General features: G+C 44.8%; 12 protein-coding genes and 2 long non-coding RNA genes across 21 annotated transcripts; 4 read left to right on the top strand and 10 right to left on the bottom strand.

The window, feature by feature from the left end:
• The first annotated feature begins 45,920 nt into the window (after positions 1-45,920).
• Positions 45,921-72,889, top strand: ATP1A1 (ATPase Na+/K+ transporting subunit alpha 1). The gene is made up of 23 exons (XM_054654358.2): positions 45,921-46,214; positions 53,692-53,796; positions 54,991-55,050; positions 56,037-56,240; positions 56,595-56,708; positions 57,209-57,343; positions 57,501-57,618; positions 58,051-58,319; positions 59,313-59,511; positions 60,911-61,020; positions 62,403-62,537; positions 63,078-63,270; positions 63,750-63,925; positions 64,457-64,593; positions 65,888-66,038; positions 66,579-66,747; positions 67,335-67,489; positions 67,833-67,956; positions 68,743-68,888; positions 69,015-69,145; positions 69,711-69,812; positions 70,891-70,982; positions 71,427-72,889. Exons 1-23 carry the CDS (start codon positions 46,203-46,205, stop codon positions 71,453-71,455), a joined length of 3,066 nt encoding a protein of 1,021 aa, XP_054510333.1. The 5' UTR covers positions 45,921-46,202; the 3' UTR covers positions 71,456-72,889.
• A 38,630-nt stretch (positions 72,890-111,519) lies between these two features.
• Positions 111,520-136,580, bottom strand: CD58 (CD58 molecule). Of its 2 annotated transcripts, none has more exons than XM_077174269.1 (10): positions 136,446-136,580; positions 135,077-135,426; positions 125,265-125,555; positions 124,365-124,619; positions 122,348-122,443; positions 120,062-120,118; positions 119,825-119,881; positions 116,977-117,042; positions 115,966-116,087; positions 111,520-113,816 (listed from the first exon to the last, which is right to left on the bottom strand). In XM_077174269.1, exons 2-9 carry the CDS (start codon positions 135,129-135,131, stop codon positions 116,011-116,013), a joined length of 954 nt encoding a protein of 317 aa, XP_077030384.1. In that variant the 5' UTR covers positions 135,132-135,426; positions 136,446-136,580; the 3' UTR covers positions 111,520-113,816; positions 115,966-116,010. The 2 variants fall into 2 exon arrangements, with proteins under 2 accessions (XP_077030384.1, XP_054511151.2); XM_054655176.2 differs by having other exon boundaries at positions 116,019-116,087.
• Positions 136,581-140,017: 3,437 nt separating this feature from the next.
• Positions 140,018-155,990, top strand: PLA1A (phospholipase A1 member A). Its single transcript, XM_077174268.1, has 11 exons — positions 140,018-140,102; positions 141,694-141,895; positions 143,596-143,773; positions 144,473-144,581; positions 147,359-147,460; positions 148,268-148,352; positions 149,203-149,375; positions 150,434-150,523; positions 150,977-151,085; positions 154,447-154,611; positions 155,906-155,990. Exons 1-11 carry the CDS (start codon positions 140,018-140,020, stop codon positions 155,988-155,990), a joined length of 1,383 nt encoding a protein of 460 aa, XP_077030383.1.
• Positions 155,991-158,869: 2,879 nt separating this feature from the next.
• POPDC2 (popeye domain cAMP effector 2) lies at positions 158,870-169,509 on the bottom strand. The gene is made up of 4 exons (XM_077174710.1): positions 168,682-169,509; positions 166,227-166,335; positions 162,450-162,951; positions 158,870-158,960 (listed from the first exon to the last, which is right to left on the bottom strand). Exons 1-3 carry the CDS (start codon positions 169,224-169,226, stop codon positions 162,496-162,498), a joined length of 1,110 nt encoding a protein of 369 aa, XP_077030825.1. The 5' UTR covers positions 169,227-169,509; the 3' UTR covers positions 158,870-158,960; positions 162,450-162,495.
• A 5,053-nt stretch (positions 169,510-174,562) lies between these two features.
• On the bottom strand, positions 174,563-176,992 carry COX17 (cytochrome c oxidase copper chaperone COX17). Its single transcript, XM_054654577.2, has 3 exons — positions 176,730-176,992; positions 175,168-175,276; positions 174,563-174,771 (listed from the first exon to the last, which is right to left on the bottom strand). Exons 1-2 carry the CDS (start codon positions 176,846-176,848, stop codon positions 175,192-175,194), a joined length of 204 nt encoding a protein of 67 aa, XP_054510552.1. The 5' UTR covers positions 176,849-176,992; the 3' UTR covers positions 174,563-174,771; positions 175,168-175,191.
• An 8,196-nt stretch (positions 176,993-185,188) lies between these two features.
• On the bottom strand, positions 185,189-219,268 carry LOC129134809 (uncharacterized). The gene is made up of 11 exons (XR_008536237.2): positions 219,172-219,268; positions 218,502-218,725; positions 208,806-208,890; positions 208,281-208,513; positions 199,373-199,502; positions 198,554-198,641; positions 197,902-198,067; positions 196,961-197,029; positions 194,265-194,436; positions 187,553-187,701; positions 185,189-185,306 (listed from the first exon to the last, which is right to left on the bottom strand). It is a non-coding gene; the product is annotated as an uncharacterized LOC129134809 (long non-coding RNA).
• CFAP91 (cilia and flagella associated protein 91) lies at positions 189,392-227,055 on the top strand. Of its 5 annotated transcripts, none has more exons than XM_077174265.1 (18): positions 189,756-190,021; positions 190,480-190,553; positions 192,615-192,766; positions 195,613-195,696; positions 196,980-197,045; positions 197,986-198,185; positions 198,876-199,053; positions 199,390-199,547; positions 199,790-199,972; positions 200,125-200,267; positions 206,358-206,471; positions 209,475-209,546; positions 210,859-211,005; positions 213,530-213,751; positions 214,986-215,134; positions 216,318-216,409; positions 219,583-219,829; positions 226,955-227,055. In XM_077174265.1, exons 3-17 carry the CDS (start codon positions 192,639-192,641, stop codon positions 219,810-219,812), a joined length of 2,166 nt encoding a protein of 721 aa, XP_077030380.1. In that variant the 5' UTR covers positions 189,756-190,021; positions 190,480-190,553; positions 192,615-192,638; the 3' UTR covers positions 219,813-219,829; positions 226,955-227,055. The 5 variants fall into 5 exon arrangements, with proteins under 5 accessions (XP_077030381.1, XP_077030379.1, XP_077030380.1 ...); XM_054654490.2 differs by lacking the exon at positions 226,955-227,055 and adding an exon at positions 219,909-220,157; XM_077174266.1 differs by lacking the exons at positions 189,756-190,021; positions 226,955-227,055 and adding an exon at positions 189,392-189,517 and having other exon boundaries at positions 219,583-220,157.
• Positions 227,056-227,437: 382 nt separating this feature from the next.
• Positions 227,438-377,856, bottom strand: GSK3B (glycogen synthase kinase 3 beta). Of its 2 annotated transcripts, XM_054654881.2 has the most exons (12): positions 376,522-377,856; positions 321,714-321,907; positions 296,625-296,708; positions 284,067-284,177; positions 281,044-281,174; positions 279,121-279,227; positions 269,807-269,904; positions 258,815-258,910; positions 248,495-248,533; positions 245,969-246,155; positions 240,231-240,329; positions 227,438-233,240 (listed from the first exon to the last, which is right to left on the bottom strand). In XM_054654881.2, the coding sequence occupies exons 1-12, from the start codon at positions 376,607-376,609 to the stop codon at positions 233,173-233,175; spliced, it is 1,302 nt and encodes a 433-aa protein (XP_054510856.1). In that variant the 5' UTR covers positions 376,610-377,856; the 3' UTR covers positions 227,438-233,172. The 2 variants fall into 2 exon arrangements, with proteins under 2 accessions (XP_054510856.1, XP_054510858.1); XM_054654883.2 differs by lacking the exon at positions 248,495-248,533 and having other exon boundaries at positions 376,522-377,850.
• Positions 377,857-394,957: 17,101 nt separating this feature from the next.
• GPR156 (G protein-coupled receptor 156) lies at positions 394,958-419,096 on the bottom strand. Of its 2 annotated transcripts, none has more exons than XM_077174261.1 (11): positions 418,940-419,096; positions 410,814-410,960; positions 410,561-410,705; positions 407,832-407,968; positions 405,487-405,622; positions 404,518-404,628; positions 403,350-403,475; positions 402,830-402,925; positions 399,877-400,113; positions 397,580-397,738; positions 394,958-397,028 (listed from the first exon to the last, which is right to left on the bottom strand). In XM_077174261.1, exons 3-11 carry the CDS (start codon positions 410,663-410,665, stop codon positions 395,841-395,843), a joined length of 2,295 nt encoding a protein of 764 aa, XP_077030376.1. In that variant the 5' UTR covers positions 410,666-410,705; positions 410,814-410,960; positions 418,940-419,096; the 3' UTR covers positions 394,958-395,840. The 2 variants fall into 2 exon arrangements, with proteins under 2 accessions (XP_077030376.1, XP_054484166.2); XM_054628191.2 differs by having other exon boundaries at positions 410,561-410,702.
• A 13,511-nt stretch (positions 419,097-432,607) lies between these two features.
• Positions 432,608-449,787, bottom strand: LRRC58 (leucine rich repeat containing 58). The gene is made up of 4 exons (XM_054654656.2): positions 449,228-449,787; positions 439,920-440,048; positions 438,346-438,623; positions 432,608-436,900 (listed from the first exon to the last, which is right to left on the bottom strand). The coding sequence occupies exons 1-4, from the start codon at positions 449,737-449,739 to the stop codon at positions 436,692-436,694; spliced, it is 1,128 nt and encodes a 375-aa protein (XP_054510631.2). The 5' UTR covers positions 449,740-449,787; the 3' UTR covers positions 432,608-436,691.
• Positions 449,788-452,364: 2,577 nt separating this feature from the next.
• FSTL1 (follistatin like 1) lies at positions 452,365-505,626 on the bottom strand. Its single transcript, XM_054655015.2, has 11 exons — positions 505,484-505,626; positions 505,329-505,388; positions 467,206-467,310; positions 465,846-465,975; positions 464,123-464,155; positions 462,429-462,559; positions 459,403-459,521; positions 458,543-458,655; positions 457,647-457,757; positions 455,849-455,946; positions 452,365-455,589 (listed from the first exon to the last, which is right to left on the bottom strand). The coding sequence occupies exons 1-11, from the start codon at positions 505,484-505,486 to the stop codon at positions 455,545-455,547; spliced, it is 948 nt and encodes a 315-aa protein (XP_054510990.2). The 5' UTR covers positions 505,487-505,626; the 3' UTR covers positions 452,365-455,544.
• A 1,223-nt stretch (positions 505,627-506,849) lies between these two features.
• On the bottom strand, positions 506,850-551,710 carry LOC143693385 (uncharacterized). Its single transcript, XR_013181016.1, has 3 exons — positions 551,616-551,710; positions 546,055-546,428; positions 506,850-506,965 (listed from the first exon to the last, which is right to left on the bottom strand). It is a non-coding gene; the product is annotated as an uncharacterized LOC143693385 (long non-coding RNA).
• Positions 551,132-553,909, top strand: NDUFB4 (NADH:ubiquinone oxidoreductase subunit B4). The gene is made up of 3 exons (XM_054627877.2): positions 551,132-551,393; positions 551,638-551,784; positions 553,335-553,909. Exons 1-3 carry the CDS (start codon positions 551,193-551,195, stop codon positions 553,398-553,400), a joined length of 414 nt encoding a protein of 137 aa, XP_054483852.1. The 5' UTR covers positions 551,132-551,192; the 3' UTR covers positions 553,401-553,909.
• Positions 553,910-556,857: 2,948 nt separating this feature from the next.
• On the bottom strand, positions 556,858-576,004 carry HGD (homogentisate 1,2-dioxygenase). The gene is made up of 13 exons (XM_054627876.2): positions 575,367-576,004; positions 572,405-572,493; positions 570,631-570,736; positions 568,405-568,464; positions 567,841-567,932; positions 567,211-567,245; positions 565,997-566,076; positions 565,766-565,865; positions 563,330-563,454; positions 562,647-562,751; positions 561,377-561,503; positions 557,882-558,063; positions 556,858-557,292 (listed from the first exon to the last, which is right to left on the bottom strand). The coding sequence occupies exons 1-13, from the start codon at positions 575,433-575,435 to the stop codon at positions 557,161-557,163; spliced, it is 1,302 nt and encodes a 433-aa protein (XP_054483851.2). The 5' UTR covers positions 575,436-576,004; the 3' UTR covers positions 556,858-557,160.
• Positions 576,005-576,716: the final 712 nt, after the last annotated feature.

Raw genomic sequence — 576,716 nt, 5'->3', positions numbered from 1 at the left:
AGAGGGTGGTACACAGATCTGGACCCAGCTCTCCCAGCCTTCTGGCCTATACTGAGATGGGAAAGTCATCTGTGGCTGCCTGGCTGCTCTGTAGGTGAAAAAGCTGCTGCTGCTGCTAGTGAGGGTGTGTTGTTTTTTCCTTTGCTGATATTTAATATCATTAATGGTATGGTTTCTTTTCTGTTTGTTTGCTTGTTTAAATCCCTCTTGGCGATTATAGAGCCATTTCTTGCCAAATTGCAGTGCTCCATCTGCACATTTTTTGTGCCTCGAATGTAAATATTATTTACAATTGTAAATGCAGGATTCGTCATGAGGAGAGCATTTTTTATGCCACTGTCTTAGCCTCTGTTTCAAAAATGGTCCCTGCAACAGGGCAGGACTGACTGGCAAGGCTGTATTCCTCAGAGTGCCCAGAAATAGCAGTATTTGCAGTAATTATGTTCCTCTGACTTGGGCAGGAAGCTGTATGAGTATCTGGACTACTGTCCGTGTCTGCCCAGAAACACGGGGTGGGCTGTGAGTGGATGCTATTGCACAATCCTGCTGCAGGGAGGCAACACTTCTCCACCCTCCTTTCTGCTGCCTGATCCAGCCAGCTCAGGTAGGAGCTCTGCCATGAGTTGTCTGTGCCTCAGCTTCACAAAAACTCCAGCTGTATTTGGGAACAGTTTCTGCACTGCAGCTGCACCTCCAGGTGCAGAGGGCATTTATTTTTCCCCCAACAGGGTCAGGGCATCACTCTGCCCCCGCTGCTGGCAGCTGGGTGCTCTGGTGCCCATCAGGGTGAAGGTGGGAGCTCAGCTTCTAGCTTTGTTCACAGCCTTCCAGGGAGAGCCCTTCTTGCTCTCCTTCCTGTCAGGACCCAGGACATCCCACTGGCTGTCCTGAGCAGCCAAGACTCCTGCCAGGGGGCTCAGAGACCCTGGCACAGAGCCCAAGACACCTGTGACTTTGATTATGACCCATGGAAAAAGTTACCAACCTTAGATGAAGATCTGCAAGCCATGACAAATTAAGTAGAATGATAGTGAATTTATCACAAGGTGGAAAAGTAGATTTTGGGGTTTTTAGAATGGGGATTCAGGGGGGCAAGATGGAGGAATCTGGGTGTGTCCAGCCTTTCTTCTTCTTCTTCTTCTTGGCCTCCATCCTCTGCTGTGATGTTGGCACTTTTAGATTGGTTTAGAGTAGAAGCTCACTGTCTAATACAGGTGATAGGTATTGGAAAGTAATTGTAAACATTGTATACGTAGTTTTTAGTATAAAGACATAACACCGCCCCGGGGGCAGGCAGAGTGCCTCTGACTGTCCTCTTGAGCAGACCTCAGCTGGACAGGAGAAAGAATTTTATAGATAAGGAGCAATAAACAATCTTGAGACTGAGAAATGAAGAGCCCTGACTCCTTCTTCGAGCACCAGGCTGGGAAAAGAGACTTTCCAACTTTTCTCGGGGTCACTCTGACCAGTGAGAGATCCCGAGACTTCCCTTCTCCTGAGCTTGTAGGGTTGGTGTGTGTGAGCTGGCGAGGGCGCAGCTCATGCCCTACATCCAGTGCATGCCAGCTGCCCCCTTCTAGAGTGTCACAGTGCCATCCTCCTGCTTCTTCCCCTGGAAGAGCTGTGAGCATGGGGGAGAAGGGGCTGGGAGGCTCCAGGTTGCCTTGGTTGTGCTCTCCCTTGTGCTCCATGCCTCTTTGGTGTGTTAGGGAAGAAGGTGCTGCCGAGGGTCCTGCTCTGTTTACTCATTTTACTCGTGTGTTCCTGAATCTGCTGCAAGCAGCCCCCTGTGCCACAGCCCTTGTGCGAGCTTTTCCTCTGGCGCTGCTGCAGGAAGACTGGGACCGAGGGGAACCAGGATAATGGGAGGCACTAGAGTGGCCGTAATACTAAAATCGTCTTTGTGACGGCGCTGGGGAGGGCTAGGAACTGTGGCAGTGAGGATGGTCTGAGGGATGCGGAGGGAGTCCGAGGGACGCCTTTCCCCACCTGGCATTCCGCTGGCGGGAGGGAGCTCGGCGGCCGCTGGAGTGCAGTGCAGCCCCGCCAGCCGGCACCCGCCCGGCCCCCATCGCTCCCGCCTCGGGTCCCCGCTCTGGAGCCACCGAGGTGGCCGAGGGCTGCTTGACAACAGCAGTCCGGGCACACATAAGCCTCATCCCTTCCCCCCAAATCCTGATGTGGGGAGCGTGGTTCTCGGTGAATCACGCCCCAGGAGCAAGCGCCACTGGTGGGCAGTGGCAGAAGGAGCTGGGGCAGGTAGAGCTCATCCTCCAAGTCGATATAAGCAGGGGGCTCCTGGATTTGGGACAGTCCAGCACCAGAGCCATCCCTGGCAAGGCAGTGGGTACTTGCCCTTCCTAGGCAGAAGCCAGGGGTGATCATGTCTGACCCCTGGGCAGAGTTTGTTCTCACAGTCAGGTAGTGCAGAGCATTGCTTCAGACATGGGCACCTCCTTATAAATTTTCCTAAAAAGTTTCTCATGCAATTTAATTTCATCTGAAGGTGCACAGGTTTGGGGGTTTTGTTTTCACCTGCTCTGATCCAAGCCTAAATTTTTCTCTGCATTATCTATGCCAGCATGACTGAGCAGGCCTTCCCTAGGCAGCAAATGTGCCCATTGCTCCATGCCTGCCCCGTGTCCCTCCTTGGCCTTAGCCTGGGCCAAGAACATTATGTACCTGCTGGTGAGTGGTGCTTGTCTGTGACTCTGCTGCACTGTTATGTTCCTCAAGCCAACACCAAAAGTTGTCCATTTTCATTTCTTTTTTTTTTCTTTTAAATGAATGTGCTACATTTATTGAGTAATGGAAACTTTCCATTCCAAATGACTCAAGTTACACTGGGAACTGAAATATTTAAATATTTCTCATCAGCCCTTTACACAGCTACACAGCTCCCTCACGTTCCTTCTCTCTGGAAGGGCTTTTAAAGCCACAGATGAGCTGAGACCACTCACTGCCCCCTGCTGCACCAGACCACGGTGCAGACTGCAGGCTGCTGAGCGCAGCAGTCCCCCTTGCTGGCATCGAGGTGCCCTCAGGCAGCATGGGGTCCAGATGTAGCCAGGCACTTGGGATGCAGTGGCTGGTCCTAAAGCCAGACTTTCAGCCTGTGAAGACTGCATGTGCCTCCTTTACTGTGCTGGCAATCAGATCCACTGGGTCCAAATTCCTTCCCACCCGCTGAGATACCAGCTCAGGAAGGCAGTGGGTGCCGTGCCAGCCTGAGGGAAAGTCCAGGCACGCGGGTAGCTGGTGTGGGTCGATGGGGGTGTCCTTTAATTGCTTAGCATGATGCTTCTACCCTCCTGCTCTGATTTGGGGCACCTCATGGCTCCCCTGGTCACACACAGCAGCCCAGGAAAGTCAGATGATGCTGTGTGGAAACTGTAGGCAGTACCTTGGATCTGCTCTGAACTTCATGCATCTCAAAAAGCTTGTCTCTAGATTAAGTTATTTCAGAGTAGAGGAAAAGCACTCACACTCCATACCACACATGGTGTTATTTAGGCAGAGTAGTTATCATGCAAATACTATTTGCATACCAATTAATTGCTGGGCAAGGGCATGCCCTGTGTCAGCAAGTCAGCCCTATCCCGGGTTATGTGGTTTTTCAAGACAGTGCTTCCTGGGACAGGCAGCCAGGGCACAAAGAGCATTAGCCTGTAGGTGTGACACTTTGCTGGCACCCAGCACTGCTTGGCTCAGCCCTGGGAACAGCACCTGTGCCCTGTCAGCACTCGCCCTCCCGGCCACCATCCCCAAACCTGCAGGAGCCCCTGGGTGCGGCTGGGAAGGGCCGGCCCTAGCAGGGACAGCGCTCCTCCTGCACACCCTCGCAGCGCAGCAGCCAGCCCTGCCCAGTGTGCAAGGGGATGGGGGTGGGAAATAGGGTGCCAAGGGGGCCTGGCCCCTCCATGTGCCTCCCAGACAAGAGTCACACTAAAAATCATGCTCCCCTGCTTTGGAGGCAACCTCTTGTGAGCTTGACAGTGTGCCCCAGGTCAGAAGACATGTGTCTTCTCTCCCATGAGGGAGATTTCCAGTACCCAAAGGGAGCCTACAGGAAAGAGGATGAGAACTATTTGCAAGGGCACCTAGTGATAGGACAAGGGGGAAGGGCTTTGAACTGAAACAGGGTAGGTCAAGATTAGATATTAGAAGAAATTCTTTACTCTGATGGTGGTGGGGCACTGGAACAGGTTTCCCAGAAAAATTGTGGATGCTCCATCCCCAGAAATGCTCAAAGCTGGACAGGGTTTTGAGTAAACTAGTGGAAGGTGTGGAAGGTGTCCCTGGCCATGGCAGGGACAAGATGACCTCCAGGGTGCCTTCCAGCCTGAACCATTTTATGATTCTATGTGTCCCCATATCATGGACAGGTGCTTTTGGCTGCAGCCCTGAGGACTACAGAGGATAAGCATGGCCCATTGCAGCCAGAGGGCTGAGGATGGTCCTGCAGCTGAGCCAGATGCCGGGAGCCCAGAGTGTTTGGCCTTGTCCTGGTGTGGCCAGATGACTCACGTCACCCTGGTTTTCTGAAGAAAACAGGCAGCACTGGGCAGCCAGGGTGAGGCTGAATCACTGTGGGCAGAGCAGCTGCATGCAAAGGGCAGCAGGCATCTCGGGTCCATTGGCAGCAGGAGCGCTGCTGCAGTCAAATCCCTCTGGCTGTGGGCTGGCTGGGAGCAGGAGCAGGGGCTGGAGCTGTGCCGCAGCAGGAACGGCATCAGAGCAGCGTGCTGCCTGTTGCAGCGCGGCTGGAGACTTGGCTCTGCCCGAGAGGTTAAAACAATCCCGCCCTGGCCTTCGGGGGAATTGGATTTCCACTGTGAGAAACGCCGGCTTGGGCAGGAGATTTGGGCAGGAGATTTCTGACCGAAGCGCTGCTTTGCCGCAGTTCCACAGGCGATGGAGACAGCGAGGCGTGGGGATTCATCTCCTAGCCCCCCTTCTGAGCCCAGGCTCTGTGCGTGCCACTTGCTGACTTCCCCTTACTCTGCACCCAGACCTCCTTCTGCATCCTGCTGGGGTTTTATTTGCATTGCATACAGCGCAGTGTTTAAATCTGAGTCGTTTCCCTCTTGATGGTAATAGTTTAAAAAGACAAAACACTCCTAAATTCTTCAATTTCAGCTGTTTGGTACATCAAACCGGTATCAATTATTGTAAATAATTTCTAGGGTTTTCCTAATAAATATTACCTCTCAAAACCTGAAAGAGAGGATGAGAGACCCTGCTCTTCTTCTTAAATGTAATAGAAACCTTGATTTTTCTGTGCGGGTGGCTGCACTGGGCAGCACTGAAGAACACCCACAGTTACTAGTTATTCCAGTAAAGCTCCATATTTTCATTTAAAAATAATAAAGTAACTTTCCAGGCCTGGGCTGTGTGTGGGGGAAAGTGTGAAAAATGAGCCTACAAGCCTCACATTTTTCATACTAAGCAGCAAATAAACCCCCTACAGATTAATTTTAAAATAAAATCTCAGCTTTTTTTTAATCCACCTTCATGACACTTCAAAACTTCACATATGGGGGGTTTTTTATTAGTTATTTTTCTCCTTCCCACCTCCACCCCGCCCTGAAAGCTGGAGAGCTGGCAATAAAAAGGCAGCCATTAATCCACCCATCAAGTGGTTCTGAAAATGTGACCTGTGGCCATGTAGCTGAGATGGATGGTGGTGCCTGGCTGGCTGTGTACATAGCCAGGGAGGAGCCTTCTATATTTAAAAGGCTCATAGGGTGGTCAGAGCAGAAAACAAGACAAGTGAGTCTGTTAAGTAGGAATAGAAAGCCTCAGTCCCTGCAGCTCTGGCACACATCACACTTTCCTCTAGCCCTTGACTTCCTCTCCACCCTGGTTATTCCACCTTTCTTGTTTGTCTTATATTTGATTATGAGGTCTTGGAGCAAGGGCTTCTTTGTCACAGCAGAGCAGAGTAGTCAGCTGTAATGGTCTTTTCTACTCCTCAAGTCACCTAAAGAATTACTCAGTGCTTGATTCCTGACTCACATGGATGGGGAGCTAAGAACAGTGTCCTGAAAGCTCTGGTAAGTTCTTCTGTCCCTAAGGACATCTTCCCAGGGGATCTCATCCACTAATTTTTTTAACAGATAGAAGTTCACTCTGCTCCCCACGAGACCCTTCAAGATCATGGACTCACCCAGGGCCTGGCAGCTACAGTCAGGACAGCCTCCACTAAACTTCTCTGATGAGCTCATCAGCACATGTGAGCACCAGGTCCAGCAGCACTTCTCTGGCAGGTTTGTCCAATGTCTGGACCAGTAGGTTGTCCTCTAGGCAATCCAGGAGTCTCCTGGATTGCTCTCAGCCAGCTGTACTGCTTTCCCAGCAGATGTCTGGATGGTTGAAAGCCTCGGTCTGGATGAAAATGTGATGGTGGTGCAGCTGACGCAAGAAGTGTTATCAACCAGTCAGGTACCTGGAGCAGACCCCACCCACAAGCTGTCCTTTGGTGGTCCCATCCTCGATTTTCATCCACAAGTTTTCAGCCTGTCTGTGGGTGTTTCTCAGAGGCAATTCTCCACAATCTGTTCATTCCTTAACCTAGAGCACAAGAACCCTCCCTCCTTCCCAGCCTGTTTCTTCTGGAAAACTTGTAACCCTCAATTGCAGTGTTCCAGTCGTGCTACTCATCCCACCATGTTTCTGGGGTAGCAATTAGGTAAGAGTTTTCTAATTGCACCATGGTTTCCAGTTCCTCTTGCTTGTTTCCCATGCTGTAGAGACGCTTCAGCTGGGCTATCACTCTCCTTACCTTTTGGGAAGAACCCTGTCCTTTGGGATCACTGACAGGTATTTCCCTGCTGCTTCCTAAAGTATTGGTGTTTCATGGTTCCTCTCTGACACTCTGATAGACAAATTTTGTAATTTGTGACTCCATGTGAGACTTTTTAAAAGAGTCATATTGAAATTTGGGACAGCAAGCATTGCTGTGTTGTGTTCAGCCTGCTATTGAAAGCAAGGAGGGCTCGAGGTCTCGGGAACCCAGTTTCCACAAATCCAGCCTAATTTTGGCAAATTTGAGATGCTTGGAAACAACAGCCAGCTCTTATATGACCTTAATCATGTGTAAGTGTGCACTGGTGAGACAGGGAAAGGCTGTTTTGAGCTCATCCAGAAAAAGCAAAGGCTGGATTGTGAATATTCTCAGAGGACGGGGTGGGAGGGAGTACCTCTCCATCATAGGCTCACTGTAACACTCCAAAATGCTGCAAGGACTACTAAACCCAGTCATTCCCTGGGCAATAATGGTTTGTACCACACTCACTCCAGCTGCTTGGGTTTGCTCCACAGCTGAGAAACATTTTGTGGCAATCAGGTGGTTTCCCATTAGAGGTCCATTACATTTAATATCATCCATCCATAAAGCTTTCTGCTTCACCTGCAGCCTTAAGAGATCTCCTTAATAATTCAGTGCCTTTAGATACACACAGTAACAATTTGGCTCCTTTCAGTGGGGATTTTACCTCCCAAGCAGCAAGCAGAGGTCTCTCAGTGTGGTAATGCTGCCCTTTTCCCTCCAGGATTGGCTTCCCTCAGCAGATACTGGCGGCAGAAATGCAGCTTTCCCTTGGTGCTGGAGAGCTGCCATGCCCATCTGCCTTCCTGGAAAAGCCAATTTTAGAAAAGCTGTAGCCCTTCAAAATTGCTGTCCTGCTGTGATTGTTGGTGGAATCCAATGTAGGACATCCCAGGGCTTCCCAACAACAGCTGATGTGGGGCTTGCTAAGGCTGGTGATGCTGAGCTGATTTATCAGCTGTTGTTCCCTCTGTCCCTCAGCTGCTCCTGGCTGTGCCAGGGCCTGCAGTGAAAGAGCCTGTTGTTCCCCACAAGGGGTACAATCTTGCCAGGTATAACATGTCCTCATTAAGGGAGGGCTGCTTATCTCCTAACCTGCTGTGGCGATTGCAGTGTTCCCTTTGTTACATCTCCACCACAAAGCAGCCAGGGACAGAGCCTGGACACCGGGAGAATGGGGGGGCACACACCGCCCCTGCTTCCCTGCAGCTGGCCAAGGCCTGGGAGACTTGCACACGCCCCCACCAGCCTTCTGCCCTGAAACATGGTCATCTGAGGAAATCTAATTAGATAGCAAGGAACAAGCGGAAGGCACGGGGAGTTAAATGGGTAGTTGAAGGAAAGAAAAGTAATGAGATTTATTTGGGTTTTTTTTAGCTTTCTCCGATGGGCAGTGAAGATGTCCCCTCCTGCTGCTGTACCTGAGAGCACTGGCAGCTGCAGGCATTCCTCGCTAGACCTTGATCTGTGGATGCACTGATTTTTTTTTAAATTTCTCTAAAATTAACTATTATCCACATGCCCTGCCCCAGCAGAAGGAAGCCAAGAGGATGAGAGGGAGTAGAGTTGTCTCTGCCCAAGGGCTCAAAGCTCTTCTTTGCAAGGTAACTTGGAGTCAGACCACCTGGCCCAGAAAACATCACACCCCTATGTCAGGGACATCCACCAATGAAATGATCCCCATTTTCATTTCAGTTGCAGTTTTGGAGGGGAGTCTCTTTGTCAAGAGCATTCCTGGGAGCTCGCTTCTGCAGGGGGGGTTTGCTCTTGGTGTGGTGGCCAGGCCTTGCTGAGCTGGGTGGTGGGGACAGAGCCTGGGCTTGCTGGCCGGGTGATGTGGCTCTGGTGGCTGTGACATCATGGAGGATGTCTCACATTGAGAGAAGTCACCAGGAGCTTCAGTAGGCAGCCCCAGCTTCACCACGGCTGCACTCATGTAGGACTTAGGTGGTGGTGAGTGCTTGTGCAGGGAGAAAGCTGGGCTGGATGGAGGATAGGGCAGATGCCAGGGGGTTCTGAAACAGAGAGAGAGAGAGCTGAGCCCCTCAGGACAGGGCACTGCCACCCTTGGGTCTGGGGGCAGAGAGGCTCGGGGCTCCCAGAGATGGCAGGTGCCTAGAGAGGCTTTGGGAATGTTCTGGGTGGCCCCAGCTCCCTTGTCTCTCCCATGCAGACCTGATGAGCCCCCTTTCCTCCCTCCTCCTCCAGGCCATGGCTGCAGCAAATTCTCTCCTCCTAGCTTCGATGGCCAGAGAGATCATCCAGCCTGGCCAGAAGAAGTATCAGCACATCAGCAGAGCCACGGCCAAACAGATGCTGGAGCGTGAGGTGTATCTGCACCAGGAGTTGATTCATTTGCTGCAGGAGATCGAGAATAGCACGATTGCAGAGGAAGGCCGGTTCTTTTCTGGGTGGCTGTTTTGGACTGCTGCAGTCGCCCTGGTCCTGCTTGCTGTCATCTGCTGGCTGGCCAGGCGAAAAAGGAAGCATGAGGCGTCTCCTCAAAACATTAGAGTCTTCTGTCCTGATCTCCCAGAAGAGATTGCTGAGATTGAAATTGGATTAAGTGTTTATGACCGCAATGGAATAAGACGCAACAACTTGACCTTGGAAGCGCCCAGATCTTAAGATTGTCCCAGTTATCTGGATGGCATCCCTTTCTTCCATCGTGTCAACTGCTTCATGAAGGTTTCTTTAGTTCCATATAGGACTAAAGAAGTCATATTAAAATTTGGGAAAGCAAGCACTGCTGTGTTGGTTTTGGCCCAGTATTCAAAGCAGGATTTGTGCTGGTAACTTCTGCTGCAGTAGTTTTCCATTGAGGCTGGGTATTTTCCAGAAAGTGAGACAGAAATGTTGACAGCTTCCAGGACCCCCCCTAGTCATCAGCTGGTACAGCTGACTCATCTTTTGCCTGCCTCTGTGCCTCTTCCTGTCTCCCCACCCCTGCATCTACCTCCCTGCACATGTGTACGCTGCCAGCATTGCCGGTGCTCCAGGGTGCCTCTGACCATTTGTGTGGCATGTGCCATGCAAGAAGCAAGAGCCAACTTGCTCCATCCCTCCTCCCAGCTATGTCTCCAGAAACCTTACCAGTCCTTCCTCTTCCAGCGTTTTTCACCTGACCTCTCTGCTTCTTGTAATTTGGCCCATCAGGGTCCTCTGCACTCTTCAAAGCCCACAGCAGTCACAGTTCTCCTGCCTTTTGCAAACTCTTTTGGAAAGTCTCAACATGCCCTTGCTGCAGCATCCTCCCCGTGCACCACCACACCTGTGGGCACAGCACAGAAGCTCCTCATGCAGGTGGCAGTTCATCTGGTCTGTGATGTGGTTGCCAGTGTGTAGGGAACAAATTTTTAAGCAAGGCTCTGAGCAGGTATTTCCAAGCTATGTCATGCAGGGCCAGCTGCCCTTTCTCTGAGGGAGGGGTTCATTGTTACTCTTTAACAGCCTTAATTGCATAACCTGCATTTTTCTGAAATTGGAGGATTTTTGCCTTGATTCTGCCTTTTCCAAATGTCTTGCAGCCCTCCCCTTTTGCCTGATCTCTGATGTGCATCTGTGTCCCCCCACCCTTGACCCCCATTAGCCCAAGAGGCAGCTGCCTTGGTTCATACTTGTCCTTTCTTGTCTTGGAGGATGAAGGAGAGCTTCTCTTCACCTCCAGCTTGGTGGCTTGCAGGCACTAGGTCATTATCATAGTGAGCAGGCTTATCTGAGGATCTTTTCCATGAGAGCGATGCAAAGGCAACAAGAAGCTGGGTAGTCCCCCAGGCCTTTTCCAATAGCCCTTTCGCTCCCCTTCACTTCCCCCATCCCTCCTCCTCTTCCCTGTCCTTTGTCTTGGCTCTGAGCCGGTGCAGCTCCAGCCAACTTGGGCGCACGGGGTTTGGATACACGTGCCTGTCCTGTTTACCGGGATAAAAAGGGCCAGTGCAGGGAGATGCAAGCAGAGACACAGGCAGGCGCTGGAAGGCGGACCCAGGGCGAGGCACACGAGCGTAACTGAGCAGAGAAACACAGATGGACGTGGATGTGCAGGCAGCCCCGGGCAACCTGAGCCTTTGCTGAGAGCAAGACACACAGACAAGGCTGCACGTGCAGGCAGGCACATGGGGACAGGACACGGGCACACCGAGGAGGAGACAGATGAGCAGACAAGCAGAGAAATGCCAGGCAGGTAATGAGGGACCAGGACAGGAGGAGCTGCAGAGGGCTGTGGTGAGGGGAAGCAGCAGGAGCTGCTGTGCAGGGCATGTGCCCTGGTGTGTGCCACAGCCCCTCTTCCCAGGAGAAGGGGTGTGCAGCTGGATGAGTCTGGCCCTCTCTCTCCTCTCTCCCCTCTGGCTGGATCCAGACCGTAGACATCAGCTGCTTTCAGCGCTGGGACCCCACCCAGAGCAGTTGCCCTCATTTATAGACAGTTTCCTGCCCTTGGCTGCCTCACAGACTTGTAGGGAAAAATACAGTGAAGGAAGTTTCTTGAATGTTGAATGCTGAGTGCACAAGGCCAAACCCAACAGCCCAGAAATGTGGGCTCATTAATGCCACCATGCATAATGAGCAGAGAAAGTAAAATCCTTTCTCAGTCAGGAAATTTTGAGACTGTCTCCTGGCTGGAATACTTGCTTGGCAGCTTCAGCCTCTTGCTATAGACTTGCCATGAATAATCCTTTTCCTCTTGGCTCCTTGATCTCCCTGACCTGTCTCCCCTCCCTCCACCAAGGAGAACAATAAAGTCCCAGTCTTCTACAAGATGGTTTATGGAGCCCTCGTAGTAGGGGCTCCAAACCATGTGAGAGGAGCAAGGGGGGCTGGCAGAGGTGCCCTGCCCAGAGCCTGCCTCACACACCTCCTCCTCCTCCTCTTGCTGCACTGGCACTGCAGATGGGAAACCAAATCCCCGTCACTCACTCTGAGCCACCAGAGTCTGCTGCAGGTCACTTCCTGGAGACAATGGCTTTATTCCTTGGACCACTGGACGGCTTTTGGCACGGGAGCCAAATCAGTGAATGGAAATCTCCTCCCTGTGAGCTGCAGTGACATCCTGCTATTGTTGGCATCCCTTGGCAGGTTTGTTCAGCTGCTTTGTACCAGTTGACATCTCCGGGCTTTCATCAGTGCGTCAGCATCACCCTAAGGCACACGGGCTTCCTGACCTAGTGCCCAAGGAAAACCCTCTTCTTCTGTTTACGGTCAGGATGCGAAAGTAAAGGAAGCTGAAATGCTACTCAGGAATCCACTCCAGGCTTTAATCACCACTGTCACTACTAGAAGACGTGGGGAATGTTGAAAAATAATCACCACGCTGTGTAATAGGATGCAGATGTTCAGGTTGTGATCTGTGCAGACACTGTGACCTTCTGGCTACTGGAAGACAAGCCCTAATCAAAACTCTGGAACTGAAAAAAATTTTTCCTGCAAGCTTCCAAGAAATCTGGAAGACCTTTGTGTGTGTGATCAGTAGATGTACAATGGCTCTGAACACAACTTCGGTTAGGCGAGGACAGGTCTCTCTGTTGACAGCACAAGAGAGCAGAATAGGGCAGACAGGGTTAACTGTGTCTAGAGCTGGTTTGAAAGACCCTTGCCAGCCAAGAAAATTAAAATGATGAGTGTCTTGTAAGCTGTAGGGTATTAAGGTACATACACACGTGTATGCATACAATATGCATGCACTCACATCTCCCTGGGGAGCACTGTGGGCTGATTAAGTCCTTTCCTTTCTGTTCCTGGCTGGCCACGTTTGGCCCATGCTGCTCTTTCCCACACAGGAGCTGGCTGTCTGGGAGTTGCCAGAGCAGTTTTGGGAAGAGCAGAGGAAGTAAACTGCCTTCTCTTATGGAGCATCACCGTCCCACCATGCCCCTGGGAGGCAAAATTGTACAGACCTCCTTCAGCTGTCATGATGAATTTTCCTGGAGCTACAAGAGTGCTGGCATGGGAGAAGAGGTCCCACTGCAGCCAGTTGTGCCATCCATCCTAGTCTCCTTCTCCTCTCTTCTCGATCCCTTGGCACACCCAGAGGCATCTATGCTGGGGACTGCTGAGCCTCTGTGGGCATCAATGCTCTCAGAAGAGGAAGAGGAGGCAGAGAGATGAGGGGATCAGAAGTGCATCTTCCCATGGTACCCAGGTTCCCAGAAATGAGCTCTGCACTGGCCAAAAATATCAGCCAAGCAGCACAGACGCTCTCCCTTCCACACACACCTCATTGGTGCAGACAGTTACGGCAAATCCCAAAATAGCAGAGTTAGATAAATACAGAGAAAAGGGTTTACAAATTTCTGAGATGGTGACAAACAGCAGTGCTCGCTAAGGAGGAGAGCTCTTTTTAGCTCAAAGGCTTTTTTTTCTTTCTGAAGATCCTTTCCCCACACAGAATAAAAGATAAAGTACTTTTCAAGCAAAGTACCCTATAACTTGAAGACTGACTGATATGAAGTGGTTTGGGGGCTTCACTGAAGCAGAGAGGAAGTTTTTGGCACATTCTCTGCCTGCAAGACAGAGAATAGCCTGAGCCTCAGGTTTACTTTTTCACAGCTCCAATGCTCTCTGCCTGCTTAAAGCCTGAGACAGTAGCTGTTTAGGAAGCATGTAGGAAAATAAGTATGTAACTGGATCTGGGCACCAAGGTGCCTGCTTTTTCCCCCAGCTCTGCTGAATGCTTCCTGTATTGCCTAGCATCGATGTACTTGCATGGATACAGATCATGGTACCAATTTCACTGAAGTTGGTGAAGCACGTTCACCTGCCATTTAAAGGCAGCAGCTCATGGAAAACCTTCCCACACTGCAAATGACCTACTTTAAAATCAGAATTTTTGATCATATCTGCTCCTCATGCCATACCTGTTGAGGATGAGGAGAACCTACGGCCATATGTTGCCTGCTGGGGATGCACCATCCTCTGCCAGCACTCCCAGAAGGCACAGGGGTGCTGCTGAGATTGGGGTGAGGGGTGAAATGGACTGGACACCATCCTCATTTTACTGTCAAATAGGCACTGGGAGAGGATGGTGCCTATATGAACACCCCAGCAGAGGAACCAACACTTCTTCCTGAGCTCCTGCACTTCCCGTGGCAGAGGCACTGGGACAGCAGCTGCTGCAATGTGTAGAGGGCAGCCCAGGGAATGCTGGCCCGGCTGAGCTGCAGCTGGGCTTTCAAACCAGACTGGGAGCACTGGGAGTAACGGAGACCCTGCCGGTGCCCCTTTCTGAAAGGAGCATTGTTATTCCACGGAAATGACCTTTGGAGTCCAAATGTCTTTATTTAAAATGAAACAAAACCAACCCTAACTGCTCTTTAGGCAAAAACAAATTAGCTGTTATTGCTGCACAGCTTTAAATACCCTGTGGTGATCTTCCACACTTCTCTGTGCCTGCCTGGTCAGTGAATACACGGTGCTGCCTTAACTCCCAGCTCCTGCTGCTCCCACGCAGGTGAGAATGGCAGGAAAACCGGCAGGTCTCCTCCCGCGCTTCGTATTTAATTTCACCTCGGTGAAAAGATCTTAAAATGACCAGAAAAAGAGGAAAGCAGTTGGGTTGGCTTAAAACTGTTGATCAGGAAGCAAAAACCACTGCAAGTCTGAAGTATATTATTTTATATTTTAAAAAACCACTGTTGGTTCACCAGGGCTCTCCTCTTTCTTCTGTCCTTGCCAGGAACTGATGGCTTTTTTCAAGCATCTCCCTTTGCTGTGACTTCAGCAGAAGTTTGCAGGAGCTCTGCTTCATCTGCCTCTTGGCTGGGTGGTGAAAATAAGCTGTAAAAAGCAAATTTGGAAATCAGTTCCTCTGGCTGCATGACTAGTTTGTTTTCTTTCAAAAGCATCAAACTCCTTTCTTGGACCTTTAAGTCCAGAGGGAGCAAAGCGCAAAGAGTTTCCCGGCCAAGTTTGTGGTAGCAAAAATGGTGTGTGCGCATATTCCTCCTCCACCTCCCTCCTCTTTTACAGCCCCAGCCAAACATGGCTTGTGCTAAAAGTTTGTGACCCTTGCATGGCATTTTCTGAGCCTTTTCAAGCCAAACCCAGAGACTGTTTCCAAACAAACTTAAATTTTCCATTGGGAGCTAGATAATCGCAGTGCAGAGGAGGACACTAAAACCAGAGCTTATGCTCTGGAGTTGCATATTTCCATAGCATCCTTCATCCAGGAAAATTCCAAAAACCTGCTGAAGGGTGCTAGCTGTGAGGGGTGAACAGTCAAGCAACCTGTTTGCCTGGAGGACATTGGTATTTGATCAGCTGGTTTAGGAGGCAGAAGTGGGCTGCCCAGGGCAGCCAGGGGAGGAGGGCTGACCCAGGAAAGGGGGCCTGGTATGACCATGCCACTGCAGTGCAAGCACAAAGCAACCCAGACATCTTGTGCGAGCACTGGGGAGCAAAGCCCCTGTACCTTGGAGCCCCAGGTATTGCCAGTGTCTGCCCTTGGGGTCTCTGCCCCCTCGGGCTGCCAGTCGAAGGGGAGCTGTGTGCAGGGGCACAGAGCAGGCAGGGGCTTTCTGCCCCAGCCCCTGCACGACCCTGAGTCCATGGCAGAGCCTTCCCAGGCTGGGCAGACACGCTGTCTCCTCTCTCTAATTGCAGCCTGTGCCTGTCCCAGAGTGGGAGCTGGCTCCTTCCCCTCCATTGCATTGTCTCTTCCCACAGCCCAGCTCCCACGGGGCTCACGGCTTTTCCTCTCCGGCTCACAGCCCAGCTCTCTCTCACTGGCTCTCCCTTGCCCCTCTCATCTCAGCGTCATCTGCTCTCCCTTCCCCCTCCTATTCATTCAGATTTTCCTTTTTTTAGCCACCACCTTACTGTGCTTCCTTGTATCATCTTTTGCACAGAAGTCCAAAAAGCAGCGGGGCTGCACTGTGGAGACTCAAAGGTGGGCTGCCTGCTCCAGAAGCTTCCATCCATCCCCTTCACCTTGTCTGTGCTGCAGAGGTCCAGGCTGTGCCTGCATCCTGGTGGGGATGAGAGAGCCCAGAGCCCAGCTGGACAATGGCAGCACTGTGCTGGAGAAAGCAGCTCTGTCTGGCTGCCACCGCGGTCCTCATCCGCTGAGCACGGGGCAGGGGAAGGGTGTCCCTCTGCACCCCTGCATGCCCCTCACTGGGCAAAGTCAGGGAGGAGATGGAGGGATTGATGCCTGAGAGCAGCATCACGCCACTCCCCCACACGCTGTGAAGGCTGATGCAGGACTAGGGTGGCTCTGCTTCCACCAGGCACTGGCTGGGTCACACAGAGCTTGGGCCTTTGCTGCAGACTCCCAAGGGAACCTTGGGCAGGTCCCTTGGGCCATGCTGGTGCTTTGTGATCCCTGCAAGGCATGAAGGCTGCCTTGCCAGCTGCACAGCTGGGTCCCTGCACCTCCACACTGGAGGTGTGGGCTGGGAGTCCAGGTATGGAGCCACACTGGTGTGCCCCCAGTCCCAGACCAGCACTGCACACAGGGTCAGGGGATGCACCAGCTCAGGGGTCTCTGAGGCAGCCCCACGCCATGTGGGTTCAGAAAACCCACAGACTCTCCCTGTGTCCCTTGCCCAGGTGGCACTGGAGGGGACAGTAGCACAGCTCTGCTTATGGGAGCCATCAGACAGACCTTCTTCAGATCCTGGATGCTCTTCTAATGTCACTGCTGGGCTGCTGTAAAAAGTGACTTTCTCATTCCAGTCCATTAGCAACGCCTCTCAAAGCAATGAGTTACCAAAAAGGAGTGATTGCAGCATCAGAATAATATTGCTGCCACTGGCAAAGCTGCAGTGGCACACAAAACCCCTGAAGAGGGCAGGAAGAGGGAGCTCCAGCTGCAAGCCAGAGAGGAAAGCTTCCAGTCACAATGTGGTGGCTGTAGGGGCTGGCTGCTTTGCTCTGGGGCCTTCCTGAAGCCCTGAGAGGGACAGGAGTGGGGAGAAATGCCCACATGAAGGCATTGCTGTATGCCTCACCTAGAGAAAGAAAAGGCAACTTACCAGCACACTGCCTGCCAGCACAGTGGGGAAGAATGCACAGCTTACTTCCTTCTGAGCTGCCTCTGAAGTGTAGTTTGTGCTGAGACAGATGCAACCTTGAACAGAGACTTTCTCATCAGAGCTATAAACCCCCTTTGAACCCTGGCTTGGAAAACACATATTTCTGTTTCTTCCTCTAAGGTTGTCACCATTAAAAGAACCAGAAAGGGCACTGCAAGCCCATGGCAAGAGTGAATGGCCTGTTTGGGTTTCCCTCCATGCCACAATTCCTTCCATGCACATCTGTGCACATACGTGCCATGGGCAACATCCCTGTTAGAAAGCTTCCCTGCAAGACTTCTTTTAGCTCTTAGAGAAAGAGCACATTTCCTTTGCTCCAGTTCATGCACTGAATTGAAACTGGGCATTCCTGCTTGTGCCCTGCAGGGATTAGAAGATCAGGCTGGCAGTTAGGGACCAGGAGGGAGCTGGGGGTCCTGGGTGTTCCATCCTATCCATGGGGGCTGTAGTGGACCCCTCCCCTTGCATCCACAGGTATGTGAGGAAGCTCCCTGATGCAGGGTGAGCACACCTCATACTGGGACATCCCTGGGCCACTCCTTCCTTCAGCCTCATCAAAATGGGTCCAAATCCAGCTGGGTTCCCAGCAGCACAGCCAGGAAAGACCCGAGCAAGTGTCAGGCTGCAAACCAGTCACTTTGTGGTGGGGACACCTGAAAAGCCTGGTTCCCCAGCTCCTCTGTCTGGGACAAAAGCCCTCAAACAATAGTCTGGCTCCCCAGCAGCCAGTGACCCAAAGGATGCCGTGCGCTGAGGCCGCCAAGCCCACAAGGATTAATGACAGCCAGAGGAAACCGCTCTCCTCCGGACGCCTTGCCGTGGGATTTGGCAGCACAATAGCCAGAAGGAGCATGCAGGCTCCTCCACTTTTTCTCAGGGCCTAGGTAAATAATCCCCTTCCATGGGAGCTGTATGGATTCCCATAAAGCTGAATAATAGAAGCAGTTCCCAGGCTTATGGTTAACAATAATTTTTTCCAGGCCACATAATTATTATTATTTTGAGAGTCGGGAACCTGGGAGAGAACGCACAGACAGTATTTCCCCAATCAGCTCACAGTGAGCAATTTGATTTCACTTAGAAAGACACAGCTGTGGAACAGTACCCCTTGACCCTCAGGAAAGGAGCACAGTGCCCTCATGCTTGTGGACCCACCTCCTCTGCACTAGGCAGGACTCAGAGCTGAGAGCACATGGCAGAAACCACATCTCCACAGCTCATGAATTTGTCTCCGGGTCTTGGATGCCACAAAAATGCTTTGGAAATTGCTGCAGGGCAGAGCAAAGAAGAGAGAGAGGGGAAGGAATGTGCTTAATCAGGCAGGGGAAAGCAAGGCAGCTTCTTGCAGGGGTTAGGAAGGAGCAGGGTGCAAGACCTTCTGCAGCCAAAATCCAAATATCTTGCACGGCTCATGCAGGAGAATGCAGCAAGAAACTGGTGGACATTTGTTCCCAGCTGAACTGGCAGCATTGGGAGCCAGGTCTCTCTGGCTGAGGGTAGGAGGGCGGCTCCATGGAGCTGGCAACTTGGGGGCTTTCAGCAGGGAGAAAAGGAGAGAAGTACCAGCAACTCCAACACAGGCAGGTGGTGCAGAGCACTGGTGAAATCCCACTTCTTGGTTAATTCCACATTAATTTGCATGGCTGGAGAACAAACATGCTGTGGGCAAAATCCTGTCTTTACAGGTTGGAGCAGCTGCCCTGGCAGCAGGGGTGGGATCAGCCTCAGACTTCACCTGAGGAGACAGGACAGCTCAAGCCTGTACAGCCCCACCACAGAGCGCAGCACATGCCAGTGCAAGGAAACAGGATCCATGCCCTGCTGCTCACACGTGCCAGAGCCAGCCTGCCTCAGCCAAACCCTGCCCTTGGGAGCAGCGGGGCTCGGCTGGCGGAGGAGCCAGGCATGGCATGGCATGGCATGGCATGGCATGGCACGCTTACCAGGGCAACAGGTGGCAGGCTGCACCCTGTGGGGTGCCCAGCACCTCCCCAGATCTGCCTCAGGAGCCTCCTGTGTTTGCATGCTCCAGGGTAGCACTGGGAGAGGGAAGACAGGAACTCAGTGAACATGTGGCTGACTTGACAGCTTTGAACACAAAAAGGTGATACTTTCAGCAGGGAGAAAAGGAGAGGAGTTCACAACATGTTCACAAGGGTGAACAGCCTCTGCACAGGCCTCCTGTCTATTGGCTTTTCAGATTCAGACTGCTGCTTTTTCCAGCAGTGTCTTCACCTTGTCCAGGTCTGTCCACCCTCCATGGCAGAGATGGGCTGGGAGAACAACAGCAAGGAGGGAGACAGTCACTGGAGTGGGGGTTGGAACCAGAGATCTTTAAGGTCCCCTCCAATCCAAACCATTCTATGATTCTGTGACATGTATATCTCCTCTCTCCCAGTCTCCTCGTGGGACATGGTGTTCACCTCAGCAACTGGAGCCTCCCACTTGTATCTCCTTTCACGTGCCCCTGCCAGGAGGGTTTTACCTCCTGCATATTGCATAACTGCTTTCCAGTGCCAGCACCAATTTTGTCTGCTCAGGTTACAGGAGGTTTGCAAGAGCCATTTGAAATACAGGAGCAGCAATTAAAGGGCCCAGGCCACAGCTCCAGAGGTCTACTTGGCCAGCTAAATGTGGAGAGTGGTATGTGCTGGGCTTGCAGAGGAATTCATGTTCTTGGAGAGTTAAAGCAAGACCAGGAAAGGTTACTTTTAGCAGGTTTGAGGTGTAGGCAACCAAGGCAGTGCCTTGCCTGAGGCTACACTCAGAGGCAGGGAGTACACACAGCCTCCTCCCTGGCATTCAGAAGAATGTCCTAACTTTGGGAGCCTGCTTTTGGCTGCTATCTGGTTTCAAGGCATTTCATGGTACCTATGGTTCTCAGAGGCATGCTATGGAATGAAGAAATGTTGGCTTTTTTGTTTCCAGGTCTGAGTAAAGGATCATCCAGCTTCAAAACTTTTCTTGCAAGCAAGCACATGATTGCTCCAAGGTTTTGGGAGCTGCGATTCCCTCAGCCACTGCAGTTCTGCCAGTGAATGAAGACCCAAGTCCAGGGCTCTACCTTGTGCTCATTGCCAGTCAAAGGCATAAAAAGAAATACCTTTTCCCTGTATTCAGTTCTAGGAGAGATCAGTTGTCATGGGTGCTGTGGGTGAGATTGTGGTTTAAAAGGGAATCTTCTCTACGTAGATCTTCTCCAGGGACTTTCCTGGCATTGTGCCCTCTGTAAACCTTTCTCTGCAGCCCGTGACGCTGTCATGGAAATGGGCAACTGAAGTTGCCAGGCTGTTGGTGCGGAGCACGGATAACCCCTGTCCTCTGGCTCCGCTGCTGCCCGGGGATGGATGGAGGCAGGTGGTGCAGGAGACAGGCCAGCAGGGAGGGGTGAAGCAGATTTCCTGAGGGACACATGGTGTGCCCGAGCCCAACACAGCATGCTTTGCCTTGGGGAGGTAGGGTGCAGGCCAGAGGGTGGCAGAACAACCCTTCCCCATGCCAGGTCCTTGGCAGGACAGGGCCTGCCTGGACCACTCACTCCTTGGACCTTCAGCCGAGCCAGCCAGGAGAGGGGCTGTGTTGCACTGGGTGGCAAGGGCCGGGTTTCTCTAGAGGAGGGAGATGCCAATGAGATTCATCTTCTGCCAGAGGTGGTTTGGAGGTGGTGCTGCAGGAGGTCAGCACCCTCTATACAGTTTGAGCCTTGAGGTCAATACTTCACCAGGACACTCAGCCCCTCCCAGCAGCTCAGATGACAATGATATTCTTGTCACCTTCAATTGCTGTCCTATTTGAGCCATTGCATCTGTTGACAATATGCTGTGGGGAGAGCTGAGGTGCTTTCAAAAATGTCTCTTCAGGGCCAGACTGTGAGTGATATAATTCCTTGGTAACCTGTCAAAGCACCAGCACAAGCATCAGCTCAGCACCCTGAGAGGCAGTGGTGGGATGCTGGAGAGAAAATGAGACAGGGAAGGAAAGACAGAGAAGGAGGTGAGTGTAAGGATGGAGGCTATAATCCAGACCTTGCTTTGGTCTTTTCAAAAATGCTCCCCTGCTGTAGCACTTACAGAGAGAGAACCCATTTATATTTTGTTTCTGTTCTGTTTCTTTCTTCAAGCTTGATAGAAAAAAATTAAAAAAAAAAAAAAAAAAGAAAAAGAAAAAAAAAAAACAAGCCAGCAGATGCAATGGAAAAATGAAGTGAGAACAGCAATCCTCCCAGGTCACCCTCTTTTTCCTTTCCACTGTGCTTGCCAAGCACAACCCATTTCAGTCTCTGCTGACAATGCTCCATGCTGCAGTATGGTGTGTTCCATCCCTCCGGGGCATGAACTGAAAGAGAAACTCCTGGCAGCCCCCAGGAAGTGCAGCAGTGAGGAACTCATATAACTTCCACAAGGCTCCTACCCTGCCACAAAAGCTGCACAGTGTCACTGTCCTGAGATGTTGTGTCAGGGCACTTTGTGAGGGTTGCAAGCAGCCTAGGAAGACACCATGTCCGTGTCTGAGCAAGGGCCCAGCTCCTTCCCCGAGAGCTGAGGAACGGCAGCGCAGCCTGTGATGAGGCTGCTGACAAGCCCCAGGGGGTTATAGACCAGTCTGTCACTCTTAAACAAAAATACTGTTTTTTCCCCTCTGCCTGTGCACAGCCCCCTTTACACTGAACTGCTTGTTTTCAGGTCTGTCCCAAAGAAGGGCTCCGAAATACAAAACGCTCCGTGGGAGCGTAATCCAAGGCAGAGCCCCAGGCAATACCATGTTCAAATGCCTGATCCCTTGCACTTGGCTTTGAAGAGCCTAACTCTGAATTCTCTTCAGCAAAGTGCCCTTTGACCTGTGGCCTGCAAGACCCTCTGTTCTGAAGGGTAATTAAGGAGAGCAAGCCTTTTGCTGGCCACTTTAAATTCACTGTATGGGGCCTGCGTCTTCAAAGGGAGAAAATCATGGGAAGATCTATAATCAGAGAAGTTGAAAGCTACCAGTCCAAGAAACTGGAGGCACTTACAGGAGAGATTGCTGTGCTGGCTGTGGTTTATCTTTTTGTTCCCACAGGACAAGTTTTGCCTCCATTTAGAAAGCACTGCAGGACCTGGTTCCTCTCACAGTCCTCCCTTAAGCACTGACTACGGAATAAATAGAGGATGTTTTCCTTCCCTGAATATCTATTTCCTTCCTAAATAAACCATGGGTGAGTGTGTTTGGTTTTTTTTGAGTTTTTGTTTTGTTGTTGTTGTTGGGTTTTTTAATGGAAGAAACACAAACCAACAGGGAACTTACAAAGCTTTTAATAGCTGTATTTGGTTCCTCAGTACCATAAAGAATGGGGAAATCACTGAACAAAGAATAAGACTTTGGGATCAGCTAACTCATCCTCCTCTCCAAGGCAGGATTAACTAAACCTAGCTCATGCCAGATGCTATTTGACAGGTATTTAACAGCCCTACAACCCTCCAGCCTACTCAGGAAGTGATTCATGTGTTAATGGTATTGATGTTGGTCTTCTTAGAGTGTTTAAGGCACCTGAGTTTGGTTTTTCACCCGTGGGAAAAGAGAACAGGTTCTTTTTTCCCCCCTTGCCTTTTGCAGTGACCTTTCACCTGACTGAAGCCTGTTGCAGTGGCTCCTCACAGTCTCCTCCAGGTAGGATGGAAACACAGCCCGTGCTTTCACCTCCCACCAGTCAGAGTGGGGGAGGCAGCTGAGCAAACCTTTGTGCAATTCTTTCACTGTCTGTGATGGTGGTGATACAGAGGGAGTGGATAAAACCAGAATTGGTCAAATGCCATCCATACTCACAGAGCTCAGCTGAGAGCAGTTCACATGCATCAGCACTGAGGTGCCTTCTTCAAAACATCCAAAGGCCTGAAGCTGTGATTCTGCAAAACTGCCCTCATCATCATGAGTCACTGGACAAAGGAGCTGCTGGATTTGGACTCTGCTACCTGCTTTGAACCCTCTGCTGATATGAACCCTGAGATCTCTGCTCTGACTCTTAACCTCTTACACCACTGAGCTTCCAGGAAGGCTTGGACTGAGACCCAAACACCCATTCTGTGTGGGCACGTTCAGAGACAGGTTTTTGCAAGCCAGTCTTTGCTTCACTCATGGACAATTTTCATTTGAATGGTTTTCCTCCAGCCCCATCTGTTGTTGTGGCCTCACATATACAGTTCATGACTTGCTCTTGCCTCCTACTCCTTGGCCTGCCAAAGTCCCATCCCTGTTGCAATTACCACAGCCCTGAAGCAGCCAGATACAGTATTCCCCTCGTGGAACTGGAAAATCAATCCTTTTCATCCACAGACAACTAGAACTGCATTTAACTATTTTCTGAGTTAGCAGCACTCTTGAAGCTAGTGATATGTCAGGATTTGGTTCATGATTTCTACAAGGCTGTGATATGGTAAACTTAGGCTGATTCTTTCTGTGTAGATGAGGCCAAACTCTGTTTATGACAGGACATTGTTCTGTATCTAATGTATTGCACAGGCACACTTCCTATCTTTAGTGTTATTGTCTCACCCTCTTACACCCAGGTCACCCCAACAATATTGCAGTGGAGTGCAATATTGTCTTGCTGCATTCAGCAAGACAAAATCATGTTTACAGGTAATATTTCAACAGCTCTCCTTAGAGCTGAAGCCTGGGGCATTTTTTAGGTGTGGGGAGGTTCTGCCTGTGGAAGGCTCTAGAAAGCCAGTATGAGGCCCCTGCACTGGGGCTTTTGCTGGGATGCAGTTGTCATTGCACAGGAGAACTTTGTCATTCACCCCAGTGAATGGGCTCATAGAAGCTTTTGAGACCAGGTAAGCAGTTTTCACAACCACAGCAAGTGTGTGTTGTAGACCAGGGTGCACTTCATGCTGGTGGCTGGGTGCCATCTCCCAATGAGTTTTTGGTTGTTCACTGATGTGGGGGCCACACTCAGTCCTCATAAACCAGCACAGCAGTGCCTCTGGCAGCCCAGCATTACTGTGCTCAGCACTGAACAGCTTCACCTCCATCCCCAGAGCAGCTCTGTCACTGACCTTGGAGACGTGGTCAATTCAACTTCACAGGTCCCCACTCAGGCTACATGCAAGGGAAACATCCTCAAAATCATAAATGCTCATATATCCTTTTTGTTGAGGGCACAACTCAGAATTCCTGCCCTGAGATGGGAGTTGTCCAGTAGTGATCTGTGCAAAGGGTCTGTGGAAACACCTGTGATGGGTTTGCTTTCTACATGGGGTGCAAAAAGTATGAGTCACACCTCTATTGCAGAAATGCAGATGCTGTTACAAACTCTCCTGATGTACACTGACCAAACACTGCCTGTCTTGTTAGGTTCCCAGCTCCAAATGATGAATTTTGAAGCTCCTAGCAGAATTTATTCTGAATTGATATTCTAAAAGAGCAGAAACTGCTCATGCATCCCCTTATTCCAGAAAAGGCTGAGAAACTCTTGGATGGTGACCTAGCCTTTAAGGTGCTGCTTTTGTTCAAATGGTTTCTTACACTGAAAGTTTGGTGCTTGCTTAGCTGCTTTGAGTAGCATGAAAGTGTTGAATTATGTGGATGTCAGAAAACCATGATGAGGATTGTCCGGTTGGGAAATTTAAGGGATGTGACTTCTGTGACTGTGTGAATTATTTGGTGTAGCAAAACAGATGATAGTTGGTGGTCAGATATGACCACCCGTGACATGTCACTCCTTAGCTAATACTGTGCAAAGATTGCTCGTTGTGGGCAATACCCCATTTTGGTGTCTCTGGCCTGCATCAACTGTAGCTTCCTCAAGACTGCAATCAATTCCCAAGATTGCACAAAGGTTATGGACTGCCTCCAAACTTCCAGTTTGAGACCACTACTGTGTGCAGGGGTATAGTATTAGCTACACTATATAATTACATGTGATCGCATTCACATGAGGGACTTCAGGACCTTTGCCACATCTGCTACCAGTTAGGGCTGTGCAAAAGCAGATCTTTGGCTTTCTGAGCTGTGTCAGCAAGCCCCTGCTGTGCTGTACATGGAGGAGCTGAAATAAACTGCAGCTGGTAGCTGCTGTAAAGCCCCTCATGTTTTGCTGTACAACATAGCAGTGAGCTACATTGAGAAGGAGTTTCTTAATACAGACTTTGAGAGAGAGTGGCCAGCCAAGAGAATTTTGAAGCTGGCAGGCAGTAATCAGTCTGCATAAAGAAAGGACAAGGGTTTGGGGGTCTGAAGGGCAGTAAGCCCCAAAGCAACTGCATCCCACAAATCCAAGCAGTGGTCAGATCCATGCAGTGAGGATGGCAAAGCCTAACAACTCTTTGTACCCTGTCTGGTCCTCTCTGCCTATGGACACCTTGCTAGCTTCACTGCCTGCTGGGGGAAGCAGGCTCCCAGCAAAGGGAATGGAGATAGTCCTCTTCCACCCTGCCCAGTGCCACATGACTTAGCCTGACCAGCCCCATCAGGATCCCAATAGCTCTGGAGACAGACCAGACAGAAACCCTAAAATTCTACCAAGGTGGAAACGTCACACATCTCTTTTTTTAATTTCTGCAGCAAACAAGCAGAATCCAGTCTTTACCATTTGCTGATGCAAGAGGGATGATGAGGGCAGGGCAAAGCTGGGAGGCTGAGCAGCCCAGGTGTAATGGAGATGTGTGTTATGCTAACACAGAGCCCTGCACACACGGTGCCATTTGTTGAGCTGCTGTTTGGCCAGGCTCCTGCAGCTCAGCCAGTCACACAACAACCTCTCCTCTCATTAATGCCAGATTGGGTTCCTGCCTCCGGTCCCCTGCTGCTTTTAATTATGTGGCCACCAGCCAAAGACTGCTGGGGAAAACCCTACCCCTCAGTTTGGGTGTCAGCTGATCCTAACTAAAACATATGGCTCATGGAGGGGGGAGAGGGCATAAAGGAAAACAACAGATAGGGAAACAATTCATGGGAGAAAGAGGATGAAAGTCAGAGGTTAAAAGTGCAAGAATAGGGAGCCAGGAGGGGACATGGAGCAGAACATCACCATTTCTGCCCACCTCTCCCTACAAGCATACAAAGTGCAGGGAGAAAATAGCCTGTGGTCTAAAAAAGCTGTGGTCTCTTCTCTTCATCTTGCTTCTCCTGGGGCTGCAGGTGGTCAGTCTCGCCAGGGCAAAGAGGAGGCTGCCAAGCTCTTGTGGCATAGTGAGCCTGGAGGCAGAGAAGGTGCTAGCACAAAGGCAGTGAGAAAAACACACAGCCCTTGGGGAAGATGGGAGGGGCACGGGGGCATGCCAGGTGCACGTGTGCCAGGTTCTGCAGTCTCATGCTGCAGAAGGGATTTGTGTCCAGGAACCCCACAAACCATGCTGTGACCGCGCCTGTGCCTGCTGCTTCTGCAGGGTGTGGAGTTGGCCCATGGAATGATCAGTCCCACTGGTGTCCTTCAACATCTTCTGAGGGTGTTGGAAAAAGGAAACTAGTGGGGACTAAGCACTTGTAGTTCAGAAAAGTGCCAATTTTGGTGACACCTGCCAGGACTGTTCTCTGGAGAACTTGGATCTCTCTGCCACTTGCACAGAAGATGTGGAAGATATACAATGGAGACTGATCAAGGGCATTTCTCCTCTGTCCCTTGGTGGCTGCAGGAGACCTGGCTGCTCTGAGCTGGAAAGAAATCAGTAGCAGAGACAGTCCTGGACACCCTGGTGTCCTGGGATAGCACAGAGCATAGGCAAAGGGACACATGTGGCTGGTGCTCTGAGCTGCACTGATGTGGGCCAGGGAGGCTGCTGTGGAGGTCTCCACATGCCCCAGGTCTGCTGTTCAGCACATGCTGGGAGCAGCACCTCCCAGCCCCCTCTCCTCACTGCACAGAGAGGCAGTGGTCCCTGGCAATTCAGAAATCTCAGCCTGGCAAGGCCAGCCAGAGGCACTTGCAGTACCGGGATAAAGCACCAGTACTGGGTGATATTTTCAGGGGCAATGACAGCTGTGTTCCCAGGCATTCAGACACAAGGTCAGTCTGACCCTGATACTCCTTCCTATTGCCCAGCCCCAGGCAGTTCCCCAAACAGGCTCTCTGAATTGCTTACCGACCTCCAAAGAATCTAAAAAATCCCTAACAAGCCCCTAAAAACCTCCACTGTCTGCACAGAGGGCCTTGGGAAGGAGGCAGGCCACCTGAATGACAGGGCAGTGATGGACTGACCATGACCAGCTGCTCACTCAGCCGCTGTCATTCCCCTCACCTCAATAGGTCAGGGGGACAAAAACTCCCTTTGTGGTCAAGATCATTACAGTTTAAAAAGAAAAGCAAAAGCTGCACATGGAAGCAAAGCAAAACAAGAAATTCATTCACCACTTCCCTTTGGGAGGCAGATGCACTACACAGACTGCTGTGAAAAAAGTTAACTTCCTAACTCCATTCCTGACAGACCCAGCACAGACAGTAGACATGTCTTGTGTATTTTGTGTACACACTTGCAAGTGCTCACCTTTTTATTTTTATTTTTCACACTCCTGCCAGCTCACTTGGACCCGGGTCTGTCTCCCAAGTGATACCCAGTTCTTAAATGCCATCATGTCACCTCCATCATCTATACAACGAGTGAACCATCCTCAGATATCCTCAACAGTCTCGGGAGTGCTCCCACCCACAAATGCCCATTTCCCCTGTGCAGGTTACCACAAACACCTGCAAATGGGCCATACACAGTTCTGTGCTCATGCACACCCATTTGTTCCTACCACAAATACAGCTTCGACATGAGGCTGGACCTCTGTGCTGGCAAGCTACTTAGCAACATAAACTCTTAACATAAATTAGGCTGACTGCACTGGTGAGCAGCTCTTACAATAAAAATCACGTTACCTTCCCTTCTGGCTTCCCATGCAGACAATGTGGCAGCCTGGGAGTCATGTTAGGTCAAGAGATGTAGAAGTCTGAACTAGCTGCAGCTGCCTCAAACAGCTCTGGAAGGAACTTTTCCTCTTTGTTCATTTTGATCCTGTTTTAATAGGCAAGAGTGACTGGTTTAAAGCAGCACACAGAGTCCCTGGGAAACCCACGGCTAGAGCAGACACTTGGCTTTGTCCGGTGCCTGGGCACCTCATGCAGAATGGGGACTTTGTATTTGCTTTTAGAAGATAACCAATTCATATAGGAGGTTCATGAATATTCAGCTTATGCTTAGGGTTGGGGAGAACAATCCTTAAAACAAAGAGGCAAATTCTTTTACCCTTCATTTGGGGGAATGTGTTTTTCAGCCCAAGGGCTGCAAGTAGCCTGTGATCCTTTCTGTGCAGGATCCATTAATGACCGGTGTTTTTCCAAGCCTGAGCATGCATCGCTGCTGAAAAATAGATGCAGTCAGCGAGGGCTTGGGGTTAATGTTTCTGGATGAAGGAGAATTTGGAGGTGAGTCCAAGAGCATTAGGAGCCAGGCTGAAGTCAGTCAATCTTGCTGTTGTAGGCTCTGTGGCTTTGTCCCCTTTCTGTGGCTGTACCTGCCCTGGGAATCTCCAGCAGAGCAGTCTCCCAGCAGTGGGAAGACATGTGGACATGTCTTTTGTTGCATAGCTACTGCAGTTATTCCTCTGTGCAATGTAAAACAACCAGTGAAGATTCTGTCTTCCCCAAAGAGGTCTGTCAGTAGCATGCTATTCCCAAAGCTGCATTTAGCCTCCCCCTCATTTTCCTTACAACATTTTAGGGCTTAGAGACACTGTCTAGGTGTGGTAACAAACTACCAATAAATAACAATTGCAGCTTGTTTGTCATCTGCAATGACCCCGCATGTGCTGTGAACTCAGATGTTCCACCCCAGGCAACATGCAGCTGATGGGCAGCAGTTTGCCATACCACAGTGACCTGGGTGCATTTCTAGGCTCTTGTATTCATACTTCACACACAACACTTGTTGGTGTTGTTTACAGGAATTTCCAAGTGAAAGAGGCTTTCCTTGAAAAAGTGAAATAACCTTTCCTATTAAAAGTACTCCTTTGCAGTATAACTGTACCCATACTTGGGTTTTTGCTGCTCTGACTGAGTGCTGTCTTCCCTCCCCTTCCCAACCCCCTTCCAAAATGATTACACTGGTAACACTTTTAAATACAGCCTTGTTTTCCTTGTCTTCATCCTCATGGGAACTGTCCTGTAATTGTTCCGTGTTGTCCAACCAAAGCAGCAGAACAAGTTGGGTGACCCCTGTGTGACTGATCACCACCCTCACATGGGGAAGACAAACAGGGCTGGAGCTGGGCAAAGTGGGCACTGTTTGCACCAAATGAAGGGGATGTTACTTCAGTGGACCTCTGGTCTGGTCTCAGAACTGTTCCAGCAGTGCCAGGTGAAGCAGGTTGCTAACTGAGTGCATCAGTGCTACCAGGCACCTGCCTGGAGCTGTGTGTGCAGGGAAAGAGCCTCTGTGTGACCTCTCATCTTTTCTCACTGGCCAGGAAATGTGTGCAACACCAGCTCCAATTGACAGGCCCTCCTCCATGCTTCCACCTGCTGCCTTTCTTTTGCAAGCATGTCTGTGTGCTCCTTTCTCCCCTTCCAGCTTTTACCTCAGGACCTCCATTTTTTCCTTCTGTTCAGCTCCAAATTTTCCATCCCACCCCCTGCTGTAACCCTCCATTCCCCCTGCCTCCCTCCAGCCTTGTCCTTCCCTCTATCACCATTTCTCTTCTGTTTTCCCAGGTGAGAGGCTGCTCAAGCTGTCCACCTGCTGACCAAGGGGGAGCACCAGGGATTAAGGAGAGACAGGGCTGTGGGCAGCAGGTCCTGGAGCAGCAGAGCTCCCTTAGTCCCCAGCAGTGATGGAGAGGGCTGTCAACATTATTGTTGTGTTGGCATGGCAAAGGTGGGAGGAAGGAGGCAGAGGATGGGGTGGGGGGGGGGAAGGGATTTGAAACTTCAACTGCCCCTTTGTGTTTTCACCTCCTCCAGTTTATCTGGTGCCCTGCGGAATTTATGATCCTCCTCCCTGCAAGGAGCTGTTGTATTTCAAGTCACAGAGTGCCTTCCAGCCGGGTGATAGACCAGCTAGCCTGCTCTTTAACAACCTCAAAGAGTGTAAGGAGCAAAGCCAAACTTTCTCCCAGCAACAGTTTTAGGAAGACTGATTATCTCTCTTTTACGAGCGGGAAAACAGTGTCAATCCATTCCAAATCCCCGTGGCGGAGCTGAGCAATGGATACAGCCCATGATTTATATGCTATTCCAAGGCTGCTAACAATCTCTTTTCCTTTCTCCCTATCCATGCTCAGCTGGACATTTGCCCAACTTAGGGAGAATAAGGAGAATGACCCTTGTCATTTGAAGAGGCAGAGAACAGGTAAAGCAGAGGAGAATAAAAACAAATACAGAAATCAGACAAAAATCCCATCTCAGCAGCAGGAGTTGCCATCTAAGTCCTGCTTTCCAGGCACCCCAGATGAGAGACTTTAGGAGTCTCAGCCTTATCTGTTTCTTGCCTCATTGCTTTGGTGTGTTGTGAAGGGGGCAGGAGGCACATTTTGAGAGGATGCAGCCCATGTGATGGGCAATTGGAGAACCACAGCTCCCAGAGCAGCTCTGCCAATGATGGGTTATACAAACAGAGCAGCCCCTCAGTGAAGCCCCAATGCTAGCAAGCATGAGGGGCAGTCCCTCACTCCATCACCCTGTGTCAGGTCACTGTTCAGGGTCCACCCTTCCCTCTCCTCCAGCAAATCTACTGTGGGATGGGCCCCAGGTCAGCCCTGGCAGCAGACTCCTTCTGAGCACCTGTGGCTTTTTCTGATTAAGGGGCACAGAGCTAAGAGGCACTGGGAATTCGAGATAAGCTCCAACACTGGGAGCACTTCTGACAGCCCCGTGGCACAGCTGGAGGGACACAGGAGCGCAGAGATGTGGATTTCACAAGCCCTGTGCAAGGCTTGAGGCACACGCAGCTGTGGAGGATGGAGTTGAGCCCTGAGCACTGGGGATGTGGGCAGGCAGGCCAGAAGCCCTCTGAGGAAGGTGCTGATGCAGACACCTGCACACTGAGTGAAGCACCAAGTGCCCCACGCCTGGAGCAGGTGCTCAGTTGCAAGGTACCACATATTCCTGGTGCCTCCATGCCCTTTGCCAGCTCAGCCAGGGGTGGAAGGACACAGAGCTCAGACAAGCAGGATGCCTTGCAGATATTACTTTCTCCAAACATCACCAGCCCAGTCTGCTTTGCCTGCATACCTGGGGTGGCTTTTATCACAGTGGTACACAATGCAGCTGCACCAGTGCTGCTGTGTGCAGCCTGAGAGCCCTTTGCTTCCACAGTCACTCCAGACACCCTGCAAGCCTCCCCATCTGTATGCAGCCCGAGGGCCCATCAATTCACCCCTCCTCTCTGCCCTGTGCCTTCAGGCAGGGGTAGGAAGCTACAAGACTGTTAACTCCCTCCTCCCTGTCCCAAGAGATAAAGGCACAGATGCATTGAGCCAGGCAAAGCCTCCTGGCAGCTGAGATCCACACTGGCTGCCTGACAGGAGTGGCCTCCTCTGTGCATTACCTGGCACTCCAGATGTGTGAGTCTTCCTCCTGGCTGCTAAACTTCAGAGGTCAAGCTGCTACCTGTGAGATTCAGCTCTTGCTGTCACTTTCTTACACATGGTTCTCAGTTACTATGACAGGGACACATAATATGGAAACTTATTTCATTTGCATTTATTTTTGTATTTATAATTATAAAATGTGAAAGGCCCATTCTTCCATAATCTCTGGCACAGCAGCACTGACATCCTCTCAGTGGGATTTGCAACAGGATAGGCTGGTGGACTGCACGTTTATTGGATCAGTTTCAGCTTGCCTTCTCCATGCTCTGCCACGGCTTCTCCGGTTACCACAGGTAGATGTGCTGAAACCCAGAGCAGTAATGCACACCATGCCTTCTGCTGTCCTTGCTGGTGGGACAGGGAGAAGGAATGCCACCTGGAAAGGCTCCTCCACCTCTGCTGTCATAGAGAAGTCACACAGGCCTTGGTGCTGAGACCTGCAACTCAATCTGTGGACATGACCTTTTGGTAAAGCAAGCTGAGTGTCCCAAGTTTCTAATTCTTGTGCATTATTAATGTCTTGCTCAGGAATTAATGTGGGTCAGGCTCTGCTTATGGGCCCATGTGTGCATTTCAAGTGTAAGTTTATCCAGAGTTCAGACATGGATAAAGGCAGGATTTTGGCTCAGTCATTTTTTTAGAAAAAGACTCTATGAAGTAATGACCCAGTGACAAGTATCCTCTTTGATTTGGTTTCTATTCTCTCACCATGGAAATTGTTCACTTAGGGCCACAGCGAGTCTTATGTAGTGGCCAGGATTCTGATTTATGTTTGCACTATATCAGGATAAAGCCTCGGAGAGGTGAGCAAAAATTTTAAGAGAAATGAGCAAGCTGGGCAGAGGGCTCAGAAAATATGACCTCTGAGGAAGGTGTGGTAGACTCTGTCATGTTTTTCCTCTAGGCACAGCTGTAAAAGTTGTGATGCATTATTCTCCATGTCCATGGATGCAAGGCAGGCCTGACTTGATTTACAATAAAGGTGATTTATGGTAGGCATAGGGGCAATATTTTCAAGTTTTTAAGGATTGCTAGTCTTCCAGTAAGTACCTACAGACAGTGCTGCTGGGCTACCACCCATCTCTCCTTAAAACCTGTCTCCACAGTCGGGGGAGGGTGAGGTATCCTGGATCCTGCCTCAGAGCAAAGGGAGGCTTAGATCACCATGAGCTAATCGGTGAGGCAATTGGGCATGGCCCATGGCCTTTTTGGAAGAAGGCTTTTAGGAATGCATTCAATCAGCATCCCCTTCATTCAGCTGGGTGGGGCTGGGAGACAGCAGCCAGAGTTCTCAGGGCTAAACTGCAGGAGAAAATGTGGAGGGCACCTTGCATAGGAGTGAGCCCATGGTGCAGTGGGGAACTGCAGTTTTCCACTTAGGATATAGCTGGAGTTTCCTAGGCTCTGTGATGAATCCTCATCAATTAGTACATGGTGTTTGAGACTTCAGTATGGCTAGAAGCAGGGCAATGCCTGTGAAGTTTACAGCTTGATCTCCTTCACAGCTCAGGCCCAAACCCTACCCTTTGAATCAAACTCTTCTTTCTCTTTCAGATTTTGGGTAGAAATCTAGTCTTGCAATCCAGCTGGTGTAAAGGTCTAGTAATAATGAGTAACACTGCAGCTACACAGTGCTAAGCACAAAATTAGGTGCAGTACTTGGATTACCTTTTTTTATTACACTGCAGTGTTCCTTCAAGGCATTCTCTTTTATAGAGGCAAACCCAGTCCATACTCATTAACTCAAATGGACTGACAGCAAGGAGCTTGGCTTTCCTGTCCCAACCACATCAGACAAACAAAAAATAATCCTGCATCAACAGAGACACAAGCACTGCGTGCCAACAGGAACCAAAGGTGTAACCCTCATCCACTTCCACGACTGTTTTCCATCCCAGCCTTCCCTGACCATTGCATTTCCTAATGGCATTGCATCTGCAAGAGACATTTTGCAATCTACTGCCGTGTTTCTGAGCAGAGAAATGAGGCTCCACATGGCATAACAGGAAAGTGGAAATTTAAAGAGTTAACAGCATAAGATTGAATACCAGTCATGGCCAGGTCCCTCTGCAGTCCTGAGGACCTTCAGGTGAAGAAAGGGAGCTGCCATCTTTTCACTGTATTTCACCTTGCCACGCCTGCCTCATGGCACCCTGCCTGGTGGCACCCTCCCCATATCTGATCACACACCCTTCCTTGTCCTGTGATCTTTTTTTTCTTCCTTGCCATATTATAGGGTGATTTCAGGATTGCTGGATGTCCACAGAGCACAAAGACACCTGTGTTTTGCTGTCAAGGACTCTGGAAATGCTGCTAGAATCTAGCTGACTCTCCCACTGCTGCCTGTGTGGGCAATATTAACAAAAAGTTATTTCCAAAACTGAAGTGAAGAGATAACTCCCTGATTGGAAGAGCAATAAAAAAAAATCTCAGTCCTCTTTTACCCTCACAATTTTTTCTTTTCTCCCCCCCACCCCTCACTTCTCAGGGGGTTAATGCCTTTTTATCACCATGTCTGTTCTCTGTCTCCTGGGAGAGGTAATAACCCCAGCATGACAAATCTGTCTTTCTTAGGGTGGAAGCTATCCCAAAAGCCTCAGCACACTGGTGAAATCCTATACCTCAGAGAACCACCCACCTCACTCATGCTAAAATCATTGCTTGAAAGATCACATAAAACAATCTGTTACGCAACTCTCAGAACACCAAATAACCCCCTTATTTATAGTGTATACACTTGCAACAATAAACCTCTCTCTTGAACTGCATTGGTCAATATAGATTTAAAAGGCTTTTCCTATTTCAGCCAACATCTCAATTTGTTGTTTAAGCATTCAGTGCTTTGGCTTGAGAGGAGCTGGTTGAGCGACTTCCTTTAGGAGTAGGTGATTAGGTTTGCAAGAACTTCTCTAGTGTGGTTCTCTGGGAGGTGGTACTGCTCCAATTTTTTTAATGCCAGCTTCTTCCTCGTTACATTCAGCCTACATCAGGAAGCCTACGTTTTGAGTTTGTAAGTATACCTGGAAAATGTTGCCCCAAAAGTTAAAGAAGAGGATAAAGGCTATTTCTTCAAGCTGCTAAACAAGATTTTTAAAGTATCTGTAACTTTTGAAAGGCCCTTTCTGCAATAGGTCCAGCCATAAAGGCAGCAGCAGAGCACTTACAAGCAATACCCTCCATGCCCACCGCAGCTCCTTTGGTCAGTCAGCAGAAATTATGTTTTTCTGCAGTGCCCAGGGCACTACATCAGCCACCAGAAGCCACAGATTTCTCTAAGCTCCCTCCCTGATGGCCAGGAGAGCCAGACAAGCTCAAGCTGGGGATAGATGCTGGGCAGGTGCTGTGCCTGAGCCATCCCAGTGCTGCCAGTCAGCAGCAGCCAAGGGCCATCAAGAGCTCCTCCAAGGGAGGAGCCACCACAGCTGCTCAGCTCGGGGTGCACTCAGCCACGAGGGAGGGGAACCCTCTGCCCCATTGCCCAGTCCTGCTGGCCAGTGTGGAGCTTTTGGCTTCTCCATCACTCCATTACTTCATGGAATCACACGATATGCTCAGTGGGAAGGGACCCAACAAGGATCATGGAGTCCTGGCCCTGCACAGGACCATCCCCAAGAGTCACACCAAATGCCCAAGAGCACTGTCCAAACACTTCTTGAACTCCCTTCAGGTTTGGTGCTGTGACTGCTTCCCTGGGGAGCCTATTCCAGTGCTCAGTCACCTTCAGGGTGAAGAACCTTTTCCAAATATCCAACCTAAACCTTCCCTGACTCAGTTTCAGGCCGTTCCCTCGGGCCCTGTCACTCCCACCACAGAGAAGAGATCAGTGTTCCTTTATTGCAGCGACCAAAACCACACACAATATTCCAGGTCAGACCCCTGTTATTTCAGCTAGAGAAGAGCCGACCCCCTCTAGATCTTCCCCAGTCTTTTCCATCTCTTTATTGCTGTTGACTTCCTCAGGGCAAGGAAATACTTTCTTTTATGCGTTGGTTACAACACTCAGCGAATGATTTGCATATTTTTATGGCCCTTGCCTGGAGATGCAGGAAAAGAGGCTTGCATGGGTGTGACATGCATTAGCTCTTAAGAACATACCTCGGGGAGGTTGTCTGGTGAGTTAGGCAATACCCTTGGAGAGGCTTGTGTGCACATTGTAAGGAAATAAGCTTCAAAGAATGAAGGCAAGGCTGGCAGTGTTTGTTACTGTTGTCTTCCTACTCATTGGGGCATAAATAAGAGACAGGAAGCTCCCTCTGTTTGTATAGGAACTGGAAGCTTTCTCATCTGTCCATTGGGATAGATTACTGGAGATTGCTCAGGCTGTTTTCTTCACCACCTCTTTGCAACATATATATTTTTCTATGTATTTACTTCAGTGATGTCTTAGTCTTAAAATTTCCAGGTGCAGGTATTCTGGAAGAGCTATCCAAGCAAACCTTCCTTGTGGGAGTATTGCTTTTGCTGTCACAAGAGTTCTCTTGGTTTAGCTGATTTCGATAAGTGAAACAAAAATGATTACATATTGGCAAAAAGACTTTTAAGGGGATCCAACTGCATTGCACTAAGGTTCCTGTCATTATGGAAATTTCAACTTCTCTGCCAAGGGGAAAAAAAAAGGTGAAGTAAAAAAAGAGTTGTTCCTTAACAATATTGTTATTCTGGCACAAAAAAGCTTGTCACAGACGTGCCTTAAAATTAATTCTCCCAGATATTCACTGAACTCATGATTATCCTCTCCCACTAAACATTTCCAATTTAAGTGGAGACCAGGCTTGAAACAAGATAATGCATCCAGCAGTCCATCTGAACATTCATATATATATGAGAATAAGATCTGAACTCTGACACAGCCTTCAAACCAAAATAAATTCCTCAGGCTTTTTAGAAGTGAGAAAATTCAGCTTTGAAAATGTTGGGTTTGGTTGGGGTTTTGGGTTGTTTGGATTTTTATCTGCAAGAGAGGAATCTGCTGGATTTGAGCACTAGATCAGAAGATCTTGAGGCTTAAGGGTGGATCTCAATTATCCAGCCCAGGTCTATCACTAACCATAATGGGCTTTTTGCATCGTTTCTTGAGGACATGCCCATGCAGACAATAGCTATGTGCTGGCAAGCCAAGGTCTAAATGTATCTAAAGACCACAATAATCATTAAAGAAACCACACCGGGGGACGGGGAGCTGGGCTGCTGTACTGCGTGTACTTGGCAGATACCTGTGCACCGTGCAGAGCAGTGTCGGGGCAGCAAAGCACGTCCTCCTGGGACATGCTCTGCCTCGGAGCTCCGCCGTCTCCACTGTAATTGCCTCTTGGAGTGCTAGATGTTAACGCTGTGGCCCCAGGGAATGCTGCTTTTTCAGCAGCCTGTGGGAAAGAACAAAGCGGACAACAAGAGAGCGCCTGGAGCAAAGGACAGGGATAGACATCTCGCTCCTCATCAGGGGAAAACCCAAGCTCCAAGTCAGCAGATTTACCGCAATTTCAGGTGCTCTTAACATAACAGTTAAGGTCCTGGTACACATATGTGTATCGAAAGGAAATCTGCACTTGCCCAAAAGCAGCCAGTGCCAGAAGGACATCGAAAAGAAGCATCAGGTTCTGGTGAAGAGCTGATGATATCCCGCTAAACAGAGGCTGGGCTTTCAGGTTTGCCTGGAACCGTGAGATCCTAATCAAAACATGGGTAGATCTTCCCGTGAACTTTCCAAAGAGCTGAGCCAAGACAGGTTTTTGTGCAATTCACTGCCCCTAACTTTAGCTTATTGAAAAGCTTAAGTCTTTGAATAGGGTCCAAGTTAGTGGGGAAACATGGGGTCTTCCAGAGTGACACCTCACTCTGGGATCAGTGGTGGATATCAGCAGCATGAGTTGCTCTTGGAGAGGTGCTCTCGAGTGAGTTTGGAAATAGCACACATTCAACTCTGGCCCCTTTGTGCTGTGTTTCTCTCTCCCTCCTGTGCTATGTAGACAATGACATGATGGGGCTTTTAGTATGGGACTCCACCTGGAGAGTCAGTTTGCCAGCTGGGTAAATCCACGAGTGGCTAATGCAGTGCATCAGAGCAGCAAGGAGAGCACAAGAGAGCTCTCAGAAGGGTGTACCATGTGCACTTCTTCTAACCCATGGCATATGGGCAGCATCCTGCCCTCAGCCTTGGGCAGCCACAGGAACAGATGCTTGATAACCCACATGCTCTTCCCTGGCAATAATTTGTTCCCATGTGCGTGGTATGTGCCTCTATCAGCTGCCAGTTTGTCCTTCTGCTAATTTGATCAAACACAGGACCAATTTCTCCTAATCTGGGTGTAATCCCTCAGACAGAGCTATCATTCCTCTGGTGTATGTGCAACTCTTATCTAGGGCAGCCAGAAGAGTGTGACAGCGGCATGATAGTCTGCCTGGCACAATGGGTGGCCCCACAAGAAGGGACTTGCCACCCTGTTCCCCTCAGATGCACAGAGGGACAGCTGAGGTGCCTTGATGGTGCAGGGGAGTGCCTGGAGCAGCCTGAAAGTTATAACTCACCAGCCTATCAGGATATGTCACTTGGAGTAGCCTTGTAGCCATCTCAGCACAGGGCTGTAAATCCCCTTGGCCTGCAAAGACCCCCAAGGCTAGAGGGGGTGGAGGAAGCCATGGAGCAGCATCCTCCCCAGAGCTTGCCCTTGGCACTGGCTCTGCCCTGCCAACACGGACTATGTAACCTGCACGCCCAGAGGAGATAATGCAGGGCCTTCTCTGGCTCTAGCCTGAGCCATCACTGCTCTGCAGGAACTTTTGGAAAGGCAACGAGCTCTGCTCTGCACTGCCCTGCACTCTGGCCATGGCCCTGCTCACCCAGGCCACGAAGGGGTGCTGGGTTGGCAGTGTCCAGCCCTGCTCCTGGGAGTGTGTCATACACCAGTGCCCACGGCCCATTCAAACCCTCTCTTTGCAACACATGCTGAAGCTGATTCAAGTGTGGAGCCTCTGTGTCCTCTGGTCTTTATGCAGAGTAAGCAGCAATAGAGACAACACTTGCTAGGACTTTGCTCTAATTTTTACAGATCTAGTGAACTTCATCCACAGCACAGGTGAAACTGCAGGTTTGTGCAGGTTCTTTCTCAATTACTTCTAGTTGAGGCTACTTTTTAAGGTCTCTTGTTTGGATTCTGAACATGTAGGCACAAAATTTTTAAAATGACGCCGTTGTAAAAGCCAGTGACCTTGTCAACTATGCCTGTCATCTGAGTTCTCTCTCTCACTCAGCAATTCTCTTCTTCTAATTAATTTTCTTACTTTTTTCCATGGGGTAATATTACATTGTGTTGATAAGCAGCTCTTCTATTTTGCCCCTGAACAGTGATGAGTGCAAACAGGGAGATTTAAAAAACCTTGAGGAGAAAGATTTTCTGCAAACAGGACTTATTACATAATTAAATTGTTACAGAATTAAAATTCTAAAGAAGACTTGAAGCAAAAAAATCTATAGCTGGTCAGTGTTTTGCTTGCTCATGCCTATTTGAGTTGCTCTGAGCAGTAAGTACTGGGAATATAACACATCCTTGGGCTACAGCCCATCTTGACAGAACAATTTTGCTGCTGAATATGCACTTCTTAATAAGGGTAACTGCTCATGTCAAGACTATAATGATACCAATGCACTCATGCCATGGACTGCAACCTACTGTTCTGGCAGTTCTCTTGTTTTATTTTCCCACCACAAGAGCTGGAATTAAATGTATTTGTTGGTGAAGTTTATTTTTGCTGGCTTTCCATCTCATGCTGTGGAAGATTTTATGGAGCTATCTTGTCCATTTCAAAGCCTTTTTAAAATCATCCTTTTCCCCAAGTTACATTGTCCTGAAGTAGCCCTTTATATTTAAACATCAATCATGCAAATGGGTTTCGAGTTTCCCAGGGTACAAAACTCCCTCTGCAAGCACAGTGTAGGAGAACTACTGTGAGCCTGCACCTCTAACCACCAACCTGGCTGGCTCTAGCTGGTGTAGGTGACATTCTTGCTCTTTCCTAGATTCCTGTGCATCTCAGCTAAGATGAGAACCAATTTATCTGCACATAAATTCCAGGAGTAAGCAGTACTTCTGAGTGTCAGGGATTAGGACCATACTCAGAATGTCCCAAACCCAATGTGGAGTGAGAATTGTGTGTTTCACAGCCCCTTCCCCAACTCTGTCACTTCTGCAGGACCCCAAGGGGATCCTACTTAAGGCCCTGCCTCTGTTCCTCAGGAAGACAAGAGCATTTCCTTAGTAATTCCAGGTGGGCAGGGTGCTTTTCCTAACAGTGAAAGACTTGGCCATTATAAGCTATAGGAACTACATCTGATTACCAGCAAACCTGGGGGCTCCTCTCCCCCACACTGTGGTGGCAACACCAGTCTGTGACAATGCTGCCTTGTGCTGTTTGTGTGTAAGAGCAGATCTCCAAATAAAAGACTCCATGGAAAAAAAAAAATGGGGGGGATGCTTTCTGCATGTTTATTTCAAGTGGGACCGGTTCTCCAACCTGTTTCAGTGTTTGTCCATAGCACTTGAACCCACTTAGCTGCTGGGAGACATGGGAAATGCCAGGGCAGCAAAAGGAAAAGCCAGGGGATTGTGGTAGTGAGACAAAGCTTTTGCCCTGAGAATGCTGATGGATGTTTTGGGGACATCCATGCAGTGTCAGATTCCTGAATGATGAGATTACCTTCCCTCTTTCTTATTGAGGCATGTACCTGGGGGATACACCTTTTAGTACTTTGGTTTCTTCTTACCACATGGTGCTTTGTAGACAATTACACTTCAGGCACTACTAAAATATCTGCTCTGCAGTATTTGCCTTATCACAACACTTGACTTTGTTACTTCTGCAAAAATCTTAATGGGGGCTGGATTCTTATAAAAGTGAACCTGCATAACAAGTGACTCCATTTCAGAGCCCAATACTATCAAACTTTTCTCTCTTATCCTGAGGCTGTACAGAAGAATTTCCCTTATTCAGGGAAAAAAAACCTGCAACAAATCAGCGTTCAACAATCAGTGCTTTCCCAAAGCTCAAGCACTGCCATGACAGTTTGATAACCAGCTGAAAAATGTGTCTGGTGGAAGATTCAGAGTGGGAGTCTGGGCCTTAAAAACAGGGTCCTAATCCATAACAAATTACTGTGTGCAACACTTGTCCAGAGAGCCCACAGAGTGAGGTAAGGTTGCACCATGCTCTCTCTCCTTCCTTGAATAAAAAGTGCCTGCTCTAATGAGAGGCAGGTCCCTGATTCAGCAAAGCACTTAAGTGTTTTGATGAACTGGGGCCAAACTGAACATCTTGTGCAGAACTCGGTTGTCTAGTGAACAATATCAAATATTTTATTCATGGATGCAGACTTAAATGAAAATTAAAGACATGGCTATTTAAGGCCTTAGGTGCCCAAACTCATATTGTTCATTTTTTATTATCTTAAAGTAATCATTTGTACGGGAAAAGAAGCAGCCACCTCCAGAAAATCCATCCCTGTCATGCTGGGAAGAATATTCTCAGTTCTCCCCCAGCACCCTGTCAATTTGATGGCTTATGTAGCTTGCTTAGAAACTTGTCACATTCAGGCTATTTCAGATCAACAAGTTCCAGCCAGTATCCTCTTTTCCTACCAGGAACACCAAGCTTTAGTACCCTTATTGGCTGCATAAGGTGTGGGCAAGCAAGGCACAGCCTCCAGTAGGCCAGATCAGGTATTAGAAGGCTCTTAATTATTGTGCCATCACCCTTACTTGGCCATCAGTGCCCAGACAAGGCAGTGAGCTCCGTGCTGACCTTGGCCTCTGAGGCTGCAGCCAGCAAGGGTCCCTGTCAGGCTGCTCTGCTCACTCCAACACCTCGGGCTGTCCTGCTGAAAGGAGCTCTACAACCCAGAGAACACCAGCCTTGGAAAATGAAGCATTATGGCAGGTGAACGAACCTCAGTCTATGAAAGCTTTTGCTGTGCAGTGTTTCACCTGAAATGCTGGATGCAGCAGCATATTGCAGCTGAAGGCTGCACCACAGGCAGGTGGAGAGACCAGAGCTTGGACTTGGGCACATCCTGACTTCAGGGTGTTTCTCCCTAGAAACATCATCTTTTTCTAATGAAAATTTTCAGTAGAACATTATCTATGCCTTTTGTATATTTGAAAATATTTCCATAGATAGTGAAATGCCAAAGAGAGCTGTTTCCAGTATGGCAACACATACTTTATTTTCTTCTCCTTGTCCACCCTACAGCAAGAATCTTCAACTCCCTTTTACTTATCAACACACCCACTTGTCCTCACAGTTAGGCAGAAAACAGTCAAAGTATGGATTGAAAAGAAAATCTGGCATTTTTCACCAGCTTGTCTATACTTAGATGCAACCACCTCCCTTCATGGAATACAGGGAGATGCAAATGGGAAGAAAATGAGAAAAAAAAAAGTAAAAAAGAGTACATGCAGACATTTTTGGCTAAACCTTATGCTCTCTTTGATTTATTCCCATACAGCTACTAGTGCTCAAATGATTTCCAGAGCAGGCATAAGTTACATGGCACTCAGTTTATCTGCTCTGGAATGGCAAAGTGCACAACCAGATATACACTGTGGTTCCAGGGAGTCTAGGGATTTCAAAGGTGCTTTATCTCCCAGATAACTCACTGGCAAAGAAGGGTGAATTAATAACAGTGTTGGTGACTAAAACTGGAATGATAGATTATGAGTATGGGCTTTAAAAAAGAAGTGTCAGTTAAATGCATGTTACAGATTTGTTCAGAGTAAGATATTAATCCTTTATTTTCTTTTTTTTTTTTTTGATTTGTGGGTTCCTAAGCATTTTTCTTGGAGAAGCACAAATCCTTGAATTGTGTATTTCAATCTACTGGCAATGGCTTTTCTCCCTGTGCTCTCACAGCATCGCGCCCCTCCAAGTAGTCTTTGGGGATCTGTGAACCAGAGGTAAAACCCCATCTCCTAGCAGTCAGACAGGAACCACATTCCCCTAAATCCCACACATGGATCTGATTCACTGCATGACTCTTGTAAGCCTCCATCCACCTCCTCTCTGGGAAAACACAAAAGATCCACAGTCTTTAAGTCCTCAGGCTGAGGGACTTTGAGCTTAGTCCAGAGAAAGGCTGAGCAGCCTGAGTTCCCACTTACGGAAGTGCCAAGTGCACAGGAATTCTGTGCAGGCACAGCACTGAGGCACTCGCAATGACGGGAATGCTGTGCATTTGTGCCCTTTGCCTCTGCAGTCCTGACACCAGGAAAGTGAATCTATTTATATGCACTGGTAGAGGCTGGAGCCCTCATTTTCTCTGGGCCTTTGAGGAGCCTTTGGCATGTTTTTGTGACACAACAATTTTTGAATGACTTGGAAGGCTTCAGAAAAATAGGAAATACTGTCAAAAATGCAAAATCCCTCATCCAGTGGGAGGGAAAAAACATGCCGGAAGCTTAGCCAAGCCTGACAGGGTATAGTGGATCTTGATCTTTGCTCACCCAATAGTTACATATTGTTCCCCCTGCCCCCCCTTTTAATGGAATTACTGCCTTATCTCTTAAAATGATCTCATTAAAGCAGGGGACAAGACAGCAGAGGGTAGGAGGCCTGTAATTACAGATGGAAAGTCGATAGAAATACCACTTCATGCATCTTGTCATCTCTCTTTCCCCTCTGAAGGGGGGTGGTCTTCAAAAAAGCATGAACCCCTTTTGACCACTTCTCTGAGGCACACTGACAGAGAACTTGTGGTGGAGATGTCACACAAAGAAAATACAGATGAGAGATAGCACTCTTTCCTATTCGGGGACTATCCACTGGTGGGATCCTAGTTTTCCCAGCAAATACAGTCCTAGGTTGCAGCAGGTGTGAAGGGGTAAAGAAGATTTGCTTCTCTGTGTCAGGCTACATAGAGTCCATTACTGGAAGAAGGAATATGTTTGAGAGCAAGCTGTCATATCTAGCAGCAGGAGCAAAGGGCTTTCAGACCCTTGGCCTCTTAACTGGAACCTGCTACAGCTTTCCTGCATGCCGGCCTTCCCTCACTGTGACTGTTCTCCTGTTCTGAAAATGGCCATAATAAAACTCCCTGCTGTAAAACAATCCCTGCTTCTCAAAGTAGAAAATGGGGCAGGAGGGTCTTGTGATGTCCACAGCAGCAGGCAATGCCCTGCACTGCTTAGCTAAGGTTCATCCTTCTCCTTTCAATGCATCCCATGCTACCTACCCTTTGGAATTTGACTGCTGTGCAGCAGCCCACAGCCACACCACAGCTGCTGTCTGAGGGGAAAACAATGTATGGCTGCAGATCTGCAAAGTAAGGACTCAAGATTAGTCCTGGGATAACCTGGAGTGGAACACGAAAGCCAAAGAGCAGGAATTTTCAGGTATCAAAGCCTGCCCGGGATTTCACCTGCTGGCAGGAGTGAAGTTCCCTGTATGTTATCTCTGCTTCTCAGTCACCCTGCCAAGACCTCAAAGAGTTTGTAATTGCTTGTAGATACTGAAAACAGAGCTGTCCTGATTTTTCTTAAGCTAATCTCACTGATACCTATTACGGAAAGAGAACGCAAGCATTTCCAATACAGAACATTACACTCCCTGCCTGGTTTGATGTAATAAAATTTCTTTTGATCTGTATGGATTTGTTCTCTGTTTAAAACACTGACAGTGACACTGGGACATTAATCCAGGTTTCCAGCACCACAGCTGCATGCTACAGTTTTGTATGATGCAGAAATGACAATGCATCAACTATCCCAAGGAAAAGATGGGTCAAATCGATAGTGTGCCAAATCAACTACACTGGTTAGGTGGCACTTCAAGGGGCAATGTAGTGCAGAAGTGGTCTGGAGGTCTTCTTTTAGTGTCCTATTGATGATGCTTCTTCACTGCCACATAGAAAGAAAGCCAAGTTTGGTATGGTGCATTGCTGTTCAGGAGTAAAATGCTGTTAAGGAGTGAAAACGAAACTAATAGGTGATTTCAGGCACTGGAATTTTGACCCACTTCCTAATGCTTATCCCCTTCTCCCCACCCTCAGGCAAGAGCCAAGCCTTTCCTGGGAAATTTCAGAAGAAAATATCAAGGGTAAGTAATGAAAGCTCTCTGTCGCCTCAGGGTTGGGTTGGTGCAGCTTGGTAGGGAGACAGATGTCCAGGTGTTTTCTAGGTAAACCAAAAGCTTCAGCCTCCCATCTGAGGAGGCTGTCAACACAGTGCCAGATCTAACAATGACCATGAGAGGCTCCAAGATGGAGCTTATGCAGACAACTAAAAAGTGTCTCTGAAATGTTGGCCTGCTGTCTAGAATTGCATCTGATCTCACTGCTGGTTTTTGCTTTCATGTTCAGTTTGTTCTGTTGCAGAAGCATCTCAGAACTGAGTGATCAAGATGCTTCCAAGTCCAGCTGGAGTCAAAACAATGGAGCATGTCCCACATCTGCAAACAGCAGATCCATCAGAAGCTCTAAAAGCTGGTCTAGGGAGCAGTGACAGGGCCAAGCCCACCACCAGTGTGGTGCCTCTACACAAAATAAACATGATTGCAGTGGCAGATATTCCCCTAAGAGTCCATGGTTCCATGGACAGTTTGATGAGCAAGCTCTTTGTGCAGGATGTTTAAGGCTTGAATTCAGTTCTCTACTCCTGTGGAAGGGTTTCTAGCCATGCTAAGCAGGGAAGTGCTCTAACTATGTTCCTCTTTCCCAAGAAAGTTCACAGCTATTTTTGGGACCCTCAGCTGGTGATGCCTCCTGAAACACTTTCTCATTTTCAAGTTTATACAGGGTTCCAAGGCTTCAACTAAGCCATCGAGAATAAAAAAAGAGCATCAGCTCATTTTCTTTGCCAGAAAATCTAGACAGAAGTAAAAGCAAAGTCGACAAACTTCTGCAAGAAAACCCCAAAACCAAACAAAGTGAACAGACACAAAGTCCTAATTTGTGCATCTGTCTCAAATTTGAAAGGTAAGGGAAGGATGACCATAGCCAAACTTGGTCCCCTAGCCGGGCTCCCTGAGCAGCAGAGGGCACAGAACGCTGCCCCCAAACTCTTCACCGACTCCTGAACCACAGAAGTGGTTTCCGGCAAGAGCATCTCCCGCGGGACGGGAACGGAGCGCGCTGCGGCTCGGGCAGGCTGGCAGCAGGGCAGGGACCATGCCCAGCACAAAGAGCGTGGGTGGACGGGGAGCACCGGGGCTCCTGAGCCTCTCAGCGACCGGCGGCAAAACCCGGGGGGCATCAGCACTTGGGGGCTCCGGGCGGCCGCAGGGCCGAGGCCCCGCAGGGGCGGCGGGAAAGGCGCCTGGAGAGCCCCGGCCTGGCGGCGGCGCCGCGGAAGGGGCGCTCACCCCGGTGAGGCGCGGCCGGGGCATGCCGGACGAGCCTCAAGGTGAGCGCCCCGTCCCGAGATGCACCCGGGACGGCGGAAGGGCCCTCGGGCGCTGCTCCTCGCCAGTCCCGGCCGCGGGCACTGTCCCCTCCCCCAGCACCGCCCCGTTCACGCCCTTTCAGCGCACGGGGGGTGGTGCCACAACGGGCTGGGCGTGGCGGCGGAGCGAGGCTCTTTATGCGGCGGGAACCCGGCGGCCGGAGCTGCGCGCGGTTGCGGCGTCGGAGAGGAACGACCCGGGCGGGGGCAGAGGGGGGCGCGGCGAAGGCGAGGAGCCGAGGCGGAGGAGAAAGAAGAGGAAGGAGCGCGCCGGCCGGGGTGCTCCTATTGTTCCGCACCTGCGCCGGCCGGGACACGTGGCGCCGCTGAGCCCCGCTCCTCGCCCCCCGTCACTTGACCCGCGCGCAGTCGCCCGGCACCATGGGCAAGGGGGTGAGCGGCGGGGCCGGGCCGGGGCGGGAAGTGGGAAATTCAAGGAATCGGATGGTGGCCGGTGCCCCTTTCACTTCGGCGAGGCTGCGCTTTGTGTGTGCCGGGCCGGGGCGGCCACGTCGGGCCGGGTACGAGGGCGGCCGCGGCCGTTGGCGAGCGGCGCCGGTGCCGCCAGCCCCAGCAACGTGCGAGGGCCGCCGCCGCCCGCGGGAAGGAAGAGCCGGCCGAGGGCGTGGCGGAGCCCGGGACGAGGAGCCGGCGTCCCAAAGCCCCCGGCTCCTCCTGGAGGCCGTGTCTCCCCGACGAGGGGCCTCTCGTCCCACTGCCCCCGGGGCTGGTGTTATCTGGTGGCCTTGCGGAGCTGGGGAGGGAGCGCGGCTGCTCCCGGGGCTCCTGAGAGTACTTTAGACTTTCCTTGAGACACGAGGGCCCGGCGTGGGGGGGGCGGGAGAAGGGGAGCCCTCAGCGTTATTACGGCTGATTTGCCTGTTGGTAGCAGTGAGCGTGTGATGGGAGATGGTGGCAGAAAAGAGGCGGACACGGCTGAGGTCTCCTGTTCACTGGGGCGATAACTTGGCGCAGAAGGCTGTGCGGTTCCTGCAGCGGTTTCTGCCCCTGGATCAGCATTGTTTCTACTTATATAGGGAGGAGAAGTCTTTAATTCAGACCGTATCTTCTAACTAAAGAAAAGTGCATGTGAAGGGTGTTGGGGGATGTTGTGCTCCAGCACCTGTGTGTGGAGCAGAAACACCTCTTGGCTTGCTCTGATTTCATTTTATGTCAGAAAACTAGAGACTAGGTTCTGGGGTTTGTTGCTTGGATGTTTGTTTTTTCCCTTCGAATCCTTCCCGGTATGTCTTGTGTAGTTGGAGGTGTGTAGGTTCTTGTTTACTTTTGGTTTAGACGCATTCCTGTAAAATTCCCTGATTTCTCTGCTTCCTGAGGAGAGACTGACCGTGCAGGGCCATGGCAGCGGTGGTAGCCTGCTCCCTGCCAACAGGTGTTCTGTGCTTCCCAAGCGCTGTTCAAACATTGACTTGACTTTGTATTGTCCTCATCGGTGCAGTACAGCAGCAGCAATGTTGACATAACTGCATGAGTAGTAGGGAGAGCTGCAAGAACATGGCTGAATGGAGAGTTGCTTGGAAAATGGGGTGCGTGGGGTGGGCTTTCAGCACTTGTTCTGTGTATGGGGTTTCTTTTCCTAAGGAAGTTCTTCTGTTGCTTGGCAGCCCAGCCTGCTGTATTTAAGTCCAGTAGGCAACAGGCTGTATGGACAGTAAAATTCATCTAGGAGATTAAACACTGAGGAGAGATCTGGCAGTGTGCGCAGTATTCTGAATCTTTTAAATGATCGGAGCAGCCTTTGAGTTGTGTCTATGCAGGACTGCAGCACAAAAGGCTTCAGGGGCTTTGCGTGCCTTGGTGGGACTAAGGAAAGGTACAAACGCCTTCCAATGTAGAGAGCTGTCTTGCTCCACTTCAGATTTCGGAGGTTGCATGGATAATAAAGCAATTAGCCTGAAACTGAAGCACCGCCACAAGGGATAATTCAGCAGGGATAATAGGTCTGCCTCATGCTTTCTGTTAGCAAGTCACAAGATTTGCTCCTTCGGCGCTGAGAATGTGTGCGTATGACTGGGGACCCCCTGGAAAATGGGCATGTGGGAGAGTGAGGCAGTGAAAAAGGCGGAGTGTGGATGCAACACTGAGCAGCATGTGCCTGCCTTGAGTTAGGGTGCCCAAAAGGGAAACTTCTTTCCCATGGGTGCACGGGATGGAAGAGGAAAAAGGAGCGTAAGTGTGAGAAAACAAGTTTCTTCTCTCTGTGGCTGTGAAGCTGAGTCTGTTTTACTTTAAATGGTAATGGGGCAAGGGAAGGGCCAGCTGCTGCTACGAAGCCCAAAAAGCACATTATCCAACGAGGGGGGGTGTGTGTAGCTAGTGGAGGAAAGCACTCTGGATTTCTTTCCTGTTCAGAGCTGTCTGGAAGCTGTTGGTAGACAGCAGCGTGTTTCACTCCATCTCCCTGACTATGCAGGCATTGCGTACAGTTGGTGGTGTGCTTGGGGTCACTTCTGGAGGTCAGCTCTGCCTTAAAGGCCATGAGGAGGAGATGTCCTTAATTCAGATCGTATCTTCTAACTAAAGAAAAGTGTGTGTGTGTGTGTGTAGACTGTTGGAAACAGTAGTGAAGACTTTTTGAAGCTGGATGCTGCGATCAAGCGCTCTTGTGTGGAGCAGAAACACCTCTTAGGTAGCTCAGATTTCCTTGAACCCCAGTTAAGGGCTTTTTCCCCGTGTCAGGAACTAGGAAGGTTTATCACATAATGGAACCAACTGAGGGGAAAAAATGCAAATCAAAGCAATCCTTATCTGGTGCAATTAAAGAAAAATCTTATATATTTACCTTCCCCCATCTTATTCATTCCTTTATTACTATGGCTATTTTATGACAGTTCACTTTTTATTACTGTAGCTAGAGATAGTCCTTTTTCCAAAGAAAACCCTGGGCTTAATCAGCACGGGTTTCTGGAAAAACAGGGGAACACGGACAGGGGCCTCTGGCAAGTGAGGTGAGCTGTACAACCCACTCCAATCCTGACCTGCTGAAAACTGCAGCTCATCCTTCACCCAGGCCTTTCCAAGGGGTAGCCTTCCCCAGCTTGTCTAGGGGAAAACTGGGTCCTGTCCCCTCATCTTGATGTGTTTGTCAACTACTAGAGATGTCTGGAGTTATGATGACTATTTATTACGGGTGAAGAAGTGAGGAAGGTGACTCTTTGTAGTTGGCACAGCACCGAAAAACCCAGGCTGGGCTACTCAGCTGTGCAGTGATGACATTTGAAAAGCCCTCTCTGCTCTTGGATTTTCACACATCTCCAGAGCAGTAGAGTTGTTTTCCTAATACCCAGACAGGGCTTAAGGTGTATGGATGGTCCTTGTTTTATCCTGATTATTAAAAACCTGATTAGGTTTACATCTCTTCTCTTGGGAGAAGAGCTTGTCCTTTCATAATTTGGGAAGCAGCAGACAGTGCACAATTAGCAATTACTAGCTGTTGAGTAAAAACTGCCTTGTACTGTCCTAGATGCTGAGAGTGATCAATTGATGCGGTTTAAATTTTTGATTCAAGATAGGAGATTGAAGGCAGCTCTTGGGAGGGAGTAAGAAGGATCCAAAGAAGCCGTTCCATCTCTTGTTAGGATTACATAGGGTCATGGAACAGAGTTTCCAGTCCAATAGGCGGAGTAAGTTTTATGACTCATCTGGTTAATATATTTACTGTCTCATAAGGCAGCAGGACAGTAACTTTTCTGTTTTCTCTGCACAATTGATTATAATGACATAAGCAGTAAAACAGACCAGGCCTCCAGAGACTGCATAATTTGTTTTGGCTCTTACTTGACATTTCTTGTTGGATTAGGTGATCTTAGAACAGGGTACTTCTGAGCTTGTCTGCTAATTTGTACCCCTCCTGTTTCCTGGTCAATCATGGCTTGTATTGAGAACATCAGCCATGAATGGCTCAATTAGTCCAGAGCGGAAAATCATCAGCTGTAGCTGAAGACAATAGGATTTTCTGGGGGATGTATAAAACTTCTTACACTGGTGTGTACAAATGTTGTGCTTAAGCCAGTGGAAAAAAAATAAATCTTGCATGGAAAAAAAAGAAGCAGCATTGTTTTTTTTCTGAGGCAGTTTTGATGAGTCAGTTCTTGGGCTAAGTCAAGGAACAGGGGTGACATTTCTGATGAGACAGACCTTCCTTTGTGTTCAGGCCATGTGATTAAATCGTGATAAGACGTGGATGTGGAGTACCACAGGCCTTCTTCTCTTTGTATAACAGGAAAAGAAGGGGAGAGCAGGGAAATCCTACAGCGCCGAGGTGGGATGAAAACCTCTTCCCCTGGCAGCCCAGCCAGCACAAGCCTTTGTTGAACTGATTGGGCTCATCTTGCAGGAAGGGAGGCAATGGCCCCGGAGGCACAGAACAGGGGCAGGACTTGGACTCTGATGCGTGTGTCAAGTTCAGATTTGAATGATTGAGCAGGAAGTTCAGATTCTGCATGAAATGATCCTGTAACAAGAGCTGAAGCTGATTCTCCTGACTTACCTACTTACCTTTTCAGTAAGGGTGGGATGTAGTAATAAAGCAACAGAGGGAAAGTACTGAAAGTATTGTGCTTTTTTTTTTTTTTCCAAGCTGGGGAATTGCTGAGCTCCTCTGTACGATAGACTCCATTAAGACCCAAATACTTGGGTGCTTAAAGAAACAAGTAACTCTATCCACTCTTTGTTCTGACTGGAGCTGATCGCTGGGGTTTTTGGGTTTGTTTTTTTTGGTTGCTGTTTTTTTTTAAAGCAAATCATGCTTGAACAAGGGCAATGAGCCTTTTCATGTTTGCCCACTTGTAGATTGATTTGGCTGCAGCTGAAAAAGCCTAAGCACTCCTATATTCCTGGGTTATTCACTGCCCCCAGTGAGAAACTGTATTTCTCACAGTAGTTTCAAAAAAACAGGAGGTTTTTAGACCACCTGCAAGCAGTTGCCAAGCTTTTCTTGTGGATAAGGGGTGAAGCTGGAGGTGATGGAGTGGTAGTCAGACAAGGCACTAGCTCCTTCACCTTCATTAGAAATCAAATCAAGCAGCAATCAAGAGGCATGTGTTTTGTGCAGGGCCGTGTTTGGACTTGTCTGCCATAGCTCCAGCAGAAGTCAAAGTTGTTTCCTTCAGAGACTGAAGAAGAGAGATGTTTGATGGTGGCTTTTTGTGAATTGCCCTGTGGCAAATTCCTGTGATGCAGGAATGCAAGGACCTCGCTGGTTTAAGTACCGTGGCTTTCACTTTTTTAAGAAGGGAAATGGGAGTTTAGGTGCAGGGAAGAGAATGTCAGGAATGCTGACAGTCTGGAGTTCTGTGTCCTTTTCCTGGATCAGTGGAAGCAAATAGCTTTGCTCTGCTGCACTTATTAAAAACTGTTTCCATTGCACAGCTTCGCGGTGGCATGCAAAGCTTGCCTTTACTGAGCAGGGCAAGGGGAGACTTCTGTGCATGTGACTATGGCTATGTGTGTGACTGTAGCTGCAGAGTGTTGCACACAGAGCTTTCTCAGCACAGTAAAAAAAACCCTTGTCTAGATGTCACTGATGGGTTCTTTCAGAAAAGTAATGGTCATCCTTTTTTTTTTTTTTTTGGGTGCAGTTTCACTTTTGGTTTTGGTTTGTACTTCTCTCAAAACAGATAATAATTTCCTGTGCTAGCTGCTCATCAGGACAGGTCTTGGATGCAAACAGTAGTTCCTGTGTCCAGGTCACTTTCAGGAATCCAGCTCTCAGGAGCCCAGTTCGTGGTTTGAGGTGTTCATGCAAAGAACAAGCAAGGCAATGCCTTTGAAACTTTTTCTTAATCTCGTTAAAGATTTGACTCTGGTGCCACTAAGTGCTGTTTCATCTTAAAGTTCTTCTCAGGGATCTTATTAGGTGAAAATCTCATCACATAAAACTTGGCAGAGTGTGGGGATGTAATTGGTCCCACACAGAAGGGAACAGAAGATTAAGTGATGTTTATGTGCACTAAGTCATCATTTGTTTGTCCTTAGATGCTTGTTTACCCCATTATGACTAGATCTAAATCTTTGCGTGATTTCATGTAGAATTAACCATAATAAAAGTGAATAAAAATCCTACTGAATAAAGAGGCTTTAAGCAAATCATCTGCTCTGTGAGGTGTAAGCAGGACTAAGCGCAGATTGAATCTGCAGAAGTGTACTGCTACTTTGTATACCATTCTTGCTGCTCAAACTGCCATAAATTGAAAGCAGATTCCTGTTGTGTAAACTGGCCAGCTAGTTTGCCAAACTGAGAATGAAAGTGTTGGAACTTAGCCCTCAGAATAGACCAGCAGAGGTACCACCTCTTATTTAATATATCTACAGTTGATAGGCTGCTCCTCACCAGAGGATGTGGAAGGCTGGGAGGGAGGAGAAGGAGTTAATGTCCTGAGGAAACATACGTTTGCTCTCAGGAATTGGTTTCTTCTGCTCTTCATCACTTTTTCAGCTTGAGCCAGGGCTCACACGTCAAGACTGCCTGAATAGTGTATAGCTTGCTTACCTCCTTGCTAGGCTTGCACAATGTCTGAGTCTAGTCTGTGTATTGGGTATGATACCAAGCAGACTTCTCTCTTCACTAGCTTGTTTTTATTTAATGTAGTGGCATAACTGTCATAGAATCATGTAGGTTGGAAAAGACCATTAGAATAATTGAGTCCAACTGCTAACCCAGCATTGCCAAGTCCACCACTACACCATCTCTCCAAGTGCCACATCTACACATCTTTTAAATACTGCTGGTGACTCAACCAGTTTACTGGGTATCCTATTCCAGGGCTTGACAGCCTTTTCTATGAAGAAATTTTTCCTAACAGCCAATCTAAACCTCTCCTGGCACAACTGGAGGTAATTTGCCCTAGGCTTGTCGCTTCTTGGAAGAATTAACCAGCACCCACCTGGCTACAGCCTCCTTTCAGGGAGTTGCAGAGAGCAGTAAGGTCTCCCCTGAGCCTCCTTTTCTTCAGGCTCAACAATCCCAGCTCCCTTAGCTCCTCATCAGACCTGTGCTCCAGACCCTTCCCCGGCTCTGTTGCCCTTCTCTGGGCCCTCTCCAACACCTCAATGTCCTTCTTGCAGTCAGGGGCCCAGAACTGGGCACAGCACTCAAGGTGCAGCATCACCAGTGCCAAGCACAGGGGTACATTCACTGCCCTGGACCTGCTGGCCACGCTGTTGCTGACACAGGCCAGGATGCCATTGGCCTTCCTGGGCACATGCTGGCTCATGTGGAGACACTGTTGACCCCCAGGTCCTTTTCCACTGGGCAGCTTTCCAGCCACTCTTCTCCCCACCTGTAGCTCTGCCTGGGGTTGTTGTGATGCCAAGGCAGGACTCAGCACTTTGCCTTATTAAACCTTGTATTGTTGGTCTCAGCTCATCAATCCAGCCTGTCCAGATCCCTATGCAGAGCCTTCCTGCCCTCCAGCAGATCAACCCTCCTGCCCAACTTAGTATTATCTGCAAACCGACTAAAGATGCACTCGATCTGCTTGTCTGGATTACTGGTAAAGATATTAAACAGGACTGGCCTCAGTACTGAGGCCTGGAGAACCCCACTGGTGGCAAGATGCCAGCTGGATGTAACTCTGTTCACCACCACTTTCTTGTTTCAGCCCTCTAGCTGTTTTTTACCCAGCACACAGTGCACCTGTCCAAGCCACAAGCTTGTCCAAGCAGCCTGTTTCTCCAAGAGAGTGCTGTAGGAAACAGTGTCAAAGGCTTTACTGAAGTTTAGGTGGACAGCTCTAATAAACTGTAATAATTTTGTCTGCCTGGCAGCCTTGTGTGTGTATAGTTCATGTCTGCTGCTGTGGAATTTGACTGTAAGATGTTTCTAATAATGCTGAATCTTCCCTTACAGGCTGGAAGAGACAAGTATGAGCCCACTGCTACATCAGAGCATGGCGGAAAGAAGAAGGGGAAAAAGGAGAGGGATATGGATGAACTTAAAAAGGAAGTTGTGATGGTAAGAGTGCAGAGCACAGAAAGAGCAGCTTTAAGGATGTTTGCTATGCCCAAAGCCCTGTCCCTAACCTGACTAAAAGAGAAACGAGTTAGTGTGCTGACAGTATGGTGTGACTGAAGGTGCTGATCTCTCTTCTCCTCCCCTCTGTCCCCAAGTCAGATGTTCTGTGTTTCAGCATCAACATAAGCACACAGTAGACCCTGGCAACATCACTTCTCAAAAGGCACTTGACACAGAACCTAAGTCTGTGCTTGCCTGCATACCCATAGCACAGTATGGATGTATTTCCTCAGCTCTGCATAGCAGCATTACAGGCTTTATTGTGCTGTCATGTGAGTGGGACTGCTGTTTTCATTCCAGCTGAGGAGTTCAGGCTGTACAGCTCCATTTACTGCTGGCTTCTGCTCAGACTGACCTCAGTGTTATTCCTTCTAATCATGTTTGAGGCTGTGGGGAGTGTCTCCCATCTCCATCTGTGCAAGCTAGATGATGCTGTATCTGTCTGTGAGCATCATCTGGCTTAGATCTGCTGTCCTTAAAGGTGATGCAGATGTTGGTTCTGCTCCATGGGTTTGAGACTGTGCTTTACTGTTTTTGACCCCTCTGTTAGGAAGAGGGGGTTCTAAATATTGCTCTAAGATTACATTCTGTGTTCAGTAGAGATGTGTACTTAAAGCATCTGCTCCTCCAGTGCAAGTTTTTAAGTGAGGTACTGCTCTGAACCAACTCAGTCCAACTGAAAAATAGCCAGGCTATGAAAAGAAGCCTCTTCAGGGAAAGAAACACTTCCCCCAAAGTAGTGCTTAATATGGCAACACTACTTAAAAATGTGTGAAATTACAGGTTTAATCTTCAATGCATTCCTACCTTCCCAACTCCTTTTCTTTCCATTCCTCTCTCAACCTCCCAAAAAAACCCACCCACTGAGGTTTAACAGAATCTGCTGGGGGTGTAAGGACTGCACTGAGTGAAAGTCAGACTTTTTCAAATAAGCTTTCAAGTACCCAAATAGTCACAAGAATGCTAAAGATTAGACTGTGCTGAATTCCAGAATGAGTTTGAGATTTCTCTTCACAGAAAGGATGAGCTAGAGTCCTGCTATCACACCATTACAGATAGGAAACCTGGGGTGGGAAGTAGAATTGCTGAACTCTTTTCTCAGATTCTTTTCTCTTCCAACTATTTGTCTTTCAGGATGACCACAAGCTGAGCCTTGATGAACTTCATCGTAAATATGGAACAGACTTGAATCGGGTAGGTAAACATTGTATTCCTTTCTTCTTTGCCCTGATCTGAAAAGAAACAGCCACAGCTCAGAGCACTTCACAAAGGGAGATCTGGGTGGTCTGATTTTGGCATGGTATTTTTTTTCTTTTAGTGTTTAATCTCCCCTCCTCCAGTTAAGTTTCTCAGGCTTTGGGAGAACTGTTGAATTCACAAATACTTCTCTTTATCCTCCCACTGAACAACTTGACTGCAATACTTTAGCAACTTTGCTTCTAACAAAGTCACTGTTATCTGCCTCTGAGTCGTTCAAGGTCAAGTTGATTCTTGGTGTTATTTTTTTCCGGAGGAGCATGTAATGAGGACACATGTTTGTTATATTGCAAATATAGTCTAGAGAGCTAGCACATGCCCAGACACTCAATGATGGCTAGTACCAGTTAAAATTCTGCAGTAAGAGGTGTAAAAATATCTTAGGCTTCCTTAGAGTCCAGTGCAGAAGCACTGCAGTAGTTTTACACCTCTGCTGTTGTTTGCTTTGCTTAATGCATTTCTTGCATGATTGCATTTAGCATCAAGTCTGCTCTTTAAAACAGTACAGCTATTTGCATTTTTGTGTCCAAAATCTCAGCTTCTGAAAGCTGTACTTCCTGGAAAGTTCTTCCAACATGTCATCACTTTTATGGCCTCCAGCTTTCACTTGTTCCATAATTTAATGAGGGTGGATGGCGCTGTGCTGTTCCAAAGTCTGTGGCTGTAACCTTCTTGTCCTGCCCTTCTTCTGTGTTCGTGGCCCATGGCCTGCAGGCTCCTCAAGTAGCATTCAGCATCCTCTAGTTCCTGTTCTGGCATTCAGCTCTCACATCCTGCACTTGTGTTGTGGAACCCTGGCAGCTTTGGACATCTCTGTTTTCTGTTAGCAGCTCCTTGTTGCTGTTGTAGAACTTGAGCAAATTCAGACCTACCTTGTGCAGTTGGGTCTTGCCACAATGCCTAAAAAGGAACCTCTCTTGTAGGGTTTGACTTCTGCACGTGCAGCTGAGATCCTGGCTCGTGATGGCCCAAATGCCCTCACCCCCCCACCCACCACTCCTGAATGGGTAAAGTTCTGTCGGCAGCTCTTTGGAGGATTCTCGCTCCTGCTCTGGATTGGTGCTATTCTGTGTTTTCTGGCTTATGGCATACAGAGCTTGATGGAGGAGGAGCCTAACAACGATAATGTAAGTAAAAATGTCTGTTTTACCTCAAAGGCAGGCTGAGCAGCCTTTTGGGCTCAAGGCAGATTAACTTCCTTTAAGCATTCAGTCCAGAAGCTTTTCCCATAAGCACGGGAAATTAAATGTGTGAGCTTAACGTGTTTTGGAGTGCTTCCACATAATGAAATGAACAGGCAACTTCCTTTGTGTTGTGTTAACAACACTAGCTTGTGGACAGCCTTTGTGTTCAAAATGTTCAGAGACTGCAAGTACCTTCATGTTTGTGATGGGGCACTTAAATGCCAGGTAATTAATTTGGACAAACTGGAAGCCTTTCAGGCAGATTGTCCTCTGACTCACTTTTTCTGCTCTTTGCAGCTGTACCTGGGTATTGTGTTGGCAGCTGTGGTTATCATTACTGGCTGTTTCTCTTATTACCAAGAAGCAAAAAGTTCCAAGATCATGGAGTCCTTCAAGAACTTGGTGCCTCAGGTATGGAATAAATAATTTCCTTGTTGTCTGGCAAGCCATAGCTTGTTCAAAAGTATGAATTGTTTTAAACATCATCTCCAATTGCAAGGGCCGGGCTGTTAATGTGGGTTACTAGCTCTTAATTTTGAGGGATCTGTGAGACTGCTCCAAGTAGCTATGCTAATAGGCCAAGGTAGTTCCTGAAAACCTGTGGGTTCCACCAGCTTGTTAACAATCATAGGACACTTTCTCTGTAGTCTGGGGAGTTCAGTAAGTGGTGTGATAAGCACTAAAATTTTAATTCCTTCGTGGACAATCTGGATCATATCTGTCACACTGTCACGATGGTAACAAGGAGCTTTAATATCAAGAAAAAAAACCAACTTACTTTTCTTAAATAACATAGATATAAACACCTTAGTAGAAACCTTGTAGAAGCACAGCATAAAAGATTCTCAGATCTTTTGAGCCTTTTCTTAAGAGTTGTTTTTGACACAGATTGTTCCTTCACTGTCTTTCAGCAAGCACTTGTAGTCAGAAACGGTGAGAAGATGAGCATAAATGCTGAAGGTGTTGTAGTTGGAGATCTAGTGGAGGTAAAAGGAGGAGACAGAATTCCAGCTGACCTTCGGATCATATCTGCACATGGTTGCAAGGTACGGTAGTGACAGGCTGTTAGGAAACTTCATTCTGAAGGAGGATGAATAAGTCTTCTATGCTGTGAATGGGGGCTGGAGTGGAAGAGAAGGATGGGGAAAGTACTTAGTAGGCATCTGTCTGCTCATGTATGACAAAGTACTCTCTTTCATGTAGGTGGATAACTCCTCACTTACTGGTGAATCAGAGCCTCAAACCAGGTCTCCAGACTTCTCCCATGAGAACCCACTGGAGACCAGGAACATTGCCTTCTTTTCCACCAACTGTGTGGAAGGTATGTGTGTCTCCTGCTTCCCTGAAGTATGAGCAATGATATTGAACTGTGTAGATAAGCAGGGTGGAAGTTCCCATCAAAGTCCTTGCCCATTCCAACTGCACTACTCTAGAATGGGTAAAGACTCCACAGCACTACTGGGTGTTTTGTTCTTGCTTCTTTCAGAGGAGCAGCTATGTGGTGTGTCTTCCAGCCTGTTTTATTACAAGTAAAAAATGTTGACGTGCAGATAACGTAGCGTGAACCATGAGGTAGATCTGTATGAAGTGCTACAGCTGCAGGAAGCAGGAATGTCAGACGTGTCTGGCAGGACTTCTGCTGCAGCTCTGAATATGGGGTCTTTGTGCTGAAGCCCACCTAGGACATCTCTTCCACACCTACAGGATATTAAGCTGTGTTGTTTTTGTTTTCTCAAACCCATCCCTCTTCCAGGCACTGCCCGTGGCATTGTCATTAGCACTGGGGATCGCACTGTGATGGGCCGAATTGCCAGTTTGGCTTCTGGACTGGAAGGGGGGAAAACTCCAATTGCCATGGAGATCGAGCACTTTATCCATCTTATCACTGGAGTGGCTGTGTTCCTGGGTGTCTCCTTCTTCATCCTGTCCCTCATCCTTGAGTACACATGGCTGGAGGCTGTTATCTTCCTCATTGGGATCATTGTTGCCAATGTCCCTGAAGGGCTGCTTGCAACGGTTACGGTGAGTGAAGTTGGAAAAAAGACTGAATTTGGTCCTTAAGGAAGTGGAGTGCTTTATCTCAATGTGCATTCAGAGAGGTGAACACTGAAGTAATGGAAGTGAGTGTGTAGGGTTGGGCTTTATAAGTTCAGTGTATTTTAACTAATTTCCTGAATCAACGTCAAGTTCTGCAGCAATTATCTCATAAGGATGGGTCCCTAAGTTAGACCTACCCAGAGGCTTGGCACTATACAGCTGAAGTGAGCAAGACTAGGAGTCCTTTTTCTGTGGTAATATGGGGTTTTCCTGCTACATCCATCAGAAACCCACATGCACACTAACCTTTCCAATCCTTAAGGGCTGGCAGAGGATCCAGCAGGCTTCACTCCAGCCCCAGCTTTTGGTCTGGGATCTGTCACAGGTTTCTCTAAGTTTGGTTTCCTTAAGAGAGGTCATGAGAGTATCTAGGTGTTCTTAGGTGTATGGAGAGTGGTGGTAGACAGAAGAAAATGCTTCCATGCTGCCTTAGGAAGCAGAGTAGCAACCAAGCCAGGAAATGAGTGGTTGGGAACTGGAACCAGATAACAGCCTCTAGCAAGAAAGTGAGCTGGAGCTGCTCACTTTCTACCCCAGCAACTTGCAAGCCTTATCACCACAGCTAATTTGGGCCTGCTCATATGTGGCTTGCCTTCACCTATTTTGAGAACTCTTATCGTTAGGAGGTGGCAACTTTGACTGAAACGTTAGTCTGAGGCATGTTATTTCCTTCCTAATACACTGAGGAGTAAGAGGCTGAAGCCTGTTCTGGAGGTTTTGTAATGAGGAAAATGTCATTTAAACCTAGCACCTGAGCTGAAGTGTTGCTGTTTATTTTGCACTGTCAGGGTGAGCAAGGAGTTAGGCAATCACTGCAGGGCATGGAAGCTGGGTGTCATTCCATGTACACATTGAGTTGGATAGCAGTGTTACTCTGCACAAGTGCATCTAACCTGACATCATCTTTCTTGTTCCCAGGTATGTCTGACACTAACAGCCAAGCGTATGGCTCGTAAGAACTGCTTGGTGAAGAACCTTGAGGCTGTGGAGACCCTGGGGTCCACATCCACCATCTGTTCTGACAAAACAGGCACTCTGACACAGAATCGTATGACAGTTGCCCACATGTGGTTTGACAATCAGATCCATGAGGCTGACACTACAGAGAACCAGAGTGGTAAGACAGCCTTGCTGTGCTTGAGGCATTTCATTTAAAAATGGCTTTTTCTGGGCCTGCCTGGACACTGGTACTTCTAAGAACCTGTGTTTGTAGCTCTTCAGTCCAAGTGATGTTCACAATGCAGGGATTTCTAACATACAGTCTAGAATGGGCATAAAAAAATTGAATTGACACTTAGAAAGCTTTAGCACTGTACCATGATTCTGTTTAATCCTTAAACTCTGTTTAGCCTGCCTTTTGTGCAGAATTACTCCACTGGAATTTGAACCTCTTAAATGTTCAGCCCCAACACCACGTGTTTGTCCTGTACATAGAAATATTCACAAAGTACCTGATTATCTTTGCTAAAATGTATCTTGATGAAATTGCTTAATCTTAAGTCTGTTGAAAGTATGGACAGCAGAAGTGTTGGCCCTGATAAAAATGACTTGAGGCTGGATGTAGATGGCAAGTTCCCATGTGGAACTAGATGGTTTGCCTTTGGGACAGGGGTTTTCCCAGAGCATCCAGGTGGTGTTTACATAGTGCCAGCTATGAATGTAAGTCTTTAGCAGGAAGTTTCTCTTAGTTGATAAGAATCTGAAAACTGTGTGCTGTACAGCTGAGCGAAATGCTTATCTCTCCAGAACTGTTCAGTACAACCAAACTCAGGAGTTTCCTAGCTTTTGTCTACCTTGTGAAATGCTGTGTTTGCAACATGTTATTAGCATAAATATTTTCCAGTGGTGCTGCTGCACCCTGTCCTGAACCAGTCCAAAACGTTGTGCTTGTCTCCACTGCTTAAAAAAGCCACATTATTTAACACTAAAGCAAAGTAATGAGCTATAAATAGATCTTTTGGAAGCCCTAGGCCTGGCAATGGTTGGCTTGGCTGCAGTGGAAGTAAACCTAGAAGATTTCACTTCATGGAAAGTATGTTAGGTTATCGGTTAGCTGTCTCTTCAATTCATCTCATTTAAAGCCAGCTTAAGAGCCAGAATGAGAGAGTATCTTTATTTAAGCATTGTTCCTTTGGGAGCTATTTCATCCAGTTCCTGGGTTGATAGATAAAGTGAGACAAGCTGGAGGTAGAACCCAGCATCCCTTTCTCAAGCCCTCTGAATGAGTGTTATCTGTACAGAATTTCTTGGCTTTGTCACTGTGTCCCTCTGTTGCTGCTGGATATGGCCATTACTGGAATCTTGAAAGCAGAGGCGTTCTCTTACACTGCTGCTGTCTTAAAATAATCAGTTCCTCATCAAGTATCTGGGAAGGGAGGAGGAATGAAAGAGATGCAGTGATGCTCTGGGTGTTTCCTGTTTGAGATAAAGGTTTCTTGGTCTTAAACCTGTGGGATTTTTTGAGCTTATATGACTTCTTGAGGGGTGGCTTTTTGACACTCTTCCTCTGCTTCCAGGTGCTTCCTTTGACAAGAGCTCAGCCACTTGGACTGCTTTGTCCAGAATTGCAGGTCTCTGTAACCGTGCTGTGTTTCAGGCTGGCCAGGAAAATGTACCAATTCTCAAGGTGAGTTCCCAAAACAAAGTGTTGGTCTTGTTCCTCACCACCATCCTCTCATAATGGTGGTGAGATTACTTCCTGTGGGTCACATTAACCTGCCAAGTAGAGGTAGCTGCCACTCTTAACCTTTTCTGCAGTCTAGCACTCTTAGAGGAAGTGTGCTGTGGGCAGGCGAGATGGGATTGAAAAGGCATTTTTCCCATAGCACAATCCCTGCCATCCACTACCATCTACACTCAGTTTGGGAGGCAGATATTTCACATAGGGCTAGCAAATAACAGAAAGCTTTCCTAGGCATTTCCCAGTATCTGGCTGTTCCAGGAATTGCTGTCTCTGGCATTTGTATACTTCAAAGCTACAAACACCTGGTGCTGGGAGAAGTAAACATCAGAGCAGGGGGAACAGTGGTTGTGGGAGACTGGCTAGAGACAGTCTGCTCTCACTGGCAAGTCTCCTTAAGCTTTCACTAGTTCAGTGCTGGTGCAAATGCTGGCATAGCACCAGTTCACATTCCTCCTTCTGAACTGTGACCCAGCCAAGGCTGAAATTAACCGTACAGTGCTTATAATCTGTCAAGTATTAGTCATGTTGCTTAGTAAACTTATTCCCAGGGGTGTTCTGATGCAATGGTAAGAGAGATGATGGAACAAACTATTTTTCCCCAGCACTCCTCTGACTATATCTTAAATCTACAAAATGTGACCTGAAGTTAAAGAGCTGGAGTTCTTCCTGTTTAAGGAAGGCTTGGGAGAGGGAAGTCTTTAGATGCCAAAAAGTAGTACAGAAATGAAAAAAAAAAAATTGCTCACAAAGAGAGAGACCAGAAGGGCAAGAAATACTTCATTTCAATTGCAGCAAAGAAAGCTCCACCAGGGCATTGAGCACATACAGATCTCCTGGGCTGAGAACCCCCATCTCTGCCAGTGATAACCTTTATGGGGAAGGGACAGATCAAATTTCTCCCAGTGGCCTGATAAGTTGATGTTATCTTGGAGTGGGGGGCACATGGAAGTGTTTCTGTGTGCATGTAGTCAGTCTTCATCTCACAGTAACTGTTCTTCATGGCAAGCAACTTAGAGCAGTTCTTCTCAAAATTTACCCTCCAGCCTCACTTGGTCTGACTGTACCTGGTTATGTGACTTTGTCTAACCCTTTTAAAAGGCTTCTTGACTTTGTCACAAGAAGACTGCTGCTCTCTTAAGATGGGAAGCCTGGCTTTCTGAAATGCAGTACTTGTTGGTACTAGATAATAGAATTATTTATTCTTTGCTTTCATATAGTTTTATGTAGAAGTTGGGACTGGACTGTGATGAATTCACTCTTAAAATCTATTTTAAATACCCAGTCTTCTGTGGTTGTATGTTTTGATAGTTGTCTTTTTTCCTCAGCGAGCTGTGGCAGGAGATGCCTCTGAGTCTGCACTTCTGAAATGCATTGAATTGTGCTGTGGTTCTGTCAAGCAGATGAGAGAAAGGTATCCCAAAGTGGTGGAAATACCATTTAACTCTACCAACAAGTACCAGGTAAGCAGGTGTGCTCTTGGAAGGGGAGCTGCTGTGTGAAGTACTTGTGCGAATTTGTGCACTGTTTGCCTCAAAACTTGTTTTGGCACCCACATTTTGTCTAGCCATTACTTGCTTGAAGACTGTTCTATAAATCTAAGTTAACAGACTATAGTTACATGTGTTCTTCACATGTAACTGCACTGACACTAAGGTGTTAGCTGCTAACAAAGAATCAGATATGTTCTCAACCTGTGCAGCAGTAGTGCACAGAGCATGGAGTAACTCAAATCTGGGAATAGGAGTGAACTGCTGGGAAGTGACCTTAACAGGTGGCACTTGAATACAGAACAGGTCATTACAACACCTGCAGTTACACATTAATACCAAAGAATGCTCAGATTCGTTAGTTTGTAAACCTCTTTAAAGTATGGGTAAATGAGAACTAGAGTAGAATATCATGAATGGCCCTGAGCTGCCATAGTTGCAGAACACTGATGTTGATTACTGTGTCCTTCACAGTACATGTTTATAGAGCAGATTCATTTCTTCTACCCTTAGCTGTCTATCCACAAAAACGCTAATCCATCAGAATCCCGTTACTTGCTGGTGATGAAGGGAGCTCCAGAGAGGATCTTGGATCGCTGCAGCACTATTCTTATCCATGGCAAAGAGCAACCACTGGATGAGGAAATGAAAGATGCTTTTCAGAATGCCTACCTTGAGTTGGGAGGCCTCGGGGAGAGAGTGTTAGGTAAGGAAAAACAGCCCAATTACCTTGGAAAAGATTTGTCCTTCATGTTCCCGTGCAGTCCTCACAGATTAAGTGAAGGGTCACTCTGTTCCTGCAGTGTAACCATAGAATTAAGGTCACTTCCGCAATCCATGTAGGGACAGTCCTGCCTTTAATCTAAAAGGCAGCCTGCAGGGTCTGGTGTCTCCCGGCAGCGAAGTCACCTAGATCAAAATGCAGCAAAGCATTTGGGACCTTCATGGGACCACACAGTGTTGTTGGGTTTATTCCACTGCACAGGAACCAGGCTGTGTCTGGGCACCTAGCCACAGCTGGTAGTTATCAGGATAGGAGCGTGACTCCTGTTTCAACAGCCCTGGCTAAACCTCTGACTAAGCTGCCCTGTTATTCTTGCACAGCTGTTTGCAGAAGCAGTAAGTGTTCACTCTCTGCCTCCTGATGTGTAGGAACAGAGTAAATGTGGGTTTGATGTGTTACAGGATTCTGCCACTTGGCTCTGCCTGATGATCAGTTCCCTGAAGGCTTCCAGTTTGATACAGACGACCTGAACTTCCCTGTGGACAAACTCTGCTTTGTAGGACTGATGTCTATGATTGACCCACCTCGTGCTGCTGTGCCAGATGCTGTTGGCAAATGCAGAAGCGCTGGGATCAAGGTAATTTATTCCTGGGTTGAAAATCACCTCACTTCATACCTGGGGAAATAAAGGGCTTTCTTGACCTCTTGTATTACTGTAATGCGAGTGGATGAAGTAATTGATCAGGATTTAACTACTGCTACTTCAGGCTTAATTTCTAAGTTAAATACAAATGGTTGTGTGTTCATGAACTGAAAAATGAGTGAAACTCCAAACTGCTTGGGCCCTGGCAGGTGCTGAGAGCATGGTGTCCCAAAGCACATGATTTGGCTTAGAGTGCCACAGTACTGACTAAAATGAGAAGGAAGCATCGGCTGGAGACAGAACTGGCTCCATTAGCTCAACATGAACAATTTCTCGTCTTCCATCCGCCTCAATCCCTCGCATAGTGGTAGCAGGTTACTGCCTGTACCTCAGACTTGCTCTGCGCTAGTGCTTGCGAGTAGAACAGAAGACATGTGGCCTTTTCAGTGTAAGGGACCCTGCCTTTTGGGCAGTGCTGCTCTGCAGTGCAGGCAAGGCTTCCATGGCAGTCTGTTTGCATTTCAGGTTATCATGGTTACTGGAGACCACCCAATCACAGCCAAAGCCATTGCCAAGGGTGTCGGCATCATCTCCGAGGGCAATGAAACAGTAGAAGATATTGCTGCTCGACTCAACATTCCTGTCAGCCAGGTCAACCCTAGGTAATGTCTGCTGGGAAAGGCCAGATCTGTTCAAAGAATTCTGCATTTGCCTCTCTCCTTGTCTTGGATAATCCCTCAGCATCTCCCCTCTGGACACGAAAAGATGGCATTTGCTTAGCTCAGCATATTGTGGCTCTGCAATGTGTATCATGAGTTATGTGAAGAATGCACAAAAGATTGCATTAAATGTGTGTGTCTTGTGTGTGGGAAGTACTTAAGAGTAAGACTGTAGGAGAGCGAAGGGAGCAGGATTTATGCCGGGTAGAGGAGTTGACACTAGTGCACAGCTACAAGCAGAATAAATGTCAGAAGGGAACTCCTTCCTCTTAAGGGTTAATGCTTGCCTTCATAGCCTAGCTGGGACTGAGGCATCCTCAGAAAATGTGCTTTGGCATAAGCAGGCTGTTTGCAGAATGGCTGGGCTGTCTGCATTGCTTAGCTTGACCCAGCCTGTGTTTGGGCTGGAGGACAGCCATGTAGCTTATGAACTGTGAATAGAGACACCCTGTGAAATGAAATTGCTTGGGGGTTTTTTTTGGTTGGTTCTTTTTCTTTCTTTTTTTTTTTTTTTTTTAGATTTTGAGGGTAACTTCAAAACCCAGCAGTGCAGGCTGGGCTCTGTGACTGAGCAGGTCAGCAGCTGGCTCTAAGGGTGGGGAAGGAATTTCCCTGTTTAAACTGGGTGATGTCAAGAGCTGCGTGGACAGTCTCCTAGACCTATAAGGGATGGTATGCTGGGCTGGAGAGAGATGGTATTTTACTGCAGCCTGTAGGGTACCAAACCAGTCTAAATATAACATTGCATGCTTTTGTGGCCGAAGGGTGTAAATTAGTTGGAACTTGCATGGTGTGAACACTCTCTGTGAAGAACCATGTGTCACCAGTCACATGGTCATCAGTCTGTTGCAAAAAAGATTGCCTGCAGAAGACAGCAACATCTCTTGAAACCTTGGAAGTTACCTACCTGAGTTCCTTTTTTTCAGAGAGGCTAAGATTTGTGGGAACAACTAGTCTTTGCCTTGATGCCTTTTAGAAAGCTATGGAAAGAATTAATTTGCTCATGAGGGTTTTTGTCTGTTGCTTGGTTCTGTTTTGTTGTCTTTTTCTTGGTGTTCCCTATCTGCTTCTCAAAATTTTGAACATCAAACCTCTGTGCAGAGGCTGCCTGGATCAGTATTTAGTCATAGCAGAAGTTGCTCTTTCCCCAGATCACTGAAGAACCTTATTTTTATGGAGCAAGTACAGCTAATGAGAAACTTAATGCAAAGTAAAACATACCTTATCTTGTTTTCAGGGATGCCAAAGCTTGTGTGGTTCATGGCTCAGATTTGAAGGACATGACTAGCGAGCAATTGGATGACATCCTACTTCACCACACAGAAATTGTCTTTGCCAGGACATCTCCTCAGCAGAAGCTTATCATTGTGGAAGGCTGCCAGCGACAGGTAAAGAGAGGGGGAGTAAGGATGTCATATTAGAGAAATGCCCAGACATTTATATGTAAACTACCAGGCTGTTCTGCTGTTGAAGTGCTAGGGCTAAGTCTCCTCAGTGCCCACATGTAAAGAGCCAGATTAAATCTGTCTGTCAGCAGCCTACAGCTGCTGATGTCAGGCTGCTCTACAATACATAAATATAAGGGTCTGACAGGAAAACATCTTCAGTTTGTACTGAGACTTTCTTCTCATCCTAGGATGTTAATTAGTAAACTTAATTCCTAAATTCTCTGGATGTGCTTGGGAGAGGAGGATCCAACATGCTCATGTGTTATCCAGTATGTCCTTTCGAGAGAGCACCGTGGTTCCCTTGATGAGCCTGATCAGAACAGGGAAAGGGTGAGGGGAGGGCAAGGAGGAACTGAGGTCTCTTTACAGCAAAGTGAAATAGTTTTTTGTGCTTCATCTGTAAGGTAGTAGAAAGCTTTTCTGCCAAAAACATGTCTTACATGATTATTTCAGTCTTGCTGTTGCTCTCTTTGTGACTAGGGTGCAATTGTAGCAGTCACAGGTGATGGTGTGAATGATTCCCCAGCCCTGAAGAAGGCTGACATTGGTGTTGCTATGGGTATTGCTGGCTCAGATGTCTCCAAGCAGGCAGCTGACATGATTCTCCTGGATGACAACTTTGCCTCCATTGTCACTGGGGTTGAAGAAGGTGAGTCTGTAACTTGTGTGCAGTGGTGGTAAAGTAACATGCTTCAGCATCCCCTCTGAAATAGAGGCATCTGGGGGGCTCTTCTTTGAGCTTGCCTCCATGACAAGAGTTTTCAAGGAGAGCAGCACTTTTCCTCCTCCCTTCAAAGTTTTATTTCTTTCCATGGGTGTTCTGCAGGAGCCTTTGGGGATGGGTAAGAGTAGGAAGCAGCTGAGTAACAAAAGCTACTTTGTGCTGTTGCCTAACACGTGACCTTACAGTCATCTTTGCCAGCTGAGTGTGACGTTTTCCTCCCTGATGGAGAAGTAGCTCTCAAACAGGAGCAGAACAGAGGGTCCCTCCAGGGGCTCCTGATGATGTCCAGAAACCAAGGCTCTATGCAGTGAGCCCTGAGTGCTGTGACCAGAAGTGTCACTCTCCACAGGTGTTGCTGTGCATGGAGCAGTCTCACCCTTACATAGAGAGAACCCTTTCATTTGCTGCACTAGCAATTTGCCATTTGGTGTTAGCACTGAGGCTGCCTGTGAGCTGCTTGGCTGCCTTCTGCTAACAAGTGAGAGTTACCCTGTTCTCTCTTCCTTCCCCAGGTCGTCTGATCTTTGATAACCTGAAGAAGTCTATTGCCTACACCTTGACCAGTAACATTCCTGAAATCACGCCGTTCCTGATCTTCATCATTGCAAACATACCCCTTCCTCTGGGAACAGTCACCATCCTCTGCATTGACTTGGGCACTGACATGGTGAATGTGGTTTTTTTGTCTCCAGAAAAAATGTGCATGTTCTTAGGTACCCTAAAGAAAGGACAGGTGGAAGGAAAATGCTTAAATAATTTCCTCTAGTGTTCTGATTTAAAGTAAGCAGCCATCTGATACTCCTTTTATTCACATTCATCTCATGGCTCTTGAGTCTGAGGATCTTTCAGCTCCCTGTAAGAATAATCTGTGGAAAGGGAGGGGGGTAAGGTCCTTTTGGAAGACCCCTTTTGTTGGGGAGTGCTGTTTCTGGCACTGAATACACAGGACAGGGAAGACTCTATACAGTGGAGAGTTGAAACTCTTCTAAGAGCAGTCCTGCCACCCTCAGGTCCCCGCTATCTCCCTGGCATATGAGCAAGCAGAGAGTGACATCATGAAGAGGCAGCCCAGAAATCCCAAAACAGACAAGCTGGTGAATGAACGGCTGATCAGCATGGCCTATGGGCAGATTGGTAAGCTGCTCTGTTTTCTCTGGCACCAGTTTGAACTTGGTGGTAGCAGGGGTTGTACACAATCTTGAGTCAGTGACTGCTCTGCTTATTTTGGTAGGGTTGAGGTTTGGGGTGTGTAAACCAGAACCTCAGGCTGTAAAGAACTTGCAATGATTCTTCCCCCATGGCTTATAGCGGTGGCTTGTGCAGCTTGATCCATTGAATCGCTTTCACAGTAATTTTGTTTAATTGCACAGTGCTGTAAAGGAACTGGCTGACAACCAGCTCTCCTCTGGTTCAGACTTGTTCAGCAAGAACATAGATCTCATTGTTAGTTTAATTAGAAGTAAAGGATTCTCTCCAGCGTATCCCTAAACACACAGCATTAGGAGCTTTGATTAAAGGCAGCTACAGAGACGTGCCCAGTTCACAGGATGGGAGCTCACGCTTAATTGCAGCAGACCTTGGGAACCTTCTTGACTGTACTTTGCAAGGGTTGGGGGTGGGCAAGGCATAATAAGAATACAAAGGGAGTTTTATCTTTTGTCCTTGAGTATGGTGCCATCACAGCACAGGGCCAGAACAGAAGTAACTCTGTACAAAGTTGGGGGCAGAAGCTGCTCAGCAAAAGGATTGCAGCTGAGTTTGATGTTAGTGTGAACTATTTCTACAGCTGCTGCTTGGGACATGGAGCACTGCAAGGAGCAATTTTTAAGGTGGTTAAGGGTTGCCTACAAACTGTTGTTCTGTTATAATTGTTCTGCACAGTAGCCTAATCAGTTTTATCATACTTTCTTACCTGTTTAGGTATGATCCAGGCCCTTGGAGGTTTCTTCACCTATTTTGTAATCATGGCAGAGAATGGATTCTGGCCTTCTGGCTTGCTAGGGATCAGAGTTCAGTGGGATGACAGATGGATTAACGATGTGGAAGACAGCTATGGGCAGCAATGGGTGAGTTTTGAGGCTCACCCTAGAGGCTGCCAGCCAAAATATTAACACCTGCTGAACTTGGTGTGAGCACCAGAGAGCAAAGGCAGCGTGTCTGAACAAATGCTCTCTGCTTTGTCTGCTTCCTAGACCTATGAGCAGAGGAAGATAGTGGAGTTCACTTGCCACACAGCCTTCTTTGTCAGCATCGTGGTCGTGCAGTGGGCAGACTTGATCATTTGCAAGACCCGAAGAAACTCTGTCTTCCAGCAGGGGATGAAGTAAGTCAGCCTGTCCATGGAGGATTTAGAATTGAACTCTGTGTGTTCTCCAGCACACAGCACTCTAGTCCTTCATCCCAGCAGTGTCTGGGTGTTTTGGCAAAAGTCTTGACCAGACTACCTTGGGAGTGGGTAAAAGACTGGGTGCTCTCTTCCTTGTAGTACTTTCAGTTGTCAGGCTGAGACAAAGAAATGGTGGCTTCTGTTGGCATTGTCTGTGGAAGCTAGCACACCTCACTAGCCCATAGACACTCCAGCACACAGCCTTGAACTCCTGGTCTTGTACATCAAGAGATCTCATGGCATAAACTCCAGCTGCCTCCTGAATTTGTGATGAAATCAATTGCTGGTTGATTTGATCATGAGCTGTCTCTGAAGAGACTTAAAATACCATCATGGCAGCTCTGCAGTTGCATTGGATGGATGGCCTGGTAGTCCCCACCTGATGACCTTCTGGGCTGGACTGGAATGTGTTTCCATTCACTCCCCTGTGGCAGCTAGGTTGTTTTTTAGGAGATCATCTCTGAAAGTACTTTGTTCTTGACTTCCTTCCTGTCTCTTCTAGGAACAAGATCTTAATATTTGGTCTCTTTGAGGAGACTGCTCTGGCTGCCTTCCTGTCCTACTGCCCTGGGATGGATGTTGCTCTAAGGATGTATCCTCTGAAGTAAGTTGCATCATGCTTTTTGTGTAACAGATCGTACCACAGAACAATAGCACTTGGGTGGGGAGATGGATGAAAGTAGTTGTGAACCAGTGGAGCATCAAACCTAGTCTTAAGAGTTCAGGCTAGAGGGTGTTAGTGATCCTTTGCTGTCCTGTGGCACACTGGGGTTTTCTTCACTGTGTGTGGAATGTTTATGAGGAGCCTCTTGTTCAGTGCCTCACTAAAAATCAGTGATACAACTTCAATACCAGTGTGCTCTAGTGCAGCTGCCTCTTGCACTTATTTCATGGAGTATTTTTATGGGAATGGTACTGCACCTCCAAAGAAAGCCAGTTAGATTGTGTAATTCATAGGCCAGATGACTCCTGGGTACTGAAGAACTGCTGATGACGTCTTGTGCTTTTTTCCTACATCTCTTGGGAAGAGAACAAGTAGTAAAGTCTTTTAAAAGCTGCTACGTAGATGCAGATGACCAGTTGATGCACACTAACTTTCCTAATGGTTGGGAAGGTGCCAACATTTTAAGTGTTGCTCAACAGCATTGCAACACTTCATGGCAGAGTTTAGTCTTAAGCCAGAGGACTGTTCAAAGTTTAAGTGTCAGGAAATCTTCATGGAAAAAAAATAAATCCTGGTACATCTTGCATTCCAAGAGTTGGGTGCTGAAGTGTGAGCATTTCCTAACAAGAAAGCTGGCCTCTGCCCAGTGCCTGCAGCATCTGGATGTTAGTATGTGTAAATCACAAGGGGAAACAATACAGTTCCAGCCAGCAAGGCTCTGGGCACAAAGGTTGTGTACTTAGAGGAAATATTGCTTGATTGGTAGGTGGGGAGGTGCTGGTACAGAGATGAGCAAAGGTGCCATGACACACCTTGTGTTGGAATTATTATCCAAAAGTGAATTAATCTATTGCAGCAGAAAACCTGGTAGTAATGCTTGGCTTGGAGGATTCTTGACTGAACTGGCAAGCTGGGTCATGCCAGCCTTCTTGCACTTGAGTGTGCCATCAAGTCAGAGCTGTGCCAGGCCAAGAGCATCTCCACAGCCCGTGTTCTCACTGTCTCCTCTCCCAAACAGGCCGACCTGGTGGTTCTGTGCTTTCCCATACTCCCTCCTCATATTCGTGTATGATGAAGTCAGAAAGCTCATTATCAGGCGCAACCCTGGCGGTAAGAATCTGCTGCTCATTTCTGTGTTTCCTTCCCCACCTCTTCATGCTGCTGAGTTCTCCAGAAACCCCAGCAAAGCTTGGGGACCCCTACGCACTATTTGGGGCTGTATTCTGCTGTGTTTTCCCTTTCCTCAACATTAATTGTGTAGTTAGTGCAAATTAAGGCCTTCTTGCTGTCCCTACATTCTCTCCCATTATATAAAAGTACAGATGCACTGAAGTAGATGGAAATGACTGATTAATGCTTGGATAGCTCTAGAAAGCTGGAAGAGTTCCTGAAAGCTGGAGAACATCAATTTGGCAAGATATTCCCATTGTGGCAGGTCACTTATTAGCTCAGGTGCTACAGTGCAAGTTTTCAAGAATCTAAAAGGAGCTCTCATGAGCCTCATACTTGGTTTGCCTTGAGACTAACTGTGCTTTCTCCCTCCTTTTCCTTCAGGCTGGGTGGAAAGAGAGACCTACTACTAAAAAGTACCTGTAAAACATTCCACGCACAGCCCATGCCACCTCTCCACCATCTCCCCTGTGTGCATACTTCATCTTTGCAAGAGCAGAACTGTGTCTGAGCAGGAGTGAGCTGAAAACTAAAGGAAACATGAAGAAACGTGGACTGGAGGAGAAAGAAAGCAAGGGGGAGGTTGGGGTGGAGGGGAGTGTCCGACCATCAGTCCAGGGGGATGAAAGTTTGAGTAGTTTTATGTGCCTTTATGTTTTTGTAAAAGGAAACCGAAGATTTTATATGTGGATTTTTACAAATAAAGATGGATTATAAGAGGATGCCCCCACATGGTCTTAGGTGGATGTTTTTCTCAAGGCAAAAACTGGTTCAGGGCAGCCTCCCCACCCTGGCTTAGGGTGTGGTGGTGAGTGCAAGGGTTAGTCCCTGGCTTCCTGTTTTTGTAATAGGGAAGCAGAGCTGCTTGACCCACAGACAACAGCATGTGTAAAAGCCCCAGTCCACCTTACACCAGCTCAGTGCTTAATGTGACAAACTGTTTGCCAGCACTTGCATCTCACAGCTCAGGAAGCTTCCTTGGCTGTGCATCTTGGCTTCTTTGAGCAAATGGAGCATTGAGTGAAGAGCTGGCCTGCCTTAAGGGGCTCCTTGCTGGGTCCTGACTTGAGAGCAGGCTTCCACTGACTGTCATGGATCCAAGCAGCCTTGTTCTCAAAATCAACACTGATTTTCTTGCTTGCTTAGCCAAGCAAGGGATAGTGTTTCCTGGTGACCTCTGTGCATGGCACATGCCCTGTCCTGATACTGGCTCGTGCCTCCTGTGGAATGAGGGCAGGGGCTGATCATGGATTCTGCATCCTCCACTTTTGAGGAAAGTGTTGCTGTTGTCTGGGGTCTGAGCTGCCTCTGTGAGCTGAAGTGAGTCATGCTGCTTCCCTCTGAGTATCTAACCTTTTTCTGTATGCTTTGATTTACTGTTAATGCCTGTATGGCTCTCTTTTGTGAGAACTCTGTGAGAGAGCTGGCCTTTTGCATGTGGGCAGTCACCATGAAGTCCTAACTATTCATTGCTCCTAGTGCTGTTATGCTAAAACAAGCTGGAGATGCTTCAAGCCCTGTTCCTGAACTACTGGCCTGTGCCCTTCTTAGATATGTGTCTATCTCTGCAAAGGATCACTAAACCACCTCACCGAAAGGCTCTGCAATTAAAACTCCATGTTGTCATCCCTCTTTCCTCATAAATTTTTGGTTTTTTAAGATGGTGTTTTAAAGCTGGGTCACTTACCTCATGTACTGAACAATATAAACTCAGAAAGCACTAGGGAGGGAAAAAATGAGAAGTTGAGGGTGGCAACTGTTTCACTTTGTCTTGGACACTCTACTGTGGAACCCCCAGTTGGAGATGATTAAAAATAATAATAAAGTCTTCCAATTGTTGGAGTCTGCCCATGCTAACAGTTGAGTTGATGCAACTGAGCGTGCGGTGATCCCAGTTGGGAAGGGGAGATGATGAGTTGCACTAAGGGAGGAACCAAAAAAGGTGGGATGTGTGTTACTGGATCTGATGATGACTGAGAGGTGATGCAGAAATGACACTCAGTCCACCCAGGCGTGACACTTCCTTGACTCGGGCATTACACTTCCTTAAACATTTTGGTCAGTGCCTGAGGCCCGCTGCAGTGAAGTTGCAAAATCAGTGTTGGTTGTCAGATGCTGGCAAAAAAAAGAAGAAAAAGTCCTGTTGCTCTCCCTGACATTTCAGCTTTAAACAGCCTTAGCACTGGGCTTCTCACTAAGACTCAAAGGTGTGGGTGAGGAGGGACTCCTGAAGGTCCAGCTGCTGCTCAGAACATCCTGGCCAGAGCTGACCCCCTCCCCAGTGGCCCCCGGGCTCCCTGTTGGGCTGTCCTTGTGCTGCACTGTAGTTGAGGCTCTTTTCCAGACACATCCAAACACATCTTGCAGGAATGCTTTTTTGGCTACAGTTGCTGCTCAGGAGTTCCAGCTCACCTGGACATCTCACACTAGTCCAGGAGCATTTCTTGCACTTCATGCTGTGACTCACCAGTTTAGTTGCCATTTTCCAAAAGAAAACTACTCTGAAGCCAAGTCTGGACAAGGAGTGACTCACGTTAGAGGAAAGCTTCACCCCACTGTGCCCTGGCATCCTTTTCTGGGTAAGGGGCTGAGGGAGCTGTGACTGGGGTGGATGGGGCTCCAATGCTTGGGGAAGGGAGCAGGTAGCCAGGACCAGGGTGTGGTAGAGAAGGCAATGGAGGATGTTCTGTATTGGCTCTAGGTGCTGGTCAATATTCACAAGCTAAGTAATGAGCAGCAATTAGAGACAGCCTTTACAGCAGCTTCCCTGTAGCACAGTGAGCTCCCATCACATGGCTGAGCTCACCCTGACTTTTTTCCCACCCTCAAAGGGCAGGATGTGCCTATGATGGCAACACCATCTCCTTTAGCCTGAAGTGACATGGAAGATTTTGCATGAGATGCTCATGACTCACCACCCAGCAAAGGAACCTGAAATAGCATCAGTGCCTGAGTGGATGGACCCCAGATGTCTGTGCCAGAATCATGCATATCCTTTGCTGAGGTGGGGGTCTGAGGCAGAAGGGTGAGGGCAGGGCATGGGGCCAGCTGGGAGTGGTACCCCCCAGGATGTGGGAGCCTCAGCAGACCTCAGCAGAGCGGTTACCTTGCTCAGTGCTGGGCTCTTGCAGAGGAGTTTTTTTCCTAGTAATCCTTCGTTTTCACAAGATCTGCCAATTAGCAAGAAGAAAGGCACTAGTCTCTCCTGGGGACCTGCTCCCCAGCACCATTCCTCAAGGGATAAAGCACTTTTCTACCAGACTTGACAGCAGGCAGCTCTGAGCCCCTCCACAGTGCTCGCTTGCCCCTGACTCCATGGCCTTGAAAACAGGAGGAGAGCAAAACATCCCCCTCCAACCTATTAGGCCTCTGAATCAGCTGATTAGCCAAAGTAGAAAGCAGATTAACCCCAATTAGGTGAAAATGTATAAACAATTATATTCAGTAAAGCTCTGTGGATAGGCTTCCCAGGAGTCTGGCTTTGAACATGCATCCCAGGGACCTTCCATAGCTTACACTTACAGCTTCTTACTCCATCACCTCCCAAATTGTACCAATGCTTAGAGCCCCTTCTGTGCTCTCCCACAGCTCAGTGCTTCAGGCTTGCTCAGATCCTGCCTGCACTTGCTTCACATGTTCTTCTATCTCTCCTCTCCTCCAGTCTCTGCAGCCCTTCTTGTCTTTCCCCATCACTCCATGTGCCATCCCAAGGGCCTCTGGACTCCTGGGCTTTGCTGATGAAAAGTATGGCAGAAGGTCTGTGTCTGTGGAAAGTTTTTACTCCCTATATGGAAGGATAGAAATCTCTCTCATCACTCTCATCTTTGCTCCCATGAGATCATCTATCTCCCTGCTTCTTCCATCTGGCTTTCCAAGCACAGTAACTTCTTCACTTGCGTGAACCTTTATGCTCTCTGACTCTTCAGAAGGCTGGAAAGAAAATATGGCTGATTTGCCCAGCTCTGATAACAGCAGCTGTACAATCTTGCATTTATGTGCTTCCTTTCACTTTAGGAGGCCCCACACTTTCCTGCACGGTACACAAAACTTTCCCTCTGCCTCTGGGAGGCTTATGCTGCTGTCCGGCAAAGAGCCAGTTCAAACAGCCCAGCGGGGAGATCTGATCAGGAAGGAGATACTGAAAACCCTCCAGTGAAATGCCACCAGAACTTTCCAACTATAGCTGGAAAACAGCTGTGCTTCCTAAGAATGCCTGGGAAGGTTGGTGTCACCTCCCAGAGGTTTGCCTAGCCAGCACCCCCATGTCCTATGTGCTCACTTAACTGGATCCCTGATGCGCTGGAATAAGCCAGAAAGTCAGGGATAGTTAGAAAATTGTCACCCATGAGGAATGGGGAACCTCTCCACACGCACAGCAGCTCAGCTTTTCCCTTTACTGTGGCAGAGGACACTGAACAGCCAGCAGAAAACCCCATAGCTATTTTTTAAATGTTAAAGGGTAAAAAAAAGGAATTCTTGACAGCGTGTCACATTCATGGACTGGGACCCACAGCTGACAGGAATCAGGGCTAAAAATAGACATCAGTGCTAATGGGCTCGGAGCAGCCTTCAGCAAATGAGTCCCAAGGTGAATTATGAAATCTAACACGCATTCTGTCCCTAACAAGTGTAGTTTCTATTGAGGCTTATTTACTTTGGTCCTCATACCTGCTGGACATGGGATACGAGGGTCGGGTTTCACAACTAAACAGAGCGGGGCTGATGGGGAGACAGCCAAGAAGTCAACAGGAGCACTCTTGTGGAGGATGCAGCTCCACACAGCTCAGCAACAGCTCTGGCCAAAGGAGTTCTGGTGGTGACCCTTGCCCAGACAAACTGACCCAGCTCAGTTGTGACTCCCCTTGGTGACTTGGCTCTCACACAACCCTTCATTCATATAACACCTGCCAGGCCATCCACACATATCTTTGGTGACAGGTATTCTGTGGTGACAATCTGATAGTTTTCATCCAGCCAATGCCCTGCATTACCCATCCCTATAAATCTGGTCTGGCTGAGGCATGGTGACAGGGCTCCTTTCTGTTGAATAAACATTGTGTGGTGCTCTCACAGCTTCATCCCATGTGTGGCAGAATGAGCAGCACCTGACCCAGTGAAAAAATAGAGCAGCACAGGCATGAAGCTTGGCTGTGCAAGAACTATTGTCTCAAAAACTCAGAAACTATTTTAAACCAACAAGTTTATACTTATCTGCCCTGTGTATGGCATGGCTGGGGTGTGTTTGATCTGATGGCAGGAGGTTTACCACATCATCAAGCTACAACCTGAAATGGCTGAGAATGGTCTTCCCACAGCTCCATGCTGCCTCAGCAGACAAAGCTGGGCCCAGGGGCAGAGGAGAAGGGAAAGGGAGTGCTCAGCAGACAGCTGGGCTCTTTCTTCCCAGTTAGGGTATTTTCTGCTGTTTTTAAAAGTTTTATCTACAGCTAATCATGCATTTTTCTGTTCCTTTTAAATGTTTTTTTCCCTTTTACAAAATACTTTCTAAAAGCAAGTCTGTACAACAGCCAGTCTGAAACATGGCTGTCCCCAGCCTATCCTTATTACACGTGCTTGCCTGCATGCTCTTACTTCTCTGCTCTTCCAGGGTTTTTTTTAGGAGGAAATTAATCCCCAGAGAGATTAAAATAGATATGAAGGGAGTTTTTCCTTGGAGCGAACATTTCCGAGTGACCTTCCTTCTCCTCCACAGTGAAAATTGACCATCTTGGACAAATCACTCCCAAAGCAACAGATACCACTTGAAGGCTTCCGGCAAAGCCTTCTAATTACCATAGGCCAGGGGTCAGGAACAGCTCAGCTGCACTGCTGGCAGTCGGAGCAAGCTGCTGGGAACAGTGTGATCACCTGGAAATAATGAAGGTATGATAGGAAAGAAAACTTAATACTGAGATGACCACTCTCAGGATCTGCTGGGGAAGGTCTATTTTGGTCACAGACAGAGCAGTCAGGGCAGAGTTCTCACTACCTCCTCTGGAAGCAGTCACATAGCTACAGCTTGCCGAGCCTTCCTCTTTTTCATTCTGGATTTCAGTGTGTTTTTTGTTACCAGCTGCCTGAACTCATCCATGCATCATTACTAGAATCAAGGAACTTGCACTGGTGTCAGCAGGGTCATGCCACGGGTGAGATCCCCAAATTACAACCAAATTTAGAAGAAGCACCCAGAACCTCTTCCTGCCCTTGGTGCCTTATCCATGAGTTACCCCTCACATGAAGCTCTCCACCCAGTGCTTCATGCACGTGATTGCTGGATTCTCAGCCAACATCCATGAGCCCCTCTCCCCAGACCCACACACGGTGTGTAATAACTATGTCAGGAGTTTTCTGTTCATGTTGTCCTGAAGGACTGTCCTGTATTCACTCATATCAGTGGAATATTAACACCTGAACACTCAGGCAAGATCTAGCTGTTTAAATACATGCCCACAGGTGTCTTAGAGCTACAGCTGTATAAATACAGCTACATAAACATTCTTTTGCCTGACCACCTTTCAGGCTTGAATAGGCTTGTCCTGCTGTCTAGGGGGAGCTCAGCAATGCTATTGCTCCCAGGGTGTCACTGGGGCTTGAGCCCCATCAGCTCAGCATGCCAGCTGTGCCTTAAGGGAGATCAGGGAGCTGGCTCTGGATACCCTCCAGCAGCAGTCTGGGAAGGGTGCAGCAGTCCCTGGGGACAGGGATGGCATTGTATATCCAACAACACAGGGAGAGACATGTATTCTACTCAGGCTTCCACAGAAATTGACTGAATTGCCAGCAGATCTGAGCAGCAGTTTAGGACATGCCTTGTTGTATGTGATGGCTCACAAAGGGTGGGGAAGCAAAGCCTCCCAAGCCAGTCTTAGGAAAGACACTCTGCTACAGTCAAGCTTGAGAAAGGAAGGAGTGAATAAAAGCCTTTTCTTTCATAGCTTCATGCCTATCAAATCTTAAGCAGGAAAAGGGAGGTCAATCCCTCTTTGAATTTCAGGCTAACAGTGATTCCACCCTAACAAGGCCTGTCCCACCTTACCAAGGAACAAAAGTCTCTTCAGATGCCATGTGTGTGCTACTGTTAGAAAAACAGCTCTTCACACATCTGTGGGATGAGCTTCTGCACCCACTGGGTGTGCTGGTGACACAGCTCTCCAGTCCTGCAGAGCTGAGGGGTAGGTTTGATAGAAGGAGATGTAGCATGGGCAGGAGAAGAAAAGCCCTTGAGCTCCTGTGCAGTGTGTCTCACCTCAGTCCATTGGTTCTCCTTGAAATTGTTCCTCTCCCTGGTGCCTGTTGCTGACATCTCCTGAGTACCCTGGACAGTCATGGTCTAGGCTGAGGCTGTTCAGCAACCCATAGCCCATATCCTCTTTCTTGCCAAAATAAGTGAGGAAGGGGATTTTTGCTTTGCTTCACTGTGAAGCATTTGGGAGCAGATAGATTTTGCCATAAATGGCAACTTTTTTCTGCTCTGTGGGGAAAGCTTGGCACAGGAGTACAGAGCTAGCCAGATTAGAGGTATTCCTCTGTACTCACATCATTCCCAGCTCCCCAGACCTCCCATCATCAGCCCAGGCCATGCATTAGGGAACACAGGTCAGGAGGTGAGAGGCAGGAGGGGAAGGGGTTCTTAGAAGAAGATCAAATCTCAAAACATCATATTTGCATTCATTAGGAGGCAGTAAAGAAGCTAGGCAAGCAGGGCAATTAGAGATAAGGGTGAGCAACACACTGTTCCCAGACCAATGTCCTGCCTGCTGGTAAAAGTGGGGGTGCAGTGCGATGCATTCTTGACATTTTGTTCTCCCAGCTGATGCCAGCCCAGTTCTTATCAGATATCTCCACGGCCAATGATTTTTCATAGTGGATAATACAACTGAGCTGCATAGAAAATAATCATAAACCTCTGTCCAGGCATCTGAGCAGAATGTTCCCTTCCTGGCCTTCAAAGCCTTTGTGGTTTTACCTTTTCCACTCTTCTCACTTAATCTCTTTCCTGCCCTGCACATTCAAGGCTCTGACCCACACCCTGAGTTACATGAAGGTAATGAACTTCAGACGAGATCTTTCCTCCACTCCTTTGATTCAGCCTGATCTCCTCTTCCACAGACAACACAGTCTTGTCTTTATCTTAAACACACTCTTTGGTGGTTCCCTGCTGGTCAAACAAATCTTAAATTGCAGGGACAGCACAGCCAGCATGCAGACTTGGAGCTGGGGCAGAAGGGCACAGCCAGAGAAGGCTGCCATCAGTGACCAGCATGGCAACAGGAGAGGCCATGTTTTCCTCCCGACTCCCCAACTCTCCACAGCAAAAGAATGTCTCCATTCACCCTCTCTAGTGAGGAAAGCTATCTCCATGCTCAAGGATGTTCCCAGCTTGATAGTTTCCATGAAAAAAGTTCCACAATCGTGGTGGTGCTGGTGGAGGTGGCCACCAGCAGCATTTCAGACTCAGCGTGGAGATCATCTTGCAGCCAGCAGAGCCGCCTCTGACAGGAATCTGACCTTGAGCACACTGGCCTGACCTCCCAGCAGCAGTGGCACCTGAAGTTCCCTCTTGGGCGGATTTTGGCCAAGGCTCAAGGATGCTTTTGCTGCTATTATTCCTTTATGCTGAACCTCGTGAAGCTGGGCTCGGTGTCACCGCACCATGCAAGAGACACCCTCCTTGCTCTGCTCTGTGTCCAGCTCTCTGCTAAAGCAATATTTGGGGAGCTCAGTTATGTGTGCCAAAGCCAGGGGAGCTGAGGATGCAGTCCAACTGCTTCCCTTTAGATTCTGCACTCCAGGGTAAGGAAGTTTTCCAGTAAGCACTCACACCCTGGTGATAACAGGGACAGAAGCACACTCCTGCCCAGGTTAACACGTGATGGTACTGTTAACCCAAGCAAGGCACTGCTCTGCCCTCCACATGTGCATACCACAGCTCGAGTCTCTTTCAGAACTCCCTGGGATGAGTCCTACAGATTAGGCAACAAGGAGCATGTTAATTTTGGCCAGGAAGTGCTGGCTTCAGCTTACCCTGGGCTGCTCTGCCCTTGGCTATGCGCCCCAGGGGCTCCCCTTTTGCAGTGCCCTCACTGCCAGGGCACAGAGCACACCCCGCTGGGGCTGCCAGTGATTCTGGGGCTGTTCAGAGCCCAAAGCTCTTTGAAAGAGATTTCTGTGTGCCATACATACATGCAAACATACACATTTGTACAGACATATGTATATCTCTGTAATCTGTGTCTGTATTTACACTCATGACACTACTCTGTCACATCATAGTTGCCCTGCACTGGAAAGCTTCTTGACACTGTGATAGCAGGGTTTCTGGGACATGAGCTGTGTAGTAAGTTTCTGAGCCAGTTTAGGTCCTTTCTGGGGTCTTTTTCAGAATAAGCAGGATAATTTCCCATTTTGTCCATTCCTCCATTTTACTGGCAATGATAGGCATCAGCAGCCATCAAACTGAATCTCTTCTATGCTGCGTGCTCTACCACAGCCCCGCTGAACTGGAGCCAGTCTCATGCACTATCATATTATAGCAGCAGCTGTATCCAGCCATGTTCAGATTTTTGTGGCTTGTGTGGCTTCTGCAGGGCCCACAGGGGCCACAGGATGTGCAGTCATCCTTTGTCCACACACTCTGCTCTGCAGGTCCTAGCTCCCTTTCTTGCAGTGCTGTGGATTCCCAGCTCTGCAAACAGTTTCAGGACACTATTCACCCAGGCATAGCCATGTTTTTAAGGGGGATGCACTGTGTTGCTTGGCACAGCCAGGGTTAGTTCTGGCTCTCCAGCAGTCCTTGTTTTCAGTTCCAGCCATGGGCTGGTCTCTTCTAAGGGAGCTGGCTATGCTCCTCTTTTCCTTTCTCCTCCCCTAAAACTACCAAACTAACAAGCACATCAGAACCAGCTAGTGTAAGAAATAGGACTATTTCTGGAGATCTTTTTATGTGCTCACATTTCGTGCAGGCACTGACTAAAGCAGTCCTTCACCTTCCTCTGCTGCTTCCCATAGCCCCAGAACTCCTCTGGAGCTTTAAGACCTCCACCCTTCTGCTCTGATATTTTCTTGGTATGTCTGGCACTGTGTGACCATCAGAAATTACTCAATAATTCAGTTATTAATTTGCAGGACAGAGGCTTGCCTGTGGTCAATAAGGAGGCACCTTTGTGTTTATTACATGCAAACTCTGCCTGTTCTCTGTCTCAAGAAATCCTTCCCAGCACCTCTAACTGATGGGAACTTTTCCAAACAAAAGCCTGTAAGGACAGGAGTGCCAGTTCCCAGCTCCTTGCAATAGCAGGACTATATCTGCCAGATGAAATCCTGGGCAACCAAGTCACATTCACACAATTCTTTCCTTCCCGACCAGAACAAAGATTTTTTTTTTTCCTGTCTTCAGTCTGGATACTGGTTTACCCTTGAACTCACAAATAAGAGACATCCTTGAGAGGTTTCCCAACTCAAGGTATACACATCTCAGCTTGTCTCTCTCTCTGTGGCCAGTCCCTAGAACTCCAGAGAGTCAGCCAGAACTGCCCTGATTTTACAGGAGTAATCACCAATGGGAAGCAGTTAAGCAAGTGGCTTACAGACAAAGACAAAATCTAGGCCAACAGCATGCCTTCCTCTGGACCATGCAGACAGCAGGCACATCTGTGATGGAGAGGAAATTTTGGAGAATGATCTTCACACCTGGATAGCAGTTCAAGAGAAAAGGGAAGCTGTAGCTCAGCACTGGCTTCTGTGCACCAAGTGTGCACTGCTACAGGTGCCACAAGGACACTGGCAGTCCCATGACCCTGTGACCTGTCCCCTCTCCCTCCCTCCACCAGCTGCCTGGGGCCCTGCGAGTGGGAGCCACAGGATCAGGACTGCATTTTTCAGCAGGCAGGAGAAGGAAACCTTTTGCCCAACGTGGATGGGTGGCAAGGGCAGGGACAGCTCACCTCAGCCAGCTCCTGCACATGGAACTCCTGGCTGGCTCTTGCTCCAGGGGTTATCTAATGGCAACACAAGGTCACCAGCCAGCAACCAAGTGTCACTCCACAGGCTGGCTTCCTTGCTTGTGCTCCCTGCCAAGGCCAACCCCCAGCAGGGACTGGCTGTGGCCTCTCTCCCAACCCCAGAGGAAACTTACTGTAAGACCCTGATCCAGTGTCTAGCCAAGATCCTGGCAGCCTGAAGGAGTGAGGTGCTCTGTCCCACTCATTTGGGTGGATGCGACACAGCTGATGCACACCAGTGGTGGTTTCAGTGGTTAACATTGTTTGTTTCTCTGAGAGCTGTGTTGGAAAAACATTTGATCTCTCTAGCAAGATAAATACGCAGCTGTTTCCTCCAAAATAGGAGCTAAATAGAAGGGAGAGGAGTGAAAGTGTGTGTGTGCATTTGTGGTGCTTGTGCTTACAGAGAAAAAGGGAGAGGAAATGAGGCTTAGTGCAAAATACAGGAAGTGGAAGAAAAACAGCACAAAGCAAACGTTGCATCCATTGAACGGGACTTGAATTGGTATCTTGGCTGCTGTTTGACTAACTTATGGTATCACTAAATCCCATTCTCCTCACAGGGGGAGAAACCCTGCAACTGTGCATTGTCAGTGTGACGGAAGAAACAGCGGCAGCTGATGCTGGTTGGGTCAGCATTGCCCTGGGGCTCACAGAACAGCCTTTGTTCTCAGTGCAGGGACAAAGGGCTCCCTTCTTTCCTTCACCTCCTGCAAGTTGTTCATGGGCATGTTGGAACAGGGCATGTTTAAAACTATATCAGCTATGGCTGACATGCCTTGGCCAGGTCCCATCAGGACCTCAGCCACCCCTGCCCCGTGGGAGGTGTCCCTCTCGTGCACCAGAGCACCCCACGCAGGGTGCAGCCAAAGGTTCATTTCCTTATCACCTGGTGGAGCTGTGTGCTCCCAAGAGTCTGTTGGTACTAAACATGACCACAAGCCCTGAGCCAGCAGGTCCACAGGATACCAGGAGCACACACAGTGCTCCTATCACTTCCTTGCTGACCTCTCTGGTTACCCTCAGCACTCCGAGACTTGTCCCTTGGGCACTCTGCTCCCCCATCTTTCTTGGCAGATGAGCACTGGGAAAGGGAGCTGGTGTTGGTGAGTCTTAGCTGGTGTTCATCAGAGTGACCTCCTTCTCCCTCCACCTGGAAAAAAGAGACTTTAGAAGGTTTGGCCAGTGCCTGAAAAGGGACAAGTTCTGGCTCTTAGTGTAACCTCTGCCTGTGGTGCCTCCTTTTTCTAGAATAGGTAGCCTCTCAGCCAGTGATTTTTTGGCAAGTGACTGCGCCCAACATCTGGCAGAAAGGAAGGATGCAAGGCATTGTGCTGGGTGGCAGAGCTCTCCTGACAAGGAACTCAGCTGGAAAACACACTTCCCACATTCAGCCACCCTCTGACTGGTGGGCTCTCTGCCACCTCACTGCCAGGGTGTGAAGGTCTCCCCTCCCAGCATCTCCCTGTTGCAAAGGGAGAGCATGCACAGGGGTGCAGTACCTGAAGACCTGAGATGTGATATTGCACTTGCAAGACCATTTGATGTGATCCCTGCATTCCTCATCTGTGCACTCTGAGCAGCTCTAGTCTGGGCTATTAGAACAGCAGGATTATTACTATTATTATTATTATTATTATTATTATTATTATTAGTCACATTTCCAGTGCTCTTTAACTTGACAGCATAAGGATTTTGCCCTCATTACCTTTCTGAGGTCCTTGGTACAGAGGGTTGAACCTGCACAGAGACACACAGAGATACAAAATAGGACCCATGCCCTGATGCACGTGGGTCCTGACATGCAAAAAGACATATTTAGAGGCTGATACTCTGACACCCACTTGCAAAGTGATTCTATGATCTTGCATGGATGTGCAGAATAGTACATGGAGATAATGACACAGGCAGACATCTTCTAGTGCTCTACAAGAAATCAGAAGTGTCATTGTCCCCTAGGGAACCTAGAAAAGGTGGTATAGTACATTAGTTTAGAAGCTGATGTTTCAGTGTCTCCCTTTCAGAAAACAGGGAAATAATTTTCAACTTCTGAGATCATCAAACAGAAACCTATGGAGAAGTCAACATAGGAGCCACTGCTTCAGCTGGAGTTCTGGTGCAAGAAAAGGCCTCAGCAGGATCACCACATGCTGGCCACCGTGCCTGCACACAGGTCCCACCACTGGGAGATGCCTGCAGTCAAGTGATTCCAAATCTTTTTTTGGAAGTTGTGTTTCCAAGTCATGTTTGTACAAGCTATCACAACCACAAGGAGCAGTTCCTTAAACAAAAGAAGAACATTTCTGAGTGGCAGCTGAACAGGTGGAGTTGACCACACAGTCACAGGTTCCAGGGGTTTGTGACCAGTGTTCTCCTCTATCCTTATGCTTCCTGGGAGCTTATTTTTCCCCTTAGGGTTTTGTCTGATGCCGAGCAACACAACTCTGTCACGAGGCCTCCACAGGCAGCCCAGAAACACAGCTCAGACTCTCCTATGGGATTTGGATCATAGAGTGCTGATTTTTGACAGCCAGGATTAGCCAGGTGACTCTGTATATAAGTAGTGTAAGTTCAGGAGAAAAATGAAAAGGCAAGATAAAAGTTGTTAGGGGTGCAAGACATCCTGCTTAACCCATATGTGTTTATTTCCCTTTACCCCGTGTAACACTGTCTGGAGGAGCTGTGGTAATGTCCCCACTTGTGTCAGGGACTGCTCAGTGGTGAAAGCTGTGCCAAATATGCACATTTTTGGGAAGGCCAGCACGGAAGCTTCTTCTGTATGCTAACAGGAGCCACCTATGCATTCAAATCCCAGGAGCAATGAGACCAGGAATTGTAATTCATAGCTCATGTAAAGCTGGGCAAAAAACTGTGACCTTGAATCTGTGATGTTTAAGAGGAGGTGGGGATGACCTGCAGCAGGAATTACGAGTTGCCTACAGCTTGGCTTAGCTAACATTTCCCACAACAGAGCAGAGGGAAGGGCTTGAGCTTGTTTGAGATTGTTTGAGGGAGAGAAAGAGCTTGTCTCCAGAGCTGTTTTTAATGGCATATGTATGAAAACAGTTTACATGTGGCTAGAAGGAAGCCTCTGTGTTATTGTGGTTCAAATGACCTCCTAGTATCTAGCCTCTATTTTAAGCAGGTGATGCGTGTGTGTTCTCATGCCAGTACTCTTCAGCCTTTTAGCTGAAATAGCAGCTCCCCTTCATTGGGATTTACCCATCTGATGTATTAATAGGCAGAAATCATATGCCCTCTTAACATTCCTTTTGCTAGGCTATAAAAAGCAAAGACTGTTTAGACTTCTACCATCACCTCTCTTTTTGTCCAGAACACTCTAGTGCCATTCTTTCTGCTTGTCAGAAATTTCTCTCTCCTTTTCCAACTTTTTTGGAAGGCATTTTTCCCTTTCTCTGTATCAGTGATACTTCTTTGTTTTGTCTCTTCAGCTAATATTTACATTTCTTCTCCAAGGTCATCAGTGAAGATATGAAATTAGCTCGTGCCAAAACCAGTCCCTAAGGAATTTCATGAGCCCACAACTTTTTATTTCAGGATCTCTTCATTAAGCAATTTGTTACCCTCTTTTGAGTTATCAAAGTGTGTATCCCTGCATTCCCCTGCTTTCATAACTTCCCAACCCCCCTCTGTGAAACCCAGATATCTTTCATATACCACATAACCAGTGCTTTAAAATTATTTATTCTCCTATCCAAATATAAAAATAATAAAAAATACTCTACCTTTCATACAGCCACATTAATTTTTGTCTGATTGTCCGTGCACTTCCATATCTTTAATTATTCCTATTTTGTTCTAGGATAAAAAGAAAAGCTGTTCTAAGCTCTTGGGTCTGTAAGTAACTACCTCCCTGTTTTGTTCCTTAATTAAATTCAGGTAAAATTGTTGATACTAGGCAAGTGTCTGGTCCCCATCCAACCTCCATCTGCACAGGCTGATTGTATATCAGTGCTATTGGATTTACCACTTGATCTGTCTCCAGGAACCTTCTGATCTGAAAAAACCTTGCAAATTTTGCCTTGACCTCTGATGAGATTCTTTGTGTGTCCAGAAACTTTTAACCATCAACTTGTAACCCCCTTCTTCTGCACCATCTTTCCAGCAAAATGAAGCAAAACTTCTGGCTTCTGAAGCATGCCTTGATCTTATCTGTGCTGCACAGAGGTCTGATGCCTTCCCTGCTCTTTTTACCTCTACAAAGAACTTAATTCAGCAACTCTGCCAGCTATATCTCACCTGGATTTCTGCTGACTGACGTGTCTCTTTCTCTGAACTTTGTGACCTCTGCAACATAGATTTCTTTGCTGACCACTCCCATTTTTCACTGAGGAATTTTTTTCCCCAGTCAGCCACATTTTCTATACAGTCTCCTCCTGCTCTTTGTTTGGGAAAGTAAGTTAACTATTGCCATAGTGAGCCTGAATGCCTTCCACGTACAAATACTTAAGAATTTTAACTCAAATTGCTTAATCACTTCAGTCTTACAACTTCTCTGACCATTAATGTTTGAAGGCTGAAAAATCTTAGCTCTGGCCCCACAATATTTACTCTTCCATTTAATTGAAACCGAATCAGCCTGTGCACAGTCAAGGTTAAAAGTTATCTTCTGCACATTGTTCTGCAATGTCTCACTGGCTGTCAAGACCAGGTCAAACACAACAGCAGCTGTGGTTTGTTTGCTGCCTCTTTAGTGAAGGAATGTCAGGCAGTGCATCCTAGAAATCCAAGGCCCAGCCAATGTTAGTAGCAATTTTTTCTCCATGTATGAAGTTAAAATTTGTAGTAATGGCAATCCCTGGTTCTTCATATCATTCTTAAAACATAAGGGGCCATCATCAATATCCAGACACAACCTTGGATAACACCAGCAGAACTACAGCTGTCTTTCCTCAAGGTGACTTGAACCCAAATAAAATCTGTTTTATCACTTCTGCTTCTGCTTTTGCTTTCACACTCAACAATATCATGCATAGGCAATTCTACCACACGCTCCACTGGTCTTTGCTCCTCTGAGCAGCACAAATCTTTCAGTCTCAGAGGTCCAGCCATGCCATTTGTCTATCCAGCCCCTGAAAGTCCTGACATACACAGTCTGCATATTGCTCATGAGGTCCTTGTCTTAGCAGTCAGGTACTTCCATTGTTTCTCCTGGTTTCCCATATACATTGGTTATATAATCTTGGATTGAGTATTGGTTTCCTGCTCAAATTAGTATTACACTCCTGCTCTCATATGTTCCTTTAGTCATCATTGTATCTTAATATCTATGCTCTTCCTTCAACTAAACATGAAAAGCCGGGATGGAAACTACACAAGTCCCACCTAAAAATCCCAGACAAAATCCCAAGCCCTCCTCCTTATGCATTAGTCCATACCTGTCTCGGGTGTCTCGCTCCCGGCAGGCTGTGCTCTTCCACATGCACACTCAAGCTGCCAAGGAGGGTCCTCTTTCTCTGGATGACTTCAAAGAGAAAACACACTGCTGGCAGGAGTTCCCAAAGAATCTGTAATGTCTGGGCCATGGATTTGCCCTTCTTCTCTTAGGACATGGTTTACTGAGGTATGTAAAGTGCCTTGAACAGTATCTGCAGTCATCCTTCTTCCATTTCAGTGGGAATCTAGCTCCCTCATTTGTCTCAACATGAAAGGAATCACTGGATTATTCTTTTTCCTGACAAGCACCTTTTCAATTCCAGATCCCCTTTGTTACAGGATTTGTCTTAAAGTGTTCCCACTCACATAGACGTGTTTTTCCTGGTGCTCCTCCTGGTCTCTATAGCTTTGTTTTGTCTCTTCCCCTTCCCCTTTGCAGTGCTTCCTACAGCCTCTTCTTCTTTCCATGTTTATGTTTTCCTGGCATCTGACCTCAAGCCATCCCTATCTCATCTTTTCATTCTCTTCTAGGTTCAGTTTTTCTCTCCTTCTTGTTTCTACTCCACAAGCTTTTTCTTGAACTCCAAATGAAGAAGCTGCGGGGAAGAACTTGCATGTGCCTGATAAACTCTGCTCTGTTTGCTCAGAAGGTACGGTAGAGATGACCTGAGTGCATTCCTGTCTACACTGAAAACCTGAAATCTTGAAAAGACGTCTCAGATTTCAGCAGCACAGAAGTTGTATTCCTAATTTAGATTTACCCAGATCCTAGCTCTGAAGTGGCCTGCTGATTTAAAGTAGAAAAGCAGGCTGTAGCAGCACAGGGCCAGAACATACAACAGCCTTTGTTTCAAGGCAGCAATTACAAGTTTGAATGGAGAATCTCATTTCTCCAGGAGGTGGGCAGCTACTACTACTTGCATCGTACATCACAGTGACAGAGGTTAAATAACCTGCTTGTTGCTGTTGACAGAACCCAGCTCCAGACACCTCTGTTGCCTGCCCCTTGGCACCAGGTGAGAGCTGCCAGGAAGATGGGGAGTGCAGTCAATGTGCCTCCTTTGCAGATATCTCAGCCTAACTGTGCTGCCTTAGACAGCACAGGTGGAGGCAGAAATGATGGACATAACTTCAGCACTGTCATCCAAGTGTTTGAGCCTCCCATCAGAACCACAGTCCTGCCCACAGCTTGGGTATAGCACTGCTTGGCACAGCACCATTGGGTAGCTTTCCTTTGGTGGAAAATGTGTGTTTCCTCCACAAAGTTTCCATCCCAGATAGATAGGGCTGTGTTGTCTAAGGTGAGTGACATGATGGGCTGAGGAGCAAATTGTCACAGCACAGCAAAGGACATTCTTGTCACAGACCCATCTCCCTTCACCTCCCATCGGCCTTGCTCAAGGTCATGCTGCATGGCAGCAACAGGACTAGAGCTTGTGAATTCTAACTCCTTATCCCACTTGACCCAGAGCCAGGCTCAGCTGGGAAAAAGCAATATCCGTCCAAGCTCAGCAGCGGCGGCGGTGCCCGGGTGTTGTTGTGCAGCTCGGGAACAGGTTAACACTTGTGCTGAAACCCCCGCCGTGCACACAATAGGCAGTGAGAGGTGCCAGCTCTGCAAGCTGGAGACCTGGGGACACACTGTGCTGGAAGCACTGGGGCCCCATCCAGCTGCACCAGCACTCCCTCGCCCGTGGGACTGCGAGTTCCTCCCTGGGAAAGCAGCAACGCCCAGCTGCCTGCACTCCAGCCCTGGCAGGAAAATGCTGATTTTATGGACAGTGCCCAGCTGGGGTGATTAAGGCTGCTCAGCAATCATGGTCCCACGGGTGAGCAGTGTGCACACCTCAGAGCACACCTGCACTCCAGGATGCTTCTTGTGCTTCTTTTTCACTAAGTTCTGTGTGTTAGGGATGTTTTTTCCTAGAGAGGCAAGGGAGTAGCAGAGTGTGCTACCCCATTGCCCACCAAGCAGCTCAGCTCTGCCCCAGAGGCCTCCTGGAGGAGGATGTGGGGTTGTTTACCCTCAATGAGAGCTATCAAATCTCTTAGCATAGACCTTGGAGAGCCTGAGGGATTTGAGCACCCAACCACTAGGGAGTAAAGTGTGCTGCTTTAACTTCGGTGGAAAAGGTCGAGCATCACAGGCTACTGCCAGCTAATGAGAAATGAGTCTGGACAATTAATCAATACACAATCTCCTCCGCTAATCATATTGATGGAAGATGAGCTCCATCCCCCAGGAAGGGCAAAGGCCATTGAGCTAAGCCATTTAGCAGCATTTATTTATATCCTTGGTGGTTCAATAATTTGAGTCTTGCCCAATAGCATCAGGGCCCTGAGGGCTGGGTAATGTTGTCCACCTGGAAAAAACCCACAACACAACAGGTATTACTTAGCAGAAAAATAGCCTTTTAATGGAAATGAACACTTTTAATGGAAAATACATTCATTTTCTCTACATTTTAACCACACACCTACATACAAAAGAAATTCTGAAATATTCCATGTAAATGGGCATAAAAATATTTTCTAGGGGGAATACTTAAAAGAGTTGTCAAAGTCTCAGGAATATATTACCCTCAGTTGCACCAGAATGCCTTTCTGTAGAAGCCTACCTATTCTATTAAAAGAGAATTTGTTCCTCACTCATCCATCCTAAAACCATGCCTTTCTTCTGGCAGGCACAACCCATTTTGTAAGAATGCTGGCCCCGTAGGTAAGGTGAGTTCACACTTGTGTAACTAAAGCCTATGTTGAAACACACATACACACCTAGGGACAAAGATGATGTCATGGCACAGCTGTTTGCTATGACACAGCTGGTTTCCCGGCTTCCCCAAATCCTGCTCTTTCTGAGCTGCAGCGAAGCGGGTGGGAAAACTGTCAGTTGGGAGCTGCAGCTTGTCCCTGCCTGGTGTGTGGTGCTTGGGCTGTCCCTGCAAAAGCTGACAGAGCCCTTCCGCTGCACTACGTAAACTGTGGAGAAAGGCACTGGTGCTCCCAAAGAAGCTGTTTACTTACACAGTTGCCTGCTGGTACTTATTTACAGAGTACTACTGACAGCCACCAAATCTGCTTGTATAGCTCTGGAGACAGTTCAAACTCTCTGTTCCCAGGCAAGTGATTAATGGTGTATGGAGAGAAGTTGGGACTGAGGATAAAACTGAGCTTTCAAAACAAGAGCCTCTGATCTCAAACTGAACAAACATTTCCCCTTGCCTGTGTCAGCTAGTTTGATTTCCAACAAAAGAGTGGATTGCTTGGGAAACCGCAGTCACGCCAATGAATTACTTTCCTACAAGCCAGAGAGAGTTCTCTCAAGCACCCTGCCCGGCTCTCTCAAATCAGGTTGAAGGCAGAGCTCCCTCTGCAAGCAGCTAGTGCAAATGACGCTCAGAGGAAGGTGATCCAGCTCAGACCTTGTAAGGAACAAGACAAAACTCTTCAGAGCCCCACCTCCTAATTAACCCTTAACTTATAAATAGCCATAGGGCCAACTTGTGCTCGGAAGATGCACCCAATCCTGCCAGCAGCAGATCCAAACATGAAGGCATCAAGGGAACAGTTAACTCACCCTTTGAAAGGATTACAGAAGCCAGAACAGTATTTTCTCACTGTTTGAAAACATCTCTGAACAGGAAAGAATTAATGGCATTGGCCAAGAGGTGCTCCATGCAAACAGGTCTGTGGCAGCAGCACAGAGAGCGCTGCGATAGCAGGAGCCCAAGGCTCAGGGTCTGGATGGTGTGGTCAGACAAGGCCAGCCTTCCCCTGTGCACCATCCACAGAATGTATGAAATGTGCTGGGTGATTAATAAGAGCTCTGAAAGCCTGTGGGTTTCAGCCTGCATGTACAGAGCACACATGCAATATAGACTCATATGTGCATGCATACACACACACACCATTGTCCTGCTGTGGAAAGTGCATCCAGCCCAAAGCCATTGCCTCAGGCTCTGCCAATACCTGATAGGATCTTACTGAAAGGTGCTCTAAGCACAGGTTTAACTGTGTGTGAGCCTCCTCCAGCTGAGCCCACAGAGAACACTGCTATTGTGAGGGCCAGAGCCTTGCTGCCATGCCAGCACACGCAAAGGCTGACGTTTCATAAGCTGCCTGCCATCGGGAGGACAAAGTCCTGTTGAGTGGGCATTGGCTCTGCCTCCCCTTGCAGATAGCAAGGGATCAGCTGAACTCGAGCTTGGCAGCCTCCCAGGGTATGGCACAAAGCTAGCCAAGCATGTGAGGCAGAGCCATTATCAGTGCCCTGCTCCTGACAAAGTGAAGACATTCTCTTTCATCTCAAAGTAATATTTGTCCCTGTTCTTTCCAAGTAGAGGAAAAAAGACGGATGCTGTGCCAGATCCCCTGCTGTGATATCTATCTCCTAATCTCTGGCTTGTATGGTTACAGGGAGGCTGCAGGCATGGGAAAACACTTAAACATCCGAATCCAAGATAACATCCTGAAATCAAGGTGTGCAGTAGAAACAATAAATAAGGGTTCTTTGGAAAGGAGGGAAGACAAAATTACTTAATTCTGTGTGTTTTCCCACCACAATGGCTAAGGAAGCTAAGGTTTACAGAGGGCAAGTGAAGAAGGCTGGTCCAGTCCCTTTTAGGAGAAAGAAGGTGCTGACTGCCCAGATTCCATATCCTATCTCCTCAGTCACTGTTATCACCAGAGACAGGAAAGATGAAGTTCTAGGACTTTTCTCAGCACTTTAGTCCTGATTTAGGGCACAGACAAGTCAGCCTCATGAGTTAGCCAAGATACTGAGCACTGAAGGAACTTCTTTCTGCACAGAGTAATCCTAATTCTGCATGACCATTGTGTATTTTCTTTATAACTTGAACCTATCCATGCACTAGATTCACCTGAATTTCTACTTAAAACTAATCCACCTGTAAACACTGACTTAGAGCTAAGCTGAACCTAAGTGATGTGACATGTACTAGAGACACCCTGTTCCTGCTATGATGCTGAATATTTTACACAGAGCAGTTCTGGGAAGCTGCTTGCATGTCTCTTAGCCATGATGCAGTGGAGATGCTGAGAGTCCACAGAGCACTGAGCTGCAAGGTCCTGGTTCCAGGCAGGCAAAGCAGGATACCTGGTTACAGAGGGGTGTCTGTTCCTCTGCAAAGATTAGAACAAGACTCTAACAAGCAGGAAGGGAGGAGAGAGGCACAGCTTGGGGGGTCACTGGGGACTAGTTCAGAATGACCTGAGGATGACCAGAATACCCTCATATCTTCAACCATGTGAACTCTCGAGAAATCCCAATGGAGAAAGGCATTAGAGAAGAGTTTGCTCTGTGTGATTGCAGCTCCCTGAGTCAGCCAATTGTGGAAATAGAGGACTAACATTCATTTAACACATTTTGCAGTTAGCTCTTGTCCAGAACCAGTTGATGACACAGAGCCTCTGAACTGCTCCGAGAGGCAGAGAGGAAACAGAGAAGAAAGTTCCTGTATGTCTCATGCTAGCAGTAAACATACAGAAGTGGAAAGATACCAAGAACCTAACCACCAAAGTGGACTACAGATACCAAGAGACAGGTTTCAAATCCGTCTCAGGTTTTTTGCACCTATATCTCCCCTGAACTGGACCTATTTCCCATCCAGCTAACTCAGAGCACAAGCAAGGAGGTGGGCTTTGCCCCCACTTCCTGTGGAAGGATGTGCCCTTGCTTGCTTCAGGAAGGAATGAAAAAGTGCAGTGAGCCTGAAGCAGGTCAGGCTTTCAGCTGTGCCTTTTATTCATGTCCAGGCTTTCCCCAGTCTTTGCAGATATGGGCCCCTTCATACCATCTCCCTGTGATGCTGTCTGGAGGAGGGGACAGGGAGCAGAGTGAAGGAGAGCTGGTGATAAAATGGACCACACAGCCCTGGAGTGCCAGGTGCCCTTTACTCACCAGCTTTCCTTTCCCTTAGCAGCCTGCTGGACTTTGTTGCTTGCAGGATACCACAGACCTCTGACACAGCACTTGCACCCCTGAAGCCAAGGCAGTTTGGCTGTGTGACTCTGGAGGTGTGAGCAGGTGCCTCATCAAAGGGATACATCAGGAATGCAGAGATACCCAGCATCACACGGGGGGGAAGCCCAACATCACAGCCAAGAGGTTACAGGGCAGGCTGGGCAGCTGTGTGCAGCCCCTGGGGTCACCACAGGAGGTGACCACAGCACAGCACTGCTGTGGTGTGTGGTACATGACAGGGAGTGAGACACACTCATCACACATCTCACATCCAGCTGTGGTTGGGCATCAGCAGGCCTGAAAAACACAGCTAGCCAGCATGGAGCATGCACATTTCTTGACTCCTCAGTCCATTCCAGGCACTCCTTCTGCATCCAGGGCACAAGGGTCACTGCAGTCCTTTCACAGGGTGCCAGTGAAGCAGTAGGGAAAGAGCCAAGGTAAACTCTTGAAGAAAAGCAAAAGCCACCACAAACACAACTGACTGAGCCCAGCAGGAGCAGGCGTGTGCTCTCTGTTGTCCCTTTAAACAACATTCAGAGAAGTAGCATTACAAGCCAGTCCCTGCCTCCCAGGAGGCAGGAGTCCTGGCTGCCATGGCCAGCCTTGCCAGTCCCTTTGCTTTTTGGCTTTGCCTAGGCCACATGACCTCTATGTTTCTCTTTCCCTGCTATTACAGCATGTGGCAAAGCGGAGGGACTCCTTCCAAAACCTTTGCCCTCTTTGAGAGAGCAGCAAAGGACCAACAGCTTGGCACTGGCCAGCGAAGACAGGGACAGCAAAATGCCAGTGTCAAGTACTCAGGCTGCCTGCAGAAGTGCTTGGAGCACAGATCCCCAGGAATTAAATCCCCAGGGAAACAGCCACTGTTGCCCATCTATTCACTTCCAGCCACAGAGCTCTGCCTCCACAGGGCCACTATGCTGAGTGGTGAAAGGCAGAGGCTTGGGCATCTATCTCCACATGGTAGCTGGACATGATGGACAAAAGCCACATATTTAGGATACCCTGAGACCCATGGCCTGACCCACCCTCTGCCAGTATCTCAGCTTCTACCCCCCAGGCAGGGCACTTCTGCAGCTGGTGGACCCCCATCTGCTGGGGCCTCAGCCCATGCACCTTTTTTATCACAGCACATGCCCTTCCTGGGCCTCCCATGTCTGCCAGTCTGAGCAGCCACAGAGGAGAGACCCTTTCCCCTCTGTGTAAGAGAAAAAGCTTCAGAAAGGCTTCACAGCAGAGAAACCAGACTGGCTCTCTTCTGTCCCCTCCCAGAGCTGACATGATTGGCTCTTTCAGCTAAGGGCACCCTTCCCTGGGTAGCTGGCATCTGGGGATCTCACCTGTAAGTCTTCATTTTTTCCTCTATGTCAGTCAAGTGAAACTATTCACAGATGCTTTTTAAAGTACTGGATGCTATCTCACCAGAGACTGTCTTCTTAATTGTGTTCCTGGTTGACAACCTGCCAGGGCCTCTGCACTGTGTCCAGGAGTCAATATTTTATCTAGAAGTTCAAGGGAAGCTCGGTGGAAATTGTGCTAGCCTTGAAATGCCAAAGGTAACTCGTAAAGATTTCCTTCCTTTCCTTCCTGAAATGTTGCTAGTAGAAATGTATTTTCTGAAAGGAAATAGCTCTAGACCTAGGCTAACAGCTGGGGAGATTGTTCATGGAAATCAGTGCCCTGAGGCTCTGTATCACTTTCATCTGTCTTTCCAAAATCCCCCACCTTTATGGAGACCAAATGCATCACTCTTCCAGGGAGGTGAAGGGAGAGCAGCTCTCCAGCAGAGGAAAATGTGCTCATCCTGAAAAGGTTTCTTTGTTCTCATTGCACAGGATCGTTTTTCTACTGTGCAACAGATTTATGTGAGGAACAGCAGTGGCACAGGGCATAATGATTGCATTTTGTTTAATAATTAACTCACATGGTCTCTGGGTGCCACACGTTCCAGCAAGGCTGTGCCAGGGAGAGAGCCAAGCAGCAGGTGGGCAATAAGGAAAAACCCATTTCTCCTCCTGCTCACTGATGTTGTGCCCTGAGCAGTTCTGGGGTCCTGTTACCTGAAGTGTGCTGCCCCAACAGCTCTCAGAACTCTGCAGGCTCCCAGAATCTTACCGAAACAACTGATACTGTGGTGAATTTTTTCAATGGGGAACATACAGCAGCTATTTCAAACAGCAAAGCCAAACTATGCAGCAAGAGTGAATGGAAGCCAAAATTCATCTCATTGCATTTTCCAGCTGCCATCAGGAAGCTCTGTCTTTCAACCCACCACTGCTTGGCTTGCAAATGGCCAGGAAATGCTTTACAGTGCAAAGATACATATGCTTCAGGAGAATTTGCTGGAAACTTTTCACCAAACTTTTCTCAATGTATTGCTGGTTCCTCAGAACCAGATCATTTTTGGAGAAAAGATGTTTTCAAAGAATGTGTCAGCTTGAAATACTGCTGAGGGAATCCCTTTTCTAGGTATTATAACATTTAGATATTTTTTAAGAAAAAAAATTACTACAGATGTACAATGCTTATACAATACTTAGTTGTTAATACAATACATATTTGTTAAAAGCCAGAAGGCTAGATATAGTAAGATGGTTCTAAAAAGACCATTTTAAGGTTACTGAAATTAAATATTTCAAAAAGGGCTTCCTTTCCCCTAGAAAAATAGCAATTATTTTAAATGTTAGAGATTTAAACCTTTTCTCTGAATATAAGGTAGACCTCTTTCCACAATATCTCAAACATTTGGGAAAGGGGAAATCTGTTTCGGCTCAGCTTGACTTTTAGAAAACCAGAAAACAATAAAGTAGGATGGAATTTGGCTGGAAAACCCCAAAAATCTCAACCAGAATCCTTTCCTTGAGTGAAAGCAGCCCTAAGGTTATCAGACACACTTGCAGTCAAGGCTGAGGCAGCTGTAGTTTCAGCAGCACTTCCCTTCCTGACCAAGCGCCTGAGATGCCATCGAGTCCACATTGCCTGGGACCTGAATTCTGTTCCTCTATCTCTGTCTATTTTAAGGCATATCCCATACACGGTCCTTTCAGCTCCTCACAGTCAGGAATGTGGCTTTTCCTGGAAGCCACCTGCTCAGGGGGACAGCTGGGCTTCTCCTGAGGGCCAGATCTACACCGCAGCCCCTCCCGGGTGGGTTAAGTTGTCCTCCTCGCAGGGCTTTACAGCCTCAGCACTCAGCAAATGTGGGAGGCACTTTGGTTTACACAGTTACAACTTGTTACCAGCCCTCAGGCATGGGATCACGGTACAGGTACAGCTTGCACCCACACTCTCCCCACCTGCTCGACACGAGTTTCCTCCGCCCTCTCACTCATCAGGCCCTGAGTGATGGCTGGTGCCGGGTGACTGCTGCTCCATGTCCTGTGGGGGCTGCCAGCCAAGTTTTGTCCCTCTGCCTCTCCAATGGTCTGAAGTGACCTTCAAGAGATTGGCTGCAAGGTGAAAGTACACAAGCAGGTTGAAGCTGGTCACTCAACATCCAGGGATTAGAGCAAATGAGCAAACAAAGTTGGTTTTATTTGTCTGCAAGACATCCTTGTCTAAAAGTCAGAGCTGCAAGCCCCAAAGCAGAAGAGCCAAGGGCCAAGGTAACCCAAATTCAGAGGACTGGAGGACTCTTGACTGGGCTGCCTAGGACAAGGATGAGAGCTGGTGAGAAGTGGGAGAATATTATTGCAGATCCTCTTTAACTGGGTACTAAGGTCTGGATGCCAGTCAGTGCCTTATCTTCTCTCCTACAGTCAGTCCCATGGAAATTCTGTATGATGGCATCATCCTTGGTTCAAAGGGGGAGAGAGAAAGTCCAAACCACTTCAGTAATGGACAAGTTCCAGAGGACATCTTTGAAAATCCTCCCCCAGCTGAATGTCTTAGTAATGTTCTAGTGGTTCCTGAGAGCCCTCATACAGATTCTATCTGCCCTGTGACTGCTGAATTTCTTCATGTTACTTACCCTCTGAGTATCCAGTCAAGAACAGACTGGCTGGGGGGATGCACAACTGCACACTGACACCCCAAGATCATCAGGTAGTTTCTTAATTCCTTCAGAGGAGGGTTGAGTGATCTGGGAAGAGGACAGTGTGGAGGATCTCAAGAGACCTCAAATCCCTGCTTTTTTGCTCAGCAGCACCACATGCCTCCTGTAATGCCAGGTCTGTAAAGGTGGTGCCCAAGCTCAGGGCATAGTGAAGAATTATAGCTAAAGTTCTCCCTCTTCAGTCCTTGAACATACAAAGGGTGGCTCCACAATTCCTCCCAGGGCCATCCAGCTCAATGATGTGTGACTAACTCTTTCATTGACCAAAGACCAACCACTTCCCTCATGTGACCTTACGTAACTGTTCATCTATTCCGTTAATGAATGGAGCTTGAGAAAATTTCCATTGCCTAAGGCCCTTAGGGGAAAATTCGTGAGCACTGTCTCCACCTTTTGTGTGCCGATGTGGGATTTTCCTATGGATTAACTGAGTACAGTAGTATTATTTTTTGGTTGCTGTCATTGGTGACTGAAATGGTAAGCTAACCAGGGTGCCAAGGGGGTGGGAAAAAAAAAAGGAGTCTCTGCCTGAGCCAGAGGAAACAGGAGACTCCCCCTGCCAGGAGGGGCAACAGGGACGTCATTGCATCACCAGTGTGCTCAGGGACTGCACCTATTCCCAGGCAAAAGCTGCTCTGTTTACTCAGCCCTGAGCACAGCCAAAACACCTCCCAGCTTCTCCTCACTCCCTGCAAAGATCCAGCCAACCTGGCACCAAAGTGCCAACCTGCTGGTATCCTGGGGGCCAGACCCAGTCCTGGGGCTGGCAAACAGCTCTCCCTGGCCTGCTGTGGTCAGGATGGAGCAGTATGTGGACAGCAGCAGAGAGGGGTGATATGTTCCTCTTGGGTATATTGGCATGTCAGAAGTACCCACCCCAGCATTTACAGCAGGTAGGAACTGGAAAGAAGATGAGAATACCCCAGTATTTCTAAAAGCCCCTACCAATGCTTCAGGTTTTCTCATTTTTACCACTTCACTGTGGTGCTGCCTAAGATATAAATTATTTCTAACATAAAAGTCCTTCTGCCAGTGGACGACTGGGTAGGGGAGAGCTGAACTTCTCCCCAAGCAATGTCATGCAAGGGTGATTGCAAGTGCTAGAGACACATAATTTTCAGAAATAGGATTCATGTTGTTGTCTGAGGATGTACTTTGGAACCAAGGAATATTTTGGATGCGCAATGGGGCCTCCCCATGGTGTGGGCTACAAATCTCATGGTTTAGGAATGTTGCTGAAGCTAAGAAGGTGGCTAGGTTGAACAGGAGATGACTGGACTATCATGATGGATGGGAGTGGCAGCACTGAAATAATGGAGGATGCTACTTTTTCAGTTTATGGGGAGAAAATGCAAATGTTGCTCAGGCTCCTGTAGTGCCCGGTCCATGCGCAATGATAAGTAAATATTTAACTGCAGAAAGAACATTGCCTTCCAGAGACTGAAGCAGTCAAGTTAATCAGTTCCAGAATATGTTCAAGTCATGGGTGTCAAGAGGACAATACAGGTTCAAAAGCCTTGAGGATGTTCAAAGTCTGCTATTACACCTCAGGAATTGCCATATCTTCCCTGAGATGCTAAAAAGGAGGATATTTTCACCTGCTGAGAAAGCAGGATGATGAACTCACCCAGAGACATGCTTCATAGGGTGGGGGAAGGGCTGAAGATGTGGCACACAGGAGTTTGAAGATCCTCTTGTTGCATCCAGATGGTGTTTCATAAGCCTGGATGAGGAGGCTGCTGCTGCAGCAGCTGGACTGGGAAAGCCCTCAGGGGGGTCTGGAGACATTCCCTGCCCTGGCAGCCCATGGGATGTTTGCCATCAGAAATGACAGAAGTTGCCACTGGTAGGAGTTCTCAGGCTTTGGAAGTGCTCAGTTTCTGCCAGACCCTCCTCTTACACAACATATTTCCAGTTGTTCTTTTATCCAAGTATAGTTTGTTCTCATCTGTCTCTCCCTTACAAAGCCAGCCTGTTTCCTCCAGAGATTATGCAGAGAAGGTTGTTAGTACTCATGTCTCTAATAAAACAAGTTTCTACAGATATGATGTAGCTCATATTTTCATATAATGTCTGTAGGGCTTGTGCTGCACTCCTGGAGCATTGGAAAGAGGCTTGGTTTTCAGCACCCTTTCTCCCACCAGTATGAGCAGTTGATGAGCTGAGATCTTGGCTGCTCTTGGCTACTAATTCACCTCTGACTTCTGCTGCTGCCTTGGAGTTGAGACATCTCTGTGGAGAAAAAAAACACTTCAAGAATATATTTATCTTTGGGTCCATCTGTCCTCTGATGTATTCCTCCCAAAACCCCCTGAGGTTCAAGGCACATATTTTCAGTCCCCTACTCCAGACACTATTCTCTAGAGCCCATTTTGCTTTAAAGGGCCTAATTTAAAGTTGGGAGGAGAAAGGAGGAAAGGGATTCAGTGTCCTAGTCCATTTGGATGACTGAACATCTCTTAAGTGCTTCAGCCAAAGCACTCAACCTTTACTATTTGGGGTGCTTTTTTGTTAACAGTCAAGAGTCATGTATTTTATCATGAAATTGCAGTCTTTGTGTATTATTCAAAGCTCAGCTCCTCCTAGAGAAATGACAAATCAGAATAATGGTAAACTGAATTCTGGCTACAAAACAAAAAAGCAAAAGTCTGTGTCGCTATTTCTCACTTTGGATTTAAATCCTCTGGACTGAACAGCCCTTACCAGGCACTGTGTAAAGTTTTTTCCTAAAATAAGATGACAGGGGTCAGGGGCCCAAGCTAAGCTGATTAGCACAGCTAAAGCCGTATCACATTGCTACAGTGGGGTCATATGATTGATCACTGGGATAAATATTTAGGAAGCTTCCCAAGGGAAGGGGAATAGATGGGACTGGCCATAGAAACCAGGCAAAATGGGCGATTGGATTGTAGCTCATGATGGGTCTGATACCATTCACCTGTCATAATACAGATAAAAAAGCAGGGGTAGCTCTGCTATGGGCATTACCTCTGCCATCAGCTCCTCCTTTGAACGCGTGTTCTGCTCCACAGGACTCTACATCACCTTCACTGACTTTTTCAGCAGGCACTGCTTTTTCAGCAGGCGGGACAGAGAGATGTCCCTGCATCACACAGTCCCCATCCTGCCAGGCTCTGCTGGCTCAGGTCACTCATGCTCCCCTTTCCCCACAGCCAGGCACTGCCCAGTGCCCACTGTGTGCTCACCAGCAGCAGGGGAAGTGGCCTTTCCATGGGCTCTGACCTTCCTGAAGGCAGCAAGGGACCCTCCGTGAAGGGCAGGTGGGCCAGGACGTTTCAAAGGGGCTCTGACAGCCCCCAGACCATGGCAGTGTGTGGGGCAGAGTGGAACCCAGCTCGACTCAGCACCTGGTTGTGCCCCTTGTTGTGCTGGGCCTCTGTTAGGGGGGAGCTGATGGCCCTCGGGGAGCAGAGAGGCCTCTGGGCCCCCTCTTTCTACCATAAATGCTGGGCAACATCCTGGCCTGAGCCCAGGCCTCCATAAGCACAGCCAGGGTGTGACTCAGCCATAAACCCTCTCACCATGAGGCACTCAGAGCCCTGACATGAAGAGTTTATCAAGCTCCCTCCATAACTCACAGCAACCAAAATTATCACTGGGAGGCCTGAAAGACAGGAGGGAGGGAGGCCCTGCCCCAGTGACCACCTTGGGGCTCTGCTGCAGCCCCCAGGGAGGCTCCTTTTTCCTGCTAAGACCTGGATACCTAAAAGACACAGGAGCAAAAACAAGGCACAGGAGTTTAGAAGGATAAACATGAAGACAAGGAGGTTGTGGGCAATGGAAAGTGAGCCCACAGCCACCCTGGAGAACCTGTATTATTAAACAGGTGTGAATGCCAGCTGCCAGCTGCTCTGGAGGGGATGGAGAGCATTAGTTTTCCATACAGGTGGTGCTTTTACAAAACCTTTCCCCCATCAAACTTAAAAAATTAAGCTGCCAGAAGTTAACCTTCTCCTCTAGCCCCAGTTTTATCAGCTCTCATTTCTTCACTGTTTGCCTTTCCTGCCTTGTTACAGATCGAGGTTGTTTGCCAGAAAATAAGACAAAGGCTTGTTGCTGCCAGAATCTGCCCTTCTAACAACAAGGAATAGCAGTAAGTGAGCAAGTAGGAACACACAGAGCTGTACAGAGAGCAGAAGAGAATGGCTCCTATTATTTTGGTAAGTTGCTGTTGACTTTGAGGCAGGACTCTCAGGGAAAGGTAACAGCTGGTGTTAGACAAATGATACAGCTAGAAAAAACAGAAGAGCTTTTAGACACACAAATCCTTCTTCTGAGCTGAAGCAAAAGGTTGCAAACGTCAGCCTAAGCACAGATTGGAAAAGTTTCCTCTTAGTCTCTCTCTTTGGGGAAAAAGGAGGCTTCACAGGGAAAGAACTTGCCTTTCTTCAGGGAGCAAAATGGACTGGATCCTCGATCCCAGCTCTTCTGCATTGGGATGGTGCTTCACCACCTGTAGAAACCATGGCTGTAGCTGAATCCACCAAACAAAACCTGTTAAGCTACTGCAACAGCACCCCCAGTACTTGTGAAGCATTGGCAGATGCTCAGCCCCACTGCATGGCTGCATGCGAGCAGTTTGCAAGTGCCACTCAGACACAGACTTGTGAAGTTGAGCTGTGATTTACACTGGCCCCAGACATTTCAGGTCAGCTTATGCAATTGCCTAATTCAGTCTTTGGTGCAAATATTCATTGTATTTTACAAAAAAAAAAACAACAAAACAAAACAAAAAAAAAACAAACAAAAAACAAAAAAAAACCAAAACAGAAAAGAGCAGTTTTTAAGGAGAAGCACCACAGCTGAGAAGAGCTCAGGAACTTTATTAGCACTAGAAGAAGTAGGTGAATTATGGAGGCACAGCATGAAAATGCTTTTGAGCTGAGACGTGAAGCAAAGAAGCAAACTATGGTCTGCCAGGTTGCAGGGTCAAGCAGCAGTAGTAAATTGACTAATGATGTCAAAATGGCCAAAGGACTGCTCTCAGGAACAGCAGACAGTTCTGGGATCTGTACATCTGCTTGATTTGAACTGCAGCACCATTTGTCCTTGGGCACAAGCCTTGGCTTTAACAGAGTGCAGTGGGGTTCACACGGGAGGCTGCACTCAAGTGCGATCACGTTGTGTGTCACGGGAGAAACCCAGGAGCCTGTGAGTGGCAAACTCTGTCCCTGGTGCTCAGCCACACAATTTTCCTATTGCACAGCACAGACACTTTCTGACTTGCTGTCTCAGACCTGCCTCACCCTCTGCCTTCCCTCTGTCATAGAACTCTAGAGATGCTTCTCCAGCAACAACACTATTTTGTTCAGGAGCGAAAAACCTAGGGCTGATCCACCCTGCTATCAGCAAGCAGATGTCTCAGAGAGTAACAAAAGAAGCAGCATCAATAATGGAGAGGGGAGAGAGAGATAGAGGTGCAATGAAGTGGAGAGAGGGAAGCCAATCAACCTAATGAAATAAGGTACAAGGTTAGTGAAGGGCTATTTATAGACTCCAACTGGTTCAGCCTCGTGCACTTAGAGGCTGGTTCAAACTGGCTTCTTAACAGCAGTAATAATCATTACCGAAAAGAAACAGGAAAAAAAAAAGTGAAAGCTTGGAAAATTCACTGCCGGAGGTAAAGCTTTAGAGCTGGGTCTGGCTGGAGTCAGAAGTAACTGCATTACTGAGAGATTGAAAGGTTAATAGGAAGCCAGCTGACACTGAAAGGGAACAATTAGAGAGGTTAAGGGGCTTAATATTAGATTAATGGTTGCCTGGAGGAGCAAAAGCAGAGATTTCAGGAAAATGGGAGAATGGTGTGCAGATAACTGTTTTTTTCACAGATGAAGAGCCCCAGGTCTGCTCCTGCCACTCTCTGGATAAACTGGAAGAAGGTGGCTCTGTCATTCCTTGCCTGTCTTGCTCAGTCTCCTGTTTCCATCTTTCTTCCTCTTCTCCTATCTATTTGTCTCTTGAAGTCTCTTTGGGTTTGTTCTCCCCAGTGTAAGCACCATCTGTGTGGTCTTATCATAGTGTTTTCTTTGTGTTCCTCCTCTGTCCCCACTCTGTCTCCATAATAAAATAATGCTTGTATTCCCATGGCCCTTCATTCCTCTCCAGTGTGCTGCTCTCCGGAGGCAGGGCTGGTGGAAATTGACACTTTTATTTGCATTGCTTGTAACCAGGATTCAACACTTTATAAGAAAAGAAAAACAAAAGGGTTGACAAAGATCAGATGACATATCTGTTCCCTAGCATATTGTCCACAACTAGATGGACAATAATAACACTGATGAGGTCCCTGACTACAAAAGATGAGCTGTTCTCCCTTCTTCCTCATTATGAGATGAGTAGCAAAGGATTTGGGATGGACTCACTGCATCTGTTCAGTGCAGACTCCCCTGCCATGACATGTCCTGTTCCATTTCCCCACGGTCACTGCAGGGACACAGTCAGTCCCCCGACAGTCCCTGTACCTCAGTGCCATGAGAGCCCTGTCACACAGCACCACCAGCTGCTGCTTAGGACCATGCTGGGAGCACTGAACTGCCTGCACCGCCCTGAGGGACTCCTGAGACGCAGGGAAAGATTGGAAAGATTCTTCCCTCCTGCGCCTTCGGTGGCTGCTGCACTCAAGGACCTTCCCAAATGCATGTGCTCCTCCCTCAGGACAGGGAGAACTCTCCCCAAGGGCCTGGCCCTTGATGGCTGCTTCTGTAGTCAAACAAGTGCAAGCTGGCTGGATCCATTTTAATCTTCTACTGCTTCCCACAGTACAGCCTCCCCTTTGAAAACCTCTGCTGCAAGATTGGAAAGCAATGCTCTCAGCACTGCCTTCTAGGGCTGTAAAAGCCAAGCTAGCACTTCAGCAATTTGCAGACATCTAACAGAAAAGTTTCCTCATTTGTGATAATGACAGAAAATGTCCCAGCCTAGAGAAGTTATGGTTATTCATGGAATAGTAGCCCCAAAGACTTGAAATGCAGTGGTCTGGCTTAATGCGAACCCATGGGGTCCTGAGGAGAAAAGACCAAGGAAGCTCTGGCTGGCATCAGAAGGCAGCTCAAGCTTTTTGCTTCTTATATCCATGACAGCTGAGGACTGACTTCTTACCAGCTGGGACACTGCTAATCAACAGAAAGACCAGAAAGATGGCTAGAGAAACCTTCACTGGATGTGTTTATCCTCGAGTCCCTCTTTCAAGCAGCCTCATCTGCTTAAAAGAAATGAGCCTGAAGGGACAGGACCTCCCTGTCACCTTCCCATTCTACATAGGAGCATTTCTCAGATTTACAATAAACCTCCCCATGAGCCTGGCCAGCCACATCCCTGGAGCTGCATGTCTGCTTCAAAAGATGTGGTATACTCTGAACACTGGCCTCTGCCAGAGCCTGGGGGTACCCATCACCTGCAGCCTGAAATGCCCCAGAGTTCAAAGCAGATTTCAGCTAAGGATCTTGAAGTGCTGTACAAACAGCCATTAATCCTCAAACCATCCCTGGGAGCCAGGCCTGTAATTATTTAGCTCACCATTTATCTCTGGAACTCTCTGTGCCTGTTCTCCCAGCCTGGGGATGAAGAGAGGTAAAACAATACCTACCATTTCATAACAAACTGCAAATTAAATCGACCGCAGCTCAGCCGTTAAGGGAAATGTTACCTTTTCCATAATCACCTCCTGCAGGCAAGTGCAACAGCTATTCTTTAACAGCTAGGTAAACTTTGACAAAAAAAATTACAATCTCTGAGTGAGACAGCCAACAAGTGGCAAAAGATTTCCAAGAGCAGAAATCAGGAATCCTAGCTCTTGGTTTCTTGATTTATCAACTGAATTGTCTCTGCTCCACCCCTGGCCCCCCTTAAAGAAGACCGCCAAAGAAAAAAAATGCTGCCTATGCCCTTTATATGACTTTGTAATAGATTAAGGAGCCTGTAGGATTTCAGTCCAATGGAAAAAGATTAAGCGTTTTTCCACTTGTTTTCTTACATTAGCAATGCAGGTCTTCCGGAGCCTAGAAGTCTCCAGTCTGTCTAGATCATGACAAAACTGGGACCAAACAAAGACAAGAGGGCAAGAACAGGGTGGATAAGAGGAGAGGGGAGAGGAGATGGAGCCAAACTCACAACGTGCTGTTTGCAAGCAACAACTGCATAAACACAGTAACAAAATGACGCACAAAATATCAGTAAGAAATTATGTGCTATTCAAGAGTTGATTTTCCTGCAGCTCCAGACAGGGTGTGAGAATCCACAGAGGTCAAACTCTGAGTACCCCAGGAGATCTGCAGAGCAAGAAGAAGAGGAAAAAAAAAGAAAGAGATCCTCATACCTCTTTTTTTCTCCTTCTCAAACAGAAACCTTAAGTGGCGTTAAGGATCTCAAAGACAGACCCAACATATAGGAAGGAGGAGAACTGGGTAATAAAAGCAGATCAATGGCTGTCCTTTCTCTGCCTGCTGTGTTGGCCAGATTCATGCAGAGGAATCCCTGGAGAGGAGAAGTTGAAGGGAAAGAGCATGGGGATGGGTGGAGTAAACCAGTAAAACAAAAGGCAATTACGAAGTGAAGCGGAGATGAAGAAAGCGACAGGACGACAGGGCTGGAGCGAATGTCAGCACACAGAGGAAATGGTCCCACTTCAGTCCAAAAAGCAGAAAGGTCACTCAGATGGTGACAAAGCTGTCTCTTCTCTTCCCTCTCCCTACAGCTCCCTCCCCTACCTGTTCCAAGGAGGCAGCAGCATCCCTGCTCTGGTCTAAGCCCAGAAGGCAGTAAAGGAAAAATTCAGTCCATTTGAGCTGTACCTGTTTAAACTACCCCTGCAGATGAGAGGTTTAATTAGAGCTAGTCTGCAAAATTCAGCCTTTGCACTGCTTTAATAGCCTGGGATCAAAACCTGTGTGACCAGATGATGGAGGGAAGGGCAGGGGGGCAGGGGGTGTTGCAGCTGTATTGAAAGAAGTGCAGTTGAACAGGTCCTGTCTAGATGTGGCTGAGAAGTACACAGACTACGTTTGTTTGCACAAGGGCATTTTGTTGCAAGTCACTGCGTACTTCAGAGGCTAAAATCCAATTCAGGAAGCAGAAGCCTTTCCCCAGGAAATCTGTTTTTCTAGTTCTTTTCAGGTAGCTCCTCCAGAAACCTCCAAGCACAGAGCATTAAATAATCATCTGTTAAAAATACCTCCCTCCTGTCCATTACCTGCCAGCAATGCTTCATGGCTATCTCTATGTATCCCGAAACCCAGGAGAAGTCCAAGAACTGCCTGCAGCAACCAAGTGCAAATCTTGTGGCAACCCCTTCCCTATGTCAGGGAGCAGGTAAATACACTCCAGACTGGTGCCTTGAGCTATAAGGACACCATTCCCCCATAAAAGGAAACTGGAAGGGATTGTGACGAGCTCTTTGTCAAATGCCATAGCAGCCAAGCAATTGCTGATCTTAGAGCGGTGCCTGCTGGCCAGTCATATCAGAAGCACTTGGAAATATTTCCACAGTGGACAAAGTTGCAGTCAAGTTCAGGAAAACATTTCTAGGGAAGAGGTGCTTGTCCTGCTCTGCTGTGCTTCTGCCAGAATCTGCCATCCAAGTTCCCACCTGCTGCAAACAAGCTGTCCTAATTTTGTGAACCAGTCTGGTATTTATTTCTATCAGATCTCCAGCCCCACACTGTTTCTTATCTTTACTCATTAATATTTTATGATTTTTCAAGCCAATCACAACATAATTGATGACTTTATTATTTTTGTATAACTGATGTTATCTTGATAATGCAATTCCCTGTAAAAGTTCAGCTTCTCAACAGTGTCATCTCAACAAGACCATTAACCTGTTTGGTGTTGGATGCTGAGAACATAAGATACTCCACATCACTTAGACCTTTTGAAAAGTCTGACATTTTACATACCTTTGCCATACAGAAACATGCTCAAAACAGCAAGAATGCCACTTGGTGGGTGAAACAGCTGCCAAAGCCACTGTTCTTTTACTGTCCTTATGACATGCTGGTCAAAGAAATGATATTGTGGGTGAAACAGCTTTGATCACAGAGGTAGTGTCTTGCATGCTTACAAATAGAAAAACACAAAAAAGATGAAATTAGAAAGTTATTATGTCCAGAGATATAATGTAGCACTCTTATGCCACTGTCACACATGTATAACAAGGTATTAAACTGGAATTCATCCTCAGCCTGAGGATCTGGAGACAATTTAGATATTAAAAAAAAGAAAATAGGCAGTGTATCTTGTGATTCCTGAACTTATGAGGGGAAGTAGAGTTCTATCAGAAGATTGGAATTATGTTCCCCCAAGCCCACATTTCTTACAGATAATGTCACACCTCTCCATACACGAACACACACAGACACAGAGCTCTACTCCTAAGGCAGGAGTTTAAAATGGCTGATATTGGTAATGATAGAGGGTTGCATCCATCTTCATGGGTCTTCCAGGGGCTGAGACAGTACAGCAATCTCTCTCTTGGACCATGTTTTCCCACTGATGGCACGTGGGGCAGCCTCAGGTAGAGATTTCCCATTACTCACATATGTTTGCTGTTTTGCTGCACTCGAACTGTCAGTTTGACATTTTACATCCTCAACACGAGCAGGGCAGATATAGGTGGGAGGTGGGCAGGCAAATAAAAACAACAAGAAGACTGCTAAATGCCTTTCTGAAGAACTGGATGTTACCTGTACATCTGTTTGAGCTCCCCCATGCTGTACAAAAACCAAAACATTCAGCTGAATATGTATTTAAGGTAAACACTGGCCAAATATCTGTGTTGAACTGTCAACTGCACAAATTTGAGCTGTCCTATCTCAGATGATAAAAGGACTCTCCCCATATCCAGTTTGGGAAATGGTCAGATGTTATGATGTGAACATTATAACTCAAAAACATTTGAGAGAAAGTGCATTACTTAAAAGTACATCTCCAAAAGCCTGTGGGTTACACAAAGTTAATGCAAAAAATCAAAATAAATGTTGAAGCAGATCATTTTTCTACCAACAAGAGGAATCTGCTGAAAATAAAAGTCTATTTTCAGAACTGGGGGAGTAAGGGAAGACTGCGGCAAATACTGAATTAGTCTTTCAGTGTTTGACTTTGCCACTGCAATGAACTTCTGTCCTAATTTATTTGGCTTCAGAAAGACAGAACTGAAAAACAACCAGATGATAAATAATTATTAATGTGGAGCACATTACTAGTGATTACAGTGTTCCAAATCACCATATGCATGTTACCACTGTGACACTGTAGTGATTAGAAAAAGCATATTATGAGTTCTGGTTAATATACTCTAGAGTTGACCAGAGGACTTTCATCCTTAATCAGTGCTGTTCAGCAAAACTCATGGTTCAGAGCCATGATGGAGCCTGAGAACTGTAGTCTGACTGCATTCCATACAGTTATTTACTTGGAGATCATCTAACAGTGATCCCAAACTAAGTATTGTTTCCCATGACCTTTTTGCCTGCTAGGTGGGCCACAGGAACCAACCAGGTCCACACCTCTGGAAGCCCATGCAGCTTTTCTCAGGACCCTGGCACACTTCAGAGTAGATGTAAAGGGAGATGTGATATGCAGCATTCCTGAGTCACATCATCTTTTCACAGGGAACAAGCCCCCCATCCCTGTGGGGATTAAATCCAAGCTTTGGCTCATCCTGCCTGCTGGCTTTGCATTGCCCTGAGTCCTGATGATATTGGTGAGATCAATTCCCCAAGGGTACAGGCCCCTCTTTCAGATGTCCTAAAGATAAGTTAAAATATTGAATGTCTTCACCAATTTCTAATTTCTCTAGGAAAAAAAAACAAACAACTATATTGGCCCTTGAAAACATCTACTACTAAGCATCCCACATTGCTAATCACCCTCACACTCACCAAATGCCCATTGAGTAAGTGGGCAGCAACCTGCCTCCTACAGCTTTTAATGCAGAACAGCTATCTCAAGGAACCTTTTTCTCTCCCTCTGAATCAATGGCCTTCCTTGGGAAGCTTCACACTTCACACAGCAGAGGGAAGCTGGGAGTAATTTCCTGCACTGCTGTGTCTAAGTCCTGCCCCAGCAGAGCAGTGTCACCCAGACACAGAGCTTCAGGCTGCCATTCTGGCACTTAAAGCTTCTTGCCACTTTTTCAAGTGTTGTCCCTCTGAGACAATCCTCTGGCTTAAATGGGAGACACCACCATCAACATCAAGGTGATTAGTTTAGTTAAATTAGTTTAGTTTAGCTTAATACTTACTTAAAACGGAGAATTTGCAACTGGAAGCGAAACATCTGAAAATGTAATTCTCAACCAGACCTAGAGGAAAACACCAATATCAATGGAAAATGCCAATATCTGTAATCAGGACTGCAAGACAGCTTATTGAAGTATAAGGTCAGCATTAAAAATGTTATTCTGGAATTAATTTATCTTTGTAGCCCTAAAATTGTCTGTTTTGCAGTACTCTGCACAGAATCTTTCTGGATCTCCTTTGCACTTACTCCCACCAATCACTGATTGTTCTGTTCTGTTCACTTCCATTCCATCTTCCTGCTCCAACTCCACTCTCTTCTCTCCTCTCTTCCCCGGGAAGCAAAAGAGGATCAAAACTGCATACTTGAAGTGCACTGATACTCCCCAGTGAAAAGCAATGGTAAACAAATATAACTGGGTATGATAGAAGAGTAAAACACATTCTAAATTGGAAAGAAACTTGCAACTTATAAGGCTAGGAATTTTTTTTTCTAGGTAGAGAGGCACAGCTGATGGAAAAAATTGGTAAGCTTTGTGACCCACAAGCATCTCTTCAGACATCCAACAGGGATAAAGAAGCATCTGCATTTTTCACATAAAATTTCATAGTTTAGAAATTTAAATGTGTCCTTGAGCACAGGGTACACTGGTTTCTCCCACTTGTTAAGCTCCACTGGCCAAGATAATGCCCCACAATCAACTCTACTCAACATCTTTTAAGGAGGGAAATTCCCTTGAAGTCATGCTAAGGCAAAGTTCCTCAGAATTTTGAGCATTTACATGCTCATTAGGGTCCCTAGAAATGTTTTATGTCCTTGTCCCTGCCCCACAGTTCAAACTGCACCCAGAGATGGTCAAGCAGACATGCTCACCTCGCCCTTTTGCTTTGTGTGGCCCTAAATTATGCTGCTACTGCTTGAAGAGGACTGCAAAGCTGTGTTCCAGCAGCAGGATGCCACACATGGTGTGTGTCATCTCCTTGCAGTCTGCCAGGCATAATCAGTCCCTGGTTTTAAGGCACAGATACAAGTCAGCTCACAAGGCAACCACACTGCCTGCTGGTGCTCCTGCTGCCCTGAGCTTCAGCTGCAGTCCTGCTGCTGCAAGCCAATCCTCTCACCTCTGCTCGTGCAGCTCCATATGAAGCTATCTCTTAGGCACTGATGAAGGCTGTCTCAACTCACAGGGCTGCTTTCACACTGGAATCTGTAAGAGATTGTTCCCAACAGTTGTGCAGTCAATGCTAATGTGTGGAAGATGCAAGTTTTCAACAGCACAGAGAGATCCAGCACAGTGTGTTTGCAAACAACTGAAAGCTGGGCATGTCAGCACAACACAAAGCTGCCTGCCCAACTGTGGGTTGAGTTTTGGGACCAAAATTCACACTTTCAGCTCTGCAGCAGATATCGAGCTCTGATCTCATTTATTCTGGGATTAATTAGGAGCAACATCTCCTGTAGGCACTGCTTTCATAGGTTAAAGCTAGGTATAAAGTATAAAGCAAGGAGAGTCAGGACCAAGGAATCAATCAGGCTGTGTCTTGTGAGCACAAGTACTTAGCAGCAGCTTCTACTCACTGTGAGTTTGGTTATTAACAAAAACAGGTCTTACCACCAGCATCAGGGATGTTAGAGGGCAGGCTCACTTCCTGGAATACAATCAGCATTTCCTGGGTTCAAGTTGCTTACAGGCCAAAAATAACTGCATTTCAAGTGAGCTTCTACTCTCTGCTATTGAAACCTGCCTGTTTTTCCATTCACTGCAAAGTAAGATTGGACACAAGCTTTTCACAGAAAAACAAAGTTTATTCTTCTTTAGTCATTGAGGGGACATTTGAAGAGAAGGACACAGGGAATGGCACTGCAAATACTGTCACCAAAACCAGCAGGAAGTGAGGTGAATTTATTCTCCCAAATGTCTGACTTCACATCCTTATAGGAAAAAAAACCCCAAAATCTACCCCTCATAAAACCCAAAGAAACAACAATACCAATTAAAAAAAAAAAAGCTTCACTGTTGCTTTGAAAACTGTGGTTTGCAGTTCTACCCGAAGTTTCTCATGCCCAGAAGAACCTATGCAAGGTAAAAGGGTGAAAGCTGGCAGTGAGACTGTTGAGCTTGTAGTTCTTGATCTTATGTCAGCCTCCCATGTAAATGGATTTTTCTACTTCTGATCAAGCTCCAAAATTCCACAAACTATTCTGAAGATTTCCAGCAACTGAGGTTAATTAAACACAGCTGCTTACTATTTTTGAAGGCTGTTGCTTCTTGCTTTGGAAACAATGTCAGTTATACCAGGAGTCAAAGAATTTTCAAAACCACACAATATGAACCCTTCTGTGTTGTTTAGTATGAAATTGCACGGGATGAATGGAGACCATGACACAAACTGGTATAGTTGCTGGGAGTAGTTTCAGCCAGTTTCACCAATAATTTTTTTACTATTATTTCTCACATTAATAACAAAAAATAAGACTTTGCCCAAGCAGGCAAACAAGCTACAGGTTTACTTTTACCATGATAACCACAACAAAGGATATCTTTGTGAAGAGACTTGTTAAAAAGTTATTAAGAAGCAGACAGCATTATCCTGATAAATTTATTGAAGGTAGAATGGAGAAGGACACTTGGGTCAGGAATACTGACCCCCACAAAACACAGCAACCAAACAAACAAATAAAAAAGCCCGTATAAAATACATCACTTTGGTTATTATTATTATTATTTTGGGGATCAGTTAGTAACTTTTAAGGTTAAATTAAAAAATGCATGTATATATTACAAAAAGACATGACAATGTTTTTTACATCTTGAATGTTTTTTTTAATAAATTACAAATATTTACAGAGAGAAGTAGATGTAAAAGGTCCTATCAAAAGTGACTTTTGAACATTTTTACATACAAATATACAGTATACAGTATACAAGCTGATCACTCATGCAGTACGGCTGCATATAGAAGAAGAAATTGTGGGAGTGGAAAGGGCAAAAATCAAAACAAGCGGAAAGCTGCAGGTTACCAGTGTCTTCTGATCTTTGGTTACCAGTGTCAGAGCTTCATGATTCTTTACACATACCAGGTTCAAAATGAACTAAACTGGCTTTCAAGTTTCACAAACAGCCAACATGTAAACATAATGAAAAACACCCCATAAATTGATGTTCTGAAAGCATGGTGTTCTTAATGCATGGTGGTTTTCTTTTTGATTCTTTTTAAATTTAATTATATACACGGCCTCAGTTTTCAAGTTTTTGTTCTAGTCTCAAGCAACTTAAAAACATACTATTATTTCCTAGGAATGAGTAGGAGTCAGATGACATTCTTCGAAAAATATGAAGAGCAAAGGCTTAAAAAGTCCTAAAAGTTTAAAAAATATAAAAAGCTTTAGAAAAAGCCCAAACCTGCTGTTAATAACAGCTTTGCTACAGTGCAACAACAAGCTGAAATGTAGTTTTATCACAGAATGAACCACTGTCAGGAGATGATCCATTTGCCAGGCATCTGGCAAATCTAGGACATAGCTTTGTCTAGAACCAAGACTAGAATATGCAAACTTCCACCATCTGGGCCTGTTGAAGGATGAAGTTTTTTTTTCTGACTGTAAAAAGGTACTGATAAAAAAGTGAAAGCTGATCAGTTTTTGATTGTTCACATTCATGCAAATATATATAACTTTGTAAATCTCTAAATATTAACTACAAAGAGGCTTTAGTGTGTTAGTAGAAAAACCTCATAAAACAAACCATATAACAAACAAATATTTTTTAAACTTTTAGGACTTTTTAATAAACCAAATGGTTTGTTAAAAGCATGTACAAAATAATTCAAAACATTTTTTCCATGATTTGGCCTATTTGTCCTCACATAGTAAAACTAAAAAAGGATGTTGTTTTTCCTGAGGAAAGAAAAATAGGCACTGGAAACAGTTCAGCCTGTCTTCAAAGGGCTTCTTGATGAAGCTCTGACAACTTCATTGCTTGTGGAAGGGAAAAGGTAGCACCTCCTTCATCACTGAATTCTCCTGTTTGTCTTCCATGTTTGTTTGGGCAACAAAGCAATCATTTGCTTATGCTTTAAGATCTGAAACAAAAGAATAAGAAAAGCACCCAGGTAAATTACTATGTCTTTTCTTCTAGAAACTGAACTGGGTACACGAGAATACTGCAGGCTTTAGATACTAATGAGGGCTGTGAAGATGCACCAAGACACTGTCCCATGACTTGTTAACAATCCAGTCAGAGGAGGTACCTCACCAATGGTAGCTGATTGCCTCTAAACATTTTACCCAAATTATCTGTTTAGGATTAAGCACATTCCTGTGCAACTGGACCACATTTAGAACATTTATTACTTACTGCCAGCCACCTGCTAAGCAGCTGTTAACCTGTGAGGTTCTTCTGACTCCATGACTTTGGATCACATAATCAGGCAGTTAAGACACCACTTCAAATGTTTTATATCCATTATCTCAATATAAGTGGTGCATCACACATGCACGTGTTGCTGCTGCTATTTCTTCCACACAATAATGCCAGGTGCTTTTGGAGGTTTCTCTTTTGAGGATTGAAAATACAGCTCTTATTTGACAAGGAGACTGAAGGCCAAGGGAAGTTACAGTGCAGGAAGTTCAAGACTACATGCCCAGCCTAACTCACCACATGAAACATGCATCAGCCTCTAACCAGGCTGGTTTCCAACAAAGCACCCACAAGCCCACTTACATCACTGTTTCCACCTTGTTGCAAACATAGCAACTCTGTAAGGGGAAGCCACCTGGATGTGCCAGGACACATCCTTTGGTCTTTGCTCCCATTTTGATAGCACTACCCGTCCCTTCCACTAATCTCTAGCTCAGCATCACACCAAGATAAGATGTCAGGAGACGGTGTAGGAGAGCAGAGGATGGTGACATATGGTACACAGCTCTGTAGATGATGACAAAAAGAAAGCTGCCCCTAGTCTGGTTCTCACAAGGTCCCTGGACAGGCTTGAAGTATTTTTATGATTCATGTGTTTAAAATCCAAGCAACATTACTGCTTTACCTTACTGATGATACTAAAGAACACAACCAAAAAGCCAGGGGGGTGTGTGTGTGTGTGTGTGTGCGCGCGCACACGCTATTTCCTTGTGTCTGTGCAGTGAGAGGGCCTGAATATGAAATAGGGTTCTGTCACTTTACAGCTTCAAGGGTAAGCACCAGGTTTCATACCCACCCCCTACCCCCAGAACACACAAAATGCTCTGTTCTCAGGTGGTTTGCAAACAGAACCAAAGCAAGCACAGCTGCATCTGGTGCCTCAGCAGGACATAAGAGCAGAGCAGTTCCAGATGCTAAACCTTTAAGGGTGACTCAGGAGCACAGCTGTTTAGCCCAGCAAAGCAGCACGTCACATGGACCAGGAATAATACACTGAGTTGCTTCATTTGGCTTTCAGTATTGCTCATTGTCAGCTAACAGGATCTTACTCAGCTATTACAACACACCACAACTCCCTCTGCAACTATGCAGACTATTCCAAGTCCGTTTCCTCGTTTCATGACAAATTCATCAGCAGTTTTGTCTGCATCACAGAGTCAGGTTTTTTATACTCAGTCCTAACTCTCTCCCAGCCTCCCATTCATTCGTGTTTTTTCACATTCAGAGATTTTTGCACCCCTCTTTTCAACATTGTCTTCAGCAAATACCAGAATTTATAGATGCAATTGCTTGGCTGGTAATTCAACAGAAGTATCAAACTTGGCAGAACAAAATACCCTGCAGCAGTAAGGTGCCACTTGCTTTCACACAGCTGTGCATTTTGAGAATGTTTAAATGGATTACCTGCACCAGCAGACTCCAAAGTGGGTGTGCACAAGGCAATCCATTGTGGTGCAGGAAAAAAGTATTTTTGCACCAGTAATAAAATTTTAAAAATATAAGTACTATTTATTTCATCATTATAATTTTTAAACCTTTATTTTGTGCATATTTTATAATATATGTCATACTTGAGAATGGTAATAATTCTATATAACTTATAAATAGACATAAATAGGGTGTGCATGTTCAAAGTATTTTACTGATATGGTAGACAATCACAAAAGGATTGGTGACCACTCACCTACAATAGAAATATCAGAAATTAGTGTAAGAGGCCCACAGTTACACCACTCAAGTAAGGACTGTATAACAGACAAAATGACATTTTTCTTTTTTTTTCCAAGAAAGGAAAATTATTCAGTGTCAACCTCAGTGTCAGTCAGCACACTCTCCCAAGACAGAGAGCTCCAACCTCACATACGTTCTTTAGCACCGTTGGAAGAGCTGTCCAGGTGCACCCCATTTTCACCTTCTGCATCCTGGGTCGCTTCTGCAAGGACAAAGGCAATATTCAGACAATCCTGGACCTCACAACGCTCTGCCTCTCTGCCCCAGATGGATCAAGAACAATCTGATTGAGATTTGGACCATTTGTTTGGCAACAATAGTAACCCTGACCAACATGCCTCACTCCCATGGGATCACCATCCAACACCTCCCTTCTCTCCTCCATTCCTGATCTGCACTGTCTTCACAATCCCTCCACAAGCACAGGAAGCACTCAGTGCCTGTGGTGCCACCCATTAGGTGGTATGAGGCAAAACTCACACTGAACAAAGACTGCTTCACAGTCCAGGCACTACCTCCTTCATTCATATCATGGCCATCTGCATGGTTTCTGTGTGCATACACAATATAAAAAGGCTCCTGAGAGCATCCAAAGGAGGGCCATGAGGATGGTGAAGGGTCTGGAGGGGAAGCCTTATGAGGAGTGGTTGAGGTCACTTGGTCTGTTCAGCCTGGAGGAGACTGAAGAGAGACCTCACCACAGTCTACAACTTCCTCATGTGGGGAAGAGGAGAGACAGGTACGATCTCCTCACTCTCATGACCAGTGACAGGACTCAAGGAAACAGCTGAGTCAGGGGAGGTTTAGGCCAGATATCAAGAAAGGGTTTTTCACCCAGAGGGTGGTTGGGCACTGGAACAGGCTCCCCAGGGAAGTGGTCACAGCACCCAGCCTGACAGAGTCCAAGAAGCACTTGAACACACTCTCAGGGATATGGTGTGATTTTTGGGGTGTCATTGGCAGGGCAGGAGCTGGAGTCAATCCTGATATGCCCCTTCCAACTCACCAGATTCTATGATTCTATGAAGGGATCATGGCCAGTTTGCCTGCTGGGTCAGTAGCACTCACTGCTCCATAGAACAGGCACTTACCTTCCTGATTTACACCATTCTTAACTATCTGCTTGTCTTTCATGTCATTCTCATTCAATGCTCTGTCTGAAAAGAGATCAGAGAACAAAAAGAGATCAGGGAACCGCAGTTCCTGAGGAGCACAGTCCATGGCTTCTGCCCCTCCCCAGCACAGGCCACACCTTCCCTCTGCACGTTCAGTGCTGCTGTGCTATCAGCAAAAGCCCTGCTTGAAATTGCTTTGTTCAGAGGACATCATAGCCTTGCCCGCTATTTCCCACCCCTAGAGCAGTGACTGCCTGTTCCCCAGGTGCTGCTGGCTGCACTGCATAGAGGTGCACTGACTCCCCTGCCTGATGTTCCCATTTTATTCTGCAACAAAATAAAGGATTTTATTTTCTGTAACTTGTGTCCAAACGGACAACCTTTATCTATGGACCTGATTTCTCTCTTGCCTGAACTGTGTGTTTCCCTCCTTTCTACTTTAAATCAGGTGTAAAACAATTCTCCTTTTCCTATACCCAGGTCTATGTATATGGAAACAGTCACACAGGTGATGACACAATCCTGCAGTGCACCACACCTTCACCATCAACTACACAATCCCTGTTTCTTCAGATGAAAGAAAGCTGTTCCATACCCACTACAATACATGCAGGAAGAATAAACAGCAAACCTCAGGGGCTTCTGAATTTTTTTGAGTTTCTTTTTCCTTATTGTCATAATTGGTGATTATTTTTCCTTTATAGGAAATACTTCTGCTTTCACCAACCTCTTATTATCGGCTACTTGTGGAAATGGTGGAAGAGTTAATGAGTGAATGAATCACTAGTGCAAAAGACTGGGGAAAAAACTGACATTTTTTCTCAAGTTGAACAATAATGTTCGATTTCACTAACCCTTTGGCATTAAAAGAACTTCTAGAAAAAATACAGGTCCCAGAACTTCCTTGAAATTCACACTGACTGGACTAAGAAAACAAAACTGGAGCTTTGCTTAACTGCCTGATGAAGGCAGTCAAAGACTTTCCTAAAGCATAAAGCAAGAGGAAGATACAGCAGGCATTGTTCCTTAGAGAACAACATTTCTGGATGAAGTATCTCCCAAATATGAATTTTGCAAGCTGCTAAGCATCCCATCTCTAGACTGATGTGCTGAAGCTCTTATCTTTCCTCCATGCTTAGTTCTTCTCCCCACAGATGGCAAAAGCAGCATCATTGTCATTATATCAAGAGGGAAGGTGAAGCCCCAAGAAGGTGCTTGCTCTGTGCTGTTTATCAAACCCAGCCTCCAGGTCTTTCTTATTTCTCCTCTACTGATCTACCCATCAACATTTACTGTTCCTAAGGCAACAGGTTCTTCTAGGCCAACAGGGGAATGGAAAACTCTGGCACAATATGCAACTCAGCCCTAAAGTGACAACTTCATTATAACACTTTCTAAAGATATTCCTGAGAACCACTATGTTATGCCACTTTAAGGACTCACAATTAATTTCAACTTTAGCTTCCCTCCAACCATTTAAGGTCCCAGACTATGACCAGCATTGTTTATATTTGTGCCTACAACTTCACAAAAGTCTTGCCCATGTAGATCTATTGGTAAAGCTGCACAGATCTGCCAAAAAGAGCCAGAGATAGCTGAGAACCAGCATCTACTTTTTTTACTTCATCTGTGTTGCACTAACACTGTAACTTTAAACCCTTGCTCTTTGCAGACCTTAAAGAATCTTTAATGGAAACATTATAAAGCAAATTTAAGTGCAGTACCAAAATGAGGTTTTTTGGGGGGTTTATTGGGGTTTTTTTCCTACCCATCCTCCTCATTTTCTCACTTTCAGATTCATCCATAGTCTCAACCTCAGCGGGCTCTGAACCATGGGCTAGAACCACAGCTTTAACAAATGTAAGGTACCAGACTGAGCACCCACATGAAGGCACTGAGAGCTCAACACCAGAACAGTCCAAGAGGGCACTGAGCCTGCACCTGATGGCAGGAGCTCTGGCCATTCCCCACTGAAACACTGTTTGGGCTGGGAACAGAACATTTCTTAAGAATCTTCCCCTGGTTTCCCCCGTCTGCTTGACTGTCATGGGGATTAATTTTGTTTGGTTCCTATAACAGACCACAGTCCTGGCAACAAGCTAGAATATGATAGCCAAATTCACTCCTAAGAAAGGGGCACAGACTAAAGGAGTTGTCCCCCTCCCTAGCTGCTCACTGTATAAAGTGATTTCCACAGCCCAACACACAAGAAGCCAGAAAACAGCACAATCTTGCTGCAAATTAAGGAAGTAAAAAAACCCCAAAACAATTCAACAAACCACTAAGAAAAAAAAAACAAAACAAAAATTCACAACCAACCAAACAAAAATCCTCCAAAAAAACAACAACAACAACAACAACAACAAAAAAAAAAAAAAAAAAAAAAAAAAAAAAACCCACCAAAAAAACCCCAACTCAATGCAGATTAGAATTTACGGCAGAAGCCCAGGCAGAGATCTGGACAGGAAGAGGGGAATGACAGATTGCCCTACAGTGTGCACTTTTCCAGCCCTCAGTCTGAGGCCAGCCCCAATTCTCCATTGTTAGAAAGGTAATTCACCTCCAAAGACAGCTGCTGACCAGGAAAATCTCAGGCCATTCACTGTCAGTAACTTTGCCAGCCCCACTAACACATTCACTAGATGCAGGTTCCTATAATCATCCAGTATTGGACCTCAAGTGAGATTTTGACTCTGCATGTGCCCACTTTGAAAACCAATTCAAAAGCTCAGACCCTGCAAAAAAGGAAATAGCAAATCAGACTCCCTGCTCCAACCAAGAGCAGGTGTTTAGAAACATTAATACCCCAATACAGGTTTCTGACCTCTCTCTGAGTTAGATTGTTGTTGGCTGTTCCCAGGGTAAAGTTGCTCGTGCTCTCCTATAAAGAAATTTATTTGTTTTAGAAAGTATGTATTAATGATCTGGAAACAAAATAACTACACTCAAAGAAAACTTACTCCTTTACCTCTCCAATGAAAGACTACACTGACACAATAAAAACTGACAAGCCCAGACCAAGCACCAGTCTGATTTCCACACATTTGTGACACTTTCTTACCTGAGCCATTCACTGGACTATTATTCTGAGCAGTCTTTCTTCCAAGTTTAATTATACCTGCACACAAATAGAATATTTGGAGAAATTACAAAGTTTTGTTCCTTTGCAAGCTTGTTGACAGCCTCCATCCATTCCATCCCCCTCTCCAACCCCCAAACCAAAAAATAATACACTTCACTAAAAACATGCAACTGAATACTGCAACTGGGTCTCCTATCACAGCAAGTCAGAACACATCTAATCAAATCTAAGGTGGAGCTTAACAATTTCTGATTATATATCTTGTACTTAAAACAGCAAACTTCTGCTGTTTGATTATACCTGTGCAATGTTTCTCCTACCATGGTATAACAGGTTTATTTTCTTGCATGTTCAAACCCCTATTGTTTCAAGGGAATCAACGGAATTGTTTTGATTCTAACTGATGGTCAGTTTTAAGTGACATTCTTTGCGTGTTAACACCAAGACCAGTTTGTTTAACACCACCAACATGAACAAGGACACAGAAGGCACTTTCAGAAAGCCTCCAGATGACATCAAACTGGGGAGAGTAGGGGACATGCTGGAAAGCAGGCTTGGCACCCAACTGACTTCAACAATCTGGAGAAACATGCTGGCAGAAAAGGTGTGCTATTCAAAGGCAAACAAAGTCCTGAATCTCTTAAGTCAGCCCATGGACCACCAGGGGCTGGGCTTTGCCTGGCTAGGAAACAGCTCTGCAGGAAAGGACCTGAAAGCATGAACAAGCTCAACATTACACAGAAAAATGTGCCCTTGCAGTAGAAGGCTTCCAAGTACTGGGCTGTGTTAGCAGAAGAGCAGTCAGCCCATCAACACAAATAATTCCTCCTCTCTATTCGATATTGGGGACACCACATGTGGAGTACTCTCTCTAGTTTTAAGTCTCCCAATTAATGTAAAAACACCATGTTTCTGAAGTTAGTCCAGCAAATGTCCACCAAGATGTCTAGGGGCAGGAGCTGTGCAAGGAGGTGCTGAGAGAACTGGCTTTGTTCAGCCTCAAGAAGGAGGATAAGACGATGGTGGCTCACTGCAGTCTACAACTAACTACAGAAAACAAAAGAAACCCCTCTCAGAAAAAACCAGGAGGCAATGGCTACCAGTTGCCAAAGGGCAATCCCTTACAGAAATAAAGACAATTTCCTTCCCTACAAGAGTGATTCAACAGTTCAACACTTGCTGAAAGAGGCTGGGAAATTCCCACCCTTAGAACTATTCAAAGTTTGACTGGACAAGGCCTTAAGCAACCTGATCTAGCTTTGAAGTTGGTCATCCTTTGAGCAGCAAGTTGGTTGAAACTTCCAGAGATATCTTCCCACCTAGTTTATTTTATGATTCCATGCCAAAAGAAACTAAATGGACAATGAACAGGAAAGCAAAAGGTCCACATGCAATATATATCTATTTATGTCCTGATCAGAATATCATCAATTAGTCCTTCCCAGATGGGAGATGCCTCCAGTACTCTTCACCCTGCAGCCACCTCCAAGTGGTGGCCCCATCTGGAAGTCAACATGAATCTTCCATGCAGAGCAGGCATAGGATGAAGAAATATATTCCTGTTTGGGACTCTCTCCAACACAAGGAGAAAATACGGTGTGCCCCTCTTTTTCAAGTCAGAAGACAATTTAACACAGAAATCCAAAAATGTGGCAGAAAAGGCTACAGAGTGTTAGCCTATAATTACTATTTCTGATTAAACTGTCAGATTTACAAAAAAGATACTTGAATTCAGTGTAGGGATGGATCAAAAAACAAATACAGAACTCCAAGATGATGGCAACACAAGCTGTCAGGAGGCACAGAAGGTCCCATTTATCAATTGACCACACTGAGTTGTCAGATTGGACTCAACATAGGATATTCAGATCTGGTACAAGCCGATTCCAACAGTAAATGGGATCTTGAGGGCAGCTTTATAATGCTCTTAAAAATTAGGCTGTGAAAACACACTCAGTTAAGAACAGGAGAGGCTACAAATACTTGGTAAGTAGAAACACACTGTAAATCAAACACCCAGTCTGAAGGAGAACTATGCAAATACCAGCTGCAGTGTTTCCTAGGACTCAGAGCCCAGTGTCAGAATGCAAGAAAGTCCAGTACATTATTTCCTTCAAATCTATTCATTTTTGCCTAAATTGGACTTGTTTCTTCTACTGATTTTACAAAACACTTGCTGGTCAGAAATTTTCACACATTCTACAGAACCTTAGATGAGTATAATCTGGAAGCACATAAAGCTCAATTAGGAAATGTTATGCATACCTTTCCTGCGCAGGAATTCTAGGATTACCAGTAGGATAACAGGTACAATAAGGAAGGAAATAAGAATACGTCTATGTCGTTTGTGATAACTGTCTCCTTTAAAAAAAACCAAAAACTATAATGGTTAGTTAGAAAGCAACTGTATGATACACTAGTACAGTACAGCTACAACCCCAAATATGTTTTATAGCTATTTTTTAAAAAGTAACCTCAATAAATTACTGCACCAGAGTCAGTTTTAGCAAAACCCTGAGCCATCTCCAGGACAGTTACATGTTAAGTACCTCATTTCAGTGAAGGCACATCACCACTTGAAAGGCAATGGCTATTCCAGTTCTTGGCCTATGAAAGGCTGAGCCAGGTTTCAAACAAATGAAATTTCAGCAAATATCTTGTATCGGATTTTGTCTGCAAGGTTTTGATGGTTTCTGTGAGAAGATGCCAGAAGCTGCCCCCATGTCAGGTAGAGATAATGCCAAGCTGGATGTGCTGCTGGCCAAGGCAGAGCCCATCAGCAACTGTGGCAGTGTCTCTGGGATAACACTTCAAAGAAAAGGGAAAAACTGTTGGGCAACAACAGCAAGGGGGAGAGGGGAGTGACAATATGTGAGGGAATCTGCCCAAGAGACAGACAACCAAGGTCAGTGCAGAAGGAGATGCAGGTGCTGGAGCAGGGATTCCCCTGCAGCCCATGGAGGTCCCCACATCAGAAGAGGTGATGCCCAAAGGAGGCTGTGACCCCATGGGAAGCCCACACTGCAGCAGCCTTCTGGCAGGACCTGTGACCCCTTGGGAAGCCCACACTGGAGCAGTTCATGAAGAACTGAGGGAAGGACTCATGTTCATGGAGAAGTTCATGGAGACTGTCTCCTGTGGGAGGGAGCCCACACTGGTTAGGAGGAGTGTGAGGAGGCCCCTGAGGAGGAAGGAAAATGTATAATGAGCTGACTCAAGCCCCATTCCTCATCCCCCTGTGTTGCTCAGGGAGACCTGCTCAGGTAACAATATTGGGAGCAAAGTTGAGGCTGGGAAGAAAGGAGGGGTTTCAGGGAAGTGTTTTAGATTTGCTCTTGTTTCTCATTATCCTGTTCTCATTTTGACTGGCAATAAATTAAACTCTTTTTCCAAAGTCGAGTCTGTTTTGCCTGTGACAGTAATGGCCAAATGACCTCTCTCTGTCCTTGCCTCAACCTATGAGGCTTTTATCATATTTTCTCCTTCCTGCCCCACAGAGGAGGGGGAGTGACAGATTAGCCTGAAGGGCACCTGGCAGCCAGCCAGGTCAACCTACCATATGTCTCACATCTAACAAGTTTCTCCAGTAAAGGAAGAATACTGTACTAGTAAACCATGACAACTACTTTTGCACAGAAATGAGAACTTTTGTCATTAGGGACTGCCTTACACACCCTACAAACCAGATGGTTCCAAACATATTCTCACTCTGTGTTTAAAGAAACCCTAAAAATTCAAGCCTCAAGCTGAAGGCTGTCCCCAAAGCAATAAGCAACAGGAGGGAAATTCTCTTTTCTATCTTATACCTCTCCATGAAGGAGGAAGGAACTATGCTCATTGACTCATGCACATGCTAGATGAGAAATTATTTAATCTTATTTTATTTATTATTTTATCTTATGGCTGCTAGATGACTCGCTTGAAATGGCTGAATAGTTTCACTCCAATTCATGGAGAGCATACAAAGAGGACAAGCTCCTAGCATTAATCACATAAGGCCAGAAGGTTCAGAAGAGATCTTCTAAGACCTTCTAATCTTTATTATTACTCAATCAAGGAAGTAATGGCTAAAGGTTTTATTCTGTGGAGATCCCTGTAAAAAGTATCTTTCCAAGGGGATCAAACTGTCATCCTCATACTTTTCACAAACTTTATACACACTTTTAGCCAACAAATCACTTCTGGTGCTTTTTACTCTTTGAATTCAACTTCCTGGGAAGTCAGGAGAAGCATTACAAAGGCCATGCTGCTTCCCAAACAAACCCCTCAGACCATTTATTACCTTTTTCTTCTGGAAGGCATTGAATCAAAGAGATTTCAGAGCTCCTTTCTGTTTGTGAATATTTAATGATACACGTAGCGTTGGTGGTAATATCAACATTCTTCAAAGGGATGGAAAGCTCCTGGTTCTGGTATCTGTGTGGATTGTTACTGAGCTTCCAAGTGTAAGTCAGAGATCCCTGAAAATTTGCTGTACAGTTTAATACAAGTTCATCATCACTGGTGCTGCAATTTATTTCAGGTTTTGGAAGAGAATCTAGAAGGAGAGAAAGCATTCTATATTACTTTAGTTTCTAAATTCCTTTTACTAGTTTCTAAAACATTCTAATTACTTTAGTTATTAATTTATAAACTATATAGAATTTCAGCACAGGACAAGGGATGGAGCAACAAAAGCAGCAGGAGAGTGCATAGACAAAAGTGTGGGGGTATGTGCAGACATGCCTGAGAGAGAAATGTGTTTCTGAAAGTGACCTGTAAACCTCCTGTTTGTGGTTCTCCCATTCCTAGTCCAAGAGTCCTCGTGGTTCACCATCCACAGGACTAATAGACACACTGGTCACATACATTTCCCCAAGACTCCTAGTGAGGCTGAGTAGATCTGCACAGGATGATGCCACAGATGTTCAGGAATGTGTAATATGCCTGCAGGAATATCTTTAATAGGTACATAATGCCTGGGATTACCTGGCCAGCTTGCTCAAAAAGTTTCATTGTCTACCTGAAAGTGCAGTGTGCCATCTTAGCCATTTGTTCAAAGTGGCTAAGCAATTTAAAAATAGAGACAAAGAACAGCTCCCTCTGTTTCTGTTTGCTTCCTTGACAAATAAACAACGCCCTTTCTAGACATTTTGAAGTGAATAGTACTTCACATTCTTTATGCAGTTCTTCTGGTACTTACCTAACACAAGTTTGAAGTTTAACTGGTGTTCGTTCACAGAATCCCAGTACACTAACTCATATATGCCAGCATCATCCTTCTCCAAGTTAACTATAGTCAAGGATCCATTCTCCATAAGTACACTCCTGTTGCCAAGATGACCAAAATATGTTGGCTTGTTTGGATATTCCCATTCAGCCACTTTATTCTTGTTTTTCTTCCAGGTAATTTCCACTATTTTTTGGTCTATTTGTACTGGAAAAGTAACATTTTCTCCCATGATGCCAACTATTTCTTTTTGGTAGCCATGTGCTATAGGGGGCAAAAAAGAGAAAAAGTTACTTCAACAATTGTTTTATAAAACACTGCTTAACTAATGCCCTATTCAATATCAGATACATTCAAATTTAGGTTAGAAGCACATCACAAAGTTGCAAACTAAGGTACACATCAGGTAAGAATTACCCAAACTCAGGCCGACAGCACAATTGTATCACAAGCATGGCAAAGGAATCCAGTTTCCACATTCTGGTCCCAGGCAGAACAATTGCCCCAATGATCTTCCCTATCCTAAGCCCTTCCATCTTCAGTACTTTCCCTCTGTTCACTTGAATTAGGCTTCCTGCCCATGATCTGGTGAAAAATATTAAATGAAGAATTGTCACCACCAAAATCTGTTTTAGGACCTTGTTGCAGAACACCCACACTGAAGTTCCTGCTGATCAAATAAACTGTAATTTTTCCAGTATGAAAATATTCAAGTTAGTAAAAAGCACACTTCTGATGCAAAACTGTTACTGAGTTCAAAGCATCTGCTCTGAAGTCATGGGAGAATTAGGGATTTCCCTTGAAATGTCACTTAAGCAAGTTTATTTCACAGCCAGTATGTGTGAAACAGCATCCCATCCTCTGAGATCTTGCAGAGCTGTCAGCAAGAATGAAGCTGTTCAGGAACCTCCACTGCTCTCAGCTTCGAATCAATTACATTCTGCTAAAATGCCCAGGCATTCAATATAAATAAATAAACCACAACAGAAGAGAGATAAGAGATTTTTCCTTAATTTTCATTGAAAACAGCTACATTTGTGAGGAAAAAAAACCTCTCACACTGATGTAACAGACAAAATCCTGCTGTGGGGAAAGGACCACAACCTTTAAACCAACAGCATCTCCGTGTCTCTGCTTCTGTCTTCAACAACCTCCCACTTCTAAATAGCTCCAAATGGCTCTAGAACAATTGCAAGATCACTGTCATGGCAGACAGGAACATAGACAAAAACACTCTGGTATTGAGTTCCAGTTACATTTGCATTTAGGAATCGATTTTGGTCCACAGTAGCTGGTAACTTTTTTACTTCTATGTTGAAGGAAGGGCATGGTTAAGCTACAAATAAGGTCTCACATTGAGGCAGGATTCCCAATCTGCACCATGTAAAATTCCCAGCAACTTAAATAGTTGCTATGCATCGTGAAACAAATATTTCAGATGTCTACTCCTCAAGCCAACTGGTTCCAAGTGACAACTAGTATTCTGGGTTTTATCTTAACCCAGATAATTTTAATTTATTCCTAAATGGCATCAGTTTAAGGACACATCAATTCCTATATCCTGGCAGACAGAATGTCAGCTAGGCCTTCCTTTCCCACTGGCAAAGGACAGTGCCTGTCAGCTCTTCTGCCACACCACAGAAACACAGACTTTCTCTGACAGCACAATGAACACAAGCAATACAAACACATTTCCATGTGCTTGGCTAGAGAACTGCACACACCTGTCTCCTCCATGCCTTACTTTCTATGGAATATCCAATTTGTTTGCAATTTACCCATGGAAGCACTCTTCTCATGCCACTGGAGTTTGCAACTTCTTGTTGTCTGCACCAACATGGTCGCCTTTTCCAGGCACAGGGATTGTAGAAGTAATCAGGATAAGCTATCAACACCCACATCTGGTCAACACTACCTATCTGCTTTCTTCGCATTCTCCCCTGTTCAGGTGGATTTAAACATTTTACTCGAGCATCTCTTTCCACTTATCTCAATTCATGATTTCCAGAAGAAAAAAGAACTCAGGAACTCCAGACTTTGTGTCTGGAGACCACAAGATTGCAATACGCTGGGTAGGGTGGAACACTATTTTGATCTGACAAAGCCTGGAGTCTAGTTGGACACCTTTGTTTCCTAAAGACAAATTCCAGGAGTGCATATTCCTCAAGGAGTGCATATTCCTCACTGCTTAAGGACCTACGGTATTCCTAGTATGGAGAAATCCCCCCCTGCTCTTCCCACTGTGAAATTCTACCTCTAGGTAGCTTTGGCTCACAGAACACAACCAGGTTGTGGTGGCTTGACATCAGTATAAGCCAAACCACAATGGCTGTTGACAAGAGCCTCCAGAAAGGACAGCAGCTGCTTGCTGGGCCCTGAGAGCACAAGCAAGGACAGCCACCACTGCTCAGCCAACCACTTACCCACAACCGGGTAAATGCTCCATGTCTTTACTCTCAGTTAGTCATAAGTGCTAAGCTGGAGTTATCAGAGCAAAGTTGTTGCTTCTTCAAGCCCAGGAGTGAGGCTGAAGGAAAGCAGAGCTGAAGAAAACCTACATTTTCTCTCCACAGGGTCTGCATGGCACAGGGGGATGTGCTGTCTTCAGCACACTCTCTTCTTGCTGGCTGGTGGAACAAAGGCTTGGCAGCAAGGAGCTGATGAGCTCCTCCCAAGGGCATTCAGGGCTCCCAGCAGCAGGACAAGGAAAAAGTTATTCTTCAAGGATAACAGTCATCTCCTCCCACCCTAGAACTCAAATCTCTGGGTTTATTTCCGTGTTTCACTGTCCTAGTGAAAATGTGAAGTCTCCCACTCAGTGCCGTCAGCTTCCTTTTTTCAAAGAAATCATACAGAAATATTGCATAAGCTCATAACCACACATCTTTGAGCTTCTGGAAAAGCATGTGTCATCATGTTTTCTAAATTCCTGAGAAACCCTTCCCCATATTTTCTACTTCATTTTATATGAAAACATATTTCCTATTCCACAGTGGTGAGCAAAGAGGGAGAAGTGACAACCAAACACTCACACACTCTTTTTGGAAGGCTAGAACTGCCTTTTCTTTAATTTCTCTGCCTTCTCCCTCTTTTCTTGCTGTAGCCTATTATTCTGAGATAAAGTTCACAAAATAGTGCTGTGCTATGGCCTCCAGTAGCCTCTGCAGAAACCATCAGACTACCGGCTCCTGTGTCTCCTAAAACCCTCTTCAAATTCCTTCTTATGCCAAATCTTTATGTTCTTTCCTTCCAGTCAAATCACATGCCCAAAGTGGCACAGACAAAGAGGAGTTAACATTATGTGGGCAAAGCCTCTTCTGCAAACCCAACATCTCACCTTGTCTACATCATCTTCTGCTCTTACTTCTCCAGCAGCCAGACCCACACATCCCAGTGCTGTACTCGAGTTTTAATACTCCCCAGACTACTTCTGACTCTTTCAGCATTTTAGCAGGCTAAAGGCTGCTAAAATGCTGAAAGATTCAGTTCAGACTAATATTCAGTTCAAACTAAGTAGAACTTAATTCTCCATTTACTAGCAATAAATGTTTCTTTACCAAATTTTTCTGCCTGGTTTGACTTGCTTCACTATTTTTCTTGGAGCTGACATAAAGCCTAGTTATTTTGGAGAACATCTGTAAGCTAAGACCTTTTTATGTTTAATGCTATCATTAATATTTTTGGTCTCAAATACCTATTTGATATCCATATAGGTATATATTAGGTCTATACAGGAAGCAGCTAGGTTCTCCTATTACCATTAAGACACTAACATTCCACCTGCTGAAAATGGGTGGAAAAGCCTTTATAAGTAGTTTATTTGCTTCAGGAGTAGGACTTTCTAAAGAGTAAATTTTTCTTTTAATTGTTGTAACTTCCCAACTACCCCCCTCTCTTCAGCTTTTTTAGAATTTTGAAATCCCCCAGCAACTGTAACCACAGACAATTATGCTCCCTCCTAACCCTGAAAACCACCAGGTGCAGAAAACCCTGAAATAAATGTTCAGTTCAGAAGGACTATGAGAACATTCACCAATCATAGCCTTCTGAATTCCCCCACAGGCCACAAAAACAATCCACTTCCCAAACTCCAGAAAGAAAGCACTTAGAGCTATGGTGTAAAAGCACAGACAAAAGCTACAGCCAGGGGAGAGAGAGCACAGATAACCATAAGCTGTAGCAGCAGCCCAGGCTGTTGCAAGATAAAATCAGATAAAATTTGTGCAGGAATGAATTCAAATTCTACATATAACATCCAAATCAGAGGTGTTCTCCTGCACACTGCAGCACGTTCAGAGATGTGTGTGTTGTTCTCCTGGACAATATGGGCCTGCATCTACAGAGCTCTACACATCAGCCAAGGGTGGCACCTACCAACAGGCCTGGGTCCCTCCCTACCACAAAATCCATACCTTCAGTCATATCCCTCAGCAAGGGCCCAACAACAGGCAGCATTCCCATGTAGAGGCTACCCAGTCATTTTTAAACTATGCATGGGGATGACTTACCAATTCTTCCTTCTCCCTTTTTTTGTCTGCCTGTTCCTGCAGTGGAACAGGCATGCAGAGAGCACAACCTGACAGACTGAACTTCACACACATCCCCACTCCAACTAAAGAAACAACAAAAACACCCACAGAAGGATTGTAATTCCCAGATGTGACTCACTGTGGGAACACCAGTGCTCGTGCATGGAATGCAGCAGAAGTGAGCAAAATGCAGAACAAGAGTGAGAGCCTAGAGGAGGGGCGAGCACTGATCCCTTCTCTGCGGTGACCAGTGACAAGACCCAAGTGATGGCCTGAAGTTGTGTCAGGGGAGGTTTAGGTGGGATATTAGAAAAAGGTTCTTCACCCAGAGGGTGGTTGGGCACTGGAACAGGCCAGGGAGGGAGAGGACTGGGAATCGCCACTTTTTGCACTGGTGAACTGTTACAAAGGATAATTGAGTCCTGCAGATTATTGATTATTTACAGTCTCTAGGCTTTGCTTAGGGACAGAATTGACTTGCATTGAAGCCTGCCTTGAACTATGAAAAAAGCAGCTGTTTGAAAGCAGTCCAGAGGCACTAGACCAGGTTGCCTAGAGAATGGATGCCCCATCCCCGGCAGTGTTTAAGGCCAGTCTGGATGGCACTCTGAGCAATCTGGTCTAGTGGAAGGTGTCCCTGCCCATAGAGAGGGTTGGAACTGGATGACCATCAAGGTCTCCTCCAACTCAAACCATTCCATGATTCCAAATCCTCTGGTCACTTATTCCTATCATCCAGACAGCAGCACTTCCTGTGCTGTACAAGCACATCTTCATGTAGGCTCTGTAATCAATGGCACTGGGAAAATAATCTGTCTTGGTAACTCTTTCCTTCAATCGGGTTCATTTTCAGCCAGATCATCTTTGCAGTTCTACTTATAAAGGATGACACAAACTGATGCCACAGACAGGAACTGTTCCCAACCTGTGGCAACACCAGCTTAAAACCACTCCAAATTACAACCTCTGTCCCTTACAAACCCTGTATCACCCAGCCAGCCCACTGTCATACCACCCTGAACAGGGCCAAAAGGCTCTCCTGAGGCTGAAAACAGATAGGAGGACTAGTAAGGAAAAAACAAAAAAAAAAAAAACCAAACCAAACCAAAACAAAACAACAAAAAAACCCAAAAAACAAACAAACAAAAAAACCCCAAAAGCAAAAGCAAAAAAAAAAAACCACACAAAAAACCCCCCAAAATAAACAAAGCTACACCCATTTTTAACACCTTTAACACACCCAGAATCAAAGGAGTCAGTGTATGCAATCAAGAGATGATCTTCACTCTCTAAAGTCTAAGATCATTAATAACATTAAGGCAAGAAACTGAAAAAAATTTCACTCTGTTCATCCTATAGTGCTGAATAGGAATGGCAAAAATATTGTTTCATTTTGGTTTTAACATGACATAACAACCTCAGCTTTTGTCAAGAGTTTTTAAGGAGAGGGCAAAGGTTTAGTTTAACGTTGTTTCCCCTCTGTGTGTGGAATTTATAACTGATTATAATTCCTCTGTTTATTCAGGAAGATTCAAGGGTGAGGGGACAGAACAACACAAGTAGGTGTCAGCTTCATAGTGCTGATAACTGATTTTTCCATTTATACTATTTAATATTGTGTTTGACATTTCTACTAGCAACACAGAAAATAACCACATTCCACAAACAACCTCAATTTGTTAGGAGTCCAGATTTTCCCACATTCATTGCAATGCCTTACAGTGTAGTTCCTATGACACCTCTCATGGAGTGGAGAGACACAGAAGAAACATGGAGCAACCCCAGTGTTTTTCTGATTTTTAAAAGTTTAGAAAGGAAGATATATTTGTGTGTACAGAGAAAAAAAAAACAGGAAATTTAAAAATAATAATAAACAAAACAAGCCCAAACTTGTTGAACTGCCTAATGACACAGACACAAAAATCCACATTGAGGGAAGTTTGCTTTCTATGCTGGTCACTCTCAGAAGAAGTCTGAAAGAAAAATCATTTTTATCAGCTCTCAGGTTGTTAGTCTGTGCTCAGTACTGTAGATGGCAACTTCTGCTTTTAGGTGAACCAGGTTTTCTCAGTTCAACTCAATTTTTATAAAGAAGTTAAACTGAGAAACAAAGCAGCCATTAATGCAATCATACAATGAAAATGGCATTAGGGAATAGATGTGAATATGCAAGAACTAGAAGGCAAGAACTAATACTGCATAAAAAAAGAGTTGATGCTCAGAACACTGAAAGAGTTGTTGTGTGGCTTTCAGATGAGCCTTACTACTTATCAGATGCAGAATGCTTCTAGATGCTCTAGTTCACATATCCAGCTTACTTCCCATACTCCCTCTCCTTTTGGGGCAGGATCTTGATGCAGCTAAAGCAAGTTTGGTTGCCATCTGCAGTGCAACAGAACATCCTCACAAGTGTGGCTTGCACTGTGATCCCCCTCTTGGCATGGTATTATTTATTCACTTCCTCCACAGGGAGGACAAAAAGATCTCTCTGCTGTTGGAACCCAGGAAATTCCTCTGGCTGCCCTGCAGGACTCGAGCCCCTGCCTGGGGGGCTCAGAGACCTTGGCACAGAGCCCAAAACCCCTGTGCCTTTGATTTAGCCCTTGGAAAAAACAATTACCAACCTTTATATGAAGAATTACAAGTCAAGAAAGTTTAAGGAGAATGATAGTGAATTTATCACAGGGTGAAAAATAGATTTTTGGGGTTTTAGAATGGGGGCTCAGGGTCCCAAGATGGAGGAATTTGGGCATGCCCTGTCCTTCTTTCTTCTTCCTAGCCTCCATGTTCTGGGTGATGCTGGCACCTTTAGATTGGTTTAGAGTAGAAACTCACTGTCTAACATAGGTGATAGGTATTGGAAAGTTGTTGTAAATAGTGTACAAGTCATTTTTAGTATAAAAGACAACACCGCCTCTGAGGTGGGCAGTGTGCCTCAACCCGGCCTGCCAGACAGACCTCAGTGGGTTGGAGAAAGAATGTAATAGATAAGAAACAATAAACAACCTTGAGAACGAGAACAGAAAAATCCTGACTCTTTCTTTAACAGCCAGGCTGGGAAAAAGAGGCTTGTACGTATCTCAGGGTCACTCTGATCAGCAGAAGTCGCGAGACTCTGTGGGTTCCTTCACCAAACTAGGCCACAGATACCACACTGACTTTCTTTCCATCCACAGACAACATCCAGGATCCCAGATCTGAACAGTTTTGTCTTGAACTTCCAAGAACTGAATGAGCATGCTCTTGGTAGGTCTAAAATCAAAGTCCTTCCATAGCCTTGAGGTGAGGTTTTGTGCTGTAATTGACAAGTCTGAGGTTTCACCAGATAAAAAACTGACTTAGCCTGGCATTGTGAAAAGCAGGAATCCCTATGTGGTGAGCAGGAATTCTGAAGGCACCAAAGCTACACTGCAGCTTCTGACTTCCACATGGGAATGAAGAAGGACATCTTCTCGCCTACTCCAGACATTCAGCAGCATGACTGGGATAAGTGAAGAGCTTTTAATTTGGATGGAGAAAGGATTCTGCAGGGGAAAGCTGACAAAGGATGAGGATCTAACAACAGCATCCTGTGTTTAGAACAGGTGTTTGCAAGGCTAGAAACTTGCTTGCCAAGCTGAACTGCTACTGATTTACTTCATGCACTAGATCAGTATGAGTTTCAGGGCCTTGATTTTCACATGGAGAGATGATGGGTTATTTTACCTTGTTAAAATTAACATTAAATATTTACACATAGTCAACACATACATAACAGCAATAATGCAAGCATACAAACAAGAACATGGTGTGAAACCCTGGCTATTTAGTTTAGTGAACAACAGTAAAGTGTTTGCATTCCCAATCTCCCGCCCTAATCAACCACTTTAGAATCAAAGTTTTACAGAGAAGACAACAGAACTAGCTAAGTTTTTCATTAAAGGAGGACATTATGATACTTGCAGCCACAATTACACTCTCTAGCTGTCTAAGCACCATCACCTTTTCCTTTCAATTGTAAGTTCTTAGGAACCTGGAATTTTTTTTCTCTAGGCAATTCTATAGCACGTGGACTGAGTGCTCAGAGTAGCAGCAGCACTCCAACTTACATAAGTGCCTCGACTCACAGAGAAAGTTACAAGAAGATACTCAGTTAATCATGCCTTAGTCACACTCATTTAGAACTCGTCAAAAGCGCTGCAGGTGAGATGAGAAATTGCAGCTAAGGCTTAACATGGGCACAGTCATGCAGTGTCCCGGCTTCTCCCCTGGTCCTCTCTGCACACCGGGATCCCCAATGCTCTCTTACAGAACAGGATCTCTCCATATCAATTAAATAAAGCAAATTGAAGACCTCAGGAATGGTATGAGGAGGAAATCACAGGGAGGTGCTCTGAGCTCTCAGCAATAGAGAAGTTCCTTTTTAAACAGGGGAATACAATAGCTCCTATTTTAGGCACATTCATGAAACTCCCAAAGCAAAAAAAAAAAAAAAAAAAAAAAAAAAAAAAAAAAAAAAAAAAAAAAAGAATAAAGAAAACGGAACAAAACAAAAATCCAAAACCCAAAGTCAGAAGGAATGATAAGGTCTTCATAGATTAAATCATGCTTTTTGGCCCATCTAACAATAGCAGCTCGCTCTGATGACAACAAGAACGTTTGTACATCCATCTTCAATTTCAAAAATGAACAGATTTTGTTTATCCTCCTCATGTTCACAGCCCAGTGCAAGGGCTATGCGGGTAAGGATTATGCTCCTAAGGCACAGCGGTGGCATTTGGATTAAGATTAAGAAGCCCTTTGATTATTTCAGCAGCAGTCAACGGTAATCATTTACTTGTACCACAAAAATCACACACATCCCCACCCCAAGCTTCCCGTCAACGCAAGTTTGAAGCAAACGGGGCACAGGAACCTGCCGACAACAGGGAGGGGAGCTCCTGGACGTGCGGATGGCCGATACACAAGCCATGTTCTGGTTTTAGGCGCGGGACCGAAGCAGCCACTCGGTGGTGCCCGCCGCCCTGGGCAGGGCAGGAGCGGCCGGGGACGCCCGTCCCGCAGGGAGCCACTGTCACAGGGATCGTGAGGGGCTCCCGGCTCTCCCAAATCCCTGCCGCGCCCGGCTCCGGAACACGGTCGCCCGAATGCCCGGGGAGCGGCGGCCGAGGGTGCCCCGCTCCCGCTGCCCCGGGCGGCACGGGGACAGGGACAGAGGGACGGAGGAAGGAACGCGAAGGAGTCGGGAAAGGTCCCCACAGCGCTCTCACAGCTTACCCAGGAGGAGCGAGAGGCACAGGAGCGAGGTCAGCAGCCACATGGGCGCCTGCATGGTCACTGCCCCGGCAGAGCCCAAAGCCGGCAGCTGCCGCGCCCGTCCCGGCCCAGCGCGGCCCACCCCAGCCCGCCGATAGCCGCTTCCGCGGGGAGGGCCCCGAGGAGGCTTCAGCCGGGAGCTCCGGGGCGTGGGGAACGGAGGGTTCGGCCTCCCGTGTGCCCTGTGCGGGGTCGGATGCCACACGCGGCCTTGCAGTGCCAGCGAAGGGCGTTTGTGGCTTGTGGGGCGCGCCTCCAGGAAGTGCTGGCGACAGAAGCTGTTGGGTTGGTCTTACCTCAGGGAGGTTCAGCTGTGATAATTGAAAACGTGAGAGTAAATCCATTTAGTGTGGATGGGAGCCACGCAGATTAGGTGAAGAACGAATTTCAGCAGGCGGCAGGTAGCTCCGCCGCCTCCGAAAATGATCACAGAATAGATGGGTCAGTCCCAGCCCCGCTGCCATGAGCAGGGGAAGCTCCGGCTCCTAACACTCCCTAGAGCCTGGTGTTTGACCACCCTCGTGCTCCCAAAAATGTCCCCTGTTCTCTTCGAGGGACACCTGGTAACATCTGCCTTTGAGGGTGGGCCGCGCTCTCCTGTTCCACACAAGGTGAGGTTGATCTCTGGGGGAGGTGAGTGAAGGAAATAAATAGAACAGAAACCAACTCTGACTTATAGGGGTTTTCTTTGACACCAGCTGCTCAGCAGCCCATTCACAAAACTCAAACACACTTAGATTCCCTTTCATGAGTGGATGACCGGCCTCTTGACACTACTGAGTGTTTTTGAGAAAGAAAGGCAAAACCACAACAGTTTGGAAAACATGAGTACTCAGCAGCTACTGAAAAATTGCTGCTCTGACAGTGTTCCAGAGGCAGCTTTGAGACAGCTTCCCTCTCACGGCAGTGAGTTGCTGTGAGCGGATGCTTCAACCTCCTTCGCCTGCATTCCACTCCCAGTGCATTACCCTGAGGTGCAGACCTTACAGCCCCAAAGCATGCTCAGCTCCCAGCAGCTTGTGTCTGCCAGTCCTGGGGAACACCAGCACAGCACAGTGCTGGGAGGGAGGCTCTCACCACAGGTTTGTCTCTCAGATTTCTCTCAGCACACTTGGCCCCCACACTCACTGAGGAGCAGCTGTGTCGGACTATTCACCACCCCTTTGAGAGACCTCAGCCTTGCACTTCACACATCACACAGAGAAAAATAAATTGGCAGCCATGGATATCTCTAAGCAGAGGTCCTACCAGAGTCAACACTGAAGTAATCCCAGCTCTGAGGGATTTTTCCCCCTCCATCTAGGAGTTACTGTAAGATCCTTTGACTCACCGCTGAAGGCAGCAGCATGAGCTGGAATGACACTGCATCTTGAGCTGAGCAATGCTCAGTTCTTCTGAGCAATGCATTCTGAGCAATGCATTCAGTTCTTATAAAAACCTAATAATACTGATCCTTTCTCCATAGCTGCATTGGAATGCCATGACGTGTAGCTCACTTACAAATGGAGACAGGCCCATCCCATAAATTCCTTCTGCTCAGTGACATGGACACATCTGTCCCTTGGTTACCTTTTCCCTTCTGTTCTTGATCTCTGACAAGTGTCAAAGGGAGCCCCCTAGCCTGTAAAGGCTCCAAGTCAGAGTGTTTATGCCAGAAATGTAACATGGCCATCTTCCTGCAGCACTCTCATGGCAGGAGCACATGTTCTCTGCTGCTGACTCATCCTCTTGTCAGGGGAAATGTCCTCCCAAGATGTCAGAGGCTTTGGATTGAACCTTGTTGCTGGGAGAATGCTTCCAGGAGACAGCTTTCCTGTAGGTCATGAAATCTTTGAGGTTAGGAGAGAGAAATTTGAAGCACACAGTTTCACTTTGAAACAGGTTATTTCAGGGTGGAAGGAACCACAGGAGGTCATGCACATGCACTTAAGGCAGGCCTGTGTTCTTCCTACTAAGCTGCTCCAAATTGTAGAGGATGATTAGGGCCTCACAGGGCAGAGAAACTGAGAGAAAAACTTGAACCTGGAAGCTGGTGCCCTCACCTAGACTCTTCTACTTGGTGATACATGGTAAGGATGCATTCTCCCTTATGCATACTTATACAGGCATACCAGGTGGAAGATCCATAAAGTACTAAAAAAAAGGCTCAGATGGCTGGTTTTCCTCCTTTCCTGACAGAGTACCCAAACAGGCTTGCCCATGTTTTCCCTTCCTCAGTTGCCAAAACATCTTTGATGCTTACCTCCTGCTCTGTCATTGCTGGGACACACTTCTGAAGGTCAACTTGCTTTGAGATGAGAACAAATCCTGGTTCCTCTGTCAATCCTGGGAACAATACACAGGAGACTGCATGCTTAACACAGGGCCATAATTTCTACTTCACAGACAAATGACAGAAAATACAGGAGATCTAAGACCAAGTATTCCAGCAGTAGGGGGGATCCAGAACTTAATGAACACTGAGCTAAGCTTGGGGTGTATTTCATGCCCTTCTTCAAATGCAAAGGCCACAGGGAGAGGCTTCAATAGTCATCATTTGCTTAGCTCACATTTGGCTTCCCCCAAGGTCTGGTGCTGCTCCCCAGCTGCATTGTTTCAAGTATCAAAAATCAGTTCTCCAGGCTGAGTGAATTTTCCTGTGACCAGATTTCCACTTGACCACTGGGTATTGGCAGTGCTTACATGCCTCTGCCAGCTGTTGCTTTGTGGGTGAGGATTCGACACTTTCAGCTGAGCTGGGCACTTTCAGCAGTTTGAATGTGCAGACAGCACATTTTTAAAATTTGCTTTTTAATTAAAAGAATCTGTGCATAAAATCAAGTTTGTTTGCTTTCACTATCCCTGACATTCGCAAGCAAATCACACTGTGCTTCATGACTGTGTGCTGTAAGGGACTGTTAAAAGAAATATAAAGTGATTTGAAAGTCTTTGCAATAGTGCTCCCATTGCCATTATAATCACTCCCATTGGGAAGCAAAATAAGTGGCATTAACCTTCTGAATTAATATAACTGTAATTACTCTGTAATTAAGTTCACAAGCAATAAACAGAAAACCATTTATACTAAAATAGCTTTACTAGTAAGAGCATTTTAAGCACAGAGTAACTTGAGTGGCTTTTGCTGTTTGCATAAGAAATTGCCATGGTGTGATGCTATAATAAGAACAAATCCAGGAATTATTAAATCTGAGAATTCAGAAAAAAATACTGCTCAGGAAACAGAATTTTCAATTTCATTAAGACATTTCTTTTTTTAAAAACTCCAGTTTTGTGCATTTGCAGAATTATTAAGCACCAGGATGTTGTTTAACAGCTCTGCAAATACACAAAATAAAACCAGATCGGCAAATCTTGGCCAAAGTTATGTTTAACTCTAAGGCTGTAATACTGGTGCCTGCTTTATATTACAAGTAATTTCAAAATTTCCATAGGACTTGGCAAAGAAGAAATGGGCCCATTGGAGTGCACAGGCTTTATCTTACAATCTGAGAATTGTAAGATAAAATAAGATGAATCTGATGCTGGGAATGGAAAGATGAAGCGTGGGCTGGAAGCCAGGAGATGGTTATTGGCATTGCAGTTTTCAGTCTTGGAAAATTGATTGGGTTGACAAACTCAGTCACATATTTGTGAGACACTGAGGACCTGCTTCTTTGACAATAAGAAGCCAGCTTGATCCTGGAGGCAAGCACTTCAGGGTCAGAAGGTATCTCTGCATGTATCTCTGGGAGGATGCAGTTGGGGTGGGATTCAATAGCCCTCCAGGCCAGGCAGCTGAGGCTGCCTAACTTTCAGTGAAAACTGGAGAAATTTATCTCAGAAGATTTGGAGATACAATGAACTTCTGCCTAAAAGAGCCCCAAAGCCTTCAGCTGGAGCAAACTGGGGTAAGGAAATCATTGCTATCACCAGTAGCTCTAACGAAAAGTAGTGTCTGATGCTTTTTGAAATGTCTTTCGTCATCTTCCTGGTCAGACTGAAGAAATTTCTTAATTATGTTGTTCAACTAAGCGACTGTAGATTAGTACCTGGACAGGGAACTTTACTTTGCTCATTACCATTGCTGCCATTTGGCACAGCCAGGGGCAAAGCTGCTTTGTCCAACACGACAGACCAACACAGAGAATATAGGTGTGTCCTTACCTGAAAGCCCATCTCAGCCAGGGATATGGTACCTCCACATCACCAATGCCATGTTACACATCTGGGTGTGCACTTATGCTCCTCCATCTGTATACATCAAAGTGGAAAAGTTTTTTATTCAAAGGTCTTTTTGAAGTATTTGTATGCTTATGATGCTGGTGCATTACTGAAGGGTGCCCCCACCCTAAAAGATGTGGTCTGGGCTTGTTATGGTGATGTGACCAGCAGTTACATTTTAGCCTGCCTTTCCCTCACTTTTCATGTATAATCCACTGTTTTGCCTTTATTAGACTGTTACAGGTATCTGACCAAAAGCAGAAATACAGGAAAGACAGCAATGCAGTAGGAGAATATGATGCAAGGCTGATATGAAGTCCTGGCATGGACTCACTGTGAAGCCTTGTGATAAACCAGCATCCCTAGTCAGAATTTGGCAGAAAGGTCGCGGTAGCAAGGATAAAGCACTGTAACTCTATCGCTTGCTGGGACTGGTTTCACTGGCTGATTTCTGAAGTGAGAATTTCCCTTGAGGAAAGGGAGTTAGGGAGGAAAGGAAGGTCAACATCTCCTTTAACCAAAAAGTCAGTGAAGCCTCTGCTTCAAATTTTGACTAATGGTTAAGTAAGAGCAGAGGTAATTTCTCAAAATCCAAATTTGGTCATTTTCCCAAAAGTGCACAGGCTGATTGATCATTACAGAGTCAAGCTAATCATTAACCAGAGCTGTTTTTCCCCTGAACAATCCTTATACTTGTACTGGATGAACAGGAAGATGGTTGAAGATACGAAGAGAAAACTGCTCATGGTTCTTGCTCTCCTCTTGCTGCCCAGCTCAGCACAAACAGGTAAGAAAAACATGAGTGCCTGGCAAGGGATTGAAGGTTTTACAGAGAAGGATCTGAATTCAATTCTCCCTAAACAAGCTGTATGTCAAGAGGTCCTGGCAATAACCTTGTTAGGTGCCGGGGACAAAAAGTAGTGCAAGAATGGTCCTTTCTTCTCTTATGCTTTGATTCAATTACTCTCAGTGATTTAATTCCATTAACCTGATTTACAAGAATGATCCAGGTTTGTCCTGAAGTGTGAGGAAAAGGGACCATTTAGCCTCTGGCAATGGCATCTTTGCCACATTGCTTCAAAAGTGTGATCTGCATTAGCTGAGAGAAAAATAAACAAATGCCACAATTCCATTTCTTTCTTTAATTGTACAGTCAATGAGACTGCCTTAGTGATCACATCTACAGTGCCACATCACCTGCAGTTTCACTGCAGTGCACCTCCTGCCTTACCTTTACTGATGATCCCCCTCATCTTACGCCATTTCTGACACTCACCGTGCGGGCATTGGGCCCACTTTTGCTACTTAGACTGGCTCATGACCTACATTTTTTCCAAGCTTATCTCTAAAAATATCTCTTTCTTCCTTGTCAGTGCTCAGGAAGACGGAAATAAAAAACAATGAGGGATAGTCACATCCTTCTAGGGGAATCTGAATATTGAATCTCGCCCCTTTGTGCTGACCCGTAGGCTGTGTTTTGTCTAACTGGTGTAAAGTATCTTCTGAGGGAAATTGGGAAGCTGGTTGTTTGATTTAAAAATACATAAATGAATCATTATTTTATCATATGTCAGATTCAAGGCTGCTTCACCTCCTCCAGTCCAGAAAGGGAAGATGCATGTATTGTCATTGCAGCAGGATACCACTACACCAGCTCTTAAAGTAGCACTGCTAGTGACACACACTGCTGAACTTTTGTGCTTGCTTTCTAGCCTAAATTTGCTCAGGTGTAGCTCATAGCTGCAGATCAGATATTTATTTTTTTCTGCCTAGGTCAAAGTGCCTTCCAGCAGCAACCTTTTCCTTCTCATAAAGCATTTTCATGAAGTAAATGAATCAATTGTGACATTATCAGTGACGTATTTTTTCATCAGCATTCTCATGCTTTATCATCAGCATTCTCATATTTATTTCTGGATTTTTGATGCCATTGTCAGTTAGACTTGTACCTTCTACTAAGCCTACCAGAATCTGAATAGAAATATCCCCATTCAGTGGTGATTACCAGTCAGCAACCATTTTTTAAAAAAGCCACCTCATAAATGTACTTAGTAGCTGGTGTAGGTGGCCAATTTGCTTTAAAAACCAGCAAAATATCACTCACCTCATGGTAAAACAATTCTCAGAAGTCAAAGCTGATATGATATCCATGGTTATTTTCCCAGACAGAGGTGGAATTCCATCAAAGGACAGAAACAACTTTATCAGTTGGGTAAAGTTTCCAGTTTGTCTCATTTTAATTTATGCTAGATACTTTTAATCTTTATCAATAGACGTGAAATTGCTTCCTTCATTTTGCTGATGAATTAGAACGAGGGGTGGTTTTTTCCCATTGCACAGACCCAGACTAAATGTGCCACTCCCTCCCTCCTGTGCAGGGAATACAGACAGGCTCTCAGAGCATCACTGTGTGGACTTCCAGAGAGCCAACCTCCTACGGGGCAGCAAACTCAAGGTCCAGTTTCTCCTGTTCACTTCCTCGAGCCCCAGCTGTGGAGAGCTGATTTCAGCTGATGATGGCATCAAGAACTGCAGCTTCAACAGCAGCCTGGACACCAAAATTATTATCCATGGCTTCAGGTGAGAGAAAGAAGAGCACTGTGACTAGGTTTTCACTGGTGAACTAAACACTGCCCGAGCATTCCCAAACACTGGGTGGGCTGGCATGCAACTGTCCTGCTTGTGTGACCTCCTTGTCTTCCCAGCAGAGTGGCTGAATGAAAAACAAGTCCTAAGAGCAGAGTCTGGGATTCTCACCCCCAAACTGGACCCAGGAATTTTATAGGAGGCTGTTGGTGGAAAATGCTGCTGACACCCCACATTACAGCACAACTTGAAGTCCTTTAGTTTGTGACTAGTTGCCTTTTCTTGTGTGTGCCTCACACCCTTTGGAGCCTAAAAAAAGTTAGAAATTGGTATAAATTTCTTCTTTCTTTCTTTCTTTCTTTCTTTCTTTCTTTCTTTCTTTCTTTCTTTCTTTCTTTCTTTCTTTCTTTCTTTCTTTCTTTCTTTCTTTCTTTCTTTCTTTCTTTCTTTCTTTCTTTCTTTCTTTCTTTCTTTCTTTCTTTCTTTCTTTCTTTCTTTCTTTCTTTCTTTCTTTCTTTCTTTCTTTCTTTCTTTCTTTCTTTCTTTCTTTCTTTCTTTCTTTCTTTCTTTCTTTCTTTCTTTCTTTCTTCCTTCCTTCCTTCCTTCCTTCCTTCCTTCCTTCCTTCCTTCTTCCTTTCCTTTCCTTTCCTTTCCTTTCCTTTCCTTTCCTTTCCTTTCCTTTCCTTTCCTTTCCTTTCCTTTCCTTTCCTTTCCTTTCCTTTCCTTTCCTTTCCTTTCCTTTCCTTTCCTTTCCTTTCCTTTCCTTTCCTTTCCTTTCCTTTCCTCTGTGTCTCTTTTTCTTTCTCTTCCCACATCTTTCTCTTTCTTTCCTCTGTTCAACATTTTTAGTTAAGAGGTCTTTTCTTTAAGATTCTTGTCCCTTTAAATTGTCTTCTTGGATTTCATGCCCAATAGCCTGGGTTAGTGAGCCATTTAGAACCCCAAGCAGACAGATTATCCTTCTGTTCTTGAAAGTGTTGGGATTGGAGCTGGGTTTTTCTTTTTAACTGCCATCATTCTGCAAGCTTCTGTGCCATTTTTCAGTCAGGTGTGACCATATAATATTTTTTGTTTTGAAGTGCAGAAGCCTGAATAGAAAGTGCATAGAAAACCAGGATGAAACCACAGCAGATACTGCAGGTTCTTCTCAGAAAAGCAGCTGTTGCCTTCAAGAGAGACAGCACATTCTTCACCAGACAACATTAGGGGAACTGGGCAGAACAGAGCCTCCTTGGTTTTCCTGGAATTCTTTGGTATAGATTCTTATTTTTGATTGTCGAGAGATGAGAAAATGTAGCAATGAAAACCAGGTGATCTGGGCAAGGACTTCCTGCCAGTGGCAGCAGAGAAGGATCCAGGTGTTCCCAGTCACCTCACTTACTCCGGGTGGGCTCTCTGGTGGCTAAATGAATCACCACAGAGACAGTGAGATCTCAGCCTGTGCCCTGCAAATGTTATCTCATTCATTAAAACATCTGGTTCCCTCCCAGATCAGAGCATTCTGGGAAGTGTTATTACACCACCGCAAAAAAAAAATAAAATTTCCAGGTGTGGGTGTCTGGCACAAAAAAAACTTCCAGCCACTGTCTGGCAGCCTCCTCTGAGACATGTGAAGCTCCAGCACAGAGAACAACACAGGGGCACAGGCCCTGCTTGGGGAACAGCTAATATCCTTGTTTCTGGTGACTCCTCAGGGCTTTGGGTACCAAACCTTCCTGGATTGAAGGGCTTGTCCAAGCCATACTGCAGACCAGCCAGGTGAATGTGATCGCAGTGGACTGGGTTTATGGGTCTACAGGAGCCTATCCCTCTGCAGTGGACAATGTCACACAGCTGGCCCTCACCATCTCGCAGTTCATCAGCAAGCTCCTGGTAAGCCACTGTGCATTTCCAGTGCAGGGAGAATGGCCAGGGAGCTGCTCCCAACCTGCTCTATCCAGGAGCTGAACAAGTGGACTTTTTACTCCAGATTTTTCCTTTTACCCTCTTTCAATCCAGGTTTGACCATGCCACCATTTTTCTTCTTCCTTTGGAGTTTTGACATTTTCTGGAAAAAAATCCCAGTTGTCAGCTGCCTCTCCAGTTCAGAACAAACCTATAGTCTGCCTTGGGTCTTCTCAGATCCATATTCACTGGACAGTCTTCTTCTGCTGAGAAATTTTGTCCAGGAAGCTAGAGGGAGTGAGATTTGAGGCTATAATATATTTGCTCTGGGCTTCAGATAGACTTCCCAGTATGTGGAATACCCAGATGTGTCCCATTCTGTTCGTGCCAGCACAGCTGAACAAGACTTCTGCAATCAGGGTGATGAATCCTTGTGTTAACCAGCTACATGTAAACTCCATGAAATGTTTGCAGTTCTGACCAACCTGTTTAGGGCTGGGTTTGCATCTGTGGAACCAAAGAAAGGCCCTGAAAAACAGAAAGTGCAACCCATCATTTCCCTGAGTATTTGGTTTCCCACTGTACACATCAAAAGAAATCCTACATTAGAGCTGCTGTGTGGGCTGGGACAGGGTATTTCACCTTTCTGCTGCAGAAAGAGTAATTTGTATTATTGTCACCCTGCAGGCTCTGGGAGTCCCAGGGACATCTATCCACATCATTGGGGTGAGCCTGGGAGCACATGTCGGGGGCCTGGTGGGGCACTTCCACGGCGGCCGCCTGGGACGGATAACAGGTATCCATTCTGAGTCTGGGAGCCTCCCCTGTCCTTCAGGAGAGAGAATGAAAGAGCAAGAAAGGGGAGTCATTCAGAGTGGTCTTTTAATTTCATAAGGCTTGTGGGCTTCTCCCTAGGTTCTGACAGTGCCTTTCCAACATCAGTCCCCTCCATGCTGCCAAAAGAACACAAGTATTTGCAAAAAGGTGCTTCTACCTCTGCTACACTCTTCAGATTGGTGCCAGCTTAGCATTGGTACGAGCCCTCATTACTAGTGAAAGCCCACAACACCTAGAAGCTTTGCTTCCAAATTATAGCATGCACCTGTGGTTCTTAAAATCAAAGCCCACCATTCAATTGTGGGGGGAGCAGCAGGAGTGAGCTGCTCTGCAAGAAAACATGATCTGAGAGCCAAGGGGACAGTAAGATGGGCAGTGGCCTCAGGCAAGGGATGACTCCTACTGTGTCTGGGCAGGAGAGCAGAGCAGGTCCGGAGACAGGAACCAGGGTCATGCCCAGTCTAGTTTGTAGTGATAAGGCAAGCCCAAGACCAAGCTGGGAAGTCAAGTCAGGACCAAGGCTGACCAACAAGGAAAAGGCCAAGGCATGGCATCCCAACCACACAGCTCAGGCAAGGAACAAATGCAAGAAGAGCCTGAGCCAACATTGGGAGGACCCAGATGAGGCTCCTTGCTGTTCTCCCCCACGAGCTGGCTGTTTCCACAGTAGGCTGGGCTAATGCCACCCAAACAGAGTGTGTGCCAAACAGAGCTGACCTTAAACTCAGCCAGAGGTGTGAGGAAGAGACTCCACTGGGGGAATTGCAGAGCAAAATGGTTATAAGCTGATCCTGTCACTTAGAGGTTTTGGTGCACTCAGGACCTGTTCAGCCTTCAGGAGTGAATCATGAATACAGTCACAGAATCATTTAGGTAAGAAGAAACTTTGGAAGGTCTCTCTAGTCCACACACTACCACCACCACCATCACCCCTTCTCAAAGTGGGGCTGCATTGTATGTCATATCAGATTGTCAAGGGTTTTACTAAATTCAGGGAATCCCCAACAGAGATTCATTTTGATAGGAGGGGAATGCCACTATGAAGGAACAGACAAAGTCTCCAGCAGTGTGGCCTAAACTCCTGCTGCCTCAGCCCATGCTGGTCTGTCTCACAGAGGCATCCTCAGGAAGGTTCTCACTCCACTCTTGGCTGGGCAGTCCAGAGAAATGTTGGTTCAGTTTTCACAGCCACCCATGCTGCATGAAATACAGGCATTTCTTAACAGGAAGTGAATTTGATGTTGAGCCCTTGTTAAAGCTGTGAATCAAAATTTACATTAGGAGAATTTTAGAGTAGTCTCTGTCCTGCACTAGAGTTTTATGATCTTCAGATGAGCAGAAGCAGACACATTTCCATGAAACCATAGTAATAAACTTCATATTTAAGCACCCTTCCCCTATATGTTGTTCACATGTAATACAAGCTCTGTAGATTTATTTATTCCATTTTTAACTCTGCTCGAATACAACCCCTTTTCCACATTCCTGTTTATCCTGTGATTTTATAGGCACACTGGGCATTGCAGATTCCAGTTCAGATTTAGGATCCTGAAGACAGGTTGGCTTAGACCCAAGATATGCCTGATCTCATCTCCTGCCTCCTCACAAATTCCTCACAAAGGAATTTGACCCCAGAGCCACAATTTGCTGGAGTGTATGTTCATATTAGGTTTCTGCCTCCTCACTAAGAATTTTATGCCACACTAAATAACAATTTTCAGTACCTTTTAAAGCTTTTAATTACAACTTGGTCTGTAGAAGTGGGTGGGGAACCTCTCAGCTTTTTGTGCATATCAAGATTAAAGAGCATTAAAATCTTATTTTTAGCTTTTATTTACAGAAAGAACAGAAAAGAAGGCTTTTTCCTTCTTTTTCTCCTTCCCTCTCTCCTCACAAATGCAGACATGCCCATTTGTATATTGTTGATACTGCCTTCTCCATGGAGAATTAATGAGACTGAGTCCAGAGTTGTGAAACCAGCCAGCTCCAAGGTTAATGGCACAAGGAGCAGACCTGCTTCCTAAACTACTGTTGCCTGGGGAGTGACAAAAAGTCTTGTGAGGTTACTTTCTATAAAATGAGAACAGGATAAACCTCAGGAAAAAAAAACCAAAAAAAAACCCAACAAAATCTGCTTCTTGGTATTGCCAAGGATACTTTTCTGTTTTCCTTTGAGTCCACAGAAATTGCTCTAGGAGCAAGTTTTAGGCAAAAATGTAGATGATTGCTAAAGACTCAGTTTTATTTGTGGGGAAAGGGCTCAGAAGCCTCTTTGGTTTAAAATTGTTAGGTAGTATGAAACTTCTGTAATTCCTGAATTGGTTAATGCTTGGGATGCTGAATTCACTGCTGATCTGCAGTGACATTTCTCAGACATGTAGTGCTAATACATATGACAGCACAATTTGGGAAGGCATTAAAAAGTTTCACCCAAACTCCAAGAGATACTATGCACCCACTCTGTTAGAGCTATTTAAGGCTCAGCCATGGCTTTACAGCATAAAACCTTTAGTTAAAACACTGCCAAAGGGTGTGGAACAGTGGGAACAATGCAAGGAAGCTGTAGTGCAAGTTGCTCCTAGCAGAAACTATTCTGGAGCTTGATCACTGCGACCTGGGAATAATTTATTATATCTGCCTAGCACTATTTTTAGAGTTTTAGATAAAATAACTGGTCCCGAAATAAGAAAGAGAGGGGCTGAAGAGTACTTGTTGAGGTGTTTGATTTTGTTACAGCCCTGGATCCTGCAGGCCCTAAGTACACCAGAGCCAGCCCTGAGGAACGCCTGGATCCTGGGGATGCCCTCTTCGTGGAAGCCATTCACACTGATGCTGACAGTAAGCTGGCTTCCCTCTTCCTCAGCCTGGCCTCCTGTTCCTCCTGACATCATTGTTGCTAAGGAGTCTGTAGGCCATTGTCCCTCTTTTTGCCAAACTACTATGAGTTCAAGTTCACTCTTGAGGGAGATTCTTGTTAAGAAAGATTTGATGATGAATTTGTACCCCAGAGCACTTCAAACAACAGACAGGCAGAGTTTGCTACAGCAAAGTGAGTTTATGCAGAACCACCTCAGCATGATTTTTCTGCCTGAAGAGAATTTATAGGTCTAGCCTCCCTTTTTTTTTCCTGCCTGATGTAAGAAAGGTGCCCCCCAGGGTGCTGTTGGAAAGTAACAGAGTCAAACCAAAAGCTGGTGCAACAACAGAGTAACTTCTCTAAAGCACTGAGGATCTGCATAGGCAGAACATGTGCTAAAGAATATTGTGGTGCCTTTGAGTCACACCTTTTGCCTGAAGACCATGAAAACCTCTACCAACACAACTCTCAATTATCCTTCACAATGACACATTAAGGCTGGGGTCAGTTAATTCTCCTTTACATAGAATCAAGAACTAGAGTTGCTGAGCTGGTGGTTAAGACACAGTTTCCAGTCATTTTGATGGCAGGGCCCAGGGCATTTTCTGCCCCATGCATCAAACCTGCACATGTAGGAGCAGGAAATCTGGCCTTGATGTCTCCAGCATTAGGGCTGGCTCCAGTACTACTAATGCTCAAGCAGTTATTGGGACCTATCATCAACATGTATGGTAAAGCCTACAGAAGAGCCAAGGCTGAGAATGAAGTGGCATTTCACCTCCTTTCAGTTTTTGGGATCCGGATTCCTGTAGGCCACATCGATTACTTTGTCAATGGAGGCAAAGATCAGCCAGGATGCCCCCGATTCATCTCTGCAGGTAAGAACACCCTCTGGCCAAGCAGAGAGCTTTCATGGCCATTTAGCAGACTCTGAAATTGCTGCTTGGCAAGCAGCTCTTGCTACAGCCAGGGCAGTCAGCAATGCGAGACAAACATATTCAGAGCCCACACCTCTTCTCAGCAGTACAAGAAGCAGGTGACATTAAAATCACATACAGATCAAGTGTCTTGGCAGCACCACTGTCAGGAGATGTGATTTTGGTGATGCTTCTCTGTGACACAAAACTCTAGCTTCAGTAGAGATGACACTTTGCTAGCAAGGCTCTTAGGTAGCACTAACAAAAGCTGCTTTTTGTTTTCATGCTGGAAGTTGTGTCTACTTAGAGAGACAGTTTGTACAATTACTGTCCTTTTCTTCTAGAGAAGAGGACTCTTCACAGTAAACAGTGTGAACTCATTAACATTCAAATATGTTCTGTATGAGTCAGCTGCATTGAGAGTCAGCTTTCCCGAGACACCTCTGTTACCTCATTTCCCATAGCTGGGGTTTCCACACAGGTGGGAGTCAAAGCTGCTGCACCCCCTTGCAGAGAGCTTGATTGATGGCCTGATTGATGGACACTGACAGAAACATGACATCCCTGTAGTCCTTCTCTTCAAGGAACTCAGTCTGAGAGACAAAAACACTTCTAACTTCCTGCAGAACTTTTCTTGCAGTGGGATCTGGGCTTGTAGCCACAGAAATGCCCTGCAAAATGTTATTAATGGGAAGGTCATCACTGCAGTAACAGTGCTCCTTCACTCCCAGCTCCTTGGGAATGAGCAAAAAGCCTGAAGCTGACAGGAAGACTCATGGCTGCTTTTCTCTGGTTGGTGTTTTCCTTGCCGGCTATGACTTCCTGATCTGTGATCACATGCGGGCCGTGCATCTCTACATCAGTGCCCTGAGCCACCCCTGTCCTATCGTGGGCTTCCCCTGTACAAGTCATCAAGATTTTCTAAATGGTCATTGCCTGGACTGTGCAAAACCCTTCCTGTCCTCCTGTCCCAGAATAGGTACAGTATCAGCATGAGACCTGCCCAGAGCAGATGGCAATACTTTCCTGATGGTGTCAGTGCAGAGCACAGGATGTAGTCCAGATTTCTCTGAGCAGGATTTGCTTTGGATCTGTTTGGGAAGAGTGACAAGCTGTTTTGTTTTCAGGCTTCTGTAGATACAATATGAAAACTCTTATATTAGCCAGGGTAGAACAGCAAAATCTTGAACATTTCTGATCTTTAAACATTTCCTAGATATGTGTTGAAAGAGAGTTTCCAGAATTGCCATCCAGAATCAGTAGGCAATCAGCTCAAAAAAAATGTCTTGTTTAGCGAAGCAGCTGGAAATTTTAGTTCAAGCCTGAAGTCCCAGTCTTCTACACCACTCAGTGTTGCTGAGTCACCTCCTCTTCATAAATTTCTGCCATGGTCACCCCAAAGATGAACTCTTTGGACTGGTAGAAGGTAGTAGGTACCTCTTTTAGGCTTCTTAAACTGGGCTGTGGCATGAAAGTATCCTCTGCTGCTATTTTCAGTATGGTACCAGAGGAACATAAAGAGAGGCCTTTTTTGGTTTAAGTTCTCTCAGATCACCAAAATGGTTCTGTCACCAAACCATTTTGCCAGCTATTCAATGATGCAAGCCACAAGTTATGGTGGTTTCCTCATTTGACCAAGGAATTCAATTTCCCTTGTGTTTGCACTGTCATTTACATCTGCACCAAGTTTCCTGACTTGGTAGTGCTTAGTCTTGCTCATTTTGCACAGATGCAGCTGACAGCACAGTTTGTTGGCAGAGGAATGAAAAGAAAGCCACCAAGAGGTTCTCTGGGGATGATTACCTGGGGTAGCCAGAGGAGGTTTTCTGAGGGAATGTTAACGTGTCAGACATCACAAACTTGTACTTTCTCTGATTTGCACTGGTCTAAGAAAGGGACCTGTTCTCCAAGACAGGGGAGTCAGGCAGGGTGAAAAGGAGGTGACTGATATATATTATATTTCTGTTATATTTCTTACTTATATTTCTGTTCTGTCATTCATGGCTTTCCCTGCACTGACTTTATTTCCTCCTGCAGGCCTGCTGGAGCAGGCAGGTGTCAATATGAGCAGGCTGCCCCAGGAAGTGAAAGTTTTTTTAATGACCAGTCCTTCAGCCCCATTCTGTGGTAAGTAGCATGAGAGAAAAAGGAGCCAGAGGGTTTTGGCCAATGAGGCAGATCCTCTGAGGAGCCCAGGTGGTTACAGCACACTGCCCCATCAGAGTCAGCTGCTGTGGGCCATGGGATCTGAGACACACCACTGAAGAGCAATAACCCTGCACATCTCCTCCATAAAGCCCTTTCCAACAGATTTGTCAGTGTGGGCACAGCCCTGAGCAAACACAGCCATGTGTGTTTCAGGGCTGAAGTACAAGGCATTGAAAATGCTTGTCTGTTCACACTGGGCTATACAGACATGTCCCCTGTGCCTCACACAGCACAGAGACTTGATTCTTTCTTATGTCTGTTCAATCTTTTCTGCTGGTGGGGCCAGGGAATGAGTGCTAGAGCCCCTCTTCTGTCATGGGCGGGTCCTACAGATAGTACATGTCCTCACACCCACATTCTTTTCTTGCTCAGTCCACCACAGCCTGGTTGAGTTCCAGCTGCAGAAGAAAAGAAACAGAATCACCATCATTGAGATCAGTTTCAGCAGCAACAGCACCAAGGACACAGCAAAAATCATCATGTGAGTGACAGTGCTTCCTTCTGGCCTGTTTTTTCCCAGCTCCATGAGTAAGGATGTTTTATCCTAGCCCAGGAAAAGCACAACAAAGTGTATTTCCCTAAGTGATGAACCACAACCTTGTTTCTTGAGTCCCACCCCATTTTCCTTAAATTCCTTGAAGAATCAGGCATGTGCTACCATTACTCAGTAACCCTGACTGGGTCCATGTCTTTCCCAAGTGCACAAAGCAGTAGGAACAGCCTGGGAGCCCCAGATTTGCATCCTTTTGTGTGGCTACGCTGGTTCCTTTTCCACACCATACCCTGACCTGGCTCCACTTCAAACTGAATCACTGTCAGATAGTTATTAGCCCTGCCATGGCAGACAGGGGTGGCTTACAGCAGAACCCAAATCCACCAGAGGCTCCAGAGGGATGGACTGGGTGGCTTAGACATTTCTCTTGATGCCCAAGAGGGTAGCAGTTGCAAAGAGGAGACAAGTGCACCTCAGCATAGTCAGAAATGTGTCAGGACTTGTTGCCTCTGCAGTAAGGGAGGAATGCTCTCACACCCATTGCAGGCAAAAGCAAGGGGCAGGGGACCAAGATCCACTGTGTAGACAGAAAGATGCCTCGAAAACACCACCCTCCACCAGATTGTGTCTGAATTAAAAGATCAGACTCCACAGCTTCCACAGCTCTTGCCACCAGGGGATCTCCCCACCACAACAAGTTCCCCAGAGTCTTCCTCACTTCTTTCTACTCCTTGCCCATTGCTCTGGACTGGGAACCACAATGCAGCTAGGACATGCTGCTGGCTGCCTCAGGAAGCAGGACAGCAGCCTGATAAAGAGTCCCAGCCAGCTCTCCTGGCATCACAGGGGTTCCAGTGCTGGCTCCCACACAGTCCTTACTGCTAAGCCAAAATATTGTGACCTGGAGCTAACTGTGTTGCTGATTCAGTCGTGGGCACCAGGAGGCAGGGGGAGAAATGGGGAAGGGGAAGCCACACTCCAGGGTACTTTCCAGAGTGACGCAGATGCTTGGTCACAGATTTCCAGCCAGGCACTAGAATCTGGGTTTGTACTCCAGCCTGGTGGAGCTCAGTCTGCTCAACTCCTCCTGGTTTGGAAGCCAAATCTGCCTTTTCCACAGATGCAGGAGGGAAGAAATAGTAGTGCCCAGGTCAGAGCAGGACCCGTGCGGCGCTCCCACTGGCAGCTGTCGGACACTAGGTTTGGTGGGAGTCCAGCAGGAGGCATGTGAGCGCTGGAGGGAAAGGAAGTGAGCCAGGCAGGCAATCCCGAGGCTTTGCTGTACCCTCCGGTTTAATGAGACAGTGGAGTTAGAGCAGGGTAACCGAGCCAGAGATGCCCTGCGGGGGGGAGCAGCAGCTGTGTTTCTCTTAAATGCCTTTCTTAGAAGCACAAGGCTAAACTGAAAAATTTGCTTACAGCTATAAACCTACAGATTTGAGAGTATAAAATTGAAGATACCCATTTTATTTACCACTAGTAGCAAAGGGCAAATTTCCCTGCTGTAGGCAAAGCTCAGCCTTCCAGTGCAGTCAAGCTCAGAGTATCAAATGGGCATCTAAACATAGATCCTCACATCACAGTTGAGACACTGATCGATCAGTGACTTATCTCAGATGATCTGTCATGTATATCATGCTGCAGTTTCCCAGAAGTGCAGAGGGACTTACTTGGGACTGTTCAGCTAAAGGACTCAAATGGTTGTGTCTTGCCTCAAACTGCCCTTCTCATCTCCTCTACCAAATATCCATTCCAATCTTACTTCTCCCCACATGTTACTCAGAATGGCCCAAGAGACATGTCCCCAAGCTTCAATAGCTGACATGGATGGGCCTGATGAGTGAGGAGTTTGTTACACAGGACACATCCCAGCTCCACTGCTGTGTGCTTACACATCACATGACATCATCCCCCATATCCAAGAAAACATATCTCTGAAGCCAGCCAAGTCTCATAAATCCATCCAAACGTTGTGCAGGATTGGACCAAGTGTCAGTCCTAGGAGTGGCTCTTCCAGCATGGTTAACTGTACTGCATTCCTCTGTCCATGGACAACATGCCATAGAGAGATGGCCCCCATTTGTTATCCATTATTCACTTTTATAACCACAATTTTGCCATGTTTCTTATTTTTAGCAGCTTCAAGCCAGACACAGACACACAGAACCCAGCAACTACTTCTGCAGTCTAAGGGAGGGACTGGGTGTGCTGCTGTGGGTTGGCTGCTGTGAGTGCAGCTGTCAGCCCATGCCTGAGAGTTTAGCCTTTGTTAGCAGAATTGTAGGCTCTTCCTGACCCTTTTGTCACCTCTCCCCTTTCCCTGCCATCATGTTTCTGATCAGACAGTCACCCAGGTGGTTCTGGGACTGTGCCAAGCCAGCTGCACACGTCATTCTTCATGAGCACAAGGAAATCAATGATCTCCATGCTCTAGGAGGTGCCAAATAGATCAAGTGCAAGGCCCCCTGGATGGACTCCATAGAAGGGACTTAGAATACCTGGGCAGCACAGATCTGTGGCACACAACTCACTGGGCTCTGGTCATTGGCTCATTAACAAACCTCTGTCATTTCTCAGTTCACATTGCCTGGGTAAGAGCATAGGAATGGACAAAGGTCCCTCTATCCAAGCATCCCACCTTCAACATGACCAAAAGCAAGTAGCTACAGAAGAGTATAAAAAATATCTCTTTGAAAGCATGTAGCAATACTTCCCCAAAGAGTTTCCCTGTGTCTAGTTACATCTCAGGGACTTTCAGAGCCAGAGATCATTATCCTTACTAGCTTTTGTATTCCACAAACCTGTCCAGTCCCCCTCCCTTGACTTGCACAGCCATATGAACTTCCTGGCATTCACAACATCCCAAAGCAAGGATTATAACAGCTGGAAAGGAGTGGTACTCTGTCCAGTGGGCATTCTTATTGAGCCTGACACCTCTTAGCTTTCTTTGAGGACTGTGTGTACTGAGGATCAGTTTGTGTACTGATCCCCACTGATCCCTATCCATGCCATTCACCATTCCACAGATGTTGACTTATCTGCTACTTACCTCTCTGTGGCAAGCTGAGCAGTGTTTCAATCAATATGCAACAGTAAGAAGAGCTGGTGATGGAAGGAAAGCTATTTATACAGCAATATTCCTGAATACAGAGATAAAACATGGAGAGACAGCCTGTAAAACGCTCATGCAATGCCTTATTTTGACAGACGAGTCTTCTCACTCCATTTTGTTATGTGAGGGCTTCACAACAACACCACAGATTCCTCCAGTGTTTCCATGGATGTGCACGTGGACTGTATCTGCAGGCTGGCCGAACACATCCCTCACATCTCTCATCCTGCCTTGCAGACCCAAGGACCAGGAGACAGGCAAACGGCTGCTAGCCCACCGAGTTCCCCTCTGCCAGATAAACACTGTGACCCTCAAGTATATCCCCAGGAATCATTTTTGGAGCAAGGATGAGCCATTCATTGTTGGCAAATTCTGTGTAGCACCACTGCCTCTCAATAGCAGGTAAGCCTCAGGAATGTCATACAGGGATGCACTGAGCCTATGGATGCAGCCTGTGGTTTGTTTTGCATTTTTCCTCATGTTTAGGGAAACACTTAAAGAAGTCTTTTGCATCACCTCTGTGTCCCCATGTAACTCATTTTGTACTTGTGAAAGAGAAAAGCTACAAAGGTAGTTGTCTGGGAGTTTTTCAAAATTCTTTCCCCAGGATAAAAGTGTTGTGCCATGGAAGGAATAGGGCTGCAACTCACATCACCTTGAAGATACTTAAGTCACAAACCATGGCAAGAGCTTGTACTAACTAGAATTTATTCTTTTGTCCTTGTTTGCCCTCTCCATCTTCCCCTGTCAACAATGGGCCCCCATCTAAAACGTGACAGGCAAACATTTTTCAGGATGAGACAACAGAAGACCAATAATATATTTCTGTGTCTTATACAGCAAGGTTTATAAAGCTCTAAGGCTATAGACAACCATTTTGGCATTTTCTAGGTCAGACATGGTAGAGTATATACCTTCAGCCATAGTTACCTTTCCCAGAGTAAAAGCAGCCAAGTCCTTCTCATCCTGAGAGAGATAATTGTCTTCTCCATAATGCAACATTCTTGACAGGAGTTTTGCAGATCCAAAGTTCTTGCAGGCAGGACAAAACAGTTGGGTTTATACTGACACATTCAATTGTCCATCCACATTGTTTCTGAAATGCTGGCTAAAGGCTGAAGCAAGCTAGTGGATACTTCAAAGTAGGTTCAAATTCTGTTTTGATGGACAGTAAGGAGGCTGAAGTTCTACTATCTATCTACCTATATCCAGTAGTCTCAGACAGGGGAAGAAAAAAGGCAATCCTATATCAATACCAGGTACTCCCTTGAGTATAAGGACTATTCCTTACTAGCATGTTTTGCACTCCAGAGTTGGGATGGATGTGTTTTTATCCCTTATGAATGGGACAGCAAGGGACATTACCTGAAAGAGGTGCTAACCTGCACTCCTGGAAGCACTGGACTTGGCTTTGGTACAGATAGAAATCTGTAGAGTTGCACAGGCTCACAACTGTGCTTCTGTCACTACGCTGGGAACACTCAGAGCAGCAGTGGTGCTGCTCAGTTCAAGGGAAAGGTGAAGGACACAAGCCCATGCACATCCTTCCTGCCAGTTCATCCCAGCCAGAGCATAGCACCCCATTCCCTACCCTTTGAAAAGCAGTTTAGAGTCCAGCACTTTGCTTGCTTCTGTGTTAGGATAGGAACCTGCACCTGCCAATGCCCAGCCTGACCTCTCTGTGCTCTTCCCACAGCAGGACAATGTCATGTCTGCCCTGGGGCCTCACCCTCCCCAGCAAAACAGACATCTCCTATGACCTGCCTACTGCTTGTGCCTAGCTCTGCCTTCAGGACACACAGAACCAGAAAGGAGTCCTAAACCTATTGCTGCTCTCTTCTCCCAGATGATCCTTTCACCATAAAACTGGATGGGTTTTTTACTCCCTGCATTAGGGACAAGATGTCAAGGAAAAGAAGTACATGGCAGATTGACAAATACAAGGTTAACTGGTTACAGCAAAATCTTCCAGTTAAAAGACTGGATTGACACTTTTGTCTCATGGGTCCTGTACCCAGCTCTCAAAGTGAGACAGGAAAGTAATTTAATCTTGAGGCTTGAATCTGTATGAAAGAAGGAGTGGATAATATAATTCTTTTTATAGTGGGACTATTAGTATAATTCATTAGTGGTTTATATATAAACTGTTCTGTAATCTTCATATTAAAGGTGAGAGCTGTTATTTTTCCTCACCAAGAGGAAACTGTGTGGTCCATGTTTGGCACATGAAGGAGTCATTCTTAGCCAGAGCTCCAAAGGGAAACTCACTAGTCTCACCTACAAGATGCTTTCAGAAGGAGACCCTATTGATTTCACAGCACATAAATCTCTCTGAAGCTCACATGAAGTGAAGCAGGCACCAGGAGCAGCACAGAGCTCTCACATCCAATTTTGCACTGCTTTCACCATCTGCCCAGAATAGAAGGTAGTAGGAGAATGGAGCACTGTAGCAACAGGGCCACCTACCACAAATGAATCCCAGGAGCTCAGTACAGCCGTTCAGACCTGAAAAAGTAGTTGAAGTCTGGAAATAATTGGTGAAAGATTACAGAGGGATGCATGACCACAGAAACAACACACCCACACTTTTTCCACACCACGATACGTATACAAATTAAAGAGGTGACAAGTCTTTCATCATTTTTGCCTACAAATCACATCTTCTGTTGACCATTTTCTCTGGTTCCCTGTACTGGCTTCACTGAGAGATAGAAAAGTGCACCAGGAATTCCATGATCAGGGGTGAGGGACATGCTAAAAGCATTGAAGAATTATCTCAAGTCATTTGCCATGAGCTGTCACTCCTGCTCCACTAGACAGTGTCACAGCAGGATTAGCTCCTGCATTCAGTTTACATCCAAGATTTTGGGCCCTGCCTTATGACTGTTGGAAAGGAGAGCTAAGAAACACCATCTCCAACACACACTTGGGAGGGGGATAGAGCTGGACTCTGACAACCTGAGGGAGATCCAGGTTAGTTGGCACCATGATTGAAGAGTTTCCTGGGATCTTCTTGTTGAAGACTGGAATATAAGCTCAGCAGACACCTGTGAAGGGCAGTGTGTAATTCAGCCCAGCCTGGTCCACTGCTTCAGGCAGTTGCATAAAGCACCTCAACAGATGCACCCAGTTCCCCTGCACATTTCAGCTCCTTTGCAGAAGAGACCCCCGCAGCTCCCATGTCAATCTGCTGCAGACATTTCTGAGCTGTGAAAGGCAGTGGAGTCAGGCTGAATCACCAATGTATTGACAGAGCATGGTAACAGCCATGAGCAGGATGATTCCCAGGCCTGGGGAAGCCCCATTCTCCTGCCCTGGTGTGGCAGCAAAGGTGAGCAGTGCAAGGAGCTGTGTACATCACAGATCCCACATACCCACCATTCCAGAGGCCCTTGGCAAGAGTGCCAGATCCCAAGGGCACAGGTTTTGCCCAGCTGAGACTTGTGGGACAGGCCAAACCAGAGGCTGGGCCACAGCCCCTGTGTGAGCAGGGCAGCTGGGGCTGCCTCCACCAGCCCAGGGCTTGCACAAAGCCAGCCCCACAGGCAGAATGGCTGTGCCTCAGCATGGCTGTGCCAAGAGGCACTGAAGGACACTCTTCCATGTGCTGAGGGAAGACCAACATTCCTTGCTCCTTCCCTGAATACCTGCCCTGGAGAGGCTCCTACTCCCAGTGCTCAACTTGATTGCACCAGGCTCTGTGAGACACAGGATTCTTCCACAGGTACTTCCAATTCCCTGACTGAAGAAAAGGCTGGGGAATGGCTCATGAGACAAATCCTGTTGCAGCTGAACTTGGAAGAGGCCTTCCATTTCTAGACTGCTTCCATTAAGGCATTGTCCTTCCTACCAATGGCTGCTCTCTTCACGGATGTTTTGTATCCATTACTTTCTTCATTTGATGTTTGTGCACCCTGAGGTCACACCCACCTTGAGCAGACGAAAAAAAAAAGGTTCTTTCCTACACCTGTTCCCAATCTCAATTCCTTCTCTTTTTTATTTCAAGAATCAATGCAAACAACCAATCAGAAGTGTTTTTTCACCAGCTTCTTTGAGAACTTGTGCTTGTCATAAATGAGAAATCCTAACTCCTGGAAAAGTAATTTCTGGTCTTACTAGAGTGGATGCCCAGCGAGATGCATATCATCAAACTCTCCATTGCAAGCCCTTTACCAAAGCTGTCAGGCCCATTTCCCCTTGCCCTATCCACTCTGTGCTTTGAGATCACCTCAAGTGATCTCCCTCTTCAAATCCTCCCTCCCTCCCTTCAGCTGTTTTCTCCCTCTTCAAATCCTCAAACACCAGTAGTTTCATCTCTGCCTTTAATGGGAATCATTGAATCAAAAGGAACACAGATTCTGCAAGCAGGCTGGAATTGCTTGCAGGATTTTGGTGCACTTTGGTGACAGAGCTGCTGACAACCTCAGAGAGGCAGGACTAGAAAACAGACCATGGAAGCACACTGGGGAAGGCAGCTCTGGTGAACAGCCATGGGGTAGGAGGTGCTGGAGTGTCACACTGCAGTCCTAAGCATGTGCTTCATGTGCTCCTGAGTGTAGATATCTGCTGGCAGACGTCTCTGCATGCTAAAGAATGTCTCTGGTCAAAAACCTGTGTGAGCATCTGCTCCCTTGGAGGGGCTTCGGGATGAAAGCAGCCTGTTGTTCCCTAGAGTTCAGGGGTCTGGGTGGGAGCCAGAGGGGCTCGTCCTTTGCAGAGAGGGTGAGAGCTCTGGAGATGGTTTTCAGAGGCTGCAGAAGGAATGCAGTAGAGGAGAGAGGAAAAGGGGAACAGGGAACAGAGGGGGGAGGGAGAGAGAGGGAGAGAGAGAAAGAGAGCACACCATTACTACCATACTTACAAACTTTTCCAAGACACAACCCTCCTGGAGCCCACCATTACCTGTTTTTCTCCCCTCCTCTCCTATGACATTGCAAAACTGCAGAACTATGTAATTCCTCAACAACTGATAAATCAGGAAACAGGGTTATGCACCCATTCTGAGATGGCAAAAACAAACCCTTCCACAAAGCTTCTGTGATATTGGTTAAACAAAGCCCACAACTACTTTGCTTTTGCTCTCAAAGCAGGTACAAAACATTAACTACTAACTTAGACACCAAGTTGCAGACCATCAAGCATCCATCCACCCATCTCACCCACCAAACAGAAAGGCAGCCCCAAGATGTAACTGTAAAAAACAGGTAGCAACAGCTACACATCCTGCAAGCACTTGATAACAACAAACTAGAACAAATGCAGTATGAGCAGGAGAAAAAGCAGGTGACTCTTGATTGTTTAAATTTCCTGGCAAGGAATAAAGCTTAGCTTCCCCTGGAGCACTGAGCTATACTATACTGTTAAAGCAAGTAGTGAACAGAACCTTTGAACCTGCCTCCTTCGAACAGGCAGCATCCTCCTTAGAGAATGAATGTGCTCATCAGTGGGATATCACAGTCCATCTTACTCATAAGCAGACTAGAAACACTTTCAAGGAACCAGATGACACGAATAGTAGGCCAAAATATGTTCCATGAATATTTTCTTGTGTATGACCTTTGTAGCACTTTGGGCATTCAAGAATTGCCTCCTGAACTGCAGTGTTGCAAGGTGGCTGCTGCAGTGACAGAAAAGGAAAAGGAACGTCACCCACAGAAGCACTTCAGCACAGAGAATCTAGAGAGCTGCAAGGTGATTACCCATGTAGGGAGTTACTGGGAAAGGAAATGAGAGCACAGACCAGGGGAAAGCCCCAGGGGAGCTCTCCCCTCAGGGACTTACTTTGAAGAATGACACTTCAGGGGATTTCCCTGTTTATTACAGATGTATGAAAAAGTTAGGAAAGTGCTTTACCTGAGCCATGGCAGACCTGCTTGGATTATTTGCTGAGCTGTGACAAGTGTTTGGACAGAGGGAGCACCTGCAGGCCCTCTGTATCACTAGTTTTTGTGGTGAGGCACTCAAGTCACTGTGGAATATTGTCCAGATGTGACAACTGCTGCTGTGCCACTGGGATGTGATGGGATGTGCTGGGATGTGATGTGGTTAGGACACACAAGTGCCAAGTAAGGTAACAGGGAAGTTCTCATTCCACCACTATGAGCACAATAAACAGAGTTTTTGATTCCTTGTCTAATTACCCTAAAAATTAAAATACCACACTGTCTACTGTCTCCAGACTGACGGACATGGAAGATCATCTTCCTCTCCCACCTCAAATACAAGCCTCTAAACATCTGGCTTTTATTGCAGGCCTCTGCTGCCAATAGCAGCACTCTTGTCTCTGTCACAAGATCTAGAAAGACAAGAGCTTCCAGCTCACAAGAGGACTGTGTGAAAGAAAAAATATCTTTTTTCTGTGTAGCAAAGTTTTGCCCAACACACACACACACCCTTGTGTGTATGTTCACAGTATTGCCTCACTGCCAAAAATGGGTGGAAATTTTCCAAAAAAGCTACAAGTTACTTGCCTTCTTCCTTTATTATTGCATTTGAAATTCTGGTTTTATTGAGCTTCATCAACCAGGAGAATTCTACCAGTGATCTGAGAATGGATATCCTCCTTCTGAGAAGGCAAAATAGAATCAAAGCACAGGCAAAGTGACTTTGCTGTGTTCACAACACTTCTTGCATGCACTTGTGATTGCACGTTTTCGCAGACACCCTGACAGCTAGGACGATGGATGTCTCACAAGTGATTCAGTGTTCCTGCCTCTCCAAGTAAGGACTGAAAAAGCTGCAAATTCATATCTCCAGCAGCCTACCAGCAAAACCAGGGGCTTCACATTCCTAGAACAAATGTGAATTTTTTTTCCTCTCTCTGCCTCCTTAAAAAAAGAAAACAACAACCAACTACACAAAACCAAACAACCACAACAACAAAACCCTAATCAAAACTCTTGCTAACTCTTTATCTGATCCAGCCACAAACAAATACACTTATTCTTTCCCTGGTCACTTTCTTTATATCCCAGATAATATGAAGAATAATGCAGACTTGTCAGGGCTCATGCCAGGAGCCAATGCTCCCTGCCACTGGGTCCACAGCAGAGGTAGTTAAGTAGACCCAAGCAGGCACAGAGAAGAGCAGGGTGCAATGTTTCTGTGTTCAAGGCTGCCTGATGGAAGGCAGCCACCCCAGCTGCAGCCCAGCCCTGCAACTTCCTTCCTGCTGTGCAGACCCAACTGAGACACACGCAGGGGTCACTTCTAGGACAGAAATCCCAGTCCCAAGCTTGGTGCCTGGCAGCTGGATTACTGTGGGCGGCAGCAGGAATGCACATTTTAGGGTCTGCAGCTGGTGTGTAGCAGCTGGCATGCAGTGGCTAGCTAAAAGTAGCTCAGGGTGGAATTTCTCTCTGGGCCACTTGGATTTGAATTTCAAGCACAAGCCACTCTCCCATCTATTTCTGTTTGCCTGCATTGTTCTTCTGCCCCAACAGCCACCAGGCACAAGAATGCTTTTCCCTTGTGGAGTAAGGAGCTGACATTTTTGAAGAGAGCATCTCATTCCCACTCACTGCAAAGCAGAGTTTGGGGCATCTTAAAACAATGCTTAGCCTGTCAGTCCACCTAGGGTGACTGGAGGAAAGACCTATACCACACAGGGCATAATTTTCAACATCTTACTGATCTGGCAGAGGTGAATCTCAGCAGAAACAAGGAGGACAGATCTAATGCTGGGATGAGCTGTAGTGGGCAGGGAGAGGAAGGACTCTCAGCTTTGTCCCCCTGCTGAGACTGAGCACTTGCAGGGTTTCTAGCAATTCCTTGCTACCAATCTGCTATAAACCCTGGAGCTGTTTCTAGTCCTGTTGGCATCTCCTGGGATGTGGGCTTTCTCACCTGCAGAGCTCTTGCTCAGCTCAATACTAGAGTATTTCCTGGCATAGCTCTACCTCATGATCTCTGTGACCACTGGTGTACCACCTGCCAGCCTGGACACCATTTCAGTGTTTCTGCCTCTCTTCAGGGATGGGGAGAGAACTGGGCAGGGAAGAGCTTTCTATGTTCAGGCTACTGGCCCTTCTACCCCACAGTACAGCTGGTGCCTGGAGTCAAGCCTCTGCCCTGCTGCTTTTCCTTAGGAAAACCACATAGCTTGAGCCCACCTTCTGGGATTCCTTGGGGCAGCGAGCCAAAAAACACTGCAGAGGTGCAAACCCATGGCAAAGGGGATCCAGTGCTCTGTCCAGGCAGATGCATCCCGGGAAAGACTTGCTCTGCAAGTGGGTACTTACGCGAGGGTCCCACACAGGGTGAGGTGTGCCCGTGCCAGGAGTGCCCTCACTTCATATACTCCCCTTCGCTCACATAGTCCATAAAAGACCCCGGCAACTCAGCAAAATCTTCCAAGACAAGACTGGTGGAGTCCTCACCCAGCAGATCACTGTCGGGCCGGGACGCCCGGGGGCGCGGGGCCGGCGGTGGCGGCGGCGGCTGCGGCGGCGGCTCAGAGACGCTGGCCTGGCCAGGGCCCGGCAGCAGCTCCTCACAGTCCTCTGACTCGCCCTCCGAGGAGGCTGGCCCAAGGACGTGGTAGAGGCTGGGCAGGCGGATGTCGAAGCGAAGGCCAAACTTGGCGAAGAGCTTCTCGTTGAGGGAGTAGAGCTTCTCCGAGATGTCATAGCCCAGGTGGGAGGAGAAGAGGCGGGCGATGTAGCGGTCCTTCCTCAGGAGGAGATACAGCTTCTTCCTCGGCCAGGTGATGTAGCTGCAGTCAGTCTCGGCTGTCAGCGTGACCTGTGGGGCAGGGAGTGAGTGGAGTAAGTTCCACTGCCTGGGCGGGGTCACCCACCTTGGAGCAATGTGCTTCGCTCCAGGGAATGCCCTCAGCCCCTTTGAATCCTACTCCCCTTGGAGATGGTGGTGCTGGAGAGCCGGATTGTCCTGGTTGAATGACTGGATAAATCCTTACCTGCTGCTGTTTCCTCTCCCTAAGGAGGCAAAACCCCCATTCTCCTATGCAATTAGTAGCATGTCCTCATTTAACCCAGCCACATGGATGGCTACGATTCACCCTCTTGCTTTCAGATGATGCTCCCTATTGACATCTGAGGGATGGAGCTGAAATGAACAGGGCAGCACAGACATCCCTATCCCTCAGAAATGCTACAGAAGGGGATATTTTTGCATGCCCAGTCAGCCTGAGTTGCCATCAAGGAGCCCTGGGGGAGGCTGCTGACCCATTCTGCTGCCGGCTCGCAAAGCCCCACAGGCCCTGCTCCAAGCAGACCCTGAGTATTGGAAGGGCCACCTGAAAAGCTTGCCTGGTCATCCTGTGCCCGAGGGACATCCTGTCTCAGCAGTTCTGCTAGACTCTGTAGGGCTGAATGGCCCTGAAGGACATTGCAGCACAGCTCAGTGAGAGAGCAAATGAAAGGTTTTATTGTATATGTAGAAAACTCATGAGGGTTTATTGGACTGATTTTAGAGAACATTTCATTTTCCTTCTGGTTTTGCCAGTGTAAAGAGAGACCTTTTTCCCCCTAAGTGTAGGACAAGAACAATTTCAGTGAAAACCATTATATAGTATGTAAGTGTATATTATAATAAATAATAATAATAAAGACAAGAAATGCAGGAAGGGTCAAGCTGCCCTGGGCCAAAGAAGAACATCCGAGTGTAATGGAGACACTGGCATGCGAACAAGTGCCGGAACCAAAATATCCCGGGGGCTCCCTTTCACTCTGTGCCCAGGGGTCTCCTTGGTCAGCCGCCATGGCAGAGGGCCACTGGGAAGCTGAACATGGCTTGGCTGCATGTGTGTGTCCTTGGGTTTGATATTTAATGCCACTGCCCTGCAAACAGCTGTCTGATGAAAGAAATATAAGAGATAAAACCTGAGAACTTTCCCAGGCCAGGCAAGCAAAAAGAAGGGTCACACAGAAATTGAAATGACCAGAATCTCATTTTCCTAACCAACCTCTGGTGCAGTGATCAAAAGTGATCCCTTCTTGTGAGGGATTGAGATGCAATAAGCAAACCTGCCACCAAACCAGGACAGCAAGACAGATTTCACTCCTGAATCCCCCCTGACACAAGTGCTCCGGCATCAGCAAGAGCCTGTAATTCAGTCTTCTGGGGGAAAGTGCCAGCCCTGAAACCAAACTCCTTCAGGCACTCGGACCCAACAGTCCTGTGGGAAGCAATCAGCCAAAGCAGAATTTCAAGGAAGGCAGCTATTCTTGTAGACTAAGTCATGCTTCTGCCATTTTTCAGTGGGCTCAGAATTGAATTTGTTCAATCCAGAGAGCAATGGGGCAAGAAAAACTTCAGGCAAGAAAAACCTTCCATGCCTTCCTCCAGCAAACACCCAGAGTCCAACATGCACTTTTTAAACCAAATTATTGTGTTGCTAAGACAAGGTTGAGGTAAGTTACAGAGTTTTATTAACTGCTTGGGTGAGAGGGACGAGTGTGTTAAACAGCTGCCAAAAGCAGCACATCACCATGGTTAGCATGGCCACCAAGAGTAAGGTCCTTCCAGGTACATGGACTGGTCAAGTGACACCTGGTGACTGCTGGTCTCACACAGCTCCTACTTCTTCATGCTCCTCCATAAGCACATGTGGGGTTGAGGCATTTCCAGCATATGGCCTTCCCTACCTAGGGCTCTACCTCCCCATCCTGATGCCAGGCGCAGCTGACCTCACTGACCAGCCCTGGCTTGCAGAGCAGGAGATGTGCCAGAGCATGGTGCTGGAAGGGCTGGTGCAGCCTGGCCCTAGCCTGCTCCCAGTCTGTCTCATGCACCACAGATGAAGACCTCAGGAGGTCTGGGAACATTCAGTTCCACAGGAATCAGCTCAGAAAATGCTGTGGATGTCTTTGCAGGTTGCATGCCTGCAGTCAGCCATTGCAGTCAGCTATTTCCCTGCCCATAGCCCATGACTCTCTCTGCTGGATTCTTGAGCTAATACAGCCCAGGAGCTAGCAGCAGTCTGCTGCCAGATTGAAGACTGTGCAAAACATGAGATATCACCAGCCCTAGCACAGCCATGCTATTGTTGCCTTTTCTACTTCATTATCTTGCTCCAACATCCCTATTTCTGCTCACTATCTGTAGCCCTGTGCCACAGTCACATAGTTGGCTATCTCCTACAACCATAACCACTGGTGATGGCACTGTTTTCAGGAGCAATCACCATGAACCTGTCACACACGAGCCAAATTCAGACCCTAGGAAAGCAGATTTGGAGAGCTGCCCTGGTTTAACCAACTTTGCTTGGGGCTACCCTCATGAGAAAGCATCATTCCCTCATGACCCTCCCATGCTCCCAAGGGATTAGCAAAATCCCTCCTCATATGCCCTAATTGACATAATGAGGATTGACATCCTGACAGGTATCAGGCCATCCTGAGATGTGAGATGTGTGTTAAAGACAGAGAGATGTAGGCTTAAGTAATCTTTTCCAGAAGGAAAGCCAAAGAAACACTGTGGGGTGTTGACAGCAAGGCCAAAATCCTTTCAGTTACTGCAAATAAGAATTGGTCTGGCCTCTCAGCAGGGGATCTTTCTGCTCAGAACAAACCATATTTGGGTGTGAATCATCCTTTCTGCTTCTCCACCCAAAACAAATGACCATCAGAAACTTCTGTGAGGAGCAGGATGTTTATAGATTTACATCACTGCTGCACATTGCCATGGCTGCCATCCTGATGCTAGGACAACGCCCCCTGCTAGCAGCGTGCAGGGCAAATGCATCAGTACAGGCACTAGAGAACACTGTAAGGGGAGAGAGCTGGCAGTCTGACACCTCCATTCCCTGATAAACAGGAAGGAGCACCGTGCTCCACCCTCCTTGCTATCAGCAGATAGTAGGAGCATGCCCTGAGGTCTTCAGAACAAGGTAGGAAAAAAGGTTAAACAGCTGATCACACAATCCTGTGCTGGCTAAACCACCAGGAAGGGGAGGAAAGTATTCCTGGTAAGCTTTGAATGGCACAATGAGGCCTCTCTACCTCCTTCTCAGATGTGCAGCAAAGCACCAAGGAGCGAAGGTGAGCTGTGGTTACCTGGAAAGTTCCTTCCTCAGAAGGTCGCAGCGACTCCCATTCTGGAGAGTCCAGGAACTGGTATGGAAAGACGTAGTGAAGGAATTGTCCATCCTGGCACACTCGGATCCTGCAGAGGACAGGTGAGGCAGACAGGCTTAGGCCACAAAACAGATGTCACATAAATCTGATAGCTCAAACAGTGTGTCCCAAACAGGGAGGAAAGAAATACTTGTCTCACAGATGTCTCATACCTTCTTGGGACAGCTGCAGGTGCTTTAGTGATGAGGCTATCCCTCCTTTCTCTGTGGGATTTGCTGCTGCTTCCCCATACTCCATCTGTGTTCTGTTCCTTGCTACAAAGACAGCCCTCACAGGTGCAATGCTTGGTCCTAACCCAGGACTTCTCAGTCCACAGGCTGCTGCTTTCTAGGTACTTCTAAGCCAGCCTGTGGCTCTTTGTACTTGTATCTCCTTCCTGTCTCCAAGATTTCATGAAGGCATTCCCAGTCTTGGTACTGGGAAGTCACTGCGCTCAGGATCCCCCAAAATCCCACTGCCCATGGCTCCTCACAGTTCACCCTGAGAGCTCATAGTTTGCTGCACATTAACGCTCATTTTCTCTTGGCCTTCTAAGTATCCCTTTTGCCTACTTTTGCTACAATTGCCTGCCAGGGTCAAGGTCAAACGTGCACTGAGCTCTGCTGTGGGAACGGAGAAGGACCTGCACAGGCCTGAAGCAGGGACAATGCCAGGGCACTCTGGAGTTCTATTCATAGCTCTGCATCACCAGACTTGGGGCCTCTTGCTTTCCTGTCACCATGTACCCCTGCTGTATGATGCTCAAAAGCAATTCTTGCCTTCAGGAGTTAAAAGACTCTGTTCACCTTTGGCTTCTAATCTGCTGGCAGTGCTGCCTGCAAGGGTCCTGGATTGTAAAGCACATTTCCTAATCCAGGCATATTCTGCATTTCCAAGACCCCACTTGCTCAGTTTAAGAAAGAGCACCATAACAGCAATTCTCTGCTGGGTCAGCAAGGACCTCACAAGACAATAGCGTGGGTACTAGGAAATGTAAATCTATTCCCACCTCCATGGAGCATCCTTTACCAGCCAAGATGCATCCTTACCACTGCAAAAGAGAGCCCAACAACTACCCACCATCGCCATCTTACTGTCTGTTGCAGCACTGTCATGCCCACAGAGTAGCATCACATTATCCAGTGCAGGTCAAGACAGCAGAGACTCTTCCCCAGCAATATTATTTACTGGGGAGTTTATTTATTATTTATTAATTATATTTATTATTATTTCAGAGCCAGCTGCTCACCAGACATGTTTGGTAAGGTGAAGCACTACTGGAAACACACATACCAAATTTACCTCCAGTGCTTTGCCATTCAATATCCTGGTGGACCCAGGGTGCTCTTGACACATCTTAGAAAAGGGATCAACACCAAAAAAAGGAAGGTCAGCCATTCTTCTTTGCAAACTCCCTCATCAGAGAGGATTGGTCACTGCAGTAAAACAGGAGCCCCAGATGATGCTTTGTATTCCCAAAGGAAAATCCTTGTGAGACACACCTCCTGCAGCTCAGCACTGCTACTATTTAGAGATCTTCTTTCTTTCCCATTCTTATGTAACATTAGTGCCAAGTTTTTGGCAGCAGACAGGAAGCCAACACTATTGCTATTTGTATGCATCTGGATTTTGCAAATTGTTAAGTGGATATGCTGCTAAAGGCAGCAGATCTCAGGTGAACGAATGCCAGTATTTGATCATTCAGTCAAATCTCCAGTGTCACTCTCTAGAGGTCCCTAAGGTTCTCCTTGGTGGTCCAGAAGAAGGAATATCACAAATACTTGACAGCACAGGGAAAGAAAAGCACCTGATTAGGCAGGATCCACCACAGGAAAATACTCTCTCTTTTGAGGAAATGGTGTTCAAAGTGAAAAATGTCAAAGCCCTGAGGGTTGAGGTGTTGGGAACAGGAACTTCTCCCTGAACACGGCTGGCCAGGGAGAGCAGGTGAACTGAGGCCTCAGCACACTCAGCACACAGCTCTTCACATCACAGAGGTGTGCCTGGTATCCCCAGGTCCAGACACACTGCTCTCCTGCCTTGAGAAACACATTCTCACAGCCAGTCTGCTCCCATCAGAATTAAGATCACTTCAAAATGACAGACAAAGGGGTAAGGATTCATCAAAAGTATCACAGGTAAGGCTGAGCTCCACTTCATTGCCCACAGCTTGAGTCTGTAAACCATTCCCTTAAATACTCTCAAGTTAGAAAAACAAAACAAAACTAACACTCCAAAAAGCAAATTTCCCCCTTCCCCAACAAACATGCATATCTCAGATCCTTATCAGAGGAAGGAAACAATCCTCACCCCAGTTTCTACAGAGGGTGATAATACAACAAAAAGCCACAGCAGTTTGCTGTCAGACTTTGTTCAGAAATGGGGGAGCCTTTACCTGCCAGACAGCAGCAGCGAGAGGCGGTCAATGGGCGTCTTGCCCTCCACCGCATAATTCTGGTCTCTGACTAGCGATTGCACCTGCTCCTCACAGCACTTCACAATTTCTTTGTAGACTTCCAGGGGCACCTGCAAGGGCAGGTACATGGTCTTGTAGAGGAGGTCAAACTCTTCTGGGATGGTGTTTCTGCGGAGCCGGTACGCCAGGTGAGCCAGCTGAAGCAAGCAGGCGAGGACCAGCAGCATGTTCCAGATGAAGATGTCCAGCCCACAAGCACTCAGCCAGCCCCACAGAGCATAGCAGAAGTAGCCTGGGGCCAGGAGGCCAAAGATATAGAGGGACCCAAAGATGCCACTTCCCCCCATGTAACCCAGGAGGACAATGCAGCTGGCCAGCTGGTAGGCTGCTTCCTCCGTAATCTCCTTCCAAGCATCACACACCGGAGGCTGGAGAACAGCCTGGTCCCAGGAGGGGCTGTTTGCACTCATCCTGCCCCACTCCCCACCCTCCCCAGCCGTCCTGCGCTCAAAATGAATTGTCATACACAAAGGGTGCTGCAGAGGTTGGAAAGCAGAGCTGCGGGGTAGCTGTTCCTCCTCCTCTTCCTTTTGTGCACCGTCTGGTCCCACAGCAGTGTTTCAAAGTAACATGCTAAAAAAGTGCTGCCGAATGTTTTTGCACCCGAAAAATTCCAAAAGTGTTCGCTTCTCCTCTTTGTGGCTTACAAAGCGTCGGCCGGCCCCCTTCTTAGCCACAACAGTGAGAAAAGGAGCTGGCAAATGTGAGGCCAGAACAGCTCAGTCAGAAAAAGAGTCGAGGCCATTAGCTGGAAAACTCACAGACAGGACAGAGATCTCCTTGCACTGCCTGTCTCGCCTGCGCTGCAGCAAATGGAATAGCGAACGTGAGAGAGCAGCAGAGGGAGCTGGTGATGAGTGTGGAATGTGTATCTCTTGGCAGTGGAACGGAGAGAGACCCCAAATGGATAACCATGTTTGGAATTGAAATCCAAGGAGCAAAAGCAGCGAGGAGAACAGAGAGCAAGCATGCACCCGCTACTTAACATAACTCAGGCGGCCAGATAAGCCCAGCACAGCGCGAGGAGGGGAAAGGAGAAGGGAAAACAACCAGCTTATCGTGTCGAGCTCCAGTCACACATCAGGCTCTCCACTGCTCTGCACTTCTGCAAGAGAGTGACTTTCACCCAGCACAAAAAAGGAAAAAGGTCACCCCCTTTTCCCACTGTGGTTCGTAACTGTGGCAGGGACTTGGCAAAAGAAGAGAGGCTGGCTCTCAATTAATACTTTCCAGGTCCATTACAGCCTCCCCTTACTCCAGCGAGCTTCCTCTCGTGGGGTGTTTTAGATCAAGGGGCATAAGGAAAAGCTTTGCACAGCCAGAGAACTGTGAATGCAAGGGATAAAACTAGAGCAAACAAACCTCTGGCACCCAGTTTCATCTATCATGAAGATGACACTATCCAGCCTGCCAAAAGTTTTGTGAGCGTGTAACACTTGGAAGCACATTTTGTGGGGAAATCCTAGTTGAGGGATTACAGGCTCTGTTGGGAAGCACCCTTGAGAAACATCATCTCACATTCTCATTTTTCTAATAGCTACTTAGAACCTGCCCCAAAACTTCATTTAGCCCAATGAGGACAGCCAACACTTCCCACTCAGGTAACCCAGGACATAGGCACAAGAGGGAGCTTTTGAGGTCAGTCCTCCATGGTCAGCTACACAAAACATGCATAAATGCAATTCCTCCCCTGCTTCAAGTAACACATTATCAGTCACACAGGCAGGATCTGCCCCACTGCCAGGATGCAATTACATTTCAGGCACTGACGCAACCCACGTGGTCTCCCATCACAGTATGAAGTCAGCCTGCACGGGTCAGTGGGGTAGAGATAGGGTTTCAAGGGTGGTCGTGTTTCAGGCCGAGCTTGCAGCTGCCCTGCCTAACATGCCATTCCCATTGGCACCATTCAGTTAAAGACACACTGATTGCCTCTCCTAACTAACAGTGCTCTGGAATAACACTGTCTCCCAGGCAAGGCTGCAGTAATGCTTTATGGCAACCTTCAAGAATTCATCGTAGTTTTGGCCAGCACAATCTTATTTCTGCAATGATGAGGCCACATGCAATACAGAGCTGCATGGCTCCTAAGAGCCATCCTGGCAGGCTGACACGTGGGGAGGAAAGAAGACAAATTAAGCTTTGCACAGGGTGAGCACAGTCCATTCAGAAAGGTGCTTTCTGTTAAGGACAAAGTGAAACAGGGAACCTGGTCTTCAGGGGCCCCTTAACTAAGTGAAGAAATAAATCCTAGCTACTGAAGCAGAACAACACCCATCTGCAAGCGTTATGAGGAAATGAAGAACTTTCTCTCAACCTTCTCTCCAAAGCAGGATAGCTAAAGCACCACAATAAAAAAATCTTGGGATCCAGGCTCTGTTTTTCATACCATTGCCATATACTCGCTATATGATCCTGACAACAACTTGTCTACCTTTAGGCCTCTGCAAAAAATCTGTAAGGAGCCTTCTCTCCAAGATAGGCTGACATCTGATAAAATGGGGAGTTGGGATATCAAGATTGTGAACACTTAGGAGAAAGATGCTTTACATAAGATCTGTGAGACAAAACTGAACTGCTATGAGAAGAAATGTAGAACTACATTAGAGGAAGCATCCTGAGAAGCACCATTGCATTTTCTCCTACCTTTTCATACTACCAAAACCCTTTTGCAGGCGCATCAAAGAAAGTGGAAAAAAAGGAAGTTAGTAATTTCATTCTTCTGTTAGGTAAATTCCTGAGTAAAAAATAAACTGGAACACAGTGTTAATGACTCATTAGGACAAGAAAGGCCTTCATCTGACATCTTCTAGGACATAAATAGTGGTGTTGCAGTGATGCTGAAGCCAACACTGTGGGTGAGGATAACCCGTTGTGATTTCTCTGTGAAAGGCAGACAGGAAGCTTTCAACCCACGGCAATAGCAGCACAAAGCTCTCATTAGAAACTACACAACTTTTCTGCTGGGTCTCAATGTGACATTGGAGAGAGAATGATACAGCACTTGAAAAGGTAGATCTCGGAGCACACACTAGAGATTAACTTAGTGTTTTCAGACTCAAATTTCTAAAAGGAAGATTTGTAAAGTGATTGAACCACCAAGACTAAATTCTCCTTTCTCCCTCGACAGTACCACGGCCATACAGATCATCTTCACAGCACTTTCAGTTTTCTACTCAGCAAAAGTAAAAAACCCTCTTATTACCACAGAGACATTTTATTTTCATGCCTTGCTCTGGACTAAATGCCCTTCATCCAGGGACACTGGTTCATCCAAGACAAGTGTTCAAAAGCCAATACTGATTCAATAGGAAAGGGATTGAATCAAATACCAAAGTTGAAAACCATTTGAAATGAAGATGGTAAGTTCATAGAAAACACCTGAGCAACATGAACACCCTTCCCTGAAAGTACACACGTAAGCATTACTACAAAATGTGTTTGTGAAAAATAGACACGTAAAGCTTTTCAGCACTGAAACAGGCAGTGTGGAAACAGGTACTTCACTATTTCCCCACTTAAAATGGACTCAATATTTAGCTGCATGTGATGATGCAACACAGCCTGCACTATGTTTGGCAAATAAATCCTCTGTCCTTGAGAGCCACACAACACAGAGATTATCAGTCCCAAATCTCACAGCAGCTGCATGACTGGTTATTTTGCCCATCCTTTAGGAAGTCAACAGGTTCACTACTGATCCCATAAGCTGAAAACCAGTTCAATCACCTGTGTTGAGGACACTAAGACCTTGGTGGCTTGAAGTCAGAGAGGGCATAATCAAACACCTCTTTTTTGATTTATTATATAGTGCATTGCTGGAATTAGTCTGCAGAACTGTTACTTACACATGAATAAACACTGTAGCTCCAAAATATACACATTTGATTTACAACTGCTGGGAAAGCTCTCAAGCCTACTCCAGACTAGCTCACACTGAATTACAAAGGTTCAAAGATGGCATTTCCTGTATCTAGCTGTGCTGCTGTATAGTTTAGTCAAGTTTCCTGCTACTGCTGTGTTTCAGACCCTCAAGGTACCCACCACCCTGTGCAGGGCAGTGTCTGTCACCAACACTGTCAGTAACTTAACACAGGAACTCCCCTCCCTGAATGAAGCCCTGAATCCACTCCACAGGAATACCATAGTAAGAAATGAAGCCACTCAGCAAGGAATTTGATTTGACTACAAGGTTTTTCCATTGTTGCTTTAAGTGTAGAGTTGTCCAGTGTCCTTTCTGTACTTGTAGCACACAGGTACATCAGCATCCCACTCATTTCCAAAAACTTTCTGAAGTATTTGCCTAGCTTTTACCCTCATGGAGGTCTAAACATCCCAATTCTTAAGTAAATAGAATTTGTGTAAAATTGTGCAGGAATATGCTTTTTTCTTTCTTGACCTGATATAAGCAGCACTCCACTCTCACTTGGCCACTTCCTGCCCTGCTCTATTCTGTGGCACCATTTTCACAGTTTACCCAGACCATGCTATCACAAAGCTGGTGCTCATCCACCTTTTAGTATTCTCCTCAGTTCATGCTCTGATACACAATGATTCAACAAGGAATGACCTTATTCAGGTTCCTACAAAAAGAGCACCAGGTCCTGCTCCTCAGACAGCTACAGTGCCAGAGGCAGCTTTGAATGCTTTCTGCCAGAGCCACACCTGCATCCCTACTCTGGGGCTGAAAGCCAGTGTGGACACAACAACTCTTGCCTCAAGACAGGACCTTCAGAAAACATTCCCAGAGGAAGAGTCTAAACTCTCCTCATGCAACTTGTGAGTCTCAGCAGGGGTAGCACCAAGTGTGACATACTAAAGGTTCACAGCCAAAAACCATTGCTACCTCAGGATACATGGGGCCCAGCAGGCAGAGAAACAATCATGACTGGACTCATCCCTGCAGCAGATCAAAGCCAGGAGAAAAATCAAGACAAAGCACATATTTTGTCTCTTCAGTTTCTGAAGAGAAAACTCATCAGGAGAAAAAGTAATTAGCGATACCATATTCAGGAAAGTCAACTCACCACAGGGGGAGTAACATTAGGGTTGCACAATTATATATTATGAAGTCAGAAAAGCCCCACCTGTAACAACCCAGAAATTGCACTTAATGTTTCTCTAGATTCTAAGAAGGAATCAAAAGGAACAACTACCATCTCATTGAACACTATCAACTCATTCAAGTGAAAGAAGCCAGAAAACAAAAGCCCATACATGCACAGCACAAGACCAACACAACAAAAACCGAGCATAAGAAAAAGCCTTACTTTCAGGTAAGTAACCTGTACATACAAGTCACTTGCAGTGACAGGGAGCAGTCCTCTGCTCCCTTTCTGTTGAAGAACTACCAGCTCAAGCGAGTTTGAGATGGGAAGTACCTAATTTTTCATTACAAAGAATGAAGCTCGGTAATGGTATTCAAAAACCATCAGAAGAGTTCAAACATGGGGAAATCAAATACAGTTTTGAGTCTAAGGAAGTTCATTTCATACAACTGTGGTTGCCTTTGTACAAACATAGTTACAGCTACTGTCACAAACAGCACTGCAAGCTTCAGCATGACTGCTGAAAGCTGCAGGAGTGCAATGCACGATTTCACAATCTGCATCAGTGGGAAAACCCACCAAAGCGCCCTCTGTCCAACCACACCACCACAGTAATCAGTAGGAAGAAAGAGTTCCTATGTTAATGACTAAGCAGGCTTTTCTCATTCTCTCATTCCTGCACCATGCTTTTTTCAGTAAGGAGGGCACTGTCATTTCTTTACTTAATAAGAAACAGAAGTCAGGAACACAGGTCATTTTCAGGCTTTTATTAAGAGGAAAAAATATATTTTCTATAGCAGTGGTCAAGAGCAAGCAGTGGAAAAGCTACAGATGTGATGCATACTCTATCATTAAAGACTCTTCATAAATAGATTCTCTGTTTATATTTGTTCTTTGAAGTAACTTGCAGAAATAATTTATTTTGCAGCTTTCCAGAACACAGTCACACCAAAGACATCATCTAGGAGAGAAAGGAAACACAGCTTCACAAAACATGAATTTCCACTGGATATTGAGCAACAGTTCAACAATCAACGAAAAAACCCCATCACAAACCCACAAAAACCAACTCCCACATGTCCTAGCACCAGAAATCTAAACTGAGGTTTGGATCTCTTAGCAGACAACAGAGGCAGCACCATTCTCTACTGCTGAAGGGTGACTCACAGAGGCTGTGTGCTGCCAAGGGCTTCACCACCCTCACAGGACTGTATGTTGGCTGTAGTGTCAATGAGGATTGCTCTGCCTTCTCTCTCATAAGGGCAACACCATCACAAACACTACTCTGGGCCTTCCAGTGGCACCAGCTGAGGTGCCAGGACACTTCAGAGGCAGAGGTCCTGAAGGCTGTACTCACCCCACTCAGTCCCGCTCATCTCACTCATATCTTGAAGCCCAGAGCTCTCATACACTCTTTGTGAGCTTCAATTAGGTCCCCACAATTTTCTTCTCCCTTCTCAATAATGCTGCAAAACAAAAAGATTTCCAGGGTTCAGCAATAAAACATTCAATTACTTTTAGTAAAGAAACAGAACTGACAAACTGTTGGGGACAATTAAAAATCCCTATTAGGATCCAGAGATTTTTTTTTTTTCCTATCCTCTCCAGGGTAGTGCTGTTTTGGACAATATAAAACTATCCCAAAAAGTTACCCAAGACTGGAGCTGTGCACCTAAAACTCTGACAGCAGGCAGAACAGAACTTCCTGTTAACAGGCCAGGGTCTATTCTGGGCATGTCCGGATGGCGATCTGTTATACAACACAAGGCTGTCACACCATCAAGTATGCTGAGCTGGCCAGTTTCAAATTATTCAGTAGGGAAGCAACAAAATTTCTCCAGTAAGAGAACAATACAGAACAGGTTAACCAGTAAATGATATTTTAATCCAACTTCAGTTGCAATTAAGGACCCTGAAGCAAAAAGCAAAACAAAACACACCTGTCCAGCTATTGTTGAAAAAATTATTCACCATATATGGGAACTTTTGAAGTAACTCATCTATTCAACTAAGAGCTTCTCATTGTTGGTATATCATGTATACCACAAAAGCAGTTCAGGCTTGCTTTTGACTGAATGACAGAGCTGTTTAGTTTTCTTCTTGGGTTTTATTACAAAAAGCATGGACATGTCCCCTGGCTGCCCAGGGCAACTCCATCTGACCAGTAACATCCATCCTACCACCCTTTTCTTAGGGGCCCTGGAGTCACCCTCACTCTACTGTGTAATTAGACATGCTCCCCTAAACTTACCAAAAACACTGTTCAGTATTATGGCACCTACCAAACACCATCTATACCACCAGCAAAGTAAAAAAAAAAAAAAAAAAAAGGAAAAAAAGACAACTTGGTCATCAGATAAGTTTTTTAAACTTTAAAGATTCACTATTTCACTATCAAAGACAAAGGAGTTCCATTTGGAGGGTACACTTCATACCATTTTATAGGTCCTATGATCGTGACTAAGCCTATAATTACCAATGCAGCTATATAGGTCACTGTCGAATTTTGAACTTCTCTGGGAAATGTCATCCTCTGAGACTCAAAAAACCCCAGAGTATTTTGCTTTATTTGAAAGAAAATGTAATTATACTCAGGTGAACAATAAAGAAGTTATCACCTGCTGGTACGTGTTGCTTCAATCAATAGTGAAGATTCAAAAGCAGCATTAAAAGCTGATCTTTGAAACCTGTTTTAAACACGGGCTACGAGGTTTTAAATTCATCATTTCTAAATAATCCTTTTAAGACAGTCTCCTCTCCTCCACACTCTCCCTCCTCCCTCGGATGCTCCAGCACCCTCCAGCTCCGGGATGGGGAGCGCCCCCAGAATGCCCGGCGCAGGGTGGCGGGGGCACAAACCCCGGGAAGGGAGGGAATGCCGGCGGGGCAGGAAGGTGGAACGCGGGGCCGGGTCCCTACCAGGCGTCCCGCGCCTTCTTGGTCTCGGGGCAGGCGCAGCAGGCCTTCAGCGGCTTCTTCCCCTCCCGCGCCTCCCCCGCGCCCTTGCCGTCGCAGCTGGCGGCGGCCATCGAGGACATGGCGGGCAGTTCCCGGCTCCCTCAGCCACGGGGAGAACGGGCCAGCGGCGGCGGCGTGAGCGCGGCTGGTTCCGGGAATCCTCGCCCGCCCTTCCCGGATCGCGGCCTGCTGGGAGGGGAAAGGGGGCCTCCTCCCGCCGGCTGCCCCGCCTCTTCCTGGTCGTCACCCCAGGGCGGGCGGGGAATGCCACACAGCGGCGGGCGAAAGTGACATTTTCCAGGGACACTCGGTACTGAACGAGCCCCAAGGGGAAGGAGGGAGCTGGCAGCAGGGAGGGAAAATGGCGTCGTCAGGCGAGAGCAGCCGGCTCCCGCCGCGGTCAGCAGGAGCAGCGAGTGACGGCCTCGGCTCTGCCAGCGCCGGGCTCCACCCTGAAAGTGCTGGCCAGCACCTAAACCTCCTTCTTCCTACGCAGCCAGTGGGGAAAACAGGGGATCAGTTCATTGTGGCGGTGGCTACACGGACACAGCACAGTCACCATCACTGGGATCATTAATGTCATGGTTTCATGGCAGCGGCCCAGCAGGGCCAGCCCTTGGCATTGCTGCAAAAAGATGTGCTTTGATGCTTGATCTTTTATGCTTTCAAGCCTAAGCAACTAGGAGTATTTAGTGTGTGAAACAGAGAGCGACTAATGAGCTCCAAGTGTTGTCCATGCTTGACATGCTTCAGTGATCTCAGACCTGGGGGGGTAGTAACAAGTCTTGGAAAGAAGAATGTGCACTGATACTGGACACAAAGAATGCAGAATTTATAGGCCACAAGGACATCTGGCAGAACTGCCAAGATAAGGAAGAAAGTAATAAAGCCAGCTCAGCAACTGTGTTAAAATAGCTCCAACAGGGTAAAAGTTAATTTTGGTAGGGGGAGATGGTGACCACCAAGTAAGGTACCACTGACCCCAGCAACCCACTGACTCAAGTAGAAGACTGAGTGTGCAGTCTTGAAAAGTGAGAAAATCAACCAACAGAAGACAGAATACTAATTTGTAAGAGAATTATGTAACTTCTAGCCAATGAACACAAATTCCTTTGTTTTCTAAAACATGTAAATAGTAAAAAGCTTTGGTATGCTTGATGTGTGTAATACCACAGAACACTCAGGCTTGCACAACTCTAAAGTAAATAATTAATGTCTCTCTTGATTGTGTAATTACTGGGTTGTTGCACACCAGTTAATGAATCCCACGTTTGTGGACCACAGCATGGGCAATTATGGAGAAGATACAGAGCTGCTTTTCCTTCGTAGTCTGTCCCAAACTAAGGCATCAGTAGCAGCTCTTGCCTTTTAGATATCTGCCACATACAAGCCACAGCTTGACTCTTAGGCCACAGTCTGTCACCTCCCAGTGCTATATTTGTGTTTTCCAAGTCCTGACCACTCCAGCATGATACTTAGACAAGCCCACATCCAAAGGGATGACCCACACAGGTAATGAGAGCAGAGCAGGACAGCACTGGATGTGACACTGCTGAGACCTTGCAAAGGGAAAAGATTAATGTGCCCACTGGGATCCCAATGGGCACATTAATCTTTTCCCTTTTCCCTCTTTTAGTGGGGTGTTGCAAGAGTCAAAAAAGAACTGGCAGTTTCTGTTGTGTACTAAGGGGATCCAGAATTGTGGGAACACTGACAAGAACAAGGAGGAACAGAAAGTGTAATGTAACACTCACTCACTCACTCACTCACTCACTCACTCACTCACTCACCTAACCACCACTGAATTATCCATAGATCTCTGTTCCCCACCATGCCATTTCTCTGGCAAGGTTGTTCAGGTGACTGGCACCCACACAGCCTCCTGGTTCAGCACACATGCATTGTGAGGCCGTGCAGCCAGGTGTGATGTTCTGGAACATACACAGGTTGCACTTGTTGACCAAAATATGATTTTCCCAAATTCACACAAACATGCTGCAAGATAAAATCTGAGATTGAAACATCTATCAAAACCACACATCCATTCTCCAAAGCAGTACCTTGTTGCTAGTTTGTTAAACATACTAAGCATGTTTTCCTTTAAAATTAAATAGCTTTGTCTTTCCTTCCTAAAGCTTTATCTGCTGACCACTTTCCAAAGGCCTAGATAGAGCTGTTGATAGCAACACAAACTCTGAGGGAAAGACTATCATAAAACCTCCAAGAGGATTTCTCAAGTTTGCAGTTGAATGGTATCTTTTATTTAGCTTTTTTAATATTAAAAAGAAAGTTTGAAAGACATTGATTGGTCCTGTGGAAACCAGGAAGACACAAAACAAAATACATTTTATACTCTGGCCATATACTCTGTATATAAAATACATTTTATATTTTGGCCCAAGTTATAGAATGCCAAGGGCAGAGGGAGGTTAAAATTTAGTCATCTTGAGAGATGATTTCAGATGGGTCTGCACAAAGGTATGGCCTCTGAAGACTAAACATCTCTGGAAGCAGCCTTCCAAATAGATTAAGGAGAAGCACTGCTATTCTGGCTATGCTCTCTACAGGGTAACAGTTTGTAACAGAATTGCCCCATAAGAAGGAATAATTTCTTGGTGGGATGAAAGGAAAGAGGCTGGAAGGGAGGAGAAGGAAGAGAATACCCATTAAAGCACGGTTAACACATTTTGATACTGATTGCACCAATTTGGAGTACAATGCAGAGGTGAGACCACAGCCATTTCTCTTCTGACATTGCAATGTGCATAAGAATTGATTGTTAACTCAGTGATTTTTGTTTTCTATTTCTCCTCTGTCTGCTGACACTGGCAGAAGAATTATGTTAGAGAGCTATGTGTGAGAACGAACAGATTTATCTAGCAGTCAAGAAGGAATAGCTAAGGGCAGGCTACTGAGATAAGACTGTGAGAAAATTGTCAGAACAAGTACCCAGGAAAAAAGATCCAGTGAAAATCTCAGTCTCTGAAAAGATAATGAGAAAAGACCCTCCCTCAAGCTGCCATATCATTTGGCAGCCTGGTGCCACATGCGAGAGTACAAGGACTGCAGGTAGCACTGAACATTTACAGCTCTTGACTTAGAGGACTAATGGGTGAAACAGGGAGAGACTACCCAGCTGTCATGGGTTTCCAAACTATTTCTCCTGTACAGCCTTTTATCAGAGTTGAAGAACACACAGCAGTGGCTCATAATGTGTGAACATCACAGCAGCACTGTGTGTTTTCATTGCCGTTGGCTTCCTGTGTCTTCAGTTTCACCCACTAAAAGAATGGTTACCCAAAAAAATATCTACTTGTCTCCAATGGACAGATTTTTCAAGGAATCTCAAAAATGTATTTGCATTCATTGTTACTGTTAGGTTGGGTAAGCCCCTATCAATGTCAGTTGAAAGCAACAGTCTGGGGTAGTCTGGGGTTTTCCAGATTTTTTTCACTTCTAATATACATGATAGAAGGTACATTAAGCGGTGGAAATTTTGTGTGATGAAACTGAGCTGAAGGTATTTTGATATTTTCCATGTAGTGCCTATTCTGGGAACCACTTTATCATCTTGAAAAAAGAAACCTGTTCAATATAGTCTAAAGAAGTATTTTTGGTTTTGACTGAGTATAAACATAAGACAGCCAATGCTTCAGCAGCCCAGTCAACCATATGCTGTGTTTTACTGTCAAAGAAGTTGTTTGTGTTTTGTGTCAATGCTTAGATAACATGAAAATAAAGGATTTCAAAGCTCTGAGCAAGATGTCTTGTCAGGACCCTGCTGCCTCTTAGGCCGAACAGGACAGGACAGAGTTTCTCGTTCTGATCAGAACTGCAGACCTGCAACTACCAAATGCTATCATTTAGAAGTGAGACCAGAGAGAAAATGAATGCTGTGATAGAAGGGCTTGTGCTCCAATCTAGTACCATGGAAGAGACTCTAAGGTCATTATTTACACCCCCTCTAAGCTTCAAACTCCACCTTTAGGTGAAGGCAAGGGGTTCAAACACTGAACTGATATCACCTCAAGAAGCAGTGCACCAGTCCTTTCCCAGACTGAAGAGGCAAATCCTCATGTTTCAGGACTACAGCATGAATTCTGTACACAAGGATTCTGTACCACAGGACTGAACCATCCGCTACCTGGGAGACCACCTTGGAAGTTAGTGGAGGAAGTCTCCTTGCACTGGCAAGCAAGCCCTTAAAAACACAAGAGCAGAATCAAGATTACTTTAAAAGCTTTTGTGTCTCTTGAACGCTCTACAAAGCCAGTACTGCAACAGATCATCTCTTGCCAGAAACACAGCCAAGTCTTCAGAGCATCAGCCTGGAGGTGGAAGGCAGTTTGAAAGGATGAAGTCACTTTCCAGTTTAAAACCGAGAACTGCTGTCTCTAACAGCAAGACTTAGTCCACAGCATCCCAGACATTCTGGGGTCTCATTCTGGGACCAGGACTCTGGCCCCACCCTCTCCAGTAAAGAAGACAGTGACCCTCCTACAAGCTTTGGTATAAACTTAAAAGGTATTAATGCCTTCCTTACATTGTTTTCTGCACATCTCTCACCAGTTTGTGCTAGGATTAGGACTATCATCACTTTCATATTATGCCCCTTCTTGTCACTGTCCATTGAAAGCATATCCAAACATATTAGTAAAGATTAGGAATTTGCCATGCATGCAACACTGCAAAATCTGGATCAGCAATTTCAGCATGCAGTCTCCCTGGTAATAAAGCAAAAGAAGGAAGCTCGTGTTTTGTTCTGTGCCACAAAATAACCTGCCTGCCCCACATATGTTAGAAGCAGGAACTATGAGCCTTTAGGCACAAGACATGTGGCAGCTTTTCCACAATGCAGATATGCAGCAGCTGATGTTCAACGTGCATTTAAAGGCCGGTCAGGCTTATTTCAGTGCTTGCTGGGGTGACTGACCAGCTGTTCCTTTTTGTGGAGGGAACACCCAGGAAAATCTGAGCATTTTGGAATAAATCTTATTGCACAGACTCATGGGAAGGACAGGTGTTTGCACTCAAATGGCTGCATGTGTTACCAACACACCAAAAAAGCATGACAGAAGACAACTGTCTGTTTTCTGATATTCTCTACACATAATAACTTAGAAAATTTTAATCTGCATTTGGGAAATAACATCACTAGTCCTCCAGAAGATTTGAATCTGCAAAGGACTGTCCCTATATTGCAGTCAGGCTCACTATTTTTGGTTAAAAATCAGAAAAAAATAGCCTAGGTTTGAAAGCACTCAGGCGTGAACCAGATACACATTAGTCACCCATGGGGATTTTTTTCCCCCCAATATTGCAGTTACCCAAGACAGTGGCCTATAAAGATCTTTCCAAAGAGGAAATCTCTTCCATTCTCAGTTCTCATTACTTGAAAGAGCAGGATTTTCAAACTTCTGCAAAAAGACCTATATGAATTGTCAGAACTGACCAGAATCAGACAGCTGAGCCACATGTTAACAAAAACATAACATGCATGCATCTCCAATTAGTCACCCCACAAAAAGCAAATGCTGCCTAAGGTCTGTTCTTGTACATCACAGCAAACCTCATTCAGAGACCAAGTCCAGGAGCCTGTCTAATAAAGAAAAAAAATCTCACTGTAGTTCCATAAAATCCTCCCTAATACAAACTTATAACCTTGATCAGTTCTGCTGCAAACCAGGCAGTGTTTCTGCAAGTCTCGTGAATGGTGTTAAGCTGTCAGTCAATTGAGAAGCAACAAAACTGTAGGTCCACTTCTTTTCCACTGCACACATCCCATGTGTCCTTTTTTTCCCTGTAAGTGTTGCTGCTATTAACAATTTTATTCTGCTTGATGGCAGGCCATTTTGATGCCTGTGCCAGTGGCAAACCTGGCTTGTTTGAATCTATTCAAGTCTCTCATGATCATATTTTATGAAATGTGAAGCTCCACTACAGAAAATGGTTTAGCATTCTCAATGAACTGCAGAACCTAACTGGAAGCCTGGAAGGAATCATTAGTATTTACAAATACACGAGTCATTCCATATTTGAGATGTCACTGACTGCAGCTGCATGCTTCTCTGTACTCACATTCCAGCATCTCACTTCTTTTAAATGTTGCATCAAGACATATGCTGTGCAGTGCTGCAAGCTGCTTCCAAAGAGCCTGCAACATCACATACCTTCTGAATCCATTCAGAATCCCTACAGCTGTTTTTCACAAAGTTACTAGATAATGTAGAAAGTTCTGTCACTCTGGAGCTGTTTCTTTCACATCAGTGGTCATTCTAGATTTCAACTTTGAGCACCTCATTCATTTACACTTGTTTTCTTCTGCTTTTCTTCTTGCTGATCTTCTTCTCAAGGATCTTTAGAATCCTGGTTCCCACCAAAATCAATGGCACTTGACTATCAAGTGCTTAATGGTCAGATTTTAACAAGCACTAGGACATCTCCATATGCAGGTGGAGAGATTCTGAAGAGAGCCTAGTTACACTGACATCTCCCTTAATACATTGCTCATCTGGAGTACAATTATTTTTTTTAAAGTGACATGGGAACATATGTCATCTACATGGCAGAAAATTTCATCTAAACACTCAGCTCAAGCCCACATCCTGACTATTTTACCCTGACTTTCCATATGCTGCACAGTATTTTATCCAAGAACTGTCTTAAGTTGTTACTTACTCTGTATAATTCTACATTTTAATCTATGCTTCCTCTATGGTCTGGCATTATCTGCTCAAGTCCCTTATTTAAAATGAGAATGGATTCTTCAAGGTCTGGTTCTCTCCTGGTTCTCTCATGCATACAGAGACTTCCTATCAAAGAGAGGATGTTTCCAGATCAGCATGCTAGAGGCTGAACTCTTATCATATTCTCAGAGTTGGTATGTCAAGACAACGATGATGTGCTCTAGATCCTGTTTGGTTCAGTCTCCACCATGTGAGACTGGGAAGTGATGAGGGAAGGACTGTGTGCCTGCAGACAAAGACAGAGGGGAAAGACAGGGGAACTTTCAGGACTGAAGAGAGTGCAGGCTGTGTTCTCTTACATGAGTGAAGTGATACTTCTACATCTTTCCCCAGTCCTTGGAATGGCTCTGTTGAAACTCCATCCAATTCTAGCTTTTTTCTGTCAATGGCCCCAGTGTCCTGTCACTGCTTCCTCACCTTTTTGTCTCTGGTAGGCCTGAACCCCTGGGCCCCTGGATGTGTGCTAGCCCTCACCTGACCTTCATCTGGTGGACTGCAAATAAAGCTGAGAGATTATAAGAAAATGCTGAAAGCTTTATTAAAGATGAAAGATGATAAGAAAATGCTGAAAGCTTTAATAGATTGTATTAAGATTATGTTGCACTAATTGTTTAAGAGTAAATAAGAGTGTAATATATGGAAGAGTTATACTGTGTCATAATAAACTGAAATTAATCTCTGCAGCACTTCTGTCCAGATATTTAATTTTTGCAAAAGGAGTGGCTAAAACAGTGACAGAAGATTGGCAGTTTCTAATGCTTGCTTCGGATCAGGCAAGCACAAAAATTCAGTCCCCAGAAAAGTGTCTTAATGCACTGAGAATTGAACCTGCAAGCTAACACAATGGTATTGGCATTTAATCCTCTGAATATTACATGAGAGGAGTGAGAACATTAGAAATTCTCTAGTTCCCTAAGGAGTTCAATCCAAGATCCTTTTTCTCCTGAGGCAAGACAACATGCCTGACTACAGCCCTGCAAACCATCCAAATGTCAGGTCTATTCTTTAAGAATAATCATGTAAGAAGATGACCCAATCCAAGTGAAATTAAGTATATGAGTGTCCTCCAGAGGATGCCTGAAATATTGGTAAAATTTGGATTTTGTCAGAATTTGAACCACAGGCTGAAAATGTCCTTAATTCTGCCTTCTTTTTTTAAAACTTTTTAAAGTGCTAATCAAAATCATTACAAAAGTCTTTTAGCAGGCTTTGAAGTGAATTCTTTAACTGTGATCACAAAGTACTACTACTTCATTTCCTTTGAACTTTGACTTTTTAGGCTATTCTCATCTGTGTATTGCCTTTATTACAGGAAATGTGCCTACAGTCATACTGAGAAAAAGATGGCAAGAGAGAACAGGTCTCCTATAAACACTTTCATCTATTTTTTGTTTCATTTCAGCTGTTGTATGAGAAGACGCCTCTCTTAGCACAGCTCTTAGTAAAAACAGCACAAATTAACCACAGACTTCACCTTAGTGAAGCTCCATTTACCACGATCAGTACTCCAAGGCCATTTTTACAAAAGATGTCACAAGTTACAAGCGAGGTATTCCACAGTGATTACCATGCCTTACTACAGCCAAAGGTCAACTCAGAGACAAGGCCTCAATCCACAAAGCAGTAAATGTCACAGCATCTGTCTCTTCATATCTTTTTGGCACTTACCTCTGCTTTCTGATGGAAATAGTGACCACATCTGCCTCCTCCTTTTTGCTGGCTGGAAGGAAGGCTCCATTCTGGATTAAAAATTTAGCAATGACATGGACTGCAGCCTTGTGCTGCTCCTTTCCTGTTGAAAAACACAGCCGGAAAAGATGTTTATTATACACAGAGAGTGAATTGTGTGGAATGGGCAGGGAACAAACAGGAATCCCAGGGATTCCTGTGGATGGGTCTGAATCTGTTTTACATCAGTTCACTTTTGGATACAACAGCTGAACTGGTGGCACCCAGGTTAGAGCCCGTGATGGGCAGGACCATACATGGAGGAATTGTGACATCCTGTGGCAAAAATGGGAAATGGCACACTAACGGTTACCTATTTTAAATAGATTACTTTTGGAACTTCCGGAAATCAAAGCCTCAACAGTGCTTTTAAGGCTAGAACTTTGTTACCTGTAGCTTAGATTTTTTTTTTAATAACTAGAAAAGGTCACCATGAAGCATCACAGGCATCCAACACCATGACAGTGCTGTCATTTGACTCCTGCTTAAGAGCAGAAGATGACCATCTATGGAATGAAACTTAAAGCCAGATGGATGACATCTTGCCAGGGATTTCACAGATTCTCATGGATTGCAGGATAAAAGTCACATTCAAGAAACCCAGTTCCCTCCCAGGCTTTGGAGGACAGAAGGAAAACAGACTAGAGACTCATTCATCATCTGTTTAGCTCAACTTCTTTGCCTTATCCTCCCTGATCCTGCCCTTTCCACACCCTTCCTCACTTTTTCAGCTCCTCACCTACGTCTCCCATTTTCTTGTCCAAACCTCTTCGGTTCTGCTCTACTGGCTGCTCACCCTGTCTCTCCCTCCTCCTTGTGCCATACTGGTTCTCTACCACCCGACTCTCCTACTATTTGTTCTTTGCTCAGCCAGCCAAGTTTCTCCTCTGAAATCACACATTCATGTCCAATCCATCTTGCCTTTGTTCAGCTACTGCTCTGATCCCAACTAGTGCTAGTCCTACCCTGCTAAATTTTCTACTTCCCGCTGTCTGATTTTACAGTTCAAACACATCAGCAAGTCATCACAGCATAACAAGTCCATCAACAGAGCAGCAGTAATTCATCTTGCAGCAAATTACACCATCTTATCTCAAGGTTAATGTGAGGTAAAATTAATTTGGCTTAGCCTTTGTCACAGGCAGCTAAACTAGTGCACTTTTTTGCCATTTTGCAACATGCGAAGTTAATCCACTCAGACTTTGTGCGGTAACTCTCAAGGGTGTGGACAGTTTACTCATACATCTGAGCACCTGGTGTGCCCTGCAGCCAAGTGGGTATAAAAAAAATGTCCAGATAGACAACACCCCAGCTCACCAACACAGTCTTGTTCCGGAAAAGTTATTAATGAAAAAAAACACCAAAAAACCAAACCCCAACCCTATGGCCCACAGATCTAAGCAGAAAGCTCATCAGTCAAGTTTTTGGTTTTTTTTTAGGAAATAGGAATCTTTTCTGATTGCTTACAGTTCAGTTGACTGCAGCTCCCTTTCACCAGAGCAACAGGATATGTCCCTGACATACACAGATCAAGCTATCAGATAAGCTTTGAGTACTTTTCCAAAGTACTGATCATAGAGAAGATTGCCAAGCTTAATGACTGGGATCAAGTATTTCCTCAGAGCCTTGTGTATTTCGGAATATTTTTCTTCAGAAATGTGTGGTTTATATTAAAAACAAACAAACACATAAATAAACAAGATCCATTCAGACCAAACCTCAGCACTCAGCCCTTGCAGTGCATTCCACAGCACACAGCAGTGTGCTAGGGGCCTGGCCAGGTCTCACACAGTTTCAGGTCCAGAAGAATATGGAGATTTCAGGCAAAGAACACTCGATATAGTAATAATCAACATAACTTTTAACACTTGTAAGGCTGTCCACTGTTTATACCTGTAGTTCACAGAGATTTCTTAGAAATATAGTTAAATATTAGCCAATATTTTACCCACACACACATTCTAATCAAAGCAAGTTCCATGAACCTTAACCTTGAGCTTTATCATTCAGCCACATATACCTGTCACCTCCCATGAATAAGTACTGCTCTTCAGGCAGCTATGCAGTGACCTAAAAACTTTTATCTTTTATTTTTGACAAGTTAGTTTTCAGCCACATCAGTCTCCAGAGTTGGTTCCCTACATAGTCTTTCAGATGCCAGCACTCAACAGATCAGAGGCAGCAGGGCCAGGCAGCTCGTGATGAACAAAAAAATGCGGCAACATCTCACATTTAGTCCAATTTAATGCAGTAAAATTTAATAATGGGACTGCACCTTTTTGGTTGTACATGACTCCAGAGAGTACTTACCTGTTTGGCTGTGCCCTGGTATCTTGTAGGATTCTCAAAAACCCATTTAGTTATTCCACTGCTCCTTCTCAACTTGGTTTCCATCTAATCTATTCCCCATAAGAAAAAAAAGAAGTCCAGGCCACCTGTATTTAGTCATCTCTGGAAACCTTAAAATGGAAAAATATCAGAGGGTGGAGCCAACAAAGAATAATTTCTGGTCAAAGTACAGTTTACACACCTCATTACCTTAAGGCAGATGTTCAGCATGGAAAAATTTCAGCTTGGAAATCATGACACAAGAAAGGAAAAGTGAACTTGATAATGAGAAATGCCAGAACTCTATTGAAAAGTGGCTTTTGTTGCCACATCAAAAAATATAATAAGGTATGACATTGTAAGTCTCTTTAGTAAAATGAGGGTCTTTACAGCCTGCTGGGTATCTTTAGGGCATGGATCAATCCATTGTGGGAAGTCACATCCTACAGATGTACAGATGTAGATGATGTCCGTCAGAAACAAAGCTGTGGCAGCATTTCTTAGTTCAGACACACCTTCAGTTGACCTACTAACCTAAAAACGTTGTTCCTTCAGGCAAGGGATGGGTCTTTAAGAAAGTAAACTAGCATTCAAAGTTAAATTGTCTACAAGTAAATTCACAGAGCCAAGGAATTTGGAACTACAGTCCTAAAGTTGCTTTCCTGTAATGATGTACTAAGCGGCCAGCATTTTATGTCAGACATGACAAGCTGTGAAAAACCCTTTGATATACAGCTTTATACACAAAATAACTAACATAAGGGACTTGCTGCAAGATTATAGACAGAGGAGAAGGCTCATTTTCAATTTCTCTGGGTTTTGTGTCCTATTCCTAGGCAGCATTGCCTGCAAATCTCCTTATGTTCACAAAAGCATTAGCCTTTTCTGGTTTTAACATTTAGCATGAAGAAGCTTCCAACTTTGTTTCTTATAGAAAAGGATGGCCCCCTCCTTGAGGAAACAGCAATGTTTTGCAAAGCATGATCCTTATTTGTAATGCTTTTTACAGGCCTCTTGATATGCTCTACAGATGAAAAAAACCCTGCAGCCTCTCTGAGCAGTATGTAGTACTAAGCCTATTTCCACAAGTAGTACCAAGCCTATTTTCACAAAACCAAAGAAGCAAGTAGGTTGGAAAAGACCTCTGAGACCACTGAGTTCAACCTATGACCAGACACCACCTTGTGAAACAGACCATGGCACTGAGCGCCACATCCAATCTTTCCTTGGACACCTCCACCGATGGTGATGCCACCACCTCCCTGTTCAGTCCATCCCAATGTCCAATTCCTCCTAATGTCCAATCTAAACCTCCTCTGGCACATCTTAAGGCTGTGTCCTCTTATCTTGTCACTGGTTGCCTGGGAGAAGGGGCCAATCTCCAGCTGGCTACACCTTCCTTTCAAGGAATTCTAGGGAGAGACAAGGTCAGCGAGGCTCCTTTTCCCCAGCTAAACACGCCCAGGTCCCTCAGCCACTCCTCGTAGGACTTGTGCTCCAGACCCTTCATCAGCTCCTTGCCCTTCTCTGGACTCACTTTCAGCACTTTACAGCTGCAGAAGAAGTCCTAGGTGACAACAAGCAAAGCCAAGAATAAGAATATCCAGCCTTGACTCCTGTCCCTAAGTGTAACTGCTAAACCAGATTTCCTAAGCACTAAGCGAGGGTCCTGGGAGCATCACATGAAACAACTCGAGCAGCAGCTGCTGAAAAGCAGAAATACACGTGTCCTTCTTTTCCCGGCCTCGCCCGTGCCGTGTCCTCCTCAGAGTCCAGCCACATCCCCAGGCCCGCGCCGCTCTCCGGAGGCGGCACAAGATGGAGGCGGGAAGGCGAAGCCTTGGGGCTCTGCGGAGAGCGGCCGCGGGATGCTGGACCGAGCGGGAGCACAAGCAGCAGCACGCCGGGAGCGGCAGGACAGAAGCCCGAGGGGCGTGTTTGCCCCCGGTAGAGTCACGATCAGCCGTCCCCAGGGCCGGGCAGGGTCACGATCAGCCGCCCCCAGGGTAGGGCAGGGCAGGGTCACGATCAGCCGCCCCCAGGGCCGGGCCGGGCAGGGTCACGATCAGCCGCCCCCCGGGCGGGCAGGGCAGGGCAGGGCAGGGCAGGGCAGGGTCCGGCCCGCAGCAACGCCCGGCCGCAGGGGCGGGACATTTCCGGCCCCGCCCGCCGTGGCCATGGGAACGGCAAGCGGGCCAGAGCCGCTCGGTGGGGACGGGCTCCCGGCCGGACCTCCGGCTGCTGCTTCGGTACCGGGCTCGGCCGAGACGGCAGCGCCCTGCCCGCGGCCCGGCCCCGCTGCAGCCCCGGTACGGCCAAGCCGAGCCCTTGGGCGGGCGGAGGCCGGGAGTTGGGCGGGACAGGGCGTGAGGCTTCCCCCGCCCCAGGGACCCCCTGCTCCAGGGACCCCCTGCCCCAGGGCCCCGGGGCCCTCGCCGAGCTCGGCACGAGGTGGGTGCCGCCCGAGCTACGGGCAAGCGATAGGGCTGGCGGCTCCGGCGAGGCTGGGACCGTGAAACATTAGCTGGAGCAAAGCCAGCTCTGTGTCCCCGAGGGAAGCATCATGTACAGTGTGGTATTTCCATTGATTACCATTCCACCATGCCTTCCTTTTAATGTTTTATGTCATCACAGTTTCTGTTTAAGTTGATGGTGCCTCCAAAGAAAGCTGATTTTTCTACTAGATTTTTCACCTGTATCTTCCACAGAGCAGTAGGATTTCAGCTCTGAGGCTCATTTGCATGATGGTGACATCTATTTGATACAGAGACATATATATCAGTTCTTTCTTCCTAGTTTGTTTCATACTCTCTCTTCTAGACAGACTTTTAAAGAAGGAAGTGGAGCCTCATGATTCATGCTGATTCCACAAATATGTAACTAGTTATGTTTGTTCAATTGTCTTTCAGGCCCTCTGTACACACTGTGAAGTGAGAAGGACCCTCCAAAGTCAAATGTCCATGCTCAACTTGGTGATAGACTGGTAGGTGTTGGCCAAAGACAGCTCACAAATTCACCTTGCCTATTTCTGCATACACATGGGTAGAAACTCTGTCTCAGTCCTAAGCTGCTTCCTTAGAACAGCAAAATACAAAGCAGAGAAAGATGTTTTATCTAAAACAAGACAACACAGGGAGCAGCCATGATTGCTGGCCTATGGTGACTATAGCACCAGTCTAGAAATACCCAGCTTCATGTTCTGTGACATTTCCTAAGCTGTGTGTCAGTATTTTTAATTGTCTATCTTCAAATACTTTTAATTATAGCTTGTATATGTTACTTAGATCTAATAAAATAAGTGGGCATCTGCTGAGCTGTTGTTCAAGCAGAGCTGTCAGTTCCTTACTTACCTTGGGAGATACTTACACTACAGATCCATGTAGCCTACTTAGACTAAAATGAAATATCCAGCAACATCTAAGCAGCCAATAAAGACTGCAAATCCATGCTGGTTCTTCATACAGAATTAGCAGAGTTTAACTTCCTAGCTAATCCTTACCTAGCTAGCCCATGCTTAGCTGTCAGTATTGCCCTTAGCTAGTTTAAAAGCAGCTAGGGCATGTCTCTGGGGCTTGCAGTCACACCCTCAGACAGCAGTGATTGATAGCGGCACAGGATGCATACAGGTAGAATGCCAGAGGAAAACAGACTTGGTGCAACTGCACAATGAATTGGATTTTAAACAGAGTCCTCCTGAAGCTATGCATGTGATTGGGGCTGCAAGACAGATATTCTGAACTCAGATTTCATTGCTGTACAGCAAGGAAAAAAGCCCTGAGCAGCTTTCTAACAATGGAGTCAAGGAGCATTTTTTTTTTAAGAATGTTGCTGGATATCTCTTACTACATTATCTCAGAATATTTCTTATATCTACATGAAAACAAATAAGTATTTGTCTGCCTGTCCTTAGAGAGACAGAGCTGGGAACATTGCCTGTCATCAGTGAGACCCTTGCAACAATATGGCTGTGCCAACAGTTCAGGCCAGATGAAGTAAACAGGCATCCTGTCACTAAAGTTGCCATGTCACAGGTGTGTTGCCATGTCAGTGGTGCAGATGGGTGTGGTGGCAGACTGTTGCATGAAAAATGTTTTAGAATCAATCAGCAAGTGTATAATGTACAATTCAAAACACTACATCCTTGAATTCTTAATCTGTAGCTTCAAAATTTGGGATGGACAGAGGTTGTGATAGTATTAGTTCATAGGGTATTCCAACGCTCAAAAGTTGAACTCCTTTTGAAGACAAATGGCCCAAAAGTGCAATTTTGTGCACAGCAAGCAGCTACTCATGGTAGGGTGCCTAGATCTTCATCAACTGACACTGTCTTACATTCTGGTGAGTATTCCTGAAATGTCACCTGTATGCATTTGAGTTAGCATCTGCTGAAATGAAAGGGACAATTCACAACTCAATTCTGATTTTAGTCTGTTCAGAAGCTCAAGCCAATAGAGCTACATCACTTATGATTGCAAAGATTTATTGGCAACCATAAATTTAGCAATTTAAGGCATATCTACCCAGGGAAATTAGTCCTTAAAAGGAAGGGTGTAGATGTTTAATGTGATCATTTTTGTATGCTAGCTCCCTGAGTTATTTTTAACAAATGCTAAAATTGTTCCAGTATAAAATAATGTAACTTTACCCTGCAAGTGGAATATGTTACTTAATTTCTAGAGCACTAGAAATAGGAGGGAGTTACATGGGGTAATGTGCTAGAAGTTCACATTGCTGCACATTCACAGTTACTGCACACTGACTTCTTTATGTAACAAACCGTTAGACCTTTTGGTTTTCAGTACAAGTTTAGCACTGGAAAACAGCCAGAAGACAAATCTGTGCATCTGCTGCTAGTCTGGTATGCTCCACATCTTGAGAAGAACCATCTAACTAGCTGACATCATTAGCATACGTGTGCCGCCTTCTTTCCCCATCCCAAATATGCAGTCCTGTAAATCACAGCAGGCTGGAATTCTGCTCTCTTTAGTGCTGTTTGAAGTGGCTAAATTGCAGCCTCTCTTCTTTGTGTCCACACAAATGCTAGGTGAAGGCACCGATATTCTGAAGCATGGCTACGGGAGTGATTCATTTTCCAGCTTGCAGTTTGTGTTTCAAGAGTGAAGATCCAGTCCCTGCATACATTGGTCGAAGATGGAGGGCTCAGCAGCGCCTGGAGGCTCTTCAGCGCCTTGCTGTGTAAGTGTTCTATGGCTGGACAATTTAAAACAAACACATGAACAAAACCAACAAAAAGCCATGCACACTGAAGTGGAGATGACTGCAATTTGCTCCTACTTATATCTCCCTTGAAATTAAGAGATTGCAGCTGTTGTGGAGTATGGTTACCCATCTGTTTCTTACAGGATGGATGTTGCACATTCCTTCATCCCTGTGCTATCTGCTTTGCAGCGGTTGCCATGAAAAAAGAAGAGAGTTATTTCAATCTCTTACAGATCAGATGAGTTATGAAGACTTCAGTGACTCATGTGTGTTACTTCAGTGGGAGCTCTTTGATTTTAGTCCCGTGCAATTGCAGCTGGTTAGGTTGCTTTTGCTGCTCCTTCCAGGATCCTTGGGGCCTGAACCAGGGCACCACATTTTTACTGCCGGGGTTTCTTAGTTGAGCTATCTCCTGGTGTCTGGGTTTTGATTTTGATTTGGGTTCTAATTCAGCAGATACTAAAAAAAAAGTTTATGTGTTTTGCCACACTACAGGTTTTTTAACTCCTCATGTAGCTGCATTCAAAACTGTGGGCGTCAGCCTAGGATTTGTCTTCAAAGGTTTTTTCTGCTTTAAACAACTGACTTTAGACCATGGACTTTTCAGATGGTGTTTGCTCTGGGGTTGCTGGTAACGAATTCTGCCACATGCCAGACAATAATCAGAGATGCTCAAGAGTGATACAGTGGATTTCACACCTCGTTTTGTTCAGTTTTAAGGACATATTCTTCTCATTTCCATAATAATAAAAAAAAAATGGAGTATTTTTTTCTTAATACTATTTTCAGTGTTTCAAACTGTCCCCAGTGCAAGAACACCTCAGTGACTTCTTATATTTTGCCTGCAATTCTGTAACAACTTGACACCTGCACTGCTTTAAAATTAATTTACATTTCAACAACATGTATTTGCAAAATGTCTTGCAATTAACAAAAAATGAGAAATACATCCCCTCTGTTTCAACCTGCACTGATTGACAGTGCTGCTGATACAGAAGACAGAATATTTCCCAGCTGTCTTCTCAGTAGTTCCATTGCCTCTGCAAGGTTACTGGGAATAAATGCTCATTTATTTCAGCAAAGTCAGCAAATATAAGTCAAGGACATGCAAGAGGCAGGATCTGTGGAATAAAAAGGGCCATTTCCCTGGGTTCCCATTGTGCCTATAACTATACCATAACAGGATGAACGGTTTATGCTAATAAAGTTAGATCATAAGAATAAGTGCCCACCTGTGCTGAATGAAACACAAATCCATCTGGATGGAGCAACAGTCTGATATGTAAAGAGTCAGCTAATGGAACTAGCCATCAGCTCAATTAACTCATTTGAATTACAAACACAACTTCACAATAATAGGTTGATTAGTGCTGAGCAAGTATATCAGGTTACAACGTTGCATCTCAAAATATTCCCTTCTCTTTTCTTATGTGATGTGACTGAAAGCCTTGGGAAGAGATGACTTTAAACTTACCTTGGCAGTAAATTGTGTGTCACGGGAGGTTAATGAAGCATCTCGCTCGAAGCTTTCCTGTGGCAGGTAGCCATACTGTGCCTCCCCAGATTCCACAGCACAGTTTGCAGGAATTAGATGAGGGCTTGGAAGACAACAGGTCTCAGCATGTAATCCTCTGTTTTGATCTCAGCTGTCAAGCAATGTTAGGTATTGTTAATTGTATCTCTGTAAATACTTCTTTGTAATTAAAATCAGGCGTCAGCAGCCAACCCCAGTACCCACAAGCCCATACATCTTGAGGTCAGAATTCATACAAGTTGCCAAAAATGGTCTTATAGAAAACCTGGCCTTTAAGACTTGCATTATACATAGCTCAAAGAAATAAAATCATCATAGAATGGCCTGGGGTGGAAGGGACCTTAAAGATCATGTAGTTCCAATCCCCTTGCTATGGGCAGGGATACCTTTCACTCAGAGTTCTGTCCAGTGTGGTCTCAAACACTTCCAGGGATGGGGCATCCACAACTTCTCTGGGAAGAACTTCTATTTTTTGTCTTTAACAACTGTGCAGGTTGAGAAGAGCAAGAGTGGAGTATAAAGCAGTTGTTAAATCAAATAGCAATCCTGATTAATAACTTTCAAATTTCTCAGTTCTACCCATTATCTCACTGACTGCCTTAATGAGGTTTTCCATATGATCTTCCAAAGCCTTAAAGAAGACTCTTCAAGATGTTATAGTGAAAAATTTAAACCATCTGCAAAATTTAAATTCAAAATGGGAAAAAAAAAGAAATGTTCTTGCAAAAGATATGGTTGTTCCAGCGTAGATTTTGAAACATTCCCATGATTGTCCTAATTTTTCTCCTTTACTGGAGAGCTCAAATTGAAATTGCTGATTCTAAATTTTTAAACATTTGCTCAGAATCTCTTTACCTACTTTTCAAAGGTAGAAAGTGCATTCTCCTTTGCTCGTTCTGTCTTTACACATATTTGGAAACTGTTTCACTCTTAAGACAATAAGCCTGCTCCCCCCACTTCCAATAAAAGTGGTTTCCTTTACAAAGTCAAGCATATACAAGTGGTTAATGCTTTTCATAACAAGCTCATAAGTTTTAATAAAGGCAGTAAAGACCATTTCCTGACCACACATAGTGGGAAATAAAGTGTCAAACTGTTTTGCTATGTAGGTAAATGTGAAGAAACCAAAATATAATTGCTTGTGTAAGTGTGAGGCTTGGGGGAAATTTGTAGTGTGCATGTTGGATAGTGCAACCAGAGGGGAGAGAGAGAAAAAAAAAGGCATGAGGAAAAAAGATAACTGCTCTGAATGTACTTTCTAAATGATGTCCTGTATTTTGGCTTTCAGAGGTCAGTCTTCTCTTCAGCTGCCTCGGGTTGTGTATGAAGATCCTGAAGTTAATGGAAGGAATCGCTACAAATATTTTACACGGTAAGGAATGAACTGATTTGAAACAGGGTTCAGCTTCTTTCTGTGCATTTTCAAGAGCACTTAAGTGAAGGCCAGAGCATTATTTTTTCTGTATTTTCTGTCAGTACTTTGATAAAATAGAAAATTTTAACAGTAACCAGGTCTTAAAATACAAGGTCTTTCTAAATTCACACTATGACAGAATTTTTGTTTATGAGTTACCATATAAGCAAATATATCAGACATTCTGTACTTAATAAGAAAGTTTGGGCTGTAGATCATCCTGCAGAGGAAGAAGATATTTACAAAGGCAGGGTGGTTCTCCAGACCCCTAGAAAGGTGTTTTCTCTAGAAGGAACCCTTTAACTCCCAGTTTCTTCCAGGAGCAGAAAGGGAGCAAAGGGAAGCCTTGATTAACTTTTCATCCATGTCCCCTATTGCAGGACTGCTCTGCTCCTTCCACAAGGACATTGCAGGTCAGCAATGGACTCAAGATCTGAACCAACAGCTAGCATACAAGCATTCTTGGCTTAGTCACATACACTTTGAATTGCATTCACTATTTTACTCAGCAGCTATTAGCCACTATATCCACTTTAAATATAAAAAAATTGCAAAGTTTAATAAGTTGAAGTTTATTATTGCTCCTTTATCAACAGTTTTAAAAGAACAAAGATGATGTTATCTTCTGCAATGTGAAATTAAGCTTCAAAGTCTCCCAAAGGCTAAGGGAAATTGACAGAGAACTGCAATATGCAAACTATAAGAATGCCTAGGAAGGAATTATTAATATGTAGTTGAGCCCAAACCACTTTCAAGATACTTCATAAAGTACTGCAAAAAATAAAACAATAAAATTAGATAAATCCAAACCAGCTTATCAGCTAATTGTAGGAATGAATTTCAGGATTTCAAGCAGTTATTAAAAAAAACCACCACTCTTTCAAAAAAGTGAAAGTGAAGTAAAAAAAGTAAGATACTTAGTGAAACATACACAACATATTGGGAACACACTCAAAACTAACTTCAGTGATTGTCTTGTTTTGCAACTCCACTTTCTGCTTTGACTTACAAGAATAACACTCAGTCCTGGTGTTTATTGGTGAAACTGTAAACTCTGTTCCTCCTTGGCTATGAAAGAGTTCTTTAATATTTAGGCACAGTTCTTAAACATGCAACTAACAGAACCACAGTTGTGGAAAATCAGTATTAACTCCACTGAATTTAGTGGACTGCATTTTTTCTGAACCATACTGATCTTTTAGGCTCCTCCTTGTTGTCTTACTTTCATTCTCTCTCTTCAGACCTCTCAGCTTTTCTAAGCTGCTTCCAGCAGGTGTTCCAGAACCTGTTGCTGATGCAAAGAAAGAGTAAGTAGTAAGACTTTTGGAAAATTACTGTTATAATGGGTAACATCTCACCAGAAAAAGATCAGGAAACTATTTAGCTGGTGACCACTATTTTTCATAATGAACCAACAGGAAAAGCTTGTTAAGAAGTAAGGTGCTGCTCTCATCATTGAGAATTCTAGAGGAAATAGATAAGGGACTGTTTCAGAATTTGCTTGCAGTATATAAGTAGTTCTTTGTGAATAAAGGATGTGCCTCTAGTGTGTTAAGACTATGACATTTGAAATAGAAAGCTTGGTGTCTCTGAATTCTAGAAGAGATACCATTGCAAAGATTCTCTAGTAGAGCACTATTGTTGGAAAGTCTTCTGATATTTTATTACTTATATTTTTATACTTATATTACTGATATTTTATTATTTATATTTTATTAATCTCTGATAGATGCAGTGCTGCTCAGAGATGTAGAGCATCAGTAATGTAGTCTAATGTGGTTTTCAGAGAGTATCAAATTTTGAGGTCACATAATAATATTCACTTCCTGGTAGGGTTAATGGAAATTGCACACGCTTATATCAGAATTAAATTTTTATTCTGGAATTGTTGGGAAGAGAAACATGTAAACTAAATTGAAGCAGTCCTACTTCATGTTATTTCAAGAATTTTGTGTCCATTAAATGCAATGCTTTAGAATGGATTGGTAGGGAAGATTTGTATGTAATAATCATGAGAGCTGAAACTAGAAGATTCCTGGATTATTTACTTAAGAAGGGTATTTCAGACTCAGTGTAGCCTCAGTCTGCTTTTACCAAACATAACAGAGTTAACATCAACAAGAGTAATGTTAAGATAAACCAAAACACATTTAAGACTCCTACCTTTGACTGACATGTTTCTGGTTTGTTTGCTTGGAGGTTTTTTTAATGAATGTGACCAATCTTCCATCTTGCACCTCTTTCTAGGACAGAGTCACGTATCCTGTCAGCTGCAAGGGATGCAGAGGATGCAGGGGACAGCCTGGTCCTCAGCCTCATGTTCCGAACCCTGGGGACACAGACAGATTACAGGGATGGTGAAGCACAGACAGATCCCTATTCCCCTGAATATATAGTCCGCAGTGGCTCAGTCCCTGAAATTCTGACACTTGCTACACTCACTTGGGGTGAGTTGTGAAATTAAGATAATTTAAAATAATCATGTCACCTCTAGCAGGAAGTTCTTTTCTTTTCAATGTCAGGCTATTGCCAGTTTTGGTGGCCTTTTTCTTTGTGTGCATTTGGGGCGATTATTTTGTCTGTTTCTAAAATAAGTATGATATTTCACTACTTAATGGTTCTGGGGCATTTCATGAAGGGCTTTGAAGACCATTCAATATAAAAAGATCATGTTTCACAAATGGGAACTAGGAGCAGTTTTTCCATTAACCCACTGTTCTTCAGCTGCTCTGAGTTTTGAACATCATTACAAAAATACAGTATGAAGACTGATGCCCCAGAACATACCTGTGATCCTCATCTCCCAGTGTCTCACCTGTAATGATGATGGACATGGCACATGCCAAAGAAAGTCCTCATTCTCAGAAAGTATCTTCCTAGAGAAGCTTTTCTCCCTTTGCAGCCTGCAGTAGAAGAATGAAGTGCCAGTGTTAGTGGGCACTGAACTGTAGCAACTGCAGCTCCTACTACACCTCATACTGTAGAATCTCGCTGGTCTTAGAAGTATTTACTTCTGGCTTTTGACAGTTCTGCTTGTGTTTACTACATGGTTCTGTACCCATACAGCCCTTTTTGGTGGTGTCTATTTGTAGGATTTGCCAATCTCTCAAAGAGCTAATGCTTCTTGTCCCTGTAAGGTCGGGGGCTGCCAGCAGGACAAGCTGAGATGGAGATTATTGACCGCATCCGGGAAAAACGTGCTTGGGAAGCAGCCCTGCCACCCATGGACAGTCCCTCAAACATCGCAAAGAGGTTGAAGATGATGGAGGCTATGGAAAGGAAGGAGTGGGCCTATAGAGAAGAGGAAATAGATAAGTAGGAGTCCACTTATGCTCTTTTATTTCTTTTAATTATTTGCTGAGTAGAGGAGGAGCAAGAAGGTTTAGTGGATTGACTGAAGGGTACAACAAGCCTTCTAATTCTGTGAAAATACCCTGATTTTGGGAAGGGATGTTTTTCTTAAATTTAGTCTCCAGGTCTGCTACCACAATATATTTTACCACTGCTTAACTCCCTTTTTAAAATGAAAGACTGAATATGAGAAATGCAATATGAGCTATTTGTAAAGGTATGTAGGATTTGATGGTGACAGCATTGCACAGTACACTGCAGAGTACACTTGATACTGCCTGACCTTTTCTTTCCTTGCAGGTTGCAGAAGGTTCAAATGGAAGTCTTTAAGAAACTGCTGCAGAGGCGAGAGGAGAATCAGAATGAGCTGAATGCCATGCGCTTGAACGACCACTGGGAAAATCATCAGAAGGCTAAAGAAGAGAAAATGAGAAAGATTCAGCATGACTGTGCATTGAGTAAGTCTAAAAGACACGAAGAGAAGGGTATGAGACAGTTTTCAGACAAGCCATTTCCATTTTCACAAGGTTACCATCTATTCAAAATGAAATAGGTTGTATCCACAATATCAATGTGCATGGCCAGCATTTGGTTTGTCATGTTTTTATTTTATCTAGCAAAAGCTCTTGTGAGTTTACAAAGACACAGCTTTTATAGAACTATTTGTGTGAACTGTCTCACATTTGTATTTCCTTTTCAGTGCTCAGGAAACTGATAGCTAAGAGGAAGAATTGGATGGGAAAGCTGGAGAGACGAGATATCATCAGAGAGTATAATGACTTTGCATCACAAACATACGCTCCTTTGTCTCGAATTGGTTTTTTCCCAGACAACAATTCTGACTACTATGCGGTAAAAAACTACTATCTTAACACCTTTGCAGGTAAGGCATTTTGGAAACACTTAGTTGTGGGAGGTACTTACTTGAGATATTGCCAAAATTCAAGTTTCCCTCCCCATCACTCCACTACTTAACCATTGTTTGTATTGAAATCCTTGTAGATATTATAATCTTTCTTCATATTATAATCTTAGGATTGTGTGAACTGGAAAAATCTGCCCCGCCTTCTATCTTCCCGATCAAGATTAAAGCTCCAAAACCTAAATGCATTATCACTAAGACTGGCTATATTAAAAGGTCAGGAAGACTAGAGGTAGTCCTGGCACAAGTTCACCAGGTATGAAGCTGCATCCAGCAGCATGTCAGTTCCTCTTAGATTTGCACTGCTCATAAATGCAATTGGAAAGATGTGTAAGCTTCTTCCCAATTTTTTGTACTGAATTCTTATTCTGTAAAACAGCTTCTAGGACAGAATGAATCAAACATGCAGACTGTTGCAAGCTTGACCAGTACTGCTCTGATACTCAGCCCATCAGTACTCTCACTCCTGCTTCTGCTCCAATCCTATAGACAACAAGCACAAACAAATCTGTCTTCCTACAGATCAGGTATTTGGATTGGAACACATTATGTCAATTTGAAATTCTCACCCTTTTCTCATTCTCATTGCTCCATTTTATAATACACTACTGGCTATACTGTCAAGCTTCCAATAATTAAAGAATGAGAATCTGGATTAATATTCTAAAAATTTTGTACATTATTTTAAAAGTACATTTTAAGTACACATTGTAAAAGCATCTGTAGCAAAGCATGATTAAAATGACCCCACTCATAAAATCAGGTCACCATGGTGGATGTATATCACTGTTGCTCCCTAAGAACAGCATCTGATTTGCAAACATGCTAATAGCATTTTGCATATCTTAATTTATCACAACTGTTCATGCAGATGAGGTGTCCATATATGCAATTAACCACCAAAGAAAGAAGTGCCTCATTTGCATCTGCAATCACAATATTTGTAAATTACATGTACTTTTAAGTACACTTCTTGTGATGCTGTTGAGGGTTACCTTCATGTAAAATCAGGAATATTCTTGGCTGGCTTCTGTATCTTTGGAAAATAGTGACTCTCATTTGTAAAGTTTGGCAAGTTTCACTTACATTTTTATATATATATACACACACTTGTTTTAGTGTAATGCAATAATAATGTCAAAGCAGACAGTAATCTGCTATTGCTAAATTTTAAATTGAAATCTTGGTCTGAAAAATCAATCATATTATCTCAAATTTAAATTCTGCTGGATCTTGTAAAGATGAAGAATTGCATTTCATTATTATCCAGAAAGAAACTTTCCAAAAAAAATCTTGAGTGCTACAGGAATTGTTCAAGAGTAAGGACAAAACTCGTAGTTTTAAAGACACAGAAGTGTTGAAGAGATTTGAGTTTGGGTGGGTATGCATTAAATTCAAGAAGTAATTGTGTAATCTGCATCATAACACGGTTCTCATTGTCAGCAGAATGTTAGTCCAAGCTTTTGGAGCTGAATTCCAGTTACAGCACTTGTATTCTGATGGTTTAAAATACTCATTGTTTGAAAGACTGTGGTGAAGTGTCTAAACTGTAGCCACAGAGAAGAAGTGTGAGCAGCCAAATGCTGGCTGCTCACACAATTATGTCTCTTCAAAGAAAAACTGGTGGACAAAGGAAGATGGAATGCAGAACAAATGCAGACAATGCTGCACATTTTCTTTCTTAAATCGGTGTAGATCCCTTGGTCTGCATTGAGTTATAGTAACTGAGAGGCTAACATAAGTAGTACTCATTTCCCCACCACAAAAATGCCAAATGCATATTCTCTTTAAATCACAAACTGTTTCCTCTGCAGACAAAAATGATAAAATAAATCCATTATGCAAAATTTAACTGCTGCTTTTAGATACACAGAAAAAGACACCAGACTGGTTGGTCCAGACAAGCAGAAAGTACTGACACTGTGAAACACCCAGACTGCCTCCACTGTTACATTTAAACAAACTTTCTGTTCAGAGAATCAAGAAATGACTGCCCCAATTATCTCTTGAGCTCTATGCTGCTGTTCCTGGTCACTTCTCCCATCAGAGGCTTTTGTTTCTGAAGTTCAATGGCTATAGCGTGTTCTGGCTTAGCGGAGCCTTGCTGACAGGTCCAGCTCAAATGCTGCTGGAGCTGTCAAAAACAGAGCAGTAAGGCATGCAGAGTACTTGCATTAACAGAATTTAGGACAACCCTTCCTGAGAGGAGCTTTCTGACCACTTGGAATAAGCAGTCCCAATTGTGCCAACAAACCTCCCATCACACACAGTAGAAAAGAAGTTTAAAGCAGGTAATTGGGGATCATCTTACAAGGGCACTGTGCTGCTTTGCTTTATCTCTATAGCTGAGTAGCCAGATCAGTTTTCTATTCTAAAGCTGTATTTTAATACTCTCCTAGCACACTTAATCCATAAATTCTCTCCCATAATCCTAGAAATAAAGTGGAATCCTAGAAAATTCAGAGTACACGGAGATCTAGCTCTACAATGAGTTTTTAAAATTTTTCCTGGATTATCTAGAAGCAAGTGACAAATATAGGAGGGATGCTAGATACTGACCTCAGAAGTAATTAGTTTTAATAAAGGAAATTGTCAAGGCTTGCTTCTCTGGCCAAACACAAGGAAAGATGGATGAATTCTCCTCATTATATTCCTTTTTGTTTGTCATATTGAGGGTATTCCTAAGCTTAATGCTTTTTAGAAGGGATAAGCAATAATCCAAGTAACTACAAAAAGGATCTGTGTTCTCCTAAGAATGAGAGCTGCTTCTTTCAGACATAAAACTAAGCCAAAAGAAGTGATTTTAGAAGTAAACTTATTTTAGGACCATCCTGAAACCTTTTGCAGAAGCATTATGTACATTCAGTAATCATGGCAGAAACAGGAGTGACCCAAAATTTACAGTAACAACAAAAATCTTTATCTTCAGCCAGATCAGTAAAAGGACAGAGAAAGATAGTTCCTAGCCAGCACAACTAATAGTACTTTAAGGAGTGCAAGTGAGCCATTATATAGACAGCCTAGAATGAAAATCCAAGGCATTAAGGACATAACATCCAATACAGATAACTACTGCAGAGAATAAATGCAGCTAGGTAAGTACATACACCAAGGAGGGGAGGAGGTGGTAGAAGACATCCCAGTGTAGAACAATACATGACTTTAGGCAGACCCTCTATGCTCTGGTGACTCAAGAGGGATGCAGCATCAGGTGGTTTCAAAGTGTTGTATCAAGATGAGGTCAGAACCAGAAACTTCTCTCCTCAGCATTACGTGCAATTCTCACCATGTCTTTTTTCCTTCATCCGGTTGCTGGAAAGAGGTAGAGAAGTAGAGGGGCCAAGAATGTCTCTGGAGAAAATCTCTGCCAACTTCAAAGCATAGGAAAGGCTGTTAAAGCAGTTATTTCTTCAAGAACAGATCTCCACACAGGGTTGGTTGGCTCGTGCTCAGACAGGCTCTGAGAGCTTTTATGTCAGTCTTGATCAGCCGAGATGCAGCAGCCAGGCTTCATTGCTAAGCAGGTTGGCAGCCTGTCCTCAGTGATCCTACCTGAAAGGAGGCTGCAGCCAGGGGGAGGTTGGCCTCTTCTCCCCGGCAACCAGTGACAGGACAAGAGGGCGCAGTCTTAAACTGCACCAGGGGAGGTTTAGATTGGAATTAGGAGGAATTTCTTCACAGATTAGACATTGGAATGGGCTGCTCAGGGAAGTGGTGGATCACGGTCCCTGGCAGTGTTCAAAGAAAGACTGGACATGAAAAAAAAGACAGACTCAGTGCCATGGTCTACTTGCCATGGTGGTGTTCAGTCATAGGTTCAACTCGATGATCTCAGAGATCTTTTCCAACCTCATTGATTCTGTGATTCTGTAATCCCACAATTTTCATTTGTGAGCAAGGAGGAAGAAGGAGAACCATGACTGCATACTTTGTGCTGTACACAAAAATCAAATATACCTAGGATCTTGTGGAATGGAGAAGATCACAGAGCAGATAATGGAGGAATCTAAAGAATGGATTGAATGATTTCTTTGAATGGAGAGTTGCTTCTTAAGCTGTTACCCTGTCAAGAGTTCTGGTTCTCTCAGAAGCAGGCTGAGAAGCCAAGGTGTATGGTGAAAAGCATGAGTACAATTTGCTGTTCACTGAATTTGCCAGGAGAATGGAAAAGAGATGACTTTTGTTCTTCCACTGTCCAATCCAGTCAGATCCTACCTTGACTCTGAACCTGCTACCTGAATAAAGGAATATAGTCTGTATCAGGAAAATTGGAGTATGATATGTAGACAGTAACATTTGGTGTATGTTGCTCAGAAATTTAGCACTTTTATCTTTTAAAATCAAGTAATTTTGTAGTGATTCTTGACTCCTGGTGTGTCTGTTTACAAAAATGAGAACTTGTTAAGTTGGGCAGAACCAGTTTAGGCAAACCCCCTATATTTTCTTTTTCTTTTCTTATGTTAAAATCTTAAAATCATTTAAAGCATCAGATTAGAGAAAGCAAATAGTAAGCTTTTTTTTTTTTTAACTTAGTAAAGATAGTCAAGCAGGCACTAGATAGTGTTGACATGAAAACATAAAGCCACTTCTAAGAACTGCAGTATATCTCAAATCTGCATTAATAAGGATTCCCTCTTGTTCAAATTAATCATAGATTTTTCTGTCTTTAAAAGTTGTTAGTCTGGTTATGTTTTGTTATTCTGGTTAGCAGGAAACATTTTTGGAGGCCACAGTTTTATTAGGAAAATTCTTATGAATGTGAGATTGTACTAATAAACATAGTAGCCATTGTTTTCAAGAGAGTCACAACTTCAGCAGCTTTTTCTTTCTGCTTCCCTTGCCCTGCCATGCAAATCTCCTTATAAATCTCTGTTATAATCTTCATGCTAGGGAGCTCTAAGGTCTTCACATACAAAACACAGTTCAGAAAATCTCTCAACATTTTTGAGCTGTAACCATTTCACATGGCTGAAAAGCAGTTTATAGGCTCTGATTCTTCCATTATTAACACAGACTATTTAAGAGGCTTTCAATAGTAAAGTATTTTATCCCCTCCACCTAGAAACCTCTTTTCTGGAGCAATTCATTATCCTGACCTGAAAGATCAGATCCTACATGCAAGAAGGGTTTTTGTACAATGACTACTGGAGTTTCAAAATTTCATTAATTTCACAATTAAATTCTGTGCAAATGCCATCATTTTCCTGTTACTGGAGAGCTAAATTCAGCATTGAACTTTTTTCTTAAGTTTTTCTTTCGATTTCCCTCCCTGGTGAAATACTGTATTTGAATATTTGAAAGAGAGAGAGTGAAAAAAGGAAAACGCACACTTTCCCTTGCTGAAATATGATCTTTCAATAATAAGGCTAAAGAGCCAACCATACAGTAGTCGGATTATAGTTTTGAAGGAGCTTTAAATGGATGTACTCCCTTGCCTTTCTGTGCAAGCCAAAGTGTCATGTCCTGCAGCAGGCAAGCATTGTCATGCAGTTGGAAATGCTTATCTGAATATCCAGTTCTAAGGGGCTGGTGTGGGAAATTGGCAGGACTTGGGCTTTTTAAACAGTTTGAAAAGGTCTTGAAAGAGCTGAGCATGTGGTAGCACTTCCACTCTAGTCTGCTTGACAAAGTGTGGCATCTGCTGCAAGCAAGATAAACCCACACTTAATGGGCTTTTGCATTTTCTTGGTAGAAGGAAGTTTTCGGACAAGACAGTTTCTCTTTTGCCCCCAGGCCACCTGTGCAGTTGCTGTGGGTTCCATGGGGCTGCTGGGCAGTTGTAAATGAGCAGAGCAGAAATCCAAAACATATTTTGCTAGGAAGGGGTCATTTGGTTCAATCTTGTGCAGTAATATCTTATCATACAAAGACATTTCCCTGTCACAGAACAGTGACAATACCCTCTTCAAGTGACCCCTTCATAAAACCTCCCAAATGCACAACATTTCTAAACCACAGTAAAAAGCATTACCTATCATTAGAGGAAAAGAGTTATAGCATTCCTAGAAAATTAATTATTTGAGAATTAGAGATGAAGTTCATACCCATTTTAGATTAATTTTAGGTGACACACGAGTGCTGATGACTTATTGGTAAATACAGTAAAATAACTCCTGCTTCCTTCTTACATATGATTTTTGACATTCCCTTCAATGTCTTCTGACCAACCAATAACCTCATCTACTGACTATGGTCAGTTTTACAGTTGATCTACAGGAAGAAATAGAAGCCACAAGCCTGCAAAGCTTTCAGCTCCCTCTAGTCAGTGTAGTCAGCATCTAGAGGACTGGCCTTGTTATGTTGTTCTATCTACCCACATTCATATTAAATTGGATGTCTTTTGCAGGCACTTCTGGAGAAGAAAAAAGCCAAGGAGCCAAAGAAGCCTCCCCCTGTCTGTGAAAAAGTAGAAAGCCCTGTTCCTAAACCACCCACTCTAATCCTGGAAAAACCATCAATTGTAAGTGAGCTGGTTTTAGCACTTTTTTCCCTTTTGATCCCTGGTTGTTTCCTACACAGTTGTTAAAGGAATGCCCAGGGAATGAAAGAAGGGAGTTTTATCTTTTTTGGTGTGCATCCCTGTTAAAAATAGCCATTATTGTTTTTTAAGACTCTCTTGGTCTCTATTCTATAAGGATACTGGCAGCCAAAGATTTGAAAATAATTTACAGTATCTGTTGGCCAAATCCTGAAGTAAACTTTATTTTAAAAAGACAAAAATTAGTAGACATGTTATTTCCTTGTTCTTGGGGGACAAAGAGTTATCATCATCTTCATCATCATTATTATTGTCATTATTATTCAGTAGTTTCCAACCTTCTGATCTGACAGCACTATCATAATCCAGTGAGGCAATTAAGTTTAGACTTACTGAAGTCAGAGAGATATTGGCTGCTTAGCACTGAGCGTGCACTTCATTAATTTTCTGGAGTGAAGCTCTTGTCATCATGCAGGATGCAGTGTTTGATGAACATGCACTAGTTCACAGATAATGATTCTCCTGCAGAGATTGAAACAGCAGTAATGATGTGTCATGGGGGCTGTGATATGCTGTAGGAAAAAAATACTTTTTAGGGGAGCTGCAACTTCCTTTCCTTTGTTAAAGTAACATACTTAAGAGCTGGTTGCCCCAGTGGACTGTTTTGTCTTCTTACTAACACCATTTTCATGATGTACTAAGGATCAGACAGAATTACTATTTAAACTTGTGAATTTAAGAGTCACACAACCATGAAAGTGAAGAGAGAAAGTCTTATTAAATCATCCATGCTGCTGTGTTCCTTTGTGCAGTATGATATTCTATGTTTTATGCAGTCTATTTTAAGATGACTGGAACAAGAAGTTTTATCTCCTTGGGGAGAGCTTTTCACAGCTTTACCAACTTCTAAGCATTAGATACTGTATTGCAGTGGTGGGTTTACACTGTTTAGGCTTACCAGTTTGGCAGATTTTTAAGTACTTTGAGGTAACATGTAAAGAAATCAGAAAAATTTTTCTACCACTTTTAGTCATTCTTGAGTGTGGTCACAGATTATAGTTGGGTGTTTTTTTTTTAATTCAAATACAGTAGAATTCCATCTTCATGAATTTTGTCAACATTTGGTTTATTTTCAAGAATTTTTATGTGCGAACACATAAAAGATGGAGCTCTCCAGTGAAGCTCCATCTGTAAAATCAGGCCACTTGAGCCACTGAAGAGCAGCACTAACATCTCCTGCCTTGCCAAATCCAAGTAAGGTTTCTCCTACCAGGTGGCTGTGAGGAGCACTACAAACAAGGCTCTTCTGTGTTGTTAATGTTTCTCTTCCTGCCACACACCCATACAAGTACCAACTGCTAAATGCTTCCCACTGGAACTGAGGATCTTGGAAAGAAACTGTGCCAGGATGAAATGGAGAGAGTGGAGGCTGCAAGCATCCACAGCTTCTCTCCCTGGTCATTTCTAATGGACTTACTAGCCACAACAAGCTCACAGAGCACCTCTGAATTCCTTCATTACTTTAAAACTTTCTTCCAGCCTCCTCTAGTTTGCAGCCATCTCATAGATTCTTCTATATCCTTATTTTTTCTTTTTTTTCTGCAGGGCATGATAGGCTTTTCATCTCCCCTCTTTCTTTCCTGCTGGTCTGTAGCAGGCAGATGGACAAGCTGATGATTATACTTGCTAAGGCATCCTTTGCAGCATTCAAAAACAGAAGTACAGAAAAATGCTCCTCATAAAAATCCAAACCGAATCTTAGTTAGTATCACACCAAGGAGTTTGGCTTACCAGTATGTGTGCCATCACCATCTCCAAAACTGTCCTGAAGGGATTTCACACTGTAGCCAGGTGATGTGGTAGAGTTTAGCTCTCTAGGACTGGAAATTAATTCCTTCTTTCCAGAGAAGAAGAATATACTGAATCACAAGTCCTCTCCCTAGTTCTGCTTTCCTCCTCCTGAGTGCTGGTGTGGAAAGGCAGGAATGCTTCCTTTTGCATTTGGAAAACTTAATCTTCAACACCTAAGAAAAAACAGATAACTAAGAGTCAAGCCCACACAACTTCTCTCATCCCACACTCTTCCCTGTTTTTCCAGCACTTCTTAAATACCACATGTCAATGCAGACCTCATAGGTTCTTTATTAAAAAAAACATGCTTCCAGTTCTAAGATTTCTTTTTATTTTTCCCAGGCACCCAATGAACTTTTTCCTTTTCCCACTGTCAACTCCACTAGAAAACCCCTCACCTAGAAAAAGTGCTGCCATCTGTGCTTTGTCTACTTCCTCTATTAAAAATAAGCCCCTTTTTTTTACCTTCAGTGGTCATGTTCCCTTTCCCACCATGCTCCATCATTCTTCCAAGTTGTTATCAATCACACAACGCTAGGCCAGGAAAGCTCTTAAAGAGACAAATCACAATGGACTGTGGTTAATTTTGCTTCCAAATTATCACTTTCTGAGTCTTAAATTTACTGAGTTACTCTAATAAATATCACCACTGGAATAAATATCAAAAGAAAAATTGTAAATGTTCCCTTTTAATTTAAAACCTTTTTTTATGGTTAACAGCTCTCTTGGACATATTCTGTCCTCTTAGTGTCTTGACTTGTTAAATTAATGTAGCTGATGCTTTTTTTGCAAACTTAGATTCAGTCAAGCTACAAATAGTACTTAAAATGCATACAGTAATTTTCTCCATCAACATCTCCTTATCATTAGGTTCTCATCTCTAAAGACCCTCTAAAATTTCAAATAGAATCTAATTATACAATCTTTCTTCTCCATCCCTTGTAAAACATGAAAGTACATGTTATTCTGACTCACCTTCCTTTCCCTGGAAATTAAAAGAATGGTGTTCAGAAACAACAAAGGAAAGACAGGATATGAGTTAGACTGTTTAACAGTTAGACAGATAATCTACAGAAATCCCAGTCTCCAAAGAAATAGCTGATTATTTTGTGGATATTTGTCATGTTTTGGCAGGAGGAAGAGGAAATAGACCTGGCAGTGATCTGTCTGCAGAAGTTGCTCCGAGGCAGGGCTCTTCAGAACATGGTATTGTGTCTTCTTGTTTATGTCAGTCTTCAGAATGATGGTGGGAATGACTGATTGCAAAGGGTGTTTGCAATCTTTCTTCCACAGCACTAAGCAGGGATAGTGAGGCTTTTCACAGCAGAGTTACTCAAATGGCAAATTCTAGACTGGATCTGGACCATGAGTACATTCTGCCATGATTATGCCAAGGTTCTAGGTACAAGAAACCTCCCACTTCCCAGCAGGGCAGCTTGTATTTCATACCATCTTTCTGGTTTCCACTGGTGGTGAGCTGGACCCCAGATGAGGAGCAACTGAAGCCTACCACTGTGATGTGTAGGACACATCGTTCTGCTTTCAGGGGAGCAGAAGGGGGTCTAACTAAAAATTAATTCAGTAGCCATGCCTTGTGGGCTTTATATTAAGCAAGTCTGTCACTTGTGATCAGACCAGTCCTGAAGGTTTGTTTTTGTGTCCCCAAAAAGTACAGTTGATGCTATCTCTTAAAGTAACTATTTAATGTTTTTTAGTGTTGTCATGCAGGACCCTGAGCTTTAGCAAACAATACAGTATTGTGGAAGTGGCTAGAGGTGGAATATAGAGTTCCCAAGTGTTCTCCAGTTGTGTGATGATCTGTGAGAAGGATGGTTGAGGCCACTGAAGGATTATTGACTTTCAGACCATGAAATGTCCCACCATTTTAGGAATCTTCTTCCAGCTACTGCTGGATCAGAAATACATTACTGAGTTGGAGAATGACCAAGCAGGGTTGAGTGATCTTTTGTTGCTCTTGGAAGTCCAGTTGGAAGAGAGTGGGATTGAGAGTAAAACAGTGTCAGGGTGGGCTGGGCCACATAACCCCATAACAGGGATAGCAGCAGTTTCAGTAACCTCCTCACCAGTTCATGGCTTTGGGCTGTTGCTGAGCTCTCTCAAAATGAAGCTCAGAGGACATGAGGTGTTGAAACACTGTAAAGCTTTGACATTGAGGCTGATATAACAGGGTATGCAGAAGACTATTACCCTTTTGACATAGGTTGTTGTTCCCTGGAAATTAGAACATTCCAGTGGTTTGAGTTTGGGTAAAGCCAAACAGAATAATAATAATAATAATAATAATAATAAAAACTAAAATAAAAAAAATAAATTTAAAAGTAGCAGCTTTACCTGATAGCTGTAGGGTTTGCCTAAATGCAACCACAAATTTATTATAGAGAGGTCTTGGTAACAGCTGACCTTGCAACTTTGAGAAGAAGGATGTGTGTTACTGGCAAAAATATGTTGCTCTATATTCTCCATTTGATATGCTCAGTGGTTCACCTTTATTTTAAAGATATTTGAAGGGAAGGAGAGGCACCTGGATCTGATCCAAGAGCTGCGCACCACTCACGCACTCCAGGAGGATGGACAGCTGCTCTTGAAGGCACAGAAGCAAATGACGCTGTCCTTACAGCGACAGCATGACTCACAAATGAAGCAGGTTTGCTTGCATAGATGGGAATGTTGATTCACAGCTCTGTCCTGACCAGACACTCTGTGCTTGCAGTACCACAACACTCTCACATTTAATTTTTTATGTTTTCTATTATCCACAGCACAGAAGGCATCCCAATAGCAATAAAGCTCTCGTAGCACAGGCCAAGCACTGAATGCCTGAGGGGCTAAAATTGCTCTCTCACTGCTCTGGAGGCTCTGGGGAATCTCAGAAACAGACTGAGGCACCCTGACCACAGCTGCTATGCAGCCTGTGTTTGCTTTGTTTGCAGACAGAGCACTTATTTATATTTACAGGGCTTGGAACAAACAGCAGTGTCAGATGACCCTCAGTTTTCCCACATTTCAATCCGTTTGATGGGTACTATGACCTGGTATCACAATGCATGCTTGTCACTCACATCTGTTGGATGTTTTCCTGAGTGTTTGTTACTGCTCTGTCACTTTCCTGTCCCTTTCTGGCTTGGCACCCTCTCAGGCTCCTCCTCACACATAAAACCTCACAAAGGAAGCCAAAGCCAACTTACTTTGTAAATCCTGCTGGGCTCAAGACTTCTAGAACCTTAGCAATGGTGACACATTGAGGTACCTGCCACTGTATGCAGAGCAAAGAAATTTTGGGCTCCATTCTCTGCCAAAGATCTAGTGAGAGCCAGGGATGCACATTTCCATCCTGTTTCCTTACAGTGCCACAACCTTCCAGAGGAAAGTGAATGAAATGACAGATGCTGGTCAGGAGTGAGTCATAAAGAAATTTTGCCCAGAGTTTACTACAATTCAGAGAATGCAGTATCTATCACATTCCTGCAAGTTTTCTTGTAATTTTTACTACTCTGCTGTTTTTTCAATGACCAGCTGCGAGGCAATTTGGCAGCTTCCATTTTACAATAACAGCATGCACTGGCAAGTTGACCTGGTGGAGATGAAGCCAGACCACTGTTTCCTGCTGGTTGGGCAGCAACAAAATTTCCCCTTAGATCCCAGTAAAAATTGAACCAGGTGATTGAGTTTTATCATTTACCATTTAGCATTTCCAGATACTCCCTCATGCACAGGAAGTCCAGGTGTGGAATGCAGGAATACAGATTATTTCTACTGAGGAATTAAGAGAAAAATAAAAGCCTTAGGTATTAGAAATTTGCAGTGCTCCATTTCTTCTGGTAGCCCAGGTGAGAGCGAATGAGAAATCAGTTCAAACAGCATAATGACATTCTTAGAGAAGGAGATGACATTCTTAGAGAAGGAGAGCGAGCTAATGGTAAAGACACTGACCTCTGATCTTGGAATTTCCCTTTTGGAGTGTCACTATCCCCCTCTGCTGGTATCGGCCTCCTCTCAATTTTTTTTTAACTGTCTCTATAGGTTCACAGTCCAGGGCTCAGGTTTTCAAACATTGTGAACTTCTAAACTCTCTGGAATGCATGTGCAGTAGTTTTCTATGTGTGTGGCTATTTCAGAAAGTCACTGATGACTCTCAGTTCTATAGGGTTTGGTGGTCACAGGTTTTTTCACATTTTTGACCATTTCAGTGTAAAATAAATGCTTCCTGCCTAAAGAGGATGGAAACTCCACATAAAACAGTCAAAGATGAGGAGCTGAAAATTTTGGACTCATATATAACAAAAATCTAACACAAGAGTGTTCTGAGTTGTTTTCCTCCATTTTACACCAGTTTTATATACAGCACCTGAAGCAATGAAGAGGTGGGAGCACTTTCGTTCCATGTTATCCCTTCCTGTGGGGTGGTGCAGTTACTGAATCACCATCTTCTATCTGAAACACCTGTGGGCTAAGTGCTGTCACTTCTAGATCTGTGCAACATTGACAATCTCACTTCCTTTGAAGCACTGCCTGGGCAAATGGCACAGCTGTATAGCAAAGCTGATTTATTATTACTTGTCTGGGATATTTCAGCTCCACTTCAACTTTTATGTTTAGGTCTATTCTGTAATTGCCTGTTTATTTCAACAGAACACAGCATCCCAGCCAGTTCTAGACATTCCCTCCTGCCAAGGCCTGTGGTTTCAGAGTCCATTCTGGAGATAATGAACTCCCCATAGATCTTGTCTCTTTCTGTAGTGCAATCACACATACCCAGCCCATAGAACAGGATGTGCCTGGAACAAGGAGTGAATGGCACAGTAATGCTGAACACCTGGAATCTTGTCTCAACTCTGTCACAGACTTTCTGATTTTCCATTACCCGGAATTTTGAGGTCTCATTTGCACTTCTGCAAACTTCTTATAATTACTGTCAATTTGAATTTGTCAGCAGTTAGTAACTTGTACAGTTTTAGGTTCAATGCCTGAAGCTGCAGGTACTCATGGTTGCACTGTGTAGAAACCAGTCAGGGCATGTAGCACATGAAGAGTGCCAGACTCCTGGGACTGTCCCGTGGCTGGTCTGAGTGGATGCTGCAGAGCTGTCTCACATGCCTGTGGTAGTCCTGGGACTTTGTACAACATTCCTGGGGTTTGTAACACAATTCTTTGCATTTTTCTTTTGAAAGCTGTCAGCACTGGAAAGAGACTTGGCCACAGTAGAAGGAAGGGCACTGGCGAACATGCTTGATTTTCTGGCCAAAGAGCTGGTGAGGCTGCAAGAAGAGCAGAAGATCCATGCTCTGCTCATGCTGGCTGAGAGACAGAGGAGGATGCGGGAAGCCGAGGAGAGCGGACGGCGGCAGCTGGAGGAGAGCCGGCGGCACGAGGAAGATGAGCTTTTCAGACAGGCAAGAGAGGGACTGGAGGCAGTCTGTAGGAGCTGCCTCCTTGTGGGAAGGTCCAGATGGATGGGAGCTGCTTCAGCGCTGTCTTTGGTGATGGCTAGTTCTAAAATTGAGGGAGAAAGCTTAGTGAAGAGAGGCTGAACCCTTCCTGAGAGAGTCATGCCCATTAAACTGAGGATGATCTGAATACCCCTACAGACAGTCCTGTTAGGCCTGTCATGAATGGGTGTAGGTTTCTAAATTTCTCCAGTAAACACCTATGGAGAACAGATGTACCTAGATCATCTCTAGGGATAACGTTTTGTCAGCACTTGTTCTGCCCAGCAGAACTGGTATGTGCTTTGCCAGGAAGGATGCCTTTAAGCAAGGGTTTGGAAAGATTTTGCTCCTCCCTGCCTCAGCCAAAGTGGACTGCAAATAACAAGAGATAAAACACTTACTTTGAAGTAACAATAATAAATAAAATAACCTTGAAATCAAGAAAAAAAAATACTGATTTACCATATTCCATAACTATTCTATAGTCCTGTTCCTACTTCCTAGCTTTTGACTGCACGAAGCATATTTCTCCTCGTTGAAAGACATGAGTGGGAGTCTAATTGACTAAACCAATAATTTTCAAACCTTGTGGGAGGTGGTTAATACCAAAAGGGTCTGGCACCATGTTTATTTTTTTAAAATTTTAGCTTCTCATCTTTTATGTATTTCTGAGTGGTAAGCAGGTAAGGCCAAGGTGCCATAGGCTTATGCCCTGCAGATTAGCAGATGGAAAACACCCATTTCTAGAATCTCAGCTCTACAACCATTATAAAGAAACCAATAATTTTATCTTGGTTTTTGACTAGCTTGATGGAATTTTCTCCTTCAGGGTTTGCTTGAATGAAAGCTGATTTATTTACTGAAGTCAATCTCCATGATTATTACTTGGCAATTGTTGCTCAGGGGACCATGAGAACAGAGGGAGCAACTGCCATTGCATTCACAGGACTAACCTGCTGCACCAGAATTGGATCTGTGAATTGGTTTTCTTTCACCTGCACTTGTTCAATCAGTTCTCAGAAAGAATTACTAGATAATAAATTTTTACAGAAAGCATCTCTGAAAACAAATCTCAGGTTGGCCTGCCCAAAACAAAGAGTCTTGTGAAAATCTGTTGTTCACGCTTCTTTGGAAATCTTCCACTATGTTCCTGGCACAGCAATAGGCAGAGGAACAATATCTTGGTGTTTTGTTCTAGGTGGTGGATGTTCAGGACAGAACTATTGACACCTACTTGGAAGATGTTATCCTGAGTAGCATGGAGAGGACAGCTGAAGAGCAAGCCAGGGAAGAGGTTCAGAAAAGGGCTGTAGAAATCAATGACATTGCTTATGAAGTGGAGAGTCGGTAGGTTATTAAACAGCACGTGAGGGGCTGTTCACAGCAGCTTAGAACCTGCCTGACCATGTGCATCTGTGGCTGTGTGCATCACCCAGGCCATGGGAAGGGCAGAGCTGTGCTGCTCGTGGTCACTTCATTAGTGTGGCTGCTGTATGGCAACCACGCTGCTCCTATCTGCTACACACATATAAATCCATCAGAGCCTTATTTCCATACAGTGTGTGCCAGGTTCCCTTTGCAAATCACTTGTGTGATCTGTGAATCACCCTTTTTAGATTTCTCCACACCAGTATGAGGCTGTGACTGAGCTTTAAGTGAATCTGGGAACTGCCTAAAGCAATACCCATTCATACCGATCTTTTCATTTATTTACACTGCTACAGAAAATCCATTTGAAAGAGATCCTAAAAGATACAGCTATACACAGCCTTTCATTCTGGGGTGGCTGTTCTTTAAGGAACTGCCAATTTCCATGGAGGTCACTCATATTGCTGGCTGCCTGACAAGGCACTTTGAGTAAAGTAAGTTGTTGAGAACACCCCAGTCTGTGTTTGGCTGGGGCATCAGCAGTGAATAGTTCTTAGGACCTGCCAAACCCCCAGTTCAGTTTCTATGCTCTGTTTTTGGTATTGAGCCATAAAAATCCCAATGACACAGTGACTCTCCTATGGCAGAGCAGCTGTGTATTTTGTATCTAGATGAATACAAGCAGAACGTTGGAATCCTTGGGGGAATGAAGCGTAGATAATGCATGCAGCCCCTGAGCCAGCTGGGAACCCACCAAACACTGGCATGGAAAAGAGCACGGGGCCAGCCAAGTGCAGAGTCACAAAAGGGAAGAATTTAGCAAACTCAGCAATGGACCAAAGACTAAATCGACAAAGACACAAACCCTCAGCGATATCTGTGTGCCTAATTCAGTTTGTCATCAGAGGGAACTGAGCTTCCAAGTACCTTTGAGGATAAGGAATGATAGGGGCTCCTGCTTTCCAGTGCACTGTGAACACACTGGCAGTGCAAAGGGGAACAGTCACACTGTCACCTATTTGTAGGATAAAGAGAGACCCCACTGACAACTGCTACCATGACAATACCCTTGGAAAGAGTACTTACAAGGGAGACCTGTTTTTGCAGAGGTGGTCTGGAGAGAAAATTAAAATACTAATACCACTGTGCATCTGTCCTGTAGTCGAACTCGCCTACAGTCAGAAGAGATTGTAGCAGAGCTGGTTTATAATTTCCTGATCCCAGAAGCTGAGAAAAACTTTATGAGAGAAAGAGGTAAGGAGTCCAGTAACTTTATTTTCTTTGTGAACTGGTTCACTTTCCTTATTCTAGCTCCCTGAAAGAAATGATGCAGCCAAGAGTTGTCTCAGTCCCCTGAGATTCCTGTTTGGCACTCTGCAGGTAGAAAGTTAAGCTCTTTCACCCTTTTTTCTCCCTGAGCTTTCACCCTTTTTTCTTACGAGCTTTAGTCTTTTTAAATGGTAACTGAAATTCAGACCTGCTGTAAGATCTGGCCTGTGCTTTTGAAAGTTTGGATCAAATAATCCTTGAGGTACCTTCCAACTTGGCTTGCTATGATAAATTCGGTGTATCTGCAACAATAAAACTGCCTGAAAAGAAGCAGCCCATTGCACATTCAGAAACAAACTGGTAAAAATCCTTAAGTAGCACAGCTGTGAATTGTGTTATTATATGGCAATTTCTAAAACTGCAGAAGACTTTAACAAGCAAATTACTTAACTATATGTCATATATGGGAGGAAGGTTTTACACTTTCCTATGCTTCCCTTTCCTCCCCAGTGGGCTGAGAGCAAGAGGTAAAGTTCTAAGGTTGGCTGTAGTGGCATCATGTTGTTAGGAGATAACCTTGCAGTTGTAAAGGATGTTTCTGTTTAACAAAAATGGAATGGCATCTGTCAAAATACAGAGGGGGAATAATGTGTATTACAATAAGGAATGTCATGAGTAAGTGGCTGTTCCTGACTGGGATGTTTCCACTGACCAGCACAGGTGGTGAATCTGACACAAGCAAAGCAACTGCATCACAATAGAGCTTGAAGGGGTCCTTGCTGCAGTGCACTTCTCTGCCTTGAGAACAAAGGCACTTAGTTCATTGCCTCTTTTATTGCTTTGTGGATGAGAACACAAGCCTTGAGTACACATTTTGTGGTCTCTGAATTGTGCAAACTTTCTTCTTCCTGGCTTCTGTATATTGCCACAAGAACAGGACCTGTTCTGCAGCTGGCATTTCTGCACAAGCTTAAATCAGCTCCCTTCACTCCTGCACTGCCTCTGCCAGCCTTCTAGAGCAGGTGATGTAATGGTAGTCAGTGAAGCCTGCAGCTCAGGCACTAACACACACAGGTTAGCCTGTCTCAGGAAGGAGAGCAGAACAAAGACCTGGAGATGGCTTAGGATTCTGGACATACTGAGGACATACATCAAGGCTCAAAATACATACTGGGCTTAAATGCAACAGCAGCTAATGAACAAAGCAGCTCAGATGCACTCTCAAACAACAGAAGAAAAAAATCTTCAGAATCTGTGATAGCTACAGTGAGTTTGCCTGCAAAGCAGAGCTAGACCCAATTAAAAATTAAAGTGGATGCTGGTGGAATAGAGCAGCAGGCAATTAAGTAAGAGAGCTCCTTCTAATGTGATCAGGAGAAATTTGTCACAATATTCTTGTGACAGCAGAAATCAAATATCGGGAAGAGACCTGGCTCATAGTCTCTTCTGCTATTGCTGCATGGGGTGGAGGGGGCTCCATTCACTTAAGACAGTTGAATTCTACCTGATGTACACTCAGAAACACACCCTGCTGTAAACCTCCTGCAGAGTGATACTTACAGGGAAGCAGAATCATTAACTATTCCATGGAAATCCAAAGGAAATAGTATCAAAGAATGGCATTAGATCTCATAAACACATTAGTGTATTGCATTTCTGTGGTGGCTTTTAAAACCTTCCTTACAGTGAGCCAAATTTTTCATTATGAAACTGTGTTTTAGCAACCTGGCCCATGCTTGAGCATTCACCTTCCTTGAAACTATCAGGAGCTGATCTAAGAGCACAGTTATCTGGCCTGTCAAAGGAGCAAATCCATTTGGAGAACAAAGATTTGAGGGCTGCAGGTTCAGTCTTTGCCTACACTTTAGCTTCCCCTTAAACACCTGTTCTGCCATTACCTAGTTTGGGATTTTTTCCCTCCTCATTTTGTTGCATTTTGATGCATAAAAGCAGAGATTATCCAATGCTGGCTCACCCTGAAAAACCTCTGCACCTCGATTCTGAACCCTGCCTCAGTGGAAGTAGAAGTCACTGTGCTGATAGGGAAAACCTCACTTGGAAAAGCACAGTCACTCACCAATTTCAGCACGCTGTCCTTTAGATGGAATTCACTGTGGATGGAGAAAGGGACTGCAGCAATTCCAGGGGAATATTCCCAGTATAGTTGATGCAGTTGATGCAAACATGACTGAAGCCAAAATGCCTTGAGTAGAGAAACCTCTCCTGGGAATGAGGGCTGGTGAAGGTCAGCTTTTCAAATGCAAGTGAGATCCAGTTGCATTCATTGTTGACAAAGTGGACCTGGGAGAGGGATAGACATAAACAGGGTGGGTTGGTAACGCTGAGTGACTGAGACAGGGACAGCAGGACTGTGTGCCAGCATGCAGGACACCAGTGCTTCAGATTCACTGTCTAAGTGCAGCTCAGCCTTGGAACAGGCCAAAGTAAGCCTTGGACTTGTGTAGGGAAGTGACAGGATGAGAGCCACCCCTTGTTCTGCATCATTCCTCACACCCTCTGTAAGGCACACAGTACCTCAGTCCCTGTGACTGAAATAGAGATGGAAAGAGTGAACAAAGAACAGTGAGGAGCAATAAGGAGAGCTGTAGGTGAGCACTTAGGCTTGGCTAATTTTTTCCCAGGAGGTGGGTTGGGAATACATACAAATGACTTTGGATGCACTAGCTGAGGGGAGGTGATAAGATAAGCAGGTGACTTCACATGTCACTTGTGGCTCCAAGTCTTACTTTGAACTCAGTAAGGGTTTTTCAGTGCAGGTCAAATCCTGGCACAGGAGATGGCAGATTTCAGCTGGGTTCTTCCAGAGGCTTGCTGCAATTAACAGACACTGAAGGAGAAGTTATTTTAAAGGCTGATAATATATCCTGGCCAGTTGTTCCCAAAGCTAGAAAAGAGAACACTTTGGCTGTGCTTCCCACTGTCTGTGGGGGCCAGTCTTCAAAGTGAAATGCAAAGTTGGTTGCTACTATTAGGTGGCAGTAGAACACTTTCTGCCAAAGTTAGAAGGACATGATTTTTTTCCCTGAGACAGACTTTTCCACAGCTGCAGGATTGCTGAAAGCTACTCCTCCCTTCTCCCCTACAGAGAACACTTTGCTGTACATTTCCAAGTAAAAGCCTTACCTCTTTTTATGCAGTGAGGCAGTCCCAAAGAAAACACATCTACGCTGCTCATCAGATCATCCACAGGGGCACAGAGAGGGCTCTGGCTGATCTGGCACTGCATCAGGAGACATCTGCCACCGAGAGAAATGAGGATTCTCCTGCTGGGACAGCTGCTGGACCAAGTGCAGCTGACAGCACTCACCCTGCCACAGTTGCACGTGAACTTGGACAAGACTTCCACAAGGATCCCACAGCCTCCTAGGAGAGAAGATGAGTGAGGTGGGTTTCCTTTCCCCTCTATGATTTGAGTTTGGAGCATGGTGAGGGAAAGGGAAGCACATTATATTTGCTTTTTCAGGGCACCCTGAATGGAAAACCCTCTCTCTCCCTTGGGCTGTCCCTCCTGCTGCCTGCCAGCAGTGTTGTCCTGGAATCATTCTGTATACATTTTAGTGTGGCAGCTCCCTCCACTCCCTCCCCAACTTGCTTTGGACTTCATTAGCTAATTTTTCTGTTCTGATTATTTAGAGAAGCTTGAGTGAGAAAGCAGTGTTAGCATTCCTTGTTTGTTTTCCTGGCACAGACCAATAAAAATCTGCACCTGGGCTTTTGGTGGTATTTCCTTGTTTCAATAACATTAAATGAAAAAATAGACCATAAGTGGGAAATTTTGAGTTGAGACCATCCACAGACAAGCGTGTCCCACTGATTTCCTTAGTGGTTTAAGGCCCAGGGGCTTCCTGCATTAGCACTGCTATTAATAAAGCACAGGAGCTGAACAAAACCAGTCAGATTTTGTATCATCTTTTCACATCATTAGTCCTTGAAGAAAGAAAAGGTGCCCCTGACCTCATCAGGGCGGTTTCTGACAAGCAGGCAGTGTCTGGCACACACCTAGTTGATAGCAGGATGCACAGGCATGGCGGGGCTGATGCATTTTCCAGAAGTGTTCCTCTTCGGGCTGACTGCTTCTTGCTTTTATCACTGCAAAGAGCAGTTCTGGGAAGAATGTGATTTTGCTTGGGACAGTGTGAGTCCCTCTGGCTCTCCAGCTCCGAGGCTGCACAGAAGCGATGCTGCCTTTGCCGTGTGCTGCCTTTGCCGCGTTTGCAGGCACGGGGGTGCTCCGGCTCCAGATGTCGGGAAGCAGCAGCGGGCTCGGACAGGCGCAGTGCATCTGTCACAGAGCTCAAGGCTTGCTCAGCTCTCCAGCACTCACGTGTCAGAATTCCCAAGGGCTGTGGCCTTAGCGCATTAAGGGGCATTTACACCAAGCACCGCATTTTGGAGGGGCGGGCACAGCCACACCACCACACCCAAAATGCTCATTCATTGATAGCTGCAGCTTACACAGCCAATAGCAGAACTGGCCCTCAGTGCCACAGTGGCTGATCCCTCCCTGCTGCCATCATCTTGTGGATGATCTTTTCCTTGTGCTGGGTCGGTAAAGCTCAGGTGTGGTTCGGCTCATCCCAGCCATTGTGTCTCTCCCACATAACACAAACCAGCAGCTGGTCAGAAATGGTGCTCATTAATGCATTCCTGTAAAATTCTGCATTGGGTCTTCGTTTTGTGGGTTAGGCTGGGGCAGGGTACAGGAAAAAGAATTTACAGGGAGGGGACAGGGAGGAGAAAGGAGTCTGGATACCCCTGTATTCCACTGGGGAGTGAATAACAGCTGGAGAGAGGAAAAAGAGCTGCACCAAACCACTGCTGGTCCCCAGGTTGCTGAACCAGGGGCACCAGGGGACTGCTGGGGTCAGGCAGCCTCTGTAAATGCTGCAACATCTGGTAGGAGTCAGAGAGGGGTGACCAGTGTTGACTGGGACTCTGTGAGGATGATCCCATCAGGGACTGGGGATTTGGAGCAATTATCATAGCATTCATAGCTAGTCAGTGAAAGGGAAGGTAGGAAATACAAAAATACAGAACAAAACACTCTCCACAGTGTGGGAGGAGAAGCTGTGCAGGCATCGGCTCTGTAGCCTCAGGCCACCTTGGACAAATTTAGCCTGGGTAAAAGGAGGGGGGATAACATGAATCACAGGATCCAGTGTAATAGGAGAGACATGGAAAACTTGATGCAGCAGAACAGTGGAACAGGAAGACCCATCCATTGAGGCATTTGCTGTATTTCTGAGGATGGTCTGTCAAAATAAACCTTCTGCATGTGGCTCGTTGTACAATTTGGTGGGGTTTTAGAAAGATAAGTATTCCAACAGGTGTGGGAATGGACAGAGGTTGCAGCACTTTGGTCATCTGTAGGGACACAGCTCTACATGACAACGAGGGGGCAGGGGACTCCAGATGCTGTGCACAGGCTGAGCTATAAATGTCTCAGCTTCTATCATGATTTAAGGGACACCATCAGGGTAAAGCCATCTTTTCCACATGACATTGCCTAGCATGCAAACTGAAGGCCACGGCAGGATTCCTGCAGGAAACTCTTCTGTAGAAACTGCTTTCAATTGTCATATGGGGTTTTTTTCTCAAGCTTTGCAGAATGTACTTTGAGAAAGAAAATGAGCACAGTGAGAGGGAATTGGGATCATAAATCAACAGCATAAGAATGCACCATTCCCTCTCCTAGCAGGAGACAGAACAGCCCTGGGGAGGAGCCCGTACCCGAAACAAACACAGCAGATGCCTCCAGGGCTGCACCAATACAGTGCAAACACGGGGAGAATTCAGCTTGTCCCTTTTCTTTCACCAGCTGCCCACAGGGAGGGAGCCTGGCTGTGCTGCTCTGCTGGCTCCTGTCTCCTGGCAGGTGGGGGAGACAAGGCTGAGCCAAACAGGCCTCTGGGGTCACTGTGCCCTGAGAATGGTGAAAAGTTGGTCTCTGCAGTAAATGAATGAATGCAAATTGTCCCAGGGCTTCCCTGCCGATACGGCTCTGGTGGTGTGGGAGGAGAAAATCCAGTTCAGCAAAAAGGACTTGGGGTCCTTCTTTACTGGAAATGTACAGTGTCTGCATTTCTGTCAACAGAAAACCACACCAAACCCCCACTCACCCTTCTCTCCTGCCTCCCTTAAAAGCAACATGACCATCACAAAAGCTGCAGCCACAGACGTGGGTGTGGTGCTGTTAAAAGAGTTCCTGCCACTTTCTGAGCACAGCTGTTCCCTCTGCTCCTGGTCTTTCAAGTGAGCAGGATTTGCCTGATACTTCATTGGGCTCAATTCAGCCCTCACACCATTTTTTTTTAGGAGAGTGGGATTAACCCTACAAGTGTGGTCCTCACATGTTCAATGCTTTAACAAGGCCTAATTGCATTATTGCTGACGATCTCCTTCATATCCTGTTTCCCTGCTTTCACCAAAGTCCTGCTCATGCAACTTTTCCTGTGTTTCAATGATTGGTGATTCAGTACTGTGCTGGCATCCAGCCTGCTCACCACAGTGCCCTCCAGAATCGGGCCTGGGCTTGGATGGGGAGCTGTGGTTTCCTGTGCCTGCCTCCCACCCCACCAGGGAGCGGGAATTGGTTTGAACACCTGCCAGAACTGCCAACTCCCCGGGACAGAATGTGTACACCTGGATTAGTAAATTCAATTTTCCCGGGACCACCCTGGACCAAGGCTCCCACCTCTCCTCCCAGGCACTGCCTGGAGCAGAACTGGCAAGGAAAGCACCTCAGCAGCCACTGCTTGCACGAGACAGAAAGCGGCAGCAGGCCGAGGGCAAGGGTGTACGCTGAAACCCGTGGAGCAGGGCAGCTCCGGCTCTGCTCTGATCCTATCATTCATTCCTCTCATTCCTCCTTTTCTCCCACACGCTGCAGCACCCCCACACACCTTTCCCTCCACTTCTGGCTGGAGTCAAGGCCACTTCTCTTGGCCTCCTCCCATGTGCCACATCCCAATCCTTCACGTAGCACTTGGAAGTGATGTCCTATTGCTCTTCCTACAAGGCTGCTTACCTGTATCCACATGCACTCAGCTCAGCACACCATCCCCAATGGACCAGAGAGCTGTGGCTGCTCCTGCCAGCACCCACTTTTGCAGCTGCCAACTGCTCTACAGCGGTTTGGACCCACTGCAGAGCCTGGCCAGATGGGATTTATCCCATCCAATTCTCCCAGTGGGGAGTTGGCATGGCAGGCTGCACTCCTGGCCATCCTGGAGCTCCTCAGTCAGTGCTGGGGATGTTGGTCCTTGTCCTTGGGGACTGGCTGTGGTGCCAACTGCAGTGAGATAAAGGTGGCAGAGACTTGCAAGCTGCCTTTGCTGCTCTCTCCATGGGTTGCTGCTTAGGACTGATCCTAAGAATCTCCCTTTTGTTTGTTACTGAGCCAGTAACAGCCGCTTGCAATCACCCTGTTGTTTCCTTACCTGTTGAATTGAAGCCTCTCTCTGCCTGCCAACATAATTCTTATGCCTCCAGCCAAATCCAAACCATTTTTTCATTGCTGTGTGGGCCCCAAATCTGTTGTCTCCAGCAGAAACAGCTTCCACTGACCAACCTCTTCCTAGGCCTGATGCTGTGAAACTAAAAATCTTAAAAGAGGTGTAACTGAGATGGTCCAAAGGGTCCCCAGCTAGGCAGTCCCTTTTCCCAAGACTGCTAACTTATGGTAGCATTCCAAACAACATCAATGATCTCCTTGAGTAAAAACACTCTCAAACCACCTGGGTTTTTCCAGTAAGCACCATCTTCCTCCTGAGCACTCTGGCTTGGCAAAGGATTTGCTCACAGGAATGAGCTGCAGAAGGGAGGAGGAAGGCACAGCTGCTGTTATGCCAGAGGAAACAATCATAGAACTGTTTAGGATGCAGAAGATCTCTAAAGTCACCAAGTCCAACCATTAACCTAGTACTGCCAATCCATCACTAAACCATGTCCCCAAGTGCCACATCTTTTAAGTATCTCCAGGGACAGTGGGTGACTTCACCACTTCCCTGGGCAGCCTGCTCCAGGGCTTGACAACCCTTTCAGTGAAAAATTTTTTTCCTAATATCCAATGTAAACCTTTCCTGGTGGAACTTGAGGCCATTTCCTCTTGTCCTCTCACTTGTTACCTGGGAGCAGAGACCTACCCCCATCTGGCTGCAGCCTGGCCTTGGGAAGTGGTGGAGAATGATAATGCAATCTGCTGAGATGGGTGGGAATGCCCTTGGCTTCCTCTCAAGCACCCGTGCTGCTCCCACCACACACCTGACCCTGCCTCGCTCCTGCAGCCCCTGTGTCCCCCTGACAGGACCCGCCACACCCCTGTCCCTCTGTCAGCAGCAGGTGCTGGACCCTGTGACCCCTCGGTGCTTGGAGGTGAGGTAAAGCACAGGGAGGTCAGGACAATGAACAGTCCTGCTCCAACTCCTGTCTTCCACCAGTTTTTAGAAACTTTGCTTAGGGAAAAAAAAATACCAGCCAAAAAGCCCAAACCCTTCAATCCATTTAATTCCCAGTTCCCTGAGCCTGCCACCATACACAGGGCCTGTGGCTCCTCTGCTGGGACAGGTGCCTGTGCTCTGCCAGGCAGCTCTACCTGGGGACAGGGCTTGTTTGCCCTCAGCCAGAGTTTCTCACTCTGCAGCAAGTGAGGGGGCTCTGCAGACAGCCCTGGGCTGGGGCACTGCCCCACTGCAGCTCCCGGGGCACAGCACCCTGGTCAGAAACACCCTGCTGCAGCCACTCACAAGCTTCCTCAAGGGAAGAGGCTGTTCTGGAGGATCCAGCCTTACCTCTGGAGTATGTGAACAGAGAGGGGTGATGCAGAGAATTCCTGGAAGAGAAGGCTTTAACTCCACTGACTGCATGAGACACTACCCAACTGCATGCAGACTCAGGGAGCAATAGCATACACCAAGAAATATCTGTGCCAGGGCATCAGGAATTAGCTGGGTGTGCAGCAAGATCCAGGGCTGCATTCCTGCACTGGCCAAAGGCAGGTGTTTGCTGTGAAGTCCAGTTCTCCCTAACAGCCCTGAGCACTCACCTGTACTCTCACCTGAGATGAGCTCCAGCAGGAATTTGTTTTGGGGGTCTGGTCTCTGCTCCAAAGCCTCACACTACACACTCCCACCCAGACAGAGCCTGGCTTTTCTGCCGTGCCCTGTGGGGAATTGACACCTACTACACACTTTCCTTTCCTAGCAGAGCTTGGATTTGGCAGCAGTTGGGTCTTGCAGCCTTTGTGCTCAGCTGGTTTAGCAAAGCCAGTCCTTTGGAACATCACCCTTCAAGACGAGCAAGGCCGACAGGACAGGGCCCAGCCAAGCCCTTCCCGAGCCCGGGGAGGGAAGGGAGGTTCCAGGCTGGCTGCTGAGGTTGCTGTGTACCATCTGCTGGGCTCGCCGTCTCCAAGCAACTGGACGTGGCGCCTCAGACAAACCACAGTGCTCTTCTCTCCCCTCTGTGGCTCGCTTCCCTCCTCCTCCTTCTTCTTTGTGGCTCTTCTTCTTCTTGCACAGAAAGCCACTTGGACCTTCCCACCAGCAGCCCAAAAGCTGCCACCTTCCAGATAACAAATGGTGCCAGTAGCCTTGACACTGACTTTTAATTCCAACGCAGATGGCTGGCAGCTTGCTTGATAAAGACAAAGCACATCCGTGGAGCGGACTCTGGTAGTGCATTCAGCTCACTGCTGCTTTACTCTCGGATTAGCATTTTAAATCATCCCAAAGCATTGGTGACCGACAGCTAAGTGGATTTGACCCTGGTTTGCAGATGGGTCTCAAAAAGTGTTTTCCCACAGAGTGACAGAATGATGTTCCCTGGAAGGCTGTGCAAGGACTGGCTCTTGATACTAAGGCGTTACATCTTTTAGAAGGGTGGTTGGAATATAAACACGATATGAAACTGCAACAGTCCCGCTGGCAATGCTTGCAGGGGTTACAATGGGAGGGCAAGCTGGATCAACTGGACAGCTGCAGCCTCCGTGCAGGAGAGTGAATGCAATCCTCAGGTAAGGAGACAGACAGCAGCTACCAGATGCTCTCCAGTGCCTTCACTGACACTGGGGAGAGCACTGTGGGGAACCACAGTCTGCTTTTGGTACTACAGCTTAAGGAGGGTGTTCAAAACAACTGTAGAGGAGGTAAAATTGGAAACATCACAAAGATATGAAGGAGTTGAAGATCCCCTTCCAGTCAGCTTAGCAAGAAGTTATGAGGTGCTTGAGTTCGTTCATTTGGCTCTGACATTCAGAAGTGAGACCCGAGACTGCAGCTGAGACTTCCCATGCAAAGACAATGCATAAAGAGAGCCCACAACTTGCATTCCAGGTGAGGGAAAGTCAGAAGAGGCAGGAGGTCCCAGTGCATGCCCAGCCAGAGAAGTGCCCAAGGATGACTGACCACCACCCCAAATCAGAGATTATGATGAGCTCCCACCAGAGGCAAGCTTTAAATAGATAAACTCACCCAGAGAGGCGCTGTAATTTCGGCAGCAATGTGTTTGCAGGTGCAAGTGGCCACCATCAGACTGGCTGAGGAGAGCAGTCCTGGTCTCAGCACAAGGTGGATGCATCCAGAACCCTGGTGACCTTGTGGGACAGAGTAAGTGAAGGACCCTCTACTCACTGTGTTGCTTCTGGAGCAGCCAGGCTGGGGGTGGCTGCCTGGCCCTGTCACCCCAGTGCCCCAGAGCCTGCACAACCCAAACCCCGATCCCGCTCAGGGAGCCAGGGAGTGCCGGCACCAGCTCCGAGGGGCACAGCTCCAGCACCCAGGGGGCCCGAGCAGCTCCCACACATTTGGCAATCAGGAGAAGACCAAGGGGATCCTGACTCAGCACTTATGGTATGGACCCAGCAAGGGCCCCTTCCCACCCTGCTCCTGCTTGTCCTGGAGGGCCTCTGGAGTAGAGGCTCCGGCCCGGAGCCCAGCAGAAGTTTCATGGGAATACCCGCGGCTCGTGGCACACAAACAAAGCAAGAGGACTCTCTTTGCAATATAAATTTGTTTTTATTGAAGCAGCAGTCACATGACCTCGCATCTAGCCTTTAGGATAGCGACAGAATGGATTCGGCCAGGTCAGCCAGCCCAAAAAAGGATTTTTATTTTTTTTTTCTTTTTTCTTTTTGCGCTAATAGACATGTCATGTTTAATACATACATTATCCAGTACCGGAAACCCAACTCAGAGATAGCTATGTGCTGATTTGCTGGAGGAACGGTCCACTGGACGTGGTCTCGACAAACTTTACAGATCACCACCAAATAACATTACTAATGGGATCCAATGATTTAAAAAAAAACAACCCAAACAACCATGAGTGCAGGATTCAAAGCCAGCAGTTTACACAGGTTCTTAAGTTTGTATCTATAGGTGGACGGTAAAGGAAGATTGGTTGGTTTCAATTTGAAATATTTATGTCCCAGGGTTCCTCTCTCCATCAAATCAAACGGTATCATAGACAAGCTGGCATCTCTTTTAAAATAGCATGGAATAACACAGCTCATTTAAGAAAACATGCTCATTTCTTGAGGTTTTTCTTTATTATTACAAAGATTCACGTCCACCTATTCTCGCAGAGTGGAAAGAGGCATGAGGGTGAGGAACAAGGGTCAGAGAAGGGAGAGAGGAGGAGAGAAGAACAGGGCAATTTTTTGAAATAAAGACCACACACTTGGTATTTTTTAAATTTCATTTCCAGGCTAACCTACTTTTTATTTAATGCAAATTACAGTACCAGTTAACTATTTCCGAACCGAGTCACACAGAACAAAACGTATTTACAAGGGGAATGGGGTGGGGGAAATAATAAAACATTAAGCATACTTTCCACAAAAAAAGTTTATATTTAAAATGAAAAAAAAAATCAGTCACAGAGGCATTCAAGTAGTAATAATGTTATACAGGTTTTGCTTTTCCTTTAAATCAAGACAGATTTGCACAAGTGTATGCAATAGTTTGTATACAACCCACAGTCCTTAATATATATATATTTAGATTTCTGTTTTTAAGATGGAAGTGGTCACGCTAATTGGTGTGTACAGGCCCAAGTGATCCATCAGCAACACATTAATGAACGCAAATTTTACAGGCAAGCAAATTATATATATATAAATATATTTTATATATATATATTAAAAATAAATTGAGAAAGACCAACACAAGGAAGCTACTTTTCTCGAGCTAACCCCTTAGGTACTGTTTTCCTTTCCTGTCGTTTTGCCATTATTGCAGTGTTGCAAAACGAAGCCAACTACGACCAGAACCGGCCGAGAGCCCCGTGGAAATCAGCTGCCACCCCAGGGGTACCCGCTGGCAGTCTCCGGAAGGCAGAGCCCGGACCGAATACCCTACTGTGCTTTTCCTCATCGGCTTTTCCTTTTGCTCCGCGGTGGCTGAGGTTCCTAGTACAGGAGTACGAGTCTGACAGGCTGCTTGACTTCTGCTTTTCCAAGTACTGAAAACTGGGGGGAATTTTAGGTTGCAAGTCGCAGGCACCTGCCATTATTTTAGGTAAAGCTTGGCTTCGAAATAAGGGGACAGAGTGTTCAGGGGTCTTCTACCAGTCAATTTTCTTTTTTCAGGTAATTTTTTTCTTTTTCCCTAGCAAGGTAGGTAAGTTTAATAGTAAAGAACACCAGTGTCTTGATGGAGCGTCCATCAGGGGAGACAGACTGCGATCCAGCCCGGCTCAGGGACCCACTACGGCAGGGCTGACGTAAAGGACACATCAAGACCACACTGGGTTAAAAAAGAAGCCCGAAAGAGTAAAAGAAGAGAGGGACAGCTCTGAGCAGACTGTCGCCAACAGCTTGGCATCACTGACCTTCGTGTCACCAGAAAGAAAGTGCAGCCTCTGCTTCACTGGAATGAACACGAGATGGTTCGAAATAAAACAGCAACCTTTGGTTTGGTAAAGAGTTACGTGTTTTCCCATTCAAGACAATCTTATGTGGAATACTAACAAGGTAGTAAAACACAAGCAAACTAGTTTTAGAAACAAGGCCTTCGTGCTGGGCACAAGAAATCAAGAGTCATGTTAAACTTATCTCAAGAAAACAAAAGTGACTTGGGGGAAGGATGTGGGGGGAAAACAGGGATAAGAAAGGGAACAGAAAGTCCTCCCGGCAGAAAAAACCACCGCAGCAGTCTCCTACAGCGATGCCCAAATGCCAAATGGTTCCGAGTGCAGCAGCCCTGCAGGATGTGGGGATTTCCCTCCCTGGGGGCCCTTTCCGCTTGCCACTGCCCCCGGCACAGCCGCAGGGAGGGTGGGAAGGCCGAGCCTCCTGGAAGCTGCTGCTGCTGCCCAGATGCTCCTGGGTGCAGGGTTGAAGGGAGAGACAAGCAAAATCTAAATGGGCTGCTAGGGCAAGGGTCCGAATGAAACCAGCTGCTGCTAGCGGGAGGAGGAGGGCAGGGTGGGCACCTTGGAGACTCCCAGAACAAAGCCACGGCTCCAATGAAGTGAATGACAATGGAGACTGTTTCTTTTCGTTCTGCTACCGATCAGGGTATCACCGAAACCTTACAGCACTCAAAGAGTTAGAAAGCAGGGTGGGGAGGGGGGAACAAAGATGTGGGTTTGGGGTGGGAGACATTGTTAATAAAGAAGGAGGAGAAAAAAATAAAAGGGAAATAAAATTCAAAAAATCATGGAAGCGAAGGCACTCCAAACTATATAGATACACTATACATCGCTAGAGTTATTGTTACAATAATACAGGCCGGTACCTACTGTACAGAGTTAAAACTATATGGCTTTAAAAAGCTCGTCTACATTTTGTCTGATTATTAAACAGAATCACTGCCCTGAACGGTAACTTTTTGCTCATTAATAACAGTTCCTGGGTCCACATATTTACATACAAAACAATAAAACTCAAAATTCAAAAACAACCAAAATAATAATGTACAAGCTTGAATTTGGTGAGGAGCTTTGTTTTTTGTTGTTATTTTTCTGTGTTTTTTTTTTCTTTTTTTTTTCTTATTTACAAAAAAAGGTTGTTCAAAGACCTGGATCTAACTTGTATAAAAGAGTGTGTGATCCTGCTATGATCCTTGAAAACAGAAATAAAACCAGAGGGGCACCCCTGACCCTCCCCCCAGCCTAACACACACACGAGACACACACAGACGCCGGCACAGCCACAAAACCAGAGAGAAACGCTCTGACTCCCCTCCGCCAGTCTTTAACAAAAAAAATGAAAAAGAAAAGCCACATGTCCTGGCACAAGCAGCATTTTTCTTCGATATATTTTTATTACTTTTTTTTTAAAGACTCTGTAATTTACTGCCTCCAAATAACAGTGCCTGTGGCCAATGCTTCAGCAGTCTTGTCTATACAGCAGATCCATACCCTGCCACTGTCCTACTTTTTGAGTCTCCTGCATGAATTTGGATCACTGGGTCAACCAAGCCCCTTCACTTACCTTTCAGGACACTGACTAGCCGAGCGCAAGCGTTAAGACGCTCTTCAGCCCTTTCTATTAAGTTGCAGGTAGGGATTTGGAAAGCTTTGTTTCTCAACGTGGGTGTGCTTTCCTTCGCAGCCAGCCAGAATGCAAAAAAGCTTTAAAACCTTTTTTTTTGTGTGTGTGCCCAACAGCAAAGTGCTGAGGGGTATAACTTGAGGGTTTATCGGTTTCACCGTAGGTGGTCACTCACCTCTTCAATCAGCTCCTGCATCCCCAAACCCACCGCGTGCCAGGCAGGAGGGAGAGGGCAGAGCTTTTAACAGTTTTGGGGCTGCTAAGAGACAGTTTCCAAAAAATCCCACGTCAACAGCATAAAAGGTACAAGAAGAAACACACCGAGCTCGTGACCAAGCCCCTGCCGCCCCTGCGGCGGCCGAGCTTCCAAAGCCGCTACTGCCGATTCCCCCCGGGCCACACGAGGTTCCGCGTGTTCCCGAAAAGCAACTGCTTGCCTTAGAGATCCGCAGCTCGAGGGACGGCTCGGTAAGCACCAAAGGCGACTACAGTTTCTCTGAAGAAGGATAAGGCTGGAGCGGACACCCACCGCAAGCCTAGCACAAGATCAGGTCTCCCAAAGTCTCGATTCCGCGCCGGGGCTGCGTCCGGCCGCTCACCTGACCCTTTCGCAAGGAATATTGCTTTGACTTCAGGAAGAGAGACGTGGATGCTCGCACCGCACGCCGTCGCAGGGAGGAAACCTGGACCCTGAACTGATGGACTAGAACAAGCATTCACCTCACGCTTCAGTCAGACTGATTCGAGATCGTCGACAAAATAAAAAAAGCAGTATTGTATCTATGTATACATGTATATATTTATATAATATATATACACACACACTCATATAGAGCCAGCTTTCCTACAAGTCAGCAGGTACAAATTACCGTCAAGAGCATTCGGATGTGTATTTTAATATTCTACCAAAGTAAAAACATAATGGCGACGTGGCAACACGCATCAATAAATAGAGATCAAAAAAAAAGAAAGAAAAAGCAAGAGGTTAAAAAAGATGAAAATTAAATACAGATTCTACCTGTGGATTTAAAATCAGAACTATCGGAGAATGTGGCATCCTGCAAGTTAAAACTGCAGTTAAAAAAAAAAAAAGTATTACAAAATAAACCAGTAGCCTGTTACAGTTCACATTATAAACCCTGGTGTCCTTTTCCTGTATGCACCTTAGGAAAGGGAAGCCTGTTCAAATCAAGAGCCAAAGAGGGGTGGGGAGAGAAAAAACCCAACCAAACACACTTTCACAGTGGCCACTTCCCAAAAAGTCCCTTAATATCCATCCACCAGCTGGGCCCCTGCCCCTGCCAAGGATTTTGTTCGTCCGCTCTTCTCTGCTGAAGCTGGGAGCCGGCCCGAGACACAGAAAGCAGGAGCTCCGGCTGGGCAGAGGGGATGCCTCGGCAGAGCCGACCGCTGCCCTTGGTGCATGTGTGTGTATTATATTATATATCACCCACTCGGGCAAGACTTTCCCACATGAAGCTGCAGATTTCCTCATCACTAGCACTGATTTTTAAAATGAAAGGCTTCCGCTAGCGGTTCAAGCCTTAGACACATGGCAAACCCTCCCCCCCACCCCATGGCAACCTATTTTCCTACCACGTCGCCCGCCCCCTGTGCCGAGCCAGGGCAGTTCTTCAGATAACCTGGGATATGGATTTGCTGACAAGAAATGCTGAGCTCTGTTGAATGACCCCTGCTAAGCTCCCGACCAAATTCAAGCTGTGCACTACATCAAAGTCCGAAACTCCACTTAAAAAGAAAATAAAAAAAGAGGGTAAAAAAAAAAAACTTCAGCAGAGAATGAGGTTTGGGATTTGTTTGTTTCGTTTTTTTCCTTCTTTCTGTTGTGGGAGGGGGATATGAGGCAAGAGTCCTGGTTCTGAAGTACACAACAGCAAACTTCCAACATGAAGAGATTGTCGAGGGGAGACATTGGTGTGTTGTATTGCTCCGCTTTCCCTCCTCCCCCCACCTAGTCCCCTGCCCCGGACACCCTGCAGAGTGAGAATACAATGAAACTGGTTTGTATTTATAGATATTTTACAAGGTTAAATAAGAACAACAATAATAATAATAAAAAATTGAACACTAAAATGAACAGGTTGGTTGGTTTGTTGTTTTGTTGGATTTTTTTTTCCTCTTTTTAATTTTCTTTCCAAATGTGACCAGTGTTGCTGAGCAAGACTCAAATTACTGGTGATTTCTCCTGTGCAGCTGGCTGCTTGGTACTGGTTCAGGTGGAGTTGGAGGCTGATGCTGTAGCTACACTATTGGTCTGAACTCGTTCTCCTGCGTTAACATCTGCAAACAACAGACGAGAAGGGGAGAGAGAGAAAAAACAACCAGCATTACCTCCAAAACAGAGACACATTGGAAACAACAGCTATGACGTTCTGCACAAGGGGAAACCCACAGCTCCCACCAAGGTGGTGTTTGGTTAGGATGACTGCCCTGACTTCAGAACATGCAGATGGAACAATGCAATCTGGGAAAAGATGGAAGATGGTCTTTAAGCAGGGCAAAAGCAACTTGGAGTGCTGAGGGCTGCAGGCTGGGCTCCAGCCAGTTCTGCAGTTTGTAACACCAGCTGTGCAGTGCAAAGTCGCTTGTGTGACATCCCATAACTGCGGGACAAGGCACACTGGCATTGCCAAAGCCAACACCAGTGTCTGTGGTCACTATGAGGTTTCACACTGGTGAATGTGGAAGTTTCACACTGTTAGTTAGTCCTTCTTATAATAAGTCTGCCTGTTAGCTGTGTGAATGAGCACAGACAAGGAATGTGCCAAGCCTGCTCTCCTGGCAGAAACAGCTGGTGTGCCAATGTGCAATTCATGCACTTGTTGCCTGAGAAAGTCTTTCAAGTCTGCTGCTGTTGCTCAACCCAAGTTGGATCTGCCACTCTCTGAACTGCTGAAGCAGATTAACATCAAGGCCTGAAGCCAGTAATGAGGTTTATGCAAGCACATGATATGTTAGAGGATTGCATCTCTGCAGTAAATGCCTCCAACACCTTCTCAAGGAGGGACAGTGCTTCACAGAGAGACAGGTCACAGGATCAAGGGCTTGTGTCAAAGCGCATTTCAAGAAAATGCAGGGTTTGCAAAGAAATACCAAGAAGAAATTAATTGTAACTGTGTTTCCATAGGCTGCATGCATCAGGTATTTCCTCTAAGAAATATATTCTTAGTATTAGAAGAATAGGTAGGAGGGAAAAATGCACCATTTCAGTTGGAACCATTCTATATAGTATCTAATTAGCCAAGTCAGAAAGACTGTAAGATACTTATCTATAAGTGGGTAAACACCTAAACGTGTAAAATACAGGATGGGTAAGAGGTATTAAATGAGGTTTCCTCCAAAAGACTGTCATGCATTTCACCCAGCACTTGATTTACTAAGATAAACTGCAAAGCTATTGATACTGCAACAGGAAAGAACATCAGAAAGACTTATTATCTTGGTACAGAAGAGGGCAGACTGGGCAAACCATGTATTTGAAAAGACACACGGAAAAGGTTTCTAAGAAGAAAGAACAGATTGGGTGACCTCAGCCTGAAGGGCTGCATGTCTAGCAGGAATACCAGACATGGCAAAACACACCAGTGGGTGCTGGGTGTGCAGTAACATTTCTCCATCACAGATGAGCTGGGCAATGCTCTGCAGTCACCTGTGAGCAAAACCCCCTCCTCTTCAGCCACACTTACCTGACCAGAGCCATGAACAAAGGCAAGAAACTGAAGCATGGACGGCTTTGGGTTGGAAGGGACCTTAAAGAACATCCAGTTCCAACTTACCGGCCAAGGCCAGGGACACCTCCCACTAGAGCAGGTTTCCCAAAGTCCTATCCATCCTGGCCTTGAACACTTCCAGGGGCAGCCATAGCTTTTCTGAGCAACCTGTGCGAGTGCCTCACCAGTCTCACAGTAAAAAATTTCTTCCTAATCTAAACCTACCCTGTGTTTCTGTGTGAACCCATTTCCCCATGTCCTAACACTTCATGCCCTTGTAAAAATACCTTTTCTGGCTCTCTTGTAGGCCCCCTTTAGGTCCTGGAAGCTTGCTATATGGTTTTCCCAGAGCCTTCTCTTCTCTGGGCTGAACAGTCACAACTCTCTCAAGAGAGAGGTGCTCCAGGCCCTGATGATCTCATCACCTTCCTCTGGACTTGCTGCAGCAGGTTCCCATCCTTATGCTGGTGGCCAGAGAGCCAGACACAGCCCTTCAGATGGGTGTCACAGACCAGCGTTGAGGGGCAGAATCACCTCTCCTGACCTGCTGCCCAAGCTGCTTTTGATGCAGCCCAGGACACATCTGGCTTTCTGGGCTAGAAGCACATGTTGTCAACTCATGTCCCACCTCTCATCAACCAACACCTCCAAATCCTCCTCCTCACAGCTGCTCTCAATCCACTCCTTGCCTGGCCTGTGTTTGTGCCTGGGGTGCCCTGACCCAGGGACAGGTCTTGGTCCTGTTGAACTCTGGGAGTTTCACACAGGCCCCCCCACCAAGCCTCCCAAGGTCCCTCTGGATGGCATCCCTTCCCTCCAGTCTGCAACATGCCGGCTAGAAATGGGCAGCATTTGCTGAGTCACAAATTAAGTAACATTGACAACAGCGACAAAAATAGGAAATCAAACAATCAGCAGCATCCAGAAACACAACTGACAAGTGGGAAGAGAGGGTGATGGCTATTTGAAAAGGAAATGCTGCAAGGAATGTGTGGGAAGAAAGACAAATCGTCCTGTGGGCAGAGGATGCCAGATGACTGCCCTGGGAGTTTCTGATTCCCTTTCATCTCACCCCAAATTGATTGCATCCCTTCCTTTACAAAGGAATGACCACCATGACAAAAAAAAACCCTCAGGCAATTAAAGCACCAAGGCAGCATCCCGACAGTACCACTGTTACGTGGGAAGCTGGTCTTGCAGGAGAGAGACGCCCTCCTACATGGAGAATTTCCCTGAAGGAGCAGTTCCCAAATCCCACATGCATGCAGACCAAAAATGACCACAGAAAACAGAAGTGACCCAGCTAGCCAGATAATAGTTTCTACACTTTAAACTCTCACTATGCCTGTTCTAGATCAATTTTCAAGTATGGATAAACTGCAGGTAATGCAACATCTGCTGGCAGTGCCTGATGCAAGCAGTCCAGCTGGAGTCTGGACTGTTGGCAGAGGATTTCTCTGTATGTCTACAAAAAGTGCTCGTATTTCATTTGCTGAAATGAAACATGTCTTTTGATCTCAATTTCCCGAAGACAGTAGAAGCTGAAATTGTTATCATTACATTGCTACTACATAGAGATAAAAAAAAAAGAGGAGAGGATGGAACTATTTCATGTAACATATGCTCCTTTTCTGTCATCACTGTAACAGGGGAGTTCCTGAGAAATATATATGCCACATGTTAAAATAAATCAGGTGATGCAGGCCAAGAACATTTTCTTGGGGCTTCTTACAACAATATATACATATATACAGAAGTCCCCCCAGGCTGAGACGGAGTGCAGAGCGAGCTCAAGGCTGCCCTGGCTCCTAGCCTGCAAGAAAATGCAGTATTTTAACATTTCAGCTCATTTGTTGACTCTGCTTCAACAGGCCATGAGGAACAAAGGGGCACTTATTCCAGCATCGCTTTGCTGAAGCACCAGAAAAAGAGCACAAATGGAGTATGAGATTCTCTGGACATTCATTTCTCATCGTGAAAAATCTGTATTTGGGCCTAAGAGAAGGAAATCTAGGCCCTCAGCAATGCTGACAGAGGACAGCAAAGCCCTGCTGGGGAGCACAGCTAGGAGCTAGCATGCAGCTTTGTGGCACAGGACAGATGAGTACCCAGCTCAAGGTCAGGGCAGCCTCTTTGTCCTGGACCCCTGCCTGACCCCTCCGCCTGTGCAGGCAAAGAAGTGTCATTAAGTGCTAGCTGCTTCCAAAAGTTCTTTCAAATAGAGGGCAAAAACTTCTCTCATCATTATAGAGAACTTCTTCCAATTCAGCTTTTCCCTCTAAGGAGTGCCTCAGCTTTCTTGGAGGGTACGTGACACTCCTTAAAAACCTCCTGAAAGGGAAAGACAGGGCTACAGTTCAGAGAGCGACAGAGACGCCAGCTCAGACTGAGAAAGCCCATTAGCACTGCTGACAGCATTAGCTGGGTGCATTTGTGATGCTGACAGGCTGTGCTGCTCATCTGCCAAGATACAAGAACAAAGCCACCACCAGCCTGGGAATCCTCACAGGACAACTGAGGAGACAAGTGGAAGGAGGAGGATAGCCTGGCTTTTATATTGTGCCTGCCTATGGATGTAGAAGTCCAGACTCTGAGTAAACCTGGTAAAATGTGCAAGTTTTACTTCTCTTGTCATGGATTCATCCCTGTTCTGAGCTTGTAGAGCTCTGAGAGAATTGCTTGCCCATCTTCTCCTGGTTAAGGAATTCAAGTTTTTCAAAATTCCTTCAATGTGAATACCACAAATGCACTAAATCTTATTTCATGGAGCACTGTGGTGTTTTTCAACTATGAGACACTGGCAGGTAACACCAGCTCTAATCTGTTTTGTTGCTGAAAGTTCAGTCACACCATTGCATTTGGGATTACATGGGATCAACACAGCGGGATGCCCAAGACGATGACCCCAGAATCCCTGCTGGCACAACTTCCCTGCAGATGGCAATTATGCTCTTCCCATCTTAATGCTGACTAACAGAGAGGTAGCTACTACTGCTAGCTGATCCAGAAGAAAAAGAGAGTCACACAAGCAGATATGCATTGCATTCAGCTTGGTCTGCAGGCTCCCCTCAGATGCTGTGGCTGCACAGTTATGAGAGCATCCTCTTCCTCCTCTAGCCATCCCTGGGAATACAACTGCACTGGCATTTTTCATCAATGGCCAGCATAATTCACAGAAAGCTAGCGCATCATTTCAAGCTGGGGCCAATAAATCTCATCTTTTTTTCCCTGCACTTTGCTTTAGACATGCCACTATGTCAGAGTGCTTCTCATAAATGTTTAGGAGAATTTACTAATCCCAGAGCAGCAAGGCTACACACTCCCACTGCAAAGCCAGGTTCCATTACTAGAGCAAGTACAGCTTGGCCTCAAGAGAAGAGGAAATTCACAATAAATGTGGCTGTTTAACAGTGCTTGCCAGAGAGAGGCACACGTTATGCACTAGTAATGCAAATTACAGATATATTTGCTCTTCCCTTTATTGCTTTGAGAGCTACATTTTGCTGCATCATCGTCACTCAGAAAAGCTGTTTCTGAACCTGTACTGCTTACTCACACAAACATTTTGCAGAGAAGTCTCCTGGCCTATCGGGATGCCCTGGGTTAGTTGGGAGACTTGTTCCCACACTGCTTTAGCAGTTACTGAGGAACTTAACATTTACTGCTCTGGGAGGTGCAGGGGGTAGAGAGAAAGAAGGGACTCCTTGTATGAAAATCTCTTTGTAAGCGTGGCATCAGCATGCAAAGCAAAACAGATTAAAAGAACCTCAACAGGACCTAATGCTAAACATCATAACTCTGATGAAATTCCCACCACCTGCTGTGAGAAACCCATGTCAGTAAGAAATAACCAACTGTTGAAAGCCAGAGCTGTGCAACACTAAACTTAATTTCACAATTTCTTTCTAATCAGCAAGGATATTATTTTTGGTTTTTAACCACAAATAGGAGGACATATCCCAACTCAGTGCAGTGCTTGCAAACAGAAGCTTTAAAAATGTTGACATCAATACTATGGGATGGGTTGGGGTTTTTTAGCTTTGTGCTTTTTTTTAGTACTTCCCATTTAGGACTTGGACTAATGCATTTTCTCCCTATACAAGCCCTTGAAAAGGGCTGAGTGGAAGCTGAATGAAAACAGATTTCTTAACCCCATTAATTCCTCAAGAGTTGGGTCTTGGTGGAAAGAACTCCTTAAAAGGCATGGAAGAGATATTAGGTGAAACAATATTTTTCAGAAAGGCTTAAAATAATTTTCCACGTTTGTATTTTATACTTTTAAATCACTTTTACTACTTTATCTGTTTTCTCACTTCTTGTTGAGCAACAGATGCACATAAGAGGCAAACAGAGAACATGACTATTTGCAAAATACTGCCAAGTGTATGAAACAAACAGTAAATTTGAAAATAGCAGTTTTGCTTTCTCCTAAATTCAGAGTACATAAATGTTACAAGTTGTGCCTTTAATCCACTGCTACTGCAATTTCAGAGAGAAATCTCATCTTTCAAACCTGGCTGCATCTGTCCCAGAGTATGAAAATTCTCTCTGTACAGCACTGGCTGGACCAAGTGCATCTAATATCAGGTAACTGTCCAGCACACCAACCAGCAAATGCTTTCCCGCACATTTCAAGAGCAGCTTTTGAAGCAGGCCTTCTCCTCATCAGCTATCCTCCGCTAAGGAAGTGTCCTGCACTGCAAAAGGGCTGACAGCCCTTGTGGGCTGGGGCTGATGTGCAGGCAGGACTTGCCTTTGGTTGCCCAAGCCCCGAGAAAGCCTCTGGTGTGCTGAATCAGGGCTGACTCAGAGGAAGAATGCCATGTACTGAATCACCTCTGCCACATCCTGCAGCACCTGGGAGTTTCTTTGGGAGTCTCCCAACTGGTATTACCAGGTGTTAAAACTTTCACTGGAAACAGAATACAATATGGAGTGGCTAAAGGCCAACAGTGAGCTTTTAAAAGGTTTCTGACAGAAACCAGAGAGAGCAGGAGGCAAACAAAAAATTCACTCCGTGCTGGCCAAAACCCAAAAATATCTGCCTTGTGCCTGAAGATGACACAAGCAAACTCAGCAGGAAGCAACTGCAACTACAAAGATGAGGCAGTGAGCATGCTGACTGAACTCCCTAACTAGACTTTTAGATGCCAATGCCCTCAGGGAAAAATCCTCTTCATCCACACTACACGGAGGCCACATGCTCTGAGCTAGCTGCTTCTTTTCTTTCTAGGCATCACAACTCATTCACCAACTCAGAGTTAATTTCAGGATGGCTCAGAGCACAGAAATTAGGTGCAAACTGATTGTGAGAAGGACCAACAAATTAAGCAATCAAATACAAGTTTGAGTGGCTTGGGTTGAGATTTGGCCTGGTGACCACAGCTAGCACACAAATGACCACCTACCAAGACCAAGGTTCAGGTGATACTAAACCAATCTCTTCCTCCCAGTTCACTTTGTGGGCTGAGGTGGCTTGTGGGCCTCGGCAGAGGGAAGGTGCCTGGGCAGCGGGAGGGAGGATGAGGAGGGAGGGAGGCAGGCAGTTGCACTTTCTCACCTGAGGCCGCTGTAGCATTTGTAGGGGTTGAAGCAGCTGCTTGGTTCCGGGCATGAGCAGGGATGAGGACCGAAGCCAGAGATGGGTTACTTGACAGTTCTGGAGGGGAGGTGGAACAAACAGTTAGCTCATCATCCACAAAGTGCTCCACATGCAGGATCAGCTCCTAGGGTTTCCCCCTGTAACGGCACCTCAGGTCAAACACGTGCCCTTACAGCCCAAGCTCACGTTACATTTTCTTCTTTGCCAACCAGCAAGAGGAAACCACAGCGATATTTAGCAAGGCAGTCTCCAGAGCAAGACTGCCAAAACTACAGATAGTGGTGCAAAGGAGTAATTTCCTAGAGAAAGACAGTGGCTTGGGAGTGAGCAAAGAACCAGCCAAGCCTGTACCTTGTCAATGGCCTGATAATGCTGTTTCCTTCTGAGCACTGGAGAAGGATTCCCTTCTTCACAAGCCCACCTGCAATCAGTCCCAGGGAGAAGGCTGATAACAGTGGTGCTGCTTTGGGCACTGGTTCAGCAAGCAAGCAGCTGCAACAGTTGCTCCAAGAGCTTCAGGGATTAGTTCTTTGGCTCACTCAAGCATCATTTTTTCTCAAGGACCCAGGAACCCAAGACCAATCTCTCACAGCAGTCTCCTTGAGCAAGGCCAAGAAGAGGTAACGTATCCTTTAAAAGGACAGGGAAAGGCAAAGGGAATTGGTCAGCTGGGCAATTTAAATGGACAACAAAATGATGCAATCTGTCCGAAGACATTAACCAGGGAAAAAATAGTCATGTCTTTTAGGCTCCAAATCTAATATAGCTTCAGTGTGTATCAGAATGAGAAATAGGCATCTTACAGCCACGACTGTGGGAGGATTAAGGGCAACACATTGCCAACAAATGACAATTTTCTGGCACCCTTTCAAGAGAATCTAGTGCCTCACAGAAGGTGGGACTGAGCCGAGACAAGACAGGTCCTGTTTGTTTCAGAAACAGGAGTGACTGGCTGTCTCCTGAGAAAGCAACATCCGGTAAAAAGGATGTGAACAGTCACCTCACGGAAGGAGACTGATGACTTTTGGAGCTCCAGGAGGTCATCTGGAGGAGAGCTGAGAACAGGAGAACAGACAGCTTTTTACGCAAGACCTCCAGATAGCACAGGCTGTACAGAAGCCCGGCCAAATCGTGGCATAGGTTCAGTAAGGCGCTTTTGGAAAGTCTCAAATTATTTGGGCTCATTTTTAAGAGGCTATTGCTATTTTTTAATGCTAGCTTTAAACTCGGGGCCTACAGAGAGCAGCATTCCACTTGATGATTTTTTTTTTCTCTGCTGTTACATTAAGTTTCATTACTGCTGGGAGGGCAAGAGGCAGAAGACTCCCCTGATTACAAGCTTCTTATTACTACACATTTTAAGATGGTATTTCAGCTCTTATGAATGCAAGCAGGTTGCTACACTACCTGCAACCTATCTACTCTATCTCTGCATTCAGGTCTAAGCAGACCTAGCCAGTCCTTTTAGAAAGCCTCAGTACTCACAGCACTTGTACAAATACAAAATCCTCAATTCATGCAGAAGTAATTCAGAATTCATATATTCATAATGTTATGAAGAATTTGTGAATTTCCATTTTAAATGGAAAAATAAACTGAAGAAACATGAATCCTTACATGTCAAAGTGGAACACCAGTTATAAACCTATACTTCAATACTACCATGGGTATTAGCTGCTTTGTGCTAGAAAATGTTGCTCCCTTAGTGTTTTTTTCCAAATCTGCTATTACTGGGAACCTACTCTTTACACTGCTCCATTGAAAATTTCTATCACCTCTGCATTATTTTCTACTCATCACTCAAAACAATATGGGGCTGTGATCCAAACAAAAGCAGAACTAAAACAAGGAAGCCCCATGACACTTGCTACCTTCTGGTGCTGCACAATGCCTCGAGGTGCAGCTACAGACTGTCAGTGCTGCTGTAGCCCAAGAACCAGGTGATCAGACAGAACACCACCCTTGCAAGGGCACTTTGACCCCCTTCTCATTCCTCCTTCATCTTATGTTGTCAGAACACCTCTTTTTGTATTATGGCAATAATAATCACTTTTTGTTGTGTTTAATGCAAGTGCAACCATTTCTCTGAAGCTACCTTAAGGAGCTTTCATGAAGAGTAGAAGACTGATCCTGTTCCCTTCTCAAACCTCACATTATCTTTCTTGATATGAAGTTTCTTTAATTCAGCATACTCTTAATGTCTTGAACTTAAGAGGAGCAGGCCAATTCAGAGGAGATATAAACAAAGTGGACTCTTTTGGTTGAAGATTAATAGCAGCTTTGCTTGAGAACTTGTTTGAATTTTTGCTATAATGTATTTTTGCGCCTATTCCATCTCTAAGGATGAAACATGGCAATACTGAGGAGAAAGCTTGACCTGTGATTATCTGCAGTCCACAAAATACTGAGAATGTTTGTCCTTAGTGATTTCCTCCACAGTATTTGGGCAGGGTGTTCAACTGTAGCCTGGTTATGGAAACCAAATGTGCAACTCAAGGCTGGGTTAATTACAACCAGTACAGCTGCAAGAAGCTATTGTGGCCAAGGCAACCCACACAGAAGTTTCCAATATCATGATGTGAACAGAGCAGCTATCGCAATTCATTTATGAGACCCAACTCCCATCCACATCACCTGGGAGAACATCTCTGGCTTTCTGCTGATCAAATCATACCATTTGCAGTCACTTAAGATCTCCAAGAAGGAGCAGGAATGAAAATGTCCAGTTTTACTAGAAGACCAGATCACCTTCATTCCCCAAACACAAGAAAATGCCTGGTATTGGGAAACAGCACAGTGTTTTTTTTCAGTATTATTTTACTTGATATATCAACACTCCAAGAATTCCCTAGAAAAATTATTCTTCTACCATGTTTTTTTTTTGGTCACAACAACAACCTTTCCATTATATATACACATAAACACATACATATATATCTCTCTAAATAAAAAAAATAAATAAGGGTCACAGGGTAGGGTGCTTAAAAATATAAACAAACAAAAATCCCAAAGCACTCCCCCTACAATAAAAAAGTGATTTATCTTTGAGAACCATGATAACCACTCCTAAGTGCTGAATCACTGAAATAATTTTACAGTCTTCAGTGGCCAACATGGAGTGACATTAACTTTTGTGATGCAGCACAATTGCTGATATGTTACAAGTAGTTTAGGAAATGGCAGTCATTTCACAGACTATTTGAAAATGTGGCTTCTAAGAGAAAAAATGCTTTTTATCTTGCAGATCTAAAAGCCTAACTGAATTGCAGCTCTGTGGCTGATAGAGATACTTCCTTAGCCAAAATAACTTTTTCAAAACCCAATTAGCATATAATGCTAATTTAAACAAATTAGGAGAAACTTACAGGCAAGACATTACAAATGACAATGGTCTCTTCAACAGATCTAATCTCTAAGATAAACACCCACAAGCCCCACAACCACAGCTGGCTGCCAAAGACCATGATCTTGATCTTCCATGTACCCTCACTGCTCTTTTTCTAGACTCTATCTGAGTAGCATCAGTGCTCAGGTCAGCAGATTTGGTATGATGTTTAATTTCTTTTTGAAAATCAGTCCAATGCCTTAATGGTCAGATTTATCTTGTCATTTCTAACAGTTTTGCCTTCAAGCCCTCTGCAGTCACCTCCTACTTCATGGGTTTCAGGCAACTGGATACAGCCAAATCAAACACTTCTAGAACTTAATATTGCCTGTTGAAAACAAATGCTATTTAAAACAAAATTGTCTTTCATTACTTTTTAAATTACCACAGATGACTTAACGCGACTCATTATCCATGTAACAATCTGTTTCCCAGTTGGGATTTCTGCTCTAGAGCAGCCAAGTTGATGGAACCTTGCACAGTAAAGACCAGAGAACAAGGACTGAACAGTAGTAACAGAAGGAGCAAAAGCTTCTTGTATATCTTGAGTTCATAGTCAGGACTGCTGTACATTTATTAACTACAAAGTTCTTCCAATCACTGTGCAAAGCAATGTACTGAAGTATTCAGTAATAACTCTGATTTGGGTTTTTTTTGAGTTTGACTGGTCACCTGTAACAAAGCTTGTTTGGAAATGTATTAATGATCAGCCTGTGTCCTGCCTTTCCCTTACAGATGGTAAAACCAGCACCCATAGATGACAGAAATTTGCTTTTTTTATCTTAAGGAAATTGCTCCACAGGAACTGTTTTCTCTTACCATTCCCAGGAATTGCTTTGTGAGGGAGGGCACATGAGCTCCGTAGGATGGCAAAAGAGGAGCTTTAAACTTGCTTGAGCATTAGGGTAGCTTATCCAGCAGCTTCTACACTATCTGAGGGGAACCAGGGACACACTCCCAATACAGATATCTGTTTTTCCCCTAAGAAAAACCATTTTGAATTGAGAGCTATAGAGCTTTCCAACTCTTTTTAAAAACTTTGTTTTTGTGTAGTAGGTAAGTTCAATCTTAATGTCATCATGAAACAATTAATCAATACTTTCAAAAAGAACAGGGGTAAAGCTGTATTTAAGATAGTGAGATTGAAAGTATTTTAGCTGCTGAAGATGGCCTTAGAAGGGCAAAACAAAAGGTAATCCATGACTACAAGGTAGCACTTGTAACATAACTACTAAATTTCTAACAACAGATGTAGAAATCAGTACAGAGGACAGTGACCTGGAAGCACAAGCTATTTACTTGACCACTTTAATGTGTTTATGCTTCATAAATGCCTTTTTTTTTTTTTAATAAAAAGGCTCCACAAGTGGAAGGAGAGAGTTGTTTCACATTTTGGCAGAAGGGCATGGCATGCACTAAAGAGTTTGAAAAATGACATTGATGCTAAATGGGCCAAAAGGTGTTTTTTAAACTTTCAACAGAAAATGCATACAGAACTATTCTTGCTCAAAGGGTGAGAGTTGGCAGCTAATCACTTAAAAAAAAACAACAGAAAAAGTGCTCCAAAATTAATTACAAGCATATTTGTATGCCATACTTCTCACATGTTCTGTCTTGGCAGGCAAAACTATTCTGGGGGGTATCAGTTTTACATTTCTGACTTCTGTAGAAAAAAATAGATGAATGGTTTTAAAATCCGATACCAGCCTGGCTTCAAATAAGAAAGTTAGTTGTACATTTATTTTTACAGTTTCTAAATGACTGAGTCAGTGTAATGCCAGATGAACTGTACAGCATGTAAAATCTGGACAGTAAAGCATCTGTATTTATCTTGCATCCAGAGTTAAAATGGGCAGCAACCTCCCTGCCAAACCTAATATGCATTACTACTTGGCTATGGTGTTTCAGGTATGAAGAAGCAGGTCCATCTCCAAATTATATTCTAACCTGCATGCTCCACTGACTGGATATTTCACACAAAGCCATCAGCCCAGCTGCAGAGTCTGAGCTATTCATATTCATACTCTGCAGACACATGCTATAAGCATGTAATCCTTCCTGATGCAATCCAGTAACGACCACCCTCAGGACCTCAGCGAAACTGAATTGGAAGAACCAAGACTCTGAAAATTCTGTAACTTCAAGACCCTTTCCTCCTCTTTTGAAAAGTACAGCTGGTTATCCGATTACTTAATAAACTTAGTACCAGTCAGAGATTTTTTACTTCCAAGGGAGTAACATCTGCACTACTACCAACATTTATCCCACCACTTCCTCCTACAGAAGGGATCCTTCAAGGCTCTCAGGCTACCTTGAGTGGTGAAATTGAAGAGTGCAGGTTTATCTCGCCCGTTGGGTAGCTTGACGTTTGGGTCCCGTAGTTCATCGAAGAACGAGTGCGCGCAGGCCTCCAGGGGAGTCAGGCGGGCCGTGGGGGTGTACTCCAGCAGGCGGCTGCACAGCGCAATCGCTTCGGGGGGAGTGCGGGGCCGGAAGACCTGCAGGGACAACGAGAGAACAAGCAAGGAGAAACACGTTGTCTGGCTGGGTCTCGTCTCTTTGTTGACCAGAAGCAAGTCAGAGCAATTAAACCTCTCATTGCCCAGCAAGCTGGAACAAACTTGCGGTTTGTGCTAATCAAAGTCCTGCAGTAAGTGTGGGAAAATCCATTCCTGGGGTTGAGAAAGGGTTAATTGCAACGCCTTGCACTAGAGTGAAGGTGCAATGCCAGCAAGAGACTTCATGAGAGCGCACTCAGAAAAACAACTTTGAGAATGAAGGGGAAACTCATTCAAAAAATCATGACAAACACACACAGGTGCTACCAGCCATGCATATGGGGTGGAGTGAAGGTGGGGAAGAAGGTTCAAAATGAGCAGGATTCACTGAATGTAAAATTATAATACAGCCCCGCTACGGTTTTGGGTTGGGGTTTTTCTGGCTAGCGAAGGAAGTCTTTCTAACATGGACTTTTGCAGGCAGGCAGGTCAGACTGTTGCTATGGAGGCTGCTGTTCAGCTTTGGAGAACAACAAGGAAAGCACGGGTGGGGTGCAGGAAATGTCTAGCTCCAATTTGCAAGTTACTCCTTCTGTGACCTTATTCTGGCAAACTACTCCCGTAAGTTTATAGGGATAATTCCTGCACATTTGGTATTTATAAGGACATCTGAAAATTGTGTTAAGAAAACCAACTATTTTAGTCTAACAGATTTTCACTTTGAGTGAAAATCACTTTGAGTGATTACAATAAGCAGTTCTACACTGCCGCTTTGTTTTCAGCCTCTAAGAATGGTTCTACCCACTGCTAACCACACTCTCTTATACTCCTTTCTCAATCCATTATAAGCAAAATAGGAGTTAATCATGTACATGACCTGGATGGCCTCCTCAAGCACTTGTCTCTTGCTATGCTGCAGGTAAAATGCAGTCTAAGGTAAAGGGAGTAGGGTGGGCACAAGTGTTAAGATCTGATGCTAGCATTTTTTGGTAAAAATTGAGATAATGCAAAATGCCTTTGCACCAGTGCAGTGTGAACTCAAGCCACACAGCACCAAGGAGAGAAAGAAAGGAAAAAAAAAAAAAATCAGTGCGTGACATGCTAGTTAATCACAGATGAAAAACTTGCACAGGCACTTCTTTAGGAGGTTTTAAACCAGGCATATATGCTCTCTTGAATGAGAATCAAACACAAAAGCCAAGTTCTGCAGGGGCTGAAATTTCCTGCCCCTGGTAGCCAGCTGGGCCAGCAGCACTGGGTTTGCTGCAGTGTGTCCTGTGCTAACAGTGGCAAGGAATCCTGACTAGCAAAGTCAGGGAGCCATGTACAGGAAGACCTGACTTTATTCCTAGTACCAGGTTATTGCAAAACAAACTGCAAAAGTTTTCACACGAGGCCTATGATGACAAAAAGAAAGGCTTTAGCTTAACACTGCTGGCAGAGAGCCTGTACTGACCACTGTGCTACTGAAAAGGGAGCAGAAGCTGCTTTGTGCCTGCAGCCTGCAGAGCTTGTGACCACAGCACACAGAGGATGCAATTATTACTCCCAAGTCACAGCCTGACCAGAACAAAATCCAAGACTGTCTCCAGTTAAAAAAAAAAAAAAAAGCCTTCTGGCTTCCCCCCACCTCCACACGGTAAGAAGCACAAATGTGTATGTCTTGAGGTAAACCCACAGAAGTGAAGTTGTTCTGTATTTAACGAGAGGTAAAATTACTGAGGTCTCCCTCATGCACCTTCACAGTAATATTTTAACAAGCTTGATTTATCACAGCTTGAAACTTTAGTACTTCACTCTTAACTGTGTTTTTCTCCTCAGTACAGCTCACATATAAGCCACTATAGAGATTTTAAAAAGAAAACAATTTTATTTCCTTAAGGCAAAGATGACAAGCCCTTATATTGAGAAAATTAGTAGGCAGACAGTCACAAATCTGACATATGTAAAAGGAGTACTTGCTTGTCCACCCAAACTCTTCATTTTCAAGTCCTTGAAACCCTAACATGTTTCCTAAACCCAACTACTCAGCCTGCTTTTGGATCTGGAATTAATCATTTGGGGTAGGCAGTTCCCAAAGTCTGCCCTAACTGCTTCAAACCAGGAAGGAGGGGAAAAATATACATTAGGAGGGCTCACATAGCCTTCCCCTGCAACAAGTGGTGACTAACATGAAGCAAGTTACGGGTGTGTGCCCATCTCATCTCATCTCTATCAGCTTGCGTTACATTTGCCTGGCTAAATGATGTAGCTTAAACTCAATTATTCCACTTCTAGCATTTGTCTCCTTTTTTTTCAAGGCTAGGCCTAGTAATTTGAAAAAATATTTAAGTACATACCCGTACTCCTGAGGTGAAATGTCCTGTTCCTGACGAGTCCTAAAGATGATAATGCAGTGAAATAATCCAAACAGGGGGAGTCAATCCAAAAGAGAATAGTCCAGCAAGGAAAAATATAGCCAATATTATAAGAAATCCATGGTGTGGGGGACATAGTAAATGTTTATACAATTAGAAACTTTAAACATCAGTCTCCATAGCAGCAAGTCCAACTTCACCACAGTGTATGCCAAAAAATCGATTGTGCAATGGTGAGGCATAGTATAGAAACATTTCTATATGAAATTTATGTTCCAATGCCAGTGCATTTACTAAAAAAATAAAAAAAATTGAAATCAAAACTCTAACTTGAACTAAAAGGGTAATTGAAATTGCCATAATAAGGAATTTTCAGTCCTTGGTCCTGGATATAAATGTCCACAGAACCAAGTGGCCAGATTAGTATGTCTCCAAAGATGCATCCCACTTGGAAATCTGTCCCAGACACACAATGTAAACTTTTGGACGGTTTTGGGTTTTTCTCAAAAAACCCCAAATCCCTAGCAATTTGTAATTTGTGCTGAAGACGAGGTAAAAATCTGAGATCTATACTTTAAATTTGGATCTTTTTAATTTGTGTGCACTACGAGTACCTCAGGCCGCCGCGGATTATTCTCCATTTTGGATTGACTTCCCCCTCCACTGGATTTTGTTTGCTGGCATTATCTCTTTAGGATTCTTCAGGAACTGGACGTACCACCTCAGGAGTGCGGGTATGGACTAAATTTCTCTCTACTGTGGGTTTATTCCCCCTCATACCCGTCGCACCCGTTACTTAAGAAATTTTTTTCTCCTCAATTTTGTCCCCTCCCGCCTCCCTTTTGAATAACACCCTAAGAAATAAAAGCAAAGCCCTCTATGGTCTTTTAGCTCTTCCCATTCAGCAAAGTTCCCCTGGGAAAGCTGCCCAATTCACCCACCGAGAACTACACGAGCAGCTGCCTCCCACGGCAATGGCTACGCCAGCACTTCCCTGCCACGGGGCACCGACGCCAAGGCAATGCTGGGCTGATGCTCCGTGGTGGGAAGGGGCGGGAGGATGGACAGACAGTGGGACTTGTGAGCCGTGAAGCCCCTTGCACGTACGTCTCAGCAGGAGTTTAAAGTCTCTGTAGTTCTCAGTGAGGGAATCAATTTAGTAAATAATCCGCGGATTATTTTTAGTCTGCGGACTAAAATTTAGTGCACGGACTAAAATCCGGCCCATCGGAGCAAAGTCTGTCTCGGTCTAAAATACATTTGGGTGAAAGCAAAAGAAAAAAAAAAAAAGAAAAGAAAAAAAAAAAAGGAAAGAAAAAAGAGAAAGGAAAAAAAAAAGGAATAAAAGCTAAGTGCACAAAGTGTTTGGGTAGACTAACATTTAGTATGCAGACTAAATACGGCCGGGCAAAAGGCACAGCAAGTCCACAAACAAAATCAAAACCAAAAATAAAACACTGACAGGAACTTTTAAAGCAATCAAATACTACCCCACCGGCGCAGCAATTCATTTTTCTAAAATGAAACAAGACCTTGTGTAAGGCTATTTGTCCACAGGAGGGACCGAAGGCTCAAGTTTTCATTTTAAAAAATGAACCTGTTTTGGAGATAAACAAATGCAAAAAAAAGGCTTTACATACAATATTCTTCAAGAAAAATTTGCACTTGAATAACTCAAAACCTCTTGTTTCTGCAAAGCAAATGAATTTCAGGCTGAGACCCAGGTTGCTGTTTTTTCTTTGGGGTTTTTTTGGATGAGTTACAAAAATCTCTGGATGATCATGTCAAATGGAAATGCTGACTCATCCAAAGCCACAGCTTTTGGTGCTTTTGTTGGTTTTTCCCTCCCCGCTTCAGATGCCAATAAATCTATACCTCACCAAAAAGCTGAGGGACCAGTGCGAGTTGTTTCTTTGTTCAGGCATGCTGGTGATGCTCCAATACCGACAGACCATAAGAGTGAGCCAGCAAGGCCTGACACACTCCTCTCTCCTTCTTAAGTTGAACTGCTATCAATGCAATTTTTTTTATGTTACTCCCCCCTTAATTTTTCTGGAACTACCACCTTCTTCAACATTTCAGGCTTAAGTGTCCCTAGTTCATTACACAGCCCTCATCCCCAAGAGACTTCAATTCAGATGAAGGCTTTGTGCACTAGCAGAGCAGTCACATTTTATCTTACTAATTGGAAATAGTTCCTATCAGTGCAGTGGAGTTTACGCCCCTTCTGAATTTTATTTTTCAGCACATATGGAAAGATGAAACAAAAAGGATGGAAAGCACAGAATTCTCCTATTTCACTTCACTCACATCAGCATTCCACTCTCAAATAAAACCACATGGGGCAAGAGCTAAGTATTGTTTTAACAGAATGGTTGCTCTGACTTTCAATTCATTGACATTCCTCAAACAAACTTCCCATGCACAACACGAGCTCCATCGTCTTGGTGTAATTAAGCCTCAAAGCCAAAGCTTCACAATGTGACACCAAGGTGCTCTTCTAGCCAGTGTGTATTAAAAGACATGATTTCATGCCATCAACCACCGTGTGTCTTGCATGCAGATTGTGAACACTGCCTGCATGCTGTGCTACCTAAGAGAGCAGAGGCTTAGGAAAATGACATCTGTTGCTAACACATCAAGTTTGTGACACCATGGTTAAAAATTTCCTCACCAGCTTCAGACTCACACGCTTTGCCAAGAACCACCCACACCACCGATTCAAGGCTGACAGTCTGTGCACATCCTTTCAGCTTGTAAGCACATTTTTTATCGCACACGAACATTAGGTAAGAGAGAAAGCTCCTCCCTTCAACCAAAAGCTTGTACTGTTTACAAGCCAAGTCATCAATGTAGAACACAACCCCCAAATCAACTTTTAAAAAATGCTATCATAGAATACAATTACTATGAAGCAGCATTTTGATCACCCAAGTTTAACACAGTAAGGCTCATGAGAAACACAACACATTCACAAACAAAAGAAGAGGGAAGAGACACACGCAAGACAGCAATGTATGCACTGAGCTCTACCTGGCACAAAAAAAACCCCAAAAAAACCCCAAGGCAGCACCTGAAGCTCTTGGGATTAGTCTTGTTCCAAATGCCTGAGAATTTCAGCATGGGATTTCTGATATATGCCATTTGGCTATTTTGAGGTGTGTAAAACTCATGTGATAAAAAACAGAGGTTAAAAGATGTCCACAAAAGAGGCACTGGTGTTGGGAGATATTTTAAAAAATATATAAGCCCCCCCAACTTCTTTCTCCAATTAAATCCCTCTATTTTTTTTTAAAGCACCTCAGAAATAGTAAATGCCTGATTAGTCAAGAATTCCTGTCTGATAGCACTTAGGCAGGGGAAAATGGAGTAAAGACAGAAGGGTTACGTGGCTTACAAATGAGCCAACACAGAACTGGGAACAGGACCAGGAACCTGTCTTCAAAGCTACTTCTTGTTGAGACCACACACTTTTTACTGGGCTCCTTCCATTGAGGACCCTGTGGAGACAGAACGAGCTTGCATTTATTACCCAGTGCATGTGCTCTGCTTCTATCGAGCTCCAAAGGAAAGCAACAAAGCTAAGAGGAACAAAACAGCTCTCCTTCTCTTGAAAGAGAATCCCCAAAAATGTACCTCAGTGCTCTCAACCTTGCTGGGACAGCTGCTATGAATAGCCTAGACAGATGTGTTGCAGTGGCATGGCTAAACAGCTGGTAGATTGCAAAAGACATGTTAAACTTAGCATTTGATTTCCATAGTCACTGATGGAAATCCTTTCTTAATGTAGCATTAGTGCTCACTCATTTACTGTTAAGCAGTACTTTCTTTACTGCATACGAATTGAGCAGAGGCAGGGCAATTTACCACCCAGTAAACCTGGCTTCTTTTCTCAGACATGTAAAATAGGAGATTTGCACTGTCAAAAATCATTGCTGGTGCAAAAGGAGCTGGCAAACAAGAACTTGCCAGAAAAACTTTTTTTTTCTTTTAAGTTAGTCTCCAGAAAAGCTGCTTTCACTCTTTGCTTGTAAGTCATCACACATCAAGCAAAAAACAGAGCTGTACTCTTTAGAAAAAGGTCAGGGCACAGTTTCACAACAGGCATAAATCAAGTCCAGTTCATGCTGGAAATGAGAGTTTTGCCCTTTTGGGCATGCAGGTCTGCCCTGGTCCCTTGTCCCAACATCTGCAGTCTAGGCAGAATGGTCAGTCTGATAAAGGAAATTGATCCAAATCCTGAACACGTGTTGTTCAAGAGGTTTTTACCACCCTGCAAAACATAATGCATTTCAGGAATATGCAGGTGGGAGGTGGAGAACTGACCCACTCCATGATGAACTTAATGCCAGTTATGGAAGTGCAACCAAAGAAACATCTCATCCTCACTGTATCTTTGTTCCTCTACAAAAGAGCAAACTAAATCTCAGAAAGAAGAGTTTGAATTTTCATCTTGAATCCAAATCCAAGTCCACTTACAAGATTTCTGACAAAAGAGTTTTCTCTTTCTTTTGTCACCAGTTATAATTAGAAGTGACAAAATGAGCTGTCTGTTTATCCATTTGACTGTTTGGTATTCTTCCTTGAATCTACAGTATGAGCAGTCACTTTGGAAGCATTACAAGCAAAACAATCTGCTTAAAAACTAGACAAGAACAAGGAGAGCAGGAGTAGGACAGGATGAAGACATGAAACCAATTCTGAAGGGTGGAAAAACATGTTCATGAGAGAGACCAGGGTCTACATTCCAGTCCCAGAGTGTGGGGAAGACAACAGGACTGTCTGCTACAAGCACAGAATTATTCAACATTCAAGGTTCCATGATTAGTATTGGAAAAACATACATACAGAACACACATGTTCACAAGAGGATATCAAGACTAAAATATTAGGCAAATAATTTACAGTATTAGCAGAAATTACTTCATAATATGGCAGAAATATGAATTCCAAAGTCACTATCCGAAGCTACTCTTTAACACAACCAACTGTGGTTCTGCTCAACTTCAGCTGCAGCCAGAACTGGCCAATAGTTTTGGAGAAGTGCCAGAAGGGATGAGCTGGAATCTGAAGTCTCATCTTAGGTGCTGTTTTCCTATGCTATAACCATTTGGCTTAAAAGAACAGACAAAAAAAACCCAAACCCACCCTGAACAGTACAAACAATGAAAAAGCCCCTAAAACAGAAAGGAAGTGCTTACAAAGTTGGGAGGGATCCCACCCAAATCTCCCACAAGTTTATTGTGAAGGCAAAGTAATGTAAAGAAAAGTCCTCATGTATTTATCCACAAGACTGCACAAGAGAGGGGCAGACATGCTCAAAAGTAATCTAAACATGACAGATTTCTCCCTGTCTCTTCCCCTGTCAGGCAAATGACTCCTGTCTTTTTCCAACTCAACACTTACTTGGAAATTATTACTCACACACCAGCTAAGTATAGATTTGGGGATGGTGAATAAAGCCATTCTCTTGAGTACACTTGAATTTATCTTACCAAAAGTATTTAAAAATGCCTGCATGTTTGAAAAATCATGCAACTACTTTCAGAACAGGAGAAACAAAGGCAACCAAACCACAGCAGACTGAAGAGACTCACTTTCCATTTTTAAGAGCAGCCTGCAGAAGAAACTGTTTCCATGTCTATACAATAGAGACAAGGCAGAGGTTATGATTAAGTAAACTGCCTTTGCTGTTACAACTTGTATTGTTCTGCCATCATGAAACATGGGCATATATATGCATACATATCTTTCATTATCCTGACATTATATTTGCAAACATGTGGCAGTATCCTTGGGTGGAGAAAAGAAAAAATCCAAGAGAGTAATTTTCCCTACACAGAAAGGGCCTAAACTACACAATTCTATTACATTTACTACAATCTTAATAAGATCCTTTACTGCCTAGATGCAAGAGGAAAGGTTGTCACAGTTGGACATTTTATATATTTCTGGACGTCATCATAGCACTGCCTTTGTTTTTCATTCCTGCAGGGATCTGAGACCTAAAGGTAGCATCTGAGTAATGCCAGGATAAAGGGCAGCTGTAATGGGGCCACGGTAAGTAACACCAATCTACCACCAGCTTATGAAGAATGCCTTTAGACCTTTTCTTGGCTGTCCCACTGCCCCTGCCCCCTTCCAAAAGGGCCAAAAGATCCACAGAAAACTAATCACCAGAGCTGAACTTCAACAGCCCTGTGATTTACAGTCTTGCACTTGATCCTGGATTTCCTCTTTGGTTTTCCAGTCACAGAGTTATATGGTGTAGATGAAGCTTAGTCAGAAGAACAGAAACAAGTATAAAGATTAGTATAGTAGCACAGATCAGACTGCACTTCTGAGAAGAAAGAAGGCTCAAGGGATCGAGGTGGCTCAAAGACACAGAAGCAAAAATATGACCCAGTAAAAACAATAGCAGCAAATCTCCAGAAAGGGCAGTAACTTTTATTTTATGAGCTGACATCATTGGAAAAAATGGACTGGTTTTCCAACCCAAGATATACCTGAAGACATGACCGTGTGCTTAAAAGCCTACCTATTATTTTCTGACTGTTGTAAGTCAGCCATATTCACACCCCTGCAAAACACTGCTTCTCTTTTAACACAAAACACTGCTTCTCTTTTAACAGGATGCCACTTACTTCACAGACCAAAGCAGAAGGCTGTAGGTGCACCTCCATGAATACAAAATAGTCTATACAAAGTGAAAATAAAGGGAGGTTTGGATGAAAAGAACATTTAAGTTATTAAACACACTGGTATTCTGAAAAGGACCCCCCTGCTAAATATAATCCAAAATATATTAGATTCCTCCTGTTGAGGCTGGGGTTGTAGGGATAGGTGACAGAGGAAAAGAAGAGGGAAGCCCTGTTTCTGAAGAATGGTTTGAGAGATTCCTGGAAAGTCCAGATTCTCTTTTCTTTGGCTAGCCAAGGACATGTTGAACTTCCATCATTTGGTGCCTCATGTATGTAAACTGATATAAAAACACACACATGCTTGGCCAACACAAAACTATAATGGAGACAAGAGAGAGGCCTCTGTAAGTTTTATAAGGGGAGAGTCCAACTCTTAAGATACAAATTTACTTCAATCTCAAATTATCAACAAATTGAAAAATCAGTCTGAGAACAGTTTGCAGTGCAAACTCATACTATTGCTGCAGCATAGGAAAGTACTTTTTAGAGTGTTAGACTTCTCTCATAATCGAAGAAGGAAGGTATCAATACTGTGTTAGGATAATACCAATCCATTTTTACTAAAAAGCCTGACATTCATCTATGAAGTTCAGATTCAAACATCTGTAAAACTTGTGCTCAAAATTCCAATTTTACCCCAAAATGTACTGAATCTGAAAAATAATATTCCTTCATAGATTTGTCTGTCTTCAGAGTTAAACAATTTCTCTATCTCTTTAAAAAACCCAGAATATTTTACATTCCACTATAGCACCAGCCACCATTCTTCTTCACAAGTAGATAACAGCAAGTGTAAGCAGATTACACATCATCACAGCAATACTGAGTAGGAAAGCAACATATCTGTGCCTCCCAGAAATGCCTGAGAGCAGACCAGAACCAGATACATCCTATTCAAGTCAGCACCACAGAATTTGAGGTGCAACCTACAGATACTACAGCTTCCAAAGAAAATTCTTAATTGCCATCTATGCACACTTTTGCAGACCAAGGAGGTCCCCTGAAAACAAGACCTTATTTTTGTATAGACACTGAAAACAACCAGTTCAGGACTGCATAGAAACATGCACTGGGCACCTTGAATGCATGAAACTAACTCCAGGCAGGGCCTACAAACCCAACTTTGACAAATACCCATGTTCTATTACACAGTACAAAACAAGGAGAATGGTCTTGTGTCTAAGAGCTTACAGCAGGGACTGACCATATTCTCAGTAGTTCTCTTTCAAACACACTGAAAGTAGCTGCCTGGAAGTAATTTCACACATACAAAAAATCCTTCTGTCTGCCGAGTCCTCTGGTCATAACTACTCAACAAAAATAGCCACCTTCTGCCTATTGTCATCTTCAATAATTCTTCAGCTTAGATGGCAAAGATTTGTGCTTCTGAAGCTGCAAGTTCATGTCCTGTTGGCAACTAGCTGCAGCAGTCTAGTTACATATACAGTTGTAACAAAAGAACAAAAACAACCAACAACATTATCACTTTCACTTCTTCAGACACTGCTGTTTTTGCAAAGCCAAAGCTCTGACGAGGTTTCTGTCACTATTCAAGTCTAAGATAGAGAAGCTCTGAGAGGATTGCCTATGCCCACTGACATGTTGTCAGACATTATATCAATACAACTGGGTAAGAAGAACCAATTCTATGTAATACTACTACTTAAATCTATCATGGCTCAACATGCTCAAATCGTTGAAAGGAAAGGATCTTGAGAAGTAATACACCGAGAAGATAAAGAAGATAAGTATCCCAGCATCATGCTGGGTAATCCATTTCTTAAATTTAGCCTTTGTATAATAAGTACAGATCTCACAAATGAAGTCTCATGTAACCCAATTGCAATAAACTGGTTTAAATGCTATTCTACACCCAGCTGACATGAGGAAGGGCTGTACACAGAATTTGAGAATGAGAAGGGCTGTAAAAATCTGTACACAGATTTGAGAATGAGAAGCTACACTGCAAGCACAACTCTCCAAAACTAATTGTGACCTAATGGAGAATGCAAATTTGATCTCCTGGCAAGCTTATCTCACTTCTTAATTTCATCTGTGATCCTCTACTACCACAAAAAAAAACCCCATTCTTTATAAATAGAAGGAAGTTCAGTCCTTTTGTGAGGCTTCCATTTGCTAAAAGCTGTGTTCTAAGAGACCATCAAATGCATACAGATGATTTATAGGACTGTTCAAGCTAAGATAAGCATTTCAACTAACTATGCAACTCAACTCCATGTCCTATAGTACAGCTCTGCACTTCTACTCCACTGTACATTAATTTAACCTCCCCTAATCTGAATGCCTTCAATGCAAGAATCCAGATGCGAACCTAATACTCAGTGCTACAAGGTTTTTGGGCTTATTCATGTGACTTTTGCCAGGATACAATTCACAACTGAAGAAATCACTCCCAGGGACTTCATCTGCTCTAATTTTTTCCCTCAGTCACATAAGGTATTAAAAAGCCTTGCTGGATTTACTAACCTCCCATACTATTATACATCACTTAACCAACACACAGAAAGTAACTCTGAGATGGAAACACAAACCATGGATTAGTGGGGAAAAGGTACATAAACCATTGGAGAATCTATCACAAGAACAGTGATGTATAGTACTGCCCTGCCATTTACCTGTCTGATATATGAGCTGCTATCAATTACCTCTAATTAATTTATTCAATGTTTCTACTGCCATAGAGTATTTGAAAAGAATCTTCCCTGGACATGTGCTTAGCTAGGCATGCAACCCTTCCACATACAGATATTACTTTCTTAGGAGAAGGAAACCTGAGTGCTGAGACAGGATGGAAATACCCTGTGACTATAACAGACGTTTCTCAAGCAGCCAGAGGAAATGTTAACTACCCAGGCTTCAATTGCTTGAAACTCAGTATTAACTTATTCCACACCCAAGAGTTTGACTAAATGATTGCTACTCTGTCTGAAGTCAAATACTCATCATTGCTTGATATGTGGAAGAACAATTAATTGTGCAGCAATGTAGTTATTTCATTGCTAGCAGTTTCCTCTTTGGTCATGGAGGTCATAGTATTTATTGCCTGTGTGTACTGCATTGGTGTCTCCCTATGAAAGCTAGATAACAAGAAATCTTAAGAAGTAACTCCAAGAAAAAATATCTCCACTCAACAGTACACCTACAGAAGTACAAACAGAATATTATCTATGAGAGAAGCATTTAAGAAAGTGACTCTCAGCCCTCATCACACTATTTAACAGCACTACAAAAGTGCCACATACATATTGGAACACTTTCCTCATTTCTATGTGACTTTTGCACATATCAGCTGATACCATGATAGCATATAGAATATTGCAATCTGCTACTAACACACACACCATGATCAAAAAAACAAAACAAAAAACAACCCACCTACAGGCAACCCCCAGACCAACAGATAGTACAATGTACTGCTTCAGTATCTCCTTCTCCTCAGCTACATAAAAAGTTTGCAGGTCCCCAGCTTAGTTAAAGGCACCCAGTTTAGACTGAAAGCCACCAAATCACCGAACAAACTGAACAACTTGAATTTTTACTTTCAGCCCACGTCTTTATTATTCAGATCATATAGACTCACCTTAGTCCATGGATGTGCCTTAATCTGAGGAAATTTGAATTCAGTATAGTTTGGATTCATTTCTCTAATTTGCTCCCTTGTAGGCGTTCCCAGAACCTATACAGGAGAAAAAAAAGGCAAACTGTTTAGATATGCTTCATATGGAATTAGGACTGAAGTATAACCTATCAGACACTGAGACAACTGAAGTCAATCTATGTAACTAGTAAATTAATATAGTGTGGAGAGCAAGACAACAAAACTTTTGCACCCAGGAGAGGGAAGTCCTTCTCCAGTCTTTGACCACTGTCCAGAATAAAAAATGTGTTGTACTCTGTGCTGCTGCCACTTGCCCAGCCAGTGGGCAACACTAAGAAGAGCCTGGTTGTCTCTTCATTCCCTCACACCACAAGGCTTTTACACACACTGACAAGATCCCTCATCCCCAGCCAAGCCTTCTCTGCTTCAGGCTCCAGCTCTTGCAATCTCTCCTCATATGACAGATGCTCCAGTGCCTTAATCACCTTTGTGGCCTTTACTCCAACATCAGTGGTCTCTTGTGGGCAATTCAGTTCATGCTCCAAGCCCAGTGTCAGAAATTTGTCCACATCTTAGAAGAGTTTTTCACAAAATCAAAGCATCTCTCTCAAACTTCGCAGTATTTTGGTGGGGTAGAGAATTAACTTTCATTAGGTTTATATAAAACAGTACCACCAAACACATTCAGGGATTGCAGTTCACCGCATATGGTTCAGGATCAGACAAGTAGCACAGACTGCATTTTACAAGTCATAAACAGCAGTCCTCTGACAAGCTTAAAAGATCAGCCAGTTACTGCTGAGCATGTCCTGCTCTCCCTGCAAACAAAACTGTGTGGCTTTAGGTGGTGCTTCCTCATCTCAATATTTCCACATGGAGGACAGACTTAGTTTAAATCTAACTTGGAAGTATCTGAAAGGCATACCACCTGTGGTTTACCTTCACCAAGCTGTGTTTCTCATTCCCAGAATCTGCACAATGTTATTTATGGATGCAAATTAGCTTTACGAGAAATAACAAACAATTGCACTTCTCTTTGAAGGGGTGGGTACATTTTGAAAGGATTTCAGAAATGTCTTGAGGGAATAAGCCTGACAATATGGCATTAATGCTTTCTTTTCAATTAGCACCAAGTGTGAGAGAGCCATTGTCTTCTAGCTATATATGAAAATTGCAAAGTGTCTGCAAGAAATCCCATTGTTTTCTGCTTCCACCCAGTTCTGGGCATCTCTTTGCTCTGCTGAGAGAAGGGGAGATGGCAGAAGGCAGGAGTGGCTCCCCTGTGCTGGGCTCAGGCTCATCTATATGAAACCTGTAGTGGCACTATTTTGGCCCCATGACAAATCCCTCCACACAGCTTAGCGTAATGTTATCACCTCATCTCATCAGACTGCACTGTCACCATCAGGCAACAAATGATCACATAATGCTGGCACTCTACCTTGCTGCTTGATGAAGAAATATCTGGTATCTGTGTACATTTTCATTCTGTTAGAAGAATGGAAATCACAAAAATGCACTCCAGAAAGTCAGGTAAGGAGGTAAAAGAGCAAGGTAACTGCTGTTTGAGAATGTGTGGAACAGAGAAACTATCATCAGGTATTATGAACAAAACTTGATATCTCTTTGCTTTTTAAAATAAGAGTTGCACAACGCAAAAATACACTATCCACAAAGCAACCTTTTATATAAAGAGCAGCAGCAGAGGAAATAAACTCTGCAACTTGCTCAGACAGTTGCTCCTTGGATAACAAATCTGACTGACAAATTGTATAAAATGAACAATAATGTTTTACAGGTCACATCGCTCATGAGGATTTAAAACCCACCTAATTCTAAAAGCCAAGGGCTACTCTCAGAAGTGTCAGCAGATTTTTTTGGGCGTATCTGAAAACACTGCTTTTGCTTAGGGGGTAAAAAAGGAGAATGTCTACAGATTCCATATATTTTGGTCAAGTTTCAAAGGAAAAAAAGAATTGAAAGGAAAATTTGCCCTTTCCCTGCTGGTTTTCTGTCTGGCATCCACAAGAGCATCAGCCACCCAGCTGCCAGCCCTGCCAGGATGGCTGCTCTCAAAAGCTTTGATGACCATCACTCTCAAACCTTTCCTGTTCTAAAAGATGAGATTTCCCACCCCTAAATATTATTTTCATCTGATTTTGGGATAAAAGTGATTTTTAGAACCTTGGAAGTTTTTTTGATTTCTTAAATTAACTTTCTGAAAAATGATGGGCACTGTCTATGGCTCTCATGTTTTCTAAAAGCTAAGTTTTCATGCCTCCCTAGTATAAACAATACTTTTTTAAAAGCATCTTTACCTTCTTTACCCCTTTTCTCCTCAAAAAATTCCTTCAATAGCTTTTCTAAGTAGCAGCAAGTAGATTTATTTTAAATTTAGCCCAAATATATCGAACTTGCTTGGTTGCCAAGGCTGCTCAGAACAGGAGCCTACACAGAGCAAGTATATTTAAAGATCACCTATAGCACCAGATAACTCAGATTAGATAAGCAAGGCCAATTTCATGGAAGAACCCACAGACAATGTCTATTCAAGCATTTCACTAAAAGCACAGCTGTAACTCCAGATGATGGTAGAGGGCAACTCCTAAGCTCAAGCACAGGCATCTAAGCAAGAGCACTTCAGGTTTCACAGATGGTTAGAAAAGAATGTACTGAAGAGGATCATGGTAGCTAAAAGAAGCAATTCTCTGACCTTTCAGCTACATAGCAAGCAGCCTTCAACACACAAAATAACTGTACAAAAGGAATAGTGAGTACTAGTAGCTACACAGTGTATTTATATTTACTCTGTTCTCTCGAGACTGTAAAAGCAGACTGTGCTTCCAATTGGTACTGATAGCGGATTAAGGGGAAAAAAACCCTCAACCACAAAACAACATGCCCCAAATCCAACCAAAAACTGAAAAGACAAGTAGTTTGGAAGGAAGAACAGAAGTTTTGAAGATTGTGTCAAATTCAAGTGACAAATTAGAACAGTAGGATAAATAAAGTGATAACCTGTAAAACTGTACCAGTACTTGACTTATCTTGAAGAGGTCCTGCAGTGGATCTCTCCTCACCCCCCAACATACCAATTCTGTTTGCAACATGATTTGAAACTTCACCTCACTGATTTATACCGGATTTTCAGTATATTAGGAATACTTTCAAGTAAACTTGGTAACAGCAATCACTTAAGCTGCTGCAAAAATTGGTCAAAATTCTTCTTTTGAGAAAGAAGCATGAATTACTGTGCTCATTTTTGGCAGAATTACTCCATGAAACAGCTGGTTTGCATTCAGATTGAATTTCATGTGTTTTAATTTGTGCCCATTCTTCTTGTCCTGTCATAGGATGCCAAAAAAAAAGAGGCTGGCTCCCTCTTTGAACCCTCCCTTCACATACTCTGTACACTGGTAAAATCCCCACCAATCTTGAAAAGTCAGAGAAATACAGGGTCCAATACTGAATGATTCAGGTCAATGCAAATTGGCACATACTATTCTAATTCCTGGGGAATCTTATGGAAAGTAATTTTATCAAGGAAAAAGTTGAAGTTCGAGAAAAGTTTTTTTCTATTTAACACTTGAAAAACAAAAAGAGAACCAAAGTAAGTAGTATAATAATAAAAATGCAGTTGTCTGATGGAATCAACTATAACTGGAATGAAGACTCAACTTTCAAATGAATGAAGGGGAGGTCGATGTGAGAATACAAAGCATCTTCCTGCATGTAAGATGCCAGGTCAACTAGTTTTTCTCTTCATTACCAATTGTCATTACCATCATCTCTTAAATAAAAATAAAGAAGCATTATCTACTAAGGTTAACTAAAGAATACACCTGCTGAGAAGTGGACACTGCTCTGATTCTCCTAGAACAAAAATTGAATACAACAGGTTTCACAGTATATTCTGTCAAGTTTTTTCCTTGACATTAGTCTGTAATGGATGAAAGTCCCCAAAACATTTTTATTCCACAAACAGGGTTCATGAAGGTAGGGTAATGGTATGTATCTCCTGCAGTTAAAGAAAAGCTACAATAAAGAAAGGCTCACAAGAATGCCATGCTCACCAAACAAGAAGGGGGATTTATGAACCTGGAACAAGCCCTGAAGTTGAATAAAGATTTTCAGTTTATGTTCTTACAATCAACTTTTTTAGGAGGAAAAGATGGATTATTCAGCTCCAAAAGACACTTCAGTTACACCTCAGTACCAAGACAGCTGCTGCCCACACCTGCTTCACTATGCGAAACCGCGCTGAGTCATTTATGAGCAACCCCACACTGTTGCAACAGCAGAGGAAAAGGAAAACTGCAAGAGTTTCAACAAATCCCAGTGGAATAAAGGCCCTTTATGACAACCATTGTTACTGCTGAACATTTGCCAAAATGTAATCACAGTTAAAGCAGAGGGACCTTGGTTAGAACCAAGGGTTCAGAAGCTCCAGCTGGTAGTCACTGAACTAGAGAGGGGAGAACATGATAATTTAAATCAGAAACCTCTAGAAAGCCATGGTTGCAGTAGTATAGTGGTCTTCCCTGGGAAAACTGTGCAAGTTTATGAGGAAATGTATTCCTTAAAGTCTGATGTTTATGGCTTACCAGATGGCATAATTAATACTTCAGCAAACATGACTGCCCCTCTTCAGAAAGTTTTGAGAGGTGTGCCAATAGCTATTTAAAAAACTTACACTGTAGCATCTCAAGCAGTTAACACAGCTTGAGACAATACTTCAAGAGGTCTGTGGTAGAAAGTAAAATAAACTTACCCACTTTATATACACTTCCTTTCAAAAACACTTTCTTGCCAAACAATGAAAGCCAACTAAATATAGATATTTTTTCTATTCATAACACGAAAGGAGCTATACATCAGGAATAGGAAGAAACCCATTGTCACCGCTGACATGAATATAATTGCCCATCAACTTTTTATACTGCCTGCAAGCACTGGAAGTGATGAATTAAGTGAGGCACAGGAACAGCCAAGTTGTGATGTGGGGGGGTACATCAGGGAAGAAAATGCCAGGAGCCTTCCCTTAGGGCTGAGGACAGAATCCATGTGAAAGCCCATGTCAGACACAGGCAGGTCATCAGCACAGGACCACATCCAATAAAATGAAATACTCTCCTATTGCTTACTCTCCCGGAAGAGAAGGCTCCTCTCTGCCCATTAACTACTCTGACTGGATTTATTTTATTTCAAAAACTGAGCCCAAAATAGTACCTTGACATTTGAGCATGAGCCATATATTATAATTGCAGTCTATACTTAGCATTAGGCGCAGTAAAACTGTCAAGAGCCCAAAAAGTTACACATGAATAGGATTCCTGATACTATTGAACTTGCTTTTTCATACATTTTTCCCCCTAGCTCCCCCTTACCCAGGAAACTATGAGAAGAAGATTTTATTATTCCTCTTAAATTACCATGAAATGTCAGTTTTGGTGCAAGGAATAATCACAGTGCAGTAGCAACCAAAAAACTCAAAGCAAACACCACCCCCACCCTGTAACCCCCACTTCTTTCCTGCAGTTTTCACAAGTTGGTTGATTCATCTCATACTCTAAATAGCAGCACACGGAAAAAATATTTCCGGTAAAGAAAACACCGGACAGATTGGCTGATGCTGTCCTCCCCATGTCCCAGGGCTGCTCAGATAATTATTGCTGCTTCATTCTTTTGACAGATTCTTTTTTTTTTTCCTGCTTTTGAGAGGAGTATGGGGAAGGTACTAAACATAAACTTTGAGAAGATTATTATCTTAGAAACAAACCCAATTACCCTTCTGAGATTCACTTCCTGCAAGAGGAATAAAGAGTAACCACTGTCTGCAGGAACTGTACTTGAAGAGGTTTGAAGTTTGGAAAGCATATGCCAGCCAGTTTTACCTTGACAGTTCTGGGATGATGTAGAGCTTGTGAGGCCAGGAATGCCAACAAACTCCCAAGCTTTCACAGGGAGCAGTCCTCCCATCCACCACTGCTGCACTGTAAGCTGTGCACAAGAGACTGGAGATCAATGAAGGAGTCTGTCCTGACTGCATCTCAAAGAAAAATCACTCTTTTTGTCTAAGTGCTCCTTCTTTCAAACTGTATTCAGCAGGGTCCCACTTGCACAGTGGATTTTAAATAGTGAAGTGGACACTGCCACCTTCCTGGGCTGCTGGAAGAATCCATCAGGTACAAGGCTGCAAGACTGCTCTGAGGCATAGTGTTTAATTGTACATAATTTCTTTATGGGATCACTGATGAAATCCACACTACCGCAACTGACTGTTTCAGAAACTGAGTACATTTCTGAAGGAGATGTCACTTGAAAGCCAGTAGGGGCATGAATTTTAATGAGTATATCTGGTTACCCACTTGAGATATTCCCCGCGATGGGACAACCTAACATTTGGGATAGCAAGCAAGAGCTAAAAAAAAAAAAGTAAGAATCACCATTCAAGATCAAAGTTTGGAAAAAGCACATGATTTCTCTCCTGTAATAGCATAAGTATTCAAGAAGAGTGTACTTGGGTTAAACCACTTCTTCAGATGGAGCTCCAAGACAGTACTCCCCTATATCAAATCTCATTTTGTCACCAAAGTGGTCAAAGATCTCTCTTTCCCAGTCAGACTGAGAACATGCGGAAAGACCACATTTAAAGAAATAGGAACAAGTGGAAAAAATTTAAAAGAGGACTGTCTTTTGATGCAATTGAATGTGATGCTGTGGTTCTAGAGGGGCACAGTTTTTCAGAGCAGTTTGCAAATACACAGTAGGTCTGGAAAAACTCCAGGTGCAATTATATGGAGAAGATCTTGCAAGACTGCTTGAAATGAAACTACATTAAGCCTATTGAAAGTGTCTCAAAATCTGTCAAAAGCCAAAAATGCTTGTGATGCAGCAAGGGACTGAGGATGTTGAGCATATGGCCTGCAGGAAGGGCAAACTCTGCCAACTGATATATCACCATGAACACAGCTAAAGAGAGGATGTCATCAAGAACTGCATGAGAAAGGAGAACTAATTTAATGTGATGGCATTTTGAAGTCATTATCCAGTCTAATGCAAAAAACTTCACAGCCAGGTGTAGCATTCACTTGCTGTGTTGTGAAATAAACTCTGAATAATCATAGCTGAGTAAGCAATTGAAGAGAAAACTGAAACGTTTATCTTGGCTCAAAAAAAACCTCCTCAAGTGTAACTGTGATTCAATCATCTTGAATTGATAAGAACTAGCAGTAAAGCTTCTAAGCTGACCTCTTCCTGCAGTGGAATCAATCAAATAGAAAGGATGAAAGTCTGACGTATTTCCAAACGTGTGACCAAGTATCTTCTTACTATAGCCCATTTTTAGAAATTTAAAATACACCATCTTCCCTGCCCCTAACTTTCAGACACACAGTTCCAATGAAGCTATCTGAAAAGCAGGACCCCAGATAGTCAAACAGCAGCTCCCAGGTTCCAACCTGCAAGTTTCTACCAAGCTCACTGCTATTCTACAACTGTCAGATCTCACAGCTCTGCTCCTCCCACAGCCAGCTAGCATTAAAATAAGTCTGTGTTACAATGAAAGCTTGAAATACCAATTTTCTATGGCAGCAAATGGAAGAGGTGGATGCCATCTGTCAGATTTTTTTAATGAATCCCACCCTAAAGGAAACTTTATACAACATCACGTTTTACATGTTGTGCCAAGATTTAGCATTTCTGATAATTTTTATGCTGCAGAATTGCATGTCCTCAACCATACTGAGGCTATGAAACAAACTCACTCATGTGGTTGCTTCTTTTATACCATCCTTTCAAATCTGAGTTGAGTTTAAGCACCATTCTGGAAGTGCTAAGAGCAGAATGTTTCCATCTTCTTAATTCGATTATTGGTCATTTTTAAAAGATACACAGTAGATGGGACAGATACCTCCCAACAGCTGGCAGAATGGAAAAAAATTGACCTCACTTTCTACTTTTTCCCCATTTTCAAAAGGTGAGGAAAAATTTTAGGTAAATACACTTTTTCCCTCTACTTCCACCATGAGAAATACTTGTAAATGGATACAGTGTTACAAGGGAAGCACCTTGCTATCCCATTCCTAGACAATTTCTCACAGCTGTTGATCTTGAACACAACAGTCTCAATTATAACTTTTCTCTGTATTCCCACCTTCACCTTCTGCTAGGGCTTTTCTGAATAGTTTTGTAAAAACTTCACAACAGAAGATTAGGGGGACAAGGGCACTGAAAAGCAACCCATTTCTCCAGTTTGCACTCAGCTTCTCTTCCAGTCTTGCCTTCAGAATATATGCTGCATTGGTAACAAATACTGTCAGAAGAACACAGTACCCACCCATTCAGGCTCACATTTTACATTACACTTTCTTCAAGTTTCAGTGAACATCCTTTTTTGTAATTACTGCTGTAAGATTTACAGTATTTTTCCCCCAGATTTTCCTAAAACATACTGCCTCAGTACATTTTGTTTCACTTCACTTCTGTCTGTAGTGGACTACATATGTAATAGAAGATGAGAAAATCCCAGCATGACACAGGCGTGAATGGTCACTAAATATCCCCATTTCTATATTTAAAGAAATTTGTCAGAAGTTTGTTTCTGTGAGGGTGAGTATCATCATTTCAATCTGTAATTTACTGACATACCTTTTACACTGGGTACTCCTTCAGTTGCCTTGAGAAATATCATCAGTTTGCCAGTACTATATATCGTCACTACGAGTTAGTCAAGAAATTTACCACCACAGAGGTACAATTTTACTGAAATTTTACTTCAGCAATTTTACTGAAGTACTCCTCTGCTTCAATACAACTGAAGTGGAAACAAAAGTGTCACAATTGGAGAATATATGTGCTATGAAATTACTGGCTCATTGATGCTTTCTTCAGGAGTGCAGAACTGATGTTAACAGCTTCTTAGCAAACTTTCAACCAACAAATTTCTCTTGCCAAACATGTCAATAATAAGAGACCATCTATCTCCTCGTTATTTTGCTTTCACATTGTGGAATCAAAGCAATGGTAGGGCAGAGAACTACAGTTTTGCCAATAAGGTCTCTCTACACTCAGATTTCTGATCAAGCCATGAACAGTCACCATGATATAAAGTTCTATTTACAAAAATTCAGGTGGAGGTTGGGCTCTTCTTGTGGACAGCAGGGAAAGTTTAGGCTGGACATCAGAAGGCATTTCTTCACAGAAAGGGTGATTAGATATTGAAAAGGACTGCCCAGGGAGGTAGTGAAGTCACTGTCCCTGGAAGGGTTTAAGAAGAGACTGGATGTGTCATTTAGCACCATGGTATAGTTGACATGGCAGAGTTGGGTCATTGGTTGGACTTGATCTCAGAGGTCTTTTTCAATCTTGCTGATTCTTTGATTAGCTTTAGTTTTTCAGGATTTTAGACATTCATTAAAAAACAAACCAGGACTTTTCAGAAATGTCCAAAATCAAATACCACACATTATCACACAAAATCCTGAGGAGGTCTGCTCATCTGACGTGGACCCCGTCACATGTCACAAAAGCAGCAAAAAGCAGGACACCACTCCAAGACATTTCTCAAAAGTTAAAAATATTGTCACTTGTACCATCATCAGCCCTACATCTGAAAGCAACTCTAGTTTTTTTTGTGTTTCCTAAGCAAACTGACCCAACTTGGATAAACTGAGTTTGAAATACACTGGGCAGAAATGCAATAAGAAGACATCAAGAAAGTCACAGGAGGAGTATGTGCAAGACATGGAGTCTCCAGAGGCAAGCTGCTGACTGAAGGATGTCCAGCAGGACAGACAAACTCACTGTAACAGAAGCCAGGTTTATGTGGTCAAAACCTGGAAGAGATGGGGTGACAGTCTAGAAATGTCACAGGACACCCCTGAGCCTCAGCCCATGTCCTTCAGGCAGGAGAATGACCAGTCAATGTTGGTTCATGTCATACACTCTGCTAGGACAGGGACAAAGACACCGGCAGCTGTTCTAGTCAATGACACAGACAAGTAGGAAGCTCTCCACCTACAAATTTGGGTTTTGAGGGGCTTTTCACATGCATGCCACACAAATATTTATGCATCAAGGAAGTAGCAAAATCAAGGAGGAAATTCTCTTACTACAGTGCCCTCACGGTGATGAAATCAAAAAAGCTGAACAGTATGTGTACACATCTTATCCTCTGTCATAATGCCACCTTATTATGTGCATAGTATATATTCAGAGGAAAATTATACTGTTCTCTCTGGAAATCTTGTTTCCTTCACTGCAGAAGTTGAAAAAGGTAGACAAGGGTGCTGGGAAGTCAGACACCTGTCTATAAAGTATTCTTCCATGCCTCCAATTTGAGAACTTCAGAATATTCACTGCTTTCCAAATGAAATTAATCAAGATGTGCTTGGACATAAGTGATACATAAGTGTTACATATTTTGACACATTAGTTATTTTACCTTTAAAAACAAGACTCTTCAGGTGAAAGGTACCTTTGTCCTACATGTCCTGATTCTGTATCTACAAAAACAAGTGCCTTTTCCCACCTTTAATTTTAAAAGAGCTAGGAGGAAGGAAGAAGAGAAGGCAACTACATATGTGAAGAATCTGGCATAAGGAATTTAACAACACTGTTTTCAAAGTCAAGTATAAATTGTGTGCAACAAAGGAAAAAAAAGACAGACTCCTAAAGAATGAAAATCATACATTAATAAATATTGTCCCAGTAAGCACTTTTTCCAAGCACACTGGAGTGCAATCCTTTATGAGGGAAAAAGCCCCAGTATATATCATTATGCATTACTGCAAGAAGAGAAAGTATAGATCATCAGGTTCTCAAAATAGCAGAAGTGTTTTCAAACACTGTTTACATGCAAAAACCGTACAATCATGTCAGAAGATATGTATGCTCACCAGTTTATAACAGTGGATGTTTTCATACTGATTCCCAAGGAATAATGCAGTCAAAACAACACTTAAGATTCCATACCTTGATTATTTCCACCAACTGATCCACACCACTGTCACCTGGAAAGATCGGTTGTCCTAGTAACAGTTCAGCCAATACACAGCCTGCTGACCACACATCTAAAAAGGGAAAGGTGGAGGACAGGGAAAGGTATCAGTAAAATATACATATTAAGCTATTCATAAAAAACCCAGCCATTTTAAGCTACTTACTTTATCCTTTGCCATGTTTGATTGTGTATGCAACACAGCTAAAAATAAAAACCATTCCTATCCTAATGTTACCAGATACCTGGTATAAAACAACAGTGTGCAGACAGTCTTAGAAGTCAAACTGTGAGACAATGAGAACTGGAAAATCACATTAAATGCTATAATATATTGACATTAAAACTTACACATGGAGGGAAAAGACCATAAAATGCTTGCCATTTATAAATTGAGAATTTCCCTGTGTTGGTTTAGATCACATTGATTATGAACTACGAATAGGTATCATGCAACACAGTGGCTGATGTTTTTACTGTTTCTCAGTGTTGAATCGACTCAGTTTTTCATACATATATTGTAAGCATACATGCACTGACAGATGAACCAGTACTGCAAGTATTACTAGTATCCTGAAGTACATGATGATTAAGGGATCTGGGAGGCAGCCTCTCTACCCAGTCACTTCAAGATCTAATCTTTATCCCAATTCCATTTGCCAACTTGGATGAGTAACAGAACTGCAAGTCACAGATCACATGTCAACAGCATCTTGTAGAAGAAGCCTTTAACTAATTTTTGTATGTATACCAAAAACCTCAAGAAGTCCTTAGGAGCTATTCCTCCTACATGAAGAAAATTTTCATAATCTATTCCAGGTATATCCTCTTAGATAATTAGGCAATTCAATATTACAGAGGCAACTTAGGAATGTATCTAAGTGTACTACAGAACACAGTATTTTATTTTTGGAATTTAATTAACCAAAGAGAAAAATCTAACAAAGCAAATGCAATAAACACTGTTTATCAGTGTTTGTGAGAATCTAATGTAATTGCACAGCAAATAAATGGAATTTTAAGCTGCTCAACACAGTAGAAGTATTGTACTTGATTGCAGAAAACTGCTTCTCCCCAAAAATAGATTCGCTGTAAAGTTTTCTAGAAAGTCTTCAATTGTTGAATCAATACCTGAAACCTTACACTAAAATTCAATCTCAAACAAGCAATCAGCAACAGAAGAGCCATAAAGTCTGGAATACAAAGAAACACCCCAAAAAGGAAAACCAGTCCCCTTCCACCCATATGTCTTTGAACTCTCACCTACTTTTATGAGCTAGCCTTGTTCCCCAGGAGAATTTATCTCCTGAGATCTGTTCCACTGAGATAATCTATGCTATGACAGAAATCCTTACTCCCTCATCTATTTAAACTATGTCCCATCTCTGGAAGTGTTTGAGGCCAGCCTGGATGGAGCTCTGAGCAACCTGGTCTAGTGGAAGGTGTCCCTGCCCATAGCAAGGGGTTGGAACAAGGTGGTCTTTAAGGTCTGTTCCAACCTAAGCCATTCTATGATCCATGGTACTGTAAAGCAGAATATACACAACCCTGCCAGTAATGGCTAAAGGTCTGAGTAAGGAAAACATCTCTGACAGCTCTCCAAGCCATCTCTTATCACTTTGTCACAACCACCACAGAGTGGTGCGAAATAAAATCAAATAAAAATTTCAGGAGTTTAAGATTTATATCAAAATAATCAGCAAGTTAAAACACAGTTTTCCTTCCCCCATTTCTAAAGGAAAGAGTGAGAAGGCTATGCAAAAATACTTCCCCTCCTCAGGAATATGGTTCAATTGGAACATACAGTAGACTAACACCACTGTCATTACTTCAGCTTTTGAAATTATTCACTTCCAAATCAAATGGATGCACTTTTACCTAATGTCTTGGTACAAACATTGCATCAGGGTTTATCCTAAAACGTAACTACTTACAATGTAAACAGTACCAGAAATAATTTGACATTTGAGTCTTGAATTTTAGCAAGCAAACATACAAGTTGATGCTTTTTAATGTTTTAGTCACATTTAATAAAAGCTGATATGGCCACTGAGGTGCTAAGATCTCTTCTGGACAACAAACTAAGAAGGAATCATGTAAAGAATGTTTAATTGCATCTAACTAATCAATGTCTCTCTCTGATAGCTCCTGCTGTTGGACCAATACATCCAGCAAAACCATGATGCAAAGCATCACTTTTGGTGTCTCCCATACATATTAGGTTTAGAGGAATTACATAACTGTTAAACAGATAGATTTCTCCAGAGGTACCAAAGAGATAGATTAAATGTACTAAGCAGTCAGAATGTTATAACTTAAAATTCTATTTAAAGATACCTTTAAAGGGTTTTAAGTAAGCCAAGTCCTTTACAAAACAAGTAGTTACACCAAATCTGTAATCATTATTTACAACTCAAATCCTTATTTTGCACTGAAAATGTTATATATGGCAAGGACAAATATTGGACAGAATATATACAAACACAGAGCTGACAGGAGAGTAAGTCTTTAATCACAATTCACTTCCTTTTAAGATTTTGAAAGTATGCTAGCATTACTTTCTTCAGATTAGACTGTGGCTTTTTCAAACTGTTTTAAATAACCTTCTGGTCTGACTGTTCCATTAAGTTGGCTTTGAGCTGTTTTTGCTTTTCCTAGTTTCCCTAAATGCTTTTGCCCTCCACCAGTCTATTTCAGACAAGTCTGTAGGACAGAAGTCTCAAATGCAATACAAAAATTTTATAAAAACAGCAGTGTTGGTGCCAAGGTGAGGAGGGTTCAGTCCTTTGGGGAAGGGCTGGGATTGCCCAGCCCTGCCAAACTGCAGCTGCAAACCAGCCAAACAATGTGCAGGTCCTTGTTCAAGAAAGCCAAGCACGAACAGCAGAGGGCACACGAGAAAGCTGAGGGCGTCACATGGGAACAGAGGGGAAAAAGGCAAGGATGTAGGTCATGAGGAAATAGGTGGCAATGGCTGAGGAATACTTGCTGCATCCATGCTGGGTTTAATTCCTCAAACATACATCAAAATCCATCAGAAACCTATTGCTCCTTATGCACTGAAATCTTCCAACCTAGGCAATCTAATGTCTTGTTTAAAGTCTATTTACTTTTCCTTTACTTTGCCTGCTAACACTTTAAATACACAGTGCAGTAAAACACAGGCGTTTCAAAATCTCCATCTTTTTTCCAGGCATGTAATTTCACCAACTTCCAAATCAGGACTTGGGCAATGTTCCCTGGACAAGGAAGTGAACAAATCCTTGAAGCAACCTCAACAAAATCCAGCGAGTGGAGGCTAAGTTGAGGAGCTCCAAGGAGGGACAGAAACAAAACAATATACACAGGTATTTATACAACTCTTGATAAGCAATGTACAATAAGGAACAAACTCAGAAATTTCATCTCTGCTGAAACTTAATGGAATTTATGCCACTGACTAAAATTTGGTTCCAGGATAGTTTGCTCTTTTTTTTCCCCACACCCTTTATATCTTGCATTTTAAAATATATCTACCACATCAGGATGGTAAAATTCTTCCTCAAGCCTGAAGTAAACAAGTACTAATTTCTGTATTGAAAGACATGTTACTTAAAGGAAGTGATCAGCTTACAGTAGTTCCTTCCCAGTGACTTTTATGTCTTAGTACAGTCAGAGCTAACTGCTACAGATTAATATGTGGTGTAACTACCTGCTCCCATGGGAGAAGAAGCATTTTCTGAACTATTTTTTTTCAGTATGTGCCAAGTTAATTAAAGCCATCTAGGACTCTCATTCACATACTTTAAATTAGCTAATAAACACGAGAGAATCTTAAAAGAAAAATACATCAACAAATGGTCCTTACGCCAAACTAGTTGGGACAACGCGAAATTTTAGGAGAAAATACTGAAAACTATTCATATTAAGATAGCAGGCAAGGGTACTTTCTTCATACCTTCAGTGAAATGTAGTCTAAACTATACAGAGAATAAATACAACTGCCAGGCAACAGCAACCTTCAAATAAGCTTATTTTAGATAGTAGTCACACATTACAATGGTAGCTAATGCCGTATCTTTCCTAGACTAAAGAACACTTAGACAAATACCATTATCACCTAACCTACCTCCATTAATTTAAACACACAAAAATTCATACAGCCTCTTGTACTACAAAAATTTTCTTAAATTAAGTCTCTACTACTTTATTGATCTTCAGAGCTGTTAGATGGACGATGTCTAATAATATAATCTTCATAATGCCCTTGCTTTTGAATGCATTCTAGCATTACAGAAGGCAAGAAAACAAGTATTCATCTTTAAATCAGGAAGAGGCATTTAGGAGAAACAGTGCAAAATACACTCCTTAGCTTTAATTCTGTAAGCGTGCAATAGCCATTTAGAGTTGGAAATTAACACCCTGTCCACAAATTTCACTTTTTCTGATTTTAAACTCTGCCTTTCCAAGCTGAAAAGCTGGCCCTCTTCTTCACAGCAGAAGCACCATTCATTGAATTACACTCTAGCTCCTCTTACTCGTTATTTGGAGGACATGGAGGAGGAAGGAGGGGACAAAAGGACAGTTTCTCTTATCCACTTAGTACAAATTAAGAACTTCCATTTATCTGATGCTTTATGGGGCGTATTTACCTTCCTACTTTTTTATTACCCTCATCTATTCATCTCTGCCTCACTATTCCTTCATCTTGATAGACTTCCTCCATCTTGGAGGTGACTCAAAGCTGCTGCTCTGGAAACTGTGGAAACAAACCAAAAGTCAGTAAAGCAGCCCTGGGAAGTCATAAAATCAACAGCTTCTAGTTGCCAAATGCCAGACCCAAAGTGCTTTTCACTGCTGCTTGTTTGAAACAATATTTGGGATGTCAGAACAAGAGCAAAATTCAGGATTACAGGCAGGTGTGGTATGTTGGTAGAAGTTTTGCACATCAAGCCACCACAGATCCATGGACTGACGAGAAGGAGTAAGGCTGAAACATGAAAATGCTTGAAAGACATGCTTTTTCCAGTATTTGGAACAAAAACTAAACACAGGTATCTCTATTCTCTTGCAATGAAGAGATGAAACTACAATGACAGGTGGCAGAGTAGTTCAGTAAATTAACACACCTGCTTACTTTCAGCACTGGAAGCTGCCATCTGAGAAAGAAGCAAATCCTTCTGACTGTTTGGCAACTGTTCAGGGACACACCTTGTGGTGGTTCTTCCTCAAGAAACTCTGAGACAGGCCAACTACACATACCTGCAGAAGGAGCTTCTGCTCCAGACTGCTGAGGTGAAACACATGCTTGCTAGGAACGTGAATGAACAACTTGATGATACTTATTTTCAGACACCCCAAGAGAAGCCAGCAATGGTCATGCAGATCAATCTTTCCCTGACAGTGGCTATAAATGTTCCCTCTGGAACAGTCCCAACTCCTGCCAGTGCAGTGGTGGAACAAAAGCACTGAGAGCAGCAGTCCCTCGTTGTGCAGAAGCACCACCAGGATCTGCTGAGTCCTCCCCTGCCCTGTCACCTCACCTAGGGAAAAACCACATGAGATGGAGGCAAAGCTCAGCTTCTTTCCATACAAAAGGAGCTCGAGGCCACAGAAACACCTGCATCCAGCCCTACTCCAGTGCTTGTCCCAGGACACTGCAGGGGAACATGGGCACCCATTCCAGGGTTTTTCAGCAGCAGCATCACCCATATGACCAGCACAGCCAGAACCATGCCATCAACATACTCTGGAATGCTATAACACACACAGACTGGCAAAGAAGAAACCTCAGCCAAAACGCTGTCAAGGTACAGCTGAAGGGCTTGGTTTGGAAAAAACCAACAAACCAGCCCCCCACTTCCCTCTCTTCCCCCCCCCTCAAAAAACCCCAACCAACCAACAACAAACTCCTGCAAATCAGCTGCAGGAAATAAACTATGTCCATTCCCAGCAAGCTTTAGAGACAAACACAAACACACACACTTGCAGAATTCATAGCCAAAGGTGCACAAAGGCCCAATCTGTACAAGCTATGAAGGCACCCAATTGACATGAATACTTGTGCCTGACCACTGAAAAATCCTGTAAAGTTCTAATGCAGTCACATAACAGCTATTATGGGTAGGGACTTGCAGCTATTTGGCAACAGTGACTATTTAAGAACTCTAATAGGTTATTTCCCAGGTCGTTATTTTAAAAATAGAGTCCCACGTCTGCTGAAGACACTAACTGCAGTAAATGTGATTTGATGCTGCTCTTACTATGGTATGTATTTAAATGCAGCACTAATGTGGTACTTTACAGAAGTGTGACTAACATCACATCCCTGGCTCAATTATTTTTTAAAGGGACCTCTTGGGTTAGAATTGAAGTCATGCACTTCAATGAAACAATCAAGATCCTAGAAGTTAAATGCCAGTTCACAGTTTGTTGTGACATCCAGGATGAAGAGACACATCCTGGAATGAACTGCTACACTGAAGAGCAAGTAATGTCATGAGGACAAATTCATGTGTTTAAAGACAACCTGGATGAAGCCAGACAGCCTAATGCAACTCCTGGTTACAATGCTAAACAAGATGACTAACAGCTGACATTGTCATAATGCAGCTGGCTGTGCAGTCAAGTACTGGGCCACCAGTGCCACTGCCTAGTCTTAAAAAGGACTTCTTGCTCAGAAATCCTTCCAGTCATTATCCTATTGCAGCGCATTATAATCATAAGCCCTGCAGTAACATTAACAAACAACAAAAACTCTCACAAAAAAACAGTTGGGAGCCTTGCAGATAATGTAGGAAAATTTCTACTTAGAACACTTTTTGGCTTTGTATTCTTCATTGATTTAACTTTTACCACAGTTTTACTAGAGGATATTTAACTGGGAGAATAAAGATCCCTGCCTTACATGTAAAGCTCACTTTTTGTTACCACACACACAAGTCATTCTTACAGAGTGATAAAGACTATAGTGGGAAAAGGTTGTTATGCTAACAACTCACAAGAAAAACAAGAACTAAAAAAACCAAGCATGCCAACATATAAGTTTAAAAGGCAGCATTACAATACTGAAGCATTTCACAGTTCCCTACACTCTGAGCTATGGATAAAGCACTAATAATTACATACTCTTTTTCTTCTTTTAATAAATCCCTATATGCTTGTTGATTGGTTTTCCAACAAGCTGGATGAGTTTGGATGAACAATCCCATGTGAAATAAGGAAGAGTTCTCACTATGCACCATTGCTGCCTACCAGCAAGAACTAAGGGATATGTACAAACAGCAGCACCACAAAATTAACTCTTAGAATTTCTTAACCCTTAGAAATTAGCATACTGCAGAACACTGGGAAACTGTAGAGCTTGTAAAAGCATTTTATTCCTGCCCATCTCCCAAATCCAAAGACTGCTAAGAAAGAAGAGGAAGGTGGATAGGACAGGAAGGAGTGAAGGAGTATTAACTTAATTTTCAAGCAATTCAGTGCAAATTTCAAAGAAAGGACTTGGAGGGACAGGTGAGGTTTTTGGCACAAGACAGTCAGAAGAATGACTGAAATTCAAGATATTTTTGAAGGCAAATGAAAAATTGCCCTTCAGAATGGAATTTTTATTAGAACCATTTTAGAGACCAGCAGGTAAAACAACAAAAATGGAAAGCACAATTTGAACAAGGGTCTGCAGCTGGAGCAAGAGACACTTCACAGGCTTATCTGAAAAGCAGCTTCTCCTGCTGACACATAAAATACACATTTTATGCAGCTATCCTCTGAAACAAGAGGTCTCAGTGCACTCTGATAATGCAGCTGAGCCAATCTATTAGCTCTCAGCTGGCAAAAAGATGTCAAATGGGATCAGCCACCTTTCCCTCACTCATGAGCTCACAACACTTTGCTTTTACCTGGGCTTTGCTGCTTACTGGACTGCACAATACTGCTGATTGCACTCAGTCACTCACACAGCAGGAAGTTAACCTGCCAAAATTTCTTGTCAGTTGATGCTGAATCAGCAAATTAAAGAGTAAACTGTGAGAGCCAGGGTATCCAGGGACAAGTGCAGGGGTGGGGCTGCCACTTCTGGCAGCAGCCAACAGTAAGTTCTGCCCTTCTATCTTTATTGTGCCATACTTTCCCCAGACTACTCTTGGTTCTGCCTCTTTTTCCTACTAGGAATATATGCAAGAGTTGCTACAATACATACTGAATAGTAAATAATGTGAAAAAAATTTATGAGAGCAGGGAAGTCTTCAGGAACATGCTGAGGTGGGGTTTTTTGCTCCTCTTTAGGAACTGCAAAGTTAAAACAAGTCAGCCAGCCACTGAGTTTCACTCTAGTTCAAACACAGTGAGTTTAAATATACTGGTTATAAACACAGTCTACCAAGAGTTGATCATGATCTCAAAATCCTTTGGAAAACATTAAACCTTGCCTAAATGACTCAAGTCCATAAGCAAAGTAAAAGGTTCCCCAATATTGTGCGGAGAGCCAATTCTGCTCTCTTTTGCACTAGAACTCAGAAGGAGCCCAGGGCAGTATCTTGACTGGAAATCTGAAGTAGTTACCAACAATCAGCCAACACACTGTTGTTCATTTCCAAGATTTTTCATTTTGCTGTTCATTTTTGGTTATCTACTGTAAGAAAACTTGGCTGTTCCTGATCTCCATGAAACCTCCAGCTTCCCTAGTATCTCCATGACACAGCCATGTGACAGGTATATAGAAAGAGTTCTTTGTGTTCAAAATTAATGACTAAATTAATGACAGTAAGAGCTAGCAGAATTAGCTGAATTAGAAGGACTGCTGTACACAATATATTAAAGTTGTAAAGAGAATTTAATTCAATCATTAGGTCACACCTCCCCCTATAAACTCTTTACTAAAAAAGCTAAGTAAATAAATTACAGATTTATGTCTTTACAGCACATCAGAAACAGTAGCTGGTTTTCTGCAGACATTCTTTATAGTCATTTCAAGTTGCTAAAAATGCTTTTCTAGCTTGAGATCTCATACTTATTTTTAAACTAAATGGCAACATTACATGGAATTTTTTTCCACTTGTAATCAGATTTTCCCCCCTCTACATTGTAAAAGCCCCTTTCCTAGTGTAATTAATGCTGAAATCTCAAAAGGTGTAGAAAGCACAGCAGCTGTCTACAAAACACTTGTATTTCTTTAAAAAGTGGTACCTAACAATTTACAACCAAATTCAGCCCCTGGGGATTACATTTGAGATCTCTGGAAACCTTTACACTACAGTAGAGGATAAAAACCGAGGCAAGCTGGTACAGATGTCAATGAAATGCACACACATACCTATACTGGAGGTATAATCGGTGGCCCCAAAGATCAACTCTGGTGCCCTGTAGTACCGAGAGCAGATGTACGACACGTTGGGTTCTCCACGAACCAGCTGTTTTGCACTGGAAAGAAAACAACAGCATTTCAGTCATGAACACTTCTACAACATTGCTGTGCACACCAACACGAAGCTTTGGCACTCTTCACCCATTCCCCATTCCCAAATATTGAAGTACAATATTCTTTTAAGCTGATTCAAACTGACTCCTTGATTCACTGTGAAATCAGTCCAATCCATCAAGCATCTCCTTGTACTGGGGACAGCAAAGGAAATTCTGAGTACAATCTAGGTGAAAAACAGGCTGCCAGTTGTCATTTGACAGATACAAAGGCTTGTTTACAGTGAAAAAGAGGACAGAAAACAGTTCAAATGTAGCCACTATTTAAGGTTTAAAAGCTCTGGATACTCACAAGGACTGAGTGGGGTATTTTTGTCTGTTTGGGGTTTTTGTTTGTTGGTTTGCTTTTTTGTTCAGTTGGTTTTTAATTTCCATCACAATATTCTGCTCCTTTGCTACTTAAGGGAGCTTGGTATGAAATGACAAAGAAACAAAAAGCCTTTGCCATTGTATTCACATGTCAATGATCCACAATTAACATGAAGGTTTCTCTTATACTGTAATTGATCAGCCACAGAGGGGCTAACCTACAGTATTGCCTCAATACTTCTCTTTGAAAGAATCCAAGAAAAGAATGGGCCACAAGACCACATTGCTTAAGGAACATGAGTCTATGGGCATATTACACTTCTTTCTTAATTAACAAGTGCAAGACAAAAAGGAGCTGGAAGACAACACTTCCCTTACTGCCCTTTTGGAAATATGACATTCACCAAAACAGCACCAAATAGTAACTAATGTGAAAAAAAATTGACTGCAAGCCAGTCAAATCCAGTGTTCAGCTCTCCAGACACTCCTCTCAGCCTGCAGTGAAGAACTTCCACCACCCATTTTAAAGCGTCTCAGTTTTCAGTTTTCTATATAGAAACTACATTTAACAAATTCCCACTGATAAAAAATAGTAAGTACTCCCTTGATGCATTGTCAGTGTTGAGCTTCAGCATGATTCCTACTTTGTCCCAATGCTGGTGATGTAGAGCTGAGGAGATCCCAAGGCACCAGCCACGACGATGCCCTGCCTGAATAACCCCCATCTGACATTCCCACTCACTATGGGCAAGCAAATTTAGCAACAGCAGCCTCTGTGACCTCTCACACATATACCCCAACTATTTTAGTCTGCAAAGTTACAGCACAATCTAAAGACTGAACTTTCTCAGAGAGAAATCTACGTCTTGTCTCACTGCAGATTGCCAGAATTTCTGTATCGGTTCTTAGGGGCTGGACTCTAAAGGTGATTCTGAGTGGATATTAGAAATAAATGTGCCTTAGGAAACCAGAACATAGATGTCCACTATCCAAGAGCTTCAACTGAAGTGCTGCTTTTGATTTTGAGCCTCTATGGTATTTGCAACATTAAGCGAATTGTTGTAAGTGCAAGTAGACTGACTAGTGTAACATCATCCTTTTTAAGTTACAATGCCACCACACCTGTCCTCTCTTGCCCAAATACACTTCACTGCAATAACTGGTTCTGGTTTTCCATGCTGCAGTATTTTCCCTATGTCATGGTGTATTTATTTCATTTTTCTAATACCTGCAAAAATAAGAGGTGTGAAGTTTAATTCCCTCCCTCTTAATATCCTTTTCCAGCTCTTCCCTGCCACTTCTTTGAACTCACTTTGGGGGGAAAATAGAATAGCAGTAATTCCTCTTTTAAGCTACAAATAAAAACCTTCTAAGGGACACTGAGAATTTCTTGGCAAAGTTGCATCAAGGAAGATCTCTTCACCAGGTTTCAGACCACAAATGTGCTTACCTTCCAAAGTCACAGAGTTTTAGAACAGCTGTATCAGGGTCCAGCAAGAGGTTCTGTGGTTTTATATCCCGGTGGCAGATCCCAAAGGAATGGATATAGGCTAAACTCCGGAACAGCTGATACATGTACAACTGGAACACAGAAATACCAGTCAAATCAGGGTTAACAGTCAGTTTAGCACAAACCCTTATTAGAAGAAAAACAAAATCACTGAGAAAAAGACCATACTGAATGCCTACTAGGGTTATGAAGGTGGGCAAGGTATTTGAATACATTCCCCACACGCCCTTTGCTGCATACACACACGTGTTTCACATCTTTTTATGTGTCCTTTGAGATAGCATAATTTGCATAATTCCAAAGAAATAATTGTGCCCGTTTTCCAACATTTGTAAATAATGGCAATCATAAAAAGCATACCAAAAAAAGTTTCAGTATGCTCTACAAATAGGCCACTTCACAGCAGTGAAGTATTCCAGGTTATTAAAAAAACCCCAAACAAACAAACAACCAAAAAAACCACCCCACAAAATCCAAAAGAAAACCCTTTAGTTAGTGAAGCTATATTAAATATTGCCCAAAGACAAGGGTAGTGTCTCAGCCTGTCACTGAAGTGAATCTCTCAGTGTTTCTTGCTGAGGGGACAGAGTCATTTTAATTTCAAATCTCTGGACAAAAACAGAAGGCAAATAAAACCAACTGTTCAAAATAAGTTTATGCAAGGCACAGCAAACTAGTATGCTGAGGGAGAGTTTTCTCTGCTCACTTTCCAGGGCTGGCTAACCCCTTAGCAAGGAAGAACACAGCAAGGGGAGGTATTACGAAGCCAAGAACTTCACAGGAAGCTTACAGGGCAGGGGGAGGATGTCCAGCTTCTGGAGATACACACTTTTTGCTATGGATAATGAAAAGCTGCTGGATACAATTAAGGATGTATAGCATATACAGTCATAAAGGCATAGAAAGCCCTGTTTTAAGGTTGACAAAAGGCTGCCAGATTATTTTTTATTTTTGTTGTGTCCCCACAAACAAAAATCAACTTACAGGCAGGACACTATACCAGGGATGCAACTCCACACTTTTCTTTCACAAGCACATTTTTCCACAGTTCACCTTTAATAGTCTATATAACCAAGTGCAATTACTTGATATTGATATCAGGTCATGTTTGCCTCTCTTTCACCATTATCTTTGTCGTCACACTTTCTCTCCCCCTTGTTTTTTGTTGTTTATTTGGCAGGAAAGTAGGAGAGGGAAGAGAATTGCTTGAATTTTGGCTCTAGGCCTCTGGTTTTCATACTTGTTTCTGAAAACCACAACTCTGCACAAAGAAAAGCAAACAAACATTTTTTCCGAATTGCCTGTTCTAGTCCCTCAAGTATGTATTGTGCAAGGGTATTGCAAAATAATGCAAAAGACTGATCTAACTTGAGGGGTCAAGTTAACACATGTGGGATTTATAAAGTATGCCTTTCATCTCCACAAAGCAAACCCAAAATTTCCAAGGACTCCTTACAGCAGGTTAGAAATTACAAATAAAAATTAACCAGAAGATTACTAGAGCAGCTTCTGTGCAGCTTTAAGTTTCTTTGTTATTCAGGGAAAAGCAGCTCTCTGCCTGCATAATTATCCATCAGAAGTGAACAAATAGGTATGATCTGACCTTTGTGTAGCCAAGATGCCTGGAAAATTGCAAAATCTTTAATGACATTAAGGCAACATGATCTTTTTATATACAGGATTATATAAAAGCCTTGCCAGAAAAATAAGAATAGCTTTCCAGACTACCTGGAACAGGAAGTCTCAGGCATCCTGCAAGATGAAAGAGTTGAAGCAGATTTTTCTCTGAAAGTGTAAGGAAGAACAATTTTCTCAAGTTCCCACAATGAGAACAATTAGGGCAAGAACACTAACAAAAGATATATAAACAACTTATCAAAAGACAAGCCTACAGATTTTGAGAAGCATATACCCTGAAGACATGATGTTCTACCAACAGACCAAAGGGAGTGACCTTGAAGTCTGCTGGATGATAAATTTCTGTACTTTCTTAAAAATCAGGTAAAAGTAATGCCGATTGCAGAGACATGCCATTTACAATTTATGCATGTAGTTATGGCACAAAACTTCATTATTGAAATAATTACTGTTTGTAGCTTTCACCTTCGAAACTTTCATCTTCTTTCAACCAAATTGAAGTTTTTTCTTAAGCCAGCCCTTACATTAAGCATTATACTTTTAAGGAGGTGTCTGGAGAAGTCAATATGCATCAGGAAATTTTGTTGGTAATTTCCATTAAATATTATCTGTGTGCCATGTTAACAAGTTAATGCCATGTGAAAACATCATCATTCACTAATGTGTGGATTGTGCTCACCACAATATAGGAAACAGAACTATGAGGCCCCAGATGGGTCCCATGTTGGACAGCAAATGAGAAATTTTATTTACTTTAACTCCTGTGTAAAAGATGTATACAACTTGAATAAGGTTTTGAAACTACAATGTGCATACAAGCACCTTACCCCTTTTGAAGACATAAGCCAATGAGCTTCAAGCAGAAAGAAAAATGTGCCTTTCACGACCACAACAAAAGCACATGAACTCTTACTCATATGCCAGGAAAAGGGGAAGATAACAGATTAGAGAACATCCTCCTGACATCCTCTTTCAGTTCCTGACCTTTGTTCTCTTATGTCTTCACCATCTCAGGAAACTGAAAGCTGCTAATCTGGCTGGTCTCAGTCTCCGTCCAAGCTGCATCAAAAACAAAACACTCCCCCCACACTCGGTATCCCCAACCCATTCCAAGATTTCTGTAAGGTCAGAAATTGGGAGTGTTTAAGTCTCAACCCTCTATTCTTCCTTCACAATAACAACAAGTAATTCTAAATTTTTTCCTTGCCTCAAGATCTATTTGCTTCTAGAAATTCCTGAAAATTTACTATTATGTCAGAAAAGAGTATCCACAGCGTATTTCTGTATTATCTTGCTTCACCTAACCACATCTGTAAGTTACCTACCTTGACATAAATCATAGGGAGTGTCTGTTTGGCCCGACTATAATGTCTGGCAACTCTGTATACTGTTTCAGGAACATAGTCCAGCACCAAGTTGAGGTACACCTCATCTTTCTGAAAGAGAATAAAGAAGAAAAACAAATCAGCACTAGGTTTGAGGCATGAAGTATAATCAAAGTGTTCAGAGAAACCTAAAAGATGAGAAAGCTGTGGACATTTAAAGTCTCATCTTTACCATGGAACTATTTAGGCTTTGCACTTGTGCATTCATACTTTTGTCAAACTTATGTTTAAGGTCATGTTAATTGTTCTGGTCTCCTATGTAAGATATTTTCTGATTATAAATGGAGACAAGGATATAATTGTTCTGCCCAGTCAATATTTTCATTAGGAGAGTATTTCAAGGTAACATCTGCATAATTAGTTAAAACAGCCTATTAACTCATTAGTCCCTTACCTGCCAAAACCCAAGAAGTGCAAATTTAAAAGCTCAAAACTCAGCCCCCAACAACAACACATCAAAAAAGTTCAAACAACCTTCATCTTTTAGAAATGTTACTTTGATCTTACTGAATTCCCAGCTACTAAGAGATTAATACATATTAACCATTTGTATACAGTAAGCCAGTGTTAAAATTTGTAACCATTCTGTTTGCAGGTATTTCTATGTCCCAGTTATTTCCAACTTAAACATATGAATTTATTCATACAAAAGAGAACAAGCCAAAACCAAAGTCTCAAGTATAATTTTTAATATCTAGGATTAAGTTAGAAGTTCATGTGAACATAACACAGAGAAACAACAAAAGTAGCCTTTGTTACATAATAAAGTACCTTATTATACATTAGCAAAGGAAAGAAGGAACAAAGAGGACTTAAAGGTCAAAGTACTATAATCATATAGTGCCTAACTGCAAAACTGAGAATTTTCAGCAGTGAAACAGGTCTTAAAGAGACTTCTGATATTTTAATGCAGCCTTCAGTGCAAAACCTACCAGAATTGTGAATACATCTAATGTTGGGGAGTGGGTAAAATCAATTAATTCAGCATAAAAAATTATTTTGAGAGCTAGTGAAGTAAGTAGAAGTAATCTCTCCTGTGCCTGTTATTTTATCACCTAGAACTTTCTATAGAGAAAGATAATACATAGAGAATTTATACAGACGGAAACAGCACAGAGCTCCCAGGTCTTCAACTGGAGGCCCTTGTCAGAAGATCCACTGGCTATCTACATCTTAACACCTGAACCTAAACCTCATCTAGCTACAGCAATTTAATACTACTCTACTGTGACTTTACCCACCACTCCAAGCACAGAGTGAGGTGTGCTTCTCTCACAGGGCTCTGCTGTCCTGCGACAGCAAAGAGCAGCAGTCTGGTACATGCTAACACACAGAGAAATACACACATTGAATACATACACAGAGAACTGCTGGCTTTTTGTGTTTTTAAAGGCTCAGAATTCAAGAACTCTGCTCGCCCTTATTTGACAATAAAGGCTTGGATTTTCAGGACATTTTAATAGCTCTTATCAATACCTCCTATTAGACCAAGTCACCTTGCATGGCCCTGCCTATGTTGTTCTTCCCTACAAAAAAAGCTCTTTTCTTAATATCATTGCTTAAATGACAGTGGCAATAGCACAGCACCAAGCAAATGACAATGGCCCACCAACTTGTATCTATCTGGTCTTATCATACTTCCCAAACATAGACAAGGAGTAGCCTCCAAGACCCTGCCTATGCTGGTGCTTCTCCCAGTGCCATCCCAGGAACTGGGAACAATAAAGGGAAGGCTTCTGGGCACCAATCTGGGGAGAAGAAAATTTTTGAAATGGATGAGAAGGCACAACTACCAGCAGTGCAGAGGAAATACCAGACAGCTCTGGAACTCCACAGACGTGCAAATATATGCAAGGAAAAAAAAAAACCAACCAAAACCACTTGTATTTTAGCACTTTTCCTGCAGCAAGGAAAGTTCTTCTTTCCCTGACTCTCACTTCAAGCCAATAAAATTCATCCACCGCCTCTTCTTAGGTCAGAGCTTTCAAGGTTTAGTTATAAAATACCAAAAATAAATGTCCTAAAAAATTCAAAGTTAGCTTATGCTGGTAAGACAATCTGTAAACCATGAGAGAAAACAGTCACATGAATATGAATGCTGTTTGCTTCAGTGTAGGTACAACCTGATGAATATGCTAAATGTCTGCCTCTCAGAGGATGGGAAAGTCTTACTGGTGACAAATCACTTCACCGAGTACTGTTACTGAGGTTGGTGACTTTGATCCAAATATTCATGTTTCATGTATCAAAAAGATTTACATGAAACATTAGAGGAAAAAAATGAGTAAAAATTAAATTATAGTGATTTTATAATCCTCTCATAATACAAACAAAAGGACGCATGTAAAACAGTAAAACATATGATCAGTAAACCCTGTCTACACTACTTCACAGCAGTGAGTTTTTAGAACAGAACTACTACAGAACTACTCTCTAGTTCATATAATCTTTGCTTTGCTTTCAGCGCCTCCATTTTTATTTCTAATTTTACATGCTATTAAAAATGGGACCAATTCAATATCATGACACAAGCACAAAAAACCTTGAGGCATTTGCATTTTTAGAGATGAAGGCTTCACTTTTGAGTTTTGATGCCATCCGCAGTACCTGAACAAACAGCGTGGGTTTTGTGTGGTGCTGCTCCTGTGTAAATGTGTATCACACAGAACAGAAAGGCACAAGAACACCTTTCCCCCTCCCATCAACTATCAAGTTTTGATGTACCACTTGAGGGACCCAGAACTCCAATATGCAGCTATAAATGCAAGGCTTATGCCATTGGCCATGTAAGTAGCGGCATACTCCACCCCTACCACACGCAACTGACTCCAGAGGTTCCCTTAATGACTGCTATAATGAATTAAAGACTATTCAAGTGTTTTGAGTGACATCCTCCTGATGCCATCTGGCACTGGTCTGATAAACATACACGAAAGAGTTTACAAGAGCCCTGATCCTTCTCAGTGAGCATGAACTGGATGAAAATAATATCCAAGTTACCTGGATTCCCCTGAACAAGATTCAGGACAAGCTAGGAAGCAGTCATGGCCTGACAAGCTCTGAGCATGATGTAACCTGGTTTGCCTACCTCATGCATTCCTCCTAAACACATATTTTTCCAGTGACCCAGATGTATAGCAGTAGGAAACAGGGTTAGCTCAAAGAGCTTGCCAAATGAGGGCAACTGCTCGAGGATCAACTGGGACGATCAAGGCTTATCTTTCCATTACAGGGAGCCTCACCACATATTCCACAAGTGACTTGTTTCCATACTGCTGTTTCAAAACTGCTGGTCTGGGAACAAAACAAGGTAACCTGACTGTCAGAAGCATGTCTGAAATTACCTACAGAGAACAGAGAAGACCAGAGAAGCTGCAGCATACGAAATACAGAAAGCAAACACAAGATGTCATTAAATAACTCACTTCTCCTTAAAGACCTTGAGCTTACTAGCCTTCTGTTGCAGGTCAAGTGTATTTTTATTCTCCTGTGCTTGCTGCTAAGATTATGACCATGTACAGTTCAAAATAAAAAAGAGGAAGGGCAGAACACCAGATCCTGAAACCCAGAATCAAAAGTATTTCATTAGCATTTTGACTTCAGCAATGCAGCTCATGTACCAGCATAGAGTGCTAGAAGCTTTTTGTCACTTGGCACATGAATCCTCAGGTGACAAACACTGCTCCAAAACGAGACATAGCAAAATAATCAGTGCTTTGCCATTAAATTGCTCTGCACCTCTCAAGAAGCACTGCTTCACTTTGGTGGGAAATACTTAATGCAAGTAAATACTCATGCAACCTGTACCATAATAAGAGGCATGAGAAAGACTAGAACACAAGAGCCAAAACATTTTAGCAACTTCATTCTTTTTCTTGTGCCAGAAATTGGAGACAAAACAGGATGAAAGTACATGGGCATTACACACAATGTGGCTGAGGACTGAATAAAATTGAAAACATTGCCTTACTGACAAAGGAAAGGCTGGAGGTGTCAAACTCCATTTTAAAACTCTTGTCTCTTTCAGTCCACAGAAGTAATCTGTTTAAAGCATCCTCCAGTTGTGCTTGAGGCCAATATAAAGAAACAGCTATTGAATTAAAATAAAGCAACAGCTGTTGAATTCAAAGATTCACTTTTCTAGATTGTTCCTTGCAGTGATAGTTAAAATATTGCTTCTCTGTGATCATCCCCTACCTCGACAAACCTCAAATTGATCCAAAGTGGTTCCTACAAGCTTTTGTTTTCATTTATCAGACACACTGCATTTACAACATGCACATATAAAGCAGCAACCAATATTAAGCCAGTCACAGTCCAACTATTTCCTCTATTTACCACCATGATGATAGAAGCCAGGGAGGTCATATAGGCCAAACACCAAACTAACAGCAAAATGAAAATTCTTACTCTGATAATCTGTCAGCATCTAATAAGACATTGGAAGTATTCCTGAACTGTCAAGGCCTATGTGGAATCTAAGGAAAACTTCTCTGAACATCAAGTAGTAGGGTAAAAAGGTTAAGAAGTTATTCTGGGTGCTCTTTCTTTAGGGTGACCCTATTTACTGCTCAGCATTTGGGAAAAGTGATGAACATGCTCATTTCAGTTTCATCTCCTGGCAAATCAGTAACAGTGTGACAGTGGTTCTGGTGTGGTTTGGGATGGGTTTTTGCTTGTTTTTGATGGACTCCACCTGATCAGCTGTATGAGCATAACTGAGAGGACATGAACAACACAGGAGTTTCTTAAGCTAACTTTGCATTAGGAGAAATAAATGTGGAATTGCACTCTGAAGAAAGTCACTTCATATGCCTACTCAAGCTAAATGCACACAGACAAGTAATGCACCTAAAATTAAGTAATATGCCTCCAAAATGTACTTCTCATTATTAAAATGACCCCAAGGCTTCAGTATTAGGGCTGTATGAGGTAAATAAACCAATCAGTTTATCCAGGAGGATGTTTTATTTAGGATATGACAGCGCCCCACTGATGATGTTTCAGAGGTAGGTGCTGCACGGAGCAGTTAGTGACAGGATGCAGCAATGCAAGGGTTCTGTCAGAAAGCACCTGAGGGATTTACCTTTGAGTTGGAAAGCAAGAAAATGCCTTTCAGCATTTCATGCAGACTATGCCTTTTTTGAGAGTGCATTATTTGAACACTGGAGTGTCAACATGAGGTAAAATACACCCTTCACCCTGATGCAGGCATCTAGATTTAGACAATACACAAAGTCACAGTTTTTGCCCTAGATTCAGAAAAATGTTATTTTACTTTTCTTAAAGCCACAACCAGCACACACTTCACATTCCTTTATCAAGCACCATGACAGACCCACCTTCCTTATCTTGAAGGCTGACATTGTACATTAAGGATACAAAGACTTTGGATACACTTTCAAAGACAAAGCAAAAATTTGCAGCCTTTCTACTCTAACTACTGAGTAGACATGATACTCAAGAAATATTTGAAAATGCAAAATATTTGCTAGCTGACCTTATTTGTATGAAGGAATGGTGACATCCAGTGGCCACGTGTGCCTGTTTTTACTTGCAGTTTACAACCACATCTATTTCAAAACAGAGCTTTGGCTGCCACCAAAGAAAAGGGAGTGTAAGCCTAGAGATACAGTTGCAGTTTCACACAGATAAATGCAGGGGTGTAAGAACAGTTAAGACTCAACTTCAGTGTTCAGAAAGATACCAATACTTTCTAATACTACTGCAAATATTGGGCAAAGTATTTTCTTTTCTAATCCCTCGCTCTTCATGACTGAGTTTGAGAACTGAGATCTGTACCAGAAGTTCTGTTCCTATGCCTACGTGTCAAAATTAGCAAACTGCTCTTCAGCAAAACACAGTCATGTTAGGTAGGTATGAACTACCAAGTGGGTAAGCTGTGATGGCAACATAAGGCCAGAAGTCAACCCTCCCAATAAAATAAGTATTTAAGAAATTAGTATTTAACAACTTTCTTGGGTGTTGTCTGAAGCCAGCTGGTTTATATTATCTACCTTTGATCACTGAAAGAGTAGAGGTTCTTAGGTGATGCACTAAGACATTCTTTATCAGAAGAAAAAAAAAAGACATTTTCTGACCTGTCTTCCCCTCTAAAGAGCAGCTACTGTGAAGGAAAAGGTCACACATTAAAATAATTTGGGAATCCCTGATGATTGTTGTTTATTTTATGCCCTGTGAATTCCTTAAGCTTATAGATGTACTTCCAAGGCGAATTTCTATGAAGTTGGAAACATCTGCCCAACATCTCGAAGGCAGGACTGAGCTATCCTTTTTGACATAAGTCATCTGGGGCTATTTGAACCCCAACTCCCGAACAGGGACTCACTGTGCCATAAACTGTTGCCATAGGTCTGCTGGAAGATGAAAATGAACAGATGATGTTTGAATCACTGGACTGTCCTGCACACCTTATGATGAAACAAAAAGCAGGGTCTTTGGAGATCCACCTGTTTTCTTGACTGTTCACTACCTTCCAGAGTGAGTATGAATTTCTGAATCAGGATACATCCATGACAAAAAGCTAGACAAGACAATACACAATCATGGTTCAAACTACATGTCTGCCTCAGGACAAACACCACAAGCTGCCTTCCTAATGGCCATCCAACACTGGGAAGATGAGAGCAGGAGCTAGAGCTGGCAGAGGAATGACTCAAGAACAGAAGAGCGACCAACCAGATGCACTGGATGGCTCACTGGCCTAGAGAGAAATCTCTGAGCTTCCTATTTTCACTGCATGCACCTCCCACACTAAGGATCTAGCCACTGCTGCCTACTCCACTCTTGTGAAGCCCTACCACAGGCAGACAAAACTGCTATTTCTAATAACAAAACCCACTCAAAACCAGAAACTGCTCATAACTACAACGAAGGAAATTCCCAGCCTGTTGCAAATCCTAACAGCAGTAACTGATAATCATTATATGATGACTGCTGCCCTTTTTGAAATGAGCTTGGCAGTCCTCAGGCAAGGATTACAGAGATACCAACATCACAAAACTCCTCATAATTGGCATTAATTGCTTCTTTGTTGACAACACACAAGATCTGCCAGGGACTGGATGAATGCTAGTTACTAAATTCATCTCTAGTGATGGCCCTTCAGCACATTACTAGGCTGGTGCAAAACATTCACATAGACTATCAGAGCAAAATCGGGCTCAAGGCTCTGGTAATTGCCCTTTTTATGCAGTAACTTCTTTTTATTTTTTCTTTTAAGTTCAATTAAGAAACCAAATAGTTCTCATTTTAACAGGAACAGAATGCATGGTTCTTACATGAGGACTCATCTGAACACTCCTGCAAGAAATAATGGTGATGTTCATGCCTCTCTGAAGGGGAAGGATATGACAGGGATTTAACTTGCAAATGAGACAATTGCCCTCTTCTTCCAAACTTCTTCATTGCCATTTAATCCAGTGCTGCCAAAGCCCACGAGATCATGCACAGAAGCTTATAGATGCAGCTCAACATATATCTCCTGCATGTTTATTTTAAACTTCAGCCTAAGTCTATGGGAGTAAATTTCCATCCTGAGTCTTCATGGACTTCTGGCTACATGCCCTTATAGCTAAGGCTAAATAAGACCTGACATCAATTAGAGCATGCAGAAGGGCCAGCTCAGCCTCCAAAAAAGTGTCAGCATATTGCCTGTTTGTGATCTGTCTGTGCTTCCATTTTTGCTTTGACTCCTCTGAATACTAAGCCACCTTAAGAAGGAAAAACTAAAGGACACAACCACAGGTGCAATTACTCAACAAAAATTGTATTTACTTTGATTTGATGCAGAAACAAATCACTTCAGTAACTTTTCATCCTCTTTTGGACAAAGGTATGGATCAAGCAGTCTATTCAATGCTCTAAAGTATCCATACAAGAAAAACTGACAGTTACAAAATGCCACAAAGTTCTAACCAGAAATAGAGAGGGATAGAAAAGGCAGAATTATGAACTTATTTCAGGTTTTACACAGCTGAGTAATTTTACTTGACAGCCACTGATTTAAGAAGTTAGGTCATTCTATAAAACATCAGGGAATACTCCTAGCAAAGGAGTCAAAGGAATAATTTCCTATATTTATGCTTGCCCTGCCTTGGAACATGGCTTGAAAGGTTCTCAGCAGAATTAGGCTAGAAAGGACAGGTGGCAAGACCATCCCCCCCCACAAAAGTAAATCAAGACCTACATTTTTGTATCATGCTAAATGTAAAGCAGTTCCTGAAATTAAGGAAATGTAGCAAAAATCAACCCTGAAATATATGCCTTCCTAATACTGTCTGATGTTCAGTGGAAAGCTGACAGAAAAACCAGGCATCTTGTTCAAGATCTTATCCTAAGGCATAATACCAAAGTTATCAAACAGTGGAGCTGGGTAGACCTAAAATCCTGCTCATTTTCTCTAAGAATTACCTAGAAAACTATAAATCACAGAAATACAGCATGGAAAAGTCTTGTGACTACTTTCAGAAGAAGAAGCTTTCATACACCATTCAACCCATTATTTGGTTGTATTTTCTTTCCGTCTGGCTCATTCCACCAGATATAATTACACATTTTAGATTACTGAAAAGCACATTACAGCTATGGAAGTCAGTGCCCTGCTATCAGATATCTCATACAGCCTCAAAATAAGAAAAAGTCAGAATCTACTCTGACAAATTCATTAAGGAAGTGGCTTTTGAAAAAACTGGTTATCCAACAGGTCTGACAAATGTCTGTAAACTTTCAAAAAGAATGAATGGAGGAGGAAAGAGCTTATAGAAGCAACTTGAATGCCAAGCCTGTCAACTGTCATCTTAATATAAATTATGTACCTTCTCTGAGCTCTTTTAGACTAGAAATTATTAGTCAAACATAATTAATGCTTAGTACTCAGAACAACTTTTTATATCTATATATATACATAAAGGTATAACTATGTGTGCATGTGTATATATATATACACACATACACTTTGCTATATAAAGGCAATATAAATTCAAAGATGCTCAGGCAAGAGGGAGTCACTCAGTCACAGAAAAGAAAGGAGAAGAAATCAGTCAAAGCCATGTTTGATACATGATTTTTCATGCTGCTAAGGCTTTATGGCTTTTGTCAAAAGAAGGAAAGAAGTTTAAGCAAATGGGAGACATAAAAAGGAGAGTTCATCACAAGAAAAAAGAAAAGATAGGGAGCTCAAACCCTTCAACCAGTTCCACACAGCCTGCAGAAACAGCTAATGGAGAGCTCCAAATCTCTACAAAGTAGAGCTACAACTTGGACACAGCTAAAGAATGGTTGTACCAGCAAGTGTTTTTTAGACTTGTTTTTCTATTTGATACTTTTCCAGTTTTCCAATCAAGAATGAAACCTCCTGTTTTGCTAGAATGAAGCCAGTTTTAAGGTTCCTCAGTGTCTAAAAATACCTAGCAATTGAAATGAACTGAAGTGATTGTTAGGCTCATGTATTTCAAAGAGTGCCAGTCTGACTAGATATGGAGAAATCCTTTGAAGTATATCTAAATTAAGTCAGATTTAAGCTTCTTGAAAATCCCCCCCGCCAAAAAAACCCAACAACAACAAAAAACTCAACCCAACAAAACAAAAACAACAACAACAACAACAAAAAAAAAAAAAAAAAACAAAAAAAAAAAAAAAAAGCCCCCACAAAACAAACAGAAAAACCAAACCAGCTAACAAAAAAAGCCCAAACCCCATCCAGAAAGAGAAGTCTCTGGGCTTAGGGATGCTGGTGTCAAGCACCAGGGAAGAAGGGAGAAGTCCAAGCAACATGGACAGATGGAGTACACAGTGGCATAAAAACATTTATGCAAAAGAATGCTTGATATATTTAAGTATCAAAATGTAATTAATGAGATCAGCAGTATAGGAGTTACCTCTGAGACTTTCCCATTGCTGCTAGACGTGAGTTAATTATCACAAACACAGATTAATGGCAGAGGATCATCAAGTTCTTCACAAAGACTGTCAACAATTGCAAGCCCAACTCATCACTACATTTTCTGCTATACAATTCCTGGATTTTTATATTACTCTTCCCATTGGACTTGCCTTCAATAATCAGTTTATATAAACCTGTGGGGGGACATACCATCTGTATCTGCAACTGCTTCCTAAACATCCTTCCTGGTTAGCAGATGGGACATTACACTTTTCTCCTTTTCCACCCCACAGACAGTGTGATTATGAGGGAAATATGAAGGAAAAGATGCTATTGCTTCCCAAAACTGACAAAAGCATGATAAGAAACGTTCTCCTTGCTTCCCACATCAACTTGAGAACATCAACCTGCTTCTGTCTAGAGCTTTTCCCAAACAAACTCCAGCCCCTTCCCTCCTAGCAGAGAACCAGTCTGCTACAAGGCAAGAACAGCAGCCTGTTATACCCCAGAGTCCAAGGAGGAAAAGCTGTGGCAAGCTGCTGTGCTAACACTCAGCTTGTGTTTGCTACAGCTTCTTCTGCAGGTGTTTCCTGAGAGCTGCAAGAATGGGCAGGAGTCACGCACGCCATCACAGAGTTATCTTCACATGCTGCCACCTACATGGAAATACTTGCAAGCCAATTATGTGTCATTTTGTATTGAACTGCAAGAGACCTTGCAACCTGAACTGCAGCATTACACTGCTCATGTTCTGCTGGGTGTGTGCTGGCTCCAGGGACTGCTTCCCATTTGTCCTATTTTGCAACAGGGTAGCAGTGGGGATCTCAAAGGCACAGAGCAGAGGCATGAAGACCAAGGAGCAGAAAGTGCTGCTAAAAATCAGCCACGAGGAGTTGAAACAGCAGAATGGAAAATCCAGTCTCAAGCTCAATTTCATTTAAAGATTTCCAAAAGAGTTTTTCTCAAGTTACTGTTACACAAAAGCTCCTGGGACAGTGTTCTGAGCAGTTTTAACATTTCACTGTTTGCAGGAGGTTTTTGAAAGCCATTAGATAAGGCAGCTGTCTCATCTGTCCAGGAAATTCTACTTCACTCAAGTTACAAGGTGTTTTAAAAATCACAAGCAAACCACCAACAAAAAAATCCCAAACCCAAGCCCTCCTTCACAGCATTTTCTTTTTTGTACTCATGCTGCTTGAAGCATTTCTGTTTACGAACAAACTACAGCTTAAAAAAACAACACTGCACTACCAACAAAACATATACAGCTGAAAATGCTTGTTAGCATCATCCAAGAGTGAGGAAGGAAAGGGAAGGTTGATTAAAAAAATTAAACCCTAAATTATATTTCTTCTTGAATGCTGTAGTTTTGCAGGCTCTCTATAGGCACAGGCAAGATACAGGGCCAGGTCCCCCCACAAAACACCTCTCAGGTAACAGCAGATCTCCTCCAATTATTCCCCTGTGCACAGCACAAGACAAAAGCAACTTATCCTGGAGACGTCAGCTCCTTTTCTGGCTCCAAAGACCATGAAAGGGGTGGGCTGCCTCTCCCAGTCTGCTGACCCACTTCATGAACCTGCAGTTAACAGCCTGCCAGTAGCTATCAGCTCTCATACACAGCCCTTTATAGCTCTGTGGACAAGTGTATCACCATCTGAAGACAGCTAAGGATGCAATCTGCCTTAAAAATGAAAAAATGGCAGCATTTCTATAAATTATATAAATATTTGATATATAGAAAGATCAGAGAAAATTCAGAAGGTCATCTAGCACATTTCCCAACCTCACAGCTTTCATTAACTCCCACACAGACCACAATGACTTCGCTTTTACTCCGTGGATGATCCTGCTTTAAGGATAAAGTTGGATCAGGTGTCATTTTGAGTCCATTTCATCCTGAATTCTCATATAATTTGTAAAATGCTGATACATACTTAGATAAGGAATACATTTATAATTTCACATTAAAACTAAACTCTGTAACCCCCTCTCAAAAAAACCAAGGAACTTTTAAACCTGGACTGAACGAAAACAAATGTGAGTATCTACTTCTTGAGAGTTATTAAATCCAGCTATTTGCTCTTTCTTCTGAAGCACAAACATTCTGACAATTGATACAATCACATGATCATACATTACTCTTTCCTCAGGCTCTGAAACTCAGCCTGCACCTGGAAGAGATGCACAAGGAAGGGGGGCAGAAGCATACAAAGACTGGTTCTGGGAAAAGTCACATAAATGCTTTATATCTAAAATGCTTAACAGTGAATCCTAGAAAACACATATCTGCACAGATAGAAAGGTAGTGCTAGAACACAAAGCCCAGCTGTGATCCACTAGATTAAGAAAGAGGCAGTGCATATGCAAATCTATGGCAGCCTTGCTGTATTTTTAGTGTAACACTACTCCTTATGGACCGCACACTTCTATACTGAAAAACATCTGGTCCACTATGACCTGCTGGGCACCATTTTAGAGTTTGCTCAGTAGTAAATGTCTGATATCTTCACAATTCTGTCTCCATACATTCAGACAGTCCAGTTATACCCCAGACAGTTACCAGGATGCATTCCTTTGATTTTTGTTCTTACCTTCTCTCCACTAGAGTAGAAGAAATAACGCAATCGGACAATGTTACAATGATCCAATTTTCTCATAATCTGGAGCTCTCTGTTCTGAAACAAGAGAAAAGCAAACCATTAGAAAAACTTTCTGTGGAAAAGGTAAGGTACCATCGTGAACACTTTAACATACAGATACAGAAGTTGACAAACCAAAGAACAAGTAAGTTGGAAATGCAACAGCTTTCACATGTTTATTAGTATTTATTGCAATTGCTTTATTACTGAGAATATTGCCACCTTTGACTACATTTTCTCTCTAAAATAAACATCCAAAAATCCAACACGTAATTCCTATCTGCTTTCCTAAGAATTACCTATTTGCATTATCAAAGGGTCAGTGGTAAAAGGCAAGAAGACATTAACTTTTTTTCCTCTGATCTTATAATACTACAATATATCAACCAGAAGGATAGGAAGCCTATCCCATTTGAATACTGTAAAAATAATGCAAACATTGTCAAAGCAAACAACATTTTCACCTATATGCCTCTACAGTGCAAGAGAGGTTTGTAATAAAAGATCCTTTCCTCTGCCATTCTTTTTGCAATACCAACATAAAGCACCTGAAATTGATTAGGTAACTCAATTTCCACTTTTGTTCAACCAAGGTTAAACCAGTTTAGACAAACAGAATAATAGCATCATTTTCCTATTTTATATCCACCTGAAAAAGCTGTTAAAATAAAATCAGTTCATAACATGCAAGATAAACTGGGAAATTTACTACAATATCCGTTGCATAAATAATGCCTGAACAAATGAAGGATCTTGCAGCCTAGGAGGTAAAAAAAGTTTTGAAATGCAGGTAGGAGTAAAAACAAGCAAGTAAAATTAGCACAGCTATGTTTGTGACACTTCATTCCACAGCTGTTGCTACAATACTTCTTTCCTCTAGTCACATTTACACATCACTGTTTTTCCCTTCTCAATTAATACGCAATCTGCAGCTACAGAAATAGAAGGTATTCCATTTTTGACTTTGACCGTGGGATTGCTAATCATATATCCTAAAAGAGCAAGAGCTAATACACTAGACTAATCCATGCTCTTTACTAGCATCATTAACTCTGGCCAAGTTCAGCAATATTTGGGAAGAGAACTCTTTAGCCACCACACATTTTCACACTTAAACGCACAAAGCCAACACCCACTTTGTGCAGTGCTGCTGTCAAAACAATGATTTCAGATTCTGTGTTATCAGAGGGTCACATACGGTGTCTGTCACTACAATTAATTACTAAGGAACTCCACAAGAACCACTCAGAGCTTCTAATGTGAACATGCCTACAAACTCTGCTTTTAATTCCTCTAAGCCATGCAGCCTTAAAAAAAGAGGTGCTACATAAGATGCAGTACCATTAATCCTATCAACCCTGCCACCCGCTGACTGAAAAAATACTTCAGTATTAGGCAGCTCTTTACAAACACGAGTGACATCTCACACAGTTATCAGGTGGCAATTACCCAGCCAGTGGTTAAGGAGAAAGCAAGTCCCTCCCTGAGCCTGCTTGGCCTCTGAGCTGATTAAAGCCTAAGATCATTCAGTACATACCAAGACAGGCCTGTTCTATACTGCAAGGTAAGGAGAGAAAGTAAGAAGAAGCAAGGAGAGAGGTTTTCATGTAGCTCCTGAAATCTTATGGTGTGAATTTGTGAAAAAGGAGTACAGGCTTCACCACATCACCTTGACAATATGCCTCACATCTCACAGAGTAAAGCGTTCTCCTGGTAGGAACAGGAGCTCACATATTCTCCACTTACTCATTCTTTATTAAATCAAATTTTAAAAAAAAGTTAATTTTGGCAGTCATGGCTGGGATTCCTGTGCTGCATAGCACAATTTGAACTTCAGATCAACAGAATCCCCTCCTCTTTCTTGTCCAAACCACTGCTGGCCATGGAGTATCTCCCTGGACCTTACAACATGGGGCAGATTTCAACTAATGAGTGAAAGCAAGGATGGGTCAAGATCCCATTGATTACAGAATCACCTATTATGACAGAAAATTAATTTCTCATGTTGCCTTTTACAGCATTTTACTATAGGACTAAACCTAACACTGCAGGTTCACTTCAACCAAATTCCACCAGCACTTCATAGCCCAATATATGGCAAGTCATTTATTTTTCCCTTTCTCCTACTGACTGTGAGATGGGAATCATACCTTTTATCTCATGGATTTACTGGAAAAAACAAATATGCTAAGCATTAATGTGCAAATATTATTTTGGTAATATCTCTACTAGCTTCTTAAAATACCCGTACATGCTCCAAGTCAGGTTATTGCTTCGTGTTCTTTAGATAGGGTGTACGTGCTGATTGGATACACTGGAAAAAAGAAATCAGCAAAAGTTATTCTAATGCTAGGCTGAAGTTATATTTATACTCTGGTATCTCATCCTAGCACAAGCACAGTTTCTGCCTACTGTGATGCCTTCCACTTTGATCCATCTCCTTCGGCTCTCATCCTGACCATCTGCTGCAGCTGCACAAAGAGTGTTTCAAGAGGTGTTAATATCAGGGATAAGTCATAAACCAGTTACACAGTAACCTATATCTTGCATCCTGTGACTAGGCAGAAGGAAACATATCTAAACTGCAATCTTAGCCAAACAGTCACCTCAGCTATCTTAAAACAAAACTGATTTCTAATCACCACTCCCTGGTGAAGTTAAAACTGGAAATACTTGAACAATTGCAAAGCTCAAATTTGATATGGCAGGGGAACAGCTACTGATGTTCATGTTCAAGAATTACATTTTTTTTCAGCTAGAGTATTTCAAGTAGTCTCACTTTACCGTATACTTCCAAGTATACATTTTAAATAAGTAACAGCCTTTTCACATTAAGATGTGGGCTATTAAATACCAGTGCAGAATTGCATGGAGAGGAAGAGGAAATATCAGATTATAACGAGGGAACCTTTAGTGAAATGAACAGTGACAGATGTCATGCACCAAGTGCAGGAGACAAAATGCACGTCTAAAGATAATGCAAACTAAAATAATTTCAAAACATGCTGATGAGAAAGGCTGACAGTGCACATTCAAAATACAGGGTAGATTAAAACCTAAGGCCCATGCTTATCCTTAACTCATCATTTTTGTCTTCCAAGAAACATGGATGCAAAGTCAAAGACTCAAAGAGGAGGAAGTTGTTATACTTTCCTGTTCTCCTACCCATTCAACATGAAGGAAAGGGTTGAGTTTTCTAACTGTATGAGTGTACCAGGCCTGGTAAGCACTGCAGAAAGCAACACCCTTCAGCACCAGCCTGGCCACAGCAGAGGACCCAGCAGACATCTGCTGCCACCAAAACGTGCTGCTGCGGCACACGTTCCCTTTGAGGAGCCGCCAACCAATGGGACTATGAACCGATTACTCAGCAAATTTTCTGCAGTTCTATTTCTTTATCTAAAACAGATTTCTTTATCCAGAAGGCAAAGGCTGCTGATGTAGACTGCTCTACGATCAGTGCATTTAAGCCCTTCACTAACTACTGAAACAGATGCCATGTGACAAAACCCTGTTCATCGCTTATGAAGACAACTTTCCTAGACCAGACTGCCTCTTATCTGTTCATTAAATTGAAGAAAACTGGTTGTCCATCAAGGTTAAAGATTTGGTTAAAGATTGCCAAGACATCAGATTTATAACTTCAAAGCACAGCCAATAATGTTCATGCAGGAAGATTTGTGCTTTCTCCTCTAGGTTACATTCCCAATCCCTCAGAGCTGTACTAATGCTGCATGTGATACCACCAAAGCAAGGTCATTCCTGCCTCTATTACTACTGTAATCTGCTATTACAAAAGAGGATAACCATCACTCCCGGCCACATACACTCCCTTTCCTCCCCATCCAGGGATTTCCAGAGCTAAACCAGTTTGCATTCATCACTCTTAGTCTGATTCTTTGCTTCTCCCTGCCTCACACCCTCCCCATCCCCTTCTTCCTCCCCTTCTTACAGCAGGGGATAAAATGACTGGCTCATCAGAGATGAGGCTTTCTGGACTTGCAAGTTCCTGAACTGCACTAGAGGAAATGATGGTGAAAGGTTTTGTACAGCTCATGTCAGCATGGCATTGTCAATATTGCACCCAATGAAGTGGAGAAAAATAACCTGGATCCAGTTTGGAACAGAGTGCCTCAGTTCCCTTAGCTGAAGGGCATGAGGCGTTTTGATTCTTGTTTTCCTTCTGAATCACCTTTTTAAAGTCTCAGCAAGGTTCTTTGAGGACTATGTTCAGAGCAGATGAAATGGGAGAAATTAGCAATTTATATTTTTGCTTTCTGTCACGCCAAGGACATGATCTGGTTATTTTAAACAGATGAAATTATGTATGTCTTGAACTTTTAGAGAAGATATCTTTTAGATGGAAAGGCAGGATAAGCTACCAGTCTAATTCAACAAGTACCTTCAGCATCAGACTTCCAGCTTAAATCAAATAGGAACAGCAACAAAGGTTAATGCTTATTTTTGCACTTTTTAAAGTAATTGTTCTAATTCTTGGTGTAATACCTTCAGATGATGAAGTTCAATACCTTGTGTTCTATCAGATTGAAAAAACAGAAAATGGAGCATAACTGCAAGAACTGTGGCATTACAGATAGATGGAAGTAGCACAGGTAGATCTAAATTTCACAGTATACACATTATTCCTGCTCTTGTACAGGTCATGATTACTGTTTTCTCCTTTTCTCTGCTTCCAACATAATCTTCTCCATTTAACCATATTTCTTATCCTTCACAAAGGTTTTTCCACAATGAAGAGCACGAAGAGAAAGCCATGGGCAAACTGGGGAAGAAACCAGCTTCCAGCAGGAGGCATGAAGACAGTGATGAGCCAGCAGGTCTTGCTTATTCCCACTTCTACAGCCAGAATGACTCATCACATCCACTCACCTTCACCTGCTGCACTGCTGAGCCTGCCCTGACAACAAGCTCAGGCCGAGCTTGTTGAGAGATTCAAAGCATTTTTCATCCAGCAGCAAAAAAACTCTTTATTTTGACCCCCTCCCACCACAAGAAAAAGGCTGGACTCCAAGCACAGGGAAGCAGACATGTGCCGAGAGGATTTTCAATGTGATCCTAGCCAACTTTGCTTGATGCCTTGCAGAAATAGCTGCTTGCACAACAATGAAGCCATCCCTCCTAAACAAAGCTTTGCAAAACTTACCGAATCAAAGAGACTCAAGACCACAGAGAATGCCATTGAAATACCACCTTGCAGGTTACCAAGGGGTAACCTGGGATCACAAACCCCAGCATATTCAGCACATTTTCACTAATATTGTTACTCAAGCTCCAATCCTAGTATATGTGGTTTGTCCTAAGCTTAGTAGTCAGTCCACAAAATACAAGCTGTACTGCATCTTCTCTAAAACCTCCTGAAGTTGCCTGACCCATTCCTCCAAAGATGGATTTCAAACTCCATCAATCACTAAAGTGCTTTTAACACTGTCCTGCTGTCAGCACAAGTATTACAGAAACTACTCTCAATGAACTGACTTTACCAGATATATGATAATTCAGGCTTTTTACAGAATAAAGGCCAATTCCTACATCCATCTTGCCCCAATATATCACAAACACATCAGTGCTTGGAGGCAAAAGTAGTGCAAAAGTGTAACTACAGAAGCCTGGGTTGGGAATCTGTCCATGCTGGTCATCAATAGCTACCCATCCATGTTAAGTCCATTTTTTAGGCAAGCAATTTAACGCAGAGATAAATGTCAACAGGGATCACAGTTTTCCTCATTTACATTTGAGGTGTGGATTAGGACAAAGCTCAGTCTGCCCCTTCTGTCAGTCATGGCATATTTACAGCACCAGCAGATCTAATTTGGGGTGGTCTCCATTTTTAGCACACTTATTAGTCTCAAACTCACGCAATCATGACCTTTAATCCAAAAACAGGGGAAAATGCCCACAAACAAATACTATCTATTAAATATCTGCATCTATGACATACCAAGAGCTGTAATGACACAATACCCACCACCCAGTTCCTGCTGTCTCATCAATGACTGGTAATACTTGGAGCCCAGCAGGTCAGAAAGTCCACATACCCTGTCCTGCTGCAACCTCTAGCAATGTGTAACACATGCACAGAAGCAGTTTTGAGGGTTAGCAATTGTAGAAACACTTCAAATTTATGACCCAGGAAGTCCCAGAAACATAGATCAAATACTAATTTATATATTGCTGACGTTCTGAGATTCCCTAAGGAAAACAAAAAACAAAGACACAAAACTAAGAAAAATAAACAAAAAATTGGTGATAGCCATCAGCAGTTTACAGTTCAAATATAGAATTGCTGCTTTAAATACCCTAACCCTCCACCCCTTCCTTACATCTCTTCCTGCTTGCCATTCACATGAATCCCAAAGGAAAAACCCAGAGGCTAAGTACCTATACAACATGAGAACAACGAGTGCATGTGCACCATGCAACACAAGGGGCATGAGCAGAGGAAGCTGCCAGGGGGTCCAAGATACAAAATGCTTGTGTGTGCACTTCTGTGCAACTCAGCACATGGTGGTTGCATCATGCTGTGTTTTGCTGCATAACCAGAAGGAACCAAAGGCTCCAAGCCCAGCTACATCTTGCTATCAAGATCCACAATGCTGCTGCACTTTTTGCTGTTTTTCACCCCCTAAACTCTGCTAATGAAGATCCTGAAGCAGCAAACGATAGAGGCGCTCAGCACGGCTGCACCGCAAAGCGTTCCTGATACGCTGGCCTGCGAACACCCAGAACCAGGCACAGGCACAAAATGCCTGCGTCAGCTGTATTCTGTCCAGAATTTATTACTGAGCACAGCGACCTTCAGCCTTGGCAGGGCTACAGAGCAGGGCAAAAAGTGTCAGCTCTGAATGCGGCAGCAGCAGGCAGGACCGGCCTGAAGAAGCCACTGGGCAGAATGTGCTAGGCTGAGCTGGAGCCAGGCCAGGGCAAGCTGAAGGCACAGGCTCCAGGCAAACATAGGTGGGGCCACCAGCACACTCCCAACCGGCAAAGCCATGGTTATTAACAGCTCGACTGAAATTAAAGAGTGGGCAGGGGCGGCAGGAGTCAAAAATATGCTTTCAACTAAAGATCTAGAATAATGAATGAAACAAAAAGATCACACAGCTACCACAGAGGTGGGCTAGTTTTCATTAGCCCCTTCAGAACTAGACAGATTTGAACCACAACCATGCAGTAATGAGTGAGCTGACAGGTGTACTAGATGAAAATCTGAATTACTAACACACACCTTGTTTTCACCCTATTGATTCCTTCTACTCCTTTACTGCTCCCAATTAACTCAAGCAATACATCCCTTCTCAGGAAGAGACCACGTGCTCCCCAGTTCCTAACTCTTCCCCTAGACAGTCAGTAATGGCAAGTGCCATATTATGTCATCACCAGGCTGCTCTTTCCAACACAGAACACAGTCCTTAAGCAGACAACTTGATCTTCATACAGCTATTACACATAGTTTCCTATAACTGGAAACAGAAATGGCTTATTTGTGTTCTTAAGAGATAAAACAAGCCTTGATCTCTCCTGGGAGAACAGAAGAAAAAAAAAATCTGACTTTTCTTTCATTTTCTTCCTGTATCTCAGCAGTTAATTGAACAGTGGAAGATGAATTCATTAGCTCACTATTGCCTCTTTGAATGGAAGTGGAGTTTAAGAGCCTCTCAGGGACTTAATACCATCTCTAAATTCCTTCCAGCTTGGGAAGCTTGAGACTCAACTTGGAAGACAAACTGATTTCCAGCATCATGTCACTTCTAGATCACAACCTGAAATTCACTGAATTATTTTTAAGTGGTTGTTTCAAATACTGTGACCTGATAAACAGCTCAGTTCTACACTTCTATAGCATCTGCTGTGCTCTGCCAGCAGCAGGCCCAGATGCAGGAGGAATTGCAGTGTACCCAAGATAAAAGTTAGAAAACCAGAACTAAGTCTGAAACTCAGAGAGATTGCTCAAGTCCATTATAAGATTGAAATAAAGTGCAGTAGAAGAAGAACTGAAAGGAAAAGTATTCTGTAAAAGGCAGCCCTATGCTTTCAGAGATAATAATAGCCATTCTTTTTCAGTGGAAGCACAGAGGATCTCTGTTAAAACACTCTTACAGTAAAAACCCTTTTTCTTTCATAGAAATAGCAGTCAGATTTTTCCTCATGTTTTGATTTTTAACTCTTTAACTAAGAAGAAAGTAAGCATAAAAATGCCTTTAACATCAGTCCTCAGGGAGCCTGCAACATCCATAGAACCTTACACCTGCAATTGTAACCAGAACAGGTTGCAATTAATTGACTAATCAAATAAGTTCCAATCTCCCACGGGCATAAGACATTTGCTGGGTTGCTAATCACTATGTTATTAAACATTAATGAAATGTTTTATTACTCTTGGCCTTCTTTTCTTACATACGATGTAGCAGATGTTTCATGCAAACAGATTCCAAAGGACTTGCAAAACAAAAATAATTTCTCCTCACCATCAAAAAAATTTTATTTATTTAGGGAACAGGTAAGTACTGCTTCCAATGTTTATTTTTTCTTTGTCTCAGGCCTATTGCTATATGACATGAAAAAGCCTGATGTTACAAGTTGTGTGGGGCTTTTATTTCAATCCAAATTACTCCCTCAGACCTGAGAGACAAGGTTCAAATCAGAAGACACAAAAAAGGGAAATGACAGGTGGAGACTGAGCTGGGAGTTAAGGCAGAGTGGAATTGGCACGTGGAATTAGCCTGCAGATGATTACTTGCCCAGCAGAATTAAATTTTCAAGAAGTACAATTTCTTACTAATGAGCTCCCAAATAACTAAGCTTTTAAAAGCATAAGCATCCCCTGCTGAATTCAGAGGTTGGGCAGCTCCTCCTCTGGGGCTGGGGGAATGGGAGAGGAAATTGGCCCAACTCCAGCAGTGAAGTTAAAATTGGAACTTACACACCTTACCTTGTGCACACACAATAAGCTTTTCTCCCCATATCCATGCTAGGTTCCCCACCCGCTGGTTTGCTAAGTTTGTCATGAGCAGATAACAAAATTTATTAGCTATTGCTATAACTAAGAATCCATCACATGTGCATACCAGGTCTAAGATAAAACTAAAATAATACCCAAATTTCAGATGATAGCCTGACATACAAGAATGTTTCAACACTCCTTCATAGTTTTATATATAAAACCAATTCAAGCTTCCCCAAATATATATCTTCATATTAAAAGGCAACAGCACATTCTTCCCAAAGCTGCAGCATAATTTCATCAGTTGACCTTTGCTAGATACAAACAACCTATCATACACTTGGAAAGGGAAAGCCAGCTATGTCAAAGTACAAATTTACTATAAGCTGTTGAAGAATTAGTGTTCCAAGTTAGATAAAACAGGTTATCAGACTTTGTGCTTGAGGGTTTTTTCCTTAGTCAGCATTAGTGCTTTTCAAACATTGTCCCATTTTTCAAGAAATCATTTCCTTCAGCAAAAGGGTGTCAGAGCATTAAAATGAAAAGATTAGGAAATCTTCACATTCACTTCTAGCCTAAATTGCCCCAAAAGAAAAAGTACAGAGAAAAGCAAGTTTTAGTAACTATTTGCATAACAAGGTGTGTTTTTAATGACATATTTAAAAGCAGAGACAGAGCACTATGATTAGATTCACAACTTAGTCACACTAAAAAGGAATAGAGATTTCCAAAAAAAGAAAGGTGCAGAAAGAAATTATTTCATATGCCAGGTGAACACCATGAATTTAAAATGGCACACTTTTAGCAAATTTCAAAAGGCTACCACCTCATGGGCTTCCAGTTTCAGAGTTCCCAAGCACCAGATCCAGCTGGACAAATTCAGTGCGGGGTCAACCTAATTACCATGAAGTCCAGTCCTTCTTCCCCCAGTAGGTGCAAAAATCATAGAATCACAGAATGGTTTGGGTCAGCAGGGACGTTTGAGATCACCTAGGTCCAACCTCTCTGCCATGGGCAGGGACATCTCCCATTACTGTGTTGCTCAGAGCCCCATCCAACCCAGCCTTGGACACTTCCAGGAATGACGGATCCAGTTTCTCTGGGCAGCCTGTTCAAGTATCTAACCACTTGCACAATGAAGAATTTATTTTTAACGTCTAATCTAAACCTAACCTCTTTCAGTTTAAATCCATTCCCCCTTGTCCTATCATACATGCCCTTGTAAAAAGTCCCTCTCCAGATCTATTATAACCACTTTCAGGTGCTGGTAAGCCACCCTAGGATCTCCCTGGAGCCTTCTCCAGGCTGAACAGCCCCAACTCTCTCAGCCTGTTTTCATAGGAGAGCTGCTCCTGGTAGCTTTGTGAGCATCCTGACTTCCACCTTGCTTCCAGAATAAAATGAGAACTTGTACATAACCCTGTAGCAAGGACATGGAAGAGAACTGCTGAAAAAAAGAGACTGAGGGAACAAAGATGACTTGGTCAGACCAATCATCTTGGCATGACTTCATCCAAAGGTTTATCAGCAGCCATCACCAGATGCTTCCAAGAAAGTTCCTTGGAAGTCATCTGGAACCCTAAAACCTGAAGACATGGAGATTTAACTTCTCTTTACTGCACCTGTAAGTTGTTTCCAAAAATGCAATTGTAGAAGGAGATAAGAGGCTCAATGCAAGTCAGTCACAAATTACATCAGAAGTTGTTTCCTACACCACCTACCACCTTTTCAATGGACTATGCATTCTTCTATATTTAACACATAGTGCTAGAGAGCATTCTCATAAGCTAATTCATTAAAACATCTACTGTTAATAACAATGCAAGTGGCAAAACCTTCACTGACCTTGCCAAATATTTCCCACTACAAGATGTTATTTTCATGGCTTAAGAAGATCTCCCACTACACACATCATGAAAAACAGACACGCTGCGGAGATGACCAGGAGTAGAGTAATGATCCTGCCCGTCTACTCAGCTTCACTAAGGCCACACCTGGAGTGCTGTGTCCAGTTCTGGGCTCCTCAGTCCAAGAGAGACATGGAGCTCCTGGAGAGGAGCTGCCCCTGGAGTAGGTTTAGCAGAGGGCAACAAAAATGATGAAGGTACTGAAGCATCTCACTTATGAGGAACGGCTGAGGGGTCTGGGCCTGCTCAGCCTTGAGAAGAGACAGCTAAGAGGGGACCTCACCAGTGTAAGTACCTGAAGGGAGGGTATCAAGAGGATGGAGCCAGGCTTTTCTTGGTGGTACAAACCATGAGACAAGAGACAATGAGTAGAAACTGATGCATAGGAAGTTCCACCTGAATATGAGGGAAGAATTTCTTTACTGTGCTGTTAACCATGCACTGGAACAGGCTGCCTAGAGAGGTTGTGGAATCTCCCTAGCTGGAGATACTCAAGAATCGTTTGGAAGCAATCCTATGCCATGTAGTCTGAAATGACACTGCTTGAGCAGGGATACAGGAACAAATGACCCACTGTAGTCCCTTACAATCTTGTCCATTTTGTGATTCTGTGAATTAATTTCCTTGCCCCACAGCTAACCAGTGAAAATATCTTTTTCCCATTTTGTTGAAATCAAATTTCTACAAAGGGTGCTGAGAACCTATTGTATTCAAAATCCCAACGGTATGAAATAATGAAGATTACTGTCTGCTGAGGATGTGATACTGCCTGCCTTGCTTATGTAAGCAAGACAGTATCACTCCCTACACATTCTGCACATAAGGTTAGGTTAAAACAAGAGTCACTGCATCTTGTGCTCACTGTCTACTTACATTCAGGAAAACTCAAATGAATTTTAAAGGTGAATTAGTTAAAACTTTCTACACTGTTTAACTGGACAGCTGAATTCAGAAAGGTCTTAGACCTTTGTATTTCTCTTGGAAAGTTCATTATCTACTCAAGAAGTCAGCTACAGCATTATCACCCACAAGCAGATCTATGCAGACAAGCCAGTAGGACAGCATGCCATAGCTCAGTGCTCCACCAGGAAGGGACTTTCTACTACCACCTGCACACGGCGTTGTGCTTTTGGACTGTGTACAGGCTGTTCCCACTAGCAAGGAGGATTCTTTCCAAGAGATATTCATCAGTTTAAATCCAAACAAGAGTCCTTGCACTGTTTATCCTTCCTGCTAATTGATGGCCTTCATGCTGCCACAGAAATTGTTCAATGAATACACTGACTCTGTTATGCCTCCAACACTCCAGGCAACCCTCAACATGCCCTAGTTTTTCCTATGTCTCATACTACTTTCTTGTCCTACTAGATCTGTTAGCCCTGCATGAAAGCAGATAACCTTTATGCCTGTTATGCAGTTACAGAAACAGAGTCATTGCCTACCAGGAAATCCAGCATACTATCTGCAAACCATGTCCTTTCTTGCCCTTATGTTGACTTAATTAAAAAAGGAAAAAAAAAAAAGAAAGATAGCACCAAGTTCTTGAGTATTTGCTGTGGCTCTTCAAATGCTGACTCCAATCAACCTGTTGTGGTTTCCTGCACACTGGGAAAGAACATTTCCATTCCATATGTTCTCATACTCCTGCTTTTGCAGATATCTAAATGACAAGCAGATAGGGTTAATAAATCAAGTGTAATCAAGGAACCCCAGGTCTCACAGACAGGCAATTCTGGTACAGGTTACTGTGATACAGTACCAGAAAAATCTAACCTAGAAAGAATATAGAACTACTTTTTAAAAAAACTACAGAGCTTCTAATACCATTGCCTCAACTAAAGATTATTATCTTTTGTTGTAAGCTGTTACCACGTTCTAATTTTATAATTCAGAATTGCTCACTATTTATAAAGTATGTTCAGCAGGGCACTACAAAGTAAGGAAGTATTATCCTTATTTTTAGGAGTTCTTCTGAAAGCTGTGCTCACCTTAGTTCTCCTGCTCTACACCCTGTTACGCCTGCCAGACTTCATCTGAAATGTGCTTACGAAGTTGCTCAGCATCAAAAAACAAAGCAAGTCCATCCACATAAGATACTGAACTGAATCTTCCTAATGTTCTCTAGCCCATGCACTACATTTGGGAGTAGCAAACTGCTATGTCCTCATTTCCACACCTGCACACTTACTACTAATTCCCATGGTGGTCAGCAACACATCTTTTCAAAGGTTCCTCTATTATTTAACAGCAAAACTGAATTTTCCACTAAAGTGCCCACAGGCAATGTCAATATCCACTATGAAGTTTTACTCTAAAAAGGAAAAAAATAAAAGAAAGTTAAAAACCCTCTTCTGTCCACTTGCAGCAAGAGCAGTGCAACCAGTGGACAGCTCTGCAAGCAGGTATTCATGTCTCAATGCAATACCCCTATAAGTTGCAATGTCCCCTTCAGGGACTAAGCAGCCTGCAACAAATTACTTCATTTACAATCAATCAACATGCCTACACTGTTAAACTCATCTGGTATAAATGAGATGCCTGTGTTCAAGCCCAAAAAACTTGGTACAACCTTCATGACTCAATGTGCCTGCTGAGATTAAAGGAACATGAATGCAAAAGGGCCTGCCAATTCAGTCTGACAAGCAGATCCTTGGACATATCTTTGAATGAAGGAAAAAAGAAGATGAATCTTTTAAAGACATCAAGTTATAGATTCTGTCATCATCTGATATAGCTTAGGAGGGAAAACAAGGAGCTTTTTGTGACAGGGTGATTTTTGAAATTAAGAAACCTCTGAAATGAGATCCAGCTGTTGTTTTCCACATGCATTGTTATGCTTCAGTGATTCAGACTGGATGTTTGTATTTTGACTAGTTAGCTCAGGACCTAAGTAGTCTAATCACCATGGCTGGGGCTTTCAAAGGAACAGCACAAATGAAGATGAGAAATGAGCACCTTTGTTGGGCCTGTAACAATTAGACCTGGCTTCAAATCTTAGAAGAACTAGAGAATATAGATGTCTGTAGTCTTCTTATTTGCATCATGACACATATAAGAGCATCCATTACTCATCTCAGTTCACTGTACTAAGCATTACACAAACAAAAACCCACCCTGAAGAAAGCAGACTGCCTTCTCCTTAGTTAAAAGTCTGTAACATATATTTAAAAATATGATAAACATCACACCTCACATTTCACCTTGAAGAAGAGTGAGTCCCTTCTTTGCTCCTGGCCAGAAAAACAAATGCTCAACGATCACTTACTTCCTTGACATCACTCACTGTATTTTAAAAGAAGTATCAACACTATGCCAAAGCATCATGGACTGTAATTAGAATGTTCCTTAATAGAATATGGTTTTTGTTGCCTTTCCAGAAACATTTCTTATTTTGAGTTATTACATGATACAACTCTTACAAAACCACCCCAATAAAAATCAGATTCATTTTTATTTCCTGTGGTAGATCATACCACAGGTCACCAGCAAAACCTAGGTCTAGGTCACCAGCAAAACCTAGGTCTACATTCTCCTTCAAATTTAATGTTCCAGTCTTCCAAATGGACCATATTTCACTGCGTAATGCAGACAAAAAATGTGATGGAAAAAACAAAATGGAACAAAAAGTCTAAACAAGCTTTCCTCAACAACATGCAAAGTAAAGTGGTAGTAAAGTAATTATTTGTATTCCAGCCTATTGTGTAGGCTGGAAATAATTCTGTTGGTCACAAACATCTCACGTTCTCAGTCATCAGGGACCAGGAAGTATCCAAGTCACATGAAAAAAATGGCAGCATTGCTAATTTTAGAATATGCCCAACAGTCTGAACTGTCTCTGTACTTTAGATGCTTGACAAAACATTTAGAAGAACTTCCTTTTATTATTTTCCCATGTCTTGGTACTACTTTTCCAAGAAGCAATGGGCAGTGAAAATGTTGCCTTTAGCAGCAAAGAAAACAATTAGCCATTCCATGGCTCTCCAAGTTCTGAACACTTCTCAGAAGGAGCATGCCATTTGTTTATAAAGAGTCAGGTCTACTCAAGAAAACAAGTGGAAAACAAAAATTATTCCCATTTTCACATTCACTTAAATCTTCCTCATTTTGTTTGCTGACTTTGAGTTGATCCTCTTCAAGGAAGAGACACAAATAAAAAAACCCTCAATTACAGCTCAATTAAAAGGTTTTAAACAAAGCCAAAAGGGTTTAACTACAGCACAGTGCCGGAGGGGACGGCACAGCTGTCTTGGTGACACAAAAATGAGACGATCTGTCCCGCTTCAGAAAAACTCCCCTGAGCAGCAGGTGGATCTCTTCTGTCCCTTCTATGACTAGCATTTTATAGGTTATCCCTTCTTTCCCCTCAAGCTTAATAGCTTCCACAGCAGGACATTTGAATAGCAAATACTGAGTTCAAAAAGGACAGAGTTTACCACTGCCTGATTTATCAGCCATGCATTTTAAAGACAAAAAAACCCCCAGTGTTCCCTGGCAAAAACTGAAGATAAATTATTTAATGATATATTCCAATCATGCTCCAAGACTGGAATGTTGCACCAAAAATAATTTAACCAAGTAAGAATTTAATAAGCAAGTGAGAGCCACCGGTAGGTAATGTTGCTAGATATAAAGACTATTTAAGCTAAATCTTCCGTAGCCAGGCAATCTCATGCTGTGGGATTTCCAAAAGAGAATACATAATGGTACAACCATGAGCCTTGAAATATCTGCACACATCAAACATCCAAGTAGCCTCAAAAGCCCCATTTTTATCCCATCAAACTAATCTTCTATTTGTACTCTACGCAATAGTCTTTTGCCTAACGAGGAGACAGGTGTGGAAGGTTCCTCCTGGGACACCATTTCCACCCAACACCTGCATTCATGCCCAAGCTCTATAGCAGCAGCAGTACCAAGCTCTCAAGAGCATTTGATGAGCCTGCTCTCTGCCTGACCATCTCAGCATCGACTCTAAGAAGAAAAAAGATCAAACTAGCTTAGAATTTATATACAGCCTCATACACAGTCAAACACTAAATCACTGAGCTTCAGAAGGACTTCAGAAACTTTACTGTGACTTTTTAATTGACCAAGTTCAGGCCCCATTCACAAAATAACAACTGCCCTTGATTCACTACTTGAATTGGCTGCACACTTGGAAGGCTCTACTCCACTGCCACACCCTAAGACTGTCAGCCATTAAATATTTTCTTTTTAGATGAGAAAACTCAAATCTGCTCCACTAGCCTGTGATCTGCCAGTCTCAGATATGTAAAGATATAGAGTCTCCTATATATTCTCCTAGAGTAGTGATCCTGAGAGGCTACCAAAGATCTCTCCATAGAACACCACAAAATGAAGAACATTAAAATCAATTTTTACCTTTGTTACACAGACCTACAAATCCATGCCATAATCAAGGCTCCCTCTAATTAGCAGGTGTGACCCAGATGTAAAACTGATTTATAAATATAAAATGGAGAGGTTATTTCTACTGCATGCAGGGTTACTGTTTTTCTATCCCAGTCCTTCTCAGGCACTTAGAGGCAGCAATGTTAAAAGTCAAAGGAAAGGAAATTATCTTTCAAAATGGAACTTAATTTGACCACAATCAGGAATTCTGCAATGTCCAAGTACACTCTTACAGTTACATTGTGCTGACAGCATGTGGCTGAGTTACTTCTATTCATGTGCTTTGAACTATGCATTTCCATACCTTGATGGGTTTGGAATTCTTGTAAACTGTACTCTCCACCCTGAGGGTCATTATTTCAGAATAGCATCCATTTAACCTGTGTCTCTCAAAACAGTCTCTAGCTAATTTGGGAATGTATATACACAGAATATATATTTCATACATTATATATATGTATTTTAGGTAAACCAGACATAGGAACTCGCTTCCTTTAGAAGACCAGAGAGACAACAGGAAATAAAAACCAAAGCATTATTGAAGCAGCTGTATGAGTTATCTGGACTAGTGGGACAAAAGACTTTTCATAAATGTATCTTCCAGTTCTTTTTGTTTGTCAGTAAATTCACATAGGACAGAGATTTAATTTTAAGTTACTTAATTTTAAGTCTCAAGTTATACACTAGAAGTGAGCAAGAGGAGAGAGAACTTACAAAACAGCTATCTTGTTTTAAAGTCCCATCTTGGTCCTAGTTTAAGGAGTACCACAGAAAAACTCACGGAAATAGAAAAGCTCAGGATCCAAAATAAATGCGCCACTTAAACTGTGGTATGGGTCTATAAAAGGCCTCATGCAAACACCTGTGGGGTAGGAGCAGAAAAGCCCTCTTTTGACTCCTCCCTTGTCAAAGAACACATTCCTAGGGCCTATTTCCCTACTAACGTGTTGGTTTGGTTTCCCTACTAACATGTTGGTTTCCACATGGCTACATGTGGAAGCACATGTCTAAACACACACAAAGCCACGTCTCCAGATGAAGAGCTTTTCCTCCTCTATCCTAGGCCAACTACAGCTGGGTGACACTGCATTCCCTGGACATTCATTATCAGTCCAGACTCTCCTGCCAAAAAGCAGAAAACTGAAATCAACGCTCATAGTACAAACTCCATGTCATCTCATGTGCCAAACTGAAGACCTATTTTGCACTAACAGCTATTATGCATCCAGTTCAGATGTCAGATTTGAAAACATCTGCAGGAGTAGCCATAACTACAAATAACTTTATTGTACAGACTTTAAAATAATACAAAGTTAGAAATATGATTCTTAGAGTTCTTAGATGTTCAAGGCCACTGAAGTATGCCCAGGAAGGTTACAGCTGATACACTGAACAGTACACTGCTTTCTTCAAAGACTCTGAAAAGCAAGAGTAAACAGATTTTTTATCCATTAGGAAAGTTTGAGAAAATTGGAAAATGGAATGAAATTGTTGTGAGTGAAAATTCAGATCTCTACCCAGCCTTTTTGGTTGCTATGAGCAGACAGGCACTGCAACTGCAATTACAGTTAAATGATAGAATTGGCTCCTCCAGTAAGCTTCCAGGAGACAGCCAGATCAAGTACTGCTGTAAGAAAAGCTATTATCTTGGTAAATGTCTCTGATAATCTGGATAAATTAAGTTGGGCCAGAGCTACAAATCTGGCCTCTATACAAGAGTTAAAGCATAGATTAGAAAAAGCTTCTCTGAAAGCAACCATAGCCCTCCAGCTGTTTAGAAGATGGAAAAACAACCTGAACACACGCCCAGGCATCTCCCATTCTGGAAATCTTATCTGATAGCCTCAGTCTTAAAGAGGGACTGTATTCCCTTAGATAAGGACAGCTAGGAGTAAAAGGCAGTTTTCATCAGGCTCAATTATCTTTCTACTGCTGGTTTAACAAATGTTCACAATATTTGCTGAAGTCACTGAAAAATATTTTCAGCCTTCCATCCCCACTTCTGATCCAAACACAGAACATCTCGTTAGTCAGAAGACAGATCTATTGTTTTGAGTGCACTTTCTAGCTATTTAACAATAAAATTAAGGCACGCTTAAGAGAGTAAAACCTCCATGATAGTCTTATGAACAGTGATTCACTATTCCTCAGATCTTCAAAGTAGCTATGATGTGCAAACCCTCAAAGACTTAAAAGAAAGGTGCTTAAATGTTACTAATTCTCATCACCATGTTTTTCCTTTGTGACTTTTTATCCCATGGGTGCTTCCAACTCAACTGAGATGCAGTAAATAAAGGCATTCTTCTAAGAGAAGGCCTTAGAGATTAATGTTTGAATATTCAGTGATCCTTAGACGGAGATATCAGATGAGAGAACGCATCTAACTCACACACAGATGAAATTAAAAAAGGAAGTTCAGTCCTTAGTTCAGAGGAAACCTACCTGTGCAGATAACAAGAGGTCACAGTGAAAGATAACCATGAATACATCAGAGTAAATCCAACCTCTACACTGTATTCAAAACTTTAAACACTGACTTAGATGAAGGTAGCATTCATTCTGAACGTCTGTGATAACTTTCAATTCCCTTCTAGAAAGGAGTCAAGTAGGTGGGAAAAGGAAGATCTGGAGTGACCTTATTGCTCTCTCTAACTACTACAAAAAGGAGTTTGTTTTAAAGTGGGGTTGGTCTCTGCTCTCAGGCAACCAGCAAACAGGATGAGAGGACACAGTCTCCAGCTGAACTAGGGAAGGTTTAGGCTGGACATCAGGAGAAATTTCTTCAAAGAATGGTTATTAAAGTTTGGAATGGACTACCAAGGGCAGTGGTAGAGTCACCACCCCTGGAAGTGTTCACGAAACAACTGGATGTGGCACTTAGTGCCATGGTCTAGTTGACAAGGTGGTGATCAGTACAAGGTTGGAATCAATCTTGGAAGTCTTTTCTGTGACTTCAATATCCACCTGTGTGCTTGAAAGAAAGGGTCCACAACTCAGGCACATACAAAGGAAGTCAAGTGTTCTATGAGATATCCAGCAAGTAACAATGGCTTCTCTTCAACTGTACCTTTAACATTCTCATGACAATGCTGTGGTACACAAAAATAGGGAGGAGTCTGGAAGATGGACCTGCTAAAACATTAAAAAGCAAGAGGATGCACACATCCTGTCTGAACCCAGCAAAGGGAAAACAAACCTGGACAGAAGAGACAGTGATACCACTTCCGTTAAAGCTTTACAACTGGGTTGCCCAACACATATCAGGAAGATGGGTGTCAAACTCCTGTCTGCTTGTCAGTATATAGACATGACTACCCATAGCCCGAGCTTACAGACTGCAAAACAAAACTTGTTTTACCTCTCCTTTCAGTCACATTACCCAAGTAACTTGAGTACCTCTCTCCTCAAAACAGCTCAGATACACCAAAAGTGGCCTTAATAGACTGAAGCCCCCTGAAATGAAGCCTTTTTTCCCAGTATAATGCTACTATCTGTTGTATCTTTACTGGCCATCGATAACCAAGAGCTAAGAAACAAGCTGGGGGAAGTCAGAAAAAATGGAACTAATTCAACCCAATTTGAAGTCATATTCTCACAGTGGTCTGTTAACCCCTGAGATTCTGAGAGCAAAAGAGGCAAATCATTAATCAACAGGTTCACTTTTTCACATGCATATTTACAGAATTATACCTTCAACCATGAGCAGAGACACAAAACCTATTAAGAAAAAAACTGGGTCAGCTCTAGACTTCTGAATGCTCTAAACAGAAAAGTCTCTTGAAAAGTTAGCAGAACTTAAAAACCTAAACACCTAGTCATTTTTCAATGGAAAGTCTTCCTTGTGGTTTTACATTTTTCATAGGAGCTGCTATGATCAAAGTTGCTGTAAATAAGGTAACTCAAACAGCGGATATGGGCTACTTTGAAAAGAATCTTTTTATACTTAGCAGCTTGATATATCTGAGGCAGGAACTGAAGGAAAGCTGTTGCTTTCAGAAGCATTTCAAACAGCTCACAAAAGTACACACACCAGCAGGGAAAGAAAGAAACCAGAACCTCAACACAAACTTATTTTTCCATCCTGCTGCTTTATTGGGCTTTAAGGCTCATATTAACACTAAGACTTTACATATTAAAAAGAAGAAAAAAAAAACCAAAACAAAAAACAAAAACAAAACAAAAAAAACCCACCAAAAAACAAAAAAAAATAAACCAACCAACCAAAAAAAAACACCAAAAAACCAAAAAAAAAACCAACAACAAAAATACCACCCCAAACCAGTAAACCAAAACAAAGAAACAATAAACATGTAAATACTCACAACACCTATTCCTTCCCTAACCAAAAACAGGAAAGACCACTGCCTACTATTGAGTGGCCTCAGCTTTAGCAATGCAGTGCTTCACATTTATGGACCATTAGGGCCCTAGTTTGACATCCTCTCACACTCCAGAAGATCTGCCTATTTAAATAATTCAGGCAACTAAGCCAAGGGCACACACGGTTGGATGGTTAAACCAAGGCAGTCCCTGAATGATTTGACAGACTGGATGGCATGAATGGTTCCCATTACAGAATTTGGCTTTCTCTTGCTGCACACTTTATGTCTCCGTGAGCCATTAACAAGAAATGTGATGCCCAATCTAGACTGTTTGAAAAGGTGCAGGAGGAGTACAAACTCTCTTCATCACTTAGATTTCAACAGCCCAGAGCTAAAAGCAGAAACATCAAGTATGCAATTCAGATGCAAGAAATTTAACTGCTTATTCGCAGTCAGCTGTGAAATACTTCTAGCAATTCATACATTCATTTCATTAGGATTTCTTAGAAACCTTAATGGAATGGCAGAAATAACAAAAAAATAACTATTTATGCTAACATGCCTCTTGGCTTATTATTGGTTTTTGGACAATGAGACAGCAATATGACAGACTCTTAATCTGAAGAATATTCCAATGAAAATGCTAACAAAAGCAGTGCAAGAATTTTTATGCTACCAGTATTTTCTTTTCAAGCATCACAATTAGGCTGTGTCACTTGAGGGCCTGCACAGACACATAAATGAAAATAATTGAAAATACTATGAACCTTTTAACTGCATCTATTGATGCTTTGCATAAAAACCTATTATTACACATTTTTGGAACAGAAGCAGAAATACAGTATAGATCTGTGAAAGCCAGGTCATTGTCTTTTGGAAATTTTGCCATTTGAAAGCACTTTGGCCCCAAAGTTTGTGAGCAGCTGCCTTACACTGTTTTACAAAGAGAAACATCCCTCTCACACCTGTTAAACTTTTAACTGCAAAAAAAATCCAAAACCCACCACCCCAAAAATATAACTTTCCTTAAGAGTTGGTTAATTAAATTAAACAAATTAAATTGTTTCACAGATTAATGACAAACAGGACATAGTTTGTGAACTACTGATTCAAGTATCAGGTAATTGCCCAAAAATACATTCCTTAATTCCTCACACTTAGTATGGAGAACTACCTTACTGAAGGCAGAACTACAAACTGAAATTAAGCATAAATCTCTAAGTGGTATTTTATTTATTCTCTTCAGGGACTTACCACTTATTCCTACCAATACTATTACTGTACATTACACCGAACTCTAGACACACACGCTCTAAAATCCAGAGCAATTCAGAGACCCTGTTTAAAACACGGTCATGCAGGAACTGCAATGTCAAACTGAAGAACCATTGAACTGCAACGAGGGAGTAGAAAGAAGAAGGAGCATTGCAAACTATCTTTACCATCAAAGAAACTGTAAGATTCAACTCTTCAGCACTGATTTAACACTCAACTTCTTTCTGGTCTGGACCAATACTGGGAGGCTGACTTGTTATAGTAATGGAAAAGGAAAAAAGAAAAATAGGCAACCCCCCTCTGGTAATTCCAGCTTTCAAGCTAGCTTCAAACCTGGACAAATGCATCTCAGCTTCCTGACAGAGATCTAAAATTGGCAACTGAGGCACATATTCCAGACCTACACAGTGGTGGCCCTCTACATTCACAAAATGCAGCAAGAGCCTAGAGGTTACACTCTCTTGGGACTTTCTTTAGTTCCTGAATTTTCAGTTTCAAGACTATCCGTTAGCTCTTCTCAAAGCACTTTTTGAAGAAATCATGACTAAGGAATTATACTGCATATACCAAGAGAAATATATCACAATAGACAAGCACCAGGCAGATAAGGGATAAGCAGGCACCAGGCAGAAGCATACAGCTGAAAATTTTGTTCCTGATTCAAATTTCAGGAAGCAACTTCCATACATCCCTTTCCTCTTGTTGCTTGTTCACCACTGGGATCAGTGCAGACTGGTATTTCTGAAGTGCCCCCTCCTCTCTTCCCTCCCTTGTTTGATTCATTATCAAAGTGATAATGAATCAAACAAGCTGCCACCACCTTGGGCTGCCTGCATAAGGTTGGCTTTTTCGCCTCAATCATTGCTGAAGTGAGAGTATGCATTAATGAGAGGGGAGTGGCAGATTTTAGGGAACTCAACTGACCAGGTCTTGGATCTGGACTCGGGCAGCCAAGCAGGGATGGCAAGAGCCCAGCTGAGTTGCACCCTCAGCTCAGCTCTCTGAACACATGGGATGGTCTGCTCCTACAGGGCACTCAAACCATTCAGCCAACAGACTTTCCAAGTTCCCTCTGTAACCTGTAGATTATGTGGTCCAGTATTTACTACCTAGATCAGGCATTCGCAAAGAGTAGCACACCCTGAAGAAATTGTATGCTGCTCATAATATACATCTGTCTAGCTTCCACATCTGTCCAGGTAGAGGCTGCCATCCAGCCTGCAAGAATTTACACCTCCTGCCAACATAACATACACTTCTAGATCAGAATGTGAAAAAATGAGAGGACTGAAGTGACAAATGATGGGAAAAATTAGGGAGCTTAGACCAAAGGTAGATGATGTTGTGTAGTTGGGATAAAAGTTTGGGATAAGAATATGAAAAAATGCATAACTTGGGTATTACTGCAGATGTGACCCATACAAATTATGAAGTTTAAAAAACTATTTTTAAATTAATGCTGTCTCTCTGCAAATCTATACATGGACTTAAGCATTAATTACACCTAGTTTAGGGATATTAAAGCCTCCAGGTATTGGATGTTCTCAGCTCATATTATCAAATGTAGACAATTAATTCAGAGTCCAAACTGGAAACACCCTACTTAGCTTTTCAGTTCAGCTGTTTTGCTTTAACAAAGGGCTAATATTCAAGAAACAATTTTTTCTATCACTTAAAGAAACACTCAAAAAAAAAAAAGAAAGATATATAGTCAGGTAACAAAATGTCACTAAACCAACTACCCAAAACAAAAAGCAATCAAAGACCAACATTTTACTCTAGATGCCCAAGAGAGATTAATTTAAAAAAAAGTAAGATGTCACAAACTATTAATATCTGATGGTCAGGAACTAAAACGCTTGGCCAAGTTTTCATTTTGACACACTGCAAAACCCCAGAGTTACGAGACTAAAGAAATCAAAGGTTCTTGTCAAATGCACTAGCTGACATCAACCAAGCATGACGGGGTATAGAAAATACCCTGACCTTCCCCCTTAAACCTATGCAATGGGAAGAGACCAAAAAGCTCCTTTTAAGTACTAGGTTTAGAATTTGTTTTTCCTTTTCTGTTTTACCTCTTCTTTCTTCTCCTAAAATAAGGCACTCTTACATCATATTGCATGCTTCCCAAGTACTAATTACCTTCAACCCATAATACAGTCCAGAAATAACCCAGATGTAAGAACTATGTAAGAACTTTATAAGTCTTCCTTAACTGGAAGTAAACAATTGTGCATTACATTAATTTAAATGCATCTTTCCCATTTTCCTTCGAAACACTTCAAAACAATGTTTTTGCCACTAAAAAAGGACACAAATTACAAATATTACCAGTGAAACTAGGTGTGTCTGAGGTCTTGCTGTGAAAACAAGATCTGTTAAAACCAGGACCTCTGCTATCATGTACTGCTTGCACAAGCTGATCTCTAGGCCACCTGACTATAAGGGAAAGAGGTCAAGTACATTAAGTACCAAGCTGTGGACTAACAGAAGTGTTGAGGTGGCTTATGGTTCTTAAATTTATTTGGTTTAAAAATCACTAAATAAAAAGATTTCTCTTTGGAAGGCTACCAGTTTAGAATAAAGGATCACTAGTCTACTAAAACCACCAGGGTAAAACACGTTTATAAATCAGATAACAAAAAAAAAAAGTAATCTTCAGCCCAAACTGCCCTCGGCTCAGTATTTGTTATCTTCTTGCTTGGCCTTTAGAATTTCTGATTTACTCAAATATAGGTTTCAACTTCATAGGTGCAGCAACTAAAAACAAAGCCTAAAGGCTCCTGTTCCTTCCAGCAGTTTAACTACTAATGATTGGAGAAGAGTTTATGCTAGAAAAAAGTAACCTTAAGACAAGCTTTTCCTTTGTTTCCACAGCTCACTGTGTGAGAAATCTGGCCAGCAACCTGGAAACAGCACATCAAATCAGCATTTTTAGCTTCCTGACTTGCACTAATACAAATAATCATAGTGACTCACCAATTTTCAAGTTTAACTACTGCTTTATCATAATCCATCTGTTTAATTTTCAGTCCCAAAAAATTTTAGGCATATTTATGCTCTCCAATGAAAATAAATTAAGAAAATCAAAAACATTGCCATCAAAGACATGGAAAATGAGATAATATTCATGAAAATACTATGAACTTATGCATAGACTCACCTTAAATCTTTTATCCTGCAGGACTTTCTTAATGGCCACAAGCTCTCCTGAATCACAGAGTTTGGCTTGATACACAACACCAAAAGATCCATTTCCAATCACCTTGGTGTCTGTGTAGCTGACTTCTTGTGGTCGGTCTGGACCTTGTCCAGGAGTTGCAACTACTGTAGTCACCTTGCTGCCATCTTTGTCTCCTGCAAAGCAAGAGATACACAAATAATCAAAATACATGCATAAACAGGATGACCAACAAGAATAAAACAGAGGAGGGTAAGACAAAGATTTAGATCAGCATATGTACTTCAATATTATAGAGAAAACCAGAAAACCTCTGACAAAATGCAAAGAAAACACTGGGCATGGTTTTTTACCTATATATATATATATATTAAGTGATGACAATTTTTCATTTAGATTATTGCTAAGAAAAATTTGCTCTCCAGAAGCAAATAATTGAGCAATAAAATGTAATGCACAAAGAAGCCAAGTATTTATCCCTACATCTGATTATCAAGTAAGGGATATTAAACACACTGCTTGCATTACCAAAATGAAGCATTTTCCCATATTTTTCCTAGAACTGAAGAAACCAAACTGCCAGTATGAGCTCAGATAAGCACTCTGATCTTTACAGGCATTTATCTGGCAACAACAAAAACCAGGAGCACTTTAGGTTTGTTACAAATCTACCCACATGTAAAGTTTCAGCTTGCAGCACTAGGAAGCATAACCTTTGTCAAACCTGGCTGTGTGCACCTGAAGCCAAACCTAGGCTGCATCAGATGGCACAGGCTTGTTCCTCCCTTCTTCTGTCTGGACTTCCTTGCACAGAAGGGAGGCACTTGCTGGGGCAGGGGAAGAAGGGGGAGAAGGATGCCAACAGCAGGCACTCAGCTGGTATCTCAACAGGAACCAGAGCACAGCCGGGGACAGTGCTCAGGATACAAGAGCACAGTGGAAGCTGCACAGGTGAATGTGCTGTGGCACAGATGCAGCAGCTTGGGGCTCCAGCCACTTTCCATCAAACGACCCAAGCCACTGTCACCTACTCTTAGCCCCACTGTTACTACCAATAGTGCTTCACCCTATTCAAAGTCTGATTTTGTTCATAATAGGAGCAAAGCTTTAGGCACTTTACAAGCACAGTCAGGGCACTTCTTGCCATTCAGTTGCAATAAAGAGCCCTTCAGGCTTGGGTTACAGAACCAAACAGGGCTGCAAGAAAAACTAGAACCTGCTGTTGCATAGCAGTCACCACAATTCTACAGAACCTGTTCTCAAGAAATGCCCATCACACCTGCTTATTAACAAACCTCTCCATGACTTTCTCCAGGAATTCTCTTCACTTCTCATGCATTTAGAAAAATCTTTCCAAGAGACAGCTTGATCAATAGCGTTGGTGTAGTGCAGGCAAAATGCTTTTTTGTTCTGCTCCAAAAAGGGCATGGAAAAAAAATTGCACAGCTCACTCTCTTTCCCCCCCACTGCCTGCTTCAAATATGAGTGCTGTTGCAAAGACAGTTATTATGATGGAGAAGTTATTTCTCTTTAGGAAACCTCTCCCCTCACTGCTAAAAACTACTCAGGTACAGCACCTAAAACCAGGCTCTGCAAAGGAAGCTTATCTCAGCTCTACCCATCATGCTGGTGACTTCTTGTGTCCGACTTACAACACACTTGTTTGTACAGCCCAGCACAATGTTTGCAGCTTGTGCAACGCTGTGACCTCATGATCAGCTTGTGTACCAAACTCTCCTCTGTGGGGCTGCTGCCTGTCCAATCCTCATCCACTCTCCACTTACACACCTGATTGCTCTTATCAAAGCCTAATAATCTGCATTTTGTCCTGACTGAACTGCATCCAAGGTTACTGAGCTCCCTTGCCAGCTTATCAAATCCTACAATCACAGTCACTATCCAGAGATTTATTTCCCAATGCTACATGAAATTTACCTAAGAAATTGGTGAAAAACTGGTGAATCCTATGAGACTGCCTAAAGGCCCTGCAAAAACCCACAAAATATCTCATCCTTTTTTTTCTTGGACCTCCTGTTATGCTCTAACAAAATAATCATTTTGTATGTCTTTCATGGGATTTCCCGTAGTCCATTGTTCTCCTAGATTTCTCATGAGAAAATCAGTTTGCAAACTTCAGAGTCAAGATACCCACATCTACTACTACTTCTTCTGCACCTACAAAATTCAGAAGAAAAGCAGGTGGCTTGACACAATTTCCTCCTGAAAAATCCACAATAACTACTACTCATCTCCTATGTTGCCTCTTAGGTTCTTACAACTTGCTTCCTTTTATGAGTACAACTACGCCATGAAACAAATTAACAAATCAAATATAAATTAAGTACATTAGTGCTAAAGGTGCCAATTACTTGCCAAGCAATACAGAGTTGATCTAGCCCTTCCCCATAATAGTCACAACAAGTTGAGATGCAGATTTATAGATTTGGAGAGAAAATGGGGTAGGGGGTAGAAAGGAACACTAGACAGATTAATGTCTTCTTACAGGGAGAGAAAGAAGCATAAATAGAAGCATACTAGCTGCATGGAAAATTCACTCTCCTCTTTGATAACTGTAAGAAATACAAGAAGGAAGTCACAAATACAAAGAAATCCTTTTTTCTATTTTTGTAAACAAACTGAAAGTGTAACTCTCAGAGCACCAATGCATTCTATTTGTCCAATTATTCTATTATTATCATCATTCTAACTTACCAAATATACAAATGAGTTATATCTGCTTTACTACAGCAATCCTCATTAAATAAAAGGTAATCTCCTACCTGCTCAATTTTGAGGGGCATCTTTTTTTTCTTTTTGGCAGGGTTCACTAGACCAGAGGATTGAGATTGTTGTTAATGAGTTTTATTCTCCATTTTTCCAAAAATCAAGACTAATGAACTCTTAGAGATAAAAATAATTGCCCCTGGCACCCCTGGTTGAGATTTGAAGTACTTGATATCAAGAGATCTGCTCTAAGGACTTTCTTCAGAGCTGCAACTCTCTCAGGGACCTCCTTGTCCACAAAAGCAAACCCTGAATTTCAGGCCACGTCAAGTGTTTTATCCCAACATGCAGCACACAAGCTGCAGCCATTCAGCCAACTTTTCCAGAGTTCAAATGAAAAACCAGTCAGCTTTAGACACCTTCCTTTAACTCCACAGGGAAACAGCTCCTACCTAAACTTGCTGAAATCATCAGTGCTTAGAAGTGTATTCACTGGCACTTTAAACACTACACCAAGAATTACTTTGTTTCTTTACCAGAATTTACAGAGCATTAAGCCTCATAGAGCCTTCTCCCATCTTTCTGCTTTCAGGAAACAACAGTTTTTGCAAACCATCCACAAAACACACCATAAGGACTCCAATCTTTTAAAAGTTAAGCCAGTAAGAGTTTCAGTTATATTCTATTTCAGTATTGTTGAACCTGAGAGGATATAGGGTAAAATTCACCTTGTACCTTTCACAGCTTTGATCTCCAAGAATAAAACATCTCACTGCTGCTCAAAGTATACAGATATTGTGTTTGTATGGCAGCAGCATCCAGAGGCTCCAAGCCTGTTTTGCCACTCCTTGCCACAAGACAGATGTAGGTACTGCTGACAAGATCATACACAGTTCAGAATGGCTATCCCAGTTTTAATTGTCTGGACAGCAAGCACTGACTTGCCAGCCAAACAGCACATGAAGGAGTTCACTAAACAGCTTTCAGAAATGCTGGGTTTAGCCTCAGCATGATGGAAAATGGTAGAGAGGAAACAGCCCTGCCCAGCAATCTTCAGTACATCCAAAGAGAATACTAACAGCAAACACCAAGAAGCATTATACCACAGCAAGTCTCAAAGAGAAGCCTAGACAGTTCTTATCTCATTCCCTTCACCTCTTATTTTGTTTAGGACTGTCAGACTCTGTGACCCCAGTGGACAGGCAGGCACCAACCAAACACTGAATACTCTCCACACCTTTGACTGTAAGGTCTACAACAGAACTAGGACATTAAATGGAAAAACTAAAGGAGGAAGAAAGGACTAAATAGCAAAATACTGAACAGCTCCTATAGCACAGCTCACATGAAATGCATCACTAGCACGTGTCCAGAGGCTGCTGTTTTCTAGGGCCAACAGCAATATGACTTTGCTTTACTGTAACCAAAAAGCAAATTCATGTGACTATAAAATCATCATCTATGCTAACCACCTTTATAACAGCCAGGGTAGAAGCAAAAGGATAAATAAATAGTTATCACATTATAATACACTTGCATTTGGTATTTCATGGAAACCCTTAAAGCATTTCCTCACACAGTACTGATGTTTAGCATCCATGATGTTGTATTTGGGTTTGAGTTTTTTTGATTAAGAGCTTTTTCCACAATTCTGATGTGAAATTGAGAACAAAATCCAGACATTTCAGCTTCCAAGTGCTCTGATTAATCTAGCCCACTTTCTACCTTTAGTACATGATGACCACATGGACAAATCAGTGCGTAAAAGCACTGCTGAAAGCAGCAAATACTCATCAGCTTGTGGGAAGAAATGAGCATACTCCACTTAGAAGACCACAGACCATCAGTGCAAGCTACAATCCTATTTTTGCATCTCAAAAACAAAAAAAGGAAACCTATGGTGGCATATGGTTTTGTTTTTACTCCCGTGACACTGGGGATCCTGCTACTGGGCAAGCATTTTGTCACACATACCCCACCAGCTGCAGATTCCTTCTGCTAAGCTCAAAGGTGACCACCTGTAAGTGTACTGCATGTATACTTTTGGCCTGTGCCAAATGAGGTGTCATTCAATAAAATTCACTTCAGTCCTCAGGGACCATGAAAGGCATCCTTTGCTATTGATCATCCACACACACACCTTCTACTGAATGGGCCTGGAGAAAGTCCAAAATTATGTCTGCCCTACATCCCTTTAGCTGTTTAGTGTCTGACTGAGCAGTGAAACCACACTTTAATGCAGAGATCTAAGAGTGCTTTTTTAGCTCTCAACTCTATATGTGGGTGCCCCCTTCCTCCTTTTCAATGTGTTTTACAGTTGAAGAAACAATGTATTAGTACAATGATTACAGCAGCTTTACTTCTACTTCAAATGCAACCTTGATCCTTTGCACCATCTACAAACTCCACCTTTTCCTCTCTTTTGACTTTGTTTCCTCTCACTTCCCTCCTCCTCCTGCTGCATTCCTCCTCACCAGCATGCTCACAGGCTTTTCCATTAGATATTACCTAGGTTGTTTTAAAATCCTAAAAGAAAACTTTACAGACATACAAGACACTCTGTACAATGTCTGAGGTCACATAACTGTGCTCATTTAAATAGCTTCACTGATTTGTTTCAAATCTCAGTGTCACCTCCCTACTAAGACATGGCTCAACATTAAGTCACTTGACTATTTCTCCCCTTCATAAGGCTTAGCTGCACTGCTTCATCTTAATTTGCTCAATGCTCAACAGAGTCAGGAGTCACTTCCACAGAAATCTGACACGGCTGGATCCAGCTCCTGCTGATGGGATTAGGTTACAACCAGTAGCTGACACAACTACCTAGAAAGAAATGAGCAACCAGAGGGGGATGGAAGTTTATCAGAACTGCAGTAGCTCTTCTCAGTTGTGGATAACTGGACAGTCAAAAGATCTGACTACTTTGTGAAAAAAATGTTTTAAGAGAAAACTTTTCTTGAGCTATCTGCTAGAATCTGGTGCTCATCATCACATAAGGCTATGGAATAAAACACCTGACTTCTCAGATAATTGTTCATGGTATGTGAGGGAAGAAGGAGGTCAGCAGCTGCTCTCAAAGTCTTTAACGTGGCCAATGTATGCTTGAGGAAACAGTGTCAGCAGCAGAAATCACTACTAATTTTCTTTTTCTAGTTAATTTTTCCTACTACATTTTTTAAAAAGTTAGTTTCATGAAGAGCTAATTATTATGAGTCAGTACAGGGGAGAAAGTATTAAAATGGTATTTACGAACTGTTTTACTAGACAACTTCCTTTTCTCATCAGTGAGCTGCAAGAATGTTACCTAGTGGGAGACAAGATAAACCTAGAACCATACAGAATCACAGAATGGTTTGAAGGGACATTAAAGCACATCCAGTTCCAACCCCTGCAAGCATCAGCAGAGAATCTGCACTTGAGCAAGCTATTCCAAGTCCCATCCAGGCTGGCCTTGAACACTTTCAGGGACAGGGCATCCACAGCTTCTCTGGGCAACCTGTTCTAGTGTCTCACCACACTCACAGGAAAGAATTTCTATGTATAATCTCAAGTTTTCAGTTTGAATCCATTACCCCTTGCCCTATCACTATAAGCCCTTGTAAAAAGTCCCTTTCCAGCTTTCTTGAAATGAACATTCATAGACCAAATCAGAAAAACTCAGGGAATCAAAGAAAGGAGTCTTACAAAACACAGTGCCATTTGGTTTTTCAATTTACACCGAACAAAAGGAGTCCTTGGAATTCCAAAAATAGTTCAGGTCAAGCATTGAATAAAAACCTGTAAGTGTGCCAATCATCACCCAGATAAGGCAGATGCATTCACTGAATATTTATATACCCACACACTTGTTTTAGCACAGAAAATGTCACTTGACTTCCTGACTGTAACTGAATACTGCAATAAAAGAGTGGCCATTAGACATTACTTAAGATCAGAAGAATCTCATGATTTGTACCCAAGGATTTTGGAAGAGCTAACTAAGAAGTCATTTTTGAAAGGAATCAGAACACTCAGAGAACTTCTAAGATGGATGGGATGACTCATGCAATCCTGTTATTTTGACAACAATTTTGGCTTAAGTGCCACATCAGTTACGTTAATAATGAATAAAGAAGTAGTAAGGTACTTCACAGAGACCCAACTGCTGGATTCCATATTGTTAGAGACTACAGGTTCATTTAGAATGAAAAAAAAGATAAAACCAGTGACGCACAAGCACTGTGACTTCTGTAGGGCTTCTAACTTGCCATCACATCACAAATTAATGAAGAAACACATATACAGAAAGAAAAATGATTATTAATCAAATGATAATACACTAGCCCATAATTGCAAAATAAAATATAATAGGAGGTGCCACCAGCATTAATTTTTGCCCTCGCACTTACTGTTTTTATTGACAATCTGAAAGAAAAGCCATGAAGTACTAAGACACAAGATTTAGTTATGCACAGGGTAGAGATCCGTGAAAAAGCAGCCAACCTTCCTTAATAACCCAGGAGCAAATTAGGCAGAGGGATCCAGAACCCAAGATCATCACTTGGCCATGCAGCCAAGTCATCCAAAGAGTGCAGTCATCAACTCTGACTTGCAGGACATCCCAACACAGACAGAAGCACACACTGTTACTGAGACCTAAAGTAATCCTTAGATGTATAAGCAGAAGTACATCAGACAGACAAAAACACCCCAAAAACTCTTTGCTATTTCACACTCATTGAACAGCTACTGGAATAGCATGCTCAATCCTGATAGCTGAAATTCAGCAGTGATGATTCAAAACACTAGAGATTCACAAAGAAGCCTCAGACATCATAAGGTCAGCAAAAATACATTACTTTGAGTGAGACTTAAGAGTGCAAACAATTTAAGTCAAAGAGAAAGCTGGAGGATTATCTCTAAAAGGAAGAAGGAACAGACACTTCAGAGAGAGCTCTGATAGGCAGGTGGAGGACATAGTGCAAATAATGACTAGAAACAGAAATTGCAAGAATTTGGGACAGAACTGTAGGTGGACAAAATTTCAAAAAAAATAATTTCCTTACTAAAAGCTCTGAAAGATAGGGTTATTTTTGCAACACAGATTTTTATTTTAGACCACAATTTTTTTTAAACAAAAAATACTGCTGAACTGCAACTGCTAGGCTTGAAATAAGAAAGCATGCATACAATTAACATGATGTCTCTTAGGGCCTAAAGAAGGTCACAAAAACTCAATACCCACAGAAATAATTTCTTTCAACTTAGCACTAATGCAATGGTGTCATAACTCAATATTAAATATGCCACTTTCCACAACAGTCCAAATCCGAAATCTGCATTCAATTTAAACAAAAACACAATAAAGTGATAAATAATAAAAATGTGAAGACTGGCAGGTCATTCTTTGGCTTTATTGCTAATGATCAAATTATAGGCACAGTTAAGTATGTATCAATTCACTTCAGCTCAATCCCAAGACAAATAATCAGGACAAATTTCAGCAACAACTGCCAAGTCAAAGATCACCAAGTGAAAAGGTTTCTAAAAAAGCCTGAAATCAAAGTTGCCATCACCTCTAGCTGGACATAGAGGAAGGAAGTAAAAGCAAAATTGTTCATTCCACTTGTACCAAGTAACAATGCTTTTTACATGTCAATCATTTGAAAAAGTAATTTTTTTTTCAAAAGAAATTTACCTTGCAGAAGGCCAAACCTGTAACTTCAAAACACCGTAGGCTCTACATTTTGCTCAACAGTTTCTAAAATGGCAAATTCAAAGCACTAAGGGTTAAGTTTATGCAGGAAAGAACTGAAAAACTGATCAAAAAGTAAACAGAATACCAGCGACTGATTTCTGTCTAGTGAAATAAACCATCCTATCACTACAAAAAAAAAGTCAACTGTTTAGAAAGGTGATATAACATTATTATAAAAATGAAACTGTGTAGCTCAACTGACCTATTTTTGAGGTCATTGTGTCACTAAAAACAAAAAAAGAAACGAAATGTATTTCCAGCAGACTGTGACAAGTAATGGAATGACTCATATGCTTATATTTGATGTAATAAACACATAAAATTACATCAAGATGAGTAGCTGGAAGAGCATCTGCATTTACTGCATCCCAGTTCAGACATTCAAAATGCCATTGGGGCTTTAAGTCTTTCTTTAGAGGTAATCACAGACTTTTGGAGGGCACATTCAATTCACTCCCTTTGAAAGCTTAATGCTAAAGATCACAAACAAATATTTACAGAATAAGGAGGGCAGCGAACAGGTTCCAGAAGATTCACATGATAAGCTTGTTAAAATGTCCACTGAAAGGTTACATGAAATTCTCAGGCACTGACTTTCTACAGGTTTTTACATCTTGACCACGGAAGTCAAAGTGAGCACAGCACGGTGTTGGCCATGCAGTTGTGCTTCCCTACTCCAGCATAAACTTGACTGTGAACAGTTTAAAAAACAAAACAAAAAACCCAAGAGGAAAAAGGATGGGAAGAGCTCTGTTGATCTAGCACAGATGCCTATCACATTGGCCATCAGATGACCTCCCTGGATCCAACTGTGGCAGATGGGATTCCAACAATCAGCTGCTTATATCGGCCACCATGAAATCCCAGCAAGTTAACACCCCACTGATTTATAAACCAAACAGCTGAATCCAGAAGGGATGTTTACTCACAGCACATGAAAAAAAAAAACAAAAACAACTTCATTTTGCTATAAGCTGTCCCTCCTACCAATGTGTAATGTGGTGCCCACACCTTTCTGAGGCACATTTAAGGTCTGTGCTACCCATCTCTAACACAGAGCTTGCTTCAAGTACTCTTTCAGTTATGGCAAACATAGACCAAAACCATACATTTCTAAAGAGAGCAGCAGTTACCACTCAGATAGGGAAAAAATTCTGCACAATTACCTTGGGAAGTACCATAAAAAGAAATTTTTTTTCTGTGACTAAACAAAATATCCACAAGAATGCTTACACTTATATTTCTGCTTTGGAAAAAAAACAGAGAAACATACAATTAAGGTAATCTAAACACTGGCTGCCAGTGGGGTTTCATAAGCAGTCTCATGCTTGTTAACAAGTTATTTTTAGTAGGCACTCTTTCTGTTCTCCTCTCTCTCCACCCACATGCAGAAGAACCCACCCCACAAAAGCTGTTTAGCTATATAAATCAAATTTAAACTTAGATGAGGTGATTCCACAGATTAGGAAGCAAGTACCATAGCGATCATAATAGATTTTGTTTTTATGATCTTAGATCTGGTCATTTCAGCCCCAAAAAGCTTACAGGTTAAATGCAGCACAAGAGACAAGAACAGAGATAGGGAATGAGCAGAAACAGTATGACATCATTTTAGCATAAGACTGCAGCCTCAGTAGTATTCTCTTTTAGCTTTTTAGCTCCGAGTTGATTGCTAGCTGAGAAATTCAGCCCATACAGTACTAGGATTTCTTATTTGAAGTTTCCTTTAGTTATTCTTTCCTCTTATATCATGAGGAACATGATTTAGCAAATATTTGCCAAAGACAGCTATAGCAGTTCAGCTGACACAGAGTACCTTATAAACCCCTGTAACTGAGCCCTGACACGCAGAACCCCGAGTTACAAACATATCGTGTTTATCCACTTGTTAGTGCCATTCAACAGCTGACCCTGAACGAGTCTATCCGTGTCTTCTAGCAGGGCTGAGGGGTGAATCCATTGTTAGGCTACTGACACACCTACTTTAACACCAGAACTTCCACCCCTCAAAGAATACCAAATAATAAACAGCTCATCTGGGGAATTCCCAGGCGGTCTACAAGCTTCCCATCAAAATATCTGGTATGACCTGCAAACTTCTCACTGAAGCAGTTTCTTGCAAACTGCGTAAGAAGGGAGGCTGTCTACTTGCTGCAGACTTCCCTAACTGCAATTGTTAACTGCAAATTAAAATTGAGTTTTTAAATCAAACAATTAAATGTACATGTCACCGAGACAAGCACATCTCTGACCTCTGAGAACAGACATCACCACTGTTTTTTCCTTTTCATTCTGTCTTTGCATACACCAAGAGGCTTTAGTTCGTAAGAACGCACCATTAAGCGAAACCCACAGAAAGCCAAGTTGCCAAGACCCTCTCTACCACACACTTGCACAAATTAAGAACATCTTAATACATCTTAGAAGGAGTCTCTATTCTCCTAGTGGAGGTTTAAATAAAATGTCTTTCAGCTGTGTTAATTACAGCAGTGCTTAAGTATGAAGTGTGACTAGGACCCCACTGCGCTAGGCACAGCACCAGGAATAAGAGACAGCTCCTGCCCCCACTGGGAGGGATGGCCAAAAAGGAAATAGGCTAAAGGAAGAAGAAAATAAAGCAAAAGCTAAGGAACAGGAAAAACACCGGTGAAAAAAATCCAAAATGTCCCAACCCCCTAAAATGCTAGCATTGAAAAGTGCAGAGAAGCAGAAGCAAGAGCAGAGAATCCAGGATAGAATTTGGAGCACGACTGTAAGCATATTAACACTGAGCTCAGAGAACCCACAAGTGAGTTCTCCAGGGGTGTGAAACACTTGCTGTCACCACTTCTGCAGGCAGCCCAGGCAAGCAGAGCTTCTGGGTAGTTCTCTGTGGCCTCTGCAAGCCTTGCCAGACAGTGGAGAAAGAAGCAGGGCACAAAGCAAGCAGTTCCTCATCTGCTGGAGTCTCCCGGGCAGGTGCCTTCTGCCACGCTGTGAAGCCAATCCTTATCACAAAGGAGCATCCTCAAACCTTGAAATTCTTGTCTAAAAAATGAAGAGTAATATCTGTATTAATGGATATCATAGGTGGACTTGGAAATCCAGGTGCAACACCCATGATCAGCAACACTCACTTAACCTGCAAAGCTTTCCTGGCAGGGCAAAGGACGAAGCTCTCCCCCTGTAAGAGCCATGAATTCTAACATATTTTTCTGCTCTCTGAAATATTAGAGGACTCTCCTTTCCTTTGCAATTTCTCCTTTCAGTCAAGTACTCCATAATTATGTCATCCAATTAGGACCTGACATGTTTTCTTACTCTTAAGCTTCACTGAACACATCACAAAAATACAGCACATACTTGTCATGCTATTCTCTCTATGACCAAGAAACAGCATCTTGGACCCAGAGTCCAAGACAGCGAATGAGACAGATCAAAATCAGAGTGAGGAACAGATTGTTTGGAATCTGAGACAGCAACCAAATCCCAAAGAGAAAGACAGATGAAGCTAGTTATGAAAATGCATTTGGTGACTATCTTTTAAGATTGGAGAAGGAGTAAGAGAACTGCCAGCTGCTGAGAGCCAACATCCACCTTGGATAGGAAGTACAGTAAATAAATAGTCAAAAATTAGTAGGAGCCAATCTGAATCCCTAGGATGACCATGAGCTGAGGTTAAACACCATTCTAAGACTGAAAGAGGCCATTGCAACTGTTTCTCCAGAAAGCAAAATCAAGTTGTGCTACCCTGTTCAAATCATGCTGCAGAGCACAGATCATCTTTAAAAGACTCCACAGCCACCACATCCATCTCAAATTACTGCTTCAGATTGTGCCACAGAACAGCAGAGGAATGGAACAAGTCCATTTAGGTTAAAGATTGTTTTCAATTCAAGGAGAACGTTATCTCAATTAACATTAAGAAACTGTAGGCATGCCATCAGTGCAATGCAGATATTTTCCATGGCAGGAGTAGCTATCTTGGTGAAGGAGCTATTATTACAGATGAGGCAGCATTGTAGAAGCCAGATGCATAAGCTATTCACCACTCGCAAGTCCTGCTTTTGAAATTTATTTATTTTTTAAAGTAATAAAAATAGTAGAGCACGAAGAGCAAGAGAACTAAGTGTTGGACATCTCCAAAGCTATTTAAGGTAACAAGAGAAACTACAGCTCATTTTCACATTGTACGTAATCTGATCAAAGTGGGGGCCACTGCCAAAAAAAGATGGTCTTACTTCCCACTTTTATGTTCCTGCCATAGCAAATCTGGCAATCTTGTAGCCTGAGGATGAGTCAGTTTAGCCTACTGATCTGACAAACTAATCCATCTCCAAAATAAAGCAAGCCTCAAATCAGCAAGCTGAACTGACTCATCTTGAGGACAGGCAGTTGCTAGATCTGAGGAAAGCAAGGACTGGGAACAAGCCTGTTCCTCACTGCCTGTACTCCCGGGAAAGCCACGCTAAGTGTAACACAAACCCACACCCCAAGGCACGGCAGAGCTGCAGTCTGTGGAGGAGGGGCAATCCTGGCCCTCCCGCCCCTCCCCGTGCCCTGACACCGCCCTGGTACCAGGTATCAAATGACTGCTCTCTGAAGGTGAGCTGCATCCCAACTCTCCCAGAGGAACACAACTGCCTGCCCAAAGCCATGTGAGCACTAGGGCTGGCAGAGCAAGGAGATGGAAGCAGCCTGAGTAATTCATTGCCATGACAGCCTGTGCCAAGGGCATCAGCCAAGCTCTGGGCTTGGGTGAACCAAAGTGGAAGCACCTGGGCACCACATTGCCTGCCTTCTCAAAGCAAAACGCAAGTCGATACTGCCAAACAACTGACATTTCTACTATGGTTAAAAAAAGCTCAACAACCAAGTTACGTTACACCAGCACAGACTTCTATTCTGGAGAGTAACTATGTTGCCTTAAAATGCATGTTTTAGACAATAAAAAGTATCATTTTCTCCTATGGTTTCTTAAACCTACCAAGAAGTTTATTCTTTTTCTCTCAGAAACAATACACCTATTTCAATACAAATTTCTTCCCCAGTGAAAGGACAATAATATAATTCAAACTACAGAAGATGTCTCCAAATATTTTATTGTAATATACAGATTTTAGGAAAATAAAATCCTCTAAAATGGGAGTAAGTTTTCTCTAGAAAGAAAAACATGAACAAAAGTAATACTTCTCTTAAGAACAAGCCCAGGCATCTGGGGACTTAATTCCCTTCTGCCATCATATGAGCAGACAGAGGCTTTCAGGGAAAAATACACATACAGCTGAAATTTTTGAACTGTTCCTGTAATTGTTTGTTAAGGAAGACTGCTGAGGCTTGAAATCCTAAAATAGAGACAGGTATCTGGAAACAGGGGGAAGAGAGCACCACTTTTTTAAGGAAAGATTCCTTTCAATCTTGCCAGTAAGAGGAAAAATAAGTAACAAAATCAGACCTTTCCCAAATACTGTCGCTTTCCATACTGGACAAAGGCAGTATCACTCTTGAAGACATCACAAAGCAGAAAATAGGTTCTACTAAGTAAAAAGCCTAAAAAAACCATGAACAGTTTTTAAGGCAACAAACATTTCTGTTATCTATCCATATATATACATGTATCTGCAAAAGTCATATACCTATCCAGAAGGGGCAGTTTCTCAAGGGCTGCTGTTCCAAACTTACATAGGTTTTGAAGGCACCTAGGCTTTTTTTGCCAGCAATACAGCAAGTTTTCTTAATTACAAGCTTGACTGTCTTGGAGGGAAGACAAAACAGGTCTTAACACAGCTAGCTTTTCCTTCTCTTCCTGCATACACCATCCTAGGAATCTCTGGCAAGATAAACCAGGTATTATGAAGCCAGGACTGAGTGCATGCAAAAGATTTCAATTTTCTAGAAGGAAACAATGGAGCCTAATATTTCTCCCACTGCTGTTACAGCTGGAGAATAATGGCAATGCTTTATCTTGGTCCAGGTAAGGAGGCTACTTTCAACACAATAACAGACATCTGTCTCAGAGGAGAGTAAATACAGAGGAACAATCTAATGTTCTTGCAGACAAAGGTTTCATTACCTGCCTCAGAAGATGGTAACAAAGCACTTTGAAGAACACAATTTCTTTAAAATAAGGACTCATATTAGAAAAAAAAAGAAAAAAGATACTCAAATATGATATTGATCAAGAAAAAGAAAGCACATGGCTTCATCTACTCCATTTTCCCTTGTCTTACAGCAGCAAACAGTATTTCAGGAAGAGTATAAAACAGGACAAACTTGCAGGGATAGCTACCCCAGCACCCTCCCAGAGCTCAGCTATAGGTGTCTTGGGAACTTCCTAAGCCAGAGGCAGCATCTCTGGATTTTTCTTCCTGAGTTTGCAAACCCAGCCCAGGATCTGAAGATAATACACACAGTGAGCCAACCAACCATTTCTACATAGGCATAAGGAGAAGGGACATCTCTAAAGAATATCAGTGTCAAGACTATCCAGTAGAAAGCTGAAATTTTATCTCAACATCTATAGTAGCAAGTAGTGACAATTCTGTTCTAAGACCAGGATGGCTAAGGCAAGTGCCAGCTAAGGCATATTACTCAACATCCAGGCATTTTTTATTACATGGGATTAGTCTTCATCTTGCTCATAAATTCATCCTGGGACAGAAACAATATAATCTAAACTGGTGTCTTTAAATAGACTAAATAAACTAAGATCAAAGACACTTAGCATGAATTTGTGAATAGGAGAGGGTCACAACAACATAAAATAACGATCAAGTAGCAGTGAGCATGAGTTGAGAAGAAAGTAATTCTTGAAAAGGAGCATATAGAATATGCTTGAATGCTTGCATTTTGGCTGAGACAGGAAGTCTCAAATAGAAATTATTTTCCACAGTAGCAGCCACTCAACCACAAACCCACAATGAAATTTCATTAAGACATTACAGCCTGGCACTGTAGGAGAGATAATGAATGCATAAATCAAACTTATGGGAGAAGGATTTTGGCAAAGGCAAGATGAGACTCATCATCTTAAAAAGCTATGTCAAAACCCAACAAAAAGCAAAAAAATTGCTCGTGTTTCAGCTTAGATAAAGTTATGACAAAGTACACTCTTTTTTTCTTCTAGTAGAAACATTCTTCTGAAAAAACATGTTTTTGTAACAATCAAATCAGTAATTGTCCTTTATCTGCCAAGAAATGAACCCGGGACTCTGTTTTTCTTTACGCTTGCATTTAAGAAAGCATCTAACACTTCACTTGGATCCTTGATAAAAATCAAGCAGCCCTACAATTCAGTGTGCAATTAAAAGAGCCAGCTCTTTTCCCAGTATCTTCCTTGAAGCATGTAATTGAGTTGGTACATAATTTTGTAATTAGTGAAAATGTTTGCAAAATAATTATTTTCTCTGTAAGAGGACCTGAAAATACAGTCTACTTTTTAATCCAAATACTGTTCCTTCTAGTTTGTCACATCCAAAGAGTGACAGCTAACATGGCAGATACAAACTACCGGATGTAGCGCCTGCTGCCTGCATCACAAACAAAGCAACAAAGAAAAACCTTTCAATATTTATATGTATTGCTCTTATCCGAGGTGGTTAATGTGTGCATTCATCAAAAGTAGATGGGTGGGAAATATTCAAACCCAAATTCTTGCCGTTTCCAACACCAAAGATTATGGCAATATTGAGACTACTCAAAGATGGGGTTTTTAGTTTATTGCCATCTATCCCATTGACAGACTTTCATCTACCTTTACTATTAGCTCATTTGCCAGGGCAGCAGAATTACTCCTCAGAAAACTGGGATCAGATGATCAAATGGATGTGAGGTATCACATTTGTATAGGATGAATAAAAATTGGCTTCCTCCACAATTCCAAGTACTTCAGAAGGTCTCTTCACCACTAAAGAATCTAGACACAAAATGAGGCCTTATGAGTAGAAAGCCAGGGCACTCTATTACAGAATTAGAAATTGTATCCAGAGGAGAAAATGCCCTTGGTAATTACAAGACCTGTGGCCTTTAAGGCTTGGAAGCACAATGTGGCTTATGCAAGAAAGCTCTATCAAATTAACTATAGAGCCATTTCTTTAAACCAATAAGTTCTTTATTTCCTTGATATATTAAAACAGGAAGATCTACAGCTAAGATAGGAACACTTTCCCCAAACACAGGCTTTGAAAACTGTGAACAAAATCATAAAGTATCTTAGGTCTTCATGCTCATCTAAGAAACATCACTAGGTTAAAAAAACATCAGTCACCAGAACAAACAATGATAGCATTCACAGATTTCCACACAATTAGAAAAACATCCTGAGAATACCACTGCAGTGGTTTTCAACATAGCAAATTAGATAAACACTGGTTTTAAATAGTTCTAAGTTACTCCTTTAAATTTCACAATCCATCCCCCTACCACTTACCCCATCAGATACAGAAGTCCCCACAGAATCCACACAGGACAGATCAATGCAACATTGTCTACAAAACACATTCAATCTGTTGCCACGATCCACAAAACACAGACAATCCATCTTCCAAAAAAATCACCGGAAATCGGTCCAATTATGAGAAACGAAATACTTAACAGGATTTTTCTGTTATGACAAAAATTAGTGAATATACAGACACCTGTAAGCTTCCAACAGACAGGTTGAGCTCCAGGGTTTCACAGCCATCATTCCCATATCCAAAATGATGGCTGAGCTTTGGCACTAGAACATCCCTTGCAAGTAGGTAATCACACACTGGTACAATGTATTGCAGTTTTACACGTGTGTGGTCTTTCACATTCTATTATTTCAGCATCAACGAGAGCAATCTGAATGTAACATAAAGGTTAATTGAAGCAGAAAAGCAATTTTCTGTCTTCCATATTTCCTGTCAGGATTCAATAATGACTCACTGTCACCAACACAAGTCTTTCTAGATCAAAGCAATGCTACAGGAGTTCAATATTCTATTATCATATCCTGTGGCCACAAGTCAACATTTATTACTGCATATTACACATTTGCACTTAAACAATGACACTGTACCAGAAAAGGGTAGCAGTGAACTTCAGGAAAATAATACCACAGTTGTCACAGCAGCCACAACTGCAAAGCAACTTTTTATGAAGAACAGGATTAGCACTCCCAACTTGATGGGTTTTACATACAAACTTACTGGTTGATATTGTAGTTGCATGTTGCTTTTGTCTGGTAGCTAAAAAATCAGATTAAAAAGTCTCCCACACACTGTGACAGCTTTCCCCTCTATCATAATCCATCACACACTAAACCATGCTGATGAAAATGTTTGTGTGACTATGCTATAAATACCAATGAAGAAAAGGAAAGCAACCTATGTTTTTTAATTAAAAAAATACATTTGCAAGTCTGGATCATCTCACTATCCGGCTTCACAGCACAGCTGTGGAAAAAAAAAACTGGCAGGGAGGATTGAACAGGTCAGGGTCAGACAGCCTTCCCCACTATGAAAACTAATGTAAATCTGTACAAAAAAAAAAAAAAAAAAAAGACAGCGAGAGGTAAGGGGTTTGTTAGTCTTAACACAGAAAATTCTTGTCACTATCAGAAAAGACCTGTAACACAAGTGCTAGGAATGGCTCAGCAATTGTGTCAATTTTTTTTTTTTTTTTTAATTTCACCAGAATTAATGTACTAGAACTGTAAATCACATACATATTTACATGAAGCCATCTGCCCAGTTTGGGTCTAATCTGCCCTGTAACACAGTGTAGTTAAAAATCTGCAGGACTGCTCTAATTATAACTGAGTTTTCACTTCATATTATCCAAACCTATGCTTCTGGGCACACTGAGTCAGGAGAGGAAACTTCTCATTACTTGCACATTTTTCTCAAGTTCTTCAACAACTGGCTCTCCAAAAAAATTCTCCAGTGAGAGTCTCTAGGGGTACAGATGGGTAAATGCAATCTCCATCCATGGCAAGATTGCAAATATTAAGAGCACAGCAAACAACCTGCTGAAACAAGCTGAATATGCCTTTGGCTAAGAGGAAACCAGCTAGCGCTCCAAGCAAACAGGTAAAAGAAATCCAAGGAAAACATATACTTGGACTTTCAAAAAGTTCAGACTACTCCTTTAACAGCCTATGGCAAAAAGTCAAGGCTATAGAGGAAAGATCCAATTATAGGCAAAAAAGCTGGCTAAAGACTAGGAAGCCATGGTGAGACTTAATAGTCAACTTTCCACTACAGAGAAGAGTCAATAGTGGAACTGACCTGGCAGCATTGCTAGCAATCATTCTATTCAACATCTTCACTGACCTAGATAGAAGTGCACAGTGAAATCCTCCAAGTCTGCAGATAAAGCTAAGCTTTTTCAGGTCAGCCAGCTGCAATGGCAGTAACTATGAACTCTGGAAGGCCCTCACTAAACTGAGTAAGTAAAGTATGGCAGATGAGCTTCAATGCAGAATGCAAACAAATCTATGAAAATAAATAGGAGGGAGGAAAAACATATTAGGCTTCCATACTGAATTTATAGCTGGAGTTTAAAATTCAAAGAAGTGATCCTGAAGTCATGACTGACAATCCTGAAATTACAGGCTCACTGTGCAACATGCACTAAAATGTCATCTAGATATTGGACATAACCAGTTCTGGAAGAACTCAGAACAAGGCAGAAAGTGATTGTGCTGCTATGTAAAAATTTAGTGCACTGCAGTCTTAAGAACCAAGATGTGGAGACAAGAATAGCATATGAGCAGGGCAAAACAAAATTTTAAAAGGTATAGAAATGGTCAATTAAAGGATTAAAGACAGAACAGGTGCCTTGGAAGAAAAGACTGAGGAGGCTGGGGCTCTTCAATATGAGTGCAAGATGATGGGAGTGGGAAGGCGTAACATATTCAACACTTCCTTGAATGGCAGTAAATACTTGATGGCAGTGGGTAAGATCAACATAACTAGTAAAGAACACTGGAAGTCTGTTCTCTCAGGATTGTGAGCAGACACTAAAGGGAGCAGACAAGGATGCAGCCTCCGATGTTCCCAGTCTGATGACTGGATCCTAGAAAAGTGGGAGGATAGTGAGTCACAGAATGGCCACGCTCACTTGCACTCCCTGAACAGCAACGCGACTGCCACAGTTGAAGACTGCATATTTGGCCATACAAACACCAAACACCTGATTCAGTATGGTACTTCTTACCTTCTAAATCAAAACTGGAAAAGAAAATGTTAAAATGAAATATTTCAAATGGGCTTAGTATATCAGGAAAGCTTATTAAAATACAATTTCATTATCTAATTTTCATTGTGTTCTTATAAGGAGACAGACCTCAGAAAAACACAGATTCTAAAGAAGGTGTGGGGAGAAGCTTGGTTTTCAGGATAGAGAAGAATGAGAAGGAAGATACAAAGCTTAGGTAGTTCAATTACACATTACTCTGGATACTTAAGAGTCAAGAAAAGCTTGGTTCCAAAACAGCTATACACCTCTGTGCCACAGGCTCCATCTCTGAGAGTTTCAAAATCAGCAAAGGCAGCCCAGGTTAGAAGTCAGCTGCCTGCTCCCAGCTGTGTGACCAACCACAGTTATTGCTCCTTGATGTCAACTCAAGGGAATTCTACCCGGAGTAAAACACACCTTTAAAAGGCTGTCTGATTCTTCATGAATCCTCTCCAGTTGAATCTTAAATTAGGAGGAACAGAAATAACAAGCTTAAAACAGTGAGTCACTGGCCAGTATCTCAGCTACAGAAGTTTCTTCAAAAGAGACATGGCCACATCAAGCACCTGCACATGGCTGGTTTCAAATACTAACAAACAAAGCAGGCTCGCTGCTGTTCCCCTCTGCACTCTATGAGTGCCACAGAGCAGGGTGATAGTGAGGCTCTCATCCTCATTTCTCCTTCTGAACAGATCTACAGCCTGCTCTTCTGACCCAAACCTCATTTACTGGGTCCTTTGCAGCTGGGCAGAGCTGTCTCCTCCTCTGGACTGAGCTTCAAGGCAGCAGTACACGGCCAGTACACCTTTATATTACTTTTACCTTGTTCTTTACAAGATGGTCTGAAAACAGCTTTCAACACCACACGAGGCTGTGATGGATAACAAAGAAGACAGGTCTGGAGCACACAACCTCTCCTTCCCCTGAGACAAACGCTTGCATAGAATAAAACTCTTACCCAGTGGTCAGTCACTGGACTGAGCTGAGACCTGGCAACACAGATAGACCTTGAATGAGTACCTGCTGTGATCAGCCATGCTGCCTGCAAAAACAGCTGCACTTGTAGGACCAAGTGATCCAGTGCAATTCTTGCCTTGGGTCAGCACCCTGAGCCCTGCTGGAAATGTGTTTCAGTGGCACCTTCCAGGGCCTTGGGAAGCTGTGGAGACCAAACCATGCACCAGCAGAATCTTCTACAAGAACATGCTCTCTCTCACTCCATTTGCAGACTGTGAGGAACAAGCACCCATGGCAACAACAGAGAAAATGTAGGAAAAATTATTTGGGGCTTTCTCATGTCTTTAGATTCTAGTGGAAGAAATGACCCATTAAAGTGGCAACACAGAGAACTCAGCCTGAAGCTCTATAACCACAAAGAACAACCACTTGCTTAGGAATACCAGCACTTGTGAATACCCCAAACACTACAAAGGTCCTAAAGACCAAGGGTTTCATCCTCACTTAAATGCTTCAACTGTCATTTTAACAACACCTCCACATATTTAACAACAAGCAGGTATAAAAGCAACAAGCTCTGTTTTACTAAAGAATTAAATTAGGAAAAGTGGGGTTTTTTCAGTAAGTCAGTTTCTGTCCATGTATTTAAACTAGGGTACCTTGGACGTCTACAACTCTCAAATATTACATTTCATATAACTATGATAAGCATCCATTCTAATGTCTTTGCTCACCTTGGGGTGGAAAATAAACACCAAACCAAAGTAAGAAAAAGTCAACCGGACCTTTAAAAGAAAACTCCTAGATGACAATACACTAAAATCCACCAAATTACCAACTAACAGGTATCAATTTCATTTGTTTTGCCCCAACACTGCTGCAAAAATTAGATTTACAACTTTCTGAAAGAGTATTTCAAGTCCAAGCATAAAAAGAAGTTCAGCCATGTCAAGAGTCTTGTGGAGCAGGAAGCAACCCTCCCAACTCTTTCATAGAGGTATGGATGGAACTACCATGTTGAAAAGGCATGATGGAGATAATACACTGTTCAAAAACCCATTTGTAATCACTACATGCACACAATTTAAATCCTTATCGCTGATCACAATAAAAGCTCCTTGAAGAAACTGTTTACTCCACAAGACACACAGTTCTTCCAATTCACAGGACATTAAAAACCTCAGTGTTCTGATGGATGGGTGTTGAGAACAATGTTAAGATTATGGGGTTTTGCAATATATCCAAGCCATTCTAAGTATATAACTCAGGATTTTCCATATACTAACACTAAATACTAACCTGTAAATGCTTTACTACACACACTGCACATTTTTATTCTTCAAACATAAGCCATTTCCTGAACACAGTGTTTATGATATCGCAGTACGAAAGTCACTGAACCTGTTACCAGAGGCCACCTACATCTTCTGCTTGCATGACTTCAGCTCATTTTATTTTTCTGGTGTTACTTATGCCTGACCACATACCCTTTAACAGTTTAACAGGGTAACTTTTGTGATTAACTCCAACACTTAAATCATGTTCTTTTTCAAATAAAGTGATGTAATTATAAAAAATATAAAAAATATTTGTCGTATAAAAAAAATACAACAAGCCCAAATGAAACCGTAGTTTTGTTCTATGACAAGACCAACAGCCTTCTTCCAGCGAACAGAAATCAGCAAGATGATCAATTTCTGCACTATTTTTATCATCACATATTCAACTGGAGGAACTGGGAAGGCATTCCATGGTTGTTTAAGTTGTATGGCAGTCTATCTATAGAATCCTCTATTCAGGTAAGTTTACCATACTGTTTGGAGAAATATTGTAAGTGATAATCTGGAGGCTTTTCCAAACACAAATCAGAGTAACAAAAATAGAAAGGAAAACACCAAGAATTACTTATTGTAATGGGCAGAGACAACACATAACAGAAAAGAAGCCCAGGAATTAACACAAACACTGAGATTATGTCAATTAACTAACAGAGATAACAAAAAAAGTGATAAAATCCCTTGAAGTTAAAAAGGCTACAAAGCCCTGTGTTTATTACTACCACCTGGAATAGGCAGCACTCCTTTTTATAGAGTCTGAAGTTACTTGATCATACCATAAACTCAGCTTCTCTTAAAAGCAACCCACATTCATAATTAAGCAAGAACCCTGGGGAATACAAAGAGGCTTAACCTTAAAGACAAAAACTTCCTTGTCGCACCTCAAGCCTGCAGAGTGTCGCAATTCTGTTTGTGAACAGTTGACAATTACAACAGTAGGCACAACAGGCAGCTTCTGATTGTTTCACTGCAAAACATGCCCAACTAGAGCTCAGCACATTTTGGTTTACTCAGAGGGCAAGCACAAGTTCAAACTCCTATCAAACTGCACTATATTTGCTTCACAAACCTGGTGGGCTTACTGAACTTAAACTAAAATGAACGTTTCCAACTTGCATAATGTTCAAGACTAGTTATGTCCACCTAAACCTTATTCTACCCAGTTTCATTATGTCTCTTGCCTGATTTGTATTCCCATATCCTTTCTCCGTTTATTCCAGTTGCTCTTCAGATCTATTTTGCTCCTTTCAGCTCTTCTCCTGTCCTGCTTCTTCCCTATCTGTGACTTAGAATTACAGCCAACCTCTAGTTTGCTCCTTTCAATTCCCTCAAATGGGAAAGTGTATCTCTCCTCATACCCAGCCACATACTCCAGTCCATCTCAAGAGGTGAGTGACAGTCACTGACCTTCTTCCAGCCTTCTTTGCAGGTATACAGCCTCCCTGTGACTCAAGGCAAATTCAAATTTGTGTACGAATCACCACTGCTCAGATAAAAGCACAATCAAATGCTGGTCTACAGAGTGTCTATCCTGCATCTGGGAAAGAACCCATCACAACTCGTAGTCCCTAACTTCTGTGCAAACAGCATGATCTTCCCAGCAGTTACTGAACATCTACCCTGCTTTACTGCAAATTCATTGAACAATCACAAACATCCTGTGGCATGGGGACAATAATTGTTCATCTTAGGCTTTAAAATCTCAAAGAATTTAAACTCATCCCACCTAAAGGCCAGGATGCAAAAAATCAGTTCCCAAACTGTAAAGAACTACAGACCAAGAGGCACACAAAGTTGTTGTCCCCTCACCAGCTCTGGCACTCCTGAAACACACGAGCCAGAGGTAACAGACCATACCTGCAGTAACCAGTCTGATGCCAGGACCAGAGAGAAGGCCACCAGCTTGCAACCTGGAAACTGCTTCCACAAAGTCAATTATTAGATTGTCATTACATTAAAATCCAAGTCAATTTTAGCCTCTGGCTACCTTTTAAAAGGTGCTTCCAACCCTTGAAGTCAAACTACCTGGCAGCCAACAACCCATTCAGATTGGTAAGATTGGTGTCCTCTCCATTTGGTGGTATCTCCAGGTACATCACCCGCTGCACCACTTTGGTATACTTGCATGTGTATATGCCTCAAGACAACACCTCTTTTTTGCAACATATTCTTCTTTCAGAAGTTGAGCAAGTGCTTGTAAAGTTTCCAGAACTCATAGAGAAGTTGAAAGCTCCTAATCCAAGTTTATGGGAGCAATTATAGCAGCTTTTGAGTGTCATTTTTAATGCCTTTGGCATAGATGCTTTTTAAAGGATGGACTAGAAAGCACTGAGTAAACTATTTCTGTACATAGGTAACAAAGCAACTTGAAACATTTCTATTTCTTATACAGCAAAACACATTATCTTCTCCCAAAAGGAATACCAAATTCTAAAACTATTTCTTAAAGTATCCCTTCACTAACACACATTTTTCATTTCATCCTGTAATTCACACAGCTGTTAAAAATGTCTTTATAATACAGACAAGTTATCAGAAGAAGAGTGTCATATGACAACTGCAGATACACCTTCCACTTATCAAAGCATTCAACAACGTACAAACAACATATAAAGCACACAAACATGAATTATTCACACTTAATATTAGGAGAACGAAGCATGAAGTAAGAAAGAGTACTACCCTGCACTACCTCTCCAGCTACTTGCATGGAACGAGTGCTACTGCTTACAGACAACACTTAACTTCCAGGAATGCGTCTAAACTAAGACAGCTTCGCACTTCTCACTGGATTGCCACATCTCCAAATGCCAATCTGGAAGAGAGAAGCTGATTACTTCGATGATGGCAAACAGCAGAACTGATTGTGCATCATTTCTGGAACTGCTTGCTTAATTTCAGAAATCAGCTTCTTTCAACTGATTTTTCCAAGCTGAGTGTAGTTAGAAGAAATGCTACACTACCACTAGCACAGGCTGAAGAATGTAAGCTTTATGCAAGAGCTTTCCAATTCTTCCCCTTAAGTACAAGTTTCAGCACATGAGGTGAATGCCTCATGTGCATAGAATTATTTTAAATGCCAGCTTTCAGCTGGTCTCTGTTAGGCTTGATATCCACCTAGCAAAGCAAAAAGCTAAAAATCTGAATGCCCTTAAACACCAAAATCATTTCCTTCATAAAAATCACTCCTAAGAATTATCTGCAGTTATAAAAAAAATTAACTGAATATTGCTGCACCAAAATCTGTCAAGACTTTGCAATGCTGTTAATTCCACCTTTAAACTAGTCACAAAATATGACTAGTACACACAAACCACAAACCACATAGTTTAATTAGGTCATATACGGACAGCAGTATCTGACTAGGCATCATGTCTGTATTTAAGACAATACCTAAATATAAAACCTGACTACAAGTTTCTACACTCAGCAAGTCAATTGGTACGCCAGAGCAGCTACTCTTCCATGAAAAGCTCCAGGTACAAGTAACCAGCTGCCAAGTACAGCTCACCACATACTAGGGTTTGTCTGAAGCCTGTTTACCTATTCCATTATCTTAAAAAGCAATGGTAATGCCAACAGAGATCTGTAGGTACTGCCAGGATTTCTTTGGCAAGTGCACCCATCTTCCATCCCCCTCCTTTCCTTATAGTTGACACAATTTGTAATCCAAGTGTAATCTTCACTGGTGCCTGAAACAAGCACGTCACCCTCATTTGTTTGTTGGTTGAGGAGAGAGGGGTGGTAAGAACACATTGAAAATCACTAAGAAGAAAGTGTTATTTTAACGAATGAAGCTGAGGCCTTGCTCTTTCAAGTCATAACTATAGACATTGACTTGCAAAAAATCCCCACTCTTTGCTGTCTCTGGTTTTATCAACTATCAGTATGAATGCAACATGAGAAACTGTTTCAGTAGTGTTTTCCAGCCCCTGCCATGATAAAGCCCAGCTCTAAGCAATTTTAACCTACTGTCACCATTATATGAGGCAAGTGATCTGCACACAGACCTGTGTCTGAGAATCTGACTGCAGGTTTCCATCTAAGGATGGAAAGTGCTACTCAAGGAAGGATGTCTGCCAGCCCTCCAGGACAAACATGCAAGTGCCTTTAGTCTAACTATGCTGTTATGGGTGTGGTTACACAAGGCTGCTAAGGTGGCCTAATGCTTAATATTTTGCTGTCATCAGAGGGGACACGCCCTTCTGCCCTCCCTCTCCCCCCAGCCATACAGTCTGTCCCGTCCCTTGTCATCATAGCTACAAAAATAAGCCAGTTCAACTCACTACCCCGGCAGAAAACTGTTTACTCTCAGAATTAACTTTCTGATGAATAAGCAAATTCAACCAGCTCGCTGTGTGGTCATTGAAGCTCCAGGGAGACCCTATAAGAAGGAGTAGGAATATGACCACTAGTGGAAATCCATTTTGATAGCATGAGAAAAAACTGCAAATATAAATAAGTACCATTTACTCCAAAGGGTTTTAAAATAAATAAGGGTATTTTTGACCTACCATACTGTTACTGCTACTATGTGTTCCTGAAAAATCACTGAACAGAAAAACAGGGAAGCTGGCTCAGAATCTGTTACATAATGTCATTGATTTAGAAGACTTTCAGGGGTAAACTCAAATAGGCTCTGACCTGAGTAGTTCTCTAAGAAAAGTAATTTCTAGGCCTAAAATACACCAGAGGTGTGCACTGTGAGTAGAAAAACCATTACAATAGAGGCTTGTCATTTCAATGCCCTCTTGAGGGCATCTACTTATTTGGTCACCACTTCTAAGAAAAATAGAAAGGCTTATTAGAACAGTCTGCTGGCTCTCTCCTGTCTCATGAGCAAGGTGCTGATAGAGAAGCCATTAATTATTTTGTTGTTGTAACTTATTTCATTATAATTTACTGATTCCAGTGGCAGCTGGCTCGTCAAAACTGACTTTATCAGAAGTTTCACATCAGGTGTTTTATTAGAGATACTGTGACCAAAATTCATTTGTTCAAATGATGAAAAACTAGCCTTCTACTATGTGTATGACTCATCCTTAAGTCAGGATAGACACCATTTCTCACAATCTTTACTTCAAGTGGTAAACAAGTAGTGACAAAAACAAGAGTTACAGCCAATGTATCACACAACAGACTGCACTGAAAGAATGGCATCCCACGCACTTCACAAAGAGAAACAAGAAAGGAAACTTCATTAGTAACAACAGAAACTGATGTGCAAGATGCCAAGTCAACAAAGGAAAGCTCAGTAGCCACAAAAGTAGTGATACCTGGAGAGAAAAAGGAACATGCTTTGTGGAAGGCAGACAGAGAACAATGAAGGACAACTAAGAGAGCAAATATGCCAAAAAGGAAAACGAGAATATGCTTACAAAAGAAAAAGGAGAAAAATAAAATGCCACATCCCTTATTAAAGTTTTAAAATAGAGTAATGAAATTACTTTCAATCAACTGGTAAGAAATGGTTATTTAGACAAGGAAGACAAAGGGAAAACTACCATGCTTGGCAAGACTGAAAACACAGAATAGATGAAAGGGGCTAAAGCAGTCAGGCTTCAAGCTCAGATTGTTGATTCAGTTCAGACTGAGTTATACTGGCAAATCTGAGTAGGGAAGACCTCTAGCTTGAAAGGAAATCACCCAGACTTCTCAGAAGTACACTCAAAAGATTTCTTCTCTCCCATAAACAGATTAAAACTAACAAATGTGGAAGAGAAGAGGGGAGGAGACCACAGACAGAGTATGAAGTAACTGTACTCAGCAGGGATTCAGGAGCAAAGAAAGGAAGAGGATGTTTAGTCACACCTTCGAGAACTACTGAATGAAGCTGCCCTACCTCTTCCTACCTAAATTACTTCAAACTTGCATAGAACAATGCATACTGGACTACAGTGCCTCAGTACTTAACTAAAAAGAAAAATAACTTATCACATACTACTTATGAACTATTTTCCAGCTACGTTATGACCTTTGGAAAAAGCAGATTTCTACAAATCTTAAGCAGTCCTTGGTAACATTCCCTTGGCTGTACAGAGAAGTCCTATGCACACTGCAATCTGTACCTCTGAGCTCAAGGGGAAGAACTGGAGTGTGGACCCAGAAAGGATTATACTCTGGCAGCATCCTCCTGTCTTACTTCTTACTCCCCCCACACATTACCACAGAAAGTAGGTCCTAAATATAAAACACTTACAATCCATGTTACAATTCTTTCCCAGTCTTCTGAAGGAACAGTCTCAGGTGGACTGTGACTCTCTCCTTCAGAAAAGAGACATGCAAACAACCCACCATGTAGAAATTATGTGATTGAACTTACTATAGAAATAGTGTGCTACAGCTTTCCACCATGCCCTGAGATAGTTTCACTCTCTTTATTGACTTTCTTTTCCTGTGGCTCTGAATGTACACACACAGCTATTGAAATTTAGCATTTCACTCAGCTGACCTGCAAGGCTTGGCCATGTGTCCACACCCTCGGGTCCCTATCACTGTAATACACAAGGGCTTCATAAACTGTAACTGGCCTCAGAATATCTGATAATATAGGAAAAGACCATTAATCACTTGTTTGAGTTGAGGCACTGGACAAAACACTATTTGCCTGCATCAGACAGTAGTATTGCCTGAACAGTAAGAACCCTACCATGGATAAAATCATAAGGCGATAAAGGTATTTTTACATGGGTGTAGCCAGTTTTACATGGAAGAAGAAATTGCTTGTGAGATAAAGTTTCTCTATACTGGCACAGTGACCACATCAGAGCTTTGCACAGCATAGGCACCACTTCCTAAAAACTCAGAGCTAGCAGGATGGCAGCCAGGCACACACAGTTTGCTCAGGGTCCCAGGACAGCAGCAGCAGGAGGTGGCAAATCAACCCAGACCTCCCAGCTTCCATGTTTTCTTCACCCGTAAAATATTGCTGATGCTCTTCACCCTATTCTCATTATTTTCTTCCCTGTCAGGATGACAAGATCCAAAGTTTTCCAGAAGCTCTGCAACCAAGCACTTGTTTAGAGTTCACCTCACAACAGGCATTGCCATACAGAAGTACTATGAATCAACTTTTGTCTCTCTACCATTAATGAAAAACCATCTAGTGACTTAAAGCAAGACAAAAAACTGGCATAAAGATAGCAAAAGGAAAAACTGGGAAGGACCTCAGGACTGAACTGAAAGCCTCACACAGTGAGCGGGTCATTCTGGCTGACAATTTCTTTAGGAGGCATTGTTCCATGATAGATTCATTAGATTCATTAGGAAATGCTTGCAAGGCACTCAGTGTAATGACAGAAATTAAAATACTACTTGCAAATTGATATGTTGGATATAAAAATTAAACTTTTGCCTTAAGGGACAAATTATAAGCAAAGTTCATCTCTACTTTTCTGGGTTTTGTATTCTACTATTTTTTTTCTGTAGATTCAGAATCTTGGTTACCCCACTGCTCTTAAACTGGTTTCCTGAGATAATTAAGCTCATTTGGTGCCTAGCTTGCCCATCTGTTTTTCCTCCCCACCACAAAAACACCTGGACCTCACTGGTCATTATCAGCCTAGTCTGATAGAGCAGAAATCTCTGAGATTTCTGGATTTCAGAATCTGAGATTTTGGATCCCCTGTCAATCAGCAAACCAGGAATACTCCCCCAGCTCTTTCATTCTGGTTGGCAGCAGGGAGCCAAGTGATCAGCATACACACACCAGGCACCAGCAAAAACGTGCTTTGCTCCAGACAAGTCAAGGTCCATGCTTTCTCTGTCTGTGAGAGGATGAAACCAAGGTCACCAAGCTACAGCACATAACTAAGACCAGGGAAATCCTTTTAAAAGGGGCATCACTACTTCCAATGCTGTGGTGGGTTGACTCCAGCTGGATACCAGGCGCCTACCAAAGCTGCTCTATCACTCCCCTTTCTCAGCTGGACATGGAAGAGAAAAAATATAACTAAAAGCTGACAGGTTGAGATAAGGACAGGGAGAGATTATTCCCCCATTACTGTCACAGATATAATAAACTCATTTTGGTGAAAAATCAGTTTAATTTATTACCAATCAAACCAGAGTAAGATAATGAGAAATAAAAATTAATCTCACGAGCGCTTTCTCCCTAGCCTCCCTTCTTTACAGGCTTAACTTTAGTCCTGATGTTCCCTACCTCCTTCCCTACAGCAGTGCAGGGAGACAGGAAATGGTGGCTGCAGTTGGTTCATCACCTGTTGCCTCTGCCTGCTCCTTCCTCCTCAGGGAAGAAGGGCCTCACACTCTTCCCCTGTGCCAGCATGGTGTCCCTCTCACTGGAAACAGTCCTCCATGAACTTCTTCAATGCCACTACTGCCCACAGGCTGCAGCTCTTCACAAACTGCTCCACTGTGGGTGCCCCTCGGGTCACAAGTCCTGCCAGCAAACCTGCTCCAGCATGGGCTCCTCTCTCCACAGGTCCTGCGAGGAACCTCCTTCAATGCAGGATTCCCACAGGGCCACAGCCTCCTTTGGGAATCCACTTTTCCAGCATGAATTCCTCCATGGGCTGCAGGTGGATCTCTGCTCTCCCACAGACCTCAATGAGCATAATCTGCCTCACCATGGTCTTCATCACCAGCTTCAGGCCAATCTCTGCTCCGGCATCTGGAGCACCTCCTGCCCCTCCTTCTGCACTGATCTTGATCTGCAGGGCTGATTCTCACATATTCTCACTCCACTCTACCATTTCTATTGCATAGGCATTTTTCCCCTTCTTAAAAATGTCATCAACTGCTGTCACTGTCACTGATGGCCTTGGCCAGGAGCTGGCCTGCTTCAGAGCCAGCTGGCATTGGCTCTGTTGGACATGGGAGAAGCTTCTGGCAGCTTCTCACCAAAGCCACCCCTGCAGCCTCCCTGCTACCAAAACATATCCACACAAACTCAATACAACTGCTCAGAAATCTATTCCATACAAAACTTCTACCCACTAACTTCTGAACCTATGCTTTGAAGGACTGCAGGGCTGTTTCCACTGACACTTGATTTAAATTTCTTTACCTGTCCTGTCTCGCGTCACAAGTTTTTATATCTTGACAACACACCCTTAAGAGATTGGTAATAACGAGAGCCATGTCTTTGGCAGTACTGTCACTCCGTGTTTGCACCTGTTTGTGTATGAAGTAGACATTCAGACTGCAAACTGAATTATAACTGCAAGCCTGATGTGATTTTTTATACCAGAGGACACCTCTGCCACCAATTGCTACCTACATCTAAGTATGACAGGCCATAATGAAAGTAGCAACAGATAAAAATATTACAAAACCATCTGAGGTTATAAATAAATGTAACTCTAGCATGAGACCTTATTTCCAAACCATAATCTCTTAAGTGGTGTAGAAATCTTTGGCTTTAAATATTTTTTTTTTGGCAACAAAGCAAAACAGACTTAAAGCAGACCCATCTACATCAAAGAGATACTTGACCAATCTACCTCAATTCTACACCCTATGGAGAATTCCAAACTGCTAAGGACTGACTACTTTCATTTTCTTAATGCTACTGCCACCTAACAGATTTCAACAGCAAAGCCACCAACCCACAAGTGCTCAAGGCTTTCTGGGAGAAATACTTCAGAGACAGGCAGGAACCAACCTACACACAGCCTGGGAAATTAGCATTCACACATGCTCTAGCTGAACACATCACTAAATGAGAAATAGCTCTAAGTGAGACAAGGAAATCTTCAGCCAAAAAAAAAAAATCTCAAAAAAAAAGGTCAATTTCTCCTACTCAGGAGGACAGCAAGCAGAACAATTAATTTCCTAACCTTTACATTGTTAGAAGAGACTGCTGCTGTAAGTATACAAAAGCTAAGCCAACATGTTTCAAAGTAAAGTGTTCAAGATCTACAGAACTGACAATTTGGTTTTCTATTTCTGTCTGCTTACCCTGCTGCTTCTGCCTGTAAACATTTTGTAGGAGGATGTGAAATTCAACAGAGAGGACTCTGAACTATGAATGACTCCACAGTGGCACATTCTTAGAAGTGCGTGGTGGTGCCTATGAGCTCACTCACACATGATAACGTCACCAGTTAGGGTCAAATCAAGGCAGCTACAGCTTTACTTGGTTACAGCTGAATGCCAGTTCATTAATGTCAAAGTGCCCTGTCCTCACCTCCAGTGGTAATTTGAAGACAGAAGAAAAAAGAGAAAGAAAAGGGAAAAAAAGAGAAAAAAATATGTCAATGTTTATGGGAAAAAATTAGGTTATGAGAACACCTGGTAATACCTTCGATTCTTTGCTGGTCTTCAACTTCTAGTAAAAGCATGCACTGAACACTGATGTGTTATCTCATTAGGCCTAATAATTTGATTTACCCCACTCATTTTGTCCAACCTGATGACTTGAAGACCTCTGTATACATTGCATCATTTACTCTGAATGCCTGAATTCTGCCTCACAATACCTTGTGAGGTACCTATGCAGTATTTGCTTCCTGGTGTGTATTAACAACATAACCAGCTGACTGAACTAGTAAATCATAATACAAAAAACATCCCAAGGTCTTATCTACACAGGGCTGAGGAAAATTAAGTAAGATTAAAGTAAGATACATTATACATACATATTCTCATTTCAAATTACGTATACACAACTCACCTTTAAATATACCTTGACCTGATCAGCCAAGGTCAATGCAACTGCTTTCTCTCCACAACAAGGAAAAGGTTGGCTTTATAATCACAGCTAGAAGATACAACCTAATAGTTGAGTAGAACATTGTCTAAACAGATCAGAACAACTACTCATTAAAGAACTCCTCACTGCTTCTTCAAATCACAGTCTTTGTTGATTCAGTCATCAACCTATATCATATCTAAGACTTCTACCAAAAGAACTTGCTATACATGGCACACCACATCATTAAGGATCTGAGCAAAAGAACAGATGTAGGTTTCTCCACCAACATGGTTCTTCCATCAGCTGAAGACAATGTACAGGACTGCTGGCTGCAGAACATGAACTGTAGTAACAAGTGACGTGGAACCTCAACATCGCAAAAGACAGCAAAATTGCATCTTCTGTTTTACAGATGCACATGTGAACACATGGAGGAAAAAAACTTATGAACCAAAAAAGGAACCGACACCTGTTTTAAAATAAAAATGCCATTATACCTAACATGTTGCAGTTTTAAGTCAACTAAAGCAGTAAAAAAGAGAATATCACCTAATCTTTTTAATTCTAAAAACTATCATTTCAACAACTTTGGTATACCTTGACTTTAGGATAAGACACCATATACATCCTACATATTTGTTATACCATTTCTATAAAGCCAATATAAAAATGTACACCGCATGGAATGGAAGGGTGAAATGCCATACAAAACACAGCCTCTCAGAAAACCTTGGTGTCTTGCTCATCAGAAATGCACATGCTCAGCCAGGAAAGCTGAAAACTTCAACACTGCCCATCTATAACATCAAATCAAGCTATAAGACAGAAACTACCACAACACCACAAACTGATTTTACCACAAACTCAGGCAAAACACTCGATAGTAGTTCCCATCATTACCACAAAGTAAAAAAGTTTGTAACCATACAGATATTTACTGGAGCTGGAGCCTCCCCAGCACACAGCACCCTGCCAACCACAGATCAATCCATTTGGTGATCCCAATTCACGAACAGCTGGTTTAGACAAAATATATCTAAGTCCAACAACTTTTCCTCTGCCCGTAGCAAAGCTTGACTGCAATGAAATAACTTTGTCACTGCTAAAGTAAAGCACAGTTGCATGAAAAAAATAAAATAATGAGACCAGAGCCTCCTCAGAAGAAAGGAATTTCAACAACTTATGAATAAGGTGTTTTGTGTCCACCCAGCTTCCAACTTTTATAAACTCCATCAGCTTCAAAGTATGTACTACCACAGTGAAGCAACATTAACTTCTGCCAAAAAAGAGCACATTTGCACCAGCTCCATGGCAATGAGCAACAATTTGACTCAAGTGCCCTGCAAAGGCTTGCAGCTACAGTACAGCAATCCTAGAGATGAAAATAAAATTTTACACTGAAGACTCATCCCGTCATAGGACAACTCTTGAAGAAAAAGTGTGCATTTTACCTTTTTTGGATCTCAGACTTCCACATACAAGGAACTAAATCACGAGACAGAGCTGACAAAGCAGGAACTTGAATGGAAGTCAAGATTTTATCAACAGCTAGATTTGGTAAGTAGTTGCCATACAGAAGCTCAAAGAAAATGGTTTTACACTCTGATAACTCCAAAGGTGCCATCTTTAGAGCTATTAGCACAACACAAGAAACAACTCCTAAAAAGTAATAAATGCATTCTTCACAACTCTTTCCACAGCAGAAAATTCAGTGCACCACCATTTCAATAGTCCAAAGTAACAGAAACTCACCATGCTTCTTGCTGGAATAAAGCTTCCTAAAGACAAGACAAATACACTGAATATATTTTTAAAGTTTGAACAAAAATACATTTCTTATTTCAGACATTTAAGTGTTTAAAACAAGGATTCAAACACTCTGCTGTGTAAATAATCTAGTGTTGTCCCAACAAATTAGTGGCTTTCCCTAAGCACACTGCATGTTCTGAGATTTTTAAGTGGATATACATTGTAACCATTAAATTAATTGAGTCCTCTGAGATGACTCAAAAAGCCCGATATTCCACATCAGTCAGAGATCCCAGTAGCACGGTTGTTTAAGAAAGTTTACAAAATTCAAATATATTTGCATTCTTTCTGAGTTGACACTGAAAGACATGAAACCCTTCAACCCTTGGAATAGTAACTGTGGCCATCATTTCAGACACCAATGTATCAAACAAAAATCTATTATCCTATAGATAATAATTGACTTTCAGAATCATTGGTTTTTTCTAGCAATACTGTACCACAATGAAGAATGCTTGCTATATAGCAATCTAACTATACTTCCTTTGGGAAGAGAGAAAAATAGGAAATTTTGAAGGCAGGCATTTTTATTTAAGTACAGTTTTAGCCTCATATTCAGAACAATGGACTGCAGCCAGATTACATTTCAAGGAATTCTGAGTAGAAATATGTTATTTTTTTCTGTAAAACAGTAAATTCTGAGTCCTGAATCACAGCCAAAAACAACAACTCTAATTTGGGTGTATACTGAAGAAGTATGGAGGCAAAACAATGAGTTTGAACACACAAAGAAACATGAAGGCCAAGATTTGGGAGCAGAGGGACATACAGTCCACATGCTCTGTCTGCTTCCGACCAAGATCAAGCAGCTAGCTAATTCTTACTGGAAATTATTCAAAGAATAAAATGCTTATTTAAAATATTATATTTTCAAATATTAACCAATAAGATTAGAGTTTTTATTTCTTTGGCTACAATTTTCTTACATAAAAATTAGATTGAGAGCCCCGTTTGTCAGCTAATAAAAAGCAAAGCATACTTACAAAATTAGGCCAAAAATAAACAGTTCCATTCCTAGAGTGTAGATGATCATTTAAGTTGAATTCACATTTTAAAGTTTGACACAGGCAAAATTATCTCAATTCCTCTTTCTGGAGTCACCAGCAGGAAATGTACTAGCAGTCAAGAGGAAACTAAGGAGAGCCACAGTTGGCCACACTCAAAATTCAGATGCAAAATTTCTCACCTTCATAGTAACTGTGGTTATTTTATGGCCTTACTACAAGGTGGAACATCACCCTCAGATATACGCAGCAACTTAAATGCCTCAGCACCTCAGATTACACCTGCAGGTGTACTTTGGTGAACTAAACCAGATGGCTCTACATCAAAAAGGCTAAGCATTTTGGTTTTCACAAAAAAAAAAAAAGGAAGAAAAAAAAAAGAAAAACCACAACAAACAAGAAGCCTTTAAGCCAGAATTCAGAAGTTCAAGACTGTTTACATCCAGTTATAAACCATATGTGACAGCGCTGGAAGAGGCTGACACCTCATAACCAGAAGACATGAGCTGCAAAGCTTCATAGAAGTTTTTGAAGGGCTCTGCCAAGAGCTGAGCAAACCTCTTCTCAACCCTGCAGTGATCAGGCTACTTCAAATGACCAGGTGATTACCTTGTAAATACAATTAATTTCACTGCCTGCAGTCTTGAAGCTTCACAATAACCAAGAGACCAGAAATATCCTCAAAGAGCATATTAAAGAGGTGCTGCATTTTTATGTATCCCAGTTTCTTTTTATCTGCTACAAACAAAGTGCACACAACCCTGGACTACTTTATAGGAGCAAAAAAGCATGTTATTTTCATGGAACAAGCAGATTTACAACAAGAGCTCAGTGTGCTCATGGTAGGGCTTCCCAGTGCTACATATCTGGTAGCATCCCGTAGGATCAGAGGCAGGTGTCTGTTCCACAACAACAACACTGTCACCAGACTGGCTGAGGCACTGAGCTCAACCATCCAAGGACAACACGCTCCACGTTACCAAAGGAACAGAACAGCAGCAGGAATTCCTTGGAATGATTCCTCTGAAGCTGTGCTTATCCATTTAAGAAATGCCACTTGGAGAAAGAAAAACCACAATAAAACCAACAACCATGAGTTAAGCCAAAATGTTCAGTATAAAAGAACCATGGCAGGAAGAGTCAGAGAGAAGAAAAAATACTTAATAAAAACACAAACTGGCACATCTCAACACTGCATTAAAAATAAATAAAGCATGATGAGCAGACGCATGCACTTTTATCCAAATCCAACAGAACTTGAAATAAAGTTTAGTGAGTCATGATCCAAACAAAAGCTCATCAAGGCTACCTGTGCTTGAAAACAGCACAAACTGTACTGATGTTTTACTACTTGATTAGAGTTAAGACCCTGCCACAATTAATTTTTGTTGCTCTTGTCTGGGCATTTATCATGCTGAACCTCCTCACCTGCAGAAGCATTAGAAAACAGGCTCAATGGGTTGATTATTTTCATAATCAACCACATTGAACACTAACAATCTTAACTTGTCCAAGATTTTTGCCCAATGCCTTGATAGAAAAACAGCTTTCTAGAAAAGGTTTTGCTGTTAGTAGGTCAGGGATGTGAGAACAGTAAGTGGAAATAAGTGAGGCATTCTGACCAAAACCAGTTTTGGTTTCAATTTTTTTCCCCTTCACGAAATCTTTTCAGAAAACAGGTCAAGAAGCTCAGAGAAAGAACTCTTCTATCCACACCTAGAATATATTATATTGTTTCACTAAAAGAAAGAAGAGGCACTTAATTTATTACTTACAAGAATGAAAAAAAAAAAAACAAACCACACAAAAAACAACTAAAGAAATAATTGGATTAAGAAGTAAAATTTTGTTTAAAACAGAATTCAAGTAAATTTATCTAACTGCCTTCACTTATAAGGCTTACAATTTTGATAAAGATATTCTGCACAAAACCTGACATATACTTTCCAAAACCCAACCAAAAATCAAAACTTCATTATGACTTTTGAGTATTCTCCCCCATTTTTCTCCAATACAATGAATTCGTACATAAATACTCTAAACACTGAATTTAAAAGTCCAAGGTGTCACACTGATGGCTTACAGAGGCTGTTCTAACAGCATAACCCCATTCATCTCAGGAATTCCACAGAAAATTAACTGTAATACCTTAAGATTCAGAAGGTAAGGCATGTCTGCAATACTTTCAAATCAAACTGGTTTCCACCACATTTTAACATGCAGTACCAGTCAATACATTCTCTCATGTCAGACACTACTTCCAACTCGCCTCTAAATGTCAAATAATCCAAGTTCCAGCCAGGCTGTACAAACAGGGACAGTGACAGTGAAAAGCAACTTAAACTTCAAGTGATTATGTTCCTTGCATAATACTCATTCATTCCCTAACCAGGATTACAAGCAGAACATTGGTAGTTATGGACTTGAAAATGAGAAGGGGATTCCCCTAAATTATCAGTGAGCATTCCCAATATGCTAGAGGCAATGGCAAAAAATATTATTGTCTCTTCAAGAATGGCAGAAAAGTTGAATAAATCAGACATTCAATAGAGGACAGACTTAATTTATTTTCTCCTAATGGAAAAGATTCAGGAGAAAAATTTATGTTATTCCACAGACAAAATGCTTTTTTGTAAAGGTCTCAAATCCTAAACAGGAAACTGGAAAATAAGTCTGCTGGTATAGAAAATTCCTCAACTCAATGCAAGTCAAGACAATTCAACATCTGATAAAGCTACATGGCTGCTCTAGTTACTACTAGCCACAAAGAAACATTTCATACATGTTCATGAATAACTAGATTAGAATGTTTCTATTTATTCACTTTAGCTTTATTTCAGTCACTTTAGTGGTCTGGATGAAGGCACACAATTGTTCTTTAACAAGAGCAACCAAGGCTTTCTCTTCAAGCCACAACAAAGGATGTCTCCATATACTCCAGAACGTCCCCCCAAGCACATCTGAGGTTGGTTTTTTGAGTTTATGTTGCTAGTGTTATAAAATCTGAAAACTTATCAGCTTTAACTTCTCATATCTCTTACAATAACTGGAAAAGTAAAAAATATCTTTTAGGTTCTCAAGTCCAGCAACTTCTTACTGAAGGATGCTATATTGTATAGCCCTGGGTATATACTCAGTCAAGACAAGTCTTTAAGATGCATAGTTTTTCTTGAGGAAAAACATTCTAAAAATCCTTTCCATTGGGTGGGGAGAACAGAAAATAGAGACATTTCAGGAGAAAAATACATCCTTTCATAACTTCAGTGCCGTTATTTTTACACAGGCAGTGTACTTGAGAGAAGTAAAAGCAGGAATTAATGTTTGCTCACTCTGCCCCCATAGTACTTACAGAGAAGAAAACACCATTTACATCTGACTGTTTTACTAAAGTTAAGACAAAGATCATCAGTTTCACTTCCCGATTTGCCTCTCCCCAATATCCCAGCTCGTGCTTCAGACTGAACTCCTCTTTTTGTGAAGTCCAAGTAATCAGGTGGGTGTTTAATTCTCCACATGTATCCTGAGCTGCAGCTCAACTCTGCTCATTTCCCTGGCTCCACTGCAGAACACCCACCACAATCACTTATCACCCATCACCCTGACAGCTGCACGGCTCACCTGTCCCACTCATACCAGCATCCTTGTGCAGAACCCTGTCCAGGCTTTCAGCATATGGGCTCTCCACAGCATGCTATTTCTAACACACCTGGACTGCCAAAAGTAAAGAATTTGTCCCATATTAAAGGCTGTTTAAAAACAAAAAAAGGCAAGATGCAGCAAAATAAGAGTATAAATTTTGCTTCTGTACTCAGATTTTTTAAGTGACTTTTAAACCATATTTTCTTCCCACTGGCAGGAGTTAGAAGAGTGGCTCAATGAAGTGTTTCTACTTCATTCGCCTCCAAGAAAACTGTTCTTCTCCCCTGTAATAAAGTGCTGCTTTTGGGTACACCACATGACTTAATTAGCATGCTTAATTAAAAACTTCCCAGCTGGATCCACTGATCTGCACATGAATTTGAGTCCAAATCTAGAAACTTAGCCCACTTACATATGCTTCTACCACCATCTCTAAAAAGGTACTAAGACAGTATCCAAAAAGTTCTGTTCAAAAAATGTATTTAAAACATTGGTAGGATACGAAACTCTAAATTCTCACTGCTTTCTTTATTTAAACCAAAGGTGCATTGCTGCATTCTTTAAACCAGACCTATCTTCAAGCTTGCTGTTCCACTTACTTTTCCCTCAAAAAAACATCATTCTATTTGTAAAGCAGATTTGCACAGAACTGAAACTCACAAGAAAATACCCTTCTTGTGACTGTAACATCAGCTAAACTCTGTCATTACAAACATTAAAATCAACATTTTCTGGACAACTCCATTCAAGAGTTCTGATTGCCTGCAGTTTCAACATATACTGAGTGCAAGAAATGTAAAGGACCAAGAAAGTGACGTGTGACCATTTAAATCAGAGGAGACTTTAAACATGAAGACAAGTTACTAGTATTTTACAAATATGGAAGGGAAGGAATGAGTACTTTTCTCCATTTCCTCTTCATGAGAAAGGTACTTTAATAATAAGAACTGCATTAACTTAAAATTTCAGTTAGCTCACCAACTGCCTCATACTCATCTAATGCCCACTGCCAAGTTCAGGGAAGAGAGGGGATTTAAGCATTTAATTTTATTGTTATTATTTACTTTGAAGCCTCATTATGAGAAAACTCAATCTGAATAGTTCCCATAACCCAAAAAGACCACTTGGTTAGGCTCTACCTTACTTCTTTCCTTGCTCCCTTTTCTGATGCCAGGTTATTTTGTTGACTTCTTGTTGCTGCCACAGCACTGAAGCTGAAGAATGTCAGCAGAAGCATCCCAGTCTCTCACAGCTACCAGCAGGGAAGGGGAACAAGCTTTCCACAATACACAAGTTGTAAACTCTTCCATCATTCAGATAATGACAGCTGCAGACAAAAAAAGAACTGTACGGCCTGGCAGTCTAAGCCATCTAAGAGATGGGACTATTTTGTGCACGTTGAAGTCAGATCAAACACTAAAGCACAGCCTTAAGCCAAGCACTGCCTAGAAATGAAGTATGACCGTCTCCAGCAAGAGCCTCGCTTACAGTCAACCTTCTAATCCTTACATCAGCCAAAGACTTCAAATGGAAAAAATAAAAGGCATTTAGGACTACTACTGTACCTTAGGAGGACTTTGGCATAATTTTAGTGAGTCATCATTTCTTCTATTTTTTTTTTTTGAGCAGAATAAAAGGAAAAAAACATTAATTTGACATCTACCAACTTTTTCACATTCAAAATCATATGGAATGTGGAAGCAAGGACTCCACAGAACTTTACAATTCAGTTATATTTACAGTTCAGGATTCCAACCTTCCACAGTAACTTCACATGTGTACAAAATAAGACTATAGCTTTGCAAGGCATAGAAAAAGCATTTCTTTAGTTCTAGTCAAAGCTTCTGTATCAAAAGGGAAACCATACACCAAAATATAGATGATCATTTCAGCTCTTAAGTATCTTTATAGATTGTCATGTGACAACTCTAGACTTAACAGTTTCACACATCCATCTTACTTGCCAGAAAGCTGCATAAGTCAATTAAAATCCCTAAAAAATTTAGATAATAAAGTGACAAAAGGCAACACTTGAAGATCCTCTTTGAATCTTTGAACTTTGAACTAATAAAATGAAAATAATGTAACAACTATCTACACTCCACAAATGTACAAGACCAAGAATGTGTTTTCTTTCTAGTTTGTGCTCTATGCCACATCTGGTTTCTACACGCAATCTTCAAACACTTGTCCCTTTATTACATTAAAACTAAAGCAATTGCTGTGAACAGACAGTAGTTATATATCAGTGGATGAATATTCTTCTTGCACTGGCATTACACACCACAGCAATACACTCCAAGTTGTCAGGAGCAGACAGACACCCCTAACATAAGCTTGGTACCTATGCAGCTGGTGCAGTTTGGTCCTGGTCTCTGCCTGAAGCTCTGAGCAGTTCTTGACTTGTGCTAAATTCTTTTGTGTTGAAGCAAGAACCGCAGGATGAAAAACTGAAGGAAAGCATTGCTTTTCTCAGGACCCACATGAAGCAAGATCTAGAAATCTCCCACAGAAAGGCTGTGGTTGTCAAATGCAGTACAGGACTACCAAAGAGCAAGCTTTCCTTTCAACAATGCTTGTACAAAAAAATGAAATTCAGAGCAGATTTAAACCTCTAACTAAAAATACTCCCCAGCTGCTTTTCCAAATACAGTACATTTGCCTGAACTCCAACACTAAGGAAGCTCTATGAGTCTAGATATTAGAAAGATATTAGAAAGATTTTTTTTTTTAACAAGGGTGGTGAAACACTGGAACAGAAGCGGGGTGGGTGCCCCATTTCCAGAAACTTCTAAAGTCAGATTGGACAGCACTCTGAGCAATCTGATGTGGCTGAAGATGCCCCTACTCATTGCAGGGGGACTGGACTAGATGATCTCTCTAAGAATCTACCTTGCTTTTAAAGCTGCGACCAGTTTCACAAATCCTTATCTCCACATCCACTAACTGCCAGCAAGCTGCCAGTAACACAAGGCTACCTCATCCCAAGGGGAGAAGCAAGAGGATCAGTGTGCTGTAACTGAAATTCTTCCCAAGACCACGCAGAAATAACTGGAATGACATAAAGTAATACCATAAGGGACTACAGGCTGTCTTAATTAAAACCTCTCCAAACTTCTATATATAAACTACCTGGCAAGCATCTTCATTTTTCAAACAGGCACTACTGGGAATCTGACAGCCTTCCCTAACCTATTCCAGTGCTCCTGTTTTTAAGAGTTGACTTAACTAGCTTAGTAAGTGTTTGCTACAATTTAAGCCTACAAATAGTTTCATCTCCAGTAGGAAAGTTTTGTTTTTTCTTTCCAGCTATCTTTTACGTATTGAAAGAACATTATCAAAAGAAATCTCCCTTCCGCCTCCTCTAAAATAAAAAACTATCATCCAATGGGTTTTCAGTTTTCCTCTAATAGCACTGAAGCACTTCAGTTTCTTTAGGGGAAACTGAAAGTTCCTCTAAAGCACTTTTTTTAGACTTCTGACCATGTTACTTTGCCTGCAACTACTCTTCTCACAGTACAATACCAAAACCAGATGCTGTACTTTAGCTCATTAGCATGCCAAAAAGTGGGAAGGCTAACTCCATGTATTTTACACGACATTGCCAGCAATACATCCAGTAAAAGATTTGCTGGTTCTCCAGCATTGGTTGACTCATGGCCACTGTGCAAATACCTGACTCCAGATTCTTCTCTGCAGATCTCCTACTGTCCCAGTTACCCCCAAACCTGTTATCAGCACAGTCAACCCTTACTGAAGAACAGATGACATCAGCCCCTCCTACATTTCATCCTACTTAGGGTACCACTCGGTTAAGATAATTTTGAACACCTAGGAGCACCTCTGATAGTGCAATCCACAAGTCTAGAAATTTTACTTAGATCACTCACAAAAAAACATTATTACTACACTAAACAAAAGTGCAGAAGGCCCGATTCTGCACATCCTTCTGGTTTGACACGAATCCTGACTTCAAAGAACATTTATTTTATAATGGCTGCAGACCTGTTCTTAGACAAAAGTCATTTTCTGCCATGATATATAAAGTAGTTAACACTGTGAAAGTGAGCATACACAATATAAAGATAGGTCATTTGTAAGAACAGACATATGGGGTCAGATCAAGGCATTGCCTAATCCACTTTCCTGTCTTTGACAGCTGACATAAGGAAACCCCCAAAAGAATAACATCCAAGCTATTAACAGGAGGTATGAATACAGACATTTGCCTTGAATTATACATATATATAATGTCACCTATTTTAAGCACATTCAGGAATTTTACCTAACAATAGTTCTCCAGCACTGCATGTTGTTACCCATATCCAACATCAGTTTAAGGGAACTAAGAGCTCTCAGCTGTACAAAGCCAGAGAAATTAAAATGATGCAGTGACAAAATTACTGGAGGAAAAAAATTCACAGTATTCTGTAAAAGTAGACATCTGAAGGTTTTCGCTGATGATGTGTTTTTAAACAAGCACTTTCATGCCACATAGCTGACTCCATTTACCAGCACGATCCACGGCTGATCTCCTTTTAAGAGGTTTCATTTATGTGGTCTACATATCCTTTTCTTCAAAGAACAGCCATGGGATGGGTCACTTTGTAAGAATCTGAGGAGCACCATATTTTTTAAAAGGGCATTTTTTAACAACTTCTGGAGGTTTGCAGCTATTTATGCTAGTAGCACAAAGAAGTATTTTTTTTTCTTAAATCTGTGCCAAGTTGAAGCAAAAGTGATTCATAACTGCACCAGCCTACTCTTCTGTGTCCTAGAGAAGAAATTCACTCTTGAACCTTCAGTAGGGACACCAACTCTCAAGTCAGACCGCCCAGCTTCCAATAGTTTCACTCAGTTTTTCACATTTGAAGAGTTACACTCCACATAGTCTACCCCCAGACATCCAAAGAGGTACATTTCATAAGGGAGAACATTCCAGGTATAATTTACAAATCTGGTAGAATGTTAGAATTATTGCACTAGTTCTTTATATCTTCATTTTAAAATGGGGGAAAGGTATTTTGATGTAGTTGTAAATTTAATGTTTAATGACTTACTTTCCACCTAAGCCCAAAAACTTGTAATATATATGGCAAAGCGGTTTCCACGCACAGAAAAACTCCAAGTTACGGTTGAAGAAGTTGTAGAAAACAAAAATGGTCAATTTACCATTATTTGACTCACTGAAGGTTTCCTAAGTATGAGATGGTTTCATATTAACACAGACAAAACAAGAAATCGAAGTTAAAAAGCACAAGAGATGTCCAGAGAAATTCAATGGATTTCAACGAACAAATCTCCAGGAGTTCAGGAACATCTGCTCTCTTCAGTGTCAGATGAAAGCTAATTACTCCTCTTCATCTACAGACAAATTCCCTATCCCTTTATTAACCACTTTTCCTGACAAAATCCTGGACATTACCTGAACTTTTGGAAATACTTGCCTTTATTCACTACTATTCTTAGAAATCACAGCGCTTTCAAATACAGTCATAAAAACTTGCATCTGTAGTCTCAAAGCAAAACTGGAATAGCCTGTGTACAGCAGTCTTTGAGGAAGCTATAGCTCAAAGTCCTTCCCATCAACTTTTTGTTCTCCTTACTTCATAAACTCCCTGCATCAGTTCTACAATTTAACTGGCTACTGATACACTTTCCATACACTTCTTCCTCATATTTCCCAGAAAAATATTTTGCAGACCAGACACAGATGTCACCCCTAGCAGCCTTGGCATTTTCCCCCCTCACTAGCATATCTTAAGTCTGAAGGGTGTAAGGTGTACCTGTAAAGTACTAGATGAGGGCTGCTCACTTCTGCAGCAAGGCCCAGGGCACCACAACTTCAGAACTCCACTGGAAGCACAGCAGTGCACAAGGACACTGGGAGAGGTGAAAGCACCACAGCACAGAAGATTGTACGTGAAATGTGAGTAACCAGAGCAAGCAAGCTAAAACATACACCTTCGCAGTCTTCCCAGATACTCAGACAAGAATACCATGAGCACCTTTGCATGTAAAGATAAACTTTTGCGATCATACATGTAGAGCAGTCTGATTTAAAGCAGAAGCCTTCACATGTGGCCTAGGTTTAAATTCCAGATCTCAGAACTCTAGATCATCTCCTCCCTTCATATCATATTTCTGACCATGCATATGTGTGTGTCTCTCTATAATCAAATACACGTCAAAAGTAATAGAGCAAAAGGAGCTGCTAGAGGACAACTTAACATGACTTTTCTCAGTTAGAATCTATTGATTTTGAAATAGTCTGCCAGGAACTCCTTCATAAATCCACTTGCTCTTCACTTAAAAGAAAAAAGGACAAAATAAACAAAAAACCCCCACCCTACAATGTCTGAATAAACTAAACCTAAAAAGCATATGTAGATACTATATGTTTTAAACTAACGCTAGAAAAAAATTATGTTTTGCAATTATGCCACAATGTAAGAATAAAAATTAAGCTTTCACCAGATATTTTGAAATGCAGACAGTGTCACTGTTTCAGTAAATATATCTGAAGTATCATAATTATTAAAAGTTATAGACACAGCATAAACATTTCTGCACTACTTCCTTTTAGGGTTGGCCCACTGTAATAAATATTTACAGTCAATCATTAACTGCTCAAACATTACCACTGAAAAAATAGTCTGGGTTATCAGGGAAAAAAATAAATCCACAAACTATTGCTTAAAGCCAAGGCACTGACACCAAATAGAGAATGCTGCTCGTTGCCTCATGAATCTCTCTACCTGTCTCCAAAATCCCACAGGCATTTCAAATGTGCCACCTGGGAAAACAGCTGCCGTTCTTTTGCTGTCAGAGATCCCATGTCACTTGTCATGCTTGAACCTTGTCAGCTTTCATGGACACTGAAAGCCAGCTACTCCAGCTGAAGGTAAACTTCAGTCCACTGAAGTTGAATCTATCCCAAAATAGAAGAGACTTGCAGATTTGGCAGCATTGATTCCCCTAAGATCCTCCATTAAGCCAAATACATTTCTGAAACATGCTCTGATTGCTTGAATGACATTCAGACATTCCTGCTGGTGAGCTTCAAGAGTCCATCAAACTCAACTGCCATCCCCACAACACCTGAATAAGAACTTCTACACAACCCCAAACCACCCCATGCCCACTGCACTGAGCAAGGAAGAGCAAGTTTAAAGTTGAGCTCAATCTAAAATTGACAGTACCTTATTCTGGGAGTTGCAATTAAAGCTTTCCCTGCCCTCTCACTGACCAATATCATCTGAAGTTTGGGCCCACAATTTCCAGAATAGTGAAGCTCTCCCACTCCACACAAAACTTATGCTTTTGTCTCCAGTACATTTAATAGATGTTTCACTAGAAAACCCAGACAAAGAAAAAATATCACCTAGTTTTCCATGGGCCTCTAAAACATTTCCCCAAGACTCAGATCAGCTCTGCAATCCATTGTGGTTACTAAAACATATTGGTAAATCTATTCCAAAGTCTCTAGAACTGGAATTTGATTAGGAAGGTTCTATTCTCTGAGGAACACAGAAAAAAAACATAATTAACTTGCAACTGCTATGGTGCATGACTGTATGTACCAGTGGCTCCCAAGGCAGCACACACAATCATGAGTAAGATGGCAAGATTAGAAGTGAAATGGTCAACAGATACATTCTTCTCAAGGACAACAGCATTTTCTGCTTCTTTAGGTTTCAACTGAGCAATTGTATATATAAAGAAAACAAAACATTCCATCTACTCACCTGCAGAGATGGTGCCCTGCCCGAAAGCTTTGTTCTCTAAGTGAGGCACAAAACATTTTTTCTGATGCTGATCCTGAGCCCCATAAATTGAGGAAATACATTTATGGTTATAGGCTTCATTCATGGGGATACAGATGCATGCCAAATTATTCCCATTTACTTGGTCAACATCCAAACATTCAGTTTATTTAGGCTGATTAATTGGTGATCCCCTTCCTCCCTCTAGGAAACCTGCTCACACAGGTCAATTCATTGTGCTGCTTTTCTTAAACAGATACTTAAAACAACTAAGCAGATGAGATGGGGTGCAAATAGCATTGTATGCTCTATCTAAATATTTACAGGAGGGTGTGAATAAAAAAACCAGATTGACACTATCAACTGTGACTAAATAGTTTTCCTCCTTCTACACAGCAAGAAAAACCAAATTCTTCTCTGCAGCAACAGTCACAGTTTATCTTTCTGCAAAACATATTCTTGGCCTGTCTTAAAATTAAACAATTGCCTGCATTTCTGGCAAAAGACATTACCATGAGCTACAGGGCTTGTATCTCACAAGAATTATATTCCTACTAAAAAAGTCAAAAAGAGATGATATGGCTGTAAGAAGTCTGCCTTGGTTGGAAAAATTCAGCTGCTGCTTCCCTTCTGGTTATAACTTCAGAGCCAACACCCAACTTTTCTCCTTCCAAGTGCTCTGACCCAAAAGACTGGCAATTTTTGCAGCTGCACTCAAACGTTTACCCTCATGTACATACAACAGCACAGTGCAGGGCCAGAATTTCTAAGTTCTATATACCCTCCACAGCAGTGCTTATCCAGTGGCAACAATGAGCAAAATCCTCCCTTTCCTTTTTGATCAGCAGGTCTCTTATTATGATCATCTACTGTCAGGCACTTGGGCGACTAAAATGTTTCTCCAACTCAGTCCAACTGCCTGAAGAGACACATCAAGCAATGTAACTATATCACTACACATTTTTGTGACATATCAAGTTTAAGACACATTTTTCAGACAGAAGTATACTTTCACCAATGCTACATTGGTCATTTTACCCTTCAAAGAAAGAGAAACTCAGCCCTATTCAGACATATTAAAAAGCTATAAAGGTGTATTTTTCTTAGCTGTGCGCTCTCACTTCTGAGAGAAATTCACAAGCTGAAGTGAATTTCCTATGGCAGGCACCAAGGCCCACTGCAGCCCCATATCACTGATCCTTCAGGAAACCTGACTCTATATCAATCACACAGAAACCCTGGAAATCATCTAGAAATTAATCAACGTAGAAAATAACTGGCAGCCCCCTTTCACCTGTGCAGGAAGCACTAGCACTGATACACAGTAAACAGCCCCTCCCTCAGCTGATGAGGCCAAGTCAGAAAATACACAGTCCCTGCTACAGAGACACAGCAAACTCTTGGCAAGGACTGGAGCCAACCCTTCAGAAGGAGCTGTTGCTGTATGGCTTTTCTTAAAAAAAAAAAAAAGCCCTGAGTTCTTGACATTGACAAGCTATCTTACCACTTTCCTTTCTTCCATTATAAAACAGACTAGGTGAGAACACAAATTGCCTTAAATGCTTAGATCTACTTCCCGTCTGCAAGAGATAAAAGTACAGAGTGAACTGCTTTGCTTTATTTCCTTTTCTGAACAACAGACAAGTCATCTGTGGCAAGAGCACCTAATGAAAAGATTCTGTGATAGCACTGAACATACAAGAAAAATCACTGTCCACTTCTTTTAGAGGCACAGCAGTATGACTTCTGGGCATCCACATTTCTGACAGCTCTCAGACTGCGATATAGGACTGCTTTCAGAAAGGTCTCTAACATGGATTTCTATTGAAATACCATCATCTCACCTCTCCTACTGCCCTGACAGAACATCACACAGCAACACCTATAGGATACAGGATTGAGTCCAACATGCACTGTTTTCATGGAAAACACCTAAATAATGACCCTGTCTCTGTGGCATGGTAAGCTATCACCTATGGGGGCTGGAAGGATTCTGAAGAGGTGGTGAAAGCAAATCATTGTTATCCAAAAGTTTATAAAAGTTTCAGGTAGAGATTCATTTCAGGCTTCTGTTTAATGAGATCCAGCAGCACTGACCAGAACAATTGTCTGAGCACAAGTATGATGTTGTAGCCACTTCTCACAGATTTGCATCTTGCTACCACATCTCACACCTTTCTCACCTCAAGATCAGACTGCTACAGTGCACTCAAGCAGTTACATTTTAAATAAATTCAAAAAATATGACCTGGCACAGACCATTATGCCTCCAAGCTTCCACCTCCCCCAACAGCAGCATGCAGCACTTTGGAAACAATCTCTGTGGGATGGGAAGTGACAAGAGGGTTTCTGGTGCTGCATCTGAAGAAAGGAGGTCTGACCTGTACAGTACACTGTGGGTTTTGAGCCTTTATGGCTGAAAGAGTATCTTTATTCATCACATTGTAAATGTTGTAATTGGCATTTATTTTCAACATACATAAATAAAAGAGCACCTATCTGTGCAGCTTTCTAAAACAAGTTCTGAAGAGACAAATCTTTGAATTTTGAGTGGACTTGGATATTCTGTGAAGCAATCAAACTTTCAATATTTTCCATTTCCTAGTTGCTTGACTTTAAAAGTTTGTTTGTCTTTCAAGGCTGCTCCAGGCTGATGCTCATTAAATTCAGAAAGCAGCCAAGTAACTCCACCAGCCATATCGTTGCTGCAGGAGACAGCCACTTTAGCACTTCCCACACTAGCTATGGGTGACTAAAAGTCCTCAGAGTAAAGTTGATTTTTAAATTTTTTTAACAAAATCTAAAGAGAGAGAATTTCAGAGAAATATTCAAGTTTTGAGTTATCTACAGAAATGTCTTGAAATTCAGAGGTAACAGACTTTTCAATTTAAAATGGGACTCAGTCATTTAAAACAAAAATACTCCAATAGCTTGAACCAAGAGGCTTCAAGTGTTCTACAAGCACCTGGCACAGTTTAGCTACTGTGTCAAATAACCAAGGGGTTTAGCATTAATTCATTTCAGAAAATGCTACAGGTGATTGCAGCACTAAGCTTGAACTGCAGGCTTTTTGCACACAGATACACTTCACACTTTCAGAATCTTCTTCAGCCATTCATCCAGTTTAAGACAGAGCATGGGCTGAGGGAACAGCAACAACCAATATCCCAGAGATTCATGAAGATCTGTGATGAGTAAACTGAACACCAATATTGGAAAATTCCTTTATATTTTATCTAAACAAGCTCTTAAAGATAGAATACAAGAAAATTAAAGAACTCTCTTAGGGCAATAGAGAGAAACTCTTCAGGCTGTGGGGTGATCTTCAGCTTTTCTCATCTCCCTGGCACTGCTTGTGATACCTACAAGGCCCTATCAAGTTAACAGATAAGGTGATCAACAACCTCCAGAGCCAGGATGCATACAGGCAAGGAACACACTCCATAAGCCATAGCTGTGGAAACAGGTGAACAAGACAGTTCCAATATTGCTAGGAAACACACAAGGTGAATCAAGGGGTAATACAAGAGGGGATCACCTCCAAGAAGCAGTGTAGGGAAGAGGAAATGTGCAGAACAGAAATGGAATGCTCAACTAGTGGTATGAATAAAGAGGAAAGAGTCTGTCAGCATCAGAATTATGTACAGCAGACAGTTCTATTCCTTTTCAGACTGCAAGGCACAACTTTGGGGCACTGTAACATGAAACACTTTCCACTCAGGCACACATGTTCATTAGCTGACCCCCTCAGTGCATTTTTTTCCAATCTAGGAATGAGGAAAGCTGCTCACCCAGCAGCAGTCAGAAAGCTGGACAGGGCTAGGATGAGCGACAGCCAGACACAACGCTCAGCAGGCTTCTGGAAAGGAGTGATTTTCCTCTCTCCAGCAAGGAAAGCAGGACGGGCAGCTTTCAGTTTCAGAAACCAATTAGGCAGAAACTGCTATCAAAGCAATAGAGAGGGCCCTACCCTAACTGGGTTGAGAAACACCAGGTGGTATTATCTCAGTGGCTTTGCCAGTTTCAACAGCCCCACTCATTCCTGCTCGCAGAAGGCGCCCAGGGTGCCCTTTATCCAAGGCTCTTCCCACACACCTACCTGGACACCACACAGCATTAAACTAAACTGCCACCTAGACACGACTGCTACCTAAAAAGCAGCCACTTTTATGTAGTGGCTCGTGGAATAACCACTAAAAGAGCAACAAACTCACAGACTTTATTCCTTCATGAAACATTTCTAAAGAGCCATCACACTCTGTCTGAACAATACACAGCAATATAGGCTTACCAAGCTATTGTGCTTTCAGGAGATTTTACAATACAGAAAAAACCCAGTGAATCTAAGAAGAAAAGAAAAACTTCAACAAACCCCAAGTTTGGCACCACTGAAACATTCTTCCACAGAGTCCAAAATGAATTATTACAAGACTGTCCTTTAGATTTTGCAACCAAGAGTATGTGGTCAACATCAGAATTAGCTAAAGCAAATAAAACTGCCTTCCTCACCCTCCAAGTTGACAAATCCTGCCTAACCAATTACAGATCCATGACACTCACACATGGAGCAAAAACTCTTCATGGCAAGTGTTAGCCAAGACATTATTTACTGCAGACCATCAAGACAACTGGCTACAGTTACAATAAGTACTGCTGTCTGCAAGGACTTGGTGTTACTTGAAACACTTATATTTCCCAGAAGCTCAGAGAAGGAAAAAAAAATCAATTCGACAGTCATTAGATGAAAATTCTCAAACTGTAAACTTTGAGACTTCTATTTTTATACTAATATTTTTAGTCATGTGTTGCATGACTACCCTTTGTATTTCAGGATTATTTTTGTCCCATTTGAGAAACAAGGTACATCCGTAAGCAGTGTAAGAGCAACTAGGTAAAGAACAAAAGAAAACTTCAAGCTCCTATCTCTTCTCCTACTATAACGAGCAGGTTGATAGTATCAGCAAGTGGAAAACTGGAGGCTTAGCTCCCTCCTTTTGAGGGACAGGCTTAACACAAGGAGTACACATGGGTTTTTTGTTCAGGGAAAGCCTGCAAACTCAGCAATACAAACCTGCACAAAGAATACCCTATTTGAGAACTATTTCAAGGTAGAAATCCATATGGTTGAGTGATTTCACAACCACAAAAATATAAATAGGGAAATAAAAATAGTCAGATTTCAGAAGACAGAGGTACGGCTTGAAAGAGATATATGAAGGCCACAGGGTTCCTACTGTTGCAGAGATGTTAAAATCCTTGTAACAACCCTGACAGAGCAATGAGAGCAGCATGCATGAGAAGTCATTTTTCCCAACAGTCAAAGGAGAAGCAGCTGTTGGTAATCCCCCATCCTTCCATTCAAGGCTTCATCCAGTTACCAACTTCTGAGAACAAAGTATCATAAATTCAATCTAACAAACTGCACAGCAAAGAGATGAAAAATCCTTGCTCAGTCTTTCCTCCCCATATACCTTGGGAAGAAATGCAATGACAGCAGGGTTCTAGTTCTGCTCCTCCCAGGAAACACTGGAAGGAACAATGAACCCTCCTCCAGTATTTTATGAATCCTTTTCTAATCCCTGAGATCTATCCTTCCTAGGTAACTGTTGCAGCGCTCAGCCAGGAGAAGCAATAGCTGCAACAGACATCACAGCAAGAGTGACTTCATCATCTGATTTCACCCCTCCTTACAAATGAGAGCAAAAAGGCTGACCGCAAACAAGTCAGGTTTTGCTTCCAAAAGACCCACACCAAGACAGAAGCAATAAAGATGTCCAAGACACTCAGAAGATACCAATCCATCAATTTTCACCTTCCTCACAAGGACTCTTTTGTCCCAGCTTTAACTCAAACTGGCTCAGAATGTAACTAAGTATCAGCCTATAAATATATATCAAAATGAAAGAGCCGACCTAACTCTGTTCACCACACAAGCACTCCACACCGGCAATACACAGCTTGCTACATCATGTGATAAGATGTTACCAAGACTCTGCTAACCAGAAAAATAAAACCTTTTTTGACACCCTGGAATTTTTCTCACTTAAAAAGCAAAGAAAAAAAGTTAACTTCCCAGGCTGTCTTACATGGCTGGATTAACTGAAAATAGAAACTACACTTCCCACAGAATCCTTGAATGTGGTTCTCTTGCTTTGTTCTGACATTTTTTTCCAGACAGCAGAAGGACCAGGAGCACATGACTAGAGCGACTGGGGGGGTTATCACAAGTGCATGCGCTTTATGTTACGGCCTTTGTTTCTCCCTCAGTGTTATACACTTGGGATTGAATCATATTTGCAAACTTGTTAGTCTGCATCAGTTAGCACCCTCTTCACAGGCAAGCATCTGTCTAGTCTTTGACCTCAAATAAACGGGAAAGGAGCATCAATGACCTTTCAAGAATCAAGCTGCAGAGCCTGAATAAGGCACATTTAGTTGCTGAGTATGACAGGTTGAGGTCTCGCTCGGTTTAGACAGCCACCTGCAGAAATACTGATCAACAAGACCTGCTTTCCATCCCACAGGCACATAAAGTGAGCCAGTAAATTAAAATGGAGTCACCCACAGTTCTCCTCCGTACAGATCAATAATCCTTAATAAATACTAATGCTGGACCTGATCAAACCTACGCTGTCATGCTGCTAATATGGGTTAACTGCACCCATGGTTTTTGGAGGGCTGCTGGAACACTGACCATGCAGATATATGGTGGACTACAGCCCCTGAGCCAAATGCTCTCTTCAAGGCTTCAACCACAGTGGAAGACATTTCGGTGCAAAAAAAACTATCAAAATTTCTCATCTGTCAAAAAGCTCACACTCTCCCAGTGCTTTGGCATGAAACATACAAGCCCCTGCGATGGATACAGGCATGTACCCATAGAGCCATGTCAGGTGTGGCTTTACACTAATATCAAATAGATCAATCGAATGGGAATGCATATAGAGCATATTCCTGGTCCCATAAAATGTCATCCTGCATTTCCGTAAGAAAATATCTCTAAAAACTACACTGTTCATATAAATCTGGAAAAACAATTCAGGTCTTAATGTGAACATATTCAAATCAGGAGTAAAGAAATTCCATATGATAAGCACATAGCTGATCTACAGCAACTCAGAACTGGGCCTTTTTGTATCAGCAATGTACATTTGCTCAGGTTTAATTCATATTTTTAATTCCCACAAACCAGCTAACCCCAACGGATAGAATACGAAGAATGGGCACACATTAAGCATTTCTGACATGTCTGTGCAGAATAAAGCACAGGCCTCATTCTTAAAAAAATATTCCTCTGATCAGAAAATTGGGAAAAGAATGCCAAGCTTGACATGTGAGCCCATGGAGTAGTTATTTCAAAATAAGCATTTTCTTATGCCTTCTTCTGAGCATTTTACCAGAGCCTGGAGGATATTAGAGACACCTTTTGTAAGCTCCCCTCCCCCTCCTTTTTTTTTTTTTTTTAATGGGCTGGACTAAAAGGTGCTCACACCCGATCTACGGGTGCATGGAAAAACCTTCCATGCTCTCTCCCCTTAACAGCCAGGAGTGCTTTAAAAAAAAACCTCAAAAAAACACATAATGAACGTGAATGTCACGGTCATACCTGTGTGCCCGCAATTCGTTTCCTCCTTTCGGTGGGAGGAGGGGGGGAATGAAAAGGAAATACAGACTACGGAGCTCCCAATCCGTTTCACAAAGGGGGAAAAATGGCTTTTTAATGAGCCAGAGGCCGCTGGCAGCGACCAGGAGCTAAGGACGAGGACAAACCCACCGGGATTTTCCGTCCAGCAGGCCCCGAACGGAGCGGCGGCGTGCGCCTATTCAAGGTTAATGGGGGGGGAAGGGGAGAGAAAGGAGCTGCCGAGGCCGGGGCTGGGGCCAGGCTCCCTTCGCCGCTCCCCGCCTGGGCGAAGGGCGGGGGCAGCTTCCCCGGCCCTCACCCCCCCACCCGAGGGGAGCAGGATACTCACGGCTGACTTTCATGCTGCCGAAGGCCGAGGGCTGCTGCACCGGCTTGCAGCTCTCCGCGAAGGAGGTGGTCCTGGGCCGCCCGGACATGGTCTCTCTCCCGCTCTGCCCCAACGGCGATCACCTCTCTCCTCTTCCTGCCTTCGCCCTCCGCCTCGCCCCGGCGGGCCCGCCTGCCGCTCCCTCGCTCGCTCAGCTGCAGGAGACGGGTGGGACGCGCCACATGAAACGCCGGGACCCCCCCTTCCCCCCCCGGGGAAGCCCCCTCCCCTCTCGGTCTCTGTCGCCCAGCGGCTGCTTCTTCTTCTCCTGCTTCCTGCTGCTCCTCCTCACGCCGCCCGCTCCTCACACGATCATCCTTCCCGGCCGCGCCGGTGGGTCCGAGAGCCGCCTCCCCCCGGCGCCGCTCCCGAGCGAGGGGGGTTCGCTGGGCCTCGCTGCCCCCACCCCGGGCGCCAGTCACATGGGGCGGAGGCTCGCGGCCCGGCTCCTCCGATCCCGCCGCCGCCGCGTTTCTCTCCTTTTATTTGCTTTATCTCTTTTTTTCCCCTTTTCTTCTTTTTCTTCCTTCTCTTCCTTCCCCCCTCCCCGTTCCTCTCCTTCCCCCTCGCCTCTGAGGGAGGCGGCAGGCAACGGGACTATTTTTTTTCCCTGGCGGAGGGATTCAGGGCACCGCCGAGCGGAGGCGATGCGGCAACGAGTCGCAATAGGATCCGGTGGTGGCGGCGGGATCCGCGGCGCGCGGAGGGGGGTGAGGCGGCCGGGCGGCCTCGCTGCTCGCTGACGCTGCTGCTCAGTGCGGCGCTGAGGCGGCGGCGGCTCCGGCGGTGCGGCCGCTCATTGCGCCCGCACGGGCAGCTGGCGGCGGCTCAGGCAGGGCACGCTGCACTGCGGACGGCGACCGGCGGCGACGGCACGGGCCATGACGGCGGCAGTTTCCCTGCTCCTCCTCAGCCCGGCTTCAGAGTGCTGGCGGCGGTCGCCGCTTTTGCTGCTGTTTCCCCAGGCGCCCAAGGCACATAGGACTCGTTCGCCCGGCTGAAGTCTCCCGCCGGGCCCCCCTCCCTGTTCCTGCCGATCAGTCCCTTTGTCCCCGCTGCTCCCTCCGCTGCGTGCCGGGCTCCCGCTGCTGCGCTCTGTGCGTGCGCCAAAGCCGCGCAGCCGCCCGTGCCCGCCGCCGCCCTACGCTGCGGAGCAGCCGTAAGCGCCGTCTGTGAATACCCGGCCGAAGAGCCCGGCGCGCCCGCGAGCCCCCGGCCCGAGGCCTTTACGGAAACGCCCGAGCCTTTTCGGGGCCAATCCTGAGGCCGTTACAAGAATGCCTGTAACTGGCCGGAACCAATCACGGAACCACCGCGGGCGCGACCGATTCTCCCCGAAGTAAAGCGGAGACCCAATCGGAGCACGCCGCCGCCGCCCTAGCAGCGCGGGCGGGCGGCCAATGGAAAGGAGGGCTCTCTTCCGGCCATCGCCGGGCCAACCCGATCGGAGCCGACGAGGGAGAGCCAATCAAGAGACGCGCTGCCTCCGTCACCCAGCCCTGGGACGTCTTTAAGCCGCAGCCCGAGGCGGAGAGCGGCCGCGGGCTGCGATTGGCTGGCAGCGATGAGGCTGCCTGCAGGGAGCCAATCGCGAGGCGCGGGGCCACGGGCGCGCCCGCTCCCGACGGGGCACGGCCGCTCACCTCTGTGGGGGCCGGGGGAGGGAAGCGCGCATGCGCAGTTCGGCCGGGCACCGCCCCTCAAGCGCGCCCCCGCGTCCCGTCCCGACGGGAGCGTGTTTGGGGCAGCGCGAAAGGAAACCCGAAACTGTGGGGTTTGTGCTCAAAACCCGCCAGGCACAGAGGTTCTGCTTCATTGAGCCGTGAAGGAAATGGCGCTGACGCGCGCAGTGCTGTCATAGAATCACAGAACGGTTTGGGTTGGAAAGGCTCCTCAAGACCCTTCAGTTCCCATCCCTCCGCCACGGGCAGGGACACCTTCCACTAGACCAGGTTGCTCCAAGCCCATCCAACCTGGCCTTGAACATTTCCAGGGATGGGCCATTCACAACTCTTCCATGTAGCCTGTTCCAGTGTCTCATGTAAAGAATTTCTTCCAAATACCTAATCTAACCCTACCCTCTTCCAGTTTGAAGCCATTCCCTTTGCCTGGTCACGACAAGCTCTTGTGAGCAGTCCCTCTGCAGCTTCCCAGCAGGAGACGGGGGCAGAACAGTCATGAATGTGGTTCATGGAGCGATGGTGAACCCGTTCTGCACCAACTGGGCCAAGCAGGTGAAAGAAGATCAAGGCTCATAGAAAGTCCTCCCGGTTCAGCTGTTAACAGCAAGGCTTCCTCACAGGAAACACAGTTTTATTGAGGCACTAAACACTCTCATCGTTAGGTCCCACTGCCACCATAGATTGAGCTTGGCCCTGGCCAGAGTTTCAGGCACTGTTCTGGAAGAACTTGTCCTTCTTCAGGGCTCTGGAGCATCCCTGGGGGCAGCAGCTCCCAGCCCTGGCACAGCCAGCACTGGAGCACTGCTGCCTGCTGTGAACTCAGTGAAATTACTCGGCAGACATCAGCAAAAACTGAGCACCGCTTGCTTATGCCATTAAAAAAAACAAGAAGTGCTCCTGCCAGAATAGTTTATACCACAAACAAAATAACTTGGACTAGCAGGAACATATTCTGCCAGTGTTAGAGACTAAGACTGCTGTTTTCTTTTAAGGCATCAAAATATTGCCAGATTTACCTTTTTTGCAGCCCTGTTCTGAACACCACTGCTATGTGACCAAACAAAGACCTGGCCAAAGGCAGCTGAAATTTATCCTTTACAAGAGCTGTTTTCCAAAGCCAAAAACAAACCCAGTCTCTCAAAATGGTCCTGTTCAGCACTTTGTTCGCCCTGGGGTGGTTGGCTTGCTGGAAGCCTTTTTTTCTTGCCTGATAAATGATGAGTGGTTTTACCTACTACAATGGCCATGGGACTGTTTAAGGTTTGATTCTTCAGGATCTACCTCTGTAAGGCTGGGAGCCTGATAAGTGAGAGTGCTGTGCCCTAGCCAGGGCTAAGAGACACTGAAGTCACAGCACAGGAGTGGTACTGCAGCCACCCCAAGCCACCCTACCGTACTACTCATTGTTCCAACCCCCCTCTGAAGCACCACTGTGTCAAATGTTACTTAGACACAGCTTCAATGAGCTGCCAACAGTGAAAATGACATTTTCTCTACTGTTCGCTGAGCAGTTGTCAAAAATTAGGGTTACAGATTGGGTTAGCTCTCTGAAGAACATTCTTACATAAAACAACAAAGTACATATGCCACCAGGCTGTGGCCAGCTCTCTTGTACCTGAAATGTACCACCAGGCATTCCAGTCATTATTTTTTCTGGCTTTTGGCATCAAAATGCTAACACAAATCACCTTTTCTTATTTTCTGACAAAGTTCTTTCAAATTACTACATAAACAGGAGAACTGACTTAGGAGAGACAGCCGAGCTTTGTTTCTTGAAAAAGTTGGCAGTCTGAAAAACAGCAGGTGGGGGAGGGTGAGCTCTTTGCTTTTCAGCATTTGCTATTACTCATGATAGTGGTAAATAAAAATCAGACCAATGCATAATTTATACTGATGGTGCCCATTTGAAAAATGTCCCTTAAAGCTTTGTAATGAGTCTGCAACTTGATAATAAAAATGGGAAATCAACTTCATTTCCTTGCAGAGAACAAGCTACTTCAAGAAAATAAGTTTGTGCTTGTCCTCCTTTACCTGGTATAGCCCTTCTCTAAAATCACCCTGTTTCCTCTTCAATACCAAAGTAATCTGTATCAAAACCACAACTTGATTGACACTTTTCTGAATACCAAGCCTACCCATCCACAGGGGAATGCATATTACAAAAATCCCAGCTGCAGTATTTCATATTTGGCAATCCTGCACATATTTCTGTTTCATAATTAAGCAACCAAGTCTCCAAAGCCTGGCCATTCAAGTTGTAGTATCTCCTCATCCACCAGGAAACCACAACCATGTTTTAAAGTAAAATGGTGATGTCGTTGAGGGGATGAAAAAGCATAAAGCACCTCCAATTTCTGTAAGTCTGTTCATAGATTCTTTCCTTAACCAAGACTCCTCTCAGAAAAACCCTAAACACACAATAAGGGCATCTATTAAGCTTTCATCCTCAATTTCAAAAATGGACTGACAATTAAAACCATTTGTGAGAGTCATGAGTGAGCTAGTTGCTTTTTTAGACTGAAAGATTCTCTTTTGACAACATTGCAAAGTCCATATTTATTTTTGGCCCCTTGGCTGATGAAATGACCTCCCTTTAGAATCTGCAAATATAAATAGAATTGACGTTTTAATGATGAGTTTTCACAAGCTATTATAACCCAGCATCCCAAGCATCAATATTGTTCCAAGTCTGGATGCACAGGGCAGTTTTTACAGCTGCTGTGTCTCTGTGATGTGCAAGTGCCCAGGGAGGTTGCCTGAATACACGAGGTGTCCGAGAGAAATTACTGAGGTGTTATCTCTCTGAAATGCCATAAGGTGGCAGTGAATTGGGAAATAGGTACAACTTCTGGGCAGAACAAAGCTCTAAGGAGCTCAGGACAAGAGTAGGGGAGGGGTTTTGTTTGCTTGTTTAGGGGTTTTCATTTGTTTGCATTTCATATATCAGCAATAAACTTCAATCATTCTAATCAGACACTGAATAGGCCTGCTCCAACAGGAACAGTTGTTCCTGCACAGGAACTCCTGCTATTTTCTTTCTGCATTGCTTCCTTTTCAAGTGATCGGCAGGAAGATTTTCTGTTTGCTTACCTTGCAGCTCTTGCTGGGTCATTCCATCACAAGGCATGGTGACAGGCCTACCTCTTGCTAGTCTGATAAGGATGAAATGATTCAAGGCTGTTTTGAACCTTGCTATGCTAGAGAATCTAAATTATATTAATGGATCTACCAGTCTTCTATCTAACTCCTTGATATTGCCTAGGCAATTATCCAGAGAACAATTTAGTGAGACATTATAATGGCTTGTCTCTTGTTTGATTGGCATGGGCAAACTCAATAGTTATGGTTGAACTTTAACTTTGCTTTTTTTTTTCCAGTGGAAAATCAGCGATTGTAGCAGTAACAAATTTACTGATTGCCCAGGCGTTAATGATTAAACAATAAATCCTGAAAAGTGGTTTTGATTTTTGTCCCAGAACAAAACCCAAAGGAATCTATGTTTAGAACATACCAGTTGCATGTATGTTTCTGAGCAGAACACAAATTTTTAATCGTGAGAACCCACTATGTTGTAATCACTTCCTGTCACAAAATATGTCATCAGCAACAGTTGCTTCAGAGCACAGCTGATGTTTTGCTGATCTGGATGTGCGTGGGTGCTCCTAGTCCTTGCAAGACTCCAGGTAACTTTGCCAGAACCAATAAAGCCAAGTGGTCCAAACAGTTCAGTGTAACAGGAGTTACAGACAACTTCTGTATTCCAATGTGTAGTGGAGGTGAACAAGCAGGGACACCAAATACAGGTTCATGGCAATCTTGCAACATGTGGAAAACGTCAGTGACTCAGGCAAATGCATCCTTCTGTGGAATTAAGTTCTCCCTGCTGATGTTCTGCACACGTTTCAGGTTGGTTTTATCCACTAGTTCTTGACAAAAGCATCAGGTTTCCCATCATGCCAGAAGAACATCTTGTTCAGTTGGACAGTTGCCTTTGCCCCAGAATTTGTCTGACCACACTGTCTTCATAGATAAGCCTGGAAAACAATGGTGTCCAGAGCCAGAGAAGCTCTACCAGCCTAATGAGCTTTTGACAAGTCTTCCAGATTCTTGTTTTCTGGAAAGCAACATCTATGCCCATTTCCTCAGGAATCTGAAAGGGTTCAAATCTAGAAAAAATGTTGGTCTCTTCTGTGTGTATCATCTCACTCACATTAGATTCAGTCAAGCAGCCCAAGACTGACGTCCTTTTGCTCTCTCTGTACTACAGTTTTGGTGGAAGGCCCTGTGAATGCCCCATGCTTGTAATTTCCCTGCTTCCCCAATCAACTTCCAAACTGGCTGTTAAGGAGACTTTAAAAGTAAAGAGAATTAAAGCTGGCCTGATCCTGAGGCTTTTCGTTTAGGAAAACCCTGGAGGGATAGACAGCCTTAACTACAGCCCCAGGATTAGGACTACTCTTGTACTCTTGTAGCTGCATCTTGGTAGACGTATAGAAGAGGCATGTGCAGGGAAAAAGAGCCAGGCTGGCTTTCCAAGTCATCACAGTGACCTAGAAGTTGTACCAGGAACCAGGCACAACAGCCAACAAAGGAGATTCTTCTTCACTTCCTCCTACAGACAGCTGGGGGATGTTGCACTGGGGTGATGAGGTTTACTGTGCCTTCTCACAAACGCAGGAAGAGGATTCGCTAGTTCCTATTGAAATAGTTTTTGGAAAGAAAGCATTGCACATGCAAGTGCAAGGTGCCAAGAGGAGAAGAGGCTGTTGAGAATAGATGTTTGCACCACCAAAGAAGCAAAGAAAGCAGCAGTAGGCCTGGTGAATCCTGTCTGGGACGCCGTCCTTGCTGGAAGGGCTTTCTGCAGAACAAAATTACCGTCCTTAACTGCAGTGAAATGCTCATCCAGCTCTTGCTGTTGCAGCTGTTTTTACCCTGGCTGAGAATAACTGCATGGGTACAGGTCTCCCCAGGACAGCCAGCTCTGTGAGGGAGAAAGAGGACAATAGTGCTTGGTTGGTTAGAGCTATTCTTGATATCCACAAGGCAAACTGTGCTATAGAATGTTTGCAGAGAGAAATGATTGCTCTGCAGAAGACAACACATAGCAAAATGGTTGAATAGAGCCATCAAACCTTGCTCATACATCAGCTACAGCAGTGACCTTGTACTGTTGTACATCTCACCTGTGAACTGGGGTCTCTGGTTTGCAGCCCTGAATTAAAAGTGGTGATTCTCTTCAGAATCTGGGAGAAAATGCACAGCTAATTATGAAGTGGCCAAAAATGTAACAGTATTTTCATTAAGTTCATTGAGGTTTTGCCAAGCAGTCTAATTGATTTAATGATCCCTGTCCCCGGCTGCTCACTAATCACCATCTCACACTACTTCCTTCATCTTTGGCTGGCAAATGGTTACTAATTGTTGCTGCATCTTGCATTGTACATCTGGTGTTGACAGCTGTCCTTGCCCTGAGATGGAGAGACAGCTGTTTTTAAATGGAGAGCTCTCTCTCAAATCTCTAAAACATCTGGGAAAAGATGGCACTGAAACTGAACTATCAAATATAAAAAGTTAGCAAATATGTGGACACGCTAGAGGGTCTGCAAACACAAAACTTAAAAGTAGACACAGGAGTCAGAACAGAGAAGACTCTCTGCTGTGTCTTTAAAACACAAGTCCTGGGTGTTTCCCATAAAACATGACTCTTTCCCCTAATTCCCTGTACACTGCTTGACATCATAAAATATTTTACACTCTGCACACCTAATTTGATCAGGCTAACAACCCATGTTGCTTTTGCTTCAGCCTATTAGACATAATTCAAAAGTCTTTTTAAAAGACAGGATTCAGGATCAGGCAGCAAGATCTAACCGGCTGGAAATAAGAAACCAGTAGCATGAAAGCACCAAAAAGCCCTAGAAATCAATGGAAACAATTGCATTCCTTAAAAAAATAAGCCAAACCAATCTTTTCCAGAATCTCCTTTCCTCCTGAACATTTTGTGACCATGATTGTTAGGAGGAACCTATTTTTTTCCTCTGCCTGTTTATTTTGTGTATTTAGCAGCACTGAGCGTACAGTCCATTGTTTTGCTAATGGTCAGCAAAGCTTATCTCCTGATCTAGCCCAGCGCTATTGCTCACATGCTGTTCTGCAAGACTTGGATGAGCACTCCTCTCAGACGCTGCAGAGGCTGCAAGCCAACAGCGTGAGCAAGGTTGAACTCAACAGGCAACAATGAGCAGGCATGTAAGGACACAGAAAGGAAATGGGAGAGCTTAAACCAGGTTATCGTGATTGGAGCAGGAGACACTGCAAATGACCCCTAAGAAAAGAGTCTGCAAGCAGAAAAGGCCTGGCAGAATTAACAACGCCTTTTTATAAAGCAGTCATTTCAGGACATCTAACTTAAGGGAAGTGCCACATTTATGTATTTTTAATTGGATTGGATTTAAGCCATATCAAGCTGATGATGCCATTCTGAGTTCAAAAGGATATTCTCTTTGCCTCATAGCACAGGAACAAGGGCACAATGCAATTAACAGGAAAGGCGGCACTTTCAAAAGCAGTAGAAGGGAATATTTTTAAATTAAGCAGTTATTGTGTATTTCAGGCACTTAAAGTAGAAGTTTGTGCTAGTCACTGGAAGGTGAGACACTTCTCCAGATGATTCTAATTCTCAAGTGTGGCTGCTTTTAAACTGCCCCTAGAGGAGCCTGTCTCTTCTCTACACCCATGGAAGGACTCTAGAAAGACCTGCCTGGTAAGTGGCCTCCGGAGTAAGAAGCCTCCCACGAGGTGACAGGAAGACAGTTACATTTCTAACTGGACTCTGACAGCCAGTGATGCACGATATCACTGATGGGCAAGAACCTGGATAACACTGGTCCCTTTTTTGGTAAAGAGTGCTGTTTGGAAACGTGCTGTTTGAATTCAAATCACTCTCTAAGTGTAGATGTATGGGAACATTTATAAAATGCTCTGAAACATCTTACTCTGGCCACAATAAGGATTAAGATCTTGAACTAGAAAGCAAGGGTTGAGCTGTTTAATCATCTCCTTAAAGCTCTAGAGTGGTTCATCCTGACAAGAAGAAAATCAAGCAATGGTGGCAGGAGGCATGTGTGGATGAGCAAAGAAGACATGCCTAAACTCTGACATAAAAAGGAAATGCACAAAAGGTGGAAGCAGGGGTAGGTAGCCCAGGAGGAAGCCTTACTGGTGACAGTGTCCTTTAGCAATCCCAGGCCCCTGAGCAAGGGCCCCTAAAGTGCTGAGGAAACTGGATAATGTATTTAAAAGGCCACTCTTGAAAAGATCACACTGATCAGGGGAGGTTCCTGAGGCCTGGAAGAAAGCCAAAGGCCACTCCTGCCTTCAACAGGACAAGAAAAAGCATCTGGGGAATTAGGATCTAGTCAGTCTCACCTGGAGCCCAGTTCTGACCTCCTCAGTACAAGAAAGATGGGGATTACTGCAATGACTCCAGCAAAGGGCATAAAGATGATTGAGGGACTGAAGCACATCTCATGTGAAGGAAGACAGAGAGCTGGGAATGTTCATCCTATTCATCCCAGAGAATAAAAGGCTTAGCAGGAATATCATCAATGTGTATAAATATCTAGTGGGAGAGAATGACGAAGAGGGAGATAGGTGCCCGCTGACAGGACAAAAGCAATAGGCATTATTTAAAACATGAAACTCCACTGGGACACCAGAAAACATCTTACTTTGCCAGTCATCAGAGATCTGGAGAGGTCATGGAGTCTCATCTTTACCATGTATCTAATTCCTTACTGGGAGGGTGTTGAGGCACTGAAAGAGGCTGCCCAGAGAAGCTGTGGAGGAAGTGTTGAAGGCCAGGTTAGGTGGGCATTGAGCATGTTGCTCTAGTGGGAGGTGTCCCTGCCACAGCAGAGGGGGTGGAACGAGGTGATCTTTAAGGTTCCATCCAATTCAAACGATTCTATGATTCCATCTGTGAAAATGTACAAAACCTGACTGGACCCAGTCCTGGATAACCAGGTGTCGCTGACCTACCTTGCATAAGAGGGGGTGGAACCAGATGATCTCCAGAGGTCACTTCCATCATCCACATTCCTGTGATGCTTCTGTGAGCCACTACAGTAGCTCCTGGTGTCCTGAATGCTCTTGGTTCTTGTGTGTTTTGCTGATTTTTCCCAGAAGTAATTAATTATTGGTGTAATTAATTGCCCTGAATGCATGTACATCTGAGAATGAGGTGGTCGTGGAGAAACCTGAACTTAAAAAATACTCAGAAGAATTGTCCATTAAAAAAAATAAAATAGAGGATCTGGGAATCACTTTCATGACTGTGAGATTTCAGCAGAGTAAGGAAGGTCCAGGGAGATGGAAGCTGACGAAGTGCACAGGGCAGGGTCAGATGAGAAGTGGAAGAGTGACATATGACAGCACTGAGTATGGCACACAAGAATTTTGGTTTTATTTCCCAGTCTATGAGAACCAATGCCTCAAGGTCTGGGCAGTCTGGGTGGTGGTGGTGGAATTAAAGCCCTAAAACTGTATGGAAACAGGGCATCAAGCATGGACAAATAAATCAGAGTCAGTATTTTCAAATCGTGCACCCAGAAAATGGAGAAAACACAATTAATGACTGCCTGGGAGAAGTCAGATTTACATGACCACCCAGGAACTCTGAAGCACAGACAGTTCTCCCGGGCAGCAGTCCACAAGCTGAACCATGAGCCTGTCCTTTCTCCAGCTGTGTTCCCAGTCTCCTTCACAGCATGGTCCCAGTATATTTTATGCACTAAGGCAGGATGCCACTTAGAAAAAAATATGTGACCCTGTAATTAATGTTTGTCTCACAAAAGAAGATCAGAGAAACATTTGTCAAGAATCATCTAGGAATAATTGTTCCTGCCTTGGAAGAAAGAGATGGACTGGAGTCCCCAGATGGCTTCTTGAGGTCCCTTCCAGGCCTCTTTTCCACAGTCATACATACCAAAATTAAGCCAAATTAGGTTTGTGCACATTGTTTTAATTCCAGTTTTCTGTAACTTCTGAATGCTTGATTTTGGAGCCATTTTGGCACAGACTACAGTGTCCTGCTTTTTAGGATCCTGGTCAGTTTGTTTTAAGGCCAACCCAGCTTAGCAGGATGCCATGATGCGCACATTCAGCCCTTGAAAGAGCCTCCTTACAAAGACCTCTTCCAGGGACTGGCAGAGAAAACCAAGGTGACTGTGACCTCTCCAACTAACAAAGGTTAGGGTGGCAGTAGGAGGGGAAGCACCAGAAACTTGCCTTTCAGACCACATGCTGGGAGCAGATAAGATGAAAATCTAAGGTTGCCTTGGTTCCATCCCAAACTCTAGAGAACTCTATGTGCCAGGAGCTTTTTGATTCTTGCCATCCATGTTCTCTCCAATCCTATTCTTTTTTCAGACCCTTGAAAGCAAACAGCTCCTTTGCTACCTCTTCTGCTCCCTCTCCCAGCACTAAGTTAGGGTCTTTCCTCTTCCCACCCTTGCCTCCACTAATTAAATCCCACCACAAGTCATGCCCACACCCTAACTCTGTCCCCCTCCCAGTCCCCTGGCTTGTCCTGCCATCACACTTTTTTTTTTTTGACTTATGCTATTTTCCCTACTTCCTTACCTTCTTTTTTTGCCCAACAGCTGCTCCCAAATCCTGAATCCTTGGTGGCTTAATCCTTCCCTCTGTTCTCATTGCTGTTCATTGTTAAATCAGAAAATCAGCCTCTTCCCATTCCTGCCTCTGCTCCAGTCACAGCATCTTTCCCTCTTACACCACCTCCTCTCCCAGCTACTCCAGCCCCAGTCACAGCAGATACTTCAAACAGATTTATTTATCTCTTTCCTCCAACATCTGGCTACCACAACCACTTCTCCTGCCATGCTGCTCCACAGTCAGTGTGGTGGTGGTCATCACTTCATGAGATAAACCCCACTTTGCTCTCAGCTCAGTGCAGCCTCCCACGGCAATGCCTGTCAGGTGGGGTGGGCTCAGCCACCACCTGTGCACAGCCCAGGTGCTCCAGCAGCTGCAAGGACACAGAATATACTCAGCCAGGACTTCCCAGGGATGATTTGGGGATGGCCTTTTGTCCAGTAAGTGCTAATAAGCCTCCACAGACCTATGTGGTCTATGATTTTTCAAAGTAGTAAAGTCTGGTCCAGTTTGGATAGCTTTTGTCAAGATCCATAAAAGCTAGATTTCCAGTTTGTATGGTGTAAGTGTCTCAGACAAAAAACTAAGACATACTTGAAATGGGACCAATGCATTTTTTTAGCATTCTTCTTGGTAATTTCCTGAATCACTTTCATTTTAACTTTTCATCACTCTGAAAATTATAAGCGAGTGAATCCAAGATATTTTTATAGGAAATGCTGTGCAGCCTTAATATGCAGGGGATATTATGCGCCCCTATGCATAGGAATGTTAATTGTTAGATAATACAATCATAAAGTATTTCACTTTTTTCACCTGTGTTTTTCTCATTTCCATTCTCACCAATTATCAAAATCTGCTAATTGCTGCATACTGTGGGCCTCTAATATTTTATTCTTCATTGGAGACCTTTTTGCTGCAGGACAAACTCGTCATTAGCTGGAACATCCTCTGAATTAATTTATTCAATTGGTGACTGCTGAGTCATAAAAATAGTGGTATTATACTGAGGACTTAAGTCATAGGCAGTGTTAAAGGAACAATCTGCTTGAGCAGCTGAATTAGTCTGAGCAATATCCTTTTCAGCACAGTGTCATGAACTTCCCTTACACTGATCACGTTTTTTAAACAAAGATGATATTCAGGTTTATTAAAGGTATTTCTCTTATCCTGGTCTTGGGCATTTGCTTGCTAAGTTGTTGAAAAAAAAAGCCACAAGATTTATGTCAAAAGTGGAAGTCACTGCGCTCTTTCCCACAGACAAAGACATCAGCAGAACAGCTCTTGCTGCTTGAATGGCATGAGCAAATCGATTTCTTACATCTGTTTTGGTCAGCCCAGCATTTCCTTTATACTCCACAGGTAGGTTGCAAACTTGCAAATTCAAGGAGACAGTGGAAATTTCCGTGTGAGGAAAGCGTGTCTCTCAACGCTTCCAGGCATATTGTGGCAGAACAAAGCTGTGACCCATTCTTTCATCTGCCACCCTCAGGGAAGGAAGATCTTTAGAAGTCAATGTCTCATTTATGACTGTGCATTAGAACGGCCTAAACTGGTCACAGAGAGAAATTATGTTATAATAATCCTGTAAAAGGAGAGACAGAATCTCTGTAGCTCAGCTGTTGGCCGCACAGGGCTTGGCACCGATCTGGAAATCCGCTGAATAATGTTGGAAATGGTATTGTTCCTCGATTTCCAGCTGTACCGGAAGGTAGGTGGCCAGTGCAAAACCTACCCTACCTCCTGCTGCTGCTGCTGCAAGATTGATGCTGTCTGGATCAGGGGGAGGATAGCCCAATTCTGTAAAATAAATAGGCCCCTGCTGTGTCCAGCATAGAGGTGTCATCTCTCCTTGTAGGAGTGTGGCCCCCCTGCAGCCCAGGGTCTGATTGTGTTGCAGGACACTCATTTTTCCCAGTGGAAAGCTGCAAGACGATTTTTTTATTTAAGTGCTTTACCAGACATACCTCACATGCTTGTGGGGTTGTTTCTAATGCTGTCATTATCTAGAAAAATCTTTGCCTCATGGTAGAAATTGCATACTTGCTGATGGGGAGCAGGGTTCTTTTCTATTTCTAATTGATGATTGTCAAATTCCAATTTTTCCAGACAGTGGGATGATCCTGAGAGTTGGGATGTTTTTCCTCTGTGTAAAGACACAAATATATGCATAAGCCTGCACAGAAATATTATTCAATTCACTAGAACCAGCTGTTGTGAACAAACCACCCACATATAGCAACTACTCAACAGCAAAAACATTGGTCTCCCCTGTTAATACTCCAGACTGTTGTCTGAACTACTTCTCCATCTCCTCTGGCCTCTCACTCACTTTTTCAAGAAGACATTTGGGATTTTCACTGCCATCCAAAACCTGCTGTTTAAGGAAGACCCACCTGGGAGCATCAGCTCCTGTTTTCCTGTTCTTTCATGGGTCCTACTTGTCACTCAGGCCTTGCTGGTGAAACACTCAGATCCAGTTTTACAAACATATAGTGAAGAAATCTTGATGCAACTCAGGGAGGTGACACTTGAATGCCAGTGAGTGACAGAAGAGACCGTGGTTTTTCTCTCTGAGATGGACATAACAGTCAGTAGGAGACAAGGCTGTTGACTCCTTGAGTAAATTAGACCCCATGTCATCCTTGGATACACTTTGTTGTTGTTGTTGGGTTTGTCTGCTTGAAAGGCTTAATTCAGACACCCTCAGGCAGCTGTGGCTGAAGGCAGGGGGGGCTGGGAGCTTTTTTCCAGGAGAAGGCAGTGAGTATTTAGCGCAAAGGTGTTGTACTGAGGCACAGCAGGTACCCAGTAATGCTGGGCTTCCAGGGAAGGGAGAGCCTGGCTCCCCCACTGACTGCAGCACGCTCCTATCACTTATTTGCATAGCTGGGAAAAAGGCCTCACCATTGGAGGGTTGTGAAGAATGGACTGCAGAAGCAGGAGAGCTCTAAATGTGTTTTTGTTACTGGCATGAAAAAGGCTGTAATAGCAAGGAAATGAACTGATACTTGCCAAAGTGTAGTTCACCATCAATGTAAGACTCACCTGTCAGAGGAAAAGAAGTCTTTATCCACCACCTCTACTTGGGGGACTGTTAAAAAATACCCAACCAAAAGCCAGCTGCTTTCAAACAGGGTTTGAATTTGCTGTAATCATGTGCAGAGTACCCTACTGTTCATGGATCTAGCACTAGCATTTGCAGCCTAGCACTGCTGTAAATTCAAGGTGCGATTGCATCAGCTAATATTATTCCTGCTGTTCTCTTTGGTTTGAAATATCACCCGACTCATTTAGGTTAGATACGAGATGGAATTGCTGGAAGCCTGTGAACACTCCAGAAGGGTGCCTTGCTCATTATATTCACCTTTTCCAATAAAATATCCATGCTATTCCTATGTTGGATCATATCATCAGGACACTGCACAGGGGTGTGCTTTCATTTTCCCCTTCTGTGAACCCCTCGAGAGGTACCAGGGGCTTTCTAAGAAAATCCTTATGGATTTTCTAAGCCATGGGAAACTCCAAGAAGTAAAAGCTCTTCATGGTTTCTGCACTCACCAGGTAGAGGTGCATCTCTCAGCAATTGCAGGAGGTGTGTTGAAAGGAAACAGGGATGAACAGCCCTTCTGTGAGATTTTTAACATGCTGGTGGTAAATCTAGGACCCAATGGGTGCTGGGAACCCCAGGGCCATTGCAGACTTGCAGAGAAAATGTCAGCTTCCTGATGACCCTCTGGAATTTTGCCTGCTTCTGGTCTGGCTTTCTGATATCCTAACTCCCAATCGGTGTTTCTTCTCTCTTTTTAAAGGTGAGCATGATTCTGTCCCAGAACCCTGGGCCTCCTGTGCTGCTGGAGGCAGGGAACAGTGTATAAAGCCATACTCACATGGCTGCCAAGGGAAGGGTATGACCTGGTAGCAATAAAACCAGGGCTCTTCCTCAAAGCCTTCCTGCAGACTGAAAGAGGGCTAGGTATGAGCTGCTAGAGGGAACTAAAAATAGACAATCTCTTCTCTGAGTAGACCAGGGATCCTGGGAAGAAGAGGCCACATTCTTCATCGGCATGTAAGAGAGTAGGTTGGAGAAGGGAAGGAAGCACAGCTACTAGCTAGAAGATAGCACTGGCATGAGAACAAGTAGACAAAAATAGGCTATGAAAAAATGTGGGCTGCAGATCAGAAACAAGTTTCCTTCTGTCAAAGTGAAGTTCTTGAATAACCTGCCAAGAAAATTCCCAATGACTTAAGATGGACTGTGATAAATTAACAAGAGGGACTTTATGACTCACTGTTTGTCATTGCTGGGAAATATGATGATGACTAGGAGATCCCTTCTAGCCCCACATTCCTGCTGGTATGATAACAGAGGAATCTGTGTAGGGTGCAATAAATGCTGAATCACTGAGTGCTTTATCTAGCTGCCTGGCAGGACAAAGTCCCTCGTACCCATCCTGTCTGAAAGAACTTCCAGGACAAAAAAAACCCCAACAAACCTTACGTAAATGGTTGTGCTCTGGCAGCACAAAGCACGCAGCTACGGACGCCTGAGTTAGAAGAAAACCAGCTCAGCTTCATGCACCTCTACACAGGGGAAAGGTGGTGGTGTGGGTGTGAAAGCAAGGAACCCCACTGTAAACACTGAGAGGTACACATTCCAAGGTGAATGTGCTCCAGCAGCTTCAATACACAGTCTTCATGAGAGAAAGAAACTCTTGGAAGCATGTGGTAGTGTCCCCTGCACTTGCTCAGCCAGGTGTGTGCAGGGATCGATCAGGTCCATAGGGCATGACCGTGTCATGTAGCAGAAAGTCCCTGTGGTGAACATCAACCACTGAGCCATCCACAGTTCTCCTGCCATGCCAGGATCCACAATTCTTTCAATGGTATTTTTTTCCCTGTCTCCATGGAGTTCCCCAAGCACTTTCTGCCTGAGCACAAGGCCAGCAATCAGGATGCAGCTTATACTGATAAGTTTGGTGTCCTCACAAGTGGCTCCAAGCGTAGACCTTGGGGAAACAGCAGCAGCTGGCAATTCAGCAGTGCACAGCTGGAGGCAGAGGCCAAGAGGACAGCCCTGAAAAACCAGACAAGGGAAGAGATAGACCTGGTTTCTTGGCTCAGGAGAGCAATGCTGCTCAGGAGGAGAGCACTTCTCCAAAGTCCTCATGGCCACCAGACTCAAGGAAAACTTTTCTGGAGCTTCTTCCAGACCTGTGGACGTCATGTACAGATGTGGGTTCTCCCTCACCTCCTCAAAACCTGCAGCACAGGCTACTTGGAGTTGTAGGGCCCCTGACTTCTGCTCCCCAGTGTGCCAGGAATGTCTCCACACAGATGTGGCACCACTGTGTCCAGAGATTGCACAGTCTGGTTACTCTAGGCAAAGGACACCAGAAGGTTCTCTCTCCTGCAGTACTTTCAAACACTCATTATTTCTCATAACTGCACCCAGTATCAAAGATCAGAGCAAGAAGTTCCCAGAGATTCCAGCTGCTAATGCCAACAGGAGGCAGTAGGGAAATCTCCACACCAATGGTGAGCACTCCCATGCCAGAGAGCCTGTCATAATCCCTCTCTGCCATACTAACAAAGCTCTTTTCATCTTTTTTCCTCTTTTATTTTCTCTTTTCTTTTACTAGCAGCTGAATCACAATCAATTTTTTTATTTCCTAAGCAGTGGCAAGCTGACGGGGTAACAGAGGCAGACTGAGCCATGGCAGGTGGTTGTGGCACAAGAGCCTCAGGGCTTCCTTACCTTCCTGCCTCTTGCCAAGGCCCACCAAGCAGGCATGGAGAGAGATCTCATCCTGTCTCTAACGTGACCCTTCCCCTAACAGCAATCAGCAAGGAAAGGGCCCAGAACCGAACACAAGATTAGAGCTGTGACCTCAGCAATGCTGAATACAGGGGGATGATCACTGCCTGGTCCTGCTGGGCACACTATTTATGACACAAACCACAGGGCTCTCAGCCTTCTTAGTAGGTGCATCCACGGGCTATGCAGTTTTCAGATGGTGGCTGCTGGTCACTGCACAGAAAAGCAACGACCTCAAATTCCAGCAGTGAGTTTCCAAACAAACCCCAGGTTCAAAGTCCTCTGGAGGGTTTTTCTGCATTCACCAGTGGATTTAAAGTTAATTTTTATATCAGCTGCTTCCAGGTGGGTTCATGGTTGATCTTTTCCTTTGACTGTGTTGAAGTATTTCCCAGCCCCAGAGCAAAGTGTTATTCTAAACACGTTTGGGGGTGGGGAGAGGTTTTGACCCATATTTAATAGGGTCCCTGGAGCGTGCTTGTCTCCCCCCCTTGTCCCAGCGTGGCGATGCCGTGGATGTCCTTGGTGTTTGCCGGCACGCCCGGCGTGGCAGCAGCAGCACCTGCTGCGAGCGCTGCAGAACTGCAGGCGGCTGGCAGGGCACGGGGACACAGATCCCGAGTCCCACTGCAGGGAGCCGCCGGGCCCCGGGTTTGCCCTGCACACGCAGGTGATTCTCCAGTCAGTGCACTTCTCCAGCCACAAGTGCTCAGACAAAACTGAAAGAGAACGGTTTCTGTTAGCAAAAAAGTGACAAAAAAAAAAAAAAAAAAAAAAAAAAAGGATTACACTCTGTCTGGGGTGTTTCCATTTTAAAAGCAAACAGGGGCTGTGGAAATATTGTTCCTCATAACATTACTGAGTTTGATGATTTGCCCTACATGCAAGCTTGGAAGACTGCAGAGGCAACAGGGGAAAAAAGGGTGACACCAGCGAAGGAGTGAAGGGAGAGAGAAGTGAGGGATTTCACAATCATGAAGGGTAATGGAGAGGGCAGTGCTAACATGCTTTGTTCAAAACCAGCTCTGGATTCCTCTGACACCTGCTTTTTTAATCAAGCCCTTCTCCAGAAGGTTTATATTGCACTGGGCATCAGGTCTCAGCATCCTGAACTCCTGTGGAAGCAATGATAAGCTCAAACGCCATGATAAATATCCCAAAAAGGCACACACACTGGATTTACTGTTCTTGATGTTTCTAAAATAAAAACCAGAGCATATTAATTTAAACAAACCTTATTCCAGACTATATCATCCATACAAAGACAGACAGAAGGGCACAAGATCCAGAAATCAAGGTAAAAAAAGAACCTCCTTTTCAGATCCTCCTTTACAATGGCTAGCTTGTCTTTCCCTTCAGCTCTGACCTGAGTCTCACCTACAACGATGCACCTGAAGAACACAAAATGCAAAGATACCTCCAAAAACATCACCTTTGGACTTCATTTTCTCGTTCAGATGCTACAAAAAAAAACAACCACCAAAACCCAAAAGTTTGCTGTGCACTTCCCATTCCAAAGTCCTTGTTTTGCTGGGAAGCAGCACACCCCAGGTGCGTGGCAGCCTGCAATTGCTTCTGGCATCTGTCACCCATCCCCAGCTGAGGCTGACGCCAGTGGGATGCTCTGCCTGGGCAGCCTCAGGGCAAGGAGTCCTCTATCAGTCCATATGGAGAGGTGTGCAAGAAGCCATGGTTGTTTCTGAGGCAGGATGCTGCTCCCTGCCAGAGCAAATCACACAGGTCTCAGAGAGAAAGCTCTCTGAGGAGATAAGGTTTGGCTCTCACAGACCCCCAGCCCCAGTTCCTCCACTGCTGGCACCAGGATGGACAGAACTGCTGCTACCTGTGGGACACAGGCTGCTGCCCAGAGTAGCCAGGACAAGGCCACCGCTACCTCCCTGAGTGCTGCCAAGCCCCTCTCAGCCAAACTCAGGCTGCAGGCTGACCAGGCTGGGGCTGACACTGCAGATCAGAATGGGGCAAATCCCCACATTCCAGAACAAGGCACATTTCCCAGAGGGATGTGTGGCTTCAGCATTGCAGAGAACACGCAGTGTTGTGGGGGTGGGAAGGCACTTGCCTTTGGGACAGGGGTGCTCCAGTCACACAAAAGTGGGTTTCAGATCCTCTTTGAAATTCACCACAGGCTGGGGCCCGCCGTGGTGCTCTGTCTGGCGATCCTCACAGTCACTGGGCTCTGTGTCCGTGTCCGTGCTGCTGCTGTCCAGGGAGCCACGAGGGCTCTGGAAGCAAACCTCGCAGCAGGGTCGGTGGCAGCCATGAAACATCTCCTCAGAGCTGCTGCTGCTGCTAGAGTCAGAGTCTGGGTAATAGTACAGCGAGCGCAGGGAGGGCTCCGCGGGGCCCCTCGGCCTGCCCTGCCGCCGCCGCCGCTCCTGCGGGATGCACGGTGAGGCGCCCTGGGACTCCCTGGGCCATCCCAGCCGCCCCTCTGGCTGGAGGCTGGCCTCCCTCGGGATGGCTGCAGGGGATGGTGCTGGGCCATGAAGGAGCCCTCTGCCAGCCATGTCCCCTCCCTTTCCCAGGGAGTTTTGTGCTGACTCCCCACGGCCCCAGCTGCCCACCTCCTTCACCCTGCAGCTGGCACGAGGGGATACGTGTCCAGGGAAGCGTGTGGAGGCAGGGGGCAATGGGATCCTCCGTTGATGCCTTGCCAGGTAGGGGCTGAGGGATGTGTGGATGCCTGGGTAGCACTCCTGGCCCACCTGTGTTTCTCCCTGCTCGCCTGAGGTGCCCCAGTTGCCAAGTGGGGGTCCTGCAGATAAGGCTGGGCTGTGGTTTTTGCCATCCAGGCTTAACTCTTGCAAGATTTCCCACAGCTTCTCGCTGTTTACATAGCTGATTTTGGGGGATGACTCCCAGGCTACACCAGCTGAGTTGTCCTGGCCTAGCAGCTGCTCTGAAGGCTGCTCCTGCACTGCAGGTGTCCCACACTCCTGGAGATCTTTCAGGCCACGTTCAATGCTGTCCCCTCCATTAAAAAGCAGCACCTGAGGGCAAACAGGCTCCTGGGTTGCATCTTTCTGGAGAGCCTGAGCATTGCTGCCAGGAGGTGATGAACCCGGCAAGCAGGGGGGCTGCCACCCATCCCTCCCTGGATCCGGGGGGCAGCAGTCCCCTGGTGCATCCCCAGGCTGCCCTGAGCTCCAGGTGCAGGGAGCTGCTGGCAGCACACGGGGGTCGCAGCCGCTCTCCGCAGACATCAGCCTCATCAGCTTCTCCTTGGCGCTGCTCACTTGCTCCTGCAGGCTTTCGATCACGGCGTTTTTCTGTGTCAAACAAATAAGCCTGTCAAGTGTGGGGCAGGCAGGGAGGAGGAAAACGCTGCCAATCTGGAAGCAGGCACTGCCAGAAAACAAATCACCCCTCTTTGCATGGCAAGAGCCACACCAGCAGCATGTGTGACCTCAGCCTCCCCTGCAGCCCCCCCAGACGTGTGTGTGGGAAGGGGCTCACTGGGCAGGCAGCTCTTCAGGCTGGGGTGTTCCTGCCCAGTGCAGGGGATGGAGCAGGAGCCTGGGGGCTTTTCTGAGACAGAGCATCTCCCCTCTAAATTAACCATGTTTGACAAGGCTGTGGGAACCAGGCTCTCTTGTGCTCCTCCCTACAGAATTCTTTTAAGCCCTCCAAATTATGCCTAAATTGTGGTGCTTTGGAGTGTGACAAAACAAAGCAGCTCTTCCCCTCAGGAAGGAAGAGGGTGGTGAGGGATCACCAGTGTGGACAGGGGTGTAAAAAAGGGCTTCCCACCCTGCAAAGCCTTCAGCCCACAAAAGGGAAGGAGGGAAGCTGGAGGAGGGGGGCTGGCAGAGCCCCATACCTCGGTGAGAAGCCGCTTCATAGAGTTTTTCTCCCCTATGAGCTGGTAGAGCTGCTCCTCGCTGTACACTGAGCGGCAGCTCCTGCTCGGGCTGGTGAAATATTTTGCCATGTGGCTCATGGTTTGGCTTTCCTCTTCAAAGGCTTTCCACTGCTTGAGCTGGGGAGTAGAAGAGGGTGTTATCCACAGAGCCCCCGGCCGACACAGCGGGAGGCAGGCACAGCTCAAGCGCGAAGGAGACAAAGGGATGGAGAGGGGGAGACAAAGGCAGGGTGGAGCAGAGACAGCCAGCCAGAGATGGCTGGGCGAGGGGCTGCAGTGTCACTTGGAGCCTCCCACCCATCTGAGCCCTACCCTGTTCTGGCTCCAGCTTTTAATGCAGGAGAGGGTCAGTGCCTGGCTGCACTGAGACTGCTGAGCACACTGTAAAAGCCCCCTCCCTCTTCTCCCCACTCCCTGACTCCATGACAGACAAAGACAGTGTCATGCCTGCCCCGTTATCCCTGAATCACTGGTGACAAGCTGAAAACCAGCAATTTTTAGTATCTATTTTCTCATCTAGTGTCTGCCTGGAAGCCTTGTGCAGCTCAGCTCCAGCTGTTTATCGATCTCAGATGAGCTATAGAAAAGCAAGCCCATTAGGAAAAACAAGGTAATGAATTAAAGGATCCAAGTTAAATAAAATGTTCAAGGGCCCCAGGCTCCCAAAGAAAAATGGTACAGGCTGAGTGAAAGTACAGCTCATCAGCTTCTCTACCCTCAGTCCGAGAGACCTGGTGCTCCAGCAGGCCTGGAGCTCACCAGAGGAGGTTTAGATCCTTGCTCCCAAAGGCTGCTCTGCAGTTACACTGCCTCAAGAGGCAGGAGGGGACCTCTGGAAATCATCCCAAGTGCCCTGCTCAAGCAATGTCAGAGGGAGCAGCCTGCTCATGACTGTCCAACTGGGCCTTGAGTATCTCCAAGGATGGAGACTCCACAACCTCTCTGGGCATTCTGCTCCAGTGCTTTACAACTTTCACAGAAAAAACTCCAGCCTTTTCCTCATGTTTAAATAGAATTTCCTGTGTTTCAGTTTGTGCCCATTGTCCCCTGTCCTGTCAGTGGATACCACTGAGAAGAGCGTCGCTCCCCCTTCCCTATTCCACCCCCATCGATATTTATATACATTGCTGAGATCCCCTGAGCCCTCCCTTGCACAGATGTGCTTTCCTCAGCTTCACCTCTTCCTCCCTTTCTCACCTCATGTCCTTGAGCCCAAACATCCCTCCAAACATTCAACTAAGTAAATAACTGCTTCCCTTCCCTGTAACAATGGGAGCATTATTCCCACTAACGTGGTGGCCAGGCACACCAGGCTGCTCCTGGAGGACACAGGAAGCAGAAGTGCTTCGGCTCACCACAAAAGGCTTCCTTTAAACACCTCCTCCTCCTCCCTGCTTGTGGCAAAGCCCAGCTTCCTTCTCCAAAAGTGCAGAGGAGGACAGCCTCCCCTGGGGACCACCAGCAGCAGCGAAGTCTCTGAGAGTGGCTGGGCCATCTGGATGGTCTGTGCCCGGTTCCATCGCTGCCAGTGGCAGGAGCTCCTGGTGCAAGCGGACACGTGAGGCATGAGGGAAGGACAACTGCACAAAGGACACGTCCCACCACCTGCATGGAGCAGGAGGAGGAGGCCAGTGGCTGCCTCGCCTCATGTGTGCTGTCTGCGTGGCTGTCACCTGGGGCACGTTCCTGCAGGAGGGTTTCTGAGCAGCAGTGCTGCACTCCTTGGAGACTTTCCAGGACATGAAGGGGACAAGGAACAAGAAAGCTAGACATGGACATTTTAGAAGGGCACAGTGATAGGACAAAGGAGAATGCCTTTAAACTGAAAAGAGAGTAATTTAGATTAGATACAAGGAAGAAATTCTTCACTATGATAGTGGTGAGACCCTGGATCAGGCTTGCCCAGGGAAGTTGTGGATAGCCCAATCCCTGGAAACATTTAAGGTCAGTCTGAATGGCACTATGAGCAGCCTGGTCTGATGGAAGCTTCCTGGGGTGTTGGAACCAGACGATCTTTAGGTCCCTTCCAATACAAACAATTCTGTGATTCTTTGAGACTCAGGGAACTTGCTTGGGGAAGCAGAACCACCAGGGTGGGGTGGGGTGGGGGTTGGAGAACAAGCTGTGCAGGTGAGTCCAAGCATTTGGGGAGAAAAAGCAGGAAAGTGAGTGCATTGATGCCCACGGCTGCTGTTGTTAAACTCCCAAAACGTGCCTATTTCCAGCCAAGTGACAGGACAGAGGTAGCAGCATACCTGTGGGACAAAGATGAAGCAGTTGATGGTGGTTGTACACACAAAGATGCCTCCAGAGGTAAAACCAAACAGCAGATTGTGCCAAGTACGGAAGAAACGGTGAACTAAGCAGATGGTACCAGCAGCCAGGAAAACCAGGTTGACCCCGACGATGAGTGTCAGGGACTGGTTCACTGGAGAGGAGCTGACGTTGTCGGTCAGACCGGCCAAGTAGGTCCCGTACAGCAGGAGGATACTCTGGAAACAGAAAAAAGAGGTTTCCAGAGTGTGGAAAATTACAGCCCGATGGTGTCAAGCCCCATGTCGCACCAAGCCCGGTGAGCTCAGATCGCGCTCAGCGCAATCCTAATTAATGCTCTTTGATCTGTAATGCAGACCTGCAGCGTGCGGCGGTGACGCCGCAGCAAACGCCCGGCACGCTGCTGCAGGCCAGCAGTGGGGCTGGGAACACAGGGCAGCAGTGAGGGCACTGGTGGGCACGGGGGGTCCCAACCAAAGGGTGCGAAGAGCCAAGAGTCACAGGTCAGCAGGTGCTGCCACAGAGCAGGGGATGGCTGGGAGAAATTGTGAAAACCACCCCTTGAGCAGCCTGGAGCAGGAGAAGCAAAGGCAGACAGAGAGGAAGCAGAGGTTCCTGCAGGGATGCAGCAGTGTGTGCCATCAAGGAGCAATAGCATACCTCTGAAGGAGCAGGAAAGATATCCAGAAGGAATTCAAAAAAGAAGGCAAAGAGATATGGAGGTTTAGACTGGAGGAAAAAGGATGTACTTGGTGCCTCTTTAAATAGCAATAATCCAGGAAACTACCAGGTGCAATTCTTTTCCCTTCCCTTGGCTGTTTCCTGACTCCAGCAGCAGGGAAGGGCACTACAGAAGTGCCTCTACAGAGGCTCTCCCTCCCCCCGAGTAGAGCAGTTGTTTCAGTGAAGGCTGTCTCACCATCCTCCCCGTCAAGGGTCTCATGCATGCATTTTGCCAGTGTGCTCAGGATAAAACTGCCCAGCAGGATAAGCATCTCCTTCCCTAGGTGACACTAGCAGGAAACAAATATTTTTTGCCTGCCTCCATAAAGCTGAGCATGGTTTGCCTTCAGGATCATTTGGAAATACCATCTAACAAAGTCCCAGCTCCTGCAAGGACCTGGAATACAGGGAATGTGACCTACATTATTCCTGTGCTACCCAGTAAGTGTCAGCCTTTTACTAAGAGTCATTGTTATTTGGGCATCAAGAAGTGCTTTGTGACACGAGATGCAGATGGTTTTTAAACCCTTCTGAACCCCTCTGTGCTGTGCCTTGGTTGGTGACTGTGATGGCCACTGCCAGGGTTAAGGCCTGGAGGGACACAAGCAAGGGACATTCATGTCCAGATCTCTGGTGAGACTCCGAACTTCAAAGCAGCAGAAGTCTCAGGGTGGGGCTGTAAGAGTGAAACCTGCCTTGCTGGGAACTGGGCCAGTGCCTGACCCTGCTCTGTGGAATTTGCACTGGATCATAACTGTGTCCACCATGGGGCACCTCCAAACAGCCCAAAGGGAAGGCAACCCCTAATCCCTGAGCAGGAAAAAACCAGCACCAAAGTCCCATTTAAATTCATACAGTCTATCTGGGACACAGACAACAGCGCTGCCATCTCCTAAACTAGGACTCTCAGTGGCTTGTTTGTTTGTTTGTTTTAAACTTGAGCAGAGGACTTTGCTTCTAATTCCAGGCATGTCCTTGGCAAGTAATTTCTGTTCATTGCTCTGTGCCAGTAAAACCAGGATAATACACTGAGTGTCTTCCCAAAGGGCTGAGCACATTAATGCTGTGGATGCTAAGAAGTGCAATGTATGCAGAGATAAACCCTACACTCACATTAGTGTAAATCCAGACTAACTCCAGAGAAATCACCAAGGAAATACTCCACGACCCCAGTAAGTAGGAAGGAACAGGGCCAGATTCAACACAACATTAAAAAGATTACCTGGAACTGATTATGGGGATGTTTTATTTCCAAAAGGATTTTGTAAGGGCTGTAGGCAGAGGCATTACCTCTCTAAACCCTTACACAAACTGCAGACAAAATCAGAGGTGGAGACACAGCACTGAAAGCCCAGGTAATGCCTACATTACCTAACAGCGGAGGACTTGTAAGGACTTTGAAATTAAGTGTAGAAGGACTTGGCTGTGTCGTGAGGTCCCTTTCTGCTCTTCTTCCTATGATTCTGGGTAGATGGTCAGTGAGTATTACATTACAGTGAATCACAAAGAAAGTGCCTGTGCTGCATGCAGAGATTAAGCCATTCCCAAAAAAAGGCTGTGATCTCACAAGCTTCATCAACATCAGCTTTCTGAAATGTGTCCAGCCTCTGCCATACCAGAGACACATGAGACCACAGATAATTACAGTGATAATTATACCAACATAGTTACATCAGTATAACTAACCCTGCTGAAAGAAGACTGGCCATGTGCAGAGATTCACCAGTGAAAGTGCACCTCAGAGGTATAATTAACCCGATAAGCATCCTGCAGAGGTGGGGACCAAGCACTCGTCATCAGCACCTCCTTGGTTTGAAGTCACAGGACACAGGGACTGAGCCACCTTGGCAGTGGCCATTCATTGGAGTCTTTAGGGAAGGAGTGTTGACATAAGACCAGGAAGATGTTGAGTTTCAAGAAGCAAGATGAAGCTAGGGGCATGCCAGGAGAGATCTTGAGAGACTGTATGTGCACAGTGTACATAGAGGAGATGGTGAAGCAAGGAGAAAGCAGCTAGCAGGGCTTTCACCCTTCCCAAGATGGGAAGGGTTGGAAATAGGAAGGCTTATGAGATGAACAGGAGTAGCTGGGATCTGCAATGGGCATGTAGTTTGGGAGGGCAGCAAAATGACAAATGCTGCGAAACAGTTTAGGCTGAAAGACAGGGAGGAGGTGAGATACAATGCAAGAAGCACTCAAGAGGTTACATACCTTAAAGCCTAAAATGAGAACGAGCCAAAGATCGGAATAGAGCGATGCACAGGACTGCACCCGGCTCACGGAGCACGTCATGCCTTTCTCTGTGGCCTACAAGGCAAAGCAAAGGCACACGTGAAGGCTGGCACAGACCAATGGGAAGAAGCTGGTCTCTCTAAACTTCTGAAAGGAGAGGCCAAAGCTGGTGCTACCAGGGGCAAAGTCTTAAACGAGAAGATTTTGGCCTTCTGCTGCCTCCAGGGCTGGTTAAATATTTCTCTAAAGCAGATGCCTTGGAGCCCTCCTGCGCCATGCAGGTGATCTGCACAGACCTGGAAATTTTGCAGTGGACTCTCGCCTCTGTAATAGACCAGACATAAACCAAATCCAGAGTGCCCAGAAGGTTTTCTGCTTCGTTTTTCTTTCTGTTGTTTCTCAAAGACCACCTCCAAATGCCTGGCCACCCACTAACTCTGTTCACAGAGCTCAGATAGGGCACAGCAAAACCCCACCCCGCCCCTCCCCATTCTTTTACCCGCAGTGAGACGCTGAGGCTTCGGAAGCACTGGACTGGGTCAGAGAACACCCAGGTCAAGAGCAAGACAGTGTCTGCCAGCACCAGCGCTGCCACCATGGCCAACAACTGCAGGTCTTTGATAATCTGCAAACATACAAGAAGCAAAAGTTACTATGGGGAAGGAATGGACACCAATGACCTCCATCCCCCTTGGGTCCCTTTCTGTTGTTTCTTTCAAGTGACACGTCTATCCTACTACTTTGCCCAGAGAGGTGTCCAGCACCGACATTTGAGTTGGCCACAAGATCTCTGTCTTCAACTCCCAAATTCTTGGAGACCTAATCAGGCTTGAGATCAGGTATAAACCCTGCCTGATGGTGTGGATAGCAGATAAATGCTATGACAGAAAACAGTTCTTCCAAAACAAGACTATCATCCCTTATGACCATATCACCAGCGGAGACAGAAAGGGCAGACAAAAGCACCTGGTAGGAGCACCATTCTGCAAATTTAACACAGATCCCAGTGTGAAACAGGAGTCCTTGCTGATACCCAGTTCCCCTGCAAATCCTCTTGTCCCATCTTTCATCTGAGACCTACTTTTTTCACTGCTGGAAAGTGACCACTGAAAGTTGTGAGTGCACTTTTATGTGCACAAATTTTCCATTTCCCTCCCAGTTTCTGAATCCCCATCCTTAAGTGCTGCAGAGGAGAGCCCAGTACTCCCTTCCTGCCTTAAAGAGCAGAATGGATCCATCTGGGGATGGCCCTAGATCAGATGCTTTTGAGGACACCTGGTTTATTTTCATCCCACAAAAACAGCTGATTGTTTTTGTGGGATGAAAATAGACCTGAACACAAACATTGGTGTGTAGTGTAACAAAAGCATGTGCACAATGTAAAATGAGAACATTGCTTGGTGATGGGGTTGGGACTCCACTGGGGAAGAGGCAGCCTGGCAGGGCACCCACATTCCTGTAGAGTGGAAAAGCTCCTGCCTCACTGTGCAGGAATAAATAAAGGGCCCATGCCCAGCCAGGTGTGAAACCAGACCTTTGATTGTGGCATCCATCCCTGTCATGTGCCAGTTCCATCTGCTATCCCACACTGGTTTGGGACTTGCTGGTGTTTGCCCTCCATGGAAAGTCTGTCCTCCCCCTTCCCGCCTCAGCTGCTGGGTACTCACCACCCTCTTGTCGGGCACCCGCTGGGTGAACACCTTGTAGAGCCGCCAGCTCTTCCCCAGGACAGGCCCGAACACCAGCGAGGTCCCCACGCACAGCAGGCACAGCCTCACCTGCAGGGGTCAGAGCAAGGGGGCTGAAAGGGCTCACAGGGACACCACACACCCTCCCAGCCTGGGCTGCAGCAAGGATGGCCAAAGAAGACAGCAGAAGAAAGAAGTCTTCTGACTTCTGGAGGGTGATACCAGATACTAGAAAGCTGTCTACAAGGTGAAATAAATTCAAAGGCAAATACTCCTCTGTAGGCATGCCTGCTGCCTACCTTTCTCTGCCTACCTAGAGACTCTCATTGGAAGGGCAGGCAGGGAGAGACAGGCAGCTTGTGAGCAGCAGGGGCACAGAAAGTCCCAGCACCCATAAATCACTTGCTGGCACCTCTTAATTATCCACAGCCCAGTGGCTGAGCAGGATGCAGGGTGTGCTCCATCCCACTCTCCCACATGGGTGCATGCCCAGTCCTCAGTCTGGCAGGGTGGCTGCCTCAGGCCAGGACATGGGGGTTCATCACACAGGTGAGTGTTCTGATGAAGATCTTCTCTGCAGCCAAAAAACTCACCTAGAGCACCTGTACTGTGTCAGGCAGTGATGGCTGTGTGGAGGATCCCATCTCCCTTTGTGGTCCCCTCTGCCTGCTGCACTTCTACAAGCCCAGCAGCCTGCCTGCCTGCAGGACCTGTCCCCCAGGGACCTCAGTGCAGATGTGGTTTGCAAACCAGCAAAGGCCCCATTCAGACAGAAAGTGTCTGGCTGCCTTTTGTGTATGTGAAAGCCACAGCCCAGCTGAGCAACGTGGTGGTGACAGGCTGTGGCTGGGACAGAGCATGTACAGGTGACAGCTGGCTGGGAGAGAGCACGTACAAACAGGTCTGTACATGTGTCAAGGGGCCCATCCCAGCCAAACCCCTGCTCACCTGAATTAGCTTTTCCATTGAGTCTCCAGATGGCAGGCTCTGCTCCTGAATCCCAAAGAGGTAAGCACTTGTGTAAGTCAAGCCACTGCCCAGCAGGGTCACAATGTTGAGATTGGGGCTGGACATCTTCACAATCCTCGAGGAAACAAAGCAGGGGATTTGGTGACAGTTACTGAGCGTCATGACCTGGCAGCACTGGGGTGAGGTCCCCTTACAGGGATGATGACGGTCATAAGGAATGCTGACACACTGTCCACCCCCAGCCTGTGCTGTTCACCACTGCCCCAAAAACTCAGCCATTACTCCATGGTCCCACCCTCTCCCTTTTCTTGCTGGAGTGCTTCACAATCCTTCAAGTATTCATTTAGCCCTATGCCAACACTTCTGCTGCAGAGGGACAGAGGTAGAAAACCACACCAACACAGCCCAGGGTGACAGTCCCCAGCAGTAAGCTTTAGGTGCAAGAGCTACGTGTGCTTCCAGGAACAGGCCCTTCCCACTGCTCCTTCCTCTGAGGAGGTATCTCCACACTCAGCACAGGAAGCTGCCAGCAATGTTCAGGTTACAGTCTCCCCTCTGTAATTTCACCTCATCACTCATAATCCTGTAACTGTATTCAGGGAGGGGAGAATCAACCCACTAATCTCTTATGACCTGTCACCCTGCCCCAGCCAGCCTACTGAGTGAAAGCTGCACCTCCTGCCACCCTTCTCAATAGCTCTGCCCCTTTGACCTGCTGCCAAGTCATTACTTTTCTCTCTCCTTGAGCTTCTTCCTGGCTTGCTGTCTTGCAGTCACAAAGCCTGGGGTTCAACTTGTCTCTCTCCCTCCCTGCCTTCCTCACCATGTCTCAGCCCTTGGAGAAAGATATTCACCAGCTCATGCTGTCAGCTGCAGCTGAGAAAGGTCTCCTCTGCCCTCCTAGGTTCAGGAGGAGACCAGTATTTATTTACCGCAGAGCAAATAAATAACACATATTCATTACAGCACGTTCTGAGAACATAAATTCAAGTGGCCACTGAACTCACCACCACTCAGTAAATGAAGTGCTTCAGACTGGGGTGCAGTTGGGATGCAGGTCATGCAGCTGCTGCAGTGCAGCAGGCACAGGACTCTCAACACAAACCCTTATGGGCAGGACCCTCCTGACTGCACTGTGGTTGTCAGGAGCATTAAGGAATTTAAATTCCTTAAAGCCACCAGAGAAGTCCAACAACATCAGTGCAGGCAGCACTCAGATGTACACCTCTGTGTGAAACAATGGCACATGGAGAGCAAAGGCTTCGCTGGGTGAAGCCTGGGAGAGGGATGTATCCCTGGAGGAGGAAGCAACTGAAATACTAAGGGGCCAATGAGGCTGAGGAGAAGGTGGCAAAGAGGCAGCAGGGACATCCAGAATTGCTGAGGAAGGGTCAGCACTGGCTGAGACAGGTTGAGCTATGAGGAACTGTTGAGCCTTCTGCTGGATTTATGCTGCCTTCAGGGGAGAAGGACTTTTTATCTCCTCTGTGCAGACTGAACAGCACCAAAAAAAGTGTCTAAACTTCACCACCAGCTTCTCTCAGTAATGGAGATCATGTTCTCCACCAATACGAGCAACCACCAAGAGCAAAAAGGGTTATCAATATCTTCAAAATATGAGTGGCCCAACAGCAGGGAGGACATGGCTCACTGTGGGGAGTATGCTGGTCTTGCTGTGGGGCTGTGCTGCTCAGAGCGATGCTCTCAAGCATGTGGAGCAGAGTTGAGCTCTCCTTTTACCAACTCCTGTTGATGGCTTTATTGAGTAGCACCTGGATGAGACCATACAGCACTGTCTGTGCCAGAAGGCACCCATAGAGTCATAGAGCCATTAAGTTTGGAAAAGACCTCCAAGACCATCAAGTGCAACCTTTGACCAAACACCACTGTGAGAACTAAACCACAGCACTACGTTCCACATCCAGTCTTGAACACTTCCAGAGATGGTTATTCCACCACCTCCCTGGGTAGACTGTTCCAATGCTTGACAATCTTTTTGGTGAAAAAATTATTGCTGGTGCCCAACCTGAACCTCCTCTGATGCATTTCCTGGGGCCATTTCCTTTCATCCTGTCTACAGCTCCCTGCCTTGGGAAGGAAAGGAACAGTCCAAACAGGACTGTCTCCACCAGTGATCAAAGCTCTGTGTGATGGAAGAAGGTGCAACATCCCTGGCACTGCCCTTTCTTGCCCTGTGCTGCTCCTTCAGGCTTACACCCTCCTGATCCTTGGCTGGTCATCAGCTCAGAGCATGCTCCTGAAAGAGCCTGACTCTGCTACTCCAGCTCAGGGGAAACCTCCCAGGAGAAGAGGGATGCCCTTACCTGTTTTTCCTGAAGCGAATAGTGAAGATGAAAAAGAAGAGTGCTAGCAGGACTCCTCCAGTCAGGAATGTCCACACAACTCCCAGGAGACCAGCAGAGAAGGATGGGGAGCTCTTCATACTGCGGTCAAACGATGTCTGCAGGAAGCAAAAGGGATAAGGAAGAAGAGGACATTGCTGGGGCTCTTAGCAAAGAGGGTCCCTACTCCAGCATGATCCCTCCCACAGTTATCCTGCTCAGCCAGAACGCACAGCTCCCAGTAAGGAGACACTCTGGCCCAGACCAAGTCCTGCAGGTACAGCTACTGAGATGTGTGTGGACAGGACATGTGCTCTGTCACTTGCTGAGTGTTCAGGAGGACACGGCAGTCCAGGAGCACTCTTCTTATGCCAACTAGCCAAATCCATAATGAAGCTGTACAAGTGATTCATAAATCTCAGGCAGCCCTGACTCTGAAACACAGGAACATGGACACTGGTTCCCCACTGTCCTCTGGAAACAAATCTTTGGAGGAAGGCCCCATGGTGCCCCAGTTCGTATCACGCTTCTTTAGATGCTTCTTGGCTCACCCGCTTACCCTTCCCTGCAGCAGACAACTGATCAGCTGGAGGACGTGCCTGGGAGCCAGCAGCAGGGCTGCCAGTCGGTGCAGGAGCACAGCACAGGGAGTGTGACAGCGTTTTTCAGAGGTGGTGACACACTGAGCTGGAATCCACCCGTCTCCCAGCCAGATGGAAACTAACTTGGTCCCAGGCAGGCATCAGCTGGGAACTGGCTTTGGAGGGACACTCCCAAAGTGGGTATGATGGAGGCACCTCTCTCCTTACACACAAACCTCCTTATAGGTTTAAATCTCCATTTAAAATAATCTCTGCTATCTCCTTATTAACATAAAACGGATAAAATGATCCCATGTGAAACAAGAAACCTACTTCCGCTGCTGATCTAAAATGCTCCAGCATTTTTAACAGTGTGTGCATGTGTGGATTACCAACTTTTTCTCCCTTAAAAAAAGCATCACTTCAATAAAAGTGCTGGCACATCCCCTTTAAGGGGGGAGGGAGGAGAATGGGGTTTGAGTTGGGATCACACACCTCCTCACTAACTTCTCTGGCGCTGAGTCCTCTAATTTCTATTGCAGAAGAACTTTTCTGGACAGTTGACACTGCCCCAAACTCCCAATTTTTACTTCAAGGTCTGAGCTGTTTCTGCTTCCAACCTTGCTAGAAATAAATCTTCAAGCAGAAGAAAGGCATTTGTTTAGAGCCAATGCCTCATGTCCCTCTTCCCCAGCCAGGCTTCATCTCCTCTGGGCGAGCAAGAACAACGCACAGCTTGCAGAATTAAAGCCACCACATAATTCTTGACAAAAAAACGTGTCACTGCCACACGAGCACAGCTGATCTGCAGGCTCCTGGCAGCTCACATGCTGGTGCCACACTGATCACAGGGCAACTGGGAAAGGCAAACCCCTGCCTGGGAGAGACATCCAGCTGAGAGCTGCTGCTGGGATACAGCTGCATGCACATCTCAGCCTTGCTTTGCAGCAGTGTGGAGGGATCCCTGGGGGGGATCCTCATCTCCCTCCTGAAAACTGCTTCCCCCCTCCTCTTCCCTCTTGCTATTCCCTGGGGAGTCTTTTGCCTCTCTGGGAAATGAAGACCACACCAGATGGTGAAGATGGTCAGCCACGTCAGTGCCCTGCTTACACCAGGACTCTCTGTGTGAAAACCCCATCATTCGGCCCAGATGAGGTCTGGAGCTGACAGGGCTGGTGCAAGGCTGTAATGCCATTCTATTTCTGTGTCCTGCCTGCTCGAGCCCAAGGGTAACACCTGGCTTTTGCCACTGAGGTGAGCAGGGCAAACTCAACATCCTGGGGCTTCTGCACTTCACTCCCAGATGTACCCACTAACAAAATCTTTTCACCTCTGGCTGCTGTCAAAAGTATTGCTGCACCCTATTCCCAGCAACCACCTAGGGATCAGAAACACCCCTATGATCTCCGCTTTTTCTCTCCCACACACCCTCCCACCTGACTGCTGTTTCCCTGGATGTTGATGCTACTTGAAGTTGATGGAGCGCTTTGCTGGCTGCTGAGCGCAGTAAATCCTGGTCCTGGCAGGGGGAATATTAATTGTAAGCCGGCTGCCAGAGCCAGAGGAGCCAAGCAGCTTACAGTCTTTTAATTAAAGGCCCATGGTCGTGCAGGACGTGATGGAGAGCCGAGTGGGCCAAGCCTCACTGCTCCATGCAGCAGCCCCACGTGGTGCCAGCTGCAACTGAGTGCATCCCAGTGTCATTTCTACCCCTGCCTTACTGGTGGAGGGGGAAAGTACCACTTATTACAGAGGATGACTTTTAATTAAATCCTGCTCTACTCATATTTGAAAAGCACTTTGAAGTTAGAGGGGACAGGAAAGGTCAAGGGGAGATGGGGCCATCACAGGCCAATCCTGAGCAGCTGGCTGACACATGGGAGGGCTGCTTAACATGACTTGGCTGTCATGGATGCTTTCTCCCCTTTGGATAACTGCTGGGTGTCACCTAGACTGGTGTGTCTTGTCTTTCTATCAACCAGGTGACAGTGTGCTGCCTTCAGCTGGACTGGGATTGCTTGGCAGCTGCACCCTCCTCTTCATCCCTCCCCCAAATCTGCTTCTGCAGAGCAAACCTCATTCCCCAGAGCACTCCTCTGCACCCGTACATCCCACTGTATCCATACATACCACTGTCACAGTGCAGAGCTCCTGCAGGGCCCGCTGCTGCTGCTCCTGGCTGCCAAAGCTGGAGCTGCCATCGCAGAGCTCAGAGCAGTTGAATCCCGGCTCCATAGCACATCCTCAGCCGTCATCCAGCCGTACCTTTGCCCTGCTGGGAGGATGAGCATTGCCTTTCTCCAGTGAGAAGACAACTTTGGCGCACACCACATCCCCCCTGTCAGCAGAGGAGGGTCTGTGGACAGTCTGGGGCTGAGCTTACCCAAAGTGGACGTTGGATGCACGTCCAGAGCCAGGACAGGGAGTGCCCCCTGCCAGCGTCCCTTGGGTGTCCTCCGCAGCAAGGAGAGTCAGCTCAGGAGCAGGGCTCCCACAGAGCACGGCGGCACCCCCAGCACTGTACACCAACCTGCAAAACAACACCTGTGGAGGGTCACAGTGGCCCCCAGCCCCTATATCCCAGCTGGGAGCTGAAATGAGGTGCTGTGCTAGTCCAAGAAGGAGCCATGGCACAGCACCCTGAACACCTGCATCTTTCCTTTGCCAATGCATTTTCCTGCACTTTCAGGGTCAATTTCAGGAGCAATTTCAGGGTCATTTTGCAAGTACCCTCCTTGTGCTGGCAGTGACATGCTGGTTTCTTCCAGCAGAGAACCAGCCAGTGAAGACAACAACAAACAGTGACAAGTGCTGCCATCGCTTACCAGGACCTACACCCAGGCCTGGGTGAGCAGAGGGGAAGGTGCTTGAACGCTGTGTTTTGGCTGACTTGGCCCGAGATGCAGCCTGGCTACCTGCAGAGCTGGCTGTTTATTAAGGAGATGGAGAAGCCTGACACCTCTGTGCTCTCCCTCCCTCCCGGTGCTCTGGCTGCCAGGTTTTGTCCCTGCCTGCTCCTGCTCCCTTTGCACCACCTTTGCCTCTGTTTCCCCTTTCATTTCTCTTTTTGGTGTGGATTTTAATAGGCCTCATTACCATTTTAGACATGAGGTCATACTTATCCTCAAGCATCCTTACTCAATTACCATTGTCACCAGGTTTAATTAGCTTCCAGCACACGACCATAAGCGAGTCTCCTGTCGTTAGCAGCTGGGGAGGAGGCACAACAGCTCGCTCCCTACTTGCTCCTAACAACAGGTGGGAGGAAAAAATTATCTCTATCAAGCTCCTCGGTGCTGCTCCCTGGCTGAGCATCCCCTGTACCTGGCCAACCTTCCCTGTTGCTGCTCCTGACATTTTGATGCCCTCTCCTCCCAAGTCCTTTCTTTGGAAAAACTCCTGTCATTATGTGAGCAAAGAAAGAGTAAATTAAAAAGAAGCACTGTCACCAGGACCTGGTGTGAAACTTGGTGTTTGTCACGGGGTATCATCAGGATTCAAATGCCAGAAAAGCTACAGGTGTTGTTCTCAGTTCGAGTGTAGACTGATTTTTCAGCTTCAGAGCAGTTGTTTACAAGTCCCAGCCCAAGCACATCAAGCTAAGTGGGCTACTTGTCCAAAATTAGCAGACCCACCTCTGAAGCAATAACCCCAGCTCTCCTGCTGGCAGAAGCCTTCAGGTACTGCAGGTCCTGGCACCGTCCTGCCCCTGACAGAACTTCCCCTAGCATGAGATCAGCTCGCTGTGTCCTACAACCACAGTATCACACATCAGCCAGACTGAAGATTTTACACACGTGGTGTGTAAAGACATGCTTTTCAAGAGTGCTGAAGCCACCCAGCTCCATCAAGCCTCCTTCTCTCTAGCTTATGGCAAATCATGGTGGTGTTTCCCCTCTGCAGCAGGCTCATCCTCTGGGAGTTTTCATGCCCTCCATAGCTCAGGCTGAGTGACTGGACAAGAGCCATGGGTGCAGGAGATATCCAGCTGCTGCACTGAATGCCAGGATTGCTACAATGCTGGAAGTGCAGTGGAGAGGAGGAGAGAGGCTCCAGCTGAGCAATTCAGAGACCAATGGACTGTGTGGAGATGGGGGTAGGAAAGGGGCACTGAACCTCTGATGCTGAGAAAACCTGAAGGTGAGCACTGCCCAGCCTCCAAGGGGCTCAGCTCCTCCCCATGCCCTGGTGGGTTTACAGACAAAATCCCCTATAACTCCTTGTAACCTTCTGCCATGTCAGAGGGGGAACACACCTGGCAGGTGGACCACTACCAAGGCTGGCATGAGGCCAGCAGGCACAGCCTTCCTGTGGCTCACCAACTGAGGTGTTACCACAAGGAGCACCAGCTGAGCCCTCATCCACCCAGGAGCCCACCCCTTGGAGGAGGGCAGAAGCCCCTTGGGGTCTCCCCAGCCCCCATCCCTGCATTCTGCAAACGGCTCCCACACAAAGTTGATAACAAGCCGGGGCTAATTAGTGTTCATTAGTATGCAACAAAGCAAGCACCAGTGCAGTTGTCACTGAAACGCAACAGGCATTTCCAGCCCAGCTCCTGCCTCTTGTGAGAGCTGGCAGGAATGCTTCTCTGTAGCCTGGAGAGGATCCAAGGGGACCAGCACTTTGGAGGGGTCACTGACCTCAGGGTGAGGCTGGGCAATGGTTGTCAGGACAGACAACAACACAGGTAAAACCCTACATCCTTAAAATGAAAGGGTCTGTTGAGAACAGAGACTTGTGGGGTTGGGTTTTTGGGGGGTGTTTTTAAGACTTAAAATGCCAACAAATTCTGATAGATCACTTCCAGAGCAGAATCACAGAATGGCTTGGGTCAGAAGGGACCCCAGAGCTCTGCTTGCCTTGCTCTGCCTTTGCTGCCCTTGGTCCCTGTGGCCCTGCACCTGCTGACTGTCTGGGACATGGTGCAGTGTTTGGCCACAGAGGAGCACCAGCTTGCACACAGACATGATCCAAAAAGACAAAAGTCAACAGGAAACAGGTGACTGGACCACATGAAAAATATTAGCACCATCATCTTCTCAGATAAAAGGGAAGCATTGACTGCTAGAAACAGTATTTGGATAAAAGCAATTTGTGGTCACCTCAATGGTTGGATCTCCAGGCCTGGAAAACCTGTTTCCTTAGATCTGTCAAGACCCAGGAATACTTAGCATAAAATCATTTAGGTTGGAAAAGAGCTCTTAGATCATCAAGTCCAACAATTAACCCAGCACTGCCAACCCCTCCACTAAACTATATCCTTAAGCACGGTATCTACGTATTTGTTTAACACTTCAAGGGACAGACACAGAATCATAGAATCACTAAGGTTGGAAAACACCTCAAAAAACACTGAGTCCAGTATCTAACAATGCTTAGTAACTGTAGACTAACACATAAATAGCCCTCAAAATAGATGCAGTTGATGTCATCTAAATGCACATCTTGACTCTCAGTTTCTTCCCTTTCAAAACATTTCTTTTGGGAAAAAAACAGAGGGAAAAAAACCTTTAAAGAAGATGAAAAATTGGTGCAACATGTATAGACCCAGAGCAGGCAGAATGAACTTTTCACCCCAACAGGTTCATTTTGATGTAGTGTTGAAAGAGAGGCTTCTTCCCAAGGGTGACATCGCTGCTCGGCGAATCAAAAGGTGCAAAACCAAAGATGTCAAATCACAGACAACAGAACAATCACATTCAGAAATGTGCCAGTCTTCATGGGCTCTGCAATCCTGTGCGGTCACACCAGCCCTGACAGCGAAATGGTACATGCACACCTCTGCAGGGAGCACATCTGGAGAAACATCTGCTGAGAAGAACTTTTGGGAAGGCGGCTGTGTGGCCAGAGGCAGGGAAGAACAACAGGGGAGAAGGAGCAATGTGCAAAGGGCAGAGCCACTCCTGCTGCCTCAGGAGGGGAGCAGAGACCTCGGCTCACCCACGATGGGTCTGTGCTGCTGCTGCCAGTCCTGATGGGACATGGAGCTCTGCTGGTGTGGAGCAGCCAGGACTGACAGGACACCGGCTGCACAGTGGGAAATCAGCTGGATAACTGTTCCGGCAACGTGAACACCACAGGATGGGGTTTTGCAATTCAAAGTCTGGTGCTTCCAAGACAGCTCCTGCTTTTTCCTTCTGCTCTTCTTGCCCAACAAGATCCCTTCTAGTCTGGCCTGAGAAACCTGCAATATTGCCATCCCCAAGGTGATCAAAAAAGTCACAAGCCAGATTTACTGCAACACCTCCCGCAATCAAGCTATTTAAAAACTGTGAGTTAAAACACACAGCATATCTGAAGATTATTTTTAATTTATATTTAAAACTTTGGCACCTACACTTTCATGCTTTTCCCTGCAAACACAAAAGGAAAAAGAAAGAAAACCAAGAGACTCATAACATCATCCTAAAACCTGGGTTACAAAGGCTCAATCCCCAGGAACACTGGGGAATTACAAAGCTGTCACCCTTCTTCTCAGGGTCTGTGCTCATGCTTCATTCTGCTCCCGTCCCTGGGATTTCCAGAGTCACTTCCAGGCCCTTCAGATATCTTCATGCCTCAAGATAGACAGCAAGCTCAGTGAGGATAACCACCAGGAGCTGCAGGACCCTCTGCACACAAAGAAGGGAGATGCAGGACAAGGTGCTTCTGACTCTGCGTGCATGGGGAGCTCGCTGTGTGACTGAAACCTGAAATTTTGTGTTGACTGAAGCTAGGTGAGATTTTCAAGCCTCCTATCATTTTGGAAAGAATGAAGGCAATAACTTCTGAATGTTGATTTTACTGCTTGTCTGTCCACTGTAGCTCCCTCACCTTGGGAGGATGGCATGAGGTTGGCACATTTAGCTCTAACTCTGGACTTTTTAACCTTTTAAGTGCAGGCTGAATACCCACCTGGCTTTTTTCAGTTTTTTGGTTTACATTTTGGATTAAAGAAGCCTCCATGCACAAAAAGAAAAAAAAAAAAAAACAAAAAAAACACATTACTTTTTTTGAACCACCACACAGTCCTGCAAGGAGCTGACTCACACTTCTCCCACTAAGGAGCTGATAAGGCTTTTAACTCTCTAACCATAATTGCTATACAATGACAGGCATGTGAGAAACAGAGACAGAATAGATTGGAGATGTTCAAAGGAAGGAAAATTAGGAGGGAATACCAAGAAGCATAGGGAGCACGCCACAGATGAGGCCAGTAAGCCCAGAGCTGATGGGGAGGTAAACCAAATCCTTGGAGCTGCCAAGGAGCAACTTGAAGATCTGAGCCCTCCCTCGTGTCCAGCTGCAGCAGCTGCTGAGCAGCACATGGATGAAATGAGCAGAAACCTCCAGGTTTCTGCCTCCCCAAAGTGGATGGGAGTCCAGGGATGGGGCCCCCACTGCCCCTCGTGCTGAGCTCATCCCTGCTTGGCCAGGTGGCCTGGCAGGCTCCTCGCAGAGAGCCAGACGACAGCAGAAACAGCCAGAAAAGTCCTTCCAGCCAAATCTTAGTGACACCACGGTACCCCCAGGTGGAAGCTCACCTTCCTGCTGCCAGTGAGGGAGGCAGTGGGATCTCTGCTGCCAGGCAGCAGCCTCACCACTTGGGGCCAAGGAGGGCACAGCTGCCTCCCCCAGAAATGGGCAGGGGGCACACCCCAAGCACCCCTCTGAGAAGGAAGGAGAAGTGCTGCTCCCTTGCCCAAGCTTCTGCCCACAGCAGCTGTGCTGCATGGACAGGAAGGACACACAGAGGCTTTTCACCGCTTTGGGAAAAATCCTGCATTTTCTTCACTCCATTTCATTTATAAGTGGGAGACCACACCTGTAGGTGATGTTCTGCCTCCATGGGACAACCCCCCTGCTCATTCCCAAGCCCTGAGTGGAAGGTCTCCATCTCAAGTGGTGGGCATGTGGCAGATGACCTGGAAGTGGGATGGCAGGGGCTACCTGTCCAGAAACACACAGCCAATTTCATGCTGCACTGCACCTTCACCACAAAGAGGCAGAAGTGGCCAGGGCTGGCTACAGGGCCAAACTGCATGGCCACCATGCCCCATGCCCCCAGAAACACAGCTCTTGCCTGCCTGCCACACTGCCAGGCACAGCCAAAGAGAAGCAATGTTGGAGGAGTGCAAATATCCCCAAGCATGCACTTCACAATTTGCCCTGGAAGCTGCTGCAGGCAAACCATGAGTCCCCCAGTCCGCCAGGCTGGTCAATCCTGAATCCCTGTCACGGATCACACCCATATCCCTGCCCCAGAGAGGCTGGCACCTTGTCACAGGACAAGGAGGCTGCAGGACTCCACTGTGGCTGTGTGACACTCACACTTTTCCACCAGGACGCTGATTCAAGGCACTGTGACTGTGCAGCCAGGTCTCAGGGCTCTGTGCCCATTCCTGATGCTTCTGTTGCCTTTATACCTGCTCTCATCCATCCACTTGCCTCAGAAACCTGCCTTTTCCCAGGCCATTCCCATCAATTGCAGCTACCTTCTCCTTTGGGCATGTGCCCCACTATGCTGCTCTGAGGCACAGCTCAGCCCCAAGCACTGCTGCTGGAGGCTCCAACATCCCTCCCTTCCCTCCACAGCTCCCTCTGCCTCCGGGGTGTTAGCACCAGCCTAACAAACGGGAACATGCTAAACAGCCTTACAGGAAGGTGTAGCCTGCGATTTTTTTCTGTCTTAACTGTACCGCCTTTAGAGAGCCACCATGAATAAGAGGTAAAAAAGCCTGATGATTTTGAATTTTGATTTACAAGGGAGATCTACCTTGTGGTTGAGGTGTGTATGACTTAATTAAAAGCAGAAGCTCACTCCCACTGAAGCTGTTTGCTGCCGAGCTATCAAATGCAGAGGAGGAAGAGACCTCAGAAGGAATATTTCCATTAAGTTATGTTTCACATTAAGCATATGCCTTCAAGAGCTCTCCCTTTCCAAAGCTGGCAGAAAGCTGCAGCTGCTCCTTCATGCAATCAGACACCATCCCCTCACAGCACCACACACCTGTGTTTTCACAAACAGGGCTAGGATGGCCAGGCTGCAAAGCCACACAGCCCCAAGCACGGGGACAGCTTCTAGCCCTAACAAGGTCAACAGGTTTTTTTCTCTATTTTACTTTTTTTTTTCTTTGAAATCTGGCAGGATTTTGGAAATCAAGTGACACATTTAGTCCTTAAAGAGGCAGGAAAACACAGCACTACAGCTCTTTCACCTTACCCCTGATGACCAAGCAGCAGGGAATATTTTCCCCTAGGAGACAGACTTGACTTACGGCTCTGAAAGCCAGAGATGTCCACGGCTCCTCTGGCTCCCCTCCCGGGCACCACAGGCTGCCAAACTGCACCCAGTGCTGCCCTGCTCAGGCTTCTGGTCTCCTTGCTGGGCAAAACAAGCCCCCCACCAAGGGCCAGGGCCACATCAAGGTTTCCACGAGGTCTGCCAGCCCGGCTCCCTGCAGACAGCAGTGAGGCTTGCTCAGGGGGGAGAGGGGCAGCTCCGAGACTGGAGGCACAACCAAACCCATGCGGAAAGCGCTGCTTGTAAACTGTGTGAGCACAGGGTCTGCAGTGAGAGCAGAGTAGTGCCCCGGCAGCAGGTGGGTGAGGGGATGTGGCAGCTCCGCCAAGGCTGCATTGGAAATGCCAGCTGCAACTCAACACTGGCAGCTCCCGGTTACCGGGATCTGGTTCCCTTGGCCTCCTCCCGCCCCTCTGAGGATGCAGAGCACCCGTGGGGGAGCGGAAAATCCAGCTCCGGGTCCACGAGCCACCCGTCTCTGAGAGGTGACCAAGTCCCTGGGAGTTGTATCATGCTCAACTCTGGCAGCCAAGGAGAAGCAAACAAGCTGGGTCCTGAGTGTTTCCTGGGAGGGGGTCTCACCTCTTAGCAGCACTGTGAATCCAGGGCACAGGGTCCCTCTCTCTCCCTCTCCACCCAGCAGGTTGCTGCCCTGTGGAGTTGATTGCAACTTTTCTTCCCCCTATTTTGAACTCCAAGAGGCGCACAGCTCACCCAGGTAATAGCAGTTTGGTTAGCACAAATTGACCTAGCGCTGCAGCTTTACATCTTTGCACCCTGCAAGGCAGCCCTTTCCCATCGCCAGGTGCTGCCAGGTTCCCGCTCCTACAGGCGCCTCCCGGGGGCTGCTTGGAACCTTTGGGACGGTATTTTCTAGGGAGCTACCAGACACCGTCCCCAGCCCACCCCGTTTCGAGCTCAGGGACGCACTCCGAGCACAGGCGAAGGGCGAACGAGGAGTTCAGCATCCCCCAGAATCGTTCCCGAGCACGGCTCCGTGCCGCAGGGCGGGAGCGCTCGGGGGCTGCCGGCCCATCCCCGGCCCCGCCGTGCTGGGCTCCGGCCGGCTGTGGGCAAAGGGGCACAAAGGGCAGCAAACCCACCAAAGCAGGAAAGCAACTCGGGAGGTAACCTGGGCGCCCTGTCTCATCCATCCCGCTCGCAGCCCCAGCCATGGCTGCCGGCCCCTGTCTCCCCGCACCGCGCCCGGCGGAGCCCCGACCCACCTGTGGGGACAGCACCCGTACCCGGGGTGCCAACCTGCGGATACCTGTGGATACCTGCTGGAGCCTGGCAGGAGCGGCGCGCCCGGCCCGGAGCAGCCCCGCAGCCGCGGCGGGACGCGGAGCTCGGCCCCTCAGCGCCCCTCAGCGCCCGGCTCCGCCCGGCCCGGCCCGGCCCGGCCCGGCGGGGGCGGGCGGCGGGAGGGGCCCGGGCGGCCGCGCTCCTCCCGCCGTGGCGGCCGCGCCGGCCCCGCTCCCGTCTGACCCGGGACAAAACTTCTCGGCAGCGGGGAAAAAGCCCGGGAGCCGGGGCTGTCCCGGCAGGGCTGGACCCCGTTTCACGCCGGCGGCTCCTCCAGTCGAGAGCGGCATCGAGCCCTCCCCAGAACACCCCGGAGCCGGGAGAGCGGCCCCCGGCACAGCCCCGGCTGACCTGTTCCTGCCGCAGCCCGTTCGCCCGCGCTCCTCTCCGGGCCCTGTCCCGGGATGCGCCCGGCTGGGAACGGGCCGCCTCGCTCGGGTGCTCCCGGCAGCTGAGGCAGCACAAAGCCCCACGCCTGTGGCAAAACCGGCCCGAGAAGGTGAGTAAAGGCGAGGGCGGCCAACCTCGTGCTCTGTGACCTGCTTGTGCCGCCCCATGGCTAGTGGTAGCCAGCGTGACTACTGCAGTAAGTATGTTTATGTGAGCGGCGCTCGGTGTCCTGCGGACAGACCCACCGCCACTGACAGCACCCCCGCGCTGACCGTCCCCTGTCTTGCCTCCCACGGTCCTGCAGCTCGCTCGCATCAACTTTGTGCTCGCTCTTCTCAAGACACCCACTCCATTTTACTGGAGTTTTCCCCCAACTCTGAAAGCCAAAAGCTCTGCTCCAGCTCTATAGTTTTTCTCCCAGCCTGCAGCCAAGTGCCAGGTGCTGCTGGAAAGGCTGTTTGCAGACAGGTGTAAGGCCGTGCAGGTTTTCTCTCTTTACACCGTTCTGTTTACCTCATTTACCCAGCTCCGCTAGGCCTTGGTGTGACCTGTGCTCATTTTTCACTCCTGCCCATTCCCAGACCTGCAGAGCCATGGACCAGGGGCAGCTGGGGTCTCAGTGGGAGCAGAGAGGTTTGCACTGCACTGTTGGTCACTCTGTGCCCCACAGCACCATCAGAAGCAAGCAATGACCTGTTACTTCCCAAGCCTGGTAAAAGCATCCAGTCTGCATCCTCTGGCTCTGGCAGCAGCTCCCACTACCCTTTACTAGGTTTGACTGATGTCCCAGAGGAGAAGCTGCTGTAGGACCACTCTACTCCCTTTTCCCATCCTCCTCTGAGGCTAAACAGAGGCATGGACCTTGCCCAGGGAGTCTAACACCACCCTCCAGAAAGTGTTTTCCAGCCTGGGCAGTGATGGGTGATGAAGGCTCATTGGGGCCAGGGTTCACATCCAGAGCAGGTGAAGGAGGCAGGAGCCTTGTTACTGCCAGGTAATGAAAAAACCCCTTGGAAAGCCTTGAGCGACGAAGGTCCAGCAATTTGAAATATGGAGACCAATGGAATTATTCTGAATTTTGGCACTGAAAGCAGCCCTCCAGTTTGCAGAGGTGCAGATTATCTGCAGCTCACAGTGGCTATAACGAAGGTCCCCATGTTTCAGTATCTCTGGAAATCTGATCTCTTTTAAAACACGCGGGCTCTTAGGCTGAATTTAACAATCTGGTCTCCGCCTCCATGAAACCAGGACCATAAGTAGAAACATCTCTCAGCAGGAAGTGAGGGGAGAGGAGTGAGACCCTGACTGTTCACACAGGAGCAGGAGTGAAATGACTTATTTCTGGTTCCTCCCAAAGCTAGCAGGGAGCACTCCTGGTGCCCCACTGACTCATGCTTATTACTAAGCACTTTTTAAACTGTGATAATGAGAAATGGCCGATTTGTGCGGGCTTCAGTTTTGCTCTCAAAAGAAAAAAAAAAAAATCAAAACTCTGGGGGTATGGAGAGTTCCTTGGCAACTGTTACAGACACATGGATGTGCATCACCTCTTATTCCTCACCCAGCAGAAGTGGGACCACAGCCTCATCCCAGCTGGCTTTGCAGCCCTATAAGAGCTGGGACATCCTTCTGGGTGTCACTTGGCATTGCCAGTGTCAGAGAACATGCAGTTGCAGCCAGGATTTTGGGGAGTCTGGGAAAAATGCCTGGGTGTTTTGTCTGGAGGCAGGAAAGTGCCTGCTGCACTACAGGTGTGCACCAAAGAAGGATTTGTGCTGCTGAGCAGGAAGGAATGGAGGTCTGGAAAGGCACAAATGAGGGCAGATAGCCCATAGCTAAGGTGAGTTGTGTTACAAACTCTGCAGGGACGAGGGTCCTGCTGTGCTTAAAGCACAGTCAGTAACCCTGTGTTGGGAACACATCACCCCGTGCCAGAGAATAGCTGGGGCCCAGCAGCAGCATGGCTCAGCCCGGGCTGGGTCCTAGGAAGGGAAAGCAAAAGCTGAACTCATTTGAAACTGCCAGGGGAGGCAGGATGCAATTTTCTCCATCTGTCTTCCATGTCTTTTCTCAGCCCTTGCTCTTTTTAAACACCCTGTTGAAGAGTTGAATTCAGAGTTCCCTGAAGGGATTCAGTATCCATCACAACACTGCCTGATAAGAAGGACAAAGCACCTGCTCATGCCTCTGCTGCTGCTCTGGCTCTTCATCCTTAGCACCTTGTTCATCCTGCATGGAGCTACTTACACATTACAGCTGCTGGATCCCTTGTGGGAGCTGAGATCACCTGGGACACAGCACCTCATTTTGGAGGTCTGGCCCACGTCATTTGCTCCAAGACATACACAATGGTTGAATCCCTGTTTCCAGTTTACTGTTGAAGAAAGGAGGCTTGGAGCTGATTTTGTGGACTGAGACCCACTCCCTGCTTGCCAGTCATTAGCAATAACACTTCTCCTCTGGGGTCTGGCTCACGGTTTTAGCCCATTTAACACTTATGCTTTGTGCATCCTCAAGGGTTCACACCCAACCAGGCTGTCACACAGAACCATCAAAAATACCCTCTACCTTAACTGCAGCTTTTGGTCATCTGCTAAACTCTTCTTAAGCAACTCACATTGCAGTCAAATTTCACTAAATTTGCCCAAGTTTTCTTTAGGATGAATTGGATTCAGTTTTTGCTTCATCTTGGAGAAAATGAATGTCTTAGAAAAGCCAAATTCATATATGACTACCTATGATTGTCCTGAATTTGCAACTGCTCAGCTGCACTGTCTCTACACATCACGATGAATCTAAAAGGGAGACAGGGTGTGCTGGATGGACACATCCTCTGCTGGGAAATTATCATCCAGCACACTTAGAAACTCTCATGAGACTTGACTTTGGCCTGCAGGCAATCTCCACAGATGTGTCCCAGAAATAAATTATCTATGCAAATACAGTTTTCTTTTCACACATTGCAAATGAGCCTGTAGAGAGAGACCCGTGCTGGGCCTTGTTTGATGAGGCACTCAGGTACACACAGGCTTGCACACAGTGCTCCCTCTTGGCTTTCCTGATCTGCATAGTCTGCTCGAGTCCCCGCTGTAGAACGGGTAATGTTGCCATTAGCATGAAGCACCACCCTTCTCTCCTGCAGGGACTCTCTCAGCAAGTGGCAGCCAGAAGTTGTAACATCCCCCTTAAAAAAAGCATGTGGCCATGCTAAGGCAATACTGGTTTTGTCCCATTCATTTCTTAAAGAGAATTTTTTTCCACATTTTCCTCTTAAAAAGTTTCCTATTTGGGAGTTTAAACAACTGAACATTTTCTTTTCACATACCCACCTAGTCCATGGTCCCTTGGGTGTAAACTGCTTAACTTTTACCCATTTGAAGGTTCATTGAAGCCATCCTGACTTTCCCAGCCCATTTCCAGGCCATGAGGTTGGGCACTGGACTTTGGACAGGCAGCCATCCAGAGAACCTATCCGCAAGAACCAGGGCTTGTGCCCCACACAGTGAAGCCTCTCAGCAAACACCAGCCACTTCTTCAACCTTCAGGAGTTTCTATTCTCTTCTCCAACTCTCAGGAGCAGGACCTTGGATTTTTTTCTACTTTTCTGAGATTTCTGAAGGCTTGACCAATCTTTTGCTGTTCCCACACCATCCTGTTGGCTTTCTGACACTTTCCAAACAACCTCAACTCCTCTTTGTTCCCCCTGACAGAAGGTCCCCATTATAACCACTTACATTGATAAGGCAACTGGGAACATGTGTGGACTATTGTTACACGAAGAAGTGCCCTCAGGGAGGTTCCCACTGCTCACTCTGTTCCTCCCAGTACATCCTGGAAGACTGTCCATTCAGATGGTGAAATCTCTGCCAGGAGACTTAGGTGCAGCTGAGGACATGAGTAAGAACCAGGTCACATTCACTTTGAAGCCCATTTTCCATGGCTCTGTGAACTGCTGTAAGGTAACTTTGTAACTCACTCATGCCACGGAAGATTTTGAGCCCAGTTGGTGTCTGTCATCCAGGGCAAGTTAAAAAACCTTCCTCTGGCTCCGCATCTTCCCAGATTTGAATCAGTCTCTCAGAAAGATGATCTTTCTATGGTTGATGTGGACCCCACTGTTGCTAGATGGACAAGCCAAAACCTTAGCAGTGACCCAGGTGGAAAAAGAAATAGGAAGGAGTGGGGAAAACCAGAGGGATCAAGAATGTGGTGGAAGAGTAACACCATGTGAAGAAAAGTGACATGTGACCCACATCCCCTTGTAGTAGAAGCTACAGCACTTTGAACTTGTCTGGGGCAGGAAGATCAGCTCCAGCGTGGTTTCCACCATGCTTAGAACTGCAGCTCACTCCCACCCATGAAAACTGGTTTGTTAGCAACACCCTGCTCATCCTGCCTGGCTCTTATGCAAAGTAAGGCTCATCCCAGAATCACCTGACAGGGGGCCAGGTCAGAAAGTCACAGAGGGCTTGGGCCTGAGACACGACCTCCTTCAAAGCTGCTGTTTGGTAGAAGTGGAGCTGGTGCTCACTACTGAAAGAAAGGCTGGTCTGCTTCAACTCTTCCTAATCTTCTGCTCCATCCATGAAGCCAGTCTGTGGGGTGTTTGAAATTCTGTGTGAAGACTCTTTGCATCCTGCCAGTGGCATTGCTGGATAGGGACCAGCTGGATGGAGAAAACCCTCACTCAGTCTGTCGGATGTGGGAGAGAGGCTGACAACCTTTTGTAAGCTGGTTTCCCACATGCTTTCTAATTATTGCCTTTTTGGGGGATAGCATCAAGGGGAAAACATGAGGTTACGAATTAGGTCCTGTGGCAAGGAAAAGGGAGCCAGGGTAGAGCTTCTGAGAAAGCAGCAGGATGATCCTACGCCGCAGTGTGTAGCCAGTGTGTGGGAATCAAGTGAGGCTGTGACCAAGCTTTCTGGTGGAGGAGGCACCAAGCAGCTCTCTGGCTCTGACAAACAAGGATGTTCATACAGATTTGGTCCTGGGACTCAGAGACAAATGGCCTCATCTTTGATGAGATCCTTTCCAAACAGTTAGGACCATGGCTCCAAATGTCCCCCTATTCCTCTTTCTTCCCTCCACTTTACCTACTGAGCATGCTGTCACAGGGTGTTGAATATTCCTTTGGTCAGCTGAGGTCCTGGCTGTGACCAGCCCCCCAGGACTCCCCAGTGTGGCAGCCTGAAAAGCAGAAAAGGCCTTGGCTCTGTGTGAGATCTGCTCAGCAATAACAAGAACCTCTCCATATTATCAGCCCTGTGGACAGCACAAATTCAAAATGCAGACCCATACCAGTCACTGTGAAGAAACTTAACTCTACCCCAGCCAAAACCAGCACAAAGGGGAGAGAGAAATTTGGTGGATCATTCCTTCTCCCACATGAAGTTGGAGCACATGCACAGCTTTTATTAAACATCAGCAAATCCCTCTCACAGGAATGGGATCAGGCAGAATCATACTTTATGGCAAAGCACAGTTTCTGCCAGTGGGAGGACAGGGCATCCTTGACTGAGCTGTCCGCAGCTTGACACATTTTATTTACCAAAATATACAAAATGGTGCTGGAGGGTGGGCAGGTGGGGTGGGGGAGAGCAGAAGAAGAACCACACAGTTTTCTTCTTGTTTTTTTCCCACTTGTGTTTTTCATTGGAGACTTGGTTTTCATCAGTCCGTGTTTTTGGTGAGGGAATAACAAATGCCCTCCAAGGTCAGATGGTGCTTCAGTGAAAGGCCATGCCTGGTACCACCCTGCAGAAAAGGCTTCAGAGGTCTGAGCTCCTGAAGAACCAGCCAGGCTCTGCCCAAGCTCTGGTGCATGCTGACACAGGAGAGCAGGAGTTCAGCTAATTTTAGGTAAGGGACTGGTCATGCCAGATGCAGTCAGTAAGCTTGCCCACTCTTTCCTTTCATACTGAGTCTTAATGTAGGATTTTTATTAAACATTTAGCATGACCTGAAACCCAGAGGAAACATTCAGCCTTTTGGATGCTAATCTGAACCACCAAAGCTTTTAAGGTTCCCTTCGTGCTGCCAGCAACACCCGGTGCCAGCAGTGATTAGTGGTCCCCTGGGAGGTATCTCAGTCTCTTAGGATTTGACAGGGAAACAATAAAGTTTGCAGTGGAGCCGAGTTTCAGCTGTGCCCATCTGCTAAATAACAAGTGGTAAATGATAGTTTCCTTCAATTGTAGCAGTCCATGACTACTCATGAAGTCATATAATGATCTCACCTCAGTTAGTCACCATGTTCTTTCTTTTACCTGACACAGTGAAGATGTTTTTCTTTCTAACAGTAGAGAGTAAAACCAAACCCAAATCCCCATTAATGCAGATCTAATGCACATGCAGTGTACAACAGAAGTATCTCTTGTTTCTGGCTCTAGCTGCCACATCTGAGTATTTTTCCATCTAAAAACAGGAAAGACAGGCCACTGCCTTCCTTGAAGGTGTTCCCTTGTCACAGCAGGGGCCTGGCACTTGTCTCCCTGGATGCTAAGCACTCTGCTGCCAGGTAAGGACTGCACATCCCTGTTTCCAAATCCTCACAAGACAATGCCCTCTTGCTCATGGGCAGTCCTTAGAAACAAAGACTTCAGGCTGAGACTGAGAACCGTGTGGCACAGAGGGCATTGGTGGGAGATGTTCATCACTCAAACTTAGTTCCTGATGCTGGTGGGAATGTGTTGAATGAGAAGGGTCCCATGTCCATCCTGAATGGGCCATCCTGGAGCAGAGACCTGCTGTGTCCTTATCTGTCCCTGTGGGGACAGCTATGGAGTGCTGGGGGCCAGTGTGGAAGGTGTTTCTGGGCTCACTAGGAGGAGGAAGAGGAGGCAGTGGGGACACAAGGAAAGGCCACAAACAACTTGCACCAACAAACCCTGTGGAAAAGCACGCCCGTGAGAGTGGGCTCCTTGGCATAATGGATGTCTATGCTGGCTGCCAGAGAAGGGACTGCTGTGTGAGGAATGGAAAAGGGTTACCATGGGGTCATGGAAAAATCCTTGTGCAGAAGGAAGAACAAGAAGACAGGAAGGGGGTGCTGTGTGGAGGCAAATGGGAGTAAAGATAAGCCAGTAATGCTGAAAAGTTGAGTCAGTCTGCTAAATCAGTGCAAAGCCTTGGCTTTCCCAAGGACAGCACTGCTGACTTCAGAGACAAAGGCAGAAGGGGTTATGAGAAACAGAGCCAGGAAATGGAAGCTCCCACCATCTATGTTTGGGCATCCATAATGCCAAGAATAACTTAGTAAATAGGAAGTTAAAAGCCAGGAGCTGAAGTGAACAAGGAAAGTAGAGCAGGAAGAGGAGGGGTGACAAATGAGAAACAAGGCAAATACAAGCCTGGCATGCAAGGAAACAGTTGTTTCTTATTCTCTGTAAAAGCTGGCACAAACAAATTTTAGAAACAGAGCTATTGTTTCCAATACAGCTTTCTGTGGATGTGCAACACCCAATTTAACAACCACTAAATGTTCACCTTGGTGGATGCTGATCTAAATATGCCCACATTTTACAAATCACATGATAGATTTTCCATGGCCTTTAAAGCTATTTTGAGTCAAGGACATGTACCTGAAAAATCACAGACCTTTAGTACAGAATTTTTAACTATGCAGTGAAGCACTTTGATCAATAAGCTCACTGCTTTGTTGCCACTAAGAAATTCAAAGCAGCAACTGCTGATTGCTTTACCCCAACATTTAGAATCTGAGATGGGAAAATATTGTACAACTCACAAGAGTTCCTGCTTACTGTCCTTTAAAGGGATTATAATCACAAGCTTCATAGGACAACACACACAGCCTTGAAGTTGTGAACTCCTCAGTCTCTCTGAAGGTTCTGAAAGCCCATTCATCATGAGCTGCTTTAAAAATAAAAGAAACACACCTTTCTTTTCTTAAAAAGAAATGGAAAAACTGGATGTCTTTGAAAAAGTTTGACTAGATGCTTGCCAATGAAATTTGCATGAAGAAGACACTTGTTGCTGAATAAAAGATTGTGAAGACAAGACATTTCTCAGCTTTACTCACCCTGGAGAATTCTGAAGAAAAGTTTGTGACAAAAGCAACAGGACTTGCAAGTATGAAAAGGTTGTTACTGTAAAAAGAGAGGAGAGGGGAGGAAATGGCTGGGCTGCCATGCACAACTCAACAGTCACATGGAATAGCTCTCAGATCTGGGATGTTCAGGCACCTTACAACAAGGAGAACACACAGGCAAGGGAGGATGTTTTTATCACTGTAGTCAGGAGTGCCACCATTGATGTCTTCTCATGAAACAGCAACTCAGCTTCTGCAATGGTTAGTTAAACCCAAGGAGGTACCAGGCTTCTGGGAAGCAGGCTTGGGAAAATACATTATGCTGGCACCTGGAGCAGCAGCAAAAGATGACTGGAACTGCCTTTTCAAATGTCATTCCAGCCTTTCTGTTGCCAGGCTATTACTCTGGACTTCAGAAATGAATGCACTGAATGAGCAAAGTTACTGCAGACCCATGCACAACTCCTGTGGTTGCCTGGACTGAGACTATAACCAACATAAATTGTCTGCAGAGCCTGTGGAAGGATGAAAAGTTTTCTGCCGGTGAAGAACCACCCATCACCTTAAAGATTTGCTGGGTCATGATATCCATGAACCTCCTCAACCATCCCAGGTTTCACTGGAAGATTCATCTGTTGGTGCACTAATGAATGTGAAAGAATTATTTGTGGGGCATACTTCCATATTCCTACATTCCTTTTCATGGAAAAAGCAACATCTGTTACCTTTACACAAGATGAAATATGTTCTGCTCTATCCAAAGGCCCTTTGTCACACCACTGTTGCTATTTAGTCATGTCAGACCAGGCTCTCATTTTGTCATGTCAAATTATCATCAGGCTTCACCTTTGGCCACAGAAATCTGGGGACAACACCATGATGGCTTAAAAAGCATCATGTGAGACACCCTCACTAGACACTTGTGATGTGTGGAATGGTGTAGTAGGCATCTTTGTTGAAAAGCTGCCTGAAAACGGAGTGGCATTCAGAAAATGACATTAAAGAGGATGTTTCCTTCTCACTCACCTGGTAGAAAAGCCACCTTCACAGCCCATGATGGATGGCACAGATCACCCCTGGTGTTCTTCTTTTGCCAGGAGACCACAAATGGTGTTGGAAGGTGTTCTCTGTCAGGACACCCTTGTTTCAGAAGTTGGTGTTGGTTTTGAGGAATTACCCTGGGGTCAATATTATTTCATAATGTGAATCCCCAAAAACCTTAGGTAACTGGCAGTGTGCCACAGAAGTGGCACTTTAGCCACCCATTTTCAATACACTTCTCAAAGGGAGCCACCTTGGAGGGGCAGATCTGTGAGTGTGGGAGCAAAGCTCCTGTGACACCCACAGCAGAAGCAGGTAGCCACTGGTGAACCTCTTTCTCCACAAGAAAAGACCTTTTGGATGCAAAAACTCACCTGTGTAATGGCAAAGGCATCTGCCATTTCCCAATCCTAAGGAGACACCTGACACGAGCCTCCCTTGGACCATACAGGGATGGGCCCTTTTGATATCCTCACCAGCAGGCAGTTCTCTTAGAACTTATTTTTGGGCCAGCCACCTGCAGCACCAGCAGCAATTACAATAAGACCCCCTGCCCTTGCACATGCCCTTTTCCAGGCTGCTGGTGGAAGACAAGCCCTGCTAATCCCCTCCTGTGCAAATGGCATTTATGTGCAACTGGTGCAGGTAAACAAGCACAAGCTCAGGCTCCTCCTTGCCACAGGAACATGCTGGCCCTAGGAGATGCTCTGCCTTTGCCCTCTTTCCTGTGGGGAATTCACTAGCCACAATGCCCTGCTTGAAGTGGGCTCACAGGAGCAGGAATATACCCCATCAGGGCTTTGCCAGCTACTATTAATGCAGACCATATTTATAGCAATAAACCAAAGCTGATCCCTTATTCACTCAGAGTTTAAATCTAACATGCCCACAGCCCTCTATTGAGAGGTGTGGAAGCAAACAAGATGCTCCTGGACATGCTGCACAATGGTTTTCTTCCTCATGGCCCCCAGCTGTAGGGACCTCTGAGCACTGGGTTGAAAATACCTGCTGCCACAACACACTTGGCTGTGCCAGCTGTCAGCATTCAGTCAAGGGCAGGTTTTGCCTCTCAAGGCCATCCTTCTCCCCATCTCCCACATACACACCAAACAAAATCTGTTTTCTTAGAAGCACCATGATTCTTGCAGGATTCTTGGAGGGCTGTGCATGGGACAAGGGACGAGCCATGGCCAGGCACCACAGTGTGGGCTTTCCCTACAAACCTTGGAAAGGGTCATCTCTGAACAGGTTTTCAAAATGAAAGGCAGCCAGATGGGGCTGCAAGTTGTGAAAGACCAACATAAAGTTTCAGACATTCCTGGACCATTTCAAAACGTGTTTTGACGAGCCCAGTTGCATGGGGTTTTCTGCAAGGCCTTTTATGATTATATCTCTCAGTCAAAGACTCAGGACTGCTTTAAAGAAAGAAAAACAAACAAAAAGATGCAATTTAACTCCAAATGCCTGAAGAGAGTAAGTAGGGAACCCAGCTTTGGAAAACACAGTGCAGTGTTTATTTGAAGATAAAAACCACTGCTGCAAACCACTCGGGTCTGATTTAGATTATAAAGGGTGTTTGGTTATATAAATGCAAGGGATGTTTTAAAGTCTTCCAGCAAGGCCCTTTCAGCAGTGCTACTCACAACAGAAACAAAGTTCTGGGTTCAGCCAGTGCTTTCACCAGGCCCCCTGTGCCTGTGGGGAGGTTTTATGAGCAGGGGTTGAGTTCAGGGCCCTCTGAGGGAGAGCAGGACAATCCACAGGGAAACAAAGCCCTGTCCTGAGTGGCCCAGAGGGATCTGCTGCAAAGAAAGTACACAACTTGCAGTGACCCATTAACCTGATACAAAGGATGTCCCCAAAAGGACAGATTTACCCCAGCCTTCAAGAAGAAATACCCAGCATGTTTGAAGCAGAGGGTTATTGTTAAGGGAAATGCAAGGTCTCTGATTTCTAGCATCCAGGTCTCCATCCACATTCTGCCCCATTCCCATGAAATGCCAGTTTGATCAGGATTTGTTCAGTGTTCCCCTGCTCACAAGGAGAATCCCTTAGGTCACCTACACCCATCACAGGGTTGTTCCTGAGGAACCACAGGCTGCCCTTCTGAGTCAACAAACAGCGTTTGCAAAGCAGGGCTTTAGAGCAACCATGTAACATTAGCTGGTAAAAAGGACATTGCTCAATATTGTGCATGTTTGTTGTTCCAACTTTTACTAGGGATGCCAGGAACACCAGGAATTACTGAAAAACATTTTTCCACAATGGCATTTTCCTATCCATTTTCAAAGGCATTAGTCTGAAATTTACTCTTTTAGGGACAAAACAATGCTGTGCCTTTCACACATGGCCTTTCACCAGCAGTAATTGTCTTTGTCCTCGCAGATGCAAAGGGTGACATGCTGAGCTGCTGGGCTCACTCTGTGACCCCCTGCCCCTGCTAAGTTATCACATCACCCAGATGAAGGGTTTGTTTGCCCTCCCAACTCACCTGTTCAGCAGTGCCCAAGTCAAGCTCCGGCAAGGACCCTGTAACACTCCAGTCCATCTCATTCCCTTACACAAAGAGTGACAGAGCTCAATGAAATAATGCGTTTGCCAACACAATGGTCTTCAGAGCTGTGTAAAATGGCAGCCAGCCTTTTGACACTCTGGTAAAAGGGTAATATAAGGATAAATATGCAACTCACTTACCAGTACTGATTTTGGGTCCTGCTTTTTCCATGGAGTCAAGAAGGGGTTACAGATGGGGCACTTGGACAACACTCTAAAGATACATTAATCCTTTACCACTCTGAGAGTAGCTTGGAGCTGCTACCAGTAAGTCCCAGGCCAGGACAAAGAGATGGCCCTGCCCTCCTTCAATGCAGCACTTGGGACTTTCTCCCAATTTTTTTTTTTAAAGGCAGGCAACTGCAACTCACAACCTCAGTGCAGAGAAAAAGGTGCATACATTCAGCTCTAACTGTCTTGATCACCTAAGGCAGCATGTCTGAGTAAGAGAAGTACAGCTCTACTTTATGATGACACACTTCCAATGCATCAACATAACACCTCCCTTTAGATCTGTACAACTGCATGAGCCTAAAATGTCAGTGTGACATTCTGAGCATCTGGTTCAGCCATCTAGTCACTCACATCTCCTCTGCACTCTTCCTGCTGTTTTAGTGCTGAAGGCAGAGGAGAGGGTCTAAGAGCCAAGATTTTCTCCTAAAGACTAAAAAGTGGGCAACTCGTGTCAGGAATCATCACTTCAAGGATTTTGTTTCCATATATAAGGTAGGCATTAAGAAGGCAAAGAAAAGTGTATCCTTAAATTAGTTAACAGAAAGAAATAAGGATACTCTCAGCCTGGCTATGACCTGCAAGGTCACTGCCCTCTTCTGTACTTTATGTTACTCAAAATGGAGCTGCTGCATAATTAGAGAGGTTTTTCCTTACATATGAAGTTGAACCATCTCTGAAATAGTTCCCGCTGAAGTTAATATCAAGTCATTCTTGTTTCCCACTGTCCCATTTTCCAATACACCACATTTCTGCACTGACAACTGGTAATTGCATGGAAGGATCCAAAACATTTTGGCAATAGATCACAAAGCTCTTCAGGATGTAGGAGGAAACATGGGATTACTCAAGAAATGGGAACATATTAGCCAGTTAACACGATCAGAAAATTGGCATTCAAAAAATCATTTACAGGTTTCAAGGTTAGCATATTAAGAGGGAAAAAATTCAAAAGTTTAGAACTGTTTAATATTGTTGGAAAACTCCACCATGATATCACCTGTTCTTGTTTGGGTATTTATCCTGTCTGTGAGTTACTTCTGCCTTTGAATTGTGGAGCAAATCTCTGCCACACTCTGCCAGAAGTAAAACAGGGTCTGGTTCTGTAACATACACACTGCTCTGTCACAAGTGGGCCCCAAGAGCCAGGACTTTCAGCAGTCCTTTTGGAAGTCTCACCTACTCTTGGTTTTACACAGCACAGGTCAAATCCCACCCACTCCCCAACCACATGCATTTTAATGCTTCCAATCCTATAAGAGTTCTGCTTGCAGAAACACCAGAACTGAGATGTTGGGAAATAATGGACAGACAACAGCAGAAATAACATTTTTGTAGGTTTAGTGTTTGCAATTTGTTTTACAGCTTATAATGAAATACTGTTAGAGAGAGTCTACATTCATATGTTTCAGGCAAAATACAGTTTTAAAATCGTAAGGCACTTTAAGATGTCCTAAAACAAATGCTTAGATAAAAATTCAACAAGAGGGCTGGATGAGAACCCTTTCTACCCTTAGTGTTCTGGTCAGTAAATGATCAATTCTCTAGTCAGGCAAGCAAGTGAAATAATCAATAGAAAGGTTTCCAAGACAGAGTTACTGCTGTATTAGTGTGCACTCTGGAGCAGTCTATTTGAAGTGTCTTCAGTTGGGGAGGGAGGGCAGGGTGTGAATAAGATGCATTAAAATAGTTCTTTGAACTGGGCAACAAAGATGCATTGCAAGGATTAAGTTTCATTACTTTCATTGGATTAAATTCCTTCCATTCATTATTGCCAACAAGAGTAAGGAACAAAAAGGAGCTGGTTCTCCCTTCCCTCCCCCCCACTCCCATTATAATTCAACTCAAGATTTCAAAGACTTAAAATGACCAGGACAGAAGCCCATGAAACAGTGCATCTGGCCACTTCAGAGTATGTTTAAATATTCATTACTGACTTCCTCAGGTCTCACCTCTTATTAAAGAAAAATATAAAAGAATTGGCAACTGTCTAAGTTGCTTCCCATCAAATTGGTATTTTGCTTCTTTTTAACATGACCCCACTGTTCCCATCAAGTACCTGCATTCAGAACCACACCAGCAGCTCTCCCTGGCACAGGCTTGGTGGGGCAGCAGATGAATGCAGGCAGGGCCCCAGGCCCTGCATGGAAGAAGGAATGAGCAACTTTGCTTTATGCACTCGTGTCCCAGCTTAAGAACAGCTTCAAAAGCTGGTCATGCTGGGCTGCTGCAGCAACAAGGGGACTGATACCAAAACACTGACTGAAGACTTTACTTGAAGATGCATCTTCAGGAGCTGAAATCTGCTAAAAACTGACAATAAACAAACAGTGGCAAAAACACTGCCTACTTCTCAGGGCCCCTGAGAAGGGGATGGTAGAAACTAGTGCCTATCATGCTGTATCTTTTCAAGTTGTGTCTCACCTATTTTATTGCCCAGTACATTTTCAAGTCTTTGGGGGTGAACAATTGCTGAAAAACAACTCAGAGGGGCTCAATGTGTCAGGCACTACAGTATATATCTGCATTCGAAGTCCTCTCAAAAGTACCTCAGAGGGGAAAAAACCTCAAACCCAACTAACCAACAATTTGTTTTTCATACAAGTTCTTGATTGTTTTAAATTCTGACTTGAATTGCACTTTAAAGCCCAGCAGCAAAAAGAAAACTTGGTAGCTATATTCAGGAATATATATATAAATTTTTTTAAGACACACTTTATCAAGTCTAAAAATGCATAGATATCAACTGCATAAAGCTGTCAAGTTTTGACCTGGCTACACTGAAGAATCTGTGAAAAAACAAAGACTACCCTAACAGACCATATAATATTTGGGCAGAAGTGGGATGGCTGTTCAGTTAGGAAAGATACTGCAGTTAAGCATCGAGCTAAGTTAGAACCAGCCACCACTGGTCTGAACTCATCACACACAGAGGTGCTACTGTGCAAGCAGGAGCTCTGATGAAATCTAGCTTTGTGAAGTGAAAAAATGCATGACTTCAAGGCAGCTGCTGCTAAAGACAAGAAATGAAGGTGGTACCTCATGGCCCTGAGCTCAAAAGATCTTGAGATCTCAACTTGTGTGGCTCACTTTTGCTGGCAGGAGTGTCAAGCTCTAGATCACTCAGTTGATTGCTACGGTTATACCAGCAGGCAAGTTAGAATTGTGGCTTTGGAATCATCTTACTGTCATCAGCATTGCTGTGCCTGTGTTCACTTGGGACAGCAAGAAGTATCTGAAAGAGGAGATGAACAAAACAGGCCACTCACTGGTTGCAATTTCACTAACAGCATGCAATTGGTTTTGTCTCAAAATCTATAGGTTCTTCTTCCCAAGCAAACCTCACAGAATCTGCTAAAGTGACATCCAGTTGCTTGGCACATACACCTCATTGTGTCTTAAAAATATACTTAAAAAAATACTTGGAAAGGCACAGAGAACATGCAATTAATTCCTTGTGGATCAATGCACACAGGGAATCACATGTGTGTGTGGGAACTAAGTTGAAATGATTAACAATGGACAGGGTACTATTTTACTATCAGATAATTTCAAATTCCAGTTCTTTCCAAGGGAAACTGGGGAAATAAAGAGTTCTGTCAAGGAAATGCAAGGCAAGAAATTTAACTTGCACACCAAGACAAAATGGAACATACAAAGTTTCACAGACCATGTTCTTCAGGTCACATGAAAGCAAAGATTGTAGTCTAATTTAAAAAAAAATCACTAAAGCTAGTTATAAAGAGCAGAATTATCAAAGTGCTTTAATACATAAAGTGTCAAACATAATTAAACAGGACCATTAACACAGAGCTGCCAAAAGATGTTCAAAAGGTGTATGTGTTTTCTGAATGCAGGAGAGAAGCACAGGTTTTTAAATTATCCTTTAGGGCCAAAGTGGGTTTAGAAAGTTTTTCTTGTTCATTTCAGCTTCTTAACATGATGGTTTTGCTCTGTTCATGCATTCAAAGGCACAGTTGGATTTGCTCTATCAGAAACTGCATCAAAAGGACTGTCTACCATGAAATATTAATGAAGGGGCAGCTCTCACTGAGTGAATCACACAACAGCCTCATAAAGTAGATTTACAGATAGCTGTCAAATGGTAATATTAATTTTATAAGATATTTCTTGATGCTTAAAAATTCTAAGCTATTTTCTGCAGCTTTCCCTTAAACATAGTTTAAGATAACTGATATATTATTTGAACCATCAAAAGACTGCCAAAACTATTGCCACGAGAGCAAATACAAACAAATAAGGAAGACATTTCAAAAGCACCTTGTGCAAGAAGCTCAGATAACATGCCTTAGCCTCCCTACCAGTTTTTGCTCTCCTGTTAGGAATCAGGAAAAAAAGACATTCTCCACAGCCCTTCTCTGGGTGTTTCAATTCACTGAGCTGCTATGTACCTTAGGCCCATGACCTTAAAGATGGAAAGTAACTCTACCAAGCACAGCAGAGCAAACTGTGGGGAAATGTGGCTGTTTATAAACAAAAAATGTCAATTGAGAACTTTCCTACAGTTCACAGCTATAAAAGCAGATTTGTTCCAATAAGCTGAGACTCAAAAGTATGATACAGACCATCACATCTGGTCCCTTGCACAGGCCTCAAGTCTGAAGTAATACCAATTATAACAGAACAACTTGTCTGTTTTCTGAAGGCACCATAAAGACAGCAACACTTCAGCTGTAATGGGAAGAGGGAGAAGGAAGAAAAATAACAAATATTGTTAAAAGAAGAGACACTAAGAGCAGCTCAGTATCACAAGGGAGAAAAAAGGTGGCTCAGTTCTATGATGGCTATAACATCTGTAACAGTACAGAAACCCTACACCTCTAGGCAAAGGAAGAATAACCAGAGTTTGGAAAAATCTAGTCCTGAATAAAAAAAATTCAACTTTCATTTTTAGTGGATGAGTGTAAAATCTGTAACTGAGATCAAAGGAGACAGAAAGGAATCAAATTGCTATATAAAACACTGGGGTCCATACATACTCACATGGCATCATTAGCCTGTTTCTGATTTACCACAGTGTTAAAGGATCTGGACAGTCTCCTTTGCTCTGCAGGATGACTGAAGTCCAGTCAAGTTTCATATATTAAAATCCTTCTGAATCCGCCAGTGAGAACAAATCCCTCTCCCAGCCCATCTGAGGAAGGGGGGTGCCTCCCAGCCAGGAGACATTTCTAACAACCCCAGGCAACCTACAGGCAGCATGCTACTGAGTTAGATCTCCTAAGCAGCACTGCACCAAGCAAGTCCAGGCTTGCTAAGATGTTCTGTCCCTGCATGGACTTGAGGACAATTTCTCATGAGCCCTTCAGGCCGGTGGCTCACGCTTCACCGTTCCATTATTGCTTTGCAAATCCATTTTCCTTCCCGTCTTCCCCCGCGGCTGCCCGTTATCCTAGAAGGACTTTCTGCATCCTGTGCGCGGCGACGCTGGCCTCATCCTCAGAGTCAGACTCGCTCTGGGAAGTGGAGCTCTGGGAGGCAGAGCTGTAGGGAGAGGAGCACTCTGGGGAGCACAGGTAGTGCATCAGCGGGAGCCGATACTTCCCACAGAAGTCAACGAACTTGATCTGTCTGACGCAGCTGTCAAAGTACACACCTGTGAGGGAGAGGGAACAGAAAAACATGAGACCCTGTGCCCAAACTCCACAGGGCTCTTCTGCCTGGAGTATATGCCTTCAGTTAGGATTTCACTGGCACTGCACTGCATTATATGTCGGAGCACAAGGGATACTGGTGGAAGGGAAGGAACCAGGATACCTCTGAAAATGTGAAATTTCTTTTCTTAGTAAAAAATTCCTGTAAAACTGTATTTGGTAGGTGACTCAGAACAGCACACTCTTCACATAAAGACACAGGGTAGTTATGTCCAAATAACGCAGCAATTTCTTCTAACCATTAGGGAGAAAACTCAGGCTGGGAACTTGCAAACTTCTTAAACGTCAAGTGAATTAATGCATTCTACTTTCAAACTTGTAAAACCTCTTCTACCAGCTAGTAAAAATGCATTCACAAATAGACCTTCACAGCTCTACTTTTCTTCTGCTTGAGTGAAGCCACCATGCTGAGCTTGGATGCTACTTTCCATGGCAACAGTCTTGCTGTAACACACAATTATGTTCTCTTCCTGTCACAGCAAGTGATTTTAGACGCTGACATTTTCAGAAGTTTCCAGCAGTGTTTAAAGTCCTAGCTGGTCAGGAGAAAACTTTTCTCCTGCAGTGCTAGAGCAATGCTGCAGTACTGTGCAAGTTCATATGGCACAGTGAAAAAGCACAAAAGCACTGTTATCCAAGCTGTGCAAAACTCTTAAAAAAGAAACTTTTCTTTCCCTCCTGATATAAGTCCCAGCCCTTCCATCTTTGCTTATGGAGCATGCTTTGATATTGTCCTGTAAGAAGATAACAGCTTGCATTATGACTGCAGGGTAAAATACTAATTAATGATTTTTTTCCCCTTAATCTTCTAAATGTTAAATGTGCAGATCATTTTCTCTGGTTAAAGATTATGACTTTAGAGCCAGATTAAGCCCAAGTATTCCAGGCTGTTTTATGAAGTCCTCTCCTTCCAAGAAATGCAGGCTAGTGGTCCCAAGCTAGAGTTGCTGTTGGTAAGTGCTAGGCACTAGAGCCACTCTCCTCTCTTCCACCCAGAAATGATGCTCACCATTCAGCAAGAGTGTGTGCAAAACTTCTGCTGTCCATCACTTGCTCTGAGCTATTTCGGGGCAAGTGGATCGGAAGCTTCCAATCGTAAAACCACAGTGGAGTGCTGGGATGAGCTACAAAGACTCTGACAGAAGTGCTGTCTTACATTCCCATGCAAATACGCTAAACCAGCACTGCAACTCTGAATACTGTTCCTAAGTGAACAAAGCTCCTTAAAGACAAGTTTCCAGCAGACCTGGAGCCAGGGAAATACGGTGAAAATGTGGCTGCAGTGAGTAACACTTTGAACCTGAGCGAGCTTATAAAGTCAGGGCAAGTCAGAGGGAAAGGAAACCATAAGGTAAGAGCAGGAAGCAGAGCTGTAAAGTGAACTTACCCCCACATTTAGGATTGGGGCAGTTGCTGGCCAAGCTCAGGTAGCGGACAAGGCTCTCTGGGAGGTCGCTGGGAGCGTAGGGAACGTTGCGAGTTTTAATGGTGCGCCCAGCCAGCTCCTGCAGGCTCGGGGGGTTGTAGGTCAGGTCGCGCACAAAGCGCACCACCAGCGGGTTCCCACGCAAGCTCAGCTCGTCCAGGTGAACCAGGTTAAGGATCTCTCGGGGAAGGTAAGTCAGCAGGTTATTGTGCAGGCTAAGGGAACGCAGGGAATGCAGCCTAAGGATGGAGATGGATACCCTGTCAAGATGTGCAAGCAAAATTGCCCCACGGCTGCATTAAGCAGACCTAATTACTCTCCCAGCTCCCACCAATTCCTTTTTCTTTGTTTTCCCCCCCTTTAAAACATAAATTCATGCTAAAAGAACAGTTCTTACTCCAGTACACACAATGCACTAGAAAACTCAGCTCAGCACCAGAATACCTGCTAAAGAAACACAGTCTTAAACACGCTGCTATCCCTCTCAGTATTCCCCACACACCCCAAAAAAGGTAGAACAAAAGTGTACAAACTGAGTGCTTTCAGGGGACATAACGTCTCCTTGTACCCAGCACATGCATCAAGAACAGTCCATGCAGTGCTCTGAATAAGTCACCTGCTTTGTCTCATGCATTAAAGATGACTGCTGGGAGGGAGCCAGCCCTGGAAAGCCCCGTGTTTTCATTGCTTGCGGCTGCACCACCTCACGCTGATACCACCAGATCTGAATGAGGTCAGGCCAGGCCAGCAGCAGCACAGGGGACAAGCAATTATTTTACTTTTGGACAAGGCTTCCCCCTCTCTGGAAGCACAAAGCAATGCTCCAGCACAGGATCCAGAGCTGCTCCAAAACTTGTAAAAGTTACAAGACATTGTACTTGAAGAATAATCCCACTACACTATCAAATTCCAACTTGGAGAACTCCATGCTGCCATTCAATTGTTTTTAGGGTTACAGCTATATCTCCCATCTTCATCTCCCATCTCAGGCTACACATACAGAACCACAGTGTCCTCTTCCCCCCATTATGAACAGATAAAGCGGTGGCCTAGCCACTAGAAGTATGCTATAGGATTACACAAACACTCTGAGATCCTAAGGTAAGGAATGTCAAGGGAACATAGAGACAAAAAATACAAAACAAAAATACACACAAAAAGGTTTTGGGTGAAAGGCAAAACCCACCCAGCATTCATTACTAATAGAACAGTACCATTCTTACTTGTTAAGGAAGCAATTTAACTTTTCTGAGTTGCACAGGTACTTTTCAGGGTCCTCTATAGAAATCTATCAATTCACTGTAAGGTGCAATCTCAGTGATGGTTTTTTAACATAATCCTTTCATTGAGTTTTCTAGATCACATATTCATGATCTGCCTGCAGTGCACCATGCCAAGGATGTTCTTTTTCAAATCCAGTCACATTAACAAACTGAAGGACAAATAGGTCCTCCCAGGTACTTTTATCCACACGCACAGAAGTAAAAGTTCAAGGAGTTAATTACAGCTGGTGGCTGATGACAGTAAATACTCACTGTGCCAGCTGAGGTGGAATGCTCTGGATCTTGTTGTCACACAGAACTAGATACCTCAGAGAAGGCAGTTTTGCTAATTCAGGTGGAATTGCCGTAATGAAATTCCCTCCAAGGTACAGAAACTCTAAACTGAAAAACAGAAGAGAAAAGAGTGCATTATTTCATTAATTTCAAGTTTCCTTTAACACCCGGGTTTTCACAGCTACTGCATTTCTTAAAGGAAACTGACAGATGACTACCTATGAGATAATTTGCTGAGAGCAGGAAAAAAAGCTGAGTTGCACATCAAAATTACAAGAGAGCTGCTGTTTCACAATAGATAGTGTTGAGATTTTTACCTCCAAACTCCTGCAGTCACCATTACACCTGCAGGTAGGCACCAGACAACTGTGTATTCCTACACCAATCCCTTATGCAAAGCTCCTGCTCCTATTTCCAAGGATGTGCAGCCTGCAAACACAGGGTCTGCAGCACCTCCACATATCCTGTGGCAGCCAGTGGGAGCTCTCAGTTCCAGCAAGAGTGAAGCACGAGTGCAGTGTCTCTCCCTGGAAATCCTGGCCCTGCACCAGCACTAGTTGCTCTTTGTGGAATCATCTGACTCCTCAGTGACTAACTGGAACCATTAGTCAGAGGCAGCCAGTCCCCCTTAGATACAATTCACACACCAACACCACAGCTGCAACACCACACAAGAGCACACGAGTGCACCTAAGTCACACAAGTACACGCACGCAATTTCTCAGAGAGATTGATTTCACTACTCTCAAGTCATGAAGCCCAAACCAGAAATCATAGCTGGGCTTCACTGCAGTTTGGGCCCAACTAAAAGAATCACTGGATGTCCTGTGAAAACTCAGTGGATGGGACACAGGAACAGAGAGAGGCACTAAATCCCTTCTGCCAGGAGTAGCCAGTATGTGCTGTGCATCTCTGCCTTTCTAGGAAGAAAAATTGGCAAGCATTTCTCTTTGACATAATAGCTTAAAGTCCCCATTCCACAGACTCAAGTAGCTTTCTTTACATGTTCTCAGATGTCTGAAAGAGGAGCAAAGGCAGGCTCAGTTTGGGTACATCTTGCTAACCACAGTCCAGCCAAGATTTTCTCCCATGTTTGAAAAAGGTGGATCACACAGTCCTGGTTCAGTATCTCCAGTACACGCTCAGGCTGCCTAACTACAAAGCACCTTGGCCTTCTCTGATCCAGCAAGCGTTGCCCACACGCCAGGGAAAGTGAACTCATCCAGGCTCCATCTGCCTTTCTATAAGTATAGGTTATAACTTCCTTGGAGTAGGAGACACCTTCACCTCACCCCAGCAACTGAGAAATGCTATGGATACAACTGGCACAGAAACACAGGAACAGAGCACCCAAAGGACATGGTGGCCACTCAGACAAGGTCTGAGCCCTGAAACTCTGTGCCACAGCATATGTGGAGCGCAGAGAAGCTCCCCCTGATACTTCCCTTGGGATGGAGCAGGAGAACAGCAGGGTGAGTCTATTTCACTCAGTTCTTGCAAGAAACTTGAAACCCAGAGATCCAATGACAGCATCTGCTTGGGCTACAGAGGCCATTACTGCAGCACAAATGCACTTGCCCAGCAGCAAGGACAGAATGACAGACCTTTGCAACACACCAGGAGATGCTTCCAGGGCTCAGCTTTCCCTGGATTCCCTTATATTTTTCAAGTATGTCACAGGCAAGCTAAATAATAGAAATCGAACTAAGTGGACAGAAAATTAAGCCTTAAACTGAATTTGATTAAATGGAAGGCAGCACCTACAGACCAAACGGGACAGCATGTTTGGAGGTTACTCTGAAGGTGAAAGAAAGTGCACAGTGAAAAACCACCACCAATTGCCATTGCTTCTAAGTAACCTTAACCTCTCTTCTACTCCAACAACTTTTATGTTGAGGGGGTAGGAGGAAGGCTGCTGTGCAGAGACCATGTCAATGAGAGATTATTTTTAATTAATTTTTGATCCCCTAACAAAGCCCTGAGTTTTAACCAAAATTCCTCCTTCAAACCTCCATTATTTCCTGAGGTGGATTTAGGCTGCTTGGCTCTCATTAGGGACTTAACTGCTGAGTATACAATTCCATACAATTCCTAACTCCATAACAGTGCTGGAGCTCACACCAAAAGCTGTTGGGCAAGGGAATTCTAGCAATGTGGATTTCAATATTTAAACAAGGTTTAGATGTGTATGAGTTTGCACTTCCTAGGAAAAGTGAATAATTAACTCCTCATCCTTTGTGCTTGAGAACACTAATGCCAGTAAAGTGACACGGCATAAAAAAGGTAGGCACCTCCTACCAGGGAAGGAGAAGAGGGCACAAGTTATCCAGTAAAAATGTTTTGGGAATTCATTTCAAGGTATAAAATGCATATGTTTCAAGAGCAGCCTACTGTACAAACTAAGTATACAAAAACATTGCCTACAAACTTCTTACAGCTTCAAATCTGTTATTTGTAAAGTCTGTAATGAGAACACTCAGTGATACCAGGAAGGATATAAAGACCTAACATCAGAATACAAACTGTCTCTAACTAAAAACCCACTAAATAAGGTAATTCCTTCACTGGCAACAAAATGCTTCTTAAAAATGTTTTCTTTTCACTCATCTTCTGAATCACCTTTTTGGGGTCAGTAGACTGAAAACTCATGGGGCCAGTGTAGTACAGCAAATTCATAATTTCCACATCAACTTATGGTATTAATTAGATGAGTAATTTATGAAAAAAACACAGGGAGGAAGTTTTGAAAGGACAAAGAAACTTACTTAAAACATAGGAAAGATATTGTTATAGCTTCCACTGAAATACTGCTCATTGGGAAAACAAAATCTGTAACTCCCATCCCTCTAAGTACCATTTGCTAGGAAGAAGGATCTAGGCTGATGAAGGTGAAGGAATCAACAAGAGCCATTTCTGCATCAAACTGAAGTGTCAAGAATTGTCTGAGCAAAGTTAACCATGACACAGGAAAGGATTTTCAAGAGGCGTGACCCTTTTATCAAGAGCACTGACCACAGCACTGGGACGCAGTTTGTTCCCAGCTCATCTGCTCCTGGCCTGATACTCGTGTCACACTCATACTAAGCCTGGATCTGGAGGCAAAGGTGATGCTGGCTCTCGAGCTGTCCTGCTCAGGGCAGGGCAGTTTGCTGCTCGCTAAGACAAGCAAAAGCACTGCTCAGCTCTGCCCTCTTCACACAAGAGCCTGCAGGAAGGCAATCCACAACATTCAGCGCAGGTTGTTGCAGGAGGACCACAGCAGGGATGGCACTGAGCTAGGCGAATGCTTCTAACTAACCTTTCACACTTAGACCTAGTCCTTCTGACAATCATTAATCTGTACAGTCATTTTGATCGATCAGCTAAGGTCTTACGAGCTGCTGTGTACACAGAGGTAGAACTGGATTTTTTTCTGTACTTTCAAAATTCCAGAATCTTCAAAAAGCCAGAGATCAACTATCATCAAATGAACCTAAGCTCCAATTTTTGAAGCTAAGAATGAGTGATTTACTTCCAACCTGCCACACAGGCTTGGCTGAATGAGTTTCAAGAGGGGACAAACACTAACAAAATCAATCTCAACAGAATCTGAAAAAAACCCCCAACAACTATGTGACAGAGTTACTAATGAGGGTTGACACTTTCTCTCCTGCCTTTTAGCAATGTTGACAAATACACTAATAAAAGGCCAGAGTTCCTTTCAGCCTCACACCCAGCAGCCCCCTGCTCAGCACAACCCGTCCTAATTGCTGCCAAGAACAGCCAGCACGCTCGGCCCATCATGTGGTGCTCCTCTCTAGCAGCATATTTCACACCACTGGGCTGAGGGGTGGCAATGAAAATACTTTTACCTACTAGGAAATGAGTGGAGAAATGCTCAAACAACTATGATCAATTCAAGGGGTGGCAGCAAAGTTTAACATGCAAAGACTGCACCTTCTTGCTTGAATGTGTCCTTGATGTTTTCAAGTCATCATAGAGCACAAATCAAATCCAAAAGCCCCCAAACATTCAGGAAATAAGAAGAGCCACTCTGAGCACTAGAGGTATTTTTTTATACCTATCAATTAACACAGCACTCCTATAGTCATATTTCAAGGGGATAATATCTTCAGGCATAGGAGATACTCAAATTTTCAATCCACCCTGTTTCCCCACAGATGCTTCTTCGGATAAAATTTAACATCTGACATCAAACAGATGCATCTAAATAAGTAATATAAAAAAACCCAAACCAACAATGGTGCCTGAAATAGCTCCAGGTCTTTTTAAGATAAAGTTTTTAGCAAGAAATTTCCAGGGCAGTTTTGAGGCTCATGCAAGGGAGGAATTTCAAAGCAGCCCACAGTACACTCCTGTTAACCCTGTTCTACGATTTGCTAATTCCTGAGAGAACTGCATAGCCTTTGCTGACACGCAAATTTAAGATCAAACGGTCGTCTGAACGCTATTTGCAAAACGTTTGAAGAGGGGAAGAAGAAGGGAGACAGCAAGCAGATTTCCTAATGCTGTATCTTTATCAAAGCTCTGCTTGCCCTTTTTCCCACACTAACAGCCATCCTTTAAGCGTACGCTTGTCTAACATGCTTAATGCTAGCCACGAATGAAAGCAAACGCTCTGGTTTTCAATGCATCTAAGCCTTTACACAAACCTTGCATGAATCCAGTTGGGCGTCTGAGGGCTTTGATCCCAGCCCTGGCACAGCCAGGCTTTATTAGAGCAATACCAGCAAGAAGGAAAGGAACGTGCACGGGTCTTTTCCAAGCTCTGCCTGCTCCCAGTGCTCTACAGAGCATGAGAGTATTCACCAGAAGAGTATGACTAAACTCAAAATTCCCATGGGAGACTCGAAGTATCAGCTGCATTTCGCTAAGCCTTTGAGAATTATTCATTTTATAGGACACTTGCAGGACATTTCCCCAGTCCTGCATGCTGATCATGGTAAATCTTGCACACTTTAAGCCAAAACTCACAGCTGCACCATGAAGATCAGAGCTATGTCTGACCAGATTTGCCTGACAAATTTTGTGCCAGGATGGGCACAAGTAGATGGCCACATTTGTAACTCACCAGCTGTAATATACTTTGCCCCACTGTGCATCCCCAGTTGGATCAGCAGAGGGAGGATATGCAGAACCAATGTGCAATGGGATCTCTCTGCAGATCACAGCTCAGGAGCTGCTGAGGGCTGTGAACTGAGTCTGAGAGAGAGTGACTGACCACAACATCTCCCACTGGAAACACACCAAGGTCAGCACAGAGAACTACAGAGAAGATAACACTTGTGGCTGCCTATGCTAAGCTTGTATTTTATCTGGCAACAAACAGGAACGCATTGCAAAGACGGCTGCTCTCACATGTCTGGTGCATTCCTCACCCTAAATTCACAGCAAGAGCCAATACTCAGGTCTTGCACTGTACTGACACATCAGCTGACAGGAACTGGGGATGCTGGGCATACAGAAGGACCTGGCATGGCCTCAACATGATCAAGGAAAAGCCCTCAGCAGGGTCAACACCTACATTTCTCAGAAACACATGAGGCTAATGCTGGTCACACTCCATGCTTACAGTGAAACTATGATGAAAGAGCACTGAATTTTCCTAATGGAAAACATGAAGCAGAGGTTATTCATCCTTGGTGCCAGCTTGCTATGATCAGCATCATCCTACTGCCATCACCAGAGCAATCATGATCATACACTTAAGATGCCATGCAAAGGAAGCTTCCAAGCATATTGGTGGTCCTTCCACAACAGCCTAGGAGACAACCAGTAATCAGGAACACAGCACTCACTTTCCATGCAGGATCTTGCACTGCACACAGAACATTTGTGTGGGCAAGGATGGGGCAGATAGCTGAAGTCAGAAGGAGCAGGACACAACAGCAGCAGGACTGGCTGTGGTTCTTATCAGCAAGTTCATTACCTTGCCAGGACATCAGGAGCATGCCAGGAAGTTTCTACACAATGACCCAAATACAGCTTGTGTGAAGTGGTGGATTTATTATCTTCCTGGTGTGTAACAACACGTGGCACACACCTCCCGTTGCAGGACGTTCGCATTCGTAGTCACCAGCATGTTCCTTCTCCTGTGGCAGCTCAGACCCATCAGCTTTTTATACTTTCAACTTTACCACATACACAGACTCCTTACCTGCTATATTCCTGGACTTCACTAAAACTGACATGCTGTCCCTTCAAAAACTAAAACAGGAAACTATGGGGTGCAGAGGAAAGACATGAAGCTTAGTTATCAAGAGTATTTAAAAAAAAAGAATTCATCACAGCTCAGACATTCCCTGGAAATCCAAGAATCATTTCTAGATTTCTGCAACTCCAGTCTGTTCTATAATCAGTGACTGGAGCAAATGGGAAGCTGCCAGGGTCGTAGGAAGAGGAGAACTGCTCGTCTCAGGAACTCTATTAGCAGCAAGAGGAACTTGATCAGTAAGAGTGCTGCCTGCATTCCCCTGTGATCTCAGAGCCCCTAAGATAAAAGAAAAATTTCTTTTTATGAGATACTGCACATGGAAAAAGGGTCAAGGTCTTGGCTTGTCAGCAACAGCAAGACTGGCATTTGCAGATCGAGCTGTGAGGTTAACAGAAGCCTCAACACCAGGTCCCACCTCCAACTTCTAGAGCTCAGAAACTAACAGAGGTCTCTGTGTTGCTGTGCTGTAACAGCTGGCTCTGCTCTGTCCTTGCTCAGGCTCATTTTACCCACTTCCATAACAAGCACGCTTACACTGAGGACACCTCTCTTGTCAGCAGGTAGGAGCAGAGTCTGGCAGCAGTTTCTCTCCAGAATGTATTTTCTTATGTTTTTGGGAAGGGTCACTGGTTATCTGGGTCCCAATGAATAGATTCAGGAGTCCCTCTGGAGGAACAACACATTAAAAAGTGTTGTTTTCTCCCAGCACTGGCAAAGCCGCGGGCAGCTCCCTTTCATGACTTAAACAGTCCCAGATGCAGAAATCACTGATGGCAGAGTGCTAAAGAAGCTTACAGTCCTGGTGGGGCACAGATTTGCTCTCTTGAGCTAAAGTTCAATTACATTCTGTTGACACGTTAGCAGAAGTTCAATGAGGTAACGTGGTGACGTGGGCAGCAGACAGAAGCTGCGTCTGCGTGTAACTTTTCAACCCCACACATCACTTTGCAATGATGAACAGAGAGTTCAACAGCTTTGTTTGCATTTGCTCCCTCTGAATTCTCCTGCTGGGGGTTCCAGCATGACTGGTCCAAGAAAAGGTGCAGGGCAGGACAACGAGGAGCCCTGCTTCAGGGCAGGTCAGAGGAACAAAGCAGTGACAGAGGTGCAGTGTGGAGCACAGGTCACAGCCTGCCGGGGCATTGTGTGCGGTGCTACACAGCCCAGTACCTTCCTGGGGATGTCCCAGAAGAAAAGCAGGGCTGAAGTTTGCTTTCTGGAGGAAAAAAAAGGAAAGAGAGAGAAAAACCCACAACCCACAGAGACCATAGAAACAGCAGCAGGGAGCCTCTGACTCAGAGGTGGGAGCAACTATCAGATCTCAGCCACATCCTGGATGCTATCAGACACGATATGGAGACAATGTGGATCATCTTCCTCATGCTGCCCTCCTTTACTGGCCTCCTATCCCTTGCCTCATTTCCTTTTTCATCCCTCAAGCATCTGTTCCCAGACAGAAAAAAGCTGAGTTTCCTCTTCCTCATGACAGCCCCAGCCCAGGATGTATCATAACTCTGCCAAGGATATGGGCATTCTCCAGCACTCAAAATGTCTCATAGCATCTCTCAGCCCAGAGAGCTTAACCCAGAATTGCTTCAAATCCGTAACAGGTGCATGCTATGCTACCTGGACAAAAGCTACAAACCCAATTGTATTATACTGCAGCAGACAAATCCTTTCCCCAACAGCACTCAAGCAATTGTGGTACATCCCACCTACACCCATGGGAGACATCACTCCACACAAAACATTCTGCGCTTGCACCGGATGCAGCTCTGCTGAACCATAGTAATTGCTGGTATTTAGGGTCAAGGGTGCTGGAATTTGCATAAGAGAGGTTGCTTCTGGCAAGTCCCTTGGCAAAGAGCTGGAGCAAACAAAGGTCAGATCCAAAGTCTTAGCAGAGACCCACACAGAGGCCAGCCTGGGGCTTGGGAATGTGGCAGAACACGCTGAGGTGCCTGTGTCACTTAAGCCAGAACAAGCATCCCGCTTGCCCAGGAGGAGACCAGGCTTCAGGGGTAGTCAGCCCAGGCCTATGCAGGCAGCCAACACCCTGTGCTGTCTAAGGCCTGTTCCCAGCCCAGCACTGTTCCAATTGCTGTGATTCAGCCACAAGTTTCTGTATGACCAGCCTGCGGTGGCCGGACACAGCCCCAGAGCCAGAAGTACCCCTGCACCCTAGCACAGCCTGGGGCTCCACGCCTCGGGTCTGTCAGATCTACACAAGCCGACAGGCTGAGAGAAACACCACAAACCCCCATCCATGACAGCAAGCCCCCAGTGGGACTGCAGCTGTAGGGGCAGAAGGGCCCTGCTGTTTGATGAGCCACAAACATGTCTTTATCCTCCTGAGCAACCCATCGTGCAGCCATGAGCTGCAGGACACATGGGGTTTATCTCGCTGTCACCCAGAGATGTGCTGGAGAGCAAAGCCATGGAGAGCCTTCCTCATGCCAACACCCACACCAACCACACCATCACCAGGAGAGCAGCCCTGCACCAGGGCTCCAAAAGGCACCCAGTTTGTGAGCTCAGAAGGCCCATCGTCACCTGAAGAATACAGAGAATTAGTTGGGCTGGAAGGGACCACAGGTCATCTGTTCCAGCCTCCCTACTCAAGCAGGGTTATCCCAGAGCACACGGCACAGAACTGTCCACTGGAACACCTTCAGTGAGGGAGACTCCACAACCACCCTGGGCAACCTGTTCCAGTGGTTGGTCACCCCCACATTAAAGTTCTCCCTCATGTTCAGGAGGAACTTCCTGTGCATCATCATTTTCTGCCTGCTGCCTCTTGTCCTACTGCTTGGCACCACCAAGAAGAGCCTGCCTTCATCCTCAATGCCCAGCCTTTAGATACTTATATATATATATATGTATGTGGATGAGGTAAAGAACGTCCTGGAGTTTTCGTAACTCAACATGACGAAGAGGAAGAGCCACGTTAGCGGCAGCAGTGCTTGGAGACTACCTCAGGCTGGAGAGAACTGACCCTCTGAGGGGGAGCGTGGCAGGAAACCCGGCCGGGCTTGCCGAGGCTGTCCCTGTTCCCGCGGGGCCCGTCCCTCACCTGTGGAGCTCCTGGATGTCGGGCGGGATGCCGTGGAGCCGGTTGCCGCCGAGGCTGAGGCTGCGCAGCCCGCGGAGCTGCAGCAGCGCGGGCGGCACCTCGGAGAAGCGGTTCCCGCTGAGGTTGAGGACGCGGAGGGAGCGGGCGAGCGGCGCCTGCTCCAGCCCCTTGGGCAGCGACCCAGGCCCGCCAAGCCGGTTGTTCTTGGCCAGCAAGGTGTGGAGGCACGGCAGGGACAGCAGCTCCGTGCCCATCTCCGTCAGCCCCGTCCCGCTCACGTCCAGCACCTCCAGCGCCGGGAACCACTGCGACAGCCCGGCGGGCAGTGGGCCCGACAGCCGCCGCGGCGACAGCACCAGCCGCCGCGCCTCCGCGCTGCGCCGCGCCGACAGCTCCGCCGCCAGCGCCGGCACAGGCTCGGACTCGGGCTCCGGCTCGGGCTCCGACTCCGGCTCCATCGCCAGCTCCGGTCCCGGCTCCAGCTCGGGGCTGTCCCCGCCAGCCGCCGCCATCCCGCCCGCACTGACCGACGGCCCCGCGCGTCACGCCGCCCCGGCCCGCCCCGGAACCTGCATAGCCCCGCCGCCCCCCAGCGTCATGCTCGATCCCGGGCACGCCGCCGGCCGAGGCCACAGCGAGGCGAGCGTTCTTATGCAGGTTGCGGGGCACCTGCGGGTGGGCGGCGGAGGGATGGGGAGCGTTCGGCGGCCCCGAAACGAGCACGGGAGGGCGGCGCGCAGGCGGGGCGGGAGGCGGCCCCATGGCGGGGGCGGCGCGGGGGTCGTGGCTGATCCCGTGCCGCTGCTCGCTCCGGCTGCGGCCGCAGTCTGCGCCCGGTGGCCTGGCCTACCGGGCTGATGCCAAACCGCCGGCTGGAAATGCCACCTCCTCCCTCCCAAATGTTTTACTCCGAGCTCGGGACACCAGAGCTGCTAAGTGTAAAATTAAACCATAGCCTTTACTGTGGCCCTTTTGGTCATCCTGGGAGCCCGAAGGAGAGGCGCTGCCTCAGCCCGTGTGCTCCATGGCCTCTCCTTTGTGGCATCTGGTGGGGGAGCCCGGCCCAGCATCCCTGGTCAGCGGGTGTCGACCCTTTGTCCAAGGGTTGATCTGCTTTGTCCCTGCAGAACAGGGAGGTTGGAACTGAGCGATCTTTGAGGCCCCTTCCAACCCAAAACACCCTGTGGTTCTGTGAGCTGCTGCCGCGGAGCACCAAAAGGGAGGCACTCCCAGAAGTACCTCAGTGTGTGTCCTTGTCTGGATGTGAAAAGACAGCTTTGGCCTTGAGCGGGGGCATTGGCTGGAGTTAATCCATCACACACGAGTCTGCCAGGCGAAGCTGTCTGACGCTGGTCACTGATCGACATGGGGCTGACCCCTGTTGTACCAACATACGCAAACAGGCAGGTCAGGATCGGTGATTTCATTTAATTGCTCTTTGAACACAGGGTGACATCGCTGTAGTCAGTAACCAGAAGAAAAAGCAGCAGCCATGTGTGATAACAATGAGAAGGTTCACAACCCAAGGGAACTTTTGCCTCGACTAAGTTCAGGCTTAAGAAGCAGACTTGGTTCCTTGTGATGCATAGAGCAGCCAAAAAGAAGGGAATAGCAATCTCCCACCTGCTCAAAACACTTAATATACACAAGTCTCTGTCATCTTAGAGTGAAAGAAACACAAACAAAATCACAGTTTGCAGATACCAGCCAAGAGTTTAAAATGTGTGAAGTAGCAACAATGCTGATTTCAAAGGTGTCTAGAATACTATGGATGAAACCCATAGTCCACTTGTCCTTCCTTTGGTGCTCTTATGAAATCTGGATTTTATCACCACACTATTTTGACATGACAGCTCCTGTTGCTGAGACGAGGAGGTTGTCAGGGCTATGCCCAGCCATCAAGAAAGTGTGCCACAGTGGGTAGGAATGAACAGGTCAATTTCCATTGGACTCTTTTCATTTGTTTTCCAAGAGTCTGTGGATTCACAAGTATAGGTCCTGATGTGAACCCAGAGATAGCTGCAGAACAGACACCTCACAAGTATTGTTAACTTCTTATCAACATAATTTTCCCCACTTTACAAATACTGTGCTGTTCCAGGACAGTTTACGTAATCACAAGGGTAAGGTCATCTGGATTTTGCTCTTGTCTTTTGTAGTGCTTTAAGCCTGGTTCTCCTCAAGGTGTGTCCTGTAACATGGTTCAGGAACTGAGTCTTATTATAGATCAGTCTGCTCCTGTCTTCAGAGCTAAAGTTAATAAATACCTTACAAATGCAGTTCAGTCTCTTGATCTACCACTTAAATAGCCTATTTCTCTACCTCAAGTTTAACAGCACTGGAGAATTGTGATTAAGGGTATGTAACTATAGTGCAGTAATTTAATACTCAGATGTGCACAACATAAACAGGTCAGTTTTTCCCAGGCCTCTACAAGAAGCGGGCAACAGAATTTTTGCTTTTCCTCTCTCCCACCTCAAAACCACTTTGCTTCAGTAAATATGCATGGAGCACAAGGCAAAATATTTGTAGTGCCACCTAGCTAAATTTGTGGCTGCTGCTTCCATTCATTTCTTCTTAAAATCCTGGGGAATCCTCACAGTAGAAATTGCAGTAATAAAGCAGCCTCACTTTGCAGTTGAGCAGTGAACAGGCAGGGAATGCCACAGAAAAGACTGCATTTGCAGCAGCTGGTACATGCTAAAGAGGCCATTTGGCGTGAAAAACAACATGGAAGAGCCAATGTTTGGGAGTTGTTTGGTTTTCATTTTTAAACAGCTTTGGAAGGAGCACACCAAGTAGAACAAAGCAAGGCAGCTTTCTCTTCTGTCAGACCATTATCTGCACGGAAGCACTCACAGCAGTGGCATTGCTGGGGAGATGAATAGTAGGGCACGTCCTCCTGTCATACAACACCACTGAAGGCTATCTCACCATTCAGTCACATTTTCAAGGCCTTTAGTTACTGTTTTTGCTTGCCTATGGGTTCTTTCCACCTGATTCCCCAGCTATAAAACAGAAACAGTCATGTCTTACATTTGTCCAACACACTGAGATCTGTGTATGAATGTGCAAAGACAGGTTTTTTTTTTTTGAAAACAAGTTGTGTGGCTTGTGAAAAATAAACCAAACAAGTGTTATTTTTTAAATTTTGTTTCATTTATTTGGCAGTAATATCCAAACCCCCCTGCTTCAAAAAAATTACAAAATCAAGTAAAATAAGTGCACTAAGGAAACCTACAGAATACTGATAAATTTCACACACGTACAGGAGGGAATATAGAGGGAGGAGTGGGACTTTTTTGTTTGTTGCTTAAATTTGGTTTTTTGGGAAAAACAAAACAAAACACCTTCCCTGCCCCTTGTAGTCTGTACAGCAATCATCCCAGAGAGCAATGGCTGAAATTCAGCACTTCCTTCCCCAGCAGCCTGCAGGAGTTAGTGAGTGACCATCCTGCAGAAGCCTGAGCATTGCTCAGTCTCAGCTGCTGAGATGTTTTGGTCCCCTTTGAGAACTGCTGCCCTTAAAAGGGGCCCCACTTTCCACCACGTCCCTTCATGGGGGCACAAGGAGGAAGAGGCTCCAGAGGCAGCAGCAGCCCTTTCCAGAGGCACTGTTGTTGCACTCCCAGCTGCTGCCCTAGGCTACCCTGGGATCTGTTGTATGGCTTCTTGGAGAGCTCTGCTTGCCGGAGACCACAGCCTGTCCCTCCGCCCTCAGTGCAAGAGCAAGCTCTGTAAACCTCAGCTGCCAGCACACATCTCTGGCTGCCCCAGCAGCCACCCCCATCCACACGGCTGCACAGCCACAGCGGGCAGGAGGGGACAGAGAACACATCACAGTGCAGCCTACAGAAGCCCTGAAGCTGTGCATTCGCCTCCCCTTCCTGCACATGCTCTGGTTTTCACAGTTGGAAATATTCCTGACTGAACAAGATGTTATCCCTGTCCAGGGAAAGCCTTTAAGGCAAGCTGTTGTGTTTTCTCTAAGGCACTTTAACAACCCAAGCTGGAAGGAAGTGATCTGGGAGGCACTAACTACCTTTTAGAGCAGGGCTGGAATAAAGCAAAACATTATTAACAATGTTCCTGTGACTCCAGATCCAGCACATAAAGCCCTTTCGCTCATACTCTTGGGAAGGAGCAAGCCTATGTCTAATGGGTGCTCCTATTTCACCAACCACTTCTTCCAGTGCCACCAGAACACAATTATTCTGTCCCAGTATAGCATTGTCCACATTACCCTCAGCTCACATGGACTCATTCCTCTCACCTTCACAGGTGACAGCTACTCAAATCCAGGCCCTCATGAGAAAAAAACCCCAAAAAACAGTCTCCTGTATTTATGATACCAAAACCTCAATGCCAGGGTACATTATAGCTCTCACTGGAAAAGTGGCACAATGTCAAAGTTAATGGAAGTCCTCTGGCTTCACATCAGGAAAACAGCTCAAAGACCAGATATTGGAATAAGATGCTTCACACCATAACAACCAGACAGCCTTTAACACATCTGGCTCATGGGAAAGAGCACAGGAGGGACCAAGCATTCTTTTTTTCCTATACTTCTAGGTACCAGTTTATTCCTCCTCTTCAAGGAAAGCACTGTGCAAGAAGGGGAAGGTTGGGACTCAAGTCCTGCTGATCTTCACTCAAACTGGACATGCTTTTGCAGATGCAAGTGGAATTTTGCTTGAGCAAGCAATAGGGACTGCAAGATACACAGCAACAACTGCTGAAGTTGCTCACAAACAGAAAGATGGAAGTCACAAGTAGTGGATCAGGGCACATGCAACTGCTTGGGAAGCACAGCACAGGCATGAAGGGAACATGGATGTTCAGGTGTACATGAAGTACATTTGACAACTGCATAAGAAAATCAGCTGAGCTTCAGGCTATAGAGGTGACTATCAACAAAAGAGCATTTCATTTACATGTAGGACCAATGCTCTGAGAAACATGTGGGATGAAACTGACCCACGAAGGAATGTGTGAGTGGTCAAAGGTGGTCTGATAATGACAATGAGAAATGTGTCAGTAATGAGGCTTCCAGCCCTGACTCCAAACTCATACCTGGAATCAAAGAATAACACTGCTGCCTCACCCCAGAGGAAGATGAAAAGCCCAAGATGATGCCAACAGCACAACTAAACAGTTTTCTACATACTTAAGCTTTTTAAGATACTGTACTAATGGGATTGCCTGGTCCCTCTGTCTCTAGACTGCTTTGAGCAATTTAGAGAGGCACGAGCACAGACTTTGAGCACATGGTCAATGCTAGCTACAAGAGTGAGAGCTAGAGAGCTGCAGTGGCAGTCTGTGTCTGGTGAAACTAATTACATCCAACCCTGTCTCTCCTTCCCACGAGGGACACTGCTATCCCCCAGCTGGGAAATACCCTGTAGTGCAAGGCTCACAATTTGCCTGTGGTGTTTGTGGCAGCTGAGCGCAGTGCAATACAAACTGTGCATGGGCATTACAGCACTGTCAACAACAAAAACCCACACGCTGGGTTTTCTTGAAAGATCTAGAGCTACAAAACATACAAAAGCTGAATCACTACCATAGGAAATAAAATAATAAAAAACCCGAAACAAAAAAAAAGGGGAGTCAGCATGTGAATGTGATAAGAAAAAAATATGATAGCACCTCTAAGGAGGGGGCAGGGAGAGTAAGAGTGAGATGAGGTCAAAAGGAACCATGTTGTGTTGGAGCCCACAGTGTACTGGAGGAGCTGCTGGGGACAGTCTGGTGGAAAGCAAGGAGGAATGTGCTGGACTTATGCCAGCATGGCACAACGACTCCCAGCTGTCACACCAGGCTGACCAGCTTTGAGGAGCTCGAAGCAAAGGGTAAGGTCCTTGGATAGTGGTGCCCTGCAGCACACGTGTTCAGCCACAAAACTGCCAGGCCTGTATGTCTGCAGCCAAGGGTGGTGCTGACAATTGTATTGACTGAAGACCCCCTTTTCTATCCAGCATTGACCTCCATCCTTTCCCCAGATCCAGAGGAACAAGAAATCCCTGTTAGCTTTTGGAGGGAGCAGCTGTCTGTTCTGGGGAAGGGCCCCAGAGGCTGCTGTAAATCCCTCCCAGCCTTCCAAGGTCCCAGCAATGAAGCTCCCTGAACAGGTGGGCTCTGCTCCCCTTTCCTGGCCCCATTCTTTGTGTATTACAAAACAAATAACCCATCGCTATACATGTAAATATCTGTGACTGGGCAACTGTAGCAGACACTTGTGCATACTGAGATCAGCACTGGAGGACAGGATGGCAGGTTGGGCCCATCCTCCTGGGCTCCTCCGCTGTGGAGGCCCCTTACATCTCCTTGGTGCTCATTCTCTTGGTCTTCTCAGCTGTCTCCTAGAGAAAAGAGAGCACAGAAGTGAAGCTCTGCAATGACACAGGAATTGGTAGTGCTCTGAAGTCTTTGATCCAACACTGGCTTGTATCTGAAAGCCCCACACCTGATCTTGTCCCCACAGGCAAGAGATTTACTCTGCTCCTCCTTCTACCTCTTACTCCCTTCTACTTCTAGAAGTCTCCAAGTGACAGAAACAGAAGGAACCCATATGGCAAGGGGAGGCTCAGTGCAAGCAGACCTTCCCAGCTTCATGCTGACCTGATGCTTCTGCAGTTCCTGAACGTATCTGGCCATCTCCTCCTCAGTCAAATCTTGATCAGGTCGGTGTCTCTGAGCAGGCATCTTCTCATTCCTCCCTGGAAGCAGAAATGGAGTTTAGTGTTTCACAAATGGGGAATGCAAATTTCAGATGTTGAACCATGAAGAACAAAGAGAGGCAGGTCAGGCACTGCATCCCTCAAGCTTAGGGGAAGCCTTCGCTGGAGGATGGTACGGGTTGGCTTCTTAGAAAGAGAACAGGCCTTGTGGCTGCCTGGGACTTCACAACTTGGATGTGCAATCTGTCCCTGTCTCTCCCTCCCATGTGACTGATAATAAAGCCATGTAGAAGAGGCTGCATATTATTGAAAAGGAACACCTATAATTAGCTCAAACATCTTGGCCTCTTGTAGGGAAAAAATGGAAGCTCAGTGCTACCCAAGTACAATAACTGATATCTAATGAAGAGGTAATTTTGCTCAATGAAGATGTAACTTGTTGATGTGTTTGATCTGATTCTTCAGTTTCATTATTCCTCTAACAATAGCCTCTAACTCCTCTGCTGCTCTGACATGGGCAGAAAGTCAAGGAATCGTTATCCCATTGCATGCTTCTGTCATGGATGCAGGGAACAAAGTAGGCTGCAAGAACAGGTGTTGCATAGCAACTTTGAAGGTTGTTTCTGGGGAGGCAACAGAAAGTGTCTCTCATTCTGTTGCTTAATCTATGACACCTACACACAGCTCCTCTGGCAGCTCTATTAATACTACAGTTGTCTTTTCTCAGGTGAGTTCCTGCTGCTACAGCTAAGTCTGAACTGAGGTGATCCTGAAGCCTCTGCTGCAGAAGATGAGATAAACATGAAAAACTCTGTACATACTGCTGCTGTTTCCCTCTCTTCTATTCTGCCCAAGCTACTGACTATAGATCTGAACCAGTGTACTCCTGGCAGGTCCCACACAGCACTGCAAGGGCCTGGTTTCTAGGGAAGGATATAAAATGATATAAAAAGAGCTGGGTTTCTAGGGGAGAAGGCCAGAGAAATGCAGCACCATGCTAGGAGGTTGGATGTGACTCCTTGGGAAGAACCCATACATTTGCCAACACAGAATAAAGGTGGCATTCCACTGGCCCTGAACTATGTGTGAGAAGGTGAAACAGAGAGCTGTTGTTCACAACTGCACCACGACCTCTCACAATTGTACCGCAGCTGTGCAAGTTTAAGGGCCTTCCAAAGGAGGAGCAAACAACCCTCCCTTACTGTAGCACCATCTCCCTTCATCAGCATTATTCTACAGTTTTTGTGGCAAGAAGCTAAAGTGCTTTCTTGGCATTGGATGAAGGTTCCTATATCCCCTCTTGATCAAGACAGGATCCTAGATCCTGTTTTACAAATTCCATAAACGCAGATACAGTGAGGATATGGACACATATCCTGACTTGCTCACACCTACATATACAGTAGCAGCCAGTGACCTATTTGGTTTGCACCAGCAAGATGCAGAGTAGCTCTAGTCTGGATGATTTAGTGCTGAATTTTCATGACACCAAATCCAAACTACAAACCCCATCAGCATTGCCCCAAGCCCAGTTACATAATTTCTGACCTCTGGAACAGTACCAGCTTGGGTTTGACTAACATGGAACAAGTGAGGGTTATGCAGAAACCAGCCATGGAGAAGCTGAGGAAAAGCTGGAGAGAGAAGGACCCTGGATAGCTGGTGCCTTTGGAAGGACACAGAGTGAGAATTCTTTTGTCCAAACCCCCACACAGTAACTTTGTGCAGAGCATACGGACCCTCGCACGTCATTGCGGTGCACACCCAGTTCCCGCAGGCGCAGACGCAGCGGTTGCACTCCACCTGGGTCTCTGCTCCATCCTCGTAGGTCTCATCTTCCAGGGCACACTCTGAAGAGGCACAAAACAAAGGCAGTGCTTGTGAGAGAGCGAGCAGGCTAAAGGAAACATACTTTGAAGATGCCTTGGTTGAAGGGGAAGCCTTCCTTCCCCCAACCATCAGAAGTTTCCTCATGACTAAAATATTCATGCTGAATTTGGTGAGTGAAATCAGCCAAAATATAATTTGGGAAAGTCAAACCCTTTGTTTTTCTTCATCAGAAGAACACATTTCAATTTCTCAATTCCAAATGAAATCTCAGTGTTGGATTTGTTAGAATTTCCTTATTTGTTACACAAAGAAAAGAATCCCTGAAATGAAAGCTTGGGTTATTCTGATCCAGGTGAGGATAAGTTGGGGAAATGATTTGGAAGGATAGTGAACTTTGAGATGGTCATCAGGGAGGCTCTCTGTGTGAAAGGCAGAGCATAGCAGGACTTTGGTCTGGTCTGACTTTCCTAAGTTATCTGGCCATGAACTCCTCACATGATTGACCTCTGCACTGTTAAATACATGCCTTGATCTTACAAGCATACCATACCCATCCAACCTATGGCCTTGCTGCTAAAATCCAAACCTTTCTTATTACAAGAGCTGCAGGAGCTTTGGGACAGTAAAAGCAGTACTCTTAACAATGCAGAGACAAAGGGTGCTGTTGGATGAGAGGCAGGCATATATTAAAATTATCTCTGGCTGTGGAGTTACAGCACCCGATGTCTGGCCTGAAGCTGATCTCTTTTCTTTCCTCCCTTCCCAGGACCCCTCTTGTTCCCCAAGATAAGTGAGGAGTTCCTACTTTTCTCTGGTGGGTTGAAGGATGGGCTGAGGCACTTGAGAAATTCATTGAAGCTGAGCTTCCAGTCAGCATTTTCATCTGACAGCTCGATGAGGGCATCTACGCAGAGTCCCCTGAAAGGAAACACAGAGGCTTGTTCTGCACAGGGCTTGTGCTAGGCCAGTGCCTCTCTACTGTCTTCAGAGTGCAGGTGACTAAAAACAGTAATAACTAGGGAGACTCCAAGATGTCTGGCACAAGTGGCTTCTCTAAGGAAACCTCATGGGATACAGAGAAAAGAAAAACAGTCACAAAATACTCTCCGTCTGGCAGCGGGCTGGGCAGTGGGGGGAATATTCTGAACAGCAGGAATGGGACATCCACATTTGTTGACATCTACATGCTGTCACACAGGTAGAGATGCAAGCACAGCATAACCAGAAGCAGCCTTTTTTTCACACAGTGGCAGACAAAGAAAGAGGGAAACCTCTCAAACTATAGCTGCCTATGAATGGTGTTTTCCCACCATCTTCCTTGCACTGGATGTAGCTATTAGGCAAAAGGAGAGGGCAGTCCCCAGGAAAGCTAATTTATTAGGAAATAGAAAGAAGATGACAAATCTTCTGTTACCCAACTCCTTTCTGGCTGCACAAGTGCTACATTTAGGGCAAAAGAGGATTGGAATACGTGCCTAACATGAAGGGTAGAGATAGGACTGCTCCTCTTGTGTGTTCACACCTATTTAAGTTGGAAGCCACTTCATACACAGTTAACTCTGCCAGTGCAAGCCCTAGCTGATATTTACCATGAGTGAATTTCCATCTTCATTCTACCACATCTGCCCCCCTGGCCCTCTCTCTGGCATCCTGTCCACTGCCCACCTGAGCAACTTGTTGGTCTCCTGGTCCATGTAGGTGGTGATGTTGATGGCAGTCTCATTCTGCTCCACAAACTTCAGGAATTCAGTGGAGTCCAAGCGAGAATCACCATCATCAAAGCTCTGTAGGGGAAGACAGGAAGATGTGAGAAGCTCTCATTTATCAGTTCAAAGTACCCCTTCCTTCTTCCACTTCCATACCTACATAGCATTTTGAAGCTTTAGTGAGACAAGTTCCATTATCCCTGTTTTTCACAAAGAAAGAGGCTCAGAGAAAAGCAGCAACATATCCACATTAGCCTCAGAATAAGAGAGAAATGATCCTAGCCTTGTTCTCACAGATAAGCTACACTGCCTCTCATTCACCTCCTGCTGCTTGATTTATGGCTCTAACCCTATTTCTTCTCTTTGTTTCAGCCAGCTCTTAGCTTTCTTATATACCTCCTGCCTTAGAGCACACCAGCTGCATTCAAGGAGGTGTCAGCTTTCCAATATGTGTAAATCCAAAGCTGTGCCTAGACTCTGACAGTGACAAAAGGGAAAAATCACAGGAAGCAATTTTCTGCTGATACCAGGGAAAAAATTTAATGCAATAGCACAACACCTCACCATCAACTTCTTAAGGTCCTGACAAGACTCCTGGCACTGAAGGATTTTTAGGATTTTTAGCCCCAAAATCCTGGCTGTACTCCCAAAGAAGTAATTGCATTTTGCTTTCCTGTTTGGAGATGTGACACTGCAGTGCTGGGCACTCAGCAGGATCTGCTGTGCCCCCTCAGAGACAGCTGCATTGCTGTGAGTGGAAAATTAATCCTGCACACAGACTGCTGCCACTTAATTTTTGCTGTGTGATTGGGGCAGGTCGCTGTGGCTCCTTGTGCAGTGCTCTCAGGAATGCTGGAATAGACACTGCCTGTTGTTACCTCTGTGTGTTTCAGGAGAAACATCTAGGGCTAGGGAAACAATCCTGTGTAACTGCTCCACATGTCAACTTCCACTAGACTTTGAAGCCTCTTGTCCTGCTTTTTATTGTCAAATGACTGCAGTTCTCTTAATGACCCAGACTGTTAAGTGAGTTTTCTTGCCTTTCAAAGTTACGGTCTACATTAAGGCATTCCCACAGACATTCTCCAAAATGGAGCAGCTTCCCACTACCACTCTTGCTCCTCTTGAAATAATGTCCTTCAAGGTCATGACCTGCCTGACGAACAAAGCACATCCCAGTGAGCCCCACAAGTCAGGCTTCCAGAAGAGAAATAGCTTAATGCCACATCTACAAACCTCCCCATCAAGGAGAAAAGGGAAAAGCTTCATTTCAACTATGCCTCCAGTGTTTCCTACATGCAGCACAGGAATCATGCAGGGCATGAAGAGCCCCACAGCTTGGCATGAAAAAATTCCTCCAGTAACAGCAGACACTCATTGCTGACACAAATTTCTCTATGTATGAAGCCATTTAGTTTGCTTTGCCTTGATTTGTCCCAAGTTGCTCCAAACTCTGAATTCTGCTTTAAAAATGTTTCAAAGCTTAAAGAATAAGGTAGTTGAAAAGGTGGATTACCACCTGATAATCACAGAATCATTAAGGTTGGAAAAGACCTCCAAGATCATCAGCCTTTGATTGAACACCACCTTATCAATTAAACCACAGCAGCAAGTGCCACATCCAGTTGTTTCTTGAACCCTTCCAGGGATGGTGACTCCACCACCTCCCTTTGCAGCCACTGTTTCCCCAGCCTGTAATTCTGCCAGGGATTGTTGTGATCCAAATGCAGGACCTGACATTTGCCCTTACTGAACCTCATCCTGTTGACCTTGGCCACGGAAATTCTTCCTTTGGTACAAGCAGAGGTATTTCTTTGCCATAAGATCTCTCACCCATTGGCTGGGATCAGTGCTCTAGAAAAAGTGGGACAGTAAAGAGAACGTGAGGCTCCCTGCCTCTGAGCTCAGCCTCAGGATATCAGCAGCACGCTGACAGGCGTGGGGACAGTGGGTGTGAACGGCTTGTGTGGTGACAGTCGAACAAGCCTGTGGCTGGCTCATGCATTTCAGCAAAGCCTATGACCTGGGAAGACCCTGCAAAAGTGGCTGGGGACAGCATATTTGCAGGCAGAGGGACTAACACAGTACACTGCTGTTTTTTGGTGCTGGCAGGCACTGACAGGAGCACCCAGGGCAGTGGATTTCCACTGGAAATGTGAGGATGTTCTGTGGAGCGAGGGGACCAGCTCCTCTGTCTCACCAGGGGGTGCCATTGCCATGGCAGATTTGCTTGCAGTGCTAACTCCTGTCAGGCACCATTAATCTCTGGCTGTCAACAGCTCATGATTTAAATGCTATCCCCTCTTCCCCACCTGCTCCTCCAGCTTCATCCTGAATGCTTTGAAGTCTCTGTCAGGAGCCAGGCGTGAGGGGGAGGGACACAGCAGTGCATGTGGCAGGAGCATGGGAGAAGCTTGGGATCTGCTGGTGGGGTGAGGGATAGACTGACAGGCAGGAGGGAGGAACAGGATTATTGCAAGTGGCTTTCACTCTGCAGAGTACTAGGGAACTGCCAGCTCTCAGCCACAACTGGGACATATTCTTTGAAGCCCCCAAATGTCCCTTATACCCATCTCAGCATGGCCTTGGGACTATCTAGACCAAAAAATCAGGAGCCCCTGCCACAGATTCCTGCATTTCCAGCACTTTACCTTCTTTTCCTCTGGCATTTTACCCAAGATTAGTTCTCTACTCTGCTACAGGCATATGAGGCTTGCCCTCTTCCTTTTCCCCAGGGTAGGTCAGACACCAGGAATCAAAGATGCTCCACAGCTGGTTGTCACAAGCTGTGTCAATGCCTCAGTCAGTGGCTGCTGCAGGCAGCCCATAACACATCAGGCTGTAGGATTTATCAGATCCCTCTGGTCCCCAGCTCAACAGGCATATCACACACTGGAACCTCTCAGCTGGGGGCACAGCAGCTGTTATGCAGTGACAAGGCAAGAAATGTTGTCTGGGCTTTGAGGCAGGTGCTGCTCTACTTGCCTTGAAATATTTGTCCAGGACTTCACTGTAGTTACTGCCCTTGGAGAACCACCCATCTGGGATAATCTCAGCTTCCAGCCACTGGATGACCCGGCGACGAAGCTCGTCCCTGTCCGACTGGTAGCAGACAACTGTGATGGGAGACAGTGCAGCAGAAGGAAAAACAAGAGTGAGAGAAATCACGCTGGCAGGGAGATCACAAAGAGAGGACTGGAAATAAAAGCCAGCCAGCTCGCCCTGATGGCAGCTTGCAGCCCCTCAGTCCAGTCCGTGGAGTTACATCACTGCCAGATCCAAGCAGATATGTCATGTGCTAAATAGTGGATGGGCTGTTGGTGACACCATGTGGCACGGCTGGAAAACAACACTCCTGCCAAAGCTCTTCCTTCCCATTCCAGAAGCTTGTGGAAGAACAACCCGGAGCTGACTCATCTTGGTGTGAAGAGTCCCAAACTGAGGAAGGTAACTGACAATGTCCCCAGGCTTCCTGACACTGCGTAGAATTGTCATTCAGCTGTCAACCCTGAAGTACCAAAACCTCTATCCTCTGCAAGGGGGAAATCTAGACTGAGCAAGCCTTTCTACCACTCCGTCTCCAAGACTTGAATTTTAGAGCCTACTATCTCAGGAAATACTGTTTCTTCAAAGCCCTGGTTTGTCCACTCTGACTGGAAATGAGAGGGAGTCAGGTTGGGTTTATTCATTCACAGTGCTTGCCAGTATCACAGGTTTCTCTAGAGCAGTTATCACTTTGTGTGCTAGTACAAGCTGTGATTTAGAAACAAAACTGAAAGCCTAGCTGGGAATTGTCACACCTGCCCAGTGGTCAGCAAAGCCAGAAAAGGAATCAGTGTGCATTCATGTCACTTGCACACACTAAGGATCTTCTGAATCCAGTGACTACTATCACAAGCAGATGGAGAGATGAAAAAAAAAATCAGCTCTATAGGGATTCTGCATGTTTCATTTTGTACTTCTTTAAAACTGCTTTAGGGTGGTGGCTGTGCTCTGACATGGTCCTTCCTCTTTAGTTTGTGTGAGACTTTGCTCTCATCTGTCATAGGAAGTTAAAGTTGATGATTATACAGCTCCAGTATTTAGAGGTCATGAATAGGAAAAGGATCTCATGATGACAAGCCATGGCCCTAAAATCCACTGTTAAGTACACATGGCAATACATAAGGGGAGAAACCAAGCACAAGAAATCGAAGAGACTTAAAATTTAGGTGATCATAGAATCATTTAGATTAGAAGAGACTCAAGATCATCTTGGTTGGCTGATGGTAGAGGCAGTTCAGCTGTACCTCCTGACTCTGCCTCTGCACCTATTGGTTCATCACTCCTAAAGCAAAGTTTCCTTTTAAAAGAGTGCTCCATCCCTCAGTCTGGGTGACGAACACCGTTTGAGTCCCTGGGGGCAAACTGGGTTTCATTGCACCTAGTCTATGCTGAGTCCCCGAGACATCCCAGCACAGTGAAAAGCGCGGGAGATGAATGAGCTCTGAAAGGTTACCCAAGAGTAAAGAGCTGAGCAATGACCTTTCAGCTGATTTATCAACTCAGACTCTTCTACAGCCCATGCAGGATATGCTTTTTACACAGAGTTCTGCACCCCCCCAGCACACCCTCTGCCCATCTCCCAGAGCATACAAATTCATACAGAGGCCTCAGCCAAACAGGACACAGCTTCTTACCTGGACTTGCAGCTGGATTCTCAGACTTCTTCTCTGTTAATGGAAAGACAGAAGAGGACATTTCTGATGCAGTGTGAAGCAATACAAATCTCTTCCCACCATGGGTAAAAGCAGAAGAACCTGGGAGTCTTTGGGTATATGAGGGCCACATACATGATTGAGGGGCTGGAATCCCTGGACCATGAGGAGATACTGAAGACAGTTTAGACCAAAGAATTGAAGGCTCAGGGACAATCTCATCAATGTTTATAAATCTGATGGAAGGAAATGAGGAAGACTGCACCAGACTTTTATCCATGGTATTCAGTGACAGGGTAAGAGACAGTGGGCACACATTTAAACACATGAAACTGTCTGAACACAAGAAAACCATGCAGCTGCTGTGTGTGTGTGTGTGTGTGTGTGAGTTAAACAGGCCCACTGATGAGGCAAAATCCTTGCTCCAAAAGTTATTGAGGTTCCTTAGGAACATGGAAGATAGTATTGGTTTTAGGAGTTTATCCTCAGAGCATGACTTTTCCTCAGCAGTTAAACTGGGACACTTACCTGGCTGAATCCAAAAGCTTAGAGTGAGGCAGCAGGAGCAAAAGGTTGCCCTGCTCTCCTGAGTGCCACACTCCCAGAAGCTTGGGGAGACAATAGCTCCAAGGTCCCACCACAGTCAAGGTGTCAGGATTTTGAGTGCACTAATGAGGGCCTTAATGACCCTGCTGGCCTCACCTAGAGCCTCCATCCAAACTCTCTAACCATGAACCATGAGGCTCCATTTCATATCTGAGTCCTCAACTCCTAGTCCTTGCCTGTGATTATCATGTTGTAGCCATGCCTGTCTCCAGCTCTGTTACAACCACTCTCTTCCATAGACTGTTGATCCAGGCTCTGACCTGGTGACTGATCTCAGCCCTGCTATGTAGCAGGCAAAGGGCCTGCAAGGGCCCCGTGGCGAGCAGAAGCCTAGAGATAGGAAATGCCAAGTCATGGTGAATAGCTAGAAGCCCCTATTCTGCCTTTGGACCCCTGCTTATCTCTCTGTAACTCTATAGGTCACTTTCCTCTAACCCTTGCCATTAGACCATTTCTGATCCCCCTATACCCTATATAAAGGGCTGTTTTAGCTCCATTCTGGTAGAAGAGCTGTCACTGGAACCCTTCACAGAAGATTCAATTAAGACATCACTGTGGAACTCTAAATGGCCTTCTCCTCTCTCTCCCTGTGTCTGCCTGCCTAGGCACCTAGCAAGCTGAGAGCTGAAATCACAATGAGCTGATAATCACTAAAGAGCTGATATCCCTTAAGCTTGCTAAGGTTGCCTGCAGCTGAGAGCTGCTTGGGAATCAGACAGTGTGTCCTGAATAGGACTGCGCTATCCGGACCCCGTGCAGCCTGCTGGGGACACCCTGAACCCAGCAGGAGGCCGAATTAGCGCCACAGACTGCATCACTATGAGCTCGTCTGGCTCTTGTCTGATTCTGGTTACCAGAATCACCAGTCCTGACTTCACAACTTGATTTCAGGCCTGCTTCATCACTGCCAGCTTGCCTGGTCATCTGGACTCTTGCTTGAATCTGGCTCCAGTTCAGAGGCTTGCCTTGTTTACCCCACTCAGCAACTGTGAGACAAGGTCTTGCTGGTGAGGCCTCTGCCTTGCCTTGTTATCATGCCATGCTTCCCTTCCAGCTCTTCGTCCCTGAGAGTGTATCCAGCCCTCCTTGCCAGGGTTACCTTTGCAGTGGCCATCATAATCCACCTGGATCTTGGAGCCGGTGAGGCAGGCGTCACGGTGCAGCTCACAGTGGTTCAGGTACGTCTTGCCATTGCTCCCACACACAGGCCTCTTGTGAGGTTTGCATTTCTGTGGGAGAGCCAGAGAACACAGCCTTTCACCCACCTCCTTGGGACAGCTCGGTGAGTCCAACCATAGCCCAGCTCAGGAGAAGTCCTTGGCATAGTCCCCTTGGCCCTGTGTTTGGAACAGGCTAACTCACCCATCATAACCCCAGGAAAACCCACACAGGGAGGTCTGTGGGTGTGAGTTCAAAGGCCTCACTTCATCCCAGTTTCCATCATCACCAGCATTACAGGAGTCTTTCTGAAAGTAGACCCCTGCAGATAAATCAGTGCTCAGCATAAATATGGAGCATAATCCTGCAATTGCTGCTCCATGTGCCGTGGCCATGCCTGCCCAGAGGTGTTTCTGTGCCTCTGGTCTCTGCACCTGCGCTTGCTTGGCTCCATTGCATCTCTCTGCAGACTCTGCTCCACCCTTCTGCAACCAAATGGCAGAATAAGCCATGAGCCATGAACAAACAGCACAGCCCACAGCAAAGAGAGTTCACCAGTGCCACTGTTCAGACTATGAGCTTCTCTCTTCTGTTCCTTTTGGTCTGGCCAAGCCTACCCAGAGTGACAGACTCTCTTCCTACTAACAGAGCATTTCACCCTCCAGTGCCCAGGCTGGTCATGCCAGAGCTGCACGCTCTGAGGGAAGGGGGAACAAAGAGCCGCATGGCCATTCCCAGGAGCCAGGCAGAAATGTTTTGAAGGCATGGAGCAGAGCACAGTAGGGAGACATTGTGTCCCTACAGCTGGGAAAGACTCTTCTAATCATCTCTGACTCCCTGCTGGATACAGCTATTCATCCTTACAGCACTTTACCACAATTATTTCCATTTTACAAAAGCTGATTTTTAGTAGGGTGCTTGTAACCTCCTCAAACAAGGCGCCAGTGAGGTCAGGCTGTCTTGGAGCTCACAGACCACTCCCTAGAGTGCCCTTCAAAGCCAGCTGCACACCCATACCCCCCTGGGCTTTCCCAACAAAAGTCTCCTGTGCGTGTAAAGACCCTAGGCAGTCCTGCAAGCAGCACAGCTGTGAGTCCCAGACTATATCTACCCTGTAGGGCTCTTCCCCCACACAACACTGGAAACAGTCCTGCTGTTTGAAGAGCCACTGTGAATTTGCAGCTGCTTCAAAACAGCCATGGCCTTGTTCCACCATGGGATCCTTCCAGTGACAGAAACCCATCTGGGGGGTGATAGTGGTGCCACCTGTCCCAGACACAGAACCTGTGCTGCTCCCATACCTCAATGCAGAGGCAGGTTGGCTCTCCCTTCTCTGTCACTGCACACTCACGCCCAGCTCCACAGAAAACATTGGCACAGATTTTAGATTTGCTCCTTGGCTCTTCCTGCAAGATACAAAATCAGAGACACAAAATACATCATTATCCACAAGAGTAACAACACAGTTAAAAAAAATGGCACATTTAACTGGTAGCAGGACCAAAAGGTACCACGGTGTTAGGGTGGGGGTGACAGAACAAGAGAGACATGACTTCAATAGATGGACAGCTCAGACAATAAGAAGCAGCAGACACAAGAACAAGGGCTACAGTCCCAAGAATACAGGGTTTCCTTCAGGTCATTCCTGGAAAATCACCGGGGAGAAGTGGAGCAAACATGAGCAAGAGGAAGTCTAGCATGAATGGCAAGAATAATTTGCTCATGTCAAGGACTGCTGTCTTTAAAATTTCTTTTCACAGAGGGTAGGGAGCAGAAATGTCTTTGCTTGAGACACTTAGGAAGAAGGTGAACATATCCCTAGAGAAAGGTACAATACAAACAGGCAGAAAAATTGTCATCAGGCACCAGATAATGTCCTTGTCACAAAAAACTGACCCATTATCTTGCTTTCACTAGTTAAGATCAAACACTTTAAAGGAAGAACACTGTCATGGATGAGATAATTATCCTGTAATCCTGCCATAATGAAAATTCCTTCCTGATTCCTGACAGCCTGCAGTTGACTTCTGTCCTGCAGCACAATTTATATGCTTTACAGTTTTCTCCTAGCCAAAGTCATCACAAGTATTGTTGTTCACATAACTGCCAGATATTTTCTTTTTTTTTTCTTTTTTTTTTTTTTTATGTCCCACAGCATTCCTAAACTGGTGACACCTAGTGTGGAATATTTCCATAGTTTAATCATACAACTACCATTTATTTTTATCCATTTAATGCCTTTTTAAATAGACTTTTAAAAGAGAAGATAGTTCCAGGGTTCAGACTTTGAAGAGCCTGGCTTAATTCCCTGCTTTGTCATTAATTTCCTTTGTGACTCTCATTTCACCTGACATTTTCCACCTGTATGTTGAGTATCTGGTTTATGCCAGCCAACTGGCTTCTGCAACAGTTTTGCATCAGAAAGAAGATTGAGGAATGAAAAATAATCAGTGAGATAAGTCAATCACATCTGCTGTGTTTCTTCCCTCTAATACAAAAATGTTTTTTCACCTTCTCATCAGAGTATTATTCTTATACTCTGCTCATTTGTGGCATCTTTGTACCTATATCACTTACTTTTGAAAATAGGCGATGAAAAAGGAACAGAATTTGTCGGAAGAGCAAGCATTATTGACAAATGCTGAACACATTTTTTCCTCCTGTTTCTTCTTTATTCTAGATTTTTGTTTGTTTTGCTTTTAAACCACAATTTCACAGAGAGGTTCTGTCTTTACTGAACATCCCACAGAGGCAGCCAGATCATTTTCTGAATAACCTTGCCCTGGTCTTCAGAATAGTTTGTTTGCTGGCCTACTGCACAATTCATCAAACCTGAGAAGGTCTTTTCAAAGCACTGCAGGAATCCCTCCAGGTTCACATAGTGACAAACATCTTTTGGATTCTCTGCAGGAGTTCCTATTTTGCTGCTTATTCTGTCAAATACAGTGTTTGGACATGCCAGTCTTAGCTGAGAAATGTATTCCATGTCCCAGGCCTGTTCTCCCCATGAAGACAGCATCACCCTCCTTCTGCCTTTTCATCTCCTTTCACATTTTGTTTCTGAGCTACAAGTGACACGCTATCCCTTCTCCTGCATCCAGCTCTCTCCAGCCACCTTCCAGGAGAGGGATGGGGTAAATGAACCGGGCGCTTCTGGGGTGGCATGGAACAACGGGAGTACTTCACTGCACAAAGCAACCTCATGCAGCTCAGGGCAGGGAAGGAAGAATAGCTCATTTTGCAAAATACAGAAAGAAAAACCCAAATTGTCCAAGGCTGGAGTCTGACTTTGGGCACTCACACACCTAAAATGCAATGTAGCTACCAAAGTGCTGATCCATTTAGAGGAGTTTTGAACAACTTGTCAATCCCTTCAAGCAGTCAAAGAGAGAAAAAATCAGCTGGGCACAGCTTTGAGTGGCCACCCAGTGAGGTCAGTAATCCAGTTGCCCACAATAGATGGCAGTACTCTGCCTCTCCCATGGACAGGCAGGACTGCCAGCAGCCACCTCCCGTCCATGCCCGCCAATGCCAAACCAGGCTTTTCATTCCTGGCTGGGACTTAGGGCACTGCTGGCCTCAATGCAATGCAACTGGCCTCAACAACCATCTGCAGTGCCCAACCTCAGATTGCTGGACTCCTCTCCCCAAGGGAGCTCACTTGGAAACCCAGTCTCCAATGGGGCCATCCACAGCTCCCTCCCTGCTAGTGCTAAAGCCCAGGAACCATCCCACAGCTCTTCCATTGCAACCTGGGATGGGGATGCTGGCAGGGTGATATTACCAGAATAGCTTCTGAAGACACTCTGCCACCTGCCAGGCTAGAAGGCCACATTACTCTGATTTTTCTTATTAATCAAAGCCACACAATTTTCTGGTTGCTTCTTCTTATTGCCTTAAGTTGCCCTAGGCTGGTAGGGGGTTGGGGCTGATTGCCACATTCCAGCATGGCTTTATCCACCTCAGGATTCAGCCAGAGGAAGAAATGAAGCAAGCTGCTCTGCCTGCCTGCCCTCTCATTCTGGCACAGGGTTTCTCAAACCCAGCTGTGGCATACCACAGGGTGGGAGCTCTTTCTAGCAGCTCCTGGCTGCCTTCCCAGCAAATGTGCACAACTGACAGTGTAACAGAGACAGAGGTGGATGACTGGATGAGTACAGTGAGGGTCTGCAAATGAGGCTTTATAATCTCCCAATTCTCTGGTGATCTCCCAGAATCTACCAGCCAAACTGGTTTCTTGTGAGAGATACTCTGATCTTACCTTGGATCTTGTCATGTTTGCTTTTTATAAAGCTTCACCCACTGAAGTGAGTGAGTGAGGCAGCTGCCACTTTAATATTAAATAGCCATCCTTGCACCTGCCTTGTAAAAGCTTGAAAATATAAACCACAAATTTTTAAAATTTAAAATTTTAAAAAAAGACTCCATAGTGTTTCAACATCATTGCCATTAAATTACTTAAAATCAGGATTTGCTGGGATCACAAAGCTTTTACACTGCTTTATCTCTGAGAGCTGCCACTGCCTTTTCTGTCATCCTGTGCTTGGGAAGTGTCACCCGTTCCAGTCCACAGCGCGCTCAGGCAGGCGGAAGGGAAAGGGCAGAGAATTGTTATTAATTGCTGCACGGTGGCATTTCCACTGCAAGCCTTGGCAAGGCAGTTCCTCTCTTCTGCCTTGAGTGAGGTGCCCAAGCTCTCTCTCTCTCTCTTTTAGGTACACCTCTGCCACCCAGAGAGCAAGTGGGAAGGTGCAAAAGCAGCGAGAAGCCAGAGCAGGAGCGCCTGTGCCTTTGGAATGTCTGCCACAACACAGGGGCACTCTGACCCTTCACCCTGCAGGGGCACGACCTTCTCAGACATCTTCTCTGGCAAACACCATGGAGAAAGCTCTTCTCAACAGCTCAAGGGCCAGAAGTTCAGGGCAGCTGGGCAGCGTCATGTATGCATAGCCCAGCTTGTCTACTGAATGGGAATGGGAATGCACAATGCTTTTGGAGGGCTGGGAAATGTAACTCTGTGGATGAAGGTTCGTGCATGTTAACAGGCAAACACTAAGCAGAAGACCTGAGCTGACAGTGCAGAGAGTCACATGCAATGCCTCTGCCTCAGCTGTTGTCTCCTGAGGAGCAAGGAGGAAAAAGACATTTCCAAGGCACCCGCAGGCGAAAGCCAGAGGCAATGCCAGTGGTGAAGGATCACCATGGCAACCAGCAATGCAGGGCCTCAAGGTGGAGAGCTAAAATTAGGAAGTTAGGCAGTGGAAAAGGCTGTTTTTCATCTCTGGCAGCATCTGGTGCTGAGAAGTTGGACCCCCAACACAGAGTAAGCACAGACATCCAGAGCATTTCCGAGTCCCTGCCTGCACCCGGCTGTCCAGGACTGAGTGTGACTTGACACACCAAGGCAGTGCCAGGTCTGCACAGGATCCCAAGGTCCTGCCAGGTGCTGTGCCTGCTCTGCACTGGTGGGACTGCATGGAAACAGTGCAGTGTCTGCAGTGAGATACGAGTGATTGTACGCATGACAGAAAAGAGGTATCACGGCTCCTTGCCTTTGCCAGGGAACTGCCCACTGCAGCTCTCCCTTGGCTGCCTCCTCCCCTGGCCCCTACTGAGCCATGACTGTCTGGTGTCCCTTGGTGGGAACTGAGACTTTCCCAACCAGCCTGTGAAAGTTGAAACCACAAACAATTTAATGACAAAACAGCTCTGTAAGGAAGAACAAGCTTCCACCTGCAGAGAAGAGCTGTGCACACAGCTCCATGTCCACAGTGCCCTACAGCCCGAAGAGAGCAGCAGGGATTACTGCCATTACACATGTTCTGGGAAACAAGCAGAAAGACAAGATGGGGAGTTAATATGCTTTACAACAACCCCTCATACTGGCTTGTTTTCTGCATATCTTTCCACAGAAAATCTCCTCTTTGAGATCTCAAAAGTCTTTTTCTCAGCAGCCCATACTGCATTGGAGAAATACTACCTACTGTCCTGCTCCTATTCATACAAGTAACAACCTTTTCTGGTATCAGCAGTGAGGGCAGGTCCTTTCTTCTTTTGGCATCACTTTCTGGAAATACATAAAATTACTTGACCCCCACATAATGCTCTGTGCTCTTGGCTGTAAAATCAAGGTTTTGTGGTTTTGCCTTGCATGATGTGCACGGAAATCAAAGCGCTCTAAAGCTGGAGCACTGAAAACTCCTATGGGAGGCAATCCCATGTATTATACAAACTTGAGTATTACACAGAGAAGGCAAAACTAAAGGGCACCAAAATGATGTCTGGGATTGCAAGACATGCACAGATTCTCATGCCTCAGGGAAGGCAGCAGCAAAAGCTGGCTGCAAGTTTTCAGATATAATCAGTACAGTTCACAGTAGACTCCCCTCCATGAGGCAGAGAGAAATAAGCTGTGCAGCTACGTATTTCTGCCAGTCGTCCCTACATCTTCACATCCACATCCCTTTTGCCTGTTGCCTGCCACAACTAACAGGGGAGTAGGGATGTAAGGAATCTCTGAACATGCCAAGGTGCTACCCATAAACTGCATAGCCTGTATAATATCTAAACCAACTCAACATCCAGCCATGAAATCTAGCGCCTTGTCTAGCTGTTGTCTTGGCAATGTTTGCTTCTGAACGCAGAAAGATTTGGAAACACAAGGCAGTAGGTTAATGATGCAGAAAGCTGAGATAAGCTATGTCTCCTGACTTCCAAACTTCCCTCCTCTCCTGTTGTGGAGCTGGGAGGGAGAAGCATTGTGCTGCAACATTCAAAAAGAGTGAGCTGGGCAGCAGAGCAGCTCAGGAGGGAGGCAGGAAAATTTAGCAACTCCTGTACAGTGATGGCACTGAGAAAGCATTTGGCTTATGCGTTTCATCCCATTACCCAAGTGTTTCTCCCATTCTTTCGGCAGCGGTGTCCTCCTGCAGAGGTCCAAGGGGACCAGATCCCATGTTCACTGAGGGCACGAAGGGGCAGCCAGCTTGTCACCTCTGGTCATTTGTGCAGCTGGTTCTGGCAGCACGTTTGTCCTGTTGTTTTGGTTTGCAACTAACAAGCAAAGCACTTGTTCCTCCCTGAAAACCTGACCCAATTCCTGTGGCAGCTCCCTGGATCCACTAACACTCTGGTGTGATGGGGCGGAAATTTGGCAGCAGCATAAACTGAGCAGATTAGCGTGAAACAAGCAGGCACCCCTGACACTGGGCTTGCCATAAATAGATAGGTAAGGTGACCATTACAGTTTTCCTTCCTTTGGGCTACTGCCTCAGGTTGGAAGAAAATCCACACAAATTATCTTAAATTCTTACTTGGAAGGCTTGAGTTTCATTTAGCAAAAATAAGACGGTGATAAGCCCAGCAAGCGGGGATTGAATCATGCTATTCAGCTCTCCAAAAAAACCAGACATTATCAGGACAATCCCAGGACATCATCGCTATTGGAATGGTACAATAGGCTGTGGAATAACACATACTCTACTTTGGAATGAAACCTCCTGCCAGAGGTTGCTGTGCACACTGGTGCAGGGTCATCTCTTGAACGCTTTTTTTTGGTCAAAGTGGAACCCTCTGGAACTCCTCCCTCCTCTGCTGCAGGGGTTCCCCACCTGTCTCTGGAAGGCACATGGTGCATGTCCTGCTGCTCACACCAGCGAAGGTGTTGCTAGGCAGCTGGAAAGGCTCAAAACCAGGCTACCCCTGAACTGGGTAGTCAAAAAAGAAGAGATGTTTGTCAGGCAAAGTCTGGACCAGGGCTGGATTCCCCAAGGGAGTGTGACCAGTTGCATTTGACAATGTTCCCTCGACATTCCCAATGCTAACAATATCCTATTTGAAGGGTGTCAATATGGGGTCTGTGCTGGATGCAGAGGGGTCCAGTGCCATTTAAACTGCAGGATTCCCCCTCCCCTAATTCCTAAAGCCATCCTGTGAGCGGCAGAACTAATGAAGGCCAGTTTCCAACAGCTCACTCTGCACGGCCTGTCTGTCAGCCAGTTCCAGGGCAGCTCATGGACTCCTTCTTCAGGGGAGGTCTTCACAGGCCCCTCTCATTAAGGCAGTCACCTAGAGTCACAAAACCAGCTGGATGCCATTATCTCGGAGGCCTCCGCTGCTTTATCAGCTGTGCCGGAAACAGGCCCGTAGAGTCAAGGCTCGCTGGAGGCCAGAGACAGGCAGGCAGACACAGACAGCCTGCTGACATTGCCTTGCTTCCTTAGGGAACCAGGCAGTAATTCCTTTGCAGAGCCCCACACAACACTTCTCTGGCTCAGCCTCTCCTCTTGACAGACTCAATGTCACTGCTGCTTGCAGTTCTGAGTACAGATCCTCACTCCGGCCCCCTGCCATGAATCCAGGCCCCCTGCTGTCTCCCTGCCACGGACCCTCGTGCTTCCCCTACCGCATTTTCTTTGTGTTGGAGGACAGACTCCCATCTCCCTTCTGCCCCCTCAGAGCTTCCATCACTAGAGTATTTCAGCCAGCTTCAATCAAGGGCTGTGAACAGAGATCTGGACACAGTGTCAGGAGCTATTGCACTCCCTGTGGAATGCCTGCCATGGAGGACCATGTGCCCCAATCCACCAATACACACACCTAGACATCAGCCAACCCCTCTTTCCAATACTTTGCTCCTATCTCTTTCTATTCTCAACTGACATCTAGGACTGGCTCTCTTAAAACATCAAGTGCAACCCCTTAAAGGCTTTTGAATGCTTGCGAGATGAATATTTAATGGCATCTGACTTTGCTCATGGGAAACAAGCCAGACCATACATCTCTGCACATGCTGGGAATCAGGGTGTGTTCCCAGAAAATCTGGATGCAGAGAAAAGAAGGCAATAGAGGGAAGGAACTGCAACTCCCAGAGCTCATAGGAGGTTCCCTCTCTGCAAACCCCTACCTCACCCATTTGTGCAATACCCTCCCTGACTTGCTGGCTGCTCAGTCCAGGATCCGCGAATCAGATGTGTCCATCATACGTGCATTGAGCAGGAGAGTGGCTGAGGCTCTGAGTGACCTCTGTGATAAAGGAGGCCCATCAGGTCAGTGACCTCTACATGAGGCCATGGAAAAACAACACAGTTTGTGAAAACCTGCTTGTAGGAATTCGTCCATGACTCTGTCAGGGAAAGGGACATGAAGATGTCTGATGCTTGTACTGCTGCTGAAAAAGACTGCCTGGGCAGCATTGCCTTGCAGACATTGGCAGGATGGATACAGAGCTCTACCTCCCCACTGAGCCCTGTGGAGACATGGCCTGGACTGCTGGCAGGAGCAGCAGCCCTTACACACCAGCCATGGCTTTCTCATGTCCCACAGAGAGCAGGCAGAAGTTGGTGCCTGCACGGAAAGGGAAGCAAGAACTAGGAAGAAGGAGCGTTTTCTCCCCACAACCTAATCAAGAGCAAAAAGGCATCTGCCAAACAGCTGATGTCTCTTACAGCATGATGCTGCTGAAACAGTTCCGGAGCCAGGCACACCTCTGGGGGACTCCACTGCACAAGGGCTCTGTTTTCCCTTTTAAGCTGGAAGGAATGTCTGTGCTCTGGCCCCCACAGCCTCATATTTTCCACCACAAGGCAATGACCGGTGAGGCCCCATTAGGGGAACAATGACATGAGAGTCTGGGGAAGAGGAAATCGCTCCTGCAAACAAGTCTGGAAAATGGCTGCTAGAAGGAAGGGAGCTTGCATCTGGCAGCACTCTCACTCCTGCAGCCTCTCTGCTGCTCAGGCAAAAATACTCCTTATACTCACAGCTTCCAAAGTGTCATGGCCCAAAGCTGCACTTCTCTCAGCACTATTCCCTCCACCTATCCCTACAGCACCTCTAGAAGAAGGAGTTTGATTCCCTTCTGCTGCATCATGTGGCGAAATTGCCGGCTTTTCCACAACCACCAGGATCTTTCTTACTAGTGTTGGTCCCAGCAAGGCATGGAGGCAGGATTCAGAGTGTGACTGATTTGTGCATACCAAACCAGCTGAAGAGGCTTCAGCTGTAAGCAGGGCAGAATCAGTCCCACAGGAGGAGAGGATGTGATGCTCTGCTGCACCATGGTTCTCAGAGGGAGGAATCAAGTTAGTCACTTTGTATTTGGATAGAAAAATCACCCTCACACACAGGGAAGCATGTCAGTGCATGTGAAAGGTCCTAAATGAAGTTAGTTCCACAGGGCCTTAGGGATGAGATTGGTGTCATCCTCTCATGTGACAAGACTGGAAAGGAAAGGCCCAAGGTGCAAGAATTGCTCAAGAATGAACAGAAGACAGCAGCTCAGCTCCCTCTGCTCTCTGGTCTGGAGCCAGGACCACTTCAATGAGTGATGTACTGTCGGAATTCAGGACATCCCTCTGGCTGTCCTGAATTGCCAGGACCTCTGCCAGGGGGCTCAGAGACCCTGGCACAAAGCCCAAGACACCTGTGACTTTGACTATGACCCATGGAAAAAATTACCAACCTTAGATGAGGATCTGCAAGCCATGAAAGTATAAGTAGAATAATAATTAGTTTGTCACAGGGTGGAAAAATAGATTTTTTTGGTTTTTAGAATCGGGGTTCAGGGGGCAAGATGGAGGAATCTGGGTGCGTCCAGCCTTTCTCCTTCTTCTTCTTGGCCTCCATCTTCTGCTGTGATGTTGGCACTTTTAGATTGGTTTAGAGTAGAAGCTCACTGTCTAACATAGGTGATAGGTATTGGAAAGTTATTGTAAATATTGTATATGTAGTTTTTAGTATAAAAAGATAACACTGCCCCAGGGGCAGGCAGAGTGCCTCTGACTGTCTTGCTGAGCAGACCTTGGCAGGTCAGGAGAAAAAATTTTATAGATAAGGTAAAATAAACAACCTTGAGACCGAGAACTGAAGAGCCCTGACTCCTTCTTCGACTGTTGGGCTGGGAAAAAGGGACTTTCTAATGTATCTCAGGGTCACTCTGACCAGCTAGAGTCACGAGAATGCACCAGTTGTACTCCTCATTGAGGTATGATTCTTCTTCCCATATCCTGATTGCCCTGGGCCAGGCTCTATTTTGCCATGGCTGAGCTCCTAGGAATCACAATTCTCCATCCTATTTTGTTTAAAGCAAAAATAAGAACAAGACCAGCATCGACTTCTGAATTCCAGCAGGAGAGTGATGTTCTGTATGTCACAGCGCTTACGAGTTGTCAGAGGAAGCCTTTGACAACAGGAGGATGAAGGAGGAAGATGAAGAGTTCACCCTCAGGGCCTCCACACCAGAGAAGAGCTGTGCACCACAAACTATTGCTAGCAACCAAACATAGATGTCATCACCTCTCTCTCTCTAAGCACACCCAGGCTCAGCTGTAAAAGGGAGGTTTCTCTGACAGATGGCATTTCCCCAAAGGTGTATGTTCCTTCCTTCATCTGCCCCATTCTGAGGTACACTGACACAGCTGCCTGTTCCCACACCCATTACCCAGTCTGAGGTACTTTGTGCCATATACAACCTCAAATGTTCCCTTTTCAGCCCCTAAATCTGTGTTGACCCACAGCTCATTTTGTATCATGCAGCCCTCTTTTTTCATCCTTCATTCCCCTAATTTCCCACACTCTGAAGTCCTGCAAATTTTACTGGTCCTGCCAGTTAAGTTTTGTTGCCTCTTTTTTCTGACCAGGGATGATTTATTTCTGAATGGAATCCAAATCTGGCACATTTCTCAGCCATCACCTGGCTCCAACAGAGAGGAGGAAAGACTGAGCTAAGCAGTGGGAGGCAAGTTAGAATTTACAACCCTATGGCATATTCACACCCCTTCCAGTAACTGGATACACAGGAGGAATGTAGATTGCAGGAAATGCTGAGGTTTACCAGCAGCCTCCAGCTTCTTGTGCAAGAGTCCTCAGTGGTTTTGTTGCCCTCACTGGGATGGGAATCCAACTGCAATGGATTTGATGATCCCTCTTCCCAGCTCTGTCCCTTAGTCCGTCTTTACTCTCCTTCCACCACAGCACATTGCAAAAAAAGCAATGGAAATTGCTGTGTGACTGGGGGGAAACACTGAGTCAGCCTCAGTGTGGGAGAGTGAGAACAGAGCTGGACATAAGCCAGTTCTGTACTTCCCATTTTCTATCCTGGCTCAAGGATTTGATCAGCTCCTTGTTAATGCAGAGCAGCTTTGGGTCTGCTCTACCCAATGGCTCTGCTGGAGGCAGCTATGGAAGAGTGAATCCTCAGGGGACAGTGCTCTGTCACAGTCATTTCTCTCCTTTGAAGCTTCTCTACTTCATGCAGTCATGAAATCTCCTTTACCCAGTGAGAACAGTGAGGAAGGCTCAGAAAACCTCTCATTATTAGGCATTATTTTGTGTAGACAACTTTTCTTGGCCTGTGGTATTGAGGGAGCATCCATCCCCTTCCTGAAATCATATAGCTGGGAATGGTTATCAGACTAACAGGAACACCTGAAAATAGAAGTGAAGTAAGGTGAACATGGAAGAGAGGAAAAGTTTGAGTAGGCTGTGGAAGGAACCTGGAGTCTGCTCATCGGTGGTGCATCTGCCAAAAAGGCATGGCTCCATCCAAGGTTAAACTGTGTCCCTGTAGCCAGAGGGAGCTGAAGGCAAGTCTGCCAAAGCTCTACCATACTGCAGCCTGCAAAGTGCAAACTAGGATTTCAGGAGATGACCTGACAACTGGCAGGTATGTGCATCTACTGATTAGTATTGGAAAGAGGAGAGAAAAAACTCTGCTGTAAAAACTAAGTGAAAATCCTTGCTGAAACTGGGACATTGGGAAGGCTGCAGAGGTACACAGGAAGAGACACACATGCATGTGTTCACTGCTCTCAGAAACATCACATCAGCAACAAGCAAGTCCCATTAAACTGCAAGGGCAGTCAGTCACCCCACAGCCCCTCACTGAGATCAAGAGTAGCAATGTTGGGCCATGTGGGACCCAGCACAAGGGGAACTGTGACCCTAGTTATGATCAGCATGTTCTTTTCAACTCCTGCTGTCCCTATTATTCTTCAGAAAGCCTCCAGTCAAGTCACTAGCACCTGAAACCATCCCTGTGAAGTGCTAACACCATTTCATGCCTATGCTCAAGAGACTTCCCTCTGAGGTAGGGAAAGCTCTATAAGTCTCTGACTTACACTTAATGACTGACCTCTTCACTGAGACAGCCAAGAGGAAACTCTGATAAGGCAAGAAGGCCATGAGAAAACTGGCAGCATCACTATGAAATAGGCTACAAAGTAGAGTCACTATGGAAACTGCCACAGTTGGAAGGAGAAAAACTTTCCAAAGTCCCAGGGTTTCCAGCCTTCCCATGGATGCCCCAAGGATGGGTGTCTCTCCAGGCTATCAGCACCACAGCCAACAGTGGCCCCTTTGCCCCTGCACTGCTCCCTGCAGCTTCTGCTGGACCCAACATCACCCAAGAAGATTGGTCAAACATGGAGGCTTTTTCTTAGGCAAGCTGCTTGCGCTTACACTGGTGTGTCCTTGTGGGTCTCCTGCCTCATTTCTGATTTAACACAGCCTAAACAGAAGGGGAACAAGAGATAATTATGTTGTGTGGACTATCAGTGAGGAAGCTGGATGCTATTTCCCCCAACACCCCTCCTGACCTGGTAGCTTATGGTGTGTTGCTTGGAAGATACACCTGTCAGAGCCACAATCCCCCTGCCAGCAGAGGAGCACTATATAAAATGAAGGGGAAAATGAAGCAAACAACCTCTGCTGTGCTCATGAGAAATGGCACACCCCATACCTACATGTGTAGTCTTGGGGAGCCAGACTCAGTCACCACCACATCTGCCAGAGCAGAGCTTCCCTTATGTCCCCATGGCTGACAGCACAGACTTGGCAGCATTTGCAGCCCAAAGGCAATTCTGTGATTAAGAAACAAGAGAAGCGACCATTGATTTCCTATAACTCCTAAATAAGGCTGGGTAACATTTTTCAGACAGAGACCTAATTCACTAGGAAATGCAATTTGAGGTAGACCAAAACTATTTGGAAATTTGTGCCTAGTTCAGGGAGCAGCTTTGATTCCAAAATGATTTCTAAGATGAACTCTTTTCCCTCTCTTATTTTTAAATATATTTCACGAGGTTATGTATGTAAGCTTAAAGGTCAAAGAAAGCAAAATAAAAACATGTTTTGGTAAGCTTAGCAACTGTGTTTGCCCAGCTATTTTTTTTCTGCTGGAAATAAAACATGAATTTCAACTGACCTAAAATGCAGTTTTTGAGTTGACTCTGTGATTCAGCTAGGAAATTAAAAAAACAAAACCAATAAGTTATTCCAATGGCTTTATTGCTATAACATTGTTATTTGGTGTCTAAAGCAACCTATTCTTCTAATTCTTTCATCTCCTTCCATCTGGCTCTTTGTGACTGTGTCTGGAAATAACGAAGAACTGTTGCAGACATCGCTCTCCCCTCTCTCTGCAACCATGGAATTTTTTCCTGTCTAGTTGGGAAGACTTTGGATGCCGACTCCCATAGCTTGACTTTGAAAAACAAGCAAACAGAAAAATAAAGCCACATCTCCATTTGGTGGTTATGAGAACCCAGAGAGATGCTGCTTCCGGGGAAGCATCCCCTCCTCTGAGCCACTCCAGCAAAGCAGTGATTTAATGAGGCAGCTCCCAGTCCAAACTGTACCAGGGCTGCAAACCCTGCTCTGCTCCCCTCTCAAACACTTGCTCCTGCTGCATTCCTTCTCATCCTTCAGACCCCCGTGCCTGCCTCCTGAGACGTACAGTGAGTCAGCAGAGGAGGATATCATTGCCCTGCTGGCACCATCCAAACCCAGCTGGGCAAGCTGATGGGCATCAGGAGGTTTGCATGCAGAAACTTAAATGGGAGGCTGATATGTGCACTACATGTGCCTGGGAAGCAGAGTGCACCCAGGACTCATACAGGGATAACACAGCACTGCCTCCAGCTGCAGAGCAGGTGCCTGGGTCTTCCCAGCTCTCCTCCCCGATGGGTAATTTCAAGAGACACTGCCATGACCTCTACGCACACCCAGAAGTGGCTCAACTTGCAGAGACATAAAGGACCTGAGTACATCACTGCAGTCACTTAAACACAGGGCTTTTGAACTCCACTAGCCTGTCTGGCCCCAAACCAGTAAGGGTAAGCAATCAGTGCCAGTGTCACATGTGATGACAACAATCTGAGCACTTGCCCATCTCACCTTTCTCCCCCCCCAGAGACAGTGATGAGGCATCAGGGACTTGCTATGAGCTTCAGTCATGCCCTGGGCTAGAAGGAGAGGTCTCCAAGCCCTGCTAGTGACCCTGAGGCTCTCCATGCCTCCTGCAGCCTGCGTTCCTAGAAGAGGGATCACTGCTTGAATCACCTCCAACAGCATGAACTATTCTCTAATACTTCCTGAACCCTTCCCAGGACGTTTTGCTTTCTGCCCTGTGGCCTGGCTGGGCTGCATTTCAGAGATGAAAGGCTGTGAGCACACACAGATGCCGGCATCCTTACGCATTCCTGGCTCAAAAGTTTTCCTCGAAGCAGCTGCAGCTGCACTGCAAGGGAGGAGCAGCTGCCTTCCAGCCCAGAGAGAGAGCTGCAAACCCCAGCTTGCCAGGTATGCTACAAGATCCCAGCACAGACCACTCTGGCTTTGGGACCAGCTGTGACCCCCTCAGGCCCCCAACTAGCCCAGCAGAAACCAAGGCAGCTTTCTTGCTTTCCCTGAGAGTTACAACTGCCTTAAGGAGACATGGTGCAAAATGTTGAGGCCATGATGCTATCAGCACGTAAACTTGCTCAATAAAACATGTGTTTCTCATTTGTTTTGTCCTCATGGCTCCCAGAGCTTGTCACAGATCAAGCATGCAAAGCACCACTGCCCACAGCTGGGAAATGTGTGCTATAGGGAGGGAACCCAAAGAGCACTCGAGGTCTTGGGCAGCAAATTCAGGGTTTGTGCAACACCAAAGCAGGGCAGGCACTTGGAGGGCTGCAATACAGACATCTGCACACATCCATCTCCCCTGCCCAGCTCTAGTACAAGCCAAACCAAATTCCCAACCCCATATGCTGAAGGGAAGCTTTTTCATAGTCTCAGCATGCAGCTCAGCCCCATCACAATGTTACAGGGAGACTCTGCCAGTGGCCTGGCAGAATTTCAGCCCAACATACTGTCCTCTCAGTGATTCCCACTTAAATTCAGCATTGATGCAGGAGCTCAGCCCCGACCCTCCACAACCTGCAAGAAAAGGTGTCTCCCTGAATGATGGCCTCCTCTGTACCCCTCCAAATCCAGCCCTTTGTTCTGACAGGATGAAGCTGGCACAGCTCAGGAGATCAGACAGGAGCTCTCAAGGATCACACCAGCCTGTGGCACCAGCTGCTGGCAGAGATAAGCTCAGAGCTCGGGTGGAAGCTGTAGCCCTCTCTCACATAGCTAAGATAGGGAATTATAAACACAACCCTGTCAAAACAAAAAACCAAAACCAACAACCAAACCAACACAAACCCACCAGAATCTGTGGAAGAGTAACCACCAAACCAGCTGGATCCAATGTCTTGGGGAGATATTGATGCTCTCCTGCTTTGTGCATGCAAACCAGAGGCACACCAACGGACAAGGGGCAGAGATCTCTTGGAAAAATCCATGGTATTGCTTTAGCTGGCCACATTGCTTTGTGCAAGGGAGTCCCTGTCACAGGAGCTGGCCTGTCCCTGTTGTGAATGCTCTGAAAAGCAATGTCCTTGCAGTTGCTGTGTACTATATAGTTTATCATATTGTTTGAGGCAAGTGCTCCCCTATTTCCCTCCCCTGTCATGTCTGAGGTGGGCTGAATTAATTGCATGTGCTTTTTCTGTGAGGGTATAAACTGTCATATGCACACAAGACAGATTATAGCCAGAGTAAAGAAGTGGCTGTTTTTGTGTGTCCTCTTCACACAGGTCCTTTCTCCTAATATTTCCCCAAGAAAATTATTTTTTTCATACCACATGGGCAGTCAAATGGCCCCCTTCCCACACCACCTTACTGAAATCACAAGGCAAGAAAAGGTGGCTTTGTGCCATCCAACTCATCACTAACTCATGGCTGCTGTAGGAGCTGTAGCTGGCACAGCTCTGTCCCTGCATCCCAGTGCTGCTGAACCTCTGGCCCCCTGGCACTGTCCCTTCCACCCTCAGCCTTGCCCTGGACAAGGGAATCCCAGGCAGGAAGAGCAAAAGTACCATTCTAGAGCAGAAATGTGTTGTTTTCTTTTCACCACCAATGCAGTGTGAGGTTTTCAGCAAGGATGCTCCCGGTAATAAACTCAGTCACCTGGAGTGTCTCTCTGCTACACAACCCTTTCTGCTGTCCACAGGCTGTTTAATTTCTCTCTCAAGTGCCAGACCTGCTGTTCATCAGCACTGAACTTTCTCCAGTTGCCAGCAGCTCTCATTGCTCTGTGTTGTCAAACTGTCGTCTGCTTCCTGTCCTGTGTCGTTCCCTCTCATGATTGATTTTTACTCCTGTAACTTTGTCCTTGTGGAAACTTCATTTCCTCGAGGTGCTTGGGCAGTCACAATCTTTGACATCTTTCTAATGCTTTGGAGTAAGATGAACTTCAGCCCCCCCCTCCCTTCCTGTCCAGATGACTTTCCTTGCCCACTTTGCCAGCACACTGCTCCTCCTGCCCTTCAGCACCAGTCCCTAGCACCAACTCTTGTCTTCAATGGGATCACACAGCTGGGATGTACACAGGACTGGGAGTCACCAAGTCCTTGTGAGTCACCAATTCCATCTCCATGTTACCTGTGCTCCCTCTTTGTGCAACTCCATTTACACGACACTGATAAAAGGCTGCTATTTTTGGCTGTCTCACACCCACTGAAAGCCTGGTCTTAAAACTGTCTTGCAGTTATAAACCTTCCCCTAACATCAAGGCTGACTGTGTTCATGGCTGATTCATCCATATTTATTCACACTGGCATAGGAATGAATAAATTCTATGCTTTTGCTACTCTAAGCATATGACTTCTATACTTTAACTCAAACAACATATTTCCCTCCCTGACATTTCATTCCCTTGTCTTGCTCAGCATAAGGGAGGAAAAGAGAAAGCAAAAACAGATGTCTGACTTAATAAATAATGCTCTTTTATAAAAGTAATTTCTGTTTTGATTGTTATCAACAATACTTTTAAAGAAACATGAGATCCAAAAGTCTCCTAATGCATTGAAATCTGGGGGACAGGCCAAATCAGAGGTGAAAATATGCAGTTTAACACCATTTTATGGCCAGAAGAGGGCAAAGAATGGTTACAAACCTGAATTTAATATTTTTACTACAGTGCAAGTTTAGCTAAGGTTCTAATCAGGACAGTAAGCCATTAAGATCAAATTCCTGTTCCTTCTAGGGGAAAAAAAATCCTCTGTATAAGATGTAACATGCAAGATTAGGGATGGAGAAAAAGTAGAATGGATTTACTCATGGTTTCAATAGTCTGGGAACAAACAGAACAACATGAGGCAGCTCTAGTCTTGTTTCAGAGAGGGAACAGCCACCTCCAGAACTGAATCCCCTACTGTTTTGGAGCTGATATCCATTACTAGCCATGCTATTACCTCAGTGGGCAGCTGAGAGACAAAAGACAGCATTTTCCCCACATTGTAAACCTTCTCCAATAAACCAGGGCTATGTTTCAAATGATTTGTAATTGCCTCTAAACCTGCAATTAAAAATGCCTTGCTACAGGCAACAATTGCCATGGGTGCTTGGGATCTCTGCAGGTATCTAAGTGCCCATGCACCACAGATAGAGCATGCAGAGATTCCAGGAACAATTCCTGGGACCCAGGGAGGAGGAAGAGGGTAGAGATGCTGCCGCAGACCAGCTCATATCTGGCTCTCCCAATTTTTTCCCCCTAGCTTTAATTCCCATGGAAAGAAACACATTTTTTGTGCAGGCTTTTGCAAAATCTCTTCAGCAAGACCACATGTTCATCCTCCTTGTTCCTTGAACAGTCCCTGTGATCCTGCTTCCCAGAAGGCTGGTTAAGCACAGATGGATTCAGACACCCTTGCCAGCCCTTTGCCTCCCACAGTCCAGGCAGGCATTCCATGCTTCTCCCCAGCACGGGGACCTGACCCTGAGGAACTGGAGACCTCCAGCAAATTCTCTGCTGGCATCTCCAACAGAAAGCAGCAGACCACACAGACTTAGCTGTCCTCTCTTCGATGAAGAATGTTCCCTTCTGGGCAAATTTGAGGCTTGTTTTGGGATGCAGAGGATAGAGAAAAAGGGAGGGAGGAAAGCTGCATTGTTGTCTCTCCATTTTTGGCTGCTCTTTGGGTAAATAATGGACTTCTGTCTCCAGGGCTGCTAATCAGCTCTAAATGCCCTCAAAGAAAGCAAACAACAGCACAATAGGAAAGCCCAGAAATAAATCCATTTCATTATAAATTCATTTTGTTTTCATTCCATTTTTCTTGCTAGCAAGAAATTTAGGTTAAGCTAAGCACTTTCTTTTCCCAGCAATCTCTGCTGGCTGTCGGCTAATGCAACAGAAAATTAGGCTTTTGACAGTGTAATGGCTTTGTTATGAAAAAAATGCAATTATATTATTTCCCAAGACAAATTCTACAGCATTAAGTGTCTGAGCAATACAGCATTGTCCTTGAAGCTGTTGGTGAAGGAATTTTACATGAAGAAATAGCAGGATGACCATCCTTCATGGGAGATTCATGTTACTGCACAGCTCTCCATGGCTCAGAAATACAGACAAGATTTCATAGCAGGGACACAACCCATATGCCAGATAACTGTGGTACACAAGCCTTTGCCTCTATGCTACTTGCAGCTGTGTCACCAGAACTGGAGATTGGAACCACCTGAAGACTCCTCCACAGCACACAATAAACTATGTCAGCTCATCAGTGTCAGCTCATCTCCCTGCTGGTGTTCCTAACAAACTCCTTAGCAATAGCTATGGCTGATAACCCAGGAGTAAGGAGGAAGAGTTTAGAGCACTAAATGGAGTGAATTCATAACAGGTATCACAGACATTTCAGTAATTGTCCATGTCTAGGCTAATCCCAGCAAAGCTACTTGAAGTTCAGCTGTGGACAGGAATACCCTGAGGCAGCAGGAGAAGCCACCAAGGGCTGACAGAGCACAATCCACTCCTGAGCACCACAAAGGGCAAAATTGAGGAGCTGCATGGTTTTGGGATGGGCACAGAGGCTGTGCTTACCTTGGGAAATTCAAGAGAGCCAGGCACTAGCAGGAAAACCCCAGGCATCCAAACTCAGAGAATAGGGCCAATGATGTGATCTGCAAGTTCTCAGACATGGTTTAGGGGTTAGCACAGATCCCCAGTAGCCAAGAAGTAATTCACATGCAGCACCTCTAAGTAAGAGCTAAGGCAGTCTAATAGCAGCATATAGACGTTGGCCATTTGGTCTCCCTTGGCCCCACAGTTGGCAAACCCATGCATGTTTAATTTAATAATGCAGACATTGCCAAGGCCATGGCAGAATCTCAGCCACAGCCTGTAAGGAGTCAAGGACCATGATGAGAAATGTAGTAAATGCCAAGGTAAAGGCACACTTTTCCACACATCTGGAATTTGCAAGACATCCTCGTGACTGGAAAATACAAAGACATGCCAAGTTGTGTATATGAAACAGCAGCTCTCATCCCCCTCCAACTTTGCTTGGGTTTGTACTTCACAGCCTGACTCCTCTAAAGGTCCTCTGAGGAATGGAGAGCAGCTGAGCCAGCAGATTCACAGAATTCAAGGTGTTGTTGAATGAACCCACACTGTTACGGGTGTAACAGGTAGCACCCAATGCTTAAAAGCAGCCTGACACTTTCTCTTTTGAAAATATCTTTTCCACTGCTGAGAACTTTGCCAGCACTGAACTGCTCAGGTTGAAATGTTTCCATGTCAGAAGTTTGCCTCAGGGTGACTTTTCCTTTTAAAGTGTCAACCGAAAAAGGTCAATGGCTTCTAAGAACAAGATTAAGTTGTTTTGTCCATGTCTAAGGAATTGTTAAAGTTGTGCTCAGAACACAGAGCAGACCTCAGTACCTCTGCAAGAGCCTGAATTTGGTGGAAGAGTCAGCCTGGTGCCTCTTGCTTGTGGGGAGACAGCTACATCTCTCAAGGACCATGGCAATTTAGTATGTGTTTGTGGAAATCACCAATTTACACACAGTGACCGTTCTAGCACCTTTTTACTTCTAAAACTTCAGTCTCTGCTGAGAACAATCTTTCCCCTTACAGCTCATGGGTCCAAATGACATTGCTCAAACATGAGCTAAACAGGAATGCCAAATGAGCTCTCTCCTGGGACTGCAGGATTTCACAGGCATCTGCTGCTTGGGGTACAGCAAAGAGCGATGAAATGAAAGGCAGGGGGGCTACATCTCCCTTCCAGGTCATCCATCATTACAGCCAGCAAGGCTGGGGCCAGAAGCAAACAGGACAATTAGTACAAGGGTGAAGAACTGAATCAGCAGATGGTTTTCATAGAAAAGGCAGGCTCAGGACATGACTGAGAGAACAGAGAAGAGGCTGGCGGGTAGGGCATGACCATCCCCTGGAGCTACAGTCCCCTTGGGACCTGGATTGTGTGGCAGGAGATCCTAGTGGGTGCTTTATGTTCTCTCATCAGGCAACCACATAGTGGGATGAAGCTCAGGGCCAAGTAAGTACAGCAGCAGTCTGAATTCACACGTACCACAAACATTTTGCCTGTGAAGATTGCTGAGCTACTGCTGCTCCACTCATGAAAATTCCCTCTCAGTTACTGGATAAGCAAGTACTGTGGAGCAAAGCACAAAGGTCATGTCTGACCTTCATCTTTTCTTATTTTATTTTCTCAAAAGAGAAGCATAGCCCTGTGCTCTTCACCATACAGAGTCAGTGGTTGTTACCACATCACTAAGACAGAGGATGAGATGACTTTATTTGCTTGTCTTTGGTTAAAGCAAGAGAGATGGAGTAACAGCCTACCTTACAGAGGTTTGACAGCTGCTCAAGTAATTAGGCAGCAAATTAAGCAGCAAAAAGTCTAATTACTAGTCATAGCACCTGAGTGGATGGAATGAAAATCTGTCAAGGGAGGTTAAGGTTAGATATTTTGAACAGGTTCTTCACCCAGAGGGTGGCTGGGCACTGGAACAGGCTCCCCAGGGAATGGACACAGCACCAAGCCTGACAGAGTTCAAGAAGTGTTTAGACAATGCTCTAGGGTACATGGTGTGACTCTTGGGGTATCCTGTGCAGAGCCAGGAGTGGGACTTAGTGATCCTTGTAGGTCCTTTCCTACTCAGGGTATTCTAGGATTTTAAATGCTCTAATAGGCTGAGATAGATGATGCAGCAGACAGCAAAATAAAATTATAGATCCTCTGTGCCACAGAAGAAAAAAAGAATGAGGAATAACAAACCAACTGCAGCCAGAGCTCAGCATTACAGGTCCCAGGTGTCTTCTTCCCCAATACCAGAACAGCACTCACCTACAGGAATTCACTCCTAGAAGGGCCAGGGTCCTTCTGGGCAGCCAGGTCTTGCCAACACAAGGCACCAACTTCAAGTGCCATTTGCCCTGATCACACAAACAGCAGCCACACAAGCAGCACAAATCTCCCCCCGCCCCCCCCAAAAAATAATTTTTCACAGCAGCTGGACCTGCAGCTCAGCAGATTTGCACCTTAGAGCTCAGGAACATGGGATAGAGGGGTATTAAAGGCAAAACAAAGATGGTAGAAAAAGATACATCACAAGGCAACGGTCCCCACAGATGTGGAGGGTACCTGCACAGCAGCAATTCCTCCCTGAGCAATGAAGGTGATTGTGCCAGACTTTGGGAAATGTCCCAGAAACCTAGAAGTTTATAGTGGCAGCAGAAGCCAAGATTTCTGCACAGACAGCAGATCTCCAGTTACCAAAGCCAGGTCAGTTGGCTTTGCAACAGGTTATTTCCATGGGGGTTTTTTGCTTGCTCATTTAGTGGTAACATTTTTTGTGTGTCTCTGTTTTCCCATACAACAGCAAGAAGTCAGGCACCATGAATTTCTGGTAGCCTCCCTAATCACAGGGAGTGTCTGTGATGCAACTTGGAAACACAACCCTAACCATGCTTTCGACCACTGGGGCTCCCAACTGCTACTCCTTGAATCAGAGGTCACACTGCTGATCTGAGCTTGGCTTTCCATCCTCCTGGGAACCATATGAAGATTGACATTCCCCTTTTTACCTTTTGTATCCAGCCCTGCATGCCTCCCTTTAACCTCCTCCCTCAAAGAGAAAAATCATCTGATCTGCTTCAGTTCTTCTGCCAGAGGAGAACATTCCTCCAAACAGCCTGACATTCACAGATGTTGGAAATGCTTAGTGATACAGAAAGGAAACAAAAGCCTTCAGCCTCACTGGAAACCCAGCCCACACTAACACTGCCTGAAAATATCCCCTCTGATCTGAAAAGCTCAGCACCACAAAGTGAGGGCAGTGTCCACGCTCTCCCTTTGCAACAATGCAGACATGGCCAAGTTAATCGTTCTCCACAAATGTTTCTCCTTGTTTGTAGAACTATCTAGACAACAGAGAGACATATGTGGCAGGCTGAAACTTGGTGGTTCTCATACTTTATGTCAAAATCAAATCAAAGGCAGGGGAGCACACTTAGTTTGGACATATTTTAAGTTAAACAAGCATTAAATATTTGGCAAACTTCCCTTGCTTAATGCAGTATAAACAATTTTGGTATTCCACAGAAAATTTCCCATTTAATGAATGCAGTGAGTAACTAAAGAGAAGGTCACACTATTCTTGCAGTCTTCATTAAGCACGGGACAGCCCCAGCTTCTGCCACAACTTTAGCAAAGTCCATGTATGACATTAAGTGGCTCATTTGCAGCTGGGGCTGCACTGGGAGGTGAGAGGAAATATCCCTGTAGGATGGTAGGTTCTCCTGCAGAACCCAAGTGAAGACAAGCCAATTTTTGCCATTACTTTCTGAGGGGAAAAAATTAACTCTGATAGACACAAACCAGAGGCAGACTAAAGGTTTCAGAAGGCAGCCCCTGGCAAATCCAACTGCAGCAGTTTAAGACATTAGCTTGCACAGCTGTCTGCCAGCCTTGGCTGTCCACCTTGTTGGCTAGCCAGAATTTACTGCTCCTCTAATAAAGTCAGCAGAAAGAAATACATGCTTGTGCCTCAGCCACTACAGTTTGCAGCCCAGTGTATTAGATTGCCTTGCTGATGATTGGTGAGATCCCAGACTGTACACGGAAGGAGGGAAAGAACAGATAAGAACAGAACAAAATGTCTTCCTTGTCATGAAGGGCTTAGCAGACACTTGAAAGAAAAGAGGCAAATAAAGGGGCTAAAGAACTAAAGAAAGATGTTTATTCTACAGAAGTTGGTGCAGCATTCTTTGCTGTTGGAAAGGCTGGTTGGGCTATCTACTGCTCCCCATGGGGGCAGGGAGCTGTAGGTGCAAAAGATAAAGCCAGGTCTGCCAGAGTTATCAGCACTGCTCATGCTTCCACCAGCTCAGAGCCCACTGCAAAAGTAGGAGCATCCTCCACCACCTAACTGGGTATAAGGAAGCCCTCCTGAGCCTAATACCTGCACTACTGACACCACCCTCCCCTTCCAGGGCTCCCCTCCAGGAATGACATCACCTGAATATATAAGCAGTCTATTTTTACAATTCCCAATGCAACCAGGCCCTCTACTCCTAGGCAGAGCAGATTTCAGACGTAAAATGCAATGTGTTGAAAGAAATTAAGATAGGAAATTTAGAAGGGACAATAGGTTTTCTTTTTTGACAAAGATTTAAGAAAACCCAGGAAATTCACACACCCAAAGCATTCATTAAAATATGTCCCTAGAGCCAGCTTTGACTAAGCATGCCAGGAAATCACTGGTAACCTTTGAATACTAAGAAAAAAACCTTAAAAGTACATATTGTGTATTGTAGATGTAAATCTCATGTATTGGATTGTCCCACTTGCTTTATTAAAAAAAGCTACACTAGACACTACCTGTACTAATGTGCAGGCTGTAGGAAATCTAATAAGATAACATGATCAGTTTCACCCAAAATTATGTTAGAAATAGCATGTGATATTGTAGCAATGTATTGAACCACAATTAACCAATGTAAGGTGCTGCAGGCCATCTGGAAGTTTTGCAATTACTGAAAGTCTAATACTGTTCAATGAAAGGTTCAGGAACTCAACAAGGAACATTTTGAGTTCTTGGTTTGTTTTGCAAAGAAAGCCAATCTTACTTTTCAGCTCCTCAGTAACTTGGGTTAGCTCAGTTTGAGATAACCTAAAAACAAACAAACAAAGCAAAAAATACCCACTGAAAAACCCCACTACCAAAAGAAGCCCCAAAAATTCCTTACTGAAGGTCTAACGGCGCTCCCAGAATAAAACTTGCCAAGTCCAAAGTCTTGCCCCAGTCCTTCCCTGCCAAACACCCAGACCCTATGGGGGGGTAGGCACTTCAGGTCAGACACAGGTAAGATACCACCCCTAGAAAGTCATCTCACCAAGCTGAAGGGATGGTGTGTTTGTGCTCCTTTAGCCTATGGCAAAAGCAAGATACGGTAAATAACCTTAGCCTGTAATGAAAGCTTTACTGCAATCACAACACCCAACAACTTCATCACAGCCTAGGCAAATCCAGCTGCTGCTCTATGTTCCTCCTTGTGTTTGAAGTGCTCCAGCACTTCTAATTCCTGAGCCACTTCAATGCAGTAACTCACCAAAGAGAGGCTAAGTATCTCACTGTGAACATGATGAACACCACCACGTTGGTGCTGGTCTTTAAAAGCCTGTCCCTCATGAGGCCTTGACACCAATTCTCACTTACTGGGTGAACCACAACCCTTACCCATGCATGTCTTACTTGCTCTTGCCCTTGGCAGCCCTGACACTGTGAAACACATACCCAAACACAGTCTAGTCCCAGCAGAGAACCTTTATACAGGAAGCCTTTAATGTTTCAGTCAGCAACATAAAGTTCAGGGTGTGGATGAAAATCAGGTCTCTAAAGGGGCACTGTTTGCAGCTGGCTCCTTCTCACCTTTAGCAATGAATACACACTCTACAGCAAAGGTATCCCAGCTGGTTGTGGAGCAGTTCCTGCCGAAGTGCTGCAGCTCTCTGCTTCATTTCCCATGGGAAAGTTGCCCCGTGTTCAGTTACCAGTGCACACTGTGCCATAAGCACTGCAGGACATGCTTCATGACCTGTCCAGGCATCTCTGCTGTGTGATGGCAATCTCAGCCAAAGGCTGCTGCAGGCAGTCGTGGCCACACTGCACTTCAGCTGTCCAAGCCTAATCCTCCAAGTCCTTTGTTACAGCAAAACACAATTGACTTTCATGAGCCTCATATCCTCCAAAAGGCCGGGATGCCAACACAGCCCTGCTATAAGGGATGATGTTCTTCCAGTCACATCAATGTTTCATTAAATCTTGTTCCTCCACCTTCTCATATGTCATCAAACACACCAAGCAATAGTTTGTGAAACACATGCTTTTATGCCTCTGCATACTCCACACATGGACTTCACCATGTTTCTTCATCTTACCTGAGTTTTGTATCTTCATCTGAGTCAAGACATTTTACTTCCTCCCCTCCCCACTTCCCTGTCGGAAACCATTCAACTGCAGAGAGATCAGACTATAATAACACTGGGACCCCAGCCAGCAGTATGCAGTGTGCCTGGCTTTTAACAGCTAAATCCTGTAAAAAATAATGATGCAAATATGGGCACTCCTCCCCAAGACATCCTAAAGCTTTCAACAACCTCTTAGGAACACATAATGCTGCTGGATAGGACAGAGGCTGAAAGGAACTAATTTGGGACCCCTGGTACTTACTGTGTGAACACCTGCTGGCTAAACAAACAGGCCTAGGTATGAAAGCTGAGAGAGCTGTATGCACAGTCTCCACTGCTGTATCAGAGAGCTGCTTCCTGAAAGCAGGCATGAACTGCACTCCATTATCACCTAACTGTGGTCATGGGGTAGAAAGCTCTTCTTTAAGAATCTTACATGCTGACACAGGATGAGGAAAATTCTACCAAAACACCCACCTTGAAGTCGGCTCAGACCACTATCATAATTTAGGAGACTAACTCTCCTGTTCTCCATGAATGTTAGATACATTATCTGTCTTGAGCACTAATCCAATACCACATGGGAAGTCTGTGGGAAGCTTTGCAAGTCCTGCCAGGTAAACCCATCCTCACTTTCCACCAATAACTGCAGTTGTTCCATGACACTATCCTGCCATGCACTGCATGAGCATGAGCAAGGACACAAAGCCCTTCTCATACAGAATTAAGCTGATGAATGCTTCTGCATCCACCCTTCAGTCATGGTACCTCATGTCCTTGAGTACATCACCTAGTGTCCTCTGGAATTTGCCTCTGCAATTAATGAACACTTAAAAGATTCTCCATTCCATCAGGGGACCATGGGCCACCTCCCTCCTGTAGGGAGGTGGAAATTCCCTCCCTCCTGTGGGGAGGGAAACCCCTCACCTGTATGCTGCTGGAGGCTCTGAAGGAGAGGTTTTATTTGAGAGGAACCATGGGGACAGACCACAGCTTCTCTGAAAAAGCATTAAGGCTCTCCTGCATCCAAAAGACAAAGCAGCCAGCAAAGGGCTTATGTCACAGGGGCTGTAGGGAATGTGATGGGGCAGAGAGGGAGGGCACCTCTTTTGCACTCCCTATGCTCCATTGTCTAATGTTTTCTCTCATGTCTGTAAAGATAAAAAATTAAAAACTGTGCTCCCCCTCATCCCAAACATCTAGAGTTATTCTGGGGGCAGAGTTCAGTTTTCAGCTGCCTAAGGGCAGAGAGAAAAGAAGAGGGAGCGCAAAGACAAAGCAGCACAGGAGATGCTCACCTTTCTTCAGGGCAGCTCACAGGCAGAGCAACTCACACACTCTGTAACCAATTCTTTAGATGCATGTCTGAAGGAAGCGTGGCTACAAGTCTAAAAATCACAGCCCTGAGAAACAGGGCTTTGTTGCATCTTGCCAGACTTTTATTAAAAATTAGTTTCAAGCTTGCAGCAGAGCACACGGTGAAAGCATCACCTCAGGAAAGGGAACTATCTCCTTTCACCTCTCATCACTGACAAAAAAAGACTTCCAACTAGCTTGCCCACAGAAAAAGTGCATGAGTTTTCTTTATCTGACTGCCTCTGCCGCCCAGTAAAGGCTGCCATGCAGGAAGATGCCTTAAAGCTATGAAAGCACAAACCTTCAGCCTCGCCCATTTAGTCTTTCCAAGATGTGAACTGGAAGGGACCTGAGGCCAAGAAACACAGCCAGCTTTCCATTTTCTCTCAGAGGAGAAAAAAGTCCAACATCCCTACTTAAGGACAAAAGTTAAAGACAAAGGGAGACCGTGCTCAGGGCACTGGCTGGGGAGCACAGGAGCCCCAGCAAGCTTCAGCTGAGGCTGCCTGAGGACAGGCTCCAGCTGGCTGAGGTGCTGCAGTTTGGCTGCTTGCCTCCTACAGGACACAAGCTGTGCTGAGCACACCTCCTGCCCCCCAGACCAGTCAAATCTCACCTGTGAAGTTAAGAGGGTCAGAAAGCCTCCAAATATTGACCTTTAACTTAAGCATGTATTTTAGGAAACTCAAGCCCAAGGCTTTAGTTGGTAACAACAACAGCACATTTGTGTACTAAGGGAGCACCCCCATTGTGAAAACTTCACCAGCTGTGCTTCCTGATGGTGTGTGTGTGTTAATGTGTATAAACTCCCTAGTAATAAATCAGGGCTTGTCGTGGTTTTGCCTTTCTTCTTTTCACAATTTACATTGCCCAGTATTTATGGACTCCCAGTAACAAGCACATGGAAGTGCCCTGTCATCACAGACTGAGGGAGCACACACTGGCAAAGGGATGCACTGCGTGGAGACCCAGTACTGAGCAAGAGATCAGGAAACTCACCTTGCCAGGGGATGGCTTGAGGAGCTCTGACTGTTCAGTTTGCCAAAGACAAGACTGGGAGCAGTCCTTGTACAGACCACAGTTACAGCAGCAGGGAAGAGACACACTGGACTAAAGGCTTCTGCTGTTTAGTGGATTAAACAGAAAATTCAGCATCTGTAGATCAAGACTAGACAAATGCAAGCCAGAAATGAGGTGTAACAGCATGTGGGTAATTAACCACTGCAGCAACATACCAAACACAGTGGTATTTTCCATTTGTAGTAATTACTTAATCAAGACTAGATGTTTTTAGGACACATTGTAGAGTCCAGAGCAAATGGAATGAATAAAAAAAATAGATATATGGGCTGTATTGTGCAAGAGGGCAGAACTAAAGCACAATAGCTCCTTTTGGTCTCACCATCTACTAATCTATGGGGAAAATTGCCCCTTTTAGTGTCAGTGGGGTTGGTAGACAGTCATATTTTTAGCAACAAGACATTCTGATGTTTACATGAAATAGCAATAATAATACATTGTGTTACACCCACACTTCTAATCTGAAATTCTCTAAGCTCTTTACCATCACTATGTCAGCAAGCCTGACAACTCACTGGCTGATAAATTGGCATTATCATCCCCCTTTCATCCAACTTGTGCTTTTTCAGAGTAGCTAATCATCTGCTTACCATTTACATGGGAAACAGAACACTCAGGCTACCTGCCATCTTACTTTTAAGCCTTTTGGTGAGAAAACAGTCACATAGGTACCTTGCAGAAGCTGTCAGACTGGAAAGCAGCTCAGCACACAGAATTGACCAGCAGCTGCCCTACTTCAGATGCTCATCCCCAATGCAAACTTTATCGCATTCAAAAACTATATACAAACTTCCCTAGGAAAATGCTGCCAACAAAATACTTTTGAAGAGAAGATGTCAGCAATTAAAGTGTTAAAGACAAGAGAGAGAGAAAAAGAAAGAATGCTTCCTAGTTGTTTTAACAAAATTTTCATATACGACAGACGGACAAAAAAAAAAAGAAGGAGTAATTTCCATTAGTTTCCATGACAACCAGTGGAAATCACTAACCCATCTTCTCTCCCTTGTCAACCTCTGCCAGACCTGTCAGGGAAAGCAAGGGACTATGCCCTGTGTAAGGTTCTCTGGTGAACCAGAACACTGGAAAATCTACATTGTCATAATATCAAGTGCTCCCCTTACAGCACAGCTCGAGTTTTTTTCCTCTGAGATATTAGGGGATGGAGAGGTGCTTACTGCTTTCCTGTGAGAGCAAATGCGCCCCAGAAGTGCAAGCCCCTCTGAGAGACCCCAGTTCTCCCACTTTATGACCTGCTTCATTCTCTCTGGCTTCATCAAAACATTCAACCACCTCTGTGGTTGGCTCACACCTTGAAGGTGGCCCATATTAAGCCTTTTTGCACATCTTTACTGGCTGGCAAGAAATTGCTGTATCAACCAGTAACTCTGGTCTACATTTTTTCTCCCTATTTCTTACTGTTGTTATCATTGCTGGCAAGGAAAATTATGCTCAGCAATGCCTGCTGCACCTTCTACATGAGAGCTTTTAAACTTTTCTTAACAAGAATGCACTCAGCTTTATAAACCCTGCTATGAGGCACAGCACCATCATTATTCTTGTCTTACAGATGTGAGCACCACATCTTAGAGGAATAGGATGCCTTGCCCCAAGCCTACATACAAATCATGGCATCATGCTAAGAGTGAGGACAAATTGGTCTGCAAAGAGTCTGTTTGCATTTTCTTGATGCCCACAGGCTTTGAAAGTGTTTGAACCACAGATGCTCAGAGTCTGCTGTAGTCCCTCCACACTGCCAAAACCCCACAGCAAATAAATATTAACCTGAAACAAAACCAAAACACCCAAACCTCAAATAGTTGTCTCTGTTTAATGCTGGTTTACTGTTGACCTTGCATCTGCAGCCAGGATGGCCTAACTCACCCCAGCATCTGGATGTGTGCTGCTGCATTGCAGAAGAGCTTGGCAGTGATTTCTGAGGAGGTGTTAACATCCAGCTGTTCTCCCATCTCTCAGTTTTCACGTGCACAAAGCCAGGAGCGGCCCAGGCACGGTGCTGGCACTGAATGAGTTCAAGCTTTTCACATACCACAGTGAGATTTAACACTCACTGAGCAAGACAGGAAATCCACAAATAATCCACATCAACTGCAAATTTTGCTACATCCTCCTTTCTCCCATCCCAGGTCTGGGTTGCAGGAGTTACCAGCAAGTAACAGGACTGGGCACAGTGGCTCTGTGCACACGGGTGTGGGTGCACACGAGGTGTAACAAACCACATTTTGTGCCCCCTGATTAGCTATGCTTAGGCTCAGTTTCCTCCATGACACCCTCCTGAGGGACTGCACACAGCTCTGAGCGCTAAAGAGGAGAAGACAAAGCACCAAGTTCAAAGTTGAGCAACAATAAGTTGTTCTACGAACTTCTTCCCGCAGATTCCTTCTTGAGGCTGATGGCATTCAGTGGCTATGAAGGTATGAACTACAATCACTGGGGAATGCTCATAAATTGCTTCTCTGGCCTGCAGCAGAAGCTGATCTCACACTCAAGCTTTTCCCTCCGGGAAGGCAGTAAGCACTGTAGCACCGCACCTACTTTTACAAAGCTTAGAGCAACACTGTATCCTGTAGGAAATTAACATGCTTCACTAAACATGACTGAAACTGGCTTTTCAGTTTAAAAGTTGCTTGAGAAGGTTCAAAGGGGACCTCAAACAGAATCAGATCACATACATCTGTTTCCTTTCCTGCATTGACAGGAGGAGGGGAGCTACAAGGAGATGAAAAGAGTTGTGCTAAGCACTGAGCTGAGGGATCCCATAAACTGGCTGTGTGTACAAGGTGGAGATAATGGCATGGAGGAGGCACTGATTATCATTGAACATGGGGATGTAATTAGGAGCGTTGGGACAGAATAAAATAATTAATGGTCTACTTGCTCACAGAAGAGGACTGTGAAGATAAACTTACTAACTCTGAGATACTCCAGAGCATAGTATCGTTTTTCAGAGAACAGGAAGGGGGGCATCACTTATCAGGGATGTGTAAAACTGGATTTAACAAGACACTAATGGCTATGGTTTGGACATGCAGCTTCTAATCCCAGGGCATTCAGTGATACCCTGTAGAAAAAACACTCTTTTTCTGAACAAGGAAAGAATATAGAAGTACTCCCTGCTTAACCTGCTCCTCCTTACACTTACACATCATCCTCTACAAAGGGGTCCAAGCCCCAGTCCTGGGGATAACAGAAAAAGAGCTTTGTGAGAAGCTGAGCCTCTGCTGCAACCTGACTTCTCCATGATCCATCCAGAGGGCAATTGGAGAGGGAGAGAACTGCCAGAAGATTAGGCTGACACTACTCAAGTGGCATTCATTGTCTTAGGACTGGAATACCCCAGAGCCTGCATGGTGGAGCAAACACGCTGTCCTCACACAGGAACACTGCAGCTTTTCTGCCAAGCTGAAGGCAATGCCTCCCACATGAATGCTTGGTCCCTTGCCACCCTAATCTTCCAGAGCTCTGGGTTTGAATGCACAAACTGCACACCAGAGCTCGGTCACAACCTTTACAGTTATCCCTGAGGAATTTTACTCACCCAGACAACTAAATGATCCAGACATTGCAAAAATTCCCCAATGAAATCGCTTCCTCCTACATATAGGAAATGAGACAACAATTCCAATCCCTCATACTTACGCTTCCTTGAACATAAACATGAAAATGCAGCCAAAACCGGGAGGGGAAAGAAAGTCCCAGAGCAGCAAGAAGTACATATGCAAGGAGTTACATCATGCAGAAGGAAAGCTCTTGGCTTCAGGCTAAAATTACCAGTGCTTAAATGGCAGGGGCTGCTCTAGCATGGAGGGGCACCTTCGCAGGAACAGTCCTCGAGATCAACCCACTGTCAGGAAAACAGCAGGCTCTGCTGTCAAAACCATCCCTGGACAACACAGCACTGGAGGCCAACTTATCAGCTGGTCAGTGCCTACCAAAGCCCATGCTGGTGGATGGGCAGAAATTCCTTGTTCTGCCTCTCTGACACTTAAGCCCCCATACTCTCACCATTGCAGCAGGGTGACAAGGAAAAGGCAGGTAAGGATAGCATTTCTGATGGCAGGAAGTACACCCAGGCTCTGGGCTCCTTCATTAGGACAAGGTTCACCAGTATATCTCTCCATCAGAAGCAGATACCTTTGCCAACCTACTCCTGTCACTCCACTCTTGCTTCCCTCTTATCAAAGATTTTAACATCCTCTGCTCCCTTCCCATGATTTGTAAGACTTAAGACCCTTGCAGGTTTGAGTCATACTACTGCCATGGGTACCTCCACAGCAAGTCTTTCCATGACCTCTCTAGGTCTCCTCACAGATACAAAACTAAAGAATTTGTTTCTGGCTATGAAGCTATCTTCAGATCACTGTTTCTTGAAAATTTCCATTGTTGGGAAGAAGCTGATTAAGCACTGGAGGCTCTACCAGCATTCATATTCCCAAGGTCTCTTGATCCTGTCCCAGGACTCTAAGCAAGAAGCAGAGATGGATCAGAAGGAACATGTACTGGCTAGGGACAACCAGCAGTGGATAACAAATAGCTGTCCAAACAGCCCTTCTATACTTGGAGCATAAGGTGTGCAAATCCACTCTTCCTGCAAATGAAACACAGTGGCTCTGTCTTGGTGTTTTTAATTGTTTCTCTCCATTGTTCCTTCAAGCTGGTTTGCTGGTTTGCAGTGCAAAAGGGAAGAACTAAGGGGAAGGAACAAGAAAAGCTGGGTTCTATGGGGTCCATTACACAGCATTAAGGTATTTTGAGAAAGTGGTTAGAGGTCCATCTCTGGGCCAGCAGTTGAGAGAGTACAGCCAAGGAAAACACTGTTTAGCTGTCAAACAATGGAAATATGGGATTCACTTCCAGCTGAAGTTAACAAGATACTAAACTCCCCTCCAGTCATCCACCCCAAATTCTTTGCTCTTTTTAAGGTATTTGTCCAAGAGGAGCCTCCAATTTGTTTCTAGCTTATAGGCCTCCTGATGCACTCCAAACAAGGTGCAGACGTCTGCAAGAAATTCCACATTTGGAGACTGGAGCATGAATTTGCTTTTCAACTATTACAGGCAACCTTCATCTAAACCACTGCTCCAAGCAACCACAGGGCCCATGCCAAAACCAAGAGGTACACTGTAATAAGTGACAAAACTACAGCACAGTAGCAAAATTTCACAGCAGCTTATATGAACTTCACTTGGGGGTAGCTAGTTTTGCAAGGCAGAGAAGGGACAGCCACTCATTACTGCGGCCTGGTGTCTTCAGCCCAGATCTGTACTGAAACACATTTGAGAAAAAGTAGCAAGAAAATGCCACACATTTGCTGCTTGTGCTACAGTTATCTGTGCTTTAAGGGAGCATTGGAGCCTCCAGACTTGTTTATCAGCTGTTTATTTACTGCTGAGGGTTTGCAATCAGAACCCCACAGCTGAGAGCAAATACACCCCTGCTCTAACCAGCTCACACCTAACAGTACACAGTTGTGGCAAAACCTACAAGCCCTGGTAAAGTCCAGATGTGTATAACCCCTTGTCTACCACCCAGATGCAGCTGTAGAAGGAAGTACGCCTCACAGCACAACAGCAGGCTGCTCTTTTTGCTTGCTAAACTCAGAGACCACGCTGTGAGAGATAAATCTCTCCCAGGAAATGCTGGTTATTCACAGATTAGCATAGCTATCACAGTAGAGCAGAAGCCAACCTCCCTGCAAAGATAGATGCAACCCAGGTAAACAAGGCATTTCTGAGAACCAATCTCATCTAGCTCACAGGATATGTGGCGGAAACACAGCCTGGTTAATGGGAGTCTCATCAGTCTGGGAAGAGACAGCTGGCTGAGATTCGTGACAAACTCTCTTCTGTACAAAGAGAAACACTCCCCAGCTCATGTAACACCACACAAGAAAGATCAAAGGTGTCCCGAAGCCTCCCGATGGGTAAGCAGCTGTACCAATAACAGCAGCTGGAAAATGCAACAGGAGACTCAGCCAGTCCCTTCTTCCTGCGCTGGGAGCAGAGCTGCCTCCTCGGCAGCCCCCAGCAGCAGCCCCCTGTTAATTACCGGCAAGGAATTTGCACTCCGGCAGATAAAGCCATTCACTCGCACAAAGCAGCTCGGCTCTGACAGCAGCTCCGTCTGAGAAGCAGCATTTGGGTGCCACGCACACGAGAGTGCTACACGACATTGCTGCGGAGCTTGTGCCACACATGCTGCTGCTCAGAGGTTACAGCCCCATCAGAACAGCCGGGGAGGTTGCTTAAACACTCCTACACGGGCATTTGGCCAGTGACTTCAGCACAATGAGGTGCCTGGGACAGAACCGCTTGGTCCATCTCCCACACTCCAACTCCTGGGACATCTGCAGCACAGCAGCTGCCTGGTGGCACAGCATGCACCTTAAAAAATAGGCTTTGCACTGATGAGCCTTTGCTGTGCTCCCGGGAAAGAATCACTTCTTCCCTGCCTTCCCATTTAAAAGGTGTCTTGAGATGCAATTCCAGCAACGCCTGGTCTGGCACTCAAGGGAAGGATTTCAAGAAGGAAGACACCTATCACTCCCAAACCAGCTCAAGGAGAAAATATGGATGCAATCTTTCCTTCCACTGAAGATGTGATTGCTAGACTAGACCTGGGAAGTCACTTTTATTAAATTATATTATGAATGTGTTACTGCTGGGTTGTATTGCACAAAGCCAGTGCCTATTAAAAACAGCATGAGTTACCCACATCACTGGCACTATGCTGCCTTTTCTGTCCACTGTCCTGGCTAAATTATCAGTGAAAGCAGGACTGAACTATTCATAAAGTTTCTATCATTTAATTTCAAAAGGCAAACTTCTTAAAACAATGGTTTCAGAGCCAAATATGGCTATGCAATTACATAGGGATCTCAATTTAAAATTAATCCATTTCATTTATTAAGACATCAATTTTTAGGTTTTGTCCATTGCAAAAACGTGGGAAAAGTTTGACCAAGGCAAGCTCCTGATGCTGGCTACACTGTGTGAACAACCCAGTGAGAGGAAGTACACCAAGTCCATCTGAATTCCCAGCTCCAAATCCCCTGGTGCACACAAGTACTCTGCTGGCAAAGGGCACAAGTCTTGGAAAGGGTGAAGAGTTGCTCTCCTTACATGAAAAAGCAGCCAAGTCAGATCAAGAGGAAGCACTTAGGTGAGTTAATCAAACAGAAACCTCTGCCTTCTCTCTCCCCCTTAACATCCCTTTTCGGCTTTTCATACAGAAAAATTACATAGAGGGAAACAGAGGTCAGGTGAAAAAAAATCATCCCAAGGTTACAACAGATATAGACACTGCAAACACCATGCTTTTAGAAAAGGTTGTGAATCTGCCTCCAGATATTTGTCACCACTGTGTTGCTCAGGGGTTATAGTGCCTCAGATCTGTTTGTACATCTCCTCATGAGAAGGGAGTGGCTTGTCTTCCTCTGCTTGCCTTTTTAGCCAAAATGAGACAAGTCAGATCAAACCATTTCCACATAACTCTTTCCAAAGGCTGGTTCATTTGGCCAGAAATGGGTTAAGGATAGTTCAGAAGAACAGCTCCAGGCCCCAGAGATTATTTTGAATGGCCAGAAAACTTGCAAGGAGCAGAAGGCAGGCCAGGTCAGTGACCTCTCTTCTTGGCAAGGCTGGATTCAAGAAAGGACTTGTATCCCCAGCTCACACCAATATACTCATGCTGGCATAAATCTCTTTGCTAACATCTAAAATTCATGGTGAAAATAACTTTCTTAAAGATTCTGAATGAGGTTTAAATGAAAATGAAAACAAGAAAACCCTTCACTCTTATTGTGAAACAAGTAACCTGGTGGGACACAGAATGATGCTGGTGTGGAAGTGGTCCCACGCACCACCTTCAGACCTCACTGGGCAGAGCCAAATAGCACCTGGACTCCTCTCCAGTGCTAACTAGGTAACTTACTCCAGCAGGAAGTGAACAACTGATTGACTTTAAATACATTCAACAGACATTTCAAGCCTCTCCCTTTTCCTCTATTGAGATGGATGTTTCCCAAAAATCACTCCATATGCTTTGGGAGCCCCAGCTGAGAATATGAGTAACTTCACATCTGCAGTATCCCTGTTAATATGAGTGAACAGCCAGCTCATTGAGTCTGACCCAGGAAGAGAGAGATAAAAGGGGCTGTCTGAAGCTGGTGGCTGGCCTCCATCCGAGGAGTACAGTTCACCGTCTATTGCTCTTGTGACTATTACTGAACCAGGCCAAGAAAAGCTCCAAAGTTCTGGCACGCCTCAGATTTTCCAGTCTGCATGAAGTTATGCCAGGAACATTTACTGAAGCAATTTCTTTCTTTCCTTAAAGACTCTAATTATGCACCTAACAATGTTGTAGAAATGAATGTTGTACAAGAACCCCAGTACAACTCAGAGTTTTGCTAACAAAAGGATTAGAAGCTTAAGGCTCAGTGTTAATATTCTGAATGTACTGAAAGGGACAAAGTGCAAGCTGCAGCAGAAACAGAAGGCATAGAGAGGGTTATCGCTTCCAAAATCTGGAAAGGGAAAACCACACAGGAAAATGCCACACTAATCTTACTGAATGCCAGTGATGCAGTAGAGTAGTAACAAGAAACATTTAGAAGTGGGTAACCATCAAAGCTGTCTCTGAATTACAAGCAGCCCACCTTCAAGCACAGCCCACTCCCTAGAAAATGAGAAGGCCTAAATATACCAGAGAGTGGATGCTACCTGTGACTGAACTGATATTCACTGCTTGGCAGCTACTAGCACAGAGGAATCAAACTGAACCCCAAAACAAAAGTTGCCTCAAGTGTCCATTTTCCCTGAAACCAGACCCAGACCTCAGTCATCACTCTCAAGTTTTCCTGAACTTAAGACTGGAATCAAACCAAAACATTCACTGGTTTGCAACTTGAACCATTATCTCTGAAGCCAGTCATAATAATTCATTTATTCACTCAAGTATTAACTGGCTTTTAAAACCAAGTTTTGAACATGATCGCTGTACATTTTTTCTTACTTTCAGTTTGCAGGTGAGACACAGAGACATGACAGTACTTACATCTGGGAAGCTATCCAGGTACTACAAATTAGAGAACATCAGGCAAAAAGCAGGATTTAGCACTTCAACAATGTTAGTGACACCAATGAAATCACAAGTGCAGGGCCAAACATATTTTGGCTGTTTCTCTGGGTTACTGGTCCCAGAAGGCTTTACTAAGACCAGTGTCATCATTATTTAGCTGTTATTATAATTTTTCTTATGCTGTGCACCTCTTTCCTACAGAGGTGTTGGTGCATAATGACCTGAGCTGATTAAGATTTATTTAGGGTTCCTAAGAAAATGAATAAACACGATTTAGCTTATTCAGGACAGTGTTGGAGAGGATGCATGGAAACACTCACTACATAAGTATGTCACGCTTTGGGAAGAATGTGTATTACAATATTATCATGTACAGGCAGATGTGAAATGCTGGTCCATACTATAGCTCGTTCCCACTCCCCCTGCTTTTCATAACAGCAGCGACCAGAGCCAACAGTGTTGGCTAACAACCACCCTGTATCATTTCTGCTCCTCACCTGGCCGGTGCAGGGAGTTCACAAAGAGCTTTGCTCAGGGACAGAGAGCAACAGCGATGGGCTCCATCCTAAGTCCCATTCTTTACCATAACCCGGGCAGCACAGTCCACGGGTGGGAGGCAGAAAAAGAGGGAATCAGACGTGTTTATGCCTTTTTTTTTTTTTTTCGTGGAGCCAAACTGCGATGCTTTAGGGTGGGTCTCACCATCTGGGAGAAACATGTAGGGAGAAAAAATGCAGGGAGGGAGGACGAGCTGCCCCACGAGTGGGACCGCTTTCCTCGGAAGGCAGGCTCGGCCTCTCTTCCCAGCCCAGCTTGAGTTCATTTTCCTCAAATCACTTCCACATTTCCCCTGCCGTAATTATCAAATATTTTGTTTCTGACTTCACTTTTTAGGGAGGCCGCCGCAACCGGGAATGCAGGCACCGTTTGTTTTCTGTCAACAGAGCTGGGGGGGTTGCAGCTGGGGGCTTTCAAAGGTTTTCAATGTCATTGCAACGAAAGAAAGGAAGAAAAGAAGAGCGAGGGAAAGAGCGCGCGGACGAGAGGGAGGGAGGGATGGAGAAAAGGAGGGAGGGAGCTGCCCGGGGAGCCCGTCCCGCTGGCGGGATGCAGGGATCCGGCCCCGGCGCGGACACAGCCCCTCGCCCCACCGAGGCGCCCGTCGGCCCCGCAACTTCCCTCTCCGCCCCGGCTGCCACTTCGCCCGCTCCCGGCTGCTCCCCCGCGGGCGCCGCGGCGCCCCCGCTGTCCCCACCCATCCCGTCCCGTTCTCCGTCCCGCCGCCGGGGCCCCGCGCCTACCTCGGCTCGCAGGCGGGCGGCGGCCAGCAGGGCGCAGAGCAGCGGGAGAGTTTTCCACATCTGCAAGAAAGGAGCGGGAGGCGGTGAGCGCGGGCCGGGCCGGGGCCGGCGGGGCGGCCGCCGCCGCCGAACTTCCCGCCCTGGACCCCTCTCACCATGCTGCGGGCGGCGGGCGGCACCGGCGGGGCAGGAGGAGTTGCGGAGGCGCCTTCCCCGGCTCCGGCTCGCTGCTGAAGGGAAGGGGAGGGCTCCCCCTCGCCCCGACCCGCCAGCCCGCGGCTCCACCCCCGGCCCGGCCCGACCCCCGCCCCGGGGCCGACTCCTCCCCGGCCCCCGCCCGCTCCCCGCCGCCCCTCGGCGGTGCCCCCGTCCCTCCCGCCGCCGGCCCCTCGGCGCCCCACGGCGACCTCGGCGGCCTTTGAAGGCAGCAGGAGGCTGAGGGGCGTCCAGGGGGGAGGCTCCCCGAGCCCTGTCCCGGTGGGGGTCCCGAGGAGCTGCGGCAGCCGTGACGGGGCGCGGATGCCCGCCAGCCGGGACGAGAGCATCCCGCCGGGAGGTCGTAGCAGCCCCTCACATTGTCACAAAAATGGGGAAACTGAGGCACGAGGTGGCTTTTCCACAGGCGGGATTCACTCACTGACTCAACCCACTGTCCCCCCACGCTGCAGCCCTGAGGCCACTGAAGTGCTGGCCACAGCTACGGGTGTCACTCGTGTCGGGATGTAGGCAGATTTAAAAATAAGGGTTTTGACCATATATGTTAGAAGCTAAATGTTCTCCGAGCAAAACAGGCAGCCAGGGCTTCATGCCAGGCAGAGGGCCTCAAAATCCCACCTGAAATGCCTGGTGGTGCTCATTTGTGAATAAACACTTGTGATGCTCTCTTGTTTTAGCTCTTTATCTCTGAATTTCAGTAGCCTCCAGTAGGCAGAAGAGAGGATGTGACAATGCAAAGAGACCCATTGCCTTGGGCACATTCAGAAACCTCTCTCACAACAGGCAACACTATGACACCAGTTGTCAAAGGCATTTTCTCGAGTTGTGAGGTTTGTTGTAACCAAAAATGACACCCCTGGCTTTAAAATACCATCTCACTCGGACCAAGCATGCCCATAAGCTGTCTTCTTTTTACCTGGTTTATTCTTTGCCCTCAGTGCAGGCAGGCACCAAGGGAGATGTTGGCGTGCATACCCTCATTCACAAAGACCAAAGAGGATTCCACCATCCTGCTGCAAGGAGAAAACTCTGGGAAGAGCTACCCATATCAGCCCACATCTGGTCTGTTCATGGCAGCTGTGCATTTTTCTGTGCTTCCTCAGGCTCTGCTTCCTTACTCAGTTTTGTTTTTAGGACTACTGTTACTAATTTTGCATTTATAAAGCATCCTCCCCAGCAAGTTCTGCTTCTGCCTGTGAATGGTACTAGTCTATAAATCCATCCTGAAGAGATGTCTAATTATTTCACTGCTGATGCTGAGCAACGTGATTTTCATTGCTTGGTTTTGGTTTTTTTGAAACTCACCTTTCATGATGTACCTCTTTGTTCTGGAGTCATTGATTGCCTCATGATACAGCACAGGCACAGTTATGGCTGAAATCAGCTGGTCTCTAGTTTGCAGAAGCTCACCCTGAGTCACCCTGAAGTGAGTGCCATGATAAGAAAAAAAAACAATAAGAAAAAAAACAATAAGAAAAAAACAAATAGCCCATGATAAACGCATTTTAAAAGATTAATCAATTTCTGTGCCCTTGATACTCAGCTCTGTGGAAGCTGTGTTACATGAGGACACTCTCTATTTCCAGAGAGTAAAAGTGACTCATATCAGCCTTCAGAGCAGAGCACTAGCAGGGGTCTCCCAGTGCCCACATTCCTTCCCTGATACCACAGGCAGCCTCCTCATGTAGGTGTGATTAGGCACTCTGCTGGATTATGTAGGTCACCATGAGCATGGGTTTTTCTTCTGTGTACTCAAAGGACTAAATATGGAACAGAAAGTAAAGGATTATATCTCCCATTCTGTGTTGACATTTAGGTACACGAAAATATATTTCTTCAAGTTAGTTTCTATCATGTGGAAATGGGTAGAAGTAAAAACCAAAAATCATCTCTCATACAACCATCAGAAAGGGTGAGCACAAGACAAAACAATCTCAGTGCAGACACCAGAGCCTTATTGCTGTGTACAAAGGCACACATTTTATAACCAAATACATGATATCCAACAAACTTTTCACTTTTTTCCCCAAACTTTCACCATTTAAAACCACAAACTGCAAAGGAACAGTTTGTACAACCTGACATGACAAATAAATCTGATGGGAATCTTTGCTCTTTTGTGATAGACCCAAAACACGCAGCTTGAATCAGAAGCACTAGAATAAGGGGGAAGCAAATGCATTTACAGTTGTGTTTTCAAGCTGTGGCCATAATGGATGAGGTAATTCATCATTTCTGGCTACACAACCAAAGTATCATAAAAATGCTTTCAGCTAAAAGCTTCATTATAAGGGTGAACGATGTTTGCCTGAAATTTTGAAGGCTGCAATGCTCCGGTGGGCCAAAGAAATTGGGAATCATTGCTCTACAGAGAAGATGTTGTTCTATTACATAAACCAGTATTTCATTTCTGCTGATGCTTACTTTCCAGTAACTGGTATTTCTAAAACAAACATTTTGTTACACATATGGGATCGCAAATTTTGAGATACATACTTATCCCCAAGTGGCTGCACAACTGAAATTCAGTAACAAGTTGTTGCCTGAGAAGCAGATCAAGGGAAGCCTGGACACATACAAGCCCAAGTGTACATCTCATGGGTGGATACATTCTCCTGTGTTTAATAAAATGCAGGCTTCAACAGAGGCTTTCTCCATTCTTGGGGCACTGTCAAGATCACTCCCCTGGATCTCTGGTGCCTCATGAGGGTTGCTCTGAAGGCTCAGCCTCTCCCTTATTACAGCATGTGCACACATATACACCCAAAATGATACTGTAAGCCTCGTTTCCCAGGGAAATGAGGCTAAACAAGCCAAAAATTACTTCTTAAGCCCTCACCCAACCCTTGTGGCTGTACCATTATATCACCCTCTCCACATTACCTCACTCCTATCCACCACCCACATCCTTCATGTTTCCCCATTTCCCCTGCCATATGAAACATCTACCCTAAGGGATGGGGTTGTGCTCACACACTGTGATGAAGTCAGTGATTTCTCAGCCTGCACTGTTTTAGGTTACAATTCAAGAAACCAAGCTGTTTGGCAAGTGGCCTTTGTGACAGGACAATAGTTGCCTGAGTGATGGGACAACAGTCTGTCCCATTGAAGAGTAGGAAAGATGCAGCAACATTATTTGGTGGAATTAAGGAGCAGGGAATTATTTTTGAGTAGCAAACCTGTTAAGTTGTAGCTGAGAAGGCTCAGCTTGTGCGGCACCAGAGACATCTGTGTTGTCTTGAGCTATGTGAGCAGTGACTCCTCATGGACCAGACTGCCAGCACCTGAGGAAGGGCCAAGGGATGCCTGGGTTTCACCAGCAGACATAGGCCAAGACTGCCAGACATGAGGGGAAAGCCTGGAGCAGGGTTATACCCTCAAAGATGAGGGCATCAGACACAAATGAACTCTAGGATGACTGCAAGGCCCGTGTGAGGGTCCCCAGAGCTGTAACACATGGATCACATGGACACCTCACCACCTTCTTTGAGAACTCAGCAGCCTTCTCCAGGTGTCCCCCTGACCTGGCAGTGCTGACTTGAGTCTGTAACTACTTTTCTGGAGTTTGGTTACTGTGCAGACTGCACTTTGTTAAATATAGATTTTTTTTTTCTATTCTTGTGGCTTTTTTTTCTTCATTCCCTTGCTCTTGTAATTTTCTTTCTCATTGTGGTTTCCTTGTTTCTTGCTCCTGCTCCAGCTGCAGTATTTGTACTAATAATTATTCTTTAAAGCTCTGTTTCAGGCCTGATGTAATAAAGTGCTATACCTTCCCCTCTTTTTCTCCCCTAGTAGGTGTCTTTATTTTCAGATAGTGCTAGGGACATTGCTGACCAAAGGGCACACAAGTCTGGCACTAGCAGGCTATGTGGTTTGTTTAAAATGCCTTCTCTAATGGTTAATGCATTTGATAGACTTTTGGATATTCCATTAGCTAGAGCAGTAAAATGCCTAAATACTTTGACAATCTGGCCCTTAAACTTTATCCTTGATATCCCTTATTCAAGGTGAGCTTTTCTAATTTCAGACGAGCTTCCAAAGGCAGCATTTCCTCACAGAATTCCTCCAGCCCCTGCACCCAGGTGTGATAACCCAGGCAGGCCATGCCCATTAAGTGTGGGCACAGAGCTGCACCCATGTCCAGACAGTGTCACCATATCCACTCTGCATTTGCCACGGCCTGGCCAAGGCTAACTTGATATTCACAGTACCTCATGGGCTTGAATTGCACTTGGATCCAAGTGAGAAAAAGAAAAGAAAAAAGAAAAATCAGTCTCAAAGCCTCAGTGTGGAAACAGTCCATCTGTCCTCAGTAGTGTGTCATGCTTCTGTCTCAGCATGTTCCTCGTGCCAGTTCATTCCAGTGCTGTCAGGCCAGGGATGCAGCACAGATAAATTAAATACTCTTGGTTTTGATTCTGCTCCTGCACATGCCCTCTGTAAAGAGGCTGAGGGCACAAGGCTTGTTCAGTCTGGAGAAGAGACCCTGTTTGGAGCAGGAGGGTAGACTGAGGTCTCTTCCAACCTGAATTGAACTTGTTTGGTCCTTTAAGTTTGGCAAAACCTTTAAAGTAAAAGCACTCTCACAAAAGAAGTCCTACCTATCCAAAAGCAGTTTGATACAATTCCCTGAAAGTGCTCCCTAGGATGGTGCTTGTCCATGGCCAAACAGCTGTAACACATGGATTACATGGACACCTACCTCACCACCTTCTTTGAGAACTCAGCAGTCCACTAGCTGTGATCTGGAGATATGGGCCTGGAGAATTCCTGTGATTCTTTACGTACAAAGAACATGTTTCATGCATCCAGAGCAGCAGCTGGCATGAAGGAAACAGTGTTCCCAGGCAGTCCCATATCATCTATGAGGCTTCCCCCCAGCCTGATGGGGAGTAAGAGCTATCCTAGCTGCCAGATGTGTGCTTCCACCATTGTGTAGATGATGATTGGTAACAAAGATTGGCTCACAGTCAATGTCTGCCACATCTAACCTGGTGCAGGGGAGATGTGGCTTATCACTTAGATGAGCAAAACCCTTATTTCATCCAAATGAGGCAGTCACTAGCAAGATATCTGTACGCACAGTTATTATTAGGTTATTATTATTAGGTCCTAGCCTATGTGCTACTGCCTCAGTTTGTTGGATTTGAGTCTGACCCCAAAAGTCCCTCAGAGACAATTTGATAATGCAACAGGCAATTTGTTGCTAGAAGCCTAGCAAATTAAGTCTTGGGTAAGTTAATTAAGTCTGGTGTCAAGGTAAGGTGAATTGTCCGTTGTATAGGCAGCTGAATGGGCCCATCCAATTCATAATATGGATTTCCTCATGTGCAATGCTACATCACAAAGCAGGATGCAGGTACGCACTGCCAGGAAGAAACACTGCAGGGCAGAGTCCCAGCTTGACTCCACACCTGTCAATGTCACATGCACTTCACAGCACAAGCTATTACATAGGATACTATTCTTTGAAAGTGAGGAAATAAATATCACTGCCTTCCACTTCCTTCCCCATTATTTCCCTCATTTTGCAGACACTTTCACTGAGGAGTTGCTAAGGTCATTTCTGTCAGACCGCAGAGTCAAACCCAGGACTCTTCTGTGGCTGAATGAAATTTCAGCGACTTTGTCTTTCTGCATCATTGAGCGACAAAGATGTACTCGGCCCTGCCATATTCCATTCAATAACCCAGGCACCCTATTCCCAACGTACTGCTGCTGTGGAGCGAGCAGTTATCTGCACCAGCAAATCCTGATTCACACAATTAAGAGCACTTCCTCCATTAACTGAAACAGTAGGGGGTTTGTGCTCATGAATGTAGCAGGAAATCAACCCAGGATGTCTTGAGCTCAGGCACAGGCCTGTTATAATCTATTAATTTTAACCCAACAAAACATAAGTGTTCCACATGCCGCTCACTTGTCTCACCTCTCAGTTGCTGCTGTCATGCAGGGGCAAGCTTAACATTTGAATGAAATATCCAGAAAAACTTCCAGGAGGTGAGCTAGCACCTGCCATCCTGCAAAAAGGAAGCAGGCTCCCTCTCTTCAGCAGCCAAAGCTCAGCTGTGGGACCTACAGATCCTGGCTACCAAGTCAGAGTGCCAAGTGCCAGAAGAGCCAGTGGGCATTTCAAGGGTTAATATGAAAGTCACAGGAGGTGCTGGGGTGTGTGCAGCCAGCCCCTTCTGGGTAAGGGCAAGGACACAGAGCTAATGAGCCTATTGAGGTGTGGGAAGATTTTGTGTAGAGGCTTTTGTGTGCCTCAACACCACACAATCCATCCATGAGGCATGGGACCTCAGAGACTGCTGAGGTGACCCTCCACTGAGCAGCTCTGTCTAAGGCTGTCTCTAACCTGCATAATCTGTGCACAGCTGTGTGACAGTAGAAACTCAGTGCATACCAAGACGCCACCAATCCATTCAAACAACTGCCACAGCAGCAGATCCTGTCTCTCAGCAATGCTACAGGACTGTCAGAGTACATCTCAAACTCAGGTCTTGTAGCTACTTTCTCCTTACCCTTACATTATACATATACAAAAACCTCACAGACTGTCTGTGAGTCACTTCCATGGTCCAGAGGACAGGGGTTCTCAGGTTCTTCCAGCCACTCTGAATAATTTTGCTACTCTCATCCTCTAAGGATGAGATAGCATAGAACATGATCACACACACATAGCTATCTGTCCCAGCCCATGGCAGAGCCTGGGATACTTGCTAGAAGGCATTCAGGAATTTGTCTAAAATGCATTTGAGCTATGTGAGTCGAGGTTGGGTCAGTGGGGACTGGGTGTGGAGCAGCAGCTCTGTGAGTCACCAGGGGTCTCTGAGACCTGAAGGAAAGGTCAACACAGCCTTTTTAAAGTACAGATTGCTGCGATGTTCTGTACACAGATCCAGGATGACTGTTCCAATGGTATACATGAGAAAGCTTGGGAGTTGGCCATGTAAGTTTGGACAGCTGACCTAAAACATAAACATGAGTTCAGGGACTCTCATAAAATGAGAAATTATGCTGCTAAGCAAGAAAATGTGCAATGTGTTAGTAAACACAGCTCACCCTAGAGATTAGCTCTTGTCATTGCTTAGCAATGCTATGAAATCATATATTCCCCTCCCAGCCCTGGGCTAGACAGTGGAAACCAAGGGGTTTTAGTTTTCCTTCATACAGAGGAGCAATGCCTGTCTTTAACCAGAGCTATCATTCCCTAGGAGATGCTAAGCACCCTCAGCCCCACTACAGGGGCTGGCAAGTGCAGTTGCTGAGCACCTGAAAATATGGTTGTTGCATTTAGGTGCTAAGTATAGAGAAAGTGTCTGACCTTAGACATCCATATTTTAATGTTGGCCTTTAATTGCTGCAGCCAAGCTGACCCAGTGGGTCAGGATTATGCCAGACCTTTATCGTGTAAGAAGAGGATAAATAGCTGTAAACAAAGCCAATCCAAAGGAAAAGGTCACTGCTTTCAACCTGTGAGAGAAAGCTTTTGAATTGGAAATGTTAGTGATAGGAGGGAAAGTGGATAAGAGGTTGTGATTACAAACTGAATGAGTTGTCCCAGGAGAATGGAAACTGGGAGAGCTGGATGGGCAAGCTCAAATGACAGACTCCTCTGGCCAGTGCAGCACTGCAGTCAGCACTGAACTCAGTCAGGAAGCAAGGTGAAGGAGGTGAGAGACACCTTTCTGGCAGAACAACAGAGTACAGGAGATGAGCAAAGAAAACCACAGGCAAAAAGGAGAGGATGAAAGCACCATCAGAGGGCATGGAAAGAGGAACAGGTTCCAGCTGAATGGCACAGATTTGGAGGGGCCTGCCTGACTCTGAAAGGCTGAGGGAGGGGATAAATTCATGGTGGAAGTGTGACATCTTCCCAAATCCTATCTGCATATCCAACACTCCCAGGTTCATTGACTTTAACAGTAGCACAATCCTACCTTTAGAAAAGGAGTGTGTTCACTGGATCTGAACTTCTGACTTTTAGAAATGTCTATATCCATGACTTCCTACAGCAAGAGGTACAGCTGTTTAACATAGCATTGGTAGAGACCAAAATGCTGAATAAAATCTGTCCACTGAACCCAGATCTCCAGTATCTTTTACAAGCTTGCCTCTTTCTTCCTTTAGCGAGGTATGAGGTCATCTGCTCCAAACAAAACAACATTTTTGGCAAAAAAAACTTGGCAGTTTTGGCTCTTGTGGGTACCTATGCCAGTTTGATGGGAGAAACTTAATGGCCAGGTGACACAGGCAGGTCTGGATGGAGCCATGCTTTGTAACTCTGTGCCCATGTGCAAATCTGTGATGCACAGAACATCTGTCCAGATGCTCAGGGGGAGGGCTTTTAGAAGCCTTTTTCATCATCCCACTCCCCAGGAAATGCAAAGCTGGGAATGGCATGGCTCTGCGTTAGCATGGAGCCTGGAAATGACAAATTAACATAAGCTGTGAGTTTACATACTTCTCACAGCCATTTATGGCCTTGTCTGAGCTTAAATAAAAGCCATGGTCCCTGGAAAATTTGGGCCTGTCTGTCAGTGAGGCATTCCAGAGAAAACATCACGTGAAGTGAAATAAGATCTTTGTTCTGCACGCTTTCCCTCCCCCCCTTCCCTTTTTCTGAATGAGGCAGTTTTGTCCAAGGATTACAAGCCAATGTTCCAATCCCTCACAGACGTTTTCCATTATCAGAGCTGCCTCTTGTCCTTCAAATCATTTTCCACAGGACTCCTGTAACTGGGGCTGGGAAATGAAGCCAAAAGCTCAGAAGAAAGGACCCTATTCCAGGCTGCTGACAAGACTGAAAAATGCTTTAGGGTGTTGCTGGGACCACCCAGACTGAAGCATCCTCAGCAGGGGAGCAGCTGAAAAAGATGCTAATGGTGGGAGGAGGCTCACTGTACTGTACAGGCATTTAAACAGCTTGGCAAATTAACTTTGATGAGGTATAATCACATTGTGTGGAACTGACTATAGAGACTGGTGGTAGACAACAGTGACTGATGATTAACTCCACAGCATACAGTACAAAGGGCCTTTGTGTTGCCCCCCCTCCCCAAGACTTACTCATATTTTGTGAGCTGCCTCTGTCGGGGAGTCAAATTGCCCCTGCTATAGAAAACTATCAAGCAGGGCTGGAGGAAGGGAGGGGAAACTTCAGGGAGGTTTTCTGTTTGGATTCTTCTTCCTCCCACCCCTCCCAAAACATCATCCTGTGCAGGGGTCCCACATGTATGGAGCTGGGCCACCCACTTACTGCACAGAGCCAAGCAGCTTCCTTCCTGCAAACAGAAACCAGCTACTGGAATGGCATCAGGCTCTGCTCTGCAGATTCCTTTTTCCATTGAGCTCAGCTGTGGAGGAGGTCACCAAGCTGGAAGGACTCATCTGAAGAATCCACAAAGCCCCTTTCTGCATCCTCACATAACTTTGCCATTCTGACCTTTGGAGACTTCTGCTGAAGTTCCTCCAACCATCATGATCTCATCTGCCTTGAGAATGAAAATCTCTAATTCCTTATTTCATGTTTGCAAGAAAGTTAAAGTGGCACTTGATGAGAGCCACTTTAACTTTCTTGCAAACATAAAATGAGAAATTAGCCATCCAGAAATGAAATTAGGTTCCCTACATGTCCCCTTCCCTCTCACTCAGCTCTAGGCAGTGAAATAAAGCTACAGCAGAAATGTCAAACAGGTACTCACAACCATAGCTTACATTGCTGCAGAAAGATTTTCCTCAGAGCATCCTAATGTGAAAGAATTCTGCTGCTTCACAAGCAGGGACTGCCTGAGGACAAGGGAGGTCTAAGCAGCAGTATTGTATTCCCAGTGGCTGTATTCTGCATTTTATCAGGGTGTTCTGGGAAGCAAAACACATTAGGCAGGCCTGGCTTCCATGATCAGAGCTCATGACCCCTACCTTCTGGACCACATCTCGTTTCAACTGGCTTGATGAGTTTGACTTTTTCTCACTTGCAAGCCCCAAGATTTCAACGAAAGTGTTGCGTAATTCCTGGTGTCTCCCTTTTTGCCATCCTAAGCCTAGATGCATGTTTTACCAACACCATATAAGCTCAGAGCACCTGGTTAGATGGTGAAAGATGGAAAGAAACTGTTTCCTTGGCAGCTGTTTGCAGAGTTGAACTGACTATCAAAGGGAAGGGGATATGAGCTGAGCACCTCTGCCAGGCTGGGACTATATGTGGGTTGAGCAGTCCTGCAGAATCGTGGAAATGCCAGCCTGGAGGGGATCCTGGTGGCTGTGTGGTTCAGCCTCCTGCCTGAAACAGGGCTATGGCCAACACTCATTTGGTTGGCTGTGCCTCTGTCTCGCCAAATCCTGAAGATTTCTGCAGATGGAGACACCCCCACCTCCCTGGGCACTTGTTACAGTGACACACCACTGTACTGGGAACCTGTAAATGTTTATCCTCCCTAAACTTACGCTTACCCCTTCTCATGTCCCCAGACATGGGGTTCCTCAACATCTCTAGGGGTCTCTGTATGTAGGCGATCAGTGGTCTGAAATGGAGCTGTTGACTGCTCTGAGAAATCTCCTGGACCTGGACAGATCTTGGCCACAGACAACCTGAGTCACTGGTGAAGTCACTCTGGCATTACACTCTACTTGGCATCAGGAATTAGTTTGAAAATTTAGGCTATGGCTAAAAATTAGGAATTATGGTAATTAATTTTTAAATTTTTATTATTATTACTATTATTATTACACATTAATAGTGTAAACTCACTACAAACCTAAAAAGAATGTAAAATGCTGACTGAAAATGCATAACTACATTTATCCTTTTCTACAACCTCTTCCACTCGCATTTTCTTTGTCAGTAGAGGGTAAATAGGCAGTCAACTGCACACAGCCACCTTCTGCTCCTGTTCTCCTACTCTGATCAGTCATAAGATTAGTAAAAGGCCTTTGTTTTTTTGAGCACAGATACAGCAACAGCAGGAAAACTTGGCCAATTTAGCTGAGAATAATGGCATACTGCTACACCTAGTTGATTCTCTCTTTCCACTTTGGGGGTCATGCCTCGCTCATTCTTTTCTTGAATACATTATACTGCAATGGTAAGGTAAACAAAATTAAAACCAACTTGGTTACATTGCTTGGTCAGAGCAAAGATCAGACATTTCCCCCAAAGCAATGCTGACTTTTCCTTGTCTGCCAAGAAATGCTGCAGCTCCCTCAGCTGAGGCTGCCTGTACAAGGGCAGGGGGGTCACAGCTGATTTTGCTTCTGGGCAGAGACTGAGCTTCTGTAATTCTCAGAAACTCGGGACTACTTGCAGATAGCAAGACAGCAGAGGGCACACTGCAATCACTGCAGGTACGGGGGCTCAGGAGCAGCCTGTGGCTCCACCTCACAGTGAACACACACACAGATGTCTCTGATGTACCTGTGCAAGGAAAAAGGACAGTGCCATCCAGACAAGACAGAGCGCGGAAAAAGGGTAGGGAAGAGAAAGGGAAGTAGGAAGCAGTGGTGCCCCAGATGGGGTGACAGCACACAGGCTGGCAACGGCCATGTATGGAGCTCCTGAAGAGCAACTGGTGTAAGGAGGTCACTTGGGGTTTCACTGCAATGCAAGGGACAATATGAAATAACTTTCCATGTCCTGCAGGTTCAAAGCATTTCAACTTGGCAGGACTCTCATCTGTCCCATCTTCCAAAACAATAAATTAAAAAAAAATACCAAAAATCAACAGCAACACTAAACCCCTATGGTATGATATCAGATGGACCACTGGCCAAAACAATAGTGGGGTTCAAGCCATTTGTAAGTGGGAGCCTCTGTAAATGGATCAGCTGGAGGAGAGGTTGCTGCCTGTATGCAGACAGCACATCCCACTGAGGTTGGTGGGCAGCTGTTGAGTGTCTTCCCAGACTGATTCCTTCACTCCTACCTTGTCCCAGTCCTTCCTGTACTCAGAGCTGTTTTCCAGTCCTGTTTGCTCTCCAGTCACTGCCTCCCCTCCTCACAACTGCTCCCTGCTTGCTTTCGTTACTTGCCCCACAAAGTATCTAACTGCCTCCATCTTTGAGGCTCAGCCTCCTCCTACTCCTCATCACCATTCCCCCAAACATCCATCTCCTGATCCTACACTCCTTCCTCCAGCTTTTTGTCCAGTCACCTACCCTTCCCAGTCTCCTTCCTCGGGCTGTCCACAGCCCCTCCAATTCAGCTGCTTCTGGCTGTGTCCCCCCACTCTCAGTCTCATCTCCCTCTGTGCTCCAGATCCTACACTTCCTGTACTACATGTTCCTGGTCACTCTTTGCTACCCACAGTCACTGCCTTCTCCCTGTTTTAGGTCCTAGAGGCTTGTCCCAGTATAATCAATTTTCTTCCCATCTGGTCCTCCCCACTCTGCATTGCAGGTAAATGTCTTTCTTTTCCCAAGTCATTTGGGCAACTGGCAAAGGCGTCAGAACAGCACAGAAATAATGGACTTCCTGCCTCCACTTGGGAACCAATGGGCAAACTCATCCATGCTGAGAACAAACTCATGCTGCTGCCCTCACCCAAACCTAGGAAGATCAAAGCAGGTACCCACACAGCATATGGGAAGTGTGGGGGCCATGGCAGTGGCTTTCAACTGATGTGATGATGTGGAGATAAGGACATCATGCCCTCCTCAGACACAGCTCCATTTTACCTTCTTGTGGTTGATTGTCTTTCAAACAGAAGTAGAAGTACTGCTTTGTAGTGGAAATGCTTCATTTTAGTGTTTGTGTGTGGAAACACACTAAAGCAAAGCCCTCTTAAGACAGCCAGATTTGTATCCTTGGGAAAAGCAGTAGATGCTCTGTGGAGAAATGTACAACCTTGGGTCATTTCCTGACTGGAGATGAGAAAGATCATGAAACCTGGTGGCTGCAGTCCTGCATTCCTAATAATGGTAACTGACTTCAACTTGACCTTCCTGATAGACAGATAAGATTGCACCAAATCTTTCCATCATTTCACAGAGAGAAGAAAACACAAGATAAAGCCATTTGTTTCCCTTTCTATGGTGCTGGCATGGCTGATCTCAGTAAAATAAAGGCAGAAGGAAATAGGCTGGAGCTAGGAAGGCTGAGTATAGCAGGAGGGGAAAAAAAAAACTTGTGGCTAAAATGTTTGGCCAAGGCTGGGACAAGGTAAATGAAGAGAAAGAGAGGAGAGGCATTTTTAGGGGAACATACTGGACTCCATCTGAAAAAATACCTCCTATTTCTCCACCATAGCAGCCTTTTGTAGCATTTTCTGCAAAAGAAAAAACATTCCAACAGGCACATTCTTTTCTTTCCTTAGAAATCTGACCACTGGTAGAGCCAACAAGACAACCTCTCTCTTACAGTGTATTACAAAACTTTGCCCTGGCTGCCAAACATTCACCATTTATTTGTACTGAAATTTTCCATTCTTGCTTTCCGTCTCAGACATGTATTTCCTTTTAAATTCTTACAGAAATAGCATCCTTGTGTTCTGAAAGGGGCTTGGGAAAAGAATAGTTTTAACAGTGCAGATTTGTTTTTTCAACCATTCCAGAAAGGGGCAGAAATTCAAGGAGCTGAAGCAATAACTTTAGATGAGAGAGAGGACCCAACCCCTTCTTTTTTTTTTTGACCAGATCCTTGGCTGACCTTATCAGACCCCTCAGGAAACTGAATTTATCAGCACAAATACCAGTCTTTCTGGGCTACAGCTAACTGCTTCCTGTGGTCAACTGGTAGAAATAACCAGCAGACCTTGGCTGAAAACTGGATCCTGATTTCTTTGATTTTACAGAGGAACTCACACTCCTAAAACTTGGCAGCCTGGTACATTCCTTAATATAAAAAAAGAAATAAAAAAGCTCTCCTCCCACCCTTTCATGACTTTCCTCTTTCTTGCTATACTTGCAGTGTTGTAGCAAGACTATGAAATGTGGTAGGGTACATAAGTCAGGAAAAGATAACTTTTTGTAATATGGTCTCATGAAAATCTGTTCAGATTTTGGGTTTAAGTACAAAATGTCACAAATTTCCATTTCCCATCTGTGACTGACATAGCACAGCTTGTGGTTCTGGCCACTTGCCACAACTCCATGACAGTTTTATTGCCATATGTAAGTTCTGGCCCTGTGTCCTGCCACTTTCCAGAGAACTTTGGTCCAGCTGATTTATTGCCAGCTGTGAAGATGTGGCCAAATATGATACAGGAAAACTCTTTGATTACTGATGTCTAGGTGCATGCATATTTCTCCCTCAAATGAAGTATTGGATTACTAGAACACTGGCCCATAGTATTCTTGTAGCCAGAACAAGGTGGATTGGGTTAGATGAGGGGACTACAAAGCGAGTAAAAAACAGGCTGGACAGGTGAACTCCAAGTGTAGAGGGCAACATTCCAAAGTCTAATGGGTAAGTGGGAAGCCACTTGGGAGTAACATTCCTCAAGGGATTAATATCATTTAACATGCTCATCCACAAGTGAAAAAGGAGGCAGAGAACACCTTGAAGAGTTCACAGATGATACAAACTTGGATTAGTGGTGGGTGTTCCTTCTGAAGGGCAGCATGGCCATTCAGAAGGGCCTAAATAAGCTGGAGAAAAGGGCTGGCAGACATCTCACCAAGTTCAACAGTGACAAGCACAAAGTTTTGCAGTGCTTGCCAGTGCAGGCTGGCTGCTGACTGCCCAGGAAACACCTCTGCAGAAAGGCTTCAGGGTCCCAAAAGAAATCAGAAGTGCACTCAGCAGCTATGTAGGCCAAGGGCATGCTGGACTGCAGAAACAAGAGGGCAAGCCAAGTAAAGGGATCATTTCCCTCTGTTCAACACTCAAGAGGCTGCATCTGGAACATTCTTTCTTGTTCTTTTCTTCCAAAGGTATGAATGATATTCATATACTTAGTGGGGTACACCAAGAAAATAAGGAATCTGAAGCACTTAATGCATAAGAAAAGACTGAGGAACCTGGGTTTGCTCATACTGGAGTAGAGATAGTTGTTGGGGACTTACTCATTGTCTTTGACTAATGGGAGGGTTATGGGAGTCAGACTCCTCACAAGGGTCCAATCTGAAAGGATGAGAAGCAGTGGACACTGTTGCATCAAAGGAAATTCCACAGTTTATAATCTGGAGTGCCAAGTGCATATTCCCAGACTCACTCTTGTGTGACATCCATTCTGGGATGACATCCTGGACTCTCTCATTTTGGTGACATCCACCCTGAGGATCCTCTTTTCCACCAAATTTGTCCCCTAAAACCAGTATCTGAGACATCTGAGCCCTCCCAGTTAAGTAACCCCACTCTCTGGGAGATCAGCCTGCTGATACCTTCTGGCTCAATCCTCCAAGGACAGCCCAGCAGGACTGAAAGCAGCACAAATTTCAGGGAAGAATTATTTGATCTCCCTGAATCATTTACATTCTTCAATGTCCTAAATGTTAAAATTACAGACTCCTGAAAATGTCTCAGATCCCATGAGAAGCTGGCATTTCTGGTGAGTGTGGAACTTTTGGGTAAGCCTGGACTGACTTGTCTTCTTTTGCAAATGCATATTGGATGTGATGTTGGTTAGTCCACCTTCAAAATTAACTCTTTTCTCCTCCCTGCATGCTCTGGTTGAAGAAGGCAATTGCACAGTCCTGCTTCCTATCCATTCTGCTGCCACTGCAAAAGTGTGGCATTTTTGTTCTGATGGGCCAAAAATTAGGTGACTGCTGGGACCAATGCAAAATATGGTGCGGTGTTCAAAGGGAAGAAACATTACCTCTTTTGTTGTAAATGATGAGCTATTCCTGCTTCAGTACTTGTTTGTCCCTTCATAGAAGTGTGGGCAATTCAGGGGCTTCATGCTGGGCTTTCAGAAAAACAGGAGTTGGCCAAGTTTTTCTTTTGTCCTTTAGTGTTTAGTTCTAGCTGGGTCACATTTTCCATTATTTCATCTGAAACTGCAAGTATCTTCTTTAAATTAGTGAATGTTAAAATTTATAGAATCATTCAGGTTGGAAAACGTGTTTAAGATCATGGAGTCCAGCTGTAAACCTCCCACTGCCAAGTCCTGCTAAACCATGTCCCTAAACTGCAGCAGTCACTAGTCTATCTCTGACACTTGATACCATATCAAATGCCCAAAGTCTTGCACACACCTTGAATGGAAACAAGAGGAAATGGGATCCCAGAATCTCTTGCTGAATGTCTCTTAAAACTCACCTCCCCATTTTACATCCCATCTACAAATTGGAAAAGCTCAGGGCATGACACATGTTGTTGCCATTTGATTCAAATAAGGGGCAGCTGGAGCAGGCAGTGGACAGAAGAGGAAGAGCTTGACACTGCATTTGAATTCTATTGTGTCTTTCAGTGAGCACAGCCCTTGTGGTGTGAATGGCCTCCCTGCTGTTGACAATATTTCTAGGGTAGATGATAGGAATTAATGGTACAAATTAATTGTACAAATCTGTCACTCTTCAATGATAGCTGGCTCCCAGCTCCTCACAGTGTGCTCCTACCCTCCCAAAACAGTAATCACACAGACAGCACTCAACATCCCAAGGACTTCTCCTGGACCCTCTCACCCTTTACCTGATGAAGTGCAGGCATCATTGTATGCTGAATGAATGCTGCTTTTGTGGGATTCAGCACACTGCCATAGAATTTGTTAGGTAATGGTGTAGCTACACAACATCTACCTTTTGACAATAATTCACAATGAGTGTGGTATCTCTTCTAGAGAATATACATCATTGTCAGTTTCTGCCAATAACACAAACTCTGATTCATTTTTTGCAGTACTCTTTCTGGTCTGAACACCAATGTCCATATTTTCTTCTACCTGTGGTTTCACACCATGTCAAAAGCTTTTGCTTCCTTTTCTATTTTTTTGTAAAGCATTATAGCGAAAATCCCCTTTACCTATTTTCTTTTTCAGATCCATTTTTCTAGGAATCACTGTTTCTCCCTATGTTTCATCCTTAATCTTTTCTCTGCAGACTGTTTTCCTCATCCCAAAAGTCTGCAATAGCCAAGGGAGCTTGTTATTCTTGTGCAGGTCACTCTGCTCTCTTTGCTTCCTTTTAAAACACAGCACATCCCAACTCTGCTTTTCTTGCTATTTCTGACAACTTAAATGTAGGCACTGTTAAGTGTTTGACTATCAGTATGGATTCTTTCCTCAAATTCTTCTTTTTTTCCCTTTCTGTATGAAATTTCAAGGAAGATATATCAGAAGAACTTGCCTTTCCCTGATTTTCCCTTTCAATTTGAATCTTTCTAGTTTTAGAATTACATGTGAATTACTTAGTTGTACAGGAGCATAAGGCTTGTGAAGAACATCTCCTAAGAGACTGCAAATTTCTTGCAATGTTAGCCTGTGGTTCAGCATTGTGCCAGAGAAAACTCTGACATCCAGACAATGGCAAACAAGGACTTTTCCAGGAATTTCATTTTGCAGTATTGGCTTCAGTTCATCCATAAACTACCAGAGGTCCTTCCTACTACTTTAACTGACTGATGTGGTATTTTCCTTGCTTTTGCTGATTTAGCCTGATTTCAAAGCAACTGCTTTGGAGGTCTTGTTCAAGGTTTTCTTGCCACTATCCTTCTTAGTCTTCCTCATTTACATCTTTCCCCAGTTCATGAGCCATGCATTTACGCTGCTCACAGTATAAATCTTGATAGGTATGTCAATATTCCTTGTGCAGTTGCTGACTTTGAGAGGGAAGTTGCTGTTCATTAGTTGCTTTCTTTACTTTGAATCAAATCTGATGTCTCCTCTTTCTGCAGCATGGACAAAATAATTCAGTTCCTTTGCATGGATTTGCATTTTGCTGTGATTCAATTTTAGGCTGCAGTCTCTGCTTCTAGTAGGTAATGCTGTTAGTTTTGGGGGGTTTTGTCATGTTTTCTCTGGCTCTGTCATTCATAAGAATGTCATCAAAAGTGACTCCTGCCCTTCATCAGCTTCATGGTATTTTAAGAATATTTTGGGAAATATCTCCAGCACAGGCAGCATTTTAAGAGGCTTAAAATTGAAATGCTGTCTTCTTAAAGTCATTAACATTCTGCTTTCTTGGTCCAGCCTGAACTGCCTGTGCCTAGATGGAACACTCAGTTCATGTAGTATATTTTGCGTAGAAAGCAGGTAGGTGATGTCATCTTGGGTGTATAAAGTGCAATGTTTTACTGCTTTCTTTCTGTCTCAATAGCCTTTGCAGCTACAGATTATGATGATTTTTCTCTCTTTCCCTCTGATTATTGTGAAATATCATTCCAGTGCTTCCTCCATTGGCTCAATTGTCTTTAGCTGCAGCACAGGCTCTGCTCCCCAGCCCTTTCTGGGTCTTGCTGCTGGTGGATGCCATGGTCTGTGTTCGTAATTTTAGGCAGCAGCTACTCTCTTGCAGGGAGGGGTTGTGTTTGAATCCCAAGGGAGCCTGGGATGTCATCCTCGATGATTCCTGCCGACTCAATTCTCCTGCAGCAGTGGAGAAATCATCCATCATTCTCTGCTGCAGCACAGCTCCACTCCTGGACAAGTGCCCCGTTCCAGCCTGGCAGGCACAATGAAACCACGGCAGGGAGCAGCAACGCCCAAGTGAAGAGGCAAGCCTGAGGTTCAGATGAGAAATTGAGAGCCCGTGGCAGGGTCAGGGCTGCCATCAGCACGGTACCAGCCTGGCAGGAACACAGCCATAGTGCAGCTCAGGCAGCAGGCAAGAAGGAGAAGGCTGTGACTTCAAGCAGTTCCCAGCATAAGGAGGAGGGAGTCTCCCATGAAAATATCTCAGCAGATCTTTGCAGGGAATCCTCCACAAAAACTTCTCCCAGCTCTTGTTTTCGCACCAGCTCTGACCAACCAGCTGGTCTGAAGCTGCCAACCAAAATCCTAGGAGAGTGACAGTGCCCTCAGGGCCTTGACAAACTCTCCATCCCATGTCTTCAAATTCCAGGAAAGCATTTGGTTTTCTCTTCTGTTAGACAGACTTTGAAATTTTTTATCAAATGTCAGGGACTTAAGTTTTTTTTGTCCCAGGACCAGTTTTCCTGGCATTTTTATATCACAACACTGGAGATACTTGACACCTTGATGTATGTGTGTGTGAAACACTGCATTTCCCTGCTGTGCCAAGTGCAGGTCTCTGCATCCTGCCAGCCTCACAACAGTGCTCATGGGACAGCTCAGGCTGTGCTCCTCCTTTACTCTGTCTTAGGGTGGTAACTGCCCTGTAGAGCCACGAGAAGATCCAGTGTCACCAGTGTGCCTCCTAGGCCCTACATATCATGGAATTTCATACCGTCATGGAATGTGCTAAGTTGGAAAGGACCCATCAGCATCATCAAGCCCAACTCCTGGCCCTATGGGAAGAGTGCAATGTCACTGCTGCTGAATTGCTGTCCTTGGAGGTGCTCTGCAGTCACACCTGTGGGTGTGGCCAGGTATCTTTCCATTTGCTCAAATGACAAGCTCACACCTGGACTGTGGAGAGCCAGGTCTGCTTGTAGCTTTGCACAGTGCAGTATATCACACCAACACCCTGCTGATGTGCCTCTGCTGCTGGCTCCACTTTAACTGCTGGGCTCAGGCCCTCTGCTATCTCCCTCCCCTCTCAGCACTGCCTGTGACACTCTGTTGTCCTTGTCTCTTCATCTTCTGAGGTAACTCCACCCCAACTTCCTCTTCTTGGTGATGTCTGTGCCATCTGAGCTCCCTCTGTTCAGTTGCTAAATGGGTCTTCATTACTAATTTTCCTTGTGCCCCTTTCTGGTTTGACCCTGTTAAAACCTTCTTCTTCAGTACACCATTCCTCTCTGTCAAAGCAGAATTTTCCTTAAAGCCTCAATTCTCCACTCACTACTGGGCTCTTCCTGCCCAGGTTTGGGTATTTTCCTTGATAATTACTGTTGTGCAGAAATTTTCTCCTTTGCTGAGCTTTTTCTCTTTGTTCATTTGCTCTGAGTTTCTCACCAGTCACCACAAAGCATCCAGCTCCAGCCCACCTCCTTTGCTGTCTTTCCATAAGCTCCCCGTGACCCTACTCTGCTCCCATCTGCTCCTTCCCTCATGTCCTGCTCTCCTCCTATGGAATGCTTGCATCAAGGAGGGAACTAACATCTTTCCAGCTACTGCTCAGAGGACATTTAAGTGTGGGTTGCCAGCAACTGAAACCATCCTGCTCCTGCACTTCCCCATCAATGCATGGCTGGGCAGTCACTCAGATCAGCACACTCATCCCACAGTCATTTTCCTGGGGTAATTTCCAGCCAAATAACTCAGCTCATCTGATTCAGATCACAGAATCTCATGCCAGGTCCAGGTTGATAAGAGGTAACCAGAAGCCCCCAGGGAAGCAGAAGAAACCCATGGGCCAGCCCCTTTTGTCAGTACTGCAGCATCAGGGTAGCTAAACAGGACCATGAATCATGCCCTGGGACAAAGCAGTGACAAGGAGATGCTATTTGGCTTTTTTGAGCAGCCTGATGACTATCACAGGTCTTTTGCCTTGCAGGAAGAGGTTTAGACATTTTTCTTTCTAAGTAATACTATCAGGGGACCAGAAAAAGCCATACAGAGGTAATTATGCTCAAAAGCACAATCAGAAGAAAAAATGTGCCTGCTGGCTCTGCAGGCATGAAGTCCAGTGTCAGCAACAGTAACACAGGCCCTGAGCCACAATAAGAGTCATAAATAACAGCAGCAGTGAGGGCTGCTTTTCTTTTGCTAATCTGGGGGAACTCTGATGGGACACTGCATGGGTATAAAATGGGTGTAAAGTCAGAGCAAAATGAAGAATATGGCTCCTACTCCATGCAGGACAGGCAGTTCAAGAACTCCCTAAAATCAGAGGAAAGTCACTGTATTGCTTGGCACCCGCCCAAAGTGATTTCATTTTCTGTTCAGAATTAAGATGCATTAATAGCCTGAGGGCAGCAGTTTCCTTGCCAAAAAATGCCTTTCCTCCCCCCCACCACTTCCCATTTTGTTTTAAATATGAAGGCTTGCAGGTCAGCAGTGAACACTCAGCGAGTATTACTTGAATTATCAAATGAAAGTGCAGCAATATCATTTTCTTTCAAGCAAACACTGACTTAATTAAAATGTGCACTCTGAACTTGGAAAGTTTCACATTATTCATGAGAAAGGTATGGGTTTGTCTATTGCAAAGGCAAGCTAAAAATAACCAGAGATACAGAACCAGAAGGGCAGCTGTTAAGAGTAAGGCACTAGAACTTTTTCTGGCAAAGCTCTATCTCCAAGAGTGTCATTTACCCTCAGACCATTCTCTAGTCCCAACCAATACAGCAAAGCTGGAAAAAGCCTTCATGTAAATGTGATAATGCTGGCCACAAAATCCTTTTGGCCAGAAAGCTGTGCTCTCTTTGGGGAAACAGCATAACCTGTATGGGCTAAAGCACCTCTGCTGACCAAATTATGCCCTAGGAGGGAGTAAGGCTGGAAATCTAGGTGAAGGCAGCATTCAAAGGCTGCAGGGAGAAAAGTTTCCAGCTCTCAAAGTCCCAGTCCAGCAAATGAGGGCTACCTCATGCTTGTGCCACAACCTTGTAGACTTGTGTTCTTCCACTGAGCGACTTTTTCCATAGCAGGGCTCTGACAGCAGGTGGCACATCTGCCATTGCCTACAGCTCTGTACCACTGTGGGTATCTGTGCAGGTCTCCCTTTGGGTTTCAACAGCAAATCAAGGACCTAGACAGCCAGAATGTGCAGTGGGATGGACAGATGTGGGGCCAAAAAAACCTGGAGTGCTCAGCACCACAAAACTGTCAGCAATTTTCACATTAACAGAACCAAAGCATTGTCACCTTAAGGTTTTGTTCAAAGGACACTGATAAGGGAGGAGGAGAATTAGAACTTATCTTGCATATCACATTAATAAAAGTCTGTACACAGACCAAAGAGATGACTTACCCTTTCTCCTCCTTCTAAACTCCTTTCTATTGCTTTGCTCTAAGACTGGAGTCCAATTGATGGGTGAAGTGACATCCCAACATAAAATTTGCTTTCTCTCCACTGCACCTGTCATTCTCTGGCAGGTAGATCTGAAACCACAAAGTCATGTTAGTCATCTGAAAATCCTAAGCAAGATGTTTCCTGTCTTACCTGTGTAAATTTGGGTCAATCTCATCTGCTTCAACACACTCATTTGATAGCTGATGGAAGCCAAATATCTGAAAAGTGTGTGGGCAATGAAGGTTGGCCAGTTTGCAATGCATCCAAGCCAGTTCAAGAGCACAGGCTTTCTTCTGAGATGACATGGTCTGCAATCCTCCATGCAGGTAAAGCAGGATAGAAATCTCCTGGCAGTAGATGAAAACTGGTCTGCTTGCTTGAGTTATGCCCTTAACCCTAGTTTGGAAGAACTGGAGGAATTCTTATAAAAGATGCTTAGAGAGAATTTGGTAGGTGGGGGCAGGATGACCAGCAGCACACTGCATCCATCCCAGAAGCCCTGCCAAGAAACACTGGAGCTGTAGCAGTCCTGGGGGGACAGGGGAGCTGTTGCTGCACAAATACTGCACTGCAGAGGCTGGCTGGGACAGCAGAAAGTATCTCTGACCTAGGGCTGAGTATAAGGGCCAGTGGTTGACAGCAGGTCTATACCAGGAGACAGGCAGGGATCCCTTTCTCATCTTATAGAACAGGAGCTCCAGGATTAGCTTCTGCCATACGGGCTGGGTACCACACAGGCACTGTGCAGCCTCACTACACCCTCCTGGTCTGCTGGGAAGCATCCCTTCATCCCCAGAGAGATGTTCTTCTTCATCTGCCCACCCCTCCAGGAAAGAAATGGGAGTGTGTGAGGAATTTGATGCATCTGTTCTGTGTTGAGTTGAATAAAGAGGAGCATTTGTCTCTCCTCTGAAAGTACCATCTGCAACAGATGCTGCCCTTGAAGATACTGTGAGACTTTAGGAGGTGTTTTGAAAGAAGTATGGCCATTAAGCAGAATAAAGTATTTTCATTGTAAGGAAGATTTCAACAAACAGGAAGGTAACCAACCTCCAACTACAAAATAAAAACAAGTTAAAACATGACTAAGAAACAACACAAATTTTATCTCTAAAGGTATCCAGAAGGAGAGGAATTCAGATTGTGCATTGAAATCCCTGAGGGCTCATCCCAGGAGCAGATTAGTATAGGTACCCTTGTAGAATGAATACAGAACAGCTCTTCAGGTGCTAGCTGAAATAACATGCAGATAATAGCTCTCTTGGGGCACCCAAGATAATGCTTATCTTGATTGAGGAGGAATCTGAAGGTATGAATGGGCAGAGTGCCATGCTTCTATGGGGGACTCCACACCTGATCCTGAACAGCTGGAGGCTAGGGAGATAACATTGTGGTTGCAGCTACAACCTTGAAACTCAAAAAACTGAGTGGCACAGGTGAAGATCAGACTAGTGGACTACACCATGGGCAGGATGTGAGAGAAGAAGCCAGTAGGAAACCAACTCTGAGTCTTTCAAACATCTCATTTCATGGAAGACAGATTAAGAAAGCTCTGGTTATGTGCCACCACTATCTCAGAAATGCAATTGAGAACCAGGATCCTGTTGGGCTGAATGATTCTCAGAGGACAGAACCCCTGCTATGGGTTTCTGCTGGGAACTGAGAGAATCCACTCTGTGTTAAGGAAGCCTAGGGCCTATGTGTACCTAAGTTGTGGATAGGCAGCAATTCCACCTCATTTATTGGAAGTTTTGTACCATTCTTTGATGTGTGACTCTCCCTTCAGCAGTTATCCCAGGGACTTTTGAGGGCTAATTCTGTGAAGCAATATCAGACTGCCAGAGCTGGATTCACTACTGAAAGCTCTGTGAAGAGCACATGGGGCCAGAGCAAACATTAACTCTGCTCAAATAACAGTAAGTCCAAAAAAGACAGGGGCAGGAGAGAGAGCCTTCTCACAGCAGCAGTTCAGCCCTGGCTCTCCTCTTGCCTGCTTTCCTACCACAGTCAGAGTCATCCAGCTTTGGCTCTAGGGCTGCTGACTATGGCACTTGACTACACCTTGTCACCAGCCTCTTCTCCAGGCTGTGCTACTTGTAAGGTTGTAAGAGAGATGGGACCTTGCAGGTTTGCCTGGTTTGATTTTTCTAGTTAGGTGAAGCAGAGATGGTTTACATAATCTGATCTCCATTTTCCTTTTTTTCCCATTTTTCTCATTGAAAAGCTCATTGTGCCCTCAGGGTGAATGCTAATCCTATAATCTGCTGCAAATTCTGTTTGTGTTGAAATGCCACCTGTGCAAATTTATTCTGCTCAGACCATGCAAGAGTTTGGTTCATGGAGACTTGTATCTGTACTGGGGAGGCCAAAGGGTTATCAAAATAGAAGTATTTTCCAAAAACCACCACAAAAGATGCAAGCCAGTGGCACTACAGAGTAAAGGAGACTTGCTGGAAGCTGCTGGAGGCAAGCAGATGAGTGTCCTGCCTTGACCCCAGCATTGCTTCTGTGATGGTGAACAAAGGCCACCACTGTCCCTCCATGCACAGGAGGGTTGTGTCTCTCTCAGCAGCAGAACTGCCTGTTGTCCTCAGCAATGCTTTAGCCAAACAACGGCCCCCTCCATGTCAGGTTGCATCTCTGTTTATTTTATTAAATAAAACAGAATGAAAGATTCAAGGGCTGTGGGACACGGGCATCAGCCATGTCAAGCCACCTAAATTCTCCACTAGAACAGGGTGGCTGTGTTCAAACCCCTCTTGCCTGTTGGTATATCTGTAGACCTAGAGATGCTGTCAAACACCGGGAAAAGTGCTACCTATATTCATGCAATAAGTTTTTCAGAGCCTTAAAAGTGTATCCTGGGCTTGATCCCAGACCTATCCAGGGGGCTCTGAGGTGAACAGAAACTGACACCAGACTCAGGGTTAATCAGTTCATAAGGAAATAATTGGGAACTGCTCCTCTCCAAGTTCTCATTTAAATGGTATCCAGTCCTTTTCCAGGCTGGAGGTGATTGGCACAGGCCAAAAGGGTGGCCAGGGAACATAACCTTTCAGTCATACAGAAGTTGAGCTTTGCCAGTATAGACAAAGCCTCTGCTAACACAGCTGGCCAAACCTGGTGCATTTCTGCAGGGGCTCTGACTGACTGGCAGCCCAGTTCAATCAGCCAAGGGCAAACCATGCCCCTGGAAGCAAGCCATAACAATGAACAGAAAACATGCTTAAAAGAAAACGAACTCAATTTAAAACTTTTAATGTAGGGCTGTGTGTGTGCCAACCAGGATCACTCAGCACAGGGAAGGCATAACAAATATCCCTGGCTGAGGTGCCATGAGATCTCCTGGAAGCCCAAAGCTCATTTCATTCATGCTTCTGTGTGCAGCAGCAAAACCATATGCCAAGCGCTATCTGCAAATTGAAGTGTCTAAGCTCCCTCCTGGGCAAGGAAAATGTCCTAGCTTTGTGAACAAAGGCATTGTTTAAGACTGGAAGCAGGATGGAACATTTGAAATAAGTAACAACTCAAAAAATATGTCTTTTTCCTTCAAATTTTATCTTTTGCCTCACAGTCAGTGCAGGCTTGGGAAACAAAAGAAGTGCTTCTGCCATACTCAGGCAGTACTCACACTTCTCTGGAGGGACATGAAGAGCTGCTCATGCAGAGGCACAGGAGAGATGGACCTTTTGCAGGCTCCTTCTCCAACCTCTGCTGATGCATTTCATCCCTCAGCTCTGCTGAGCCCACTCCTCCAGTACAGAGGCAGATGAAAGGTGGGAGCACACTGGTACTGCTGGGGCTCACACCAGTGCAGTAGTCGCAGCTTTATCTTTCCTCCAGCCAAGCAGTCTGGGAGATGGAGGCACTCACAGGTGGGGCTCTCAAGGCACTGCACACCTCTCCTCCCCATCCTGTTACACTGCAGAAGACAGTCCTGGAAGAAGAGCTACTTCATCCTTAGAATCACAGTAACAGAATGGTTCAGGTGGGAAGGGACCTTGAAGACCATCCAGTTCCCATCTCTCTGATATGGGAGGGGCATTTTCCACTAGAACAGGGTTCCTAAAGGATTGTGAAGGGAATTTACATAGGACAAGGGACTGAGGATGATGTTTCCAGTGTAATATTTGATTTTTCACAGCTAAAGCACATGAAAACAGCTAGAATGTTGTGTGAAGTTTCTTTCAAAAGTTGAGGGTGTTTTTTGAGAATGAGAACATGACTTTGCAACAACCACTAAATAACAAGGGTTTAAAGCTGCCTGAGATGAGCACTTCTGCATTTTGTTCTTGTCTAATGAGGACATAATAAAATATAGGAGTTTATAGGAGCCTATAGTCTATCAGACATTATAGGAAATACAGGAATCTTTCCTGAAGGGTGGATATTGTTCACTAAGCCACATTCTGATTTACAACAACTTCCCGTGAGTGACTAGTCTGGCACCAAAATATGTGTTTTAGTGTGGCTGAAGTGGGACCTACAAGTAAATGAATTCTAAGATATTAAAACCCTCAGTCACCTCTCAGACAGAAAAACCTCCCAGCATCAGGCTGCTGCTTGTGGTCCTCCATACATAGAAAAGAAGCATATTCTACAAAATCATGTTTCCCCATCAGCTGCAAGGGAACAGACTTTCCATATCTTTTGCTACTGCATTGTTGCCATGATCATACAGGGATCAATGAACTGAGACAGTATTTTAATATGTAGTTATAAAAAATCCCTTTGCAAGTTGAATCTATGTAGGCCAGATGTCTATTTGGGTGGAAAAGGTTGGCTTTAAATATATCATGAAATAAATAAATAATTTAAGAGATTAACATACTGAGTGCATGTCATAAAAATACAGTCTCCAAACAAGAAACATTTATGCAAAACTGAAGAATAAAATAGAAACTGAGTACTCTTTTCTAGTAACCCAGAATCCATACAAGTTGCTTCCAAATGGCAAGAATAGCTTTTGCTTCTTGTGCAAAAAGAAAAGCTTAAAGTCCTCTTCCAAACAGCAACTTTTTTGTCGTGCTAGTGCTTACATGATTCTGAATTTCCTCATTTTTATTTTCTTGAAATTTCTGTGAGCAACAAAAAAATTAGCAATACTATCATACAGGTAATGCACCAGTGAGCACAAATTTCAATTGCAAAGTAGTTTCTATTGCTATTAATTTCTTAAAATTAATTTTGTTAGCTTGCTGTTAAAAAAGTTTTGTTTGAATGGCAAACAAACAGGGGAATATAAGTGTTCTGGTCTTTCAGTTTGGATATAACAACATTCCTATTGCACTGCTGGAACTTTGGCAAATTCTTTATGAACCTGATGAAACTTCAGGCTTTGCATTCCCACTTGAAAGCAAAAATAAAACAGAAAAAAACCCCATTAAGACAATAAGCCAACAGTTTTAGGCTCTTAACATGTTTGTGAAGAAATAAAATGTCAGTGATTGTGCACTCTTTTACTGTTTCTGGCACACCTATAAAATAAATCTCAATCTATTATTGTTTCTTCATTTGAAACCAATGTTTACATGTCCACTGGGTTTAGTGAGCTGAGCATCCTGCTATGCATAGAGCTAAATAAATAATTTCTTAGCCAACAGACTATTGTACCACCCTTCCTTGGTAATTCATTTTAGGTGTGACTAACCATAGAGTCTCCTTACACAAGATGTTTTAATTGTTTCAAAGATTGCTATACACATTTCTCCCCACAACAGAAAATCCTCATCAGCACCTAGTATAATACCCAAGAATAGACAGGTCCATTTGGTGAGATATCTTTGCAACTACATGCAAGCTTTTTCAGCTACCTATGGATGTGTTCCATGTTCCTCCAGCAACAGAGCTCTGAGCTTGTTTTGGTACAAAATGGAGTCTAAGGCAGAGAGATGCCTTGTGATAAAAGCATCCTTGCTCTAGTGCTCCATTCTGCTGAAAGGTTGAAGGTGAGCCTGAAAGGGGGAAACTGTGTGAAGTTTTTACTTGGAAAGTCCTCCTAAAGTTGGCAGGTTTTAAGATATTGAACTACAGCTCATGGTAACTTGCCACTGTACTGATAAGGAAACAGGTCTGGGGACCTGATGCTCAGGAATTACTTTCCCGTCTCTATCTCCTCCTAACTCCACACACTGATTCCTGACATGATCCTGTGTTGCCAGCACCCAACCATGTGCACACAAAGATGCAGGAGGGGAGAGTCCAGCAGCCCAAGTTTTGCATGAGAAAAGGTGTTGCTGACTTTCTCTAGTGGCAAAGCTCATTAAGAATGAGAAGTTAGCAGGATTTTTGTGGAGGCTGTGTGTGCCTAGGAGCAGCAACATAATTTTATTCAGGATTCAAGAAGTCTGCAAACTGAGGATCCCCTAATTTTGGTTGCAAGGTCCCTTAGCAGGGGTGGATCTACCTGTACTGTGCTTCATCTGTAGCATGATGGTCAGTTGCTCAAGCATCACACAGGTGCTGTGCTGAGGTAGCTCACATAAAGTGCTTTTGCCACACTCCTCTAGGTTAAAAGCAACTGTAAGAAACTCATTCTTCAAGGACAAAACATTCACAGTTTGATAAACAGATCATTCATTCTAATCACAGGTGTTTTTGTCAAAATCTATTTGGACTGTGCTCTCCCTGCAACCAGGAAAACTCTTCTGCTTGCTTTTCTCCCACATCTGAATCCGAATCAACCTAATCTTTCAGTATGAACTATTTGGATCTTCCTAATTCTGCTGTATGATGGACTCACCATAAAGCTGTGAGAGACAGATTGGGTATTGAAGCACTCAGATGCTGACAGCCCTGCCTGCATGCTTTGAGCTGCAATAGCTGTGTTTGGCAGGGAACATGCTCTCATTGAGTAGCTGGAGGACTCCTCCAAAATCTGCCAGCCCACCTGGACAATGGCATTTCCAGCACAGGCGAGCCTCTGACTGCTGCAAGGAAATCCTGGCTGCAATGAGGGACCCCCACCTCACACGGGAGCTGCTTGAATTTCAAGGGCAGTACAAGCCTAATCAGAGGCCGAATATTTTGGCAGGGGTCAGAACGTACAGACTGCTTTGGTGTCCTTGGACTGGGTATTTGAAAAGGTTTTAAACTTCTCCCTCTCCTGTTCTGCCACCAGAGGGCATGGCTCTCCGCTCTGCCAGGAGAAGGAAGCATCAGCCTGCAAGGACAAGCGGATTACCTGCTGAAGAAGTTTGATGTCCTTTTTCTCCCACCTTCCCTATACCTGCATTTCACACTCTTGGCTGGACCTAAAGCCCTGTCTAAGAAGAAAATCCCCTGAGAACTTCAGGCGAGGCGGAAGGGAAGGCAGCCGGCTGTCACTTAGCATGGCTTGAGAAAGCATCTGACACGTTGAGCCCATTCAGAAGCAGCTCTGCCACCACGCCCCGTTTCCTGTTTCAACTCTGCCTCGTTAGCACTGTGCTCCGGATCTGTGCCGCAGCCACAGCCCTGCCTCAGAGCCACTGGGGCATCAGCCAAAGCCTGGGCACACGAGGGTGAGGCTTCCTGCAGCTCTTGACCTGTGGGAAGCAAGCGGGGTTGTGAACCAGATGCTCACTCCTCCTTCACAGCCATTTCAGAACTACAAGATGCAGGGCAGAGAGTAATAGGACAGTGACCTTTTTCTGCAATGACCATTCAGTAAACAACAGATTCTATTTTATTTCTTCTCCAATAGACATTGTCAACACAGTGTGACAACCAGCATATCCTCTCCTTTGATGTGACAATAGAAATCCAACCAGAGCAGCCACAGATTTGAACTTTTCTCATCTTATTCTTCTTTTTTTTTTTTTTTTACCATAAAAAAAAATATGGCTAAAATACAGACTATCAGTCATGCCTTTGGGAAGTCAAAGTAAGGCGAGTTCAGGAACACTGACAGTAAAACAAAGGAGAAACACTGAATGAATGGTAATTTACACTAGGCTGAGGTTCAGACCTACTCAATTTACAGTGAGGCTTTCCAACAGCCATTGGGAACCAAAAAATTTACCTTTCAGCAAAGCTGTTAACCTTTTCTCTAAGAAAAGCACTTCTGAATCAGCACGGCCTTTTTGATGCTGTATGAGGATTCAGGACTAATTTCCTAGAGGTATTTCTCACTGATGAGTGCTCATTCAGGAATTCATGCAAATGTATTTTAGGTTGTGAAGTGCTGGAAAATTGCTTGCACTTCCTCATGAGATGTATATGTCTGGTCTCCAACAGTGGTATTTTTCTGGCTTGATGTTTAGAATAACCAAACTCCAGGTGTGGACATTAAAAGTCAGAAGAAACAAAAAACTGAATTAGTGAAACTTTTTGGTTTAGTTTGATGAACAAAGATTTTGTTTCTCCTTAGTTAATGCTAGAACAAGATGCATAAATTTTTCAGATGAAAATATGTATGGAGTTATAAATACCTGTAATTTTCCATCCATGTGAACTGAAGTCCATGGAAAATAGGCAAACATGATTTTGCCAAAGCAGCCTCAAATTTTAAAGGAAGAAATATAGCAAAACTATATTTTTATTTTTTGAAGATAACTTTTATTTTTTGAAGATACAAATGGATATTGGAAGGTACTCTGAATTGGAGTCTAGCAATTCACTGGTAAAAGCAAAAAAAAAGACAGCCTAAGATGTTGCTCCATGTAAATGCCAAATATCAGAGCCTGTTGTGCTGGAAAAGGTTAGGAGTTTGAAAGCAGTTATATAGGACATATAATTTTCCCAAGCAACGAAGATTGTATTCTTATGCAAATGATTAGGCTACTAAAAATACCAGGCAATTGGAAGGACCAGCTTTATATAAGCAGAAATACATACAAATCAGCATTCCATGAGGCTCACCAGCAGGCACCAGGTCTTTTATGGGTGTTTTAGACATCTGCTCTCACTCTCTCTCCCTGACAATTTGTCTCTGAACATGCACCAGATGCTTCCAAGGCTGTGGAGCTGCCAGGCAGTCAGCCCAAGAGATTCAGAAAGGGAAAGTCAATTATCATCAGTGAAGAGGAGCACAACATGGATGAGGGGTGCCTTCCCAGGACACTGGTGGAGTTCCTCCTGCAGGACACAAAAAATTTGGGCAGTAAAACTGTGGGCTGCACTCGCCCAAGGCAAGGTCTCCAAGGAAATTTTGGGAAGGTGCCCTTGATGCAATACAGCTACTGCTCTTCCTCCAGGCCTGATCTGCAGCCTGGCAGTGATAGTCCTGCTACAAGAAGCAGGAACAATGAGAACACATCCTCATCATGGTAAAACCCCTGTGATGTGATCCATAATTTCTTTCCATATTTCTTGCCAGCATAAAGCAACTAAAAAAGTTTGCTCTGCCCCTTCTTAAACCTATGTCTTTCCATTGCCAAATGGCTCTTAGTCTTCTCTACCAATGGCACAATATTGTGGTACTGAGGGACTCTGATCTGGCAGCTGCATTGATCTTGGGTGAAAATGTGCTAGAAATGCTTCTGTATGTATTTCCAAATAACAGGGAATGTGAGCAATCTACAGCATCCCTAGGCAAAACTTCTGAGTTAGGTAATCAGAAAAAGCTGGACTGGCTGGACTGACTCCTGACCTTGTGCACTAAGGACATAGATAACTCAGATGTCAAACTCTCTTTTTACCCAGAATTTTAGCCTGTGAGAATCTGCTTCGTGGCCCTTTGGCAGTGACCAGAGGGGAATCTTAACTGAGCTTCCCACGATAAGTTTTTGCTTCAGTTCTTACTCATTCTTTCGTAGCATGACATATTGTGCATGGACCTCTTGAAGCAGCCCTAAGAATGAGTTTTGATCCCATCATCAGATGGTAAGGTGTTTTGACTTTTAATAATACAACACAACTTGGGCCTGGCAGTGTATTTTCTTCTCTTTCCAGCCCTCCCACACACTTTTTAACCTGAGCTGGCTACCAGACCAAGCAGGGGAAGATTGTTTTTGTCCTCTTCCTTTGTGCCTTTGTGCAGGGCCAACACAGCTGCTTGTCCTTTCTGGGGAAGGACTCCCAAAGAGACACCTCAGAGCCCTCTGACAGGGATCCCTCTGGACAGATCCCTGAAGCTCTCTCTCTCTGGGCTTGAGATCTTAAGTATTCAGTGTTGCTGCACTGGGCTCTGTGTAAATAAGGCTTGTGTGTTTTAATTTTCCCCCTATGTTGTTTTCTTTGGGAAAGTAAACAACAACTGGAAGAGTTCTATTGCAACCCCAATATTATTTTCTGAACCAGATGCTTATTTTAATACTGTACCCAGAAACAATAGGAAGTTCCTCTAGAAGTGATGGCACTGCAGCTTCTTTCAAGCAACTAGTATTTTTGGCAGCAGCTATTTTTACCCACAGAATGCAGCTCAGGGTTAAGAATGAAGGTAGAAGAAACATTACTTATCAAAGCTCCATTTTGCTAAGTGTATTCTTTTATAAACTTTATTTTTTCCCCTTTAGAAAGTTTTCTTTGGGCTAAACCCCAGCATACTAGTCAGCATTACTTCTGATCCCATCTACTTTACTGCTGCAGCCAAGACATATCTTGAAAACATAAATCAAGTTTTGCATTAGATCAGAGATCCCTTCCTTTCTGAACCCTTTTCTATTTTACTAGTTTGGGACTGCATTGCTCAAACCTCCTTCCCCATTCAGCTGAGCATAATTGTTGGCTACCGAGTGGAAAAACATTCTAGAACTCAATAAAGAACATCAGTTTTGCTAAAATATGCTTGATGCTGCCATGCTGCCTAAAAGTGTACAGAACTTGTTTTGACTCTTTTGGTCTCTGCAGAGAAGTGTGAACCCTTGCAGAAATGATTTTTTTCTAGGAAACAGTTTTGCTGCATCACTGCTATTCACCTCCTGCTTTCTGCAGAGCTTCACTGATCTCAGCTCAAGAACGGCAGCTGAAGTTTCACATCAATAATAATAATAATAATAATAATAATAATAATAATAATAATAATAATAATAATAATCCTCCTCTTAGAGCAGGACTCCAGCACACCTGCAGCACACCTACCAGAGCAGCATGTGCAGAGTCTAAGGAGGCTTTGTTCACTGGTGCAGAAAGGAGCAACCGAAAGTTACTTTGTAAAGTGAAGCAGCAGCTATTGATAATTGTTAAGAAAACACTTAAGATTTGCTGTTTATCATTGCATTTCTGCAGTTCTAAAACCAAACCAGCCATGTTGTCAGGAGCCAGCATTTTCTGGATACCTCATGCTAGCCTTTGCTGCACTTGGGGGGACACAATGCAGTAGGAATTGATTTGAGAAAGCACCAGCAGCTTTTTGAGAGAACCAGCAGCTTTTGCTGAAAGGAATTTTCTTGTATTTTTATCATGATGATATAGCTGGGTTTGGTTGAAAAAATTTATTAAAAATAACAAAACCTGAATTGTTTTCTTTTCCCTCTCAGTTTTTCCCTCTTGTTTACTCCTCTGTTTCCCTTAGCAACTGGTATAAAGAGGAGAAAAGGAGGTGAAAAATAAACAAACAATTTTTTTTTGATGGAAGGATGACAAAGTGCCTCTGTTTCTGTCAAAAACCACAGAAATGTTGCATCAAAACAGCAAATATGTGAAAATGGTTGTTGAGGGAAATTTTGTCAGACTATTTTTATTGGTATTTTTTATCACCATCATCATTAACCCACTATGCTCTCTGCACTACCTCTTACTGCTGGGAAAGACTGATGACTTCTCCAGAAATCCTGGACTGGATCCAAAGATTTGAAATCCTGAGACAGGGTCAAGCCTAAAGAGCAGGAGGGTGCTGAGCAATGTCGCAAAATGCAGTTCCAGCTGTTGGGTTGTTCATTCACTTCTCCTGTCCTAAACTAAAGATCACCTTTTCCTCATCACATACTGGCCTTTCACTGCCACAGAGCACAAACAATAAGCAAGTCTCAAGCAAGAAAGTAATCTTTACCAGAATAAATCACTTTGGAATATCTATGCTCTGATCAGTTAATGTTCTGTCCAAGGGACACCCAGTCCTGACTTTTCCTTCCTTCCTTCCAAGAATAAGGTATTAGGCAAGGACAAGCCAATGCTAACAACATGGTCAGCCCTAAACTCCTTGGCACATGCAGAGGGACATCCCTCTGTATGCCCCAAGGTCACCCTAGGGCCACGAGCACAGCAGTACTCTCTGTAGGAAACTGTTTCAATTCAGTCCTGATCAAGCCTGTGATTGTCTAGACTCTGGGACCAAGAAATACTTTTGCACCTCTGCTTCTAAACAAGGTCAAGACAATGCAGTAAGTGGCAGATTCTCCCTCCAAGACCTCTCCCTACGGTGTCACATCTTGCAGTTGTCTTCCTGTGCACCATGCACAGCACATCAAAAAGTCTGTGTGAGCAGTATGCTACATGATAGGCAAGTCAGAAGAATTTGTCCCAAACAGAGTCAAAAATCGAGACAAAGCTGGTGCCAGATGCTATATAGGTCCACTCAGAGAAGAGAGAGATGCTGGTATTTAGAAGAGGTTGTGCTGCAAGAAAATAGGATAAAAATCCATAAGCTGTCAACTGAAGTTGTCAGCTGCCTGACAAATGTCAGAGGTGGGATGATGCAGCCAGAGATAACTCTGCTCTGAGACTGCTCTGCAGGTCAGAAAGACCTTTTCTATCATTGCCTGAAAAAAAGGCAGCATTGCTGTCAGGAGCAGATCTTACTCCTGTGATGCCTCTGCAAAAACTATGTCTAAGAACAAGGAAACCAAAGCTTCATCATTTCACTGATCTTAAAAAATATGCAGGAGATTTTTAAGATTAGGGGCTCAGTTTCCTGCTTTGTTCAAGCTCTTTCTACAATGAAGTAAAACAAGGAAGGGTCAAGGAGTTGACTCAGCCCCACAAGGCAAAGCAAAGGGATGGGAAATGGGGTCTTGCTCTGTGCTGGAGAGAAGTTATATAACTGAAAAAAAAAACCACTTTAATTTTGATGACTGTTCTGCTGCAAGTGTTTTATCATATTTCAAATTTTCATTTGGATTTGAGACAGATTTTAGCATATTAGTTTGTCTCATGAGTATATCCCAGACAGTCTCAATTCTTCATGAGAAGGACTATCCTGGAAAGAATTAAGCAGGTCGAGAGGTGAGTCACCACCCTTTTTCTTTCAATTTCTGAGATGTGTTCAGTCCTCAGGGAAATTATGGAGAAATGCAACCTCCCTATTAACTGGTCCAGAAGAAGAGGCATCTCAGCCAGCTGTGAAAGACTGATACAGACATAACAGCACCAGGCTTTGCAATATCCCTTGGAGTCATTCTGTTTGTGACTTTGTGCTGTGGGCAGCTCTGGTCACTGCAGGGACTCGTGGACTATGCTGGGAACAAGAGAGGGCTGCCTCCCTGGAGCTTGCAGCAAGACCAACACAGCAACAGAAGGTGGGGATACCACGCCTGTGCCTGAGTCACAACAACCTCTTTCCTGACATATGTTGCACACAAAGAAAGGAAGGATTCACCATGAAAAGCATTAGTACAGAGATGGATAGGCCCTTCTCCATTGCCTTCACTGTGAAATTGCTCAGTAAAACTAAAAGGCTGGTTGTAGAAACTGAGTTTGATCAGCCTCCCTGTGGTGAGGAGAACCAGCAAGCAATATGATGGCTGCTTGCACTTCCCTTAGCTTCAGACCCAGGAAGATTCCGAAATAATTCAAAGCAAAGGAGGAAGAACTTTGAATGCTCCTGCTCCCAAATTGCTGTGTACACATTGCTTGATTCAAAGATGAGAAGAATCAGGGAGCAGAGTACCAAAAAGTCATCAGTTGCCATCTGTCAAGCATTTGGCAAGTGGCTGCCACCACAACTGGATCTGCTTTTGAAGATGTTTGGATGGAAGTGAGTGAAATATGTCCAGTAGAGAGCAGGGAAAAGACTGAGGAGCAAGTGAAGGAGGCAGAGGAAGTCAAAGTAGGTTGAGGTAGTAAAGAGCCCCTCAGCAGTGCTGAGAGTGTGGGAGAACAGAATTGGGTAGGGCTAAAACCCATGCAAGTGAGTAGAAAGGAAGCAGATGCATGTAAGGAGATGGAGTGAGGGGCAGTAGGAGAGCAGGAAAAGCACAGTGTCTAAAGAGTCATGCAAGGGTCACACCATGAGTAGAAATCTTCCCTTTAAGGACTGAAATCACAATTACACTGGTTGAATTAAGGAATTATGGCACTATAAATAGAAGTGGTTTACACAAAGAGCAAACCTCTCTGCTAAGAGGTTATCTAGAGAAGTATGGAAACATTAATTTAGGAAGCAATTTTTAACCTTGGCGGCTGCCTTAGCCCGTCTCCCCAAAAAGGCAGGTGAAACCTGATGGATACAGGGCTCTGCAATGCAAAGGCATATTTCTTGTTTAGTGAATGTTCCTGATTTATACAATGATAACAAGAATCCAGGGACATCACTGTTCTGCCTTTCTATCTCTATGGGTCAGAAGTTTAAAGTTCTAGTATTGCCATAATTTTTTTTAAACACTGAAATACCCAGTCTGGACATGTTGTATCGTTTCCACTAGCTGGCATTCTGCAGCAACAGCCTCATTTGTATTCTGTCTTTTACTTCAGCAAAGAAAAAAACCACTCTGCATTGCCACAACTAAGTCCTTCCCCACTGCAATACAGAGACTGCCAAACAGCCACACTAAATTCAGCGTGTTCCTACTAACATATTTTACTCATACTGATGGTCTGCTTCACAGTGTGTTCCCAAATACTTGATTTAAAATTTAAGCTCCATACTTCTAACAAAATATATAAAGCAAAACAAAGTGAGCATCTTTTTCTACATAGCAGTTCAATAGAGCTGCTTCTCCTTCAAGGCTCATCTATCACAGATTTCAGGCAGGAGGTTTTTTCCCCACACAGAGTTGGAGTGTCTTCCTGTACAAAGGAGAAATTTGTGACTTCTAAAAGAATCATTGTCTATAAAGTCTTACTTCTTTTTTGAGTTAAAAATTAATTTCAGGTTGTGGATAAATTTTGGACCTGATGATACCACAAAGTGAGGCTTCCTCCAAGATAATGTTCTTGAGTGGACTCCACCTTGGCAGGCAAAGTCCCTAACTCCAAACCCACTGTTGAGGCACTGTATTTCAGTCTTGACAAGCAGGAGTGGCCATATCTGTTGGGGATTAAAGTTTCCCTGGCCCTTTCTGGTTAGATCTTCACACAGCAGGCTTTTCTTTACAATCTGATTCTGTTTGTGAAAGAAAGTCCAACTAAACCCACCAGGTAACTTCAAATAAGACATTGCAGGCAATGTGAAAGCTTTGTGGGCCAGAGCCATTTTTCATTGGGCTCTCCTTTGCTGTCAGAAAGTCCAGCATTTCACGCGTGGGTCTGAGAAGAGCTTACAGGAGCATCCTCCATGTGCAATAAAGGCTGTGTAACATTTTTCTCCAAGCTACACAAGCCATGGCACTCTGTCACACAGTGGGTACTCAGGGAGCTGGAAAGTATCTGGGCTACACAAAACTCTTCCCAAAACCCATGAAGAAAAAATTAATCTCTAAGGGATGGTTAAAAATGAATCTCTAAGGGATGGTTCACCTCTCAGACATGTTTTGGGTTAAGAGGACTCTCCATCTGAAACTCTCCCCATCATGTCAGAGAGAAGCAGGCAGAATTTACAGCAGGCACTGCTACTTTTCTGATGCCCAAACTGAATGAGGCAGTTCTATAATTTCTTTTGTGGGCAGAGGAAAACACCTGCAGAGAAATGGGGAAAAAAAGAAGCATCAGCTTCTGGTGATGGTCTGTGTCAGGAGCAGCAGGCCAGAAAAGATGCCTCCTCTTATGCTGCATAAGCCATTTCCTGCAACACTTGAGTTTCTCCTCACTGACTCCTGCTAGCAGCTGCTTTGTGAATTTTTTCTGGAAGCCATCTGAGTTCACCCTTGGCACCACATACAATCCCCAGGACCATGAGGTTGAGCACTCCTCCATGAGTGACACTGCAGTCCAGGAATGGGAAGATTGGGCTGAGCTGGGAGCCAGACAAGGTGATGAGGGCAAGTCCAGTGGCAATAACCATAACCAGCTGCAGTCCAGTGCTGTCCAGGCAAAGCCAAAGTAATAAGGAAGGCCTGAGGTCAAGCTAGGAACTCGAGCCAAGCCTAGATACAGCATACATTTCACACAGTTCAGGCCAGCTCTAAGGCAAGGATCTCAGCTTTATCCTGCACCTGGGCCAGGTGGAGGGTGGTTGGAGCAATGACAGCTTGCTGGAGTACCCCAGGTCCTGACAGCCATTGTGAGGGGAAGTCTAGGAACCGTGTTAGCCCTCAGCTGGCTAAGCACTTCTAACACTTAACCAACAACAGGACTTACCCTCAGACATACAGGGGATGTTTCAAATTCCCACCCTACTCTAAGACCTCTTCCTCTCCCACTCTTCATTGATACATAACTATAAATAGTTTTTTGTGCGAGGAGCTGGAAGCAGAGGGAGAGCTAAGAATACAACACTATTAAATGCTACAATCAATGACTTGCAAAGGAGTGGAGAAGGGATGCTGGCTGCCAGCTTATCCTTCTCTCACAGGGCCGCCCAGGCGGCACCAGCTCCCTGGCTGAGGCAGCTCAGCCACGGCTATAATTCAGTGTGAGTCCAAAGTTTTCTTTTGACAGGAAAAGCTGAAACAGCAGAGGGCTTCTTGCCATCGACTCTGGACAAGCCAAGGAGAGGCAGGAATGGTTTGTTTAATGCCATGTCTCATTATTCCTGGCACTTCATGACTCATTAAATGTCCTAGTTTTGTAACTAACTCCTGCTGAGCTCAACATTTGATACACATTTATGGGTGGCCTGTTGGCTGTACTAACAATTCATAATTCCCCTAACCATCTTAACTCCTTCCTTTGCATGCTAGGCTTCCTTTAAACAACTATAAAATAAAGATACTGAGGACTTCAGTTCTTAACACAGAATGAATTACATGTATCTGGAAAATTTTTTAATATAGCTATATGCTGCAGTTAGATGTACTTATTCTGAGCTCAAATAAACTGTGCTGAATCCTAATGCTGCTTACACTGCTCCCTTTCTGTATCCATTTGGCTTTTACCATGGATAAATCCATGCACATGAATGCTTGATATTGATGCCCCTACAAAAGAAGGGCAGCAGCACACTTAACAGTATTTATTCACTTGTATAGAATGGAAATAGGAGCCAAATGACCCTTCTTGGCCATAACATATAGGAATTAGAAGTATGGGGCCTCTGTTCAGGAACCTTCTTGTTACATGAGTGATTTTGTCAGCTTCCCTCATTTTCCAGCTTGCTTTCTTTGCAAAAGGTCAGTGAGAATTCACAACAGAGCCCACCAACATGTTGACCCAGTCTGACAATGGATTCAAACAGGGCAACTGCAAGCACTCAGAACAAGTCTGACATGCACCAGTATTTTTTGAGTTGACAGCATATTTAACCTGTCTCTTCTGAAAACATCATGCATGGTCACCTTGGAGGTAAGTAGACAGGTGTGTGATTTAGGTTAATTTTTCTCTCATTCACTTGAAGCACAGAATCACTTAGCCTGGTTACACTGAAAGGAGTGACTTTGAGTACACAGTTAAAAAATCCAGTCCGTGTATTTCAGGGCATGACTGAAAAGCCACTAGCAAAATCACAGTTCTAATCTGAAGGTATCTTGGATTACTTTAAACTCTAGGTGGAAGTTATTTGCAGCTTCAATCAGAATGTCATAGAAGTGCGTCTGATTTCAGGCTACCTTGTAGGAGAATAGTCTGAAATTTAGTGGTATCAGACAGCTTTCAAACTGCCTTTGTACTGGGTTTGGTTGGGATGGACTCAACTTTCTGCACAGCAACCTATAGGGTCTTTTCATCTGTGGTTAAAAGAGCACTGGTAGCACATGGGTTTGGGTATTGCTGGGCAGTGCTAGCACAGTGTCAGGGCTTTCTCTCCAACACCCCACCAACAACTTTGGAGGTCTGTAGGCTGGAGATGGGCAAGATATTGGAGGGGGAATAACCAGGACAGCTGACTCACATAACCAAAGGGATATCCCATGCCGTATGATGGCCTTCTTAGAAATAAAAGTTGAAGGAAAGGGGAATGATGGGAGGACATTTGTGGTGATGCCATCTGTCTTCCCAAGCAACTGCTATGCCTATTGAGGCCTTGCTTCCCAAAAACCAGCTGGACATCTGCCTGCTGATGGGTTGTAGTGAATTAATTCCTCTTTTTACTTTGCTTCCATGTGCAGTGTTTGCTTTTCTTAACAACTGCACTTTTATCAAACCATGAGATTTTCTATGTCATTTTCTCCCCCAGCCCTTTCAAGGAGAGGAGTGAAAAAAGCAGCTGGATAGATGTCTGGCAGTCAGTCAAGGCCAACCCTCCATGGGGTTCTGGACAAAGATTAATTTTCTTGACTATTTTTTCCATTTTGCTTACTGCTGATGGCAAAGAAAACAGATGATGTAAACTTCAAAGGCATTTTCATAGGAGAATTGTCAATTTCACTTAATACTGCCAACCTTGAACAGTCAATAAACATCAGTCCTAATTAAAAAGAAGAAAAACCACTTGGGGTCTTACCTGTTAAGCTTTGGTGTGTGAGCCCACGAGGATGTGGTTTTATGACCAGCATATTCTAGCTCAAGCCTGTGCTGCCCTACTGAGACCAGCCCCACCCTTACTGGAGCCTATTTTATATTCCTGCTGCTTGCCTTAGGTCAACAGTAGCAGTCAGGAGAAGAGGCAAAGGAGCTTCAAGATCTGGCTGACAAAACAGAGACAAGAAGGGTCTTGTTCATTCTTGCAAAATCTTTTGTTTCAGAGGTGGTTTGCAGCAGCAGTAAGGCTGTGTTCAGCAGCTGCCATAGGGTGGTCCAGGAGGAGCAGATGATGCAGGAGATCTGCACAGGAGGACAGTTTGTCACCGCAGCATTTCTCCCTGGGTGCAGCAGTTCCTGTCAGCAGGAGAAAAAACAATCACTGATTTCAGTCAAGTGTTTTGTCTGCAGCGTTTCTGTCTTTGTCCTGCATTGCTTTATGCAAGGGTGAGACACTGACTATTGGTGACTCAGGCTTTTGCTGAAGGATGTGTTTTAAAGTTAGAAACATGGCTGTTACAAAACAACGAGAGTGCACAAATTCACCCCTGGAAGAGTGAAAACAACAAATTGCAATGCACAGGCTTCAGTGTCAGAGAATATTTTTCTCTGGAAGGGATTTAGTTATTTTCTTACCCCATGAAACAAGTGCCATCTCTCAGAAAAGACTTCCTGTGAGGATTTTGATCCTTTGGGAAGGAGGATGAGTTAGCGGCTAGAGATGAAATGTAAAGGTGTTTTCAGCATAGCAGCTGGCTGCTAGGTTTTCTAATACAGTACATTACATTGTTAATGGAAATGTTGCTTTGTACCTTCTGTTTTTCTCCCAGTAGAATTAATTCCAGCACTGTTTGCATGCCAAGCATGCACACTCACAGCTACGAGCTCTGGGGAGAGGCACAGTTTGGACCTGCACTGATAAGATCACAAAGATTCTGCAACAGGGCTGGAGCTGAACCCGCTGCCTTTGCCAAGTGACTTCACCACGAGATCACCTCTGCTCCTGCCCACAGGAGCCATCACACATCACACACCACTACAGACAGGCCTGGGCTGCCCCAGTGGACTGGGGCAAAGGCATCTGGCTGTTTGGAGGTCCTTTGGGAGAGCTGCAGGAACAGGAGTCTTCTGTTCCACTCTGTGATGCAGCAAAGAGGGAAAAAACCCCCACCACTTCCCACAGAGCAGCTAACCCTTCCCAGTTTGCTAATCCAATCTGCACTCCTGCTTCTGCCAGGAATCAATCTGTTTCAAGGCTGCACGTGTCCTTTTATTAAGAAATAAGAGAGAGCAGGGAGGAGCAGCTTTAAAAGCATCAAGCCATGCAGTGGCTGGGAGGCACAGGCTGCCAAGTCCTTGGGAACACTCATGAAAGTACCACAGGAGTGCCACATGGCAGTGCTGCTGGTATAGGTACTGTGTTGCTAAAGCAGCTCTCTACATGCTGGTTATGAAGAGACACAAATCATGGAGCTGGAGACAGGGAGCTCACTAAATCCAATGGTCACAAAATGGGAAGTAAGGGAGTATATTTTTCCATGCTATAGGAGCCACTGACCCAAGCTGAAAGCCCTGGGAGAAAAAGCAACAGGGCATGTTAAGTACTTCCCTGGGAGCTGGCTGTGAATGAAGCAGCTTGGTTTTCACTTGGATTTTCAGACACATGTTTGTGAAGAAAATGGGAGTGCAAAAGCTGGAGAGATTTCTGAGATGAATATAGGCTTATACTTGAGAGAGGGAAATGCACCTAATGCTGTGTGTTATGGTGGGGGTGCTCAAGGTACACAAAACTGCCAAGAAATATCCAACTTGTATTTCATCCTGCTGAAAGCAAGTCACAACTCCTAATTAGCTGTTCAGACCAAAAGGAGGTCATTTATTTTCCAGGTGCTTAGGAGAAAGAGTGAAATTGTAGGACGTGAAGAAGAGCTTGTGCTCTATTACTGCAGAGCCAAAGCACAGTATCTTAAATAAAGTCAGCAGTATAATTTTGTGTATGCTTAGGAGGAAATTGTAATCCCTCATCCAACATTACCTGAGTCTGCAGTTAGCACAGAGTGAATCAGGCCATAACTATATATGCACAGCAACTTACTGGGTCCCAATCAGCATGACTATCACTGTTTTGTAGACTAGAAGAAGAAAACACAACAGTAAACTTGTTTACTGGCTACTTTGTTTCCAGAAAGACAACTTGCCTTGTCTTTACATCACTGGAGACCAAAGTTCTTAAAACCGACAAGATAAAAACCTCCTAAAGTCAAAGCCTAAGAATCACTAAGGTTGCAAAATAACTCTAAGATCATCAGGTCCAGTGATTATCCCAATGCTGCCAAGTCCATCACTAGACAGTGTCCCCACATGCCACATCTTTTGAATATCTATGGAGAAGGTTCACTATTTCCTGGAGCAGCCTGTTCCCATGCTGGATAATCCTTTTGGTGAAAAATTTTTTCTTAATATATAATCTAAACCTCCCCTGGCACAACCTGAAGCCATTTTCCCTTGTCCAGTCACTTGCTGTATGGGACCAGAGACCAACTCCACCTCTGGCTACAACCTCCTTTCACACAGTTATTGAGAGCAATAAGGTCTCCCCTGAGCCCCCTTTTCTCCAGGCTAAACAACCCCAGCTGCTCCTCACAGGACTTGTGCTCCAGACCCTTCCCCAGCCCTGTTGCCCTTCTCTGGGCACTTTGCAGCACCTCAATGTCCTTTTTGTACAGAGGGCCCCAGAACTGGGCACAGCACTCAAGGTGTGGCCTCACCAGTGCCGAGTACAGGAGGACAATCCCTGCCCTGCTCCTGCTGGCCCCACCATTGCTGATCCAGGCCAGGATGCCATTGGCCTTCTCGGCCACCTGGGCACAGCTGGCCAAAAGCAGTGCAAGGTCAAACCCCTGTTTTCTTTGCCTGGTGTTCACCAAGCAGAGGGTGAATCCTGAACCTGTCAGTAGTGTCTGTCGAGGTGGTGAGTCACCTCTCGAGAATCCTGCAGGTTACCTGGCCGCTTGTCCAGTCAGCTCAGCCTTGGTTAAAGAATCAAAGGGACAATTTGAAGCTGAAAGCAAGTAACTGTGGGATTTTGCAAATACCAGTCTGCCTGCAACATATATCTTGTGTAACATGGAATACTGTTCAAATGTAGGGATTTTTCATTCAGTTCAAAAATTAATGTTCAAATATAGCTATAGCAAAGCTCTCTGTAGCACCGACAGTGTAAATTAATTGCCATCCTTCCTCGTGAGGGGAGGTGGAGGAATGGTACTGATCTCTTCTCTCTGGTGAACAGTGACAGGACCTCAGGGAATGGCCTAAAGTTGACCATTGGGAGGTTTAGGTTCAATATCAGGAAAAGGTTCTTCTCCCAGAGGGTGGGTGGGCACAGGAACAGGCTCCCCAGGGAAGTGGTCACAGCACCAAGCCTGACAGAGTTCAAGAAGTGTTTGGACAGTGCCCTCAGGCACAGGGTGTGACTCTTGGGGATGAATCTGTGCAGGGCTAAGTTGGACTCGATCCTTGTGGGTCACTTCCAACACAAAATATTCTGTGATTCCATGATCCTGTAATTTTAAGAGACTTATTTTCAGCAGTTTGACATACATTAACTACACTTTCTAAAACATAGAAATACTGTTCAAAAGGGCAGTAAACACCCCCACAGCAATGGCACCCCCTTGTCCCAGCAGACTCAAAGAGGTCAACACTCCTAACCTGTGACTCATCCTGAAGGCCATTTTAATTGCAGGGGACAGGAAAAATTTACCTGCTGGGACTGCTGTTATTGTGAGAACAAAACCTGTCCCTGACATGCCCTGAGCAGGTGAGGCCAGGTAAGGCCAAGACAGGCAGGAGAAGTGGATACCTGGAAATCTCATGAGTTTTAACAAGACCAAGTGCAAGGTGCTGCACCTGGGTCAGAACAACTCCGGTATCAACACAGGATGGGGAATAAACAGATCGAGAGCAGCTCTGACCAGGAGGACTTGGGGGTGCTGCTGGGTGAGAGGCTGGACATGCTCTGGCCACAGGCACTCACAGCCCAGAAAGCCAAACATGTCCTGGGATGCATCCAAGGGACAAGGGAGGGAATTCTGCCCCTGTGCTCTGTGAGACCCCGCCTGGACACCACAACCAGCTATGGGCCCCCAGCACAGGAAGGACATGGACCTGTTGGAGCGAGTCCAGAGGAGGCCAACAAGATATCACAGGGATGGAGCACCTCTCCCACGAGGAAAGGCTGAGAGAATTGGGTTTGTTCAGCCTGGGAAAGAAAAGGCTTTGAGGTGACCTAAGTGTAGTCTTCCAGCACCTGGAAGGGAGCTCACAGTAAAGATGGGGAAAGGTTATTTACAAGAGAATGCAGTGACAGGAGGAGGGGTATCTCAGACACATTTTATGAAAAATCCTTTCCTTAGGATTTTTTTTCTCCTGAGAAGCTGAGAGGCCTCAGGAACAAAATGTAAACAATTGTTATCTGCTGCTGTGGAATGCAACAGGTGCATCTGTGATTGGTCCCATGTGGTTGTTTCTAATTAATGGCCAATCACAGTCCAGCTGTCTGGACTGTCTCAGTCAGGCACAAGCCTTTTTTATCATTCCATTATTTTTCTATTCTTAGCTAGCCTTCTGATGAAATCCTTTCTTCTATTCTTTTGGTATAGTTTTAATATAATATATATCATAAAATAATAAATCAAGCCTTCTGAAACATGAAGTCAGATCCTCATCTCTTCCCTCATCCTAAGACCCCCGTGAACACCGTCACAGAGGTGGAATGGGTTCAAATCGAAAGAGTAGATTTAAGTTAGATATTACAAAAAAAAATCCTCTACCCTGAGTGTGGTAAGGTACTGGCACAGGCTCCCCAAAGAAACTGTGGATGCTCCATCCATTGGAGGATTCAAGGCCAGGCTGGATGGGGCTTTGATAAACCTGTTTTAGTGGAAGCTGTCCCTGCCAACAGCAGCGGTGTTGGAAGCGGATGAGTTTTACCGTCCCAGCAGCCCAAACCATTCCGTGTTCCGGCTCTGTGAGGGGAGGCGGCCGCTCCGCAGCGGGCGGGGCGGGGCGGGGCAGGGCCGGCACCGCCCCCACGGCCGGCAGGGCCGGCTCTCCAAGATGGCGTGGGCACCGCCTCCGTCGGCGGCCCAACTGTACAGGCCGAACCGCTTCGTCTCGCTGCCCGCCGAGCTCGACCCCGCCACCTACGACACATCGCCGGAGAAGCTCCGCGCCGAGGCCGAGCGCCTGGCGATTCGGTCCCGGCTCAAGCGGCAGTACCTGCTGCAGCTCAACGACCCCAACGCGCCCGCCGTCATCGTGAGTGGGGACGGAGGGGCCGAGGGGCGGCGGGGGAAGCGCGGGGCTCGCCCGCCTCACCCGGCGGTGTCCCGGAGCGGGGCCCGCTCCTGCGGCCGTGCTGGGCCCGGGGCCGGGGCGGCGGGACGCTGCCCGCCCTCCCCGTGACCTTGGTGCCCTTCCCGGTGTGCCTCGGCCTCAGTCCCCGCGTGGAGGGGCCAGTGCGGAGCCCCGCGGCCTCACCGCTGTTGTCTTTGCACCCCAGGAAAATCCCGCCTTGATCCGCTGGGCCTATGCGAAGTCGCAGAACGTCTACCCGACTTTCCGGCCGACACCCAAGACGTCCTTTCTAGGAGCTGTTTATGGCTTAGGCCCCCTCCTCTTCTGGATCTTTGTCTTAAAAGCTGACAGGGTAAGTCGGCCGAGAACGCTGAACGTCAGCGAACACCACAAACACCAGCTTGTAAAATGTACATCTGCTTGGAGTCTCAGTCTGTGGGACCCTCATGCACCTAAGAATGATTGATACCATTGAAGTAGTGAGGGAAGGAAGGCTGTAGCGAGCCTGCTGTCTCAGAGCCTGTTACTGATTGCAGAGTCTTGCTTTTTTCAGAGCCCTTTATTGTACCCTTGGGGCTATGGCCAGTCACAGGTTGCCCGATCAGGCTATTTTGCAGTCACAAAGCTCTCTGTAGCACTCAGTGAAAATTAATCCTAAGTTACTCTTATTTTCAGCAGTTGACATGCATTAACCATGCTTTTTGAACAAAATATGCAGAAGCTTAGGATGGCAGACCTAGCAATATCTCTGTGCAGTTGCTTGACCATTTCTCTAATTTAGTGAAGCAAATGGGGAGGAGTAGTTGTGCCAATTGCAGTGTATGATCTCAGTTGGACACTCTAATAATTTGGAAGGTTTATCTTGCTTCCATTCTAACTCCTAAACTATGAGTGTCAGAATCTAAGGAATGGTAGATCATTATGAAAAAACTCAGCTATATACATACATAAAAAATGCTAACAGGCAGACAGGGGCTGTTTTTAGTAGAGAATTTGTGGCTATTGTAAACCACTTTTATTTCCCTCTTTTGCACAGAAGTAGCAATTTAGATCAAATCATAAACCACGAAGCGCTAACATAAATTAACAGAATATTTGTAGGGAATGTTGTTTGCCTGAGTGAATTGGAAATTCAGGTTTTAGGGAGCGTCTTGATATAAATATTCTTGAGACTTCAGTACTTCTGCAGTTTTTTGCCATGCTGAAGTCCAGGATAATTCCCTTTCCTTTACTGTGGTTCCTTTAGTGAAGTTTGGGGATTCTTCTTGTTTTCCTGGTAGTACATGAGGCATGTTAGTCATAGTCTTTTCTCTGAGGAATGTTTGCTGTGAGTCTGGAAAAGCAAGAGATAAATCACCAGGTTTTAAGTAAATCTTCTGGTTTTATCCAGCAACAGGAATCTGGCCATTATCCACGGTGCCTGTGTACTGTAATGGTACCTGTCAGAAAGGTACATGACTGCAGAGTGGGGTACAAATGGGTAGGAAGTGAGCACAGGCGCTTTTAGGCAAGTTATTAAGAAGTTTCTCCATAATTAGTTCTCTAAGCTGGGTTATTCAGCCAGAAGGAGGAGATAGAAACTAAGGTACAAATGATGAGACACAACTGGTTTGGTGAAAAATGCCTTACAGGAATTGGTCTCTGCTGGCCTGTGAGAGTACCTAGACGTGAGGTCAATCTGAGCAGGTCTTTAGTAGGTGGAGCTAAATGCCGTGTTGTCTTTTACTTTTAAACAGCTTGTGCCCAAAGAATCTTTTAGGGTGGAAAACACCCTTAAAATCCTCTATGGTGCTGCCTTCATGTAGTCTGTGCTGAAATACTAGAACTGCTGTTCTGTTATCCCAGGCTTATTGGAAGTCCTTCTCTGGTAGGATGATGATAAATGTTCTCTCTCTTCCACAGGATCGTAAAGAGAAGCGTATCCAGGAAGGTAAACTCAAGCGATCGCCGCTCAGTGTGTTCTTCTAAGTCCCTGGAATTGCAGTGATGTTCTTGGGATAGAAATAAAATAAGATGCACTATGTGATGACATTTCTCTGTCACAAGAATAAATCTTAATTGCTTGTTGGTTGTCTTGCATCTTTAAAAATCATGGGAAGTGCAAAAATGTCAGATCTTTATTTCTAAACCAGATGGATACAGAGAGGGTGTCTGGAACTCAGCCACTGTACTCTTTTGATGTACATACAGAGGATCTTTTTAAACCATGAAAGTTCCTGTTGTCCAGGAAGGTTGAAGTTTAAAATTAGTAGCAGGCTAAAATGCTAAGCAAGACCAAAGCAGTTTCCTAAAGGAACTACTGCTTGCCTTCCAGATGTTTCTTCTTGGTGTCACTTTGGCTGTGTGGTTTGCCCTTACTGGATAGTGGGCAAGTTGTGTGATACAACAATTTTTAAGAACTTAGGAGTTTGCCTGACTGCTCTCAATAAGTTGAGTTGATTTTTCTTTTCCCTAATAAACTACAAACCTAAACCATGTGTTTGTTTATTGCAATAAACTTCTATTTTTTTATTAGTACCAGATTTGAAAATAGTGAGCTCAATGTTGTCATGCTGTATGTAACCAGAATTTCCACTAATTCTGTGGTTCCTGTGAATGGGAGACAAGAAGTGTAAGATAAGGATTTTTACTTTGACACTGGCTGTCTTGTAGTACAGGAGAGGACTATAAGACAGTACTCTGTACTAGAACAGGAGAGTACTAGTCCCATGTAAGAGGGCTATGTTCCCAAAAAAAAAAATCCACCACCAAGCATAACTGAATCTTATGCCTGCAAAGATGCCTTTTCTGTTTATTCTTATAAGAGCAAAAGCTTTTCCTGCCCGGATCAACTGGTGTAGAGGACTCTGGAATTGTTACTGCCAATGTACTGAGATAAGAGTGCAAAGAAAAGATTTTTGATGCATACTTGAATTTTTACATGGCCTGTAGGTGCCTTCATGTTCCAAACAACCCTCATTGTTCAGGGACTAGTTTCTTCCCAGGCACTGAGGTTCATACCAGAAGCTCAGTCTGATACAAAAGTTGAAAAATTCCCTTTGCCTGCTGGGAAAGCAGCTAATGTGAAGTCAGCAAAAACAGGTCTACTGCATCCTTTCTTTCCCTGCACGATGAAGATGTAAATGTGGGCCATTGCAGTCACTCTCCAGCAGAGTGAGTTGATGAGCTTTTCCGTATAATCACTAAGTGGCTGAGGTTGGAAGGGACCTCTGGAGGTCATCTGGGTCCTACCCTCTGCTCCAGTAGGGCCATCTAAAGTGGGTTGTCCAGGACCATGTATGTACAGGTGGCTTTTGACTATCTCTAGAGATGAAGACTCCATGACTTCCTGAGCACCCTGTGCCCATGCTCAGTCACCCTCACAATAAAATCACTCTCACTGTGTGGGTTCTTTTTGATATGGGTTTGTTGCTTGGGTTTTTTGTTTGTTTGTTTGGGGGGGGGGTTTGTTTTGTTGTGTTTTGGTTTTTTGTTTGGTTGGGATTTTTTGTTGTTTTTTGCTTTTTTCTTTTTTGGTTTTGGTTTTTTTCTTTTTTTTTTTTAATTAATTTTTTAAAAGTCTTTCCTATTGCAGCTCTTCTTGTGTGGGCCATGAAACATTCAGGCTGTGTGGAGCTTGGCACTAATGCTTTGTACAGAAACTGGACTAGTCAGTGCTAGGTTTTGGATTCCCATGTGTGCTCCCAGCAACCCTTTTGCATCAGTTTCTGCAGCTTGTTCTGCTAGTTTAACTAAAGCAAACCCGTATTATTCTCTGCAGAATAGCTCCTAAAAGACTGTCACAAATGATATTACAAGATAAGGCTGTGGACCAGTGCAGAGAGGCATCAGTGCATGGAGAGAGTGATATTTAGGGAAAGAAATAATTGCTTGTCTGAGCATGCTAAATTAGCTATTCTTGCTGCCACAAACTAATTTGATCTCCCAGGACCCATTTCCTCAGCTAATTGGAACTTGAGTTGCCACACATGTAAATTCTCCCTTGCAGCTGTATTTGTTTCAGGCCAGCTGAGCAAATGCTTCAGGATGGGTTGTGGATGAGCACAGCGCCTCTGGTCTTTTAGGGCAGCGTTGGATTGATGCTTGTGGCACCTGCTACAGCCCTTTCCTTTCCAGCCCTGAGTCTCTGATTCTACATCCCTGCAGATTTCACCATGGTGCTTGGGGGGTGCTTGGGGAAAGGCTGCCCTACTTTTATCTCGTGTTATTTCCAGAACTCTCCAAGCTGTTTTCTTGCTAGGAATGAGCATGCCATGCTGCTGGAGGTGGGGTTGATGTTTGGAGCAGTGGTGCTGGGTGCAGTGAGGAAGGAAAGAGAAGTTTCCCTTCAGATATCTAGGGTGGAGGTAGGAAAGTGAATGTGCCTTGTGGAATTTTACCCTTAACTGATGTGTTACTACACTATATATGCTTTGGTGATGTGTCTGTACAAGAGAAATTCAAGCCTGTAGGTCACTGGATGATAATTAAGATCCCAAACAGAAAACAAGCTCTTCCCGTCTGCCTGTGAAACATTTAGACCTTATTTATCCCTGGATCAGTCTGATTAAATCAGCTTCTCTGGCAAATTGATTCTCCCAAATGTCCTTTTCTGAATTGGCTATTTTAGAGTAAACGTCTCCATGTAGATTTTATAATACTTTGCTCAAAGCTGATGCCTTTTTTTTACCCCAAGGACCTGGTGCAGATCCAAAACTGATGATGGACGTAACTGACTGATAACTGCGTGTCACAGGTCTACATTTCCTTCTCTTTGGGAAAATTGCTTCTCTGGGGAAGTAAGAAACAAAAATCTGGGGCACCAAGTTTAGAAACTTCCACCTGGGTATGTGCTAAAGTACAGGCCTGAAGTGTGGGGTGCCTGGGCTGTGCTCCTGGTTCCCACTCTACTTGGGGCTTTGCTTGCTCCCTCCACCCTGTGTAATTCACCAGCTGGGGGTGAGGCTTGTGTACTCCAATCAATGTTGAGGTCTCCCATGGTGTCTGCAGTTTAGCTTTTTTCCAGGTACCTTCCCAGGAACAAATGCTTGGACTAGCCAGAGAAGCCCTTTCACATTTGCTATGCTGTAGATTAGCACAGAACTAGGGAGAGAATTTGTCAAGTGCTGACAAACGAGTCGATACTGCAGGATGGCCAGTGTGGAATAGAAACTTTCCCTCACTTAGCAGTGAAGTGCTTTGGGTTCTCCAACCTTTATCATTTGTTGTCTACTTTTCTGACAACCAAGTCTTTCCTTAGCAGCCCTCCATGGATGAGCAGGTTGAAGTGGCTTGCTCTGATCGTGGGCTTACGCCTGCTAGAGCCTTCAGCTCTGTTTATAAAGCTCTTCCCATACAGACAGCATACAATGCTTTATCACTCCCTAGCTTCTCACACTGGGTTGTATTTTCAGGAGGCCCTGTGAATGGGAGCTAGCTGGCATCTCATGTCCACACAAGGTGCAGCTTTCACACCAGCTCCCTGTGGTGAGAGCCACACAACTATTTCAGTTTCAACATGTCACCAGGAAAGCTTTAATTGGATACTTGAAAGTTAAGAGTAATGATGGATTTTACTGCATTTCCCATGTTACTTAGGGATGTAGGTTTTTGTGGCTCAGTGGCTGGTAGAAGTGCCGTTCTGTGCTGGAGCATTCTGCACTGCCCGAGTTGACTGTGCCATCACACGTAGGTATGCTGGATTTCCACGAGTGCCTTCACTCATGTTGCGTGCAGCAAGCACTTCCCTTTACTTGCATTTAGGGTTGAAATGGCTTTTCAGAGGTTCCCAGCACTTGTAGTAGTTTTTATCTAGGCGATTTGAGGTCTGGAGGCCCCATTTCGTGACAGCAAGGCTGAGGGATGATTCAAACATGAAGGCCTGTTGGGAAGAGGAAAGGTAGGTTAGGGTAAAAGGAAAATTTTAAATCCAGGCAAGGTGTCTGCTCTACCACAAACAGGATTTGTATACATGGTCCAGTATTTCCAGGTTCTCTCTTCAGCCTGACCAACTTGGGGAGAATACTCTTCAGATCTGTCAATGCAATACTGGAATTAGTCTCAGGAGTGGCTTTGGACTCCCTGCCTGCCTAGGAAAGCCAGGTTGTTCCAAAAGCTCTAGTTCAAGGTCTGTTGATGATCATCATTAGATCTTAGGGGGTAGAGACAGGAGGACAATCAGGGTGTTTGCTTCTTTGCCTATAGGCTAAGACAAAAATGAAATTCCCAGCTTCCTGCTCAGGCAGCAGTACTCGTGGGTAGATGATCAAAGCTGCCTGGCACTGGATGTCTCCAGGGGAGGTCCTGGGAGCTGAGCAGAGCTCATTGGTAAGGGAGCTGAATGCTGCAGCAGTTGGGTCCAAGTACTTTTCCAGCTTGCCAGGAAGAAGTGACAGTACTAGGCTTTAGTTTAAAAGTGGGCACTATGCCATGCTCTACTCCAACTCTTATGAGCTCCCTTGGCTCCTTACCATGGTCCCGTCTGCGACCCGCTCTGGCTCCAGCTTGGCTTTGCTCGCCTTCTCAAAGCAGTCAGCATCTGGCCCATGAGGAGTCATCATGCTGTGCAAGCTGCCGCCTCCCGGCTGGAAACCTTCCTCCTTTGCTTCATAGTGGCCTTTGATGAGCCCCATGAACTCACTCATACAGTTCCCTGCAGGAGGCAAAGAGGAAAGGCTGCAAAGAACGGTGCTTGGGAGGGATCACAGACAGGCTGTGAGCTCCTTGAAACCCATGAGCTAAGCTGGGCCAAGCAGAGGGTGGAGTGGAAGTTTCTAGACAGGGTATCATGCTGGGGACATCAGGGATCCTACAGGCAATGCTTGTAAAGTTGTACAGGATTTTACTTCCTGAATTCAGAAACAGAGCTCCCTGATGAAGGATGTTCATTAGAAATTACCTTAATGAAGGGGCTTCCATCATCAATCCCTAAATGATGTTGGTAGACCTGTGCTTTTCCTGCCATCTTGAGCTGTGTTAGTAACACACCTGCATAAGGACTGCATGGCGTAACCTGATTTTGCGGACTGGGATGAGGGATTGTGAGGCATTGGAAAGGAAGTTCTGTATAATCATCCCTGTGTTACAGACACAATATAGCTGATCAACAGTCTTATGAGAGAGTTTGCTCTGCTGTCCCAGGTTATAAGCAGGAAATTATTTTGATAATCCTCTTCTACCACCTCTAGTACAGTCAGGCACTTCACTACCTTATGCTTTTAATTCATGCATTATCTGCCTATTTCTCTCCATCCACTGTATGCCAAAAGACAAGGAGCCAAATTCTGTCCTTCCCTGAGGAAGAATAACTTCCAGTAGACCCTCTGAAACCACTAGAGTAACATACCACTAACTTAGGCAAGGATGGTTATATCTAATTGTTCAGTACTTACTGAGTTATGCTCCTTGTAAGGAAACTATTTAACACCTGTCATCCAAGCTCTCAGCTTTCCTACACCTGATGTGACTAAACAATATGGCAACTTTCTGCTCAGCAGTTAGTTTTTGCAAAACCAGGACATGCTTCCCTAGCTATTTTATATATAGCCCTTTTTAACCACTAGTTCAATCTTTGTTAAGGACTATCCAGAGTCTGAAATGTTTAACAGCAAAACTAATTTAGCTCAAAGCAGGGTTGGCCTATATATGTATGCAAACATTCATTAATTTTCATTCCAAGTTGTCAGTGTCTCATGTAGGACTGGATAGTTACAAGATTTTCATTGAACCTGTTCATGTACTGCACTTGACGCATTTAAACTGCAGTACCGACCCTGAGAGCTGGATGGCCAATTTGTCTGCAACAGAAATTTTAATATCTCTGAGGAAGACTGGGCAGGCAAGTAGGAAACCAGCCTGGAACTTAGGAGATGAGCAGAGTCCAGTCTCTTTTTCGCTTGCAAATTTCATATGTGAACCCAAACAACATAGGCGTGCCTCCCTTCCCGGTTACTTAAATAGTGTTGTCTACAAGCAGGATGTTGTGAAGTAAAAATCTCTTAGTGGCCAGTAGGTATTAAGGACCCACCACCACGAGAATCACATAAACACTGTCTCAGACAGAATTTATATATGCTCATGGTATAAAAAGTGTATCAGAGATTTTCAGTCAAGGTTCAGAAGTACTTAGGAGTAATTCACAGCCTCTAAGGATGTAAATGCAGCCAGGAGAAGTCAGTATTTACAAGCTGTACAACCCCCTTAGTATGTGAAATTGTTATGGTGTCTAAGAGGAATACTTTTGAAACACCATTGCTATACTTGGAACAAAGTTAATGAAATATAACTCCTGAGTGCATCAAAATTCTCTGAACACAGGCTTTCCACTGCACCTGAGGAGAGGAGGCAACAAAGGATTTCTGGCAAGCAAGATAAGCCTCTGGTGAAATACTTGGAGAGAAGGGAGTTCAGCAGAACTGAACTTGTTGGAACTTCTACCCCAGAGTTGCTCAGCCCTGCTATTCCTCTCTTAATGCAACAACATTATTGTCACAGCACTAATTGCAGAAGGAATTAACATGTGCAGTGTCTTGATAGTGACAATCACAATGTCTGCCTTACTCACTCAATCTTTTCCTCTCCATGGCTGGGGTAGAGCAGACAACCAACCTACTCATCATGAATTTAGTGCTTCAGCTTATGGCATAGGTGCTGTAGTCAAGTGAGTAGCTATGGCAGTCACAGCTGTCCTCATGGGTGCTCAATAGAAGGAGAGCTCTTTCTGCCTTTTAGCACAGAAGAAGCAAAGTTGAACAACTTCATATTTGTTATGGCTCACATTGCATCTGTGTAAAATTAGCACAGCTCTGCTGATGAGCAACAACTTCATTGTAGTTAACCAGCAGTGTGTCTCACCTCCTAGGGTCTAGGAAAAGTGTCTTGGCACTATCCCAGTCAGTCAGGAGATGTGTTTGCCTGTCACCCTCATTATTGCAAATGAAAGCAGAATGACAGGGCAGGACTTTGCCTGTGGGATTTACTCAGATGACTGCAGAGCTGCCTGCTATGTTTGCAAGTGCCACTAATTTTGCTGGCCTCCAAAATGCTTGGAAGTAATTTAAGTGGCAGAAGGAACTGGCTGTTAAACTGTGGTTAGTAAGCGTGCAGAAATCCTCTCAGCACTTCAAAGTGACCACAGCATGGTCACCTGATATCTTCTGGGATGGATCCTGTTAGCTGTTGATGTAAGGGGTGCTGGATGCCCACGCTTTCCCCCTCAATCTCACAGAGAAGGATGTCTCATCCTCTGCCTGGAAGGGCAGTCCCATGTTAGGAATTGGATTTCTACCATCTATTCAATGCAAAATGTTGCCATGCTCTGCCAAGACGAAGCCAAAAAATTGCCAAAAAGAAGCCAGGTCTGCAGATGGCAATCAAATCCAAAAAATATCAACCAATTCCCTACCTGAGAAACCAATTCCTCATCACTGGCTTCTTAAATGTGAGCAATACCTCCATCACTGTGCAGGAGGTGAAGAAGGGCTGTGGAGAGCCAATTCCCTCCTTTGCTGTAACTCTGATCTCACCATACAAGTGCCAGCTCTACATCCCTCTGGGCTTCTCACCGCTTGTAATATGATATTTCCCTTTCTCCTGTTCTTTATCTATGTACTCTAATGAGATATTAAGTGATTCATGGCTAGCTGGCAGGACAGTATCTGACTCATTTGTACAATGCCAAGTTCAATATGCACCCAAGCTCTCTGGGAGCCCCTCAAGTACAGATACATACACCTATGCAGAAGCAATGGCCCATCACTCTGAGTTTTTGTGAGATGCTTTAAATAGGAACATCTTTGGATTTGTCCATTTTCCAGGGAGGACTGACTGACTCCAAGAAGCTGACTAACTGAGCCAAGGACAACAAACCAGACTGCTGCTTCCCTGAGCATGCTCTCAAACAAATGGGGACTTGTTTCTTTCCTGCAGCGCTGGGCTCAGGCCCAGCCGGGGCAGCGCGGACGTACGGTGGTAGTAGGGGGGGCGGAAGGTGTTGTTGGCCACCCCCCAGCGTGGGGGGAATATGACAAAGTCAGCGAGTGCCACGCCAGCACGGGTCGTCTTGGCTGTCAGGACAGTGAAGATGGAAGGATCCTGGAAAAAAGCAAAGCAAAAAAGAATGAAATGGAGCAGGGCTCGAGCTGTCTGCTCAGGTGACCCGGGTGGTAAAGCTGACTGATACAGCCTCTCCCTTGCCTAAACACTTTTGTCACCTGCACCTGATAGTGTGGATGAGATGTGGCGCCCTGGGGGACAGCACTAAATTCCATGCTGTACAGGGAGGACAAGAAATGGGTCTGGATGGTTCTTCCTTTGAACAGCTTAGACAATCCTTCCCATCCTGGCCCTCGTAGCTGGCAGCATAGATGAGGAGGGTGGACAACACTGCAAGATGAGGTACTGCAATTCCAGGAGCAGTCTCCAACAGTCCTACCACAAAACCATACCTTTTCCTTAGCCAGTTATGGAGGACAGGAACATCCTGCTAGAGGCATTTAGCCTCATGGCCCTCTTAGTTTTCAAATGGAGAAGAAATTGCAGAGAAATTGGGGCTTGTTGAAATCTCTAATGCAGTAAAATGATTTTCTGGGCTTTGATCCCAAACCTGTCCTTCCCCTGGCTGATTTTTCTGAAGTTTTAAACAATACTTTCTGTTGGTTTTCTCACTAGAAATGCTCCAGTCTCCCTTGCACACCCACTTGCATTGCTGTGGGCATCTCTCCCACTGGACTGGTTTCTTTTTTAGATGAGTTGCTTACATTAGTTTTGGCCTTAGTTATTTTCCATAAAATCTAGAAATTATTGCAATAAAAGCTGCCAGCCCTTCAAAATGAAATTCAGTGCTGGACTCAGAGGAACCAGAGGAAGGCGCCTGTCCAATAGCAAGAAATAAATCAAGGCAAGAATTTGAAGCAACGGTGTTTTTGCTGAGTTGCACAGTGTATGTTGGCATCAGTATTCATTCCTCCTCCAGGGCTCAGAAATTCTATGCTAAGCTGCACAGAGCTGTTTAAGAAGCTGATCAACCTTCAGTTATGTCTTTGTACCACAAAAAAGGATGTCTTCTCCTATGAAATCTTGGTTTGGACCCACGGAAAACAGCACAAAAGATTTCACACTGTTTCTTAAAGCACAACATATTTTCTAAGAGGCACAGAGCCCCTGGAGCTCAGGGTGGGTTTGGGTGGTATGGTAGCCACAAAATTTTGTTTTGCCTTGCCCAGTTCCAGAACTTACCGCGTGGTCAAAAGCAACAGCATTAATGACCATGAATTTTTCCAGGTGGTATTTGTATGGCGTGTAGTTCCCATGCCAAGCTACAACATTGTAGGGGGAGTAATCCTAGCAAAGCAAAGAGACAGAGGATTACCACATACAGCCTCCCAACATGCTGCACGCGTGCAGGATGCTGCTCTTTCCCAAGTGAAAAGTGGGCTTAGTACTGATTAGAGGTACACTGGCAGCTCTTTAAGCACAGCCCAGTGTTGTGAGGATGAGGTTTTCCTTAGCATTTCTTCTTGGTGAACCTCAGCCTTCCCTCTGGGGTTTGGTCTCTTAGAGCTTTTGAGTGCTCAGGCAGTGTTTGGGCAAGGCCAGCTGCAGCACCAGCTCTGGTAAGGAAACTCTGGATTTTGACAGTGGCACTAGCTCCTCATTTCTGTGTTGTCACTATAAACCTATGGAGGCAAAGACCACTGTTGAGTTTTTGGACAACCAAGTCTTCACAAACACTTTTTTCCCAAACTGAGGATCTTCAGCTGGGAAAATGAATGATCCAAGAAGACAGGGGCTCAGTTCTGCTCCACATAAGTGAGCAGGACTTTGTGAGATGACATCCCTGCTACTGAGCTGCATATCCCAGGCCATGCACTGGCAGTCACTGCACTTCAGTGTTACCTGTTCTCCCAGGGCCTCCTCACCTGCTGGGCTGCAAACAGCTTGCCCTGGTACTTGCTGATCACTGTGTAGCCCCCTGGCACCTGGCGGTCCTCGTACCACGCCACGGGCACCAAGAAGTCGCGTGGGTTGGCCAGGCCATTGGCTCCTGGGAAAGAAGGACAAAAGGTCACAAAGCTCTTTGGGCAATCTGCTAGGGAAGTGAGAGGCTAGTGCCATTTCCTGGCTTTGTGGGTGCCTTTCTGTGTTATGAGTGACCCAACTGCTTCTTGGCCCACCATGAAACCTGAAATAGTCGTGTACTTCTTGTGCTCCTATGAGTAGGTGATTGTAATTCATCCTAGTATTCAAGTCCATGCTCCCTTTGTGACTAAGAGTGGTCCCACCAGTTGCCTTCTGAACAAGATTAGTACTTCATCCTCAATTAAAAGCATGTAACAACCAGGAATTAAGTGAAAAATGGAGGATGAATTGCTCTCTGTTCCTGGACATCCTGCTGACAGGATGCTTAGCCATGCAGAAGTTACGAGGTGTGTCACAAGGGGGCCAAATGCATTTCTGAATGCTAACAAAGAGAGCAATAAAATAGTGATACCTACAGACTCAGGGCATACTGAGGGGTTGCTTAATGTGAAGAGTGCATTTTCAAAGTGCAAAGCACCCTATGGGTGCTGGAGCATTCTTCTCCTCGTTAGTATTATTGTTACAAAGTGGTTTTGAATTTCTTGGATAAAAATGCAGACATTACTACCTGCTGCTAAGGTTTAACAGTCACTGCTTTTCTCCAGCTGTCACTTTTTTCAAGTGAAAAGTGAAGTTAAAATAAAGTAAGACTGAAATACAAAGGATCTTGGTCTCTGAGGGGAAGGCGGGTAGATGGTGAGAAGAGGAGCTCTTATAATTACCACCTCCTGAAAAGGTTTACAGGCAAGTGCAGACTTTTTCTTTTCTCCAGAAAGTAAGCCTTATAATAGGTTCCTGCTTCTGAAGACAAAAAAACCCCCAAAAAAACCCCAAACCAAAATCCAAAAGAAAGTCTAACTGTGTCTGAAAAACTAGCTAATGGGAAAACTTATTACAAACAGGCTGGGCAACCATATCAATAATCAAGTGGAGCAGGCACAGATAAGTGGGGGATGGCAGAAAGCTGCAGCTGACTAAAAGGCAAGCTGCTGAAAAAACACTGTAGGCTCCATGTGGAAAATGATGTGCCCAGAATGTCACACAGAAGAGATGCTCAAGTGGGGCTCCACTTAACAGCTGCAGATTGGTTCTCCACTGAAAGAAGGACCAGCTTCACTTTTACCATGGCTGTGAGATATAAATGCCCCTGAATGCAGATGTGCCACACCAAGCTTGTTACTGATTGATAATACCAGTTAATTTACTTGAAGCATGGCTTGTTATCTAGATCACACTGAGAGCTAAAAATATCTAATGGGGAAAAAAACCCCAATCCAACCTAAAACTAAACAACCAACCCCAAAACACCAGTCTGAAGGTGGAGAACTGTTGGCTCTGGTTTTGTAGTTATTTTAGCTGTTAAAAGAGGAGTTTCACTTCCCTTCCCTGGGACAATCTTAGTAGAAGCAACCGGGAGGTGTTTTTCTCAGCAAGATAAATTTGGAGGCCAGTACCCAAGGGATGAGGAAGGTGACATAACCTGAGCTGAGCACTGCCAGAAAGCTGGGCAGCAGGCCTTCAGATGCTGTGTCCCCTTGCAATATCTTTGTCATGGCAGCAAGAGGCTGTGCCTTCAGGATCTGTGACTCTGCACAGAGCAGGGGGCATCTGGCACAGAGGATCTGTGATTTCTGAGAGCTAGACCTGCACTCAGTGAAAGCAGATCCTCCCCAGATCCACCACACGGGGATGTGAATGTCTTGCTTGTCCAAGTCCTGTGCTGCTCATTTTATTGGTTTCTAATTCTCCAGGGGAAGCAGTTTCTGACACTAAAGCACTCTAGAGATCCAAGGTTCCTCTGTTAACAGAAGCAAGGGGGAAAAAACCACTTGATTAAATCTAAAATGGGCCTTCAGGAATATGTCATTTTCAGTTGCCTCTGAAATCTGCCCTTTCTTTTACCAAGAAAATTCTCTCCTATCACTCCAGTTTATGCCATTTCTGTAAGTATGAGGCATCACCATTACAGTGGTGATGGCCTCTTGGGTTTCTTTTGGTAGGAACAGCTTCAGAGCCAACAGATGGGGACACGCTGACCAGAACTGAAAAGATAACAAGAGGAAAGAGGGTGGGGGATAAATGGTCCCTTCAGTGCCAGGGGAATCTCTGGATGACTAGTGTGTCACATTTTTTTGGGCTATTCTGGGAAATAACAGTGCTGGAATGAAAAGCATCCCTGTGAAGGAGCATGTGCATGGGAGGATGTGATGGATTTGGGCTTGTACTTCATGCCTGTCCCTATGGAATTCTCTGTAGGTGTAACAGGAGATCATTACCAATGGGTCCCAGGTCAGGCAGCTCGAAGTGTGCCCCATACACCTCCAGGATGTAGCCTCTGGTCTCCCCAAACACCTCCACACTGAAACGCATTCCTTGCTGGAAAATAAAGAAAGATACTAAGATCCTCCCAGGACTTTGCTGACAAACCATCAGCAGCTGAGTGCAGGAGTTGGCTTGCTCCAACCTCTGGCTCTGAGCTCTGAATGCAAGGTGCATTCAGCCCTTACCTGGATGACACAGATTTCATTGGGCTCCACTAGCATCTTCCCAAACTCAGTTGTGATGAGCAGTTTTCCTTGCTGGGGCACTGTGGAAGCAAAATGCAGGCAGAGGAGCTGAAGTAGTGTGGTGACTGCCACCTTCTCTCTCCCTGGAGCACCTAGGCTCCAAAGAAGAGCAATGGGCCCTTCTTGGCACAGCTACAAAGGGAGTCTGGGCTCCCAAGCAGACTCTTGCAGCAGAGAGCCCTGCACTGAGGTGAAGCTTCCTGATCAGCTCCATCATGCCCATGTCACAGAAGCTACTTGTATGAGCCAAAACTTCGTGGCCCCTTGGTGTGAGGTTTGCACCACAGTCCAAATAAATGGGATTTGATACATTTGGGTCCATACCTCTCTGTCTCACAGTCTTCATACAAAACAGTGCATGTACCCATCTTTGTCAGGGCTGTGGCAGTGTGAGGTGTCTGGGAATAGCTGCTTCCTGAGGGTAGAAGCAATACTCTGCTAACATCTGCATTGTTTTCCATGACTGTTCTGGCACAGGAGAGCTCGCTTTTTGACTTGAAAAACTAGCAGATTTACAAAACCTGCCCTGGCACTTTTACTTCACAGTAGTGAGGGAGGTGAGTGAGAACAATTTAATAGCTATTTGATGGAACAAATGTTCCTGTTGGGGTCCCGAAGGCATTCCTGTTCCTTACTCAAGAAAGATACAAGCAAATATCTGCCTTCTGATACCACTCAGAATATTTTTCAGCATGTGTGGACTTTATGTGTCAACCTCCACGCTCAGTGTGGCAGTCTGGTTGCCTGAGGCTGGCACAGCATGGGAGCTAAGCTGCCGTGCCAAATAATATTGGGCTAAAGCAACAAAGGCGTCCAACTGTAAGCTGTTCTGAAATCCTGAGGTTTATGATTTCCAGAAAACCTCTGCCTGTGGCGTGTCTAATACCAGTCTGGGGAGCCCTGGGAAATGATCCCTGAGCACCATGGCGAGGAAGCTGGGTCACTGCTCAAAAAGCTGAGGTCTGGCACAGGAGCAGTGCAACTCGCCCAGCTTTAGCCGAGCTGGTGCCAGAACACCAAATCTACATGACATGGGGGTGAAGCCAACTCTTTCCTCCAAATCTTGGCCCCGGGCTCTGGAAGAACAGAGGCAGGCAGGTGGTAGCCCAGGTAGAACCACCTGGAGGAAAAAAGAAGCTAAAGCATCAACTCACCTATCAGGAAGTCACCATCGGAATTATAAAGGCATCTAAAGAAAAAGGGAAACAGTAAGGTTAAGGTGCTATAAACCCCATGCATTTGTGCACACCACAGCCACAGCTGGGGAGTTTTGAGCTGGGACACTGACATGGCAGAGTTTCACAAATTCACAGGATATTCTGATTTGGAAGGGACCCACAAGGATCATCAAGTCCAACTCTTAAGTCAATGGCCCAGCCTGGAAGCAGGATGTTCTCTGACCTCTGCCAGGTCCCTGCCTTTGTACTCATGGGCACATCAGCTATTGTAAGCTGGGGAGTGGGGCTGATTTCCCCCCTGAGCCACTGCAGGGAGCAGCAGTGCCTGCTGCATGTGTGTTGAATTCTGAGGAGCAGCTAGAGGACCTAAATCCAAGACACTTCCTCTTGCTGCCCCGCCATGTCCAGCTGCCTACTTCTCTTGGTGGTTCCTCACCCACTCCTCCAGTGTTTGGCCACAGAGCACAACCCACTGTGGACATGGAGAACATGTTTGCCTGTGCACACAGGAACATAGGACATACAGGGATGCTGGGAGCTGGACTCCAGTTGGTGGCAGACAGACAGCCTGGAGCAGCCTGAGCCACCAGCACAGCAGGCACTGACCTGTCAGTCATGGAGGTGTTGCAGACAAAAATATGGACGGCGATGCCATTGCGTCCTCTGGGCTCACCGGCACCACACAGGGTGTGCAGTCCCTGCAGGCAAACCCGAGGCACCAGGAGTGAGCAGAAGGCAGGGGAGCAGGGGCAGCCCTCTTTCCTCCCCTCACCCCGCCCTCTTGCTGGGTCTCACCTCCTCTCTCACTTCCCACACTGCCACCAGCCTTTCTCTGTGTGGCCTTTTGCCAAATGCGTTGGATTCTTTTTAATATAATAAGGGTTTCTTAAAATCCATGTAAGCTGGTGTTTTCCAGCCAAGGGTCTGGGGAAAACTGAGGGCTGGAGCTTTTTTCTTTCTTAAGAGTTCCTTGAAAGTCAATGAAAAAAATCAAGCCCACTGCCAGTTGCTTGAAATCAGCAATCCTCTCCCCTCCCATAGATGCTCTGCAAGCCCAGTGGTTTCAAAACTGCCAGTATTACCCCAGTTCTGAGCATCTTGTGTGCCCTGCCACCCCCTGAGGGGAAACAGAGATGGAGGATGCCCAGGTGCCCTGGTTCCCCAACTTACGCTCACAAAGTCCATCTTATTCTGAGGGGCTTTGGGAATCTCAAAAGGTTTCCATCGCAGCTAGATTGCAGCAAATGAAAAACAAGAAGGAGGTGCCAGTGATCAGAACACAAATGATGGTAATTCAAAAGAAAGTAGACCCCTGTCCTCCCCCTGCTTCTCCTTGCTGAGGTAGCTCTCTCTTTCCTCTCTTTCCTCTCTTTCCTCGTTGCCTTGATCATCTGGTTTCCAAGTGGTTTTGTTGTTGCTGTGGTTTATTTAATCTAAAAATATTATTTGGGGGGCTTTTAAAATTTTTAATCATCATTTTGTAAAGTAATTGGCAGGCCTGTGTAGTGCCAAGGTCAAAAAATCCTATTTAAAATCTGTCTCTATTAATAACAACACTTTTGAGAGTAAAGAAATTAAGATAAGCCAGCTTTCCACAGTCAAATTGCTATGGTCCTGTGCTCCATGCTAAATGATTCAGTCCTTCTGTGACCCAAACATGACATTTTTTTTTGCTCCACCTCATTTTCCCCACATCCAAAGCAGAAATAACTCTGCCTGCATGAGCAGGAGCCATGAGCAGCACTAATTACTTCTTGCAAAGCCTATCGAGGTGCTCAGGCAGAAAGTACCCGAGGCAGAAAGTGCCAGAGGAGTCCAAAATATTTGTTGGATTTGAATCCACCTGCATCCTCTCACAAGAAGTTCCACAGCTTATATTTGTCTGGAGCTTTTTTGTTTGGTTGGTTTGTTTTTGTTTGGTTGGTTTTCTACTGTGACATTTGTTATTGGTATTTGTTTTTTCCCTGCCTATCAATCATAGCTTCCCTTTGTAATCTCTGTTCCAGTCTGGAGAGCTTTCTTCTGTTTCAGCATTTCTTGCTCAGATGCCACCCCATATTTTTTCATCACGTTTGACTCCTTTTCAGTTTTGTCATCTTTTATAATTCTGCCATCGTCCTTGGGTAATTTTAAAGGGTCATTTTCCCCATTGACTTCAATGGACTTTGCATAAGGTGCCTCCATATGGCATCTTTTAGATGAATGAGAATTGCTGAAGCTCCTTAAGTACCTGGGTGAAACACAAAGCATTTCAGGGAAGAGTAGATGCTGTCCAGCAAACTGAACCTTGTCTCTGGCTTTGCTTCAGAGAGGATAAGAAGGAAAGCAGGAAGGTGGCTCCCACTTACTGCCAGGAAGTAACTCTTCTGGGTTTGATGGTTGCCATTGAAAGTGGCAAGAGAGGGAGTGGGCAGGAGCTTTGCTGCTGTTTCCTTAGACAAAAAAAGTACTACACATAAATGGTTTCACATGCTTGAGAGCTGGGCATCTTGGAATTACTGTAATCATAAATTATCATAAAGGTGCTAAAGGACATCAAGGATGGATAAGGTGATAACAGAAGTCATTGGAGCTTTATCTGGGAAGGAGCACCAAAGGCATGTAAATATGAGCCAGTCACTGCTCCTTGGTCAATGGTTGGAAAACATATTCCAGCAGATCCGGGAAATTATGTAGACAAATGGTGAGGCTGCCGGGAGGCTGGAAATTAGCTAATCATGATGCATCAAAGGGCAAAACCTGAGAGAAGTGAAAACCAATGACCATGAGATGATGCTGAGAGAAGAACGGCAACAGATTAGCAAAACCAAATGTTCTGGGGCTGGCAGGGAAGAAATCATGATTAAAGACAATGGCAAGGCTGCAACAGAGGGAGACAAATGCTGTCTCTCTGTTTGACTCTCCAGAATGAAGAGAGATTTCCCACGAGGGCAGCAGAGAAATGGGCTGGCAGCCAGCAGCCTCTCCAAAAGCACAGGGAAGGACAGGATGGATGGCAGAGACATGCAGCTGCTCTGCTGGCTGAGCTGGGGCATGAGAATTTCATGGGGGACACTGAAGGAGAAGAGAGAGCAGATTAAAAGGTGGCCAGCAGGAGCCCCAGGGGAGATGCCAGGTAGCACAGATCTAATCCTGTGGCACCGCAGCCCTGCTGGGAAGCAGGACAAGGATCTGTCAAGATGGGAAGCAACAAGCATGGAGGGCTGTCCTTCCTTGGGTGACTGTGGGGAGGAACAATGGACAGGTGGCAAACAAGACCCTGCTTTTGAATTGGTCAGACGCCCAGGAACCCATGGCTCCCTCAGACCTCTTGCAACTCAGTGCCTTTGCACTTCTTGTTAGTTTGACATTTGACTGAACTCCTGGCAGGACCAGGGCTCCTTCCAGCATGGTTACCTGGTTGGGGTCAGGCTCAATTTCATCCCAGTCGTGTGTCAAGTGGCCTTCCTCGAGAGGTTTGAAGGGTTTGTGGCAGACTGAAGGCAGGATTCGATACAGCCAGCTACAAACAAGGAAAACACCTGAATTAGCCTGGGGAAGAGGTTAAACCCTCTGGGTGGCTGCTGGCTGATTGAGCTCCTAGAATAATATTTACATGGGTGGCAACTGGAACAAGAGGTTTATTAAATATCAAATTAGTAATATTAATATTAGGATTACATAGCAAACAACAGCTCACAGCCAGAGGTTTCCAGAGAGATGGCTTTTATTATGGGCTCTAAATACAAACATGTCCTGCTTTATATAGGTAAATGTCTATGTGTATTTATGTGTAATTACTTACATCTACATTACCACATATTCATATAAAAAAATAAAGATACAGCTTTTTCTGTTGCTGAAATACAGCAATCTCACAGTTGGACAAAGAATCTTGTTTAAAAGAGCTGTAAAGCAGCTCAGACGAGGCAGGGATGAGCAGTGTCCAATGGAAAGAACAGAGGAGCTCTCTGGAGACAGCCTGTATCTGAATTTGGATGCATTACAAAAAGTAGCATCCCTTGCTTGGTTGGCCATGCCCATGCAGCAAAGGCCAGAGTTTTATGTGATGTTTCCTGCTGCTGTAGGAGGTCCCCTATGCCTCTGTCTCTGCCTGGGACTGTCACTCTCCTTCCTTGCAGCCTGCAGGGGCTGTGGGCCCTGCCAGCACTGCCACTCCAGCATCCACACACCCTGCATGCTGCAGCCAAGCCCAAAGCTGGGCTTTCAGTCAGGTGAGAGAGCAGAGGTGATCAGAAAAGCCTGAGCTAGGCAGGGCAGCCCATGCTTTTGATGTGCTGACAGTGGTGGTTGCAGTTTGGGCAAGTGGGAGAGGGGAGGAGGGAGCTCTCCCTTGAGAGCTTGAAAAATTCCATCAAGGACAACTTCGTGCAGCAAACAATGATTCATCCCTTTCCCACGCACACTGAGAGCTGGCACCAGCCTGGAGAGCAGAGGCATCTCAGATGATGCATTTGCCTTTCATTTGAACAAGCAGCAAAAGGGACAGAAGAGCCACAGTGGGAGAAGCATAAAGAGAAACCCATCTTCTGCAATCTGGTTATGGCTGGAGCATGACAACCGGGAAAGAGCTCTGGGAAGCTTGCTGCTGGCTGGAACAAGCTGTTCCCAGCACTGCTGAGGTGTTAGAGATCATGCTGGGTCCTGGCACTTTTCTGAGGCCCTGGGCAGCCCCAAAATGGGAACAGACTGATCTAGCAGCTCACTGGCCCCAACCAGTGTGCAGGAACATCCCTTAGGAGGAAAGAATCTTTCTCAGAGGCTTGGCTTTGACACTGTGCATCATCAATTGCTCACCAGGGCCAGGGGTGATCTTTACATAGAAGCCACAGGGCTGAAACACTGAGGTTGTTTCACACAGCACACATAACCCATTCAGGACTCCATAGTCCCTCTGAACATCCCCCTCCCTCCTCATCTTGCTCAGAAAACCACTTTATTTCCCACCCCAACCACTCCTTGCTCAGCATTTTTTTAACCCACTTTCCCCACCAAAGCCTTTTCTCTCCTCACCCGTGGTCTTCTGTCCTTGGCCCTTTCCCAGAGCACAGCAGAGGTTTTTTACCTTTCTGGGCTTGCAGAAAGCAGTGCTGGCACCGAGGCAGCCTCTCCATTGCTCCCCAGAGCTCACCCCAGTGCCACATCCCCCCCAGTGCCGGGGTGACAGTACCTTCTCCTGTTGGTGGCCCGGGGGCAGGTGAAGGCAGAGCCCGAGAGCTGCTCCGCGTACAGACCGTAGGGACACACCTGGGGGTTGTTCTGCAGGGGGGACAAGGAAAAAGAAGGAGTGAGAGGCAGTGGCATGGAACTCGGCTCTGAAGCCTCCAGCAGAGCACTGAGCTGGGCACCCTGATGCTGTAGGGTGCTGTGCTCTCCTGAGGCTGTGCTTCAGCTCCAGTACTTGTGTGTTCTTGCTCCTCTGAGGCACCAGCCAGACCCCAAACACCATTCCCACACACCACAGAAGTGCCCTAGGGAGTCAGCACAGCCACTGAGGCTGCAATAGAGTAAGCTGCAAGGGGCAGTGCTGCACAGGGTTAGAAACAGGGAATTATCAGGGAAAAGGAAATAATTCCCAGTGAATACAGACTGAAAAGCACACTGGTGTTGAGCACAAACTTTTCTCAGACCAAATGTTCAGAGGGGTTACACCAGAGCATCATGTCTGGCTGCCTTTCCAAAAGGCTAATTAACACACAGAGGCTGAATGCACTGAATTCTCCTTTCTCCTGCCCTCTGTCTACAGAGCCAGTGCCCAGAGCAGGCATTTTGGTGTCTTACTGCTTCCTCCTGACAGTGCTGCTTGCTGCCCAAAAGCATCAGTGACCTGTGTAGGAGCCTTTGCTTTCCTGCAGGGTTTCTGCACAGTGAGAGTCCTCCTTTGGAGTACAAAGGGGGCATTTCCCCCTTTGCAGAGCCGTGGGTACAACTAGCACAGGTTTTAGCAACCCTTATGAGTCCTTAAGAGGAGGACAGATTCCTCCTTTTCAGGGAACAGAAACTAAGCATTTTGATCTAAGGAGGCCACCATCTATTTGTTTGAGATCAGCAAGAAGCAAAGACATCCGAGAACTGCAGGGAACACCCCGGTGGGACAGTCGTACACCATTTGCTATCCCATCTCCCTCCTGCAAGGTCTACTATAGCATCCTGTATCCTGCTGCTGAGCAGAGCAGCCATGCATACAGCATCAAACCCTGCCCTGAGAGGTGGGCAGAGGGGAGAGCTAAAGCTCTCTGAGTGTGTGTAGCCTCCAGCCCTCCAGCTCCATCTTGTCAGTACGGGTATGCAGTGAAGCAGGGGGATCAATAACCCTTGGAATTTTTGACTTAGCCAGCACTACTGCAGATGCCAGTCTTATAAATACTGCATCAGAGAAAGGATCCACTCCTGGGACTGAAAATCTTTTTTGTCTAACTTGTTTTCAGATTTTTCTATTAACTCTTTTGATACAGAGTCCACACGCTGTCCAGATGAGAGCACCTCAGCCAGGAGCTGGAGGAGTCTGCTCTGCAAAGTGGTGCTGCTGTGGAAATCCTCAAAGAGCACATCAGCTACATCCCACTGCCTTTTCAGCACTCACTATTATTGATCTGCCAGTTTTAAGTGCCTCTATCTTACCTTTTTTCTAGCCAGCCTCAGTAACAAGACACTGCACCAGCCAAACTACCAGCCTGAACCAGCACAGCAGTTTGTCTCTCTTGTGAGCACACCGTGGGCTGCCATGCAGACCTAGGGGACATTTGCATTTACCATGTCCCTGTGTTGTGTGTTCGTGTCCTCAGTGGCACAAACGTGCAAAATATCAGAACTGGGAAAATCCAGGAAAGTCACGAAAAGCAAAAGTTGAAAAGGTCTTCATTTGACCTTAATTCTACTGGCCACTCTGCATAGATGGGGAAGGGGAGCACCAAGGGATGAAACTGGCAATTAGGAATTAATTGGTAATTAATTAGAATTAATTGGTAATTAATCCTAGAATGGTTTGGATTGGAAGGGACCCTAAACCAACCTGCCATGGACAGGGTCACTTCCCACTCGACCATGCTGTTTAAAGCCCCATCCAACCTGATCTACAACATTTTCAGGGATGGGCAATCCACAGCTTCTCTGGACAATCTGTGCCAGTGTTGGACCATTCTCATAGCAAAGAATTTCTTCTTAATATCTAATCTAAGCCTGCCTTCTTTTGGGTTAAAGCCATTCTCCCTTGTCCTATCCACTACATGCCCTTGTGAAAAGTCCCCCTGCAGATCCCTTGTAGCCCCATTTGGGTACTGGAAGGTGCTATAAAATCTCCCAGGAGCTTTCCCTTCTCCAGACTGAACAGCCCCAACCCTCTAAGCCTGTCTTTATAGCAGATGTGCTGCCATCCAAGTCCCAAGATTACAGGGGACCCAAGGGAAGCCACAGGCAGTCTCAGAGTGTGTGCTGGTGTAAAGGAGACCAGCACAAAGGGAGCTGAGAGAGGTTTAATTTTTCAGGGGCTCATTCTCACCTTTGGGCTCCAAGAGGATAGCACCACATGGGTTGCAATGCCTTCCCATAAAACAGAATGACCCCATATCATTTATTTGCATCAAACATGATAAGAAGTTACTTTTAAAAATTAATCTGTCAGTTTATTACTACAGGTATTTATTCATGTCCCCTCTCTACAAAGAAGCTTCTCCCCTGCCAAAGACTTGTATGTCAGCTTCATTGAACCCCATTGCTACAGAAGGTGTGAAATCTGCCTCTCCTGCATGAGCATATCTCTCTGCCAATCTTCAAAGTTCTGCTCTGGTTTAATCCAGAGCTGGTGGCTTCCTTCTCAGTGTGGCTGAGCTACTTGTATTTTTTTTCCTTTAGGAAAAAACCCCTGTGGCTGAGCAGAGGTAATTTAGGCAGGTCTTAACACCCAAGGTGAAACTTGGAAGCTCACAAATAACTTAAAAATAGAAAATATTAATGGAAATCTTTCATTCTGAATTCTGCCAGCATCTTATTATTCCAGTCTTGTATAAAGAAGACTCCCGGAAATTTTTATGGTGGCAGAGAGAAAGGAAACATGTTTAGATGAAAAGAAGCCAAAGGATTAGATATTCACTCAAGACTGCATTTTGATAAAGCACTTAAAAAACCCTCAGTACCTGTCCCTCTGGTAAAGCTCCTGGACAGCGTGGATCCTCAGAAGCATGTTCATTCCCAAATCCCGACATGTACTGTAAAATAAACCACACAGCTCATCACTGTTTTGAAAACACAATCAAAACCTCTCCCAACCACCCACCCATTGCTTTCCCATGCATTTTTCCAGGCTCTTTGTATGCATTGAGACTTTCTCAAGTGATCTGCTTGCATGTTGCCACAGACCATTTTCACGACTCCTGGATTTGCTTCATTAGCCAACCGTGTGCTGGGCTGGGAAGCACAGACAGGAATTGCTCTCCTAAGACTGCACAGCATTCTGCTCCATAAAGGTACTTGAGAAATTACCCAAATATCATATATACTGTCAGACTCAAGGACAACAGGGTGATGGATAGGAAGAACTGTGCATCAACATTATGGATGTATGCTAGCACCATTCACATTCAATCTGACTTTGCTTCAATCATGGCTGTTCCAAAATCTCCAGAATGCCTTGCAAATTTGTTCACTGGGTCCTCAGATTCTTAGAGAATTAACCTGGGAATCATTTGGTTGGCATGCCTTATGATAAATCCCTATGCTCAAAGAAAAGGTCAGGATATAGAAAGGATGAGGGATGAAGGGAAACACAGCCAAGTTAAACTGTGTCACTGATCTGCCCTAAAAAAGCGTTGTCCTGTTGGGCATGAACTGTCCACCATGGTAGTAAGCAAGAATTAATCCATTACTGGATGATTGTCTGGGTCTCTAGAGCAGTGAATTGCCAAGAGACCCACAGATGGAACAGACATGGTCAGCTGTCATGGTCTGAGCATGGCTAAAAGCCACAGGATAGAGTGGGTGCAGATCCTGGCTTTGCAGCGTGGGGAAAAGCCCTGCAGAAAGCCTGAGACACATAAGGGAAGCAGAATAACAGAGACCTTGGCTTTGCACTGTCAGAAATGTAAACACATTCCCTTCAGATGCTACAGGAAGCCACAGAGCAGCTCTGTTGAACTCTGTGTGAACGCAGAGGTGTTTCTTGGCAGCGACTGGCGGTTCAGCCCCGTGGCCTGGGAGGGAGTTAAATATTAATGCTGCCCTCTAACAACTGCAGGAGTAGCGGGGCTGCTCATCAGCCTTCAGACAGCAGTGCCAGGATGGCAAAGCCCAGGAGCCCTCAGGCTTGGCTGTCACACATCCTGGCTGTCCCCAGCACTGAGCAGCCCTGGCAGGCACAGGGACCTTCCTCAGTGAGGTATGGCCCCCCGGGAGGCACAGGTCTCAGATTAAAATGGACAGACCTGGTTATAGAAGCCCCTACAACCTGGTTTATTTTATATATAGCATTACAGTCCCTGGATTATTCC

The sequence above is a fragment of the Agelaius phoeniceus genome, chromosome 2, assembly GCF_051311805.1.
Source record: "Agelaius phoeniceus isolate bAgePho1 chromosome 2, bAgePho1.hap1, whole genome shotgun sequence".
Classification (NCBI taxonomy): Eukaryota; Metazoa; Chordata; class Aves; order Passeriformes; family Icteridae; genus Agelaius; species Agelaius phoeniceus.
This window is presented reverse-complemented; position numbering and strand designations above follow the sequence as displayed.

What these genes read in the sequence shown, in the direction of transcription:
- ATP1A1 (XM_054654358.2), top strand. An exon ending in ATGGAACAGACTTGAATCGG is followed by an intron (nt 55,051 to 56,036) that starts GTAGGTAAACAT and finishes CCTCTCTTGTAG; the next exon opens with GGTTTGACTTCTGCACGTGC. An exon ending in TTCCACCAACTGTGTGGAAG is followed by an intron (nt 57,619 to 58,050) that starts GTATGTGTGTCT and finishes TCCCTCTTCCAG; the next exon opens with GCACTGCCCGTGGCATTGTC.
- CD58 (XM_054655176.2), bottom strand. Translation starts at nt 135,131, where the DNA reads ATGCAGGCGCCCATGTGGCTGCTGACCTCGCTCCTGTGCCTCTCGCTC. An exon ending in GTGCCTCTCGCTCCTCCTGG is followed by an intron (nt 125,556 to 135,076) that starts GTAAGCTGTGAG and finishes TGCCCCCTATAG; the next exon opens with CACATGGCTACCAAAAAGAA. An exon ending in GAATGGTGTAAATCAGGAAG is followed by an intron (nt 116,088 to 116,976) that starts GTAAGTGCCTGT and finishes TTGTCCTTGCAG; the next exon opens with AAGCGACCCAGGATGCAGAA.
- PLA1A (XM_077174268.1), top strand. Translation starts at nt 140,018, where the DNA reads ATGAACAGGAAGATGGTTGAAGATACGAAGAGAAAACTGCTCATGGTT. An exon ending in GGATGCCCCCGATTCATCTC is followed by an intron (nt 148,353 to 149,202) that starts TGCAGGTAAGAA and finishes TGGTGTTTTCCT; the next exon opens with TGCCGGCTATGACTTCCTGA. An exon ending in GTCCTCCTGTCCCAGAATAG is followed by an intron (nt 149,376 to 150,433) that starts GTACAGTATCAG and finishes TTCCTCCTGCAG; the next exon opens with GCCTGCTGGAGCAGGCAGGT.
- POPDC2 (XM_077174710.1), bottom strand. Translation starts at nt 169,226, where the DNA reads ATGACAATTCATTTTGAGCGCAGGACGGCTGGGGAGGGTGGGGAGTGG. An exon ending in TCGCTGCTGCTGTCTGGCAG is followed by an intron (nt 166,336 to 168,681) that starts GTAAAGGCTCCC and finishes TGTCCTCTGCAG; the next exon opens with GATCCGAGTGTGCCAGGATG. An exon ending in CTGAGGAAGGAACTTTCCAG is followed by an intron (nt 162,952 to 166,226) that starts GTAACCACAGCT and finishes CCTGCCCCACAG; the next exon opens with GTCACGCTGACAGCCGAGAC.
- COX17 (XM_054654577.2), bottom strand. Translation starts at nt 176,848, where the DNA reads ATGTCCTCGATGGCCGCCGCCAGCTGCGACGGCAAGGGCGCGGGGGAG. An exon ending in AAGAAGGCGCGGGACGCCTG is followed by an intron (nt 175,277 to 176,729) that starts GTAGGGACCCGG and finishes TTTGTTTTGCAG; the next exon opens with CATTATTGAGAAGGGAGAAG.
- CFAP91 (XM_077174265.1), top strand. Translation starts at nt 192,639, where the DNA reads ATGGCTACGGGAGTGATTCATTTTCCAGCTTGCAGTTTGTGTTTCAAG. An exon ending in ACTTGCTACACTCACTTGGG is followed by an intron (nt 198,186 to 198,875) that starts GTGAGTTGTGAA and finishes TGTCCCTGTAAG; the next exon opens with GTCGGGGGCTGCCAGCAGGA. An exon ending in CTATCTTAACACCTTTGCAG is followed by an intron (nt 199,973 to 200,124) that starts GTAAGGCATTTT and finishes TTATAATCTTAG; the next exon opens with GATTGTGTGAACTGGAAAAA.
- GSK3B (XM_054654881.2), bottom strand. Translation starts at nt 376,609, where the DNA reads ATGTCCGGGCGGCCCAGGACCACCTCCTTCGCGGAGAGCTGCAAGCCG. An exon ending in TCTACTCTAGTGGAGAGAAG is followed by an intron (nt 284,178 to 296,624) that starts GTAAGAACAAAA and finishes ATTCTCTTTCAG; the next exon opens with AAAGATGAGGTGTACCTCAA. An exon ending in AGTTGGTGGAAATAATCAAG is followed by an intron (nt 258,911 to 269,806) that starts GTATGGAATCTT and finishes TCTCCTGTATAG; the next exon opens with GTTCTGGGAACGCCTACAAG.
- GPR156 (XM_077174261.1), bottom strand. Translation starts at nt 410,665, where the DNA reads ATGGAGCCGGGATTCAACTGCTCTGAGCTCTGCGATGGCAGCTCCAGC. An exon ending in GGGTGCCCGACAAGAGGGTG is followed by an intron (nt 403,476 to 404,517) that starts GTGAGTACCCAG and finishes GTATGTTTGCAG; the next exon opens with ATTATCAAAGACCTGCAGTT. An exon ending in TGAAGCGGCTTCTCACCGAG is followed by an intron (nt 397,029 to 397,579) that starts GTATGGGGCTCT and finishes TGTTTGACACAG; the next exon opens with AAAAACGCCGTGATCGAAAG.
- LRRC58 (XM_054654656.2), bottom strand. Translation starts at nt 449,739, where the DNA reads ATGGCGGCGGCTGGCGGGGACAGCCCCGAGCTGGAGCCGGGACCGGAG. An exon ending in ATTCCACCTCAGCTGGCACA is followed by an intron (nt 438,624 to 439,919) that starts GTGAGTATTTAC and finishes CTCCATCCTTAG; the next exon opens with GCTGCATTCCCTGCGTTCCC. An exon ending in CCCCAATCCTAAATGTGGGG is followed by an intron (nt 436,901 to 438,345) that starts GTAAGTTCACTT and finishes TCTCCCTCACAG; the next exon opens with GTGTGTACTTTGACAGCTGC.
- FSTL1 (XM_054655015.2), bottom strand. An exon ending in GAATCCAGCTGCAAGTCCAG is followed by an intron (nt 462,560 to 464,122) that starts GTAAGAAGCTGT and finishes CTCCCATCACAG; the next exon opens with TTGTCTGCTACCAGTCGGAC. An exon ending in TCCTGGACAAATATTTCAAG is followed by an intron (nt 459,522 to 462,428) that starts GCAAGTAGAGCA and finishes CTTCCCCTACAG; the next exon opens with AGCTTTGATGATGGTGATTC.
- NDUFB4 (XM_054627877.2), top strand. Translation starts at nt 551,193, where the DNA reads ATGGCGTGGGCACCGCCTCCGTCGGCGGCCCAACTGTACAGGCCGAAC. An exon ending in CCAACGCGCCCGCCGTCATC is followed by an intron (nt 551,394 to 551,637) that starts GTGAGTGGGGAC and finishes TTTGCACCCCAG; the next exon opens with GAAAATCCCGCCTTGATCCG. An exon ending in TTGTCTTAAAAGCTGACAGG is followed by an intron (nt 551,785 to 553,334) that starts GTAAGTCGGCCG and finishes TCTCTTCCACAG; the next exon opens with GATCGTAAAGAGAAGCGTAT.
- HGD (XM_054627876.2), bottom strand. Translation starts at nt 575,435, where the DNA reads ATGTCGGGATTTGGGAATGAACATGCTTCTGAGGATCCACGCTGTCCA. An exon ending in ATAAGATGGACTTTGTGAGC is followed by an intron (nt 567,933 to 568,404) that starts GTAAGTTGGGGA and finishes GTTTGCCTGCAG; the next exon opens with GGACTGCACACCCTGTGTGG. An exon ending in AGCTGTTTGCAGCCCAGCAG is followed by an intron (nt 562,752 to 563,329) that starts GTGAGGAGGCCC and finishes TTGCTTTGCTAG; the next exon opens with GATTACTCCCCCTACAATGT.